This window comes from Dermacentor albipictus, chromosome 6 (assembly GCF_038994185.2).
Source record: "Dermacentor albipictus isolate Rhodes 1998 colony chromosome 6, USDA_Dalb.pri_finalv2, whole genome shotgun sequence".
NCBI lineage: Eukaryota > Metazoa > Arthropoda > Arachnida > Ixodida > Ixodidae > Dermacentor > Dermacentor albipictus.
Window position 1 is genome coordinate 77,873,513 of NC_091826.1, and position 512,050 is coordinate 78,385,562.

General features: G+C 46.7%; 10 protein-coding genes and 1 pseudogene across 25 annotated transcripts; 2 read left to right on the forward strand and 9 right to left on the reverse strand.

The window, feature by feature from the left end:
- Positions 1-1,697: 1,697 nt before the first annotated feature.
- Rab10 (RAS oncogene family member Rab10) lies at positions 1,698-22,362 on the reverse strand. The gene is made up of 6 exons (XM_070540893.1): positions 21,909-22,362; positions 19,115-19,175; positions 14,887-15,115; positions 10,939-11,040; positions 7,678-7,762; positions 1,698-3,494 (listed from the first exon to the last, which is right to left on the reverse strand). Exons 1-5 carry the CDS (start codon positions 22,033-22,035, stop codon positions 7,679-7,681), a joined length of 603 nt encoding a protein of 200 aa, XP_070396994.1. The 5' UTR covers positions 22,036-22,362; the 3' UTR covers positions 1,698-3,494; position 7,678.
- Positions 22,363-42,292: 19,930 nt separating this feature from the next.
- On the reverse strand, positions 42,293-59,586 carry LOC139061222 (uncharacterized abhydrolase domain-containing protein DDB_G0269086-like). Of its 2 annotated transcripts, none has more exons than XM_070540906.1 (3): positions 59,360-59,586; positions 48,771-49,229; positions 42,293-43,656 (listed from the first exon to the last, which is right to left on the reverse strand). In XM_070540906.1, exons 2-3 carry the CDS (start codon positions 49,137-49,139, stop codon positions 42,715-42,717), a joined length of 1,311 nt encoding a protein of 436 aa, XP_070397007.1. In that variant the 5' UTR covers positions 49,140-49,229; positions 59,360-59,586; the 3' UTR covers positions 42,293-42,714. The 2 variants fall into 2 exon arrangements, with proteins under 2 accessions (XP_070397007.1, XP_070397006.1); XM_070540905.1 differs by lacking the exon at positions 59,360-59,586 and adding an exon at positions 58,787-58,947.
- On the reverse strand, positions 56,282-58,510 carry LOC135913564 (piggyBac transposable element-derived protein 3-like). The gene is made up of 2 exons (XM_065446077.2): positions 58,472-58,510; positions 56,282-58,145 (listed from the first exon to the last, which is right to left on the reverse strand). The coding sequence occupies exons 1-2, from the start codon at positions 58,508-58,510 to the stop codon at positions 56,583-56,585; spliced, it is 1,602 nt and encodes a 533-aa protein (XP_065302149.2). The 3' UTR covers positions 56,282-56,582.
- Positions 59,587-67,401: 7,815 nt separating the features above from the next.
- Positions 67,402-249,876, reverse strand: HUWE1 (HECT, UBA and WWE domain containing E3 ubiquitin protein ligase 1). Of its 11 annotated transcripts, none has more exons than XM_070540895.1 (78): positions 249,666-249,876; positions 231,357-231,658; positions 229,585-229,704; positions 226,105-226,191; positions 224,659-224,732; positions 217,949-218,027; positions 217,392-217,454; positions 215,328-215,450; positions 213,036-213,107; positions 212,256-212,355; positions 211,828-211,928; positions 210,185-210,246; positions 209,984-210,007; positions 206,623-206,711; positions 204,758-204,838; positions 203,710-203,795; positions 202,407-202,508; positions 201,761-201,906; positions 195,870-195,976; positions 195,452-195,553; positions 194,868-194,948; positions 191,493-191,599; positions 185,543-185,659; positions 184,855-185,007; positions 182,456-182,968; positions 177,932-178,222; positions 177,357-177,551; positions 176,545-176,787; positions 175,005-175,168; positions 172,443-172,475; positions 169,518-169,640; positions 166,953-167,310; positions 165,875-166,042; positions 162,872-163,048; positions 162,352-162,444; positions 161,049-161,291; positions 158,804-158,944; positions 156,959-157,089; positions 155,419-155,500; positions 153,736-154,403; positions 152,106-152,346; positions 150,322-150,484; positions 149,443-149,613; positions 144,951-145,318; positions 144,633-144,785; positions 142,878-143,039; positions 140,840-141,224; positions 139,763-139,852; positions 136,951-137,006; positions 136,249-136,327; positions 128,842-128,928; positions 125,085-125,221; positions 124,288-124,378; positions 116,182-116,276; positions 115,318-115,547; positions 113,872-114,019; positions 111,357-111,480; positions 109,000-109,488; positions 108,381-108,494; positions 108,044-108,241; positions 107,203-107,268; positions 106,177-106,246; positions 104,926-105,026; positions 101,823-102,052; positions 101,213-101,495; positions 100,651-100,943; positions 97,638-97,951; positions 93,557-93,867; positions 92,679-93,053; positions 89,487-89,773; positions 88,201-88,486; positions 82,192-82,476; positions 78,746-78,898; positions 75,722-75,933; positions 73,778-74,101; positions 71,378-71,950; positions 70,302-70,858; positions 67,402-68,236 (listed from the first exon to the last, which is right to left on the reverse strand). In XM_070540895.1, exons 2-78 carry the CDS (start codon positions 231,507-231,509, stop codon positions 68,134-68,136), a joined length of 14,256 nt encoding a protein of 4,751 aa, XP_070396996.1. In that variant the 5' UTR covers positions 231,510-231,658; positions 249,666-249,876; the 3' UTR covers positions 67,402-68,133. The 11 variants fall into 11 exon arrangements, with proteins under 11 accessions (XP_070396996.1, XP_070396998.1, XP_070396999.1 ...); XM_070540897.1 differs by having other exon boundaries at positions 231,366-231,661; XM_070540898.1 differs by having other exon boundaries at positions 115,318-115,528; positions 116,184-116,276; positions 231,357-231,661.
- Positions 231,601-235,404, reverse strand: LOC139047038 (uncharacterized; annotated as a pseudogene).
- Positions 249,877-275,270: 25,394 nt separating the features above from the next.
- Positions 275,271-349,573, reverse strand: Rok (Rho kinase). 4 transcript variants are annotated; one of them, XR_011515261.1, is made up of 23 exons: positions 349,057-349,571; positions 338,553-338,651; positions 337,057-337,138; positions 335,894-335,994; positions 334,136-334,449; positions 331,369-331,453; positions 321,010-321,293; positions 318,073-318,164; positions 316,678-316,883; positions 314,994-315,002; positions 313,728-313,810; positions 308,159-308,276; positions 306,680-306,802; positions 305,689-305,922; positions 302,876-303,253; positions 301,415-301,647; positions 298,148-298,217; positions 297,145-297,332; positions 295,403-295,754; positions 294,104-294,514; positions 292,904-292,972; positions 285,087-285,581; positions 275,271-277,206 (listed from the first exon to the last, which is right to left on the reverse strand). XR_011515261.1 is itself a non-coding variant. In XM_070540907.1 (22 exons), the coding sequence occupies exons 2-22, from the start codon at positions 338,649-338,651 to the stop codon at positions 285,144-285,146; spliced, it is 3,969 nt and encodes a 1,322-aa protein (XP_070397008.1). In that variant the 5' UTR covers positions 349,057-349,571; the 3' UTR covers positions 280,971-285,143. The 4 variants fall into 4 exon arrangements, 3 of the variants coding, with proteins under 3 accessions (XP_070397008.1, XP_070397010.1, XP_070397009.1); XM_070540907.1 differs by lacking the exon at positions 275,271-277,206 and having other exon boundaries at positions 280,971-285,581; XM_070540909.1 differs by lacking the exons at positions 275,271-277,206; positions 314,994-315,002 and having other exon boundaries at positions 280,971-285,581; positions 302,876-303,112; positions 349,057-349,573.
- A 454-nt stretch (positions 349,574-350,027) lies between these two features.
- LOC139061224 (uncharacterized) lies at positions 350,028-354,034 on the forward strand. The gene has a single exon (XM_070540910.1). It carries the CDS (start codon positions 350,427-350,429, stop codon positions 351,717-351,719), a length of 1,293 nt encoding a protein of 430 aa, XP_070397011.1. The 5' UTR covers positions 350,028-350,426; the 3' UTR covers positions 351,720-354,034.
- A 5,105-nt stretch (positions 354,035-359,139) lies between these two features.
- Cont (Contactin) lies at positions 359,140-428,970 on the reverse strand. The gene is made up of 25 exons (XM_070540911.1): positions 428,818-428,970; positions 428,532-428,586; positions 421,754-421,955; positions 419,116-419,247; positions 417,847-417,968; positions 415,887-416,053; positions 413,710-413,814; positions 411,587-411,725; positions 410,163-410,402; positions 400,649-400,751; positions 395,338-395,519; positions 389,906-390,072; positions 388,414-388,531; positions 387,983-388,140; positions 387,226-387,346; positions 384,831-384,997; positions 382,791-382,911; positions 382,142-382,297; positions 380,866-381,107; positions 378,690-378,854; positions 374,019-374,216; positions 373,262-373,558; positions 369,057-369,252; positions 364,829-364,945; positions 359,140-364,618 (listed from the first exon to the last, which is right to left on the reverse strand). The coding sequence occupies exons 2-24, from the start codon at positions 428,584-428,586 to the stop codon at positions 364,851-364,853; spliced, it is 3,648 nt and encodes a 1,215-aa protein (XP_070397012.1). The 5' UTR covers positions 428,818-428,970; the 3' UTR covers positions 359,140-364,618; positions 364,829-364,850.
- Positions 428,971-429,285: 315 nt separating this feature from the next.
- On the forward strand, positions 429,286-441,114 carry LOC139046926 (transmembrane protein 17-like). The gene is made up of 4 exons (XM_070520856.1): positions 429,286-429,423; positions 430,883-430,986; positions 434,325-434,438; positions 440,468-441,114. The coding sequence occupies exons 1-4, from the start codon at positions 429,324-429,326 to the stop codon at positions 440,708-440,710; spliced, it is 561 nt and encodes a 186-aa protein (XP_070376957.1). The 5' UTR covers positions 429,286-429,323; the 3' UTR covers positions 440,711-441,114.
- Positions 441,115-444,963: 3,849 nt separating this feature from the next.
- On the reverse strand, positions 444,964-479,778 carry Dci (Dodecenoyl-CoA delta-isomerase). Of its 2 annotated transcripts, none has more exons than XM_070540913.1 (8): positions 479,663-479,778; positions 478,873-479,008; positions 461,811-461,909; positions 458,987-459,372; positions 450,441-450,561; positions 449,722-449,811; positions 448,885-449,028; positions 444,964-445,943 (listed from the first exon to the last, which is right to left on the reverse strand). In XM_070540913.1, the coding sequence occupies exons 3-8, from the start codon at positions 461,817-461,819 to the stop codon at positions 445,788-445,790; spliced, it is 906 nt and encodes a 301-aa protein (XP_070397014.1). In that variant the 5' UTR covers positions 461,820-461,909; positions 478,873-479,008; positions 479,663-479,778; the 3' UTR covers positions 444,964-445,787. The 2 variants fall into 2 exon arrangements, with proteins under 2 accessions (XP_070397014.1, XP_070397013.1); XM_070540912.1 differs by lacking the exon at positions 479,663-479,778 and adding an exon at positions 479,236-479,603.
- An 18,146-nt stretch (positions 479,779-497,924) lies between these two features.
- LOC139047039 (chitinase-3-like protein 1) lies at positions 497,925-499,334 on the reverse strand. Its single transcript, XM_070520982.1, has one exon. The coding sequence runs from the start codon at positions 499,332-499,334 to the stop codon at positions 497,925-497,927; it is 1,410 nt and encodes a 469-aa protein (XP_070377083.1).
- Between the last annotated feature and the right edge of the window lie 12,716 nt (positions 499,335-512,050).

The following is a 512,050-nucleotide window of genomic DNA, read 5'->3' on the forward strand; positions in this document are numbered from 1 at the left end:
TGTAATATATGCTAAAGCAATAACTCAACAACGGTCTAACAACGAATGTTGCTGGAGCCAACATTTCGACGAGAAACGTTTTTGTCAGAGTAGCAACTACTATTAGCAGCGTTTATGCAGTGCAGTGGTGGCAACAACAAAATATTTAGACCCCTGAAAAAATATTTTTAATTCCTGAAATATAGTTTTTCCATGATAATGAAACATTTAACTAAGGTTCTTCAATAGCAAAATTCTTAAATGGAATCAAACAAGACTATTCGAAAAAAATTGATATATCGAAATCACAAAATATTTTCTCATTTCTAAAAAATAAAGAGAGTGAAAGGCACACGAAATTTGTGTGAAGTCAGGTAACAAAGGCTTAATTACATTATTGAACACTTGCATGTAACTCTAGGAGCTTGAAAACGATAACTTCTGTTACCTAGTGCACCATAACGACAGCATTAAAACAAAACACACCGCAAACATACGCACACAGCACGTTCCACTCACTGAAGCAGCAATATGCAATATTGCACTTGGTTTAAAGGGAAGTAAACAAGATATTGGTGTAACGAGAGAATGAATGACTGGCAATATTGCTTCATGCCTTTGGCGAGGAAATGGTTCCTCTCTTAAGCCTCAGCAGTGGTTCTGCACTGGGAAATTCGAAACAGTCCTGGCATGTGTCGGTCTTTCTCCCTTGAGACTCCAATAAGCGTTATCCCTTATGTTTGAACAGAACCAAATATTTGGCAATATTGAGAAGCGAATTCTGGAATCGAAATGAATAGGCTAAACTATTCAATTCAAACTTGAAATGCTGTTAACTTGGAAAAAAAGTTCTTTTAAGTTCCTGTACTTTTCTAACACTTTTGTCTGTCTTTCACTATAGATGTACAAGGTTGTACACACAACACTGAACGCTTTCCACAACCTTTCTTTTTGTGAACAGCCTTGAGTAAACCTGGGTACTCAAGGCTGTACAATATTGGTGCACAACTCTATCATCCTGCTAATATTAGGCTAGGCTGTGGCAATTTGGGACCCATACAAAGACTTGCATTCACAAATTTGAAAAAGCACACGACGGAGCTTTAACCACACATAAACAACAGAACTTTAAATGTGAGCCAACTAATCTTTTTTACAAATAAAACTGCTCTTTTTGATAAATGTGTTTGTATTGGTTAAACATTACTATAAACTTTAAATAGTCGAAGAATTTTCTATTCCTTCAAATTTGCATGCTGATCACAAACCTACGTCTTCCGAAGGCAACGATTTCAAGTTTCCCAGATAGTGTTACCTGTATCAAAGTTAGTTACTAAGTTAATTGAACTATCCCAATATCAACCCTGATTTTAATTAACTGTGCACACATATCAACCACAATGCCCTTCATACCCCAGCAAAATTTCGTCCCAATAAAACACACTCTCGTGCACTATGCATGGACGTTTCTGGTGTGCACAAATTTTTCCCAACCCTTTTCTCTGCATCCTTAGGACTAATTATATTAGTTTAACAGCTATAACCACACTGTTCAGCAGGACGTTTGTGCCATGACATCCCCCCAGCTGCTAAGAAAGCTGCAAAACTTTTCACAATATTAATACTGTGCAAGCTCCCGTGGCCTAAAGTAACTTTTCGAACTGTGTACACCCACGTTTCAACACGACCTGCACGTTGCTCAAGGTACCAATGCCCACTCAAAATGCAAGCAGTGCTCTTTCTAGAAGAACTGCAATTTATTCAACAAAAAAGAGGAACGCTTATTGTACAGTAGAAAGAATGTTGCCTCACTGGGAGCTCATTCTTATTAACAAAGAAGGCATTGCGACATTGCTGGCAGCAGATCGTGAGAAATCGATGTAAAAGAAACAGACTTAAGCTGTGAAAACACAACACCGAGAAAAGGGGGACTCAATCGCACTGAAGTAAGCGTAAAGAAACAAGCTTTGCCCAGTGCAAGCGATACTGGTGCCCAACAGCGAGGGGGAAAAAAAAACAAATGGAGAGATGGACCATAAGGCTTATAAGCAAGCTAGCCAATGAGAAAGGGCAGGGAAGTTAGATAAAAAATGAATAAGAAAATCAGGCGGAGGGGACAAATCAAAATGAGTTCACTACACAGTCTTTTTCACACAGTTGTGATGGGCTCCAAGTCCTGCACATGTCAGCAGTGTTCTGTTCCTCCGCCACTCCTTCGGTCGGACGTGACTTGCCTTTGCAGAACTCGTGTACGAAGTATTTCGCGAGAAAGAAAGAGCTAAAAAAAAAAATCTGTGCACTCTCCAGTTGCAAAATTTAAAAACTGTGCATTCCGCAAAAGTGAGGCAAGCACAAACCAGTTCTCCCTCTCCTTTCTCTATCTCTCTCGACGAAATGGGCAAGGCAACCCGACCAGGAGGAGGAGAGATCATTTAAGGCTCTAAAATCAAGAAGTATGCTAGTGCAGATGACGAGAGGGCGTGGGATCTGAAAGGGAGGGGGAAGTGTAACCGCACAGTGCGACAGGTGGGAACGCGCTCTTGCCCTTGGCGAACCATGTGTCTCAGCAGCAGCAGCAGCAGCAGCTTCTTCGTGCAGAGAGGCCAATGCAAAACTTAACACTGCATACCATAGCCGCACCCTTTCTTGCCACTTTTTCAGCCAGTCTGCAGACACTAGCTCCACACCAGCATCACCTTGATGGCGGCACAGTCAGAGGTGCGCAACGCTTTGTCAGAGCTCGGTCTGGGCACCACGCACGCAATGTCGAACAAGGTGAATGATGACGCAGTCAATGTGCGCACCCTAGTGGCGATGATGGGTGGCACGTTTGTTGTCTGGTCTCACTCCAGGCGTGGGAGGTAGCTTGACGGCGAGAGTTCAAGGCCTCTCTTTGCAAAGGTGATATCAAAAGCCCCAGATTGCTCTGGGAAATAAGAAAATGTGGCAGCTAAACAACAAGCAAACCAATAACGGTGGGCAAAAGGAATTAAAAAATAAAGAAGGGAGGAAGCTTGTACACAGATACGGCACACACATCTCAGTCATCCACTATCACAATGGGGCCCGAAAAATAGGCCCAACAGGGTTTAGAGACGGGAGAAGGCTGGGAGAGAGCCAAGAGATCGCCGCTGCTCATGACGGAGGAGGAAAAGAGCCGGGCTCAGCTTTCCTTGGTGCAAAGCACAAAAAGCGTGGTTGTTTCTTTCGGGGCCAATACGCTACAGTAAGACTGGCTTCTATTTAGCAGGGGGGAGGGGGGGGGGGCACAGAGCACGTCAGAAGATGCCGGGGCCTGCTCAATTTCCCTTGTGTGTTCGGTTTCTTCCTCCACTGTGCCGCTCACAGCTCCACACTGCTCACGCCAAATTTCCTGTCCCTGTGTCAAGTTGTCCCACCATTGCGCGCGAGTGTGTTGCATGTTGCGTGTGTCGTGTGTCTGTTCGTTCTCTTGCTCGTGTGTTGTCGAAGTGGCCTTCCCTCTACGCAGAATGGTGGCCGCAAGTGGAACATTCCTGGAAGAAAACAAAAGAGAAAAGGTGCTGCATTGTGAAAAAAAAAGAAAGGTTCTTGTCTTCTGCTCTACAGAGATTTTAGATCAGCGAAAGATCATTTTAAACAACACTGACGTTTGCATGCAAGAAACACAGCTGTACCGTGCAGTAAATTAATTTCAATCCAGAGGTGCGTGGGATGCTGTTTTATTCACCGGCCCGGACCCAACGCTAGCAGAAGGTGGGCCACCCGGGCCCGATGTGTCAGACTCGCAACCCAGCCCAACCTAATCAAAGGCAGAGCAATACACATGCTCCTGGCAACGCAATAGTAACATCCACAGTAACAGAGAATGAACCTATACCGTGTTTACTCACATATTGATCGCACTTTTCTTGTAAAAAAAATTGACAGACATTCAAGGGTGCGATCATTTTATGCAGGTTAAATTTCCCGCAAAAAGAAATTTTCTTTTTTCATCCCGTGTTTGCTGCAGGACACCAAAACAAAAATGGCGGCCGGCGGAACAAGCCAAACGCACCGAACGCGATTATTTTTCTTCTCGTGAGCACATTACGCACATTGAAACAGTTTCTTCCGTATCAGTAACGAATAATATTGTTAATATCGGCAAGTTTGCGACAATAACATAGCCATGTCCACTTTGAGGCGACAGAAACAGAGATGGGTGCACTTAGCTGCCAGTAACGTAAAAACACATGGCAGGCACGCTGCGGAAACTGCAGCATTTGTCTTCACTCCTATCCTAATATGGCATGTTTCCGCTAAGAGTGGGCGAATATCTTAGCTGCATTACAAGTGTCGGCGTATGAATAGGGTACACTTCTAACGTATCAGTGTAAACGTGGCCACTATTGTTGCCACTCGCGATTTGTTGCATGCCCACGAGTGCAGACGAGAAGTGTTGTTGTTGACGAGTGTTGTTGTCGACCAAAACCATTATGAAGCCTACAAATAATAAAGCCGAGGCAAGTTTGGTTGTAGCTTCTTTTTTTTCATGGAAGTGCGGAAAGTGATGAAAGGAATAAATGGGGCATCTGCTTAAGAATGTTGGGTGCACGCAGACTGCTTTGTATGTCTTCAAGAGTCGTTCACGTAGCCTTTAACAGATGGCAAGCGCGATCATCATTAGCTAGACTTGGCACACGACATATCACTGCGACAAATAACCACGCTCTCTTTCCTGCTATGTTAGCTTACTTAACTGGCTCAGGAGGCATACCTGGTATATTTGCACATGTGGTGTAACTGCAAAATGTTTTATCCAAAGAAATTTATCTTCAATTCTTGTTTACAACACTTCAATGGAGTGTGTTAGTGCGAACGTACATATTAATCCTGCCAGTATACTTTATAGTGAGCAGCATGCCTGCACTGCGTGCAATGTCACCTGCTTTATCGAATCGCTTGCTCACACCTGCCTGAAACTATCCACAGATTTGCTTTGCTAGCTCTAACTTCCATCTTGCAAGATTAGCAGCACGCACATGATTGGCCGGCATGCACGTGTTCGATACTACTGTGCACAATGCCTTCAACTGTGCACCAGCACCAAATAGGCACATAAGCCTACGAGATAATCTGTTGCTTGACTTCCCTCTCAAAATAGAGCGCTAGCAAGTATTTTGGACCCAAGTCATGCTTCAATGCTGGCCCGGCCCGCCCCATCAAATATGCCTGCTGGCCCGTGCCCAACTAAAGATCAGCCAAGCTGTCCAACCCAGTTGCTTAATGACATCTGGTGACTGAAAACTAAAACATTTGAAATGAGGTCACCAGGTATGTAATATCCCAAGCCAATGGCCACAGTGCCATAATCTGCCTCTGTTTCATCAGATTTAAAGGGACACTAAGGGCTGATGCTAAGTTGATGTTGACTGCTTAAATACCATTCCAGAAACCTCGCAACGCTCGTTTCGTGCCAAGAAAAGACTTAGTTTACAAGAAAATTGCATCTGAAGGCTCCGAATACCTTTATCGCAATTCAAAACTCCCGCCACTCAACCGGGGCAGTGGTGAAGTTGCATACGCCACCACCACCCTTTGCTGCCATCGAAGAGTAAAACGGTGCCCAACAGACAGCAGTACGGAGCCAAGACAGAGCAGTGGATTCGCCGCTGCAGCTGTTTTTCGCTCACGTGGCATAGTCACGTCGGTTATCCCGCGACATCACATGGAAGTTGAATTCTCTGCTACTTGCAGTTTGTGCGAGCTTCACAAGCCAGCAAAACCAGCGCAACACTACACGATAACTAAACCACTGAAACGCGAAAGCGGGCGTATCACAGAGTCGAGCGAAAACGAAATCTTTCGACTGCCCGCATTGTTGTCAAGGGTAATTTCAATGAGTTATTTTTTCTAAAAAGGAACTAGAAATCGACAAGCAGCATTTTAATTCGTCTTACCATACAGGGATGTTTTTTGCAACGAATGGTTGAGTACTAGTCACAGAATTTAACTGAGAAGTGCTTTCGTCTTTGGGCAAGTACTTGAATGTCCTGGAGGAGTCTCTAATCATGTCCTGCACTTACCTCAATTTCTCGATTATTAAGGCTCTATTCGCAATAATATTGACGCCTTAGAGGTTCTCGAGCATTAACCTATCACTTTAGCTTGACTTTATATTTGCCTTTCGTGTCCCTTTAATTTAGAGTGAGTTCAATGTACCCAGATGTCTGTGTATCATGGCCCTGCATGGGTCAGTCTCTTGCAATATGAGGCTGCCTTGTGGAATAGGACTAACTGTGCTTTCTGATCAAAGGCTAACATAGCTACGGCCATTCAAAGCTTCAACCCTTTAATGACAAAACCAGAAAAAAAAAACGTTTTTCTTGACAAGTTTCTGACTAAATGCCTTCAGCCAGCACCACTTGACAACCAGCAATTGTCATTTGTTGGTTTAGCAGGAACACAGCACGAACATGAGGAAGCTTGGCATGCAACTCGCTTTCTTTTGAAAGATTGGTCAGAGGAGACAAGGCAGTGCAAGATCTTTGGCTGCACTGGTGTCACACAAGTGACGTAAAGCAAATGAACTTTGCACCTATGGTTTACGTATGGTGAGAGATGACTGCAGCAATTTCAAACAAAGCCATTGGTGGCTTGGAGTGAAGCCCACTTCCGAAGAGTGTGCTTCGAAGAGTGTGCACAGCAGTACGACACGATCACAAGATTTATCACAAAGCTAACCAAACATGTGGATAAACACAAAAAGCTATGGCTATAGCTACGGCTGGCTACAGATGCCAACGGATTGGAGTGCAAAAGCGCTGGTTTGAGGTTTCAATGTGATATGGTGGCTGCAGTGCTGTGGCTGGCTACGGCTAGTGGATTAGCATGCGAGAGTGGGGGTTCAAGGCTGCGAGATAATCAAAATGGCGGCAGTGGGTGCCGGTTTGGACCTGCAGTTTTAGGGGTAAAAGTTTGGAAAATTGGGGGTGAAGGGTTTCAGCGTCCGAAATTTCAAACGTTTTTATAAATTGGCCCTATGGGGTACGTGACAGTGTCGTGAAGGTGTCCGAATTATGGGGCATGTCGGAAAAATTGGGCGTTCAGAAAATCGATGTTGATTGGATCTAACGGGCGGGTTATATGCTTTCGTGCGGTCCAGAGGAATCCGTACAATAGGTGTTTCACTGTAATATCAAACGCAAACTCGTATGCGACTTCTCTTTCTGCATGGTAGGAATTATAGCCTACTTGAACAAAGACGTGTCTTTCTGTGCCCTATATATTTTTTTCACGCTATCTAACGACAAAGATGCAAACTTAAACTGAATTCTGCGATTTTACGTGCCAGAATCCCAATCACATATCAAGGCACAACATAGTGGGGGACGACTCTGGATTAATTTTAACCACCTGGGGTTCTTCTAACATGCACTATGGTACACAGGCACTTTTGCATTCCACATACCATCGGAATACAGCCGAGATCAAACCTGTGGACTCATGCTTGGTAATGCAATGCCACTGCCACTGAGCTACGGCAGCAGGTACGCAAACTTTTCTGCGTGCAAAGTCGCCACGAGAGAAACGGCCTTAACACCAAGAATTTTCTTTTTGGATGAGACATTGCAGCATGGCAGGATGGAGGCCACACTTGTTACCGAGCTGCTCCTCCGTGACACAAATGCTGCCGATCACCAGTGTGACCAAGACGGATGGAGGGCAGATACTCACCCTAGCAACAATTCATCACTTTCTTTTCAGGAGGAAGCACCTTAAGTCTATCTTGGTTCTCAGCCTGGTCCTTCCCCGCCATTTGCTGGAAAGAAAAGAAGAAAATAGGTCACACTAAAGAAAAGCTCCATGCTACTTTTCACCCGGAAGTTCCACGTGCGAACACAGCTGGGCAAACCACTGTGCCTAAGTGCGCTGCATATTGGAGGTTTTATGTGTGGCTTGTCAGCTGATTTCTTTAATGTGCAACATTCTTCTCAAAGTCAAGCTAGTTTTTGTGGTGTACCTTGCGGTGGGTATCTCGCTAGGTATCTTGCCATTTAGGGCTGATCCCAATTGTGAAGTTTAAAATTATGCCACTCGGTGTATATCCCTGGGGTCAATCGTCGCCATGAGATTCCACATTTGTATACACATACATTTAAATAAATAAATATTGTCCAAAAGAAAGATTAGAACAGAGGACCTCTAGAGCAAGAACCCGATCTGTAAACATTACACCAAGGATGCATATGCCGACATGCAGGAAAGAACATGCTGAAGAATTTCCTGCGTGCAAGCCAGTGCATTGAGACACTTAACACATTGAGACTTGGCCACGCACGCATGCCTAGACTGGCAGAATAGAACACCGTCGAGAATTTCCTGCATGTAAGCCACCATGCTGAAATGCTTGTAATGCTTCGCACTACGTAGCTGCCAGCTAAAGCTGAGTCTGCCAAATTTTTGTATGCAACCAGTACTACAATAAAGTGGCCACTACAACGTTAGGATCCACTCCGGGGTAACGGCCCAGCAGCTTCATTTGAACATGCTCGCAGCATGCATAGTCCTATTATGTTTGCATGATGGCATGAAGAAAATAACACAGAGAACAGCACAAATAGCAGAACACCCAATGTAAACTTGACTCAAACTGATATTTATTTTAATACTGCACACTGTGGTCTTAACAACTGCCCACACACCACCCCTTTTGTAAAATAGTGTCAATTTTTGATGTGCACCGCTTTTGCCTGAACTACTGGTTAGTGTTCCATGCACACGCCAAAACACATCAGTAACCGACAGCACTGACATATGCGGGGCATTGTCTGTGGGCACGTATTCACACAGAATAAATTTTTGCTAGGTGAATTGGTTAATACTTAAAAGTAGGGTATGGCAACTAAAATTTCATGAACACAATGTACAGGCACTACCCTAACAATGTTACTGTCCCATCTTTTGCACTTTGTTTATCAAATCTGCACTATTATGCCTTTCCCATGTGCGCATTTGTTGCCTGCATGCTGAACTCACAAGCATTTGATATGTGTCTGAATTGCAGCCTGTGCGCATCATGTAGGGGAAACTTGACAGTGGGCTAGTTGGTTAAAAAATACTGAAGTTTGTGTGCAAAAACTACAAGATAGCAAGACTAGAACAAGTACACAATAAAGGACGAGCGCAAACTATCCTATGTTTATTTTTTTGAAACCTTAGAATATACAGTTAAACCTCAATATAATCAACTTCAACACAACAAAATTCTCAATATAATGAAGTATTTAATTTCCATAACTTCTTGTCCTTAGGAGACCATGTATTTTGACCCTCAATATAACGAAGTCTGTTTATACACGACTTCAGTATAAGAAATTTCACTGCTACTGCGAAGGAATACTTAGACAATAAATGGAAACTTCCATGGGCATGGATGGTCAAATGGTTGAATCACAAGGAGCTGCTTGCAAACGCACACCCGAAATTGGGCACCCCACCACTGCCGAAGCAGAGTAGCATCATTTTCCCCGCGATAAGATCCTATCGCTCCCCGCATGCTGTATGCTTTGGATGCGAGTGAAAGCATGCGTGGGTAAGCCAAGAAGGATGGTAGCTCGATGAGTGCTGTCTTCCCGCATGAGCAAGGGGAAAGGGGGTGGGGGTAGGTTGGGGCGGGTCTCCTTTTCTAGTGTGGCTGTATGGGGCTGTCAGCCTTGATGAGGGCATACACAGCCTGCACGAGCTCTTTCAGAGGTAATCTGCTGAGTGCGCAAAGAGTGGGCGTGCTGAGATGGTGTGGCACCATGTGCACTGTCTTCCTACGCGTTTAGTACTGCAGGATGCGTAACCTATCGTTTCGGAGGTGCGCTGAAGCTAGAGGAAGACGAAGCATTCACTCCCCACTGCCGGTGCTTTTTATGATGGCGTTGTCCCACTGCAGGCTGCGCTATCAGCCAATGTGAAGATATAGTCAACATGGCATGAAACTATACCTTTCGTCGCCAACCCTAGAGTTCAACAAAACTACTGTTCTTTTCTCATTCAAATCTGTTTTTTCCGATTGCCAGATAATTAGGGAAATTCTGCGGCCCCTTCCACCTAAGAAAAATCAATCAGTGACTGCACTTATTTGCATAAAAGGTCAAATATCGATACAACAATATTTCTGTATATCTAAGCAAATATTTAATTTTACTGACTTCATTATATTGAGGTTTAACTGTGTATGTTGCCACATTACATGCACAAAGATGCCTTTCTGAGCCTGCTGACACCATCAATTGTCACTGAGTCAGCATAGCTTGTACGAGGACAGTTTCGCAATTGCCAGCAGAATTTTTTGTTTTCTGGAGCAGATACTGAGTCAGCGTGGCTTGTAGGGGGATATTTACACAACTGCCGAAACACAGAAGAGAATAGCAGTAAAGCAGTAAACTATGTCAGATTGAACACTCAGTGGTGTATATCGTCTTATTTTGCTGTAGTAACTAAGATGTTTATCTTTGTTGTTTTTGTTTTGTTGTTAAAAACTAGCGTGGAAGAGAATGCTATTTTTTTTTTCATGTACGCTCTCGCTTGCGCGCACTTTGCTTCTGTAACCTTTTCTTCATTGTCACAGAAACTTTTCCACAATTATACAATGAGTGTGTGTGTAGCCCATGGTGTGCTTAGGGCCGTTTACACAGTGGCACTGGGCGAGTGTGTGTGGCCCCTACAGCAGATGGAGCTACCCAACAAAAGATGATCATGGTTTAATGAATTCAGGCCTAAAGAGGTTCAAACGGTCACGTAGCTTAATTCAACCCTACTGACGAAATAACTGTAGATGCACACAGCCCTTCTGATCACAATGCCAGGTCAGTGTGCATGACACAGCTAAGTGAAAGTATACTGTGCCCACTCTGCACACAGGTCACGCCATAGCTGCGCATTTACTCGTTATATGTAATTTTACACATTGGCTGCAAAGAAGAAGTAGCCTGCAAAAATATTTACCTTATTTAAGATGGCTTCGGCAAGCTCCGTGAAGGCCCGCTCAATGTTGACATTTGTCTTTGCACTTGTCTCCATGAAGCGAATATTATGGTCTATCGCCACCTGCAAAGGTGGAAAGGGAAAAGCCTCGTGTCAGAGAGGAGAAACAAAAATGCAGAAGTAACATTGCGAAGTAAGCTTCACCATCTTAGCAGAATCACAATATTACTACCTTCAACTGCCTAACTGCACCTTGTGCTGAGAAAGAAGCAACACCACCTATACGGATGTTTGTAAGTTCTTATGAAACATGCTCCTTATTTGCACGTAGACTTGAAAAGTCTACACCAGTGACATGTACTAGGATAACTATGGTTAGGCAGCTGTTTTTAGGTGACAAGCTGTGGTTATCATGGATTAAGTGTGCTACACTAAGACTGCTCTCTAGGTACACCAAAAGAAATGCGTGTTATCAAATCAAATTATAGGGTCGTACCAAAGCAATGCACGCTGTGAGAGATGCCATAGTGAAGGATTCAGATCAATTTTGACCCCAGTGATGGTTTCAGTAAGGTGCATCCGAATCTAGCTCCATGAGCACTTATGCATTTGGAGCACATTTTGGAGCGGGATGGCATAGAGGACTGCTCTTGGCACAATTTGGTGAAATTGGCGCAGCTGTTCCACGCCTGGGCAGCAGGCCTGGCAAATGGTAATTTCTTTCTCGCTTGGTGAGCATTGTGCAACGTGACAATCGTCATGGAAGCCAACAACCCATAGGATGAATGATGGTTCTACTATACTACTGTAAAATTCTGAGCAAGTGCCCCCCCCATCTCAAGCAAGTCGAAATTACCGGCAAAGTGTGAGGGGATGCTATCCAGGAACGGCATCAAAATTTAAGATGGCAACGACAAAATTTTCCTGCAAGAAAAAAAATGCAGTGGGCATGGATTTAAAATTTTATTTAATGTGAACTCGGTTAAACTAAAGATTTTTAGTGCTGCTCATCATTCTCAAAACAAGTCGAGCTCAGCTGCAGTGCATGGCTACCGACGGCAGACAGCAAACCGTGGCTTGGCCATGCTCACATCACAGCTGGCAACTCCACAAATATCAGCATGTTTTCTTCTTCATGTGAAATTATTGCAAGGAGAGGGTAAAGCAGCAACAACGGTAACAAAACATTGCTGCTTGGGAGCGTCGAAGGTTCATTCTGAAGCGCCGTTTGCTACACATTTGAAGCGAGCTGGAGAAGATTTAAAAGGCATAGCGACGATATCAGTGGCAAGCGATCAGCAGCAGTGAGCGTAGCTGCGACCACTCATCTGTCGCTGAGTGCCCACATCACTGTGCCGCAGGGAGATCCTCTGTACAGTGTGACAAACAGATCTCGCCTTTTGCCAGCAAGACCACTGTCAGCCGGCGGTCCACAAACTCCGAACGGTGTGCGGCAAGTTGCCGTGTCGCTAACGGAGACATGCCTTAAAAAAGAAAAACAGAAAGGACCCACGGGAACTTCTTTTCGTGATCTGGATGTGGCAGGCCAGTGTTGCTTGGACGCGGTGCATGATAAGGGCGCGGAGCGGGGAGGGGGCTTTCCCAGAACGGTGCAGAAACTTGAAATTAGCAGTGAATATGGGGAGAGGTAGGGTCACTTGCATGGGTGAAAGTACTTGCTCGAAATTTTATGGTATAGCCCAAGGGCTCACATCAAACTTGACTACACCATGATAGATGATTAGTTGCCAGGTAGCTCACTGACAAATTAATCACATCTATTCAGATAAAGACACACATACCTTACAGCTGCTGATGCTACACTGCAAAGAAAGCTGTTAAACTCTTGCCACTGCAGTCCACAAATGTTGGTGCTAAATAAAAGCTAGTTGATGCTGCAGGTAATTGCAGGTAACTGCAGGTGTGTTATTTTCGTGGCCCATTCGGCCAATTCAACATTTCCATATTTCAGACACTTCTTTTTCTCTTCTGTGTGATTTTACTGTAATTCAAGGCTTCTTTCACAGCCACATTTACTTGCGCCCCATCTGGTTCTTCGAAGAGCAGAAGCACTACTGTGCAAATTCAGTAGCTGACTGATAATTCCGACATCGATAATACAGACAACTTAGCAACATTGTCACTCAGCTCACAGATGTATGTAACAGCTGATACTTTGGACGCCTTACAGTACACCGTTTCATATTTTGAACTCAACGTACATAACTACAAGCTATTTTCGCCACTGAGACGAGAATGAGATGTTTTCGTTCGGTGCATTGCAGTGTGTCATCGAAACCTAATGTGGAAAGGACTAGCCAAGCCACTAGTCACAAACCATGCCCAAATCATGGTGCAGACTAAGCCAAACTGCTGATTTGTCAAGGCTGCATTCACATGTTTCTTGTCTGCGTCACACAAATCCTAGCCGCACCTTTTAGCATTAATAGAAAGTTTTCATTTATTCATTTACTCATTGCAGTGTTTGTTCCTTTACTGACACAGTGACACAGTCTTGGGAAACTTCTCCGGTCATTGTTACGAATTTTTGTCACTCAGAATCATCAAGCAGCTTCAAATGACGCCAACTGCACTACATTTGTGTGAACAAAGGCAGTGGTTATTGTTAGGGACGTGTTGGACAAGGACAAAGAAACTCTCCATCACTCGGCTATCAGAGTGCAGCCGATGTTGTTTGTGTTGTTTATGTTTATGTTGCCGGGATTGGCAATTTGATGCACGCATCGAGTCCACTTTCTTCCACCTGTAGCTACAGCACGCCCACAGTCAAAAGCACAGACTGCACAGGGTGATGCAAGCATATGTACAAGCAGCAACGCATCGACTGGCTTTTTGCTGCAATATCAATTGTACAGCTGCCAGAGGCACGTGCCCACCATTGCCACTGATGCCGCCATAGTGCTGCCTCCTGCTATCAACCTGCTATGTCCTCTTACACACGACCCGTGTGTGAAGGGTTAGGTCTCCAGAGATCTGCAGAGTATTTGGCTGCAAAAGCAAAAAAGTCAAGTGTACACGCCGTCACGCTCCATTCAGTCGGCTCTGCTGGAGCAAGGGCAGCATCCTGGCTGCCACTGCTGGCATGAGCGCTGTGCGTGCACGTGAGTGTCCCCTATAACCAGCTGTGTACATACCGTGGTGACACATACAGTGGTCCGAGCGGAGCAGACAGTAATCATCAAGCTGAATCTATGCAGTACTTTATTTGGGGCGCTGGAAAATGCTGACCCATCCTAAAAAATTTTCTCCAGTTTAACCTCATGCACTATCGAGATGGAACGCCTGCAAACGTCACTGGCTGCACTCCTTATAAAGCCTGCATTCCAAGATGTCTTCAGCGAAATGCGAGACCATGCTATCACTTTCAATGCTTCGCCTTCGGACGAAACTGCCAATTCTTTTTTGTTACTTGTGGATTAAAAGCATGAATTTCCTGGGAAATTTGCTATTGTGTAGGCTTGCAAGAAAGCTTGACTATTCAAACTTTAAAATGGCCTAATTCAGGTCCAAATTATCAGTTGGCAACTGTACACAGGTAAAAGCGCTGCTCACAGTAGTTTAATATGTTGTCCCAAACAGTGACTGATAACCACCTACGAAACTGCAAGCATAAAGCAGCCCTCTGAGCTGAAGGCGGCAGATGGCAAATCACCAAGATAGCAGCACTGTGCTGCCAAGCACGCTGTCTCAACGAAACCACTAGGTAACACAAAAACCAGGGTTCCACATGCAGCCTTCACTACAGTTAACGCAATGATAGGAACTGTAGTCCTTGCACAAATAGTATTTCCATGCTCACAAGTTTGAGTTAAATCCAGCAAATGTGGCTAAGCTCAACCAACGTAAGGCTGCTTGTGTAATAATACGATAATGATAGAGCCCAGTGTCACACTGATTTTCGTCACGGTGATGCTTGTTATAAACTTGCAGTGCAAACTGCAAACTCACCGCCTCGCCTCGCTCCCTAGAAATGAGGCGCTTGTCCTCCATATCGCACTTGTTGCCCAGGATCATCTTCTCGACGTCCTCGTTCGCGTGCTCGTCGATGTACCGCAGCCACTTTGCGATGTTGTCAAAGCTCTTGGTATTGGTTATGTCGTACACCAGCATGATGCCCATGGCGCCCCGGTAGTACGAGGTCGTGATGGTGTGGAAACGTTCCTGGCCTGCTGTGTCCCTGCAATGTCAAGAATAAAGGCACGTTACCTAATGAACTTGATCAACACTATTACACACTGCATCTAACGTATTAGTCGGCAGAGATGAAGGTAACATTTTGCCCCACTTACGTGGCTGTGCGAAAGGAGACAAAACATTGGATACTGTCACAGAGAGGAAATGGCTGCCGACATGGCTAGACTGTGTTCATCAGCAGTTGGTCAGTCAGACAGTCAATGTGGCCAAATGAAGCTGTGCCACCAAGTGTACAGATAGTTGAAAAGAGGTCCCAATAAACAGAAGGGGCTTTTGAAGAACAATCCAAAAAAGCGGAATGCCTCACCCGAAGCATCTTCTCGGAAAACTTTTGAATGAAAGAAAGTGAAGCACTCGCAACACAGAAGTATTGCACAGAAAATAGTGCAATGCGGCCCACTACCACTAAAATGCCATTTCTTTTTGGTTGTAACTGTGCAGGTGTACAGATTGTCACAAAATAAATGCCAAACCAATGTAAGCAATTTTGTGCACAATGGCTTCGAGAAATGAAACAGGTGACCAGGTTGCTTGTTTCTGCATACAGAACGCTTGGTTCTGGAAATATAAAATTTGTCATTCATCGCCCGGTGCAAAGCTGAAACAGGAAGCCGGAACAGGGTGTAAATCAGTGAAGTGCTACCACATGTCACACGGAACAGTCAAATGAGCGAGTTTTGATTCGTACAAGGAAAATAAGAAACCTATTGCAGGACCCTCAGAAATAATATGTTACTCTGCATACAAAACAAATCAATTTAAATTTTTAGAGCATGTCTCAAGCCAGTTTAAGTGCGTATTTGCTGCCCTCACACCGGCAACAATGGAGGGCCATCACCTAAAAATGTTTTCTTTGCACAACCCCTGGTCTACATACTTCTGATCACTGGTGTACCGCCTTAATGTTCTGTTCAGTTTACACCCCCAAAGCTAAAGATGAACTGCAATTTTTTTCTTTAAGTCACCTCTTAGAACCTGCAGATGCCTTCAAGGACAGAAAGTGACATGTTCCCTTGTGTTTCTCACTTCAATGCCTCCACAAATTGAGGTAGGGAGTACTTATTTCTGCGTGTACTCTTTACACCAGAAATTACAAAACTAAGTAAAAAGTGGGAGTGCAGGTTCATATGCAAATTTCATGCTGCAGCCTAGCTGCAGGGCAATGCATGAAGCCACACCAGCAGGCACAGTAATGACTGCACAACAGTGTTTCTGGTGTTCTGCTTTTTGTCATCAGCAGCATTCACATGGACACAGTAGTAGAAGCGGACGGTGTTAATTAGTCCTACTGCGTGTTCTCATACGCCACCGTTAACCGGAACGCACATTTCCATATCCAGCAAACTAACACCACCTTGTCTCATATTTAAAGGTTAGCGCTCTCACTTCCGATAAGCCTGCTTTTGCTGTCGTGCTGTAAAATGCACCAAGAGTAGCTGCAGGGTGTCAGCTACATTCTATCAGGTACTCCTTCATTTGTCGGCACAGACAAACTTACATGAAATTTATTTTTGGGAAATGTACCGTATTGTATCGGGCTATTAAAATTTCCCAGTGTGTATGGAACTGTTGACAAGTCCATTGGTAGCTGAGTGCAGCTGTCTTGCCTTCTATTTCTACAAAATGGCTTTGCCTATGTTACTGCCACAAATCAAGTAACTCGCATCTATTCATGACAGAGAGACTGTTTCAATGCATGTATCGTCCTCAAGAGTGGAAAGAAATTTCTTGCAGACTGCTTCATAAGCCACCATTTTTGTTTTGATGTCCTGCAGGCGGCAGCAGCTGCCGCTGGCTGGTTGACCAGTTGTCATCCTGCAGCAAATGCTAAATGCTTTCCCATAATTCCTGATGTGATACACTTCTGTTTGCATGTGCTGCTGAAATGTGCACCCTCCATCTCAAACTACCCCTATTTGGTGCATTTGATACGATACACCTTTCTTAGCAAATTACCTCATTTACATTAGATGAGATAAAAGCTGATACAATAAGAGTTGCTACGATTCGTCTCTTTTCCACTGATGTAAACATAGCTATTAACAGGGTAAGGTCATTTGTCGAAAAAATAAGTATCACTGCTAGCAGCTCTGGGCACAGGTTATATGAATTGGAGATGAGGGTCATATGCAGAGGCTAATTATACACTTGAATGTATGTTATATAATCTGCGCATCCATCTCTGTGATATTTACATGGTGTTTCCCCTTTCACAGTGCAGATGAACACTGCGCTAAGACCTGCGCCATACAAAGAAGTTAAATCGAATAACGAAATACTTTCTATTCAAGGCGGAAATGCATTACTTCATTGCAAACAGAGAGAAGTTCCCAATGGAAACAAAACAACATTTCCCATAACTGAGACTATACTCACGGGCAACTTTTCTTGGCTATGAAGCGAAGGCTACGGAAACTAAGCGCACCTCTTTCACCGCTGCTGGAAGTAGTCCCGCAGTTTTGTTGACGTTTTCTTACATGGGAAATTGAAAACAACATCCATTTTGTTTTTTACAGCACCTAGTTTGAAACGATACCTAACATTGACCAGTGAGCTATTGGTATTTTATTGTAGTTTAGTTTACTCTTTCGAGTTTTCGCACACCCGAAACCATCGCACGTTTTGCACATTCATCAAACGCAAAATGGCGCCTGTGTCTTCTGGTGAACGTTTGTGGCTTGCTGTCCTGCCAATCAACTGCCCGAGGGGCTGCTGACCAACTTTAGCAGCAAAAGACGGTTTAAGCACACAAAAAAAGTGTTTGCAGCGTCTGAGCGGAAACCAAGCGAACCCATTTGGAAATCGCGACCATCAGCATGTCCAAACAACCGAGCGAGCTGATTGCTGCACCGGCTTTACTGACGCCAGCGTCGGTTGCGCGCCCAAGTCTTAACGACGATATGTGGCCGCCTGAGAGCTCCGATGCAGGCTGCGATGCTCGCCGTTCAGAACTTGGTACATAATAAATGTGAATAAACATTGATTCACGCTGAGATAATTGTATCTGCCTTCGCTAAGGAGGTTGTCCGAGGTTGGCAAAACTCAAACCAGTGCCGAGCGCGCCCTGACTACATTGCGTACGAATACAGTCATTTGCAGAAGCTCGGCCGCCACAGCTTTCGCTTCATAGCCAAGAAAAGTTGTCCACGAGCATAGAAATCCGCAGGCAACCTGAAGACAAAACATCTTCAATCAAGTAACTAAAATATAAAAGAAAACGCTACTTCACACTTTAAATCCAAAATCAATGTGTCTCAGTATTGGTTAATTATTTCAGGTTTCAATGGATTACCGTGACATACCAAATGCTTCGGGGGCATCACGCATCTTTATTGTTACTAACAATCACTGCCACTTCATATTGTTCTGCTATGTACGAATATTCAAGAATCTCATAATCGTGAATCACTGCAATAAAAGTTAAGCATGCTTTGAAGCAACACAATGTAACAACATGTCCTACTAGTGCTGTTCTTCACTTCTATAACGTCCAGTGCATGTCTACACCCTTTTGATGAGACAAAAATATCTTTATATGCACATTTCCTGTTACATATAAAAAATCTGCCTCAATTTTAGATAGTGTGCATGCAGCCATGCGCATGTGTTCCCATATTTTTAAAAAGCAGTTATCCTTGCATTTTAGCATAATCATTTCGCATTTAGCAACACTTTAGCATTTTACAGCACAAGCGATTCAAGCCTGTTCACTCTGAAGGCTGAAACAAGCTACACCAACTACGAAAATGAGAACAGCGAGAACTGCAAAGTAACGAATGTGCAGCATGTCTTAGCTGCTGCAGCTGTGCTATTGAACAATGTCAAATGGCATGACAATAACATACTTGCAATGCCAAAGCACAATGGATTCCACGATGCAAGTTTACTGTAGAACAAGGGACACCGCAATGCGCAACATGAGCAGCACAACAAATAGAGGCACCAAAATCAAGTGCACGCCGGCCAGGGCATCTTTACTCACCATATCTGAAGCTTTATTTTCTTGCCTTTCAGCTCGATGGTTTTGATCTTGAAGTCGATTCCTGAAACATGACAAGAGTATACATAAGACAGTGCCGAGTATGGCAGTCCGTTTGACATGAAGCCAACAACATTTATATAGTACTTAATTACATGTCAACACCTGAACTGAGTGCACTTAATGCAACCCTCACTTATGTGTGGCAGCAGCTTGGCAAGGCTCACAGTCACAGGTTGTATATCTACCACAAAATTATATATGCTCTTTTCCGACAACATACAAGGTATGATTAAATGAAAACCCTGCATACAGCATCACCCTGACCAACAATGACTAAAACATGGACAAGCAAGTATCCATTCTCCCTCGCTAGTTTGTTTTGGAATGTCATTGACAATATGGCCCCAAACCCCTAGTGCACATAAGAAATTAGAAATCTAAGTTAGGGTACAAGCAAGCATAGGTTCCCAATGTTAACATTTCGATTAAGCAAATGAGATCTGGCTAATTTATGTAGAAATTTGTAAAAAGGAAATAAAACTCTACATGTTTCCCAGAGGTTATCTTTGGTATTAATGAAAAGATGTTCCTAGGCACATATACTCATTGCATGCACATAGGAGTTGGCAGACGGAGCAGCAGTTCCAAAGAGAAATATTCAACAGAAACCAAAGCTGCAGCAAGGCTGCTTTTAAGCTCAACTTAACCTTTCTTTTTCCAGGGATTTATTACTCAGCACGTGCCAAAAGAAAGGTCAAAAGCACTGACGTAACCAGCATTAACTATATGATTAAACTAGGTTCTTATACCCTATAGTAGACTATAGTCACTAGGGTTGTGCAAAACAATTAAGTGCCTGGATAACAAAGGATACCAAACAAAACATACCTTCGGCAAACTTCAATGTACTCAAATATAATACATGCAATTTCACTGTAGATATGCTTGTGGTAAAAGCGTGTAATTTCAAATTCTAGTGAAATTCACCTGCAGTAAACAGAAGTGCATATTCTATGGCATCCACAACAAACAAGCGAGCCCAACAAACCCATCAAACATATGGGCCCTGGGAAACTTTCAAAAAAACCGACTGCATTGAAGCAACCAGTGGATGCTTTTAGCTTAGCTACAGCCATGCTGTAATACCTGGCAGTGTTTTTGTGCAGACGCTATTCCAGCTGCTATGAAACAGCAAAGTTTGTACTTCAGGAAGCCTTGGTGCCAAATAAGGCTTCTATAATTTAAAAGTAGCTGGATAATCTGTCAATGACACTAAACTCATTCACTTTGTTCATGGGCCAACAACCTTTACATCTGTGTTGAAACAAACTTCGCTGCTTCAACGAAGTTGGCTCATCCTAAAGCGTGTAATAGTGGGTGAACATTTTGCATTATCCCAGATTGTTGATGGTGATTGTACTCTACTTCAATTACTCGGGACATGCTCCAAAATGTCAAAAAGCCAAATGTTGAATTTTTAGGTGGATCCTTACATACAAGGTATAGCAATTACTCCCAAATTACTGATGTGGCTTCGAAGTCTCATCGCAGCGCAGACAACTAGATTTCCTGAGAAAATATGCACTTTTCGCATGTTTTCCCGCAATGTCACTATGTGATCAGAAATATAAACTACCTACTGCGACATCATTAGCCAAACCTTTAATGACGCCAACCGTAGTAAATGACAAGAAGTCAGAAAACCCAGCTTCCAGATTCGCTAACAGCTGCTACTGGACCTGCTCTACGCGAATGGTTAAGTATAACCTTTAAAAAAAAAAGAGAGATGCGCTCAACCTAAAGTGCTGATGCTTCAATCTAAGATACTTGAACGTACTTTGCCAAATACCACGACTGTTCCCCATAAAATTGTCCCCCACTGAAAAGATCGCCTCAAAGACGCGCTCAAACGACCCTAACACGTCAGCGCCAACCGGCGACAGACAGGTAGTCAGACGCCCCACCCCCCTGGAGTTCTTTAACCCCGCGCCGGCGCGAAATAGAATAAATATACGAAGAAGAGAAAAAGTCACAAATCGGGCAAGAAGGCAGCGGCCGAGATGAATAGGAGTGCAGCGAAAGCGTGGCTGCTCTTTTCACGCCGTCGGCTGTCCCTGCACGCGTGGTCGAACGCTCGCTAATCAGCAGACTCGGCTCACTCGAACAAGGTAACCAACCGCTCCCAGCAGCGCCCATTCGTTCCAAAGCAGCAGCGGACGCCTCGTCAGCAAACGTGAAGTGGTCGCTTTCTATCTCGAACAGGGCACAAAAGATGCCTCTCAAAGGAGCCGATGTTGTTGTCGCCCCCTCAAGTTTAGCTCTTCTCGACGAAGGCTATCCTTCCCCCGTCATAAGGCGCCCAGGCAAAATACATTTCTATGAGCGTGTCCCGATGGACATAACGTTCCAATTCGCCTGCGCTCAGCGTTGGTTTGTTTTTCGTTGTCTCTTTAACGACGCCCAGGACGCAAAGCGTAAAACGGCCGGCGTCCGATCGGTTTGTTACGTGTGAGCGGACCTTGACGGAAGGTCGTTTCGGAAATCGCTCACGGGAGCGGCTCGTCCGACGCCGGCAGTACCGTCGGCAGGGGAACGCGCTCAAACCCGAGGGAGGGAAATTGCTATCGCGCACCAGCGACCGACAGCGACGAACGAATAAACGAGCGCACATACACAAGAAAAGCCTCTTGGGTGTTACCCCCGGTCCGATTCCGAAGACATCGGTGACGCGACCGCGGGGAGAGGAAATAAACGCGAAGCACAAGGAAGAAAAAAAGTAGAAGAAAAAGCTCACCTATGGTGGAGATGAACGTCGTGTGAAAGGCGTCGTCGGAGAACCTAAAGAGAATGCACGTCTTTCCGACTCCGGAGTCGCCGATGAGGAGCAGCTTGAAGAGTAGGTCGTAGGTTTTCTTGGCCATAACGCCAAACTTAACCCCCGCTCACTCGCAATGGCCGACTCGGGGCACGGAAAACGCCTCAACGGCAGCTCAGACGCAAGGCGATCACGTCGGCACAGCGGACGACACGGCTGGCTTATCTCCAAGGAGCGCTGGCGTCGTTGCCCGTCGAGGCACCGTTGGGGCAGTTGTTGCACACTCGAGGATCGGCACCCGCGATTAACGCCACAAGCGAGTCATCGGCGTTCCACTGTTCAACAGCCCTCCTTTTTTTACACAGGCCTAACCAAGCGAGCGCTCGCTCACTTGCGCACAGAGTCTAGCTAGCGCTGCTAGTGTCCAGTGACGTCACTAACGGCGCCGCGTGGAGCGGATATCCGCTCGAGCTGGGGCGTTTTCTTGAGTGCCGCGTTTCTTATTTTCGGTTTCATTTTATTTTTCTCATACAGCACGAGGCAACTGGAGGCTGTCACGTCACAGATAAAGGCGAACGTCATCCGCTGCGCAATCGAAAACATAGAGACGCATTCTGTTGCCGTTTGAATCTGCCGGTGCAGTGCCTGAATCGAATGCATTCGGCGCGTTCGCTATCGTTGTTTTGCGTGAAGAGTGCAACGCACGCGACTGTTGTCGGAGCCGGTCATGTGGTCGGTCGTCGCGAGTTCCTTTTTGGTGATTCTGCGCCGTTTACGACGTCGCATCCCAGTTTGCCGCATCGTTTGCGTAGAGCCCTCTTTTACGAGTGCGCTTGCGTACGACGGCCAACGGTACTGCTCTGCACTACTGTACGAGCGAGTGCGCAATGTCAGTTTCGGAACGCACCAAGAGACGCGACACCGCTCTCCGTTTATCGCGTTCGTCACGGGTCCTTGCCCCGCGCTGCGCACGACTCGCAGGCGATGTGGCAGAGCCAGCCGCTCTCCATCTACATCTAACTCGTACGAAAATATTTTCGTCATGACGCCATGCGTGTCGGACGCCTACAATCGCGCCGCGGAAGGCTGCGTCCGTGTAAGGAGCGTGTACAACAAACCTCCTTGCGGATGCAACACGCGCCGTTTCGGTACAGAGTACGTGAGGTATACGCTTGCGTGTCAGCAGGTTAACGTCCTACCACGATTCCTGGTATTTTTCGCGTCAGCAAACTTTAAGTAGCGAAACAAAGAGAGAGAGAGAAAAAGACTGGTTTGAATCGTGGATCCGGGAAGCCAGTAAAGGTGCTACGTAATAATAACGCGTTTTGCTCGGATTTACCGCTAAATCACCACTCAATTCTTTTCTTGTCGGATTGAAGATTGAAATAATTGTTAGTGATGTATTTAACGATGCTGCAATGCAATAATTAAGCGCTTTCATAACGCTCCCCCGAAAATTTTCAAGCGCTCAAGTCACACGACTCAGAAGAACAACAACTCATAAAGCTCATAACATCATGTAGAAGTTGATGTCACCAATCACGACGCAACGATCATCGTCTAAAGAATGAGAGCGCAACAACAGAAGCAGAAGTCGACCGTGCATATGTTCTAAACGAAAGGATAAACAAATGATTTAAATTGGTTCGCTATGAGACTCCGTCTTCTTTGTACCTGAAATGAGGCTTCGCGCGCTTGCGTCTCACTCCGTACTCCACAAACTCGGGGGTTCTGAAATCTTCATTCCTTGTTCCTTCCTGGAAACAAGGAAGTTCCGCGCTTCAAAAGGATGCTCGAAAACGAAGTATTGCGCCCTCGAGACTAACAATATCTATAAGCTGTCGCGGATGTAAGTAGTTGTCTTGTTTTATTCTATCCTCCTCTCCGATATATTCTCTCTCCCTGTAATTTCACTATATATATATATATATATATATATATATATATATATATATATATATATATATATATATATATATATATATATATATATATAAGTATATTAAGTAAAAGAAGGCTTCCAAAAAGTTCGTCGTCTCTTTCCTGCGTATATATATATATATATATATATATATATATATATATATATATATATATATATATGTGTGTGTGTGTGTGTGTGTGTGTGTGTGTGTGTGTGTGTGTGTGTGTGTGTGTGTGTGTGTGTTAGTGCCGGGCATTGCCCGTAAATCTTTTTGTGGCTTTCGCAGGCCCAAAGATGTATTTGTAACAATAAACAATACATATTATTATTATTATTGTTGTTGTTGTTTATTGATTGATTGATTGATTGATTGATTGATTGATTGATTGATTGATTGATTGATTGATTGATTGATTGATTGATTGATTGATTGATTGCGTTTAACGTCCCAAAGCAACGCTGGTGCGATTACAGCCGCCGTGGGTGCGGATTAATAATGATGTTGACCGCATGGGGCGGGCCTCTTAAAGTACACACACACGAGCCTTCTTTGCAGTTCTCTTCCCCCCGCCATAGAAGTGCCGCCGCTGCGACAGGCGGAATCGAACCCGCGCCCTTGTGGTGTTCAGCAGAGAGCGGCATGGACACTGTGGCGGGTATTTTTATTTAATAAACAACCAACTACTACGGCTGCTGCTGCTGCTGCTATACTACTACCAAGTATAGTAGTATAGAACCAGAGATGAGGCAAAGGGCCGCTGCCTAAATGAACTCAAAGTGCAAAGAAACTGAAGCGAAATACAGAGTAATCAGGGAGGAAGAAACCGCAACAAAAGATCCCCACGGCTAAAGCCTCTAGGGCCGTGGTTTATCCGAAGCTACGAGAAGCACTTTTTCTCTGGTTTGGAAAGTGGCAGCGGGATTAATGTACTCTATTGATTCGCTTTCAATACGGGTGTAACGCAGAGGGGTCAGCAACCATTTGATAGCATTATTATGTGATAAAAATATCCTGCGTATCGCTGCATGACGTAACCCGCACCTGGAAAAAAAACAGAAATCACCGGTCCACTGAGTGACCCTGCGTAACTCCCGAGCTCATATAAACATCATTCGCGTTGACAGGTATACTTCAAGCAAACAAGCATGCGTAAGTTCGCGGGATTTAAACAGCGCACATCAAATTGTTCGCACATGAGTGTTTTCCTTTTTGTGCCCATAACCCTCCCACCCCAACCCCCACCAAAAAAAATGGCCAGGCTTAGCTTGGTTAAGCAAAGAATGCGTTGCATATTGCGCGAGTTGGGGCCCAGCTTTTCCTCCGGCTGTCGTGACGTCACGTCACGTGGTTGCGCTAAAGGTCAATGGTGGCTGCCCGGCCGCGCCCAAGGGCTGAACTGAGTGATTGCAATATGCAACGCATAAAAATAGAAGCAACGTAATAACAAACATGGCAAACTTAAGAGAGAATAGACCCCCATATGAGACGCGCAGCAATGAACAATGGCTCATACCCTCAATGGTACGTGGCTGCCCGGCCGCGCCCAAGGGCTGAACTGAGTGATTGCAATATGCAAAAACAGAAATCACAGGTCCACTGAGTGACCCTGCGTAACTCCCGAGCTCATTTAAACATCATTCGCGGTGACCTTAAGCAAACAAGTATGCGTAAGTTCGCGGGATTTAAACAGCGCTCATCAAATTGTTCGCACATGAGTGTTTTCCTTTTTGTGCCCATAACCACCCCAACCCCCACCAAAAAAAGAAAGAAATAAAAGTCATTGTGCAGGAATACCCTTATCGCAGGCGGAACTCGCAGCATTACACTCTAACGCCAGATTGTAATGGGTGTAATTATGACTATGACGTTATTATGACGTTACGACTATCAGGAAGGGACAAAAACGCGATTTGACAAGTGCATATGATAACGCTTGCAGAGTAGTCTTTTTCTTTCTCCTAATAAGATATCTGGGGTGCGATCTTGCACGCGTTCCAAAATCGAACGGAGGCGGTCCGTTCTTTACGTCGCGAAATTGGCGGTCCGTTCCATTGCGGTCGTCCGATAGCAGACCACACGGAATGATTGACAGCAGATATCACTTCACAATTGACGTCATGGCGTTCGTCATGGTTCAAACTGACCAATCGTGTGCGGCTCGGTGGAACGGACCGCCTCCGTTCTATTTTGGAACGCGTACAAGATCGCACCCCTGACTTCGCATCCGCAAAATGTACAAAATGAACAGCAAAATACTTTCAGTCGAAATCTGCATCGACACCAAGATGCGAACAGGAAATCATCACTATATATAACACTGCACACTACGTGGCAAGTGCCAGAACCGTTACAGCTACACGTCACAACAGCTCAGCAATCACTATCTATAGTGACATCGCAAGTTTACAGGGCACTGATGGGAGTAATGAGCGCATGCGTGCTTTGCGCAAACACCGGTTATCTGCGCGCATTCCGGAAATCTATCGTGCGAACTGTCGCGTGTTTGTGAACGACATACAAGCGTTCATTTAGCTGATATAAAGACAGCGATTGAGTCTCAGGTAAATAATGCAACGTCGTCATCCCCCCATGTGTTACTCAATTGCCAAAATAAAACACCAGTGCATTCTTACGCCCTTATAAGGCATAACGTACACTCTAACTTTTTTTTTTACACCCTTTGGGATTCATCTTGTCCCCAAACAATAATCGCCATCTGCCTTGCTTGCGTTTCCTCTCTTGAAAAGTCGGCGCTCGCTACTTTCCTGTCGGGAATGCTTTGTCATGCTTATAACGCGCTAGCCGTTCGTGGCTAGGAAGTACCGGGCTCGCAGAGTTAAAGGAAATGCGGGCAAGACAGATGACGATTATCGTTTGGGGCCTAAATACAACCCAACGGGTGTAAACTTTTTTTAGAGTGTACCAAAGCATGCCCTTCGTGCACCCTCGAATAGCGCAAGGGTGTGACATAAGTGTTTTCCTCAGATTTACACCCTTTTCCACACTTTTACACTCTTATGCAAAGTTACACCCTTTGGGGTGCATATATGCCACACAACGATAACCGTCATCTGCCTTGCTTGCGTTTCCTTTCTTGAAAACGCCGCGCCCGCTACTTTCCGATCGGGAATGCTATGTCATGCTGATAAGGCGCATGCCGTTCGTTACTGGGAAGTACCGTGTTTGCCGCGTAAAAGAAAGGAAATGCGGACAAGACAGATGACGATTGTTGTTGTGTGGTAAAAGGGTGTAATTTTGCTTAAATTAAGAGTGTAAAACAGACGCGCCCTTTGGAGTGTACATTTGTCCCACAACGAAAACCGTCATCTGTCTTGCTTGCACGTCATTTCTTGAAAACGCTGCGCTCGCTGCTTTCCTGTCGAGAATGCTAGATCACGCTAATAGCGCCCATGCCGTTCGTGATTTGTAAGGGCCGGACTCGCAGCGTTAAAGAAAGGAAATGCAAACTTCCTTGAGAATGCAGAAAGTGCGCTAAGTGTGTGCCAGCGGTGTTTCGAATGACATTATACATGTATGGGCGTGCATCGTTTTTAAAGCGTTATGAGTGGAACGAACACCATTAAAAAGTTATGTTAGTGGCTGTCGAAAGCGAAAAACACACAACGAGTCTGTAACAGTAAAAGCTGTTCTTTTCTCTTCGAGGGCAGTTCGCATAGCGCAATAATAATCGCCCATAACTCAGCTATTGGAAAATGAGCGTGAACTGCGGAAAGTGAAATGAAAAAGAAAAAAGATGAACAAAGTGAAGGAGACAATCTGTCCACATCAGCCTTCTTCTCACACAATGAGGCATAAGTAGCGTTGTTTATTTGTAGATGTTTGAGGTTGTTTTGCAACTGACGCATGTGAGCAAGAGGGGGCAGAGGGTGATGCACTTGACCGGGGACGGAGTGGGATAGAGTGAGAGGGGGGGACTGACTGCATGTATACGAACACAGAACCTTGCCCTTGCTACGCCACTGTTCTGTGACCGTAATTAGAACAGCACTTGTGGTTTCCGTAATGACAACTACCACAGGAACTGCACTTAGCTACTGTATCTTGGCAGACTTGACCCATTTTACGTCATAGCATCACTGACAAGACTCACCGATGCCCCAGCGTCGACCAAGACGTGGGACCCCGAGCGTTGGCGTATGCGTCGGCGTATAAAGAGTGTTGCATCATATCAATGTATAGGCATTCTGTGCAGAACCTTTTCTGCACGACATGCATCCTTTACAGGCATCATTTCTTTCGCCACACAGGTGAATGATGTGCCTGTCCCGTCCGCTCTAAGTTGAGCTCGCGTCTCTTTATTCCCATCCGCTCTTGCTTCGCTTTGTTGTCGCCCAAGTGAACACAATGATGGTGAGGTGAGCCAACCACGCTCGAGCAAGCTAGGGGTCTTGAGAAACCGGCTTTGGATAGCTTTCCTGTATCCTTTGTTCACTATATGCGTGACCAGCAGCGCAAACGATGTGTCGGCAAAGCTTGCATGTATGATGGAGAGTAATACTCGTTTCTCAAGAAATAATAAAAAAAGATAAACCTTCTGAATGCTTTCTTTCCGGTTGCGAAAATTGTCGCACGCCGGCTCAGAACTTGGTGAAGATTTCTTTTTTTTTTTTCCCCCATTCATTCCACGTGTCGTTTAAGTGGCGAGAACCGGCAACCAAACAATCTTTTGCTATGCTTGCATGGTCGGGGTTCTGAATCAGTTCTAAAAGTTTAAGTCGTCGGTGTCTGATTCGTTGCACCGGCAGGCAGGCACGACCACAAAAAAATTGTGATCCACCTATCGCCCGAGCCTTTGAGACACTATCGCAGTTGTCCGAAGCTATATACCGTATGATCTACTTTAATGAAAACATATTTTTAAAAATAGGATTTAAGCGATGCGATGATGCTTCCCTATTCGTTCTTTCAGCATGACGTAGACTAGAAGGTCGAGTGGCCGTCGCAGTCCGGCCGTTCGCTAATTATTAAAGATTGGTTATTTAACTCTATAGTTGCACGGTTTTAATGCCAAAATTGGAACGGCAGTGTTCCAGGAGAACGCTGCGGAAGGCTAAAGCAAATTGTACAGTTTTAAAAGCGCCATTCGTTGTTGAGATATTCGTCGACGAAAAATTTGCGTTTTCTCGCACCGATACCGAAACCGTGCGCGCTAACTGCGCTTGGAAGCACCGCCCACGTTACGTCGGCGAGCGTCATGGTGTCGAGTAGCTCACTGCGATGGCCTGCCGAAGCATCGAAACAGGCGTCGCGCGTTTGTACCGCGAGCGATGGCATAGGTGGCCGAGACATCATCTTCGCGCGACAAGATGATAAGAGGCATGCACAGGCGGTCAGTCCGTTGACGTATAACCAAACGAAATGAGACGGAAGCGTCATGTGGGCAGCTCTTCGGTGCGCTCCTCGAGGGTACGGCTAGTTTCGGTATCGGAACAACAAGAGAGAATTTCCTCGACGAGTGTCTCAACAATTAAGGGAGTTTTTAGCCGTGTAAATTGCTTTAGACTCCTGCAGCGTCCTCCTCCAATGCTGTCGTTGCAGCGTTGACGTTAAAACCAGTACATAAGGAAGTTTAATAGTCAATCTTGCTTAATTAGCGAATGGACTGTGACGGCTGCTCCACCATCGTATCCACCATGGTGAAATAACTAAGTGAAGAAAGCGTCATCGCATCGATTAAACCCTAGCTATTTGTAAAAAATAATTCCCATCTCACAATGTCTGCCCACGGTAATGCGTTTATGATTGAATCAATATAAATATACGTCGCACTGCCGCCATCGAAATGAGTTATGTGTGAGGCTCGTAGTGCAGCGGGACGCCTTTTTTTTTTCACTTTCCTAAGAACACTCGGTGCCATTTGGAGGCGCCACCGCGAAGCCTGCGCGTGGCTTCCGAGATGCATAGCGCGCCGGTGCGTGCGGAACGCCGGCAAACGCGTCATGCGGCAGCCGGGCTCCTCTCTCGTGCCTCTTTCTCAACACGCTGCGCCGCCATCTGGTGGCGCTGCCTGGAAGTCCGCGCGTGGCCTCTGAGACCTGGCACCCGCGAACGCTGAGAATCGCTCCCTCGCTTGCCGCGCACTCAATGGCACATACACAGTTGCATATGGAGGGGGAGCCATGGGCCCCGGATTCCAGGTGGGGGGGGGGGGGGTGTCATATGTCTGAAGACCTCCCCCTCTTTCTGCCGCTTGAATAGGCGTAAATGGTAAAGGATGCTCCAATAACCAGCAGCACGAGCTCATGTACCAGATGTGTAGTGTAGCAGAATTGTAGGCTGCAGCTTTATCAACATCCTACGTAATAATTGCACGCATTTGCGGGCTGAAAAAATTTAATTCGCCAAGTGATCGCTAAACTGCTCGCCTTAGCGTTTCATGTGGGGTGCGCTCATGTCCCACCATGGTTTGTGTGTCGTCAGTATGTAAACAGTGTTATGTCTATTAATTTTGTATCGTTTGTATAAGTTTCGCGGTGTTGAATAAAAACAGTCTCCTAGTCATAGCTAACCGTCTCTTTCTCATTTTGTTGTTGTCACGGTGGCGTCCTACAGGGGGGGGGGGGGGGGGTATTTAGCCCTATTCTCTTTAACCTAACTACGCAGGGTCTTGCTGCAATATGTGCGGTTCTCCTCCCGTGCTCTTGGGACAAAGGAACGACAACACAGTAGTGCAAACAATCACAAGGGCATTTATTGCACCTTTCATAGATCAATGCCTGCTAGCCGAGTTGCTATCCACAAAACATGCCGATGGGCGCGCGACAAATCTAGAAGTCCGACTCACCGCGACCGGAAAACGAGCGAATATGTTCGCCCCACGCTGGAAATCAACGCCTGGTCGTTCGCGTGTACTGTCACGCGAGCGGTGGCGCATTCCAAGGCGGCCACGCGAGACGGTCTCGCAGAAGCATGGGTCGCTGCACGCGCGGCACGTCACGTCCGTCCCGCTTGCTGTCTCGAACCCAAGAGAGAGCGCCCTGTCTTCCCCGCACCCAAGTAACCCCGCAGCGGCGCGACACTCGCGCCATCTCTCGCACTGCGCCCCAACCATATCGACCGCCGCGGGCATCACGCAGGCCACGCGGCGAAGCCGCATTGCAGGAGACGCGCTATGCGGGAAAAACATCGGGACGCGCGAGAGTCGCGCATCCCCACAAATATTACCCAAGACAATTCACCTATCAATGTACGCTGATGATATTTGTCTTTGGTTTTCTGCGGTGACTCGTCTACAAGTGTGCGCAAGAATTCAGCGGATGGCCATCCGAACTTTTTCGTATCTCCGCAAACAAGGCCTTAGTGCGCCTATCAAAAAATGCGCGTTAATCGCGTTTACGTGCAAACCAAAGGTACCGTACCCTGTTTCTCTCAATGGCCAGGCTATCAAATACCAGAAGTCTCCCCGCTTCTTAGGTGTGATTATTGACAGGGACCTTTCATGAAGCCCCCACTACATCTGCCTGAAGTGGCGACTAATTTCGATTGTACATATAATGAGGTTCCTGGGCGGAAAAATCTGGAGCACGTCGGTACGGTCCAAGATGCAGCTGTGCAGAGCAATGCTTCTGGTCTTCTTACGGTACAGCTTGCCGGTTTTGGTCAACACATGTAAAACAAACATTCGTAACCTGGAAAGCTTGCAAGGCCTGGCTCTGCGGGCATGTCTTGGACTACCACGATGCGCCTCGACTCAACAATCATGACTGCTAGAGACTACTTGGTTCCAACATGTATAACGATTGGCAACCTTAGAGCACACATTCGACATCTGTGTCGCGTACTAAGTCACTATATTGCTGCTTTGCCAGCACAACGACCTCAAGCCACATTTTCCAAACTTGTTGCGACACATCAATGCTACCTTGCGTCGGTCTTTACACCAGCAGCAAGACCACTGTTACCGCTCTGGTGCCTGCGACAGCCACAAGTACGCCTCACGATTCCGGGAATTACGAAGAAGCCCCGTCATTCAGCAGTGGCTCTACGTCAGTTCACACTGTCATTACTGAACGACGCATATGAACAAAGAACGCCCATTTACACCGATGGATCTGTCTCAGCCACCAGCTCCACCGGCGCTGTTATCATCCCGGCCTTACAAGTTACGTACAATTACTTTCAAAGTGTCCCATGTAACGACCTCTACGGCAACAGAACTCGCCGCTCTAAGTGCCACTGTTGATTACATCGCACAAGCCAAACCTTGAAAGTGGGTCGTTTTTTGTGACTCTAAGGCTGCCCTTCAGAGCCTGCAGTCATTACGACTTCAGTCTGCAGTCAGCCTTACGACGCAGGACCCATGAACAACTGGTGTGTGAGACCAGAGAGGTTCTCCATCAATCCCGCATAAACGGACATGACATCATTTTTTCAATGGCTTCTGGGGCATTGTGGCATCGTCGGAAATGACCTTGCTGATGATGCCGCCCGGTCAGTCCATAAAGAAACCCTGACACTATCTATACCCTGAAGGCCCCTCGCCTTCGCCCAGGGGGTCCGCGAGCGGCGACAAGCACGACAAAGGACCAGTGGCGCAAATAACAGAAACCACTTTAATTTACGATGTAACAAAACACTCAAACAATTACCGCAGTTTTGCGGCAGTTAGCAGAAAAGAACAAGGCGAAGAAGCAACCACCAGAAGAGCGAGGCAACCAAATTTACTGGCAAAGGGGAGCGACGAAAGAACGGCCGTCACAAACCGTCAACCACCACAATCTTACGGTCGATAACAAAATACGCAAGGCTAAAAAAGCAAACAAGCACCGAACCGGGCGCGCAGACCCAGTCGCAAAACCGAACAACAAAAGCACTCGTTCACGCGGACAATATGCAAAAACGCTTTTCCCTCGCTCCGCAGCACGCTCGGGAAAAAAAGCCCTTATCAAGGATAGACGCTGCGAGGGGTCGTTTACTTGCTCAAACCGAGACTGAAAGTTTGTGGAAGACCCCGATTTTTTCCAACTGCCGTCTCCACCGGCTGAACCCTACACTGAAGCGGCAGATTCCATCGAACTTCTCGCACCGTGATGCAACCTTGCTGTGCGTCCAAGGCGGCTGTGCTGGTGCTGAAACATCGATTAAACGTATCCCGCAAAGCGATTAATCTTCGTCGATGTCCACCTCTTCCTTAGTCGACTTAATCGATTAGGCATATGTTCGATTAATCGTTCTCGAGAGATTGACAGGAGTGGCGCGAAAATTTTGTCATCGTATTAGAATGGCGGTACACGAGCAGGGACCGTGCTTCTGTGGTACAGAGCGACTGTCGACTGGTTTTTTTTTTTCCGAGTCCCGATTGGTGCAGGGCCGAGCGCTTCACCTCCCCTCCCCAACACCGCACACGTCACCACGCCACCCGAAGCCGGAGGCTTGGAATGCCCTCGCAATTCAAGGCATCTAGACTACAGCAACCGAGTCGGTGACCGTCGTGCCATTCCCAGTCCACTAAACACGTGGCACAAAGTTCGCGCCATTTGACGTAGCGATGGAGTTCGTCTCGATTCCAGCGAATTTACAGCTTCCGAGCGTCTATTCTCGCATATATATGGATGTGTCGGTTTCACCCAAACATCCCAGCCAATTGGCATTCCTTCGCACTGTAGACAAAAGCATGTGACTTAAAATCCTAAACTAGCCATATCTTTTAGAGCGAAGCTCTTTGGCGTCCGTTCCTGGGTTTCGCGTCGTCGTCGGCGTTGTCGTCGGCCTCGTAACCAGCTCGCCGACGAATCTGCTCCGCCGCCGCGCATGCGCGCTGTCGGCTCTCCGGACGAGGGAGGATGATGGAAGGGAGGAGGAGAGACTGTGGAGGAGGGCTGGCTACACAAATGGCTCTTTGGCGTCCGTTCCTGGGTTTCGCGTCGTCGTCGGCGTTGTCGTCGGCCTCGTAACCAGCTCGCCGACGAATCTGCTCCGCCGCCGCCGCGCATGCGCGCTGTCGGCTCTCCGGACGAGGGAGGATGATGGAAGGGAGGAGGAGAGACTGTGGAGGAGGGCTGGCTACACAAATGGCTCTTTGGCGTCCGTTCCTGGGTTTCGCGTCGTCGTCGGCGTTGTCGTCGGCCTCGTAACCAGCTCGCCGACGAATCTGCTCCGCCGCCGCCGCGCATGCGCGCTGTCGGCTCTCCGGACGAGGGAGGATGATGGAAGGGAGGAGGAGAGACTGTGGAGGAGGGCTGGCTACACAAATGGCTCTTTGGCGTCCGTTCCTGGGTTTCGCGTCATCGTCGGCGTTGTCGTCGGCCTCGTAACCAGCTCCGCCCCCCTTTCATCCCCCCAGCGCTAGCAGCGACCGACTGATACCGTTTTCGTGAGTCCGCTACCGCACTCACGAAAGACGTCGTGCACTTCCTGCAACTCGCATTAACCGTCCATCGATCCACACCGATGTTAGTAGTGGGGGACTTTAATGTTGACATAAAGACAAACAGCAATTTCCTAACACTTATGCGGGAGAACATCCCGTTCCTCTCGCTCGTAACGCGTCCCACAGCTGTGACAACCTCGCGAGGCACTTGTACAGATCTAGTCTTTGAGAATCAAGCATTGGTGTACCAAGTCGAACATATATCAGTCTATTTCTCCGACCACAAAGCTTCCTTCATGACTGTCAAGAACTGTTAGTGGAGTCTTTGTTAAAGGAATACGTGTGAAAAATTTAAAAAAAAATTCTGTGATAGCGCATACATGTGTTGCTCGATTTCTTTGCCTCAATCTATCGAAAAGGTGAAACAGCTTATTTGCTGCGCTCAAATTTCGCATTAGGAAGTAACGTAATCGTCGGTAATTTTTTCCCTGTGCATATTGCAATTTCTTGCGCATTTTAGTTGTACTTCACCCTTCACATTTGCCATTTTTCTTATTTCTTGTTTAACTCTACTGTAGAGGGTTTTATTAGTGCCACGTATCGCGTTCATTCTGCTCCAAGTGCCATTTTGTAACATATATTAGCGCGACAGCGTTAAAGACCTTGCTTCGCAGAAAATTTTGTGTCGGCGTCGGCGGTGTTGTCCGTGAGAGAAAATTCACCCCGAACCATGGCCTTCCGAACCACGCAGGCCCTCCGCGTGGCGCAGAGGCGTTAGTTGAACTAATTGAGTTTCTCAAAGTAAAATGCGCCAGAAAATTCGTAAAGCACGACTTACACACAACGTACAGACTTGACAGCGTCGGACTGTAATTTGAATGCACGAGAAAACATGATTGTGTTGCGCGGAAACTCAAACACAGACCCCTTTTCCAGCTGCCGTTTGAGTTCCCTCTAAGTGGCCGCGAACGCTAGGTGTGATTACCAGGGGGACGTATTGCGTGCACCCATCTTAATCAAGTGTACGTGTTAGAGACGTCTACTGATGCGTACATGAGTAACTATAAATATCCTAATTATGAATAAGCTACTTATGCGAAATTAATGGCGATTGTGAAAGTTCATTGTACTTGTACAATCGGATGCGTTTGTATCGCATGAAAATTCGATTTAGGAGGAAAGGCAAAGTAACCGTCTCGCTTCTCGGTGGACAACTGAACCGCGCCGTGAGGGAAGGATCGCCTGTGCCCGCGACATTGAGACAGGAGCGGAATGCTTCCACTGCTCGCAGACACCGCTAGGGGGAGCGATGACGTCATCGTTGGGGCATAAAGCACCGGAGCACGCGCTCGTAGTAATTACGCATAGTTACGTGACTCTAGGCCATGACTAGCGAATGAGAAGTCGCGATGGGAACGGGGCCCAATAAGGCGCTGCCGCGTTCCACTATTAAGGGCGAAGCTTAAGCGTCCTCCAAGTTTTTTGTTTATCCTTTCGAAGACCACTATTTGCAACTCTATTTAGTCGTTAACAAACGAAAGATTATTCTTTGTCAAACTTGTGCACTCGTATTTCTAACCTGGTTTCACCTCTAAAACATTAAAATGGGGTTCTAGAAAAGTAGGTAACTGTGTTTCCACCCTTTCGATGTGCCCGGCAAAAATTTTGATTAATCAATTCATCGATGAAAAACCCTGCATCGAAAGCGATTAATCGATTAAAGGCTAAAATGATTAATGATTAATCGTTAATCAAATCAAAAAGTGAATCGACCATCCCTGAGAACGAGTGTTAATTGCTAGCTGCAGGCGGATCCAACCTTGCAAAAAGCTGCCGGCAATAGATCCGCGCCCAGTGTCACTTATCAATTGAGGTAAAGACTGTGGGGCACTCGACTTCCTTGCGACTCCTTATATTGTTGTGCCCGCACGGCTATTGCATCTCCTGTACTTTGGCTTGGCTGCGTAGCTAAGCGCCGGCGGCGATCGGTGTAGTTGCAGAATAGTACGAGAGATGGCGCGAGTGCTGCGCTGCTATCGCCACCTAGCGGCGGGGCTACTCGGGCGGTTACTCGGCGAAGCGGGCGTACTTGTCGCGCGCCCGTCAGTACGCTCTGCGAGACCGCCCGGCGAGAGGCTTGGATCGGAATGGGGGACCGGGATGGACCAACACGATCGTTCGAACGCGCCACCGTTCGCGTGATCAGGCTTTGGTGTCTGGAATGGGGGCGAACATATTCACTCGATATCCTGTCGCGGGCATTCGGCTGGCTAGATTGGTGTGTAAAAGGCACAATAAATGCCCTTTCGATTGTTTTCCCAACTCTATTGTCGTTTTTTTGTCCCAAGGGCACCTTCGAGACCCCACAAGAAGAAGCCTGTGAAAATAGTATATATATATATATATATATATATATATATATATATATATATATATATATATATATATATATATATATACCATCATACAGAGACACCTAGGACAACACAGGGGAAATTACTTGCACTCAATTGAATTAAAGAAATGATAAATAATGAAAATGAAAGTAAATGAAAGAACAGCTTGCCGCAGGTGGGGAACGACCCCACGTCTTCGCATTACGCGTGCGTCTACCAATTGAGCTGCCCGGGAGGCCGCTGGCTAACACTCTAAGGGTTAGTTCTCGTAGTAACACATCAATACCCAACAAAGTAGATGGGAAAACGAATGGGAAAACTAGCAGGGCCCATTCGATCTGCTAGTCTACCCACCGTTTTTAGATTGTGCCTGCCCACATGGCTCGCTCAAGTTCTGTGTCGGAAATACATTTGAGGAGGAGCAGCACATCTTCCTCCTAAATGCACAATATCCTCGCGGGAATGTGAAATACTACTTGAGCGTGTGCGCGGGTGCCAATCTGCGCTTGAGTACATCGGTTATCACAATTTACTCTCTGTATCAGATTCAGGACATTACAACAAACAATGGCCAATGTAAACGTCACGAGGACGTGTTAAATCCCTTCTTGTACCGCCACGTTGAGAACCAGGTTGTCTCCGGTTTGTTACACTGTATGCACACCGGGGCAGGGTATAAGCGGGCAGAAAAGAAAAGGGATAACAAATGAACGCGCACGCGCACCACAGCGTTCACCGCGCAATCGAAGGCGGACGCACGAGTTTACAGGTCTTCGCAAAGTGCAACAGTGGCCTTGTGGCCCTAAGCAAGGTACACGGACGCCATCAAGGTACAAGGCAGGGAGATAACGTTGCCCGCGTAATCAACAAGCAGAACGGAGAGATAGCAGCCGTGTCAGTAGTTGCTAGGGGAAGTTGGGGTAGCCGAATAGGTCGCCATGGCAACGGCCATACGGACCTGCCGATGGGACGTGCCGGTCGTCGTCCTCACAGACTCGCAGGCAGGCTGTCGCCATTTTCGGGCGGGAAGAATTCGCAAGACCGCACTCTACATCATCCATAACAAAGACATCCCCGAAACGTACATTGTCTGGATACCGGGAATGGAACTATTGCTGAGATACCAAAATTGGCGTCGTGAGCCGGCTCACGACGACACCTGAGAACATTTACGTCGGGCCAACTGCCCCCCCTCCCCACCCCCCACGACACTGTCGACCTGAAATGATACAAAGCAAAATACTACAGCACTTTAGCACATTATAAGAACAATAGCCGGGAATATGTGCCACCACACTGCAACCTTTACAGAGAAGAAGCCTTCATACTACGCCGACTTCAGATGGGCACTTACCTCCACGGCACTCTACTACACGCAATATACCACTCAACATATACAGGAAACTGCCGATATTGCAATAGGACAAACGCAGTTTATCACGTGGTCTGGGAATGCAAAAAGAACCCATGGACAGCGCCCATGCAAGCCCCAACAGAATACCAGTGGGAGGTCCAGCTCACAAGGCCTGAGGACCAGCTACGGCTGGTAAACAGGCCTATAGGCTATCCACACTGGGTCACGGCTACCTGGAATAGAGAGGCCGCCCACCTTTGGGCATTAACAGTTTGCTTTCCGAAATAAAGTTTATTCACTCAGATTCTGCGAACCCTCTGTCGTCCAGTACGTCCGCCTAAACCTGCGTGCAATGTCTGTCTTTCATTGCCAACAGAAGGGCAGCAGATGAGGACACGTTCTATGGTCCAATCGCAACCACAAACGCTGATCGAGGCACTGCCCATCGTGCCGATACGGAAGCAGTGCACAACCAAGTAGGCATTCGTATAAGTGACACCGCACCTCGGGTGCGACACAGCGAAGCTGCGTCGCACTAGGCTGGTGCGCGGTGAAGACCACGAAGGAACGAAAGCTTTTTAAGGCAGCCCGAGCCTCTTGGGAATCGGTTACGTCGTTGCGGGGCGCCTCGGACGACCGCCGCCAGGACGTCGTCGGGCGGTGGTTCGGGACGACGCCGAGGTCTGGCACCGACTCTCCCCTGACCTCGGCCTTCGCGCTGGCGGCACCGAATAACAGCGGAGGAGCTCGGCTTTCCTTCGCGTCCGTTCGAGCAGAGTATATTCTAGGTCACTCCGTAGCGCAAGGTCGGCCGCGCCGCCGTCGACGCTTGTGCCATTCGGGCTCGCGACGCTCTCGCTCCGAATTGCGCCTCTCTCGAGGAGCGAACTTGGGAGTGACGCTCTCTCTCTCTCTCTCTCTGGGTGTCGCCCGCACCACGACGCATCGCGCGCGTCATCGACAAGGCACTCCAAAAATGTGCGGCGTTGTCCCCGTCGGCTGCCAAGAGGAGGGAGAGAGCGAGGCTGCCTGCTTCGAAAGAAAGAAAGAAAGAAAGAGAGTGCGGTGAAGAAGAAGAGAAAGTGGTGATTCTTGACGGGGCGTTGCTTAGGGGTGGTGGCACAATGCCAGCGAGATCGCTGGAGAGCGCGAGGGTGGTACCCTTACGTAATGACATCGCAGGGCGCGTCTTCCAGTGAGATGCGCAGGGCGTTTGGTGCCCAGAAGAGACGACGGAACCCAGCAATCGGCGCGCGATCTTTCGCTGTTGTTAACTGTATTCGACTGGTCATCGCTGCATGAACGTCACGCCACGAAAGTTCAGCAGCAGGTTGTAGAGACTCCCGAAATGGAGATGCTCATACATAGACCCTCGTCGTAGCGAAAGAGTGCGGACGACAGGGCGGGTGAAACAGACTAAACGTTTGTGTCGTCTGTTTCACCGGCCCTGTCTGCGCTGTTTCTCCGCAATGAATGCAAACCAACTAGCCCATATAGACTATCAATAACTTGAGCTACACTTTCCCACGCCATCGAATTTCGCCTTTTGCTTTGCAGACATATGTGGACGCCATAACAACAACACTTGCGTAAAAGTGTCAAGTACAAAAGTCCGTTAACTGGGTATCCAGTTCACGCTCCTTGCTTTTTTGGAGGCCATATGTAGATGTTTCAGAACCGCAGTTGCAAATGGCCGGACGGCGTCCCTTTGGATTGCTTTATGCGGCTGAAATCAACAGATTTCCATGAGCAACTTGCCAGTTAAAACACAATACTTAGCTTGCAATTAATTATTTTAGGGCTCCGCGTTGCGAATGTAGAATTGAAGTCCATCAGGGATATACGGCCAGGTTTGTCCGTCAGAAACCCTTACTACAGAGCACCTGTTTCGAGGCGTCCGCCCATTAAAGTAATTAGAAGTTCAATTACTGCTCGGCTTCAATTTCGGAGTTGGGTCATGTGCATGGAAAGTTAATATGAAAAAGTTAATTAGTGAACACTTGTTAATTAGTTCACAGCGCATTGTGACTTATCGTACGATTTACTTCTGCCACCTACAATGCAAGCGCAAAAAAAGAAAGAAAAGCGCTGGGAGAACCACAAAAAAGCGCGAAGCACGCAAAAGCGAGAACGAGGTGAAAGTATGGTAAACAGCCCATTTTGAAATGACGATTGCCAGAGACACAACGGATAACAAAGATTCGTTTTGAAAAAAAAAAAAAGCTAGCGTTGTATAAATTGGACAGATTACAAATATCCAGCGTCAACATCGGAATGAATGAAAAATAAATGGTAACAAAGGAGGGCGGGCAACAGCTGACGTGGGCACAAATATCCCGTTTCTGGAACTTGTCACGTTTACGCATCTCACCGCTTCCCAGCTGCGAGACGTCGAATCTCTGGCAATTAATTTATCAGCAAAAGCCGTGCCGGTCTGAATCACAGTTCCCAATTAACGAGACTCTCGAGGCCCCTGGCCTTTACTTTGTCACATAATAGAGGAGCTACTATACACCTACTCCGAGTATACCTTCTGGCTGGCCAGTCAACCGTACGAATTGCAATGACGAAACCGAGAGTACAGAGTCACGCCGTTGCGAAACAATTGCATGCATTAGCTCTGTAACTTGCGACGAACAAAGACAGGCGAATAGCGGCCGCATCAACGGCAACGCGTACTTATCGAAGTGTGCCGCTGTTTAAGAACTGCCGCCTCACCCAATCTGATTGTATCGCGAGATTGGCGATCGACCAATAGGGTTGTGACCAATGTTCTATATATGAACGTTGGTTCATATATAGCTTCATATATAGTTCATATATAGCTGCATACATAGTTCAAGCTTGTGACCCTCAACTCCGCCAACCAATCCAACCGAACTCGCCCCAGACAACACAATGACATCCGCAGGATATCCTCGGGATATACAATTGAGTAGGTTTGGATGTCCTCAGGACATCCCCACATGAACCTGAAAACACCCCTATCAAGTCCTCTTGTCCGGCCTCAGCACATCCTGAGGACGTCCTCAGAAGAGCATTCAAGGATCCTTTCAGTACGTGTTGAGGACATCCTAAAGACCTAGGCATTCGCTGCGCCCAGTAAAAATCCCTGATTTTATTACCTGAAGTAAGTTGTTTCAGGCACGGAACTACAGCATGCACTTTCTGCTTGAGAGAGCATACTTTTGAGCGCTGTTGCAGAGGGCCACACGAAATGAAAAGGTAGACCCATAGTGACGCTCACAAAACCATTTTATTAAATTTTCTTATTAACGGCGCTTATCGCACTGACAAAAAAGGTTGAAAGAAGAGTGACAAAGCCAGGGGAATTCTCCGCTTGCAGTGTCTTTATCCAAAAACACTGAAGCGTGAAAGCTCATAGGAATCCCTTGATGTCACTTGAGCCGTCGGCATGTCGGTAATGAACGAATGTGCGTTGTTTAGTGGCGCAATAAGAACAAAGAGCGCCATGCCGGTGTTAGTGACTTCGCAGTGAGCTGAGGAGTTCTATGAAGTTGATGTGATGCAGTGAAGTCGGCGTCGTTTGTGCGGACAGCTGCATGCAATTGCCGCGCGGGGTGGTCAAAGGAGACGAGTGGTTCGACACCAAGACGGCGGCGACTTATAGCATCGTGGGTGGGGGACCCTCGGGCTACGAAGAGCGCGGAGGAGGGGTGACTGTGTGTCGGGCTTCCGCCACTCGGTTCGCGGAGGCAATGCCCTGGCCTTGAAGTCAGCCCCTCGTCGCTTAACCGCACTATGCCGATACATTCGCAAGCTGTCCAGATGCCCGAACAGAGCGCGGAAGTGCTTTCTTCGGGGAAGTGTGTTTTTTTGCGAGGTTGTGAGACAAAAGGGGACTCGTTGCACTGCAAGGGATTTGTGGCAACAGCCTGGACGTATTGGAACTCCCGTTAGTGTCACCTTGGAGCCCTGTTGTGTGCACACTGCGCGCACCGCAGTGTGATTGGACGAACGATGGGGCGAGGGGGTTGCTGGGAATGCTTTTAGGTGCGTGCGGGGCCGTTGGAGGAGATTCGGTGGAGATTCGGCTGAGAAAGAAGACCAAAATTCTAACATGTTACTCGTAGTGATGTCCGTGTAAATACTTTCCTTTCTATCGCTTGCATATTCTATCTTAATAAACAGTTAACCCCATTGCAATCAGCGTCACTGGCTTGCCTACTGTAACGTGACTTCGCGACATCCATAATATCTTCAAGTTTCCCTCACTGACATCGAGGCGAACATCAACTGATGCCCTGTAAAGCTGCACATCGGTGTACACTTTCATGTTGGAACGAGACGACCACTGTCTGGTTGAGCCATTTCACTGTTCTGACGGACGAGACACATTAATGGAGGCACATTTATTTGAAGTCTGTAAGGACGCAAAGTCATTTTACCGTATACCACAAAGCAAGCCCAACGTAAGCTTGGGCCGCCGCCGCCTGGCCCGCTTGAACTTTAGGCATTACAGTACACATGCCTGTGCAAAAAAAAAGATAATAATAATAAACACTAAAAATAATAAATTATCATTAACATAGTGAATAAAATAAAGTAACGAATGTTGCTCTTTACGCTGTATAGAATAAAGTAGGTAATACGTGTTCCCATTTTGTGCTGCTCGCGTCTCTGTTCCGAAATCCTGGTCGCCAGCCTTACGGACGCCTCAAAAATAGGAAAATAATAACGGTAATGAACTAATTAGATACCGCTTCTCGGCTCGGACCGAATCGCCCTACGCAAGAGGTATGTACAGAGGGCCTGACAGCTAGGTGTCGACGAAGATCATGTCGTCGACTTCGATGCACAGCCTCCGCTTCTTCTGCTGCTTCGGCGAAGTCGGCGGGGTCGCCGGAACCATGACGCCCAGGTCGCTACCGGGGCCTTCGCCGTCGTCTTCCGCCGCCGCCTCGGGGTCCGAGTCGCTGACGACGTGGTCTGCACCGACGTCGAGGGCGGGACGCCGAGCGGCGTCCTCTTTCGCGGGGGCCGGTCCCCCGCCACGGCGTCCCGCCGACTTCCTTATGATGTCGCTCACCCTCAGGGGGGTTCTCGCCGCGTTCGACCCGGCGCCGCCCTCGGCGGAGGACGCGGCAGCGGCCAAGCGTTCGGGCCCGCTGGCCGCGACCAAGTCGCGCGCGCTTCGAGCCCTGCAGTGGGTGGAGTCCACGGTTTCGTCGCTGACGGGCCCCCGACCGTCGCCGGCCCTCGCTCGAGTCGAGGTCTTCTCGGGACCGGACGACGACGCGGAGACGCCGGCACGACGCCTTTCGGAGGTGTCGCCGGGTGCTGCCGCCGCCGCTGCCTCCAGGGACTTGCCGCGGCTGGACGCCCTGGAGCCCTGGACGTCCTCGCGCCAAAATCTGCCGAAGTCCTCTGGCCACGTGTTCTGCTTGGCGCCGTTTCCGGCGCCTTCCTGCGCCGCCGCGCCCTCGGCGGACCCAGCTGCGTCCTCGGCGGCCGCCCTCCGCGACGACGGCGAAGGCGACGACGCGCTGGGCTCTCCTCCCGCCGGAACAGGATAGGCCTGGCGTCGGGCGAGCTCGCCGCGCGCTCGCTCCAGTTCCTGCTGCAGCGCGGCGCACTGCTGCCGGCAGGCGTCGTGGCCCGAGGTCTGGAGGCGCTGCAGGCGGCCCTCGAGCCTCGCGACCTGTTCGTCGCGCTCCAGCTTGGTCGCGATGAGCTGGCAGCGGTACTCCTGTTCCTTCGCCTGCGGAAGCGGAATAATCGAATGGGGGGCAAGCCGCGACAAGACAGGAAAGAGAGGGCAGCCACTGATTTAGACAAAACGCGAGAAAGCTCGAATCGCAACGGCAGACACGGCGCAGGGGAACACGCGCTGTACACGGAAATATTCCGCAATAAAAAGAAGTAGCACGTGACATATGCGGTGGATTATAGCGTATTGAATCGGCTATAGCCTTACCGCGACATTGTCACATATTGAAATATATATGCCGAGCACTCTACGGATTATTCAAGGGTGTTCCGTGTTGTATGAGTTGTCATCGAAAAGAGCTGAGGGAGGTGGGGGAAAGCGCAGGGAAGGAAAATAGGTCCGGGGGCTAGGATGAGCGCGGCGGCGGAGAAGAGACGTTGACAGCAGAGGGGCTCAACAGACGCCCGTCAAGCGCTACAGTGCGTCGGTCCCGGAAGAAGGCAATCATGCGTGCGGGCCACGTGCAATTAATACATACGGCCACGCCTTTCGGAAAGATACGGTCCTTTGACACGCAGCGCGTGCGTTTCCAAGTCCAACTGCGGTACGTGTGAGGAAGAAAAATGACAACCAGCCGCAGGTGGGAACCGAACCCACATCCTCCACATTGATCGACGCCTGCGACGCTCAAACAGCCAAGCTGCGGTGATGACGATGAAAAACTTTACTTATCCCTCATTAAATGGAAGGGGGCAACGGAATAGAAGGTGGGGGAGGAACTACTTGAAGTAAGCCTCCTTTATCCTTTCAGCCCACTCCAGGATGGCCTCCTGAAGGTCGGGCCTCGAGCTGCGCAAGGCAGCCTCCCACTGCTCCTCACTAGTTATTAATTGCTTGAGGAAAGGAGGAAGGGGGTGCTTAGGGCACCCCCACATCATGTGGTTTAAGTCTGCTTTGGGAGAGACGCAGAACTTACAAGAGGGAGAAAGGTAAATAGAGGGATGAATACGGTGGAGGAGGTAAGGGGAGGGAAAGGTGCGAGTTTGCAGCTGTCGCCACAGAACTTCACACCTGCGTGGGGATTTGCCCATGAGTGGCGGAAAGGTTAAACGGTCTAATCGGTAATGTGTGCAGATGTCGTGGTGGGTAATAAGCTGATACCGAACTGTAAACGTCGCCTCCTCCGTGACGAGGTCCGACACATGTGATGCCTGAGCCCGGACTGTAAACCCTCGGGCACTTTATTCTTGTCCGGTGCAAAAACTTTATTCTTGTCCGGTGCAAGGTGTTGCCACCTGCCTGGCTAGTTCCATGTTGGGGCCGGGAGGTCAAGCCTCCTAGCCCTATCACGGGCGTACTGGACAGCCAGGACTTGAGGGATATGATCTGGAGATCTGATCATTCCTAAAGACCGATTCCGGGAAATACCAGGGCCGAGCGACCCACACTCCCAGAGCAGATGTTCAAGCATGCATATCTCCTTTTTGCATGCTTTGCATATAATATTCATGTCTGCAATGTCATACCATTCCTTTATTTGTGCAGGTGAATAATAAGACTCTGTCTGTAATTGCCTAAGTGTAACTGCTTGTGCTCTGTTTAGCCTATAGTGATGGGGTGCGTAATGATTTCTGTTCCCATATTCGGCAGCATCAACATAGAGCACGTCTTTTGAGGTGGAGAATTGCTTTTTGAGAGCCTTTGCTCGCTGCCTCCCTGCGCTGTTTGTGGTGCACAGGGTGCACGTTTTAAGGAAGAGGGGGGGGGGTGCAGAGGTTCTCGTGTATGTGATGTGGAATGGTGTATTTAGTCTTGATGATGGGTGCCGGAGTGAAAGAAAGAGTTTGTAGAATGTGTCGACCTGTTGCGGTGTTAGAAAGTCTGCTATATTGGGATGTGAGGTGGGCTTCTGTGAGTTCAGTAAGTGTGTTGAACGTGCCAGTAAGCATTAGCCTTTCAGTGGAAGTACGTATGGGTACACCCAGAGGGAAATCATATATTTTGCGTAAAAGAGTGTCAATTTTATCTGATCCTGATTTAATGAAATGTAAATATGGTCTTGCGAATGTAATCTTACTGATAACGAAGGCCTGAATCAAGCGGAGAAGTTCGGCCTCCTTTAGTCCACCATGTTTATTGGAGACTCGCTCTAGAAGGGTGGTCGAGAAGGATTGATCGACTGTGGTTTGGAGTGTATGTAGGGTATATGTGTTGAGCCGGTTGCTTTGAATGTGTAAACCGAGCACCCGGATCCTGTCCACTCCAGTAACAGGGATGTGACTTAGGATGACCTGTATACTAGACATGTGTTTTTAGGCCCCCCGGTGGGATGGCAGAAGAAGTAGCTCGGATTTTTGAGGGGAGCATGTGAGATTCATAGCCCCGGCATGAGCCACGACGGCGTCTGCTGCGGCCTGTAGAGTGCCTTGAATCTCTCCATCGGAGCCGCCAGTCATCAAAGAGTTATATACAAAATACAAAAAAATACAAATGCCTTTATTTCCATAAACGTACAATTATCGTCCGCGTAGAGCGAAAACTTGAGATCCGGAATAGACCGCAATGCTTGCGCCATCGGCATCATAGAAAGATTAAAAAGAAAAGGGGACAGCACTGAGCCTTGGGGCGTGCCGTAGCTACCTAAAGCGTATGAAAGGGATATTGCTCTGTGCCTATGTGTATCGTTGCGGTACGGTTGGATAAGAAGGTACATATGTAGTCCTATGTCTTTCCGCCAACCCCAATGCGATTAAGCTCTCGGATGATGGCGGAATGTAAAACGTTACTGAAGGCTCCGTGGAGGTCCAGACTGAGAATTGCTTGCGTATCTAGACTGCTATTGGGTGTTATGATGTCATGTTTCATTCGAAGCATGATATCTTGGCATGAGGGAGATGTTCGAAAACCTACCATTTCTGATAGATAAAGATTGTTGTCTTCCATGGTGTTTACTAAGTCGGTTGAGGATGACGTGTTCGACTGTTTCTCCTAGATAAGAGGTTAGTGATATACGCTTGAGATTAGAAGTGTTGAGTGGTTTGTTTGGCTTTGGGATAAAAATTACCCTGACATCTTTCCACGAACTAGAGAGGGCGCCAGTGCCAAAGCAGTGCTTGAAGTACGCCGTGATGGCTGAGACGCAGTTGTCGTCTAGATTGCGGAGTATTTTGTTGTTAATAAGGTCGGGGCCTGGTGCTGACATTGTGCGCAGGGCGGCGAGGGCATGGCGAACGGTGGCTGCGGTGATCGATGTCTCTTTGCTCACTTCGATCCCCTTCCAATTGTCCTGCCAAGCCCCTCTTAAAGATATATTAGGAATATGAGCCTCCTCATTCGTAATTTAACCTACATTACAGTAAAAAAAGAAGTTACTCATGCTTTACTCAATCGTTATGTTGCCTCAGTGGATAAATGACGCTCAGAGCACGAGGTCGTAGGTTCGATTTCCAACGGCGGCAACTTCATTCATAATTAGGGGCAAAATTCTAAAACATTCATTTACTTGGATTTAGGTGCACATCAAAGAATCCCACGGCGGACAAATTTAATTCGGAGCCCTTACGGCGGCGGTGTTCCTTTGGCGTTTCCTTGGGAGGCCTCATCAATCAATCGGTCGTCCGACCTCTATATGTTTTCCTTTTCTCGTTTGTTTGGTTCTTTCTTGGCTTCATTCTGATGGCTTCGTACTATGTTATGCTTGGCAATATGTTATGACTGTGGCATGCACAGCCACACGAAATGTCCCCCCGATATCGCCTGTACTCGTGCGGATCACAAAGCGGGAAAGCTCAGCGGCTCTTTCTGCCTTTCCTTGGAGGTGACAAGCTACACTTTTATTTCGTTGTCATTGTTCACTTTGTTCTTCAAGACTTGTAATCTCGTTCTTTCTTTCCTCTTTCCTTCCCTTTTGCCTATCTTCTAGAGAGAGAGAAAGGCAAAGGAAAGACAGGGAGGTTAACCAGAGATTATCTCCGGTTGGCTACCCTGTACTGGGGGAGGGGAAAGGGGAAGCGATAGGTGAGAGGGAGAAGGACTTAAAAAAAAACTACACACACACGCACGTATTCACCTCCGTTGTGAAGAGTAGGCACGGGTGGGGCCCATTTCCGGTGGCGGATGCCAGCCTGCACCTTGCTTTTCCCTTTCCTCCATTCGATGTGCATATAGGTTTTAAATAATAATTATAATAATAACAATAATTATTATAATAATAATAAGAAGAAGAAGGTAAGGATCGCGCGCAATGAGCGACGGAACGAAAAATTCTAGCTGTAACTTTAGGAGACAGAAAGAGCGGTGTAGACCAGAGAGCAAGCGGAGATAGCCGATATTCCAGTTGACATTAAGAAACAGAAAAGTAAATGAAGCTTGGCAGGCCATGTAATGGGCACGGCAGATAGCCGGTGGACCTTTAGAGTTACACAATGGATGCCAAGGGAAGGGAAGCCCAGTCGAAAATGGCAGAAAATTAGGTGGGGCGATGAAATTAGGAAATTTGCAGGCGCAAGCTGGAGTCAGCTTGCGCAGGATAGCATTAATTGGAGATCGCTGGTAGAGGCTTTCGTCCTGCAGGTAGGCATAAAAATGGGCTAATGATGATGATGGTGATGAATAATTGAGCGGAAGCCATCGAGGATGACTATCAACGTAAGCAAAGATCCCGAACGAAAGCGCAACCGAGCGAACGAACCAGAGAGCCAGCGAGATGGAGAAAGAAAGTAAGCGAAATAGAGAGTGAACGAACGAACTTGCTCTTTCTTTCTTGCCGACTCCAACGACCGACCAACCACGAAAACGGCAGAAAGAGCCACTTCGCCGTGCTCCCTCACAGGTTGCAGAATCAAGCGTCTTTTCTTTCTTTTTAGATCACTATTAGGAGCCAAACTATAGTCGGATACAACTTTAGAAAAAAGGGGGCGTTTACTCCTCCGAGGCGGATGCACACGAGCATCCACCAATGGGCGCGCACTCTGGACCGACGTCATGCGCCGGACGGCCGGTGACTTCGCCGCTTCGGTCATCTGGGCGGGGCCTCCCCTTTTTTCTAAAGTTGTATCCGACTATAGACTGTTCGATAGCTTCCGTGATTCGAAGCTCCACTCCGTTCGCCCGGCGGTCTGACCCCCCCCCCCCTCCTCTCCCGACGTATGCTAACAACCACAAACCTCGAGCCGCTCGCGGCACTCCCTGAGTTCGGCGGCCAGCAGCGCGTTCTCGGCGCCCCTGGCCTCGAGCTCCTCGCGCAGCTTGGCAACCGCGGCCGCCTCGGCGTCCAGCCGGCGCTGGGCCTCGCGTCGGGCCCGGCTCTCGGCGTCCAGCTGGCGGCGCAGCTCGGCCTGGCGCGCCTCGTGCTCCAGCGAGCCGGCGCACAGCGAGGCCCGCGCGTCGTCCAGGTCCTCGCGCAGCGCCTCGTGCTCGGCGCGCAGCCGCCTGAGCCGCGCCGCAGCGTCGGCCTGCTCGGCGAGCGCCTGCTTGAGCGCGCCGTTCTCGCGGCGCAGCAGCTTCTCGTTGTCCTCGGAGAGCCGCTCGTGCATGGCCAGGTGCACGAGCTCGTCGCGCTGCCGCTGGTGCTCGAACCGCAGCTGGCTGTACGCCTGGCGCCACTGCTGCACCAGCTGGCGCACCTGCGGCGCGCGACGAGTAAGCCTAACTTGTAATGAACAAGCCTCGCATTAAGTGTCCGTGAAACAATGCGCGGGCGCCTTCCGGAAGTACGTCCCGTCCAAATAGACGTCAAGTGTTTACCCAGAAAGTGTGAGCCGACTATAGGTCACCTCAGAATTACTGTAAAGTGCAAATGTTGACCTCTGTTATTTAGTAAGGATTTCACTGAATTCTGGAGTTTTACGTGCCAAAAAAAACACGATCTGGTTATGAGACACCACGTACGTACTGGTAAAAGACTCCGAATTAATTTTGACCATCTGTGGTTCTTTAACGTTTACCCAAATCTAAGCAAGCGAGTGCTTTTTTGAAGACAAGCTCTAATTAGCTGACTTCACACGGGTTTGGCGTATCTGGGTATCTTGTAACCACTTCCAGAAGAAAAAAACGGCCCTTTTGTGCATCCAGAGCATTGTGGCGAGTCGGCAGAGGTATCAAAATAAACCACTCAACGAGACCACATGCGAGAATTAGTCGTAGAGTAGGTAAAATTAACGGTACGGGCGTTATTAGCACCAATGTATTCGAAAATTCACCACATTACACTGCACCCCTGTAAAGGGTGCACCGCCGTAGAGATAGACATGTTGAGGCAAAGCATCCGTACAGTCCACTTTTGAAAAAAATGGGGCGAGTTCGATTGGACTAAGCAGTGCTCGCGCTAGGAAATGCTGTTTGGAAGGAGGCTTCGGCGGTGCTGCGCAAGAAGGGACAATTAGCCACAGAGTAGGTAAAATTAACGGTACGGGCGTGATTAGCGCTAATCTAGTCGAAAATTAACCACATTGCAACATAGACTCCACAATTTCCGGGATCGGCCCATCTAGAATCTAGGTTTGAAAAATAATAAAGCGTCATCCAAGTGTCGGCGCTAAAGAAGACAAGGTCGAAATATAATTGTGCGCCAAATAGGATACGAATAAGACGTAAATGAGTGAATAACGATAACGAAAACATAGATGGATATACAGAGTAAAGCGATATATTGAACATTTAATCATCAGATCATTTGAAACGCCATGAACATTGACCTCGCGTTCCTTAGCATGGGCACCTGGTTCACGCTTTCTTTTCCTTTATTTTTTGCTAGTTTTTTTTGGGGGGTGAAAGCTTTAGGTTTCTGCGTTTCAAGGTCGTGCTGTGAAGAAAATAACACGTGACCCGAGGAAGGCCAGAAGCGAACCAAAGCATCTCCACCCGTGTATAAGGTATGATTAATAATTAGCAAAATTAATTAATGATTGATCGGGGATTGGATTAAGGTCAATTAAGGAGTATCAAGGAGGATTAAGGTGAATTACAGTAAGCTTTACAAGGCTTTCACCTTCGCGTCTCTTAGGCGATAGCTAAGGGCACCTGGGAATTTTTCATTTCGTTCCCATCGAAATGCGGCCGCCGCGGCCGGGATCGTGCGCGTGACCTTGACGTCGGCAGCACAGCGCCATAGCTATTGACTTATGCCGTGGCGGCGGATCAGTCTTTGTCTTACTTGCGCTACGATGACTTTCCAAAGTTATTGTTATGTACCGTTCTCTCTGCGAACGGTAAATGCGGCTATGCGCACTCATTCCGGAGCGGGAAAAGTCGAACGCGCATGACGGGCATCCTAGTCCGAAGAACTGCGATACGGGACGAGACGTTATAGAAGGGCAGCGGATTGGGCGAGTTGGTGTTGCATGGTAACAATAAAAATTCAAACAGCGCATAAACGACGGGACCAGAATGAGGAGGAGAATGAGGAGAATGAGGAGGTCCCGTCGTTTATGCGCTGTTTGAATTTTTACGAGGCGTTGTGCCCACGATCCCCCTTCGTACGACGGGCCAAACTCGAAGATTCTTGGGCCAAAATCTGAGAAGCTGAAGCTCTGTGGCGACGACAGGAGACACAATCGTGGAGTCGTCTCTGTCAGCAGGAGTAGGAGCAGCGTCGCCCATGGCTAGTGTTCGAAAAAAAAAAAGAAACGGGTGGCCAATTGTTGGGAGCTCGGTTTAGCGGAGGCAAGGAATACACGTTTTCACAGGTCGAGAAGGTAGAGTCGACTGGCTTTATTCAAGAGTCAAGGCAGGTTTGCCTAGTGGCAATGGTAGTGTCCCTGCCGGTTCGAGCCGGGGGCAATGACCCCCACGGCAGGGGCAACGAATTGACGGACGGACGGTAGCTGCACTTCTATAGCGCAATTAATTTTTTTTTCCCGCTCCAAAATGGACGAGATACAACTTGATAATACTTTCCGTAGCTATGGGAACCAAGAGGGCGATCTATCTTTTCATTCGTTTAATCCTCCTTGTTCACCCCCGTCCCATACCCCTGTATGCCCTGAGGCATTTACCCTCACATTAAAAAAAAAAAAGAGGGCGATCGCGGGGAGACCAACTACAGCACTTCGCGGTGGCGGGTGCTCGAACGCGCGACTCAGCCACGAGAGAGAGAGAGAGATTTAATGATTTAAGATTAAGAGAGAAATGCAGAGAGGTCGGCCTGAGGTACGTACCTCGAGCCGGATACTCTGCGTTGGGGGAAGGGGAAGAGGGAGAGAAAGAGGGAAGCACGCGTTATCTATAGGGAGAGTACATACACCTCGGACGCATGGCGCTGCCGCCATCTACCGAAGGCGCTGAGCCGTGCTCCCGTAAGGGTAGCAGGAAATATAAAGCGTCTACGTCCTTTCTTCTGAACCACTGTACGGGGTGGTAACTTTTTTCAAGTTCTGCAGATTTTTTTTTTAATCGCCTGAGGCAGGTAACATAACTATTGTCCTTGAGCTGGATTATATTCAAAGAGGCGGACATTATTTAAAAACTTTTTTGTGCGCAAACAGACAGGGACAAAGAAGAGGGGCAACACAAGGACGAGCGCCTAAAAAAAGCGCTCGTCCTTGTGCTGCCCCTCCTCTTTGTCCCTGTCTGTTTGCGCACAAAAAGTTTTTAAATAATGAATCTGTTCCAACTAGGCCGACTCGCAGTGAGGCGGACATTACTTGCACGATAAATCAAAACACCTACTCAAAATATTTAAAATAAATGACTAATTAACTTTTCATTAAATAATTTACGGCACATATTGCAGTTTGCAAATTGTGTACATGATGAGTTAGCTTGTAAGGCGTATCCACGAATTTCCGGTATGACACCAGTTTCGAGACATTCATTGCCAAAGTGTGCCACGAAACACGTGGGCGTCCCAGTTACTTTCGCACTTCGATGCATTTAGAAAGTGTGCTGGTAAAAAAAAGAAGCGGAACAACAGTGCATTTTTTGCCGCCGGTTTGGCGACGCATATCTTGAAACCAGTTCCACTCTCAAGATTCCTTCCAAGTTGATATGCCCTTTAAGCTCAACGGCTACGATTCGTAAATTGCCATATGCGCCCTAAAATAATTAATTAAAAAGCAAGTAAGTAAAGTTCAAATTCAAATTAAATGAACTAATCGACGCACAAGTTAGTTTTCCGGACATCAATAATTTGGTCATACGCGAATTACTCGTGAAAAAAAAAAATCTGCGTCAATAATCACTCCCATTTACCCACTTTCTCCTAGCTGATTGGTTTTTTTCTCTTCTATTTTCTTTGAGCGAATATATGTTCTTTGTTACCAACCATGGCTATATATATATATATATATATATATATATATATATATATATATATATATATATATATATATATATATATGTGTGTGTGTGTGTGTGTGTGTGTGTGTGTGTGTGTGTGTGTGTATGTATTTAGTCATATCATAAGAAGCCAACTATACACTGACACCAAGGACAACATAGGGGGAATTACTTGTGCCTAATAAATGAAATAAAGAAACGATAAATTATAGGAAATTAAAGTGGCTGAAAAAACAACTTGCCGCAGGTGGGAACCGAACCCACAACCTTCGCAGTTCGCATTTTTGTTGTTTTGGTTCGGTTCGGTTGTGGGTTCGGTTCCCACCTGCGGCAAGTTGTTTTTTCATCCACTTCAATTTCCATTAATTTATCGTTTCTTTATTTCATTTATTAAGCACAAATAATTTCCCCTATGTTGTCCTTGGTGTCAGTGTTTGTCGGCTTCTTATGATATGACTAATAAAAATCGGGCCCCTCGGTTAACCCCCTTTCTTCTCGTGTGTATATACATATATATATATATATATATATATATATATATATATATATATATATATATATATATATATACGGGGAAGAAAGGTTTAGATATATATATATAGGGTAATTACAAAGCATTCATTGGCATACAAGACGGAAGCCAGTCTTCACGACATCAGCCAGCGTCCTCGTCTTCTGTACTGTCCTCAGCTTCGTCTCTGGCTGATGTTGGTAACTATACATACGAGGCAGTGCCGGAATGTGTCTCAAGATAAACCGCAGTAAGCGCTGCTTGCAGAAACGAAGTGACCTGCCAGCGTAGCGGTGGGCAGCATATGATGCCGCCGACTGCGAGGCACCTTGACTGGCGCATCCCAGCTGCTCCCGCTCACACGAAGCAACGTCGAAGGATTGCCCGAAGATTGTGGGGATGCACGACCCTCGCGCCTCCCCTGATGTTTTTCCCGCATAGCGCGTCTCCTGTACTCGCGCTTCGCTGCGTGACGCCTGCGCGGTCGATGTGGTTGAAGCGCAGTCCGAGAGATGGCGCGAGTGTTGCGCTGCTAACGCCGCGAGGTTACTTGGGCGCCGAAAGGAAGGCGCTTGCTCTCTTTGGGTTCGGGAAGCGAGCGGGACGGACGTGCCGTACCGCGCGCCGACCGATGCTTCGGCGAGACCGTCTCGCGTGGCCGCCATCGAACGCGCCACGATTCGCGTGACTATACACGCGAACGACCAGGCGTTGGGATCCAGCATGGGGCGAACATATTCGCTCGCTTCCGGTCGCGGTGAGTCGGACTTCTAGATTTGTCGCGCGCCCATTGGCATGTTTTGTGGATAGCAACTCGGCTAGCAGGCATTGATGTATGAAAGGTGCAATAAATGCCCTTGTGATTGTTTGCACTACTGTGTTGTCGTTCCTTTGTCCCAAGAGTACGGTGGGAGATATCCTAGATCAGACCCCACAAGATACAACCGGAAGTTCCTATTCTCCGCAAAATGGCAAGAGACACGTCTTCCCACAGAGAGGCTTCTCAGACGGTTCGCCGAGACAGACAACGCTCGCGTAAGAAGCGCCATCCAGGGACTTCAGAAGACCCGCACTGCAGGTCGCAGGGGCCACGACAACCTCTGCCTGTGCTGGCACCCCCTAGAGTTTCGTACAATAATTACTAAAGGGAACCCTGGCGCTATAGTGACTACGGGAACTGCAATGGGGGCGGTTGTGCCAGCCATAGAGTTTCTCACTGTATTACCAGCACGGGAATTATGGGAAGTACATGGATTTGCTTAAACTTCGAGATTCTGACTTCAAACGGCTTTGGGAAACTCGTTGTTTTCAGCGATGTGTTGCGTAATAGGCAGTTAGGTAAACATTATTAAAATTGTCCGGCTGCAGGATTCGAGCACAGGACCTCTAACACAGACGCCTGATACTGAAACCGTTAAGTCACGGACGCATGCATCGACATGCAATCGATGTGAAACGCCCTCATCAATTTATCGCGGGCATGCCAGTGTCTTCAGACGCTTGGCGCGTTTCGATTTGGCCATCTCGACCAGCTCAATCGTTGCAATTAGTAGAGATTGCGCGAGTTCGCAGCGTCTTCTGCACTTCGAAGAGTATAGATTGCTCTGAAATTTACGAGAATGAAGGCATGTAAAGCGTAATAAACAAAGTCACAAGAAAGTCTGAATCCGCAAGCCCGTAGATCAAACAAAATCAAGTGCTACCCATAATTCCCATGGTGGGTCAACGACTGCAGCGCGCCTCTAATACATTGTAGGAAAGTCTATGAAAATGATTCAGGCCGACCTCTCAGCTTTTCTATCATAATAAATACAGTTAGATTCGCGATATCCAGCCACGCTCTGGGAAGGCAGACGGCACTTCTTAACGACTTTTTTTTTTTTTTACTATTGATAACGAATACTGAACTTGCCTTCATCGTTGTGTATCCTTCTTCTATGTCATCATGACTGGCCCTCATCCAGCCTTTACGTTGGCGTTCCTCCCTCCCCCTGTGCAAAGTGGCAGGCTAGAGCAAGCTAGCTCAGGCCTACCTCTCCGCCTTGCTTCCAATAAGTTATCTGTCTCTGCCACCTAAACGAAACCTGAAAGCTAGAGCAACAGAAAATTTGTGCGACTGTGTAGTACTAATTGTACTACTGTGTATTACTAATTTTGTGTACAATTTTTTGTACTGTCCTGTGACTGGCACAGCATGGCCTTAGTCACTTTTGGGTCATTAAGCCCGAATTAACTAACTGTAAAACTGACATGGCTAATGAATAAACTTGAACATGGAGCAAAACTGCGTCGCGACGAGCAAGCCAGACTTCGAGATGTTGCGAGGCGTGCTGCTCAACGCAAGCACCTGCTCCAATCCAAAACGCCTCAGATACACGTGGCTAACCGTGATATTGCGTATATGTGCTTCGTTTACAAGACATTGCATTTCTGCTATAAAATACTGATTAAAGCGTTCGGTTTCACTTTGCACCTACATTGCAAAACACAAGCACGTGTTTCAGCACTCCTTATGCATTTACGGAAATCTTCGTTGCATATAGATTCCAACAGGGCACGTTAGATGCGCCGCATTTTTTTTTTTTTCGCCAATGAAGTGCTGTAGTTCGGCTCACAGGAAACTTGGAACACGATACTTCCTCTTCTCATTATTCTGATTAACGCAGACAAAATTGGACACGCGTTTCGCTTATGTATAATACCATTAGCCCATTAATTCCCAGTATATGAAACACTATTCCAAAGCATAAAATATTTCTTCCTCATGTTCTTAGGGTCACTGGGAGGACCAATATTCAATGAAAAATTTGAAAGTATAGTCTGTGAAATAATTATGGAGTGTTGCATATATGCAACGCTGGGCAGTAATGTAAAAGACTTGGGCCAAGCCATGTGAAAGACTTCTTTTATTAGCACCGTTCCTTCTGGCGCATATCACATCGAACACAATACAAAGCGTAAGTAGGCCTGTTGGCAGCCTACTGGTGGTAGCTTACAAAACAGTTGCGATCCTTGTTTAAACAAAGCATCACCTGACACTTCGAACAAGAGACATACGTGTACCCCCCTGGGCATGCCTTGCAGCGGTTCCGTCGTGTATTCCATGTGGGCCAGTGTTCCTTGCTGTCTGTTCTCTGACGTCACGGGGTACATTTAAGCACACTTTCTTGAGTGGTGTGACATTCTCAATTCAAGGGCGCCTTGGTGGTCGCTTGTTGTGCAAGATAAGGCTTGTAGCGAGCTCAGAGAGGAATTCTCTCAAAGGCGGAGGCGACGATCCCTGCTGCTGAAGGATTCTCTTCTGCATGAGCCATGCATTAACAGCAGCCATCTTCAGCGTATGCCAAAATAAATACATATACCAGCGCTTTGACCTGATGGGAAAACGATATGAGAAGCACATTTTGTCAAGAAGGTCCACGCCACCCATCGATCTGTTATAGGCAGGGATGATCGCTGGGCAGTCTACAAAGACATGCTTTTTTTCCTTGCTATTCCACCTTTTAACGGAGGTAACCGGGTTGGTACCAATGCAGTTGGAAAGGAGAGTTACAGAGCGGTTGTCATACCACTTCACGGCCACCATCGTCTTTTGATCACAGGAGGCAACGGAAGTATCGCAGGTACCCCGACCTCGCTTTTTCATCAATTTGTCATCCATTAACTTGACGCAATTGAGTCTGTTTTTACGGACGGTGCCAATGTAGGAGATTCCCATTTTAGTGAGTTCTTCTACAAGGTGAGGGCCAGTAAAGAAGTTGTCAGCGACGACTAGATTGTCGTCTCGCTTCGGAAGGCTCGAACACAGCTGGAGCACAACACCAGCTCCCAACCCAAGCTGGTAGCCATCCTGGTAGCCATAAAAACCTTTGTTGCAGCGTTGGTATACATCAAAATCGTAGCACAGACCTGATTCTCCAGAACGCGCCCAAACTTTCAGGCCCCATTTGCTTTTAGGTTTATTAGGCATGTATTGCCGAATGTAACAACGTCCACGGAAAGGGATCAGGACTTCGTCCACTGCTGACTTTTTTTCTTGGGGCAAGCCAATCATGTTGCTGCGCAAGGAAGTGAGCCGTGGACGCACTTTCCAACACTTGTCTTCTTTAATTTTTTCAGTGGCCGCTTCATTATCAAAGAAGTGCAAGTGACTTGTTATTTTCTCAAACCTGTTTCGAGACATAACCTGGGCCACTAATTCATATCTACTTCCACTTTTCCAGTAAGCACGAACCATGTGCATGTTTACAAGTCCCATCCTGAAGAACATACCCAGCACAGATGTCAGTTCCTCAACAGTGAGGTTTAGGGGGGTTCCATGTTTCTGAAAGTAGTACTTGTTGCTCTCATCCACGACAGCTTTCAACATGGATCGGGAAACAAACATGTCAAAGTATTGCTTGGCGCTCAGCGGCTCTGCAGGAGGCAGCGGAAAGTCGTTCTGGAAACTCACTGCTTCATTATCGAACTCCTTTTTCAGCCATGTGTACCGCTTCTTCGCGTTACTTGATTTCCCATCCCTTGCAGGAATATCTGTCATGCTTGGAACTTCTGCCTCAGCCTCGTCAGCCTCAGTTGAGTCGGCCCATTCTTCACCACTGCTGTCTCCAGACAGTTCATCTTCACTTCCCTCATCAGCAGAAAAATCACTCTCATTAGTGTCGATTACATCCAGCAGGTTTGCACGAACAAAACGTTTCGGCCTCTCTTTTGGAAGGGAATAGAACAATGCGGTTGAAATGGCAGTGGATGCCTGAAAAATCATCAAAAAGCAAATTGAGCAAACCAATATGAAGGCAGAGACCTTACCGTTAGTCACATAAATGCACGTCACAATATAGACGACCCATTTCAAGCAGAAGAACAGCGTTGCATATCTGCAACAGCTGAAATTATGGCATTTTCTGCCTAGTGTTGCACATATGCAACACACCCCGTGCAAAAAATATCATCTAAAACAGAGCAAGCGGCAAGCAACCTTTTACGTTCTAGACTAGTTTCTAGAGTGTCGACTACATACATTCAGTGAAAAAAGCAGCGCAGCTTCACCTAACATCTCATAAAAAAAATTTACAGTACCTTGTTTGCGCAGCTTGCGGAAGACGTGGGTGCCGCCATTTTGCAAAGTGCAGAAAAGACGACTTTTGGCCACCAAGCGGCCAAGCTAGTAACTTGGTGAAATGAAAAACCCTCACGCGAGAATAGTATGGACAACTTTCAACGATACAATGGGATCCTCACAAACGGCAGGGTGCGGAACTGAGTGTTGCAGATATGCAACAAGGGGCAATAATGGGTTAGTATTCATAAACTATCCACAGAACCGTGCCGTCAGTTCGTAGACTTTTCTAGAAATGTTGAATCTACACCGCGTGCTCCCCCCGGGATCCTTACCTGGCTCACGTCCGTATTGCTGATGAGGGACGAGGTGTTCTCAGCGCCCTTGTTAGGCATATCGCTGGCATTGATCGACATGAATGCAAGGAAAGAACAACGAAGCACGTACGCAGATGCACTTCCAATATGATGGCAACACGTCAGTTGTGAATGGTGTTTCTGGCTTTTGAACACGGTTAAGAGCAGACGACAAACGGTTTCTCCTAATACCCGTTGTGTGTCGCCACGATCGCGGTCGCACATGAAAGTGCTACAGCGCAAAACGGCTCTCCAGCACGGAATCGGTCTAAGCGAAGCTTTCTTTGTTGTTTGCGAGGAACGCTGTTCTTGTTTGGTGACCATTTGAAACCAAGTTTGACCTATTTTCACTGGAAAAGCCTCGCTCAACGTAACTCATTGATAAATTGTGGAGTTGTGGCACTCCAACACTGCAAACACGTCCTACCGAAACTAGTCTATCGTACGCACATACGCTACGCTGAACAGAATTCGTTTTCCGCGAAGTATTTTTCAACGCACACGCATTCGCACCGGCAGACGACACGACAACAGGTTCCGTTGCTTTCTCACCACTTCGTACGACGTCCGTTGTGGCCGGTACGTTCACGACGATACTCGGTGTTCGTCGCCGCCACATCGACGCTGCTCCACTTAGCGTTTACAAGCCCACGTGCGCTCGCGTTCCACCGTTGGTTCCACCCCGACCACGATTTGCGTGCTTCGTTGCGTATATCGGCCGATGTTTCCGCTCCGCTCGACATTTCTGTCGGGCCCAGGTATTCTCTTCACTCGGGACCCGCGTCGGCTAGTACCTATGCGATGCGACGTCTTTCTGAACACGTGACACTTTTGAACGCCTTAATCGCATTTCCCCTCTCCCACGCTGCCCCACCTCGACCTGCCCTGCCGCCATGCCGTACCATGCAAGACAACAGACAAAGTCTAAGCGTGATCGAAGGAAACTTCGGGCACAAAGCTTTAATACTTTTCGATATGCTTGTTCGCTTCCGCTTGACGAGCGCTCGCTGCACGTGCAGTCATGCATCCGCAATGTAGGGTGAATATGGGTTTACACAGACCGTTCGAAGGTGGCGTATTAGGTCGCCCGCCGCCTCGGTTTGCATTATTTCCGCGACCGGCACATCGTGCAAGACAGCAGAAAATTGTGCTTTAAAAACCAGGGCTTCACACTATAGCAGCGGACGAGCGATCTGGCGTTTTCCCATAACTTGCGTACACAAGTGCATGCTTGCATATCGCTTGCACAAGTGGCCTAAACTCAATAGCTTTAATACCTGGTGCCATTTTCACTGTGATAGCGATTCTAAACTCTAAAACCGGGTTTATTTCGTTTTTCGTTCCCGTTACATACTTTTCAACAAGATGTTCTTGCTTTTATGTAGCTCAGTCTTGTTGTTAGGCCATGTCCTCATCCTCAGCTAACCCGCCACAAGCGGCGAATAAAATGAATGAATGGCCTTTATTGAAAGGCTGGCGCTTTTAACTATGTTGGCAGGGCTTAAGGAATTTGGGTACGGGTGCAAATGTAAGGGGTAAACAGGTGGCAACGCAAAGTCGGCTGCCTGCGTAGGTCTGAGAGATTGAACAGCAAACGAGGCGTGTCAGTGAAGCCCAGAAGTGGCACAAAGCTAGCACATTTATAGGGCCTATCCACTGGTCGGAATCGGTGAAGAAAAACAACACTGCCCACTGCCGCTGCACGTGCTAACCAATGATACTGCGCAACATCTGTGCTTGGTGCGGAGTTTTAAATGAAGCAAAACGATTGATCAGTTTATACGGATAACGTATTCATTCAAACCTCTGTTGTTAATATCGAAATAATGGGCTGATTATCAGAAGAGCAAATGAAGGCGAAAGTTGGTTTTTGAATTTCGCGCTGAACACCCAACGGCGGTACCTCTCTGTGACGTCACGGATTTCAAAGTATTTTCTCGCATTAAGACCGCGTTGGTTCAGCAAAAGTTCCCGAAACTCGCCACACTCAATCTTTTGCTCCTTTAGAACACAACGCACTCTGTCTTTAGCACTAAACAATAAATTAGGCCCTAAAGACGCTGTCAAAATACGTGACGTCAGAGAGAGTTCACGCGGGAACTTCAAGGAGGCGTCGACACCCGTCTTGTTATTGCGAGTTTTCTGGCTTACGGAGTAAGAGTGGCGTTTCTGGTATTATTGAAGAACGATTGACAGGTACAGAACTTAAGCAATCGTTTTTCTCTTTAGTGTCCCTTTAATACTATGCAGTGCGACAGCATCTGTGCTTGTATTTTCTGAAGGGCATGGCAGGCAGTACCGTATTTACTAGATTCTAACACGCACTCATTTGCCGTGACCTAAAGAAAAGTCGTTTACAGCACCGCGCACCTTACAGAAATACAACTTTCTCATTTGAAAAAACAAAAACAAAACGGATTTACTCCCATGCACTGAAGTTGCGATAAATAAAAAAGTCGCAGCATCGCCCGAAAGTTGAAGCATCGATTACGATAGGAAATTAATGGACAGCTATACGAAAAGTAAGGATAGTAGTTTTTATCGGCCGTATAAACTTTTAAACATTCGCTTACTAGCTAATTTAACAAGCATGGTGTCACGCGCGCACAAGCAAACGTGAACACGTCTCAGTCAATGACCACGGAAACTACCAAAACGCTGGAGCGAGGAAATTGACCTCCGAGCGAACTGTCGCTTCAACGCGAACGAAGCGACGAGAACACAGCGCGGTGCGCCTAGATGCGTAGACTCTGGTCTCCGTCGCAGATCGCTTTCAAGATAGGGGCTGCGTCATACGTAGCAGCCGCCGGTGAAGAACGCCTCTCCTGTTTGAGCCAGTCGCAAGTTTCGAGAACTCCGAAAGCCCGTGATGCGGTCCAATTTCCGTCCGTCTCCGCACACGTGATCGCGTTCCTTTTAATTGCGGTATCGTGACGAACTCGGCACGTCGTTGCAGTCGGCACTCCCATGCTGATAGAGCAAACGCAGAAAACGAGAAGACGGACGGTGCACGTACTAAGCCAAAGGGAGCATTGCCGTGAGCACTGCTCACGTTCTGGAGCACATGCAGGAAGCTACGGCAGCTAGGCTCGAAGCGCGTACGAAGCGGCCATTTTGAAATGCCGATGGCGATATGGTAACGCAGATTTAGGGTCGTAGTCGTTTCGTGCAGCACGCGTGCGAAGTGGCCAGGCTCAGTGGAGCCCTGGAATAGGGGCACACCCGTGCTTAAGAGCCAGGCAGCAAGCGCAAGACGGCTCACCGCTAAACCCCTTGATAGAATCAATAAAGTTTTTCTCTCTCTCTCTCTAACGCGCACGCAATTTTTGGACCCCTTTTATCGAAAAAAGTGCGCGTTAGATTCGAATAAATACGGTATTGTAGCAATGACATTGTGAGCGCGGCAGTGTTCACGCGAGAAACTGCTGCCGTTTTGGCAGAATTCAGATCATATCTTGGCATAAAAAGTACTTGGCCTCCCAGTCCAAATAAATTTAGCCTCGTATAGGTCATTACATGCTTTTCTGTGTTCACAATCCAAATCCTCCAGCAATGCTACACAGCGAATCACTCTCTGACCAATTACGGGCAGTCCAGAAGGCCCGCGATGTGGCTGAAGGGCTCGGCCTGACAGTCCCAACGTGGGAGCGGCCCGCGTCAACCTATGGTTGACCTTCAGGACCAAATAAAGTTCTCCATACCATACCATACCAGCAACTTCGAAAGGCCGATGTACACTTTCTGTGGGTAGCAGGCATGCCGCGATATTACTCATCCCACAAGCACAGTGCGGTTGCTTCACTGGGACTGCTTAGATGATGTGGCCACAGATTGGAGGCTTTCTAGAGCAAAAATGTGTACATAGTTGTGCTAACAATTTTGAGTGATCAGTGTCTTTTTCATGAACACTGCAATTTCTCACAGCTTTAATACAGTTATTGTGTTGCCACAAGTATCTAGTTAAGCATGGAATTGCGAAAAAGATAACCTATGATGTGGAAGCCGTCTTCTTGTCAAGGCCACTTATTCTGGCGAGTTATCATGGCGTTTAGTCAGGCCCTGCAACACCTTTACAGCGAAGTCGTGGAGTTCCACAACGGTTTTCATGTGGCAGTGGTAACATGTGACAATGTATTCTATACCGAATGTCAGGCAGAGAACAGCGCTGCAGTCTCACAGCAACCATATAACCAGGATGTTGAGAATGTGGTCAGATGCCGGCAATGTCTGATGAACCACTACCAACACCCAGCCAGGCAATACTGAAGTAACCACATGACCATCAGAATGCGCAGTCTGATGCCGTGTGGTGTTGGTAGCACTGGCACAGCATGTAGGAACATGGTGCTGAATATATTGGAGACTACCGTATACCCTTGTAAGGGCCGCGCTCTCCAGCCCAAAATTTGGAGGACAACATTTACAACGGAGACGCAATCGTGTTCGGTGCCCCAGCGCCATGTAGTACATGCATCAGCAAATTTTCGCGTACCGTGTACTTCCACCTGCCACTACTAGATGGCAAGAGGTGGGGTGTGCACAAGTCACCATTTTGACCGAAAGGTTTGGTTCTTTAAAAGGGCCGCACTTCATAAAAATTGCGAAAAAAAAGTAGAGCCCTTACACGAGCCTATACGGTATACAAGTACTAAACTTGGATATAGTGAAGCAATCGAAAAGGCTTGGGTATAGAAAAAAAATTATAAACTGCACTGAAACAGTGAAACTTTTGAAGTCTTGGGGAGAAAAAAAACCAGACCTCTAAGTCTTCTGAAGCATGGGGAAACTCCTCAATACAGTTCTGCTGTTCGGTGCAAAGTTGTTCAGAATTTCATACGAAGCATTTTTCTTTTTTTGAACATGGCAAATAAATCTGTTCAGTCACTAGGTAATGCTGTTACAAACATATCGGCCACACATTCTTACAATACACACAGCAAGGAAGACTACACTTCTGCTCACAAGACTGCCTCCTTTCTTTGATTTTTTTACTACTTCCCGTTTGCAGTGCATTTTTATACACATTTGCCACTAGCTAGATTTCTCATCATGACTGATGGACACTGGCAGAAGCAAAAACATAAATGTCACTGATAAGACCTTGTGGAAGAGAACAATACCACCACACTAATACCATATGGCCCATCCCAATCCCAAAGCTGAACATGATAGGTGAAGCACGGCAAGCATTGCATGGACATGGTGGCACAACCTCAAGTTCAGTAGAAACTGCGTGGAGAATATTGCAAAGGTATGTATTATTAGGGGCATGTGCATAGATTTCCGAGACCTAACCAAATACGAATCGGATACGCCAGAACTGAACGGAATTTCGAATTTATCCCAATACTTCTCGAATTATGAACATAGCCATTATCACAATATGAAACAATGCTCACATCCCAGTATTCTTAATGTTAACCCCTCCGCCGCCAAGGTTTGCAAGTGGTGGCGCTGGCTAACACTCCCAGGGTTCTACTAGGTAACAAATACCCAAGAAAGTGGATGGGGAAACGGCGCCGCGGTAGCTCGATTGGTAGAGCATCGCACGTGTAATGTGAAGGTTGTGGAATCGTTCCCCACCTGCAGCAGTTGTTTTTTCATCCCTTCCATTTCCATTAATTTATTGTTTATTTCATTTAATAAGCCCAAGTAATTTCTCCTATGTTGACCTTAGTGTTTGTTGGCTTCTTATATGATATGACTGATAAAAATCGGGGGCCCCCTCAGTTAACCCCCCTTTCTTCTCGCTTTTAACACAGCTCACGTAACTTTTGTTTTAGTGCGCCCTTAATATAAGACACTTTTGTAGCGTTCGTAAATGGTGTTGTCGAAGGGTGTTTCGTGAAAAATGCTGGATGTAAACTGTTGCTTTTCAGAAGTCCAGTTTTGTGCGGCAGAAAAAAATTGCAACAGAAGGGGCCATACCATCTTTTTGCATTAACAACCTTCTACAATGGACAGGCATGCTTACATAGGATGTGCCTGCCACGCACAAGTCATGCTCTGCCAGGCTTTTAGCTGAGAGGTCCACACAGAGCTGGCATCACACACCCACAAAAACCCTAACGGAGCTTTTTAAAGAGGTAGCAGCAGCAATTTTGCTTGCACTGCATTATTTTTAGAATTAAATGCAGCACAACAAACATTGCTATTATCAGTGGCTGCTGTACAATTTATTTCAGCTAGTACTGTGTTTTAACAGTGGTGGCACCAATGCTGTACTATGTTTATGGCATGATCTCTTAAGGGCCCGTTTTTGGTAAACGTGATGAATTGGAGGCATTAGAACACTAATACTGCACATGCTTGCGTAATGAATGCACTTGCATACTGAACGCATCCCCAAGTCTGCTTTTGAAAATTTGGTTGTTTTCCCACACATAATAACTGCACCCCCAACTTTGCTCTTGAAAATTTGGATTTTTGTTATCCCTCGCATAGTAATTGCACACCCAACTTTAGTGATGAGCAGTCCCACGATTGAATGACCTAGCTGCAGTTTTTGGAGAGACTAGAATTTTCTACTTTCACACATGCGTTTAAAGCAAGCGCACTTAATGCTTAACGCATGCTAGCCGCCAGTGCCGGTGCAGTGCAAAGGCACTTCGCAGACTCGAGAGAAAAAACAAAACGCAACTGGCTCTCTGCAACAGTAACCTTACGCACTTCATGGACTTTGACGTAATAGGAGCGCACACGTGCATGATGTGCAGCCAGGCCAGGCGCAGTGCACAGGAGAGTCCAAATAAAGAAGGGGTGGCCGGCCTTTGGTCGGCTTAGTGGGCATAGTCGGGTGTAGTGTTGAATTCCCAGTGTCTGTTGCTCGCCTTTCCCCCTACCTGCCTTTGGGTCTTTGGTTTCGCTGTGTTCGAAAAACCTTAAGTTTAGTTATATGCCTGCTGCTGGACAGTTCTGCTCACAGAACGGAAACGCTTATCAGACACCGATAAACTGACATGAGCAGGAGGGTCGAGGAAAGAGACGCACACAGCTTGCTTCTCCGCGCAAGCGCCGAAAAGCAGCTCTTCAACGTGATGCATGTGACAACAGCAGACAGCTGGAAGCGGCTGCGAGGACTAGCTGTTCTGGAACCATGCTGTGGATGAAGTGGCCAGCGACCTGAACGACAGGTCTGGGGGTTCCAATGCGAAGTGCAATAAGAACGCCATTACAGTTTGTGAATAGCATACGTATTTTTGCTACAAAGCTAAATTATCTACTGCATTCTTCAAATCATTACCAACTTGCTTTTCAATTTTTGCTGTTTCAGAAAAGTTCCCATAATGATAGCCCCACATAATAAACGCACCTTTGCTTCAGTATATTAGGGGAAAAAGTGCATTCACTACACGAGTATTTACAGTAAAACCTCATTAAATCATACCTGCTTAAACAGTAGTTTTGTTTTAAAAGTAGTAAAGTCAAATTTCCCACTCAGCGGCCATTGAACATAATGTGTTTTGCATCCGCATAAACTGTACCAGCTTATTGCGTACGTATCGGTTCCTCGGTACTGTTGCTGCGACCGCGAAGAGATGTCGGCTACAAGGTTAGACTTTTTGCCATTGTTGCCTCTGCTGTTGCCAAAGTGTCGCCTAGCGAAAGTGATGAGGACACAAAGCGACAGCACAGGCGATTCAGGCCTGACAGTGCCAGAAGCTGCACGTTATGTCAGCCTCATGAATGCAATCGTCGCGACGAGAACAGCACCCCGCAATGAAAAAAGACGTCCCGCAACATCTGCAGCCCTACCGCACCCGTGTACGGAGAATATGCAACGCCAAACAGGAATCTGCTGTGCGAGTGTTTGCCGAGAAGAGGGGGCTGGCTGAAAAGCTGGCTCGCAGCTTCAGTAAGTTTGAGGCCGTGGTCGTCGCGGTTAGGCCGCAGCGGCGTCAAATGAGAATAACAGTAGTCGCGTGAAGTGAATAAATACACTGCACGTTTTTTTCCCTTTCGTCTCACTCTCTCCGAGATTTTTTTTTTTCACAGGCAAGTTGGCGATCTCATGTTATTTCGGTTAAGCAGTACTATCGCTTAGTCCATACTTTTTCCCAGCTCCGGCCAACTACGGTTTAAAGAGCTTTCACTGTACATGGTAAATCACTTTAGCTCAACTCAATATCTCTTCCCAGTCATATGGAGTACTTTCAATCGAAATCGAGCCCGATTAGGATAAAAGTTTTCCATTGCCATTGAGTACCTTGTGCAACCCATGGATGGGAGCCAATCGCAATCGAGAGATTCATCCATATCTAAATGCGTCCCATGTGACTAGGGTATTAGTGTTGCTCTTACGTTACCATTTTAACAGCCTTCAAAAGTAAGCTTTGTCTCCAGCTACAGTTTGCACATATGCTTGCACCATGCATATGAAGACGTTTGACAATAATATGCTCGGTACAAAATAATCCTGGTACTAGTAGGCCTGGCGTGTCGAGCATGGCTTCAAAGCTATCCAATGGTAACGTGCAGGCGTGAACTACCTAGCCTTTGCATTCACAATTCAGACAAGCAGCAGCAGCAGACATGCCCCTGAGCTAGCCAAAAAATGTGAGAAATGAGAAATAAACGACACAGACATATTCAAGTAAATAGAAAGAGCCAGTGTATTTTTCTTCTCCGAGCAGCACACCGTCCCCTCAACGACACCACATTAAAAAACACAAGAGCTTCGCCTCCGCCCACAGCACCGCGGAGGGGAAGAAAGAAAACAAACATACAAGTCTGAAATAAACACACGCACATTTCTGGCCATAGAATGCTCGTAGTATTTATAAGTATGTATATAAAAAACCCCAGCCATTACATACAATCTCCTATAGACATGCAGCCAACTTTTGCCGTCAGTGGACAAAATGAAGACACTGTCAAAGGTTGGGACAGGTCGGGCGGACAGAAGGGGCTGAAAAAAAAAAAAAAAGAAAAAGCTACTGGCAAAGTCCATATGCTTGCTGCTCTATGGAGCAATAGAGGGAACCCTAATACTGTACAAGAGAGACAGAAACGAGGGATGAAGAGAGTTAAATCCTAAACATAAAAAAAAGTAAAAAAAAATGTGACAAGCTGGACAAGGCTGGTAGTACATGGTAGTTGGTACTCCGGCGGTAGCGAGGGTGGCAGGGTACAGGCATGGCGGTAGTCGTCATTCTCATTTTTTTCGTTTTGTTTTTGAGATGAAATCGGAGAGGTTGGTAGGTAGTTTGTGGCTCTGTTGCATTCCTGTCTGTACACATCACAAATAAAGGAGGAGGGGGTGCTGGTGGAAGCAGGAACAGCAGCGGTGGAGAAACGGGCCTCCTGTCACAATGTCGTCCGCTCCCTCAAGCAAAGCCAAAACCTTCGGTGCACTCCTGGATGGCCTTGAGCAGCATGGTGCGCAGCTTGTCGTAAGTCTCGTAAGCTGGCAGGTCCAGCTGGTTGAAGCTGTGGAGAGAGAACAAAGGAACGCGGTGAACAGAGGACATCACCCCTTCACGTTGCCACAAAAGCTATTCATGTGCTAGTGAACATGTAACCTTATAAAGGGCCCCCACAAACAACCTGACATTACTTTTGCATCAAGTAAACAAGTGCATCATGTACAGGCTGCTGTGACGATCATCTTTGGCAAACGCCGCAGAACTGTGTGGCACGGGTATGCCACAAATTCATAAAACAATCCCATGTTGTCTACCTGGCCTTTCTGGTGTATCTGTGCGCATTGTCGGCGACTGTAGTTGAATCAGTTGACCTATGAGAACCTCTGAATTCTGGTTCGTCTGCTAGCACAGCTTCATGCAGTCGATGCAGTTGCACGCCTGCTCTACCTAGTTGTGTTGATTGCTTGTGCACGCACACGCGTGTTTTGGTTTGTAATTTGCAGTGCCACATCACTTGTGATTCAATTACAGGTTCACAAAAGTGAAAAGTGAATGAAAAAACACTTAATGCAAATTTTTTTTGACACCCACGTAATTTTTCAGCTTTTGTTTTTCTGGCAGGAGCCGATGATGTACACCCAACAAACCATGAAGTACACCCAGCAAACGGCAACAGGCACGCTTCTGCGAAACACTGCAGTATGGCATCATGTTGCGGGTCTGGCAAAGCAGCAGGCGGGCGTGTAGTACGGCCTCCTTTGTCCATTTGCTTGCACATTCCTTTTTTTATTTGTGCGAAGGGTTGTTGGGTGTCTAACAACGTATTGTAAACAAAATGGGGAGTGATCGCATATCACTGACAACGCAGGGTCTGTTGCAGCACTGCTTCACAGGAGCATGGAGCACCGACCGACCGGCACGGCAGCGAGAGTAGGTAGCCAAAAAATGTGGTGTCGTGTTAGCCGGATGTGGATGGCGGTTTGAAAAGAAAAATGCACAAGAAAAACATACAAACATGACATTGGTAATGACGTAGTGCAATGCACCACTGAGAGGAGTTTAGGGGAGTACATAGCGAGGAGAAGAGGCCGTTCGAGGGAGAGAGGCGAACGAGAGGGAGAAATGAGCGGCAGCTGCAGCCTTGATCATAAAATGCCTGCGACTGCTTATAGGTCATCATTTTCAAAAATTCTTGCAGATCCATGTTTGCTGTAAACTCTTACACAACTGCCACTTTATAAAAAATTTCCGGCAGGTTGTTTAGGGGCCCCTTTCGTGTGATTAGCGTGAAACAGTTATTGTAGTGCTCAGGCTGCCCTTTGCACACTAGAACAGGTTGAAAGTGCAAACACCATCTTCTGGACTGTGCGCCAACAACACAAACATACTCTCCCAAACTTCAGCTGAAAGGCGCAAGAAGGCTGGCATCAATTTTAATTAAACAAGGGCTAGCGAAATAGGTAAATAGGTGCATTACATCACCATGGCTTTTTCAACTGCCAGGAATAATTTATTTATTAAAAGAATGGATTTCTTTTTACCTGCATTTACGTTGCCATACACCTAAAAAAACATGAGACCAGGAATGCCTACAGCAATTATATTCAAGGCACATGTTAAAAATAAAATAGCAAAATACCTTGTGCAGTATCTATTTGTGTCAAAATTAACAAGGTAGTGAAACCTTTGTCATTTAACTTGGCATCAGTAGTTAAGGGGTTTCATGGAGTACAAAAAGATTGCAGTGTCGAACCCTAAATTCTGCTGCACTTCACAAAGCACATTTGTTCTGCGCTACAAAAAGGTGTATTGAGTCAAATCCATACCAGCGGAGCTTCATTGTAGCTGAGCATGCCGCTCTTTCACGCGTCCTTTAAATGCCTCGCTTCTTTGTCATCCCACAACTACTGCACGTTAGCTCTCTCGCTTCTGACTAATTCTGAAGTAAAACTATTGCTTGGGCTGGTTGGTTCATGCTTGAATTAGTAAAGGCAAGGTGCAGAAGACCAGGACTCAAGAAGAACACAAACGACAGGATAGGTGCCGGTCCTGTTTGTTTGTGTTCTTCTTGAGTCCTGGTCTTCTGCACCTTGCCTTTACTAATTCAAGACTAATTCTGGTTGGCTCACCAAGTATGGGCCGACGGCAGCCGGTCAGTGGACCGGTCATCCCGATGGATCTGGAATCGCTGGACGCCATTCATTCCCTCCAAGGCTGCGAAGCCCTGCAGCGGCACCTTGGACGTGCCCGTCACAAACTGGAGGAACTTGGCCCGGTCTGCCTGGTCCATGGAGCGCAGGGCACGCCAGAACCACTGAATCTGCAGAGAAGTGGCCTGGTACTTGTGGTACTCTGTGTGGGCCCGCAGGTCATCCACGTCGATGCTGGGCAGGCCAGAGATGAGCAGCTCGAGCTCCTGCTCGTTGAAGATGCCTATGAGCCGCTTGGGGATGATCTCGTAGAAGCCCTCGAGGAAGGCATTGAGCTGCCGCCTGATGGCGCCCGTCATCTTCTCCTGGCATACGAGGCGCACATACTCCTGGGTTGTCTCCTCCGTCACGGGCAGGTGCCGGCCGCCAGGCTTGAGGTCACGCACCTCAGTCACGCCAAACTCCTGAACCTCTACGCTGAAGGTCAGCTCGTATCCCAGCGCCCGAACACCGTGCTCCAGGAGGAACACCAGGCCCTGTGCAGATGGCAACAAGAAATGAGCACAATGGCGCAGTGGAAACTGTTGCAGGTACAAACTATCTTGGAAGCATGCAAAACACTTCCTCGTAGCTCTTCAATCATAAATAACACCAACAAAAATCCCCACGAGTGTCACATTTCAAGATCAAGCCCAAATGATAGGTGAACAATGCGAAAGCCTACTGACTGTCCGTCACATGGACAACCCGTAAGACGTTGCTATTCCAAACATTTTCCTTGTTATTGTACATATTTCCTTGGTTTCAAGCCCTACGGCCAAAATATTTATTTTGGAATCGTGCTCTTCATATTGGTACAGTCATGCCCAGTTAATGTGGAGACTTTGGCTTCCAACCAACAATGTTCATAAAGCAGGAAATCGTGATGAAAAACAAAGCACATTTACTGAGAAGAAATGCAGATGAGGTGTTTTCTGAGCACTGCACTCCATACTGGCATTGAAATGTGATGAAACCTGAGCAACTCATATGTACAACCTAAAACGAGAGTGCACCTGGTAGAAGGAGTAGTCCTCGCTCTCCATGTCCGTGTACTTTACTGGCTTGCCCAGAATGTGCTTGTAGAAGGAGCGCGTGAAGTAGCACTCGAGTAGCTTGTTGTCATACACTGCCTTGGCAATCACACGCCCCACGAACTTGAAGTAGCTCAGGTGGTTCGAGTTGCAGTGCGACGCCGGGTTGATCATGTACGTCACCCGGTCGCCCGGCGACGTTGTGAACAAGGCGTACATGGGGTTGAAGATCTCTCGGGAGATGATGGTGTACCACTCGCGGAGCAGGCCGCCTGCGTCCTGGCCTTCCTCGCCCTCGAAGACAATGTAGAAGCGGTTCTTCCACTCCTCCGGGGGCCTCCGGTGCAGCTCTCGAAACGAGTCCTCGAAGACGTGCTCGCGCCTCACATGAACCGCCAGGTCTTCTCGGCGAGACCCTTCGTCGAGCCGCTCGAGCTCATGCCGGAAGTACCGCCGCTTGACGTCAAAGTCAAGCACGCGCGTGTGGTCGACAAGCACGGCAAACGGGCCATCGGCTAGGGGAGTGCTGGACTGGCGCAGGATCTGGTTCAGCACCTGCGAGAGGTGTGACACGGACCAACACTCAGCATGGTGCACACCTATGAGGCTGAAACCACATTACATCTGAACCTTGATAAAATGAATTATTGGGTATCATGATCCACATCTAGGATGTTTCTCAGCAATATCAGCATATAACGAATGTGTGCTTACAATAAACATCAAATTATATTTTCGTGTTGGATGCGACAACCTCAACGTAACGGTCTGACTGTACTCTCAACCAGGGTGCGTGAACTGGACTCGATGCAATTTTGGCATGGTCACAGCTGAATATTGTGTGTTGTCAAGCCAAGCTTCGTTTATAAAACATTTTAGTAAGAAAGCAAGTTTAGTAAGTAAGGGTTATGATGAGATTTCAATTTGACACTTGCATTTATGTATCTTCTGCGTAGTTAAAAACCACTTCGAAGGGATGAAATATGAACTCTGCATCAAAGCAATGCCATAGCTGAGAGATGAAGTTTGTCAAATAATGAGCTCTAAAACATAAAAAGCATTCACATTGTATGCCATGCACTTCACTTGCAAAGTCTAATAAATTAACTGTGGACTCTCGTAAAACAATCTCAAGAGACCAGATAAACAAGTTCCATTTATCAGGAGTTAGGTTTACTAGGCGATCCAGCTTCTGTTCTGTTGAAAGGGGGCAGATACTTTATTGTCAATAACATATAAGTTCTAGCCTATCTGAATAGAAAGCTTCTTGCAAATTTTCTACTTATTTTCGCAGCCAGTGACTAGAGATAGCAGTACAGAACGAAATTACAGAACGGAACGAGATTCAGTTTAATAAAGCAAAAATTGCCGTTTCAGCGAAGCAACCACTCTCGCAGTCATCAATAACATTGATTTTCCTGTCCACCGCAAGCCCACTATACAAGAGTTTCTGCACCACCATTGAAATCAAACAAGCTTGCACCTCACCGAAATTGCAAACACCAAGAAACCACAACAAGCTGTGACCATGGCATAGCCATACTAACCATGGTATGAAAAAAAGAGTGAAAGCCTTCTTTGCAATAACGTACAAAAATGCAGAAAAAACTCACAAAAGGAAAGGCGTGAACATGAATGCTGATCACAGTGCAACTGAAGTTGACAGCTCAGTTTCATTTTCGCCAACATTTTTGGTTCTGTTCAGCAGGAGTAGGGAAAAGCATGGTTCCATTTCTCAATTTTTTTTCCCCCCTTTGTCTCAATGCAACACCAACAGTGCATAAGGCAGTCTGTTTAAGCATATGTACTTCTGTCTACCAAGATTTTACTCTATACCACACCAAAATTCAATGGCAGCCATGGTTATTTCCTCAAGATTCTACATTTGCATCACTGTGCGCTGATCACGGGCCGCCATGTCCTCACGTACGAGCTGGATATGGCACAAGAAAGAGAAGGCCACGGATCGGCATATGCACTCATGACTACACCGACTCACATCCGATCCATATTCATTTCACAGGCGGCAGTGTGAACAGGAGTGCCAGTGAATGCAAGTACAATGGGAAGTCGGTGACGGTGTGCTTGAGTGGACGTGAATATCAACATGAGGCGACTGTCGGCAAGTGTGAGTGGACGTATGCATCTGAGTAAGTGCCAGTAAGGCTCCGTTCAAGTTAATGCAAGTGTGAGGGTGAGCGAGCACCGATGTAGTGTGAATGGAAGCTACCATGAACGTGATTGGGTTTTGGTTAGCATTAGTAGGCAGCGCGAGTGAGTGCCGATGGGTGTGGGTGCATGTAAATGGGTAAATTTATTCTGCCGACTCATGGTTGCCATACATTTTTGCAAATAGGGCACTCTAGCTGTGGGCAGGCTTACCGTCCTGTGAGTCTCCGCGAAACCCAGGAACTTCTGGACATCTGGGTGGAGGTTGGCGTCGGCGGGGCGCTCGGCACCAGGCGTGGCAGGTGGCTGGCCGTCCTGCTGTTGTGCCAGGGGCGACAGGGGAGCCATCTCCTGGTGGATGTGCGCCAGCTGTGTCTCACGGCTCTCCGAACGGTACTCGCGCCGGCGGGGAGCTGCATCTCGCGAGCCACCTGCAGTGGCACTGCTGCCAGTGGCTGCAGCTGCCGAAGGGGCGCTGGCGTGCACCAGGAAGAAAGCCTCCACAGCTGGCTGGAGGACCAGCACGGCATGCTGGTCCTGCGTAACACAATAAAAAAATAAGACTTATTATTCACGTAGCTCCGCATAAAGATCCCACCACTGACACACACATGGCGTACGAATTGACTGCCACAGGTAGGGAACGAGACGAGCCCAGGTATGGCCCAAGTGCTTTAGGAGGCCAGTATTATTGACAGGTGGGAATTAAGAAACAGGAAAAGCCTACATTGCCATCCAATGTGGGAATTATAGAATTCTGTTCCTTCTGGATGCACCATGAAAAGATGGCAAATGGTGGAAATTTATATACTGTAGAATTCCGTTAGTTTGACCCTGATGTGAGCGATGAACCTTATTGGATTATCAGGCATGTCAAGCTAAACAAGATGCAGCAAAACGCCAGAACACACACCAGATTCCTTTGGCAGTATTTGCTCGATTCTAACATGCCCCAGAATATAATATGCTTTCTGTGTGCACAAAGTAAAAACTAACGTACAAATAACATTAAAGCTTCTAAGCAAAGTAGAAATCTAGTGCACTCCTGATTTTTTAGCAAGAAAAATAATGGCAAGTGTTTGTGTTGCACAGTGATGGCTGGTTTTTTAAAGTCAGCTTTGCCGCACAGTTTTTAAAGTCAACTTCGCTGCAACACAGCTGTGTTAACGTGGCGAAAACGGTTTCTAGCCCGATTTCCCTAAATGAAGAAAGTGCATGTTTGAATCGGGTAAATACTGTAATCAGACGTTGTGAGCTACCATTATTGCTCGAAAGTCTTCCTAGGACGGGCGAAAATACACGTTTTTGACAGGAGATGATGTGTGTTCAGCACATTCACCGTCCCCTAAACTCTGCCAAGAGAGGCGCTGCCAGTAAAGGTGTTGCTATTGGTGTTACCATAAAGCTCAGGCTGACTGGTCAAGTTCGAATTTTAGGATTTAAATAGCAATACTTTGGGCTCACAGAAATGCATGGGTGCTGGCCGGTACTTTAGAAAGGGATCGAATTAGCCGGAGTTGAATTAACAGAAGTCTACTGTATCCACAGTCTTTCAGTTCTCTTCGGCTCATGGTGGCTGGCACACCAACCTTCCTTGACTTTGCTATATAGACTCCATTCAGAATGTAGTCTGTAGCTTCTGTTATCATTCCTTGCAGCCACTTTATTGTTTGGTTGCATTGCAGCCCGTCTTAGTTGGAGGATCAAGATAAAGTAACAGGACATGCATGCACGCACACAACGTATCTATCACTATGTGGGCAGGACTGCAGCATTTCAGTGGAGAGAGAGAGGGGGGGGGATGATACATAATATTGATTAAATTCTGGGCTTTTACAAGCCAAAAAAAAAGCAATACGATTATGAGGCATGCCATAGTGGGGGACTCCGGATTAATTTTGACCACCTGGGGTTATTTAACCTATCAGCTAAATCTATGTAACCGAGCATTTGTGCATTCGGCCCTCACCGAAATGTGGCCGGCATGGACGGGATCGAACCCACAATCTCGCGCCTAGCAGCACCAATGCTATAAGCCACCAAGCTACCACGGTGGTTGCCGCCTCTTCAAGCTCGCCAGTACATACTTATGACACTTTGATGTTCACAACGATGACTACTCCAAGAGCTGCACTCGGGCTATGGCTGGCAACTTACCTGTGTTTCAGCTAATTCAAGGAGGCAGTCACTGAGGGTGCTCCAAAGCGAATCCAGCCTCAGCTCCTCACTTAGTGGCAACGGCTCGTCTGTGGCGCCAGCTTCTGGTGCTGGTACAGAATTTTGCCGTGTTGGTGTGGACGCTGCCAACGGCTGCTGTGCAGAAGCATTCTGCCCATTGGCTGCAACTACAGCAGCAGCACTACCAGATGCTGTGAAGACAAGAACAAAAAGAACGAGACAGGTCAGAGGGGCTTTAAAATGCCACTGTTCATGACAAACTACAGAACAGGACACTCGGTGCTTACAAAAGACTCGAAGAGGTAGACATGGTAAAAGTTGAGATGCTATCACTGCTAACAGAACAAAGTAGAACAGCTAAAAAAACACACCAGAGCCAGCTAATGATATAGCGGTTTCTCCCGCTCATTTATATGCCGCTATTATCCACCATTCATGAATCTTTGACCGCCGAGGAAGTGTGAAAAGGAATCGCCTTGGCATAGAATCTTTACATTATTCTGGTCTGGGATTTCAGCTTTCAGCTCTTCTTACCAAAAAAGTTTTCGTTTATCAAACCCAAGGGCACACCACTTGGGTTTGCCACACCACTTTTTGCACAGCCTCGTGGATATACTGTTATGATCCCCAACCTTTGATCTATATAGACAACCGTTAATTCAATTTTTTATTCAATTCCATCCTGACCGCAGGCCTTGAGCAACGCCTATGCATTTCTATGGGCCCAAACGAATATTGGCGTTCCCAGGATAATTCTAACTTGACCGGTCAGCACCTCAATTGTGACCCCAATAGCAACACATTTAGCAGCAGCATCTGTCTTAGCTGAGCTTAGGGGACAGTAAATGCATCAAACACAGGTCAATTCATTGATGAAAAATGCCCACTTTCTGCCTGCCCTAGGAAGATTGCCAAAGTATGGTAGCTCACAATGAACGAATACAGTGTCTGCCCAGCTCAAACGCACACCTTTTGGTCAAACATGGTCAAATATGATAAATAGCTGAAATTCAGTCATTTCAGAGGATGCATGATGTTGCTAGTAGAAGAATGCCAACAGAAGTGTATAACAACGTGCAGAAAAACTGTTGATTAAATTGATCGATTTTATAGGCATGGTAAAGAAAGAAAATTTTGTGAAAAATTCTGATAATCCATTCAATATTCACCTAGAAATATGTTCTGTATTCCCACACCCCTAATAATGGCATATAGCTATAAACCCTGTTAACTGTAAGTACAGTTAAACCTCGATATGATAAAGTAATTAAAGTTTGCCCTTCATTATATAGAAATTTTGGTAAACTGAAATTCAACCTTTTGTGCAAATAAGCAGTCGCCAACGACGTTTCCTTCCATGGAGGGGGTATAAGGTATTCCTAATCATCGGGCAATCGGGAAAAAGATTTCTATAAGGAAGAGCATTTCATTTTGTTGAATTTGAGAGTTTGCAACCAAAGATATGGCTCCACGCTGTTTCAACGATATCTTCACTTTGGCGGTACAAAGCACAACTGAAAACTTGCTTCTATTTGTGATTTTGCTTATCTCAACAGTTTTTTCCTGTTTTTACAGTTTCGAGTTAACACAGTTTTACTAGGCAGTAGAACCCCGTTCATATATTTTTCAAGAGACCGTGGAAAAAACATAACAGCCGGCAAAACGTAACAGTGAGGAAGGCTGTAAACTGCCACACCAGTAACAGCTCAGTATAGCTGCCAGTACAGTTATTTGACGCCTCAACGCTTGTACTGCAACTTGTACTGTGCTTGTATGATTCAGAAACACGTACAATGTTCTGCGACAGTGGCCCCTTTCCACTCTTGATATGCTTCACTGCATAACACAGCTCTACTGTGGCAAAGCTGACTAAAGAGAACTAGCGATTATGCAACACATGCAAGACCTTGCCGGCCCCAAAATAAATGTAGCCCTTCACTCGCTAGATTTGACTGTGTACGTGGTTCTGAATATGTTTTAAATCGTGCACACTGCTTTGGGTGCTTCGCTAAATGCTGTGTGCACGCTTCCTTCCAATATGTTTGTGCAGCTTCCCTGCCTTGTGCAACTTCAGCTTCTTACAGCAATCATTGGTCTGTTGCATCACTTATTGCAACAGGTACATTAATCATCTTTGTAGCAACGTGAAAGAGCGAATTTTCCTCTGCGCAGCTAAATTTACATAATCGCTGTGTTCAACGTTCAAATGGGAACATAATACATAGTAGTTAATGGGATTTAGGTTGGGACTGCAGAAACGTGACGTAGAAGTCGGGAAAAGGCAACAGCAAGTAATGTATGAACGAGGTTACACTGTACATGGATTTGTCCAATCTTAGGGCCTGTGGCTTCAAACATTCTTGCGACATCATTACACTTTACGATTCTAAATTTGTAAGCAATCAGTTTTCTAAACACAGCAGCAAGGCAATTAATTAGTCATTTCACACTTGTGCAATCATCACAAATTGCTACACTCCTAACTTAATTATGGTTTTGCAAAGGAGCAATTCGCAAAGTCAAAAAGTCGTTTGAAGCCAGAAGGACAAAGTTTAGGGTACATGTACTAATCATCATTCCTGTGCTGACTGAGGCCCCTCACTTGCAGTTACCCAAGGCGATGTGGCGCCCGAGTTCGCCATAGTAATTTTTGTACAAAACATATTGTTGGCCTAGTTGCTTATATCTGAAAAGGTGCCAGAGAAGACAAAGGACAAACACAGAGATCGAGAAGGTCGCAAAGCATCTATGGTCTCCAGTGCCAGACGACACATAGACAAGCACAGATACCAGGAAGGTCACAAGGTGCTTCTTGATTTCCTCGCTTGTCTCTTGTGTTCTCAGGCGCCTTCTGCAGCCACAATTTTTGTAGGAGTCTCTACGGCATTAACAACAGCAAGGTGACAAAGCAACAAGCTGCTCGTACTGGCACAGCAATGAACAGAAGAAAAAGAATCCTTCCCCCCAACCCCACTCCCGCCTAAGGTTTATGTAAGCGCTCACCGCCAGCCCCATCGACATCCATGTGGTTGTTGGCGTTAGGCTGCACTGGGCAGGCCGTGCGCTCGGCAAGCGGCGTGCTGGTGGTGAACGAGTCTGTTGACCACGAGAAGGCCAGGGGCTCTGCTGACGCGGGAATGTCGCACGCCCCCGACACTGCACACACACACACGCACACACAGACACGGCAGTGCTAAGTGGCCAGTCAGAACAGCCACACCTCTCTGCCCTCACGATCATGCCATGTGAGCTACTCACATGGAAAACTAGGCCTTGAAAGCAAGCCACAGATGCACGACAGAAACCATCTTGCATTACCACGTTGTACAGTTGGCATCAAAAGTTTACGGACCGTGCAATCGGAGAAAAGGCTGAACATTTCCACAGTTAGGGCCGGCGTTCAGGAACTTTTGGCATCTTTCAATGCCAGCATCATTTAGAAACTAGATTTCAAAGTGCAACCGGGGCATAGTGCGTAGATTCAGTGCAGTTTCGCTGGCAGAGTTTGTATTCAGGTCGTCACCAAGTACGGCATGTGTCAACAAAAAGTGTTGTACAGTTTTTACTGACCGTGGGCACACACTGTTGGGAAATTCCAACTTCTTCATGCAACCCACACATGGTCAACTTTTGATGCCAAATGTCCACGTAAGTGTGTGAGTGTGTGTGTGTGCGCACCCAAGCAATGTGTTAAAACTCTTTCTGCTACTTGACTGGACAGCCTGTCAGATAACAAGCACGTAATATTCTGACCACGGTCTTTTGGGCTCTTCTATTTAGCATGCCACAAGCACTGCTGCTTAAAAGCTTTGCAACATTGGACGAATTTCCATTGACAACTTCGGGCTGCTTTCATGTCTTGTAGTTTATATCTGCAAATAGCTGTTTTGTAGAATGCATTGACTGTTCTTAAGGGGGGACGCGGGTCTTGAAACGGCAAAAAATCACAAAAAAGTCGATTTTCGGAAAAGTGTATTTTCGCTACGTTTATATATTCAAGAATCCCTCCGCGAAATCTAGAAGCTAAATTTAATCGGAAAATAATAAAAAATTGCGCTTAAAGGGGCCAGGGTGAACGCGAAATCAGCAAAATTTGGTCAAAAAATGTTCAAACTTCGCGCCGTCACCATTTGCGAACGCGGTGGCCGATGCCCCCATCTTGCACTTGTTTTGAAGCTGCTTTCTTTGTGCGCATTTTGCAACAGTTCAAAATGGCGTCGGTGAAGGGAAACCGACGCTATCGCGTCATTTCTGGAGGATGCGTCCGTGCCGCCGATTGGCCAAAGCGCGCACACCCCCGCGCGCCTCGCTCCTATTGGTCCGGTGCTCGTCGGCGCGCGCTCGACCGCTCTCGCTCGCGTCTCGCTACGTTTGTTTATCTGTTGTTTCATCGCGCCGCTGTCTACGTTTGTTCAGCCGCTTGCTTCGCGACGTTTGATAAGATGCTCATTTCGCTGCCCGGATGGCTGGAAAAGATTGTCGTCTAGCGGCTGTCAATGCGCGACGGAAGGCGGCTAGGCCTGTCATACTCGCGGAGTTGCCGGTTGCTGGTCTGCCTGGAAATTCTACCGGATCGAGTTCCGAGCTGCAAACTGGCGCGTCTAGCGTCAACACTTCGTCCGCCCACGCCACGCGTGTTGGCACAGATCGTGCAGGCACCGTTTCCTTCACGACTGAAGAAAGTAGCGAGCGCGCAGCGAGCGCCGGAAAACGTCCGGAGCGCCGGACCTTCGAAGTGCTAACTCCAGCAAGAAGCCTCTTTGAGCGCAAGGAAGCTGGCCAAAAAGCGGCAAAAAGATAGGATGTATCCAGATTATGCCCCTAGTGAATTTCCTTGAGATTTTATTGGTATGTTCTCAATAAAGATGTTGCAGAACGTTTTTCCTTGATTTCTCAAAACAACAATTCCGACAGACTTCCAATTTTGGAGGTAAAATAGCTTCTGTCCTATTTCAGCTATCAACATAATTTTTTTTTTGCCAGAAAGATAAATGTATGCAGTAAGCAATATGCACCTTTTAAAAGCAGCACTCTTCTCAAAAAGTTTTTGAAATGGGTCACATGCTTGACATGTCAAGATGGCATTTTTTTCTCACAACTTTGATGAGCTCTAACTCTTGCTCAGATTAGCCTAGAACATTGAATAATACCTTATGGCACTCCCTGAACATCCTAGATAGTCTTTATACTCAAATTACTGTGTTAGGGTTTTCTGTTTAGAAGCTAATTTTCCTCCAAACAAAGGACTCAGCTTATACAATGCATTTGGAGTATATCAGAAACTACTTATCCTATGGCAAAATTAATTATATTTTTAGAATCTGCATATTAAAATACACAATGTGTGAAAATTTCGTTGAGATCTGTCCACAAATAAAAAAGTTGTATTTCAAGTGTAGCCTCCCCCCTTAAGCTCATGGCTGTCAGTCAGCCAATATTCTAAATTATATCATACTTTTTGTGCAGAGGCGAGGTTGTAAACTTCAACTCATACTTTACTTTCTGTGAACATTTGCAAAAAAATCTGGAGACCTACGCAAACAACATCTATATTCGTTCAGTATTTGCTAAGCATAATCGCATCGCTGTGTCACCAAACTAGGAACAATGCAGGTGCCTCTGAACAATCGCCATTTCAGACACAGTTGAATCTCAACATAACGAACACATGCTTTATAATATGCTTTGTTTGAACAAGTAGACTACTGCTACAATGAAGCAGACATTCTTCTACTCCCAGCTCAAGACACGTATTCTGGCAGCAGAAATGTCAAATGCTCGGTAAGAGCAACTTGAAACAGCACATCCTTGACATTTGTGCATTTCGGTCGCCAGGTATAATTAGCTTGCAGCCAGCAAGCTACTCCAGCAAACCGAGTGCCTTATCTCGTGTGACACATAACATGGTCGAGTGTTAACAGTGGAAAGCAAGTGTTTGTACTTTAGAATTATTCATGTGCCATGTATCGACACAGCAAACAATCAGGAGGCTGTCAAATCTAGAGGAGACCTTCTGCTGGTCCGTTGGTGGCATGACCTTTCTATTTCTTTCACATAGAACCGATTGCAAATTGTTTAAAGCTGATATGATTAAATTTTGTTTTGCTACTGTAGGTGCGTGTGCCTACACAATCATTGTATCCAATGCTTGTAACAAACGTGTACGCTTATAACGGGTATAGGATATAAAATGAAGGCACCTTCCTGTTGGATGGGACTGTTATAACAAGGTTCAACTGTAGTTTAAATAACTTGCCGGGAGAACTTATCTACTGCGCAACTTTTTAGCTCTGTTCAAGACTGAAGTGGCTTTGTGGAAAACAAGCTAAAAGAAAATTATTTAAAAAATGCTGTTGCAACTCCACTCCTCTCTTTAATGCCTTCGGGCTCCGAGAGTATGAAAATAAACAAGCAACATGTGCACAAGAGCAAGTGCAACGGCCACTCACGCCTCCTCCTTGCTGGCTGCTGCTGCTGCTGCAGCAGGCTGCCCTGTGCCGCCTCCCTCAGCTGGATGACCACCTTGAGCACCCGCAGGAAGAACGCTTGTGAGGACATCTTCGAGGTGAGCGCCCCCATCGAGGGAAGCTGCAACTCGCGGCCACCCTTAGGAAGGCGGCTGCTGGGTGCACCTCCAGGTCCGGCCACGGAGCCACCCGGTGCTGTGATCACCACCGTTGAATGTGTGAACCGGTCCTGAATGGTGCCTGCCGTTGTCCGGATGCCTGACGTGCCTGCGGTAACAAACGAGAGCCACTGTCAAGACAAGGACAATGCATTGTACTTTTAAGATGCTAGTCTGTTGTCAACTGAGTGAAATAGTAATTATGATTGAATTGTGGGGTTTAACGTCCCAAATATGCACAGTGGATTGTGTAAAGCAGTTGTAGAGGGCTCTGGGTCAATTGTGACCAATCAGGTTTCTCCAGCTTGGATTTAAACCTAAATGAATGAGTGTTTTCGCGTTTTGCCTCTATGGATGTCAGTTCACATGGTGGTTCTTAGCGAGCCACAGCGAGCAGGTTCGTTCTGGCACCTTGCAGTGGGCACGGTATCTATGCTGCACATAAAGTATTAACCCTATGCAAGCGACTTTTTGCGCGACAAGCGATGCGATCGACATGGCTGTTGCGTTCGCTCGTCACCCAGAAGTCAAACTCCAAGCGAGCGACTGCTTCGCACGATGACTCTCCAGTGTTGCCGGTATTAGGGGATCGAGTTAGCACCCCAAACCTGGCGTGGCACTTACTATAATTATTTAAGTTGATTTGTTTGGCTGTACAAAGCAACATAAAATATTTCTGAAGGTCTTGCAGTAGGTTTTTTTTCGTTTGCATATCAAAATTCCGTAGTTAGCTTGTTCTGTTTGTATACTGAGAAGCGCGCACGTGCACAAACCGGTAGTACGCCACTAATGTACATCCCGTTCCGGCTGCCTACTATTGGCTAGTCGGTCATTAGCCCCGAGAAAGAGGAATGGCGCCCTCTCGCGAGTGACGTCACGGCCAGGACGCCGCTCGCTCCGGCTCGCTCGGCTGCCGCGCGCGCTCGTTCCCTTCGTGTATGCTTAGGGTATAGGTGGCTCGAGCCGTACGTATTGAAGAATAAGTCGGCTTCTTTCAGCTGCAATACCTTAACCACAGTTTCTTCTTCAAAAGCGTGTGAGTCGAGAAACTTTGCGACTTGGATATCGCAAGCTAAGTAGCGTTAAAGGGGTCTACAAGTTTTTGCAATGCATATATGCGCCGTGTCTATCGGTAAATTTTGACTAAAAAGAGAATATCTGCAAATTCAACGCGCAAAGTTATGTATGATGCTTCGCTAAACACTTAACATTCCTTTAGTATTTAGCTATGAGAGGTATTGCATTTTACGTGGAAGAAAAATTTGGTAATTGGCGTCAACATGTTATCCGATATTAGAAAGACACTGCCCAGCGAAGCTGTCATCATGATTCCTATTACTCTGTTGTGTTGTTCTATTCAAATATGGCCATTCATTAATGCGTAAAAAAATAGTTAGGCGCGCATTTCTTATGAAAATGTTTGCTGCTACTTTCATCCCCCTCTGAAACAGGCCTCCAAAAAACGAATTGCTCATGGCTGCTAACACGACGGCGTGTCATGTAGAGTATTTACATAGTTAATTCACAAACACCATAGTAGCAATCACCTGAGAGAAAAGTTTCGTTGTTTAGATCGACAGCCACTCAATTGAAAGTGATGAAATGTATCATAGTGGCCCTCAGTAGCCTTTATCGACAATATGGCCCACCCCTGATCACGTAACGGTAGCAATCGACTGTCCGTATGGCGAGGCACGCTATGTTCGCGAAACCCATCAGTTCACTTCAACTTCGAATTAAAACCATAAAGCATTTTTTTACAGTGCCAACTGGAATGGCTAAAGTATTCTCGAGCTACTACTACGCAGCTTAGATTGCCTACAAAAGGAAAATTCAAGCACCTTTTGTCTCACCATGTCTCGATCCAGCATTATTTAATTATACAAACGGATAACTATTCACTTCGTCGGTACTTTAAAGAGAACCTTGCAGGCTAATTTAAGTTTACTCCAATCCAATCGCAAACATTCATAAAGAAAGCACCACAAGCCTTGCATATACTTTCACTTGATTTCTGACCCTCCACAGGGGGAATTTCGATATCTTCAATATGTCCCATACTACTAGTCATTGACGCTTCGACTGCTTTCTGGCTACAGCTATGTGGTCCAGCAGTCATACTTCACTAAAAAAATTGGGCCGAGCAGCCTGTGTCAGTTTGCCAAACAGATTCGTCATGTATATTCCTTAAGCAACAAGCACCAGTAAATTTCTCAAGTGAGTTTGATGTGATTTGATTTATTAATTTCCGTTTACACACACACATGTACAGAGGAGTGGTAAATGGAGGTGGATGAGGGAAAAAAGCCGCACAGACGCGGCTTGAGGTAATCTCACCCTCTTAGGTACAATATGGCTGCATGGGGTAACACATCAAGCGCCATATAAATTACATCTATATAGTGGCCATAAAACATTGCAGTTATACAATATATGAAAGCACAGTGAAATATTTCCACGATAACAATGCAAAACACACTGCGGCATTGAAATAAATAAATGATATTCACTTGGTAACATAGACAAAAAAAGAGGAACATAACATGCATTATTAATCATTAACAAACGCGCTCTAAAGAGGTGAGTTGAACGTGTAGCACGGAAAAGGGAATATATATTGGTACATTCCTATTTGTACTCTGTAAATAGCTGTAAGCCTTCATTAACTTTACTTCAAATTTCCGCTGCTTAAAAAAAATAAACACGTGAAGAACCGCCTAATGTTGACAAGCAGTTAAAGAAGCAAGTGAGGCGTGTAGAATCTAAGCTCCAGTATTAGTTAAGTCACCGTGCTACTGCCGAGCGTTTCTGTGAGGAAATGCAAAAATTCGACATTATACCATGAACTACTCGTCGTGAGCAAACCTGTTTTAGCGGAATAAAATCAACGTAACTGCTGTAGTAGTCATATATAGCCAGCTTTGTGACATACTTTTTGCACCGCGGCAGGTATGGTATCATAACTGGATTCCTATAGGCTATGCTTTTGCGATTGTCTATCCGCGTATGAAAAACCCGCAATGGGCTGGTCTGCGTCGCTTCGGCTGGCACTGTAGCGTTGCCTTCGAGAGCTGCATTGTTGTCTAAGAAATTAGCTCTTTGAATAAATGTTCGCAAAGGAAGACGTCATAAAAATATATTTGAGACGACCACCATAAGTATACAAGCAGAGAGAACGAGGGCGAACAAACGAAAACACCGCAGAAAGCGCCCGTACAACGCACGAACTGTAGCAGACGACAGGCGCGAGTCCCCTCCCTGACGTCACGCGAGCGGCGCTCGCAGCGCCGCTCATGTTCGTTCTCGGGGCTAATAGCACTCCCGGGCGACGAATTCTATATTTGCAGAACCGAGCGATCGCACGGCAAGACCGTGCGATCTGTTCAAGCGACGGCCCGATCCGTCGCTCAAAGCCATCGCTGTCGTGCACAAAGTCGCGCTCATGGGGTTTAGCCTTTAGACGCAGCTACATGCAACTGTACTGGCTAGCTACAGTGCCATGGTCCCCATAGCCTACTGGTAGCGCATGTAGCGAGTATAGCACATTTGCCATGTACACGACAGGCCTGAAGTGCAGGTGCACGCGCATGTGCTCCAGTTTGGCCGTGCTACGTGGTGCCGACCAGCCAAGTCCTGCACCAGCTTTACTGATGCATATAGCCACATCTAAATTGTGCATTCTGAAGCACTATCATTAGCTCAATACAAGAAAGGAACGACGCACTGCATACTACTGGTTTGCGAACGTCACCTTCAGTGCAGTTAATTTTTGAGCGTTTTTAAGGGCGAGTCCATACATTACGAGCTACTGGTACATTGATCACGTTCAGCTGTAGTGGATAACCAATCCGCGAGTTAAATTATTGTAATGGCTACTATTTGATTCGAATATACGAGTATTCGCACGCCTATACCAAAAAGTTCGAAATAATTGTACATCATACATCACTATAATGTTGTTTCCATCTGTTCTTTATGACGTCTATGTGCTATGTCCCACTGTCATTTCTGGAGTTCGAATTCGTGGCATGTTTTCTCTATTCAAATACACAGATAGAACTTTACAGGGACCAACAGAACAGCTTGAGTTATCTGTCAATTCTAGTTAAGAGGTTTCGAATTATCAGGATTTCATTGTATTAAAAAAATCAAAGTAGATATTTAATTTATGAATCTCACCACCACATTTTAGCGATTCCAAGCACTCCTGCTATTTTCACAAAAAAAATATGGAAAACAGTTTGCATGTGAATCTAAGCACGCCCTTTTTTGCAAGGAAGAGCGTGTAGCCAAGGCTGCCAAGCATGCTTATACCCAGTCACACAGGAAGATTTAATGTTATTGTTTTAACGTTATTGATTTAATGTTTAATGTTTTTATTAATCAAATGGTATTCACATATAATCCCACTAATCGGGATTTACACGGGAAAATTTAATGTAATTCGAATGGAATGACATTTGTCATCGAATGAGTTAGGGGAACTCAATCGCATTCGATATCGAACCGAATGCATACTCTTGATCCCAGATTGACAACAGCGACATGCAACGCGGAAAAATAATGTGTGCATCAGCAAAGTCAGAAGATATTTCTTTAGACTTATAGAAAGGAATAATTGTTTTTGCTGCCATGACACTTCACCACGGGCTGTGCTCAAGCGCCATTACTCTTTGCATCAGGAGTCTGTTGCGGCGGTCGGCCATATTAGATGTGTTGATCAAAGTGCTTTTAGTTGCGAATAATTAGTGTCAAAATGTTTTTGTCCGTTTTAAAAGTACTCGCACAAGTTCTTAAACGCGTTTAATAGGCCCAACATTTCATTGAATTTCACAAATTTTGTTCTAGATCGTCATTGCTATCATTTGTCAATACTATTATATTTTACTGTGTAGCACCAAGAGACCGCAAGAGACCGAATGGCATTTGATGCATCGAATGCCATTCCATTCGAATTACATTAAATCTTCCCGTGTGACAGGGGTATTACTCCCTCTGTCGTCGAGCCGGAACTGTCCCGAGTCCCAAGGGGGTGCGGCGTCAACGGCGCGATCAGCGGCTTCTTGCGCATGGCCACCTGGATCGGCGCGCATGACGAGAGTTCCCCACTGTAACGCGACGATCCAGGCGGCCATGTTTTGCGTTGCTGCCTTCTGAGACTACACGACAGACGGCAGCACAGAACACCAAAAACTAAGCCCCCTCCTCAAAACCGGCCAAAAGCGACTCCAATAAATATCAGCCTGTTGTATCGGCGGGGCTCGGCAAGTTTCGCGGCTGCCCGTTGCTTTATGAACCCACACAAGCGCTGCGTCTAGGTATCTCTTTTGAATGTTCCCAAATAAAAATGTTATTTCTTGCCCCCATCTCGTGATATCACTGCGAAAAGAAGGAAGCGTCATTCTAGATTTTTTGAACCTAAGAACCCCCCCTCACTATGGGCATAGCGATCGCGAGAAAAAGGGGGTGTTCAGAATCGAGTAGATAGGGTACTTAAATGTGCACTATTCAATTTGATTGACTGATATTAAAGTGTATTCCCACACCCCTACATTAAAGCATGTGGAGAAGCCTAAAGAATACGGTGAAGTTGGGTTTGCAGAGAAGAAAAAGAAATCGACATTTGTTCATTTCCGTCTGACTGGGCAACGTACCACGGAACTGTAGCGTGACAAACGCCTACTCAAACCAAGCCGCACTAAGGCAAACCAGGAGAGTGAACCCATCTGCCCGTAATGAGTAGCACTGGCCATCCTGTGATGCAAGCGTCACCGTCTTGTTACGGCAGCAGTGAAAAAGGGGAGCGGGCGCCATGCAACCCCAGAGGACTCACCAGGCTGCGGCGAGGACACAGTAGAACCTCGCCCCGCTGCATAGGCGTCGTCCCGCTCGTTCTCCTCCAGGGCAAGACGCTCAGAGGCAAGGCGGGCATTGAGTGTTCTCAGCTCGGCCAGCAAGGCAGCGATGGAGGCCTCGACAGTGGCACCCAGCGACCGCGCTCCTTCGAGCAGCAGCCGCAGCACCACCTGCCGCGCAGAGGGGCATCCACGCGACAACCGCACCAGCAGAGACGTGGCGTCTTCCAGGCCCTCCTCTGAGCAAGCTTTGGATGTCAGCGTCTGGGGATAGAACAGGCACAACACATGGCAAAGAACACTGTGTAGCAACCACAGAACTGATATGTTTATTCGGCTGCAGACTCCGCCAATGAACGGCGTCACTTTTTCTAGGGCAACCTTCAGGTCAGCCATTCAGCACCACCAGCAACTGTGAAAATTCTTAGTTATACTAGGTGGGACCCTATGGGGAGCCAGCATAGATAAAGATAAACATCACAGTTGAATTATTCACTAGGCTGACCAGTGTGAATTGAACACCTTAGTTATAGTCCACCCAAGTCATGCTACTTACTTCATTACAACTGCATTTTCTTCATTCATGAAAGAATAACAAACTGAGCAATTGGAGAGACAGTGTCTAATCATGACTCCACTTTCCAATACAGTTAAATCTCAATATAACAAATTCGGTAAATTGGCTTTTCGCTTTGTTATATCAAAGTTTCTTTATATTGAAATTAGACTTTTTATGCAAGTAAGTATAGTTGTAGATTAATTTTCCTTACGCAGAAGGGGCCCCTCAACATTTCAGGAAAAAGTTGAATGAGAGAGAGAGAGAGAATGTTACTCTTGTGAGATGGTGACGTGAAATATGGTTTCATGCCATGTCTGTATCTTAACATTGGCTGCATGAAGTGAAGGAACCCAGACCCGCGGCTCATAGTGTTGCCTGCAGCGGAACGACGCTTTCACGAAAAGCGCCGACAGCTGGAAGCGAATGCTTCGTCTGCCTCTCACTTGCTTTAACATGTTTCAGAATTACATGAGATTACACAACCTCCAGTAGTAAACTTGCAGGGAGACATTGCACATGCCACGCCATCTTAACACGCCGACTCTGCACATGCTGGCAGATGATCTCTAAAACAGGGTGCGTGGACTGCATTATGAGCTAAGCAGAGCTGACAGCCATGTGAAGCCATGGCTGCGCTAGAAAAGGACACACGTGGCAACCTGCAGGGGACATGACAGGCTGCTGCTGATGATGATGACTACCCACCTCAACTGCAAGCTTGAGATGCTGTTCAAGCACCACACTCTCTACATGCGGAGAATCGTCTTCCATGGCCACAACCTCCATGGGCTTGCTTGGGGCAGCCTTTTCTGCCGCAGGTGCTGAAGCCGCAGGTGCTGAAACTGCAGGTGCCTGAGCAGTGGGTGCCGGTGCCACGGGTGTTGGCGCCACGGGTGTTGGTGCCACGGGTGCAGTTGGCACAACTAGTGGCACTGTCGATGATGCGGCTGCAGCTGCTGCTGCTGATGCAGCCGCGACTGATGATGCCAGCGCTGCATGCAACAGTGTTCCATATATTTCAGACAGCAAATTACAAGAAGTTGGTGGCATTGAGCATGCTTGGTACATCACTTCTGCCAGGAAATCGAGGTCAACTCCTTGCTGCATTATTTTTCATTTTCTTGTGAAAAATTGGACAAGCCTTTGTTTAGGCCAGGTCTGCCTGAACCAGCCTTAACTTTTCTAAGAAAAACAATGCTTCTTTGTAATCTCATGTGTCAAAATTATCGCGTATCATAGCGATACACCATGCACCAAGGGTACTGTATTTACTCGAGTCTAACGCACCCTCGATTGTAATGCGCACCCCCTTTGGGTAACAAAAGAAGTCCTTTGTAATAGCATGCACCTCATACTTTCATACAGAACTGCAACCTTCTCTTAAAAAAGACGCAGTTTTGCCCGAAATGTAAAGCATCGATTGCGATAGCAGTAGACAGCCACACGAAGTAAGGATGCAGTAAAAGCTCGTTAATTAACAACTCGCTAATAAGAAATTTCGGATAATTCGAAGTCGCTGCCACGATTCGTCCAACAATATATCAAAAGCAATATGTAACGCATCCTGCTAATTCACACTGAAATCTGCACTGCCACCAGTAATTCGAACTGCGCACCCTCGTGCATGGTGAGAGTGCTAGTGCGCAGGAGCATGTTGGCAACACTGGCATGGCAGCGCGGGCCGCGCAGCTTTGCTTCTTCCAGTGCCAGCCCTTTGTTTAGGCCCGAGGGCCTGACTGGAGAGAGATGGGTTCGTGCCTGGCCAGTCATGGCCAAGGCCTCTGTTGCAGGTTCATTCTCTCCCTTTCCCAAGAGCCACCTCAGCGTTGGACAATGTTGGCTGCGTCTGGTTACGTCAGCTGCGCCAGCGCCTTGAACTGTAGAAGTTCTTGCCAATGTGACGTACCATGCGCTCACGCTACGTCAGACTATGTGCGCGCCTTAATCGAGACATTTTTCTTCAACTTTCATTAGTTCAAATTTTGTATAATTCAAATTTTCGTCGCGTCCCTGTGAAATTCAGATTAACAAGCTTTTACTGTAGTAGTTTTATCGGCCGTATAAACTTGTAAGCATTACTAACTAACTAAATTAACAAGCGCAGTGTCACACAAGCAGAAGCAAACATGAACACTTCTCACTCCTAGACCACGGAAACTCGCTATCAAAATGCTGGAGTGAGGAAGTACGCTAGCAGAAGTGAGCGAATTGACCTTCGTGTGGCCTCTCGCTTCAACGCAAACTAAGAAACGAGAATACAGCGCGCTTCGCCTAGACGTACACACTTTCTTCCATAGAAGATCGCTTTCAAGATAGGGCCCTCATGCGGGCCATACGTAGCAGTTGCCAGAGCAGAATGCCTCTCCTGTTTGCACCAGTCCTGCAATGCAAGTTTCAGGAACTCTGAACGTCCATGATGTGGCCCTAATTTTGTCCTTCTACACACACATGATCACTTTCCTGGCTGGGTTGGGTGGGTTCATCATGATGCAGCATCATGATGAACCCGGCCTGTCACGTGACATGGGTGCACGGGTGTATAACTAAGGAGTACATACTGTCACGTGACATTTTCCCCCTTCCTACGCTTAAGCTTCACCACAATACTTATGTTTCACAGCTTAACACTGCTGTATTGAGGCGAAGCTAACTTTCAAACCCCCAACATTGTGGAATGCGAGGTGTTTTCCAAACTTCGAAGCCAATCGCGAAGATTACAAAGGCGGAATCGGTGCCATTGCTGACAGCGGCGAATTCTTTCAACAAAAGAACACGGCACCGAACGGCAAGAAGCTTAATAGCGAACGTAGAAGCAGTTTGGCCTAGTATTGGCGTGGTGGTGGCTACGGCTGCCAGTGGGTCTGCGTACCAGAGGGCCGGTTCAAGGCAGCGAGATAACCAAAATGGTGGCAGTGGTGGCTTTGACTAATGCCGTTTCAGACCTGCTGTCACGGCAAAAAGTCAGAAAAATCGGACAGTGAAGCGTCCTCAGTTCAAAATTTCAGATGTTCTTATACAATGACTCTAGGGGGTACGTGGTGGTGCCGTGAAGAGCCTTCCGAATTATCGTGCACTAGGAAAGTCGGTCATTGACTGTACACTGGAAACTGCTCTGGCCGACGACACGGTGTAAAAGACTATTCGTTACAATCCCTCTCTTCCTCGAGCCAGCATTACCGTGACTTTTGTTCCCTTCCAATAAAATTACAGCTAATTACTGAGCTCTAGAAGCATGCCACTGCTGATGATGAGACAGGTGGTGCTTCGGTGGAGGGGTTTGAGTGCAGATAGCGCTGCCTCATTATGCAGAGATCTCCGCTGGGGTGATTGTTCTCGCAACAGACGACGGTGTTGTGCAATGGAGGCGATGAGATTGCCAATGACGCATCTTTCACACCAAGCCCAACGTTCACGCGAAGTGCACTCTCGTTGATCGAGCTGCTCACCGACTTCATGCATGCTAAATTATTGCTGCTAGTGTCCGCGCGGCAGCTGGACACTGCTGTTGTGAAACAAACTCCTGCTAAAGCAAGAGTAGATTTCTGACTATTTCAGTGCAGCTAATGCTTGATACGCTGTTTTTCTGAGGTATAAATAAACATTTGATTTTTCAGTCTACTTCATGCAGCGCCTATTTTTTAGCACAAGTGGCAAATTTGGTTTCGGAGCTACAAAGGTATGTTGAGCAGCTTTTTCTTTTTACAGCCATCCACATAGAGTGATCGATTATGACAATCAAACTTTTCATTCTTCTTGATATCCTTGCAAATGGACTGCACCGAACTTAAATCACTTTATAGTAATATATTTTATATTAATATTTATTACATCGCGATTCGGCCATGATAAGACTGCGCATTCCACCAATCAAGCAGAAGGAGCATCAAGTGCACCCACCTTCGGCAACTGTGGGGGGGTGATGTGGCTGCGGCTGCGGCTGTGGCGGCGGCTGTGAAGGCGGCTGCTGCTGTGGTTGCTGTTGTGGTTGTTGCTGCTGCTCCTGCCGAGAGCACGAAGGAACCTCGGTTGCCCGACCCAGCAGAGCCCCGTCAAGGTCCAGCGCGGTGTTGTTAGACGTAGAAGCTGCTGCAGGAGTGGGAGCAGCGGCAGCAGCAGGGGCAGGCGGTGGTTTGTTCTTCTCTTGGTCTGGAATCGCCATGGAGACCAGTGCCAATAGCCGCAACAGGCGGTCTGTCAGCACGGAGCTCCGTTTCACAACGGGGTGCGCCAGTAGTGAGATCAGCTGAGCCAAGGGAGATGACTCGAAAGACCCTGCACATGGAGATGTCGAAACATGTGATGAACAACCAATGGGAATTAAGTGTTCCAAGGGTGGTGGTAGCAAGCACTTTTTAATATCCTTGCTGTCCACCATGCGAGCTTTCCTACAGAACCATCTATCTACACTATTTTTTTCAACGTTAATGCTCCTTTTTTCAGGCAGCAGGAACATTGACCAAGTTGATACAGTGGCAAGAACGTTTTACTAGCGCAACAGCCATTGCAAAGATGATCAGAAAAATCATCAAAAGCAGCATTGTTGTGCAGAAGGTACAGCGATGCTATTCGAGACAGAACAATTTGGGAGATTTCTGTAAGCAAGTGTAGCAGTTGCTTGCTGCCTGAAATCTCTTGTTCTTATGAAAACATCCTATTCTCTTAGAGTCTACCCCACCGGTCTAATTTCTTCAAAACAGTATTTAGCGTGAATTGCATACACGCACCCTTCGTTCTGAGCACTGACATGCATTGACACCTGCGTAACGCGTACGCACCCGCGCTGCCTTCCTCTTCTGGCGGTGCCGCCTTGGGGGTGCGCTTCCCAGCACTGACACCCGACGCGTTGCAGTCGAGCCGCACCAGGACGCTCCAGAAGTCACCGTCCTTGCCTGGCTCGGCCACTAGCGGTGATGCCATGCCCGATGTCGAGGGTGCTGACCGCGATGATGGGCGGCACGACACACTGGTGCCGCCTGCATTTGTCTTGCCACTTGACGGTGCGCCTGGTGGTCCACCACGGACTTTCTCCGGGAGGAAATGGACGGGGAAGCTCTTGGCCAATGAGATCAGTGTGTCCAGAACATGCCTGGGGAAAGAGGAAATTCCATACTTCAGGCCTTCATTGTTATACAGTGAAAGCTCGTTAATTCGAACTTCAATAATTCGAATTTATGGATAATTCGAACTGTACGATTTGGTCCGGCCAAGCTCCACAGAAGTGTATGTATAAAAAAGTCCGTTAATTCGAACGCGAGAAGGTTCCCTCACGGATAATTCGAACTATGCTCGCTTGGCACACGGCCAGAGAAACGCGCCTACTGCCTACACACAAGGCTGTATTGCCTCCGAAACGGAGAGAACGGCGATAGAAGGCAAAATTGGAAAAAAATCTAACCGATGCGGGGCCAGCCAGAAGGCAGCGGCGGCTGCCGCCTCTCCGTTCTACGTAACCTCCGAGACTTCATGCCCGTTGCGAATCTCGGATGCTTTGCAAATCTTGTACAGCTGCTAATGTTGTGCGGAGATGGCACCGCAAGCGCCATCTCCGAAACACAGCGAATCAAGTATGTCGCAGCTGCGCTTGCAATCAAGAACCAACGAATCAGGGCCTTCGCCACCTTCACATGTTCAGTGTCTTTGTCTCGGCAGTCTTCATCGGTTGTGTACGTCTGTTTTCAGCTTAGGAGGCATCGGCCGTCGCGATTCATTATGATGGTGTTAAGCCTCGGCTAACGTTCGTTTCGGTGGACATCGGTGGTGTGGCACAGTCGGACTCAGAGCTTCGACTTCAAGATGGCGTGTGCCCGCGGCACACGCCATCACTTTCTGACACGCCAAATTTCTGACATGCCCTACTGCTTCCAAATCGCAGTGTACTGTTGCTCTCCTTCACTTTCGTTAGTTCGAACTTTCGTTAATTCGAAGTGAAGCGGCTTCCCCTTGCGGTTCGAATTAACGAGCTTTTACTGTATAAGGAAAAAAAAATCACCAACGATTACAATACTCCCTAATGTGAAATTTGAGCGCAGCTCTACATGTCTTTTATATGGCGATAAACCGAGGCAAAGAATTTGAGAGAGACATGTAGCAGAGTCTGCTTTTATGCATGACTCGTCGAAGGTTCTAGTGTAATCGCTGGTGCTGCTTGGCTTCCAGAAAGTACTACACAACTCATGTCGTGCATGCAATCAGTTTACAGAACAATCGGAAACGCTGACAGTCGGTACACTCTTAAAACGGTTGCACTCTTTGGGGTGTATATTTGTCCCACAATAATCGTCATCTGCCTTGCTTGCGCTTCCTTTCCTGAAAACTCGGTGATCGCTACTTTCCTGTCGAGAATGCTGTGTCACACTGATAACGCGCATGCCGTTCGTGACTGGGAAGTACCGGGCTCGCCGCGTTGAAGAAAGGAAACCCGGACAAGACAGATGATGATTATTGTTGTGGGCCAAGATATGCCCCAAAGGGTGTGAATTTTTCTAAGAGTGTACAAGTGCAAACAAGTGCCAACGAGAGCAGATGATAGCACAAAACAAGTGGTCTAGCTGATATCAGACACGAGTATGCATTGAGTGGTCGGGCAGCTTCGCATGACCCCAGTTTCCCACACGCACATCACTGAAAGGGCTACTCTCACGGGTATCCGTTGTTCACAGCTCTCGTCTAGTACTCTAAACAAAGATTGAAGTCTTCAGCAATGCACAGCAATACGAGCTGGTGTTTCTTAAGAACTGTTCTGGTGAACAAGCTCAGACACAGGCTTACACTTGGGGCTTTCAGCCAGCATGGGCACTTAAATTAGCGGAGCTATGATGACAACGCCAGCCATAATGATGGGTCAAATTGCACATGCATACAAAATTTTTAGAAAATCAGATGCAGCACAATCGGAAGCACAGGCCTTCCAAGGAAGCCAGGCCATTCCAGACAAAGCACCAAACAGCACATGCATTTAAGAGAATAGTACTCCAGAAGGTGGGCCAAGTAAATGTAAAGCCACAAGTCCATTAGAAAGGCCCCACCTTACACAAGAACAAAGATTTGTGCTGCAGAATAGCCAGCTCATAAGTATACTAAATAAGTCAAAAGCTTCCCTGTCTGTATTTTACTACGTCTCGTGCATCTACTTGGCCGTGCACAGCAAGTTATTACCCTAAAATTTAGAACTGCTAGTGGTCCATGCATTCAGGTCTGGCACTGCAGTTTTTCAGAGGAGGAAGAGAGGGCATCTATTGATGCACAGTGGAATCTCGATAAACGGAACTTAAACAAATCTACTTACACGAAACTGCCTCTTAAACTGAACACCATCCTCATGGTTGGTTGCTTTTATATTAATGCAATTGTATTCAGCCTTGTCTTTCAATGAATGGAACTCGTGATAAACGTAACCAATTTCCCTGGTCCCCTGAGGTTCCATTTAAAGACAGTCCACTGTAGTAACAAGTGCTAATCAGGCAAAATTATGCTCACCACATCACAAGCTCTTACAGCTATTGCACTGAACATTTTAGTGCCTAATCTTCAAATATTACTGAAGAGAGGAGTTACACCATGGCAAGGAGCTGAACCCACAACCTTGCACTCGGCAGCAGAGTACCTGAGCCACCATGGGGAGTTACTAGTCACAACTGCTTATCTTGGCGAATGTTTTAGCCTTGTTTTTATTTGGGGGTGTTTCCAAAAACGTGAAAACACATAACCAAAGAAGCTCCCTTAGAGCTAATCCCACTTGAGTTTGCACTGTGGCAAGATGCATGAGCCACTAAAACTGGTTTCAGGAACAGAAGCTACTGGGCAACAATTGCATGCCATCATTCCATTATCTACAGACGTTCAAGATTGTCAACTTGCTGGACAATATACTCAAAGTAGCTTTTGAGGAGCTGCTGCAAAAAAATACTCATTGGTGGATGTGCCGTCGGGGGATTTCATCAAGGCAGGGTTGGCAAAGACTGTACAGTTGCCAACCTATCTGCCAGAACTCGTAGGGAACGAAAAATTATCAAAAAAATTTAACAGTCCAAGAAATCGTTTTGCGCTGCTTTTGCGCTGCTTAATGTTTGGCATATAGGGAGCCACTGCTATTTTTGTTCGATGTTAGCGTAATTTTTGTTATATATACTCACTAACTATACCATCTTCAGAAATTGTTTGATATACAGAATTTGATGTATGCGGGTTCGATATAGTTGGGTTCGACTGTATGGCAAGGCGTGGAATATACATATGCCTAAATATATACGGAAATATTTGCTCACGGACAACTTTATTGACGCCGACAGCAGATTTTCTGTTGCACCGGGCCCTCAATGCTATGGTGTTAAAGCACCAGAAAGAGGAATGTGGAAACGAGCTGTGAAGCATGATAAAAAGAAAATCTGGTCTATTTTTCTTGTTATCCAATTGGAAAAACAACAGTCGGGACATTTTGCTGTCCCCGAGTGGGCCAGGCCAGGACAAAGGACATTTACTCAAAAGTCTGGACTGTCCTAATAAATTTGGGATCGTTGTGAACCCTGATCAGGACAGTCACTTAACACCATAATGTGCCCTGCAAAAATTGGTGCACATGCAGACTTGGTGCACATGCATAATCATTGCTAAATGTTGCTTTTATAATGTCACATTTTCTTGAATGCCATCATTTTGCAAAGTCACACGGCCACTCGAAGGCAGAAGGACGATGGCTAGGCAAATCCACGCACGTACCATCGTTCCCGTGCAAGCTGACCTGCCGTGCTTGCATCTCCTGTAGACCCTAACCCCGGAATTACCCTCTAGTAATTTTCTAGAGAAAGCTCTGTGCATTGCACAGTCTTTCAGGAAGCTCGAGAGGCCAGGTGAACTCACCGGCAGACGACCGGCGACGCCTGGGGGTGGATGGTGACTTGTGGGCAGGGGCGGCGGCTGCTGCAGTGCCGCACGATCTGGAAGACGCTAGTGCGGCAGCCCAGCGCGGCGTCCAGGCTGATGGAGAGCCACGACGGCTGCTGCTGCTGGAGGCCAGCAGACTGGGCCTTGCTCAGCTTCTTGCCTCGGGCCGTCTGCTGCTGCGAGCCGGGGCTGGCCGCATTGGCGCCCGCAATTGCCGCGCTGTCCAGTGAGGCACCGGCAGCCTCCAGGGGCTTGTTCTCTTTCGTCTTCTCCAAGATGGACAGGAGGGACTGCGCACAGGGAAACGATGGGCATGCGAGTTTAATGCTTCGCGGGTGGCTAGAAACATTTGCATGGCTGCAGAGTGCTGTCTTGCTTAGTGGTAATGGTGCTCGTAGAAGCATTTAACAATTCCTGCATCATGGGGCCCTTGGGCAGAGAAAGAAAGCCTGTCGAGCAGCAGCAATAAAGCAAACTGGCTTTTGCCCTGACAAGGGTTCATGTTCGCCCTGTCTCTGCAAATGAATCTACTGATAGCGTATTAACTAAGGGTTAGCGAATACCAAATGGTAGATCTCAAATTTAATCAAGAAAAAAAAAAAAGCCGAATGTCGAATCAAATGATGAATATCAAAATTCCACAAAATTTGATGCTTGCTAATTTGGGCAAGAAAATAGCAAGGTATCGGTAACGTAGGCACACAGAAACCAAGACATACAGTACAGTCTACTGTTAATTAAAGGGAACGCCAAATTCGTATGCCAGTACTGACTACTGCCCACTTGTAGTATAGCCGAAACCCACGACAACGAAATTCTCACAGCAACGAAATATTTTCATATCCCCGGCGACCGCCATAGGATTCAATGCATTTTGTACCTCTCGACAATGAAATGTTGCTGTACTACAATCCTGCGTCAATGCAATTTGCCGGAAAGTAACCCCGCACATTACCTACTTACTTAAGGCTAGCAGGCTCCAAAATGTGCTCAAATGCGATTGCTTTGCACTAAAGTTGTGTAAAGTACTACCACATTACATTGGTGTGGAAGCCACCACTTTTGGTTACAAAAGCAACTCCTCTTTTTTTAACGCCGCAATGAAATGCCCGTCGAGTACCAGTACTCACTTTACAGGTAGTCGCGAATTTAACAACAGCAGGCACGATAGCTGTGCAAGAAGGGAAGATGACGCCAGTCGAACAGTGTCCATACGTTGTCCACATCATTCAACATGGAGGCGATAACGATGTGGATGCCAAAAGGCCTGCAGCTCACATACGTTGCCAGATGACTTCAAGTTGTCCCAAGGACCAGTATATAGTCAAGGGGTGACTTTGTAGTAATATCTTTTGGAAAAGAAATCGACTTATATCCCAGACTATACCTTAATGAATTACTGATGTTCTGTATCACTGAGTACAAATGGAGTCATCAATTTAACAGTAGACATGTGTTTTGCGGCAATATTTGATTTATTGTGTGAAAGTCTTGCTTTCAGTTTTTCTCCAAAACGCAAAAGGGCTATACCGACTTTATGGCAGGGGGGTTACTGTAAGGCCAATCTGCGCAACTGACGAAAGGACAGAGCATCACGTGACTCTAGTGCCTGGCACCGACAGTAAAGAGCAGGTGCCTTCTGAGCCGTTTCATTGTCAGGTTCAGCGTGACTTGCCACCTGTTAAAGACCCCGAAATCTGCAGGGTCACGGCAAGTTCGTGCAACACATGAACTTATGACAATATTCAATGTGCTATTCAACACGCCACGGAGAAATTCGATATTTGCACATTTCAATTCAAGCTAGACTGTCCCCAAACCTTATGCACGCTCAGTTTTAAATTTTATCTATTTAGTACACACCGCAGGTTGAAATATGGTTCTTGCAGGGCAGGTGCACGCAAAAGCATACAAGATTAAAACATAAAAAGTATATATACAGATTCAGGAGCACTGTCACTCAGTAGGGAGTGGATAGGGCTCAGACAAGTCCTTTGGAAAATTGTATCGTGAAAAGGTAACTTACGGCGCCTGTCCAAGCACAATAAGGTGTTACTGTATGAAAATGGTCGTGACATGTCTGCCATGTGGACAGTGAGGCAGCAGTAGAGCAGATTTTCTAGTGCACAACGGAACCCCATTAAAAAAAGAATGGTGCAGGGAGAAATGGACTCTCGCATGTTGTAACAAGCAACCAATTCACTGCAACAAGCGACCCGAAGTTTGCAATAAACAAAGGAACTTGCAATAGCCAGGCGCTGCTCAAACATTGGGAGAAAGCATGCACAGAGAAGCTGGCAAGGCATCTGAATAAGTACGCATCAATTAGAGCCTACAGGGAACTACGCACACTGGGCCATTTCTGCCAAGTACAGGGCTACATTTACTTTGGAGCCTGCAAGGGTCTTCTCTGCATTTCACAATTGCCAGTTATCTTTAGTCAGCTTCGGCGCAGTAGAGCTGTGTTATGCAGTGAAGCGTACACAAACTATTGCAGTAGGGCGCAATTGTCAAGGAACACTATATGCGGCCCTTACTTATACACGCGCCATAACAACAGCATTCCTCAGATACCCGCAACGAGGAAAAAAATGAAACCTGCAGAATTTACTTGGACGTGATGCAAGTTTATCACCACTGTGAAAGCGCTTTTTAATGCCACCTATGATTCACGTATTATCCTATATACTGCATCTGACATTCTGCATTTCTCTAGTTGACTTGAGAGTGCTTGCCAAAGGCACTTCTTCAGAGCCTGTATTGTGAAGTGTTGTGTAGGTTCAAACCACTTTTGTTTTTCTAATCGCACGGCAATGTGTCCAAGCCGACGATCAAAAGCGAAAACAACTAAAAATGAAACAAACTTGTCAGAAAAATACAACCCCTGCCCACCGTTCGGCCGGCTTCCCTCGCATAAGCTAGCTTCTCAGTGACTACATGGGCGGCCACACCTCTACCCGAACTTCAAATTCATGCCGTAGGCACTGACCTTGACAACCCAGTGTCGCGTGGGCGGATGGTAGCAAAGGTTGCGGAGCACCCGGTGCAAGCGGCCCGTGTTGAGCCGTGGTTCATCCACAAACAGCAGCACCAGCAGGCAGGCCAGGGCCTCGTGGTCCAGCAGCTGTCGGCCACGAGCCTGCTGAGAGCTCGGCGGGCCCAGCGCACCACCGCCAGAGGAGCCGCCACCTGCGCCGCCCCGGGAGGACAGCGCGTTCCACGTCCACTGGCCCCGGTGGTGCGGCACCGTGTGGATCGTGTAGCGGGTGCCCATGCGGCCAGCTAAGAGTCGGAAAAACAAGGTACAGACACAGTCGAGAGGTTTGCTTGCATTTCCTTTCACGATAACGCTGGACTCGCTACCTTCACGTCAAGAATAATATGCCACACTGATAACACGCATGCTGTTTGTGACCTGGAAGTACCAGATATGCTGAGTTAAAGGAAAGGCATGCAAGATAGACGATTATTGTTGTAAGACAAAGATATTCCCCACAGGGTGTATGTAAAGAGTGCAGGCACGAGCCTTGCAGCTTCATGGTGCCACTCACCTGCCGACCGGAGTATGCGTGAAAGAGCCGTACCCCCGTGGGAGGAGAAGAAACGCTCCTGCATTTGCCGGTGACGGGCCTCGAGCTCCCGCCGCAGTGAGTGCGCCTCAGAGGCCAGCTCTGCCGGTAGCAGGGCCAGCAGAGAGTCATCCATGTCAGCCAGCACCTGCTGCCGCAGCCCTGGCGGCAGGGTCTGAATGAACGAGGCCGGGTCCACGGGCGCATCAGGGTTGCAGTTCTGTGCGGCGAGCCGCTGCTGCTCGGCACGCTGTTGCGCCAGCACCTGCAAAGGGCACAGAGGTGATGCGGTGTTGGGTGCCACTGACTTCAGTAATTTATGCTTACCAACAAAGGCTGCTTTACTGTCTATCAGGTCCCTTTCCAGAAACAAATAAGGAAAACAAGTGTTGCCTGCTGTTATAACACTTGTCCTACGTGCTTCCTTTATTGTCTTTTGCCCCGTTTGCACTGTTTCAAAGTGAACGTTAACCTTCTCGCTCAATTGTACACTTTGCCGTCGGCTTTAAACCTTTTCTCAACAAAGTCAAAAGTGCGGCCTTTAGTGAAGTGCATACGGTATTTACGGTAACCAAAGAAGGGAGAGCCTCACCTCCTCCTGGATGCTGGGAGGCAAGGCAGCCAGGAACTCTGGATTGACCTCGGTGAAGGTGGCAGTGCCGTCGGCAGAGGAGGCTGCCGCCTGCTGCTGCTGTTGCTGCTGCTGCTGGGCATGCGTGCGCAGCCGCTGAAGCCTCAGCTGCTCTGCTATCACCTCCTGCCGGATGTTCTCGGGCAGTGCTGCCAGGAAAGATGGGTCCACGCCCTCGGGAATCTCTACATCTGCAATGGCAGGGAAAAGGCACAACAAGCAAGAAGCACAGATAAGGCCTCTCTCTTCATCCCAAAATGTTTGCACTGGTGACACACTTGAAGCAACCATGATGGCTCCATGCAGTTAAGGGGGGAGGAGGGGATCAGAATTAACTTTTTTGTTTCTTGACAGAAAGGGCTGAAATTTGGCACACACACTGCACATTGCAATAAAGAGACAAATCTAAAAGTTCATTAGGATATGTTAATTAGTTTTTGTTTTATAAGAATTTATAGGTTCCTTGCTTGTGGAAAGCCTGGCACAGTAACGAAACATGATAGGGAGCTGGGAATACTTTGCATGTTTGCCCAGATGTCTAATCTACATCAAGACAGTGTTCGATTTTTTTTTTTAGTGCGCTAATAATTTTTTGCTCAACATAACATGCACATGACTGTGCTTCACTGCATGAAGCCATGTAGTAATTGTGAAATAATTAAATAATTGAAAGATAAAGAAACATTTCAAGACTGTCTTTAAGTAAAGCACAGCTTGTGGATCACAGCAAAACAAACTGTGCCAAAATCGGTCCAGCCATTGTTGTGCTACGCTTTCCACGAGCGAGGTGATTGACAAAAAAAATGCAATTGAGAAAACTGGCTGCAAAGTTTTAGCAGCATTGCAAATTTATTCAAAAGCACCAGGGCTGTAATATTTTGAATCATTGCTGTCAGGCATCTTCTTACACCTTTGCCTCATTGTTTGGTGGGCTTTGGATGCCTTCTTCAGGCGTTCTTTATCCTTTTCTTGCGCCGTCTGGAGTAGTGCATGACCACCATTTTCACTGCCAGACCGAGCCTGGTATCGCAGTGTACACCCACGGAACGCTGTTGGCATCTTGGGCACAGAGCTTTAGCGATCAAAGAGTTCATCGCGGAAACAGGCATAGTAATGAACGCACAGTCACAAGGGGCCGAAATTTGTTCTTGGCATTGCTGCTTCCGCTCAGTCGTGGACACTGCGCGAAGGGAGTCGCGAACACTGCATGCCTGCGCTTCTGCAGTCACCGCTGACACAAAACGCGGCTCGAGGCGCGTCTGAATCGTGCGACGATTCGTCTGGTGAGCCTTGAGTCACCATAAAGTATGTAGCTCCACTTCCCCCGCATAAAGGGTTCTCCACTTCCCCCGCTGGCCGCCGTCTTTTTCTCGCTGTAGGAGGCTTGCGCTTCCATTTTCCGAAGGCATGTTTCATTTAAAAGTTCTTTTCGAACGAGCGACGATCCATCGCTGACCTGGGAGCTTTCATAAATCCGAATTCTGCGAGTGTCAAACGAAGAAAGACGCCGGCGTGGTTTTCAAAGCAGACAACTGCGGACCGCCATGGTTGCCAGCTTCCCCGCTGCTGCAGCAGCAACCAATGGCGAGACGCCTTTCAGTACGGCAACCAATCGGAGGCCCGCTTTCATGGCAGGGCCCGTGTGACCGCCTCTAGCAGACCCGCGCTTCTTTTGTGTTTGTGTGTTTGTTAAAAGATGGCGACGACCGAAGAATTCGGAAACGGAATGGCGAAGCTTCGAGCTTTCGAACGATACCAAGATGGCGGCGTTCGGTGGCGGGAAAGACGAGTTAGGGCTCCGCGAACTGCGGTGATTTTACGCGATTTAAAGCCGTTTTCTCGCCCTACGCACTGATAAATTAATTTTTTTCGGGCACTTTTAGCGCGTTTTCAGTCAAACCATTTTGATACAATGTAGATTAGGCATTGCAGATACCGAAACGCGTCGTTGCCAAAAATCGATCTTTTTTGCGATTTTCGCGATCTGATCCCCGCGTCCCCCCTTAACAGTACAGCGGACTTCCGTTAATTTGACGCTGACGGGACCGACGCAATACAGTCAAACCTCGATATGACTAACACTGATACATCGAATTATTGCGTACGTCAAACACTTTCGATACCACCTGGAAAAACGCATGCATTTTTTTTAAAAATTTAAACGGGGTTGGCTAAAAAATGGATATATCAAATTCTGCCACCCCAGACCACGTGCACTCCGTTGACAGGCGGTGAGCTTTCTCGCAACACCCTCGAAGAGGGCAGTGGCGCAATGGACATCCCTGACTGCTACGCACTATAACTGCACACTTCAATTGCACCGAGGGCGCCATTTGAACATAGCGGCGTACACACACGGTGGCTTGGCTAGTTCAACAATGTCAACGACACATTGCATTTGCCGCACTGTCGCCTCCTCAGTGCCACACTCTGCTCCTACCACGCCTCGTGAGGAATGGTGGTTGGCTTCCAAAAAAGACGCACGAAGCACGCATTCATTGGGCCCATTCATAGATGCCTTGGCAGACGCCACTTAATCCTTTGTGACTGACACTGTTTCAAAATGCTTCGATTCACGGAACAAGGAAATATCACTGCAGCCAATGCTTAGGGGACTTGCCTTGGTCAGGGCAAAGACCAGTATTCTTGTCGAAACATTGCCACTAGCAATATCATTTGTTCAATCCCTGGTTGACCACTTCAAGCCTCAATCTTCCCGTGAACTTCTGTTTCGTTTGGATTCTATCTAACAAATGCGATGAGCTTATTAAAAGGTCTCAACAGTAAAAAATATTTGCCAGACTTAAAGTGCATTCTTTCACTTTGGCTTAATTCCCACACCACATCAATATTTTTGTATCCCCGGTGAAGGTCAAGAATGAAAACGCATTGCTTGCTTGCCTTGCAAGGACAAAAGGCACTTTCAGAATTGGCAAGGCAAAGCAGCAGGTTGCGCTTCCTTACAAGTCAGTATAATAAACAATAGCGCGAGATTGCGACCGCATTTCCATACAAGTCAGTATAATAAACAATGGTGCGAGACTACGAAGCAAGAGGCACATACCACCCAAGATGCTTGCGTATTCGTTGGATACAGAAGGCCCGGCTGCGTCAGCAGCACGTTGTACTGGGGGCGGCTGCGCTGGCACAGGAACTCCAGCTTCCCTGCAGAGCAGTGAAGGTAGGATAGTTTTTGTTGCGTGAAAGTGCAACGAAAGCGCGTGCAATGATTACTAAACATTGCTACTTTCATTAGTTTTTTAAATTTAAAAAGACACTAAAGTGAAAAATGATTTCTTCTGCATCAGTAAATTACCGTTCTACAATGCCAAAAACACCACTCTTACAACGATAAGACGCTTGGTAAGCCAGAAAAAGCGCAAGAACGAACTACGGGTGGCGACGCCTACTTAAGTTCCCGCACCTGGGGGCTGTGACGTCTTGGATTTTGATGGCATCATCTAGGGCCTACTAATTATATATAGCGGTACAGATTGACTACATTGTCTTCTAAAGGAACCAAATATTAAACATGGCAAGTTTCGGAAACCGTTATACAGCCAACGCGGCCCAAATGCGAAAACATACTTTGGAATCCCTGACGTCACGCTGACGTACCGGCGCTTGCGTTTCGGCGCGAAATTCAAATACTGATACTTGGACCTTCATTTTCTCATCTAATAATCAAACTTGTTTTGAAATGACTGCCTGCCGTGTTCTCAAACAATGCTTTATTAGTCTAAACTGATTTGTTGTTTCGCTTTAGTGTCCCTTTAAGGTGTCACCTTGACTTACTCTAGTGTAGATGTAGCACCTCAAAGGCACATACCGTATTTACTGAATTTATTTCACACCTTTTTTCTAAAGGATTAACTAAAATAAGACGAGTGTGCTAGAATGATGTACAAAATCAAATCTTCCAAGAGATGGTATCGAAATCCCACCTCCCTATCTCAAAGGCTGTGCTTTGATGTATTGCAGATGTCAGAAGTTTTCTGAAACACCCATAACTGGCGTCCATTTATCGCCGGTATTTCAGTTTGCATTTTTTAAAGTGGGAAAACCGAGGTGTGCGTTACAGTCATGGGCACTGCATTTTCCATTCCTCTGGAGATGAAATGAGTGTGCATTATAATCGAGGACACATGAAAATGGCGTCAGTATACTCATACGAACCCGATACTTTAGTGCTGACAAAACGCATAGCTACAGGAACTCCTGGGGGAGCTACAAGTTTCAGAAACCGTCAACGCTGTACTTGTGACAGTCTGCCGCTGTCACAAGTACAGCAAGTACAACACAAGCCCCAACTCACACTTCCTCGGCTGGCTGTTGTGATCCCTCGGAGCCAACATCTTCCACAATGGCAGCCGCTTCCCTTGTGTCTGCACATAAAGAAAATGACATTAAACGAATGCAGGAATCTGATGTAAAAGAGCCTTTGCTGCTAAACATTTTGATTTATAGTCTCATCACAAGAGTTGGACTATACCAAACTGCAGCCGCTGCTTCCCACATCCAAAGAAGCCTAGAAACAACAGATATCAAAGAAGGCACCACAATGCAATGTCGCACTACATGTGCCAAAGGACCACCAGCTCAAAGTGCTCATACATGCAATTTGAGGAGTGAAGCATTGAAGGCAGTGTGTAAAAAAAAAAATAAGATTGACAAGAATGAAAACGTAACCCAAACATTATTATGTTGTTTCAGAATGAAACTGAAATATTTTTCCTTGGTTTGGTGAAAGTTGGCAATATGGAACAGCCGATGTCAGGCAACGTCAGCATTAGCGCGCATCTCAGGCAGGAATAGTGCGAGCGATAGGTGGTCTAATCTCCTCCTACACTTTCCTCCTCACACCCACTTTCATTCTTTCCTCCTATGTTTACTTTCATCTTTCGCCTGTGCTTGTTCGCTCGGTTAAGAGGTATAACACCACCGCCGAGGCACGCCGACACTCAACACAGGAATGAGCGGCCAAGAGCTGCGCTCTAAAACATACCATTCCGACCCTGGCTGAAGCAGTCAGTGGTGCGGCCAGTGACTACTGGATTGACTAGGCTTCATTAGTTAACATTTTGAGGAGGCACCGGCACCATGGCCCGCCACCAGCTGCCAATGTATCAAAACAAATGTGTCGCTCTTTCTGCTGAACCTGGTGGCTGAATTAGTCTATCAATTAGCCTAATTATTGCATAAGGGACAACCAGAAATTCTGGCCTATGGGACCAACCAGTGTCAGCCGGCGTCGCAAAGCTGTCCGAGTAATCGGGCACGTCAGAATTATCGGTTGGCGACTACACGCACCAAGGCATAAAAAGACTGTCCACCTCCTCACCTGGAGATGCAGTGTCCCTGTCTCCTTCGTCTGTGCTGAGGTTCTGGCCATCGGCAATAAAAGCATCTGAAAGTAGCAGACGTAAGAGCTGACAGTTGCCAAGACAAAATATACAAAATCACAAAGTAGCACCATTAATTCCCTTCCGATTGCCAGAATCACAAAGTAATGCTGCCAGCTCCAGAGATTTCCCTACATCTAGGAATCTCAGAAATCGTACATTGTGTCTGTCTTCTCGCAATGCCCTAACTTGGTAAATGGCCCTTCAATAAAAAGCACATTTGTTGCGAAGGTTCGTGTGTAAACTTGCCCCCTCGCACATTTAACGCCTTTAATACCAATTGCTTCACAGCTATGCAAACAACGGGACAGTATTTTTTGCTATCCCCGTAATAAATGGAAGACATGGTCTGTGGCAATCAAATATAAGCAATGGAGGCAAAGTGTGCAAAAGTAAGAGCACTCCAGAAAGAAAAATCCCCACATTCTCAATTGTACAAGCTTGACCTGAGGAAAAGAAAAACTTATTTATAACAGCAGAATAACACTAAATACACTGCCGAGTGCCAAACTTCCTTATTTTCCCACTTTTATTTTGTGCATTTGGGCAGATGAGAACTTGCCACGAGTGGAAGCTAGCTACGATGACTCAGTATTTCTTCTGAAAAATTAAAAATGCTGTCCAAAGCAGCCAGAATAATTCGCGCAGTAACATAAGTGCAGAAGCTCCGTCCCTGTAACTTCGCCTTCAGTGCCACCGAAAGTTGTCTGCACGTTCAGACGCTCCCAAGACGAAACACAGAAAGGACAAAGAAAAGCAAAACGGGCTCGGTGGGCACACCTTCGAACTCCTCGGAGGGCACAGCTGCACCCGAGGTAGTGGTGGTGGTCGTGGTTGGCTCTGAAGTGTCCATAGGGCACGGCTGGCTTGCAGCTGCGAAGAGGCCGCCCGCACAGCTGCTCGACTGCTGGAGGGCGCTTGCCACAGCCGAGAGTGCCGTGCTGCCCAAACCCTCCAGCCAACTCATGGGCGGAGCACCTGGACGGGAGCACCGGGTAAACACGGTAAAACCCCTGGACAACGATGCTTGTGTAATGTTATGTAATGGCTTGCAATGTAAGCACAGCGTTCTCGTGTGGCGGCATAAACTGAGCAGCAAATTCCCCCTCCCACTCACCCGGTGGCATTGAGGTTGCAGGTTCAGCCGTCATGGACAGAGCAGGTCCCAGCACCCGCTCCACGATTGAAGCTGCCAGGCGTTCCGTGCCAGCCAGGGATGACTCGCTTGCCCCTGCAAGGAATGCAAAGTTTGTGCCTCAACACATTTCCAACTGCAAAATCTGGCAACGTGCTGTGATGCCATGTTTAGTGCACCCCGAGAACACCCATCACAGGAGGGCCTTTCGTTGGCAACTAATTATTAAAGCTTACATGGCACAACATGACAAGTGCCTGATGTGGCTGTAGCCATTCACTAGCACTACTCAGGCACCACATCAAATGACAGCAGTGCTAATGGAACTAGGCGCATCCATGAGCTATCGGGAGGGCTGAAAAAAAAAACAGAATGGTCTGCTGCATGCTGCCGCGAAGCGGTGCCTCCTTTCTGCTGCTGCCTGCTGGGTTCACTGAATACACTCACCAGTTCTCATAATCTTACAATGTTTCAATTAACAGAGGTGACTGTTGCAGGCAAGCAATCCTGCCGGCGTTACTCATTTGATATCTACAAAGCATCCAATAATTATGTCTTATGAAGGATTAGCCCAATAGACATTGTGACAAAGACGACCCACCTGGCTCAGACACCAACGGTTCTTGGTCGGGTGGTGGCCTCGCTGCCAGGCGTGCCGACACTGTCGAGGGCTCGCTCACTGCCGCCGTTGCCACTGTCACGGAGGTCTGCTGCGGTTGTGGCTGTGACACAGGAGCAGCATATGCAGAGAGGGACGAAGCCGCAGCCATCACCTCGTCCAAGTCGGCTGGTGGAATGTTCCGGCTGCTGGTCGTCGCTGTTGTGGTCGTCGAAGAGGCGCCCGTCGTTGATGGCCACGGCCCCAACAGCATCATGGTGCGCTCATTGTCTTGGTTGTGGTTGCTGTCTTCTGCTTGGGCGCCGACCGCAGTGGCCGTCGTCGAGGTGGTGCTGGTGCTAACGGGTGCTGCAGACGATGTCGTCGCCACTGCCGGCTGCGCCTCCTGCAGCTTGCATCGCTTCTCCCGCCGCTCGGCTAGTTCTTCGTCTCGATGCCTCTCCAGAACTTCCAGGATGGCCGGCTTCAGGCCTGCATGCATGGATTTCAGCTTGTCATGAGATAAGTGCAGTCAATACAATACGAGCTTGGAAAGTCAAGAGCACAAGGTTAAAACAGAGAAAGGCACTGCAATCATTAAACCAATGTTGTTGTGGCTGGCTGGCTTTAGTACCCCAAAAGTGCCAATCAATTCAGCTGAGCAAAAATAATGGAAGCATGACACAGTTGAATGAGCGGGGCTAAAGCGTCAGCGTAGTACAGTCGCCGTCCGATTTGGTCAGAAAAATAGTCAGAAAAATCCAGCAGTCTGAGAAACTAGTGCCCAGCAATAAAAAATTTATTAGGCTTAGGGTGGCTTAAAAAAAAATCTCTACTAATGCTCTGCCTCACACTACGCTTGGAGGCGATCAGGTTTGTTTGGATTTGTGCAAGAGTAACATCGTCTCCGTATACAGCCGATAAGAGCGTCACCACGTTGACTATCTACATTGGTGGAGATTGCCATGGAGATCGAACAAGCAAGCCCTGTTACTTCGCACCGCTTAGCTCTTGTGAAGGCACAGGAGGTAGTGCCAATCACACAGATGTGAAGGTGCGCAAATGCACACAAAGATGCGACGTCTTTGAGGCACATCTACTCTGTGGACACACCACATACAAAATAGCAACCGAAACAAAAAGAGGAGAAAAAAAAAAAAAGCAGTCCTGCATTAAGTGATTCTGACGATAGTGCTGACCAAAATAAGAAAAAGCACCGTCCCCATCAGAGTTTTGTCAGACAAGGAAGAGCGGGCATGGCCTCTGAGACAGAAGGATGGTGACATTTTCTGTTGATAGCAGGGCTATTTTTTTTTCTTTTTACCTACACTGGCTACACGAATGCAACTAGTGTAGAAAGTCGAAATTTTGTTTACTTGGTGTAGAAAAGTGTAGCTCCGCCCACCTACATGAAGCCATTTATTTATAGCTGTAGCGTAGCATGAAAACTACTTTCTACACTGCAGTTTCGATGAGTCTAGGGAGCAGACAACAAGCAAGCAGGTTGGTGTTGCAAATGCGTGGTGCCATTTTTTGCTTATACAGTCAGCGCTGATATAGCGACGATAGTAAATATTCACTGCGCGATGACAGCGAAGTGATGGCATGACCACATGTCGCAGAGGAAAGTGAGGCAATTTTTCAAGGTAAAATTGTCTTACTCACGAATGGTGCGGGCTGTTTCAGACTCCGCGCTTACTATAGGCACTGAGAAGCTGCCTTCGTGCACTGCGTGTTCGCAATGTATTTTGCAGGAGCATGTCTAGATTTGTTGATGAAAGCAAACTCATATGTTGGCATTTAGTCTCAGGCAAGGGCATATAAGCAGCTATTAAGTGCGAAGGTCAGCCCAGCGAGCCAACTGCAGCACACGACATCAGAGCTCCTGCCCGGCACTACATCCGTGTACACGAACGAGCCTGCACGAAGTGTAGGTAAAAAAAAAATTGCCCTAGTGTGTGCCTTCCAATCATGTAAGCTACAGAGTGGGCTACTGGAAGCCAAGCCAGCAGAAAATTCAGCTTGGCGGCCTTCAAGAGTGGGTAGCTTGGCTCGAAATGAGCGGTTTAGTCCAGAAAATCGAGCTTTGGGCACAAGTTCGTCCAAATTATGAAGCCCGGAATATCCATCAAGTCAGAAAATTTGTCGGCGACTGTATACCAAAGTATAGCCAGTATGAGGTACACACAATTGTAGCTTTCCCATTTTGATCACTCGAAGCTTTGCCTTCCATAAAAAGCCACAAGAAGTTGACTGCAAGTACTTGCTGAATATGCATCCGGCGACAAAAGGCACCAAGTTCCCCTACAGCCAATTTTTTGTAAGTAACTAAAAGTTTAACTTGGCTCTCCGCCATTTACCTGCGACGCAGTCGTGCATGCTGTCTCCATCCAGGACCCGAGACTCCTCGGTCCAACGCACCAGGGCTGTGGGGATGTTTGCCAAAGTTCCAGTGCCGCTGCTTGACACAAATGTGCCCGGATCCTGCAGGTGGCGCCAACATGACTTGTTTGCATGCAGATGTCTCCCCATATTGTGCTCGATATGGTGTTCTACACAATATCTACTGGTCTACAATGGGCGTATCCTTAGAGGAAAGGGCACCCAATTTCCTCAAACAAGACTGTCGGCCATGATAAAGCCAGTTTCTAGACAGGCAGATCATGCAGACTTGGTAGCCTTGGAATGTTTGAAGTTTTGCAGCCAAAGCAAACAAACTGGACATCAGTGAAAAATGCCTGTCATTTCACACTAATTACACCAAGCTTAAGGTTGAATGTCTTTTTAAAAAAAACCCTGTCAAAAATATATATATATTTTTTTGCAGAAAGTGAGTAGCAGGTCATTAAAGTGAACTTCTAGCCCCTCGAAGGCCGTGGGACTGTCGCGGCGGGCAAGTTCTCGTGCACGGTCGTGGGCCGTTTCATTGAGGTTTGGTTTTCGCGAGTGAATGTCTTTCCCCATGTGAGCGGGGAACCAGGAGAGGCGTCGTTCGCTCTCCTTTGAGCTCGCCAGTAGTATATGCGCTACTTCTTTACGTATGTTGACGCTTTCGTGGGCCCGAATTTCGGCAGGCGAGTCCGTGAGGACATGGGTAAGTGTGGGGTCTGCCATGGCGATGGCTATCTGTTCTGCTTTAGCACTGGTGGTCGTTTTAACGATGCGGATGATCGTAAGGTTCCGTTGCTGTCCACGACTGCTATCGCGAAAGTGGATGCGTTGCCGTACTGGGCCGCTTACCAGGAAATCACCTCACACTATCGAAAAGCCAGAATCAAATACCCGCTCCCACACTCCAAACTCGAACGCGTGCAGGCGGTCGCGTTTCGAATGCTACAAACGGACTCGTATCCATCACGAAGCCTACTGAGTCACTATAACTCAGACATCCCGGCAAATTGCCCAGACTGCCAAGAACACTATTGCTCATTCTCGCACATGCTATGGCAATGTACCGGGTTACCAAAGGGCCCTCTCTTTAGTGAGCCCGAATGGGAAGAAGCCCTCAAAAGCCCGGACCTCAAACTCCAGCTCAAGGCCGTCCAGAGGGCCCAAGAACTGGTGGAGCGTCACCACGTTCCCGTCCCGAGCTGGGCGTCGCCTACGGTTTCGGCCCGAGCAGCTCCCCGCGTGGAATCTCCAACGACTTAAATTTCCTCAGGACCTCAATGAAGTTCTTGACTGACTGACTGATTTTGCAAAAACTGCACGAAGGTCCAGTTGTGTTCCCCAGTGATTAGAAACAATTTCAAATGACTTTGGGTGACTTCATAGGGATGGCAGCAACAAACCAGTGGTGTTGAAAATGTGCAATATATCAAATGCAAAATAGGCACTGTACATGCACATCAAAAACCATGCGGCACAGTTCAGCGGCCTCTGTACATATACTGCAAAACCCCTCAAAAGGTTAAAAATAGGGGTCTGCATACATCGAATTGAATATCAAATATCACAAATACCCGTGATTACGGCACAACTACTTTGTACACTTGTGGAAGAGGGCCACTTATTTTTGGGCGAATCCGGCAATTCAGACAACCGTCCTAATTTGGCCTTCCTTGTCAAGTTTGAATTATCAGTCAGTGACTGTAGGCCCTCTTCATAAGCGCAAAGCTAGCTTTCCTGCAAATAGTTTGCCAAACTAATGGCAGCATAGTCATTTTTGCAGACAGCGCGTACCAGCGGAATTTGCTAGTATTGCGACATGAAAAACGTACGGTGGTTCTCATAATGATGCCATGCGCAAAAGAGCCCCAGCACTTCCAGCAAGCATTTTTGTGTTCATTTGAATGACTGGTGCAGCCATTAGGACCGCTATCTTGTACGTGTTCAAAAATCCGATGTTTTGTTTTGCCTCACGCGATTGTCCAAGCCGCGCCGAAATCGCGGCCTAGGACAATCTAGGCCAATCGCGTAAGGCAAAACCGAATGTCAGCTTTTCGAATGCATACAAGATAGCGGCCTAGTTGGGCAAATGTGCAGTGCAGAGAAGCACACTTGTGAAATAGGAGAAGAGTTTATTGAGACCAGTTGTTTGTTTTGATGCTCTAAGGCCTAAGAAATCTCCAACGAGCCACAGACATGCTGCATTTTTGTCTGATGGTTCGTACCGCATCACTTGGTATCAGTGATGTTTTAGCGAAGCGGCATGCTCTAAAAGCCAGACTCTTAACTGCATCATTAACTTCACCTCTCAAACACGTTCCTCAATGACTAAGCTAAAACATTGATCTTTGTGGCACGTTTACTGCAATTCTATGAAGAGACGGCACATGTGCAATGGGGCTAACGTATCATGCATCACATAATGCTCGGAAGCTCTGCTTTCTCATGCAATCGGCCACCCCACATTAGAGAGAGACCACAACTCGCCTGTATCTCAAAAATGTCCTCATCAGTAGCGAGTATCCGGAAGTCGCTGTTGGCAAACACCACCCTTGTCTGGGCGGTTGATGATGCGACAGGGTTGAACGTCGACGTTAGCTGAAGGATGTCCTGGGCTGTGTTGGGACCTAACAGCCTGCACGAAAGTAATGAACAAGCCCATTCAGATAAGTTGCTGCAACAAAGCGAAGTGCATCAAGCTGCCTATAAGCACTTGAGTAATTTGCAAGGGAGTTAAAATTTAACCGCCGGATCCTAGGTATATTCGATTCGCTTGCACCTCTTGAACCAGTTCACGAGGTGTTCCACCCTGCCATCGTTTCAGTGGTGCAGGAATGGCGCCCTCTGAACCAGGCCGTTAATTTAAAAAGATGCAGGAGGGGTGCAGGGCTGATTCACAATTTTGCAGTGCAGACTTGGTGCAGGCATACAGGCGCGAAGCAACAGCACAGCAAATGACGTAGCACACGGCTGCAAGCGCCGTTGAAACCCCACTTACAAGCGTCTACTGTGTCTATGGAAGCATGGCTGTACTCGCACACCTCAGAAGCCGATCATACCAGCAGTTCAGGACCTCTCAAACTTACGCACTCTGTGCACATTAGGCCTACACCCCCCGTCTGCACTGCAGAAATTGAGCTGCACAGTTTTTGAACTTCTTGTGAACGGCTGTGAACTGGTTCACAGTGGTGTAGGCAAAATGAACGGACCTTTATACTCCAGTCATGTGGTGCACTCCCTATATCAATCGTGATTCACTGGAATCAGATTTCATGACAGTAATAAGCTCCCTTCTGTAGCATGTGCAAAGAAGCCAATCGCAATCATTAAACTTGATGCTGATCGGGCTTGACTGCAACTGAAAGTGCCCTGTGTGCCTGGGGTTCTAAAGAAGATGCATTATTCACAGCTTTGTAGCAAAACACTGAAAACTCAGCTTAGCTGTACATAACGAATGCGCTAAAATAATATGCCTGCAATGACCGTGCTTAAAAGGCCAATGACATTGCAATAAGAGCAGGGCTCCTGCAATTCACTATTGATTACCGAGACATCTGACAAACGCACATTTTGTAACAATAAACCCTCGCCTACAAAGGTCACTAGGTACTGAACGAAACACACATCTAACCACCGATTTACCCAATTCATACACCTAACTTTTTTGGTTTTAAAGTAAGCAGAGAGATTATGGGCAACCAGATCTAATGCACGCATAAAAATCCAAGAATCTAAATGAAGAGACAGCTGTTGCCATAGCTCAGCTGATAACACACCACAAGCTGTCATGTGGAGGTTGTTGGCAAGGTTGCCTTTTCCACTTTCATTCCTTTTTCTCGTTTATTAAAGTAACTTCTTCGTTGTCTTACTGGCTGTCAATGACCGCTGTGCCAAGTACGCTCACTTATCTTGCAAGCAAGCCGAGATACGTACCTCTGCAGTATGGCAGGGGGGTTGGGGTGGCGGTTGGCATACACGTGCCAGGTGCCACTGCTGCCCCCATGCGTGGCACCCTGGGTGCGGAAACCTCGGGTGCGCCGGTGCAGACGCGACGAGGGGCCACCTCCAGTCTGGGGGTCGCCATGCCGCACCAGAAGCGGGTGCGTGCTCGCCACCGTGCCCGGGGGCGGGGGAATCGACGGACCTGTTGCCACCGCCGCCCGACCAATACGAGGCGAGGGAGGAGTAGGGAAAGGGTAAGGCAGCAGGGGGGAGAAACGGGAAGGGGACGCGACAAGGTCCATTTCTGAGATTGGGTCCCCAATGACAATGGCACAAGTGGGGACACCTCACCTCGGCCTGGCTCCAAACAAGAACAGAGGAGGGGAAGAGCTCCCCACTGATGCTGACACACACGAGCAACCCTGGTGCACTATTATCAAGAGATCACCCGTGGTGATAGCTCTTTCAGAGCACTTCTTTCGGCTAAGCCATTATTGAGATGTGAGCTGCTCCAGTGAAGTGTTGTGATGGCCATTAGATTGCACAAAAGTGAAAGTATCCCCTAAAATTGACCTTCCAAGAATTAAAGCTCTGTCGTCGCAGAGAAAACAAAGGGCAATGGATAATGGGAAGGGGGCCAGCAACACATTTGCAGTCAGCCTCTTCTGCATTATTGGCAGAAAACAGCCCCTGTATGTCTTCTTTCGACTGCAATGTCATACCTTACAAAAGTCACACACAGGTACATCACATTAGAATTTTTAACTAAGGGCCATCTTTTCAGTGTCTGCCCTTCCCCAAAACAAGCTAACATAACCGAATGCAAAAGATTAGTGTAAAGGAAAGGAAGTACTTACTGGTCGTCTCTGCACCGTTGTTGCTTTCATCAGGAACAATAGGCAGCTGGTAAGTGCGGATGCCCTCGGAGCCACCAAACATGATGGACGTGCCTGGATCGTCAAAGCATATCATCCCAATGCAATCAGCAAGGCGATCAGTGGGCCCCGTCCAGAACTTAAGAGATCAACATGACTCTCCCGGAGAGGTTATCATAATCACCACCCAGCACCTGGAGTAGCATGTCAGGCGAACAGCCAGGCTAACATCTCCAGCACACCATTAAAGCTTGTTTCTCTCTCTCCCAGACAGGTACCTAGCTCTATTATGTAGCTGGTACCGTACGCAGCAGCACCAATGCGCAGCTGCACCTTTCAACCAGCTCCCAAATCGAGTTATTTCCCACACTTCCTCAGTTAGGCCCGCATGCTCAGCCTCGCTGCGAGCTCAACAGTGAGACTGTGGTTGCTTTCCCAGCATGACTGCGCCTGAACCGTGCATACTTTACAGTGCAAAGAGCTGAATGTTAGCTTACAAGTTCTTTACAGTGCAACAAGCTATAGTTCCTAAAGCATTGCTGAGAGTAAAGCGGATGCAACTGAACTGCTACTGCGTGCCGAAAGTATGATGAATCCTCCCAGGAAGACTGCAATTATGGTGCAGAGCTAACATATCAGCTTATAGAGACAAAGAAAATTTCAGGCAATATGTGACCTAGAACATTGTCTACTGCTTGCCTGTCGATACCACGTATTAAGTTTGTTATGCTTAAGTTGCAGACTGCTGTGTTTCTAAACTGAAAGTCATCATGTGAAAACACGTGCTTCGGTGATTTTACTCGCACAATGTAGCACAGGCAGTGAAAGGAGCACAAAACATGTGCTTAATTCAAAACAAAGAAATGCTTGGCAACTAATGGCAACATGACAAGCTGTCGGTCTGCCTGCTCCTACATTATGCCAACAATGCTGTGGTCGCATGGGCTGCTGGTATTACCAACAATTTGGACATTAAGAGGCCAACAGAATGCAGCTAACGAGGCTGGCACTGTCAGAAGCCCTAGCCGCAATACCAACCAGGAAAGGACAGCATACCAAATTTTTTTTTTAACACTTGTGAAATGAAATGCAATAGAGCTAAAAACACCAACACAAGTTTTGATGTAATTTCTCCAAGAAGCGGAGCAGTGCGGACGTTCGTCGCATGGGCTTCGTAGATTCCTACCCTCACGGACTATCTCGACCCACCGGGCCGCCAACTTTTGGGTTGGATCTGAGAGAGCTAACAAGCTGGATCAGCCGGACACCGATTTCAAGACGGTAGGATCATTTTTGGCAAATTACCGGACTTTGACGGGAAACGCTCACCGCTAAGCCTACCGAGGTTTAGCACGACTACGGGCGTTTGCGGGCAGCCAGGCCCGCTCAGCGATAGCGATGCAGCCTGGACCCGACTCCCGCTCCACGAAATATCCTAATGTTGAGCCATCGACGAGTAGACTAGCCCAGAACTTGCTAGAAGCACAAGAGATGGACGACGACCACCTCGGCGCCTCCGACTCCGAGAATTCGGCGGACGGGGAGATCGAGGACTCCGCCATGCAGGAGCAGCAAGACACTCACAAAGAAGACGAAGCAAATTGGGAATTGGTTATGACCAAACGCCAAAAGAATCGACAAAGGAAGAACGGACGGAACGCTGGCAGCACCGGGAATTCCCCGGCCCCACCGCCGACAGCTGGTGCGCCAGCTTCCGGCGCGCTGAAAAAAGACGGGAAAGGAGCGCAGCGGCAGTCTAGGCAGAGGCTGCCCCCGCTCCCCAGAGACGATTTCAAGATTATTTTGCGACCGAAGGGACTCGTAGTCAAGTCGCTCCAGCAATTTCAAGTGGCCCGGGCCGTAGCCGCGGCATGCAGCAACAAGTTCGAAGGAAGAGACCTGATCACGAGGCTCCGCACAGGGTCCAACATAATAATCGTGAGCACGCCGAACGAGGAGGCCGCCCAGCTCGCGAGGCGCATCACTAGCCTCACGCTCGAGGGACGCTCATATGACGTGAACGCTTACGTGGCCGCACCGGAAAACACCCGGCGTGGCGTGATACACGGAGTGGACCCCGGCGCGACACCGGAGGAACTGAAAGCCGACTTGTGGACGCGCACACAGGGTGTCACCATTCACAGCGCCCGAAGATTAGGCAAGACCAAGACGGCCGTCATCACCTTTGACGGACCGATCACACCGAAACACGTCATCTACTGCGGAGCCGAGTACAAGTGCTACCCGTACCGGCCCACAAGACAAATCTGCTACGTTTGCTGCCAACAAGGTCACCGCTCCGACGTGTGCCCCACACCGGACGCCAAGGCTTGCAAACAGTGCGGGATGCAGAACCCGCCAAAGGATCACCAGTGTACCCCCAGATGCCTGATCTGCGGAGGCAACCGCACTACCGGATCGCGGGAGTGCCAAGACCGACTAAAGAAAGCCAGGGACCTGCGAGGCAAGGCCAACGGCGACAACAACGGCGGCGGACGCGGGAGCAGACGTCGCAGCCGGGACGACCGCGGCAAGAAGCCGCGATGGTTCAGCTCGGAGGAGGAGACTTCGCGGAGCCGTTCGAGATCCCGGGCGTCGCGGAGCCGTTCACGGAGCCGGTCACGGTCCTTCCCGCCCCTGCCGCCCCTGGCCATTAAGGGTGCAGGCCAGCTGCAGCAGCAGCAGCAGCAGCAGAAGAAGACGAAGAAGGAGCCTACCCGAAAGAGCGGCGGCGTCAAGGTGAGCTGGGGAGCCGAAAACCCTTGGTTTGCTCCGCACTCGGGTGGGGTAGCTAACGAAAAGAACAACACAAACAGCCACCGCGAACAGCCTAGACAGGAGGACGCGGAGAAAATAGCGCTGAGACGTGAATTAGAGCTATCACGCGCTAAGCAGAAAGAGCTAGAACGCCAAATAGCAGAGCTAACGAAGGCAGTGCGAGACCTTAGGTCGAACAGCCCTGCGCAGCCACAGACCGTACAAACCCAAGCCCCATGGCAAGCAGGCAACGAGGATTTTGCCACGTTTAAAGCAGAGATTCAGCAAATGATGCAGCAGATGATGCAGCAACAGCAGTAACAAATGCAGCAAGTGCAATTACAAGTCACAGAGCTCCGGAGCAGCATCCGCAAGCAGAAGTTTACCGAGAACATTAGAGAGAAGGCTTACCACCGCCCCGCGCTGGCATCCCTCGCCGACACATCCGCAAACAACACCGAGGCTTAAACATGGCCAGTACAACTTTAAGCAAACAAGAAAGCTTAGATATATGGCAATGGAACTGCAGAGGCTACCGTAAGAAGCAGGGCCTCCTCCAACAATACATTCACACGCAACAAGCACCGCCTGACATCATATCGCTTCAAGAGACGGGCACGACACCAACACTCGCCGGATACACGTGTTACGAGACTCAAGAGAAAGGAAGAACGGCTACCCTAGTCAGCAAGGCACTCATCGCCATAAGCCACGCCAGGATAGCCGACACCGACGTAGAGCACGTGATTGTAGAAATTATACCCAAGAAGAAAGAGGGGCAGTATATTTATTGTAAATGCATACAGCCCTCCGAAACAGAGGAAGGCCAAATTCTATGAGCTTTTCCATGGCGCACGCAAACTAGCAAAAGACAGCACGCTAATCATCCTAGGAGACTTTAACGCCATGGACAAAAGCTGGGGATACCAAACAGCAAACCCAAAAGGCAAAACGCTAGCGGAGGCAGCAGAGAACACCGACTGCAACCTACTCACAGACCCAGACACTCCAACCAGAATCGGAAACAGCGTTAGCACCGACAGCTGCCCCGACCTCACGTTCATACGAGGAGCGGAGCAAGCAGTGTGGGAGAACCTGTTAGAGAACCTAGGTAGTGACCACTACATACTCAAGACACAAGTAACTTCGGACAGGCTAAGGCGTCAGCTGGGATCGGCAAAAATTACGGACTGGAGCGCTTTTCGAGAGGCATGCGATAGGAATCTCGCCGAGAACGGGATCCAATCGATAGAAGAGTGGGGGAAAATTCTCATTGAAACACAGCGCAAGTACACCAAAGAAATCACGCGAACGACGCAGACGCCCGAGGTAGACGCCAGACTGCTCAAGCTGTGGGAAGCTAGACGCGGGCTCACCAAGAGGTGGAAGAAACAAAAATACAACAGGAAGCTAAAGATAAAGATCGCAGAAGTCACAGCGAAAGCAGAGGAGTACGCGGCGCAATTGGCAAGGCAAAATTGGCAGCAATTCAGCGACTCCCTCAACGGAACTTTGAACACAGCGAGGACGTGGCATATCCTCAAGGCTCTCATAGATCCGACCAAGACCAAGGCAGAAAACAACAAAACCATCTACCGGTTCATCCACCAGTACGAGGGACCAGACTCCGAACTCCTGGAGAAGGTGCGCGTTAAATGCTTCGGGGACACAAACCCAGCAGCTTACGCAGAGCGCTACCGAGGAAGAGAAAACGTTAACCTGGACAGACCAATCACGCGAGAAGAGGTCTACGCAGCGATTCGAAACACAACCAGAAACACGGCCACGGGTGCAGACAAGATAAATAACGCACTCATCCGCAACCTTAGTGAAGAGTTAGTCACAGAATTTACCGACTTTCTCAACAAACACTGGGAAGCTGAGACCGTCCCCGAGGAGTGGAAGCATGCGGAGGTAGTGATGATTCCTAAACCGGGCAAGAAACTGCAAATTGAGAACCTCAGACCGATCTCGCTCACATCTTGCCTGGGAAAACTGTACGAACGAGTGGTGACGCTGAGACTACAACAGTACATGGAGGACAAGGAACTGTATCCCCACAGCATGTTTGGATTCAGAGCAAAATTATCGACCCAAGACGTACTGCTTCAAATCAAAGAAGAAGTACTCGGGAACGTCCCCAGGAGCGGGGAGAATATAATAATGGCATTGGATATCAAGGGGGCTTTTGACAATGTAAGCCACGAAGCTATCCTCACGGGCATGAACGACCTGAACTGCGGGAGGAGAGTCTACGGCTACGTCAAAGCCTTCCTTTCAAACAGAACGGCAACGATTGGCCTCGGAGGGCTCCGATCAGAGAAGTTCCTTACTCCAAACAAAGGGACGCCTCAAGGGTCGGTCATCTCCCCCACGCTTTTCAACATAGCAATGATTGGCTTGGCAAAACAGTTAAAAGAAATCGACGGCATACACCATGCCATGTATGCCGACGACATCACCATCTGGGTTAACACAGGCTCGCTCAGACAGAAAGAAGAGAAGTTACAAGAGGCAGCCACCTGCGTAGAGGACTACGTCAGAGCAAGAGGGCTAGCCTGCTCCACTGAGAAGTCCGAGCTCCTGAGAGTTTGGAGAGGAAAGCAAAACCGCACAGTCCCCACCAGCGACGAGTTAAAGCTCAACGTCTACCTCGAGGGCAAGCCGATACCGGAAAAGACGCTCATCAGAATCCTGGGGATGTGGATACAGTCAAACCAACGCTGCACCCACACCCTCGCCCTACTCAAGGCATCCACCCTACAAGTGGCCCGCATGATCACGCGCATCTCGCACAGACGCCACGGCATGCGAGAGGAGGACACACTCAAGCTGGTCACAAGCTTGGTTGTCAGCCGAGTGGCATACAGCCTCCCATACTACAATCCCATCAAGAGTGAGGTACAACAGGCGGACGCGATTCTACGCAAAGCCTACAAAACCGCACTCCACCTTCCCCAGAACACCTCAACCGAAAAGCTCCTAGCCTTAGGACTACACAACGCCTTCGACGAATTGAAAGAGGCGCAACTAGTCTCCCAACAACGCAGACTACAGCAGACCCCATCTGGCAGGGAGCTCCTGAAGAAACTAGGCTGCGCCGATCAACTGCAAGAGATCCAGAGGACCGAAACAATTCCGGACGAGTATCGCAACACTCTAAAAGTAGCACCCATACCCCGGAACATGGATCCCAACCTCCACAAAGCACGCAGAGAAGCGAGGGCTGAATACCTACAAAAAACACTAGCACCCCAAGAAACGACGGTATATGTGGACGCAGCCACATACGCCAGAGCAGCGGGGCAGAGCAACAGCAACGCGGTAGCAACGGTGATTGATTCGAACCTACGCGAGATCACCAGCGCATCACTACAAGGCTGTACGATAATCGAGGCTGAAGAAGCGGCCGTCGCTCTAGCGGCAGCGGAGGGATATCGTTCTAAACGGTCTTTAACAATCCTTACAGACTCGCAAACAGCGTGCCGCAACTACCTACGTGGCAGAATAGGGCACGGAGCGCTCCGCATACTCCGCTCCGGAGACCACATAACACAACGACAAACAAAAGAAGAACCAATTAGGCATACAATAGTATGGACGCCGGGACACACGGGAGTCGCAGGGAACCAAGAGGCGGACAGGATAGCTCGAGGGCACACTTATTACCGAGCATCCCACGTAGGCGACCTCGAGGAGACCGAACCTGTACCCCAAGACTATTCGGCGATACTAAATTACTACAAGGGCTGCAGAAAGCGGTATCCACCACCGCACAGCTCCCTTAGCAGAGAGGACTCTGTCGCGTGGAGGCAGCTACAAACGGGCTCTTACCCGAACCTACACGTACTCAGCAAAATTTACCCGACACAATACAATGACAAATGCCCCTGGTGCCACGAAACACCCACGCTGTATCACATAACGTGGGCATGCCAGAAGATAGACGTGGCACCCGTTATACCAAACCCGAGTGCGGAACAATGGGAGGGAGTGCTCTCCAGCGATCGCCAGGTCGACCAAGAAGGTATGATTCGGCGAGCACAACTGGCAGCAGCATCCAGCGGAGCCCTGGACTAAGGGCAACCGACCGTTGTGTTAGAAGATGGACGATTCCATCTGAAGACCGCAGAAGACCAGCGAATCTAGAGCTGATAAAGTTTTTCACTCACTCACTCACTCCACTTGTACTGGCCTGATCAAATACCAGAAGACAAGACAGTGTTACGTCCAGCAGCCGTGACACCACTCAGTACTAAATTATTGAGAGACATGTTTACCTGACTGCACCTTTCGTAATATAGCTTACCTTATTAACTTCCAACATTTCCAGTCACAAAACTACAATTACCATAAAAACCTGTACTTAAAGTAAGAGTTTTTTAGGAGGTAGGAGCTGGGAACTAGTCAAGCTGACTTGTCAGCTTTTTTCCCCCCACTCCCTTACTTCATGAGTGAAAAAAGATTATTATTATTATTATTATTATTATTACTATTATTACTTATTAGCGTCTCAAATATCCACCTCCTACTAAATGCGGATCCAAACCAAAAATTTCAGCCAAACAGAGTCCAAAGCTTTGATTTTATTACTGTTGCATGGCTACCATCATCTTCATCTTCCTCTAGCGTACAGGAAGCGCCATCTAGGTGCCATCATGGCTTTGGCATGGGTGAGCATCCAGAAAAACTATCGTACTTTTAGGAAATGCAGCATTTTGAAATTGCTTGACGGCACAGAAGATGACTATTTGGGAGTAGTTCTTGGACGAGGAGCTGTCCTAAGACAGCGCAACAGAGGATGACGATGACTGAAGCGTGAAGTCCAATGTAAATAAACGTTTTCGCTGAGTTTGCCTCGTTTGTATTATACGTGGTAAAACTTTTTGCTTTTCACGATCCCTAAATCTCGCGTCATGTTATACGAGTCCGCATGATATGAAAATTTTTAGAGTACTAGCAGTACTGCTTTATTTCATTTACTTCTGAAGCTTATCAAAGCATGTAGCATGAATTGTAGATGCAAAGTGAGTACAGTAAACACGCTCAACCACTGGCAATTATGTTTTACACACGGACATTACTGAGGTTTCCCGTGTGATGCTCTGTGATAACACTAACAGCTGAGTGAAAGTAGCTCAAAATGACCCTGTGTTTGCATATACGAGTCTATTCAACGACTGAAGAAGGCACAATACAACAGTTCTGACTAGGTTCTGATTGCAACTGCCAGTAGCCATCAACACAAAGGGCCACCATAACCATTCTGACGAAAAGTAGCTGAAGGAAAGCACAAAGGCCAGAGGAAATGCAAGAGACAGTGGTTTACCGGATGACGGGAACACTTCCTCAAAGTGGAAGAAGAGGTTGTCGTCCCGGTCCTGCATTCGAAACAGGGCTTCTTCCAGGTCCTGGTACTCCTGTAATATGAAAGCACTAGTATGAAGGGCGCAGTGCAGTGACGCACACTCGCGAGATAATGTCGGACTAGGTGAGAAGCTGCTAAGAAATACATTTTTACACGAGTCATGCCTCGTTAATAAGGACATTTTGGTTCCCAACCAATAGCGTTCATAAAGAGGGCCGTCCACCATAACAAATCTTGATGGACAACAAGGTACATTAGTTGAGAATAGGCGATATAACTACAGTTTATGGGCATTGCACCAAGCACTGGGGAATGAAAATTGACAAAATCATAGCAATCCAAGGGTGTTATTCTGGTCACTGCTATATTTAAAAAAACCGCAAGGAAATTTAAAGCGTGTCGCTGGCCACGAGGGCGGTGACAGCAAGGTTCGTGTTGATTAAATCCCAAACAGGGCTTTCACTCAAGGGAACTAAATAAGACAAGAAAAGTCCAGGAGTATCAACTACAGCTTGAAGAGGCTAGCGTATAGGGGAAAAAAAAAAAAAACATGGCCTGTATACAATGTCCCAGTGACCTGGGAAGAGTATTGAGGCTGATGTTCCCCCATGAAGGGCCTGAAACTTGCCGCCAATCACTAAGACGGTGCATTTTGTGGGCGGCCAAATTGCACAACCTAGCCATACGGGCTCAATTAAGGGTTGTCAGCTGGAAGCACAGCAAGCATGTTAATTCGTGAAGGCTAAACGAGAGCTCACCTCTTCATCCTCATCCTCGTCCTCAGCTTCCTCGTCACCTTCATCTTCATTCTCTTCGTCCTGCTCAACTTCATCTTCACTGCGCCCAGAGTCAGAGTTGCTCTCAGAGTCTGTCGTCTCCTGGTGCACTTCCTCAACTGTGGGCAAGTGGCACAGTGAAGGAGTTCGTGGCCTCAGTTATTCAACCAATCGCTACCTTTCTGCTGCTCAAGTTACACACAGCAAACTTCACTCTACAAAACACTTTAATGTGACCATCAAATGCATATATGAATGGCTGGCTTGCAATATCCTTTTACGATTTCTGTGATTAGAAGGCAAGCTCACTTATGGAGGATACGAAAATTTACTGATGGATAAGTCAAATTTCTTTAACACACCAAGAAAATGTGCATCATCTTAAATTTACCTAAAAAGCACCAATTCTGATCCAGAGACCAGAGTAAAACTACAGCTTAACATCAACATAACAAAGTCAGTAAAATAAACAAATTTGCTTTGTTCTATCAGAAGTTTGTTATATTGAAATTGACTTTGTATGCAAGTACAGTTGCTGGCAAATTATTATTTGTTACACAGAGGGGATTACAAAATCTTCATATTATTCGGCAATTGGAAAATGCAGATTTGAATACGAAAAAGATTGATTTCATTAAATTTGGGAGTAGGCGACAAAAGATATGGTATCATGCCGAACCATGGCACTTTTCTGCTTCAGCAGTTATTGGTTGCGTGGTGCGATTTGAGAGCTTCATTCCACTCTTAACTCATTTGATCATATGTGCCTGCGGAAGTTTCCATTTCTTGTCTCGGTAGTTTTTCACGGTTTCAGTGAAATTTCGTTATATTGAAATCATTTATAAACACACTTCGTTATATTGAGAATCAAAATAGATGATTTTCTCTGACAAGAAGCTACAAAAAGTTACACTTCCTTATATCAAAAATTTTTTAATACCGAGGTTTAACTATATTTCAAATAAATATGCTCTGGAAGTTCTGTTGGAGATTGTCCACCTGGAAAATGGTGACTCACTAGCAGATAGAATTGCATGTGGGTGCTTGCCCAAGCAGTGGCAGCAGTAATGGCATCTCATATCTGAGAGTCATTTGTATTTTAACGGTACTCGCACCTGCTAAAGAAACATGTCAGGATTTCTCTTTCCAAGTTCTTTCACTCGTAAGGCTAACACCTGGTTAGCACTTTGCCACTGATTGCACTTGAGATACGACATGAAAACCTCTAAAATATACTCATACGCAAGATACCTGGCCTGTAAGAATTTTCATCTTATTACATTCTAAAGTGTTCTTCTCTACACATATAGAAGACAATAGCCACCAGCAATACAGTACACAACCTCCGAAATTGAGAGGTAAGGGCAACTACATGAATTCAGCACGCAAAAAGACAAACAGTGCTGCCATAATGTCTAAAACAGCACAAAGACGTACACCGAACAACAACAGAGGATGGGACATATACAGTGCATGTTGTCCGGTATACGTCTTTGCACTGTTTTTAAACATCATGGAAAGCCACTAACTTGCCCAATCTTCCATTCTTCAAACAGTGCTGGTTTTACTAAAATTTATTAAAAAATTGCAAGGGCAGCACTCACTAGTAAGGAGAAGAGGAAAGAGGGAAATTCACTCCAGTGATGTTTCAACAAAATGACTTCACAAAGGCAAGTCCTCTTGTCAAACTTACTGGTTAAAAGAGTCTTTGCCTTTCATGTATACTTTCCAATTAGCAGCCACAGTCGGACAGAAGTGCAACCGCATGTCACCCCGATGTCAATAACAAACACCTCCCACAATATAACCTCAACCTTGATCACAAAAAATCCTGCAAACAAAGTGTATAGTCTACCAGCTTTGATTATGGCTGGTCCCAAAAAGCAAAACTCTACCCGCATCAGAACAGTTACCACTGCAAATAGGTACCCTGCCAAGTGGAAGTTTGCTCAGAAACGTAAACAATTGGTGAGCAAAACAAAACTTTGTAGAGAGTTTAGTCCACAGTGGACTGTACTGTACTTCACCTGAGCGGCATCCTAACAGCCAGCGAGGCTTATGGCAGTTAAAAGAGTGCTGATGCGATAACCGTGCAGTTTGTAGAATGTAAACATTGATGGAGTTTGAACATCCCAGATCTACAACACTTTAGCAATGAGGATACCATATTTGGCTGCCTATACACGCCGACGTCGTGGATGATGACATGGAAGAACCGCTAGAAGCTATCAGAACAGGAAACGTCATGGCTACCATGTTTTGACATCGCTATCAGTAGTGACTGCAGTCCGGGAAAGGTCTGTGCACTGCAATTCGCTGTCTATGGCATGCACGTTTGCCATTTCACCGATTCCACGGTTGTATACGTCATAAAATGAAGTAAATGCAGTAAAACCTTGTTCATACACTTTGGAAATAAAGAAACACGAGAAAAAAGGTACTAACAGGGAAAACGTACAATTTGATGTAACTAAACATTTTGACAGACTCAACTATTGTTGACATCTATGTAATGCAAAGCGTCGCGCAGATTGTTACAGCACGATAGATCGACGCGCATCAAGCTGGTGGTGCTCCGACAGCCCAAGAAGCATTTTGTTTTCCTGTTGCATGTTTTAAGAGGGCGACTGGAAACTGAAACGAAACATGATAACCACATCGGCCTGCAGCAGGAAACCACGGCGTGTTTGGATTATCGCCAACTACTAAAGGCGTGCAGCACGGTACCAATGGCACCGCACACCACCTGCTGTAAAGCAGGTAGGTGAAGATGCTTATCACAATAGGTTTGGCGTCGATAGCAGTAAATGAGGCGTGCAACAGCCCGGGCAGAGATTTGCTGGTACAGGGATAAATTGTGCACGCAGTTGTTTTCACGTGAGGCAAGCGGCTAAAATACTGTTTTCAAATGCGCACACCTCGCACCTATTGTTCACATGGGATCTAGCTGCCGGAAAACGTACTCGATCGATCGCAGTATGCAGCAGGGAATGGTTTATATGGGATCTAGCGGCCATAAAACTTAAAGGATTGCAGTTTCGCAACGTACTGAAAACTAGTGCCAAAATATAATATTTCCTGGGAACGTATGAACTGGTAAAAAATGAGCGTAACTCTATTAGGCAATTTTTTGTGTTCTTGATGGCGAACGTTGGCACCGGGAAAACATACTTAACGGGAGCGTATCAACAAGATTCTACTGTATATGCACTAACCGTTTGGTATGCGTTAGGTGACTACAGCTTAAGCAGTCAGCCAATACATTAGGTTCAATGGCGACAGGGCAGGTGATTCATCGTGACTACAGTTAAGCTGAAATTATGCGGGTACATATTAACAAGCTTCTACTGTATTGTTTCAAACTAAATATATTTAGTAGCTACCTGCGGGTGTTTGATGTGATCAGGGTCCAGGCTTTATAAAGACAATTCGTGTGCACACACAGCTACATAAGCGCGCGTGCGCACACGCGCACACACACACACACACACACACACGCACACACTGAAACATGACAAGGTGTGTTAGGCCACACAAAATAAATGAGGAGAACGAAGCACTACTTTCAAAGGGCAGCAAAGCACAAAAAGCAATGCTTCATTAGACGGGAAATGAACAGCAGAAGCGGCAAAACAAAAGGACAGGACAGAGCGGGAGTGAAGCACGAAACAAAGGAAGGCAAATAAAGGAATGCCACCGACAAAAGGACAAGGTGAGGAAAAGCAGTTGGGACACTCACTATCACGCTGCGAGATCATCTGTGAGTCGTGTTCCTCTTGCGACTCAACTCTGAGCGTTAGCTCGCCCCGGCCCGTCAGGCCACTCTCTGGAAACCGGACACCTCGCTGTTGACACGACTCTTTGCATGAACGACACTCGGCTTGCTCAAAAGGTGCAAGCGAAGGATGTGCACCCAAGGCAATGACAAGGTGAGGGCAAAAGGCACATTGCACAACTGATAACCTGACGGGAAACCAGCACGCAAGACCTCCAGAGCAGCCAGACAAGAGAAAAGCGTTCCATGGGAGTGCACACATACTAGCAGCGCTCGACAGAGGTGAACTTCACCTTAGCGAAAGCTGACAATGCCCATTGTTTGTATAATTGGTCATTGCTTATTTCACAAATTTGAAAATGCCTTATCTAAATAGCATGAAACAAACACGTTCACATCACCAAATTGTTTTAGGCATGTTATCTTCCCATAAACTGTATTTGGTTGCAGTCTCTCAGAGCCAATGATGCTGCTTCATCTACATTTGCTACAAATGAACTGCACTGTTGAATATAAAATAGCATGGCCTCAACGTTAAGGACAGCCCTAGCGTGGCAATGTCAGAGGTCCCAAAACCGCCACACAGGAATGATGCATTCCTAAACTTCCTGTAGAATTCCAAAATCTCAAGTGACACACCTCAACACTAAAGCCCTTCTACTGATGCTTCTGCTGGCCAGGCAAAGTACCGCCAACCTAGCCTCATCTCTCGCCATTCCTGTCAATCTTTTATGTCAAGCAGAACTTGCGTCGTCTCAGCTTTTGGTTCCGAGCAGGAGAGACACCTTCTGCTGTCTGTTACTGCAGCATAGAGTAGCGAGTGGGCAACAGAAATGAAAAATAAAAATTTAGAGAACAGAAATCATGGACGCAGATCTGGTTTGAGTGACAAATTAGATAACGGCGGCTCATGTCAACGGTCGGTGCTACTTAGCAAAAGTGGCAGCGGCGTGTGAATAGAGGGCTTTCACTGAACACGACGAAGTGCTCACCATTTAGAGAAACTAAGCTAGACAATGACCGTCGTCCCAACTTGATCATCCAAAGAAATCAAGCCGCCACATTCAGTGCAATAAGACAGTGGGACACTGACTTCAGTTAAGTCTACACGATGCAAACAAGCAGGTGGCATTGTGCCAAGACAGAACAGCACAAGACAAGAAATGAGGAACAAGAACGAGGAACATAAGCCCTGCCATTACAGACCTGACACTAACATTCACAAGCAGCAGACGTTGGTCATTGCAACAATTCACCACAAACTAACACCAGGACAGGAATCGACATTCACGGTTGCATGCAGCCAGTGAAAATGCTAGTGCTGTGCGGGGTGTTTTTGGTTCTTGCAATGAAAATTATACGAGTGAGCAACTTGTGTGCCTGTTCTGCCACGAGCGGCAAATGCATGGCAAAGATGCATTCTGGATATGGCAAATCTGCACTGTGGAAGCCCACAGAGTGGAGGACGGTTCGTGAAACGGGGAAATGGTCATCCATCTCACTGTTACACGAACCTACAAAAGTGTTGATCCCAGGTTCGATCCCCACACTAGGACATTTTTTTTTTTTTTTCAGCTGCAAGCTTCCTGAAATACTCATGGGTTTCCTTTGTAACTTCATGCTACTGTAGGCTGGATGACAAATTTCCCTTTCATGCATTATGGATCGCCCACTTTTGGGGATACTTTTGGCTTCATGCTGTGTTACCAAAAAAATAAAAAAATTAAATTATGGGGCTTTACGTGTCAAAACGCCTTTCTGATTATGAGGCACACCGCGTTACCAGGCTAGCAGCATATTCTTGCAAACTTCATTTTATCCACTTAATTTTGTGAATTCGTAAAGAATTTGGTAAAAAATATTTCACAGAACATAAGCTTTAAAGATGCCTTATTGCTTGTTGCAAAAGTGCACCTTTGCATCTAAAGCTGCCAGAAAATTAGATAAACTAAAGGATGCTATGCTAAAACGACAACACTGGACATTGCATAGAGTGACACTTCATTGTAATAACGAGTATCCTTTAGGTGTGTGCGAATATTTAAAAAGTGAATATTATCGAATATTCTATTTTTAATAATTGTATTCAATAAAAAAAACACATAATTGAAAATGTTTGAATATTCGGTTAGATACAAATATCTGAATCAAATCTAATGTATTGCTGGCTGTGCGGGAGCAAACACGGTTGGTCGCGTTTGTTTCTTTCTGATCTAGGACTACTGCGGTGATATTGTGCTAAATTTTGCGACGATTTCGTGCTGCTATCAAAATTTCATCTGTAAAGCACACTTAGCCACTGAACGTCGAAGAGTTGCAGGAAAGCTAGCCTCTCAGTAGCCAGAGACACAGGTTTCCCAACAGCGAGGGCGCACTTTTTTTCTTTTACGCACCGCCCCTAACTCTGGGCTTTTTGCTTGACACCAAATGCGATGAGTGACGACTGGCACAGACAGGGTCAAATGCCTCTGAGCTTACGGGCCTTGGATGCAGTATAATGAGGCACAGACTGGTGAGGACAGTGGGAATTACTAAATTTTCCAAGTTAACATGAGCCAAAATACAGAATTTTTAATGGCTTTCTAGTCTAGTTGTTTTTTTAACTTTTACAATGCAATTACAATGTTCCAACATAAATTAACCCAACTTGCTAATAAATGCATGTGCATACCATTATTCTATATTTAAGTATTTGTACTCTATTCGTATTTGAAAATTGATATTCGCACACCCCTAGTACCAAGTTGTTATTTCAAAATATTTCAACCAGACAGCAAACAGGCGAGAGGATGCTTCATACTGTTTAACGATCCGAGTGCATACGGGTTTGCTGGCAAGATGTCCCGAGCATTTAATGCAGCCTTTTTTTAGGCTGGATTACCATTAAGCATTTACTTCACACATTGCAATGAAACTGTTCAAGGACAACTTCAAGTGTGATATCAACCTTGAACGGCAAGTTCTAGCAGCATATTCTGCAAGCAAACCCGTTCTGTCAGCTACAGTTCACTGCAGACCTGACCGTGAGAGTATTATTTCTCAAAACCTTAACATCCAGCCCCTATAGCTGATCCTTTCATTTAAGAAGGTCTCTCTCTTGCAAAAGGGCAAGTGGAACAGAAAAAGCAACATGCACAATACAAATGCTTTTGTTTGGAGAATGTGAATATCCAATTTTCAAAAATTATTCATATGCTAACAGGTCATGCAGCTCAACAGTGAGGAGGCTCGAATCTTCCTGTACTCATATCTCATTTCTCGCGAGACTCGCTTTCCTGGGGTTCGGCTTCCCTGCATGATGCATACAGTGGTGGGAGGCAATGTTTTAGTTATGCAGTCTACGAGAGATGAGGATGGAGTGCTAGCACCACCTCACATCGTGGATAACCCCCACGCAACATTAAGTTGCTTCAGCCTCTTTGGCTGCAGTACGCAGGCGTGTGCAGATCGAATGCGCTCCCGTCTCGGCACAACTGTTGCACATCACCGTTCTATCCTACGGTAGGCTTCCTGTTCAGCATCGGAGCGCGGTGCAGGTGTGGGTGAATACAATCGCCTGTGTGTACTTCGGTTTGTGCATCCACACTCACAAACGACTAAGGCCTCAAGAGTCTGGCAAGGCCTCAAATTTATTTGGTATCCCTACACGGCGAGTCAAACTGCGATCACTCAGCGTGTCTCATCAAGGAACAACTGCATATACTCGTGTAAAGATCACACTTTTTCATAATTTTGGTAGGGTGCCGCCCATGCACAGATAGGCCATTTGCAATTCAATTTTCAGTCCTATTACGGCAAAAAAAGTAGACCTTTTTTTTTCTGCCATTATAACAACACACTATTTGGCGTATGTCCGTAGGAGCACTTGTTCACATTCTTCAGTCGTAACACTGTCGTTGCCACTAAGACATGGCTTCATCAACATCTTCAAAGCGACGGTAGTCCTCAGTGTCGTCCATAGCCTTAGAAATGCTTCATATGTGGTTGAGCGTTTCCATTGCAGGCAATCATGCTATGCCGCTGTGAAACAGACCGTACGTAACAGCAAGGGTCTCAAAGGTGGCACACAGCAGATTTTTTTCACTCCATTCTTCAGCCAAGTTAGGGAGTGTAGCCCTCACTGCAGTATATGTGGTATTCTACGTATAATGACGCAATTGCATGTATACTGTGCGAAATCCAGTACTTGAATTTGATACCAAGTTTGACTATTTCAAAATATTATTCGGCACTATTCAATTCAAATTAAAGTTAAACGAAGGAGCACATCCAAAGAGCGATGACAGAAAGAGCCACTGGCACCAGAGAAAGCAAGAACACGCAACCAGCGTGCATGAGCGCCTGGCAAAAGAATGCTGGGACAATGGGAGACAATTATGCACAAGTATGATGACGGTACGTGGCGGAGACACACAAAGGACAAGACAACAGGCCAGGCAGAGAAAGGGCAATGAAGCAATAAGCAATGCCACAAGTGCACAGGAAGCCACACAAGAAGCCTCACAGCAAGAGAGAGATACCACATCACTTGAGTGAGAACCACAAGCTTTTGATAGCCACAAGCGTTTGCATCAATGTTTTATGCCCCCCAAACCAAATACACCTACGCAACTTGAATCGATGCCAACACGTGCAATGGATGGTAACGAAGCTATCAAGTTCGGTGTATATCGTGAAGCCAGTTTCAGTAGTTCCAACAAAAACGCAAGTTTTTGTTGGAACTCACTTGGCAGTATTCGCTTGTAAAGTTAGCCTAGCCATGATACAGCCAGTCATGTGGTGAAGCATGCCAACCAGGGAAAGGTGCCACTGTTGCAGGGCATAGCGCGCATTCCTTAACTTACAAACGCACCTCGACACCTCCGGTCACAGTACGAGCACCGAGATGCCTAATAAGTTTACTAACAGGCCTTTAGAGTTGTTATACAGACCTTTGTTAGACATTTTCTGGCTTTCAATGTCCCCCTTTGTAAGTTCTCTTATCTTACCACCTTCCCTTTTGCTAGCTTTCCCAAAACGCAGATTTTTTTTCACTTCACACTGGACCCTTTCTATGCTTTGTGTGCTTCAACCACATAACACTACTGAATTGCAGCGAAGCTGACTAATCCAGTTCGAATTGTCTGGTGAAGGCCAATATTGAGATCAAAACAGAAATTTGGGCCCATAGGAATGTATGAGCACTGGCCAGCACCTTCGCTAGGAATCTAATTAACTTAAATTAAGGGGGGATATGGGGATCAAAGCTAACTTTTTTATTTACCATCCGATTTTGATTAAATTTTGCACAGATGTTAATAATATCACAAACAAAACTGTGAAAATATGGTGAAAATATGGCTGCAATATCTGAAGTACATCTTTGTTTACAAAATTGTTCTGCTTTCATTTTTGCAAAATGCCTGCACACCTGTATATTGGTGCTAGGAGTTCAAACAAACTTTGATAGCACTCCTATATGTATCCTCCACACAGTGACATTCCTGTAATTTTTTTAGCCTAACAGATTTTTTTTATATTTTCATTCTTTTGCAGCTACTTCAGTTGCATGAAAATCGAGACTGTGAAAACAAAAGATAACAAATTATTGAAGCAACTATTTTGAAAACAAAACATGTCACTGTGTGCAGTGGTGCACAATGAGTGTAACAAAACAAACGGTGTAAAAATATTCATAACGGTGGCTGAGATATTGGCTTTGCAAGCTGACCTTGGTGGTAGAAAAAAGTTTTGAGAAAAAGGTGTTTGAAGTTTTGGGCCATGTTTATTCGACTAGAAACCACCGGCCTTGTAGGTACAGGAGTCAGGCTGCTCTCTTGGCTTCTTGGATCTTTTATGCTTGCTTTCATGTGCTTTTTGTGCCCTCTTCTTGCGCAAGGCATTTTTCTCAGCTGCTCGACTCGCTCGAGTCCGTCGCCACCGAGCATGATCCTCCAGCCGCAAACCCTATCTTCCGTTCGGTTGCCGGCACAGAATGAAGTGACGCGCGGACAGTGGCGGCGGTCATATTCAACACTTCTGACAAGATGAATTGTGACTCAAGATGCGACTGCATGGTGCGACCGTTGCTGATGCACGGTTCGTCTTCACGGCCGCAGACGCACGCGCTTGGACCGCACTTTCGTCGTTCATCTCGGTGACGGCGGTGGCACAATCGGGGTACGTCGCGGAGCATTTACAGGGCGTTGCAGGCCCGGAAGCATCGGAAAAGGCGGTTATTAGTTCGGTATCATCACCACTGGAACTCAAGGCTGCAACAGCCTGCGAATTGCCCGGCAATGCGTCGGCAGTCTAAGCTTGCGCGCGGACGCAACTCTGCTAGGACTAATCCATCGGATGTTCGGCGGCTTGCGCTTGCGGCTGCCGAAGCGGCGCTTGGTCGCGTATTTCGTCGTCCACGCCCGCCAAGTCATGCTCGAAACCACAAAATGAAATAGAAAACTCAAATCCGATTAAAGCGATGAAGCGGCGGCGTACCTCGAATATCCTACATGTAAACAAAGGAGCAGCAGCCAGCGCGCGATGAAACGGGAGAAGCAGACGCCGCAGCAGCTCGCTTCCAGACCCGGCCAATGGGGCGGCTCATAGAACGCACGTGACGGAGCAAGCCAATCGGCGGCTGCGACAAGCAGCTCCGCGACCTTCAGACTTTTTGCTTTTTTATGCTTGCCCTTCTCTCTATCAGGAAATGAAAGAGAGGAGTCAAAAGGCGAAGAGGCGCGCTTTTCAACGGTACCAGCATGGCCGCGCCGCGTACTGCCGTTCCGGAGCTAGGGACGCTCGAAAACCGCGACTTTTCCACCGATTTTCACGAAATTTTCGCTGTATTGCCTTATGTATATATTTATTTATGGTACTTAGCAGTCGTTTTCAGCGGAAATACTTGGAAAACTTATAGAAAAGGGGTCAAAGGTTCGAAATCTGCAACTTTCTAAAAAGTGATTTTTGGGTCGTTTTTCCGGAGTTGATCCCCGCGTCCCCCCTTAACTGGAGCCAAATTAGCAGAAGCCTACCGTACGACAAAGATGAGTTCGGCAAGCTAAGTCTGTCTCCATCTATCGTGAACAAAACTATAAACGTGCCATGAAAAGCCATAGTTAATTATTGCAAAACCTTCACTTTAGACAACAAAGTTTTTCTACCCCAATCAAGTTGACAAATGTCTTCAGTTTCTCCCTTAACAATACAAACTTATCAAGTGCAAGGCATTCTTTCCAGCTGTGGGACCCTCACACAAGCACATGGAATGAAGAGCAAGATCAAACAAGCATTTTGGCAAGCAGCTGCGCGATTCAGCAAAAGCAGAGGTGGGAGCCAAGCAGTGAGGGAGGGAAAGAACAAGATGCCAGAGCAAGGTGCTCTCATATTCACCAAGGACGGGTGCATTTTCGGGGTCCCTGTCCAGCAGGGCATCCACAATGCCCACCAGGTCCACACCATCAGCCTCATTCTGCAAAGCACACATGAAGGAGCACGTCAGTCAAGAGTGAAAAGAATGGCATTCTGCAGGAACAACAGACACAAAGATGCACCAACATCCAGCCTTGAACGCACACTAAAATCATGGCTGGCATAATGTAACAATTCTCTTACAATGCTATTCTGTCAGTAGCTTGAGCAGCGCTCCGTTTACACTGATGGTTATTTGTGAGCTTTTATGGCGCAAGGGCCAGGGATGGCCAAAGAGCATCAAGAAATGGTCTTTAGTCGTTGGTGCGGCCACTGACCACAGGCACATGTAAAATGGCTGTATACGGGCCTAAAAACAGCCGCTGCAATTACACAGATGGGCCAGCCTTGAACAATGAACAAAGAATGAAATTGCTATTGCCTCAGCCATATGCTTATCCTTACTGCATGCTAGCTAACCTGTGCCATCCCCACAAGGTGTATGCACAATGCTGATTAGCTAGCATGTCTCAATGCTGGAAGTTGGAAGTGGTGGGGGGGGAACAGCACTGCGATTGTAATGGCGCGTTGTAGCACAATACTAAAGCTCTGTTATGTGTCCACCCACTATTTAGTGCAAGAAAGACACGAAATCGTGATGGCATCATCAGAAAGGCTGCTCACCAGAACAGTGCCGCTGTCACTGCAGACGACAACTGCTTCCTCGGGGACGGCGTGGGCTGCACGAACAATGAACACATCAACAAGGTTGAAAATTATCACAATAGAGCCAAGAAAACATGAGCACATTACCACTTCTGTTTAGGCATAGCAGATAAGATGAGCCCACAAAGAATGCTGCTTGAACCTATGTCTCCCCCCGATACACATGAATTGTCAATTTACAGGTTCAAGGCAGATACTAGTTGAACACGCCACATTTAGTTCATGTGCATTGAATTGCATCTTTATGCTACAGTAAAACCTCATTAATTCATATTTCATGGGACCGACAAAACAACTTTCAAATTAACCGAATGTTGAATTATGAAGGGTATCAAGAAAACAAACAAATGCTCACTACATCAACATGCTTTTATTTAGTAAATTAATGAGCAAATCCTGTTTCTATTTTGCACAAAAGCAGTGCAGAAGGTGCAATTTTTGTCATCTCGTGGCTAATTGGCTCTGGAAACGGCAAATACCTCGTAAATTCCTTCGCAGCGCGGCCCTTCCGAGTTCTGAAGGCATGTGGCTGGCATGCACCAATTCAAAACGAAATTACTGTTTGCCGCAACCACTATGGACGTAACTGTGGTGACTAACAGTGGGACCATGGATGGCGACTACACAATTACGAAGGCACATGGCTAATGCAGTGTTATGCGCAGCGGTAAAATAAAAAATGCTTCTATACAAAGAAGCTTGAGAACAAGGACTGCGGAAAGGGTGATGGAACGAAAAATGTTAGGCGTAACATTAAGAGACAATAAGAGAGTGGTGTGGATCAGAAAGCAAACGCGAATAGCCCGCACTACAATAGACATTAGGAGCTAAAAATGCAGCTAGGCAGGCCATGTAGTCCGTACGGTGGGTAACCAGGGGACCATTAGGGTTACAGAATGGGTGCCAAGAGAAGGGAAGCGCAGTTGAGGATGGCAGAAAACTAGGTGGGATGATGAAACTGGGAAATTTGTCGGTGGAAATTGGAGTTGGCTAGCACAAGACCGGGGTAATTGGAGATCGCATGGAGAGGCCTCCTTCCTGCAGTGGACATAAAAATAGGCTGATGACGATGACGAAAATTCGCTGTCGTTCACGTACGATTTCCACTTGATGACTATGGCGATGCAGGCTTCATCGTTTCGCATCAGTTGGATGCTAGAACCATTTTAGCTGTTTTGCGTGGCACAATCGCGGTGTCCGAAATAACCAATGCACCGTCAAACATGTCAGAATTAACGAGCTTCATTGCATTGCATTGAATAATGCATACGTCTGCGGGGACCAGAGGACGAGTTCGAATTATCCTATTTTCCAAATTGACGAGGGTCAAATTGACGAGGTTTCACTGCATAATGAAACTGTTCTTGCACTTTTTTTTATGTGTCGCAATAGTTCCACTACAGTTGACTGCAACGTTTCGGTGGACTTAGTTTGCATTTTCTGCTTTTCTCGCTCATTTATAGCCCAACCCACCTGGCTTCACCTATGAAAAATTGGACAATGAAGCCAGAGAGGGCATAAACAAAATGGATATGTTACATTTAAATTAAATGTAAAAATAGGGTAGAGGGCTGCCTTCAACCACCATGGCCAAAAGCGGCACTGGCTAACACTCACAAGGCCAATATTTAGGGCTGTGCGAATATCAAAATCTTCTAATATGAATTGAATACGAATAATTATCGAATATCGAATCGAATACTGAATAATGACATTCACATGCATTTATTACCAAAATGGTTTATATTAAGATGTTGTAATATTGCAATTACATCGTCATTGGTAAAAAAATTGAACTTGTAAGCCATTATACTAAAAGATTGTATATTTGGCTCATGTTAGCTTTGGAAGACTTGATAATTTCTGCTAGTTATCTGTTCTCACCAACTTGTGGCTTATTATACTGCACGAATTTTCCGTTAACTCAGAGGCATTTGACCTGTACCAGTCGTCACATCGCATTTGATGTCAAGCAATAAGCTCAGGATTGGGGGTGGAACCTGCAAAAGAGTGCACCCTCGCGGTCCGCAAACCCGTGAGCCTTGAAACCGAGAGGCTGGCTTTCCTGCACAGCTTGGACGTCCAGCGGCTAAGCCCGTTTTACGGGCAAAATATCACTAGCAGCATGAAATTATTGCAAAATTCACCACAACATCAGGCACACTTTCTTAGATTAGATGGAAATAAACGCTAAGAACCAGGTTTGCTCCAGCACAGACTGCAATATATTCGACTTGTTTCAAATATTCGTATCCAATTTAATATTCAAAAATTTACAAATCTAGTTTTCGAGTCAAACACGAATATTAAAAGACATTCGTCAAGATTCGAAATTTTCGAATATTTGCACACCCCAAATCTTGCACAGACACACACATACACACAGTAAACTGAAGAAATTGGACAGCTGCCACTGACGCTGAATTGGTAAAGCACAGTACATGGAATTGAAAGATGTGGGGTCGGCTCTCGCCTGAAGCAAGTTATATTTTTGTACAATTTCATATTCCTTTAAATTAGTGTACGTAACTAAAAACGGTTAGTTTCCTCTGTGCTTTCTCTGGTCTGATTGTTTCTTTGTATGGCTGCGACTAAAAAAAAAATAAGGCTCCACAAATCCACTTATTCTCCCTGTCTTGACATAGTTGCCTCCCTTCCATTACAAAGTTTGAATGTTTCGTCAGTTAGCCTGGCCTCAAAATGACAAGGTGGACTGAAAATGGCAGAGCAAGAGAAAAACTAAAAACAATAGTCTCCCAACACAACTCACATTCGCTGTCAGTGTTGTCGTCTACTGTAACATCTCCATAGGCATTTGTGGCCTCCGAAGAACTCATCTCAGCATTTCGACCCCCAACAGCTGCAACAAAAAAAAAAAAAAGAGGGTGGGAAAGGGGAGGAAGTTCTAGTTCACCACCACATTCACGACTTCACGAAACAGCCCGCAGAGGCAAGAAGTTTTAGGGGAGTTTTTTTACATGTGGAGTCGGCCACAAAAGTTTACACGATACGAAATTTGCAGAAAACGAAGTGAATTCGGGCAAAACCTGAGAGCATAGTCTTGACTTCAAAGTTTCAGCTTGCATTAGCTTTTGCGACGTACTCAGCAACCTGCTAAACGAGAACAGATCCAATTAGCCTGAACAAATCAGAAATTCACACTTGTCCTGAAAAACCTGCGTTCAGTAAACTTTCGTGGCTGACTGTACGTACCAGCTAAGCATTTACTGTGTAGTGCAGCTCCCTCCTTCATGTAGTGTACCCACACGGCACAGGCATGACACAATGAAAGACATCAGCCTCCTCTCCATTCCCTTGGCAAGTTTTACAGCTGGCAGTCAGGCTGTCCTAACCAAGCATATGCTGTTGCCATTGTGCAACTCGTATTCCGGCACACCGTTGCTTTGTTTCATCACCCTTTTTCAAGTGCACGTGTGCTTCTACAGTGTGAAAACATGCGCAGGCCTGTCCCACTCTCCTTAGAAGGCCCGTGCAACACGAGTAGCACGGCCATGCAAGTGTGTTAAAGTGGGCTGGTGGGTGCATGTGGTAGCATGTAAAACAGCGCAAAAGGATGAGACGTAATGCCTACAACAGCAGTGCCTACGCCATCTACACTAGAAATACCATATTAGCAATGTTGAATTTCCTTCAAAGCATGGCCATAAAAGCCTCACTGCACACGGTTTGCAGTGCAGTTTTTCTTGATGTGCAATGCCTTCCACAGAACAACTACTTTATGCATTATAAGTACACCTTATGGACTTAAGGGTATGTCAATTCGAGGTTCGAAGATTTTTGCTACCAGATGTCATACCGATGTGCCACCGACTCCAAGACAACTCACGGTCAAGAGGCGGTGGCCCGTCGTCGCCCTCTCGGTGCTCCTCGTCGCCGACTCGTGCGTGCACTTCCTCCTCGTCCTCCCTCCCCTCGTCGTGAGAGGCCAAAAGAAGCGGTGTGCGGGAGGAACTCCCCGCTGCGCCCCCAGGTCCACCGGCCCCGCCGGGCCCTGCCCCTCCGCTCTGCGAAGAGCCCGTCCCCTTTCGCCCACCTCGGGGGTGCCCACTTCCAGGAGCTGCCTGCGAGGGCAGGTTGACTATGCGAGACAGGGTCTCCAGGGGTTTCAGGGCCGAGTTGACTGTGGCAGCCATGTGCGGTGAGGAGAGATCCAGGTTGTGCGGAATGCGTGCCAGGTCTGTCACCAGGCCTCGGCGTAGCAGCACCCGCACCTGACAGAGGAGGAAGTCAAAACACAATGTCAAGCCAAACTGCAACTAAAGCAGTTCTAATATTATATGCAGTTAAACATCAATATAACGAACTTCAATATTATGAAATTCTCGCTATAACGAAGTATTCAACTTTTCATAACCTCTTGTCCACAGAACACATGTATTTAGAACCTCAATATAAAAAAGTACGTTTCATGCAATTTCCATGTAACAAAATTTAACTGCCACCTAAAAGGAATTCTAAGACAATAAATGAAAACTTCCACAGATGCAGGTAATCAAATGATTGAATTACAAGGAGCTGTTTGCAAACTCTCATGCTGCACCGGAGAAGAGCGACTGCGGGAGAGGAGCCGCGTCATGTTCCGTATAAAGTTCAAATGCAATAAGACCCCATCGCATCCCGCGCACTGTGTGCTTTAGGTGTGAGCGAAAGCAGAGTGTGATGGTGAAGCAAGAAAGGTGGTGGCTTCACAAGTGCCACCTCCCCGCGCGAGCATAGGAAAAGCGGGGGAGGGGAGCGAGCTGGCGTTAACACAATCAAGTGCCCGAGAGGGGGCGGGGCAAGCTGGTGTGCGTCTCGGCTGTGGCTGTGCATGGCTGCAAGCGCAGCTGAGCGCATGCACAGCCATGCCGAGACGGCGTGGCATCGTGTAAGCTGTCTTCACGTGCGTTTTGGTATTGCAGGTTGCGTAATCTGGAGTTTCAGCGTGCCGTTGGAGCGAGAGGCAGACAAATGATTCGCTCTCTTTGCCAGTGCTTTTCGTGTTAGTGTCCTCCCAGTGCAGGCGATGCTATCAGTCGCAGGGCAGAGTGCATGCAAATGCCTGGCTTGGCTTCGTTTAGTTCGTACCGTTGATGTGAAGATATCGTCAACGTGGAATAAAACTGCATCATTCGTCGCCGAGTGCCAAATTCATCAAAGTGAATTGCTTTCTCAAATTTGCTCTTTTTCAATTGCCCGATAATTTGGAAAGTTTTGCAGCCCCTTTCCGTGTAAGAAAAATCGATCGGCGACTGTACTAATTTGCATAAGAGGTTGAATTTCAATTGACCAAAATTTCGATATAACGAAGCAAATTGTCGATTTTACACACTTTGTTATATTGAGGTTAAACAAGTAGCTGCAGCCTGTTAAGTAGCGTAGATACTGTGGCCACCGCAGGGTGCTACAACTGCAATGTAGGCGCCAAAACCATATTTAGTGGCACCTACATTAACACCCAAGATGAAATTTGAACTGCACACCACGGTGATGTTCAATAGGTAGGGTGCTGTAGGCCCGCCCTGCTCCACCACAGCCTTCGCAGTGAAAGGCATCGAAGATAGAGCCGGAGCACCACGAAGGGGATCACGGGCAATCTTGACCAATAACTGCGCTTCTGCTGAAAGCATTGAAGTACTTTTTGTGGCAAAGTATTTCTGAAATGGTCCATTTTAACTTCAAATGCATTTCTCGACATCGATATAAAGTGATTTGGGGCCCCTTTAAAGAAATTCTCTAAATCAAGAAAAATTTTAAAGTCCAATGCCCCGATAGGCAATGACGTGGACTACCAATCTGCCCCAGTGAAAGTCCAGCTGACAAAGTGGCTCGAAACCCATTCCGCTCGACAGAACACCTCAGTTGCAAAAGGCAGCGGCGCTCACCATGTTATTCATGCTAGCATGAAGCTGCCGGAAAGAGGAGGCAGCCTGGGCAGGCGGACACGACTCGATCATGGTGCCAACCAGACCGGTCAGCGCTTGGATGCGGGCATGCTTCTCCGCCGTCTCGGGTAGCGCAAGTGCTCGCTGCAGGGCTGCCTTCACCTGGAGTAAGAACAAGCAATTTCAGGGTCGGCACTGGCAACTGGCAAGTCTACCCGGCCCTCTCGAGAACGGCCGGAAAACGAGAGGCCACATCGTCACCGTGCTGACAGGTCACATAGCATGTTTTCTTTCTCTGAACATTCAAAACAACCCGAGCCTTTCGCTAAGGCATCTCGTTCGGCTGGTTGGTGGGACACTGCAAGTACTATACCCAAGGAATGACGTGCAACAGGGAAACTTTGAAGTAGAACACTCTATATGTGCATTTACTTTAGAGTGCCATGTTCCTACGTATCTGGTCACTATAAGTGGTATGAACACTGACATAAATGAGCAAGAAAACATTACAGCTGTTTCACGTAAACTGGCAATTGGTGGAAATGAAGGTATGCGCACTAGTTAGTTCTACATTGACACATTTCATTTAGTGGGTATTGTATATAAAGCATAAACAAATAAAAGGACAGAGGCAAGCAGGAGTACGTGCAGCGCTGTGTCCGATCTCCATCTCTCCTCTGTACTTGGCTGTTCCTGCCGTACGTACAATATTTATACGAAATCTAGGCTGGCCTTGATTCTAAGCCGACCCCCAAATGTGCGAAGCCAGAAAAAGGAAAAACTTGCCTCGAAGGTAGGCCAAACAGAAAAGTGAGGACAGTGTTCACAAAATGAAAACAGCATTTACTTAATATGAATATGCCAAGCTCTACATCATTGCTGCTTGTCTCATCGCTATCTTCCTTATTGCTGTTTTCTCCTTGTCGCAGCACATGCAACAAGCGTCCCCCATTGCCCCCTCCAACAATACACTCTTTTCTCACAGATGCTGAAGTCCTGTACGGCATGAACGTTTGACGATGCCTCTGTGGCTAGCATTACTTTTTGTTTAAAAGCAGCACTATAGTGGCATCACCCATTTGGTATCATTACAATAATGCCATGCCGTATGCCAATATGACACAAGTCAGAATGGAGACGTAGTTCATTTGGTTCATTACTTCAGTAGGCTACTAGCATGGCTAGTCACAGCTGCGGTATTGGCTTTTCTAGATGGCCTTCACTATGCACCATATTTATAATTTTCAATCAAAAATTGGTGCAATCCTCTAATCTAAGCAGACCCCAGAGTATGGCATATTATTTGAAATAAAAAAAAAAGCTAATGACCTAGATTCAAATAAATACAGTACTTGCAATGGGCATTCAACTTCTAGGCCCGAAGCTCCAGCTGTGTTACCACAAAAACAAATTCAATACAACATCTTCGTTGATGCTGATCATTTTTTGTCGCATTTGCATAGTCTACACAGCAATGAGATCATACAACCATGCATGCTCACGAAATAGTATTTTACAGGCACAGGTTTGAATGAAGCATACAAGACAAAATCCCATGCTTGCAGCCAAACCTATCATTGTGGTAACTGAATCTTGGAGCAGGCAAATGTAGCTAGAATGAGATGTGGCACTATAAAGAACTTTCTTTTTTTAGGTCAGGGCAAATGGGTGCACATTACAATTGAGGGTGCGTTACAATCGACTAAATGCGGTAGTTGGAAGTCTGCAACATTGAAGAGGCCAAAAAGTTAGCACCTCGATGACAAGGGTGGTCTGCGTGTCAGGAGAGTGGTTGGCCGAGGCCAAGGCAGCCACCAGGACTCTGGCCAAGGCGGGGCTATCCTTGTCGCCCGCTTTCTGGCACTGGGGAAGCAGGTGGTCCAGCAAGAAGCCCAGGGCGCTGATCTCCTGCACGAGAATGGACACTACTGCTTCACCTTTCTTGGTACTGCATCAAGGAACACTTTATCATCTAGCCTCTTTGGCAACACCATGAAACTGCCTCGATGCTTCATTTTAGAACTGCACAAAAGACTGTCAACCAAACAGGTACAGGATGGATGGACCACTCACCTCCGGTACAAGCTCCGTCTGGCCTGCAGAGTAGACGTGCTCGGCGACCATCCGGGCACACGGGGCATACGAGCGCACCAGCTCGGCTAGAAGCCGGCATACGGCCGATTTGGGCAGCAGGGGCAGGCTCTTGTCCTCCTTCGGGGCCGGGCCAAAAGGGCGGCTTCCCCCCGCAGGCCCCACGCCCTTGTCCTCCACTCCCCCGGACGGGTCCAGGTTGGGTACGGGCTCTTCGTCCAGCAGGTCGGCGCTACTGGCCTCGCGCACGAGGTCAGCAGGGACAGTGCCACCTGCTCCTCCCCCTCCCACTCCTCCATTGGAGGAAGAGGGCGGGCTCCCATTGGAGTCAGATGCCACATCTGCTTGACCTGCAGGAAAGCCCATCGCACAGGGCAAGCTGCTACAGCCAACTGAACATTCAGAAGATGCAAACAGAACCAGACGCAGAACGAAGAGCGAGGCAAAGGAGAACTACAGGTGCCACATCTGGAAACCGTCAAACTTCAAAATTACAGTTAAAAGAAGCTCTAAGGGACCGTGAAAATATGTGCGAATCGTCACAAGTTAACCACAGGGCTCAAGTTGTGGGCTCACAGTACGTCTCCGCGCACGGCGTCGCCAAGTGGCCCCCGAGAAGTGGAGCCTCACGACGCTGCACGACGGCGCACGGCGATAGACCCACCGCAGGTTCGAGCACCGAGCCGAAAGACCTGGACGGCTCTGGCCGTACGCATGGGCGCTCTCCCAGGAACACACGGCGTCCAGGACAGTTAAGGCGTTTATTGATCACCAATGGCCAACATGTACCAGACTGCACCCAAACACACGGAGTACACTCGGCGCCCGCGGTTCCCGATGGCGAGGAAGGCGGGTTACACGCCGCGTCGAACAATGGTTTACGCGCGCGGGCCGAAATGCGTTCGCAAACGCTACCTAGCGCTTCCCGTCACCGACAATGGTCTGCGACGGTTCGGACACGCAATATGTGACGCACTGAGCGCCTGCGACTACCGCAAGGGCGGAACGCAAAGCCACTCAGCAAGTCACACTTACGCAAGCTAACAAAGCACGTGAACGTCCCCAGGCCGGGGCGTTGGGGACACAAATAGCTGGTCGTTCACGTACCTTGCAGCTTGCCTCTCGTGACCGGCGCTCGTCCCTGTCGCAGCACCACTCTCCCGCGCACCGCGATCGTCCCCCGTCGGGGCTTCTTCCCTACGTCACGCCCCACGACCCAATCGCAGGGCCGCGTAGCATGACGTCGCGGGACGCGGCCGCGGCGCCCGGGGAAAACGGCGCGCGGGTCGAGGGGCAGGCATTTGGGAGAGGTTTTCCTCGCAATGGCGAATAAGTCCGGAGCCTTAGGCACAGCAACGGCTGCGCCCCGGTAGACCGAAGGAACTCCCACATCCCTCTCCCCTTAAATGTCCCTACCAGCTGAGAAATAAGCCGGCGGCATGTAACACAAAGGAAAAGTCCCCTGTATCAGCCAGCACTAGATATTGCAAGGACGGCTAACCTCCTGCCTCCGTTCCAGCCCTTAAACACATATTAAAGAAAACGAGAACAATGTAATCAGGGCAGATACACTAATAGCATAGATATTTAACACGTACAACAAACCCAGTGAAAATCGCGCACAACCATATAACTCAAAGGAAAAACTGTACAGCACACTGCCCCAGAATACCCCCAGAATAAATGTAATATCTGCTACACGAACACACACACACACGCACAGAGACACACACTCGCAAATAAACACTAAAAAAAAAAGTTAAAGAACCCCAGGCAGGTGGGCGCCGTCCGCGGCTGCGTCCGTTAGAGTCAGCGTGTGCCCCTAATGAGGATAGGGCACTGGGTGCTGGCACCTCTCCACTCTGCGCTGCGCGGGCCATGCCTTCACCGAATGGGGACGTATCAGAGGGGTGCCGATACACCCTCCTGGCACGTCCAGGTGGCCACACTCCGTGTTTTTGGACTGGTCTCCGTAGCTGTAGAGGGGCGCTTGGTGCCCTCATTCTTTTGTTGTCTCGTCTTTGAGACTCGCCGCGTAAGTGTCCGGAAAGCGGGGGCGTGCGACCACGGGAGCGTCAGATGAGGGGAAGGTTTGAGACATTGGACGCCTCAGACATTGGTGTTGCCTGCGCCCGAATCCGTTGCAAGCCCTAAGGGCACGTGTCGCGGGTGCCTCGTGTGGACGCGTGCAAAAGGGGACGAAAACCACGTCCAGCTGGCTTTTACCATCGCTGCTACCCCTCTCGCCTCAGACACTGGTGTTGCCTGCGCCCGAATCCGTTGCAAGCCCTAAGGGCACGTGTCGCGGGTGCCTCGTGTGTGCGCGTACGAAAACCACGTCCAGCTGGCTTCGCGACCCTCCATCCTGTGCCCCCCCATCTCTGCTCGCTCCTTCTTGAAAAACGACTGTCGTCAGCATTTACTACTCCTGCTGGCACTGCTGCTGCCGGTGCCCGGAACTGACTTCCCGCTGTCATTCTGTCTCGACAGTCGCCTTCGTCGGTAGCTTCGAGTTGCAGCGCACTCGCGCTCAAGATGGACAAGCCGTCTGCCCTTGTCGCACCTAGGAGCCGCCGCCGCAGCCGACACCGGCGCTGGGTGGCACAGCCAGGCGCTCCAGCCACAAGGAAACTCCCTGCTCCAACGACTGTCCCGCCTGCCACAGCTTGGGGCGGCGTGGACATATCACACGCATCTGGTAGGTTTGCGCCAACTAAGCTTTCACTCCGTGTTTCGTGCTCTGGGAGTTGAGCTGTGCCTCCACGCTCGACACCAGCATCGGCTGAGTAATCGAACAGGGCGACATTCGCGAGAGTCGTCAACAATGACGACTCCTTGAAGCTGGAAAACATGGCACGGCCGGCCGATCAAGCGGGTCTCCGGCTCGTTACGCACCGCAGCAATGCAAAGGCAGTTACTGCCCCACGTTGGGCGCCAAAATGTGGGCTCACAGTACGTCTCCGCGCACGGCGTCGCCAAGTGGCCCCCGAGAAGTGGAGCCTCACGACGCGGCACGACGGCGCACGGCGATAGACCCACCGCAGGTTCGAGCACCGAGCCGAAAGACCTGGACGGCTCTGGCCGTACGCATGGGCGCTCTCCCAGGAACACACGGCGTCCAGGACAGTTAAGGCGTTTATTGATCACCAATGGCCAACATGTACCAGACTGCACCCAAACACACGGAGTACACTCGGCGCCCGCGGTTCCCGATGGCGAGGAAGGCGGGTTACACGCCGCGTCGAACAATGGTTTACGCGCGCGGGCCGAAATGCGTTCGCAAACGCTACCTAGCGCTTCCCGTCACCGACAATGGTCTGCGACGGTTCGGACACGCAATATGTGACGCACTGAGCGCCTGCGACTACCGCAAGGGCGGAACGCAAAGCCACTCAGCAAGTCACACTTACGCAAGCTAACAAAGCACGTGAACGTCCCCAGGCCGGGGCGTTGGGGACACAAATAGCTGGTCGTTCACGTACCTTGCAGCTTGCCTCTCGTGACCGGCGCTCGTCCCTGTCGCAGCACCACTCTCCCGCGCACCGCGATCGTCCCCCGTCGGGGCTTCTTCCCTACGTCACGCCCCACGACCCAATCGCAGGGCCGCGTAGCATGACGTCGCGGGACGCGGCCGCGGCGCCCGGGGAAAACGGCGCGCGGGTCGAGGGGCAGGCATTTGGGAGAGGTTTTCCTCGCAATGGCGAATAAGTCCGGAGCCTTAGGCACAGCAACGGCTGCGCCCCGGTAGACCGAAGGAACTCCCACAAAGTGCACTAATATATATGCGACAAAAATAATGACATAGCACTAAAACCAAAAGGCTGCTAAAATAAAAAGAGAAGTTGATTACACTTACCAAGTGTTGCTCAAGGCACTCTTTATCTATTGAATAATTGCTGGTTGCTGGTGCTGTGTAAATCTCTGCAATGTCACAAACGCTGTCATTTTGCCTAGCTTGCTCAAGAATATCCCCAGTGCCCTCATGTTGAAAAAGATGCACCAAAGTATTCGGGGCATTATCAGCAGCTTCATGTCTGAAGTTGGTTCTTGCCATTTCTGGGTAGACTTTCAGGCTGCGCTGGTGTAATGATTTTTGTTTTCTGTTCTTACCGCCCTTCGTCATTGGCTAGGTTGATAGCAAGCCTTCGTCATCTGCACTGCCTGCTCACTGCTTAAGGAATGAACAGAACTGAAGGAAAAGAACTCTCACATAACATGGGCCCAGCAGCCAAACGTTCGGCAAACAACACATAACTGGCGCCTTTGATAAGCAGGGCAGAAACCACGGAAAGGGCAGCGCGGTTAAAAAAAAGCAGAGAAGCAAATAAAGTTGCGACGTAAGGAAGAAAAAAGTGTAGAAGGGGCACAGCTGCGTGACACAAGGAGTGGGGAAGTTTACGGGAGAACATTGAAGAGAAGGCCTTCTGCCCCATTTCAGATAGCTCAGTCAACGATGACGGCAGCAACTACCCACCTTCCTGAGGCGGTGGTGTGGGCAACGGGGTGGGCAGGACATTGAGCAGGTCGCTCATCACCTGGGCAACCACGTCACCCACGGGAGGCGGGCTCGTTGGCCCCTTGGCCGCGACACACTTGAGGATCTGTACAGCGTTGCTGCTCGTGTACCGGCTCTCTTCCTCTTCAGCTGGAAAAGAGTAAAAGACATTGCCTCTTTCAGACACAGTCTACTGTGAACAATGCATACTCAATACATGAGTTGCCCTTAAGGGCAACTGCAAAAGTTGAGTGCGAGCTGCGCAAGTCCACATTTGTAGTTATCGCTGCTCTGATAAAATATGTACAAAACCGCTCGGTGTTTAGCAGTGGAATTCCACAGTCACTGAGGTACCAGGATGTGCGCACTCGTAAGCACTAACAAGAAGAAGAAGAAGTATTTTAATGATTGGAAAATGTAGAGAGGTCGGCCGGATAATGGAGCATCTGGCCTGCTACTCTACGTAAGGGAAGGGGAAGAGGGGAAGAAAAAGGGTCACAATGAGGGATGATAATGGGAGGAACGAGGTGAATGACACATTACACAATTACACATTATGACAATTACACATTACAGGCGTTAGTCCAGGCCCGTGTCACCTAGGAAACGTGAAAGTGCACGCATTGTCTCTGTCGTCTGCCAACTCTGTGGCCACGCGCCTAGCAAGAGGTCCTCCGAAGTGGTCCATTGTATAAATGTTTCAATGTATCTGCCAATGTCAGTCTTTCTCGCGCATACTCAGGGCACACCACGAGCACATGTTCTATAGTCTCTACAGCGCCACACACTGAACAGTCCGTAAGTACTAACAAAGACGTCAGCAAGAGATGGAAGATGAAATAAATAAAAAGTGCTCACCTCTCTTGGACATCGGCAAAAGGGAGATGCGCAGGACGTTGGTGGCCACTCCCTGGAAGAGTTTCGGGTCACGGCAAGCGGCTGGACCCAGCACCCGCAGCACATAGTGCAGCTCCTTGGAGCTCACAGGACTGCCCCCCGCTGTCGCCATGGTGCGTGCAACCTGCAGAAGAGTGGGCACACGGCAGATTCAGTTTGGCTGTTGATCCAGCTTCTGCCTTAACCCTTTGAGGGTCGAATTATTTTGAAAAAAACTTTCCCGGGTGGTCAAATTATTTTTTGCGGATATTGAATGTACAAGATGTATAAAGTCGGGAATAAATAGTAAAAAAAATTAGGGAACAGTATTTTGGTGTCGGCATCACTCAGAACTGCAATATGTTCAATAGTATTTTAGAGTGTGGTACTCCTTGAAACACGAGTCTCCGCGCAGCCGCAGAGAGCGAGAATACCTCATGAGCGGCCGTAATAAACGAGCTAAGAGCCGTGCCAATCAAGATAGAAATCAATTTCCGCCGCCCCTGCGATAGCGTGCCGACAAAGATAAAAATCACGTTTCGCGCGCCTCCGTTGCGGCGGAACCAAAACCGCGAAAGCGCGTTGCCGCTGAGAGCGAGAATACCTCGCGAGCGGCGGTTATAAACAAGCTAAGAGCAGCGCCAATCAAGATAGAAATCAACTTCCACAGCATTTGCAAGAGAGTGCCGACAAAGAGAAAAATGACGTTTCGCGCGCCTCCGTTGCGATCACGCGGCGAAACCGAAACCGCAAAAGGGGTGTGGCCGCAGTCTGCGCGACGCGCTGAAGCTTGAAGTCAGTTCTGTTTATCTCCCCAAGAAGGTAGCACAAATTTCAAACGCTTCTTGTAAGACCTTAGAGGTGGCAGCACCTCCCAGTAAGCGTGCATCGTCATTATGGCGCGAAATTTCAAACGGAGGGTCCAAACCGTACCCGTACGGCTAAGACCTTGCAGGACAGAAAACCGCTGCCGTACATGTACGGCAAAAACCTTCAAAGGGTTAAACAGCCCCCAGAAAATGGCTTCTCGCTCACTTAGAGATGCACAAGGGGGTGACCGTAGTAAAACGTCAACACAGCAATAAGTCGGGATTCTCTGCTATGTTTATGTGCAGTCGAGCAGCTTATGTACGGCGAACGCAGTGCACAGTGGCCATAACAAAGTGACGAGGCCGACAGCGGAGGAGGAGTGGAGAGGAAATGGCTTGCGCATGCGCTGAGTTGCCAGCGACCACCCACGGTCGGCTGAACATGGCTTGAACAATGGAGCGAATTTTGCAGCTCGAAGCACTGAAGTGCGGAAAGAAAAAAACAAAACAAAGAACGAAGGTTCAGGGAAAGAAGGATCAATGCAAGCACACGAGTTAACCAACTCGCTGAAACTGCTATTCTGAACGTTGGACCACGCTGTACATCATCGCCACAGATTTGTACAGCCTGAAGCAGTGCAACCAAATCTGATGCCCAAGCCTCTGCGCCTTGCAGAGTATTAGGTATATCCGATTCACAGTCTGCACTTTCTGAACTAGTTCAGGAGGTGCTGTGCTCCTCTATTTGTTATGCCATTCGTTCAGCACAGTGCACCACTCATGTAAGACAGTTCACAGAATTCCCTGCACTTGCCAGAGAGGTAAGTGCACGGATCGTGCCGGTGATGCCATGCCGGTTCGGCATGAACTCGCAGGTACTAGGTCCATGAATTGAATGGACCTATAAGTAGCCAGCCGTGCGCTGACCGGAACATCACAGCTGTCAGCAGTCATTACCTTGTCCATGGCGTGTGCCAGGGTGGGCGGCTCTTCGACCACGTGTCGCACCAGCAGCGAGGCGAGCGAGGCAAATCCCGAGAAGGCCGATGCCTGGGTGAGCCCCAGCAGCAGACGAGGCCCCCCCAGGGCGGCAAATGCCTGCGCAGCTTCGTGGCACCGCGTCAGCCGCAGAGACAACCGCAGCACCCCGTGCAGCGTGTCAGGCTCCACGGGGATGCTGAGCAGGCCAACGCAGGACCTGCGCACGTACATCCGGGACGAAACTTAGCTAGAGCACAACCAAACAACGTCGCAGTGCTAGGCATCGGTGCTCAACTGTTTTCTAGCCTAGTTGAAAGCGTAGGGTTTCTAAAAAAATTTCTAGAGGGAACATTGGCACCGTGATCATCTAGATACCAGGAGAATGATGGTTACCTACATAGATTTGTCATCTTAGACCTAGTTTCAGTGCATAATTGTAGACCTAATGCCTCAAACCACAAAATGTTTCAGTTATCAGAACAAGATCATCTGCATCAATAAAGTGTTGATGCAAGACCCACAGGCTTTTTTGGAAATTTCTTACATAACTCATCATCGAAAAGAACATACCATATCCGTAGCACGACTGATGCTGGAACATCTATTTTCCTACGCTTGTCCCTAGCACACTTCGCGCATAGGAACTAATTTCTAGGGGTGTGCAAACAGCAATTTGCCAGACTGAATCGAATATTGAATATCCTTCAAGCAGTTTTCAAATAATAAGCAGCCATTTTCACAATTAATGGAAAACAGTATTAAAATCATAGTGCTCATAAGCTTAGCAACTTTCTGTCATTACACTGCTCATTATCAAGCATTGTTTGTCAGAATGCTTGAATGGAGCATTAGTAACAATTAAGCAGTTTGTCTGCACATACAGGGCTTCTCAGAGAGTGCAAAGGATCCCTGTAACAAGGCCTATTCTACTATGTAACCCGTTGCAAAATGCAAGTTCTCAAGTCTAATATGTATGTTGTGCTCGCAGGGATGACAATTATCTTACTTTTGCTCCAATCTAATGTTTTATTGGCCACAACTAAGATTTTAAAATATTGAAAAACTATTCTAAAAATATTTCTGTTTACAAAGAGTGACTACTCGTTTCAAAGACAATGTAATGGGACGCTGTTCGATTTGCTATCTGAAAGTTCAAAATATTTGCATGGCCCCTATTAATTGCACAACACAATTAAAATCCCAATTTGCTTTGGCGTGACTTGATTGTTCAGCGTCCTTGGTGTGTACAACTGCAGATGCAGCCCCACCCAAACTCCACCTAAAAAACATTAGGAAACAATTGCTTTGTTTCTAGATGAGATCAGCCTAGCCTTTTATAGACAGCTGGATGAATGCGCATACAGCCCACATCAAAATGCCTATGCCCCCATGCAGGCTTGACAGGTGCTTTCATCAAGGAACTCATACAGCACAAATTAGTAAGGCCACTAGGTCACACCAGCTGTGAACAGGCCGGGCACAGGCCACTTCTGCTTAGCCATTGGTATTCAAAGGTTAAAATATTTTTCATGGCTGCCACGAACCTACAAGAGGCGAAAGTTCGAAGATGCATGCAGGATGTCAAGGCCCAAGCAGCCCTACTTACCTGATCAATGTCGAGCACTGGTGTGGACTCAAGCCCTTCACTGTTGTCGGTGTCACGGGTGTTGTTGACGACGCAGACGCATTTCCAGAGTCGGCTCCTGCAGTAGCCACTGCACCCGCTGCATCTGCAGAAGCAGATGACAGTGTTGGCACAGAAGCAGATGCCATGGTGCCTGCAGGGGTGGTGCCTGCAAGGGTGGTAGCTGCAAGGGTGGTAGCTGCAAGGGTGGTGGTGGCAGGCGCGGTGGTGGCAGGCATGGTGGTGGCAGGCGTGGTGGTTGTGGCCGCAGGCATCGTGGCCGCAGGAGTGGTGGCTGCAGGCGTGGTGGCGGGCGGTGCACTGGATGGTGCAGTGGCAGCAGCTCCAGTGCCGGCACTTGTTCCAGCACCGGCATCGCTTGCAGTGGCCGACGAACCAGCTGCCGGCGCACTTGTTGCCGCGGACGGCTTGCCGTCCCAGGCAAGCATGACAGGGCGCCAGTTGCCAGTTTCTTCATTGATCTGCACCATCGTTGAAAACTGCACTGTGTACTTGCGGCGGCCAGCTGTGAAGTGGACGCTGGGTTCAACGGCACAGTACGCATCATCGATGGCTTTGTTGTTGAGAGCCGTGTAGGCGTTCCACCGACCCGTCCGATCGTCAAACCACTTCCACTGTCGTTTTGGCAGCTGCAAATGATGATGCACAAGAAACGATCAACCGTATTAAGTGGACTGAAAAGAAAGTATCAAACAGAAGAAAAACTGCAATGCTGCTTTTAGTCACTGTATGAGTGCCAAATAGTCAGTCACAACTGCAATTACACAAACACACATGATGGATCTAGTAACTGTAGTTTACACCTGCCAGTGAACTAGGATCCGGACACGAACATAAAAATAAGATAAAGTAAAAAGGGTTTGAACTTCACATCAAACCCACCAAGCAGGTACAGTTCTCTATGTCATCCCCTACAAGACTGTAGTAAGCAGCCTTCAGTCCATTTCCAATGCACCTAGTGCTAGGACTAGGACAAAGAAAACCTTGCTAGCCTACAAAATGGAACAGAACAAGTCTCTGCTCAAAAGCAATTGAGCAATGTATTTTCACAACTAAAAGTTAGCGAGGCACTGCCAAGGCCAGGTAAAACATATACAGAATAAAACAGAAGCTCAGAATTAATTCATGCACTTGAAACAGCTACGAGCTCTACAGTACGAGTTTTCTTCATTACAAGATGTCAAGATTCTGATCAAATGATACATTTGCAGTGTAGATAAGACAGCAATGTTAAACATGTTTCAGCTGAGTTCCAACACTTCCAGTTAACAGTGGTTCATTCATACAAAGTTTTAAGTTGCATGCACATGTGTGCTTGCTTGGAGATTAATTAGCGGTACAATGGCAGCTCAAGCCACACTCCACCAATACTCAATGTCTACGAATGTTATCACCAGATATTTTTAATTCTCTGTGTTCGTGGCAAGTTCAAATTTCGTCCAGATAAGCTACCGACTCGACATTGCTCAAAAGCGTTTTAGAAGTAACGGGACTGAATCTAAACAAATAAAACGTGTGCTGACACGTTTTATTTTTGAAATAAAGCATGTGCTGACATGACATTGAAATGTGAAGGTCCGTAACGCATGTACCTGTTATACATGCAGTACATGGCAGCAACCAAGAAGTACTGAGGGTGCCAACCTGAAGCAGAGGTGCTCTCCTCTTGGATGCCACCGACGCCTTCTCGTACAAGTCTATAAGCAGGATCAGAGACACCAGCCACCTGGACCATCGTTCAGGAGAGAAGAAACGTACAGTTGTCAATGCACTATACCACATCCTACCTAGTGATCACAGGGCTTTCTTTTCGTTTGCACTCGCCTCACGAACGTTAAAACCTTAACACTTTCCTGTCCGCAGCTATACCCATCAATAGCTCGTCATCGATGGTTTCAATTTCACGTTTCATCACGCTCAGAGTGGTTTCGGACAGCTAGCGTCATCCAGTGAGTGCATAAAAGAGGAACTATTTTTCTGGTTTCACTTTTGCGTTTCCTTTTTTTTTTTCACCATGGGGGGATTTTTAAAGCGCCTTTTAGTCGGGCATGACGAGCGATCGTAGCTTCCGACAAGGCGTCGACGTCGCAAGCAAATGCCCTTCGGAAACGGTGAATTTCCACGAACTCCGACGAGTCTGCATAAGAATTTTTTGATGGCGGTAGCACCAGACTGGGAAGATGATTTTGATTCATCAGACTTCAGCACGGACGGCGAATGTTCATGAAATAGCCCCAGAACGTCAACAGGCATCCACCGGCAGTTTTTATTTTCTACTGCAAACTGTTTCATTGCTGCAGCACTCAGATCTAAAGATGTCTGGTGTGTTCTAAAGGTCACAGTTCTTATCTGCAGGGTGTCAAGATCATTTGGGCAGGATAACTTGCCACTGGCAGTGCAAAAAGTGGAGTTATGCGTGAAAAGGTGGCCAGGAGTGGACCTTGGAATTGCGCTGTTATTATGCTCCACAGTGCCACAGAGCGGTTCGTAAGAACTGCCGCACGAGCATGATAGCCACTAGGACTAACATTTTCCTTTGTATATAAAGGACTTCTACAGATAGAAAGCTTATATTTGCAGGAATGGTATATAGCAGGTATATAGCCTTTTTGTTCAAAATGCATATTTCGAATTTTTTAAATGTTCTTTGGTGCAAAGCAGCATCAATGTTCTCACAGAGTTTTCTGGTGTTCGTAACAAATTTATGAAACAATTTTTTTTTCTAGAGAATTGTTAACAAATGTTCGCTTGAAAATAATGCTATTAGAAAGCGCATTCCTTTTTTACAAATTGATACCATACATTCTAATACCAAGCATTGGCTGAAGCAGTAAAAAAATCATTTACTAGACTACTCAAAAACGACTTATTCTCCCCGTGGACAGGAAAGTGTTAAACCTCCGCTCAAAGTCTACGAGGTTGGCCGGCGTGCAACTGCAAAGACCGACGTGCAATGACTATACCACCTGTAAGAGTTGGTCCTTGGGCATTGAAAACTTTCAACATTCACCAATTTGAAACGATGCAAACACACCCAGCCCCATGCTCTGATTGTCTAATGCGCACGGCTGCTTGATTTCACGTTTTTCATGTGCGCAGGCCTTGACAATTGTTTTGATTGTAGTGCCGTATTCACGACTCCGGTGACTTACGTTACAAGATGTTTATGCGGAAGGGCACCTACTTGGGTGTGGCGGGAGGCTCCTTTGGCAGAGTTGGCAGCACCAGCACCTGCTGGGCGGCATCCACCAGCTGCACCAGAAGGTCCACCAGGCTCTGCTCCTCTAGCAGGGTGGCACACGGCAGGCGCATCTCCTGCCCCACAACACCACAAAACACAACGTTGTAGTTCACCTACAGCAACGTGGAGCTGTCAGACACAGACAGAAGAGAACATCAGGCTCCAACTTTCCACTCTGGGAAGATAAACTACTGACATGAAATTTTTCTGATTACAGTAATTGGAGGCATGTTACTTATGACAATTGGCTGGGCCTTAGATTTGGGTGCACCTACCGTATTTACACGATTGTAAGTCGACTCGAATGTAAGTCGACCCCCCCATATCGCGTGACCGAAAAAAAAAAAAAAATAAGAGTGCATACCCGAGGGCGCATTCGATAACGAAAATTTATTAGTAGCTGACATGGTCACTGGACTACTCGTCTTCACTAGTGCTGCCATCGTCATCGTTGCTGCGGTCCCACAGCGCGTCGTGGTCCAGCGAAATTTCAAATTTGGCAAACATCTTGCAGAACAGCAGCCCACGCCAAATGCACCTAACCACACGCAGCCGTCAGGGAGGCTCTTTTGACAGGTCCGGTTAGCGTAATTTCGCAGTCTTCTGCCGCCAGCCACTCGTTGTACTCACGGCGGAGCAGAACCTTAAAATTAAGGCGAAGGTCCGGGCTTGTTTCATGACCACGTCGCACTTCACTGGCAGGGACCGATCACGCATTTCAGCGACGTACGCCGCGAGCTTAGCATACAGCTGCGGAAAGCGTCCAGACTTCGGCACGTGGGAAATTTCTCACTTGCCGTCACAGGTGAAAATTTCGCTTCGCTGCAGTCGCCACTCTCGCACCACCCGTTTAGAAACATCGAAATTGCGGCCCGCTGCGCAGCGATTTGTTTCTTCGGCGTAAAGGATGGCAGCCCTCTTGAACGCTGCTGTGAACGAGTCCCGAACGATTAGTGGGCCTGGAGCACTCATGACTACTGGGGAAGCATAGAAGTAGCACGTAGCCGGCAGTCAAGTGGAACGCGTCTAGCCTTTTAACAGAAAAGAGAAACCTGCAAGCGCTGTCTGCTCTTCCATGAACTACCGATGCTCCCCGCAAGCGCCGCCGTTCTGAGGGTAGCGCCGCCGTTCTGAGGGTGCCGCCGCAAATGGGAACAGCGGCGCTTCCATCAACTATCGACACCCCCTCACCCATCATTGTTGCATGCACTGTAAAACTCTCAAAAATGTTGAAAAACCCTTCCGAAAAGCGAACAAACACGCGGGATAGCGAAAAGATACGGGTAGGGCCATAGAGGAACCATAAAATTGTAACTACATTGTAGCTCCCGTTGGTATCGTTTTTTTTGGTGGCGCCATGTTTTGGTTTCGATTGTAAGTCGACCCCCCAACTTCAGACTTTCAAATTTAAAAAAAGGGGTCGACTTACAATCGTGTAAATACGGTAATTTCCTAAAATTTTAGCCCATAACTGCCCATTTTACATCCTACCTTGGTGGTGAAGCAGCGGACTGACAAGGACTAGGCAAGACAAGAAAACACGACACTCGCTGCACTCCTAACTACTTTTGCATTTTAAATTTGGGGGCATGTTAAAATCAGATAAATGAAGTACGTACTATAACCATTACCAATGCTACATTCAGTACATCATAACAGCTAAGCTGCTGCAACTACAGGAAATCTTTACTCTGAAGGCTCCAGGGAGCAACCTGGTGCGTGTCAGAGGAAGAAGCCTGACTGGCACACAGTGATCACACCCGGGATAGTGCAGGCGATCACCCTCACCTCAAAGAGCAGGGTGAACAGGTGGATGCGGACGGCAGCCATGTTGGCCACGGGAAGTGTGGCAAGTTGGACAGCCTGCTCCGCCTGTGGCAAGTCGTCCCGCAGTGCTATCTCCAGCAGGGAAGTCACAGTAGTCCGAACCTGCCAAAATGGGCATGCAACACACTTGCACGTCACCTTCATGCAGGAAGTCATTTTATAGCAATACAGTAAATTGTTTTGAAAAGCTGCCAGACAGAAACGCTAGGTCACAGTGAACCCGACAGATTATTCTCGTAAAACATTTTTGGCATGTGCGTTTATTAGGCAGAAACTAACCAATTATCAGGGGAGAACTCTTCTACGACTAACCCTAACGCATGCAGATTCACTGGCAGCTGTAGCCACCACCACAATAACGCTAGGCCTAGCTAATTCGACGTTCGCCACCAAGCTTCTTGCTGTTCAGTGGCGTTTTTCCCTAAAACGATTCACCGCTGTTAGCAGTGGCGTCGACTCCGCCTCTGTAATCCTCATCAATGGCTTCGAAACTCGAAAGCACGACGCATCGCATAATGCCCATTCCCGAAAGTCAGGTACGCCTCAATACAGCAGTGTTAAGTGGTGAAGCATACCCAGAGCAGGAAGGGGCAATTGCCACGGGACACAGTATATATTCCTTAATTATACACGCATGCATCTGCCATCTCCTGTCACAGTACAAGCACCGATATACCTAATAAGTGTACTGACAGGCCTTCAGAGCTATTTCGGACGTGCCTGTGGCAATTTGAGCCCTGAGGGGCAGGAAAGACATGCATTTTTTGTTTGTTTTTTTTACTGCCCGATTTTTCAGACATTTTTGCGGTTCCTAGGGATTCTGAAGAAATCAGACATTGACTGTTGCAACATCAAAAATCTTTGCCTTCCCAAAAACAAACTCTTCTGTATGTTGCAACAGCAAAAGTCTTTGCCTACCCAAAAACAAACTCTTCTGTATGTTTTCAGCATTTTTTTTTGTACTGTCTGTTCTTTTGTATGCTTGGCCCACAGCACCTGCCAAACTTCGGATCCCCTACTTCTAAAACTCTATATCTATAAAATCATAAAAAGAGCTTAAATGCATAAACTTTACAGAGAATTCATAAGAGTTGGCAAGTGTGGCTACATTCAAGACAATGCAACATAGCATGTCGAAGCATGGCAGCCCAGCCCAATTTTAGGGCATCCACAAATAGCAAGCAAAATGGTGAAACAGTCGACGTTCACTGAAAACATTTTGCGAGCATTACACATGGCTAGTCCCAGTAACAGCGGATCTGACTCACTGCAAAGTGGTTGAATGCACTGCTAAGTGCTTCATTTCGAGAAGTGGACAGCTTTTGTTTGCCAGAATCATGCATGTCAAAGAGCCTAGTTTTCAGCCTTTTGTAGTCAAACTGCAGCAGCAAACCAACCAGCAACCAACTGACACAAATTAGCAACAGACGAGAGAGGCGACGGGGCACTACCATATGCGAAACAAACTGAACCTGCTCTCAATGAGAGACTGAAGGATTTGGCTCACGAGCAGTATAAGTGCGTGGCTGGAAATAATGATGCCAGTGCGCCACCTGCATTGAACACTACACGTGCACCTCAGGTGCCTGGTGCATGTTGCTTTCTGCCCAATGACACAGGGCAATATTCTTGACATTCCGCCATTTTCTTTGAGGCATGACGTCTACAGTGTGTCGCCAATGGCCCAGGTTTGCTTTTGTAGCATCACATAATCTTCACGTTCTGCCTAAGGAACTGAAATACAAGCAACGAACTTAACATTCGTGATAAAGCAGAACAGTTTTACTCCTCAGTAAAATAATTCTGTCAAAATGCCTCATTTCCATTGTCTGCTGCGTACAAGAAGTCTTCTGCTTCATTAGCCAGGATGCGCGTCTCCCGAGAAACTGAATGAGTCATCATATACCAGCACCAATGTGCTTGTTTTTTGCCTCGAGACAGCAAACGCAACCGACCAGTGGTGATGAGCATGTGTTCTGGACCGAGTTATCACTATCTCGTGAAACACAAGTGACTCAACTTGACTTGGCTGGCTGACAAACCGTGCCACCTGCCATGTGCGCCCAGAATACAGCCTACTGTCACGTGCTCCGAGTGACGTGACATGACAAAGGTTTTTGCCAACCGGTGGTGCTACAATTACATAAGGAAACCTCAACATGGCCCCGATAACCAGGCCTGCTGAAGCTCGTCACTCTGCACGCACCTCCTGGAGTAGGCTGGCAAGCATCTGGTCGCGCCACACGACTCCGTTGCGCGCCACCACAGCACCCAGCAGGTCGCAGACACGGTAGACCGTCTCGGGTAGGGCGTCCAGCAAGCGCAGGCAGCCCGGCAGCATGTTTTCCGTGAAGCGGTCCATCACATGTGGCTCAGCCGGTTCCTCTTCTGGCTGGACCTTTTCATCGTCCTCCTCTTCGTCGCGCATCACTTTGTCACTTTCTTTAGCCTGTATCAAGAAAGAAAGAAAGGGCAGCACGAAACTTGAGCTTTGAGGGGCACTAACAAGATGACAAATTTCACAAACCAGCACGCTTGTAGTCAATCCAGAACTAACGGCAGTCTTTGTTTACTGCAGTGAAATCCCCAACACTCAAATTGATTTGACAGATAATTCACACTGCTCTGTTGGTCCAGGCAAATTTCCATGTATTTGAATAGGGAAAGATGCTTGCGAATTTAAACTCCGAAAATCGTGCAACAGTTGTGTTGAACAACATTTCTCACTCCCATAAACCGCTTTCAGACAAAGCAGAGCCAAAGGCGAAGGGTCGATGCTTTGTTAGCCACCATAATGATGCTGCCGAAAAATGGCAAGGAATGATGTGCAAGAAGCAGAGACCGAATCCAAGCAAGCAGAGCGGCATGCTCCCTCCAAAAAAAGCAGGATGAAAAGGAAAAAGAAAATGAAAGCAAAAAAATCTGAGGGGAATGCTGCTTTCGGCACGTGTCGCATGCTGATGGAGAATAGATGCTATATTTTCTTGTGTATAAAAATAACCCCCAATTACACATCACTGCAAAAATAAAAAACTCGCACACAAAGCCCACAGAATTAACTGCATACAAAGACGCTAAGATCCTTGTAAAAACAGTATCAATTCATGGATGTACAACTCATTCATGTGGTGCCATGAGTGTCGCTCCCCCAACTTCTTGGCAATGCCGATAACCTTGAGCTGCTACGCTACTGTTTTCGGACGCAGCTCATCATGGTCCGAGTTGTCGATCGTAGTGCACACTGCACTCCTGTGAAGCCCCCCTTAAAGGCGAAATTCGCATTGATCGGGCACTATATTTCACGGGTCTGTCCTTAGCTCGAACTATGTTTTTATTCGAATAAGCTTCCAGTCCACTTTGAGTTCAAATTAACGAGATTCCATGGCACAACCTTTACCAGGAGCAGTAAAATTTTCACAACTGCCAAGAATTATAAGCTGAAACGGGAAGGGCACTTGTGTGATACTGCTGATGCGAATGAACGTGAATGTTAGGAAGTTGCTCCTAACCTGTCCTGCCGTGACGTTTTCACCCAAGGACATGGCAATGGCCCGCATCATTTGGTCTTCCTCCGACATCTCCAAGTCAGAACCAGGCAAGTCCTGCAACAAAGATAAAATACGTTTTAAAGAATTAAAATTGCCCGCCAGTCTTTCCTAAGGTAGTTGGATTTGTCAAGCATCAGGAAGCCTGCCGACTTCTTGAAAAACTGCTCATTTTTTAAACCGGCCTGATCTCGGATCTGGAGACAAAATCGTGACTAAGTTTTGTTCAGAAAGGATGGCACTTTGACGTGCTGTTGAGAAAGGGATAAGGGGTTGAGAGTAGGCTCACACAGGGGAAGAGAGTGCTTGCCCTAAGAGGTGATATCTGCGACCAGTATATCAGTGCCCTAACTCCTTAGCAGAATCCAAGATTAAGTTGTACAAGGCATTGGAATTTCCTGTTACTACGGCAAGTGTTAATGATCCCTAAAGAATGGGGCACTTCACAGAAAAATTTCAAAGTCCTGACAGTCGTGCCACTCACCGCCAGTGGCTGTCCAGAGGCACCCGAAGGTGATCCAGCGGCACCTGGGATGACTCCGGATGCACTTGGTGCCAAGGGCGCCGGATGGCTGAGCAGGTAGTCAGTGGCCTGCTCCAGAGAAGCAGAGTGCGCGAGGGCCTCCGTGGCCAGCTCTCGGCAGAAGCCCATGTCCATCAGCTGCAAAGAGTTGTTTGTCGGGACAACACAAACTGCTTAAGGGGGGAGGCGGGGATCAGAATTAACTTTTTTGTTTCTTGACAGAAAGGGCTGAAATTTGGCACACACACTGCACATTGCAATAAAGAGACAAATCTAAAATTTCATTAGGATATCTTAATTAGTTTTTGTTTTATAGGAATTTATAAGTTCCTTGCTTGTGGAAAGCCTGGCACAATAACGAAACATGATAGGGAGCTGAGAATACTTTGCATGTTTGCCCAGATGTCTAATCTACATCAAGACAGTGTTCGATTTTTTTTTTTAGTGCGCTAATAATTTTTTGCTCAACATAACATGCACATGACTGTGCTTCACTGCATGGAGCCATGTAGTAATTGTGAAATAATTAAATAATGGAAAGATAAAGAAACATTTCAAGACTGTCTTTAAGTAAAGCACAGCTTGTGGATCACAGCAAAACAAACTGGGCCAAAATCGGTCCAGCCATTGTTGTGCTTCGCTTTCCACGAGCGAGGTGATTGACAAAAAAAATGCAATTGAGAAAACTGGCTGCAAAGTTTTAAAAGCACTGCAAATTTATTAAGAAGCACCAGGGCTGTAATATTTTGAATCATTGCTGTCAGGCATCTTTTACACCTTTGCCTCATTGTTTGGTGGGCTTTGGATGCCTTCTTCAGGCGTTATTTATCCTTTTCTTGCGCCGTCTGGAGTAGTGCATGACCACCATTTTCATTGCCAGACCGAGCCTGGTGTCGCAGTTTACACCCACAGAACGCTGTTGGCATCTTGGGCACAGAGTTTTGGCGATCAAAGAGTTCATCGCGGAAACAGGCATAATAATGAACTCACAGTCACAAGGGGCCGAAATTTGTTCTTGTCATTGCTGCTTCCGCTCAGTTGCGGACACTGCGTGAAGGGAGTCGCGAATGCTGCATGCCTGCGCTTCTGCAGTCACCGCTGACACAAAACGCGGCTCGAGGCGCGTCTGAATCGTGTGGCGATTCGTCTGGTGAGCCTTGAGTCACCATACAGTATGTAGCTCATAGACGGTTGGGGCTCACTCGCAGGCTGCGTGTCCCTGTCGCACGATGCATCGGAAACGCACACCATCTCTGCCGGCGATGGAGACCTTCGACCCGCGTCGCCTCCAACAACGCAGGCTCGCTTGCCGACTCGCGCGGCCATACGCACAGGTGCGAGAGCCTCCGTTGGCACGTCTTCCGGTGGCTTGGTTATCAATGTCGATCTCACAGTGCGATTGTCGGCTTCGCTGCTGGAATCGCATGGTGCAAGATAACGCGGCACGTTATCTGCGTGTTCAGTCGGGTTCTCCGCTTCCCCCGCTGGCCGCCGTCTTTCTCTCGCCGTAGGAGGCCTGCGCTTCCGTTTTCCGAAGGCATGCTTCATTTAAAAGTTCTTTTCGAACAAGCGACGATCCATCGCTGACCTGGGAGCTTTCATAAATCCGAATTCTGCGAGTGTCAAACGAAGAAAGACGCCGGCGTGGTTTTCATAGAAGACAACTGCGGTCAGCCATGGTTGCCAGCTTCCCCGCTGCTGCAGCAGCAACCAATGGCGAGACGCCTTTCAGTACGGCAACCAATCGGAGGCCCGCTTTCATCGCAGGGCCCGTGTGACCGCCTCTAGCAGACCTGCGCTTCTTTTGTGTTTGTGTGTTTGTTACAAGATGGCGACGACCGAAGAATTCAGAAACGGAATGGCGAAACTTCGAGCTTTCGAACGATACCAAGATGGCGGCGTTCGGTGGCGGGAAAGACGAGTTAGGGCTCCGCGAACTGCGATGATTTTACGCGATTTTAAGCCGTTTTCTCGCCCTACGCACCGATAAATTAATTATTTTCGGCCACTTTTAGCGCGTTTTCAGTCAAACCATTTTGATACAATGTAGATTAGGCATTGCAGATACCGAAACGCGTCGTTACCAAAAATCAATCTTTTTTGGGATTTTCGCGATCTGATCCCCGCGTCCCCCCTTAACTACTGGTCTGGCGAGTGCTTTTAAAAGATGTAGCACGAGCAATGGCACTGCGAGCTCCCCGTTACGTGGCAGTGTCACTAAACAAAACTAAAACAAAGGCGATGACGAGCACCAATGTGCCTGGTGGACTACACACGTTGGACATGACTCCGCACCAATGGGCAAACTAGGGCAGCTTTCTGCGACCTGGTTCACATGAAATGCACTTGACCGATGCTGTAAGAGCACCTAGTGGAAAGTCCATTTCGGCCACTACAGATGGCACTTGTTTCCTCCTTACTCGTGACCTAGCCTCGCCAATCAGCACAACAGCAGCAGCTGAAATGGGCAGTTAAGACCACTAGGTGAACTTTAACAAGATCCCAGTGGCAATCTCGAAGGCCACACGTAGCTGAGCCAAACCTGATGGGAGTTCACAGAAAAACAAGGCCTCTGGAGCCAACGCTTCGACAATGGGACTTGTCTAGTTACTGCCCTGATGAAGACAAGTACGCTGTGGAAACGGTTTCAGACATCCTTTGTTGATCATCTTCTACAGTTCAACAAGAATTCTCGTCAGAATCTTACTTATTCCAGACCTTCAAATTCAATTTCATTGGTGACATCACACATCGTACTCCCCAATACAGTGATTTCTGTGCATCGAAGAATAAAGGCAAGCAGCCATACATATTAAGCACTTACTTCGAACACTGGATGACCCCTACTGATATTATACACCACAATGAGCTTGAACTTGGCAAATGCGACGCATCCCCGGCAAAAGCATAAAAAAGCATGCTGCCCAAACATCTTGTTTTCAACAAGTGCTGCTGATAACTCACCTGCTGCAGGTGGTCCTGGTTGATGTCCTCATGCGAGGGTGCTCCCAGGGCCCCTCTAGAGGACCGGACACTACCATGCAGCAGTGCACCTTCCGACACCGCAGAGGTGGCCGCGGTTCCCGAACCACCCACTGCCGACACTGCTTCCTTTTCCTTGGCAAGTTTCTCCTGCAGAGGGAAAGGAGACATACATGTCAGCACAACATGCCATACGTTCTGACCAAGAGTGCCTCAACGCTTAGCCTCTTGCCAGCGTAAACTGTTTGATCAACGAAATAACAGCACATTGAAATGGTTGCTTTCAAGCACACTACAGCCCACTTGGGGTGCGGTTTGTTTATATCTGGCTGGTCGAAATCACGCGCTCAAACCGCATTCATCTGGTTCCTTTGGAGCACCGCGCTTTAGCTCAAAGTGCTTAAAGACACTCTCACAGGGCTACTGCAATTGCTCTCAAAGCAGCTGAACATCTGACTGGGGCGTTTTTTTTTTTTTTTTTTCCTGGCTCCAATGTCTAGAAGGCTCCGCGCATTGGTGCACGCCAACTTGGAGCATGGTAGGCACCAGTCAAATGTACCATAAGGTTCTACATCAGTGCTCCTGTTGTACTTTCTCGAACAGGCTAACCGAAATGGACTCGCACATGGACTTGCAATCGTCAAGAGCTTGGTGTGTTGCTATTGCAGCAGTGGAGACCGAGATGATACTGGTGCACCAACTAGCCCCTACACAAGGCTTAGAAGTGATCACAGTACTGGGATCTTTAATACAACATTCACACAACACAAGAGCCCAAATCCCTCGCTTACAGAACTCCTACAGCTAAGCTATGCTTCAATTTACTTTTCTTTTTCTGTTTATATATTGTTTGGTCGGAAAAACATTCACAAGAGTCGTTTCAAAACTGGCATTCTCTTAATAGGATTGCACAAGATTTTAGACGGAAGGTTGCTAAGGGCTTTAACTTTATTGTGTGATGGGGTCTACACTATCCACTTCCTTCATGGAAATTTCCCCACACGAAGGCACAGGAGATGCTGCCCACTTCTACAGGAGGACAATGATGCCCATAACTCACCCGGATGAGACCTTCCCCACGCAGCAGGTGGCAGAGGATGGCCAGCATGGACTCGGACATGCGGTCGCCGTACACCTTCAGGGGCTTGCGGTCCCAGAGCTGCATGATGGCGTCGAAGGCCCGCTTGTGCGTGTGGATCAGGTAGAGGACGGGGCTGAATGCCGGCACCGCCCCGGAAGTCGCCGACCGGGCAGGCAGGGTGTGGGGCGACTCCAGCACCATGCGCGGGTTCACCATCTTCTCGAGCAGCATGAGCCAGGCATCGAGGAACTCGCCTGTGCCTTCTGGCAGGTCGGGGCTTTCCAGCCCTTCGTTCAGGGGCACCTTGCCGCCGCACGTCAGTGCCCAACGGAATGTCCTGGAGGGAGGAGAGAAGTGCTGGCCTCAAAGGGACACTAAAGGGAAGCACAGTAAATTCCCACTAATACGCACTCTGCTCACAGAACGAAACGTGTAAATTTATGCCTAACCAAGAGTTAGTACAGGGTGTTTCGGTGAACACTTTCAAAATTTTTTTAAGTTTGCCTGTGGCAGATATCACAAAGTTAGTTTATGAGCCGGTCCACTTGAAGCGGCGGACACTTCTTGCACAAAAAAATTATTGACTAATGAACAAGAATTCTCTAAGTAACTGTTCAGCTAATTGTCTTATGACCCATATTGCAATTTACAAATTCCAGCAGTGGACTTCGCAAGGCGGATCCACTTGGAACGAATTCTCAGGACGACACCAGTTTCTAGATATAAATTCCCGAACATTGCAGAGAAATGCATTGGCGTTCCAGTTACTTGTGTGCTTCACTGCATGAAACAACATTTTGTTAACAAATTAACTGGAACGCCAATGCGTTTTCCACAAAATTCGAGAATTTTTATCTTGAAACTGGTGTCATCTTGAAAATTCGTCCGAAGTGGATCTGCCTTGCTAACTCCGCGGCTAGAATTTTTAAGTTGCAATATGGGCCATAATGTAATTAGTTAAAAACTTCATTAGTGCTTTTTTATTAGTTGTTCTTACATCTCATTTTTTTTTTTTTTCAAGTATTGTCCGCCACTATGAGTAGACCAGTTTGTGAACTAGAATTGTTATATCTGCCACAGGCAGCGCCCTGTATATATCAACCAACACTTACAAACGGTCACTGTAAGACAGACCTTACGGGAATAATTTTTCATATGGTTATGCCACTAGACAAAGACAGTCGAATAATAACCCCATCTAGCACACTTAATAATTGTTTTAAGTATTCCTTCCAAGAACAATAGCTGAACGGAATCATAACCAATGACCGAGCTTTAAGATTAGCACTTGCGGCATTCGTTTCAAGTATTGAGTGAAAATTTGTCTTGCTGCGCCACTGCTGTGTTCAAGCTCTGTTGAACCGATTTGTATTGAGTTTGTTGCCTATGCTATAGTGTTCTTTACATATGTATTGTATCCCACCCTGCTAAAATCCTCTGTGGGGATTGCCGTATTGATAAATAAATAAAGTAAGAAGTCAGCTGGGGATTTCTGAAGAGTTCGTTAACCTGAAAAGATTGTGAATGTGGCAGTAACGAGATTGCACTGCATCCACTATTTCACTTATCTCAGAATTTATTCCCGTTTTTACCTCTTCTAGTTGATGCGACTTAACTGCGCCTTTGAAATTGATTGTCTGAGAATACAGCACCCTTTACAGCCACTCGTGGAGTAAAGTCGCTTGTTTCCTGACGAATCCAACATTTCAGACTCCCGATTATTTAGGCGTTTAGTCCAACCCCTCAATTCCGAGTTACTGGTGGGTGAATGTAGATTTGGTGCACGGTGACAATGACAGTAATGGGAGGGGGGGGGGGGATGAAATGGAACGCCCAGATGCTGCTCGTATAAGGAGCTAAGGGAAATGCTACAGCACTGCACATTGTTTTGAAGGAAACCAAATATGGTGAGAATGGCCACATAATGAATTGCCTTGTCTAAATAAAGAATGCAAATTCATAGGCTGCCAAAGCGAGGCCTGCTTACTCAACAGCTGATAACCAATTTGCATAGGTGACCTCCTCCATCTGTTTATTGGAGGGCTGGATCGACTGCACAACTGCGTTTCTCTTGTACTGCAATAATCCAACGAGCCTCCATGTGGATCAGTCCTCTCTGTAGACTGTGACAGCTGTTCTTTATAATATTCGACAACTTCAAATATCGAATCCTCTAATCGAATACGAACCAAACAGCAAGGACTATTTGATTGATTTTCAAAGCAAGGTTTGGGTACGGGCTAGTTGGTATTCCATTTCAAACATCACTTACAAGCGCATACATAGACTACATACATAGACATACATACATACATAGACTTGTCTTCGTCATTCTTTTGGTCCCTGTTTATGTATGCGTTGTGTATGATGCTTGCAATGATTTTCAAAGCTTTCAATACTAGCAGACTCCCTACTCCCGACTAAAAACAATGCTACCCCTTCAGTCAGGAGCTTCAGAATTTATGCTTTTCTCTCTGCTACACTAGGTGATAATGTTTGGTGCCAGAAATAAGATCTGTGGACAAGAAAGAATGCAGAACTCACTCGAAGAAGGCATCCTGTCCTCCAGAAGAGAGAAACCGCTGTAGCATCAGATGGTATGGGTACTTGCGTTCGTCAAACAGCATCGGCGATGTGAAGCCGACAGAGCAGATGTAGAAGGTCAGCCTGCGCATGGACAAACCACCACTCCATCCGTGTTCCTCTGAAGTAAGCGCTCCACTTAGCGCTGAAGGACTAATCTTTTCAAACCTTATTTTGAAGGCAACAGTAATAATCGTTCACTGCAGCAGACACAAGTCCTACATTTACGCATAGTGCCCAAAGCCCCCACACCTCGAAATGCCAAAATTTTGAGCGGAACTTAATGAGAGGTCACACTCATCTGCATGTGCACCAGAGTTGGCTATAGTCTAGTGATGGCGATAATTAATGAGTAATAACAACAGTGCACTGAAAACAAAGGCAAAGGAAGGAGCAGACAAAACAAGTGCTGATTATCAACTGGAAAGTTAATTGGGGAAACAAGTAAAATGAATGCTTCATCTGTACATGCATGAGTAAGGCAACAAAACACAATAACAAGGGATCGTGGTTAGATCAGTAAACATGAAATAAATATACAAGAGAAATATACAAGGAAAGGAGTTACAAAACAACAAAAGCGGTGTAGTGCTGAATTATGGTCGATTGTGAGGAATGCCAACTGTTATACAAGTCGCCGACCATAATTGAAACGGTGATCATTTGGACATGCTCGATAATTCGAACAGCCTTGTGGCAAGGCTACTGGCCCTATGAACTTAATGCACAAGAGGCATCTTGCACACAAATCACTGTTGTTCACAGCACAGGATAACAGTTGACAATTGTCAGTGCTAAAGTTGCTCCCACAGGCTTGTGGTCGTAACAATGCATTTGTAGCCCTCTGTCGCACAGCTTGTGAGGCCAGTATTCTAAGATGATTTGTTCTGACAATGGTTTGTTGTTGATACAACCCAGCGCAGTCGTGACCATTTGTCTCTGTACACGGTACATTGCACTTTAGGGGTGCGCAAATACAGTACTCCGGTTATTTCATTTTTTGCTTAAATTTATCCCGACCAAAGGTTCCAGTCAGTGCTCATTCATCTCTATGGTCGTAAACTTTAGTTATTTCAGTCCTAAGATTGACATTCGCCGAATAATTCGAACTTGACCAGTAAGTGTGCATACGCCTGACACATAGTCTGAACACATGACCCAGCTCCACTCCGTGTAGTCATCACAATGCACGGGTCGACCGTGGTTCGGCACTGATAGTAAAGAGCAGGTGCCTTTTGTGGGGTTGCTAGACTCTCATGCGTGCCCTGATGTTTTCCCTGCATGGCTCTCTCGTCTCCTGTAATCCGGCTTCTCCCCATAGCTAAGCCCCACCAACAGTCAGTGTGGTTGCAGCACAATACAAAAGATGGCACGAGTGTGGTGCTGCTAACGTCACCTAATGGCTGGGATAGTCGAGCGCAACAGGGAGCAGGCTCTTCGTCCTAGGCTTGGGGTCAGCAAAAGGCACAGACTTTCCACGTGTGTGCTGACCCACTTCATGGGACTGTCCAGAGAAAGGCATGGGAGCAGCTAGGACACCGGGATGGACATACAGGATCACTCAAATGAGTGACCGTAGACGCGAACAATGAAGCGTTGGTGTCTAGCATGCGGCCAAACATATTTGCTCACTATCCAGTCCCGGTGGGTCGGATTTCCTCAATTTGTTACGCGTTGATCAGCATGTCCTGAGGATACTAATTTGGTTCGCAGTCATTAGTGTCTGAAAGGTGCAATAATGCCTTTGTGATGGTTTGCACTACTGTGTTGTCGTTCCTTTGTCCTAAGGGCATGTGCGAGACGCCCACATTTCTCACATTCGGTGAACGTATAACGGTTTCCAGCAAGTACGTACGCGAGAAAAAGAAGTGCCCAGCAAACTACTCTACTAAACTGCTTTTCACATTCGGGTTCAGCATCATTTGCTGCCTGCCGTAGGTTCTCAAATTGCGAGACCCAGCTGCCGCGGATGACAAGCTGCCAACCATTACAAGCCAAATTTCTATCGATAGATTTTGCTTGCTGTGGGAACACTGCGAGCATCAAGGTATCCACCTTAGCTGGATCTTTTACTGAATACTCCAAATATTCAAATAGCAGATATTTGATTTGCAAATCAAGTTATTCGTCCGTTCACTATTTTATTCAAAATCAAATATTCGAGTACTCACACACCCCTATTGTATTTCCTTCTTTTTCTACAACCCCCTCTCCCACACGTAGGGTAGGAAACCAGGTATTTCTTCTGAATAAGTTCCCCACCTTTTCTTTCTTTCATTTCTTTCTCTCTCTCAGAAATCTTACAGTGCGCCATTCAATAATTTGTATTCCCGCCTGCATGAACAAATGCTGACTTGGTCACAGAGTCGAGCAGAAAGAGTGACAGTTTCGTTCTGATACGTCGCCGGCATGGTCATTTATCGTGCTGTCGGCCCCTTTTCGAAATCAAAGTCGGCAAAGCCTAGTTCACCCAGTAGTCACAGGCCATGCCCAAAGCATGAGATAGGCCAAGCCAAGTCACTAAGTTCTAAAGCCTGTATGTGCGTGAAACAACATGTTGACTTTTTTGGCTACTTGTGAAATAACGTAACTTATTTCATGGCAAACAAATTAATTCCTAATTATTTGAACTGTTCAGCGGCTCACGTCGAGCCAGAACCAGTAGCCCACTATTCCCTAGAAGTTACATGTAGTTTTGTATTCTGTATAGCAGACAACGAGCCACAACAAGAACATGGATGCCAAGTTGCACTGCATAGTTATTAACCAGAAACACACAAGAAAACACACACACAAGATGATGCTCAACACAACAGCCTGGCTTGTTAAGACTAGCGCCTAGTCACGATCTTGAAAAAAAAAAAAGGGGAGGTTGGCGTATCTTACAGCAATGCGTCAAGGCTCCCGGGTTCCTGTAACCTGTGGCCATACAAAAATGCATTTCAGTCCATGATAGCAGCAAACCAAATTGCACAAAAGCATTACTGGAGGCTAACTAAATTTTGAAACCAACTTATGCTATGCCAAGGGAAAGTCTTGAGAAAACAAGTCGTGAAAACAACAGAAATGTTGAGTACAATAAACCCTTAAAGGGAGCTACAAAATTTGGTTGAGCGTGCTTGAATTCAATGCAGCCCTCTCCTGCTGTAACGAAATAAAAAATGCAAGATCTGACACAGTATCGCTAATAGTGAAAGAAATTTTTGCCTGCACGTGCCTCAAATTATATATTCTGGCAGCAATGTCTCGATTTTTCAGACTTGTACGATCATTCAGACTTCCCTGTGGACGTAACCCTAGCAACAATGTACAGTCAAAAATTTCAATACTAACTCATGGGGCCTGAGAATTCGTTCAATTTAAATGGAGTGAATTAAAGGCAGCTCACTGAATGGAGAGCTTAGGTGCAGCATGTGTTAGGCAGCACATGTACACATGCACTGAACTAATACACGGGTGACAAGTTCCCAAAGTGTGGCTTTATGGGAGTGCGACATGTTCTGTCACTGCTGTGAAGCCATGTGTCTAGGCAAAATCTGCACATTAGCCATGCCTCGACATCTACAGCTGAATGTATGGTGTGGGTTATACATGTCACAATGAGCATGTCAAATTTAAAATATACCGTTTGATTCGGCTTTAACAAACTCCTAATTCATTCCGGTTCAGTTCCAGATTGCAGAAATATAATTCTATAACAGGTCAGCACACTAAACTTTACCTTGGCCGATGGCAGGGACACAATGCACAGTGCTACCGACTTGTCCGCAGGTGCCGTGTGCAGGTTTATTTTTTATACTGCAGGCCCTACATTGAGTCGCAGTAGGAGTGGTACAGTAAAACCTTGTTAATTAAACCTTCGTTAATTTGGAAAATCGGATAACTTGGACTCGTCTTCTGGTCCCGGCAGGCATGTGCATTATTAAAAGCAATCAAACTCATTAATTCGGACGTATTTGGCCACACATCGGTAAATTCTGACAACTTTCTGAACTTGAGAAGCGAGGAGCACTGCAAATCTGCGACGCAAAAGAGCAAAGACGGCGCTAGTATCCAATCGAAACAAAGCAGTCGAGTCCACATGGCCATAGTCAGCCGAAATCGTACGTTAGTGACAGTAGCACCAGAACGCTTCATGCCTATTTGTGCCTTTATTTCCTTTATTCTAGTGCTTACCACAGCGCATAACACCGCATTGGCTGCGTGCGTTCATAATTGCCTAATCGCTATCCACGATCGTGTCGATAGCGGCCGTGGTTTCTTCCACAGCGGTTGCGGAAAACAGTAGTTCTGTTCTGACTCGCTACGCGTGTCGGTCACCTGCCTAAAGAAACTGCGTAGTCGCCATCCATAACCGCATTGATAGAGACCGCAGTTTCATACGCAGTTGTTGCAGAGAACAGTAGTTTTGTTTTGGCTCTGCATGCGTATCGCATGCCTTCAGCACCGCAACGTTTCTGTTCATAATCATGTTGATACCGGCCGCGGTTTCTTCCGCAGTGGCTGCGGACAACAGTAGTTTTGACTTGGTGCAAAGCTGTCAAGGATGAAGATCACCGGCTACATTGCAATGGACAGATGATCTGTCGGCGAACAGCTCACTGGCGAGAAAATAATTGGGATGAGCCTGCAATAGAGCAACGCTTGTCGCAGACGAAGGTGCCTGCAGCGACCGTGCTGCAAAGGAAGTCGCAGGGCCTTGATCGCCGCTACGAGAGCCAATGAGTCACAACATGACAATTGCAGCTTCGACACTGCTCTTGTGCAAAATAGAAATACAATTTGCTCATTCATTCACTAAATAAAAGGGTGTTGACGTAGTAAGCATTTGCTTGTTTTCTGGATACCCTCAATAATGCGACAGTTGGTTAATTCGATAATGTTTTTTGGTCCCGTGAAATCTGAATGAACAAGGTTTTACTCAGTCGATCGATTTTTCGGACATGCTCAATAATGTGGATGCCTTCGTGGCACTGCCATATATTTCATAGAGAAAATATTTCATAGAGACACAAATTAAATTATGTAGTTGAACGTCCCAAAACAGCAAAGTGTGCCATGAGGGAAGCTGTAAGAAGGGCTCTGAATGAATTCTGGCCACATGGAGTTCATTGTCGTGCGCCCAATGCACAACAGATGAGCATTTCTGCGTTCCACGCCCAGTGGGATGCGGCACTGCGGCCAATATTAAACCCATGATCTCGCGCTCGGCATTGCGCGAGATCACTGAGCTAGCGCAACAGGTCTTCGTCACGCACGACTTGACTCTAAGATTTCTGTAACAAATACACAAAGGACCTTACTGACTAAAAATAAACACCAAGGAAAGGAAGAAAATGACGACAACACGTGTCAATTTTGTTCTCTCCCCGTATTTCATCATTCTACAAGCAATTTTATGCCCTTAAGAGAATGCCAACTAGGCCATGAACAAGTTCATTCGTGTACCTAAACTTTGGCATTGGAGAGGTCAGCGGTGGCTCCCAAGACAGACCGTTGGCCAGCAGTCGGGTCAGCGCCGAAGCCACCGCTCGTGCAGAAGGGGACGGCGCCGTGGGGGATGGCGGCACCTGCTGACCACGTCGCTGGCGCATCGGGGAGCCCACACACAGCTGGCAAGCAAGCACATGGGAAAGAGCACGAGTGTGAGTGTCAAAACAGTGATACACAGTGTCGAAACCACGTCTGCACAGATGTGACCTTGGAGAGTTTTACTGCGATTACCACTGATTGGGAACTTTAATCACTGAGCATTATGTTTGTATTTGACCTCTTTCCAGCCAGAACTTGTGCCGCCAAAGCAAGTATCACTTCATTTTGATTCGGCTATATGGACCATGTACGTTTTATGAGGCACAATTTTTCTTTTCTGGTATTTTTATCTTACAGCACACGTCAATGAGGTTGTTCAACGGCTTCATCGAAGCCACCATTACTGCCATTTTTATTATCTTGCCACCTCGAGCCAGCGCTCTCGCATGCAGATCCACTGGCAGCCGTATGCCACATCATGGCAACGCTAGGCCTAGCTACTTCGACATTTGCTACAAAGCTTCTTGCTGTTCTGTATCGTGTTTTTCATTGGCTGCTGTTAGCAATGGCGCCGACTCCATCTTAGTAATTAACGCCAATGGCTTCGGAGTGCGGAACTCATGGTGCGTTGCATAATTACGTTTCCCAAAAGTCAGCTACGCACCAATACAGCAGTGTTGCGCAGTGAAGCATACAAGAAGTTAGAAGGGGCAATTGTCACGAGACATGTTACGTATGTTTCCTTTATACACGCACACCTGCCATCTCATATCCCAGTCAAGCATCGATACACCCAAATAAGTGTACTAGCAGGCCTTCAGAGCTTTTTCAGACATGCCTGTGGCGTTTTGAGCCCTTCGGGCAAGTCTGAGGCATCCACTCAATTTTTCAGACCACCCGATTCATGCCCTCTTGCGTTGAAGCGATAGACCGCACAAAGGCCACTTCGTTAAGTGCTGCTGCCGTGCTTGCTTACACGAGCGTCTAGCGTTTTGCAGCAAGTGTACGCGCTTATGAAGTGTGAAGTGTTCAGGCTTGCTTGTACGCACTGACACCATGCTTGTTAATTCAGTTAGTAAGCGAATGATGCCAAGTTTATAGGGCCGATAAAACTACTATCCTAATTTTATACAACTGTCTACTAATTTACTATCACAATCGATGCTTCGCCTTTCGGGCGAAACTGCGACGTTTCTAAGAGCTCCAATGTCATTTGTACATTAGTTTTCTACTTTGAAGCCATAAAAAGCGCCTGCAAATTGAATTCGGAGGGGCGTTAAATCTGGCAATTACTGTCAAATTATTCAGCAGTGTGTGCAGGCATTTTTCCTGCCACTTGCTTAATTCGATGTACTGCACAATAGATCGATTTTGTCGGTGTCAAATCAATGGGTAGTTGATTGCACCGAGCCCGTACTCCTGCAGCAGTTCTGCCCGCAATGGTGGCCATGCCTACCTTAACGAGGAGACCAAACAGCTCGGCGAGAGCGCGTCCCAGCCGTGATGCCCCCGTCAGCAAGGGCTTGATTTGCTTGACTGCTGCCTGCGAGCGAGCCTTGTTGGCCTTGCCATCGACCGAGGTGGACGATGCCGCCCCTCCGGGGCTGTCGGCGATTCCTACATCCACCTCCATACCATTCTGCGGCGGTGAGTCGTCCAGGGCTGTTCCAGAATTGCTTGCTGCAGCATCTGGCATGTTCTGAGGGACAAGAAACATACAAGCCACATTAGGGACTAGAAATACTGAGTTTGCGTTTATACAGTTCCCACAGAGTTCGTAAATACTTCACATGCGCGACAATGAGTGGAGGGGGAGGCTAAAGGGATGGATAGCGTGCCTTTTTTGAACGTTTACCCTGAGCACACACCTCTTGTGGTACACATAGGCTCTTCATTAACAATTATTTACTTTTAGACACAACAAACAAGCAGCAGCTAACAACAGCAGAGACTGAAGAGAAATACATTGTTTTAGCTGCTGCCAATCTTAACTTGCCTACTTCCGAAACTTGTCTCCATAAAACTTTTGATTTCCTTTCACCAATTTCCAAACGCATGGTCAGCAAATGCTGAGTAGCGCTTTTTCACGATGAGAATTTTTCAGAAAAACTTGACGCAACATTTGTAAGAATGAAGAATGAGCCCAAATTTACAAACCTTACAGAAAATTCAAAGAGTTGCCAAGTGTGAAGTTATACGAGGCAAGCCCCCTGGTGCATTTCGAGCACCATGCAATCGGCAAGACATCTGGAGGGGAAGAAAGCGTACCTGCAGCGTGCCCTGCAGCCTTTGGAGTTGGTGGCGGCCGAAGGGGCATCCGGGAGGCAGAGCAGAGTCGTTGCACAGGGCCAGCAACACGGTGCTCTCCCAGACGAGGGAGGTGTAGAGGCGGGAGAGACCCCGCAGCACGCCCAGGCCCAGCTCAGAGCCCCAGTGGCTCATGGAGATGGATCGGATCTCGCTCTGCACAACAGGCGAGGGCACAAGGCTACCATACAACACTTCCCAGCAGAGCAAAAGATGGAGTTGTGCACAGTGCATGAGAGATTGACAATCAAACAAGAAAGCAGGGCTAATTTGTTAAAATGCGCTTTCTCAGAGCATTGTGCAGGCAGTGCATATCTCGGCGACAAATTCTCAGTGGGTCATAAAACATTCGAAGAAATCCTCAAAGAGAGATATGTAATCATCACAAATACCCTGGCAGCTCAATTTCCGCATTCTCTCTGTTCTCTTCCCTATTTGAGCCTTATCCTCGTAAGCTGCTCTGCACAATGTACCAAGAGCTGCGCACACGACAACCTACACGATTTCGTAGCTGGAACTCTAGAGCAAACTCTCACCTGGCCTGTGCGGCAGACGTGGACAAACATCACGATGTAGGCGTGGGTGGCAGCCATCGCATGAAGCAGGGGCGATTGCTGCTGCGTCGTCGCTGTTGCCACGCCGCCCTCGCCCCCTTCGCTGCCGCTACCCGACGCTCCTTGGGAGGCAGCCAGGGCCCCCAGCAGCTCTTCGAGCAGCACCGATCCCCCTGGAGGATCCAGGGGCTTGTGCAGGGGCTCAAGGCTCGCCAGCACAGCGCCCAGGTGGGTGAGACCCTGCTGCAGCACCTGGGCCTCGTGCGCCAGGTTCTGTGCATAGGGAAGCAACACAAATACAGTAAAACCTCGTTAATCGGACTTTATGGGCCAGAAAAAAAAAGAAGAACAAGAACAGCCAAATTAACCGAATGTTGAATTATCGAGGGTATCAGGGAAGCAAACAAATGCTTTCTACACCAATCCGCCTTCGTTTACTGAGCAAATCTGCAACCCTTGCTTCTATTTTGCACAGGATCAGTGCAGAAGTGACGAGGGCTTCTCGACTTCCTTCGCGGTGCGGCCCATATGGCCGTGGTCCAAGACATGCGTCTTCATACGAGTAGACACGCTTTTCACTGCTGCGCACACATCCCCATGATTTATTTGCCAGTAAACTGCAACAGATCTTTTGTCCATCAAGACGTAGCCGCAGGTTTGATGCCATCGTACGGGCTGCGGTAGAAGCTGTCTTCATCCTCAACAGCTTCCGCCATGTTTCTGACCCTTCCAAAGCAACTCTGAAGGCCTCCCAGTACACTTACTAGTCATATCGGTGCTCGAACTCTGACAGGAGACAGTGAGTGCAAGCATGTATAATTAAAGGGCCCCTCGCCAGGCCACAAAGCAAATTTCTGTTACACGTTGGAAGTTGTTGTGTACCCTCTAGGGCACGATCTGCTGCAAACATTTTTTCAAATCGGTTCATTAATAGCCAAGATAGAAATATTTCAGTGCCGTGAACCCATGATTTCAGGACGCAAGCTCCACTTCCAAGCGAGACACTTTCTCCACTTGCCCTCACTAGTCTCTGCAAGTGAAATTCCTTCCCTGCTTTCTCCCATACCGGACCTCAAGAACCGCGTGACGCATACATGATGGGACCCCCTTATTTTCTCCTCGCCTTTTCGCGGAGCACCCCACTTCCACTAACAGCATCGCACGCGAGCTGTAGTGATTGCCTCGTTTCATACAGCGCACGATTTTGCGCGCTGTGCACGAGGACACCTGACTAATGGTATAAGTCAGTGCTACATGAATACTGAGGCAGACACAAACGAATCACAGAGCATACCATACTGGAACACGGTACTGTCCGTACCGTACTGTCCGCACATGCGACTGCACGACGTGGGAACAAGCAGACAAAACTGAAGTACATGCCTCTTGCTGCGGTGCGAAGTAAAACAAGGACACACAAACATTCAGTTCGTGTGTTTTATTATTTCTCTAAGCTTTAATTCATCTATTCAAGCTGCATATTACACAAATGACAGGTGTTGCCTTGAACAATTCTCGCAGTCATGTGTCTCGCAGTCATGTGTCATGTGTCGCAGTCATGTGTCATGTGTGCAACGGCGTCGCAGCACACACACGTATACGTAGGCGCACTAGCCCGTTTACGTCATGTTCCGACTCAGAGCGAGGCAACCGCGAGGAGAAGGGAACATGGCTTTAAGTTTGAAATTTCAGATCTTTCCACAGCGCGTAGCAATGTAATGCTTTGCAGACACGATTGTTATCGCACATTGTATGCTCTGCGCTTATCAGCTCAAAATGGCCAGACCTGGTGAGGGGCCCTGAATACACAGCGAGTCTCATGAGAGTGGCCCTTTGCCCTCTTCAAATGCTTAACCGCAATACATTGCATATGCTTGACTACGTAACACCGCCGTATTGGAGCGAAGCTGAAGCTGACTTTTGGGAACCCAAATTACAGTCAACGTCCGATTTTTCGTACTTGCTAGGGGCCACGAAAACATCCACAGAAATGAATGTATGCCTTTTACTGCCACTAAGGGCTCAAATCACCACAGGCACATCTGAAAAGACTCTGAAGATCTGCCAGTACACGTATTAGGCATATCGGCGATCGTACTGTGACAGGAGATGGCAGGTGCTTGTGAGTACAGTGAAATCTCGGTACAACGAACTTCAGAGGACCGCGGGAAAATGTTCGTTATTCTGAAAGGTCGTTATAGTGAAAGCCCAAAAATTAGCCATAACAATAGCATTTCAGTAACGCAAGCGTCCTACCTTTGAAACGGTACCTCCTTGAACTCCTTTCTCACACAATGCACACGTGATCGTCAGACAAGGCACATTTATTTGAAATAGTCCGTGATCGTCTTCTGACGGGTGCAACACAGACTCTGCAGCACGAACGATTCCAGACCGTCCGCATTCTTATGCACGCCTTTGGCCGCTGTGCCGCTTTTGGCTATAAATATGCGGAGTTTTCGCAAGCAGTCCAACGCATCTGTGGCCGACACGGACTCGTCGCGGTCTTCGGGTGCTGCTGTAACGTGCAGCAAGATCCTTGCTGGTGCTTAAAGACTTTCTCCTTATCTTTGAGAATCGTGGCGATCGTCGACCGCACCACTCCACGTTCTTTAGCCACGACGGTTTGTTTCTTCCCGTCTTCTATCTCGCGAAAAATCTCTACTCTCTCGCTCAAAGAAAACTGCTTTCGCTTCTTCGCCGTGCTTAGAATTGTTGAGCTCATGGCAACGCGAACGCCGGCACGCACTTCTAACACAATAATATAACCAGAAGAAAAACAAGATGGACAGGACTGATACGGGTGACAGCACGCGAACAACTGAGAAAACAAGCAAGAAAAACGTGATGCGTCGTCACCTCCGCAACAGAAAAAAAAAAAAGAAAAGGCCCACTTCAGCGTTAATTACTACTTTTTTTTTTCTTCTGCCGCACCGTCTCAGGTTTTACGAGCCCATGCTCCCCGCCTCTCCACTCACAAAACCTGGTGCGTCGTTGCCTCCACAACGGAGAAGGAAAAAAAAAAGTCTCCGCCCGCATCTTTCTCCTTCCGTGCCATCTCAGGTTTTTGTGGGAAGCAAGTTGCAAGGCGGCCCGCTCTTCGCGTTGCGTCGTCTGCTAGCTTAGAGCTCCGACTGCCGTGACGGATACACGGAAATCTAAGAATCCTCGCATTTCGGGATATGAGTTCGTAGTACTGAGGTGTTGTTAAGATGACACGGAAATTAAATAACGATTGTTATTCTGAAATGTTCGTTATTCTGAAGTTCGTAGTAGTGAAATATTTTTACATTGAAACTATAAGCAGTCGGCACGGGATTTCATAAAAGTTCGTTAATCTGAAATGTTCGTTAATGTGGTGTTCGTTGTAACGGGGTTTGACTGTATAGTTAAGGTATATATAATGTGTTCCGTGACAATTGCCCCTTCCTACGAACGATATGTGTCACTGCAATACTTCACGTACGCTTCACTGCGTAACACTGCTGTATGGAGGCGAAGTTGACTTTAAAGCGCTGGCATTATGCAATACGTCGTGCTTCGAAGCCAATGGCGAGAATTACAAAGGTGGAGTTGGCGCCATTGCTGGCAGCGGTGAAGTCTCAATGAAAAACATGGCACCAAACGGCAAGAAGCTGGGTAGCGAACGTCAAAGCATGTAGGCCTAGTGTTGTTACGGTGGTGGCTATGGCTGCCAGAGGATCTGCGTGCGAAAGCGCCGATTTGAGGCAGCAAGATAATCAAAATGGTGGTGGCTTTTGTTCATGTCATTCAAAACCTACAGTAAAGGCAAGAAGTCTGGTATATCGGACAGCAAAGGGTACTTGCATCTAAAATTTCAGGCATTCTTGCACATTGACTATGAGATACATGGCTGTGCCGTGAAGCCGTCCCAATTATTGGGCATGTTCGAAAAATCGGCCGTCCGGAAGATTGATTGTTGACTATATGCAACACTTCATCCTTGTCATACTTCCCAACCTTCAAAACCATCAGCAAGAATGACAGTGAGGCGCGATTGCTGACAGTGTTGAATGCTCTCCGTGAAAAGCATGGCACTGAACAGTGACAGTGAACATCAAAGCAACTAGCCTAGTGTTGCTACAGTTCTACGGCTGTTAGCGGATCGGCATGCAAGTGCGCCGATTCACTGCTGCTAGATAATCAAAATGGCAGCAGTGGTGGCTTAGACTGTCGCCATTTCAGAGCTGCAGTCACTGTAAAAAGTCTGGCAAATCGGACAGGCCAAGGGTCTGGCCATGCGAAATTTCTGACGTCCTTATACACTGCCTCATGGCAGTGCCATGAAGGCATCAGAATTGTCGAGCACGCCGGAAAAATCGGTCATTAACTGTATACGCTATCCTCCTAATATATTTGAATGCTTCTCGCTAACTTCGTGCATAGAAAACTGCAATCTGCTGTGCACTATTGCCCCTTTTACAGGCGAACAGGGCTCACCAGTTACAATTACCACAGCAAGAGGTGGATAGAAGGGTTACTCACCAAGATAGACTTGCACACTGACGCAACTGCCTGACAGGCCGGCGAGACCGGGAAGTCCACAGGTAGGTTGGGCAGACCCAGGATGCTCATGAGGGGCACGAGCCCCTTCTGCTGGACAAACTCGCGGCAGTGGTCATCAGTCGAGTTGTTGCTCAGAATGGCGTCCACAAACCGCATCACGTTCAGGATGTAATCCACCAGAGGTACGGGCGTGCGTGCCTCAGCAGTGGTACCTCCAGTGCCCGACGCTGCCTTGCCTTCATCGTTCGCTTTCGGTGTTGATGGGACCGTGGGTGCCGGGTCCACATCCTCCTCTTCTTCCTCCTCGTCCGAGGAGCCTGCATCGTTGGCTAGTCCCGAGCCTCGACCACCGGCTCCGCCCCCGGAGGCGCCGCCCCCGTGACTGGAGGCCTGGGCGCCGCTGCCAGAGACTCCGCCGGCCTCACTCTTGGCTGCCGGTCGCGAGCACACAAAAGCTGGGTTGCGGCCCACCGAGCAAAGCTCTTCTAAAAGCTGCAGAGACAAACAAAAGAAAGAATAGGCTCGTCACTTTGTGGAATGGTTCACGCGATAAGGATATATTGTGTATTCATCTAATGCATGTCACGAAATATGGAAGCCTGAATTGTCCAGTAAAAACCTCGTTATTTCAGGTTTTCATGGGGCCAAAAAAAAGTGTCCTAATTAACCTAATGTCGAGTTATCGAGGGTGTCACAAAAACAAACAAATGCTTACTGCGCCAACACACTTTTATTTAGTTAATGAATGAGCAAATCCTATTTCTGTTTTGTGTAAGAGCAGTGCAGAAGCTGCAATTCTTCTCATCTTGCGACTAATTAGGTCTTGCAGGCCTCAACTTCCTTCGCCGTGCAGCCACAGCGCATGGCTTCATCTGAGACACTTTTCACTGCCACCCGCACATCTCCATTTTTTTTCACCAGTGTGCTTAGGCTGGCCGCTAACAGAATTGTCCTTCCATCACGATGTAGCCAGTGCTCTTCATCCTCAACAGCTGTGCATCGAGTCAAAACGAAACGACTGTTTTGCGCAACCACTGCAGACAAAACTGCGGCCGCTATCAACATGATCATGGATGGTGACAAACCGTGGTGGCTACTGATGTGATCATGGATGGCGACTATTACGCAGTTATGAGGACCTGTGACCAAGGCACTTTAATGCGTGGTGGTAAACGCAGGAATAAAGGCTCTAAAGGCACAAATAGGCCCGAAGCACTCCGGCATTGCTGTCATTCACATAATATTGCCGCTGATGACTATGGAGACGTGGATTCTGCCGCTTCGTTTTCGTGGGATGCTAGTGCTGTTTTTGCTACTTTGTGTCGCACATTTGCGACATTCCATGCTCACCGAGCTCCGAGAGTTGTCCAAATTAACCAATGATCGGCCAAATAACTCCGAATTAACAAGAGTTTTATTGCACTAAATATGACTCGTCCTCTGCCAGAACCAGAGGACGAGTTCGAATTCTCAGATTATTGAACTTAACGAGGGTCGAATGATTGAGGTTTTACTACATAAAATCCAGATGTAAAATGCTTGCAACATCAACACTAATTGTTTCTTTGATTGACTGGATTATTACACAGTGACATATAATTCAGATACTTTCCCTGGTCTCATGAAATCCAAAGTAACTTATCTCGTGACCTCATGCTTAGCAGCGTAACACCATAGCCGCCAAGCCACAGCAGCGTGTAGTATGACCATTCTCGCGAAGACTAGAGCAACAAAACAATGTCAAAACTGCTTCTGCTGCATTTCAGCTAAAGTTAGAGTTGTCTAAAACGTCAAATGCGTTTTTCTCAGTTTGGTGATTTTACACACCACACTCAGCCTAACGGGTATTTTTCTATGTTGATGGTGTTGAGCGACTGACAAATCTGGTGTCGTTGCATTTACACTGTGATGATCAAGGGAGATGCTACTTATTTTACTATAGGATTATTTCACAAATTAGAATCAGGAATTGTTACGAGAGAAAATTATTAAAAATATTCACAGTAAATGTTGCTGGGTTTATTACCTACAGGATGCTTTCAAATAAATAAAGAAAACACAGAGTAAGTCTTTAGCATTGGGGTCATGCAATTCTTTTTTCTTAGCCAGATGAAATTGCTAAAAAGTCCTATGAGAAATATGCATCAAATCAAACATTCAAATGTCACTACTTTTTGAACAAGTGCTGCCATCAAAAAACTAATTGTGGATTTGAAAAAAAACTGATAAACAAACTGCAATTAGATTGAACCACAATATCAAAAAAAGATTCTTAAAACCCATGTGCCCCTTATCAGCATTTTGCATGTGGCACTCAGTTCATGTAGTCCCCTAAAACATACGCGAGGGGTTCAACGGCATTTAAGAAAAAGCCTCACTTTGATGATAGCTGCGGTGGCATCCACTCGCAGACTCGGCTGATGCCTCATGAGTTCGTCCATGGCATTACCCAGGTTGGACGCCGTGTCCCCCATTGGGTCTGACGAACGGCGCCGACGCATGGCAGCCAGGTAGTCTGGTGACAGTAGAACCTGGGGGTATGAAACGAGGCACACTCAGCAATAGTTACAACACACATCGCACGACGCCCAAGCCGTACCACCATCTGCACACATAACAGACCAACAGGTGGCACATCCATCCTTTGTTAACAAGATCCTTGAGCCTTTGGCTGGACCACACCAATATCCGAACATAAAAGCTGACACAAAACGTGTTGTCAAGAAAATTTCAGAAGCCCTCAATGGATTACATTCATTCACCAAACAGCCCATAGCAAGGTTCATAAAAAAACAACACACTGGAAGTTCCATGATAGAACAGGAGATAGGCTAAGGACAAGTCAAAACAGCAATTGCAACTCGCCAAGGCCATGCTGATGCACATTACCGCGGGCAAACCCAATCATGCATTTACACCATCTACTTTCCCGATCACCTCGTGGCTCCTTTTGCTTATTGTGACTGTTTAGTCAAAATAAACATACAAACAACTTTAGCCTACATGACATTCTAAGTAACAAAAGGCATTCAAATGAGCCCTAATGGAACACAAAGAGGCGCTCACCTTGAAGAGTCGTTCAAACGGTCGACAGGCAACAAAAGCTTGCAAGCCCCGGGCATTGAGGCACAATGCGCTGAACACGTTGGGTAGGGACGCTAGCACTTCCCTAGTTGCTGGTACCTGCCATAGTGCAAGAGATCGCGCAGGGTTAGTGAAAAATAAAGCCTAACAATCAAACAAAAGTGACACAAATAAGACAGCAGAGAGAGACTTATAGCATTTCACTGCCACTAGGCCATTCGCCTACTGCCTTGGCCATCTACAACCTCAACATGTGCTAGCTAAACTGTACCCCACAAGATGACGTTCAGCAGACTCGCGTTTGATGTTCGCCTTCCCCACACAGCTTGCGCATCTCCTGTCGTTCAGCTTCCCCGCGCAACGTACATGCAATTGTGCAAGTCATTTCGTGGTTACGTAGCTGCAACGAGAGTTAGCACGAGTGTTTCGATGCGAACAGCACGTGATGGCATGGACAACTTGGGTGCAAGTGGAACCTGGTTCCTTCTCTTTGGCTTCAAGACATCGGCATGCATCGATTGACCACGAGCTCAGCGGTGTGGTTTGGTCTAACCAGCAGAAGGCTTCCCTTCAGCTTCAAAGCATCGGTGAACATAATTGCTCAGACATTTGCAAGACTGCATCTGTGAATGACTTAGGCCTCTATTGATGTCTGGCATGTGTGAATATTCACTCGGTAACCCTGAATGGCAAGTCATGTGCTTCGAAGAGAAGAACTGTTCCTCCTATGTACAGCAGTGAACAAAAAGATCGAATATTTTGCATTTTGAGTGCGCTGAGCTAAACTGCTCATAAACCTGATGCTGCATTATGTCGGACAGCTAACCTAGTAACGTAGATATGCTCTGCCATGTTAAGTTATTCACACCACATAGCGCACGGTGCACACAACTTGTGTATTCCAAGAATGTATCATACGGAAACCATATGCATTAACCAGTATGTGACAATATCTGCGTACCGGTACGAGAAATTTTAGCAAGTATAGAGGTTAGCCAAGTGAAATGCTTGGCATGCTAATGCAGGTTTACACTTTATCACTTGAAATCACAGGAGAGAAAAAAAAAATGCGCTCACACACACACTGGCACACAAACTTGGAAATGTAAGCAACAGTGAGCATCATGAAATGAACAGTGGGAAGTGGAGCTCTATGGCACTGTCGATAAACAACATGTTATCCCTCTCCCTTTCACTGCAACAGCACACATCCTACTTGACACTATCCAAGAAAAAAGAAGCAACCGATAGCTTGCAAATGCAAGTTAATTAATTTTTCACACGAAGCCACGATAGCACATCTTTTTGTTCACTGCTGTATATCAGCTAGCTGGCACTGTTGCATAATGTGCCAACATGCACCTGGTGCTGCTTATGTGGCACACACAAAGCTGACAGACAGACACAGGCCGACAGCAGTGAAGGGACAGTGGCAGCAGTATACTGAAACTTTCTAATAAGGCAATGCTGCCCTGAGCAGGAACAGAAAAAGAACACAGGGCGAACAGAGCACATGATGCTTGAAGCTATCAACACTACAACAATGCGAAGTGCAAAAGCACCAGCAAGTATACCAAGTAAATATTTACAACTGCCTAGTGCCAAGCACTTACAGTTTGCCTTCACAAACCATAAACAATGGGCTGGGTCATGTACCCTTACTGCGGCAGCAAAGTATACCTCTGAAAAGTATGTGCGAGGATCACATCTGCTAACACATACACAAACACTAAAATAACTGTCTCGTAAAATTAGCCAATAGCAATAATGGCTACCCATGAAAAAAATTACCATTTCTCATCTCTGATGTTAAATAACCATATGCAGCACATAGGCCAGTGCGTTATAGCTTTTGGATGGACAAGAAAAGTCAGACGAAGTGCTACTCTGTCTCGATTCATGGCCAATTCTCTGCAGCACACACCACAAACAGGTTAGAAGAATTCATGTTTCATCAGTTAAGGGGGGACGCGGCCCTTGAAAACCGAAAAATCGCGAAAAAGGCGATTTTTGAAAAACCATAGTTTTGGTTTGTATGTCTCATAAACTACCTGTTCTGTAATTATCAGCACCTAATTCAACCGTAAAGTACCAAAAAAGACGCTACCTTAAAGGCCACCACGGCCCACAAAACACGCGCAAATGCCGAAATAAAGTCAAACTTCGCGCGCGCGCCATTCCCGGCCCATGCGGCCTGCCCACGCCATCTTGGTGTCATTTTGACCGTGGATTCTTTGTCTCTACTTTGCCGCCCTGCAAAATGGCATCGTCGGCGTGGTTGAGGCGCTATTGGCGTTTTCCCGCGATGTGATGCTGAGCGCTGATTGGCCGGAGCAGCGCGTTCAAATCCCGCGGGCTAACGCGCGCCAGCCATTGGCTGCTGCGCGGGCGGCGGCTGCTCAAATCTCGCGGGATGAAGCGTGCCTGCCATTGGCTGCTGCGCGGGCGGCGGCGGCGGCTGCTCCCTTTGATGCCGCGTTCGCGTCGCTGTTGCCCCTTGCTCCGTCCGCCTCAACATGAGCTTGCGAGCTGCACATCGCCTTGCGCTATCTTTTAGATTATTTGCTCAGCTTTCTTTTTTTTCTTTCGCTAGTTCTTCGCTGCACGCGATGCCAGCAAAGCCCAAGACAGTGCAGATGTTCGGTGCACGGGAGCGCGATATGCGTCTTGTACGAGCATCGAACTTCCGATCTTCCGTAGCTAGTGCCGACTGCGTAGACGCTTTTCAGCGGCGAAACTGTGCTTTCGGCTGTCGCCAGTCGAAAATCCGACACACTTAGTGTGCCTGGAGCCGCAAGCGCTTTGGAGCCGCAAGCGCAAGTGCTTTCTAATAAAAAAAAACACGTGTTCAACTTTAAGGCCCGTTTTCTCGGAATGGCTAGTAGTGGTGCTGGGGAAGGCGATATCTCAAGAACCGCTCTTCAAATTTGTATGCCGTTTTTTTTATTCTGTTCCTGGATGACTTTGCCAGGGGGTAACAGGCTTGTTTTTTTGAAAGCTGGTGCAGTTAATTTATAATAAGCAATTAATTATTGATGAATGTGGTCATTAATGGCTACATCAAATTCAAAGTTGTCTTAAAATTTTTTGGAGGGGAAATTAAAGAAAAGGGCTCTTTAGCCCCCTGGGATATCTATCAAGGGATCATCACAGTGAATTTCAGCTTCCTACGATGTCCTGGCATTTCTCCAGGCTCTTCCTCAGGCATATACATGAATCACCTAGTTAGACCTCAATAACTCTGGAACTAATAAACATATCTTCATGGAACTTTGCAGTTCCTTATAGTTCGGTGGTGTGAACCTACCCTGAAAGTTTCATCTGAATATCTTAGAAAATAAGAAAGTTCGGGCTCCAGGGTAGCCTCCGCCCTTAACTATGTGAAACCAAGCCCTACGGAAACTGAATAGAGGCTGCCTTGCTTCCACAGCCACAAGAATGTTCGGTGAACTTCACACACACTGGCCTCTTCCATGCCTTGCACTCCAAGATGCAACCCCACAGTAAGCAACTGTTTACTGCTGCTAATAATCAAATACAGTCGATCCCGAATATATTGAATTATTGCCTATATCGAACAGTTGAAAAATCCCCTTGGGAATCCCATGCAAAAGTATAGCGCTATTGTTCGCGTATATAGTACTCCCGTGCACGGCATATTGATGTATCGAACTCAATGCTGAGCAACGCCCCAACAAGTGCGCTTCTCCCGCCATACCCCACCCCTGCAAGTGTGCTTGTCCCACCGCTCCCACTCCCACAAGTGCGCTTCTCCTCACAAAGATCTCGCGATGTTCCCGCGACCTCGCGGGCGCCACCCCACTGAGAAAGGGGCGTGTGGGTAAAAGGCACGTGACGAGGAGCACTTGGAGTGTGACTGGGTGTGAAAGGGAAGCGAGAGGGAGGAACCACGCTGAGCGCAGGCAGCCGTTTCGTATGTTTTGGTTGGCTGACACTGCTGGCACAGAGAGACGAACGAGGTCAGTGCAGCTTGGGCTTGTGGTAGTGCGGAGACGCGGAGCGGTGCGTCTTTCGATTCGCTTTGTTCCTTTTATTCACGTGGCGAACGCGAAGGCTTGAGACTTGTGTGGTGCAGTCCGTTTTTTTTTCCGCTTTTGGCACGTGTGCCATGGCCGTGAAAAAAAGCAAGAATTTGGATTTTTAGACAAAGGCGGGCATCATTCGACGGGTGGAGGCTGGCGAGAAAACGTCGTCGGTCACCGCGGCATTCAGAATTCCTCGCAACACCCCGAGTACGGTCCTCAAGAACAAAGCCGATGTTAAGCTGAAGGCAGTGCAGTCCAGTTGATGATGATATGTAGTGTTTATTGGTGCAAGGGCCAAGTGTGGCCAAAGAGCGCCATGCCAGTTGCCCTGGAGCATGTCGTGTGCGCGTCCCAACCTTTGACAAGGTCGAGAAGGCAAATGCTGGCTGGTGCTTGGAACGACGTGAAGAAAAGCACAATTGTGAACTGCTTCCGCAAAGCAGGCTTTGTGGTAGCTGCAGATGACGGATGTCTTGACAGTGAACATGACGCTGGATGCCTGGACAGCAAATTCCGCAAGCTCTCGGCATTCCCAGGCACCATCCCAGGCAGCGTTACAGCAGGCAATTTCGACAGCACTGACGACGGCGTGCAAGCTGTAGCAGATCGCGCTGATGCGGAGATTGTGGCTGACATCATGGGTGAGGAAGACGCAGACTCGAGCAGCAGCGAAGGTTCTGATGAAGAGGACCAACGACTATGCACTGCAGCTGAACTTGCATCAGCTTTCAGCGTCATTCGCCGCTGTTGTGGCACAATGGAAGGAGCTGGCCTTTCTCATTTGGACACTGTCAAAAAGCTTGAGGACAGCTTAATCAACTTGATGGTGCACAAGAAAAAGCAAGCAAACGTCGCAGACTTTTTTTCTTCCGAAATAAAGTACTCTAGTCTTCGTGCTGTGTTTTTGTTTTTTTACGTGCGTTAGAGGCACAGATCGGTAAGTTCACGTTAGTCACGACATCTGGAAACTGCCTTCAGATGTGTGGAGCTGTTAGAGAAGCTTTTGACATGCATATTTTATATTTCGAACTATTTCGCCATCCCCTTTGAGTTCGATATATCCAGAATCGACTGTACACGCAAAGGTGGTTCACGGATAATGCCCAATGACCAAACAATTTGAACAGTTGAGCTGAAAAAGAAAAGTCTCACTGCAATCAGTATTTTAAAGACAATGCACGGACATGACAGGAGATTGTTGTATGAAACGTACATTCATTTTGCGTTCAGTTACAGCTCGCAAAATTGGCTTAGGCCGCACTGAATTGCATTGATCACCCCTGTAAATCAATTTCACTGCCACTTCATCCTGCCTAGAGTCGTCAGCTGCACCCGGCAGGTGACGATACAAGCGGGGCCTAGGCCAATCACGCGAGGCGACACTGAATGCAAACTGAACGCGTTTCCAAAAACGAGCTCCGATCGCGCCCCTGGTGGTCTTAAGTCGACCACCAGGGGCACAATCAGAGATTGTGCTACTTCAGCCTGCCTACCGTGGTGGAAGAGGACAGCGTGGAGTCTCATGTCTTCTTAATAAACGTACTGCTCGAATTCAAGGCTGCTGGTACTTTACGTGTGTCCACAGAGATACCAACAAGGTCTTCTTTACTAAACACATGTCCTCCTTTACACGAAATCAAAGGAGAGCAATTTTTTCTAAAACGAAGGCTGCTCTGCATGAAAAGCGATAAGAAATGAAGTTCAAGGGTCGTACTATGTATGAAATGTTTTCATTTTCCCTCTTCCTTGCCTTTTGGCATTGGTTTGCATGGAATCGACATACCTGCCCTTTTGGCATTTTTTCACTACTGCACCGTGCACAATGCATCCTTTGTTAAAACGGAGCACTTGAAACCACAAACCAAGATCACAAAAGTGAAACCCACCTCTTTCACTAGAAGGGCATGGAGAACAACATCTGTGAGGCCATTGTCCTGCAGCGAGGACAGGAGTGACGGTTCTTGGAAGACATACACTGTGACCACGTCGGTGGCTGCAACGAAAGTGATCGAAATTGATAAACACAGGCGTTCCTTTTCAAATTCACAAGGTGAAACAGCACCAGAATGAGACAAGATGAGACTGAACAGACAGGGTGGACTTTATCCGACTCTTTAGAGAGGCAAGAAAAATCCCAAACGGTCACTGCCAACTGATTATACAGCGAAATCTTGATACAATAAACTTCAGAGAACTGTGGCAAATTGTTCGTTATTCTGAAAGGTCGTTATAGCGAAAGCCCCAAAATTAACCACCATCAACAGCAGCAGCAGCAGCCTCTTTTATGTCCACTGCAGGACGAAGGCCTCTCCCCGCGATCTCCAATTACAGTCGCCGACCGATTTTCCGGACTCCAAAAATTCGGACATGCCCGATTATTCGGTCAGCTTCGCGGCACCGCCATTCTCCCCATAGACCATAATGTATAACAACTGCCGAAAGTTCGGACACCTTGCAACCTCTCGTCTGATTTTTCGGACACTCCTTGAGCCAACTCGGTCGAGAGCACCATGCACCGACTCTGACCGGTGCATGGTTCCATACATTGTTCGACTTGCTGAACGCCATGTTTGTTTTGAACAGAGCTTCCTTGCTGCCCCACGAAGTGGCGCTACTGGAAATCCCCGCTCATCATCATCGTTTCTGCCTGGTTAGAGTGGCTCTGCAGCAGTTCCGGTTTCAGCTTAGTAAGCCATGTCAAGACAATCCAGCAGCTTATTTGTTTCTTCTCGCACGACGCTGCGAGCAGGCCACGTTTTTCGTTTGTGCGCTGTGTCGAGGTTTCGGTGATCCAACGCGGTGTACGGAAACATCGCGTCAAGTGTCTAATGGCGCCGACAGTGCCCGCACAGACTTCGCTGGGGAATGCCGGCTAGCGGATGCCGGGAGGCCTAAGTCGCCTTCCGATGTGCGCCCCACCTGACGCGGAAAATGTTCTTCCGAGACCTACGCAGTGGTTGCATTGCGGTTCCGGACACCGTCCCATTTGAAAGTTTCATAGGTGCTGACACTGCTGTATTGACATGCGCAGAACTCGACGACGGCAAGATCATTCGTCAGGTTTCTGCTGCACCGCCGGACGATGACTCAGAGTCGGAAGATTACTCACCATGTGCTACGCTGCCGTCGCATGTGGAGCGTGTACAAGCAGTGACTGTGCTATCAGCCGCTAATAGTGACCGTACGACCCTCTCCGAGATTCAGGCTTAAATATCTGATTGCGCGTAAACGGAACAGCGTGCAATGGCGCATTCACGCTTTCTTCCAAGCCTACTGCCAAGCCCAAATAAGTGCGTGGAAATAAAGGATTTCATTTTTTTTTCTTAATCTGCTTTTTCGGACACCTGTTTATTCGGACATTTTCGCAGTCCCCGTGAGGTCCGAATAAACGGTCGGCGACTGTACCCCTGTCCTGCGCCAGCCGATTCCAACTAGCACCCGCAAATTGCCTAATTTCGTCGCACCACCTAGTCTTCTGTCGCCTACTGCGCTTCGCTCCTCTTGGTACCCATTCAGTCACCCTAATGGTCCAACGGTTATTTACTCTACGCATTACATGACCTGCCCAGCGCTATTTTTTTCTCTTCGTGTCAATTAACCATTCCGCCCATAAACAGTTGTCACTACATGAGCTATCCATGAAAATGTCAGTGTTGGCTCTTGGTCCGCACTGTTGCTATTTTCCAGAGTCCGCCACCACGCACCAACGAAGCACCACATAAGAGTGGTGCGCATGAGACAGACGCTGACGCCGAGAAGTCCACCAACAAACGAGAACCTCCATGTCGCCTTCAAAGCACAATGTTACTTGTCATTTGTTCGTTTTTCACATTCCATGCCGTAAAAACCACAACTGTCTCGCTGGAGGCGGACACCTGGACAATTCCAAAGCGAAAGCGTGCGTAAATGTCACTATCAGGAAAGTGCCAAGTGCGAACATGTGGCATCTCCACGAGTATAGAGGTTACATTTCTCTGTGCACATAGCTAATATGGCCGCAGAAAGAACCGCAAAAGAAAGTCGCAAAACACAAGAGACGCGCCTCTGTTGCTAGGTAACGCTTGTCTGAGTGGAGCATGTGCTCCCAAAACCTGATGCGCCGTTGCCTCCACGACTGATCCGGCTGCCCTGAAGGATACAAGAAAATCTAAGCATCGCCAGGTTTCCGAATATTCATTCGTAGCAGTGAGGTGTTAACATGACAGAGAGACCGAATAATGATTGTTATTCTGAAAAGTTTCGTATTCTGAAGTTCGTAGTACTGAAGTACATCTACATTGAAACTATAAGCAGCCAGCATGGAATATCTGAAAAGTGGTTTCGTATTAACGAGGTTTCACTGCATTCAGATGAACTGGAGTTGGACTGGAGTTTGAAAATTTAACATTAATCTGAAGAGGTAAGCAAAATAAACCATGGCCAAATTTCAAGATTCTCAAGACTTGCTACAGTCATGCACAACGTTGACAGCAAATATTTTGCAACAGTTCCAATATTTCATCCCCGTAATGCCCAACATCTCCCTCGTGCTTCAACGAGTTTGATGCATTACTATTTCTATATATGCATAGGAAGCTTATTGCACAGAGCATAGTTGCACATTATGTTGGAGTTGCTTTTCAGTTATGGACAGTGCAGAAAATAGATTACTTATTAGTAACTACTGTACAAATAAAGCTTTAACTCGACATGTCCTTGAACAAACGTACTCTTCATATCCAAAAAATAAAGGCAAACAAGTTGTTCTAATTCTCCTTCGTGAAGAACCGTGTTTGGGCATTACAGGTATACAAAGGTGCAATTACTGCAGGCGCATCCAAACATTAGGCTGTTAGGTTTATGAAGAACAGTAAAATATGCATGCATTCTTTTGTTAGCATGCTAATGCTCATCCAAAAAATAAAAATTAAGTTTTGGGGCTGTACATCCCAAAATCGCGATCGGATTATGATGCATGGCATGGCGTGTAACTTAAGATTAATTTTGACTACCTAGGTTCGTTTAACATGCAGCCAATGCACGGTGCACAGGCGTTTCTGCATTTTGCCCCCATCAAAATGCGGCCACCAGCGGGGATTTGGTCCCCCAAGACCTCATGCTTAGCAGCCCAGCGCCATAGCTGCTAAGCCACCACTATTGCTGATCTAGTGATGCCCATCTGGTCACTTTCCTAAATACTCCTTTATGGAAAGCACCTTCCTCGGATCCAACAGCTGCTGGAAGGGCAGGAATTTGGTAGGAAAAAGAAAACAAGCACCTACCTAATAGGAACAAAGACGGACCATAGTACTCCGAGTTGCTAATGATGTGCTTCAACGAACGTGGCAAGGAGCCATCCATCACTGGGCACAAAGAAAAAGAATATGAGAACAATGCAGCATCAGAAATCACTCAAGTACACAGAAAGAAATTGGTAGTTTTAACAAAATTGAAGGAAGAGTCAAAATTACTTGGTTATATTCATTACTAGATGTACTGCAATGCAAGTCCTTAAGGATTTAAGGGGAGTCCCTTACTCCATCATATCCATCGGATGGTAGCTGTAGTCTATTTGAACCTCAAACTCGTTTCTCGATTCCAATAAAAAGTGTTTCAATGCCCCTTTAAAGAAAGTGTCAATGGAACTCCTTCAGTGAAATTCACCTGGCGCAGCTCCTTCGAGGCCAGGCTAATTTAATATAACCCTAGCGGGAGCAAGGGCTTTATAAACTTTACAACACAAAAAAGCCTGACCTTCACCGCCTCTCGATTTACAGAAAGAAACGGAGCCCGGGACCTGATTACAGAGAAGTCACTGTTTCACAGATTACATAAGACAGAAGCACAAAAATGAGATAACGCTCACAATGCCGTATGCTGTCCGCAAACGATGGGTCCTGGATCGCCTTCTTGAGAAAGTTGAGCATCGACTTGAGAAGGGCTGCCCGCTGAGGGAAGCACTGCAGGCCTGGAAAAGACAGGACTGATGTTTAGAAAAAGAAGTTGCTCAGATTTCCCATTACGAGTGACAGCCAATGTTGGCACAGGCATTAAGCAGCACATTCAGAGTGCAGTATAGAAAGCATTGTGCATAGGCAGAATCTATCGTGTGGGCAAAAGTAATCAAGTGACACAAAATTAAAGCTTTCTTTTCGTACACCAAAATGACATTGTGTTTGAGATGGTGTCGCATGGCAAATAAAATCATACACGCATATTATGGCAATGACGATAATGGTAATAACACTTAAGCAACATTTTCACTGCATTTAGCAAGATCTCACCTCTGCGGATTTCTGGTTCCTCGTCTGCATCGCTGGATGCAACGGCTGATGTTGGCAATGCACCTTCCATGCTATCAACACCAACATCACCCCTGGCTGATGTGGAGCTGCACAAAGAGTCACTAATGAAGATTCATATGCAAGAGGTCAAAACAAACATTGCCATGTCATTCAGCTAGCACTACACCGTGAACACTCCCTATAAACCCCGTCTACAAGTTGCCGCAATTTAGTGACGCGTTCTGGCGACATTCTCAGACAATCACATTCGGAAATACAGTTCAATCTCGATAATTTGAATTCGGAGGGGCCCAAAAATTTGTTAGAATTAAACAGAGTTCGAATTAAAGGGCCCCTGAAACGGTTCGGACAAATTTTGTAGGCGCGTAGGGTACAGCTTGAGTAGAACATTCGCACCACAATTTAAGTGAAGCGTTACGTATTAATGGAGCTGCAAGCGATTAGAAGTTACCCTCCTCCCTAGCTATGCTTTTCCACCTCAACTCGCTTGCCGAGCGAGCGGCGCTAAGCTCCGCCTTCACTGGTTCAGCGTCACGATGCGACGCCATATCGTTCACTTCCGGTTGTTTAGGAGCACGCCCCCTCCCGCGCGAGACCTCTCCGCTAGCCGCTTGGCCGTCGACCGAGAGCTATCGAAGCAGCGTGCGTTGTGAGCATTCTGTCGTAGCGCCAAACGTGTCCGGTACTCCGCTAAAAACAGGCAAGCTGGTCATTTCGGCAAATGACTGGAGGCACAAACTCAAGCTGATGAAGGAACTTTAGCATAGACATACGTGAGCAGCCTGCTCGGTCTGCATGGTCCAGACACTTGCTGGCGCAGCGCTTAACCAGTCAAACAAAGCGCTAATATTGCTCTAACCAAGTGTAAGCATTTTAAACATTTATAAATCAACGTGTTGATGATTACACTCCTGCGAAAAATACACACCAGCAGCAAAGAAGAATACACTTCGTTGCTGCTACTGTGTATGGTTATTGGGAACATTGGTTGCGCTTACTAGACAATCACATGAAAGAAGACAGGACAGGCGCATGGTTGAGCTCATGGTTGAGCTCTGTGCCACCAGGTGGCTGCACCGTGCAGACCATTTGCATGTGCCCTTCTGCTCATCTCGTGGCTCATCCCGGCACAGTCAAGCGGCCAGACCCTGTCCCCTTGCGCTTGCGTTTGCCCTAATACTGGACTCGCGAAACGGTATTGCGTTAGTAATCTTCCGGTGTAAAGTGACGGCCACAAACACGTGGCGCCGATCGGATACCGGCAGTCCCATGCGCAGCAGCCAGTTCGCTTGTATACTGCCTTGCAGAGGGACACGATGTCGCAGCTTGACATATTGCCAGTCGCTAGGTTTGCAGTCCACAAGGCAACAAAGTCGAATCATAGTGCTCGCGAAAACACAGACCGACTCTTACCGCGGAGCTCTCGCCAAATGGAGTACGTTGTAACACAAGCAGACGACACTTGCTGTGTGCCGGAAGTGCTGAAGTGTACCGAAAAATTGTTCTTGTGCATTCTCTTTATGTTACTTTCTTTTTATAAAAACAAATGAACTAACATTCCAACTATTACGAAGATTATTTGTTTACCATACAGTTGGAAAAATCATCGACCACGCGCCCTGGCCAGCCAATCGGATAGCTCACCCCACTGACGTCATATTGGGTTATTTCGGTCATATGGGTAGGGGCGGCTTAAAATTCCGCCGAGCAGTGCGCTGCGATCGGCAGCGATGTGCATTTTTAAAACCTTATAATAAATTACATGCTTTACGCAGAGCACTTAGATGCATCAAATAATGATCAGAAGGACCTACTCTAACGGCTCAGTACGTTTGTAGAAAATCGCCAAAATCGTTTCAGGGTCCCTTTAAGGGAGGACTTCTAGGTGCAGCACTGCGTTAGGTAGCGCATGTGTATTGTGCTAACAGACAAGTGAGTGCCAAGTTCTGGAAGTGTAACTTCAAGCCAGTGCGACGTGTGACTGCCGTGAAGCCATACTTCTAAGAGCACTGCCATGAAGCCACACTTCTAGGCAAAATTTCCACTGCTGTGAAGCTGCACGTCAAGGCAAAATTCACACAAACTGCACCCAGAGTTTACCGTTAAATGTTTAACTTTTTTGGCGTGAATAAAGCATTCCAAAATATGGCACTTGAAATGGGAGACGGGCCCAGCAGCTGGCGTGCAGCTTCGCCGTTAGGCTGAAACCGACGCCGCACAAGTGGCCGTGCTGCTGAGAGCACCATCGGCGGCGCAGTATGTTCGAATTAACTGGCGTAACTGTTTACTTGTTTGAATTACCAAGCATTTTCACAGATTGAAATACACACAATTTTTACAGGACCACAGCATCAATTCAAATAAACTGGGAGTTAAAAATACTGCGGTTCTACTACAGTCAAACCTCGATATATCGAACACGGATATATCGAATTATTGCGTATATCGAACACTTTCTATATCACGTGGAAAATCGCATGAATTGTTTATTTTTTATTTCGAATGGGGCCGGATGTAAAATGGATATATCGAACTCCGCCGCCACAGACCAAGTGCGCTCTGTTGACAGGAGGCAAGCTTTCCCGCAACACTCTCGAAGATAGCGGCGCAATACCGCGATAGGCGTTCCAGACTGCTGCGTATGACAGCTGCCCACATCGGTTGCGCCGAGGGCGGCATTTGAACGTAGCGGCGTACACACGCGGCGGCTTGGAGCCAGCACGACCGCCTCGATCACGCGCGCACGGCGGGCCCGCCGTGCGCGCGTGATTGAGGTAGCCATGGAGCCAGTTGGAGCGCTTTGTCGGTGCTGAGCCACGCAGCATGTGCATTGAGGACTTCGTTGGCGGTGACAACAGCACCGGAACAGTGGCGGAGTTAACAGACGTGGAGATCGCAGCAGAAGTGACTGCTGAGTGGCCAAACGAAGACGCTGCCGAGGCTGATCCAGCAAGCGCTGATGTTGCCCCGCTCCCGACTGCAACTGAGGCTGTAGCTGCTTTAGCCGTTGTACGCCGCTACTGCAGCGCAATAGAAGGCACTGGACTGTCTCTTGTGGACTGTTTGGACTATGTTGAGGACGCCATGGTCAAGCACGCGGTTGCCAATATGAAGCAGGCTACGCTGCTTCAGTACTTTCAGCGAACTAAATAAATAGTTTGTTTGAAGCTTCATGTGAGTATCTATTGCTTTCAGCGAACTAAATAAATACTTTGTTTGAAGCTTCATGTGAGTATCTATTGCGCTAGTTTTTGACGCGTTTTCTACGTGATTTTATATATCGAATTCTGGCTATATCGAACTATTTTGTGATCACCGCACTGTTCGACATATCGAGGTTCGACTGTACAGTCGCCGACCAATTTTCCGGACTCCGAAAATTCGGACATGCCCGATTATTCGGTCAGCTTCGCGGCACCGCCATTCTCCCCATAGACCATAATGTATAACAACTGCCGAAAGTTCGGACACTTTGCAACCTCTCGTCTGATTTTTCGGACTCTCCTTGAGCCAACTCGGTCGAGAGCACCGTGCACCGACTCTGACCGGTGCACGGTTCGACTTGCTGAACGCCATTTTTGTTTTGAACGAAGCTTCCTTGCTGCCCCACGAAGTGGCGCTACTGGAAATCCCCGCTCATCATCATCGTTTCCTGGTTCGATAGAGTGGCTCTGCAGCAGTTCCGGTTTCAGCTTAGTAAGCCATGTGAAGACAATCCAGCAGCTGATTTTTTTCTTCGCGCACGACGCTGCGAGCTGGCCGCATTTTTTCGTTTGTGTGACTGGTGTCGGCACGGCGGTGTTTGCTTTGTGTGCTGTGTCGAGGTTTCGGTGATCCAACGCGGCATACGGAAACATCGCGTCAAGTATCTAATGGCGCCGACAGTGCCCGCGCAGACTGCGCTGCGGAATGCCGGCAAGCGGGTGCCGGGAGGCCTAAGATTTGTCGCCTTCCGATGTGCTCCCTACCGACGCGGAAAATGTTCTGCCGAGACTTGCGCAGTGGTTGCATTGCGATTCCGGACACCGTCTCATTGACAGTTTCACAGGTGGTGACACTGCTGTACTGACATGCGCAGAACTCCACGACGGCGAGATCATTCGTCAGGTTTCTGCTGCACCGCTGGACGATGACCGAGTCGGAAGTTGACGCACCATGTGCTACGCTGCCGTCGCATGCGGATCGTGTACAAGCAGTGACTGTGCTTTCAGCCGCCTATAGTGACCGTACGCCCCTCTCCGAGATTCAGGCTTATCTGATTGCGCGTAAACGGAACAGCGTGCAACGGCGAATTCACGATTTCTTCAAGCCTACTGCCGAGCCCGAATAAGTGCGTGGAAATAAAGGATTTCATTTTTTTTTTCTTAATCTGCTTTTTCGGACACCTGTTTATTCGGACATTTCCGCAGTCCCCTTGAGGTCCGAATAAACGGTCGGCGACTGTATATCACTTTCATTGTGCACTGATTGGTTGGTAGAGCAAAACACAAGTAAAACTGCCCGAATCATCTGGCATGCCATGTGCTAAGCCACGAAGAGGTTTTGAAGTTCTGGCAGTAGAAATAATTTTACAAATTTCCAGTAAATTCCAGTTGGATAGTATCTTGTCAATAAGCACTTTTACAAGAAGCACGAGCAATAATGGCACAATTATGAGTGCCGGTGCATGCGATGAAGATCGGACAGCGTGGCTCACGGCTTCTACGGCACTGTTACGAGAAGTACCAATTTACTCGCGTAAGGCCTGCACTTTCGTCCCCAATTATTTTACAGGATGTGGGCAATAGGTGCCGCAGTGTTAAGGCTCATTAAAGCCTTAACACCTACTCATTAAAGCCTAAAACTGGGCTCAATCTGCTATGGAGAATAATGCAATCCCTAGCAGCCAGCTAGGAGCACTTTTATTCAGTTGCCTTCATCGCTTTCGTTGCCCTCATCTCTATTCCCGAATGAAGCCATGCACCATGCGTTCAGAATAAATTATAACTCCCCTTAAGAACTTTTCAAACCGCAACAAAAAGAGGAGACACATTGAAATGACAGGAGAAGGCACTCAAACATTTCTACATGTCTCATTCTTTTATTGCACTACAGGAAGTTCTTAAAATCAATGTCAACAAAACTAGCCTGTTTGTCCACCTTGCTGCATGGATGAGCACACTTCCTGCAGCGACATCCAATTAATATGCCAGAAAGCACAATGCAGCTAAACCTGCAAAACAACTTGCCTCAGCACAGACGATATCATTGAAGCCCGCTGCACATATGCCATCTATGTCACATGATCAAGATCTGGTGAGATACTGTGACCACAACGATGCCATTCCCAGCAGATCAGTAACTAGTGCCATCTAGTAGCAGCTTGTGGAAACGTTCCAGCATGTAAATGTGGCCTCCGAGATTCCCCTTTGTAGCAATCTTTGAGACGACACACACAGGTACATGGGTGATGCTTATTTTAGAACTTCCAAATTTCCGCACTCCAAAGTAGGGGTATGGGCCTCACACGATAGTGGGCTTTACACAAGTAAATACGGTATTTACAAGGCAGTAGCAGGATGACTCCCTTCATCACAAAAACTTGGCATACAACCCAACCTTTAGAGCAGCTCAGGCATTCAGCCGCATCAACATCCCTGTCTACATCACTCCGCTAAGAGTATTATTATGGTCTCCGAGTACCGTGACAACACCCAACTTTTCCACAGGCTGCCACAACAAGTAACGCAGCTCGCATTTCAAATCAGACGACGCATTGCAAGAGAACATGGAGATAAAAAACCATTCCCTTGCACTAGGATGGTGTATCTTATGTCCCTTTCACCCGAGCACTGCAACTTCATTCCACAAGGAACAGCAAATCTACTCACGCCACTGGCTCACTCCGTGGTGACTGGTCCACTTCCATTGGCGTGGGCTCCTGGGCTGCGTTCTCATCCGTTGAGGCGACAGATGGCTCCCGGTGACGTGGCCGGATGGCGAATGGCTGTTCCTTTCTACAGTGCTCCACTTCCAGCTGTGCACACAAACGTTGAAGGTCAAGAACCGAGCGAAGGGAACGAGGTTAGCAACCCATCCCACGTTTGTATGAAATGCAATTATGTTAACATTAAAGGCTGTCAACCTCAAACGGAGTCATCCAGCAGTACTAGAGATTCCAAGACTTGGATGCTATCCTTTCCTACCCTTGGCCACCCCAGCTCAATAAAAACTTTAGTACTCATCTGTCTTTAAATGTAGAGGCTTGACTATGACAACTACTTGCTAACAATGCCGTAAAAATTTGATGCTTTAATACCTGTGATCAATAAAAAAAACATGTCTCCCCTGCAAGCAGACAGTAGAATCACAAACTCCCACTGAAAACTAGTAGCAAGCACTATCATTTAAAATGTTGCGGAACATTACAAAGCAACTTCCATGCGCACCACCTACAGCTAGTATATTAACCAGACAAGAAAATAAACCCGAGAGATGTGCCATCTTGGTCTGTCGTGCCTTGACAGGCCGACCTACCTCAAGTCGGCGAATGAAGCTGTTGAGGCCACCGTGAGCCTGGAAAGTCTGCATGTCCAGGCCCGTGATGAGGTCTATGACACGCACTGCCCGAGTCACAAACTGCAAAAGAAAACAGAATCGCACGATCGCATTTCATCATTCCAAAGCACATGAGCGCATGGAATGCATTTGCTTCTGAAAAGTGCATCAAGGAAACAACTCTGGCAGCTAACACACTTGTTTTGCCTCTCGGCACCTGTGAACAGCAGTCAAGTGGACTGCTGTTCAGAAAAATGAGTGCCAATGCTGAATGACTGAAATGGGCTTTCACGCATTTGAGTATACAGTAAAACCTCGATAATTTGAAGGCCATTGGACCAAGAAAATTCTTCAAACTAAGGGGATTTTCAAATACCAAGATGAAGAGAGAAAAGAAAGAAAACAAGTGAGAACTTGCCACAAAAAGAAATATTTATTTTACATACCCGAGAGAGATTGTTTGAAGTAACCACTGATGCGGGATTGCATCAATCATTACTGCCCCAACTGCCATGTTCCCCAGCTGGCTGACAGCATGTGGCACATAAAAATCGCCACTTCTGCACTCAACATAGCTGCCGACGGACACTGCAGACTGTGTTCACGGAATCTATAACTGCCGCTAAAGCAGGCATGCAGGTGCACGACTCCAAAAATTCGGGCTTGATGGATATTCTGGATTTCATAAATGTGCCATCAAGGTTCCCTTTGAGCTAATGCATTGTTGCACTGTTGATTTCTCGCATGAATCGAGTCCTCTAAGTTCGATTTTCCTAATAAAATTGCTCATTCTAAGCCATGCTACGCGTTCCTGAAGACCGCTATGTTGGATTTTTCACTGGCTTGGCTTTTAGTGGCCCCCACAAGCCTCCAAGTTTAGAAGGCGCATATAATCAAAAATAAAGAGCAACCACCATTCTCCAGTCTTGGAGGTCATGCCCACTCTTCTTTGGCTGACAATACGCTCCAGGACACTGCCCTTCTTTTTTTTCGGTCAGCACTATCGTCATAATAACTTAATGCGTCCATTCACACTTTTCTCACCATTCTGCTGTCCAACACAATGTGGGTTTTGCAAGACACCCCCCAACAAGGAAGGAAGGCATGGACAACACGAGCACAACCCGCAACATGCGATTGTTTAACACGTTTCAGTTCAGTCTGCTCGTTCCCTCGGTTTTGTTGAAGCCCCGCATGCTTGACAAAGCCAATTCTCTCCCTCGACCACTACTGCTTGAGCCGTGCATCCATACCTGTTAAGGCAGAATGGAAAAAGACTCACCGTTATGTGCTCCGGCTCTGTGCCGTGCCAGCCAATCACTTTCAGGAGAGATTCCACCATTCCACAGGACACTAACGCTTCCCCACCTGCGCAAGCACGAGCAAGAGCCTCTGAAGTCTCGTGCAATGGGCACAAAGTAAATACAGTGATGGCTGGCAGAGTGCTTCTTGCAAAGCGGCTTTGCGCAGGTCTCCAGCTACGACTGCAGTGCTCGAAGGGTTTTCCAGTATTAGGACCATTTAGTATGACAACAGGATTTTGTATAACATGTATAAGAAGCAATTCAAATTGACTGACTTACTGATTTAATTTAGCCCGAACAATGTTCTCAAAATGTTGAAACTCTGGCTCCTTTTGGAATGGAATGTAATCCCTGTTGATAAAGCTGCTCACTAGTCTCGAGCAGTGCTGTCCAAATGGCACCACTAGAAGCCAGCAAAGAAACTTCAAGCCAGCCTTTCACCTTGGATCTTTTCTGGCTTGCAGAGATTCCAGACTTAGCAATGCTGACGTTTAAGGTATTACCAGGAGTGCAATTTACTAAACAAACCTAACATTATTCTTCAGTGCCCATTTCAATGTGCACCTACTCACTCACACACACGAGCATTTCATGTCCATGACATCAGTCTGATTGCTGTTCCGCATCACCACTGCCTGGTTTTACTGCTTTAGTAACTGGCCTTACAATGTGCAGATGGTGAAACAGCTCGAAGCCACCTTGCACTCTTTCCTGTGTCATACAACTAGAGTAGTTTTCTAACATCCTGCCCAAGTTAAAGAAACATTGGCTGATTGCAAATCACCTGTCCAATTCGCTCAATATGCAATGCTAAATCTTGCACATCAAGAAGCTTTTGGGCCATGTCCTCATAAACCAGGTTGGGAGTTTAACAGCTTCTAAAACTCATCTGCCTATATCTGAGTCTGCATATACAGCAGCATGCACAAAAATATCACGTACTCACAGATAGGAGCAGACAAATGCCATCTACAGCTGTATCAATGTGCACAGGTACATTTGAAGAGCCTTGTCAACCCCACTTACCACTCTCATAGCTGGCCAAGTGGTACAGGAACGAAAATAGTGCCGTGGCAAAGGGCAAGGGAAACGGGTCGGCACCAGGTTCTGCAAGGAAAAAAAAAAAAACGTTTGGAAACTTGATTTCACATTATTGAAAGATTGCATTCAAATGTGCTATGAATGTGCCTGAACAACGATAAGCAGCAAATCAGTACAGCATATGCCTCATTATTGGTCATTTTTAAGTAGCCGCCACGGTCACAAGTGGCACTGGCCTGCATCCCCAGGGCTATGTTTGGTCCATTTACACAAATACCAAAGTCAGTGATAGAACAGCCACAGCAGTGATAGATTGGCAGAGCATCACACCAATCACACAAAGGTTGTGGATTTGGCTGCTGCCGCAAGCAAGTTGTTTTTTATTCCAACATCATTTCCCCTTATATTAGTAATAAAAACCTTATCACAAATTTAACCGTCGCTCATCCTCTATTCTGACAATTCACGTTAAATAAAGGTAGCCAATTTCCCCTGCGGTTCCTCAGCTTCAATTGTATCTGCTTCATAGAAGTTTTACCAAAAATCAAAAGCCCTGGTTCCCAGATTAATTTCTTAGCTTTGAGAAGCCTTTATGAAGCGAGAAATAAGCAATAAAATACTGACAGGGTAACCTCCTAATAAGAAAGTCGCATTAAACTCTAAGATACCTTCATTATACCCAATACTTGTAATTAGCATATGCAATAAACAACCGATTTTTTGGACTCCCGCTTTTCCAAACGTGCCAGATAATTTGAAGACCTTTGCATACCCCTAAGGCCAATGCACAAGAACATCTGAAATTTAGGACGCAAAAACCCTCCGCTATCCGGTTTTCCACTTTGTGCTTGACAGTAGGTGCAAAACGACATTACTCGAAGCCCCCGCTGTTGCAATTTTTATTATCTAACAGCCTCAAATCAGTGCTCTCCCTCGCCAATCCACTGACAGCCATAACCACCATCCCGGCAATGTTAGGCCCGGTTGCTTTAATATTCGGTACCAAGCTTCCTGCTGTTCGGTGCCGTGTTTTTCATTGAAAGAATTCGCCACTGTCAGCAATGATGCCAGTTCAGCCTTTGCAATTCTCGCTGATGGCTTTGACGCACAGAATGCACGACGCATTGCACAATGACAAATCCCAGAAGTCAGCTTCGCCGCAATACAGTGTTACACAGTGAAACATATGCAATGTATTGCGGTAAAACATACCAAAAGTGGAAAGGAGCAACTATCCCAGGACACAATGTTTATTGCTCAATTTTACACGCATGACTCTGCCGTCTCCTTTTCCAGTCCTGCCTAATTGTACTGGCAGACTTTCAATGCCATTTAGAATGTCCCAATGCTGATTTGAACCCTTGGAAGCAGTAAAAGGTATGCATTCATGTTCTTGGACAGCCCGATTTCTCCAACATTTCTGCAGCCCCAGGAAGTCCAAAAGATTGGACTGTATTCGGTACATTTAACAAGAAAAAATTTATTATATCCTATAATTCATTATACCCAAGTTCATTCTATCAAAGCTCTACTGCATAACCCGCACTTTCCATGTTGGCTTGACTGCAATACCAGTGATGCACGCAGACGCTATTGCCAGATTTCACTCTGGCACTCATAATTACAAAGCTCTATGCCCTTCAACTAGTAGGCAATACTGGCACACCAACAGTAACATTGTTTCATATCAACATTGTTTTTAATCTGTTTACAGTAGTGCTATCAAATGATTTGCAGTGTGCTGCAATTTCATTTGGCAGCTAGCGCACATGGCCTCGTGGAGCTCCCTACCAAGAAGGGTCACTCGCCCAGCTGGTGTTACGAGGGAAAGACATGAAATGCACCCTCACCTGTGAGCGACTGAATGCAGCTCCTGACGAGCACGGGGAGAAAGCCATGGTACGATGCTGCGCCTGTCGCATCCACAATGGCGCCAAGCCTGGATGGAGAACACAAGGCAAAACGTGTCAGCTTTTCATAGCACAGCAGCGAGAGGAGATTAGCACAGAGAGTTGGATGGGGTGGGCACTATGATTTTGATCAGCATACGGAGACTCAAAGGGGCCCAACTCCATAAATGAAGAAAGCAAACTGACCAATAGAACGGATACTGGCAGTTATATTCGGTGGAGGGTAGACGTAAGCACACTGAAAAGGATATGGGCACAGGAGAGTAGTTAAGTAACGGGCAATGAAGTTAGGATATTTGTCGGTATGAGGAGGGCAGGATTGGCACAACACAGTGGCAATTAAAACAGCACTATGACGTTTTTCATACTACAGTATACTTACAGTGCAGCACAAAATGGGACATCTGCTGTTGGGACACCATAACTGTCTCGGTTAAAGTGTACATCTGAACTATTCAAGCCTTTAGCACTTGGCCCTATTTCCAGATGGTCTTGCTTTGAATTGCTGACCACACGCAATGCTGTGTTGCTTCAGTGATCGGACAATTACTGGCGTATTCTGCACATGTGGCTGATGCACAGCTCTAACCGTCACAAAAGCTACAGCAACAGCCTAGAGATGTAAACAGTTGTACATTTATATACCTTACATAAAGGTTTTAATTATTACGCTTTAAATTGTTACACAAGACCTACACCAAATTTAAGAGCTCCACGAACTACAGTTGTCTATCTTTTACACCATCTCCAGAGAAAGTACGATGAGAAAGTGCCGAGATTCAGAATTACTATCTCAATACGAGGCTTACTGCACAAAGCACTGGATGCAACAGAGTTCCAGCATTGATTTCTATTACCCTTACCATCAGACCTTCTTTGCATGCTATAATTCATTCGCACCAAACATTAAAGGTGCATGCATGGTGCGTAGCACGTAATACGGAGTAGTGCCAACCCTGGACTGTGCTAGCCGATGGATGGAATAATAAGGTACTGCATATCTACCAAGCTAAAACATCGAAATAACAGCAGCTTATTTTACAGCCCTCAAATTACAGTTCTTTCAATACTGTAAATCAGACCACAAAAGAAAAATGCATCATTAGGATTTTGCAATAGTGGCAAATAACCTCCCACATCAGGCCTGGAAACAGGCCCTTTGCATCTCATCGCATGTCAACATATATGGGAAGATGGCAATTACGCAACAAATTTACAACTCAGGTGAAATTTTTATTGTAACGAATAAAATGTCTTAATACATACCCCATCAGGCCAACCTGTTTGGATGCTAAGAAACCAAGGGTCTAGCTAAGCCCCATTAATGAGAGCCAAACTTTGCCCGTACCGTCAAAGAGTGTTTGCCCTGAAAACACCGCAACAGCAGTGACTGCCGCGGAACTCTGCAAGTACTTTCAGTTACAGCTAGCTTTTTCCATAATTGTCGACGAATAATAAGGATAATGGTGAACAACAAAGTTGTTGGGACAAAGTAGCATTAAACAGTGCAAACCAATGAACATGGGATAGACAGCCGGCTGCTTATCAAACTACACTCGGAGAGCACACCAAAAACCTGGCGTTAGAGGGACACTAAGAAAAAAAAGTTAAAAAGGAGAAAGAATCACTTTATACTTATACATTATTCATTAAGAACTACAGTCACTGACCGATAATTCAGACTCGACGGGGGCCACCAAAGAGTTAATAATCGCAAGTCCAAAACACCAGATTCGGGCAAAAATAAGCAACTGTTACACAAGTGGCCAAAAAAGGTGTGCAGTGCTGTATTCTCGGATCGTTTTCGTAATGCACTTTCAATTTCATGTGGCCAGTGCAAGACACATTGTCGTCTCCACGCGACGGCATTCTTGGCAAAGTGCCAAGGACGCTACCTTATCACAATGCAGAAACACTGCTGCCGTCGCGCATCTGGTGTGAGTCACGCGAAATATCGTGCAAATGAACGCATCTTCAAAGGTGATCTAAGAATGAAGCCCGAGACGGTCAACACATAGCTGAGCACACACATGCTTGTGCTTTTGGCCTAGACACTCGGTGGCTGCGATTTTCCAGCAATGCCATTTATGCTCCTACTTTGATGGGTTTTTGTGTTTCGTCACTGGTCAGAGTGACGCACCGCACAAATTATCCAACGGCATGAGCCAGCCATGAACGGCACTTAAGAGTGGCATAAATTGAGCGGAAGACATTGCTACAAAATCGTGGCCAGTAACTCTACCATTGTCACGCTGTCCCTACAAATAGAAATAAGTACAGTCAATGCATGCACCTAATTCTCACTGGAGACTGCTGGATCCCCTGGGCTTCGCTAGTTTCGGTATCAAGAAGGCACCAGTGACATGGCCGATAACCATGAAGCGACATATCCGAATGAAAATATTGCTAGTTCTGCTAAACTTGGTGACCAAATTAGTACACAGTCAGAGTCTGAATTATTGCATGACATGCTGTAAGGTGCCCGAAATTTTGGTTGTCCTTATACATTAGGTCCATTGTGGTGATGCTGCACAGCTGTCCGAATGATCAAGCATGTCTGAATTATTGGCCAGCCAAATAGGTTGATTATTAGGAGAGAAAATGAAAGTCAAAGGTCCATTTTTTTTTTATTAAACACCAGAACTCCAGTACCAATATGTCAGTGTGCCGTCACGGATTTTAAAGCATTTTTTCATATTTAGGCCATTGTGGAGCAATGAAGGTTCTCAAAACTCTCCAGGTTCAGCCCTCGAGTTCTTTATAGTACAATATTACAGAGTCCAGCTTGTAGTCTAATAAATATAATAGGCCCTAACAGGCACCCTCACACGACTGGCTGATGCAGAAATTACATGGTAGCGTCGACACCCTTCTTTCGTTTTTGTGACTTTTCTGGCTCACCAAGCCTGTTCTCACAGTTGACGTGGCTTTTATGGTGTTGGGTAATTTACTCTTGCAGGTCAAGTAATTTCTCTTTAGTGTCTTTTTAAGGCAGTACAAATCTTGTTAAACAAATACAACGAAAGTAAATCTAGAGTGTTTCTTGCCAATACCAGCATGTAACGAATACATGCTTGTAACAAATACTGGACATAATGAACATATTTTCTTGTCAGATGCGGCTTCCTTATGGCAAGGCTCGACAGTACGACAAGTTTAAAGTACACAGTCTCTCACTAAACCATGCAACTTGGCAGGCAAGCAACATCGAAGAGGAAAACAGTGCAGCTGGCCAACTACGCCACAATCCTTCAGGCAAAGAGGAGCAACAAAAGAAAAGAAAGCATGCTAACAGACCAACCTGAAGTAGATCTTCAAATCTATGCTGGACAAGCCAGTATGATAGAAAAAAGAAAGAAAAGCAAGACAAAACAAAACAAAGAAGAGAAAGAAAGACAAGAGAAACTCAAGTCATCACACCAGGCAACAAGACAGGCCAAGCAAAAACAAACCATGCAACACGCAGTCATGCAAGCACACTGAAATAATGGCGAGTGCTTACTTTGGATTACGGTCTAGGTGAATGATAGATGTCAGCGTTCTTAGAGAAGCAGCCTTGATTTCCTAAAAGAGAAAAATGATTACAATTTCCTTCCTCAGAAATCAATTTACCACACAACACCAATATGGAGGAAAGCTCGACATTTCACATGAGGCTTTCAAAAAGAAAAAGAAAAGACTGTTGTGCACTATCAGCCTAAATGAAACTTGGATGAGAAGAACTGGATCACAGCAAATGTTAGTATGTAACGCAGAATTACACGGGAGTCCGATGTGAAATTGCTCAATAGCTCGTTTCTAAGCTTGGTGCTGACCCTAAGGTATGTTTCGGAGGTTTAATGAGGCCACAGTTCCAAATTCATGTGAACTTGAAAACTCGGCAATGTGTATATATAACAAGCCAAATGCTTTTCAAATGCCCCTTCCTAATGTCCAATAAAATGAAGTTTTCAATCACTACTGAACAACTACCTGTTTCTGTTTGGTATACAGCCTAAAATGATGCTTCCAGCTGGACAACTAAAGAAAAGAGTTTGGCTAGTTGGTGCTGTTGCCTTTGCTGAGAAAATGTATAGCTGGAACAAAATTAATGGAAAAAAGGACGCTCTGTCCTGTGCCCTCTCTCGTTAACAAATTATTCTTAACGCTACAAACTATGTCGCAGCAAAAGCTCCCAGCTGGATTTCTTTACAGCATGCAAGTGGCCCGAGTGTTGGCCATTTGCCATGTTTCATGTTGGATACAGTCCTGCTAAATCCATAATTCAATAATATAACTGGCAGTCTTCTCACTACATGTACTATTTTGTCATTCCAAATTAAGTTATGGGGTTCTTGCATGCCAAAACTGCAATCTGATAAGGCACACCCTAGTGCGGGTCTCCGGTAAAATTTCTACCACCTGGGGTTCCTTAACATGCACCCAATGCACGGCACCACGGGTGTTTTTACATTTAACCCCCATCAACATGCTTTGAACCTCAATGAGGGCCGGCCTCACTTACTCGGCCACTTTAGCAGCATAGGTAATTAGCGCCATCTGGTAACTGGGCAAGAAAGAAACTCTGCTCCCCTCACCCTCGCTCGCAACCTCCTCGCCTTTGCCTGTCTCCGCAGGTGCCCAGTGGCACTGGCCGCCGGCACCCACCTCTAAGTGAAGAAATTTTGAGGTTTCATTTTCTGGCCATTACCACGAAAACAGTGTTGGCCGCATTAGGGAATATCGTAATCGTCGGTAGAATTTTTCGTGCCCCTAAAGACAACAGGTGAACGTACATTTAATGTCCTAACTTTTATTTGTGCAAAACGGTGTAGTCATGAACATTCCATGCATATTTTCCGCTTTAGTCAATAAAATGAGGCCAATGAACTGTCCTGTTGTAATATGACTTCATTTTCTTGTCCTGGCAGATGTTGGAATGATCGCTAGTAATGAACAAGACTGCGTGGATGTAAACACACAATGTGCAACGTATCACGCACACAAACAAAAAAAAAGACTCGATTGCATACTCATATATCAGACAATCTGTTCCCACTATTGCTGCCCTGTGACAAGCCTAGGTTTTCCTCAGTAAGATATGTTGTGTGAACACAGTTTTAGCTGCAGCCTGGTGTGCAGCTCACTGTAAAAGAAAACACTCACTATAAGATTGGGATCTTTCAATTCGAGGACGTCCACAAGCTCCTCAATGAGGCCGTTGTACAGGAGACTGTTGATGTTGTCCTGGATTGCGCTGCAGTACACTGTTGGAAGGCAAGAACAAAAAAGCCAAAAATATTCAGTGCTCCGCGTGCGAGAATTCCAGAGTCCTGCAAGTTCCTGAACTGGCACATGTAAGAACTGCACCCATTGACGCACAGTGATGAGCCCGTTGAAGCAGTAACATGGAGGAGGGAAAAGCTTTTTTTCCTCCCATTAAGATTACCTGAATCAACCATGCTGCTATGTCAAATGAGCCCCGATATAAAGAAAAAGAATATATATATACACACACGAGAACAATCAAATACATGGCATTGGTTTTCCAATCGAATCACCTGACTGGTCGCACCCCAGAATGCCATACTCACCAAGTATAGAGAGTGCTTGAAGCCGTGCCTGGACACACTGTAGCCGTTTTGGGTAGCTGGAAAAGCTGTGCGCTAACCGAACATGTGTCAGCAGCAGCATCTGGGCACAGAGGAGGGAGAACAAAAGCAAAATAGACATTCATTGTGCTTAATACCTTGAAGCAGCACTTGCATTATTGATAAACGCTTAAATTGAAGGCTTCGAATTTTTAAGCACTATCTGAATACATCGAAGAGCCGCAGGAAACAAATGTATAGCGTTATAGTATCCTTTTGAAACCTACTAGCATTCCTTTGGCATAAGAGGTATATTAATTGCAGGAAAAGTCGAAGTCAATCTTCAAATATTGCTTCCAAAGAGTGGTGCACGCCAATGACATTCAGTGCAACATCATGGATTTATCGGGTAGTCACTTGCTTGGGCCCTTTGTTTACAGCAATAATTCGAAAAGCTGCCAAGTTTACTGATTATTTAAAAGAAAGGGAACATGATCCTTATACAGTGACAAATAGTTAGCTATAGTCACATATCGTCGAAACCATGATGTCAGAAAAAAACCGGTGCGGGAAAATTGCCTGACAAGGACGTTTCAAAATTAGAAGCACCAACTCCAAAGCCAGAACTCAATGCACAAGGAATCAGCAATGCAAGAGCAACGGAAAAGGAAAAAATCCTGCAGCAGCAACACCATTTGACTCATTAGGCACAATCATAGGTATCTTAAGAGAGGCAATAGCTAATTACAAGAGCGGCTAGAAAAGAAAAAAGGAGACGCTCACATGTTTGGCTGGCGGGACGGCATATGTTTCAAGCAGTTCCTCCATGATCTGTGACGGGTTCTTGTTCGTAATCTGCATAAGATAGGAGAAAAAAGGCAGCAATATTAATCCAAGGTTTCAATTCATTCGCTGCACACTCAGAAAAATATACAGTCAAACCTCGATATAGTAAAGAGGACATAACAAATTATCAGATGTAAAAAATTATCAAATGTAACGAAGTAAACCTAAAACGTCTTTCTGAAATCAGTGCGACGAGTACAGTCGCCAACCGATAATTTTTAGGGTGAATCCATATAGCGAACTACTTATTAATAATGCCATCAGTAACAACCACATTTTTTTGTCCACAGTGAATGCAGCAAGCACAACTTGCCTTTTGACTCACTGCACCCTGGCTGCATGTCTTCAGAATTGTGTCGTCACCATCCATCCATGATTACGTTGACAGCAACCACGGTTTTGTCCGAACGGTTGCGGTGAACAGTAGTTTCATTTTGACTCGTTGCAATGCGTAAGCGATACCGCTTCCTGTGCTCTGGATCAAAGGCTTCACCTCCGTCTACTGATCATCCGTCTACATAGCAACAGATGGAGGATCTGTGGCCGACCAGCTCACTCGAGCAGAACTAATCAATTGTGCGCAGAAGCAAAAAAGCATGTCTTGGATGAAGACTCGGATCTTTGCAGCAGCCACAAAGCAAAAGAAGCTGCGAGGCCTTTGCCACTGAGATCGCTAATCAGTCACAATGATGAAATATAAATTGCAGTTTCCTCACAGCTTTGGTGCGAAATGGAAACAGGATTTGCCGATTCATTAATACAACCATGTGGATCGAGTAAGCATTTGTTTATTGTCCTCTTGGTAACCTGGACAATTCGACATTCGGTTATTTCAGACATCTTTTTCAGTCCCATGAAATCCGAATTAATGAGATTTTACCGTATATCCTCCCGAGGCTCAGAGAGCATTTCTGTCATGGATTTACTTCGCATTTATAAATTACGATACCTTGGCTTCCAGAAAACCCCTAAAACCACATTTTACCTGCTTCAAATATTTGCAAGCTAACCCAGCTATGTCCGATAAACAGTCGACGTATTTTTTGAACTCCGAAAATTCAGACTTGATGGATATTTTAGACTTCATAAATGCACCGTCAGGGTTTCCGTAGAGGTAATGCATTTTCACGACTGATTTTTCAGACGAATTTAGGTCCGAAAGTTTGTATTCCACACTAAACTACTCGCTCCAACCCACGCTACCCAATCTTGGAGGACACCATGTTGTATTTTCTGCGGGTTTGGCTTCCAATGGCCTGCCCTATAGCCCTCGAGATTGGTAGGTGCACGCTATCGATGGACAGCGTGCGTCATCCTTTTTTAAGCCACTCTAAGTGTAATAAATATTTTTGGGGGGCTGAACGAATTTTTTGGACGATTTTTCAGTACCCGCGAGGTCCGGAAAATCGGTCAGCGACTGTATTAGACATTGCAAACAATATTACACTCAATCATCCCAGATACTCACATATGCTTAACTTTTCCTCACATAAGTACCTACAAATTGGCTTATTTCTATGATGCGCATGGTAACAGGAGCTCACACTTTGGCGGAGCTACTATTCTGCCATTTTGAAAGCTAATGCTTTGGCAAGAAACTAGCACACATGGACCACAACCTCCAGATGGCAGCACAGGTCCTAAAACCAACCAAAAAAACTGCTTTTCATCAGGTCAGTGATGTTTCTACAGCCACTGCATCCAGCTTTGTAATGTCCAACATATTATAACGAAGCTATATACCACTAATGTCCAAGGAAATCTTCGTGTCGTTATGGTAAGCAAAAAACTCCCATACGCGAGCCGATCCCAAAGATAGTACAATGCTGGGCCGACCCGCAGCGGAGGTGCAGTGTGCCATTTAAGGGGCCCGCATACACAGCTTCGCTAGTCATCCTTCACAGAGTGGAAGGGCACTGAGATTTTGGACGCATGCACCCCTGCTGGGCCTTCGGAGGTTATTTTTGCATTTTGCATGACATAATACAGTCAACTTGCCCAGTTCTTTACTGTAACCAAGTGCAAATACACCAGTCACTTCTTTTTTTGCTCTGTCAAACATCTGACCTCCTGCACTTCGCTCTTTTTTTGCAGCACCAAACCAAGCTCTTGCAACGTGTGCTCTACTTATCAGGCTACCAGCCGTTCTGGCAACCAAGGAAGAGATTAGAATCCTGCGTTAGCAATCAGCTCCACTACAAGGATAAGACACAGTGAGGAAAAGCCAACCTTGTCCACATTTTCCATGTGGATGACGGAGACGGTGGTAGAGGGCTGTTTCTTGGCTCCCGTGCCATCTGAAGGCTCCATGTAGAACTCAAAGTGAAGCGTCGTGGCACTGGCTGGAAATTTCTGCACACCCAAGAAACCAACCCAACAAAAAATACATATATATAACACACAGAGTCAGCTAATCACATGCTCTTTCTAAACTTTGTGTTCTTCCTTCCTTCACAGCCCTGGTGCCGAAAAACTCTCGGCCTGTCTATGCAGCATGTGCAGCCTTCACATTTTGATTGTTGATGGAGCAAATGATTGGTTTAGTTATTCGTGGAGTTTAACAACCAAATGCCACACACAGGCTATGGGAGATGCCACAGTGCAGGGCTCGGAATTATTTTCACCACCCGAGATTCTTTGATGTGATCCTAAATCAACATATTTACTCGCATAATGATCGCACTTTTTTGTCAGAAAATATTGACGCAAATTCAGGGGTGCGATCATTACGCGAGTTAAATTTCCCGCGAAAAAAAAAATATTTCTTTTTTTCGCCCCGCGTTTGCTGCGGGATGCGGGTGCAGGACACCAAAACAAAAATGGCGGCCGGCGGAGCAAGCCGAACGCGCCGAACGCGATTTTTTTTTTTCTCGTGAGTACATTACGTACATTGAAACAGTTTCTCCCGTGTCAGTGATGAATAATCTCGTTAATATCGGCAAGTTTGCGGCAATAACGTAGCCATGTCCACTTAGAGGGGACAGAAACAGATGGGCGCGCTTAGCTGCCAGTGACAGAAACCCATGGCCGGCAGGCTGCGGAAACTGCGGCATCTGTTTTCACTACTATCCTAACACGGCACGTTTCCGCTAAGGGTGGGCGAATATCTAAGCTGTGTTACAAGTGTTGGCGTATGAATAGGGTACACCTTCAACGTATCAGTGTAAACACGGCTACTGTCATTGCCGCGTGCGGTTTGTTGCGTGCTCACGAGTGCAGATGAAAAGAATCGAAAGGCGCCTTTTTTGTTTTTGTTGACTACAACCATTATAAAGCCTACCCATAATAAAGGCAAGTTTGGTTGTACCTCTTTTTGCCATGGAAGTGCGGAAAGTGATGAAAGTAATGAAATGAGGCATCTGCTTAAGCATGTTTTGTGCGTGCAGACGAGTCGTTCCCGTAGCATTCGACAGATGGTGAGCGCGATCATTATCAGCTAGACTTGGCACACGACATATCGCTGCGGCAAGTTCAGGGTGCGATCATTACACAGGAAATAAAAAAAATCGAATTTTGACGACAAAATTCAGGGGTGCGATCATTACGCGAGTGCGATCATTATGCGAGTAAATACGGTACACCACCGTTCTCACATTTTGTCACCACGTAACCGTGGCCACGGCAACTGAAGATCAAACCTGCAACTCCGCGCTTAACAGCAGAATGCCATAGCCACTGCGTCATCGCAGTGAGTCCTCATTCCGAGCACTGCGGTGCGGATCATTTCGGCTTGGTCCAAATTCTCAGCACCAACTTCCAGTTGAATTTTCAGTGTACCTTTACAATATCTGGCACGGTGCTGCACCGCGAATGATACCTGGTCAGCCTGATCGCAAAGATATTCAAACATACTTGACATCCAGATGGCAAAACAAATTGGTGCAAAGCACCCGTAACAAATTTCTAATGGCTGGATGTTGTCCAAACCAGAGAAACATTGCAAAAAGTGTTCAGGAAGCTTTAACACGTCCTCTCAAAGTGCCTATTGCTTCAGCAAAGATAGCTTCAGTAAATTGTCTGCAACAGAACCTGTAACTCAGCTGCATTCATGAATTGCACAGACCTAGACTTAGCTCAATGAAGGACCAAGAAAGAAGAATGTACGTGCAAATTAAGCCAGCATTCTCTTCAATACCATGCACCACAGCATTTTTTTTTGTGTGTGTGTACGGAAGCCAACTTATCTCAATCCTCAATCAACAAAAAAAAAGTGACACGACAACACAGTAACTCGTGCACTGCTTGTTGCGCTGCAAGCTGCAAGGCTAACAGAACACGTCATGTTGAACTTACACTCATTGGAAGTTCCCTACAGCATTCGGCCAGGCCAAAACCATTCTCTTTGCCTCCCCAGTTCTGAAAGAGAAAAGAAAAAGAGCAAAAGGGAGTTATCCGGGTGGCAGTAAACTACTTATCTGTTAGTAACAACTCAAAACATTATTGTCTTTTGCAGCAGACAGTACTGGTGGGCTAAGAAAAGGGCAGATCGTGTTCATTCAACCTGCTTTACTTCAGGAATGCCACAATGTGGCAGCGAAGATATCCAAGCAGGTGAATTTGGGATAAAACCAGCAAAAGATGAGTATTCCAACCAATGCACCCCAGACACATTTCACACCATTTGTTACTGAATAAGTGCTGAAAATCTTGCAAGGTCACGACCTAGCAAGTTGCAAGGTCACGAAATGAATACAAGCCTGGCACCACAGAAAGCTTGCACGGAGCTCACATTCACACAAGGTGAACATGTAGGCACACAGGCACACACACACACACACACATCAAAAGAGAAGGGTACCAAACTTCGTACAACACAAAGTGCAGGACATCTAACCAAAAATTACACCCACCTCTGCCAGGTATGTCAATCTTGTCAGGAGAGCCTGCCGCCTGTCAGGGTTTAACCTTGTGATGAAGTTGGAACGTTTGCTGCAGAGAGACAAGGGCACACATTAACGTGTCAAAAAATACAGTCACCAACCGATAAATGAGCAGAAGTCTGGCCCACAGCTATGGCAGAGCAGTCACACCAGAGAGAAAATGAACCACCAACAGCGTACTTCAAAGATGATAGCTTTGATTTTGTTTGTTTGTTTGTTTAGAGGGTTATTAAAGGCAAACATTGGATCTATATCAAATGTCAGACTACCCTTTTCCAAATTACACCTTCGTTTAATGGCAAGAGATGACTTGCAGAAATAACCTAAACTGAAATGGCCCTCAATATTCATTGGTTTAAATAATTTACAACAAAATCTATCTCTTGCAATGCCACCGGACACAACTACACTAGAACATTGCTATAACGAGGTGGGATATGACAATATAACAAAGTAAATAAGATTACCTTTGAAATTCCCATAGAGATCCATGTATTTACAGCCTTGCTTTAACGAAGTGAAATTGTCCTGCCAATGGATATAGCAAACTATATTTGTCTCCAAAACCCAAAAATACCCGACCGTTGCGTGCCGTTTACATCGCTTTACACGGAGTTCGGCACTCATGCACCGCAGCAGTTCAAAACTCCCGCTTCGAATACATCGCCAAGCAACACCACCACCCTGCGCAGGTACGGGCGGCAATGCGAAAAATTGGTGCATTCACTTCTGTGCATAGGCAGGCCAGCGGGGTGGGGCCTATGAGATCTCCCCAGCGCTATCTCGGAGACCACGTGCAAGTCGCACCACGCTGCATGGCTATGCGCAGTGGTGTTAAAAATTAGTACATTCACTTCTCCCTTTCGCTACCACGCGCCATGAGACAGTACAGATAGGTAATGCATTGCAGAATGAAACTTTACTGCCAAAATTTCGTTAGCCTACTTTGGCAAGCTTTGCTCGAGGATACAGAACCGCTCTGGCGTCAGTACAAAGTGCAGCACATGCATCTATCAGCAGTGGCAGCACTGCCATGGACCAGTAGCTTTCGGATATAAGATCACTTTTGAGAGATTTTGCGTAACTTGGCCCCGGACGCAGAGCAACAGTGCTCCACACATGCAGCAGCATCTCCCGTCTTCCCAGTGTTTTCCACTGCCTAAATTCCAGTTTCTTCCACATTGAAATGCAACATAACTACCAACCTCTATCAAGAATGATCAACTCCTTCCACGCTTTGGACGAGCTGGGTTCGTCCTAGTGTTTCTGTTAATAGAACGGCCGAGGACGAGCAGAGCTCGTCGACGATACTTTCCATTTTCTAGCAATTCCATGGAAGAGCCTCATTTAATTTCACAGCTTTGTCTCGCTTTTGACAGACGGCAGCACACAAATCATGGGGCAGCCAACTAGAAGCGAATTTATTCTTTCTGAGGAGGTAAAACATGTGGGCAACTGCAGTTTTTAAAAATAATTTCGCCAATTTTGGTCACAATTCAGGATAATAGAGTCGCACAAAAGGGAGTTAATCCTAATTTAGCAGTTATAAACAAGGCACATTACACCACTTAATCTGGTACTGTATTTTCGCAGTACAGACCCATCAATCTCGCCATGCATTTGACCTATGTTCTTACATATGAAGGCACTTTTGGTAAAAAGTGAAGCTTTCCAGACCTTAGAGCAATAAATGTTACTCCAACCTGACAATATTTGTCTCCCTTGTCCCCGTCATATGTTTCTGCCAAAGTACAATTAACCAGCCCTTTAAAGTTCGCTTTCTTTGCAGCAACATTGCAAACTACTAAGCAAAGTTAGCACCTGAACTGCTACAGACAATATGCTGAATACAGTGAAACCTCGTTACTATGAACACCACATTAATGAAGTTTTCAGAATACCAAACTTTTCAGAATAACGATCGTTATTCAGTTGCAGTGTCATGTTAACGCCTCATTACTACGAACTAATATTCTGAAACCTCGGGATTCTTTGATTTTCGTGTATCTTTCACGGCAGTTGAAACAGTAGGCTAGCAGACCAGGCGCAGAAAGAGGACGCTGCAGCGCACCGGTTTGGAAAACTTGAGACGGCACTCAATGAAAAAAATGCGGGAGATTATATTTTTTTAATCTATTGCGGAGGCGACAACGCATCAGGTTTTGCGAGCGTATGCTCCGCCCAGGCAAGTGGCGCCTAACAGAGGCAGGTCTCTTCCTCACAGTCCCTACACAATTCTCTCCGCAATGCCGCTTCTGCGCAGAAACCGGGTCCCTCGGGCACATAGTAGAGGGTTGCTGACAGGCACCTTCGAACCTTTACCAAACCAACGAGCTTTGGGAGACAGCTGTGACCAACTCCAACCTCGAGGATCAGCAACAGCTGATTGCAAGCACCCAGGACACAGCCCGAGCTCAAGGCATTCTGGAATGATAACGCCTCTCCAGAACTTCACTTCTTTAATAAGCATATTTATTCTCTCTCTTCCTTGCCCGGATGCCACACAGTGGCACTTTGCACCTTCTGCACGGTGTAATTTACGTGTGCTTGCGCTTTGGAATAGTTCAGGTATCTGCTTCCAGTGAGGCAGCCACGGTGTCCACACAAGGAATGTGAAAAGCAAACAAAAAAACTACGAGACATTGTGCTTTGGAGGCAATATGGAGCTTCCGTTTTGTCAGTGATTTCCTCAGCGTCTGCTTTGCACACATCACTCTTACTATATGATGGTGCGTGGCGGTGTAATCTATGAAAAATAGCAACAGTGCGAGCCGTGAGACAACAGCGACGTTTTCGTGGATAACTCAAATGGAGACAAGTTATGAACTGATGAACTTAAATGGTTTTCGGCTGTCCCATGTGACTAATTATATTGAGATTTGACCATGCATGTCAAACACTTGCATGTCAAATGTCAAACACTTCTTATCGTGATCGAGGCCAATATAAATGTGATTTCTTGATCGCGATCAACAATGGTCGCTGCTACACGGTCCAAAGATCCGGATCAAGTTATTTTGCTGATCGTCAGCAACTCTCAGAACTGCATTATGTATTGGCTACAAATTCAGATTTGTAAAATATAATTAAATTTGAACACTATTTCGATTTTCCAGCTTACTGCTGGTAAAAAATTTCGAAACTTTTTATTGAGCTGCATTCACTTCTTGTTTTTAGCGTTTTCAGAATACTGCACTAGAGAATGCAGATGCCAGCTTGTGATCGCGATCAAGGGGTCTGATCGAGATTCTCAGATTGCGATTGCCCAGATCTGGATCTCGCAGGATCGCGATCCCAAATGACCGTGTAGCAACACCCGATCCGGATCAAGTTCAATCCGGATTGGCCCCGATCGCAATCAGAAATGTACATGTTACACCATTATAAAAGACGGTCATCCACAACACGTGTGAACGAGTCTTTTGGCACAATTCAAGCATCTGTTATTGATTCCACTGTGTGGGTTTCACTGTGTGGGGATGCGTGACTCTCGTGCGTCCCCTGATGTTTTTCCCGCATAGCGCGTCTCCTGTAATACCGCTTCGCCGCGTGACCTGCGTGACGTCAGCGCGGTCGATGTGGTTGAAGCGCAGTCCGAGAGATGGCGCTAGTGTTGCGCTGCTGCGGGGTTACTTGGGTGCGGGAGAGTCAAAGCGCTCGCTCTTGGGTTCGAGACAGCAAGCAGGACGGACGTGCCGTGCCACACGTGCAGTGAGCCTCTTTCCCGGCGGGTCGGCGCACGGCGCGGACGTCTACCGCGTGCGCGCCGACCCATGCTTCTGCGAGACCGCCTCGCGTGGCCGCCTTCGAACGCACCACCGTTGGCGTGACCGAACACGCGAACGACCAGGCGTTGGGATCCAGCATGGGGCGAACATATTCGCTCGCTTCCGGTCGCGGTGAGTCGGACTTCTAGATTTGTCGCGCGCCCATCGGCATGTTTTGTGAATAGCAACTCGGCTAGCAGGCATTGATCTATGAAAGGTGCAATAAATGCCCTTGTGATTGTTTGCACTACTCTGTTGTCATTCCTTTGTCCCAAGAGTACGGAGGAGAACCAACATCTCCCACATCTGGCTGCCCAACGTGGGACTCTTGGGGCATCGGACGATAGTTTTAACAGTTTTGCTTCGTTCGAGACCTTTGTTTGAACCGAAGCGTAGGCCTAGCGTGAATTTTGATCGCTAGCGTCGGCGGCATGCTTTCTTGAGCGAGGTGATGGTGGCTGTAGTGTGCTTGAACATGTCAACATGCTAAGCCTTTTCGCAAGTGTTTTTTTTTTTTTTAATGACATTCGTCGGTACGAGAGCCACGTGGTCCGCAACCTGGGAGAGCGAGGCATAGCGCCCACGGAGCATATTGGCAAGCCTGAAGCAAGCGAGTACGGAAGCCTTGTGGGTGGTCCGAATTTCTTATGTAAATAGCTTCTTCTATCTCTTTGACTCGGATGAAGTCGTGGCTCTGGGAGCCGGGTGGCCGCGGGCCACGGGTGCCACTACGGGCTGACTGGTATTGCAGCCTGGCACCGGGCGCTCCGACACCGTCTGGGACGGTGGGTGCCGTCAACTCGGATGCTGTGTGCACCGAGCGGAGTAGGACCACCTCACAGAGCTGACGTCTCCTCGCGGCTGCCTGTATTGTGCTCATTTTAGGTGTTCTTTTTGGATGCCGATTGTTGTCAGGGTAGCGACGCTTTAGGCCTAAGGCTTTACCAAGCTGCCTGTCGCATGTGGAGGGACACAACCTGGTGGACCGTGACGTTGAGGTGTTGCAATTTGCTTCCCTCATTTTATTTAGCCTTGCACGAATTGAAATTACTCGTTCAACTCAAGAAAGCGAGCTTCATTCACGTGAACTTAGCATCTGAGTAGCTGCCCGATCTTTTGCTAGCCGAGTTGAACATCGTACCACGTGGGCGATGCGCATGCAGACTTCCTCTCCCTTGCACTACTTTAGTGTTTGCCGAGTGTGTTGAGTGTACGCAGCGTGATTGGAGTCACCCCTGGCTTGCTGTCGCCTGCACATCGCCTGCGCTGCTGCCCCGGACTACGATCGAGCCACCCCGGGTGATGGTGATGCTATGGCCAGTTCAGCGCAGCGACTTCAGTAGCCTCCTGTACCCAGCTCACAACCCTCGGCGGCGGACAAAAGAGCCGGCGGTCACCGACAGCTACGGCGGCTCTTCCCAGCACAGCGCGTCGGCGCGAGCGATGCTTGCTCGTGCCGACTACTGCGTCGTCGTCTCCGGAGTCCTGGCCTGGAATCGTGCCGTCGAGTCTACAAAGCTGCTGCTGTGACCGGCGGACGCCAGCGGTGTACCCAGGGACAATGTCGGCTCGCATGCCATGGACAGCGTGTGGACATTTCTTCGGCGCGGCCTCTGCTGCATGCGCTACCTTGTTCGCGAAGCACGCATTGATGTTAGACCGAGTGACATGTTTCGCCGGAATATGTAGTGATTTAAGGTTGGGGGGATGTGGGGATGCGGGACTCTCGCGCGTCCCCTGATGTTTTTCCCGCATAGCGCGTCTCCTGTAATACCGCTTCGCCGCGTGGCCTGCGTGACGTCAGCGCGGTCGATGTGGTTGAAGCGAAGTCCGAGAGATGGCGCTAGTGTTGCGCTGCTGCGGGGTTACTTGAGTGCGGGAGAGACAAGGCGCTCGCTCTTGGGTTAGAGACAGCAAGCGGGACGGACGTGCCGTGCCACACGTGCAGTGACCCTCTTTCCCGGCGGGTCGGCGCACGGCGGGGACGTCTCCCACGTGCGCGCCGACCCATGCTTCTGCGAGACCGCCTCGCGTGGCCGCCTTCGAACGCACCACCGTTAGCGTGACCGAACAAGCGAACGACCAGGCGTTGGGATCCAGCATGGGGCGAACATATTCGCTCGCTTCCGGTCACGGTGAGTCGGACTTCTAGATTTGTCGCGCGCCCATCGGCATGTTTTGTGAATAGCAACTCGGCTAGCAGGCATTGATCTATGGAAGGTGCAATAAATGCCCTTGTGATTGTTTGCACTACTGTGTTTTCGTTCCTTTGTCCCAAGAGTACGGAGGAGAACCAACATCTCCCACAACTGAAAGGCACGATGATTACCTTGATGCAAGTTTTTACATAGTTTCTGCCAAATATCATTAAAAGCAGCAAGCAGCCAGGACTCAACTTGCAATGGACCCTTTTCACTGTTGTAAAGCCAGACTTCATGCGAAGCTGTCTGCCAAACTGATGGCAGTGAAGTCATCTTTACATTCCGCGCATAAGCGCACAGTTTGCTTTTTACAACACGGACAAAGTAGACATGCCTCTCATGATGAAACCATGCACATAACTGGTGCCACCATTGGTTAGGCAAACGTGCAATGCAGAGAAGTGCACTTGTGAACTAGGAAAAGGGTATACTATTTAATGCTCAACAGCATAACAGAAAAGTCACTGTTACAGACAGCTTGCTAGTTAAAAACTCAGCTTCTTTTGGCATCTGTTTTAACTGCAATACGTCAGAATGATTCTAAACGTACAAAAAGTGAACGTGCTACCAGCAACGTGCAGCCGCTCAACGACAGGTCATGGCGCTGATAGCCACTGACCAGATGTCATGGCACGAGCAGCGTGCACGCGACTTAGGAGCTTGTTCTTAGTAGGCGCCACGTGAGCAAACTGATCAAGTAAGAAGCACTCACCTGAAAACGTAGAGGAGGTTGAGGACACCCAGCACCACTTGCATGTCGCTCGATGACAAAAGTGCCGTTAGATGCTGCGCAAACGGAGGAAGCAACTTGTCATCACAGTGGCATGGCTAAGCAAGCCAAACTCCAGATACTATCACAGATTTTACTGTCTGACCACTTTTGGCATGGTAACACAGGTTACTTTTCTGCTTAGCCTTAGAGAAGCAAACTATGTGAACCCCACGGCCTATTCGGATATAGAATTTAAAAGCTGAGGACAACCAACTAACAAAACATAGGCACCTGGGAGTTATACAAATTCTAATTAGCTTATTTATTCGAATCTAGGCCGATAGATTCTTTTTTTTTTTTCAAGTAATCATATACTACCAAACTCTAGGGTTGGCTCAGATTCGAGAATTTTTAAAAACATGCCAGTTTTTAATCGAAAATGATAACTATGGTGCATAGCTAGCTCCACCTAGAAAAGTCGGTATTGCAGCCGCTACTGGCCGCCGCATTAGCCAACTGAAGTAGACGAGCGACGTCGCCATTTTGACCTGTCGTATTGGCTTGCGGTGTGACGTTACCATAATGGCACCATATGAGCGATGCTCCTATAGTGCCGCTTTCAAACAAAAAGTTGTGCTAGCCACAGAGGCATCATCGAACATTCAAGCCGGGTGGAACTTCGGCATCAATGAGAAAAACGTCCATCGTTGGAAACGTCCACCCTAATGAGACATCAAGACATCGCCATTCCATGTACATTCCTGTGCCGCGTTCTTATAACGATTGTTTTAAGTACAGTTTTTTTCCTCGTGTTATTAAAGAATGGAACATGCTGCCTGATTCCATTCTAAATATTAACTCCCTCGATGCCTTTCTAGAATGTCTGAAATCTTACCTGGACCGTATTACACCAATGTAATAGTTGTGCCTCAGCACTTGCATGCATTTTCTTATCTACTGTTTGATTTTTCCTTTGTCTTTTGTGTCGATATCGTAGTTGTGAAACGTACCTTGTTTAGAATGTGAATTTATTGGATTTTCCACTCCTGTAATAGCCTGAGAAAGGCTGATAGAATCAATAAATGAATGAATGAATGAAGGGGAACGGGAGACGCTTTTTGCGTGTGACGCAACAAGGAGATGACAGCGACAAGGAAGATAGCAACGAGGCTAGCAGCGATGATGACGTAGTCAGCTCGGCACGTTCATATTGAATACATGCCATTTTCATTTTGTGAACGCTGTCCTTACTTTTTTTTTAAGCCTACATGCGGTGTAAGTTTGTTTGTTTTTTTAACTTTCTTTTTTTCTGGCTTGGGACATTTGGGGGTCGGCTTAGAATTGGGGTAGGCCTAGAATTGAGCAAATATGGTATTGTGAGACTACTTTATGAGTCACTAAACGTGCATGCACAGTTACGCCAGATCTTGCTCGTGCCCAACTTACCTCCATGGAGTTGTAGAGGTGTCGGGAGAAACTGTGTTCAATCAGGAGGGCTGTAAACTGGAGAATGTACAACAGCAGCTCCTTCTCCTGTTCCATGAAGAAAATAAAGGCATAGGTAGGTTTAATTTCTCAATGCAGGCTCTAACAACGAATGCAAGAGGCCATGACAAGTTCTTAGCATGGTCCTTCGAGACCACAATGAAAAAGCGCAACTCGTACTGGTAGTATACATGCCTCCACTACACTGGTACTGGAAGGGAAAAGCCAGCAAGCGGAAAGGTGGCTTCCTTAAACAACTCTTCCTTTCTGGCACAGTGAAGAAATTAACAGTTCTGGGCGCATTCCCAGTCCCCGCGCTACTCACATATGACTGCAACAGCAGTTACGTGGTTCTCGGCTAGCCCAAACTGTTATTCTATTTGCCCGCTACCTCAGTCTGTTCACCCACAATTCACATTCATCCAGGGCATGACAGATGCTGCTCCTCAACTTGGCAATCTACAAAAGCTATGGCTGAAATGAGCAGATTGCATTGCACTCGCTGAGAGATGTCATTTCGTCGCAGCTATATCCCATTTAAATAGATTTGTGCGGTTCAATGTCTCAAAGCCACACTGGCACTAATAAGAGATGTTGCAGTGGAGGACCCTGGATCTATATTGAGTACCTCAAGTTCCTTAACGCTTTCAGGGTAGATTTTTCCGCCGTGTGTGACCCCCCGGGGGTCGATATCTTTTTTATTGCAGATTTAAATTCTTCAGAGGGACCTATTTTTAAAAAATTTACCGTAATTTTTCTAGGGTGACCATAAAGTGAGAAAATATTTTGCATTAGTATATATGTACTGTTTATTCATGAATAACAAAAAATAAACTTATCAGAATTAAAATTTTGACCTATTGTTATATACATAGTTCAAGGCTTAGAAAATCCGCACACGAGAATATTTCGCAAGTCTCAAATGTTACTGCTCTTACACTAATATTTACATTCATAGCATAATCGAACTGCGTAGGTGAGTGCACTCGAGAAAACTGGTTGTGTGCCCGTCAAAAAAAGCAAAACGAGTGACAAACTTCCACTAATCTTCATCTTACCGCCAACCAGTGGCAATAAGTCTTTGCAAGTCTCAAAAAAAAAAAAAGGGAACCACATGCACGGCAGCATCCTTCGTATACGCACCCCTGTGAGCGTAAATGAGCAAGTAACAGGCGGTCACCCTTTGAGTGATTAGAACGAGATAGCCATCAGTTTTGCGAGTGCAAGAAGCCGAAACCGCCTGCGGAACAAAACTCAAAACTAACAGCCGCCCACCCGCATGCACGCCAGTGCGCGAGCGGTAGTACCGTAATTACTCACATATTGATCACACTTTCTTGTAAAAAAAATCGACACAAATTCAGGGATGTGATCATTACGCAGGTTAAATTTCCCGCGAAAAGAATTTATTTTTTTTCATCCCGCATTTCTTGTTGGATGAAAACAGGTCAACAAACAGACAGCTTCTGCTATAAGTGCGGGACACCAAAACAAGAATGGCAGCCGGTGGAGCAAGCTGAATGCGCTGAACGCGATTTTTTTTCTTCTCATGAGTACATTATGCACCGTGAAACAGTTTCTTCCGCATCAGTAACGAATACTATTGTTAATAAGTTTATAAATATAACGTAGCCATGTTCACTTTGAGGGCACAGAAACAGAGATGGGCGCACTTAGCTGCAAGTCACATAAACACATGGCGGGCATGGTGCGGAAACTGCGGCCATTTGTCTTCACTACTACTTTAATAAGGCACATTTTCGCTAAGGGCAGGCGAATATCTGAGCTGTGTTACAAGCGGCAGCGTATGAATAGGGTACACTTTTAACGAATCAGTGTAAACGTGGCCACTATCGTAGCCGCTCGCGATTTGTTGCGTGCCCCCGAGTGCAGACGAGAAGAATCGAAAGGCACCTTTTCTGTTGAGCAAAAGCATTATGAAGCCTAGAGATAATAAAGCGAAGGCAAGTTTGGTTGTAGCTTTTCTCTTTTTTTCATGGAAGTGCAGAAAGTGATGAAAGGAATGGAATGGGGCATCTGCTTAAGAATGTTTGGTGCGTGCAGACCACTTGGTATGTCTTCGAGAGTCTTTCGCGAAGCATTCGACAGATGGTAAGCATGATCATCACCTAGACTTGGCACATGGCATATCGCTGCAACAAGTGCGGTGTGCGATCAATTAAACGGGAAAGAAAAAAACTGATTTCGACGAAAAAATTCAAGGGTACAATCATTACGCGAATGCGATCATCATGCGAGTAAATACAGCATATAGAAGTGCCGTAGGAAACATGCTAGCTCTCAAACAAACCAGGCAATTAAAAACGAGTGGAGGTGCAAGAAAAAAATTCCCTGTATTCCCACATAGTGGCAGCACATGCCAGGAAAGAAAGAAATTAAGAAATTGGGGCGCTTTTTAAACGTACAGACGGTGCCATAAATATACGGCATCAACCATTTTGGACTTGTTTGCTTCGCCATATATTTACATTATTGACCCTGAAAGGTTTAAAATGCACTTAAATCCAAGTGTACGAGCATTTATGCAATGCGATCCCACTGAAATGCAGCCCCCATGGCCGGAATCAAATTCACAACCTTATGCTAAGCTGCAGTATGCCGTGCACTTAAAAAACAGTTTCCACCCTTTCCAGCTTAGCTTACCTTGCTGCCAAACAATAACTAGTCATGTATCTCACGCGCCTTGCCTTCCTTTAACACTGCACAGCTCAGGTCACGAATGGCATGAGCGTTGTCAGCTGGACATAGCATTTTAGACAGGAAAGTATAGAGAGCGCAGAGTTTTCAGGAAAGGAAAAGCAACCAGGGCAAATGAGGATTGTTGTTTGGGGACAAGATACACCCCAAAGGGTGTCAAGTTTTTTAACAAGCTACCGCAGCAGGTACCCCATCGTAAGCGGGCCCCTAACTGCAGCTATGACTTATAATGGGGACACCGTAAGAGCATAAAAAAAATTAACTCTGAAGTTTAGCGCGCCAGAGCCCCGATCTGACTATTAGGCCTTAGTGGGGGACTCTGAATGAATTCTGACCACCTAGGGATCTTTAATGTGCCCTCAATGCACAGGATGGAGGTGTTTTTGCATTTCACTCCGCATTGAAATGCAGCCGCCGTGGCCGGGACTTGAGCCCGCGACCTCATGCTTAGCAGCGCAACACCATAATCGCTAAGCCACCACGGCAGGTTAATAGCATAAAGGAAAGTTAAATTCCACATCACAGTGTGATGTCACAAAAGAAGCACTCTGTAGAGGTTGCAAGAGGTAAGAGTAAGGCACAGTACATAAATTGAAATGTTGCACAACAAGTTTGAGACCACTGGCCTCAAAGAAAAGAAAGCCTTTCTTACAAAATGATGCACACACCTGTTCAACAAAAAAAAAAACGTATGAAGGATAAGAAATGAGGTAAGAGGCCCACCTGCTCTCGGCCAGGGCTGTCACATGGCAGACACCACTGGCCTTCATGTGTAGTCTGGCATGCCGCCTCCAGCAGCGAGTCAAACAGATCCAGAACATCGATCCAGTGGTACAGCTCACACTGCACGCAACAACAAAACAAAAGTTTTTCAATGCTCGCTACAAGCACTGAAAATTGGAAAACAAATGCCTTACACAACGAGCACGACAACGTTCAGACACACCACCCTTCAGTACGGCTTGTGCATCACGTTGTGATGACAATACAGTGAAACCTTGTTAATACAACTCGTTAACTCGGAAAATCTGATAATTCGGACTTATCCTGTGGTCTCAGCAGGCATATGCATTATTCAATGCAATCAAACTCTTGTTAAATCGGACATATTCGGCTGTACATCAGTTAATTCGGACAAATTTTGGAGCTCGGCGAATGAGGAGCGCCGCAAATTTGCGACGCAGGAGTGCCAAAATGGTGCTAGCGTCCGACCGAAATGAAGTGACGGAGCCTGCATCCCCATAGTCATCAGTGGAAATTGTACGTGAATGACAACACCGGAACGCTTCGTGTATTTGTGCCTTTAAAGCCCTTATTCTTACATTTACCACCGCACATAACACCATGTTGGCCACAGGCTTTCATAATTGCGTAGTTGGCATCCACGATTGCGTCCATAGCGACCGCGGTTTCATCCGCAGATGTTGCAGCGAACGGAAGTTTCGCTCTGACTCGGTGTGTGTGTCAGCTGCGTGCCTTCAGCACGGCGAAGTCACTGTTCATAATCGCGTCAATAGCAGCCGTGGTTTCCTCCACAGTGGTTGCGGCAAACTGTTGTTTCGTTTTGACTTTGCACAAAGCTGTCGAGGATGAAGAGCATGGCTACATCATGATGGATGGACAATCTGTTGGCAACCAGCTCACTTCAATTCTGCTACCAGCATAGGACTGGGCGTTTGTGCTATGTTGGGTGTCACCGGAGAAAAGCGGTTTCCGCTGAGTGCAATACCGCATTGTGCAATACTGCGTGCGCAGCACTCGGTGCCCACCCTTTTGCGGCCTGAGCACATTCACAGTAGGGTACTAGAGTACCCAAGGCGACAGCTGAAGCAGCTTTGTGGCTCGCTGAGCCTGAACCCACTGTGGCTGGTACTCCTGTGAGATACGACACCCAGAATTTCACCCCCATTAATACGCAGCCACCGAGGCTGAAGACTGAACCTGCAACCTTGTGTGGAGCAGCAGAATGTCACAGCCACAAACACTCCAGTGGGTGAGCATTTAACAAAAAAAAATGACACATGCAAGCTGCCAGTCTCATACTGCATAACGAAACCACATGAAAGAGGGAGCCCAAATTACCGTAAACGTTGTTATTGTTAATTTAGAAGTATCACTACTTTTGTATCTTGGTAATTACTACCCTTACACTGTCCGTTTTTCAATCATTACTGCTTTGTAATTTACTCCCCATTTTATATGTGTTGTATCTCATGTGGTTCATGTGTTCCTTTGTGACAAATTGCGGTTTTCTTGCACCGATATAACCCCTGCCTATCATAATCATCATGTGCCCACTAATAAAAGGTCCCCCTCGGTTTTTACTCTGGGACCTTCCGACACGCTCAAACATTGGCATGGCGCTCTTTGGCCATACCTGGCCCTTGCGCCGCTAAACAACACACACACATTCATTCATTCATGTCTCTTTTCATGCTTGCACTTGAAACAATAATAAAGTATAATGTGGCTCAAATAAGCAACACTGGATGCACCTGACTCACTTTGCCCCAGTTCCAGCTCTTGACAGCTTTGAGCTCCTGGAGCAGCTCCTCCTGGGTGCAGCTCTTTAGCCGCTCGACCAGGAGCTTGCAGTCCAGGGGCACCTCCGAGGAGCTCTTCTTGAGCCGGCTGCGCTCGATCTTCATGGCGCCAGAGGCCACGCAGGGGCCACTGGGACCCCTGACTGCCGGCGAGGCACGACCACCAGGGGGCACAGAGGGGTCACGGGGGTCCTGCTCACTCGGCAGCGCTACTCATGGCCCCCCTCCTCACCACCCTGCCTGCCTTTGTCTTGCTGCTGAAAAAGAGAGGAGACAGAGCGCTCAGTGAGGAGGCAACATTCCACAACAGTACTATCCCGCAACAAAGGTCACACTGTCATTCAAGCAAGCGAAGAGGTCCAGACTTGAGTACAAAATGCAATGAATGAGAAACAAGACAAACACTTGTCCCTTCCACATGGATGATAGCAGTGTGAGTACTGGGATTTCTGCACCCAACACAAGATGGCAGGACAGGAAGGAGCCATCTTAGCATGGAATAGGGAATAAAGGGCCATTGTACGTGTAGCACGTGCCATAATCTTAAAATTATGTTTACGTCACATCATTTATCACATTTGTTAACTTCTTCCACGAGCTTCTTCATCAAACAGCCAATGCGTTATCTATAGAATGTGGATAGAGTGTAAACGGATTGCACAGAAACATAAAAGCAAACAGGACAGGATAGATTAGAACCTTTGCCACTGTGGCTGCGGTAGATTTAAAAACACCTCACAGCAGCTGTCAGTTACTGTCAGTCTCAAGTCCTATTGACCCTCAGTCTTTTCGCTGGCAAATCACACGAATACAGGCACCATTTCAGTATCAGCCCATGGGCACAACTATCTCGAATATGCTGAGCTGTATTTTCATTGTCACAGCAATTCGCAACATGCCTCAACATCTTCATAACTGTTTTAATTTGATGCTCCCAGGGCTCGTACACAATTTTTGGCTGAAAATTCAAGGACATTTCAAGGATTTCAAGGATGCAAGAAGGCAGAATTCAAGGAGTGTTAGCGTAATTTTATTTCCTCACATGACTTAGGAAAGGAGCCCTATTTTCGCATTAATGTATTTCGCATTAATGTATTTTCACATTAATTAATGTATAACGCATACCTATGCCTGGCTTGGCGCACTGATGACTTCAGTTCTTTCGACAGCGGAACGTTAAGCAGCCCACCATGGGATTTCACGGCCTCGCAGATGACTCGTTGTGAGATATACGAGAGCTCTGCCATATTTTCGACCGCGATCTGCTTGTTTACACTGAAACCTCTTTCTGCTGACGCCTGCCCATGGCTAAGCAAGAGAAGGACCTTCAGTACTTCCCATAACATCGAGAACGCCGGGTCATGCTTCAAAAGGCGCACGAAGAGAACGTCAAGGCGTTCCTGGTCTCTTTCATAGTTTTGCAGTTCATGCCGTTTTTCTTGGCAGAACTGAATGTACTGTGCACACACAATATCGCTCTTGTGCTCAGAAAGAAGCTTGCTGTCAATTAAACAGTTAAGAACAACTTTCAGCTTTCCAAGGCACATTTCTGTCTTTGACATCTCTCTGGGGTCAAAACATGACAACCCTCGAACCAGAGGGTACCTAATAGGACTTCTCTCTATGATTTTCAGGATCATGTCACACAATGAACTTCCGACACTCACCCCTAAATTCAAGAACACACTTGGTACTCGCTTTTCCGCTCTTTAAGGTCTTCTCAGCCACTCGTCCAACGTCCACCTTCTCAAGTGACGTGTAATTGGCAGTATCATGAACATCAATTCGCAGCAGTTTCATGATGCTCGTGGCCTCTGTCAACACCGAGCGCTTCATGAACCTTGCAAGGAGGCTCCTCAAGACAGTTTCAAGCTCTTTCGCCCAAAAAAAATGTCTTTGGAGAATCACTCTGAAAAACAGTCAAGAAAGGCTGCACAACCATTGCAACATTTAGGGGAAAATTCAGTTTCGCAAGTGCAAGCTGGTCCTTTAGAAAATCACTGACGTTCCCATACGCTCTGCATTTCGGCAAGGGTAGCCTATGGTCGCTCACTGCTTCGGTGTAGTGCCTCAAATGCTCCCATATAGCCAGGGCTCTCTCCAGTACTGGCACGTTCTCGACCCAACGGTGGGGTACGAAAGGAAGTGGAAAAAGCTTGCTCCTCGTTTCTTCAACAAAATCTTCACGGCGGGGCGGTGCATCATGGAAGAGTGAGAATAAGCTCGACAGAAAGGTGTGAACTGGCCAGCTCGTCACATGCATTCCTGCTTTGTAAGCACTATGCACTGTGTGCAAGCGACATGAGCCAATATGCAAGCACTGAACTTGAAAGTCATTCTTCGTGTGCTGCTGCAACTTGTTGAAAAGACTTCAGTTGACATTCGGGCCGTCCATCGAGAGCTGCACAATCCTGCTCAGGGGAAAGGACGCGAGTGTTTCCGCCAACTTCTGCATAAAGTCGTCCACTGTGCTGTGACCCATGAATGTCGAAGTCAGGTATCTGGTTGTCACCTCACAGTTGTTCCACAATCTGACGTGAACATCAAGTTGTTTTCTTTGCAGGTATTCATCAAAAAGCACAACAAAATTGTCAGACTTCTCCATCATTTGTTGTACCTGCGAAGTGAAAAATGGGCGCAGACCGTGGCACGCGACGTACGCGCTGTTACGTTTCGCCTACGACGCGCGGTATAGCCGACGCGGATGCAACGGGCGCCGGGGCTTCATTCAAAGCGGCGTACATTTTGGCCAGTTCCGCGCCGCCGCAACGCCTCCCCGTCAAGCGTGTCCAGGCATGTTTCAGTGCCACGTGCCTTCAAGTGTGCGTGTGTGTGTATGTGCATGTTGGTGCCCACGCTTGTCAAAGTGCGGCAGCCGGGGAGAGGAGCTTCCCAAGTGTGATGCGAGGAGGTCTGACCGGCGCCGGCCCGGCTGATGCGTCACTACACTCGTCTCAACATGTCTCTCAGCTTGTCCGTGCCCCGCCGTCACGTGTCCTCATCCCGTGACGTTCCTTCTTGCCCTCAACTCCAAGAGTATAAAAGCAGCTGCCCCCGGACGCCAGGAGAGAGGCTCCGAATTCTTCCGTCGAGAAGTGTGCTCTTCCGTCTCTCCACTTCGGTCGACCTGACCGGCCGCTCTTTTGCAATGCTAGAATAAACAAGTTGTTCTGTTAGCAGTCGACTCATGCTTTGCCAGGACCTTTGGACGCTTGCAGTTGTGCCCCAGGCCGCCAGGCCAACACTACCCTTGGGGCTTGCGACCGATTTGCAACAACTCGTGCCAGCGGTGCGATTGCAACAACGGGCATCAGGGCTGTGATTACAATAGCGCATTTTTTCTCAGAGCAAGTGAAGCTTCTCGCGACCTCGCTATCCGGAAACATCTTTTGGAATATCTGGGAAATGGATCCACTGGAGCTGTAGAAGTAGTGTGACGACACAACTTTCATCGTCCACAAAATCTCGGCTTCGATCACGGAATCATGATTTCTGCAGTATTCGTCGCAGCCCGAGAGGAAGTTGCCGTGGTTTCACGCTTACATGGAGCCGCGGACGTCAGATTTCCCGCTTGCACGAAACTTGCGACGGATGAGCAGCCCTCACCTGCTGCAGTTTTGGATCGGTGCTTCGCGCCTTTCTGGTGGCTCTTCAAGGCAGATTTCCCCATCGTTGCAATGTCGACCGTCTTCTGACATATTGCGCACTTTGCTCGATAAGGATCGCTTGGTTCCGGTTTCACCCAGTGACCATAGTCCGTATGTTGCAGCCACGCAGGCTGAAACTTGCACTTCCCGCCTGGCATCTTGTCAAAGCAAACACACAACGCCAACGCATACTTCACTGAAATGGCGCGCACGAGGCCGAGAGACGGTGCAACTATAGTGCATAAATGAGCACTCACTAGTGCAGCGAGCGCGGGTGTCGCGGTAGCACCGAGAGTGATGCCTTCCACCGCCGGCCGCTTGGTGCGCTGCACTACGAGACTGTGCCGGACCATGCTGAGGCATGGGCGGACTTCAGGCGAGACACGACGCGAGCCTCCCCATTTGCCCGGCGATCTGCTTCTGTTATGTTCTTGTCTCCATCCGCGCTACATTCGGGGTCTGCGGACGCGCTGGGTAATGAGAGGAGCCGTTTCATTCCACGTCTCTGTCTGGGAAATCGCAGTTTCGCGGCCTGTTTAAGGTTTCTTTAGACAGACGAGCGCACACATAGACGCAACACACCCACTCACAAGAAGAAAAGACTGCAACGAAAGCGGTAGCAAGGCGCGAACTGAACTACGCATTGCAATCAACGCATCGCAAACGAACGCGAGCCGAACTCCCCACGGTTTAGCATGGTGCCGACAGGCATCGCCGTCTGGTGGCCCACGGCGGCAGGCATCACTGCCCGTGCCAACGTCGCCCGTTGCAGATTCTCGGTGAACGGTACACTAGAGTATATTCTAGGCACTATAACCGACCGAGCGATATGCCTCGCATTGGATTGGATTTGATTTCCGATCCATATTAGTTGCCAGACGACGCAGGGGCTGCGGGATTTAAAACCGAGACTTCTTGATGTTGCCCTTTAGGCAACACAGCTTGTTTTCATGGGCATTCGTAAGCGAAAGGGCCTTTAAAGCGTGACTTGCGGAGGTACGTCGTTAATTTTCTCTATCGGAACAAATCCCACGGGATTTTCAAGGATTAGAAGGAGCTCACGGGTATTCAAGTAGTTTCAAGGGCCCTTGAACTTATACTGTCAATATCAAGGATATTCAAGGGTTTCAAGGGGCTGTGCGAACCCTGGATGCTCCAAAGCTGGCCTGTGGGTGATGACAGAAATGAAAAGCCTTGCATCAATTTCAACAAACCTGGAGACTTCTTCAGAACCTTAGCTAAGTGCATTTGCATTTTCTTCATCTTTAGTGTGTGGAGGGCAACTTGCATATGTAGCCAACTTGCAACCTTGATATATAAACTGCATTCTGTGCCCATCGGAACAGGAACACCATGGCCGAGATTCAATCCTACAACTTTGCTGCTTAGCAAGAAAATGGCACAGCGCAAGTGAGGAACGATTTCAGTGAAGCTGTGCAATGATGCCAGAAAAGAATGCGCAACAACCAACACATCTGACAAGCTCCATGGCTCCGACAACAAACATCAGAATTTGCAATTCAGTAACGTCCATAAATTCAGTAATGTGGAAGGTTACGCTAGTTGGTGATCAATCATCATACCTTGCTGGTGAAGCAGCACACTGACATGGACAAAGTGAAGACACACAAGCTGGCGTCGTTAAAGTGTCGTCTTTTCTTGCGCGTCTTCACTGTGTCCGTCTCAGTGTGCTGCTTCACCAGCAAGGTATGACCATCCATAAATTCAAACAAACCAGCACATAAAAACCAACACATATGACTGAAAGGGCACAAGAAGGTTGGGCAACATGACCATCCTTCAACCCATATTGAAGGCCAACTGCAACAATATAACTTTGCCTAAATTGGTTATAAATGAAGAGTGATTACTACTAGGAAGAATCTTGACAGAGCTGTGGCGATCTTAACTGCCCGATTTTTCTTTATTAAAAGCCTTTAAGGGGCCCCTCACCAGGCCACATAGCAAATTTTCATTATGCGCTGGGAGTTGTTACATGCCCTCTAAGGAGTGTTCAACCGCAATAATTTTTCAAATTAATTCATTAATAGCAGAGACAGAAATATCTGAACTGCTGCGAACCCATGATTTCAGGAGGCCAGCGTCACCGCGTACATACACTTTCTCCACTTTCCCCTTCTAGCCTCCGCAGGCGAACTTCCTTCCCTGCGTTCTCCCATACCGGAGCTGGAGGATCGGGCGACAAATATGTCAAAGGCCTCATCTTTTTGTGTTTTTTTCTCTCTTTTCTTTCTCGTTTTTGCTGAGTGGTGCACTTCCGGTGCCGATGTCACGTGCAAGCTGTTGTGTTTCTCTCGTTTTGCGTAGCAGACGATTTTGCACACTGCACCGGAACACCTGATCAGTGGCACAAACACGAGCACCGAGGCAGGTGTGAGAGGATTAAAGAGCATGGTCGCAGTGCTGTAACACGGTAGAAAATGAGAGTTTTGTTCTCTGCATGCGCAAATGCACGATGTAGATACAAGCAGACGAAACGGAAGTAGTACATCTCTCTTGCTATGGTACGAAGTAAAACAAACATGCAGACATTCAGTTTTTATGTTTTATTATTTCTCTAAACTTAAATTAGTCTACTGAAGCAACAGATTAAACAAATAACCAACACTGCCTGAATAATTCTCAAAGTAACGTGTCACTGTGAGTGACATCACAACACTGCCATTTACATAGGCGCACTTGTATGAATACGTTGACTCTCCAGGTGGTAGCACTGCTAATACATAGTGCGTTTCTTTTTTAGTTTAGACATCAAAAACTGTTCATTTTTGCAAGCTTTTAGTAACAGATACACTCTTTTATTGAATTTAAATTTTTGCTACGGGGCTGCTCTAAATGTATACTACCTGAAACCAGGCTTATGTGATCCAAAATTTCATAGCTGTTCACCTTTATTGACCACTAGTGCAATTCATACTGAGCCTTGATAAGAAGAAACTGTACCGCCTAGTGTGAACCAAGGACAACCAATAGGTATGCAGATTTCATAGCTCAAACTACTACCCTACTAGCATCTGATCATAAGCAATCGGTGAAGCTAGCCAGGACAGTTCTGCACAAAATTACCATGCAGACGTGGTTTGGGAAAAGATGAACGAAATAATGTACGGGCAGTTTCCTCAAAGACAAAACGATAACAAAGATGATTGTGTACAGAAACAACTTGTTTACACAAACGAGTGCATGATTTATAGAAAGGCAACTAACTGCACATAGCAACAAGACATTAGGTAATCTAAAATAAACAGGTGCTATAAAACCATAATGCGAAAAGACAAAGGCAAATCAGATCTCCAATTTTTCCCTTGCAAGGCAAAAAGAAAAGCTGTGCTTCCAAAGCGTGCTTTTGCAAATCTAGTAGATGCCACTGCATAATATAATTGCATACTAGGTCCCACATAATATGCCTCTATTAAGTGGAAACTGCAATTCTCTTGGCTTTTAAAAAAGCCAATAAAGTTCTCTATGCATTAACATGCACAGTAGTAGCCCCGCTGCCCTAAGAAATGACCAGCATATGGGAACATTACCGTATTTGCACGATTCCACCGCACCACCTAGTGTAACATGCAGTTACATTACTGCCAAGAAATCCCGAAAAATAACCGTGTGCTGATTCTACCGCACACATCAGGTAAGAAAATCCGAGTCATCGCGTACCGTGTTGAACGATTTTATGGAACATACAAAAATAGACATACACACAGCTGAATTTTAGCGGATATTCGCTATCGGAGTCCAACGACACTTTTTTGCTGTTTGCCCACCATAGAAAGTCCACTTAATACATTCGAAATGCCACACTTCATGAAGGCTCGCACAACCACCGTCTGCAGGAGGACATTTCACGCACGATCGAGCCACCTTGTAATGCCTCCAAGTGTCGCTTTCTTCAGATGGCCCGTTCAATGGCAGTGTGGCTAGGTACCTTTCATTGAATTTTTTTGTTTAGTAAGAATCGGTTTCGTTTTTGATTCTGAGTGGAATTAGTTACGATTGTAACATGCATACAGATTTGAATGCACCTTTTATTAAAAAAAACTGAATTAGAATCATGAAAATATGGTATAGAGTTAAGATACAGCATACCAAAAGCATACCATGACCATCCTGCATGCAAATTAACTCACGCTGACCGAGTTCTGCAGATGCACTGCATCACTGATCCTACTGTTTGGCTAAGCTAAGCCTTATTAGTGCATTATTCCCAAAACTGTACTCAGCGCCAATCCTGTAAAATGCATTCCAAAAGCTCTTCTGCCGCATTCCTCCACAATCAAACAACTATTACGTTTACAGCTGTTGCCTTTTTCACAAATGAAATTCATTAAGGGCATCATGGAGTCCTGTGTGTATGTGTTAACGGGTCCCTGAAACTGTTTTTGTCATACAACCTTGACACAGAGGGCATCTCTTAAGGAATGCTTTCTCACAAGCATTCCTGCACTGTAACACAGGCACTGTAACACAGGCACTGTAACACAGGCACTGTAACACAGGTATGAGTGGTTGAACATTACCCTCCCCTCAAGCCACAGCATTCCCCCTCAACTTTTACTTTTGCACCATGGGGGGCAATCGCTGTGTCTCATATCCTTCTAGAGGGTCTACTTTCAGTTGATTTGAACCGTGCATGTTCCCACGTCTCTTTCCTACTAAGTTTTTATTGTTAAGCCTGGACTAGCCGGAGTAAAATTGAAAGACAAACTGCACGCTACAAATGCAGTAAAGGCTGGCACTACATACAATATTCACTGGCTTTTTTTCTTTATTTTTTATGCTAGATGAACCAAAAAGAGATGGATGTCACCACGGGCATTCGCCACATTGCTGCGAGCGTATCTGCAATGTACAACCTACAAGGTAGGTGTTCCCAGTATTATTTCGGATTGACAATCACTTCATAACATGAAAACATCTCATATGTACACTTCCGCCTGTCTTTATATTTCAATCATAAGATTCTTTTGTAGCTGTCAGCGGAAAAATAAAGCATTGCCGCCAACTTGTGAATGTGGTGAAATGGGCTTTCATAACGTTTTCGCTACTCAGGATCTAAAAAACAAAAGTTACGGAAAAAGAAAAAAAGTAAATATCAGGAATCAAACCCACACTTTCTGTGCAAACTGCACTACTATACCAAAGTTGAATTGAAGATGGCGGCTTTCCGACGGACATTATGACATGTTGTGAAACATGTTCAATTTCCTTTACAACATTTCTTTTTTTTTTCCCAGATCTCTACTTGTAAAAATATTTTTCTGCTATCATCCTGGGCAAATTATACACAGAACTCCGCTCTCGGACAACGGTGGAACTGGCGGTTACTGCTGAAAGGGCCTTTATTTTCAAAACTATAGTTGACCAGCGTGTTGAGCAAGGAGGTTGTTGACATTGGCATGCAGGGCTCGCGTCACTTACAGCATTTAGTTGATAAAGTTTTCTCCTGCACACATCTGGCAGTGCAAGACAAGCGACATACAGCATTGGTACCATTTATGTTCCTGCTGCCAAAGAAAAGATCACTGCTCCTACTTGCATGCAAGTGCGTTCCACCAGCTGCCTCACTGCGAGAGCTGTAGCAGACGATCCGCATTCTTAGGTAGAAGTGGGCTATTGGTTTCCAGGAAAGTCTAGATGTATTACATTTGTGTACTTATTTTTAAGGGTACACAAACTACTGTGCATACGTATGCCATTAAAGATAAGCTTAATGCAACGGTGTGTTGCAAGCATCCCCGATGTCACAATGTGGGTAGCCAATTGGATAGCTCGCCCGACTGAAGTAACATGCACCCGCTACGTAGCAAGTGAAGCAACGGCTGATAACTAAAGGGAGTGGTTCCGCTGCGATCAGTAGTGATGCACATTTTTAAAACTTTTTAATAAATTACACAGCTTATGCAGAGCGCTTAAATGTGTCAATGATGAGAAGGACCTACCCGAATAATCCCAGTATGTTTGCACATAATCGTCAAAATCTTTTTCAGGGTCCTTTAGTATAACTATAGCTAGTGCGCAACACGACATGTCAAATATACACTGTGCTTCAGAGTTCGCCCGTTATAACTCTCGTTTAACTTACACTGGTGTTCTCAACTTATTACTAACAATTGATACTACAAAAAGTTCTGGAGCTGATGGAGTGCCAAACTAATTTTTACAGCGATACTCTGAATGGAATGCCCGGTACCTGACAATTATATTTAACAAATCTCTTGAGATGTCGACAGTTCCTCGTGTTTGGAAACAAGCTAACATTATTCCAGTCTTCAAATCTGGCAGCAAACAGCTAATCACTAACTACAGGCCTATATCGCTGCTGCCCACGTGTTGCAAACTACTCGAGCACATCATCCATAAGCACATCATTCAATATTTAACGGCAAATAACTTCCTATCTCCACAGCAGCATGGCTTTCGAGCAGGATTTCCTACAACAACGCAGTTATTAGAATTCACACATGACATAGCCACATCACTAAATAACCGCGGTCAGCTTGACGCGATCTTTATCGACTACTCAAAAGCACTTGACACGGTAAGCCATAAAAAATTGCTTCTAAAACTTGCTGCAATCTTTCCTGGTAATAAACTAATTGACTGGATATCCGATTACCTGCACCTGCGATTCCAATCCGTCACTTTTAATTACAAAACCTCTTCTATAGCCCAGGTTACGTCAGGGGTGCCACAGGGCTCAGTTCTCGGGCCACTCCTATTCATCATATATGTTAACGACATTATTGAAGTAGCCAGAAACACACAAGTGAAAATATGTCTTTATGCAGATGATTGTGTGATCTATTCTAACATTCGTACTCTTCGTGATCAAGAAGTGCTTAATAGCGTATTTTCATCCTTTTCAGACTGGAGTAAGACATGGCAGATGAGCATTAACTTCAGCAAGACTGTGGCAATGTCTTTTACTAATAAGAAACAGCCCCTAAAATTTACGTATAGCACACAAGGATACAGCATTAACGAAGTTAACGAGTTCAAATACCTTGGACTTACTATCACAACTAACCTTAGTTGGCATAATCACATCAATATAGTCTGCTCTAAGGCGATGCGAAAACTAGGGTGCCTAAAACGAACTTTAAAACACGGCACTAAAGAGTGCAAGCTTACGGCCTATAAATCACTGATTAGACCTGTTCTGGAGTATGCTTCTGTAGTGTGGTCGCCTTATCGCATACAGGATATTTCCAAATTAGAATCCATCCAGAAAAAAAGCTGTTAGATTTATTTATGGCCGTTACGACCATATCTTTTCACCGTCATCCCATGCACATGCTTTATCACTGGACCCATTGTCGTTTCGTCGCACGTGTGACCACCTAATCCTGCTGCACAAAATCGTTCACGGGTCATCTAACATTGAAGCGCCTATCTCGCTAACCACACCTACTGCGCGAGTAACCCGACGTACTCACCCATTAAACATAGATCCCTTCGTTCCAAAAATAGATTGCTACAAGTTTTCTTTTTTTCCACACACTGTTGAATTATGGAATAACTTAGATGGTTCTCTGCGTTCATTGCCGATTAATCAATTTCAGAAAGAACTGCCTAACCACGTTGGTTGACATGTTATGTTCATAAGTTATGTAACCCACCTCTGCTATGTCTCTAAAATGAGATAGCAGTATTTGTAAATAAATAAATAAATAAAGACACCCGTGGTGCCACCTATGGAGTATACGGTCCTTCATTTACGTGTTACATAATTTTGGAGGTTAAAATTGGATGTTATTTTTAAAGAGGAATGCATAGTATAAACAATATTTTTTGAACAGTGCACAAGCAGAAAATTAACTTTTTCACAGTGACGTTTCGCGTAACTAGATTTTTCATCGACACTGCTGTGTCAAATTTCGCCTGTGTATGAAACACGTCTATAAATAAACTCGCTTAAAGCAAGTACTCTTCTATACACCCTTTCACCACTAAAGACTGCCAAAAAATAGATTTGGAGACCGACAACAATGTTTTTCGCAAATATAAATTATTTTTCATAAGAATTGGTGCAACATTTGTAAAATTGTAGAACAATCCTAAATTTGTGAACTTTATGGAAAACTTGGGAGAGTTGTACAGGTATGTCAGGCACCTGCGCCATTTCAGAAAGGCTAGCTTTGGTGCTCGCTAGACAGTGGCATTGTAGAGATATGCCCCAAGAAAAGCAGCAACACTAGAGAATGCAAGCCTCATGCAACACTCCTTGAGGGATGAGGAAAACGAGAAGCACGCACAAAACATGCGAGCTGAATTGCCAAGCACACAAATGGACACAAGGCTCTGTATAGTAGGCAATGTGACTGAAAGAAGCCCCATTGTTCGGCATGAACCCACAGTTACATATACAAAAGTAAACTGAATGCACAAAGGTCCAGGAGTAGTGCAGAAATAACTCTAGATGAAAACCGAATACGTGGCAGCAGCTAAAGTGTGCACATTGATCCGTTGTCACACGGGATTGCCAACTTGTTTGTCTACAAAGTTTCTCTAACGTAGGACATTTCACAATCATTTTGCAACTTTCTGCATTTAGTTGAATTAGTGAATCCATACTAAGGGATAAAGTCATACTTGTTTATAAATTCGAGACATGACCAAAAGTTGGCAGCACAATTTACGAACATATTCCAGATGGTAGATGGTCCCTTTAAGGTCATTTATTTGCTGTTTTTATAATCGGACAGTAACCCCAGATACTAGGCTGACAGCGATGCAGAACTCAGGGAAAAAACTAATACCTATGACTAGAAAGTTTTTTTCAGCAGCACATGGTCCCAGCCTTTCGAATAATGCAGGCAATCACTTTACCGGAGCATTGCTTCTGTTATGACAATGAGCACTCAATATAAAAGCAACCTGATTGTTAACTGCATCTGTCAAAAGTATCACAACACGTGCGTGCAACACCTACTAAGACCTATAAAATTAGAATAGAAGGACTGAGGCTACGCACCATCAATGTCTAGTACGCATGCCTACCCATACACACAGCTCACTGTTGAATGTCGAAAGCAGGTTCAAAAGTTAATGATCAACCTAAAGCATCCCAAAACAGGACCAAACATCTATTGAAACCATTCATGTCTTGAAAGCAACACACAAATTCCTGTCAAATGCAGCAGTGTTTCTCAGTGCAACCATATTTGTCTATTGGTACTTGAGCCTGTGCCCTAATATACAGGGTGATCACTTTTAAGTTTTATGGGATGTTTAAAAATCATGTGTTACAGATAACATAATTCTAGTCCTTGGACTGGATTACTCAGAGAGGTGGGCATTACTTGCATGAGAAAAAAAAAATTGAATTTAAAAAATCACTAATTAGCTTCTTACACTATGGCACATATGGCCATTTACTAATTGTAGCCAGTTAGTTTCCAAGGCGCATCCACTTGGGAATGAATTTTGAGAATGACACCAATTTAGAGATATGCACCATCAAACTGGCCGTAAAATTACACTATTCCTTTTTTGGGGGGGGGGGGGGAGGAATGCTCCTTTATGCATTGAAACACAAATTAACTGGAACACCTGCGTATTTCGTCCCACACGTTAGGAAACATCTCAAAACTGGTTTCATCCTGGAAATTCATTTCAAGTGGATACATCTTGCGAATTCACTGTCTACAATTCGTACATTGCAATACGTGCCATAGAGTAATTAAGTTGTGATTACACCTTTATAAATTTGTTGAATACGTGTTTCAGTCTTTCGTGCTAATAATCTCCGACTCTTCGAATAATTCAGCTCAACGACGATAATTCTGCTATCTGCCACAGGCAATTTTTTTTAATTCCTGAAACTTAAAAAAGAGCCCTTCACAGGGCTCATTTGTAAATGTTTACAAGGGTGTGGCTGTACGGTAGCACTACAGCACTGACCGACATACATATGCAGCACTGACACACGTACAAGATTACCAAATAAAGAGTTAGATGTATAAATATCACTTCCGGCAGTTCTATACACTGTCACTAAAATGTCACAGCATTACTGGTCCAATGCTCCACTACCTTCATATAATGTCAATATATGCAGACTGAAAGGCAAGGGCTATCAATCCAAACAATTAAGTTATGCATTTCATTCCATTCTTGTAAATGCAGCCAGCATACAATTGTTTCCAGAAAATATTGCCACAGCAAGAGTGCAGGCCTCATGCACAAAAAATAAAATATGCATATATATGCACGCATGTGTGTGTGAAGTTGCTCCGTTTCCGGAAGCAAATTCTGATAGCTGCACAGATGGTGAATGCTGATGCCTGCACAAAGCTAATAATTATGGTAATGTGTACCAAGTTAGCTTTGAATAAGTTAAGGTTTTAATATAAACTATGAGGATTGTGTACAGTTAGGCAGGTGTGTAATGCAGTCGTGGCCTAGTTGGAGAGCACCCATTTCGGCTGCCCGAGGTTGTGGGTTCGATTCCCACCACCATCGGGCACCCACTGGTTCAAATGAGCACAAGTGTACCCTGGCCTGGCATTTCGGGTGAGATCTTGTACGCATTCCAAAATAGAACGGAGGCGTTCCGTTCCACCGAGCCGCAAACGATTGGTAAATTTGAACGATGAAGAACGCCATGACGTCAATTGTGATGTGATATCTGCTGTCAATCATTCCGTGGTGTCTGCTATCGAACGAACGCAACAGAACGGATGGCCTATTTCAAGATGTAAAGAACGGACCGCCTCCGTTAGATTTTGGAACGCGTACAAGATCGCACCCTTGGTTTCCTTCAGGGTTGATACGCTTGGGAAAGGAGCCTGCGCCCTAATTCCTGTCAAAACCTTCGTGAGCACAAAACCAGTGCTCTATGAACCCAGCAGAATGGGAAAAAAAAAACTTTTTGAAATGAACTGCTATCTGATTATGAAGCACATAAGAGTGTGGAGTACAAATCAATTTTGATCACCTGGGGTTTTTTAACATTACCATAAATCAATGTACACGAGCATTCTTGCCTTTCACTCTTATCAAAAGGTGGCCACAGAAATAGGGATTGGACCTGCAACCTCAAGCTAAGCAGTACAACACCACAGCCACTGGGCTAGAACCACAGCAATAACCAAATGAGTGCCAAGGGGAGACAAACAGACAATAGAGGACTTGGCGCTGCAATGTGATTAGGAAATTTGCATGCATTGGATAGGGCCAGCTGATTGGACAGGAACAATTGGAAGCTGCTGAAAAGACTGTCCAGCAGTGGTCGTATATCGATCGATAAAATGATCGTATGTAGATATTTATACCAAGTTTAAAAGTTGGCATATACTACAAAGCCAAAAAGATCCAAAAATTTTGGTGAAAAACACTCAAAATAGTTTTATCATCCAACCACTAAGTGCTCATAGTTTTCAGACTGCTCAGTACAAACGCAGAGATCAGGCACACTGCTCTACAGTTGCCACAAAAATGGCCTGCGCTACAAACAAACAGTAATGTCCATGAACTTTAACCATGAAACTTTGACGCATAATAGCAACGGAAATTTTCAGCTGCCGTTATGAAATGGTTCCATGAGAGTGATGTCGCTGTGGGCAAGCCTGAATGACTGAGTAGGTCTGACAATCAGCAGACTTTAAAATCTGCATTCTTTTGAAATCAGTTTCACCAATTTGAAACTAGTTTTTCTCATAACCGGATGCAAATAGAAAACCTTCAGATTATTGTTGTCACGATGACAACCTTAAACATCCTCTAAATACCAGGTATTTCACAATAAAATTGCAGTACTTGGCTGTTATGTTTGATTTGTCATAACCAGATGACCCGTATACTTTAAACTGCTGGTATTCGAAGCCGACACTAGCCTCGGCACACATTGCGCAGTACTTGGACTCTAGGATAACTATCCCAAGGTGTCATGATCAGTTTGCCACAACATTGCGAGATACAAGGCAATACACCTAAAAACAAGCAGCCCAGCTGATTGAGCCTAACAAGCAATGCTGCGAGACCCTTGAGAACACGGCACGCGAATATTCTGCCTTCCATTCAGTTGTTATAAGGGGACTCACTGGTCATGTTTCTTCATCTAGACTACCTATTCAGCAGCCACGTTGCCTTCACTGAACATCCAAAATATTTTATGCTTTCTTGCCATGTCAGTGCAAAGTCAACATTTTGTATGTTTGGTAATGGGAAAGTCATGCCCTTTACTTAACATACAGAGCAACACTGTTGAAAGTTTCTTAGTCATTAGTTCAGTTTGAAAATGTTTTGGCAGACACCATGATGTAATACATCCTGTAGAAAATGGTTGCAGAACATTAAGACAGCCTGCGCTAAATATCTGGTAAGAATTTACAAAAACTAGGGGTCAATGAACGCTACAAATATATGCTGCCTAGAAAATACACTGCTTAGCCTATACATTGCTGGTATAGTGAATGTATCAGTGAATGAGCAAAGTGTTTCTGGCTACTACAATGCAAGGATATTATCTTCCACCTCTCGCGACCAGCCAATTGTGCTTATCTGATAACGTAGATGGAATGTTGCTCAGACCACTGAAGAAGCAAAAAAAAATAATAATAATTGGAATATAGTTGGTTCTTTAAGCTGGCCTATATGTTGTGAATCACATTACCACAAATACTGTACGTCGCAAATGTAACAGCATTAAAACTCGAGACATTACGCACTTGAGACTTATCTGCGAGCATGGTACAGGTAACAGAAACCTTAATGATGGATTCCTGACAAATGACAGTACGTGTTGCAGAACCTCAGAGAAACCGATGTCCAGGGCATGACGTGATGCAGCCAACAACTTGTCAACGTCAGCTTCCTGCCCCAGCAGCTGCACAGCTACTTGGCACATGGTTTGCGAGTGTGTCACGAGATAAAAAAAGCACAAGCCATTCCCGAGCAATGTGAAACAGTTGTACGAGCAGCCTAGGTAAGAAACATGACCAGCGAGTCCACCTATAACAGCTGAATGCAAGGCGGGAGTTGTCAGAATATTCTCGTGCCCTGTTCTCGTGTGATGAAATGCCTGCTGCTCCTGCTACCGGCAATGCAATGATTCATTGAAAAGTTTGAACATATTGGACAACTGAGGTGACGCTATTCTATGCATATTTCTTGAAAGGGCCAAATTTAAAGTGTTAAAAACACCGGTGGCAACTTGCAACGACGCAGCGAATATTCGGAAGGCAAACCCAACTTTTGTTCACGTTATTCGAAGAGTCGCCCACACCCAAGAAAAAAAAAAACGTGCAGTTCAACACGCCCAACACTATCAGCCTGTCAACATAAAACTTTAAACCGCGTTGCTCGCGTGATACGATAGGCTCGAGCCCGAGTTGTCGGGCGTGTTTAGTGCAGACGACTAGGAGGGCGTTACATCGAGGGTGCCGAGCGCGACAACGCGCAGGAAGTGCGTCCCACCACAATGAGGCGAAAGTCATTGCGCCACTCGACAAACAGAGAAGGCGCCGGTTCTCGCTGCGGCATTGAGGAATGTAACTACGAAAGGCGCACGCTACCGTTTCGAAAATGTCCTTGGCAGAGGCGATTGTTCCCGCGTGGTTATTACCAATTGGGTCCTCGTTTAACGCCGGGGCGAAGCGCACAGACCGCTAGCCGAAAAGGAAAGGCGCCAACCAAACGGCTTAATCTAGTTAATAGAGATGTGACTGTTGGAAAAGTGCAGTATTCCTTGTCAAACACAAAGGGCGAGTTTCGCACGCTCTCTCGCGCCTACCGTCGGCGAGGTTGGCACCAAGTACGCACATCTTGGCGCAACACCAGCGGCGCAGTTCCTACGACCCACGAGGGAGCGTGCCCACGGAGGCAAATTTTGCGCGCCAATACGCCGTAAATGCGACGCGAGGCCGTCAGCTGTTTCCTCCACTAGCAAAACAAGAGCGGCCCGATAGGTTCAACAATCGTCGCGGTCACTTGGCACGCGCAATTGGAGAACGCACAAGGCAACGCAACGACTTGACGGGCTCGCGGGGGAGGACGACAGCGACACAGATCACCACTCGCTATTATGTTTAGGCGGCGGGTCCAACGAACCAGACGCCACAGAAGATTCGGTGCTTTTTGCCGTCCCTGCTCTTCGCACTGCGCTCGCACAACGGGCTTCGGAAAGTGGATGGGGGGGGCGAGTGGCCGGAGCGAGGAAAACTCGCGTCGGTGTGCGCCGACAAATCCCACTCGATGCCTACCTGCGGACGGCTGCTCGCACATCTCGGGCACTGCGACCGCGTTCGCGACCGAGGCGCGAGCACGAGTCGGGACTCCGGGCTCCCGCACCGCACGCGTGACGGCTTTTCTCGGCGATGTATTAGGCCTAACCGTCTTGACCGACGGCTCCGGCCCTTTACGATGCGAACCCGGCGTGGCGAGCAGCGCGCGGGCTTAAGCCCCGGGCTCGTACACGGGAAGCAGCGCACTCCGGCGAGCCGCACACAGCGTGCATCGCCGCGGCAGCCGGCAAACAATGACTTCTCGCGCGAGCACAAGTGCACAGAGGTCGCCATTATACCGAACTTGAGTGGACGCTGTTTATTCCGGGCGCCCGCTGACTTGCAAAAAGGACGCCTCTACTGACCTTGCCACGCAGAAGAATGCAACCACTTTTCGTTTCCGAGGTGCTCTGTCGTGTTCAAATCACACGCAGGCGCTCATGGCAGGCGTTGGGGAGAAAACGGCGACAAGCACACACCACCACCAACACGATTACCATGAACGGCGAGAACAGCACACAACTATGGGTTACAAACGAGGCGCACAAGTTTTCGCCGGCAGGAGGCAGCCAGGCAGTTTCCCGCTAACAGCCCGGCGCATTGCCCGGTGTGTTGATTCGCGAATGCGAACGCCTCGTCCTCTAGCGAACAACTTCTCAGTTTCAACAAGTTCCAGTTTCGGTATTACTGCCGTGCGCGCTTTACATTTTGATGAAACTCAGCCAGATTCTGCCGCACACCTATGATATTTCTTTTAGATTACATCAAAACATTCAATAAATTTTACCATCAGCTGCCGTTCTAAATTTATAAACAGTGCCAGGAAACTGGACAAGAAAGTGACACACGATAGAGTGAGCAGCCGTTGTTTACAAGTTTCATGTCTGAAGCCGGCTCACCTATGTACGAAGCACGGGTCATTCATAATATACGCTACCGGTGCCAGAGCCACAAGCTTGCGTTCTGCGAGACAACCTCGAGCATTCTGTACAGAATACAGTGTATTGAAGCCGAGCAGTAGTGAAATCATGCCTCATCTCGCCTGCATCAAGCTCCATGCTGTTGCAGAAATTATATGACTATATAATAATATTTATTACATCCTTCACGCCACAGTTACATGTCCAGCCCGCATAAGCAACATTGCTTGTGTGCGAGGCTGGGCAGTCGGCACGTAGTATTAATACGTGTACAAAACGGATTAATAAAACACTAAAAATTAAAATAAAATAGCATTGGCACATAAAAAAAATGGTAACAAAAAAAGATTGCTTACTGTGATATTGAATAGGCATGCACATACTATATGTCTATAAGAAAGATTAAAAAGAAAGACATTAACAGCAAATATAACTTCGCAATCAGGTTAGCACAATTCCGATAAGTAACGAAATGCGAAAAAGTACACACATATATATAGCCATCTTCTGAAAGTGCTCCGTCATTGTGCACATACCTACACATATATACCGAAGGAAAAGTTTAACAAATCTGGGCATCACATATCGCCCATGACCTTAAGAATCAATTGCTTTATTTGTTTAAGTGAGGCTGTTTTTTCATTGTCATTAAAATTAGCCGGCGCGTATAAAGCACGAGTCCTCTCGTCATGTGTACACGCTAGGCACACGTTCTTTTTTTTTTCTATCTGACGTAAGCAACAAGATTTCACGTTCAAGTTTTTGAAATTAGTAGAAAACAATATTTACACGCGTGGCGTCAAACAGAACTTGTTGTTCGCCAGAAAACATGTCCGACTGACCGGTACGTGCTCAAGACATCCTCCCCATGGCCAAGTGTGCCATAAGTGAAGCTATAGACATTTTTTTTTCTTTCTTGGGGGGGGGGATGCGGTTAATTGCCGTAAATCTAGAAGAAGCAAAGCCTTAAATTGTTATTCCGTACCTTGTGGTCGATTCGCCAAGCGACTTTAAACCATTTTACGAACATTTGCATCGCACGAAGATGTTAGGGCATACAAATGAGCGCATCGTAAACGCCGTGCAAGCTCTTCAATGTGAACATTCCATGAAAAAGCGTGTCGTCGAAGATATTTTGTGTTCCTTACCAGAGTTACCGGAAAACGGGAGCATGTATCGCAGTCCCCGTGTGGAGAGGAACAGGGGAAATATACCGTATTTTCGCGATTCTAAGCACCCCCCTCTACTTTCACGAAAAAAAATTGGAAAAGAAGTTTGCATGCGAATCTAAGCACCCCCTATTTGTTAGGAAGAGCGCGTAGCCAAGGCCGCCAAGCGCGCTTGCTCGCTCTGTCATCGAGCCGGAGTCCCGAGGTGGAACGGCGTCCGCGGTGCGATCTTGCCGCACAGCCGGACTGCAGAGCCGCGCGGACTCGTGAGTGGCAGTGCATGATAGTGACTAAGCATCCCACACAAGCGGTGGGCTCACTGTCTGCACCGATTTTCCTTTTGGATGTTTGCAAAATAAAATGTTATTTCTCGCACCCGTCTCGTCGTGATGTCGCAGCGAAAAGGGGGGGGGGGGGGGTCATTCCAGATTTTAACCCCCTCTCACTTTGGGCATCGCGATCATGAAAAAATGGGGGTGCTTAGAATCGAGTAAATACGGTAGTATAGTGCCACTTTCGAAATATCCGCCTCCAAAATAGCCTTAAAGATGTGTTGACGTTCCATTTAAGTTCGCCTCGAATTGCTTAACTCACACTTTGGGGAAACTGTTAACTGGAACGCCGATGTATTTCGTAGCACATCAATCAATCAATCAAAAAGTGAGTTTTATTTAAACAATTCAAGGAATAGAACAAAAAAGGGCCCCTATAATGTGCACCTTTGATAATTCTCCTCATCCCCCCTCTGGATTTTCCTGGTCTTTTCTTCACATGTCGTAGCGCCAACCGGAGGCGATTTTTTCATTACGTGCCACACATGGACCCGCTCTGCGTATGCTTAGCCCTGCCACGAACATGAACTTCAGGATAACCTCCAAATATATATATACAATAAAACAAATTTGCAGTAACAACGTGTCATTATTCGTCGGTCTGCGACCGCTATAGTGGCAGGTACCGTGATCTTCCGTATAAACTTCAAGTGCGATTAGGTCTCATCGCGCACCGCATGCCGTGGGTGCGAGGGCAAAGGTGAGGGTGAGCCGAGAAGGATGGTACATAGGCCAATGTAAAGAGGCATTGCATAGGCTTGATGCCAGCTGTTTTCTCACGCGCCCAATGTTAAGAGCCCGGCCGGACTGGACTACGCGGTCTCGTCCTTCCAGTCCTGCCGTGGTTGAAGGTGCTATGGGAGGAAAGCCCGCGTTTCCTCCTCTAGCTCGGCTGTGCATGGCTCTCAGCGTGGCTGAGCGCACAGGCGGCCCGCGTGCCGCACTGTGAACCTAATCTGCCGTGGGTGCAACGTCAGGGAGAACCGACAAGGCTTCTGATTTCACGTGCACTGTATATTCCCAGTGGTGTAGGTCGCGTAATCTTACGCTTCGAAGACGTGGTTAACCGAGAGGTAGCGCGAAGCGATAGCTCCCCTCTCTGCTGCCGGCGCTCTTCATCACGCCAGCGTTGTGACAGCGAGTGAGATCTGTTCGCCTGTGACGCCATGCCTGTTAATTTATTTACTAAGGGAATGTTCACTGCAATTTACTACAATCATTACTTCGTGTAGTTGTCCAATAATTTCCTGTCGCTGTCAAGGCATCGCCTTTTAGGCGAAGCTGACATTTCTTTTTCTCTCTCTCTCTCTGACGGGACACAAGCGCTCTAGTTCCTCCCATATTCGCCGTTTTCCCGTAATACCATTCGGGCGAATGAAATTTCCTTCCAGAGGTTTCATTCGGGCTGCAGACGTGGTCTGCAGGGCCACGATTTTGTAGCGATGCCTTCCGCTTGATTCTATGCCACTCTTATCACCTACCTTTCACGGACGGCTGTTCCCCCTGATAACGGGGTGGAGCGTCTTTCTGACCACAGACGAAGCGCGAAAAGAAATAGTATCGGAAAAAGGCACCGCCGTAGAATCGCGGCCCTGGTCCCATCTCCTCGTTTCAACTCCTGAAGACTCTGTGAACTGTCCAAATCACCCAGGGACGAAATTTATTGCCAAAGAAAGGGAGAGGGGAGAGCAGAGGTGAAGAGAAGACGCACGTATTGTGCATTCAAATCATCCGCAGCTTAATTCGAAGAAGAGGCATAATGTTCGTTATCACTTTCATTTCTTTACGGGTACTGAATGGGCCTGGTGTTTGGAGCGCTAAGGTTTTCTGAAAAAATACATGATGACAGAGCATGTTATGTAGTGGGCCAGCACTGGAGAGGAGTGGGGCGAAATGGGCAAACTATTCTCGGCATGAAGCCTTCAGCGACGTTAGTTCCTGAAAGGGACAAAATATAATGGCCACGATCGGAGGGTACAGGAGTCGTGAAGCAGCTCAGTTTATTCGAAATTTCGTGCCATGCATTACATAGGCGGCCTCGCAAAAGATACTGGTGAAATAGTATTTTGTAGCGGCACACCGTTTAAGTAGTTTTTCAAAGTTTAGTCCAGCTAACCTACTCACAAGTAAGAAACATGTCCATTGAAGGTTATTCCCCGCCCCGTTCCTGACACACTATCCGGTAATGCCTCTTCACCACGGCAATACTGTTAGTGCAGTGAAGACACTGCGCGGAACGGGGAGGCATGCCAACCGTTCCATTTATCCTCGCCGCTGCGAGCGCGACACTAACCTTGAAACGCCGCAGCGACGCAGCAACATTTGCAGCCCTGCAAAATGACTTAATTGAAGAGGCATCCTTCCTCGAACAATGACAGAGGCGACGACAGCTTCGTGAACGCCTACAACGACATACACCGAAGGAAGATTCGCTGCCCGCCAATTTGTCGCGCGCATGTCATCTACTCGTGCACAAGGTCCTCACCGGCACTGCACTTACGCTGGATGTACGTGCACGCTGGCGTGCACACCAAAAAAATGGATCAGTCGTTTATGAACCCCCCTACAATGCAACGAAACGCATTTGGCCCTAAAGTGAATATTAAAATTTTGCATAATTGATCTTAGTTGATTAACTAATTAAGCGGAATAGAAAAAAGAAACTCTAAGGAACGCCACATGAAGGCAAACTATAGATGCCGTTGGTTTTCATTCAGCTGCGGCTAACCCCTCCCCCCCCCCTCTTTTTTTTTTTTACATCCGTTCAAGTTACGTAAATCACCCTGTTTACATCGCACGCACAAAGGTATGAGCCACCTGCAGATCGCTTTCAAGATAAGGCGCGCGAGACCGCGCAAAGTACGCAATTGGTGCTGGAGTATAACGCTCTAAAATGCTATAGCGCTCTAAAACTGCAGAGCACACAAGGACGGACGCCCGTCCATGTATGCCCGGGGGAGATGTGCCCCCCATTCTTCTCGACCTGTCAGGGGTTAAATACGAGACGTGCAGATATAGGCTGCCGCAAAATATAATTACCAGCACTTATATTTTTGTTCCGGAAGTGTTCCTTACAGGCTATTCACACTTAATCGCAGCTATTTAAAACATTCTTTTGTTTATGACGGTAATAACTTGGGGTCGTCATATGTGTGCAAGAACGAGCTCCGGACAGACAGACAGACAGACAATGAACTTTATTTGATCCTGAGGAGCTTCAGCGGAGGCCCCTATCGGGGACCCGCGGAAGCCGCTGGCCGCGTCCAAGTCGGGGCAGGAACGCCGTGATGTTCCGCCCTTTCTCGGGCCCTCTGGATTGCCTCTAGTTGTGTCTGGAGCGATGGGCTCCGGAGTGCCTCTTCCCAGTCGGCTTCGCTGGAGAGAGGGCCGTTAGGTAACGCGGGGCATTGCCAGAGCATGTGCGCTAAGGAACAATAGATCTCATTACAGTCCGGACAGCTCGAATCGACGTCTCTGTAGATACGGCTGAGAAAGCCCAGCGAAGGGAATGAGCCCGTCTGGAGCATTCTAAGTAAAACTGTCTGAGACCTGTCTAACTTCGGGTGAGGAAGAGGATAGGCCCTTCTGCTAAGCCGATAGTGAGATGTTATCTCGTGAAAAGTAAGGAGCGGATCGTTCTGCTGGATTTCATCCTCCGGAACATTCTCATTCAATTACATAACTAAACTAAGGAGTTCGTTGCCTCGAAACGTGATAAGCAGAGAAAGCACTCACACTTCTAGAACCGAATTAGGACTGCAATCTTTTCTTTATCCTGGAACATTTGCGTACAAAAACGTGTATTTAAAAATATTTACGAAAAAAAAATAACAGGATGCGAGCAAAACAGTAGCCAAGGTGGCCCGACAAGAACTTTCATCTTCTCTCTGCCTCTTCGGTATTGTCTAGCAAGACGCATGGTCTCTTAATTCTCTTTGGCACTTTTGTTGTCATCCGCTTCATTACTTCTTTTTTCAGCCCGTCCTCGTCCTATGCCTCGATTCTTCATGTGTATAACTTTTTTGCGCTTTCTTTTATAGCTTCTTCCACTTTTATCCGCTATTAACCCACCCCACCTTGAACCCAACAGTTTTACTACGCCCCTCCGACAGTGTGTTACTCGTCCCTAAAATCAATCATTATAACGCTATGTTACGTCGGTACAACTCGTGTACGTATATTATCAATTCGCGGTCAAACCATCACTGTCCTGCTTCTTGGATCTTGCAGCTGTTAGCGCGATTTTGTTAAAAGCTGCATTCTCAAAGTGACACTATTTATTATACTTGTATTTTTTACTGTTATGGCCTGTTTCACACATGCTGCGATTTCTTCTGCGATGGTGTCAGAATTCTGACACCATGTATTAAATACACCTTTGTATGTTTTCTTTTTTTATCGATACCTTGTTCATTGTATTTCTGAACCTTCTTTATTGTTTGAAATAGGATATGTGCACTCGCTATAATCTCCTTCTATGTTACCCCTTGGGTGTTGAAATAAATAAAATTAATAAATGTGCATCGCTCGCTGTCGTATCGGCATGATGGTGCGTACGAACTTCGGCCAAAATGAAGACGCGCCAGCAGACTGACGTGAAAATGTCAAAAATGCATGCAAGTATATAAGCTTTGTAAATGAAGATCTGGAGCACTTATTCCACAGGCCTGCAGCTCTTGTTGCTTGAGGCAACACTTCGAAACAGCTGTGCCCAAGTTTTACTGCGAAGCTGCATAGCTCTACCTTCCAGTGGTTCTGTTGTCTCCGCCGGCAAAGGCTCGGGGAGCTTGCGCCGCCTGCTCCGCTGAGTTCCTTGCAGCCCCGGCAGATGGCGCTCGCCTCCGCGCATGCGCGCTTTGTGGTATGCAATGGAAACAGTGAGCAGACAGTGTTAAAAGAGAACCAGGAAATACCGCGGCTAAAATAATACAAATACCTTGAAGTATGGATAAACGAAGGCGATAGATATCTGGAGACACAGGAAAAAATAATATGAATGATTAAATAAATAGACATAAAAAACAACAGGCAAGAGTGCCCTTTATTCTCCCTGCTTTTTATGATGTACATGGTGAGAATGGAGAGGGCGCTGGAAGGAAGTAATATCGCGTTTAATCTCTCATACAAACAGGCAGGTACAATCGTAGAGCAGCAGCTTCCAGGTTTATTTTATGCGGACGACATTGTGTTGCTAGCTAACAAGCAGAGTTATTTGCAAGGTCGTGCTAATATCTGTGGCCAGGAAGGCGAGAATTTAGGTATTAAATTTAGTGTTAGGAAATCAGGTGTTATGGTATTCAATAAAGACAGTGAACAGACAGTGGCAATACAGAGCCAGGAAGTACCTCGAGTAAAAGAATATAAATGCCTTGGTATATGGATAAAAGAAGGCAATAGATATATGGAAACACTGGAAAAAACAATAACAGTAAAGGGGAAGATAAATGCAGCCATAATGAAAAACAGAGCGCTATGGGGATACAATAGGTACGGGGTGTTCCGGGGTATGTGGAAAGGTGCAATGGTTCCAGGACTTACATTTGGAAATGCGGTTGTTTGCTTGAAATCAGGGGTACAATCGGGATTCGATGGCAACCAAAGGTCAGTGGGATGCCTCGAATTCGGCGCTCACGGGAAGAATAATAATGAAGCTGTGCATGGTGATGTGGGCTGGTGAAGTTTTGAAGTGACGGAAGCTCAGCGTAAAATTGATCTTGAAGAACGACATGAGGAACATGTAAGAAAGTAAATGGGTTACGAGAGTATTTATCCAGACATTTGTACAGAAAAACATTGATTCACAGTGGAGGAAAAGAACTATGAAACTTAACAGCAAGTATGCGACCGGTATGGTGAGCAACATATAGCAACAAAGAACATCTAGCGGAAAGTCAGAGTGGCTGAGGTAATCTCATAGGTGGCGGGAACGGAAAAGAAACCTGCTATGAATAACTGCTTAAGAGGAAAAAAACGAAATCAAGAAAGAAACAATTTATGGTAACTGAAAGCGAAGCTCATGACTTTTCGAAGCGAGATCAGGATGCCTTAGAACACGCACTTATAAAACGAGATATAGGAAGGAAGAAAAAGCATGTGCTTGCTGCGGTAAAAGTAAGGAAACGGTAGAACACGTGCTATTAAAATGTGAAGATATCTACCCAGCTGCCGTTTTAGGCTCCGCTGGCATACTTGAAGCCCTTGGGTTCAGTGATCGCAGGGGGAAAGTCAACATGTCCGCAAAAGAGAGTAGTAATTAAGAGGCTATTGGAGGTTTGGTAACAGAAAATTATGGAGACTACAACAACAGAGGCGTAAATAAACAGAGTTCCAAGTAATGGTTCGCAACGTTTGATGCTGGGGATTCTTTGCGTTTGTGTGTTTTCTCAGAAATATAGGTAGGACGTATACATTAGGCAAAGTAAGAACAAGAGCTTGGTGGCGCTGCCCACCGCGCCGTTTCAAAGGGGACGCTCATAGCATCCATCCACACCCGCGGCGCCCATGGAGGAAGGAAAAGGATGGGAGCGAGCATACCGCAACGCGATTGAAGCCAAACCTAATGGCCCAACACGTGATCGCACGTCAAAGTGCGCGGTTTGTTTTAGCGTTCCCACTCTGCAGCCAGAGCCACGGCAGGGCAGCCGAACAAACGCGCACCCACGGAGGAAGGAAACTAAGGAGAGGCCCTGACGTCACTCTTTCTGAAGCTAAAGTGAAGCCGGAAGTTGGCGTTGCTCATGGCGTTGCTCCGCCTATCGGGCCAGCTGTCCTCTCTTGTTTACATTTCTCGCAAAACCACGCCGCGCTGCGCGCAACCGTGCTGCTCGGACGCGTGCGCTCCGCAGCAATACTAAGTAGTCGTTAGCACGTTAGCATGATTCCGCGAAAGAGGGCAACATTTCCCGCGGATATTCCTTCGTTCGTAGCCATTTCCGTGGCGTGGTACATTGCGTACAGCGTTGCATGCGCGTTCATTTCACGAACTTTAGTTCCTCCTGTCCCACCTGGCCACAGCAACATCCGGGAGAGCACGGTCAAGATAACGCAGCGCAACAAAACACGGAGACCAACGCAAACCTGCCCGCACGGCGCCTTTGCCACGGCACCAAACCTACGGAGCAACACGTGTGAGCGCACAGAACCAAAACAAAGCCGCCATTGTGGCCCAAAAGGCGTGGCCGCTACGACAAAAAAATAAAAAATCAGCAAGGAAGAGGAGAACGTACTACGTCACTTCCTCCACACTTTCCTCCTAGCGCGCGGAGGGGGTAGGCCCTCTCCAAAGTTTCCTTCCTCCATGCGCGCACCGAATAAAAACAACTGGAATAGCTACTGGGAACCAAACGTCTCAAGCAAATGTCGATTCTTGCTTCGTGATCTCGACGCAAGAGGTCACGTGTTGGACCACCACTGTGGCTTCACGGAGCGTTCACTTGCCGAGGCTCCATGGTTGCGTCAAAACCCACTCCTCAGAAACTGCAGAGGAGGCGGCGATAGCGCTAGCTATAGGCAATACTAAAGCTGACCTAACTTTCAGCGACTCTAAAACAGCCATCCGAAATTTGGCGAGGGGCAGAATATCTGTCACAGCGGCAGGATTGCTAAATCGGGCCGCGGGGCGAGGGACTACGGAGGTGGAAATTGTCTGGCTACCGGCACACACTCTGGGAACCCTGGGAACGAGGCGGCTCACATGAATGCTCGAGGCTTCGACAGCCGGGCAGGTGAGCCGGGCGTTCCGGGGAGGTCCACGAGAGATGGGCTGGTGTCCTTTCACGACATTACTAACCATTACAAACTTGAGCGGAGAATTTACCCGCGCCCGGACAAGCAATTGGTGAAGGCGCAGGAAAGCGTCTGGCGAAGATTGCAGACGAGATCTTTCTATAACCCATACGTGTTAAACAAAATCTACCCGGACGTTCAGCCGGTATGCAAATGGTGCCAGTAACTGGCCACCTATGACCACATATTATAGAGCTGTAGCATAGCGCCGCCACCGGCGGATATTATGCGTGATCCTTCTCTCGAACAGTGGGAGGCCGTATAGGCAAGCTCAGACCCGGTCCTCCAGACCAGGACCGTGTTGCTTATATTTATTTCTCTTCTCTCTGTTCCACACTTCGTAAGTGCACGGAGTTGCGGCGCAAGCCAAGTCTCAGGCTGTTGAAACGTCTTTGCTATAGGCCAGAGTCCTCTGGCTAGGCTGATAATTAGGTAATGTGCATGCGAATGTCACCATGTGAACAATTTCAAGCGTTCGCCGAAAGCGCTAGATCTACATAACTCAACTCTATGACTCAACTCTACACCTAATGCGATTGGACCCACCTTACGTAATCCAAATTTCGCGCCAGGGAAACCGAAACAGGAAGTGCAGGCCAGTTGCTCTCATCAACCGCCAGGCGCGCTAGGGTCGATTGGGCCGCTGGGGTGTATGGGAGTGTCCACTCTTTCGTTTCTTTCTGTGTTTAGAGAAAGTTTATTTCGACAAGAGACGATACGAACACTGAGTCATAATCACGGCACAATTCCACCGGGACAATAACATGTAAGAAACGAAACACAGCACGTTTTCAACGTAAGTAATGTCGGAGTCCACACGCACCAACATATGAACACGTATACCCACGGAAAGGCACAGTTACACATGAACTAAATGCCACATGTACAAAATGATTTTCGTGGTATATATGATATAATATGATAAAGAACTCTGTCGCGTTATGTGTTTAGAATAAGTTTATTTCGACAAGAGACGTTACGAACACTGAGTCATAATCACGGCACAATTCCACCGGGACAATAACATGTAAGAAACGAAACACAGCACGTTTTCAACGTAAGTAATGTCGGAGTCCACACGCACCAACATATGAACACGTATACCCACGGAAAGGCACAGTTACACATGAACTAAATGCCACATGTAGAAAATGATTTTCGTGGTGTATATAATATAATATGATAAAGAACTCTGTCGCGTTATGTGTTTAGAATAAGTTTATTTCGACAAGAGACGATACGAACACAGTCATAATCACGGCACAATTCCACCGGGACAATAACATGTAAGAAACGAAACACAGCACGTTTTCAACGTAAGTAATGTCGGAGTCCACACGCACCAACATATGAACACGTATACCCACGGAAAGGCACAGTTACACATGAACTAAATGCCACATGTACAAAATGATTTTCGTGGTATATATAATATAATATGATAAAGAACTCTGTCGCGTTATGTGTTTAGAATAAGTTTATTTCGACAAGAGACGTTACGAACACTGAGTCATAATCACGGCACAATTCCACCGGGACAATAACATGTAAGAAACGAAACACAGCACGTTTTCAACGTAAGTAATGTCGGAGTCCACACGCACCAACATATGAACACGTATACCCACGGAAAGGCACAGTTACACATGAACTAAATGCCACATGTACAAAATGATTTTCGTGGTATATATAATATAATATGATAAAGAACTCTGTCGCGTTATGTGTTTAGAATAAGTTTATTTCGACAAGAGACGTTACGAACACTGAGTCATAATCACGGCACAATTCCACCGGGACAATAACATGTAAGAAACGAAACACAGCACATTTTCAACGTAAGTAATGTCGGAGTCCACACGCACCAACATATGAACACGTATACCCACGGAAAGGCACAGTTACACATGAACTAAATGCCACATGTACAAAATGATTTTCGTGGTATATATGATATAATATGATAAAGAACTCTGTCGCGTTATGTGTTTAGAATAAGTTTATTTCGACAAGAGACGTTACGAACACTGAGTCATAATCACGGCACAATTCCATCCGGACGATAACATGTAAGAAACGAAACACAGCGCGTTGTCAACGTAAGTAGTGCCGAGTCCTACAATGATTCAGCGCTTCCACTGGTGCGATTGGACCCACCTTCCGATTCTACAACGCTAGGTGTTATCGTTTATAACCACCGCAGTCGCTCTGGCAATCTTCGTTAATTACTTCCAAATTCTTCTCCACTATTTTAAATATCAAAAACAGCAAAAAGCCTTCATAAACGGCTCCGCGAGCAACAAAAGTCTTTTAGCTCAATATATTTTCACGCGAAACACATAAAGCGCGAGAACGCGATATGGAAGGTCGTATTTTACACTAACGCGCTTCTGAGAGCTGTAAGGAGCAAACACAGGGAAGTGACATATCCACAGAGCCATTTATCTTTCTGTTGTCACGAGTGTCTTCTGGGTGCGCAGGAAAACGTTTAAATCTTGTTGAGCAATATATTAATGCCAAAGCATTATATGCCCCATTAATCGAAAATCCGGCGTTGTAGTCGGCGGCGTGACCGAATGATGATACCAAAAATTTCCGACGGCAAAGAGTAAAACCACACCAAGAAACACTCCAATTGACGTCAAATTTCTCAGGCATCTAGGTTCCTGCAAACAAAGTAAATTGATCCCTTTGAAAAGAATGTTAGGTAAATTTCGGTCGACACTCTTAAGCAAAATTACTCCATTTTTCCACACAACGATAATCGTCATCTGTCTTGTCCGCATTGTCTTGTCCGGTACTTTCCAGTAACGAACGGCATGCGCGTCATTAGCATGGCATATCATTCCCGACAGGAAAGTAGCGGGCGCGGCGTTTTCAAGAAAGGAAACGCAAGCAAGGCAGATGACGATTATCGTTGCGTGGCAAAGATACACCCCAAAGGGTGTAACATTGCCTAAGAGTGTAGGTGGCAATCGAAGCCGGGACTCCGGGGTGCGCGGTGAGCGTGCTTCCCCTACGCCACATCGGCTTCACGGTTATGTGTCCCTGATGCATGCGTCGTTGCGCACATCACGTCGCAGCCATCTGGCTGGCTAAACGCGTCGTTGGGCACGTGACGGGGCATCCAATGGGCAGGAGGTGGCGCCACGTCATGAGTGCATAAAATGAGTGTATAAAAATGAGGAGGAAGTAAGAGTGGAACGCGATAGCATTCAAAGACCCCTGACTGCTTTTCATGATTCCTGGCAACTGCAGCTTATGTACCCGTAACGTTTCCCGGGAAACGCTGGCAGCGAACGCTATGCACGAAGGCAAGCTTTCTGGTAGAAACGCGGCCTCATGCGTAGGTCGATCTCCCGTTATTGTTTCGCACTTGCAATATTTCAGTCTGATAAGAGCTAGCATAAATGATATGCGCTGTCGGCATTTTTTTTTTCCATTACATTTGTTTGTGGGCTGCCGTTCTGCATGAAAATTCCGAGGAATAACATTGTAAAGAATGAAATACAATGTATAGGCAATTTTGGTGCTAGAAGAGTGGGTGGGTGTGCGTGGTTCGGAATTTGGTTCCGAGCTTCTTTTTGCCGTAGCGCCGTCCGATGCTGGACGCAGGACGCCGACGTCGGATTTTCTGCGACACGGGGACCTTAACGCTGTCGCGTTAAAAGAAAGAACGCCTCCGAGCGGCCCTTGGAGTTATGAACTCCTCGCAGGCGAGCGAGCGCGTTTTAATTTGGCCTTACCGAGGCGCACTTAAAACGCAGGCGAGAGCTTGCGCGGAAGAGGAACGCGCGCAAAAAGAAAGAAATCACCAAAGCGACTACAATGCTTTCGCATTTCCACACGTAAGCAATCTTAACTGTCTCGATCTGCCGAAATTATTGCGATAGCAATCATATGGACACTCCAGCGCATCACTGCCGTCGGCGTCGCCGTGAGATACCGTGTGAACGAAAGCGGGGGGGTGTGCCGGCGAACACGGTTCGATCTCGCGTGCGCGAAGAAGTGGTGGTTCTTGGGGGGAAAGGAGGAAAGAATAGCACTATCTAAAACCCCTTAAACTTCGTGAAGTAGTGACACTCTCCTCCTACGTCTTCACTCCTCCTCGTTGCTCCTCCCTTTCACGCTCCCTCCTCGACCGTGGCGCCGCCTACAGTGCTCGAGCGTAGCAACGGCGCCAACATGCGCTCCTCGCCACTCCTTAGACGCTTCTCGAGCAAAAGTGGCGCTGATGCACGGCGCGTGGGCCCACGTGACGCTAGTAGGCCAATAACGACACGGCGTTGGCCTCGGCCAGAGCGCGCGAGGAGGAGGCGGCATTCTTCAAAGCGTGGCAGTACTTTACGAAGTTTAAGGGGCTTTAGCACTATCTCCTGCAACCCATGCGGGTGCACGGCTCAGCGCCAGCAAGGTGGGGGAGATGGGAGTAAAGGAGAGAGAGGGTAGGAGGGAGAAAGGTAGAGGCTCGTCCTAGCAGCATCACAGCAGCCCGGCCGGGAGGGCCCAGTGGTTTCGATCGGTGGAGTATAGGCTGTTGGTAGACCGTGTAGGGGGTGGCCCAGCGGAAGCGAAGTAGTGGCGGATCAGGAAGCCCGAGGTGGTGGGATGGCCGTTAGGCTATCCCTCTTCGTAGAAATTTCCTATAGTCTCGCCGAGAGCCCCGACGAGTCGAGGTACTCGACGACACTTAGGAAGGCTGGTAGCTAATTACGACAGGGGAAAAGGCCTGTATCTTCCTGTCGTGAACATGGGAGCCCCAGGCGGTGGAACTCCTGCAGAAGTCGGCCGCGGTGCTGCAGGTGAGCAGGGCAGGCCAGCAGGAGGTGCTCCGAGTCTCTGGTAATGCGGCCCGTATGCATGCCCTCTCCTGCGTCACGCGAGGCGGGGGCGTGAGGCGAGGGAGGAGGGGCGTTCTCGTTGTCATCCTCGCCCGCCGCTCCGTACACAGTGGAGGCAACCACGGCGTAAACTACGGCGTTGGCCACGCGAATCGCGGACGCCGTAGTAGACGCTTTGGTGGACGGCAGCGCATTGCCGGCGCTCGTGTGTCTTGAAAGCGTTCTGCGACGTGGCTAAAGTGGACGCCCGCGCAGGCCTCGGAGTGCGCGTAGTGCCGGTAGCTTCGTATGCGCTGTGCTTTGGTCGTTTCGCTCGCGTTGAAGCGACAGATGCACGGAGGTCAATTGGCTGGCGGCTGCTGCCGCGATTCCTATAAGTCGAGAATTTTCACAGCGAGTTTCCGCGCTCATTGGCGAGATGTATTCATGTTTACCTGTGCGCGCGTGACACCGTGCTGGTTAATTGAGTTAAAACACGTTGTCGGGCTAGTTGGCTTGAATACATGACAGAATGTGTAAGCGCGACTGAACAAGGCCGTAGAAATGATACACAAAGACCAAAGACAGCGCAGTCTCTGTGTGTCCGTTTCTTTCTACGTCCCCGTTAAATCACGCTTACAGATTCTGTCATTGTTAACTTAGTTAGTAAGCGAATGTTTACAAGTTTATACGGCCGATAAAATTACTATCCTTACTTCGTACAGATATATCTACTAATTTGCTATCGCCTGCGGAAATGCGAATTTTTCTATTGAACTTTTGGTTTCACTGCTTTTTTCAAACAATTTTTCGTCATTCCCCGAAACCGCTCTTTACAGTGTCTCTGTGTAGATTCGGCGGAGAGCGCAGTGGTCATGTTTCATGGAGTGGGCTAGGGGCAAGTAATTATTTACTTGAGCAAACGGCCCACGGCAATCGTTCCAGTGCTGAAATACTGCGAGTACAGTGGCCTCGCGACTTCAGCCATATAGTGCTAATCTTTAGGCAACAGGGCGCTCTCCAAGAAAGTAGGAAGAAGGCCGCATTTGCGGCTGTTCGAACCATTCACTGCAATTAACGCCTGTTTCGACTCACACGTTTTGATCTTTGGCGCAAATTGTATTACAGAGACATATGCTTCTGGATCATTTTTCTTAATGGAAACAAGTGCGCTATAGGTGAAGATGAGCCGTGTGATTTGTGCATTTACGTTTATTTACATCCCAATGGTGCACGCAAGCGATAACTCTGTAAGTTGCCCATCTGTATCACTGTCAAAAAAAGAAGTCATGTTCCTATCGCGTTAGCGGCCTATGGTGGATGAAATTTGCCGGAAAGAAATCTATGTGCGACGGTGCATTTTTTCTTCCAGTTGCACGATGGTATATGTGTGGTAACCATGTGCAATAAAAATTCAGTTAGTATAGCGCTATGTCTTCGTTCCCGCCTGTTGTCCTCACGCTTTATTTTTGTTTTTTCGCGCTTTGCCTCTAGTTATGCAGTAACAACTAGCCCACCAGTCTGTTCCCTTGAATAATCGTCATCGGTCTTTAGCGCAACGAGCCCGGTACTACTTCCAAGACGCGAACGGCTTGCACGTACAGTCGCGGACAGAATAAAATGGACCACGGGATCTCCGAAAACGTTCAATTCCCGAGCAGCCTGTAGCAGTAACCAGTAAAACTGCCCACGACGACGTTGTTAGCATATTCTAGTCGAGGTCCAAAATGCAAATACTAAATTGCGTTGTGAGGTTGCGGAGATATTCAGCTGTTTCTTAGATTTGATGGTCCATAATATTCTGTCCGCGACTGTACGTTATCAACGTAGCACAGCATTTTTGACAGGAAAGTAGCGAGCGCAGCGTTTTCAAGAAAGGAAACGCAAGCCAGACAGATGAGTATTATCGTTGTTTGGCAAGATAAGACCCAAAGGGTGCACATAATTAAGAGTGTAGGGAGCCTTTTTGGGGGTAAAGTTGCACCCCTCTGGGGAGGCTGCACTCTTAAAGAAATTACACCCTTTGGGGCTTATTTCGTCCCACAACGATATTCGTCAACTGCCTTGCTTGCGTTTCCGTTCTTGAAAAACTCTGCGCTCGCTACTTTCCTGTCGAGAATGCATGTCACGTTGATAACGCGTGCACCGTTCGTGACCGGGAAATACCGGCCGCAGAGCGTTAAAGAAATGATATGCGGGCAAGATAGATGACGATTATCATCGTGGGACAAGATAAGCCCCAAAATGTGCTAACTTTTTAGGAGCGTAAGTGCTGGGAGGTAAGTGTTAGTTTGTCCTTGAACTTAAGTTATCCTTGTTTTCAAGACTAACCCAGTAGTGTGTAGTTTTACACCTACAACGAAAGGCTATTCGCTTAGCCCACGAGAGGTGTAAGTTGATGTCTTGCTTCCGCGGCCAAGTTCATGTACCTTTGTGGCATAAATTTATGCTAAATATCTATGCATATGTTTACACTCTTCGGGCTAGCTTTAGCTCGGCCGCCACTCCGACGCCCGCTATTCAAGTGCATGTACAGTGCTCACGGAATGAAACGCGACACGGAGCATTTAGTAGAACCCTGCATATGTGCAAAGTACGCGAGTGGCACCATGTGATGTCGCAACTAATTTGATCACCAAAAGTGACGAGGACTCCGACGTATGTGCACGCGCCAGAATTACGTCGACGTAACAAGAACTGCAGCCGGTGGAATCGAAAGAATGCGCATTACTTAGCCCTAAATTGACGCGTTTCATTCCGTGAGCACTGTACAACGCAGAAACGCTTTTCTGAGATAACCTCTGGGCCACTTCTAATGAAATTTGGTGCAATATAGAGAAAAAGTTTAATTAGAATGACCGTTGGAAGCAAGATTTTGATTTATGGCCTTGATCATTTCACAAAAATTGCCGAAAATTGGTAATTGAAAACAAAATTGGCTGCGGCTTAGCTCAGCTAACCCTGGATATGCAAAGCGAAAGCTTGGTTTAGCTTAAGTCTTGGTTTCACTTGATTGGTCGAAAGCCTGCTTTTGTCTACGGTTGTGGTCCCGCTTCCGGCGTTTTGCGAGCCCGAACGGCTCGCTCTTCCTCAGACGCTAGCTTCGCGCGCTTAGCATGTCGCACCCTCTCCAGTGAAGCAGTTCGCCGGGCGATATCCGTGGGGTGGTCTGACGGTGCTTGGCGACGACGGCACAAAGCCTTGTGCTCCCGCGCATGGCTCAGAGAAGACGGCCCGGCCTCGCTCTCATCCATGACCCAGCTCGCACTGACTAGGCGAGCGCGGCGCTCCTCTTAGCCAGGCGCGCGGATAGACGGTCGAACACTACCCTGGCCAAGTTCCGTAAGGTGGGGGACCAGGTGGGCCGCATGGTCCACCGGGTTTCCAACAAACGCGGGGGGTTGCTGTGCAAAGATGCCTTGCGGCTGGCGCATCCATTCGTGACCAGTCGACTCCTTCCCTCCACCTTCGGAAACAAGACGAGGATGCACTCGAAGTCATCCTCCGCAAAATTATTAAGAGAGTCCTCGATCTCCCCGTGAGCACCTCCAACCAGCGACTCCTGGGTCTAGGCATGGTGAACACGTTCCGGGAGCTCCGAGAGGCTCACTTAACTAACCAATACACACGCCTCTCTAAGACACTGTCGGGTCGCCGCCTCCTTGCCCGACTACAGATCCAACACACCACCCTTATGGAAGAGCGAGTGCGACACCCTTTCGAGTGGAGATGCGCCCTCCACGTAGGCCCTCTTCATAACAACAAGACACGTGAGGACCATAATGGTCGGCGCCTGGCGCGGGCGGAAGCCCTGGGCCCCCATTATGGGCCGAAACCCGGCACTTATTGCGTGGACGCCTCCGGCCCCCACCATGGGGGATGGTACACGGCCACAGTCGTCCACCAGTCCAAAACATTTAACGGGCTTACATTTCGCGCCCGCGACATAACTCATGCGGAGGAGGTCGCCATTTCACTGGCTGCTACCCACTCTGATTCCAAAACAATTATCTCCGACTCGCGAGGGGCCTGTCGGAACGCCGAGCAAGGGTGGGCTCCATACTTAGCCTACCGACTACTTCAATGTTGCACCTACACCGGGGACCCCGCTCACCGGAACATAGTATGGGCTGCTGCTCATATGGGTCTCGAGGGGAATGAGGCAGCCGATGCCGCCGCCCGCGCGCTCTCTCTCCGGTTTTCCTTTCTCGACCCCCTAGATCAGGATCTCGAATTCAATCCCGCGTACTCTTTTAAAGGCATTCTCCTGCATTATCAATCTTGCCGTAGCCTTTACCCTCGCCTCAGCAAAAGACTATCTAAGACGGAGGAGCGGCTTCTACTCCGTCTCTATACGAACACCCTGCTGTGCCCGGCAGCACTCAAACATTTTGATCGTTCTTTCACGGGCAGTTGTCCGCACTGTGCGGAGAAGTCTTCGGACATCTACCACATGGTGTGGGCCTGCCCACCTAACCCAGCTATTGCCCCTCACCCCAACCCCACTCGGGAGTACTGGGAGGCGACCAGTGGCGTAGCAACGGGGGGGGGGGGGGATCGTGGGCCCCGGGTGCACGGGGCCAGTAGGGGGGGGGGGGGTGTCATATACGTCTGAAAACACCCGAAAATGGTTGATATCCTCGCCTTCCTCAACTATATCCCCCCAGGGGGGGGGGTGACAGAAGAGCTATCGGCCCCGGGTGCCAGACGACCTAGCTACGCCACTGGAGGCGACCCTGCTCGGCTGCTATGAACTGCAGGCCTTGGTCGAGCGCGCCCGGGCAGCGGTCGACGCCACTGGGGTGCCGTACTAAGGATTGTTAAGAACGGCCCGCTGAGGCTCAAGTTTTGCCAGCCAGTTGCGACAGCGGCGTCAACTTTTCCTGGAACGCCACCGCAAACCTCTAGCCACGGCGTCACTAAGTCGACTGTGTGTGGAGAACAATACGTGCGCCCTCGACACTCCGTCGCTGGAGCCAAGATGAGTTCGACGAAGCAGGCTTTGTGCCTGAACCTGCCACCGCCGATCTGCTGGTCTGCTGTGAACAAGGGAGTCCCTGAGGGAACGTAGTTCGAGGCCCCTTCCCACGCGCCGTTCAAGACGCAAGACTATGGGCAACCGGCGGTCGCGCTGCGGGGTCAGCTCTGGGAATAAAAGGCGCCTTTCCTGACGTAAGCCCCGAGTTCTACGAAGTCCGTCTGACGTCGGTTGAGGACCGTGAACCTGTGCGGAAATGTGTGTGTGTAATCCCTCGCGCAGGGAAGCGACTCGTTTACGATGACTGGTCGAACGTTTCCCTCACCTTGAGATCGAGGGAGGACCGAGTATTTATAAACCGCTGTTGTGCGGCCGCTCAGTGCACTTTCTCTCGCAGTCATGCTAGACTGATGAACTGCAACGTCCTTATGTGGATACTGTAAATAAACCCATATTCCTCGTTCTCGATGAGAAGCAGTCCTTCCCTTCAACAACGTCCTCAGCGTGGGTAAGTTGGACGACGGCATGGGCCAGCTACCCATGCTGGCCCAAAAAAAGATTGAATCGTTGCGACGGCACATCACAGTCCCCGTAGGCGTCGAAGTCTCTACAATGAAATTAGTTTTGAACAGCTCTGATAGCGCCCACGCAACAATGTATTCCGCGTAAGGCTCATGGCACGGCGCGAAAACGCGCACGCGGCGAAAGCGAAACAATGCGCGGACAAGCATGCAGACGCGCAGTCGGTCGCTGCGAATCTGTACGATCGCTGCTTGAGGCTTCATTCTATTACGCTCCATACAAACAACATATTTCACATAGTTTGCTCTCAGCGTTTACCTACCTTTCACGCAAGAAGCCGGTTCGGTATACTCCATCGCGGCGACCACGCGCAGTGGCGTTCACTGTACGTATTCGGTAAAGAGATAGCGTCTGTAAACGAATCTGTGATTTCAATTTGCCCGAGATTATTATTTAGACAGTAAAAAAGTTCTCTCGTTTCGAAAGTACTTACAGAAATGTCCGGGAGAGCTCGCGCGTGGTGTTTTCAGTGAGCGCTGACAGTAAAACCTATGAGGAGCGCGCCACGTGATCCCTCATACTACGCCAGCGAGGCGCTTCCGATAGACGGCGACTCCGTAACTCCTCGCCGCCAATAGTCTATAACGCGTGGCTGACCACTCTCTGGCTGACCGGGGTGCGAAGGCGACACCCTACAGTCCCCCGGCCGACCTCTTAGGATGAATCCTGGAAGCACGGCCGAGGCGCGGTACGGCCGCGGGTACGTTTTAAGAGGCTGCCCTTCGACGACGTCCTGGCCCAACTCCTCCCACCAACGCGCCTCGCATCCAGCGCGAGCCCAGACTGACAGAACAGGGGCGCGATCGGACATGGTTGTTCGGGGCGCGTGTTCAGTTTCGCCGCGCGCGATTGGCCAACGATCGTCGATCGCGCCTCGGGTGTCTTCGGTTCCCGTTCGGGCAGCAGCAGGTGAAGGGCGTGCGCTCGTCGTCGACGCAGAACGCGGGATCGACCGAAGGTGCAAGTGCATGCAACTTCGGTTCCGTTTGTTCCACACTATAGCCTCGAACAGGAGGACAGCTATACCCAATTCCGATATGGTAAAAATGGTCAACGCTCTCTTAGTTCCACGGCCAGCTTTCGTTCCCGCCAAGTTTACCGGCGGAGCCCCGACCGAATGTAAATGCTTCCTGACCAATATCGGCTCCTGTCTCTTTTTTTTTTATGCGAAGCATATTACTAGAGCTCAACCCAGCTCCTCAGGTGCGGCGGTGTCGCCTTCAATACCACGTGACACCGTGACGTCACGACAGAGGAGAAACGGAGCTCCAACTCGCGCCGTCGCCTTCAAGGCCGACCACGTGACACCGTGACGTCACGACAGAAGAGAAACGGGGCTCCAACTCGCGCCGTCGCTCCCGGCGTCGCGGCGGTATTTAAGCAGCTGCGCTTGCCTCTGCTAGACACTCACGAGGTGAGATGCCTCCTGGAGACAGAGCTGCTCGTTGAAATGAGAAGCGAAGGTTGCGGCGTGCTACAGAGACTGTTTCTAGGTGGCTTTGCTACGGCGCAGCAACTACGCGCCCCGCATCGGACGCGGTGAGCGTCGAGCAACGCAGCGTTCGGCGCGACAACGAAATGTGCGCCTGAGCAAGCGCCGCACGCCTGAGCCGACGCCGACGACACCGGCTTTTCTGCGACACGAGCTCCTTAACGCTGTCGCGTTAAAATAAAGGCTAGTATGCTTCGCATCCTGGGCTTAACCTTAGCTAAGCCACAGCCAGTTTTTGTCTCCCTCCGTGAAGAACCCGGTTTCTGTGACTTAAAAGCCCTTACGCAACCGCGATTGCGTCGCCGTCGTGTTTCTGGTTCGGAAGCTGTCGGTAGCGAAAATTCCTAGCGGGCTGCCGCGGAGTGCAACTCTGACGAGAACGATGATGAAGGTGCAGCACCAAACAAACTGCGACGTACGATATCGCTGCAAATGACTTGCAAGTTTCACTCACCTGCAGGCAGGACGCGAATGAATTTCCGTGTCGCTAATACAGGCACCTTCCTCCGACGCGTCGAACTACATATCTGCTGGTCAACGAGAGGAGGCACACGTGGACGTGTCCCGCGCGTGGTCAGCGGGCCGCCTTCCCGTCGTTGGTCGCCGACAAGCCTGTCCGCGCACGTCGATGCGGAGGCGCCCGGCGACTGCGTCGTCTTCCACGAGAAATGGACTCCGTCGGCGGAGTCCCAGATGGTTCCTCACCTCGACGAATGCACCGCGGCACGCGTCTTCATTTACCGCACGGAGTTCGACACCACCGCAGTTCTGCTGTCTTCTAGCGGCGCGTAACGCTTGTGAGGATGACGAGTGCCCCCCCCCCCCCCACCGCCTCCCTTGCGTAATCTTTGGCGAGGTGTCGCTTTATTAAGTGTAAGGTACGGTGACGGCTACGGCGAGGCGCTCCAAGATCACCGAGTCGCTTTCGTGGCGAACATTCACATAAATGGCTTTTCCGCTCCGTATAGATCGTAGAGCACAGTTCGCGTTTCCCTCTCCCTCTATAGATTTATTGCGATACAAATTATGGAGACTCCAGGCGCATTTCTGCTGTTACCATCGCCGTGATGTTCTTTGTAAAACTTTACAAAGAACATCACAGCGATAAACATCGTCGCCGTGCGCCGTATGTACGAGTAAATGCGCACACGACGTACTGCGCATTCTACAGCGAAGCTGTACATAACCAGCCAATACCTCCATGCGTCCGTCGATCGCCTGTACGCTCAACACTCCCCCGGCACAACCCCATGCGCATGTGCGAAAAAAAGAGAGAGAGAACGAAAGGCGTGCGATTGCTCTGCCAGTAGTGACGTTGTTGCTCTCCGTCGCAGCCAAGCGCGCATGCAGAAGTTTCTCTCCGGCTATGAAATGGGTTGGCCACGCGTCATATGTGCTCCTGAGGAGCAGGCAGCTTTCGATCAGCAACGCCGCGAGCAGAACCGGGAACGAGCTCGTCTATGCCATGTCGATGCTGCAGCCCAGGAACAAGAACACACTCGTGCAGCTGCGCGCAAGCAGCAACTGCATACCAATTGAGGATCCGGCAACCTGCCAAGCCGTTGTTTAATGAACCGTAGGGATTAACCCAGTAATAAACACTGGGCGCACACGTTTCAGCTTCGCTGGCTAACCATCTGTACGGAGTGCTTGTTTATTCTCTTGTTCCCCTTGCTTAACAATTCAGCAAGCCTCCTTATGCAGTCGGAAGAGGGCGCTACAAACTTTACATTCTAGGGTGCCTTGATGTCAGCACCGCTTCTTGCCCTACTCGATTCTGTGACAGAATACATCCTGCAGGAGGTCAAAAGCGAAGGACGTGCACGACTGGCCATCTCAATACAAAGCCCATGAACGTGCGATGTATTGTCATACGGGTACTTACTGGGGCTACACAGACACACCCAAAGTGGCTGAAGTGAAAGCAATTCGCAGTAAAAGCACACATCCTGAGGAAACTGTTGTGTGACAGTACGTCAACAAGCGTGGTCACATGCCTACGCTCACGAGGGCGAGCCCTATGGAGATCGGCGTCCCACTCAAAAGCCAAAGAGAAAAGCTACAGTGACTGTAAGGAATACCATATAAATTATGCCCATGGTGCATTTTAGACTCGATGGTTTACAACTGAACATTCAAATGCAATTTATGGAAAACACTGTTTTCACTCCCGAAAGGAGCATTATTTACACAAACTTTTTGCTGCAAAATATTGCTGAATTGTGTTTGATGCATCCACTGAAATAAAACTATTTTGTTTTTGTTTTTAACAAAGAAATTCCTGCGAGTCGGCCTAGTTGGAACATATTAATTTTTAAGAAACACATCGAGCTCGAACAGGGACGTCCTTGTGTTGTTCCTTTTCTTCGTCCCAGTTTGTTTTGCACTCAAATTGTATTTAAAAAAAGGAATTCCACTGGAAATGTTGGCCCCACATCATTCAAAATCGCCCTGCTCTTTTCCCAGTGCACGGGTGCGGACATGCGGGACAAAATTTACAAGCTATGACACTAGCCTGGCGACAGATTTTAAGTACTGGGTGGGTGCAGATATCCCGCACACGTACGTATGCACAGCCAGCGCGCAGTGTTGGAAGTCATGTACGTGGTCTGCTGCAAAAGAAGGCCGGCGTTTTTTGACGGGCGCCCAGGGTGGAGAGTTCACGCGATGTGCTCACTTTTGGAGATGCGGCGCAGCTGAAATGGAGAGCGGCAGCATGGAGCGTTCGCCTTGGGGAAAGTATGCGCGCTTTCCTCTGTTGACACTCATCACGCAAGCGGTCTGACCAAGAGTGCTCGAAGTGTAGCTGTTTGTCTTTGGAAACGTAGCTGTAAAGTTTTATGCGGTCAGTGCAAATTGCAGTAAACATTCGACTGCTAGCTAAGCACGTACGTGTGTTCAGGTAGTAAGTGAATGTTTACTGCAATTTATGCTGCTGCATATAAAGCTGCGTGCCTTACTATTTGGTGTAATATTCTGCCTTGCTATTGCTCTCAATGCTTCGTCCTTCGGGCGAAACTGCGTCCTTTTTTTTAATTCGAAACATTGTTCGACTCATTCCAGGCTTTCAAAAGGTGAGGCAGGCATGCAGGTAAGTAGGTTCCCACCTCACATCGTTCTGGATCTCTTGAAAAAAAAAAAAGAGTGTACGATGGTGGGTTCAAACCTGGACCTCCCACCGCAACTTACACTGTAACAACCATTACGCCTCAATCACATGCACGTAGCTCTCAAGCCTATGCGGCGCATGCATAATGTATGTTGCATATAGCACGAACGAGAGCACGTGCATGCATGCTCAATTTCCATTCGGCCACACACTGCTCTAGTTCGCGGGTGTAGTGAGCATGCTAGTGTCTTCCATTCTTCCCTCGAGACATCAAGGGCTTTGAGACGTTAGCGGCGTGAGACTGACCCTGCCTAGGGGGTCGGCCCACATTGCCCGTTCTTTTCTTCATAGCAGCTAACACTATATGTAGATGCTGTGCGAGATCGCATGCCTTGGGATCGGTCCTGGTCATTACGGAACAGGTTGCATAATGTTTCTTTGCCGTAGTACATAATAAGTCGTCACGCTGTCGCAGTCATAGTATCGTCGTCTTGCTGCTGTCATGTTTGCTTTACCCAATCAAGTTGGTCCGTTTGGTAATGCTTCACAGAAACCCAAAAGATGCTGGATCACCAGCTACCTGCAAAATGCATTGCATAACATCGATTGCCATGGTAGGATCTGCATAATTTTTATTGTGTTATACGAACATTAAAGGCACGTACGTGCCATCGCTGTGATGTCCAGGGTACGGTGGCATGTACGCGGCCCACCCGCCGTGTATTGGAGGTCAAGTGACCTTGCTGAGGGTGTTGCAGTCAAGGAGGTTATGCAAAGCCAGCCTCGTAGACCCAAAAAAGGTTTTATTTAAACGTTCATACGCGCCTAAACAACATGGTACCAGCCAGGAGGAATGAAACAGTTTTCAGCTTGGCATGTCAAGAGAAAGAAGGTACAGCACTGAGGTTCTAAAAAAAAAGAAGAAAACAACAACTGAAGCACATGCTGGTGAACTAGCATATTTCGGCACAAAGGACTGGCGAAAAGGATCGAAACAAGCAATGCGACAGATACTGCACCGAAATCTGCAAAGATGAAGAAGCCCGCCGAGTTCAAGCCCAAGGTCAACTGGGCCTTGACATAGGCAGGAAACTAGGGTCCGTATTTTGTAGCGATTCATTTCATTTTTCGTCCTGTCGCCTTTCATCATGGGCTCAGACGCCACGATGCCGTGTCGTTGGCATTGGTGACTGGGCACGTCGGACGATAAGAAATGAAGAGCGGAATGAATCATGACAAAATATGGTCCTATCCCTTCTGGCAGGTTCAGCAGAGCAAAAGACCCATCAAAATATTCAGTATCAAAAACATTTTGTTCCTCAGCTGAACGAGAGCACTCACTGCATGACCATTGCTGGACAATGCAGGCACATGCGACACAACAACCAACTCGAACAAAGTTTCAGGAAAAAAATCTACAGGTTCTTTACATGCTTTCGCAAGTTTCACATGAAAAATGTCTTAGTAAAGGCAACATTGGGCATTAGGTCTTTCTTTATCCTCACATCCGTAACATATTTTAGGTCTCGGGAAGAATGCAGGGCTATGAAACAACAAACATTACAATATAAACAATCATAAGCTCGAATGCACTGCAGCTATGTACACAAAACAAACCTCCTTTTAACTTAGCAAGAGGTTTCACCATAGAGTGAGCTTTCAATATTCTGCATGATACAAACAAACGTGATGCGTACGCTTTTCTGTGTGGCTCTGCTGAAGCTGTGTCTACAACTTCATGGAACATTTCGGACAATGTCCTTGAATCCAGTAGCACCACACACCGCGAGCTTGTAATGATTTGAACGTCGGTACACATCGGATACAAGAACCATTTCAAAACACACCATCTAAAAACAACACTCACTGGTAAAGTGTTAAGCAAAAGGTTCAACTCTTTTTCTTTATTTAACAAAGCAAGCCATTCAAGTATTCAAGGTGGGCTTACAATATTGTGCCAAAAATTTTTATGCCTTTCGTGGTGTACTGCTGCCGCACAGTAATCATTTTGCTTTGAATCAGCCATGAATGTGTAACGATTATAAACTGTCATCATCTTATGTTTTGCGCCCCATGTAGAATGCTTAGACTTGCATGGCACCCCGCATATGATGATTATCATCATGTGACAGAAGTACACCTCGAAAGGCGAAAAATTTTTAACGGGGTACTACGTACAATTCACCAATACAACTGTTCTCTGGGAAAAACAAGGCACACAGCAAAAGTTGCCCGGAGGGCTTTTGAGCAAGGTCACACACTGCAACAGTCATGCACAATGGTTGCACGATTGAGCAGACAGAGTCACGATTGGCCATGAAGTACGCAACGAGCACTCGCACAAGGAAGGCGGAGCCTGCTTTTCCACTCTCTTGCAGTGGAAACAATGGCACGAGTCATGTACATCTTGGGACAAATGGTAGGGTGTCAAAAGACGACACCTCAAATGCAGAATGAACTGGGTACGTTTTGTCACGTCAGGTGGGAAGACACAATGTAACCAAGAAAATAAACTGCGCATGATGCAAAGTGTCATACTAACTATGACATTCTCTCCCCCGCCTCGCTTTTGTTTCAAAAAGTTTAAACATGTTTCTATCTTACGACTCATGAGCAACATTTTAACAGTCCAGTCGTGCACTTGTAGTGTAATAAAAAGTTCCTGTGTGGCTTGATATTTGTGAGCAAGTTCACCAACACTGACTGCACAGCAGGGTCGCTGCAAAAAATGGCGAAAAGTTTTGTAAGCAATGCCTGCCACAGTCACTGCCGATCAGTCGCATTCGCTCATGTTTAGTAGCAAATAGCAAAGGGTTTAACAACAGTAAACTCTGCCTTTGTACTAGCGCACCTCGTAGGTACAAGCCTGTAGGCGCAATAGACATTGCAGTCAAGCGCTCTTGCTTGCGTCTGTCTCACATTTCTGCTGCGGTAACATTTTCAGCAGTCAGCGTGATTTCAAAGCACTCATGGGCCGAACCACTCCAAAGTTGCTGCGAGTGGTTAAGAGCGCTTTAATCTAACTACCAAGCAAGAACAATCCGTTCCTCATAAACAACTAGTTGACAACCTACACTTGGTTTCAATCAACCTCCGAATCTTCTGTGCATACAAGCCACAGTCAAACCTCAATATAACGAACATCGATTTAACAAAATTCACGATGTAATTAACTATTTTAATTTCCCAATCTTAGTTCCATTAAGAACCATGTATATTTTTTATGATGCAACAAAGTAATTTAGCAACATGGTTTTATTTATCAAAGTTCTCAGTCATTTCAAGTGTGTACGTGGAGCCTCTATGGCTAGTAAATTTAGCAAATAACTATAAAAATGTCAGCCGAGGCAGAAGTCATCCTTTGCACTAATAAGCAAATGTTTATTGCTATTTATACGACCGCTAAAACTACGAAACTTCTGTGTAATTGTCTCCTTGCTATCACTACTAATGCTTTGCCTTTTGGGCAAAACTGCAACATTTTTTTCCCTCAAAGGACTAATATTTGTACCTTTTCATACTTTTATTTTTAATCCATGAGCGCCATCTGATGATGGCTGCAGACACTAAGTGAGGTGAGCCATGGCACCAAAGATTTACGGCACTGAGCGATGTGCCACACGAAATCTCGGTCACCTTTTGAGACATGCCAATGCACTACTCTCGATGCAATCTGCACCACACACACCAGCACTAATAATCGCGGCATAATGTCCAAACCTTCTTGCAATAATTTGTTTATAAGTGCTTACTGACAAGGTACTGTTCGCCAGGAATGTTTTGGGAACTTACGAAGTTACTTTTGTAGCTGAAACTTTAAAACCTCAGCCTAACGAAACTCACGACTAAACAAAGTTTTTCACTACTAGTATGACTTTGCTATACCGAGGTTTGACTGTACACGGTTATATATGCACCTGCAACTTAACTGTTGTTATTCAGCGATGCCAGAAGCAAAAGTTCACAGGGTAAGTACCAACCAAACAGTGTTGCTGTGACTCTTACCTGTGAATGAAAGCCCTAGCTGAAAGCATAAAGAATTGTTCCGATAAACACATGTGCTCATTAGCTTGTTTGATGCTTTCCTGTTACTTGAAACAAGAGTCACTGAATGATCTTAAAGGAAACATAGAAATGGAAAAGAAGTCACGGAAACAGATCTTGACAAGTTGCAGGCTCTAGGAGACCGCGATGTAGAGTGAATAACAACTTGGCTTGTTAATATTGACATTTCTGACTATTTGGGAGGGATCCATTGTATACCAGTTTAGGCTGGCATGGTAGATGTGGATGAAGGAAGAAGACACAAGAGCTTCCTTGCATATAGAGTAGAATCTCATCGAATGGAACCTCAAGGGAGTGGAGAAATATGTTCAGTTAACAGGAGTTCCATTTACTGAAAAAGATATGCAGAGGTGCAGAATTATGTATCATCTGTTAGACATGTTAGGTATAAAGAAGAGAATGTAGCAGCTGGTTTGTACTGTGGCGTGGCGTTTGTCGACGGTCGAGCCGATTGGATTGATCAGTGGATTGACCAAGTATTGCTGGCTTTGGTTACAAGAAAGCGCAGGCGATGTATTAAAACAAAAGCATAGCTCTCACTACTAGCTCGAATCGCTAGCGGCATAACATGCGGTGATGCAAGGGGAATCTAAATTGAGACTGACGTGCTGTAAGGCACCCGAAATTTCTGTTGCCTTTATTTCGGTCGTCTATTGAGGGGCGGGTGACGGAGTCGCGAAGCTGTCCAAGTACGTGCGATGCAAGAATCTATCACAATTTTGCCTGGTTGTGTCTTTTTCACTGCTTTTTTAAGGATGGATTTCTGAATGGAAGACAGGTGTTACAAAAAATACATTTCAGATCCTGCCTAGTTCTGAAAAATTCCTCATAGCTTGCTTTTGTTGTTACGTTTAGAGACAATCGCACAAAATCTGGTTCTAATGAACAAGTGTTTTTGCATCACCCAAATAGAAAACCAACCAACTTAGAGGCTGTTCCATTTAAGTGGTAATTCCGTTTATGCAATTTCCAGTAACGATATTCTACTGTAAAATTCTATTAAAAAAAAAGAAGAAAGAAAGAAACAGACATTTAAATTCAGATGGTACTAACTATGCAAAGGCCAAAACCAAACCATAGTGGATCCCTCTACACACCGTTTACCAGTGCACAGTGAAGTACTATGGTTCAGCTTTTCCTGTTAGTATAAGGTTTATGCAGCTGTGTGAATTAAAATGCATCTTTTTATATTAATTACAAGATAGTGATTGTGTTGTCCTCTTCCTTCATCCTTTTCGGCCACGAAACTTTTGGCATGCAATGGCAGCACATGACAACTTTCTTTTTCTTTTTGCAATTTAAAGAAAGTGTTCACTGTTTTGGAAACCACCCAACATTGTCCTTTGATGTCCTATATCAGTGCGAAAGAAGCGTTTTCAGTTCCTGTCAATAGGCTCATTGACCTTTCCCGTATGCTAGTGGACAACTAAAACTGAGCTAAATTGAGTCTGGATGCATGATTGCACTGGCGCCTTGGAAAGTGGCACTTATCGCGTTCCCTAGGCAACAGAGGAATGTTTGACAGGGCCAACTGAATAAAGCATGCGTGTGAGAAACAAACAAGTGAACATGGGTAGGGATGTGCGAATAGTGATTTTTGAGACCGAATCGAATACAAATCGAACACTGCAAGTATCAAATCAAATATTGTATAGCATTTCAATAATGAACAGCCATTATCACAATAATTATAAAGCATTGTTCACATCCTAGTATTCTTAATGTTAGCAAGCTTCTGTCATTGCCTAGAACGTTACGAAGTGTTGGTTTATTAAAAAAATTACACAGAAATTCTGAGAATTTTCTATAAATGCGTAAGCATTCTTTGGCTTGGCTGTTACCTTTTGATTTTGTTCCCCAAATTTCAGTTGGCCCACCTCCAAATTTCAAGTTCTCACACCCACAAATTTCACTTGGCCTACTCCCAAGCTCAAGTTGAGCCACCCCCAAATTTCAAGTAGGCCCACTGCCAAATTTCATTTGTGTAACCCCAACTTTTAGTTGGTCCACTCCCAAATGTAAGTTGGCTCATCCCAAAAATTCAAGTTGGCTCATCCCAAAAATTCAAATCAGCCTACCCCCAAATTTCAAGTTGGGCCACCTCCCCCCCCCCCCCCCAAAAAAATAGATTGACTCGCAAGCAAATTTCAAGTTGGCCCACCCCCAAATTTTATTTGGCCCGCCCCTACCACAGGCTACCCTATGCATTTTCTACGGAGCCCTACGTATCCTATGGGTAAGGTGTCACGGTTTTGCTAACAAAATTCTCCCTGATCAGTTTCTTTCAAATGTTCCTTATAGCTTATAATGCTACCAATCATCTACATTCACACTATAATAAATTATAAAGACTGAATGTTTTAACTTCACAAATTACAATTTTTTGTGCAGATACAAGGCATTACACTTCTCACGTGACAGATTCTTCTGGGGTACTCGCCAAAGAATGCTTACACATTAAAAAAAAACATAGAATTAAGAGCAAACAAGCAGTTTCTTTGCCAATGACAGAGTGCAAATGATCGCTGTCTAGCCTTTAACGTATGTCTACCTAAGAGGCGTAACCTGCACCACTACACAAGTTCTCACATTTTATGTCTATACTATCCCCGCAGGTGTGAAAATTTGCCGTCCTCTTGCTCCAATTTTATATCTAAGTGGGCACAGTTGAGGTATTCAAATATTCAAAAAGTATTAAAAAAATATTCACAGTTACAAATAGTGACTCTCTCATTTGTTATTTGAAAGTTTTGAATGTTTGCACACCCCCAAACATGGGCCTTCACAGCAGTTTTACGATGTTAGATGATGCAACAACGTAGCCTGGCTGCCACCCACAGGCCCTGAAAGCTTTTGCTGTTGGCAATGCACTAGTGATGAATCTCAATTAGGTTAGATTCTCTGCCAGCGAAATCACCCAGGAAGTGAATTGGCTCAACAACAAAAAAGGTGGACTGTAAAAACATGTAATGGCACACACTTTCTTCAGCGATTTCAGAAATTACCATGACCCTAACGCTACCTTGCATCTCCTGGTCAGCACTCCTGGTAAGGAATAAACACATGCGCAGAAGGAGCGAGCTGTTGCAGTGGTGGTAGCTGGGGAATGACAACACAACTTTACAAACCTCAACACAATGAGGACACTGTACACAATATAGCAGGGCATTTACAGGCGCAATTGAAACGAAACCACAACAAAGTTACATCTGAACGGTGCCCATGCTACGAGCATCTGCAGAAAACAGCACATTTGAAAAATCTAGCCCTCTTCGCAGAAGAGACAAAAGCACCATGCAGTAATCCTAAAACAATCAGGCTGCAATCAATTGTATAAGTGGCTGGCGTTCTCAGCTTAACTATGAGCACAGAGTATAATGCCTCCAAACATCGCTCACAACTACCACAAGAGGAAAGACAAAGATAACACCACCACAGAAACACTAGTAAAATGCTGCAATGATTCAGCAAACTCTTGAGGACAGGAATGGGCAAAAGGTAACCAACGGTTTTCATACTCTGCACACAATTTGAGGACCATGTTCATTATTAAACAATTACTGCCAGCTATACATTCAATATTAATCACTAACGTCGGCAAACGCATACGTTTACCACAATCGTCAGTTTCTCAAAAACTCAGTTTCTCATCAACAAAAGGGTTATTTTTGTTCAGGCATAGATAGCTCCCTGCTGGTGTTTCACTGATATTAAATATTTAAGGGACTGACAGCCATTAACAACGAACAACGTATGCAGATGAAAATACAACGCCTTTGATCAGGCCCTTTAATAAGCCTAATAATTAGCACACAGATTACTTTCAAAGCTTATCTCCAACCATTTAGTTTATCCCGTTGGCTTGGACAGACATGCCAACCATAAAATGTGAAAAGTACTACAGCCAAAGCAAGAAAATGCTAAAATATTGTGCAAAATACTGAAAACTGTTTTATTATGCATGCTGTTAACTGTTTACTTTTAAAATCTTAATCCAACAAGATGCTGTGAACGGACACACTGCTCCATAACTGGAACTAGAATAATCTGTGCCACAGGCAAATGAAATACTCATGAAATTTATTCACGTCGTTCATTATGTGATGTCGGCTCAAATTTCGTTTGCGATTACACACTGTTTCAATGTTTTGGGTGGCAGTGGTGCAGGTCAGTCTGAATAGTCAAGCAGGTCTGAAAAATCCCACTTTGAAAACTCGATTAGAGATTATATTTGTATCTTTTAAAAATCAGTTTCTACCCTAAACCGAATGCAAACCAAAAGTCGTATAATTATTCGTGTCATTATGAGAATCATAAAGAAGCTTAAAAAGAAATCGGGTATGTTTACCACAAATTTGTAAAATTTGCCAAGTGTGCTTGAAGTACAAAAATAAAAAAAACATAACTTGAGGCCTCCCACATGCAGGAATGTTACACAAAGCTCACAAGCAGACACACCTGAAACTAATGCACGAACGTGACCAAGCAGAAAGGAATCAAGTTGGCCAAGTAGTACCCACGCCTTTTGTAAAAGAAATAGGAAGAAAAATACACTACAGCTCTGTCTGACCAAACAAAATTAAGAGTGCAGTGTCAGTGTCATAAATATCTGATGCCACAACGACTAGTTGCCACCATGGCACGAGGAAAATTTAACAATCTTGAGCAGGTATTTTAAAAGTGCAGCAGCGCTAAAGGGCTGCTTAAACGTAGTTCGATCTGCTAAATAACGTCACAACAAGGTGAATGCTGATGATGATTGAGAGAGCCCGAGCTGTTAACCACAGTGAAAGATTGCACAAAGCATAATGGGCTCAAATGCCATCTGGGGTTCGTTACGCGGCACGACACACTATTGAACACTAGTGATGCACTAGCAAACACGATAGTAATCAGCCTTCACAAACTGAAAAAAAAAAATAATAAGGGAAGTGGCAAACATGTGTGCACACGTTACGAATAATTCAACCAGCGGACACCAAAACTGTCAAAATTACTACGTTGCAACTATGACAAAATTAGAACCAATGCTGCCAACCTCTAGGTCTTGCTGGACTCCTTAAAACACAGTCCAAGGTAAAACTGGATGCAGAAACAACAGCTTGGAGGCTGCGTTGCAAATTACTCATACAGTTCGAACAGTGTTATATTCACTGCAAGCACCTTAGTGACTTGCACATTGGACAACCAGTGCTGTATATTTGCATACTTCTAAATATGACAGATATTATGCGATTATACCTTACATTCACTACGCTGATGCCAACATTGCTAGCTGCAGTAGTGCTATTGGCAGATTTCATAAGCCACCGCAGCAGACACTTGATAGAATGAAGCACGAAGAAATGAGACAGAAACGTACAAAACATATGCTAACTTATGCAAGCAAACAAGTGTGTTTACATGCACAGTTTTTGTCTCTCAACGCATACAAACACCTATGTGGCACCAATCGGGGTTTTGAAACCCTTCCACCGCACGTTCCTGTTCCTTGCTATAAATGCGGGCCGCTTGGCTGCTCAGCTCTGACATCCACACTTAGGCACTTGTGTTTGCACTGAGTCGCATCTTGAAAAAATGGGCTCATCTTCAAATCTCTTCTGCACGCTTCAATTTCTGATGGTCTGTTTCTATGTATGGCTGGTTAAAATGCAACGTCACCCCTCATAAAAGTTACACAATCTGTGCTGCAGTCAATGAGTAAGTGGCAACATACGAGATTCATGGCCTTGTAGTTGCCATGGCACACAGCGCACAATTTCAGATATGAGAAGCCTTCAGTGAACATGTCAAAAGCAGAAGCGCTAATAGCAAAGCTGCATCCTACCAGAGATAACTCAAAGCAGGCATGTTCACAACAAAAGACTTCTATGCATAATGGGAAATGCATCGTTGCATCTTATGATGTAGAGACAAACCGACAGAAGAACTTCTCTGGCCAGTACAGCACAATGGGCACAAGATTTTTAAACAGTCTGGGCAGCCAAAATTGGATGCAAGACTGGTGATGTCAAAGTTACCATTACAAGCATGGAGAGTGACAGCAGGAATGATCCTAACGAAACAACGGAGCTAAAAGCAGGTGGCATTGACTTCACTGCACCATGATGATGGGGCTTGTCGGCTACTAGAGCGGCAACATGTTAGGATTCAACTTTCTATACAGACCAGAATTGATTCTTTTTGAGCAGATCGGCCGACTGTCCCGAGGAGCTGATTTGGGAACCTCTACGAGCTGTCTGCGTTGAGTGCTCTTGCCTAATGCCTTGTGGTGTCTTCAAGTTCTAGGCTGTGGACTCCTGCCCGACCGCCACATGCTCGGGGCGAGCAGCATGACTGCAATGGTGGCACTCATCGTGTAAGAAACAAGGGAAGAGAAAAGCCCTAGTGCAAACTGTTAGCGAGTCGCCCAAAAGCATGCATCATCCGTCCGCGCACAAGCGCGTGTGTCTGGAAGGCCCCGCCACATCAACGGCGGAAAGTGCTAACCCAGGCTGCATCCAGCGCAGGCGGTAAAGTGGTTCTGGCACCAACCTTGCCCCTGGGATTGCATGAGAATGCTTGAAGAGTCCGCGGAGGAAGAAGATGAGACTAGCACTTGCGGCTCGGCAGCGTAGCCGCCTTGCCACCGGGCCCAGACACCGACGACGCCGACGTGTTGGAGCTCGACGATGCTGTTGAGGGAAACTTGCGTAGGCGGATGGCCCCGGGAGATCCAGCCGCGGCCGCGGCGGAGGACGCCGCGTAGCCGCAGGCATCGACACGGATGCGCAGCTGGGCGACCCACCGGCGCTGGTCATCCGTTGTAGGTGCCAGGAGCAGCAGCTCCTTGGCCGAGGTGGGATCCACCTTGCAAGGGGCCAGCATGTCGACGTGGTCCCGGTGCAGCTTCAGGCGGCAGCGGCGGCACTCGAGGGCTGGTGGTGGCTTGAACATGTGCCACAGTGGCTTGGGGCACAACTCGCAGGTGGTTGGCATGTGGAACGAGATCGGGACCAGGTCGTGACCCTTGTGCTCCAGCGTGCTCAGCTGCATATGTGGGGAAGGCTCTGTTTCAGCAGGTGACTCACAAATGCGTAATTCTTACAGATCAAGACAACATGTCTCGAAAGAAAATTCTAGAAATGGCAGACGTGAGGACCCTGGCACGTTTAAAGAATGGGCCCTGTGCTTGTGCAGCAATCAAACTCTTGATCAGGCACTTTTGAATGCAGGGTCAATAGCAACTGCCAAGTTTGTGTCTGCTTTTTCCAGAAGTACATAAGGCAGGGGTTCTCAAATTGGTTGGGTTCCATGAACACCACCTTAGCGTTCCACGAGCAGTCGGAATTACACCGACCCCACTCTGCTTTTCCCCATTCAGTTTCACAATTTGTCGATTTAGAGAAAAAATTTTGCATTCAGTCACATGGCTTTGGTCCCATTGATTGAAGCCTTCGTGCATAGTTAAGTCTGTGGACAGCAAGAGACACACGCGGGAGCAGCATGCAAGACTGAAGGCCCACGAAGGGGACCCACTGTGTGATTTTAATTCATGCACGCGAGTGCAGTTTATAATATTTGAGTAGAAATCAACTCGGATGTTCTGCAAACTGATAGCTCCTTGTCTGCCTGGGTTGTCGCCAATGGATGATGGTATTGGCCATTTAAATGGCATATTGCAAAGGACATGCAGGGCACATTCATGCGTTATTTGGAGCTGACGGACACTGGAGTTGGCATGGTGCAGTTGCAACACGGGCTCATTTGCTACCTCACTATACCGAAAAATAAAAATGCACAACAACTGCTGTCCAAGTGACACAGGCATTTAGGCTTAGCGTCCTGATCGGCACGTCAAAGGCCATTTTTCAGCATGAGTGACATGTCACATATGTTTGAAAAAAATTAACTTTTGTGTATCCTATGCATTGTTGGCGTGAAGATGCTGTTTATGGCCTGCGGTGCCTATATCGTTGGCCACATGGTTGGTGTGCGCTGGTTAAAGTGCACGGAGGAAAAAATAATTGCTTGTCCATGTGTTCTTGCAATATCATCAAGAAAAATGGCCTTCAAGGTTAAAGATAACATGATGCACCATAAATAACAGAGGCCGCACTCAGACGCTGTGGTGGTCCTTATGTTGAGTTTATGTATACACACAGTGGTGAAAAGAGGGTCAGAGTAGGGGTTCCACATCAATGTGGAAAACCTGATAGGGTTCGCCAAGGCGAGAAAGATTTGAGAGCCCTTGCCCTAATGCAAATGAGTGTTTCATGAAACACGTGCAAAGGCACACTGCTTGATAGACTAAGACACCCAATAAGTCAACACAGGTCAGATTTACAGTAGAGCCTTGTTCATACACTTTGAAAAAAAGAAAAAATGTATACTAAACGCGAAAACATATGATCCAAAGTTACTAAAAAATTTGGCAAACTCAACTGTTGACATCTATGTATTATGAAGTGGTGCACAAATAGTTGCAGCACGAGACACCGATGTGTGCAGAGGTGGTGGGGCCTGAGCGGCCTGAGATGTGCACTGTCATCTTTGCGGCTTCGGCAAGCTTATGTTTGCACTTCTTTGATTCAGCCTGGGTAACAGCTTCTTCGAGCTGGGCATTTTGGTAGGAACTTTTGGCAAACCCACATGGCGTGAATCGTTGTAGCACAAGACATGCCGACACACACAGAGCTTATAGGGCCTGAGCGTTCCGAGCCGATCGTTATCGTTTTCCTACTGCGCAGCGTTTTAAGACTGCAACGAGAAGCAGAAACGAAATTGAGTTCGTGAGTGACCGCAGCCTACGATGCAGCTAGAGCGAAAAATGACACTCACTTCTCACCGCAGGCAGTAGAGAATGGTGGCGTGTTTGTATTATTGCCTTTTAAAAGTGTGCAGTATGCTTCCAATGGCACTTTAAAAGTGTGCAGTATGCTTCCAATGGCACTATGTCCCATGCACTGTGAAACTGATAGGTGAAGATGCTTATCACAACAGGGTTGGCGGCGATATCTGTCAATGTGACGTGCGATGACCCAGGAGGAGATATGATGGTACTGGAATAGGAAGCTGAGTGTGCGCTGGTGCTTTCATGCGAGATGGGCAGGTGAGCATTACAGGCAAACTGCTGCGGCAGGCAGCTACGGTTCTCAATTGCATGCGCCTCATGCCTTTTCTTGCTTACAAGGGATCTAGCAGCCAGAAGGCTTATCATACGATCGCAGTTTGGCGATGTTGGTGCTGAAAGATAGCGCTTTCCGGGAACGTATGATCCAGTAAAAAAGAAGTGCATAACTCAGTATAAGGTCATTCTTGGTGTTCGCTATCACAAATGTTGGTGCTGGGAAATCATATATAATGGGATCATACCAATGAGATTTTACTGTATAGAAAATGATCCCAGAGCCCTCCAGTATCCTAGAAGAGCATTTCTCAAGCTGTAGTCTGTGGATCATTGTCAATATTTTCCTCCAGATCAATCAAAGGTGTGAGTGGAGACCACCTTAGCAAGATGGCACTGATTAACATTACATAAAACTTCCGTTAATATAACTCCAGTTGATTCAATTTTTAAGTTAATTAATGTGATCCTGATCAAACGTCCCGGTCAGCGCACATGCATTTATACGGGCCAAAGCTTTTGTTATTTCGATCCTAAAATTAACCTTCATCAAATAATTAGAACTTGATCAGTCCACATGCATGCGCCTGACCCCTATGATGACCCTAACAACGACCCCTTTACTGGCAGCGTTTCTTTCAACGGAGCTTAGGGGACAGTGAATGCATTGAACAGACGCCATCTCTCATAGGAAATGCCTATTTTCAGTCAGCTCCAGGAAGATTCTTAAGCATTAACCGCAAATCACGTCTGATTATGGTATTCACCCGATTCTAACGTGCACCTATTGTTTTTCAAGAAAACTGGTCCGATGCCTGTGCAATGCAATTGAATGAAAACAGCCTTCGCGCAGTTTGTATGCTTTACTGCATAACACAAATGTATTGCGGCGAAGCTAACTTTAACAAACCGTGCGGCGACGCTGACTAGGAAACCGGCAGTCATTGTGCAACATATATTGACCCTTGCCTATTTTTCTCGCTAAAATAGCGGGTGCATGTTAAATGTCTGCTTCATTCAGCTGCTTTAATGTCAGTTCTACATTAGTTCTTTACTTTGTCCCCACAGAAAATGGATGCGTTTTATTCTGGGGTGTGTTAGAATTGGGCAAATGCTGCCAAATGAATCAGCCGTGTTTTAGTGTTTCTTTCTGCATATTGTTAAGTTGACCAGCCAGATGATTCAATCGATTTCTTCGGTTCCATCAGGGTCAAATTCACGGACGTCATCGCTACAGTGAGTGACATGATTGGCAAGGCATTTATGACAAGCAATGTGTGAGGCATAAAATTTTTCCATTTCGATTCAAATGAAGAAAAAAAAAGAGCATATATGCGGAACTTGATTTCAGGTTTCGGCTTTCTCCAGTAGGACATATTACCAGCACCCTCGTTTCTGCCACATAATGTCACTTTTATCATTCAATATACGCGAAGAGCACGACGACGGATGCACCACTGGTGCCAGTCTTGCCAAGTACGCTTGGGAAGAAGGCAGCCGTCCACCGTACATTTCTTGATCGCTGGTTGTGCATCTATGATTGATTAATGTTTTCGCAGTGAAATAAGCAACACCCATTACATGTGCGCTGTCGCCAAAACTTCAAGGCATGTTGAGAAGCAACTGTTCTATAGTGGGATGTTCAAATGTCCACAACACCTTGCTGCTGACTCTTTCCCCGCAATACCTCATGTGCAGGAGGGACGGCAGTAATGGATTGCCACTGTCCACAGGAAATTTTTTGTTCCCACGCTTATTACACAGTAAGTGACAAAGTTGATCATGACGTACGCATGTTTCGGTTTGGTTTGTCCGCCGTGCAGCGTGCGGGTTTGAAGGCATTTCACACAGGTTCTGAATGCTGTTTGCAACATTTGCCACCTGTTTGCCTTATTGCTCTAGCTAGGGCACATAACTGTACGAGTGCATTGTGTTGCGTGCTAAAGCTGCCACAGCTTGCAAGGAGTGATCTCGTTGGTTTTTGGGCTGCCCGTTAAGTCATTGCACAAGCTGTCACACAGTTCATACTAATTTTATGCATGACTTCACGAGTGTTGACCTGGTGCTATTTGCTTCAAACAGAACTGTAGTGTAATTTTTTTTTTTTTCAGCATGAGCTTTCCACCTTACCTCGTTTATAGCGGGGTGAAATCTCGTTTTGGTTTAACCGAATGATTACAGCCTGTAGGGGTCAAGGGACGGACTTCGGGATGAAAACCAAACTTGGGAGGGTTTATTTTACATTATATACAGAGAGGTGAGAGTCAAGTAACAGTCGTACAGTCATTACGGGCCGGCAGCAACTCGGACGCTGCGGCCCGCGGCAAGAAGTTCGAGAGAGGTGAATCAAGGGAATCAGGGAATGCTCTGGTCTCTCTGGAATGCTTCTTTTAAACCCTTCGAGGACTGGAGGTCGCATCATGTTCGACCAATGGGAGGGTCCGCTCAGATGACGCCATTTTCAGCCAATGGTTGGCGCCCGTATCGCGTTGTCACACCCGGCGGCTCTCTGCGGTCTTGCCTCGCAGACTTGCAATGCGCTTCTTCCAAGGCGGAGAATGGGGGGGTGCTCATGCTCCATTGTCCGAGGGCCCACCTGCTCCCGGTGCTACGGCCGCGCAGCGGTAGCAAATGTCTTCTTCAAAGGCGATGAAGAGGTACGCTTGGGCCTTCCCGGCACGTCCGGCTGTCACGGCGCATTACCGCCGTCTTGGTTTGGCACCCACTTTACTTCCAACAATGCCGTGCTATCCCCTCGCTTTCTGGAAAACTCAAGCATTGAATAGCTCCACCGGCGGCGTACGAACTTGTTTGCTCGTGAACTTGTGACCTTCAACTTCTTTGCTCGGGCGCTCCTCTGGAATGTGCTTTCCGTGTTTTCTGCGCTTCTCAATTAGGTGGGCGATTCGATGTGGTCTGGGGAACTCGAAGTAGGCGCAGGAAACAGCTCCATATCTAACAAGCCAAGTTCTTTTAACAGCTTGATTCCTTTTGCTCGGGAACATCTTCAACACAGAGGTTACTTGGAGAATGTTTTAGAATAGAGGTAGCTGAGCGTGAGAATTGTTGTTAGCTGCTGCATATGCTATTGGTGTTTGATTTTTGATGAAAAATTTTCATTGTGTTTGTGAAATCAATAAAGGCTACTGCAGTCTGAGCAGACTTATCACCAAGGTGCATTATTTGTTTTACAGCTGAGTGCATTTTTCTGCGTGCATTTTGTAACCATTTTAATTTTTTTGTTAGCCTCTTTACGCCAGGAAGAATTAAACATGGCCTAGATGCCAGCACCCATCTATCTTGGCCAGTGCTGCTCCACCTTTAGATATAGTGGCTTCTCTGTTTGGTGACATAAAAAAAGAAAATAAATTGTTGGCAAGACTTTAGCTTTGCACGTTTCCAAGCAGGTCACAAAGAAAATTTGAAATTGAACAAACATTAGCGCGAAGGGCAGTTCGTTGACCTACGCAGCGGAATCGCGTCGGTGGTGCAGCGCTGCCTCCCGCCTGTTTTCACCCATGCGTTTGGCAACCTCGCTGCCGATAGTACGCATTTCCTTGAGAGAGAGAGACAACTTAATGTAGTCGCCTGCAGAACGACACCATGACTAAATGGCGCCGTGACGCGGGCCCTGACGTCTTCTCAGCGGGTGGTCCCTACTCAACTCCAGCGCGTGTTACTCCCGCGGTTGGTCGCCCTGTGGGGCAACATTCCGTCGGTTTCGCTCGGCCTTTGTCTTTCAAGAGCCGCCGAGACCTGCTGGACGGCCCAGGTTTGGCTTTCGTGGGCGTAGCATTCCGCCGCAGCCGCGAGTCGCGGAGGAATCGTTGTACTTGTCGAAGCCTCATTGGGGAACTTGGTGCAATCCCATAGGATGTGCGTCAGGGTGGCCCTCTCCCGCTGGCACACGCGGCACACATCACTCACATATAATTTAGGGTATAGACGAGTCATTAATACTGGGGTGGGTAAAGAACCAGTTTGCAATTGTCTGAACAGCACCGCCTCCGGTAACACCAGCAGTTCTGACTTGCTCGATGAGCAGATCAAACAAGTGCTGGAGTGCGGGGTCACTGCCTCAGCAGTGGAAGACTGCCAAGACCATACTCATCCCCAAACCAGGCAAGCCGCCGAACACGGACAACCTCCGGCCCATCTCGCTCACGTCCTGCGTGGGCAAGGTGTTGGAGCACGTCCTCATGTGTAGGTGGCAAGATTAAATTTCCTTGAACAATTTCCTAAGTGCACTATGTGGGACGAGCTTTATGGCGCTTATTTGCCAATGTCACATGTAGTCGTTTGAAATACAAGTCTGCATATACAGAAAGAGTGATGCGGCAAGGGTAGGATTAACAAGAAAAACATGGTTAAGAAATAGAGTTAGTCAACGAAACGAAATAGCTACTTAACACGAGCTTAACTTTGTAACTGGGCTTGTTTGTGGATCCCACCTGGCACCTATGCGGACCGGGTAATGCCTAACTCCAGTAACATTGTGTACCTGTACACTCTCTAGGGGCTCAGGCCTTTCCTGCAGCTGTCACTGCAGAAGAAGCCGTCTGGTACCCGAACAAAGGAAAAATTGCAGCCGCAAACTTCAGTGATCCTTGCTGCAAAGAGTTGTCTCCTAGAGCTCCCGAGAGTACTTTCAAAAGCGTCCACTAGGTGGCCATCAGAGGCATGTCTACAGGCAGCGCACTACGTGTATTGACTATAGGTTACTTACAAAACACTGAAAACGTAGTGCTTGTAGACTGATGCTAACCATGCCTCTAGTTAGCACAGCTTTAGCATTCTGCATGAAATTTCTGATAATGAAGTAAGTGCAGTGAGCCACTCTTAATGAACGATGAGTGGCTAAAAAAATTAGTTACAGTTGGAAGTTTCAGAACTACATTGCCCTAAAACGCCTAATGGAGCTGTAAAAATAAATGCTGAAATCCATGTCTTGACACAGCTTACTTTATGCATGACGTCAGCATATGAGGCACGTATATAGATGTAAGTTTATCAATAAAAGGTAGCCGGAAGTTATAGTACCAGTCCTTGTCGTTTTGTATGTTGTCTTCTGTTACGTGCTGGTCATAATAATGCAGAACCAACTTGCCCGAAGCCACAGCTTACTGATCCAGCGAAGTTACAATATAATACAGTTTTAATGGGAACATGGAAATCTGTCAAACCATTGAATTCAGGTTGAAACACACAGCTGCTGTTGAAAATCTGACAAAGCCAACGCACTTACATCTTTGAGCTGTGGTGGATCGGGACAGTCTCCAGGCTTTCTGCTCTCGCCTTCCCCAGCGTAAAGGACCTGCACAACCCGCAGAGCGAGGATCGTGTGAGAGCTTGACACAGGAAGGGGCAGCGCAGGTGATGCTGCCAAAGTTTTGTGCAATGCTAGCCATGTCAGGTCACTAGTCATGTGACGTGCACAGCAGATAACAGGCAGTTTATTACCAAAAACAAAGGCTTCTTAACCTCCTCCCTACGTGAAAAAAGAAAAACATTTTACGAGATTTACCAGATATTTTTTCTCGCTCGGTTTGTAGAGCTTCGTTTTTTGTTAACAAAATGGCACCATTATTTCAATTCCATAAGGTTCTTTTAGTTCACAAATTGCATAAAAAGACAGTTTGAAGGAGGCTTCACTGCAAGGCCTTAGTGCTACGCAAAAAAGCATATTGCAGGGCTCGATACACTATCAGAAAAGAGAATACGAATCAGAAATAACCTAAACAGTGCAAAAACATGCACACGAACAGTGGCTACTTTCACGCAGCTCCTAAAACAGTTAGTAGGCCATCTTCGTATGGCAGATTCATAAGCAGCCGCAAGGTCCTCCGGTCCATCCACAGAATCGTTGTCATCAGACTCCTCAGATAAGAAGACATCAATTTAAGTTTCCAAGCAAAACTCTACAGAGCTGTCATCTAAAGATGAGTCTTTAAAATACTTTCCTACAGCTCCTGCATGACTCATCGAAAGTTGCAGTGTAATCACTGGTGCCTGCGTTGCTTCCAGAAAGTCCTAGACAATTTGCATGGCGTGTACAATCAGATTACAAAAATCGCAAACCATGACAATCGAAACAAGCGCGAACGATGCCAAAGCAAGCGAACCGAACAAGTACCTGCAAGAGCTAACGCGAGCGGACGATAGTAGCAAACGAGCAGTTGGGCGGGTCTGCATGACACCGGCTTCCCGCGCGCACGTCACTGACGTTGCTGACAACTGCCGCACGTCACACAGCCGCTCTCGTTGGTGGTCTCTGCTGTTCGCGGCTCGCATCTTTCATCTCCTGCTCCGCGTTCGCTCTTTCATCTTCCGCTGTGCATGTTTGCTCGGTTACACCACCAATGCCCGCCACAGGAACGGGCGCCTAAGAGCTCTGCTCTAAAAACAGTCATGATATCTGAAGCACAAAGAAAAATGAAGAGCCCACCTGAAAAATGCGAGGAATGTCCTTGGCGTCAGCGCGGATGACATCGCCCTGGGTGACGGAGCGCACGTGGAACAGCTTGCTCAGGTCGAGGACGAGGGCAGGGTCCGCATTTGCCCGATCCGCTTCGTTGTTGTAGAAGAGGATCTTGCGCGAGCTCACCACCACGTACTGCCGCCGCCAGCCGTGCCGCCGAATGTTCTGCTTCTGAGGCACTGACAGCCAACCTTCGAGGCGCTGGGGGTCACCGTCCCGACCTCCACCTCCGCCAGAATTTGTGACGGGCGACAGGGCATCTGGAGACGTCAGGGCTGCAGCAGATGCCACTCGCCGCAGAAGCTCCATCTCGGAGTCTTTGGAGTCCAGCTCCATCTGGAGCTTGAGGCGTGCCTGGCCCTCCTCGTGAGCACTTGCCTGCACGAGCCATGCTGGGTTAATATCACATAGCAACCGCTCACTTCTGCGGCTCGAGGTTTCCCAATGTTATTTCATCATCCCTTATTCCTGCAGACATTTTGCGTGTGTTGCAATATAAACAACCTCCTCAGAGTATTCTGGAGTGTGCAGGGGTGAATGCAGACCCAAAAAATAAAGGCTGCATTGGCTGCATACTTTTGAATTTACTGCACTCAATGTTACCTGAACCAAATTAAACCCTGCACATTATAATCATGCTTTATGCCTTTCCTTGTGGCACAATATCAACCAAACTAGATGGGTAGCTTTCGAATTCCATGCTATGTTCGCTTGCTAACAGTTAATGTTATTCCCCCTAATTTTTCCAAAGCTTTTTCTCACAATCACATACAGCTCTGCCTTTCACCTACAATGGTACATTCGAGTGCTTCCTGCCATGCTCCAGCTTAGTTTGGCGCAATGCAGAGCCCTCTCAACATTTAAGCCAGAGAAGGCATGCCCAAGCCAAATGCTCAGCTGCTCCCAGAGCAACCGGAGAAGCCAACCATGATCGGAATTCGATCAGTTTTTGATCATCCCAGCTCGAAGGTAAAAGTGCCTCCGAGTGCTCTGAATGAACCAGGCAAATAAGTTGTAACCCCTTGATTTCAAGCAGCGGCATGTAAACTGCACTGTGCTCTTGAACGCTCAAAAGTGACCAGATGGATGTACCATAAGGGATACAGCCACTTCTGAACCAAGCAATCAGTGTTCAACGAAGGTTCACACTATTTAAAGCATGAAACAACTTCCAAGACTAGCTTTGCACCTTCATGGCAATTATAGTATACGCAGAGCAGTGGTGTGTCCAGTGGCCCAATTGGCCCACATCCAATGGTGACTCACCTGCAGTTCGGCGAGCTCCTTCTGGAGGCGGCTGACCATCTGTGCATACTTTTCGCGCTCCTGGGTGAGCTCCTGCTGCAGCTTGCGCACCTCGCGGTCACGCCGCCGCAAGTCTCCGGCCGCACGCCCCTTGCCACCGCCCGCGATGTCCTTGCGGTTCATGATCTCGGCCAGCTTGTTGACGGCCTGCAGCTTGAGCATGCGCTCCTGGGCCAGCTGCTTCTGGAGCTGCTCGTGACGGGCCTCCTCGGCCTGGCGCTCCTGGCGCTCCTTGGACAGGGCGGCCTCGTGCATGGACCGCTCGGCGTTCAGCTGCTTCTGCAGCTGCTCCAGCTCCAGCTCGCGCACCGCCCTGCGTTGCAAGACAGGCAGGGGAAGTTGTTAACCGCACCAGCACAGCATCAGCCAGCAGAACATGAACAGGGGAACGAGAATGTGAGAAAGACGGAGAGGTTCACCAGCGTGAGTTTCAGCTGGTGGTTAATAAAGAAAAGAACAGAGGAGCTATAAATTTTGAGCATAAACGTGAGGACGAGCACAACTCTTATTGCCTACACAGCTAGATGGGCAAATTATTAAGTGTAATGTATGCATGATGTACTTAGCAGATGTGGAAAATGGAACAGAAGGAGACACACACCACACAAAGTGTGCAATATATGCATGTCTCATGCTTCTATTGCTCACCTCTGTTAATGTTAGGCACATCTATGCATTTTTACAGCCTGTCACTTGTTCCCGAGTGTTAAGTGCCATAATGCCATCTGTGCTGATGGCAGTCTGGACCCGTGTCCCAGGATGCTGTCCTCTAAAAAGGGAGTGGTTGCCCAGTCTACAGTATTTAGCATGTTCAAGAGCTCTTCTATTTACAAACTATAGCGAGAGCAGTCACGAAAGGTATAATGCTGATCCTGTCAATGTATATCCTATGGCAGCATTACTCCCACAGCAGCTCCTTCTGTCCCAGCCCAACAAACTTTTTGAGAGCTACCTCACGGTATGGCTCAGATGGTAACTTGCTCTTACCTAAGCGAACAGAATTAAACTAGGCTATGCTATGCAGCCAAGACGATCCAAGTGATTTGTACTAAGCAGTACCTCAGGCATTCTGGCAAGTGAGCACGTGGTAACCTGATCAAGCATGCGCTGGATACTCTTTCATGCTCCTTTTATGCCGGATGGGAAAGGAGGGTGCACGCCACTCTTGCTTGCTCCAGTTTGGTCTTGGCCCCCTGCATGTCCTTCCTTGTCATTTTTTATGGCAAGCGACATTACGGAACCTAGCAGCACACAGAAGTGAGAGATTCTGTTTGAAGTAATTGTTGCGTGGTTTTTGGAGTGCGAGCTTGTGGGAGTTTTTCTCTATTCACATACCTAGGACTTCGCCGGGACCAACAGAGCAATTCGAATTATTCGTCAATTTGAATTAAGAGGTTTCAAATTATCAGAATTTCACAGATGACTGGGCTGGATCCGTGAGTTACAGGCTAAGCAGTGGAACCACAATAAAATTCAACTTTCTTGTTACATGCATACTCCAAAAACTTCTGCAATCAGACGTACAGCTATTGCCATAGATTGCAAGGTCTTTGGAAAACCAAAAGGTTTTGCAGGAAGGGATATGGACTGTGTTGGCTTGATCACTGCTTCAACTTCTACGACAAGGCTTTGTCTTTCACAAACAATTTTTTTTTAGCAACCACAATGGAAAACGTAGCTGACTAGGGCAAGGCCCTGCACACCTGTCTTTCTCAAGTCCTGCAGCGGTGTCTTCGAGGACTGAACGGTGGAGCTCGAGTGAGTCTGCGCGCACCGTGGCCACTTCGAGCTCTCGACTGAGCACCTGGCGCCGTTCTTCCAACTCCTGGACTGCCCGGTTGCGCTCGTCCAACTCCTCCTTCAGCTCGTGAACCTGCGTCTTGTACAGCGTCTGCAATGCACCACAGAGAAAATCAGGTCACTAACACGTCCCATGAAAAAAAAAAGAGAAGAAAAGCAGTGCTGCATGTCTTTACAGGAGGAATCCACGAAGAGGAGCAAACCCATGGCGCCTCAAATACAGATGCTTTTAACGACGTTGATGTTTGAAGTGAAAGCAATACATATTAAGATGAAAAAGACTACGCTAGCAGCTAGAGGAAACCAGAAAGCACGCTCAATTTTCTCAGTACAGGTGCCTAGGATGCAAATTACTTGCAGATGAAGCAGTAATATTTCTGCTCCACAAGATGCCTTAAGGCAAAGAATGCTTTCACCATGCGGTAACAAGAAGCAACTCACTGGATACACAGCTTAGCTGACTCTATTGACTATTAAACTAAGTTGGAAATTTATTAGACAAACATTGTTCTTCTCAGAAAACCGCAAAAAAGCTTGTTTGCAAATTGCTTTGAGTACATCAAACGAAAAGTGTAGGCAGCTGGTTGCCGCCAATGTGACATCATGGCTTCCTCTCTTGGCCATTTTGAAGTAATGCAGTAAGTACAGGAATGTCTGTTGCCTAAGCTATTTACAGCAGCAACAGTAACTTTATCAGCTACGTTTTCATCCTCTTCAGCCTATAATGAATGAAGCCTTACTGCATCCTGTTTTTGTTATGGTTAGCAGTCAAGTCACTTTCTGTAGACTCAAGTTTCTTCAGCTAACCAGCAAAAAGAAAAAAAAAAGAAAGAAATGCATGGAACCTGCTTCTCACATATCTGCGTGGCTTACTAGGAATGCATTTAGACATCATACTACACTTGCCGAGAAGTACTGTTCGGCCTCGAGCTGGTCTTGGAGCTCCTTCATCTGCAAGTCGTCCACCGTTTTTGCCCTACAACAGAAAGAACAAGAAATGCACAATGGCATGAGATGAACAGGAATGTGACAGGTCCACAGAATTTTTCTTGCACTTTCTGAATTACCAAAATACACCACACGCCTATGCCTATGTTAATAGCCATTCCTGCATACAAATGACAGATTGCCACTGCCAGTTTTAAATGACCTTTGCAATTTTAATAGTGGAGGGATTCTGCGACCCCTTCAGTCACCCATTTTTCACTACAACTAAATCATCTTTTGGCACAAAAAATAAATGTTGAGAGTTTTCTACAAGGGCAATCTAACACACATTCGCTGGCCGATAATTCGGACTAGAGGGAGATAACCAAAGCGTCCGAATAATTCGGGGTTAGAAATACCGGATTCACCCAAAACTAACTGATTTTATTCCACAAATGGCAAAAAAAAAAAAAGAGAGGTGTGCCGTACTCTCAGATCGTCACTTTTGGAGATATGTACTTCTAATTTCGCGTGACTATAATGCAAGAAGCATCGGCATCTAGGAGCGACGGCATTCTTCACCCAGTACCAAGCAGGCTATCTTATAACTATGTGGAAATGCTGCTGCTGCCAAATATGCGCAAATACGCTTGTCCCTGGCCTAGGCATACCATGGCTGTGATTTTCTAGCAATGTCTTTTGTGCTATTCCTCTTCATGCTTTTCGTGCTTCATCAGTGGTCAGAGCGACACTGCACATGCATTATCAATGGGATCAGCTGGCCATGAACAGTGTATGATAAGAGTGGCATAGAATTGAGCAGAAGGCATCACTACAAAATTACAGCCCGTATCTCGACCACTGCCACACTGTTGTTACAGATAGACAAAAGTACAGTCAATGTGCACACCGAATTCTCATCAACGACTACTAGATCAACTAGGCTTTGCTAGTTTCAGTTTCGCGGAATGCTGGTGATATGGCCAATGACTGTGCCGGCGACATCTCAAGACGAAAATATTGCCATTTCTGCTCGACTCGGCGGCCATCTTGTGTCCAAAACTTTGGTCGTTTTTAGCAGTAAGTCTATGAGGCTAGTGGTGTTTCTGCGGGGCTTTCCGAATAATCAAGCATGTCCGAATTATTGGTGTTTGAATAACTGGTCATTCACTGTACTATATTGATTAATATTCTCATAAGTACAATTACCAAGGCTCCTTGCTCTCCAAAATCTACCAAAATCTAAGTACATGAACATGTCTCCATGCCAACTCCACAGGACAAGACAGCAGCTGTTGGAAGCCCACCCCTGTGCATCAAACCCATGCCTAATCAACAGTGGCCAAACAAGGGAAGCCTTATACTCCATTTCATATACAGCAGGTAATGCTATGAAGGCCAAAGGGACTTTTCCTCACAAACAAAAAAAGGGAGCGTGTCAAATATAAAAAAAGAAATGTAGGTATGTGTCATGTAATTCGATGTGACATTAGATTTCATCGTATTAGTAGCAAAATGTGGCATATTTATCACACGAAAGGCATTGCAGATCTGAACTTAATTATTATCGAGCAAGTTGGAGGGATGCATATTCCTGTGACCAGCAGCCATAGCACACTGCTCGTACTCGCGGCAAAAACATAGTAGTATGTTGCATAGTGCAAACACAAGGTGGACAAACATAATGTGATCGGATTTTTCGTTCTTCTTGATATTGTTATAAGTGGACCACACTGCATAGGCTAAGCCAATGTTTCAGCAAGCGGACTCGTCTTCATCCGGGCCCTGACGAAGTTACCTTGTTGAAATATTGGCACCAGGCTGAGGCTTCTCTTGTTTATCTACTGTTCATGACTTCGAATCTCTATATTCATGTGAATCCTTTGTGATGTTTTGAATTCGTGGCTGGTCTTGGGAAAAAAAAAAAGACTGTGAATTTCAGCCCTGGCTTCCACAATATGACACAAAAACATTGCGCAACAAAGGATTGAGTGAAGTATAGAGTAAAAGCAGGCTACGTGAGATGGTTTGCATCTAAACGTAGGAAGAGTGAAATGGGTAGCTCACAAAGATTGAAGCAACAGGCTGGTGTGCTCATCATCCTGCCCCTTGTTTCTTTGTGTGTCTTTTGCTGCGTACAAATTCTTTACAATACGGTTGAACCTTGTCCATATATTTTGGAAAAAAACTTTAGAAGAAAATGTGCTAACCGGGAAAACATGTGAACCGAAGTAAATAAAAAGTTTGCCAGACTCAACTGTAGTTTACGTTTACATAATGTGAAGTGCTGCGCGAATTGTTGTGGCACGAGGCGCTGACATGCATTGAGCTAGTGGGGCTTTGGTGGCCCGATATGCATTTTGTTGTTTTCCTATTGCACAGTGTTTTAAGATGGCGTCGGGAAACCAAAATGCAATCGAGCTGGTGGGAGACACCGGATGCCGATGGAGCGAAACATGACGCTCACATGACGTTGCCTGCAGTAGGGCATGGTGGCACATTTGGGTTATCCCCTACCGAAGGCGTTCAGTATGTTTACAATGGCACTACGCCTCACACGCTGTAAAACAGATAGGTCAAGATGCTTACTGCAATATGGTTGGCGACGATAGCTGTGAATATGGCATGCGACAACGCATGAGGTGATTTGGTTGTACCTAAATAACAAACTGAGTGTGCAACGGTGTTTTCGCGTGAGACGGGTAGGCTAGTTTTCTGTAGAAGCTGACGCAGAGGGCAGCTACTGTTCTTAATAGTGCGCGGCTCGCACATTTTCTTGTTTACATGGGATCTAGGGGCCACAGGTGTATCGGATTGCAGTTTGGCGACGTGCCGAACATTGGTGTTGAAATGTTGCATTTTCCAGGAAAGCATAAACTGGTAAAAGGTAAGCGTAACTCTAATGGGTAATTTTTTTGTGTTCTCGATCACAAGCAGCAGTGTTAGGTACACTATGACAGACTGAGGTTACCTGACTCTCCAAGTAAGATGCCAATTCTGATACTCCATTCATAGCGCCACGTCTTCCTACTAAGTGATAAAAACAAACCGATGCATGGCGGCCACTCTGTGGCTTTAGCGACGGCTCTCTTAAAGTAACAGAAACCAATCTGAGTGACCTGCTTTTGCGTACTGCGGGCTCCAGAGAAAGACTGCAGCGGCTGGAGAGGAAATGTCACGGCCACCACGTTTCGAAGGCCATTTACAATTGCAGCAGTGCTAGGCACAAGACAAGTGGTTACGCACGTCCGCATCTTGCCCAGCTCCTCCTGGACGGCCTGCAGCGCTTGGCGAGCCTCGGCCAGGGCGGCCTGCGCCTGCCGGTCACGCAGCGCCAGTCGGGCGACCTCCTGCGCCTGCTGCGCCACCTGCTGGCTGAGCTGTGCACGTCGGCGAGCCTCCTCGTCCAGCTGCGCTTGCAAGGCCTGGGCCTTGTCCGCCTCCTGCCGATGCTCTCCTTGCAGCCGTTGCAGCTGCGTCTGAACCACCACAGTGGACGGAGGTCAATCGGCGACCGGAGCAGAGTACTGCTCGGGCTGACAGCAGTTGCGGAAGTGATTTGCAGTGCAAGGAATTTTGCAGCACTGCAACTATGGAACTTGAGGACCACGAAGACAAAGAAGGGCCCGAACAGATGACGACGTGGTGTTCAGTGGCGCAAGGGCCAGATATAGCCAAAGAGCTCCATGAAAGTAGTGATGAGTTGTCAATGGAGAAATGAGTAGATTAACACGGCTGTAAGATAGCCCACAAGTCAGTTGCTGTAAAATGTGTAAAATATACACCATTCTTATTCAATTATAAGGCTGCAACAATTCTAGAAGGTGAGGGAGCCGTTGCGGCACCTGAGAAAGGGAACTTAAGTATGCAGACCAATACAAGGCACTAAAGAGTAGCCTACGGACTATTCAGACTCGGTAGAGATTACCCTAAATACCAAATAATTGGAAGTCGTTGCAGTAGTCGTAATAAGTGATGTGTGTTATGTGCAAATTTTTGGCTTGAAGAGCGACTTCACAGTGGCGCATATTTCACTTTACAACGTGGCTTTACGGCAGCGCTGTCGTCACGCCACACTATAAGGCAAAAGCACTGCCGTGAAGTTGCACCTCAAGGAGATTTTTGCACATATATCGCATCTCCCGTCTACCATTTAATTTTTATAATCCCAGTGTAGGCTATATGTGGAAGAATACTGTACTGTCTCACCTTCCAAGGTTTACTAGTCGTTTAAATCGAGCGCTACACTTCACTATAGTTGCCACGATTCGCGCTACCATCTAAAATCTGGATCACCAGAAATGTGGTGCTGCTGCTGCCATACTGAAACAGTAACTAAAATTATAAGTCTTGTATATAAGGTAGGGGGCTGACTTCAAGGCTAAGGATTCTGGAAAAAAAAAGCATTGCCCTATATTCTAATTAACATGGTATGTAATAAAATTATGACAATGACTGAAATGAGCTGTGCTACAAACAAGCAAGATATGAAACGAAGTGATGGTATCATAACATGAATTTAAAAAGCCCAAGTGGTGCTAATTTACGAGTAGTCTAAGCAAGGCCCTTTAACGAACAAGTAAGTCTTCTTAGTCCTCAAGTTACATTTTTGCAGTGCCAAAAAATCCTTCAAGTCAAACGCTCTGTACCAGTAGCTCCTACAGTGCTTGGCAGCCACTGGTACAGACTGTTTTTGGTATAGCCCACCTGCAGCTGTCGGTAGTCCACGGTTAGCATGGACATCTGCCGCTCGCGGTCTTGGACTGCGGCGTCGGCCTGCTGGCGCGCTTGCCGCTCCTCGGCCAGCTGTGCTGCCAGGGCCTCCGCGCTGTTCTCGCCGTCCGCAGTGCCCCCGCTGCCGGGCCTCTTGTCGGGGCAGGCCTGCCGGTCCAGGCGGTTCTGGGCGTTGCGCAGCTCCAGCTCGAGGACGGCGCGCTGCTTCTCCTGCTCGAGGACGCGCGCCGAGAGCCTGTGGGCCTCCTCTAGTGCGTGGGCCTCCCGCTCCCGCAGCCGCTCCAGCTCCAGCTGAAGCGCCTGCCGCCGGCTCTCAAGCTCTTGGGCGCGCGAGGACCAGGCGCTCTTTTCCTGTGTGCGCGAAAGGAGAAAACTGTCATCCCCCTGAAAGTTGCACAAAGCTACAAAGGAAGCACACATGGGTCTCTCAAAAAGGCTTCGCATTTGAAGAAAATTTCATTCCGGTTTGTTGTAAATCGAACGAAAGACCAATCAATGCCTTTCTGGAGCCGTCACACTGCCACCTGATCTAACCAAGAAGCTGGATGACTGCAGGGGGTGGCCTAATTGAGCGGCAACTCACAGCACAGGAACAGTAAATGAGCAATGTGGAGGGTACTTCATGAAAGGAAGAAATTGTCATTAACTGAATAAATGGCATAAGACTACGAAGTTCAAGTAACAAACTACAAGTAACATGTAGTCCTTTGTAGCTTGGTGCTGTTTTCAGGTGTGCGACGATTTTCCCCTTTCTTGAAACTACTTCCAACTTGTGGATTTCCCCAGCACTGATTTGCTCATCCTCCCATGCGTGCTGTCCCAGTGGGACCAGAAAGGTCGAACCAGACGCAGAGGAGTGTCTTTTAAGAAAAACTCCGCTAGGCTAACTAGCAAAGCACCGTATTTACCCAAATCTAACACGTGCCTTTCTTCTGAGAAAATTGCCTGTGCATTACAAGTGGATATGAAAACCAAACCACATTTGCGCCGTTAGCAACAACTTACCGTCACAGCGGTAAAACGTAGTGTCAATGCCATCATGAAATCAGCGGCAGCGTACATTTCTTGGAAGGTTGCTGTGGGTCCATTTTTCGCTCTGCTAGAATCATCTTCGCAAGATTTTGCGTGACTCAGCACCAGATGAATCAGCGATTTTTGGCGCTGTGTTAAGCTCGCTATCTACACACAGTGCTAGGAATGCTGTCGGACGCATAATTTGACATAGTTCAGTGCAGTCTCGCAAAAGTGATAGTAGTATCTCTAAATGTGATCGCTTGCGATTACCGTTCCTGTATGCTTGATATCTGGAGCAATGATAAACAAATGGTGACAATGACGTGTCCGTTTCATTATGAAAGCTCGTAAAAAATTTTGCACATCTCATTTCTTTTTGCCGTTTTATCGTGAACGTGGGGACATCCTATATTTTTATTTCACAAATCAGGCACATGTTACCCCCCCCCATTCAGGTGCACCTTTATTTTGTCACTTTCACTCGCGGAAAAACAGTGCATGTTATATTCGGGAGTACGGCAGACTCTGGTAAATATGGTAGGTGCCGAGGGAAAGTGCCCTAGTAAACAAGTATGGCATGTTGCACTTTCAAATGCAGCATGCCATGCTTGCTTATTAAAGGGGCCTTGGACCACCCTTTGGCCTTGGTGAAACGACATAGTTGGCGAGTAGCATATGCTGCGATGAACATCTCAGCTAAGTTTTGCTGTTGTACGCGGTGCCTGGACCTCACAAGCGGATTGCGAAGTCACCTTTCTCTCAAACGCGTTCTTTTCAACAGAAGGCCCAATCCTCAGTCTCTTCTAGATGCACTACTTCGTCATCGGATACACTTTTCTGTCATTCCCTTGGACGGCTGCTATTGGCTGATAGCCGACATCAAGCTGAGATCGGCTAGATGGCGTAGATACCGCAGCCGCCACGGGGTGCCGCCAAGAGTCCACTGGCTAAGTGCACTGTGGCTCACTGAGGACAACTGCATTTGGCTTATGTTTGGTATGTCGTAGGCACCACAGGCGGAAGTCATGGCGTCTACGTTAACATCCAAAATGAAATTTCAACTGTGCGCCTCGGTCACATTTAGAAGGTGAAGCGTTGTGGGCACACCCCACCCCACTGTGCTGTGGCCTTCGCAGTGCAAGGCAGCGTAGGAGGAACGCGAGAACAGCGGAGGCTGTGTTTGATTTCCAGTAAGTCCGCTTCTGCTGAATGCATTGAAGTACTTTTTGTGTTAAACTATTTCTGAAATAGCCCTTTTAACTTCAAGTGCCTTTCTCCACTTTGATAAATAGTGGTTCAGGGACCCTTTAAGGAATAAAGCGATTTACGTCATGTGTGGTAAATAAAACACAAAGCGTTGTCTTCAACAAAAGAAAAATCATTGTTTCTTGTGCACACACACATATACGTGGACACGTACGAAGAAGAAAATTAAAATAGCTTAGCAAGAAAACCACCACTAGAAACATGCCGATTGGACTGTCATAGGTTATGAACTGCACCACTCTTGAGTAAGGCTAGATAGATGTCCGAAGAAAACTAACTTGGCCAATAAACAAATTTAAGGAATTTGAAGGTTGCACTTGAAGCTGTGAAAGCAGAGCACTGTTTTGTTTATTTGTTCTTTGTTGCTGGGAAACAGTGCAGAAATCTGACGAAGACAGAGACAGGCACAAAGAACACAGGACACAGCACCGTAATCATGAAAGTAGAGTCTTGATAATCAAGGGTTTCCAAGGAACCCCTATGCTACCCGTGAAAGGCAAGCCCACCTGCTCGAGTTGTATCTGCAGGTTGGAGAGATCTCGCTCCTGGGAGCCCATCTGGCCGCGGAGGGCGGCCACGGTCTCCTGCAGTTCCTGGCAGGCACGTTCCCGCGTTGCCACACTCAGCGAAAGCTCCGCATTGGCCTTCTTCAGCTTCAGCGTTGCATCCGCCTCCTGCTTCAGCTTGTCATTCAGCTCCCACAGCTGCTTTTCAAGTGCTGACGCCTTCTCTGACGCAGCCTGCGAGGGATGACGTGGTTACGAACAGAACATGACAGTTTTTATGAGAGGCCATAACAACGTTGTGCTATTTTACTTTTGCAGCTTTTGCAGCAAAGCAGCAGAGTTGAATACTATGCACAAAAACTTATCATGAACAGAAAGTGGTTTAAACAAAGACGCACTCCCCCACACAACAGCTGAATGATGATGAGAACTAGCTCATTCCTGTTTCTATAGCTACATGCTGTGCGTTTTGTGTTTCGTAACCCATATGAACATGGTCCTTTCATGTTTCGCCCACAACAAATCAGGAGTATGCACCATTTTCAGTGATGTGGGAAGACAAAAGCACCGGTTTTCTCTGCAGTGAACGAGCAGGATGATTTGTCACCATTTTGGACATACATGGTGAGACATACAGTAGTAGTGGACATACAGTAGCAGTGAGAGATGGCACCATCGTTCCTTAGGCCGGGGCAATTATTTTTTGGTCCTGCATTGCCTCAAAGCAATGCCCAGCTGCGATCTATTCGACACAAAATGGGCAGATATTGAATCCTAACATGACATTCTAAAAATGCACTAAAAAATGCCAACCCTGTGTGAAACTTGCACTTTAATGGGCCAGCAAACTGGCTGAAAGAGCCATTTTTACTCAGCTGGCTTATTTGCACAATGTTCGGCCACTTAGCTACAGCGTAACAGCATAGAGCTAATCTTGCCAGAGAGAACGGAAGGAAGCGTGCCCAAGTCAGCCATTCTTGCGGGAACCCACCTGAGAGGCTGAAGCCATCTGAGACCGAGACTGTTGCTCACACTCCAGCTTGGACCACAGTTCCTGCAGCTTGATCTCTGCCTTGCGCCGGTGTTCACACTCAGTCTCATACTTGCGTTGGCTCTGTTCGACAAACATGGGGAGGGTGTGAAGGGCCAAGACTATCCACAAGCCAGCTCTTCCAACCTTGATGATGACCTTTCATCAACAAAATCCATTCTAGAGGCTCAAATTGCAGAAAATCGGCTAAAATCAAACTTCACAGAACACACTATTCGCACAAAGTTAGAGCAGAAGCTTGATTTCGTATCTTTTCATGCCTGAAAAGCACTTGCAGCAAGGGCCTTGCAACTTCTCGCTGTTGGAGCTGGGGACGGACTTGGGGACGAAAAAAACTTCGGAGAGTTTATTTTACATTATATACAGTGAGACGTCAAAGAACAGTCGTACAGTCATTACGGGCCGGCAGCAACTCGGACGCTGCGGCCCACGGCAAGTTCGAGAGAGGTGAATCAGGGAATGCTCTGGAATCTCTGGAATGCTTTCCGTGTTTCTGCGCTCTTTACTTAACAGTGGCGCGATTCGATGTGGTCTCCAGACCTCGAAGTAGGCTCAGGAAACAGCCCCCTATCTAACACCGCACAATGCAAAAGTGGCGCAAGATGTGCGCCTTCATCTGAGTAGACGTGGTTTTCACGACTGAGCGAACAATCTAGACTATTTCTTCGTCAGTGAGACAGCTGGAAACTAACCACTCATCACACTGTAGACAGCAGGTTTGTTGCCATCTCATGGGCTGCTGCAGAATCACTTTTCATTCTCAATGGCTTCCATGGTATATGCGACATCGAATGCCTTGCACCAAATCTCGATATCAATGCTCACTGCAATAGCTGCAGACGAAGCTGTGGTCGCTACTCTCCCTACCAAAGATGGAGACCGGGCAGTCCGGAAAGCACATGGCCAAAGCAGCAGCATGCCCAGTGCGAAATGCTATAAAGAGCCTGAAGTGTCCTTGTTGCACTCGTAAGGTATCTACCGATGACTATGACCATGCAGACTTCGCTGCTATGTTTCAGTTGGAGACTGGCGCTGCCTTCGATCTCTCGCATCACACACTTGCAGAGTCCACGCTGCAAGACTCATCCTAATTATTCGGCGCATCACCAAGTACAACTGAATTAACGAGCTTTATGCAATTATATATGCATGCACTTGCCGGGACTAGAGGGTGAATCTGAATTATCTGGTTTTATTAATTAATGAGGATCACATTAACAGGATTTCACTGTACAAAGAATGTTCCAGAAAAACATTGTTTAAGAGAAACAAGATATAGAGCATGGGATATGGGCCAGTCTTGTCCTACGTACCAGACTAAGTCCGACCCTTCTCTTTGTGCATGTTTGCTTTTAAGCTATGTTTCTTTGAACAAATTTGCCCAACAGGTGCCGCTAAACCACACAGGGCGTGCCTTACCTCCTTGATTTCATGCGAAAGCAGCGTCATCTTCTTGTTGAGCTCTCGGTTGTCAGAGGCCAAATGAGCTGCCTGCTCATTCTGTGCCGACACAGTTTCCAGTTGTTTCAGCGTGTGCCTGCATCACAACAGCAGCAACCATTCAAGCACTATATTAAACCCTTTCAGGGTCAATTTTTTTCGCCATATGCGACTTCCCAGGGTTGACTTTTTTTATTGCAGATTTCAATTCTTCTGAAGGACCTATTCAAAAAAAAATTTACTGTAATTTTTCTAGGGTGCCAGTAAAGTGAGAAGAAAATATTTTGCGTTGGTATATTTGTACTGTTCATTCATGAATAACAACAAGAAAAAAAGGAAATAAACTTATAAGAATTAAGAATTTGATGCATTGTTATACACATAGTTCAAGTCTTAGAAATGCGTACACGAGAATATTTCGCAAGTCTCAAATGTTCCTGCTCTTAGACTAATATTTATGTCCATAGTGTAATCGAACTGCGTAGGTAAGCGCCCTCAAGAAAACTGTGTGGTTGTGTGCCAGTCAAAAGAGCAAAACGTGTGACAAACTTCTGTTAATCTTCATCTTATCGCCAACCAGAGGCAATTAGTTTTTGAGAGTCTCAAAAAAAAAAGGAAGAAAGGAAAGAAAAGGAAAGGAAACGCATGCACGGCGGCATCCTCCCTATGTGCACTCCTGTGAGCACTAAACGAGCGAGAAACAGGCGGTCGCCCTTTGAGCGATTAGTAACGAGATAGCTATCAGTTTTGCGAGCAAAAGAAGCTGAAACTGCCCGCGGAACAGAACCCAAACTGTCGCCCGCCCATGCGCGTGCCAATGTGCGAGCGGTAGTGCATAGACACGCCGGAGCAAACTAGCTCAAAGACAAACCATGCAACAAAAACTGAAAGAGGGAGGTGTGAGAAAAAAATTCCCTGTATTCCCACATAGTGGCAGCACATGCCAGGAAAGAAAAAAAATTAGGAAATTGGCGCATTTCTTAAACGTACAAACGGCGGCGTATATTTACATCATTGACCTTGAAAGGGTTAAATTAAAAAAGTTTGTTCCTGCTGTTCAGTTTTCATAGCTGTCAGTTGGCATGAGTATAGTTTGCATATGCCAATAGGCGCAACAGAATTCAAGCATCTGCTGTGAAAAGCCTTTATATTATTGGTGCGTGAAAAGTAGAAATTTGGAACAATCGAAGTACAGCTAAACCTCGATATAACAATGTCGGTAAAATCTGCAATTACCTTTGCTATATCGAACTTTCGTTGTACTGAAATTCCACTTTTCATGAAAATAACTACAGTTTTCAATCGATTTTTCTTACAAGGAAAGGGGCTGCAGAATTTTCCAAATTATCGGGCAATAGAGAAAAGCAAACATGAATGCAAAAATTCATTTTGATGAATCTGGGAGTCGGCGACGAATGGCACGGTATCGTGCCGCACCGACGATATCGGCAGTACAGATCAAGCGAAGCCCGCCACACTTTTACGTGCACCTTCCCCTTGCCGCTGACAGCATCGCCCGCACTGGGACAACGCTATCATGAAAAGTGCCAGCAGCGGGGAGCAAATGCGTCATCTGCCTCTCGCTCCAACGACTCACCAAAACTCGTGATTACGCAACCTTGAATACCGAACGCGCGGGAAGACAGCTTACATAATGTCACGCCGTCTCAACACGCCCACTCTTTGCACATGTGGTAGATTACCTCTAAAGCAGGGTGCACGGCTCTGTACGTGCTCCTCAGCCACGCTTACAGCCATGGGCAGCCACAACCAAGATGCGCGTCAACTTACCTCCACCCCTTCGCACGCACTTAATGGCGTTACCACGAGCTCGCTCCCCTCCCCCTCTTTCCCTCTGCTTGGGCAGGAAGGTGGCACTCATGAAGCCACCATCTTTTTCCCCCTCGCACACTTGAACCTAAAGCACAAAGTGCGGGGGAGGTGATAGGATCTTAGTGCACTTGGACTTTACATAGAACGTGATGCGGCTCCACTTCTGCGATCGCTCTTGTCACGCCGCATGTGATTTGAGAGATTCCTTTGCAAGCAGCCGCTTGTAATTCAATAATTTGACCATCTGCATCCACGGAAGTTTCAATTTATTGTTTTGGCACTGCTTTACGATGGCACTGAAATTTCGTTATATTGAAATCACATACAAACACACTTCGCTATATTGAGGTTCTAAATACATGGTGTTCTATGGACAAGAGGTTATAAAAAGTAAAGTACTTCATTATGATGAAGTTCATTATATTGTGGTCTAACTGTATTTGTTGTGCATTTAGTCTTGCAGTTTTGCCATTAAACATATTTGAACAGAGATTTCTGGCACACCTCTTTTGTAACCTAACTTTTAATGACAAATTGTCAGATTACAATGGTGCTGCTCACAGTTTCATTATGTGTGATGTCGCAGTGGCAACATTGAGACCCATGTCTTCTCATGCAGTTGCCAACATGCAGAAATTTATGAAAAGCTTCCAAGGACGAGCGCATCCCTGTAGGTTTACATCGTTCCTTCTGAATGCCACGAACGGGGTGTGCTCTACCATTTTATCTGAGAGTACTACGAAGCCTTGAAAGACGGGCTTGCTGCTAGATTAGATTGAAAGCTACGGTTTTTGTATGTAGATCAAGGCACCAAATTACCTTGGTACATGGCCCCTTGTTTTTCATTTTCACACACACACACACAAAAAAAAATACTGTTGCGAACAAAATTTCATACCCACATGTCATATGTACAGTCAACGTCCAATTTCTCAGGCTCCCCAGGAGCCCTGAAAATGGCTGAAAAAGTGAATGCATGCCTTTTACTGCCTCTAAGGGCTCAAATCACCACAGGCATGTCCAAAAATGCTCTAAAGGCCTGTCAGTATACTTAGGCATATCGGTGCTCGTACTGTGACAGGAGACGGTGGTTGCACGCATGTATAATAGTCATTAAGGAATACATACCATGTCCCGTGACAATTGCCCCTTCGCCCTCTTCATACGCTTCAACACGATACTTTGCACATGTTTCACCGCATAACACTGCTGTATTGAGGCGAAGCTGATTTTCGGAAACCAGCATCATGCAACATTTTGTGCTTTTTGAGCTTTGAAGCCAATGGCGATGATTACAAAGGCAGAGTCAGTGCCATTCCTAACAACGGTGAATTCTTTTAATGAAAAAAATGGCACCGAATGGCAAGAAGCTTAACAGCGAACGTTGAAGCAACTATGAGTAGCAGTGCCCTGAGGCGGCTACACCTGCCAACGGATCTGCATGCAAGAGTGCCGGCTCGAGGGGGCGAGAAAATAAAAATGGCAGCGGTAGCAACTTTTATTAATGCCGTTTTGAACCTGCGATCATGGCAGAAAGTCTGGAAAATCGGACGGCGAAGGATTCTTACATCTGAAATTTCAGACATTTTTATACATTGACTCTATGGAGTACGTGGTGGTGCCGCGAAGCCGTCCGAATTATCCGGCATGTCCAAAAAACTGGGCGTCGAGAAAATCGGTCGTTGACTGTATTTGGAATCTGCAGCAAAATTTCTCAACAAGAGTGACAACGGTACTCTAGAAGCACACCCCCACAAGGAAACAAAAAATTAAATTCTGGTGTGTTACATGCAAAAACCATGATGTGATTAAGAGGCACGCTGCAGTAGGAGACTCCAGATTAATTTTGAACAGGGTTCTTTAACATGAACCTACTCTTAAAAAAATTTACACACTTTAGGGCTTATCTTCTCCCACAACAATAATTGTCATCTGTCTTGCCCGCATTTCCTTTCTTCAACGCTGTGAGCCCGGTACTTCCAAGTCATGAACAACTTGTGCGTTATCGGCGTACTCAACAGGAAAGTAGCGTACTCACAGCACTCTCAACAGGAAAGTAGCGGGCACCAAGTTTTCAAGAAAGGAAAGACAAGAAAGGCAGATGACAATTATTGTTGTAGGACAAATACACACCCCAAAGAATGCAACTGTTTTAAGAGTGGAATGTACGATACATGGGTGTTTTTGTATTATACTCCCATCCAAATGCAGTCACCCTGGTCGGGATTTCATCCCGAACTCTTGAATTCAGCAGCACAGCACTATGACCACTACACCACCACAATAGGTTGCACAAAAAAAGAGAGAAAGAAAGAAAAAAGAAAAAATAGCTAATTTCGGACTACCTATGCTTGAAGCAACAATGGCCTAGCAAAAGAAAGGAATTGACAGGCACAGAACATTTGCAGAATGGGAAATAATCAGTTTTGCTGGTGTGAAATATGGCAAGAGAATTGTGCAAATAATATAAGGACCCAAGAACGACATGACAGATGTGCATGTATCGTGTCATCTTTCAGTCCATGTTTTAGTTGGGCCACTTCCTTGAAATATTTAAAGAGTCTAGCAGAAATTTCACACCATATGAAGGGATCACACCCTGAGAACGTAGTGAATGGCGCCATGGGAAGATGAAGTTAGGTCACGACCAAAGACGACGAACAAAGAAGATAGCTCCTTAATGCCGCACAACAGCCTGAGGCATCACGAAGAAAACTACACGAAACTGCGGGCAATGGCGTCACTGTGTGCACAGGTACCAATTAAAACTAGACAATGCTAACAGCTGTGGAAGCTGCTGTTGATACAGTGTAACCCTGTTGATAAGTTCCTCACTGTTATGTTTTCTCGGCTACTACGTTTCGTTTTTGCAGTCCTAACCTGAATCCCATTAACTCTCGTGTATTATGTCCCCATTTGATATGTCACCATTCTGTAATGTTCGTGCACCTTACATCAAGTTTGAACGGGGCAGTCACGAAAATTCAATGGCGCAGAGGGAAATCTGCTCTGGCACATTGCAACGCACATTCGGTACTTTGCAACAAGTGACTGAAGTTTTACAAGCATCGGGAAAATAATGTACACCGAGGAGTTGGCGAAGCACCTAAAAAAGTATGCACTGGTTAAAACCTACCCGGAACCATGCATACTGGGCTAAGTCTGTCAAGCACAGGGATACATTTTTTGGGGGCCTACAAAAGTCTATTGTGCCAGTTCTCTTTAGTTGGCTTCGCCGCAATAAAGCCGTGTTATGCAGGGAAGCAAACAGAGCTATTGTGGTGAAGCATATCATGAGTGGAAAGGGGCCACTATTGCCAAACATAAGCATCCTTTTATTACACATGCACACATGCACCATTCCCATTCACAGCACAAGTGCCGAGACATTTATTAAGTGTACAGGCAACTATTCAGAGCTATTTCAGACATTGCTGTGGAAATTTGCGGCCTTTCTCGCCGTTACCTTTTCCCGGCAGCTATGCTTCATTTCTCTGGTGCCTTGAAAAATGTATCAATGGAGTTATACTACACTACAACACACATTTTGACAGGTGAACTGTCCTTCTCTCTAAGAGAGTTATCTTTGAAATAAAGATTTCTAAATTACTTATGAGCAAGTGCAATAAAGTGAGCAGCATATTTTAAACATTTCTTTTTCTTGTTTCTTAACTGGTGCTGAAAGCACCATGAAAAAAAAAGTACAAAAACCAACCTGTATTTCTGCTCAGCTTCTTCCTTGGCCTCGCGAAGGACTGTGATCTCCTCCTGAAGAACATCTGGTGAAGGGCCATTTCCCTGCATGACAAGCAGTGCTCAATACACAAAGAACACAGTGACAACTAGAGTTCTCTGATTTCTAGATTAATAAGAAAGCCAAGAGCCCTATCACACTGGGCAACATGTTGGTGAGTGCTGCTTGAAAACATCACGTCAGCCACTGTCACATTAAAGCAGCAAGAACTGTTGGAATGAGTGACAAAGACATGTATCTTAATGCTTCTTGTTACCGTAGCTATTTATCTCTCTGAAGACAAAAGGCATTCACCAACAACTACTGCATTGCTTAACTTGATAAAAAAAATAGCAGCACTAACAAGCAAGCCACAGCATTTGAAGCAAATCACTGCAGGGATGAACTAGGGTTCGTGTACGAACTTGGAAATGCGAATAGAAACTACATTCACAATTACTTTATCTGTCAAATCAAGCCATGCATGTACATAATACGAGAAACATGGACACAGAATGCTTCATGCAGGGAGTACTGGCATTTGTCATGCCTTTCCATTTATATATATATGTGTGTGTGTGTGGGGGGGGGGGGGGGGGAGTTATGTGCCAAAACCACAATCTCATTATGAGGCATGCTGTAGTGGGGGGCTCGGGAAATTTGGACCACCTGGGGTTCTTTAATGTGCACCTAAATCTAAGTACACGGGCATTTTCGCATTTCGCCCCCATCGAAATGCAACCGCCATGGCTGGGATTCAATTCCGCTACTTCGTGTTAGCAGCCTAACCCAATAGTTCTTGTGTCATTGCATCTTTGTCTGAAAAGAGCTAGCATCCTCAAGGAAATGCAGGTGGCCAGGATTATAGTGGTGATGGTAAGCGGAAGCACTATGCTGTTATGGCCTGCTTGAGATCAGAACTTATTGAAGATGCAGAATGCAAAATTGCAAAGAAAGTCATTAAAAGCTCTTCAAATATTTAATAATGTAATCTAAAAAAAATGTATGCAGCATTATTTCATTTTTTCATATTTCATTAAGGTGAATGATTATGTGCAAATGGGACACAAAAATTTTTGGCACCGCTTCTTTTGCTATGTTGCATCTGTACGACAGCTTCACACCATGATGTGTGAGCTTGACAGCACATGCTGGCTGCAATGCTTGTTGCCACTGTTTAGATATCACGCGCATGTAGAGACTCTTGAAGTAAACTGTACAAGATGCGGTAAGAACAGGCATACACACCTTGTCGGTCTGCCACAGGAGAAATGGATGGAATGGCAGGAGTTGGGTTGGGAAAGAACAAAAGCACAGAACAAGGAATGTCATCACTGTTCTTGTGACACACAGAATGAAACATGCATAGTACTAGCAGGCTTGGTTTAAAGCTTCGCACTCCGAACTGCAAATCCATGCTTTATTTAGAGGTATGGGAGGTGGCCAATGCTCAAGATGTGTTCACTTGGGGACCCTGACAGTAGCACCAGTTTTGAGCTACCCATCTTTGGCCATATCTGGCCCCTGCACCATAAAACCCCACACATCATCCAACTAACTTGTGGAAATGTGCTAGTATTCCTACTGATTGATGACGTGCCTAGGAAATGGACCAGATTCAATGAAGCAATGGCAACATGTGCCCTAATCGGAATTTAATCATATGAGGTCATTGGAAACTATCACAGAGTTACTGATGCTCACCACTACTGCTAGTTTCAAAGAGTGAAAACTGTGTCCTGAATTCCCTATGTTTACTAACTAGGGATGACTGTCCCTGCTGTTCCACCATATAATTTCGAGGATTATGACATTGCAGAATTTAGGAAGCACTGATGTAAGGGTAAGAAATTAGCCCTCATACCATCAGAGCACACGGTAGCTGAATGCTAAAACAACCTTGTGCAAGTACCCGAAGCATTAAGTGCGCACATCATTTTCATTATTTCAGCTCTCACAATTGAGCGCTGAAAAATGTGTTATTCACTTTCACTTCATAGTTTACTCTTTCCAAACCAACAATATGACTAAGTATCCCATATGCTTCTTTAAACAAATGACTGGCAGGAGCATGTCACTGCCAGTTTAAAAAAGATGTGTCCCTGATGGCAGCCCACAGCCTAACAGCAGGTGCTCTGACCATCCTCTGAAGTATTTTAGTTCCTATAGATGCCAGTAGGTCGCAGTGCACGCTGCAAAATTGTTCTGTACCCCTGGCTTGTCACTCCCCCGTCTCACATTTCATCCACCTCCACTGTACCGCATGCGTGTGTTTTGAAACTATGGTTTCTTCACAAACAAATACTATGGGTCCCTCAAAAGTGAGGCATGCATGCACGAGATGCCCAGCAGAAGAAATTCCAGGTGGAGGGTTTACTGCAATCTCGAAAACAACTGAACAGGTGCATCACCAAGCGAGTTGCAGCGCACTGTGAGAAGCAACAGGGTATCGCCAATAAAGTGGTGGCCATGAACATGAACAGTTGCATGGAGGAGAGGCTTGTAAGCTACGCCATCACGAATGCAGAGCGTTTGACAAACGTGCCTGGCATGACTTCAATCAGGCCGAGTAATGCATGCAAAAGGCTCTAGTTTCAGCAAGGCATGCATGGTGTTTCTCCCAGAGCAGCTTTGAAAATTGGTGAACAGCACATTTCCAATTGAGGATGTGAAAACACTCAAAGTATGGTTCATTTGGTTGGCCACTAAGGGTTGTGGTTTTTCATGACTGGCTTCCGTAGCACTGAAGGACTCTCCAGTCCCCTGCCCCACTTCTGAGGTCACCTGCACTTGTTCAGAAATCACATAGGCCCAAGTTTGCTTTCTCTTATTCAGGCTCTTCACTTTTCTTTACACTGGTATGTTTAAGCTCCTTTCCGATTACCATGGACACATTCCTTCATTAGCTGAGCAAGAAAATGCCCCAGTGTACCTCGTTGAAGCCGTCGACACCGTGCAGGTGCGCTGTCGAGAGCAGTGCGTAGTCCCCCGAGTAGGTGAATCCCACAAAGGGCAAGTGGTTGCCCGCAAAGGCCTTGGGCTCGGGGAAGTGCTCCTCGGGCGTTTCGTCTTGGTCCACATCGTCGAAGTTGCTCGTGTCATCGTCACCACTCAGCTCAGGCAGCACCGGTGGCACGGCTGCAATGACACAGTTGAACGCACGAGATTCATGGCGAATTAAAGAGGAACAGCCCACTGACAACGCTTGTTAGGCTCGCACATTGGGCAGGTCGGTAGCAATCCATTCTCAAAATCACTTACGGCAGGACACAAGATGGTAACAACGGACATAATAACAGAATAATAACGGGTAATAATGTAATGAGGAGGGAAGATAACCGATGGTCATTAAGGGTTACAGACTGGATTCCAAGGGAAGGGAGTGTACCAGGTGGCGGCAGAAAGTTACGTGGGCATGAGATTAAGAAGTTTGGAGGGATAACATGGCCACAATTTTAGTACATGACCGGGGTAGTTGGAGAAATATGGGAGAGGCCTTTGCCCTGCAGTGGGTGTAACCAGCCTGATGATTATGATGATGATGATGATGATAACAGGCAACAAATCATGGGTGTTCCAGTATGACCCCAAAACCAAGCGCCAAAGTTCGGAGTGGCCCACCTCGTGCCCCAAGAAAGTGAGAATGCTGGAGCTCAAAGTAAAGACAATGTTCACTGTCTTTTTTGACAAGCATGAGCTGGTCCACAGAGGATTTGTACCACCGGGATGAAACATCAATGCCGTGTTCTGCAAAGAAGTGCTTCAGAGCCTTCACAGAGCCATCAAACGGAAACGACCGGAGTGATGTGGGCTGCACCTTCGTTGTGACCACCTACATGACCTGGATAGGGGTTGCAATGTTGCCGCAACCACTGTACAGCCCCGATGTGAGCCCGGCAGACCTTTTCCTGTTCCCAAAAATCGAGAGAAGCCTGAAAGGTCACCGTTTCAATGATGTTCCCGCTATCCAACAGGCTTTCACAGTGTCTCTGTAAGAAGTTACGGATGCTGATTTGCAGGGAGCCTTTGCAGCGTGGGGATTGCATTGGCAGTGGTGTATCCACATCCAAGGAGACTATTTTGAAGAATTTTAACAATATGTACCCTGTGGATCAATAAATTCTTTTTACCAGACCCAGTTTAATTACTTTACGGACAAAACCTGTATATATGAGTGAAAGTGAAAACTTTCTGCCTACAGACATATATACTTGGATATCATAGGGCTAAGCCTTCATTCCACTGTGGAGTCCATCTGGGATGAAGAAATAGGCGATGTTATGAAGAAGAATTTAAGAAAGAAAGGCTGCAAGGCGAGCATTCTCACCTTCCCGGATGTTGTCAAACGTCCACTGGTCATTCTGAAAGAAAGGGTGCGCCTTGATCTCCTCCACACCTTTCCTTCCTAGCCGGTAATTCCTGCAAGGAGCACAGTAGAACCAGTTGCATTTCTGGACTGGTCTCTGTAAAGAACTGGCTAGACTATGCACAGTGAATAAATGTTCCTCAGAAAGAATGCATGTGCTGGAAAAATAATAGCAGCCATGAACGCAGGGCTCTCTTAATTATTATGTTATTAGCACATTTTCTTATCTGTATGCTCGTTTGAAAAACCCCATTGTGGCCACGTGTATACGTTTGGAGTTGAGTAGCACACGTACATGTCAGGACTTATTTAAGTGTGTTGTGCAATTTGTCCTCATCTTTTTTCTATGCGTTTCAGCATGTCTAGGACTAAATGCAGGCCTCATTTACTCTTTAGCTAACTCTGCTCCAGATTTTATAAATCTGCGATACCTCTTAACTTACGTTTGCTTACATTTATGGTGCATTTTGGCACACATCTTCAAAAGCTTGAATGGAGCTGGCATGACGGCATATATGTTATGGCGACTAGCTATTTTCTTTATACTACAGTATGAGATAATGCGTGCATGTATGAGATGGCCCATATAGGGCATTTTCCTTTGCTTTTTTCATTCCAGGATGGCTTCTGAGCCTGTTAGCTCAGCTAGACAGGTTTTTCAATACTGGCAATATGTGCACTAAAAGTGAATTTAAATAAATGAATGCAAGCTTTTTCTAGAACTGCACTTTCGAGAACATGGAAAGAACAGCCCTTTTTCAATGTTTCCAAGTGTGCAGTTTCAGGAGGAAGTGAGCCTTTTCTTGAACGCAGACTGTACAAACAGCAAATGTTTCATCCCCAAAACGAACCTTGACATCCAAGAAGTGCATACAGTCGAGCTCACTTATAACAATCCCAGATATATTTATTTATTGGTTATAGCAACCCTATTTCACTGCATTCACGATTTTCTGACCCTGCCTTTTGAGACGGTGTCCAGACATAGCGAACATGTTGAAAAGCTCCCAACTGTTGCAATGAACCCTTCAAACCCGGACACGGTACGAGGAAGGCACATGTGAACTTCCAGAGCACGGAAGTGCGACCGAACTGCGCAAATGGGAGCGTGCCCCCCGCTACAGTTGAACCGCAATGAAGATATAAACCCCGAGATGAGCGAGCGCTCCATGCAGTTTTCAGAAGCTGAAAGAAAAAAAAAGTCACGCTCCTTCAGCCATGCTGTAGAGTAACCATGCATTCAAGGCAACGTATCTAGCGTGCTTCAGGGTGAGGCAGTACAACATACAGCGGCCGTGGCCTCCAAGATAGCACTAGCACAAGCGCCGGTAGTATCTCCGAGACAATGAGCGCGGCGCACTCGCTTTTGCATCTCCATGCAGCATCGCGTGCACTACGGCTGTTTGGGCCAACTCAGCTCAATCGTTGCTAGATTTTAGTTGCTGTCAATATTCACGCGCCCCAAGTTGGCGTGAACGCGGCACGATGCACCGCTGTAATGCAAAGTTGCAAAGAGTCAATGGTTGCTACGCGATTATCAGGATATTATGGTTCATTGATGCTTTGTTTACGTCATTGCTGGTAAACGTCTGCGATGGCTAAACTTCTGTTAAACTTTGTACTTTTTTGGCTAAAGCGACATAGAAAATTTCATGGTTCTTGGTGCCCGTGTGGCTGAAGCTGCAGCCATAATGGGAAGATCACTGCAAAGAAGCTGGCACGCCGCTTTAGTTTCCGCTTCCAGCCAACTAGAACGCTTCACTATTGAGTGCAGAATCCACTCGTGTCCCGCTGACAGTAAAATATACCACAAGCTCCCGAAGAAAAAATGGCTGCAGCTGCACTTGTAGGTTCAAAATGGCAGGTGGTCGGACACCGTCTTGAAAGGGCTACAACACCGCATATCTTTCTTTAGACGTGACTCCAAGCATTATTTTATTGGCTCTAATTTTTTTTCTTCAATTTCAGTTTATTATTCTTTAATTACAATGAATGGGTAAGAAAATGGGAAAGACTGCAACGGAACCCTCAGTTCATAATAACAATGGAGAGACGTATGAAAGATGAGCAAGCTAGGTAAAAGAAACAAACCCAATCTAGAAAAATATAACACAACCCCGAACATAGAACCTCCTTTAAACACTTCCTCAACATTGAACTGAAAGAAAAAGTAATGTCCTTAAGAATCTGAAAATAAAAGTGAAGTAAAAGCAAAGCAAAACAACTTCACACCTAGGAAAGCAGTAGCACTGTCTGCTCAACTTCTTCTTTTTTCTTTGTGTATGACCGGCCGCCAGCAGGTTTGAAGTGGCATGCTTCCGCACGAAAACTAAACGCGTTTTTCTTCCATAGCCAATGAATCGTTTCTCGCCACGACTTTCCAATGCATTCTAATTAGGCAAAAACTTTAATTAATCAAGGTTGCATTAATGACAGTTCACTGTACCAGCTGCTTGTAGAAAATAACCCTTTGTATGCACTCACTTCCATAAAAAAGACCATACTGAAGACGTATGATAACAACTTCTTCGAGAACTCTTACATTCCTCATTTTGTTTACTGAAATTAATCGTGGGATATAACGTCCAAAAACTGCAGAGTGGGTATGAGGTGTGCCACTTGGATTAATGACATTCGATAATGTGCGCCCAATGTACGATAACGAGCATCTTTGCACACCACCCCCATCGGAATGCATCCACTGTGTCTTGGACCGAACCCATGATTTCATGCCCAGCAGCATAACGTCATAGCCACTGAGGCACCACGACAAATTCATTTCCAATTTCCTGCACCCCAAAGCTGACACGTGCGTACTCATTCAAACAAAAGTATTAGACGCACAACAAAGATTCGAACACGGTGCAGTTAGTTAACAAAAAGAAAACTAAGTCATACCGGTCAGTGAGGAAGGAGCAGATGAGGTGTCGGGCATGCGGGGAGACCTCCACGTCCTCCGGGAAGGACAGGGAGTTGGCGTGGTCCATGATCTTGCCGTAGGTGCCGACCAGCGAGTCGGCATAGAAAGGCGTGTCCCCGACGAGCATTTCGTACAGGAACACGCCCACCGACCACCAGTCGCACTCGCGGCCATAGCAGCCTTCACCCCCCTGGCTCTTGAGCACCTCTGGCGAGATGTAGTCGGGCGTGCCCACTGCCGTGTCCGACCGCACCAGGCCGTCCTACATAGAGAATGCAAGCACCGCTGGGTTCGGAAGCTGCAACAAAACTGCAGTGGGACCCCGCTACCATGCGCTCACTTACATTGTTTACTCGACTCTAATGTCCAACTTCTTTTTTTCTTGAAAAAATAAACTAATAATATCAGAAGGAAAAACTAATACGCGCGTTTGAACCACTTAATAAAATGAAACTCCACCGGTCATATTCTACCATCATTTGCTCTCAACCTGACCAGCCATTGAGCGTTTCCTGAAATTTCTGCACGCATGCCAAGCCATCACCTCATGCAACCTCTACATCCAACGACTGCAGGCGTGCATCACAGTTCGACGGGGAGGCTGAGGCCTGTGGCACCGAAAATGCTACCGCTGCATGCTTGCCACAAATGACGAGTTGACAAAAACAAGAGTCCTCACTGCTATAAATAAAGCGCCAGGACTAGTAATTATTTGGGCAGTAGTTATAGGAGCGGTCATCCATTACTTGCTGCAGGATTCAACGCCTGCCAGAGCAGCCTACTCCTAGTTTCACTGCATCAGAACGATGGCTGGTGGCTTTCAAGCTCATCTAGACCCGACGTGTGCATGGTACACAATTTTTTATTTTTCATAATATCTCATCGTTTTTATGATATTGCTACGGCACAATATGTGCGATCACGAAAGGCCAGCAGTGTGAAGACGACGACGACGATTTAGAAGCTAGCGCGGGCTGTTGCCTCTTGGCCAAGCGCAGCGTATTTTCCTTGTAAATATATTTGTACATAGCTTGTCGTCTGCGTCTTCCTACGTAACATATTTGGTGGAGGTGGACGTTCCCTGTACCTCGTCACGGAGCTTCGCAGTGGACGGTACGTCGAGCCTACCTTCATGGCTCCCGGCGACGCCAACCCGACTCCACCGGCTCCGACACCTGCTGCCACTTCGACGACCTACATCACCCTCTCCGCTCCCCGTGATCCTGGCGTATTCTCGGCAAAAGATGGGGAAGACGTCGAGGACTGGATCAGCCTTTACGAACACGTCAGCCGCAATAACCGGTGGGACCCAACTATCATGCTCGCCAACGTCGTCTTTTACCTCGGTGGCACACCTCGAGTTTGGTATCGGACGCACGAAGATGAGCTGACCAGTTGGGATTCGCTTAAGCAAAAGCTTCGAGACTTGTTCGGCAACCCCTACGGTCACCAACTTGCCGCGCAGAAGGCGCTTTCCGGTCGTGTGCAGACGTCAACGGAGCCCTACGTCACGTACATTCAGGACGTCTTGGCTCTGTGCCGCAAAGTTGACACCCACATGACTGAGTCAGACAAGGTTTCCCACATCCTCAAAGGCATTGCCGATGACGCCTTCAACTTGCTCGTTTGCAACAACGTAGCCACGGTGGATGCTGTTATAAAAGAGTGCCGCCGCCTGGAACTCGCCAAAAGCCGACGCATTGACCAGCAGTTTGCCCGTCTGCCCAACACCCCAGCGACATCTTCCTGTGCCGACGCTCCTCGTCCCAACAACACTGCCGATGTTACCAGGATCGTCCGGCGTGAGATCGAGGCCGCCTATCCGGCTGCCTTCGACTCCAGTCCCACCACCACATCTGCAGTCACGGTCTCACTGATCCAGGCAGTTGTCCGCCAGGAGTTTGAAAACATGGGTCTTCACACCATCTGCGCGGCCCATCGCCCTGATACCCGCCCGGCTTCTTCGATTTCGCCCCGTCCCGCATCTTCTTACCCACCACGTTTCCGCAACCCATCTGAATGGCGCACTGCTGACGACAAGCCTATTTGTTTCCACTGCCATCGCATCGGGCACATTTCTCGGCACTGTCGTAGTCGCTGGAGTTCCCCGATCCGGTCTACTTATACTGCCTACTCTCGCCCCTCAGGTGGCCCTTCTCGTCCCTATGCCGCACGCTCCAATAATGCCGCCCCTGATTCTCCTGCAACGAACCGCCCCTATTCTCGTTCGCCTTCGCCCCAACGACGACAATCTCGCTCTCCCCAGCCCCGTCGCTCCTATTCGCCGACTCCCTTCGGACGCCGCTCCCAGCCGGAAAACTAGACGATGCAGCGCCTCGAGGTGACGCTGCATTGCCCCCTACGCCGCCAAATCCTCCACTGACTTTGCCCACTCATCTGAACCTTCTTGCCGTGCAAGTCGACGGTGTTTCTGTGTCTGCTCTCATAGACACTGGGGCGCATTTGTCCGTAATGAGCGCTGACCTTCGTAACCGGCTCAGGAAAATTATCACGCCCGCCACGACGCCTGTTGTCCGTGTCGCCGATGGCGGAACAGCCCCCGTCATTGGTATGTGTACCGCCCGCGTCTCCTTCGCCGATCGCTCAACAATCGTGCTATTCACAGTCATCGCCCACTGTCCCCACGACATTATCCTCGGCTTAGACTTCCTCTCCGCACATTCTGCTCTCATCGATTGTTCCGCCAGTACTCTCCGCCTTGACCTGCCTGTTCTGGATCCTGCTGAACCACACCCCAGTCGCCTCAGTTCCGCCGACTTCGTTCGCTTGCCACCTTCGGCACTGACCTACGTTGACCTAGTGTCATCCCCACCAGTCCCCGACGGTCACTACATCGCGGCTCCTATGCCAGACGTCCTCCTTACACACGGGATCACAGTACCCCATACAGTTTTATCTATTACGGCGAATTGCGTCTGCCTGCCAGTGGTCAACTTTGGCTTGACGACACAAGTGCTGCCACGTGGAATGTCTTTGGCCCAGCTCTGTTCATTCGAGGATCACTCAGTAGCATCCATTGCAGTAGACGACACTTCATCCGATACTCCTCTCCCATCGCCGTTGACAAATTGTACCATCGCTGACTTACGGAAAATGATTGCCCCCGACTTGCCCTCCAAGCACGCTCGTGACCTCTACCGCGTTCTGTTTTCCTACCACGATATTTTTGACTTTAACGATCGTCCTTTAGCCCAAACTACAGCTGTCAAACATCGCATTAACACCGGCGATGCCCCTCCTATTCATCGCCGCCCGTATCGAGTGTCACCAGCTGAGCGTCAAGTTATTCACGCAGAAGTTCGCAAAATGCTTGCCAAGAACATTATTGAACCGTCATGTAGTCCTTGGGCGTCACCGGTTGTGCTGGTAAAAAAAGAAGGATGGCTCATGGCGCTTTTGCGTGGATTATCGGCACCTTAACAGGGTTACCAAAAAGGACGTGTATCCCCTACCTCGGATTGATGACGCCCTTGACTGCCTCCACGGTGCTCGCTATTTCTCCTCTATTGACCTTCGCTCCGGCTATTGGCAGATTGCCGTGGACGATCTCGACCGCGAGAAGACTGCCTTTGTGACACCCTACGGTCTTTATCAATTCAAGGTGATGCCGTTCGGCCTATGTAACGCTCCTGCCACTTTTGAACGCATGATGGACTCCCTTCTTCACGGTTTCAAATGGTCCACATGCTTGTGCTACTTGGACGACGTTATCGTATTCTCCCCAACGTTCGCTACGCACCTCGAGCGCCTCTCAGCAGTCCTGGACGTTTTTCGGCGAGCCGGTCTGCAACTCAACGCATCGAAGTGCCAATTCGGCCGTCGCCAGATTACCGTCCTTGGACATCTTGTTGACGCGTACGGAGTGCAACCGGACCCAGGCAAGATCCATGCTGTTGCGCACTTCCCTGTTCCGAAGTGTGTCAAGGATGTGTGCAGCTTCATCGGCCTTTGTTCGTACTTCCGCCGTTTCGTGAGGAATTTCGCCGCCATAGCACGACCACTAACCGACCTTTTGAAAAAGACGCTCCTTTCCAGTGGGGCGATAACGAGGCCTCTGCATTCTTTCATCTAACCGACATTCTCACAACACCTCCCGTTCTGGCCCATTTCGATCCTTCTGCGCCTACCAAAGTCCGTACTGATGCCAGCGGTCACGGAATTGGAGCAGTACTGGCACAACGCCAGCGTGGCCACGACCGTGTTATCGCTTACGCCAGCAGGCTCCTCTCACCCGCGGAGCGCAACTATTCCATCACTGAGCGTGAGTGTCTGGCCCTAGTTTGGGCGGTTGCGAAATTCCGCCCATACTTATATGGCCGATCCTTTTCCGTTGTCACAGACCATCACGCGCTTTGTTGGTTATGCTCATTGAAAGACCCTTCAGGAAGACTTGGTCGCTGGGCCTTACGCCTCCAAGAATATTCGTTCTCTGTCACGTACAAATCTGGCCGACTACACAAGGACGCTGACTGCCTGTCTCGCTACCCGGTAGACGAGCCTGACGACGCCGACAGTAGTACCGCCGACGGCATTTTCTCTGTGTCTGCCTTCGCTAACATCGCCGATGAGCAGTACCGAGACCTATCGCTGCGAGTACTCATCGAGCGTCTGCGCTCTACACCTACCGACGCATCCGTTCGCCGTTATGTCCTCCAGGGCGGCATTCTGTACCGAAGGAGCTTCCTCCCTGATGGCCCTGATCTTCTTCTTGTCGTGCCAAAACATCTACGACAGACTGTGCTCTTTGAGATGCATGACGCACCCACTGCAGGACATCTTGGGGTAACCCGCACGTACGACCGCGTCCGCCGCCGCTTCTATTGGCCTGGTCTCGCTCGCTCCGTTCGACGCTATGTTGCTGCCTGTGATCCCTGCCAGCGTCGGAAGACACCTCAGGTGCTACCTGCCGGTCATCTCCAGCCGATCACCGTCCCTGTGGAACCGTTCTTTCGTGTTGGATTAGACCTGCTCGGTCCCTTTCCCACGTCATCCTCTGGGAACAAATGGGTAGCTGTCGCGACTGATTACGCCACCCGATACGCTATCACTCGGGCTCTCCCTACGAGCTGCGCCACTGACGTCGCGGACTTTCTCTTGCGTGACATTATCTTGCTTCATGGCGCCCCGCGACAGCTGCTTACTGACCGTGGTCGAAACTTCCTCTCGAAAGTTATCGCTGACATTGTGCATTCCTGCTCCATTCAACACAAACTGACTACTTCATACCATCCTCAAACCAATGGCCTGACAGAGCGGTTAAACCGTACTCTTACCGATATGCTGGCCAAGTACGTTTCCAAGGACCACCACGACTGGGACATTGCCCTCCCTTACGTAACATTTGCGTACAATTCTTCCCGGCACGACACCGCCGGATTTTCTCCCTTTTATCTACTGTACGGTCGCGAACCTACCTTGCCCCTAGACACGGCACTTCCTCCTGCTGCGGTCTCACCAAGCGAGTATGCGCGCGACGCCATCGCCCTCGCCGACCATGCACGCCAGCTTGCCCGTGCTCGACTTACGGCCTCACAGACCACTCAGCAGTGTCAGTACAACGCCCGCCATCGTGACGTACAGTTTTCACCTGGTGCGCTCGTGCTCCTGTGGTCGCCCTCTCGTCACGTCGGACTTTCCGAGAAGCTTCTTTCGCGATACACAGGGCCCTACCGCGTGCTGCGCCATGTGACGCCTGTGAGTTACGAAATTGCTCCTGTGGGCTCAAGTTCGTCCTCTCCTGTGGCATCTAGTGATGTCGTACACGTCAGTAGACTCAAGGCCTACTACACTGCTTCCGAGTCCGATCTTTAGTCGCTCCGGGACGGCGCTTTTGCAGCCGGGGGTAGTGCTACGGCACAATATGTGCGATCACGAAAGGCCAGCAGTGTGAAGACGACGACGACGATTTAGAAGCTAGCGCGGGCTGTTGCCTCTTGGCCAAGCGCAGCGTATTTTTCTTGTAAATATATTTGTACATAGCTTGTCGTCTGCGTCTTCCTACGTAACAATATGCTCATACATACATGTTGCCTTCACCGTTTGACGCCATATATATAACAGACAGCTGGTGCCTCTTGCTGTAGCCATTGTAGCTATCACACCGCAACTATAAAGCACGACAATAGGAAAATATCAGTGGACACAAGAATGCTATGAGCCCACCCATCGCAAGCATGAGGACAGTTTTTTTATCCCTGCACTTAATCAACATGGCTAAAGATCTCGACACCACCAGCCATGGCAATGGATGTCCTTTTATAATTCAACTAGGTTTAATGTTTAGATAGAGTCCCTTTTACATTTGTATCTGATAGTGCCCGATTATTTTTCTTCTAGCTTCAACTTGGCAATGAAGAACCTGCCGGTCCACTTGGAGAAAGTCCCGGGTGTGCAACACGCGCTGTACGCGGACGACATCTCCATTTGGGCCACGCAGGGCTCTCTCGGTGAAATGGAGGCCAGCCTGCAGGAGGCGGCCACCGCGGCGAACGAGTACGCGAAAAGATGTGGCCTTCATTGCTCCCCTCAAAAATCCGAATTCGTGCACATTCGCCCCAACAAAAAATGCACAAACAAGATAGAATTGAGACTTGGATCGGAACCGATACCCGAAAGAAAAGAAATTAGAGTCCTAGGTCTTTTCATCCACCAGCGTCGGCTGGCGACGACCACGCTCGACAAACTAAAGAAGGTGGGAGATCAGGTGGGCCGAATGGTCCGCAGAGTCTCGAACAAGAAAGGGGGACTGCGAAGCAAAGACGCCTTGCGGCTGGCCAATGCCTTTGTAACAAGCAGAATCCTGTACTCGACCCCCTATCTCCGCCTCAACAAACACGACCAGAACATCATCGAGGTGATAATACGCAAAATGGCGAAGAAGGCCCTCGACCTCCCGATAACCACGTCTAACCTGAGACTCCAAGGTCTGGGTATGACTAACTCCTTCGATGAACTTAGAGAAGCCCACCTCACAGGTCAATACACGCGATTATCGCAGACGCCGTCAGGACGCCGCCTTTTGGCCCGTCTGCACATAGAACACACGACTCTAACCGAGGAGAGAGTAAGACTCTCTCAGGAATGGCGTTACGCCCTGCACGTAAGACCACTCCCAATTAAGATGTCCAGGGACGACCACGAGGGTAGACGCAGGGCCAGGGCAGAGGCCTTAGCTCACCACTACGGAAGGAAACCCGGGGTATACTACGTGGACGCATCCGGCCCGCACCATGGCGGGTGGTACACGGCGGCAGTGATCCACGAGTCCAAAACGGTGAACGGGCTCACCTTCAAAGCCCGAAGTGTCACTCAAGCAGAGGAAGTCGCCATCGCTTTAGCGGCAACACACTCCGATTCCAAGACAATCATAACCGACTCGCGAGGGGCGTGTCGGAACGTCCAACAGGGCTGGGTCCCGTACCTGGCCTACCGGCTACTGCAAAATAGCTCGTACGTAGGAGATCCATCCCACCGCTTCATAGTCTGGGCTCCGGCCCACTCGGGGCTAGGAGGAAACGAGGCAGCAGATGCAGCCGCCCGCGCGCTCTCTAACCGGGCAACCTCGTCCCCCGCCACCTCTGAAGAAGCAGCGGAAGCCACGCCGACCTACACTTACAAGGAAATAACACAATTATACAAAGATAGACATAAACTGTACCCCTACCCGTGTAAAGGATTAACGAGAGCGGAGGAACGCCTGTTCCTCCGCCTTGTCACGAACACCATGATGTGCCCGGCCTCGCTAAAGCACTTTGACCCTGCCTTCTCCGGGGAGTGCCCGCACTGTGGGGAGAGATCCTCGGACCTCTACCACATGGTGTGGGCGTGCCCCTCCAACCCTGCTTTTACTCCACACCCAAACCCCACCCGGGAGGACTGGGAGGCGACCCTACTCGCCTGTTGCGACCTGAAAGCCCAAAAGGCGATGGTCGAACGAGCTATGGCGGCAGCGGAAGCCACTGGGGTCCCGTACTAGGGACTCCACCTAGTGTTTGTGAGGGGAAAGGCACTAAGCCTGACTCCAGAGCACCCTCCATGTAACTCCCTCTTTTCAGAGGAAATAAACGTTTTCACCACCACCACCTAGCTTCTATTTCTAGCAATGGCAAACATTTCAGTACACACTATAAGAAATTGTTATGTGCGCGTCTGTGTTGTCTAGCGTGGTTATTTGCTTTCAAATGACTTTCACATGAAATTTATATATATGGACATGTGTCATGCCTCTTCTGTGAATGCAGTTAAATTAAGCGAAGTTGAAAGTATGCCTCAAGAAGCATCCATTAGCATGCATGCTGGTGCACCAGTATCGCAAACCTCAGTATTTTTTCACAACTCTATTGTAAACCTCGATACACTTGTCTCAAAATTACTTCATCACTAAATATGGCAGTAGTGACGCAAACTACTGGCATCACAGCACTAACAAGAACAAGGTACAGGTGCTGGGAGATTAGTCGACTGCTAGGCCTGCTTTTCAAACCATCCTGCCACCCTTCTGCTCAATCCTAGACAAGCTAATTTCTTTTGCTGGTTGTTTCAGCCAGACTTAACACACGAACGAATCGTCACAACACAAGGACACCAGTGACCAACAAATGAGATTAACTGACACCTTGGCATCCCCACCCCTGCGAACAGAAAAAGAAAAAATATAACTTTCTTTAAACAGACAAGATATCGCTATTTAACACTCCTTGACAATGTCAGGATTGATTTTGAGCCTAATATTCCGTTTCCACTCTTTATTTATTAAAGAGCTCCACATATCGCTATGCAGCTCTCTCTAGGTCTACTGCGCCTAACATACACTACAGTCGCCGACCGTTTATTCGAACCTCACGGGGACTGCGAAAATGTCCGAATAAACAGGTGTCCGAAAAAGCAGATTAAGAAAAAAAAAATGAAATCCTTTATTTCCACGCACTTATTCGCGCTTGGCAGTAGGCTTGGAAGAAAGCGTGAATGCGCCGTTGCACGCTGTTCCGTTTACGCGCAATCAGATAAGCCTGAATCTCGGAGAGGGTCGTACGGTCACTATTAGCGGCTGATAGCACAGTCACTGCTTGTACACGCTCCACATGCGACGGCAGCATAGCACATGGTGAGCAATCTTCCGACTCTGAGTCATCGTCCGGCGGTGCAGCAGAAACCTGACGAATGATCTTGCCGTCGTCGAGTTCTGCGCATGTCAATACAGCAGTGTCAGCACCTATGAAACTGTCAAATGAGACGGTGTCCGGAACCGCAATGCAACCACTGCGCAGGTCTCGGAAGAACATTTTCCGCGTCAGGTGGGGCGCACATCGGAAGGCGACATAGGCCTCCCGGCACCCGCTAGCCGGCATTCCCCAGCGAAGTCTGTGCGGGCACTGTCGGCGCCATTAGACACTTGACGCGATGTTTCCGTACACCGCGTTGGATCACCGAAACCTCGACACAGCGCACAAACGAAAAACGTGGCCTGCTCGCAGCGTTGTGCGCGAAGAAACAAATAAGCTGCTGGATTGTCTTGACATGGCTTACTAAGCTGAAACCGGAACTGCTGCAGAGCCACTCTAACCAGGCAGAAACGATGATGATGAGCGGGGATTTCCAGTAGCGCCACTTCGTGGGGCAGCAAGGAAGCTCTGTTCAAAACAAACATGGCGTTCAGCAAGTCGAACGATGTATGGAACCATGCACCGGTCAGAGTCGGTGCATGGTGCTCTCGACCGAGTTGGCTCAAGGAGTGTCCGAAAAATCAGACGAGAGGTTGCAAGGTGTCCGAACTTTCGGCAGTTGTTATACATTATGGTCTATGGGGAGAATGGCGGTGCCGCGAAGCTGACCGAATAATCGGGCATGTCCGAATTTTTGGAGTCCGGAAAATCGGTCGGCGACTGTATACTGCAAGCCCGAGTGCCGCCCTCTCATCTGCCATCCAGCAAGTACAGTTTACAGTCTACAGTACCTCACACGACACTTACGCCATCTCTTTCCAATCGACGCGACTACTCGGAGGTCCACTGGCACTGCAACTTGATCCTCAAAACACAGCGAGATGGCAATCTAACCCTGTTAATGAACTCCAATAGTCAGCAGTGTCCTGAAGTTGTCGCTCTTGATCCATGTCCTAAGTTATGTTAAAACTAGCAGTTAATTTTGAACCAGCTAGCTCACAAGCTAACTGTATCACTGCATGTTTTCTGCGTTTTCTTAGCTTGTGTAAACGATGTGCACACTGCTACTGAAGCTGGCCTAGCGTCAAAGTTCAACAGATGGAAAAGTGTTCAATGTTCCTTATGTGAATGAACACATGTAGCAAATGAACTCACAGCATCCATGCGCATGCATGTTCCAAAGTCAGCTAGCTTCAGGTGGCCCCTTGCATCAAGAAGCATGTTGTCGGGCTTCACATCTCTGCAAATGATGGAAACAGGAAGCTCCATCAAAAACAAGCAAGCCAGCAAACAAACAGAGCACTTCAACACATGCAAGGGCTGGTGATGTGTTTGTGATGTGATGTGAGCCTCAGTGTTCCCAATAGTTTCGAAGAAAAATCTAAGGTTTTCAGCTTCTTTTTTAAGGCCAATAATGCACACATTCAAGGCTAACAGTTTATGTAGCAGTCCTAGAAGACGCCACACTCAATACATTAGAGTGTAATGCACTAAGCAGAATTTTACTTTTGAGAAGAAAGTGAAGTCAGCGGAAGTCGCTGATTATACGGCTTTCTCGGGATCATGCGAAAGCTTCGTAAAATCCAGGCATTGTATAATATGACCAAAGAAAATTATGCCTATACAGTCCACAACAGGTTTTTATGATGGCCAATCTTTAGGATGCCTTCGCAGCACCGCCATGTACTTCGTAGAGCCATGTATAAGGGCATCCAAAATTTTAAACGCTAAAACCCTTTGCCATCTAATTTTTTATACTTATTGTTGAGAACAGTTTCAAAACAGCATTAATTGAAGCCACCATCACCAACCTTTTATTATTTCGCAGCCTCAAAACAGCGCTCTTGCACACTGATTTGCTGGAAGCCATAGTAGTCATTTCCTGCTGTCGTTAGGCCTATCAGCTTCAACGTTCGCCATCGCGCTTCCCGCTGTTCGGTGCCATGTTCTTCATTGGATTCGTCACTGTCATCGATGGCGCCAGCGCCGCCTTCTTCATCCTCACCGAAAGTACGAGGGTCTAAAGCGTTACATAATGCTAGTTCCCAAAAGTTAACTTTGCCACAATACAGCGTTGCTACGCGGTCAAGCACACGCAATGTATTGCGGTGAAGCAAACCAAGAGTGCAAAGGGGCTAATGTCACGAGGCACCACGACACCTAATAATTGTAATGGCAGGCCCTTAAAGCTATATTGGATGTGGCTGCAACGATCTGAGCCCTTGAGGACAGTTAAAGGCATGCATCTGCTTCTTTCAAACAGCCTGATTTTTTAGACACTTTCGTGGTCCCTGGGGGGTTCGAAAAATCATACACTGACTGTAATACATTAATTCACGCAACAGGGTTGTGAGAAGCTTCAATTTAAGCTATGGGCCAATGCACTGTAGAAACTGTGTGCATGAACATGTGTACCCAATACAATCTGCATGTTTTCCGGTAGCTATTTGGTTAAACCTTTAAGCATGCTTTTGCACTTCCCCTACGTGCTTTCAGAAATAGTTTCACTTTCTCAAGACTTGGTGCTGGATGCTTCGAGGCATACAGCTGGCAGTGCTCTTGATACTGTGCGATGACAGTGAGGTTGGCAGAGTGCCACAAATGCTGTCAGCCTTGGATGCGGACGTGTCTAGTGATGGGCTGCTAAGAGAAAGCGAGAGGGAGAAAGCACATCGAGATGCAGCGCAGTGCCCCTAGATGGGTAGGCTGTCTCCATCGCAGGTCGATTTCAAAATAGGGGACGCACGGCCACGCCATACGCAGCACCTACCGGAGTAGAATGCCTCTTCTGTTTGCAACAATCCCGCACGCAAGTTTTGGGAATTCTGAATGCCTGTGACATGGCCCGATTACTGTCCGTCTCCGCACACATGATCACTTTCCTTTTAATTGTGGCATCGCGTGTCTTCGCAGTCGGCACTTCCATGTTGACAGAGCAAACGCAGAAAACGGCAAGACAGACGGTGCATTAACCTAAGCACATATACTACAGCACATGGAGGAAGCTAGGGCAGCTAGGCTTGAAGTGTGTACAAAGCAACCATTTTGAAATGCCGATGGCGATATGGTAACGCAGATTTAGGATCGTACTCGATTATAACATGCACGCAATTTTGGACCATTTTATCAGAAGAAAAGCGCATCAGATTCGAGTAAATATGGTATTAGCTAGCTAGCATCGCGCGTGTAACAGAAGCAATAAACACTATTTTGTATGTTTACACTAGTGGGTACGGTGCCTTTATTACCAAGAGCACTTTAGACATCACAGAGGATTGCCACTTACGATTGAAAATTTCGAGGATGCTAAGAGTGGAACGTGACATTAAAAAAATGCCTGACTGCTTCTCATGCTTCCCAGCAACTGCAGCTTATGTAACTGTAATGTTTTCCTGGAAATGCTGGCAGTGAGTGCTATGCACGAAGGTGAGCTTTCTGGTTCTCTTTTGTCCCCCCCCCTTCCCCTCCCCCCCGGTGGGCACTGCAGATGCACACACCATCTGGATAGTGTTGCAAGAAACCAAGTGGGGCGCTCCACTCCTGCTAAGACAGACCTCAAACAGCAACTGGAAAAAACGTTTTGAGTTTGAGTTTCCACATATAATTGTGTTTTTTTGGATATTAATATTACCATCCGACACTATCATGTCTGTAGGTTGTTTGTAAGTCGTACTTTATTCATTTTCCAACGCATTTTACTCTGAAAAATTCAATTAGTTCACTAACACCTATGCGCCACGCAGAGGGCCTCCGTGGATCGGATGTGTGGTTCGGGATTATTTTTCTCATACGGACGCTGACACTGATGCCAGATTTTCTGCGATATAGGGCCCTTAACGCTGTCACGTTAGAACTCCAAATATTCCACAACCAATTGGAAGTAACTACTCGGAATAAATGGGAATGTAATGCTATCCCCCACCTGTGGACAAATCCCATGGAGTGGACAGTGTCAACTGCAAGCACCACCTGAGCGCAGTAAAAGCGGGCCCAGTGCTCGGGAACGTCGTAGTTGCTCATCAGGTTGACCAGATCTCCACCGGGCATGTAGTCCATCACCATGTAGAGACGCCGGTCGTCCTGGAAGGCCTGATGCAGCTGAACGATCCATTGGGAGCGGGCATGTGCCATGATGAAGCGCTCCTCCCAGAAGAAGGCAGAGTCCGAACGCTTCATCATCTCAAACTTGCTCAACAGCTTCATGGCATACACCCGCTTGGTCCACTTGTGCCGTACCTGCATACAGCAGCATCACACATGGCAATCCATCGGGAAAGACAAGTGGCATGAGAGATCTACATCTCACTCCAGTGGTTAAGATTTCATAACTTTGGCTAAAATGTTGATAAAAAAAATTTAACTCCCCAGTTGCACTCCTAGGGCACTCAGGAACATGCATGCATTAATTTTAGATTGCAGTACCTTTTACATAAGGCGCCTTCTAAGCTTAAATAACACAAAAAATATAACACTTTTTGTTGACACAGAAAAAGCTGATTGCATATTTGCAATCAGTGCACAAGATCATAGTAAACGTCTTCCACAGAACTCACTGTGAGGCATGTGATAAGTTAAGCTTCAGAAGGATCATGAGCACATTGTGCTTGCAATCATATCTAGGGCAATTCGTACACTCGGCCTTCTGGGACACATCTGCACGGAAGCCTGATGGAGTCTACAGATTCATTAGTACTCTAATGTATACAGGCCATGTCTATATGGAACGAAACAAGAAATTGACATTTGAACAATTATTACTGCAGAGTGTGGGCTGAACTGTGGCCTCCTTGCGTGCATAATAGGTTTCGTGCTCCAAGCAAGTGCTAAGTCAAACATTTACATTTTGCTGCTGGAAGCAATTACATTTAACTGTTCAAAACATGTAATCTGGTGTTCGGTCTTATATCGATTCAGCATGCAGTATGCACAATGCTAACATATGTCTAAAACCCACAATTTTCCATAATGGAGGCAAGAAGCGGTGCACATGGCCCTGTGCTTCGTGGAGATAGGTTTGCACAAGTCTCATCGTACAAGCAATGGTCAGGAAAGATCATGACGCTCCTACACTCCGCAACGTACAAAGGCACTATAGCAGGGTTTAACACAACGCAGAGAAGGTGCCATTTTCAGATCACCAACAATCACAGGTTTGTTAACCCAAGATACAGCAAAGTGCAACATTCATGGTGCTTACGAGCAAAGGCTCACCGCAAGACCGGGTAGCAGTTCACCAAGGGCAAGAACAAGAAGCTGTGGGAGCAAAGTCCCATGTAACCAACTTGTTGTGGGCCTTTGAGCACCTGCCGCAGTGATGAAACACTCAGTGGAAGAGAATTCGGGGGGTGGGGAGGGAGAGAGGGTGCCCGGTGGCCACCACTCCAGAGGATAACCAGGGTGCATCCCAGTGACGCATGCTTGCATGGTGACTCGACACCGAGAGGTAGAAGCATGGTTTGCACGGGAAATTAGTTCCGGTCTGTTAGCTGTGTTTGCCACGTTGCCATTGCGGTGGCGATTCCCGGAGATAAAGCTAAGCACAACACACGAGCTGGGGGACAAAATGTGGGAAGGCACCTCGATCCCCGTAACTTGGACTGTCACTATCTGGATAGTAAAGGGCACCCTATGGCAAAGAAGAGGACACAGAGTGGAGCACTATCAAGGGATGTAGACTCACCAGTTGGACCTCTCCGAAGGCGCCCCTGCCAATGGTCTTGATGACCTTGAAGTCGTCTGGCTTCATTCGGCATGATGATACATTTGCCACCGCCTTCTCGTCTGATCAACAACAACAACAAAAAAGCAAAAAACAAAGCAACGAAGAAAATAAACAAATGATGCACAAAGATAAATTAGAGACATGAAAACCTCAGTGATAATGCAGAAATTAGAGATGCACGTGTGTAAGGGACGCACCCACAACTTGGCAGCCCAAATTTAGAAAAAACGTTCCAACGGAGAAGCAATCCCGTTCGGCGCCCCAACGCCACGCATGCACATTGGTGAACTTTCATGCGTTGTGTACTCCTGGGTGCCGCTACTAAATGGCAAGAGCTGCGCGTTGAGCGCTGATACAATGGTACGCCTGGGGATCTGGGGTGTGCAGAAGTCGCAGACTGTGCCGGCACCATTTCGACCAAAAGGTTTGGTCCCGCAAAAGGGTCATACCTTGTCAAAATTGTGAAAAAAAGTGCAGGCCTTACACAAGTCTATACGGTAATTGATGAAAAAGGTGTACTTAGCAATGGTTAAGACTTGCATACTTATCTAAAGCCAAGTGAGGCAATAACTTACTTAGTTAAAATGTTTACCCCTAGTGTGTTGACTTGTGTAATCTTTCTGCAACTCTATGTGTCAAATCGAATATAATTAATGTTTTAAAAGATGGAACAATACTAATTCTTCTCATTTTGAAATACAACTGTTCCGTTACTGCCACAATCTCAGGACGCAATCTGGACCGTAAACTGTCTCTTTAAATGCGAACATCTCCCACGCTTTGAAAAGTTTTGCAAGTTCTGTTTAACTACCCTTTCTCAGTTTAACTATAATTCAGTCTGGCACAGTTTCTGTCAAACCCTAAATTTTATAATTAGGTCCGATTCAGCAACAACACAAAGGCAATGAAAGAGACACAGACAAGGTCTAACACTTTGTCCATGTTTGTTTCACTGTCCCTGGGTAGTTGCAGTTGTCTGCTGCAATGAAACCTACACGCACAAGCCTATACTGTTTCAAATTATGTCTGACTGCAGCTTAGCAGTGCAATGACAGTGTTTGTATTCCAGGTATTAAATTAAATGTCCCGTTACAGGAAGGGGCCACAAGTCAAGGGCTTACATCGATTGAGGAAGCTGTCAATGTTCTTCATCCTCCGGAGGGCCGGACTGTTGCAGTCCATTACCAGAGCCTGGACAGCATCCTGTGGAATGAGCAGAACATGTGTCGGCACTGGCATACACCCACTTTTCTGCAAGCAGCATGTAACAAGGCTATGCCTGTAATCTTGACTTCTGTGTTGACAGCAGATACACATTGAAGCAATGGTGCCTTCAGGGAAACCGCATGGGAATAGGGTGAGGCACCCAGCCATGAGCTGCAGTGATGTTAAACAGATAACATTCAACATGCATAAGGATAATAGCATGCATGATGATGATAGGGTACAGGTGAAGAAGATATTACTGGAATATTGCGCTCACAGCATGTACGTATATGCTATTTAAGAATCAAACCTAGCCCAAGCCAGGAAGCTTTAAAACGCAGGATGCATTGTTCTGCACAGCTGCTTTCATGTCTGAACGATACACACTTTGTGGAGCACACTGCGATTCCCAAGAAAACAGGGAATCCTAGACTGCTGCATATGTGACTCCATGGTGATCTACATGGCCAGTGAGTTACAAAGTGACGTGTGATACATGCTCTTGCAGGTGAACGTTTTCTTAATTACTGGAAAACTGGCCTTGAAACAGAATGGTTCTACAAATAGCACAAATAACTCGTTTTCATTAAGTGTCAGTGAGGTGATGCATTCATGAAAATTCCTCTCCGAACAGAGCCTTTTAGCAAAGCTCCTGTAAAGCTGCAGCAGATTGCATGTTTAAGGTGGCCAGTGAATAGTGATAACGCTAAATTGCAGAATTGATGAGGCAAAGGTCAGGATGAGAGACTGGGCAGAGAAAAGAAGTGACTGATGGTGATCGATATCACTTCTATAGCTGGACTCCAGCAGAAAAATTCAAAAACAAAGCAAGATGTATTAAATCCTGTGCATATAAAACAACACTCATTAAGTCATGCTTGGCAGTGTGCAAACTTGAGGACACCTTGCTTATACAGATAGAGGCATCGTTCTTGATAAAAAATGCCTTCAAAGTCAACTGCACCATGCTGTTGTGTTTTTTACTTAGAATTTGCTTCCCTAAGCCTTCAAGCTCACACAGTGCTGTCCGTGACTTCATGAATGCTGCTCTTTGACTTGCATGATTTTAGTTTTGTCATAGTTATCGTGCAGTAACATGATGTTGCGATGATGCTCTTCAAATAGTACTGATATCAGTAGGTGGTCTCTGGCTATTAACCAGTTGGTAGTAGCATCTGTCCTTTGTTTTGCATTCGCTTGCACATGAGTGTTTTGCATTACCATACCATAGTTAAAATGTGAGGCCAACTTGCCCAACAGTCAGCCTTTCTAAAGTCGCTTAAATGAAGTAGCAAAAAAGCGCTTGCCCCAACACCCCATTCTGCTCCAGTTTAGATAGTCGTTCAATATTATGTTTTCTGGCACGCATCTGCATTTCACACAAGGTTGAGGAGTCTCGGAGGCCACCCACCAGGAGGCCATCGACATGGATCTCCGACGTGTGGTCCAGGAGCTTGCGCTCCAGCTCCTGGAGCCTCCGGAGCCTCTCTGGATCTGGTATGTTCTCCATCTGCGAGAAAGGCCACCACTTTCTCACTCACTGATTACCCAATTCACTCAAAGTTTGCCACCGCATCAGAGGTCAGCTTGCACAGCTATTGTGAAGTTCTTGTTAGCAAACTACAAGATGCAAACTTGGCAAGAATAAACACATTTTAAGGGGACACAAAGAAGGAATACTACGTCAGGTTGCATTAGTATACTACACTTTTGAAATAGCAAAACAGCCACTCTTACTGCAAAAGGAGGCTAATTAAGCCAGGACAGACACAATGAAAGACAGGTAGTGAGGCCACACTGAAGTTTCCACACTGTCTCACTGTGACATCATATATTTTGACAGCCTCTAGATGCATTTGTTTAAATGTTTATCAGCAGAGCAAGACTGCATCACATTGTAGAAAAGCGAGAAGCTCAACCTAAGTTTCGAGAAGTTCTGTGCCAAAATGACCCAAATATGGGTAAACCCTCTGAAATCTGTGACATAACAATGATGTGCCGGCACTACAGTGGCTAACATCCCAAGAAGTAAACATGAAAAAGGCAATACCCTAGACATTACAGTAGCAATGACAATGGGCTGGATAACCACTCAACTTCATGGAAAGCCATGTTCATACAAGGAAACTTGCTTAAAGGGTGCTGCAATACTTTTTGAACCTGGTCAGTCAAACTGGCTATCAATTTTTATGCGAAGCATATTACGAGGGCTCAACCCAGCTCCTCAGGCACGGCGGTGTCGCCTTCAATACCACGTGACACCGTGACGTCACGACAGAGGAGAAACAGGGCTCCAACTCGCGCCGTCGCTCGCGGCGTTGCGGTGGTATATAAGCAGCTGCGCTTGCCTCTGCTAGACACTCACGAGGTGAGATGCCTCCTGGAGACAGAGCTGCTCGTTGGAATGAGAAGCGAAGGTTGCGGCGTGCTACAGAGACTGTTTCTAGGTGGCTTTGCTACGGCGCAGTGACTACGCGCCCCGCATCGGACGCGGTGAGTGTCGAGCAACGCAGCGTTCGGCGCGACAACAAAATGTGCGCCTGAGCAAGCGCCGCACGCCTGAGCCGACGACACCGGCTTTTCTGCGACACGAGCTCCTTAACGCTGTCGCGTTAAAATAAAGGCTAGTATGCTTCACATCCTGGGCTTAACCGTAGCTAAGCCACAGCCATTTTTTGAAGGTCACACCCCTTTGTACTTACTATGACACACCAATAAGCAGTATGGTTATTAGCTGTATTTCTCAACATGCTGTGGTAAATCAGTGCCTCTGGCAGGATTAGGAACGAAGAAATTTCTTCACTGATTATGCAGTGGCACCATCTTATGACACAGGACCCTGTGTCAATACTATGGCCAGCAAGATTTGAGATGCACTGCAGGGCGGTCTGTCGTGGCATCTCAATGTTGTGTCGGCCGGGACCGCACAGGCATTGCTGTGCATTGGTACAGTGGCACAGCTTCAAATACAGTGCAGGCAATGAAAGCAGAAGGCAACAAAGGCATACTGGAGGCAGCATTTCATTACCAACAACACAGTAACACAGTGAAGCCCCTCTTTGGCTTTGGCAGGCCCAAACTATGTGAAGTGTTTGTAGGACAATAATATTTAACTATTATTATTTATATAAGACTAGTTATAAAGCTTATCGTTGAAAAATATTTACAAGGCAATGCCCTTCAATGCCAGACAGATTCCTTGCCTTTCTTAAAATGTTTCTGTGGCTGCTTTAAAAGTGTGTTCTTGTATCGCTAGTATGGTCATCCTACAGCATTTCTGCTGTGTCATGGGTTGCATTCAGTCAAATGCTTCACACTGAGTTTCAGTGTTTCCCTTTGTTGGTGAAGTTAGTCCAAGTGTAAAGTTTTCAGGCATCATAATTTTAAGAAAACAAAAATGTTAAACATATGCAAGAAGATGGTTCCAAAGGCATACTTGCTATAGTTTTCATCACTATTAATTAAAGATGTCATCACATAAAAATCTGGTAAAAGGCTATAGATTAATACTGATTGCAGTCAAAAGATATGACTCATAAAATAAAATAAAAATGAACCATGATTTCTGTCTATTTTTACTTACACACACAAAAATAAAATCAGAAACTTCATCTGCAGACTAAAGTAAAGAAGTTGATGCCTAATGAAGAAAAACAAAGCTGAGAAACACTGAATGATGGATAACTTTGTTTACAAACTTTACACAAACATTTTTCATGCTGTGCTGGTACTATGGTATCAATGTTCAGCTTCAAAAACCAACAACCATTACAGGTTGTTGACATCAACTGATAACAAACATCTGCCATCTGTCTTGCAGCAGCAGCTAAAGACTAGCCATGATAATAATGGGGGCAGAGATAAAGGCCATAACTTGCTACGAGTATTTCTCTCAATGACTGCTTACTGAGCAACTCGAGTGATAACTGTATGCATGGTATATCATCTCAAATATCCCCTTCAGGCACTAGGTGCATCATTTTGCATGCCACGATAATCTAAGAAAAGCAAAAGCACAGGTGAAATCTACAATACTTAAAACATATCGCATACACCTTAAAACATTTCTCAATGAAGCCGCGCTACAAATTTGAATAAAATGAGCGAAGTGTTATAGTAATCCAAAGGTAGACGGTAGAGTGTTTGCTCTCGGTGGCTCTTGTCCTCATATACGAGGTTCATTTCTTTCATATCTTTTTTTACTTTGTTTTACATCAGACATATTTTTCAAGAAGCTAAGTGGGTGCTTCCTAAATATGGTAGATATCATATGAAATAGCTGATGCTCTTGTATCTGATGTCCCTTTCGAGAGTACGCACATAGAGTTTACATTCTCTAAACTTGACAAAACTCACAGAAATGAAAATTTTTACTTTGTTCTTCAGCTGTATGGTTTTATGAGTAAAGATGCAAGAAATGAGGTGAAACAAAATTCTTAATGAACAAAAATAATTGGTATCTGAAAAGGGTATGACCAAATTACACATAAAAAACCAATTTCACAGAACAGTGGTAGAAGAAATAGCAGATGTAAATGTTTTCCTTGTAGCTAAGCATGTACTGAATAACCTTGTGCAAACTGCTGTACCTTTTACAAGGAAAGAAATAGCATTTGTCAAGCTAGCGCTTCTTCTAATAACCATGCAAGCACAACTATTTAAAACATTACTCGGATTATAGCTGACTCTAGCTACAGTATCAGGAAACCCTAGCTAATAGAAAAAAAAAAAACATAAGCCTGTGTAATGGCTGCCCAATATAAAAATTAAGCAATGGCCCTTTTTTTCGATTTCTTAAACACCCTTTAAACATGTTTCCACCTTTTCTTTTTCCCAGATCTTTCACTAAATTTCTTTCCAGAGACGTTGTTTACTGTTGTCTCTGTATCAGAGCTGTTTATCCTAATAGTCTGCATGTAGAGCATTAAATCTAAAGATTATTTTCACGGCAGTCAGTTTCTGGCAACACTTTCTCTTTCCCTGCCATAATAATGTTATGAGTCACCCTATGGCAGGATTGTTACTACACTGTGGTCTTCATTGTAATGAAGCCAAATTTCAAGGCAGGCTGTTTATTTTGGTTCCATTTGTGTACCTCTGTATTTGTATTCCATCCTTGTACTGCTCTGCTGCTTGTACCTATCATACCATCACCTACCTGCCCCCTTTGCATTATCCTCTTGATAGCATTACTCATACTGTGAATAATTACAGACAAAAAAAAAATCTTACTGGCACGCATCTGTGACAGCATTCACACTTCACTGACCGTTCACTTCCTAGACACAAGATTAGGTGGCATTCATTTATGTCACAGAGATCAAACCATGGCCTCTGAGCAATACTCAATAGATAACGCCTGCAGCACACAATTAGACTATCTTGATTACATGGCCACAATCTGATAACCTGGTTCACCTTCATTATCAGCCTCTTTCTCTCACTGTGTTTCCTGTGCAAGCGACCCAGAGCTTTGATGACAAACGGGCTGCAGCGGGGCATACTATAGAATTTGACAGGTTTTGACAAAGAAACCGTAAATGTGTCTCAACGACCGGCCAGCTGGGAACAGAGGAAAATAAAATTCCCTAAAATACGGCTCCCTGAAATCCTAAACAAACGGAGAAAGAGAAAGCCACATTTGTTTGAAGTGCCAGACAAGCAGCACTTGTTCCTCGTACACTCCCATGTGACTGTCTGTTTGTTGCGGCACTTTGTTGCAAGTGTGTCTCATACACTAGGCCATGAAAAGTCTTTACAGGCATCCACACAGTCTGTTTTAAAGAGCTGCACACTGTTTGCTTTAAATTACAAAGGGAACCTGCAGTCATTTGTACTAGCGCTCACAGAAAGAAGCATACGTGATGACAACTGGGGATTACTCGCTTGCAGTGAACCTCCATCCTGCAGTGAACCCAAATAATAATGATACGTGCCAAGATTATTAGAGGTGTACGCATGCTCAAAACTTTTAAACCACAAATCAAATATCTTCCCGTTTGGCTCGGTCCTCTTTAAAAATGTGAATATTTTTCCAATAATTTTCGGATGCTTAACATCGTCAGCGTGCACAATCCTCCCAAGAAAATGAAGCAAAAGCGAAACAATTTTCACCCCTGCATCAGTGAACATAAAGAAAGAGAAGCTACGCAGAGCATACTGCGTCACTTCGGGAGCCAGAATTCTTCAGTTAAACAATGTATCATTTCCACTTAACTACAGCTCAGATGTTACATTCAGCAATGGTTATTGTTTGGTATTTATTTATCGGTGCTAAAACTGCATTCCCTTTGGTTTTGAATAAGCTTGATTGCAACATTATTTGATGTAACAGTGGCACCATCTGCAGTGACAACTGTAACTAAAGAAAATCTGCTTTTCTTTTCCCCTCTGCCATCATTTCAGTCAATGCACATTTCTGTTCCAGTCTCAAAGCCAGATGCTAATGGGCCCACAAGACTGCCTATAAAGCTTCATCCTGAAAATGCAAGATTACGCATGATCCGAAGAAATTTGATTATATGTTAAGGATGCTCCATGCCAGCTTTTGATAAAGTGCACATAATGTGCAGTGTAGAGACAGAAGCTTGCTAATGTTTGGAATACTGGGATACCAACATTGTTTTATATTACTGATGAAAAAGGCTGCTCATTATTCAAAGACTATTTGAAAAGTATTCCATTTGATTGACTTTTGGTGTTATTCGATTCGGCCTCAAAGATTACTAGCCGTACACCCCTCAAGATTATACATGCAAGTTTTGTGCATCTCGCCATCGTGTACAATGCATTGTTCTACACCATTTCCCACTAGCCACTGCTGAATGCTTGGCACTAAGCGCACTGGTTCTATGAAGTGATCCAGTATCGTTTAACCTATACTATGTAGACAAGTCAAATATGCCATGTATACAGGGTGTTTTTTTAGACCATACTGATTTTTTATAAGAGAAGTAATGAGCGCAGTGAATGTAACTTTCTTGCAGAACAAGTTCCCAGGCAAGGTGGACAAACTTTGTTGCGAATAACATCAGCTTTAGGAGACTAATCAACATAAAAAAAAAATTATTTTTTTTAATAAAGCCTAGGGGGCAGTTGACTAAATGGCAAACTCGGAGACAGTCACATTTTAATGCACGCCCATTTTTTTAATCTTGAAAATCCCACCTTCAATTGCCTTCAAATTCGCCTTTTACACAACTGCACCCAAGGCACAATAAAAAAGTTCATTAATTTTTGTTAGTTAGTCTTCTGAAGCTCAAGTTATTAGTGGCAAATTATGTCTACCTTGCCTTGGAACTCGTCTGTAAGAACGCCTGGTTCACTGTGCTATACGTAGGCTTTTAATTAAAAATCTGTACGGTCTTAAAAAAATGCCTTCTATAATTTAAGCATCCCATTGCTAGCACATCACAGAATTTTATGTCTACCGGTGGTGTGTATTTTCACTAACTAAAATCAACCTTTTCTCTAATAATCTTGAGAGTTACTGCTTAAAAAATCTATTTACAGTGGCAGTCAGAGAGGGAAGCTTACAGTCATTACAAAAGGAGTGGTGACCGCCAGCAGTAGAGTATTTACATTATGAATTGTAGTTTTTCTAAAATTTAATGTCTTCAGATATGGCTTTCAGTCTCACCACATGAACCCAACTTTTTTTTCTTCTCAGATTATGTTTCACGTCTTTTCTTCAACACCTACTGCCAATTTGATCAACACAAGAAAAATGAAATGGTTAGGTATGAGAAAGGGAAATGCAGTCGACTTAAAAGAATACTGACACAAAATTCTTTGTGCTCTGTTTGTGCACTTAATCAGCAGCTATTGACCCAGTAATCATGCCACAGAAACTCGTTTGCTCTAGCGTGTGACAATCATTTAGTTATATGCTTGTATTTCACAACCAATCGTGGTTTTAATTTCAACGAGCACACACGTTGTGCCCCGTGATGCAGGAGATGTGCTTCTAAATAGCAATGATCATGTGAGCATGCAGACCTGTGATGCAAGCTAGCTCACGGTCTACCGTGCCACCTGTGCTCCTGTTTTGTCTGCTAGTTCGGTAGGAAACCTGTGCACTGCTTCACCATTGCGATGCTTTGTTGAACAAAAGTCCACTACGAAGTATGATCCCGGCATTAGAGAGCTTTAGCCACGTTTTAGCATGTCCACAAGCTTCACACCGTTCATGGTTTGCTGGGTAACTGCAGAGGTGTACAGCAGCAACAACCCTGGTAGTGACATCTGGTGATGCATTGTCTACAGAGAGCACGCAAAACTAATACTGCAACTTGCATATTCTACCTAACTGCTCTTTAAAGCGTTGGTAGCGACATAATCATTAAAGTACATACATATATGATAATTTCCTTCGCCAATAACACTGTTACAATAAAAAAATAAATGAAGGCTGGGTGGTGCAGTGCAAAGCAGGACAAGGGACACAGAAAAACAAGGACAAGCACTTTTTGACGGCATGGGCTAGTTGGTTTTCTATGAGGCTGTATGGTCCCTTGTCTTGTTTTGTGCTGCACTACACAACCTTATAGAGAATCAGCTATCTTAAACCATCAGCCTTCTAAGAAAAAAATTTTTTTAGAAAAATTCAAATGCATTATGGTTAAACAAATTGTCACAGGCTGTCACCACTAGCTTTGCCACTGCCGGCCACGACACAGGTAAGATGGAAATCAGTAAACGGTAAGGAGTTTGCGCTTACACTTTCTGTGCAGTCAGTGTAAGACACCCAATGCAAGCAGTGCTTAAACCTCTTCTGAACGTCGAGACAAGCCTATGACCACCTATGATGTCGCACGTCAATGAAATCAATCTCTGGAACTCATGACGTCACACTGTTTACAAAGAGGGTTTACGCTATAGACTTCGTTGATAGATGCTGCGCTTTCTGATTCGCCGCTCGCACAAACATTAAAATTAAATTAACATGCATTCTAAGCAGCATATGCTACTGAAACTTTACAGATCATACCTATGAGCTCGCAGCAATGCAAACTACCAGCTATTTCAAATTGTACTTTTTGTGCCAGCACCTCTTTAACAGTTTTAGCACTAAGACATTTTATTCTGCGTCCACTTGCTACTGATTCACGCGTGATCCTGCACAAAATATTTCTTGTAAACAGAAGCCTTACATACCGCGTGTTACATACATGGAACACAAGTGGGAAGAGGAGCTTAAGACACTTGCGAGCGCAATGTTACATCACTTGACTCTCAATATGACAGAGCTATTGTAGATGGTTTTGCCATCAGTTTTCCTGCACATAACTTCTCAAATGAATTGTGCATCTCAATTTGCCTGTTTCAGGGATATATTCCAAACAGGCACTTTCAGGGATATGAAAATCAGCAGACGCTGATCTGATTGGCTAAGCAAGAGGACTAAACTTCTGTTGCTTAAGTGAGCTGCTGTGCGATTAGAGATTGTTGTTCGAAGCGTGCACTCGGTGCCGCCACATGCGATTGGCCTAGGCCGTGCTGATTTCCTCAACCGTGGCCTAGGCAAATCGCACATAGCGAAACTGAACGTGCACTCCGAACAATGATCTCCGATTGCACTCCTGGATGCTATATCATGCAAAAGTGTAAGTGTCCCTGAAAGTGATCAAGGATATGGCCCCTGCAATCAACTGAGCCATCAATGCAAAGAAAAATTTGGTATAATTAAAATATGAGAGATCAAGCAGTGGACTGTTTCACTCAGCTGCACCAATCAGAGGACCGAATCAGAGTCAATCAGCCAGGTAGCTCTGACAGGTCGTGGGCTGAGCCAGCCATTGTCAAATAGCACCTGTGACTGTGCCTAGGGGCCCAGTTTATGTAGTGGTCAGCGTGACGATAGTACTGATTCACTGTGTGTCCATTCACAATTGAAACCTAAGGGCAAAACAATGAAAATCAGCTGCCTCCGATTTATCCAACATGGACAGCCTTGCCCAAGTGTGCTGCCAAAGAAATGATATATATGTTGTGGGGTTTTACGTGCCGAAACCTGAGGCACACCATAGTGGGAGACTCCGAATTAATTCTGACTACCTGGAGTTCTTTAACGTGCACTTAAATCTAAGTACACAGGCGTTTTTGCATTTCGCCCACATCAAACTGAAGCGGCCGTGGCCAGAATTTGATCCCGCGACCTCATGCTTAACAGCGCAACACCAAAACCACTAAGCAGGCAAGGCGGGTCCAAAGCAATGATGACAATTAATGTGTAAACACTTAACTCGACTAATGTCGGGGAACTGGCATTTGCTACTGACGTCTACCTGCTGCTGCACAACAGTTCCTTACACAGTGTGCATAAAGCAGTTGAGGCTGTGATTAATGTGACACATAACCAACTCTGAAGTCAACAAAGCAACACACTTGAAATAAAAGCTAAGAATAAAAATTAAACAAGCTTTGAGAGTGTTTAATGGTGGTGACAATACAGAGTGTGCAATGCATTTGTCATCTTGTTACTGCGCAGTGGACTCATTTGCAGACTGTCCAAGATGTTGAATACTTTGAATCATGCAGAGAACTAGCCCGATCTTTTACGTTAATAAGTTCAATATCTTTCCTTTCATTTGACATGAGTCCTCGTTATTAAGGCTAATTCTTGCTTAACAGAGGAAGGTTTTTTGCGTCTTCTTTTCATATCGCGCACGCTGGCGATTCCGTTAACTTTGAGTCACAGTGAGAAAGCGATTAGCGACTCGTCTTTTCGGCGGTGGTGCGCTGCCGGAGATAACCCGCTCGAGATAGGAGCAGCCGACACCGTCGATGCGGCGCTGATTGATACACTCGCTCAATGTCAAGGTGAAACGAGCAGTGCCGTAGCATTTCGTGCGATCCCAACTAGCAAGGAGAGAAAAAAAAAAAGGCGAAACTGTCGAAGCTGTGTAGTCGTGCACCGGAAGACGGGCAGATGCTCTCTGAATCACTGCGCCGGAACGCGATCGAGCGAGCCTCCCAGCAAAACCGCGAAACCCAACAAACGGGCGAACGCCACGCGTGCCTCTGGCATGTTTGTCTAAGCGGCCGCAGAAATCGGAAGATTTGAAACGCTACTAAACGCGCCGCCGTCTATAAATCCGGCGCGTTCTTAGGCTCGCGCATTTTCTCGTTACCTGTCCTCCATTCGCGGCGTGGAAAGAGAAAGGAAAGAAAGAAACAAGGAAACGAGAAGTTCGCAGGGGCGCGCCAAGAGCCCGTCGTCGTCGTCGCCGGCGGAAGACGCGGGCGAAGCCCCAGGGCTGCGGCGGGCGCCGATTCTTCCGAGAGAATCGCGCGCTCCCTGTCAATTACGGTGCGACAGCTGCTGGCTCGTTAGCGGCAGCTCGCCGCTGTCGCTGCGGTTTCTTCAAGCGAAACAACGAAACGCGCGGAGGATGTCCCGTTAAGCGAAGCGTGGAAGAGCCGCCGTCCGTCCGTCTCGTCCGATGCTCCCTTGCCACACGACTGAACGCGGCCGGAAGGAAACCTGCGGCGACGGCGAAGCGCGACTTGGGAAGTGTGTCCACCACCCCGCGCCGCCTGCCCGCCCGTCGAAAGTAAAAACGGTGATGCCCTGTGGCCGCGATTTCTCTATTTCGAAGCTGGCAACGCATCCGCACCACCATCGCGGCCTGGGGAGGTGGGGCCCCAGGAGAGTACCCCGTTGTGGAGTGGGCAGCCACAAGAGATTTGTGCTTGCTTTCCTATTCCCCCCCCCCCCCCTCCACCACCTCCAGGCGTTTGCGAGACGGCAGTGCCGGCGGGATTATACTAGGAAAAGAAAAACAAACGCGGTGGCGAGCTCTGGCTGTCCAGGCGCCGCCGCCGCTCGCACACGCGCGCACAGGTTATGAGAGGTTTCACTTTTGTCAACGGCTCCCCGGGGAACACGGGAGCGCGCGCGCGCGCCGTCTCACCTTTGAGAGACGTTTCGGGGAAATACACTGCCCCTACTGTCGCAGTCGTCCGGTTCCTGTCAGTAGAAGTCGTCGTCAGGTTCCCTTCGTCTGCTACGCGAGCGTGCACTGTAAACAACGGGAAGGCTGCGTGGTTCTCCCGAAGCCCCGCGGGGACTCATAGCCACTTGGCACAAGCACTACTGTCCGGCGAACAGCACCGCCGACGCTAGGCATGTCCACCTCGAAGGGGCTCGCGGTTCTCGCATGATGGTCCGTCCGCGACGTTCATCGGCGCCTTTGTCGTCGCCGGAGCCCCTCTTCGATTGTCGCAGGTGGTGCCCGGCCACTTGCGGTTGCAACACGCTGCCGCACAGCCAGACGGCGAGCCGCGGGTTTCACGCTTCGCTTCTTTTTGGTGTATTTGGACGCTGCGATCCGAAAAACCGCCTACACACACCTAACACTCGGCAAAGGCAGACACCCCAAATCAACAGAGCTTGCTGTCGGACGATGCAGCTTTTGCTTTGGCTGCTCGCTACTCCTTGTTGCCAGCCGGAATTGGCGCTGCGTGCCCGAACCGCTGTTTTCTGCCGAGATCTGCTGAGCGAGCACGCACCCCGAAAATGGGGCCCTTTGACATTTCGGATAATGTTACGCTTAATACATTTAACTCACTTTATTGCGATTCTTCTAAGCTGCGGTTGGATCTGTGCAAGCCACAAAAGCATAGAATAAAGAAGAGAAGAGGCTACTTCAGGTGTTGACCGTAGAGCATTATGCATACTGGGTTAAAGAGTCGAAGTCAACTTGGTGAACTTTCTTCCTCAGTCACCAAATGCAATTTAATGCACTACATTTAGCGCAGGTCCGTGGCACGGGCATATATGCTCACTCACCGAAACACTCTCATGATCAGATGCTTCGCTAGCGCCAGCTTCGCCAATGCGACTGTGTTTGCAAACACGACCAAATCCCAACACAGGCAGGGGCAGGCCACCGCTGCACCTACTGTGTGTACAGTAAACCGAGTGTGGAAATTGCAACGTACTCCGTGCCGCGAATGAGAAATTTTGAGCTTTTTTCTGTGTGTGGCGATTAGAATGTTCACAAGCGTTTGACTGCGCGCATGACGCTTTTTCCGCAGTGATATAATGGCGATGACGCGGGTGGATAGTCGAAACGAAACGTATGCAGCTGGCACAATTGTGAATGTGCCGGTTAGCCCGGAAAGAAGCTGAACTTTCATCTACACTGGAACAACGTAGTTCATACAGTGTCACGTGCTATTACAGCCGTTGCTGCCACCTTCGGAATGTAAGACGGTATCCGTGTGCACCTTTACTGTGAAGCTTACGTGTTCTCTGGAGCAGTCCACTACTAAAGGAACCATGGACGCGCAAGAACGCACGCTCTATATGGCCACTTTTGGGGTCGTGGCCGCAGGATTGATGCTGTTGCGACTTCGACGTAAGCGCCAGGAGCGTCGTATGCGCGCGCTGCAACAGCGGAATCGCCGTCTCGTGGCCCTTCTAGCCGCTCGGAAGTCTCCGACTCCAGAGCCACAGTCCCCGCGGAGAACCGGGCCGGGGCTCGGTGGTCGCGGCGGCGGCGTTGGCGGCCGTAGACGTCGCATTTGGACGCGCGTGCGTAGCGACAACTTTTGGCTTCACGTCATGTCCGCCGACTTCAGCGCACAGGATTGGCTTCACAACTTTCACCTGAGCCGCGCCACTTTCGAGCACGCCTGCGACCTGCTGCGTGATCACATTGCGACGCACGACACGGCCTGGAGACCCGCGACTCCCGTCGAAAAGAAGGTCGCTGTGTTCCTCTGGCGCCTGTCCAACAACTGCCACTACAAGGTCCTCAGCCAGCTGTTCGGCGTGGGGCGCTCGTCGGCCTGCCTGATCCTCAAAGAAGCCATCCAGGCGCTCATCCTACACGTCATGCCGCGAGTGATCAAGCCTTGCGAAAACACGCCGAGCTTCTTCGAAGAAGTGTACGGCCTGCCCGGGTGCCATGGCGTAATCTGCTCGACTTACATCGCTGTCAGCCCGCCGAACTATGTCAAGGCTGAGTATGCCGTGCCGGGCCAGGCGGACTTGTACGCCTGTCTGCTTCAGGTCGTGATTGGTCGCGACGGCCAGATCACGGCGGCTCGGGCTGGTCAGACGCCCTCTCGCCCGGGCAGACTAGAAGACTGGGCGTTTGTGCCCGAACTCGGCGCCCTTGAGCAAGACACGCCGTCGTCTTCAGCCGAGTCCAGAACGCCCGGTCCTTTTGCTTACCTCGTGGCAGATTCGTCGTTTCCGCTTCGTCCTGAAGTGTTGAAGCCGTACGACTTCGCGGCTACCAAGCCGCAGAGGACGTACAACAGCGCACTGAACGGAGCCATAGGCTATGCTTCGCAGACGGTGCTGAAGTTGAAGGCCCGCTGGAAGTGCCTGGCAGCCAAGTACGAAGGAGACCTGAGTAGCGTGGGAGACTTGGTGTTGGCCTGCTGCGTGCTGCACAACATCTGTGAGGCCAAAGGGGATCGCTTTGAACCACGCTGGGCGGAAGGCATCACTGCAACTCATCCAGCAACCTGTCATCTCCCCACGGTCTCAGATGAGATGCTGAACAAAGCCAGGATCAAGAGAGATGCTCTGGCCATCAAGTTGGCAACCAGAGACGTTTAAGACAGCGTCTTGTGATGACGAAATGAGATGCCCATACCTTAACTAGATTGCCAGAGGCAAGAAGTTGGCCAAGGAGGTTTGCCTGAACAGGCCTCGCATTGCACAGGATTTCAGAACTCTGTGCCTGATGACCAAAATTCAATGAAGGGCCCATTGTGCACTTGGAAGCGCGAGAAATCTTGATGTAATGTAGAAGAGTGATAGTGTCAAAAGAACTCTCATGTGGTCATGCACAGTGTTCAAAATTGATCAGTTTCATCCAGCTCATTAAGTTTCCCTTTGTTCTTCACTGGTGTGTCTAGCTGCTCTAAACATCGCACAGGGCAGGCACCCCGGATATTGGATGGGCTTCTTGAAAAGACCGAGACTGACGACAGATGTATGAACTCTAACCATTTCAGCAAGACAAGCCTTGTCACACATAGCCATTCAATCATTTAGATCCCATGCCCAATGCAAAGTTCTGTTCCCAGCAGTGCCAATTGCATTTTTAAATGTGAAGCAAGATGCACAAACATATTCACCAAGACACTGCCATGTACTGAAGAGCATCAGCTTACGGGATGGTCATCTCTTGTACTCCAAACCGGACATGGGAGAAATCAGAGATGTACAAACGGCTGCAACTTACTGACTAGGAAGTTTGACACTGTGCACAGATTTTCTGCTGTGTTTGAAGGTCTCCTCACTGAGGCTTAGGCAAAGAAGCAAGTAAGGCTTGCTGAATGGAGCTGAAAATAAAATATGGTTGAAGAGGCCTGCATAGGATTATTCGGATACAGCCTTGAGGCATTTGGTCTAAGTCATCCAGAGTCTACATCAGTAGTGATGGTTAAGCACATTTGTAAAAAGATGCGGCATCAGTCATGTGTGCTTGTTTACAAAGGATAATATGCCGAGCTGAGAAAGTACTGACATTTGTTGACACCATCTTGTGGCCTACACCCAGGTCATCAGCATTACTTGCCACGAACAGCCCGCTTCCCTGCATTGCTGTTGTTAGAGACACTAGTCGCTGGAAGATACGAGTGATGTCCTCTGTGGACGAGAACCGTGGTGATGTGTGCCTGTGGAAAACTGAATAACTATAGATCTTTAGCTCTCCGTAAGCTATTTCCACTTTGTGGAATATTGGGTAATCGGACCCACATACATCGGCAGCCACATCGGCGGTGCCATTTTGCGGCACACGAAGATGACATTGCATTATAAAATACCCTAAAGACTCATGTTTGCAAGTTTTGTGAGCATTTTTGTTGATAATAACGCATATGAAATCCTTCAAAATCTGCCATCAAGGTTGTCATCGGGGCTATCGGAGAGATCCAAATTAGGGTGCCCAAGTGTTCGGGGACACAAACTGCCAGGCGCGCAAAAGAATGTGCAGCAAGCCAAAAAGTGTGCCAAGGGCCCACAATGGAGTTTGTGTCCCCCAGCGGTTAGGTGTGGCTTGGGTACCCTATTCTGAAATTCTCCATTACTGCAATTGCCAACCACATATTTAGCTGCTGGCATAAATCGTCAATAGCGATACAACTCTTGATGTGCAGTTATTTTTACAGTTTTCTTTCAATAAGAATACGTGCAACAAAAAAATATTTCAAACGTTGCAGTTGGACAAAAACGTTGCAAGATGCAACTACCAGCAATGCTGCTGCCCTCCACAGCTCCGGTAACCTGGTGTTCTGCAAAAGGCAATATGCTTACACAAAAGCTAAATCTCTAATTATGTAACTGACTCTACCTTCTTGTTTTTAAACATGCTTTTAATACAGCTTTTCAATTGACCTGGCGAGTCAAGCGAGTTGGAAAAATAACACTAACAACAGCACAGAGACAGATGCTGCAGCAGAAGGCACCGACTTTCAACTCGGCAATTATTTCTCGACAAGGTGAATATGAGAATAGGAAACAAAACACACAAAGGCAATGCATCGTCTGACAAACCAGCTCTGGTGAAGCCACAAAGTGGAAATATTGAAATTATTGCCCGAGCACATCAGGACGAAAAAACACATGCAAAATAAATGTGAGTTGGTGCTACGAAATTAAAGTCGGTGCCATGATCCTGAATTGCCTCTGTCTTGTTGGCTGTGCTGTTTTTTGTAATCGGCGTCCAAGCATTGTCGTCGTTACGCACTGTGCACAACGTGGGTTTTGGAGGGTGGTGAAAAGCGAATGCCAAATATGTAATGATTCGTTTTATTTTTGTCTGTTCATTTTGCGCTATGTTTGGCCCACTGTTACTGCCCAGATTAGCCACTCATTGTGATAACTGATAGGAATCCAAAGGGAAAAAAACGTTTACAAAATTATGCTGAATGAGTTATTTGGCATCATGTGGCGCTTCATCATGTGGCATCTTTTGTGTGTGAAAATAAACAGCAACCCAGGTTGCGTAACAAAAAGAAAAAAGTGGTGCAGCATTTACGACGAAAAATACATGCATCTGTGACGTCAAAAAGATAGAAAAAGCATTTCATTCTCCCACTGTCAATCTACACACAAAAATTGCCTCTGCTGCTCGTGGCTACCGAGACAGCAGCGTCATGCTGCATAGCGTAAATGCCACGACCGCGATGAGCTCTCTCACCGGGCAAGACGCTCAGCTTTGAGGCGGGGCTTTACCTCCTTGCCACATCCACCATTTAGCTCCCAGCATCCCAGGAGGGAGAAAGCCACTTATTGTTGTGATAACTGTCTCACTCCGTTTGTATTAGAAGGATTCAAAAAATTTTGTGGCAACAAATTCGTGAGGTAGTGTCATTAAATAGTGAGGCCATTTTGCAGTTAGCTAGAAAAGTGCCCCTTCAATGCCTGGTACATCATCATCGGCCTATTCTTATGTCCACTGCCAGGAAGAAGGCGATCTCTAATTACCCCTTTCCTGCACCAACTGATTCCTATTTGCACCTGCAAATTTCCTAATTTCATCACCCCACCTGGTTTCCTGCCGTCCTCAACTGCGCTTCCCTTCTCTTGGCACCCATTCTCCAACACTAATGGTCCACCGGTTATCCATCCTACACATTACATGGCCTGCTGAGCTCTATTTCTTTCTCTTAAGAGGAAGCTTTAGCTCGGGTGTTCCTATCTAAATACGTGTAAAAGGAGAATTCGTTTTTTTCGGCAACCACTGCACCAAATTTGACGAGGTTCGTTGCATTTAAAAGAAAAACTTAAAATCTAGTGACTGTTGGTTTCGAATTTTTGAGTTAGGTTGTCAATTTTTATTAAAAATTGGCGAAAATCGAAAATTTTCTAAAAACGAAACTATGAAGTTTACAACTCTGTAACTCAACCACTAAAAATGATAACACAGTTCTGTGAATTGCATCTAGTAGTACATCAAAAGCGGACAAAATTGATGGTACACAAGAATATAAAAAAAATTTAATCATAGGGAAATAGAACTTTTGCAAAACCGTTGTAACCAACGTCACAGATTCATGTAAGATGTAAAATGACATATTGAATTTGTCCGCTTTGAATGATCTAATGGATGCCGTTTACAGAACCGCGATATGAAGTCTTTATGCAGAGCTATGAATTTGTAAACTTCGTGCTTCTATTTTTTTCAAACGGTCAAATATTTGAAAATCGTTTTAAGAAAATTCAAGCCCTAAATCGAAATTCCGCTTCCAACAGTCACTAGAATTTAACTTTCTCTTTCAAATGCAACAAATTTCATCAAAATCGGTCCAGGGGTTATCTCATAAAAACGTTTTTGCGTTTTACATGTATTTGAATAGGCCGCGTCGGAGTTGGGCCCGAGCTAAAGCTTCCTCTTAATGTCAATTTTAATATCGACTATCCCCGTTTGCTCTTTAATCCACCCCGCTCTCCTCAAGTCTCTTAACGTTACACCTAACATTTTTCATTCCATCGCTCTTTGCGTGGTCCTTAACTTGTTCTTGAGCTTCTTTGTCAGTCTCCAAGTTTCTGCCCCATATGTTAGCACCATTAGAATGCAGTGATTCTGCATGTTTCTTTTCAATGATAGTGCTAAACTTCCAGTCAGGAACTGTGAATGTCTGCTGTATGCACTCCAACCCATTTTTAGTCTTCTGATTTCGTTCTCATGATCCGGGTCCCCTGTAATTGACCAAGGTACACATACTCCTTCACAGACTCTAGAGGCTGACTTGCGATCTTGAATTATTGTTCCCTTGCCAGGCTGTTGAGCATTATCCTTGTCTTCTGCATGTTAATCTTCAACCCCACTCTTACACTTTCTCTGTTAAGGTCCTCAATCATTTATTGTAACTCGTCCCTGGTGTTGCTGAACAGGAGAATGACATCTGCAAACTGAAGGTTGCCGAGATATGCGCCATTGATTTTCACTCCTAAGCCTTTCCAGTTTAATAGCTTGATTACTTCTTCCAAGTATGCAGTGAATAGCATTGGGAAGATTGTGTCTTCTTGCCTTTTCTTGTGGAGAATCAAGGTAGTTCTGCAATCTTTGTAGATATTTCCCAGGATATTCACATATGCCTCCTGTACTCCTTGATTACATAGTGCCTCTATGACTTCTGTTATCTCGACTTAATCAAATGCCTTTTCGTAATCAATGAAACCCATGTAGAGAGGTTGAATGTACGCTGCAAATTTCTCGTTTACCCTATTGATGATATGGATGTGATCCATTGTCGAATATCCCTTCCTGAAGCCAGCCTATTCTCTTGGTTGACTGAAATGTTGCCCTTACTCTATTGGAAATTGGTGAATATTTTATACAATACTGAAACCAAGCTAATGGGCCTGTAATTGTTCAATTCTTTTAACGTCTCCCTTCTTGTGAATTAGTATAATGTTGGCATTCTCCCAGTTCTCTGGTACACTTGAAGTCGTGAGGCAATGCACATAAAGGGCCGCAAGCTGCTTTTTCCTGGGTCATCTCTTGTCAAGACAAGACATGCCTGGTAACAGTAGCAGCCAAAAAACATTTGCAAGAGTGACTTACAAACAGAGAGGAAAAAGTGTGATAAGCAGCACTACAACCGACAACTTGATGGCAGGAGTACCGAGCAGTTTCCATTCCTCGCATCTCACATATGAATGCGAGATGTAAAGATCATGATGAACAGGTTGCAGGCGCAGGGCCATGGCTTCCGAGAGGACGGCCAGCTGAGGCTCCCAGTGACAGACACCAGTCAGGCAAACGGACAGCAGCACCTTTAATTGATCATGTTCAGGCACCCACCACTGCGGCTGGACAGGAGCAGCTTCCTGAGCAGGCCCAGCCACAGGGCACGCATGCCCCACGGCACCACAATGGCAGTACACTCCCCACAGGGTCCACAATTGCTCAAACACCATTCATGCCCCACGCTGGAAGGAGCCAAGCTCCGTCACTATCTGCATATTACTGCACAGCAGCATGATGTGGCAGTTTCACTACTCTGGTCACGAATAGTTCCTGCTAATCCTTTCCTACTGTAACTGTACATCAGCCTGCCATCCCAAAGCATGTCATGTCATGCCTGATGTGACAAATGCCATAGCCATAGCAGGCGCTATCAATCATCCGGTGTAACCACAGGCGCCAAGCTGCTGCATTCTTGAGTCGTGTTAGGTCCCTAGCCCAGGTGATGGAAGATGCAGGTGAGGTTTAAACCGCACCACCACTCCTTGATACAGTCATGCGCATCAAGGGCAAATATTGTGAGCAACCTACGGAATTTGCAAAGCCAAGACGTGACCAAGCCAGATCTGTGGACCTTGTGTTGAAGTAGTCGAAAGTTTTTAATAACCTCCAATATGGGCATTCAGCTAGCTAGCCTGAAGAAGGAAGTCGGCTGTAGACAGTGACATTGTGCTTGACCTACTGACTGACTGCACGTGGCACATTTATTGGCCAAGATGTCAAGCCAGGCATTCTCTGTGTACCTATGGAGAACCGAAGCTTTCTTTAGATATTGGCAGTGCCTATCCAGTCATATCAAGATCCTTGAAGTAGAACACAGCACGAGGTCATCTGCGCAGATGAGAACTTGGACATTGGGCAGTGTTCTGCAATTGCCACACCAGAGGCAAGAAGATAATCAAACATTTAAGAAGCAAGTGCAAGCACAAAACAAGTCCAAGGAAGAAGCAAGGCTTGCAGCAGTCCACGATTCACTGTAAACGATTCAGCCGATTGTACCTCTGTATGTGTTCAGAAAGACTGCGGCCTCAAGAATGAGTGCGCCAACACAGTTCATGGAGGGCCATTCCAAGCGTCTGCATGTTTCCGCAAATTGTCTCATGCTTGATGTCGCATGCTTGGGCTGCAGCTGTAGCAACAGCACTGCGCAATGTGGCTGTAAGGCAAAATGTGTAAACTTCACCTGGCATCACGGACAGGTTCTCCAGATTCAAGTTCAGTCGGAACCCGATCAGAGATGGTTGGTATTACTGCGGTAGTAATTATATGGACACTCTACGCACATTCATGCCGACGCCGTATGCATGGCTGTCGTGCGGAAGATCATAGAGGGTCTCTAGATATGCAGTGTGCGTTTGGCTCCAAAAGCGATCAAGCAAAGTGGACACACCGTCAAAGCTTTGCTCAACTGCCCTGGTGTGGAGGAGCAAGGGCAGCATTCTGCATTCCGTAGCTGGCATGAATGTTGTGCACTAGCGTTCCCTGCTAAGCTACTGTGTGTATGCTTTGGTATGAGCAGTAAACATCAAACTAGCATTATCTAATATTTAACTTGGCACTAACGTCGAAAATTTCCCGTCAGTCTCATCTCGTACACGATCGAGGAGTAATGCTCGCAATGCCACCAGCGGCATACCTTATCACGTCAATGTAGCGAGATGCCTGGTACCTGCCAGGGTGCCGTTCCTTCTGTCCAGAAGGAATTGCCTTACGTGCTGTGCTATGCCAACAAGTCGCACACACCTTTGTAGCATTCGAACAGTGTCCAAAGAGTTGAAGCGTAACACTAAATCTTGCTATCCCTGACAGTGCTTTACCCGAAATGTCAAATCTTTTCTTGCATTGTTCAGGGCACCACATGAGGCGAGCTGCATGGAGGAAATGTCCGATCTTTGTAATAGAATCTTACAGGAAATTTCAGCACTAATAAAGAAAATTAACTGGCATTAACTTTGCTGGCAACTGTACCTTGGCTGTGCACAGTGGGGAGTGAAGTGTTTCGCCTGCTTAGTTAAACCTTCAGGAGTTTCAGAATGGTCGCTTTATGTTCATTGAATGGCTGAAGATAATTATCGACATCATCTGCAAACCGTGTGAAGAATGCACAATGGTGTGGAATATTTGTAGGCTGCAAGCACTGCTGCAGAATGCTGTGTGCAATGTTATGCAGGTACGGCACTACTATTTTCAGTGAGTGTACTCGCTTAAAACTGAACACCTTGAATTAAGCATACTTTGACATGAAAAAAAAGAAAGCTTGAGACCGAGCGGGAATGTGTTGAAAAATATGTTGTCTTTTATTATCAGGCATTCCTCCACACAGTGGTATTGCCATATGTACATGTGAAACGTGCTTGGACAAATCACACATAGTCTCTGGAATGTTTTCAATGCACTTACAACAAACACACTTCATCTTATTTTCTCAACAATACAAACAAGCAAAAAATATAAAAAAATGACAACTTGCACATTCATTCGATGCAACTTTGCTTGGCAAAGTGGCAACCTCCCATAAAAGAAAAAAAAATTATGCACATTCGGTACATTGATTATAGATTGAAATGACAGCTGCATTTACATAAGTGTGATCAAACTGCAAGTCTCCAATTTACTGCTAGAGTAATTTATTATAGAGGTAGGATTGGCTGAACTGTTCACCAGGTTAGGAAGACTGCACAGTTTATCAAGATCAATCTCCAAGGGCTCCTTGTACCCTAATATATTTTTTTTAATTTCACAAGTTTACAAGTCTTCTCAGTTTGAACAGAAATGGAAGCACTGCAGAAATTGATTAATTCCAGGATTGTATGTGCCAAAACTGTGATATAATTATGAGGCATGCCATAGTGGGTCACTCTGGATAATTCAAGCTTACAAACACTTTCTGGGATTCAATGTATGAGAGTGACACCTGGGCCCTGAATTCATTTTGACCCATTTGAATTTCTAGTAACTCTATTACCACACCGTTTACAAGAATGTCATGACAGTCCACAATGACAGCTTACCGTAGTGCACAGTCACTCGCCTGAAGAAGTCATGAAAGAGGTGCTGCAACACTTTGGCCTCACACACTAGGCTCACAATAGCAGAACTAATGAAAAGCTACAACCCAACATCTCCCATTATGATAGTATCCCTACGACATCAAGAGACAGCTCAGTGCAACATCGTAAACACTATGTCAACCCTTTCAGCATGTCAGGCACAAAGCAACATCAGCACAAAAGACATAAACCAATGACACATAAGAGATGCAAAGAAATGAACATGATACAATGGCAAATTCCACATCAAAAGCATCAGAATACAGGAATGAATATAAGTTTAGATCCAGACACCACTTCAGACCTTCTCACACACTTCTAAAGGCAAGGCAGTTACGCAGTTGAATGACAAAAGTCACTTAGTGGCAGTGAATTAACAGGTACCTTCTGTTGCGTCCCACCACGGACAGGCGGGTACACTAAACAGGCGGCAAAATGTCATATCTCCATCACACTAACTGAAACTGAAAGTCATTTTACACAACTCGCTTTGGGCACTAACATAGTTGAGCCAATTACGGTAGCCAGGAAGAGTAGCTTCTGTTACGACCAGGCAATGAGCCATTGATGTAATCAACATAGCTTAAAGCTTTAATTTTCCTAACTTTCATTAGAGGTACAAGACAATTCATTTACTTAAAATGACTTTTTTATATGTTACGTGACAGGTGCACCAAATGCTGCAAGGACAAAATTTCTTCGTTTGCTTTGTGGCCATACGGACTGTTAAAAGCGTCCTTGCCAGTCAACTATCAGATAAACGAGAAGTATTTTTGCTGACAATGACAAACAAAAATATTGCCACGTTTTCTTTTTAACCAAGCTGACGACCAAATTTCCTATTTGTCACAAGTGTGCCGAAACAATCACTTTAAGGTTTCCATAAAGCATTCCTCATTAGGCTAATTCAAACAACAGCCTACTGGTGTTTTTTCTTTTCTATCTTGGCAACAATGGATGATCAATTTACGTAAAATAGCCTGCCTTTTTCTAATCAAGGTGAAATCTCGAATAATTGGTTCACAGGTTTAGACTATAGTGTGCCCGACGAACAAACAATGCGTAATGCCTTTGAGGCTGGCTTCGTGCAGCAATTATGACACATGTATAATGGTAAAACACAGTACTGGACAACTGACATAAAGAAGGAAAAAAAAAGCGAGAGAACCGATGTTTGATCTCCAGAAGCTGCATATATAGTGGTTTAGTGAAACCAGGACGGAAGTTTACAATGGAAACCGCGCCACACAAACATTACTCACAGCCGCAACCACTAGACCCTCTTCAATATGTATCCTACGAGGCATAAACTGAACACTTCCAACAACCTCGAGCATCAAAGTACAACTAAAATCCTGCACATTGATGTTAAAACAGCTGACACATACTTCACGAGGCCCATCTACGTGTCATAACCTTGAGGGCGCAATCCTCTAGCAGAAATGAGCTATTTCTTCTTTTTACGAAAGATGGGCAAATAATACAATTCTCAAGCACATCGGCATTGCAAGAAATAAAACAAAAAAAGGCCCTACATACGCGAGACAAAGTGCAGCGATAAAAAGTGTACAGAACTAAAAGCTAGCCATGTAAAAGAATGACACGCTGCTTGCAATACTAGGAGGTGACGGCAGTCTAAAATCGCTGTAAAGAAGAGCCTGCCTGTGAGGTTTAAACTATCTGGCTTCATCACAAAACTTCAGATCTTAATTATCACAATCTCTTTTGCCACAGGCTAATCGTTAGCTACCTGAAGGTCTCGCATGTAGGCAATGCCCCACTAATAAAGAAAGTAGGGCCAATGCCTGACTGACGTGTGGCTGAGCAAGCTTTGTGAATTCAACATCACGTCTGTACAACGGCTGTGAGAAAGGACAACTGCACTAGAAAAACTGGCAAGACATGCATTATGAAACATATCGCCAGCATTGGAGCAGGAAAGCGAGTGGGCTTGTCACCTGCCTTGCCAACGTAACGATGTCATGATGCAACAACAAAAGGCATCTGTCGAGAGACCTAGGTTATGTACTTATCTTGATTACCTGTCCAGCTCTCTCTCTCTGTGGAGTCTTTGACTCGGCAAATAACTTAATATAAGTGGTACAGATGCATCTGCAGGGTAAACTCTAAAATGTGCGAGATTGAACACCACCAGCGAAAACCTGAATCCGTTTTGGGCGAATGGTTCCAAAATTGCACCTGCACAAAATGTACAACTAAAACCATGAAAATTCTTGCGGACATGTCGCAACCTGCTTATATCTTGAAATGAGATTCAAAATACGCTGCTGCCAACCTGTCTCCGAGACACGGCCTGTAGATAAGGGACATACACCATTGCTAAAATTGGAGGCTGCAATAACAACAAACAGTGAGATAAAATACTCCAAGAGATGTCACTGGAATGAGATTCATAAAAAATCGCAGCTTCAAGTTTTCTACTCGTGATTTCATAAATTTAGTCAATGCCTACATTTGAGCCCAAATATACTGAACCTGAAGGAGATTAGAAATTATTTGACGCATATACCAGAGACTCAATACATGAAATCATGCTGCTGTAAAGTTGTAATGGACACTGGATGCACTCTGATAAGTGCAATCTGATGGCTGCGCGTGACATGCCAATGAACAGCCTTTGTCAGAGGTTGTGGGCTACGTTTCCTGTGACCGCCACGGCGACTACAGGCTGCTTAAAGGAGTTCCTGTGGTATGCTAAAAGTGTCGGTCTCCTGGGAAGCAAAAGGAGGTTTCTTGCTTACCATTCAGAGCTCTGGAGTGTCTGTTAGGAGTGCCACAAAAACTGCCCCACACAGCCAAAATACGTGGGGAAAACACGGCGTACAGCACGTATACATTTGACAAAGACTACATCTGCCAGGCAGCCATAGGCTGCATGTTGAAGGTTGCTGCCTTCACAGGAAGTAGTGCCATGAGCACCATCCAGCATAGATGGCCACCCGAAAGTATGCTAATGGACGCCACTCGTCAGAGAGGTCATGCAGATGAAAACTAAGCACTTCAGCCTAGGAGGAAAAAAGAAAAGAAACAGCAAAAGCAGAATCAAGAGGAAGCATGAAATCATGCAGCCAGGCCTTGCAAGGCACAATACTAGCTACAAAAGCACTTTACTCGAAATAGAGACATCACTGCTAATTAAATTACGGCGCATCAGCAGTAATCTTTGGCCCTTCGTAGCAATGCTAGGCCTGCATGCTCACTTACATCAGCAGCAGAATGTCATGGAGAAAAAAGTATGCGTGCAAAAAGTGATAGTGGACAAATGAGGCATCACAAACATAAGTGAAATGCTGAAGGAAAGCACACTCGGAGAGGCACGGTGCGCCAGACGGTTTTCAATTAATGAAGTTGTCTCACCTGCAAAGTTTGATACTGACATACACTACTCCTGAGCTTTTACGTGCAATTTCTTCTTTTTTTTCAGGCATCATATCCAGTGTCCAATATAGGCAATTCCAAGCGCTAAAGTTCAATGTAGAAGTGCTCAACAGGGGCTAAAATATAAAGATACATACTCACATTTAGAGTGCACAAATGCCTGGTTATGCTGCGGTTCCTGTAGGCACCATACCAACAAGACTGCTAGCGATTCAGTGACAGCAAGAACCACAGGTATATTAGTACCCGTAGGCACTGTCTATCTTTGCGAGCATGCCCAAGAAATCAACCTCAATGCTCCTCACTCTTTTGCTGCAAGAAAACATCTTCTAGAAATTAACACAAAGGGTTTGCAGTAATCTGTTTCCCTCAGCAGCTTGTGGGGTGTGAGATTCATTAAAAAAAAAATGCAATGGTCAGCACACAAACCCAGTCACACAACCATGTACCTTGAGGCTGAACTTCAAAGAACCAGCCATCACGGTGCCATGTCAAATGTTAACTAGCTTGAGACACCTTTCAAGACTCCCTTTTCATTCCCGCTGAGATGTTATGTGGCAAGAGGACAAACCGCTCGCTGAAACGGTACAGTGATCAGGTGCCATATTTTGTAACAGTCCTTTTCTTTTGATTCTATTCATACTCCTTTCTTTTTTTCGTGCTCTGTCATATTGAGCTGGTGACAAAGGGCAGAAATGATGAATTGGACGGCAGAAATGATGAATTGGAAAAGAAGAATGTTACAAAATTGGGCCACTGTAACACACAGAGCATGTCAAACAAAGATGGCTTCGGCAAGTCAGTGGCACAAAAAGCTCTTGGACCTTGCTTAAAAAAAAAAAAAAAAGAATGTCGCTGCCATCACATTAATTTCTGACGCACTCAATCAGCGTTTTGTCGGTCTCCCCGACCCTTCTGATTTCCCGATAAAATTGCTTAATTGACGCGTCAGGTCATTCCTGCCACAGCTAGTGTGTACGCTCTGCCTTTTCCACTCGGACTGCAGACACCGGTACATTCAGTCCGAATCACCAGGAGTATGTATACTACACCACTGCAGCCAATGCACCGGGTTGTTCTCTAAAGCCAGCGCAAACTACACGGTGCAGACGAGATGCCTGCGTAGCTGCTCCGTGCTAGCTCTTGAGCACAGTGCGAGGGTTGATAACATGCAGGCGTTGTCCTGCGGTCCAGGAGAGGTGCGGGAAGATGACGGGCTACTTTTCTTTCGACAGGTGCTGCAATCTCATGTTGTGTCCTGGTTGTGTCCTTGCTCCAGGTACTGAGCCTCTCCACTCGCATATCTGAAACCAAAACACAAAGTTCGAGACAAGGGCCCCAGTGTAAATGTGAACCCAAAACCCTCTACTCTGTGCAGACTGGAATCGTCGACATTTGCAAAGATGTGCTCTCAACATGTAATTCTTTGAGGTGTCGCCCGAAAAAGACCCAACTGATGCTGCCCTACAACGGCTGGTGATAAAGGCAGTCGTAATCTCGGTGAATGCACTTACCGATTTTTCCGGCCCTCTTCTGCTACAACTTAGTGACAAGAAAGGCCAGCCATAGTAATAGCATGCTTCCGCCAGTGATGGGAGCACCAGCTCTGTAGGGAGATGCTGTCCCTTCCCCTGCACAAGCAAAAACCACTCAGTCAGTCCTCGTACACCGAACAGTATGGTCGGCCAGACAACCAATGGTCACGCCACATTTGCTAAAGCTTGCAAAGACCACACAAATTGCAAGCATGATGGATACTTCCAATTAATTCTGAACTAAACGGGCACACACCGAATCTGTACCTTGTGCTAAAACAAAATGCACTGCAAGATGCAGCCTATGTGTTTTAATTCAGAAAGGGTCAGTGGTTTAGCCAGCACAGCCATTTACACATGTCTACTGCATCAACCAACATTCTGTACTCTAAAAATCAATGCTATTCTTGAGTAGCACTATGAAGTAATGCATGATAATTTTTTAAAAAATTGAGCTGTTTTACGTGTTTTCTGTTGTCTCCTCTAGTAGGTTGCATGCACATACCTTCAGTGGTGGCTTGTAGTTTATTTAGATTTGCATTGTGTCATTGCGGTCCATTCCAGCTTTTCTGCTCTTATTTCTGAACGCACGTACAACCTATGCGAGCATGAAAACATGCATCTTAAAGAATTTCTCAGCTGGAAGTTCAGAAGTTGCCTTACTGCTTGTTTCATCTTTTTTTTTCTATCTCCGCTTCCACAGTGTTTCTTAAACCTTTGAGAGTCGCTGCCCTAAATATATGACGGCAAAAACAAATCCCAAGTGGTTAGGGCCATACATATATGGTAGCGACCGAACGTTCAAAAAAACACGCTTTTTCAGAATGAAGCAGCACCTACCATCGCTCTGGAGGTGCTGCAGCCTTCTGCGACTTTGAGAAAAAGTTATTTTTGTGCTGTCGCCCCTTGCCTTCTGGCAAAACTGATTTTTCTCTTCTCTCTATGGTGGTTGGCAACACTGTAGTTTGTGAATTTTCCCGCTTCAGTGGTTTTGCGGCCGCATGCTCACGGCTGCACATGTCATAAGCGGCATTCTTGCGCATGTCATTTTGAATCACAGCCGTAGAGACAAATGTTTTCAATCTCCTTTCTCATCACTCAAGGAGTCACCACAACATGCTCGCCCACATGGCTCTCCCATAGGCGTGCGATTACTTTGCTTACAGGCATGCGCTTGCAAACCAGCAATACTGCCACGTGCATATCTCTTCTTGGGAGATGTGCGCAATAAAAATTTCAATAAAAAGAAAATACAGAAAAGCATACACTGACAAGGTTCACATGGTGTACAGAAGCAAAGAAAATTATACACAATGCTGTCTTTGCTGCGTAACCTAAGCAACATATTGCAAAAGAAAATACAAATGTCTGTGTAAGCACACACGTAAACAAGCATGCTGATAATACATTTCAAATCACTGACCCCCTAAAAGGGGGGAAATTGAAGACAGTACTTGTAAAGTTTACAATAAAAAGGCATGATTAAAAACAAACAAAACAGATACATACCAGGGTCACCATTACAAGCTGTGCTTTTCTTTCATAGCTACGCTGCCTTCTGTAGTCTGTGCCAGGTAACAGTTATGATAACTGGCACCTAATCTCCTGACAGTAGCACCAGCCCACTGCTTGCCTACATTAGAGTATGCACCATGCACAAAACGCAGACAACACCGCCTGTCGCCAAGGCTGCGAAGCTTAGGTGGGCTCAGGCAAACCCTGTTCCCATCAGCGCGTATGCGTGTGCTCTCATGTTTGGCTTCTTGATTGTAATTTAATACTTCTGTCAGCCTCCAGCGATGTCTTGAAGCAACTATTGTGTAGGTGGGTGCTTTAACACGTACGAAAACGCGTCATGCACACAATTAGTTTCTAGTGCTGCTTCGAGAGCAAAAGCGACGGCGGCAGTGAATCAGGCCGGTCCAATGAAGATAAGCAATCGCGCTTTGTTTACTGCAGTTTTAGAGCAATCACTATGTTTTTATTTTGCGCTTGATGTCGCTGCACCTTTAGTGAGTGCTTCCACATTTAAACTTAGATTAGATTATTATATTATGATGTTTTACGTGTCAAAACCCCGATCTGATTATAAGGCGTGCCGTAGTGGGGGACTCCGGAAATTTCGACCACCTGGGGTTCTTTAACATGCACCTAAATCTAAGTACACGGCTGTTTTCGCATTTCGCCCCCATCAAAATGTGCCCGCCGTGGCTGGGATTTCATCCCGCGACCTCGTCCTTAGCAAGCCAATACTTCAGGTAAGAAACCAAGGCGGGTCATTTAAACTTGGTCGCCTTGTCTACAGTCCAGAAGATATGTTAAACTGTTGTTACTGATGAGACGCAATGGCCCCCTTTGAAAAAAAAAAAAGAAACAATGCGAAAAGCTAAGCCAGATAATGCGGAGTGAAGCTGTGAAGCGCTCAATGTGTTTAGAGGCTTTGAACAAAGGGCTCCGTGTTAAAAAGTAGGTGACGGCGCCTTAAAAAAACATGACCATGCGTTGCACGGAATCGGCTGTTGCTCTACTGATCGATGGCACTGAAATGCGACCTGTGGCGTATAACGTTCTCTGTACGCTCGCCTCAGCTATCTGCATGTTGACTGTACAACCTGGCATCTGTGAGCATTAAAGGCTTTTTGACAGGGCATCCAACCTCGTTTTGAATGCCTCTTAATATCACTTCACGGTAATAGGAAGTGCCTGAACTTCGAAGCCCTGATGTCTGCAACTAATGCATATTCAGTTTACCCCAGCTGTGTCATGCATTGTGGTCAATTTTGAAACCTTGATGTTTCTTTTTTTTTCTTCCTTGCTAGTGGTGGTAGCAAGCACTTGTTCTCCTTTTCTTCTTTTGCATGAAATGGGCCAATATATGTGCATGTTGTTTCACTGTAGTTATCACTGCTTTGAATATGATTGCAATGCAGCATGTGGTTTACAAGAATGATTTATTGCCATGCTTGGTATTCGCTTTGAAAAGGTTAATACTGTGTCCCCGTACTCTTCTAACTAATTAAAAAGCGCTGCATTGTCTATTCAGATTTGGGGCACAACAGGCAATGCAACATGCGGTTTAATTGAACATTTGGGTGCAAGGGTGATACTAGTAAAAATGGTGGTGACACCAAAAAATGACACAAAGTAAAAGCAATACGCTGTTGACTGACCAGGGAGGCAAATTTTCAACTATGGAGTCTTCCGATACCTCACTCGCGTGCTTCCGTGAAGTTATCGAGATGCTCTGCTTGTTTAACGATGGAACATGTGAAATCCATGCCGTGCCGACAGTGGTAAGACGCAAGCATAAAAACAATCAACGCTTAATTATTTCCAAAGTCCTATATGTGCTATTTTTCTCAAGCTCATCATGCTGGTTTGCAAGCTTTACCGTCGCTGGCTTCTCACGTGGCCGCACCTGAATGAACCATTCGCAAGTGCGATGGCGCTCCCTTAACCTACTATAACAAACACGGCATGTAAACGAAGCGAGTGTGTGCATAAAGAATGTTGGTTCACAGGCCAGCAAATAAAGCCATTAGCGGCTGGGGTGACATGACGAAAGCGGCATCCTGGCGATGCGTTCCATTTCGTAGGCAAGCTTGTTGATGCTCATCTGCGGCAAACACTTGGCGCGTAAGGAGCCAATGTCGTCCCGAACAGCCTGAAGTCGGACACATTTGCCCTATTGTACAGTGCCATTTCCTTGTGCATACCGAAACCGCAGAAGTAACTATCTGGGACATGCACAAGTGGCAAATCACATCCGCACACTTCAGTCATGCCTGCAGTTGAAGCAGGCGTCTCCGGCACGCGCCCACCTGCGGTTCCAACGGTCACTGCTACGCAGCTTTCAGTGGTGCTGCGCATAGCGGATAGAACAAGTCACCCTGCCCTTCCCACGGACTGCTAGAATCTATTGCAAGTGAAAATGAAAAACTGGTGCCTCACAAAGCAGACAACAAAACTTATGATACAGCCCCACCTAGTTAGTGGCCCCAATTTTTTTTCTACCTCCAAATCATAAGCCTGTCCATCTGCTCATACGCAGGCATGCACTACAGCCGTAGCTTGAATTGCTAGTGGTCCATGGGTGAAGGTTAGGCTACGAGAAGTTGAAAAATGGTGCAACTCGAGGGACAGCCGCCAAATCTAGGCAGGCCAAACATGACAACGGCTGAGAAACAAGACCAGTAAGCCAACGTACCGACACGGAACTCCCAAGGGGGCGAGGACATCTTTCCATCGCCTCCAAAACTCCAAGCAAGCACCCGGAGCTTGTACACCTTGCCAGGAACCAGGCCTGACACAACAGCTTCCAGGTCCTCGCCATCAAGCTGCTTGTAGACCTCCTTGGCTGACGTGAGGTCCTGGTCTGCCTCCCAGTAGCGGACCTTGTAGCCCTGATATCGGGAAGAAAAAATGCATTGAATGTGAAATTTTCAATACATACTGCAACCACGCCTGCTGCTCACAGCATACGCAATGCCGAGGAGAGGAACACAGCAGTGATTACAACTTTACAAACGCTGGGCCAAAAGGCGTGCAAGCCAGAGAGTGATATATGCTCTGTGGAAACAACTGTCCATAACTGAGAGCAGGTGCAATACTCTGAGGCAAGCCCAAAAATGTGAAGAATGTGTCTCGAGTCTTCTTCAAATTTACCTTCTGTTGAGTGCTAAGTCAACTAGGTAGATCAGGACCCACATGCCGCATATACCCTGACTCTTGACGCACAGTTCTTTCCTGGAAAAATTGGCCCATAAGCTGCCTGCATATTATAACTAGATATGAAGCCAAAACCGTCACAGCCAGTGTCATCCCCATTGTCATCACAAGATGGTGACAAGTTCTTGCATACTGTATTTACTCGTGTAGGGCCCAAATTCCCACTTTGGAGAGCAAAAACTTCAGAAAGAAATTCACCGATGATTGCGATACTCCATTTGAGTGCAGTTTATACGTGTTTTCACTTACAATCTCTTTCGTGCAGCTCGTTGCAGACGGCGAAAAGTGCGGGGCGACTGTCTTGCTAATCTGGAGATCACGAAGGTAGCGCATAGAGACGTGCAGGCACAACTCACAGCAGATGCTGCAGACAGAACTACCAGACGACGTGCGCTACTCTGGCGCCATCTCACAGCCATCATCGCCACACTGCGCTTTTCTTGTCACACTTTTGCATTACCCTCCTTCTCTGCTTTCCTCCTCGTATCTTTCATCCACCACTGCGCTCCGTATTCGCTCTTTCACCCTTCGCTCGGTTATACACACACCGACCACAGGAATGGGTGCCTAAGAGTTTCACTAAGTATCACGCACATACCCGCTTCGTGTCGGTCAATTTCTGCAAGCAGCTACTAGATGGCACTAGTTGCAGTCCTGCCGGTGACGGCATCACCACTGTCACTGCATCCCGCCAGATTGCAATTACGTAGCATAGACCCCACAGATACAGTGTCTTAACGGTGCTAGCATGCCGAGGCATGTTGCTTAGCTGCATCATGCTTTCAGGCTTATTAACAGGGCATCGATGCAAAAAGTGTGCACGTAGATTTCCAACATGTGACATGCGCTTTCACTTGAGGCTGTCACCAAGAGCTTCAAGGGGACAAGGATCTCGAACATTATCGGACGGTACTGAGTATGAACAGCTTTAGAACAGTGTCGATGAAGCGACCCCTTCCACCCCTTCCATTCTACAACTTCCTTTTTGCTCTTTCTGAGCTGCGCTACAAGCCTAAAAAAAGTCATGACATACCAACTCACCCAAACTGCCATGCTTTTGTCCTTTACAGTACCGCACACCTCATGCTTTCATACAGAAATACTACTTTCCCTCATTTGGAAAAACAAAGACTCATTCCCAATGCACTAAAGTTGCAATGAACAAAAAAAGTCGCAGTTTGCCCGAAAGGCAAAGCATCGATTTTGATAGCAAATTAGTAGACAGCTGTACGAAGTAAGGACGGTAGTTTTAATGGCCGTATAAACTTGTAAATATTTGCTTACTAACTAGATTAACAAGCATGGTGTCACGCACACACAAGCAAACATGAACACGTCTCACTCGACGACCGCGGAAACTCTCTATCAGAACGCTGGAGTGGGAAGTGCGGTAGCAGGAGTGAGTGAATTTACTTTCGTGCTCATGTATATTTACATAATTTACGACACTCATGTATATTAACCCTTTGACGGTTTTCGCCGTACATGTACGGCAGCGGTTTTCTGTCCCGCAAGGTCTTTGCCGTACGGGTACGGTTTCGACCCTTTGTTTGAAATTTCGCGCCATAATGACGATGCACGCTTACTGGGAGGTGCTGCCACCTCTTAGGTCTTACAAGAAGCGTTTGAAATTTGTGCTACCTTCTTCGGGAGATAAACAGAACTGACTTCAAGCTTCAGCGCGTCGCGCAGACTGCGCCCACACCCCTTTTGCGGTTTCGGTTTCGCCGCGTTATCGCAACGGAGGCGCGCGAAACGTAATTTTTCTCTTTGTCGGCACTCTCTTGCAAATGCTGTGGAAGTTGATTTCTATCTTGATTGGCGCTGCTCTTAGCTTGTTTATAACCGCCGCTCGCGAGGTATTCTCGCTCTCAGCGGCAACGCGCTTTCGCGGTTTCGGTTCCGCCGCAACGGAGGCGGGCGAAACGTGATTTTTATCTTTGTCGGCACGCTATCGCGGGGGCGGCGGAAGTTGATTTCTATCTTGATTGGCACGGCTCTTAGCTCGTTTATCACCGCCGCTCATGAGGTATTCTCGCTCTCTGCGGCTGCGCGGAGACTCGTGTTTCAAGGAGTACCACACTCTAAAATACTATTGAACATATTGCAGTTCTGAGTGATGCCGACACCAAAATACTGTTCCCTAATTTTTTTTACTATTTATTCCCGACATTATACATCTTGTACATTCAATATCCGCAATAAAATAATTTGACCACCCGGGAAAGTTTTTTTCAAAATAATTCAACCCTCAAAGGGTTAAAACTGTGAAACGTAAGGTGAGCTATGTACATAGAATGTATGTTGCAAGGCGATAGTAGGATTAAAATGTAAGAATATTCAGGTAGCACTAATGCCTCACCTGGGCCCTTGTACACCAGGGCAAGGAAGCACATGCTCTAATGATGATGATGTGTGGTGTTTAATGGCGCAAGAGCCAGCTATGCCAAAAGAGCCCCGTGACATATGGTAGTGAACTGTCTGTGCCTTATGTACGAAATGATCACACGAGTTGCAAATGGCAGATGTAATGTGGCTGCAAAACCACATGCTTTAAATCCTACAGCCGCAGCAACAGCCTCCGATAAGAAGCTATGCTACGGATCACTTGTGTGTATAGCGTGCAGTAAACAAACAGTAAACAAACATCATTCAAAAAAAGGCTAAAACTGATTTGTGATTGAAAAGTGGGTCATTGCCAAGGAACATTGTTGGAGGAAGTGGAAATTGCCGATGGTATGCTAAACGAAATAGTTTTTTTTTTCTTTGAGCTTCTATGTCAAGACACTCCAGCAAAACGTGTAGCACACTCAATGTTTCGCCACATTTACCACAGATAGGTGGGTGAATGCCGGTCAACAGGTGTGAGTGTGTGCTATATGTGTGCCCAGTTCTTAGTCGACATCTGGTTACCTCAGTATGTCCTGTTTTTGTTCATCATCATCTTCATCATTATCATCATCATTTATGTCCACTGCAGTACGAAGGTCTCTCCCTGCGATCTCCAATTACCCCTGTCCTGTGCCAACTGATTCCAACTAGCACCTGCGAATTTCCTAATTTAATCGCGACTAGGTGGTGTTTTTGTTATGGGTGGCCTAATTCCCTAACTGTGGCTTAAGAGCACGAAGGTTATTAAATGTTTCAGTGTCCCAGGAGAGCTGCCAATAGCTTCTAAGCTTTTTTTTTCCGTAAGGAAGCCTTCAAGTCCATGACTGGGACAGCTACAGAGTTCGCGGCTTTTGTTGCTACCGATGTGGCAACATTGTCTGCCAATGCATTACCCTTGATGCCTCTATGGCCAGGAATCCAGCATATTGTGATGTGCTGGCAAGACATGTATACTGTACACAGAAGTGAATAAAGAAAATTTAGTACAGCATTTTTACATTAACAGAAACACTTTAAAGATTTCCCTACAGTTATATAGTTGGTGAATATAATGGCTCTTTCTATATTTCTGTTCCTGATATGTTTAATGGCCGACAGTACTGCACATGGTCCAGCCGTAAAGATACTCGTTCCCATGAATACTTGTTGTCACGAATGAGCACAACACAGCCACATGCAACTTCCCAAGTGGCAATGGCACTTTAATTGCGAGCACCATGAACCAGAGTGGAGCATCACGGACCACAATAGCACTGGCCCTCGAATTGGTCCGACAGTCCCAGCAGACCTCACCTGTATAGACTCCTCCTCAATAGATGGCACCACGCCTCGCCACGTGACACGCACGCTGGTGTAGGAGAGGCCATGCACCTTGACGCTCGTCGGGGGCCGCAGGGGTGCGGCCTTGAATGTCTTGGCCACAAAGAACTCGCTCTCGGGGCCCGATCCAGCCTCGTTGTATGCCATGACGGCCACCCGGTACTCTGTGTTGGGCTGCAGACCCACGATAAGGCCCCAGTTTTCGATGCCTCGCTTGAGCAGAATCAGGGAGTCCAGCTCTGGGTCCAGGTCGCTGCGCCAGTACTTGATCTGCAGAAGAGAAAGCAATGCAGGCAGTGAGCACAAAGCGTGCAAGGCGTAGATGTGCCCGGGCACCACAGCGGTGCCTCAAAATGATCCCGAGCTACCGTGGCTGGTCAGTGGCTGTGGCATTCTGCTGCTGCTGCTCGAGCACAAGATAACTGGTTCGATTCCCAGTTGCAGCAGCCGGATGTTAATGGGGACGAAACTAAAGAAATGCTGTTGCGCAATGCTTTCGACTCTCGTTGAATTTAACAGTGTCACCTACTAATATTTTGCACATTTTTCACAGCTGCAACAAACACAATTAGTGTCCTTACATTTTGCTTCCCTTATTCCCAGGAACGCAGTGTGTTGTGATCGGCTCCCATCCCATGGAGCTGAAGATCGCGGTGTGGGTGACAGAAATTCACAAGGTGGATACCCAATTTGTAAGTTCACCAACACAGCGGCAGGTGAAACCACTCACCCGGTGTCCGATGAGGCGTCCTCGAATCTTCTCACGGGTGATGTCCAGCGGAGCCCAAGTGACGTTCAGGGCAGTGGAATTGTGTGGCACGGCGTACACGCCCGAGGGCTGCACCTGGGGCATGCCCTCGGCCGAGTAGATCACCTCTGGTTCCGAGATGGGGCCCTCGCCCACCACGTTCACCGCCTGCACCTGAACCTGCACCGAGCAGCGGCAAATAGCATGGCTATTGGGGCCCGTGCTAGCACGCAATGGCAATGGTGACAGAGGTGCCCAAAATCAGGCTGGTTCTACAGCTGTTTGTCTTAAGCCACTAAAATCCAACTCATTCTGTACATTGCTTTCCCCAATGGTATGGAACAGATAACATGCGATTCGGTGCGTCGCGGTGCTACTCTTTCTGTTACTTATTAACCGTGTTCACCAGGTGGCGTGATGCATTCTTTAAAGAAGCCATAGCACAAGGCCATTTTTCACAAAATTTATCGTGGCTGGCAAAGCATTACTTTTCTGAGCGATCCTACACAACGAATTGCAATGGTAAGAAACATTCTCCCACAAAAGTTGTTTTGCAATTCAGTCAATAAACAATTTTTAGGACACTAAAAATTTGGACATCTTTTCAGCACCACAACTAGCCTCACAGAAATAATGCATAACAATTAGGGGTGTGCGAATACCCTAATACAGTCGACTCTCTTACAACAGACCCTGATAAACCAACAAAAAATGTCCGTTTTATCCAAAGTCCGTAATATTTGAAACACTTTACTTACGAAACTTTCCTCGTGATGTCTAACAGCTTTATTGCAAAGAGTGAGTGATGAACTTCCAAAGTAAAAAAGCAAACAAGAAAAGTCGCAGTTTCACCCGAAAGGTGAAGCATCGATAGCGATAGCAAATTAGGCTAGATAAGCATGGCAGCAGCAGCTTGCAAATTGACCGTCGTGCTGTCGGGTCGCTTCAATGTGAACTCAATGTCAAAAGCGCAATACATACGAAGCTATTGGCCCTGGGCGGACTTTGTCCACATTGCAGATCGCTTTCAAGATATGGCGGCCACGCCGTAAGCAGCAGCTGCCGGAATAGAACCCCCCTCTTTCTTGCCTCCCCACCCCACGCCCCACCTCGCGCGCAAGAGAAGACAGCACATTTCTTCCCCGTCTTTGTCCCTCGCGTGCGCGATATTGAGCAGCGATTGTCGGCTGACCCTCGCAAGTCAGTTGTCAGCCCATGTCAACAAGGCAAAAGTCCGTTTTACACGCCCGATTTTGGAAAAAATTGCCGCCAATTTTGCCCGCTGTAGCCAATAGTCCGTTGTAGCACAGTCCGTTCAAGCGAACTTCGTTGCATCAATAAAATAGGTAGAACAAACTAAGGTTGAAATATGGCCTGTTATATCCGAAAGTCCGCTGCACGCGGGTCTGTTGTAAGGAGCGTAGACTGTATGCCTGAATAAAATCGAATAGTGAATGTTCGAATGATTGAATTCATGAATTGAATATCTAATACAGTAAAAGCTCGTTAATTCGAACCGCAAGGGGAAGCCGCTTCAGTTCGAATTAACGAAAGTTCGAACTAACGAAAGTGAAGGAGAGCAACAGTACACTGCGATTTGGAAGCAGTAGGGCATGTCAGAAATTTGGTGTGTCAGAAAGTGATGGCGTGTGCCGCGGGCACACACCATCTTCAAGTCGAAGCTCTGGGTCCGACTGTGCCAGACCACCGATGTCCACCGAAACAAACGTTAGCCGAGGCTTAACACCATCACAATGAATCGCAACGGCTGATACCTCCTAAGCTGAAAACAGAGGTACACAACCGATGAAGACTGCAGAGACAAAGACGCCGAACATGTGAAGGTGGCGAAGACCCTGATTCGTTGGTTCTTGATTGCAAGCGCAGCTGCGACGTACTTGATTCGCTGTGTTTTGGCGCTTGCCGTGCCATCTCCGCACAACATTAGCAGCTGTACAAGATTTGCAAAGCCTCCGAGATTCGCAACGGGCAAGAAGTCTCGGAGGTTACGTAAAACGGAGAGGCGGCAGCCGCCGCTGCCTTCTGGCTGACCCCGCGTCGGTTAGATTTTTTTCCGATTTTGCCTTCTCTCGCCGTTCTCTCCGTTTAGGAGGCAATACAGCCTTGTGTGTAGGCAGTAGGCGCGTTTCTCTGGCCGTGTGCCAGGCGAGCGTAGTTCGAATTATCCGTGAGGGAACCTTCTCGCGTTCGAATTAACGGACGTTTTTATACATAGACTTCTGTTGGAGCTTGGCCAGACCAAATCGTACAGTTCGAATTATCCATAAATTCGAATTATTGAAGTTCGAATTAACGAGCTTTCACTGTATTAAATTTTTCTAATATTATCGCCATATTTTATGCAGGAACTCACGCAGTGCTACACTTCGCACGCGCCATGGTGACCCTCGTGCTCAATGCTGCCCAAGCGAGCGTTTCACTTTGTTTTTGGCACAAAAGGTACACTGAGCACGCTGTGGATAGTCCGCCCCGACTGATGAGGTAGTGGACTTTGTCACTGTGAATGCTCCCCGACGTCGACCCAGGGTGAGAATCGCATGCGCACACACGCACACAGTGGCCAAATGCCGCAATTTGCAGAATGGCGCGGGGTTGACTGGAGCCACATCTGTCGGTACAAGGTTAAAAAAAAAAATTAAACTGTGGGGTTTTACGTTCCAAAACCTGGTTACTTTCTCATTATGAGGCATGCCATAGTGGAGGACTCCAGAAATTTCGACCACCTGGGGTTCTTTAACGTGCACCTAAATCTAAGTACGTACATTGGTGTTTTCGCATTTCACGCCCATCGAAATGCGGCCGCCGTGGCCGGGATACAATCCTGCGACCTCGTGCTCAGCAGCCCAACACCATAGCCACTGAGCAACCACGGCGGGTGGTACAAGGTTAGTCCACGTCAACAGGATCGATCGAAACGATAACACGACGCAGACCGAGTCAACGACAACAAAAGCAATGCATATTTCATGGCAAGTGTGCATACTGGGCAGATAGGCAGCTGATCATGTTGGATACGCAGCAACGAACTTCATGTTCCTTCAACAGCTGTCGATCACTGATGAGCCGCTCGTATAAACATATTAGTGGCAAGCTTTCCGCGATGGCTGATGGTCCATTACCACATTGGCCAGCGGTAAATTTTTGTCATGGCCACAGTGCCTCGGTCATTAGGCCTAATCGGAACTGCTTCATCAGGCATTGGCAACTAAAGTTACGATTTGGTGCCAAATCAGTTATTTGCAGCTGCTACACACCACTCAGAAAACCGACAGACCGCCTCGCAAACAAAAGAGAGAGATGTCGGAAGAACAAGGAAGAGGAGGGGTAGCAATGTTGCAAGAACTTGCCATGACTCTCCAGATTTCAGATTCTCTGACAGGTGGCGAATCACGCTGAACCTGACAATGACATGGCATGGACAGTGCCTGCTCTTTACTTAGGTTCGTAGTTCTAGTGGTCGCACGTGCACTCAGGCAAACATTAACAGATCTCACTCAACGACCACGAACTCGCAGTCACAACGTGAGTGAGCGCTTTGTGCCATGTCTCGGAAACTTGAAAATTACATGACCGCCAACACTAGATGCGCAGCAACAACAAAATTCACATGAAGGCACCAACCATCTGAGCTTGATGTTTGCGCTTGCCGTGGATGGATCACCTCCAAGATATAGCGTGTACATGTGAGGGGAGGAGATGTGCACATTCGTGCCCCTGCCCCTCCCCATTGTGCACTAGAATGCTTGATCACTTCACCGTGCGTTCACTCCCTCCCCATTCCTCTTGCACAGAAGGCATCGTCAGGTCTCGTATTTCTCCAAAGCATTGCAAGCTGCCACGCACCCCACTGCCACTGCAAGTTGTTTACCAATGCAACAAATGGTGCAGCAGTGTTTCCTGCCGACATGCGCACTTTGACAGCAGTTTTGCCGCTCAAATTTTTCACGCAGAAGGACATTTGAAATAACTTTTGCCTCGGCCGACATTTTTATAGTTCTTTTTTGCTAGATTAACTAGCCATACAGGCTCCAAGTTCATGCTTGAAATGGTCAAAAACTTCGTTAAATTGAAACCATGTCACGAATTTACTTCGTTAAATTGCGAAAAAAAATAAATGGTTTTCAATGCAACTGAGATCGGGAAATTAAAATAGTTCACTGTATCACGACTTTCATTACGTCGAGGTTCGTTATACCAAGGTTCAACTGCATTCTATATCCATGCACCCCTAATAACAATGATTCTGGTTATTTCACGACTGCGCACGATAACATACGAGTATGGAGGGTGCCATTGACAATGCGCTTCAGCATTCTTGTGCATTGTGGCTGTCCAGCAGGTCATGGCAAATGCTGTGGCCTGCTCCATACACTGGCCGGTACACCGTAAACCCTTCTTGGCCTGATGCTTCCTCTTAAAGAAATCTCTTAGTGATCTGAAGAGCCAGACGGTATGCTTGAAGTGCACTGATTACTGACGACATGTACGTATCGCCGCTAGCACCCTCTGTAGACATAAATATGCAAGAATTTTCACTATACTCAACAGCTGTTCAGCTCATCAGAGAAACCTGGCTTAAGCAGAGTTGCTCGCAAAACAGAGTTCCCTGTGGTTGACGTCACAGACACTTACCTCGTACGGTGAGAAGTAGTTCTCCTCACCAACAGGCACCACGTACAGGCCCACGTTTCCCAGCTTGCGGAGGTCCTTCTTTCTAGGCTCACTTCGGTCACCAGATGGCCGGTAGTACACGCGGTACCAGACTTCCGGGGAGTTCCACTCCTCCGGTGCCAGCGGCTGCACGTAAAAAATTGCAAAGACCCGGTGCTGTCACAAATTCTCCTTTCCCCTCCTCCACCCCCCCCCTTCACAGCATGGAATTACGTAACAGCCTCCACAGTGCACTGTGCAGCTTGCCACTTGCATTATATTCTAGTGAGGCACCGAGCTGTTATTCTACCTACTTGCTGCTGTTTTCGAAGTTGATTGTTAACCCTGTGTGCCCCATTGTTCGTTGTGTAACCTGCTTCTTCTGTGTCCTGTAAACAAAATAAAGCATTACTTCTAAAAAATTAACTTAAAGTGAGAAACAGACTGCAACCACATGCATCTGTGAATACTCTATTAACCATTTGTCAAATGTGAAGCTGCCCCACAAGGACTACTCCATTTATCCCTGTTTCTTCTCTTCTGCAGTGAACAGCCGTCTCCGCAACTGTCCCTGATACTGTCTGCATAGGCACTGAAAACCTTCCTTTCTCACCTTTGACCTCCTTGCCATGCTGAAGGACATGGGAATGTGCAATCCCCCCTTCACTTTCTTCAATGAAGGTGCAGAAGTGCAGTAAAGCCATGACTGCACAACAGTGCACCAGGCATTTAAGAAAGCAAATGAAATGAAAAAAGCAATACTGGCAGTTGTGATGTGCAGCTACTAAAAAGCTGTGCAGACCTTCCCTTATGTTTTTTCTGCTCTTTTATGACCTTCTTTTCCTTCTCCTCATACTTTCTGTTCTTCCATGCATCTGCGAGTATGGGTCATAGATAGGCTGCAGTAATAAACAACATTCGTATCTTTGACACTTACGTCAAAACATACTGGCAGGTAGAGAGATTGTATCTGCTTAAATTCACGGGACTGCACTCGCAAATGGCATGATGCAGGCCTCAGAGTTCGTCGTGGACAATCATTCGCTCAATATCTCCGTGCAGTGAGTCAAATGTCCTACATTCCTGAGCTTGACTCATTGATGAACTGCAGTAGGGCATCATCTGTATGTTTTGTAGAAAGAACGCCAGAAATAAGGTACTCACCGGGAAAACATACGATCCGAAGTCACTATAAAATGTTGCACTCAACTGTAGTTGACATCTATGAAATGTGAATGAGACGCCGACGTGTGCTGAGCTAGTGGGGCCTAAGCAGCCCAAAACACGCATTGCCGTTTTTACGGATTCAGCAAGCTTATGTTTGCGTTCCTTGAATTCGTACCAGGCTGGCAGCTTCTTCGAGTGCAGCATTTTGGTGGTAAGTTTTGGTGTTCTCAGTCAGCGGGGCACGTGGCGACTACACACGTTGAGCTGGTGGGGCCCAAGCGACCCAAGACGCATTGTCGTTTTCCTTTTTCAGGATACCAAAACAAAATTGAGCTGCTGGGGGTCCCCGGAATGCGATGCCAACTATGCCGCCAGAGCGAAACATGACACTCACTTCACATCGCCTGCAGCAGGGAACGGTGGAGTGTTTGGTTTATCGACTATTTAAAGTGTGCAGTATGCTTCCAATGGCACTACACCCCATGCGCTGTGGAACAGATAGGTGAAGAAGATGCTGATCATAACTGAATGCGGTATGTGACGACCCGGGAGGGGATATTGTGGTACCGGAATAGGAAACCACATGCACACTGGTGTTTTCAGGTAAGTGTTGCAGGGAAGCACTGCTGTGGCGGATGGCTACTGTTATCAGTTGCATGCACGTCGGGCCTTTTCTTGTTTACATGGGACCGAGCGGCCGGGAAACGTATAATGCGACTGCAATTTGGCGATGTACTGAACATTGGTGCTGAAAGATCATGTTTTCCGGGAACATGTGAACCGGTAAAAAAGAAGTGTAACTGTATTGGGTCATTTTTTTTTTGCATTCTCAAACACGAATGCTGGTGCGAGGAAGTCGCACGTAACAGGATCATATCAACGAGGTTCTACTGTACTCCTTCTACACTCGCTAGCTAGAATCATTGTGCTGTTTCGTTTCAGCACCACCAGTCTTGTCTGTCATTAACATCAGACATAGCAGCCAGCTCACCGTCCATGTGATGGTGAGCGAGCCAGCCTTGCCTCCTCCGCCGCCAACGTTGCGTGGGGCAATGTACGGCCGGTCCACGGCCGTGTTGTACTGCGGACTGGGGTCAGATGGTTGACCAACACCGAGCAAGTTGGCAGCAATCACCCGAAACTCGTATTTGCTCCATGGTGACAGCACGTTGCCAAGCTCGATCTCTCGCCTGCCTGATGTGTGATGCTTTGAAGCTGGGGCGTACGTGACATCTGAAAAAAAAGTATATATATATACATATATATAATCACATTTATACGCGTGCATGATTTGCAGCACTTCTTAATGCAAAATATGCAGTTCTATTGACCAAGTATTAGAAATTTTGGTTTCTGCACGAATGTTAGCATAAAATACAAAAACAACTTGCTAAAAATTATCGTGCTACACATGTACAAATGTAATGCCTGAAATCACTGCTCTCCTCCTACCTTGTCGGAAGGCAACCTCCTCACCGACTTCTGAAAATCTATCAGCACCTTGAATTCTAGACCCACAGAATACTAATATGATAAATGCTAATGCATTAAACACCAAGACCACAATAGCAATGCCATGACATCGCTGGCACTACAAAATGGCAGTTCACCATGTTTTGCTGAATTTCTGCTGCGACACTTGTGATCACTAATAGAGATTTACACGCATTGAGTAATTCAGCTCGCATTTTAGCAAGCCAGAATGACTCCTTTTCATCAGTTCCACGTTCCAAAAGCGTTTAAAGAGGACCAGCAAGGCCTGGGCATGCCAAGCATACATGGAAACAGCAACTGTGACGGTGTGCCTCAGTCACCAAAATGCTGCACTCATAGGCTTATGAAGAAGAAATATTACAGAGATGCAGAAAAGGAGTATTCAGTCAAGAGGAAGCTTTAGCCTGAGGCAAACTCCGAGTTCTTATTCCAACACATGTAAAACACAGAAACACTCTCAGAAGATGGCCATTGAAGCAACTTGAATTAAATGTGTTGCGTTTAAGAAAGATAAAATCAATCAATCAATCAATCAATCAATCAATCAGTTCGTTCATGTATCAATGGCATGGAGGGGTGAAAAGAAAACAATTGTTGGAAGTAAAAGTTTTGTTGATTGCCTTAAACTTTTTACAATCACGTCAGCAGTTTATTGTGGCAGGAGCCTACTGCCTGCCCTCGTCTTGTTTGTTGAAAGTCTTTGTAGTGCTCTCTGTTTTCTATTATTACCATGACGGCAATGAAACAGAACAGATGCGAGGTCTGGCACTCACTCCGCAGTTCCCTCCAGGTGGCGTTGTGGTTGGTGCGACCTTCGACGGCATAGCTTGTGATGTGGCTGCCATGGCTGGTGCCGTCGGCCCACTCCACAAAGCCAGAAGTGGCATTAAACGAGTGGCCCAGCACTGCACCGGGGGGACCTGGGGGACCTGCAACACAGAGGTCGCACAGAAAGGTCACTTGGTGGCTGAGTGACTCAGTCAATCCATGCCAACAAGCAGACTGCCCTTTAAAGCCCCAACAAATAACCCAAAACAGGTGGAACATGTCACCCAAAGAGTTTATTAAAGTTACTAAAGGAGGCTTATTTGAGTTCAAACTACAGTTTGCACACCATATTTCCACACACGTTATTCAAGATGGCTGCACTGGTTAAATGCATTTTAAAAAATATGGCAAGGAGCTGGTCACATTCACTGACAACAGCACTACTTGTCCCACCACAGTGACTACGTGGCACATTGAGTTGCTGAGCACAAGATCACTTTTCTGATACACAGACACAATGGCCATATTTTGGTGCGAGTCACACGCAAAAGTGTTGCCTGCCTGCCCACGTGCCAATGTCAGCAGCAACGTCCTTAACGAAAGAATTAAGAAAGAAATCCCGGAGGTAGATTGCTAACTAACATGCAGACTCACCTAGAACTAGCAGCTCAGTGTTGGCAAACACCTTTCCCACCGACGTCTTGGCTATGCAGGTGTAGTGGCCAGCTTCTGCGAAGCTCACGTTGTAGATGACCAGGTAGCCTGGCCGGTAACCCTGCGTTTAGCATTTGTACCAGTGTGAGGGGCGAATACACTACAGATACAAAAGGCTGTCCAGCTCACTGGTGCATTTGCAATGGTAGTACCATTTCATTCTTTCTTTTTCTTATTATTTTCTGTTTTGGACAAACCAGGCAAATAACAGTGCCAAGTGTTTGATGAATGATGGAAAAGAAAGAAACTCGATCTTGAATAATTCAGGTGCAATGAAAGCAGCAGTAAGCCCAAAATCTTTTTTTTCGAAGTTGGAAGAATAAAAATTGCAGCTTCGCCCATAATGTGAAGCAATGATGCAATATAAGGCAAAATGGCACGGTAAGTGTTGCAATGTTTCGCACGGTGTTGGCTGGCGTAAACATTCGCAGATGAGAGCGAGCAATCTACTTTCGAGAAGAAAAACAAGTGTCAGTTGTATTCGTTTGTGGAAGTTGCACTCCTCAGCAGTGAAGCCGAGAGATGGGCCTTTTCCTTCCTCCTCTTACTTGTTCTGCCGAGCACTAGAAGACTAATAAAGACAAAGTAGACACACGTAACAGTTGTCATTTCATGTAGAAGTAAATTTAATTCAGGACGACCTCCACAAGTTGTGTATTTGTCTACGTGTATTAGGAGCGGCTCTGGGAGTGTTAGCCAGTGCCACAGATGGCCATGGTTGAGCATCGCATGCATAATGCTGAAGGTGGGGGTTCGGCTCACACCGTCGGCAAGTTGTCTTTTTGTCCCATTTCCCCTTTTCTTATTATTTCTACATTTCAACTAAAATCTGCTAATTTCCCCTGTGCCTTTGTTGGCTGTGTTGTGTGTTGGTTTCGTGTGGTTGCGAATAGTAAAAAGTTAAGCTCCTCAGTTCCCCTTCTTGTCACATTTGACAAGTAGCAGCACCACCTAGACAAGGACGAAAAAAAGCTGCTGCTGCTGCTTATCAAATATGAACTTCCACCAAGTCGCCCAAGTTTCTCTATTCCCATTTTTATTGTTCATGGCATTTGTCTTGCACTTTTGTGTCCTGAAATGAATCTCCATGTTGTACAAGTATCCTTCTCTAAACCAGCATGTGGAAACAGTGCCACAAAATTGTGGAGATTTGTGCAACCGTAAGCAGCTACGCATCACCGACTGTGAACAGCTGCATATGTTTCTTATCTTCAGTTGCCTCTTCGCTGGTTTACAAATGCCCCACGCACCACAACGTGATGAAGGACGAAAGCTGTACCCCACCTCACTGCTTTCAGAAAAGCCAGCAAGGGCCTTGCACCAGTGAGGCGCAGACTCAGAGGTTTTGACCAACACAGAGTGCATGCAGGTACAGTGCACACGTTTAAATCTAGGTGAAGCGAAGCTCTAGTGAAGCTGTTAATTAAATGCTGTACAACTAAAAGCGATGTGTAAAATTCGGTTTACTCCCACGCTACACACCATGCGATGTCACACAATGTTTCTGCACCCCACCGCTCACAAGCTATGCTGAAATGCAAAGATGATATCAAGCAACCGAACAATGTGAAATGTTGATGTAGCGATGTAGAATAGTGGCAGGAAGTGCATACACTGAGAAGTGCGACACCTGTCTGAATACATTTAAGGCTTTTGTACCCATTGTATGACTGAGGTGCACACCCTAAGGCCACAGAATCGGGAAGCCCAAATTTAAGAAGTTTAAAAAAATCAACACAGCCATTAAATATTATGCACTCTTTTAGTAAGACCTCCGCGCAGGTAATATGTCACGATTTATTGTTTGATTTCACAGAATAGAGGTGGACTCACTGGCACAACCTTGTGGGTCAACATTCAATGCTATACAAGTCATTTATTCAGTGAGCAACTTATGTACTTATACCAGACCCAGATGGGGTATTCAAACAAAAGTTCACTCTAAAAAAAGAAAAGGAAGGGTTCCATCCCAGCACTGACCACGGCATACTGGGGCCACTCGTGCGGGTGTATGTGCAGGTCGTTGTGCAGCCAGATGTAGGACAGGTCGAGCATGTGCGGTGCCAGTGCATGGCAGCGCAGCTCTTCCAGGCTCCCCACCGTGGCCACCACCTTCGGGGGAGGGGACTCCACGCTGCGCGGCAATGCTGCGTGGACGCAGTCACGAGGTTACGACGGCACATCCTTGGCAGCGACAACTGTGCACAATGGTCGTCTGCTACATTCGACGCATGTGTCACCTACTACATTCAACGGCGAGGAAAGGAAGAAGAGGAAGAAGGCAGAGGAGTGTGTATGCCATGCAGCATGTGCCCTTTACCAAACGACTGGGCAAAGAATTAAACTGGTGATCAGGTGGCTGAAGCACGTGATCAGGTTGCTGAAGCATGTGTTCGTCGTTTCCTGAAGGCCTCGTTGGCCCCCTGTGATGGAGCCCGTTCCATTTCAATGAAGGCTCTTTCGTTTTGGTTTAACAAGCTTCCCCTCATGATGAGAGTGGCTTTTTTTGTACAGTAGCTGTCAGTCAGGCATGTTGGTAAACGTTCATGATGGAAAAAGCGCTACTAAAGCTGAGACTTACAAAGACACGGCATAGTGGTCATAACAATATTTCAGTGCCCTTCCTCAGTGCACTTACAACTTTTCAGCCTCGCCACTTGAAACTGCATCCAGGTGTAATCAAATTTTCTTTTTAATGCACCATAATGTTACAACGGACAACTTAGACCTGTTCACAGTAAGAAGAGGGTACCTGCGAAGTTCCCAATCACTTTCAGACGCATTTGCACAGATGACAGATAGATGCAGAAAAAATAAAGAAAAAAAAGAAACGAAAAAAAAAGAAGAAAAAGGTGGCAGGGAAGACGTCACACAAACTTGCCATAGGCCTCCTGATTTGAAAATTCACTGCAATTGGCGCTAACAGCAGTCAATGTGCATGGGGCAGATAACCTCGTGGAGCAGTGCCGAGTGAGGTGATGCACATTCCCCACTTTTGTCCGTAGCGCAGATTGGCCTTAACGAGCTGATGCTAACCCCCCAAAACTACCTGTCATAAACGTGAAAAACCCTCCCGTTTTCTTGAAGAAAACAGGAAAGCAGCACTCTCCAAGCAATAGAAGGCATCCATTAAGCACAGTATGGCCCACTATTAAACTGAAAACCTCATTAGTATTTAGGATAACTTCACTATTTCTTTAGCTTCAGAGAGAAAAAAGCACTTGATTCTATTCTACAGACATTCTATCAATAAAAATATTTTCCAGATCTTCGTAAACGAACTAAATTGTTATTAGTGCTGGGAAGCGCAGTAATAATGGTTGTTCACTTTAACTGCATGGGGCATACTATACATCTCAATTCCCAGGTACCCAAGTTACTGAGAGCTAGCAAGACTCTTGTTAAGTAATGTGATTAGCATCCTGAGCATGCACAGCACTGTCTTTATTGCACAAAACTTGGAAGCATGAAAACCTGTGTTAAATTTTCTGATACTCATTATACCATTTGATACTCGGCTTTCTTTTCTTGACTCAATCAGATATTCGATTAGAAATCTACTATTTGGTATTCACACACCCCTACAAACTACTGATGAAAAGACCCTTCCTCGCGGAACTATCTAGTTCGTTATAAACAGGTTGGACTGTATTGTAGAAGTGTAATTTGCTAATACAGCTCCGCTTAATTTCTTTACTGCCTCTCCAGGGTATACGCAACTAGTAAATCTGATGTGTGTTATCTTGTTCCACGGTGGAGAACTTGTTTACACCTTTTGATTTTGAGCAAACGCACACACTCCATTAGCCGCTTAAAAGGAATTAACTTCACAGCAAATCGTTCCTTCTTTCTCTGCTGAAGGGGCATAGATTCAACTAGCAGTTCCAGAGTGTACTGCATTACTTCTACCGAATGCATGCGTCAAGCTTGACTAGGACGCAGTGTGGAAGCATAGTACTTTCACCTCACCGATCTGGATTGGTGGAATCCTGAGTTGGATTGAAATGTTTGCTTCAGCTTTCTGGTTGCTTTTCTAAAGCAACGACGAGCAAAAAATTGGCGCAAGCAATTTTGATGGTGGACATGGGACTTGAAATCAGCTCGTGTGGATCTAAACAGCATGATTCTAAGGGGGTAAGTCCCGATGCTAACTCATGCTTGCAGTGCGTCTATAATGGAACCAGTGTGCTTTGTCGAGTGTAACAACTGTTAAAGCCAAGCTTTGTTTTACACAACATAACCTTGCTCCCACTTTCTTATTCACTCCGCACAACAGGCTCCAAATGCACCACTCTTCCTTAATAAACGTGTCACCACTGTTGCTTCAAGCTAACGGTGCCAACAAGGTTGCGAGAGCTGTCCTGCAATGACTTACACAGCACTACAAGGGCACCAGTGCTGCTGGCAGTGCCGTACTGGTTCTTGACAACACAAGTGTAGTTGCCTTCATCTTCCCGGCGCACCGGATCGATCCGCAGGTAGCCGTTGTTGAGAACCTGTGTAAACCCAGTAACAAGGCATGAAGCGCATCTAGGCACTCTGAGCTCGGACAGCAAGCATGAGGATAGCAAATGAAGCAATGACAACGGACTCGCTACTTTTAAGATCATGCCAAGTTTCTACAGCAGTAAATGTCATGGCCTCTTTCACCTTTCACCGTGTTCATTGGCCACACCACAAAGCCACCTACTTTACACGACCTGCGCAGGTGCTCCGGGTATCTGCATTTCAGCTAGCTGACACTCTTGTACAAAAGGAGCAACAAATGCCCTGTTTGTGTTTAAATTAGCATGCGCTGTTTCCTTTGTAACCAAGAGCATTTGGGACCCCCATACCATTCTTACATAATTAGTGTTATTACTTCCACACTAGTGTTTGGCCAATAACAATTAGTGCCTCATCAACCTTATGTATAGTCTGCTCAGCTACTTTACCTCTTGTATACTGAATGTGCCTCTTGCATGACGTGTAACAGCTGGTACCTAAAATCCATGACTTACAAGGCTGCAGGTTTCTTTTTTTTTTCTCAATAACTTCTTTTGGTAACCATTGCCATCACTGAGCCAGTTGGCATCAAACCGTTCTTTTTTGGTGCACCTGCCACAAGAAAAATAACAGCAAGGTGTACATACCTGCGTCCTGCCCCCGAGTGGAAAGGTGTAGCCATTCCGTCTCCACGTGAACTCTGGGAATGGGGCTGCCTCGGGACGGCAGGGGATGGTGATGTTGCCTTCCTCAGCAGCATACATCTCCGTGTCCAGGGGGTACTTTGCGAAATTGGGTGCCATGGCTGCGTTTTGAAGCAAAGCCCAAAGCACAACTTAGGCAAGAGAGGGGACGGAGCAGGCACACTGATTTCAACCTGAAGACACACATGTTCAAACGAGCATGGAGAGCGATTCTCATGGCTGCATGAACATGTGAAGCAAAGCAGGTCAACAGTGGAAATGAAACAATCAAACAGGAAAGTTGGGACAGTTGGTGGCTCCTGCTATGCAATGTGGCTAACCAGTGCTACAAATGTAATGCAGCACAGTGATAACAGTATAAAAATCCAACTCACTGACGACTCTCAGCTGTGCTGTGGTGAAGCTGGTGCCGAGAGAATTGGTGGCTGAACACTGATACATGCCTTCATCGGCACGGTTGAGGTCCTCGATGACCAGGATGTTGTTATCCACCTGTCAAAGTTGCCAGGAAGCTGAACAAACAGCTCAACACCCGCTCCCTCTCGCACCATCTCAAGCACTCATGGATCATGCCTTATGAAAAGCTCTCTTGAAGCAATGTATAGCACACAAACACTACTCAGAGCATTTAATTCCTTACAACAGTGGGCAAACTTCCATGACATCTTACAATAATGTCCACATAATCGAGTCTCAAATCCAACTGAGATAACTACAGTTCAAATCATCTGCCTTGAATGTTGAATGGCAGTACTCAAATAAATAATAATAAAATTACATAACATACATCTTACAGCTACACATTAAATGCAAGTACACCATATTCACTTGTATAAGGGCTGCAATTGTTCTTTCAATATTTTACTGCATGCAGGCCTTATAGGAGGCCTCTGAACTGTGCTCAGACTGCTATGCAAAATAACGCAACTGCTGGCAACCGGCTGGCAAGTGACTATAAACACCTTTACAGTCACTGATAAACTTTTCGGGACACAAACAATGCCACAAAAATGTCTGAATAATTGGGCAGTCAAAAAAAAAAATCTAAGACCGCAAAATCAAGTTTGTTGTTTTTTAGAGCGCCAGCAAAGCGGAACTTTCTTTTACAGGCTTTTCTGTGTTGTGCTCCATTACAGTTAAGTTCACTTTAAATACTGTGATGGCTGAGGCCAGAGGTGCATTTAGTGCTCACCCATCCCGCAGCCTGATGTACATCCACAGGTCGTAGTGAAGCGCAAATACCGCGCATGCTGCCTTGACTCTAAAACACTGTCAGTTTAGGCTGTGCAGCGGACAATCAGTTTAAAGCTTTATTGGCTGTATGCCCCCATATGAACTTATGTCGTTCCATCTAGTAAGCATACATGTGAACATAGTAGACATTGGCGGTAGTTGCCAGCTGATCGTCCACCGACCCAAACTCCGCTTCACACACATGGACGTCAATCCATCCTGTACATGTGATCTCCCGTTCGATTGACAACGTGGTCGACCGGTACAAACATTTTAAGGGCAAACTTTCCACAACGGCTTCATTGCAATCGGCAACCAAAGTTGCGGATTAGTAGGCTTGGTGCAGAGTGCAGGATATAGTGATGATAATGTGCAATCATCAGCAGAACAACTAGTGCCATCTAAAAGCAGCTTGCAGGAATTAACCGGCACTCAGGTATGCACATGATGCTTAGTGAAACTTCTCAAAATTTTCGTACTCTGTAGTGGGGGTGCGGGCCTCAAATGAGTGTGTACGCTTTTTGAACACCGAATCTTGGACATCGAACATTGACCATTCTGATGTGATTAAATTTTAAATCAGGCAGACAGGCAGACAAACGGAGGCATAAAAGCAGGCTGCTCAATGCGCACCTTGTACCGGGCCCGCATGTCGTCGCTGCTTTCCATGTTGAGCATTTCGCCATTGCGATACCAGTGGTACTCCACCTCAGGAATACCAAATGCCTCACACGTCCACGTGAGTCGGGAGCCTTCGTCCGCTACCTGGTGCTCCAGCGGGATAGTGAACTCGGGCATTGCTGCAGCCAGGAACAAAGGCACAAGTACAAGTCACTACGAGGTGGTAGCATTGGCCAACCCAAGCACAGAATCACTAAACTCGTAAAAAAAAAACAAAAAACAAATTAGCAGTTTCACACGAAGTTCAATGCAGTGACTGGTATGGCTTTTACAACTTAGGACATCTGTCTTTTATGATCTTTGTTATTCGTTTTCGTGATCTCACATCTGAAAAGTTATTCATCCTCTTATTCTCTAGATTTGAGCACATCAGCACCCCCTCAACAATTGTGATGCGATTTGTGCTTGGTATACTGTGTGTTGCATAAATAGGAGCAGAAGCTATACATGACACTTCCTGCTAAACCGCTGGCTAGTTCAGGCTCAAATTTTGCGCTTCCTACAGCATTTTGCAGAGATTTTAGCTCATTACCAAGTTTATGGGCATTACTTCCTAGTTTCATTAACAATAAATTCCAGTGCATGTTGTCTGTGTAAATGCCATTCAAAGCATGTCAATTCCACTGCAATTAATGGTGGCATGATCGGTCACAGCTGTGACAGATGGTACAACCATCCCATTGCAGTGGAATAAAAGAATTTTGAGTGGTGTCACTGGAGATGACAATCACTCCAATTTATTGTTGACTAAACTAGCAAGTAATGCCTGCAGACATGGTAAACAGCTAAAATTAATGCAAAATGGTATCCCTGAGCAAAATTTGAGTATGAATGGGCCAGCGGTTTATAGCCATGTATACCTGTCACATTTACTTATGCCACATTCAGCAGAACCTCATTCATACGTTGTGGGAAAAAAAAATTCGAGAAGAAACATACTAACTGGGAAAACATACAACCTAAAGTAAAAAAAAAGAAGATGGCAGACTCGTCTGTAATTTACATCTACACTGCGTAAATCGTTGCAGCCCAAGATGCCAACATGCGCGCTGAGCTGCTGTGGCCCCCAGTGGCCCAAGACGCGCATTGTCATTTTTGGCACTTCAGCTAGCACGCCTCCAATTCAGCCTCGATCAGCAGCTTCTTCGGCCGGGGCATTCTGGTGAAAAAAGTCCTCCCGTGCCCACTCGGTGAATCACTGGGGCCCAAGATGCCCACATGAGTCGAACTGTCAGGGCCCGTGCGGTTCGAAACATGCTTTGTTGTTTTTCATTTGCATAGTGTTCTTAAATATAAATGGGAAACAAAAAACAAAAAAAAAAGTTTAGCTGGCATGAAACACTGTAGCACGATTCCACCGGAGCGAAACACGCACTCACTTTGCACCGCCTGCAGAAGGGAACAATGGCACATTTTGGTTATCACCAGGGGTGTGCAAATATAAGAAAATATTAGAATACCATCGAATATTATATTTGCGATATCCGTATTCAATTTGAGAACTAGGTATTTGAAAATGTTTGAATATTTGGTTCGATACAAATACTTCAAACAAATAAAATATATTCATGGCTGTGCAGGAGCAAACACGGTTCTTGGAGCAATAGCACAAACTTGAGACAAACAAGGACAGAGGAGGCAAGAACAACATTATCTCTCCCTGTCTCAAGTTTGCGCTACTGCTCCGACATTATCTGTCAACAAGCTCAAGTTGCTCTTGCGAACTGTTCTTAGCATTTGTTTCTATCTAATATAAGAGTATGAGTCCGATTCTGTGCAGAATTTTGTGATAATTTCATACTGCTGGCAAAATTGCACCTGTAAAGTGCAGTCAGCCACTGGACAGCTCAACTGTGTGGGAAAGCAGGCCTCTCGGTAGCAAGGAGCACAGGTTTGCGGACAGCTAGGGTGCACTTAAGCACAACTTAAGAGGACGGCGGCGACTGTGCAAAAGAATACAATTGCAACAAGAATGCTCTTTCCGGGAGTACAGGTCCAATGGAGGGATCCTCAGCAGCGATGGCCCAGTCCTGAGCGTCTTTGTTTGACAGCAAACACATTAAGTGATGGCTGGCACTCGAGTTCATGGACATTTGATGCTATATAATATAAGGAAAAAGTAGGCAAGAGCAGACAGCTGGTTGGAAATAATTTCCCAAGTTGACATGAGTCAAGTACATAATCTTACTTACAGCTTTACAGCTTACTAGTCAAATTTTTTATTGCTGACAACATAATTACGATGTTCCAACATATTAAAGTAACAACTTGCTAATAAATGCATGCAAACATCATCATTCAATATTTAAAGCTATATATTTACATTCAATTCATATTCAGAAATCTTGATGTTTGCACACTCCTAGTTATTGCCTCTTAAGAGAGCGCAGTGAGCTTTCAATGCATTGCTATTGCGCAGTGATTTAAGACAGCTAAGGGAAACCAAAAAGAAATCAAACTGGTGCGCGACGCCCGAATATGATTCCACTAGAGTGAAACATAAAGCTCACTTCACGCCGCATGCAGCAGGGAGTGGCAGTGCATTCAGGTTAATGCCTAGCGCTTCCAATGGCACTAGGCCACCCGTACACTCTGTGAAACAGATAGGTGAAGCCAATTATTGCAACAGGGTTGGTGGTGATAGCTTCAAATGCGACGTGTGACAATCCATAAGATTTGCTGGTACTGGAAGAGAAAACTGAGTGCATGCCAACATTTTCATGTGACACGAGTGGGCGAGTACTGCGGGGAAGCCATCATAGCGGATGCCTATTGCTCTCAATCGCACATACCTCCTGCCTTTTGTTCACAGGGGACCCAGTATCCGGAAGATGTACCACACGATCGCAGTTTGGCAAGTGTTGCGATTGGTGCCGAAAGACAGTGTTTTCCAGGAACGTATGGACTGGTAGAATAAAGAAGCTTAACTGTATTGGGTTATTTTCGGTGTCCTTTATCGCGAATGTTGGTACCAGAAAATTGTACGAAATGGGATCGTATTAACAAAGTTATACTGTATGTATGCCAACATGGCATTGTCATTGGGATCGGCCTACTCACACCTCAACATGCACTGCCTGCAGAGACAGCCCCTCATTGCTGCCAGCAGAGACAGCCCCTCACTGCTGCCATGGGCAGGTTGCTGTGCGTCCTGTTCCACTGACAGATCTGGGAGAGCCTGTTGCCTTTACCTCTGCTTGACAGTTACTCCTCACATCTGACGAAACCTATGTTTGCTGTGTAAAGGTCATCCATACCGCACAATAATCAAGCACAGCCTCTAACAATTCGTGCATGACTAATTAATACTACCAACACACAAGATACACGCAAGGGTACACTAACAAGCAACAGCGGAGTTTTTCTAACATTAGAACAACTACCTCAAGTGCTAATCAATATCATCCATAGAATATTTTTAGTTTCACCTCATTTCTTGTATCTTTAGAATCATGAAAAGCTTACAGCTGCACAATAGGTTAAGAATTTGTAATTCTTCAATGAGTTTTGTCAATTTTACAATAAGTGGACTCTATCATACTGGAACTCTTTTACGGGAATGCCACAGAAGAGGATGTCAACTACTCCTTGTCTAGTGTACTTTGAAAGCACCTATCCAGCCACTTGAAAAATATGCCTGATCTAAAACAATGTGAAAAAATGGCTGTGGCTTAGGTAAGGTTAAGCCCAGGATGCGAAGCATACTAGCCTTTATTTTAGTTGTTGAACCACTGTTTAGCCTGGTGAACTGCTGTTGCTTGGCTATATTTCGTTCGGCTAGACGAAGAAACAACTCATGCATTACTGCTTCGCCTTCAAGAGTGGAACGCGACAGCGTTCCCGTCGACCCGCCAAGGGGTGTAAGACAATGGGCTACAGGGCAGCGACTACACGCCCCGCATTGGACGCGGTGAGCGTCGAGCAAAGCAGCGTTCGGCGCGGCAACGAAATGTGCGCCTGAGCAAGAGACGCACACCTTAGAAACAGCTCGTTTCTAAGGCAACACCGCATTCACTAGAGGCGCTTTTGTACCGCTTTGAAGCATCGTGCTCGTGGCTCAGTGGTAGCGTCTCCGTCCCACACTCCGGAGACCCTGGTTCGATTCCCACCCAGCCCGTCTTGCAAGAGTTGAGCCAAAGCCACTTCTCCTCTGTCGTGACGTCACGGTGTCACGTGGTTTCAAGGCGACACCGCCGCGCCTGAGGAGCTGGGTTGAGCTCTCGTAATATGCTTCGCATAAAACAATGAAAGCAGTCGACTCGCTGCATGACGACATACTGGCACCAAGCAGAAACATCTGGCCATCTATGCAAATTACTGGAACTTGTAGCACAGGTCCAATTAGGAGTGTCTTAAGATGCTTGTGACAAATCTTAAATACAGCAGAACCCAGTTGACACATTTTTCAAGGGACCACAGAAAAAGAATGTAACAGCTAGGAAAACATAACTGTGAGGAAGGTCTCCAATCACCACAGCAATGTCAGAAACAGAATGGCTGCCAGTAGAAATTTTATACATCTCGCTGCTTGCACTGTGAACAGGGACGATGCGTGAGCGAGCTTGCGTATAAGGGACACATACAATGTTTTGCAACAATGACAACTTTCAATTACTAATATGCTTCACTGGATAACATGGCTATGTCGAGGCAAAGCTAAATAAAACTGATTGTGCAACCCACATAACACTCTTGCCATTTCCAAAATAAATGTAGCCCTGCGCTCGACAGTTCTTGCTCAATGTGCATGTTTCACGGCAAGTTTTAACCAATGCAAACTTCTTCGTGTACTTTTTCTCCCAACATGCTTGTGCAAATTCAGTTGTGTATTGCAAACTTTAGTTGCTTGTTGCAATATGTAACAAAGCCACAAACTAATTTTGTGCTGCACAGCCTAAACTGACAGTGTTGCCGAGTCAAGGCAGCGTGCACAGTATTTGCACTTCGTTACAACCTGTGGATGCACATCAAGGCTGTGTGGTCAGTTGTTGCAATGCAAGAAGCAGGAACATTACAAAAATTGAGACGCATCAAAGGGAAAAATAATACATTGGCGTCAATGGGGACTTGGGTCGGGACTGCAAAAATGCAACATAGCACCCAGGAAAATGCAACAGTGGGGAGTGTACCAACGGAATTCCACTGTATTGCTATCTTTATTAATGATCTTGCTTTTGATGCACTCTCTTGGCGTGCACAATTGTGCACACAGCACCTGAAGCAGATATATACGGGCGTAAAGCGGTACCACACTGCTAACTGAAATACCCAATTTAAAACAGTTTCCCACACTTTGCTTGTGCAATATGCTTGTCCCAATAAGCATGACCCAGTTTCCTATCCAGCTCAGTTTTCTCATTCAGTTTCCAACAAACATGGCTCACCCTGTATGCTCAGGGTGACACCCTTGCTGACGCTGTCTTGGTCGGCACTGGCGATGCAGACGTACTCGCCAAGGTCTTCGACGCGAACACGCGGCAGGAGGAGTACGCGGCCGTGCGAGCTGATCTGTGCCCCGACCGGCATGGGGCCTCCAACACGGGTCCAGTTGTATTTTGGTACAGGACTGCGAATGGGAGAATACGTGGACAAAGACACTGAAGCATTGGATCGGCCAACAGGAATTTAATGGACACAAAGGGGAAAAAAAAAGTGTGCAGATCTTACCCGCTGTATGAATCGATGTAAACAAAGCTTTCTGTGCCATTTGCACTGACTGATAATAATTAGCAGGGATGTTTACAGTGAATGTTAATGTTTACCATCATTTAGTGCAATGCTAGAGTGGCGAGTTGATGTTAAATGTCACTTGCATACATGCACCACTTGTGTTTGTCTATGTAGTACAGAGAACACACAGCAAGATGTGTTTGCTTGAGGCATTGTGGGCCATTGTTCATAGCCTGCAAAAAGGTTAGCAATATCATTGCCCTGCATGGTGCAACACATTGTGGCAGAAGTGTTAAACTTTAATTAAATTATGGGGCTTTATGTGTCAAGCCTACAACCTTATTATGAGGCACATGGCAGTGGGAGGCTCTGTTTTAATTATGCTTACTTGGGATTCTTTACCGTGCACCTTAATCTGAGTACACGAGCGTTCTTGCATTTCGTCCCCGTGGTTGAAATCAAACGCGCGACCTCAAGCAATGCCACTGCCACAAAATTACTGCGTCGAGTACAGACGCGTTGATTTGATGGGCAGCCACTTCCGTAATGTCCTCTACATGCTGCGGTGCTTTAATGCGGCTTTGCGTCTGCATGACCTATGTCAGTTGTCCACTTGGCAAATTTGCACGGCGTTTATTTTTAAGAAATAATAGAAACATAGCGTAGTTTACCTCACATTTAAATTTATTCAGTTTGTCCACGATTGCTGCCATGTCTAATAGCGGAGTTTCCTTGATTTCTCACCTCGCCTTTTCACTGTCCTGTGCTTCCACCATGCGTGCGAGCTGCGAGCGATGAGTGGTAAGGCTGTTATTCACTCATTTTAAGACTGCATAGGTTAACAGCGGTCTTACGAGAAGCAAGATTCAGTGCCCGCCAGGCCGTGTCGCGCTCATCCATGTACTGAATCAGTGGCATTGTTTTCTGTGTAAATCCAGCATAGGTTGGCAGAACAAGCCCAATGCTCTCTCATGGTCACTCCCCAATATTTCTTCAAAGAACTGTATGCACTCATACGCATATGCACTCACTCTCACCGATACTCACTTACACTCCTGCTCACAAACTTACACTCACCTGCACTCACTCACATTCACGGTCACTTCCGTTCATATTCACCAGCACCCACTCGTGCTCACACTCGCTTCAACTCCCCCTCACAGGCATTGACTCACACACATAGTCATGTCTACTGACAGTCACCGATAGTCACTCACAGTGACATGTCATCCACTCAAAATCACCGTTGCTTACGTTTATTTGTACAGTCAACTTTTATTCACTCAATTTTGAAGGGACTGACGAACCGACCAAATTATTTGGCAGGTTGAATTAAGGAAGATGTACAAAAAAAGGCCAAAACACACTGCTGACTAATTTTGCAGTAGTTGCCTTATTCTAACATGCCGCCCCCTCCGAATCAAATGCGTGCCAACTTTATTTGTGCCCAAAGTAGAAAGGTAATGTGTAAATGACATTAAGGCTCCTAAGCAAAGAAATCTGTATATTTTTTTAGAAAAAAAATTGGCAAGGGTCTAAGATGCATCGCATCATGGCAGCCGGTTTCCTAAAGTCAGCTTCGCCGCAAGATCTTGAAAGTCAGCTTAGGTGCAATACAAAATTGTTGTGCGGTAAAACATACAAACGTATCCGATTACACTGTGCAGGCAATTTTTCGGCAAAAGTTACATGAAAAAAAAAAAAAAAGGCGAGCGTTATGATTGGGCAAATACCGTAGTCAGACATTTAGGCTATGGTTACTGCTTGAAAATCTCCCTAGGGCAGGCCGAAAATTGGTGTTTTCGACGGGAGATGACACATGTTCAATGCATTCAATGTCCCCAAGCTCCACCGAGACAGATACCGCCACTAAAGGGGATGCTATTGAGTTTGCTATAGGGGTCAGGTGCATGCTTGCTGGCTGGTCAAGTTCGCATCATAATTCAAAGGTCAATTTTACAATCGAAATAACGAAAGTTTGGGGTCATATGAATGCATGGGAGCTGTCCGGAAGCTTCGGACAAGATCGAATTAACCGAAAAATTGAATTAACTGGAGTCGAATTAACGGAAACCTACTGTACTCACAATAATCAGCACTCCATCCTGTTAATGCTCACGTCCACACCCACCCTTCATCACTCACTAATGTTCTATGTCGAGCCCATGAAATCAGAGTGGAGCGAACATGGGTCACCACACTCACAAGTGAAAATGCAGGCCTGTAATATCTAGCTTAACCAGTGGCCTATCAGAGTAAGACAACGGGTGCCAACGGAAGGCAAGTGCAGTTGAGGATGGCAGAGGATTAGGTGGTGTGATGGGATTAGAAAGTTTGCAGGATAAAAACAGAGCCAGCCAAGGCAAGACAAGGGCAAATCAAGGTTGCTGTGAGAGGCCTTTGTCTTGCAACGTACACAAAATATTGTGGCACTAACGGTGACGATAAAACAACAATAAAACGTGGCAGTGACTCAAACTGTTAGATTACCTTTCTAGAAACCTTGTGATGTTTGCTTTAAGCGAGGAGAACGCTCAGATAAAATTGCAAGTGAGGATGCTAGCGGTGTCTGCATTTGCAGTGTCATGTGGTGCCATCGTTTGTGGTGTTTACATCTTTGTGTTCTGTTTTTTTTTTTTCACACTTGTATCACGAACGCAAGAATCTCACAGCCAACTAGCCTGTTTAACAACACTTACAACCAAGGGGCACATACAGTTCTGCCATAATTCATATCACCCACAATGAAAAGATACATTTACATAACCATGCTAGTGATCTCGGAGGTCATGCTCAGCCAGGCTACTGCCTGCTTTAAAGTCCGAGGCCTACACAAAGGGTGCACCATGCTCCCTCCCACCAATATCACTGACAGAGTGGTGCGAAGAGGTGACATCAGCAAATTCATCTATGATGAATTTGCTGAATTTTGTGAATGATTTTCACGAAATTGTTTCCTTTTACGCTGAAATGCAGCATACATGACATATTTATCATCAGTGAATTACAGCAACTAATCAATTATAACAGGGCACAACAAGTTGTGGGAGCTGGTTCAGCATTTTTAGAGTCACACCCAGATATACTGAATCTGAAGGGGATTATAAAAAAGTTCGATTATAGGTAATTCTAGATATAAAATAAAGACGTTTATACAAACATTTTCAAGGGGATTTTACAGCTGTTCGCCACATACAATAGTTTGCTATATGTGGTTTCTATCTATCCAGGTTTTAATGTAGTGCCAATCCTGTCTCGTGTCTGCCATTTTCTCAGCTACGAAAGTTTTATTCTCCGTAAAAGGCAACACTTCCGAAACTTTGAGCATTGGCCCATCGTTTAAGCTTTACTTAATGGCTGCCTTTGCTGTTCCTTTAAGTTGCCTAAAATTAACACTTAGCAGCCTAGACGTGCAGATAACTGGCAAAGCTATGCACTGTGCCACCCCGTATAGGCTACGACAGAAGCCCGTAAGGCATTCATCCATCAGTAGCACACGGCTGCTTCTCAGTAACATTTATGATGGCATACTGTGGGCACCAGTCCGACCCAAAGAAATGGGAGTACAGAATACCTAACAGATGCAGCAGACAGAATAAACAAAAGTTAAGAAAACCAGGGAAGTTGCAAATACTCATGTACAGGACAAACGGAAAGTAAAAAGAGAAGGAAAAAACACTGGAAAGATCTAGCCAATCACACACCACAGACACAGACAATCTAATAGAAGCAGCATGAAATAATCATAGAACAATTTCAGATACAGTAGAACTTTGTTGATAAATACATTTCCGTTTTGTTTCTTCCCAGCTCTTATGCCCTGAAGCACTGGTACCATTTTGCTTTCATAGGGGCATGCGTATTAGGCTCCCACTTCTGACGTTTCTCTTCTTGGTTGTCACATTTAAAAACTGTAAGGCTGGCACCCTCTGTCAGTGGTGCCTACATTAACCGACACTTGCCACCGCTGAAAATGGTCAATTTGCGGCACCTGCCATGTGCACAGAAAAAGCGCCATCACAGTATTCAGATTGTCACTGTTCACTGATTTCAACATGGCTCACAAGTCAAAAGCCAAGAGAAGATGGATGAAGGAACAAGCGGTCACCCCACACCCATGTTTGCAGATACTGTCTCGTTACCTTAAATACCTTGTGTTGTTACTTCAATATACAAGGCTACACAGAAACTGAAAAAAATGCAGTGAGTGCACAAAAAGAGGCTGTTAGTATTATCCAAGGTTCTGCCTAAGTGTCAGATGGAAATTACGCAAGCTTTATTAGGTGTGATTCACAGCTATTACTGCTCAAAAGAAGAAGTGCTTAACATTCAATCTAACTGTCAGGTAGTGATAACAAGCTAATGAGAGTGTTTTCAGTACTAGTTTGTTGGTTTCCTGTTCAACTTCAAATAAAGTTTTTTGTGAGAGTGTCATTTTGGCTCGTTACAAGTACGGCCACAAGCTTTATTGTGTACTATAACATTTTCCCGGATTATACTTTCTTTTTTACATGGTGCCCTAAAAGAAAGTATTAAGAGGGTTCTATTAAAGTATTTCACAAATATTTTGCAACTGGAAAGAAAGAGTCACAAAACAAGGCAAGCATGGCAACTCAGCAAAACAACCAAGAAAAACCGATGGATGTGTTTTTCTTGGGTGTTTTGCTGGTGTGCAGAATCCTTCAACAAGCCCTTTGCATTCATGGTTTGAAAAGTTAGTCACTGAAAACATGAAACTACAGGAACGGCATCACAAAAATTTTTTACGATCAGAACATGAAACCCAACTAATTTGCTAAAAGCTTTATGTTGTTCCAAGTCCTTGCATTTCCAATGGCACGTTCACTATGAGCTTAATTTTCATTAGACACTTCATGGGTCTCCCTCCGTCCAGTCCCAACAGCTTTAAACTTGAATTCATTGAATTTGAGTTAAAAAGAGATCAGATACACAACTATTGAAAAGTAAACTGTAAATTTCAAAGCCCTTACTTCACACATTCCGAAAAAAAGAAGCAACACTCACTATCCGTAAGCAATGCACTCCAGGCGAACGTCATTGCCAGCCAGCGGTGCTTCGGGAAACGACTTCGGGAAGTTGTTGGGAAAGAGCAGCTTCTGGCCACTCGCTGAAAGCAGGAAGTATGGTTTGATCATCCGTCTGCCAACTTCATTCATTCATTCATTAAATACTTCCAGCATCATCACAGCATCCATGGCAGGAGTGGTATCAAGTACAAGTACATGAAGAAGCACAAACATTACAAATCATACACTTCACAAGTATGCTGAATTCCACTGGTCAATCCTTGCTGAGATTCTTAAGAGCGCTCACGTTTTGGAAATGCGAAGCTGGCAGCAGAAAGTTACTGCAACATGCCCCTGAATTTCTCACTAAACTCACACTGAATTTCTCACTGGCTATGAACGTATGTTCCATCAGTGAATCAAGGGAGGGTGCTCTACCATGGACTGACTGGTCCAAGACAACCAGCAGAGCATGAAAACCTGCTCCAGATTGACCAGCAGAAAAGAAATTCTTCAATCTAGAGTACATTTTTTAAATATTTTTCTTGGCCTGGGTAGAGCAGTACAATCCATCCTCAGTGAAAACGAACCTTACAATATGTGCCAGGCATTACACTATAACAAAAACAGAGCAAAAGGTTGAACAATGATGCACCAAACAATTAATCAGATATGAAAACTATGAAAGCACGGAAAAACGAGTAAAAAACAAAACCTTGCAGTGTTCTTATTGTTTTATTTTCCCTACAGAGAACAATGTTGTCTCTTAAAGAACTAACAGATGCTCATGATGATAATCTATTACTGATATTCAGTGTTTTACTAAATTTTATTGCCATGAACCTCACTTATCATAACCTCACTTATCAGGCTATCACTCCATAACCTCACTTATCAGGCTATCAAGAGCCCTGATGCCGGGGTGCAACTATGGGCTGTCCAGAGGGCCCACGATGCGGTGGTTGGGCAAGGCCTGACTGTCCCAACGTGGGAGCGGCCCGCAGCGCGCTGAGTCGCGTACCTCAGGACCTTATTAAAGTTTCGCATCCATCCATCCATCCATGAACCTCACTTAACAACCACACTTATAACATGTGAAGTCATAACCATATAAATTAGGTGGCGGTGTCTCGGTGAAACATTTGCTGTGACTACTTCCAAGGCAACTGGTTACATGTGTAACACATGCAGCACCCGCCTAGTGCTAAAATCCAATAGGTTGAATTTCGGACTGCAAGATCGGCATCGTAACTTTCAACTTTTAACTGGCAAGCAGTAGCTACAGGGCCTCTAATATTTATAAAACATAGCACTTCATTTGCAACCATTATAATACATCACAGTATGTCTAATGGCTTGTTGCAGTAAAATATATTGCCGCCAGCATTGCGAGAAGACAAAGACGACCGACATATCCCAACTGCGTAGCCGCCACACCGCGAGCGTCAAGCAAAGCACCGCAAGGCAACGCTCGGCCTGTACTGACAGTCCGGCGGCTCGTGCGCGAGAATCGGACGATTGGCACGCGACAGCAGGCGAGAAAGAGGAGGACGACGTTCGAAGGAGCGAAGCTCGAGGGACGTTTTTGTTGTTGTTGAGTGCTCAGTCGGTTTTTGTTGACGGGCACAGGTTCGCCCAGCATAAATCAGCTTTCGCAGAAACGGCTGTTGTAACTGTTGGTTACATATCTGGTGGAGGTGCGGGGTATGATTCCAAGCACCACACACGCAAGGGAAGGTAGCCCGGATCCCCGAAGTTTGGAACCAACAGAATTAACGCCTGTCCACCAACGCACGAGTCGCCGCATACGAGGTGAGGCCCCCGAGTTTGGTCCTCTCGCCGATTCACCAAGGGCAGCGGCGGCAGCCAGTCGAGGTACTAGTGCGATGGCTACTCAAATAACCCCTTCTCACGTCGTCGTTGACTCACCCCGGACGCCAGAATCCTTCCACGGAGACACATTTGAGGATGCCGAGGACTGGCTTGAAAACTTCGAGCGTGTCGCCAGGTGTAACGGTTGGGACGAGTCAAAGAAACTCCGGTATGTGTACTTCGCGCTGGAGGAATCTGCACGCACGTGGTTTCAGAACCACGAAGCGTCGCTATAATCGTGGAACGACTTCCGACGAGAGCTGCTAGCTACATACCCGAGCACGGACCGCCGAGAGAGGGCAGAAGCCGCTCTTCAGGCGAGGAACCAGCGGAACAACGAAAGTGTGACCATGTACATTGAAGACATGACCCACCTCTTCCGCCGAGCCGACCCAAACATGGCTGAGGACAAGAAATTGCGGCACCTAATGCGCGGTGTGAAACAGGAACTCTTTGCCGGCCTGGTTCGTAATCCGCCCCGCTCTGTAGCCAAATTTCGATCAGAGGCGACGACGATGGAGAAGACGCTGCAGCAGCATGCGCGGCAGTACAACAGAGATGTATGCGTCGCATCATTTGACGTTGGGTCAGGAGCCCTCCCCAACAACATGGACATCCTACGCGAAATGGTGAGGTCCGTCGTACGAGAAGAGCTGCAGAAACTGCAGCTGGCCCAAAGCCCTCCTACGGTGTCCTCACTTGCTGATGTTATACGTGAAGAAGTCCGGCAAGTAATTTGTGAGCCAGAGCCTCAGGTACGGCCCCACGCACAGTCAGAGCGCCAGCCGCGGATGTCGTACGCCCAAGCTTTACGTCAGGACCTAGGACGCGCCGACTTTGGACGAACGGCCACAATACCCCAGGTACTTCCTCGCAATGTGCAGCTCATGCCAGAAGGAAGCCCACGTAAAAGCGATGTGTGGCGCACTGCAGACCGGCGTCCCCTCTGCTATCACTGTGGAGAGGCTGGTCACCTATACCAGGAATGCCAGTATCGGCGAGTAGGACTGCGTGGCTTTTCTGTGAATGCACCTTGCCCCCGAAACGGTGAGCGCCCTTATGAGATTGAGGCATTTTTATCTACGCGCCAAACTGTTCGGAACACCCAGCAACATGAACCTCGATCAGCAGCGCCTATGCGTTATAGATCGCCCAGTCCGCGTCCCGCTTCCATTTCACCGAGGCGACGCTCCCAAAGTCCGCGACGGGAAAACTAGAGCCAGCGACCTGTGGAGGCAAGGCCGCTGACGCCCGGAACACCGAAGGCCCTCCATCGCCAATCCGACAAGACGACGGCAGTGACGAAACGACGGACAAGTGCAGTGATGACACCGTTACTTCCGAGTTGCGCGTCATCATCGACGACTTCGAAGTGACTGCATTGATAGACACTGGTGCGGACTATTCAGTTATTAGCAGTGTACTCGCCAGAAAATTGAAAAAGGTATTGACCCATTGGACCGGATCTCCAATACGTACAGCGGGGGGACACTTAGTCGACCCCGTAGGAATGTGCACAGCAAGAATCGGAATTAGAGGCTTTACATACGTCAGCAGCTTTATTGTTCTCCCTGAGTGTTCCCGTGATCTGATACTGGGCATGGACTTTTTGCGAACGAATGGCGCAATTATCGACTTGCAAGAATCACGCGTGTTGTTTTCCACAGAAAACGCTGTTACCATTTCTGATACAGAAGAGCCACATATTTCCTCTCTCCGTATTGTGGATGAAGACGTGACGGTGCCGGCACGGTGCAGTATGACTGTCGTTGTAAGGAGCGACATATTTCGTGACTACGAGGGACTTGCAGACGGAAATATCGGGCTGCTACTGGAAAAGCAAATATGCGTGGCAAGAGGCCTAGTTCACCTGCATAACGGATATGCGGACGTCCTTTTGACTAACTTTGGCAATGAGGCACAACAAGTGGCGAAGGGAACAGCCATAGCGTCTCTTCATGACTATGCACAATTTGCAGATGTGTCAACCCTCGATGCAGCATCACCAGCTTCTGCCACCTTAGACAGTGTCCTTACCTCTATCAACATTGACCGAGAGCTATCATCACTACAAAGAGATGAGATTGTGAACTTGGTCACAGGGTTTGTGGAATGCTTTTCGACTTCATTGAAAGTCCGTCGTACTCCCGTCGCAAAACACCGCATTGTGGTCGAAGAACCTGCAAGACCAGTTCGCCAACACCCGTATCGAGTAGCTCCAAAGGAAAGACAAGCGATAAGAAGTCAAGTACAGGAAATGCTCAAGGACGATGTAATACAACCATCCAATAGTCCATGGGCATCTCCGGTAGTCCTAGTCAAAAAGAAGGATAACACCCTACGGTTTTGTGTTGACTACAGGAAACTCAACCTCGTCACAAAGCGGGATGTTTATCCACTCCCCCGCATCGACGACACCTTGGACAAACTACGCAATGCTTACTTCTTCTCTTCCCTAAATCTCAAAAGCGGATACTGGCAGATAGAAGTGGACGAGCGAGATCGCGAAAAAACGGCATTTGTGACACCGGATGGTTTATACGAGTTTAAGCTGCTTCCATTTGGTCTGTGTTCTGCGCCAGCCACATTCCAACGGATGATGGACACTGTTCTCTCCGGACTGAAATGGCAGTCATGCCTCGTCTACCTTGATGATGTGGTGGTCTTCTCCACTACATTCGAGCAGCACGTGCAGCGACTGAGAGCAGTTCTGGATGCTATTCGCACGGCGGGATTGACCATAAAACCTGAAAAATGCCACTTCGGCTTTCGCGAGCTCCGCTTCCTCGGACACATTGTCAGTGCTGAAGGCGTCCATCCCGATCCTGAGAAGATCACTGCAGTAGAAATGTTTCCGAAGCCAAGAGACAAAAAAGCTATTAGACGTTTCCTGGGACTGTGTGCCTACTACAGGCGTTTCGTAGAAAATTTTTCTAAAATTGCCGAACCACTCACGCGACTGACAAAAGATGTCCCTTTTTCGTGGGAGAAAGAACAAGAAGACGCCTTCTCTGAACTACGACAGCGTTTGCAGAGTCCTCCTATACTTGCCCATTTTGATGAAAATGCCGAAACGGACATCCACACCGACGCGTGTAACGTTGGTCTCGGTGCCATACTTATTCAGTGGCAGAATGGAGAAGAAAAAGTCATTGTGTACGCAAGCCGTACCTTATCGAAAGCTGAGACAAATTACTCAGCTACAGAAAAGGAATGCCTGGCGGTTATATGGGCCATCAGTAAGTTCCGGCCTTACTTATATGGCAGACCGTTTCGAGCCATAAGCGACCATCACTCATTGTGCTGGCTGGCGAACCTCAAGGACCCTTCTGGAAGACTCGCTAGATGGAGTTTGCGTCTCCAGGAGTATGACATCACGGTCGTTTACAAGTCTGGTCTCAAGCACAATGATGCTGACTGCTTATCACGCGCACCAATCGAAACGTCACCTGAATACGAGCAAGATTTCCCATTTCTTGGGGCTGTGAACACGACGGAAATGGCTCATCATCAGCGTACTGATCCGGAATTACTCCTGCTCATCGAGTACCTGGAGGGTCGACAAGTGAAAGTGCCTCGAGTTTTCGTTCGCGGATTGTGTTCGTATGTCCTCCGGAACAACGTCCTCTACAAACGAAACTTCGAGCACAGTGGTGAGACGTTTCTACTTCTCGTACCATCATCGCTGCGAGCTGAAATCTTAGAAGCTTGCCATGATTACCCTGCAGCTGGCCACTTAGGCGTTAGTAGGACTCTGGCGAGAATCCGCCAGAAATATTACTGGCCGAAGTTGATGAATTCAGTGCAGCAGTATGTCAAATCGTGCTGAGATTGTCAAAGACGCAAAACACCGCCACTCAAACCAGCCGGTTTTCTGCAACCGATACAGCCACCAACAGCGCCATTTGAACAAATAGGAGTGGATTTACTTGGACCATTTCCAGTTTCAACCTCAGGAAAGCGGTGGATTGTGGTAGCAACCGATTATTTGACCCGGTATGCTGAGACCTGTTCTCTTACAAAAGGAACTGCCGTTGAAGTGGCTCAGTTTTTTGTCACACACATAGTATTACGACATGGCGCACCGAAGGTACTCATAACAGACAAAGGAACAGCTTTTGCGGCCCGTTTGATGCAGTCTGTTATGAAACTAACACATACTGCTCATAGAAAAACCACAGCGTACCATCCACAAACAAACGGCCTGACTGAACGGCTCAATAGAACGCTCGCTGACATGATCTCAATGTACGTGGACGTCGAGCATCGGACATGGGACAGTATTCTACCATATGCCACCTTTGCGTATAATACTGCAGTACAAGAAACGACACATTTCACGCCATTTGAACTTGTTTACGGTCGGACAGTAACAACGACACTAGACGCGATGTTACCTGTAAACAAGAGCAGTGAAGACGACCCTAACGCTAGTGAGTACGTAGAAAGGGCAGAAGAAGCACGGCAGTTGGCAAGGCACCGTATCATACAACAGCAAAACGTCGACGCAAACCGGTACAACCTAGGGCGAAGAGAGGTACAGTACAACCCCGGAGACAAAGTGTGGGTATGGACGCCAATACGTACGCCCGGTCTTTCGGAGAAGCTACTGCGCCGTTACTTTGGCCCCTACAAAGTACTTCGCCGGTTAAGTCCCTTAAACTACGAGGTAACTCCTGAAGGCCAAGTCTGCTCCACACGACGCAGGACTCGCCCAGAGGTCGTACACGTAGTACGAATGAAGCCATACTACGAAAGACATTGACAGAGGTCGTACACGTAGTACGAATGAAGCCATACTACGAAAGACATTGATTAACAGAAGTTGCACATACGATCAAGCCTAGCACCGGCCATCCTCTGACCACTGTCCTTCCAAAGCAGTTGGCCTCTCTAGGCCTTTCCTACGCATCGGGACGATGCTTCTTCGGAGGGGGCTAATGCCGCCAACATTGCGAGAAGACAAAGACAACCGACATATCCCAACTGCGTAGCCGCCACACCACGAGCGTAAAGCAAAGCACCGCAAGGCAACGCTCGGCCGGTACTGACAGGCCGGCGGCTTGTGCGCGAGAATCGGACGATTGGCACGCGACAGCAGGCGAGAAAGAGGAGGACGACGTTCGAAGGAGCGAAGCTCGAGGGACGTTTTTGTTGTTGTTGAGTGCTCAGTCGGTTTTTGTTGACGAGCACAGGTTCGCCCAGCATAAATCAGCTTTCGCAGAAACGGCTGTTGTACCTGTTGGTTACAATATAAAGTTATAGTAAAATATTTCTTGAATGCACCTTAGGAGACATACATCACAAGAGTTGGGACTCAGATGAAAATCTCGAAAAATAAAGCAACGTTAAGCAACATATAAAGTTGGTTGATCTTATAAAAATGCTCTAGCATTAATCCTTTGCAATTCGCTCTTTGACGGCACTGCATCCATAGTAAACTATACTCAATGATACGCGCCTTTACAAGACATGTCTGAACCTTTCGAATGCCACAGGCAATCTGCCAAGTCCATTTCAGCGCTACGCAGTGTGATTCCCTCCTTTCTCCTGGTGGTCTGCCAGCTGTGACCGTTGAGGAGCGACTCTACGTGCCACCTGTATTCCTACAGGCTCCTAAGTATGATGTCACTCCACCCTCTTCCTCCTTCAGCCCTCATCTCCACTTGTGACCTCACACACTTCCCCCTACTCCTCTCCCATGCCACGAGGTAACCGTAAGATGCCACCAGGTTTTCATTATGACACAGTAAAGCATCTTTTCAATGTAACTCGGAGGTGCACGGACTTTATGCCATATCGAAAAAAATTTTCTAAAGCAACTGACTGCTCTCGTATGTTGAGCACACTGAACAAGAGTGAATATGCAAAAACCAAAAAAAAAGCTTCTTGAAGCACAATGGTCTACTGTGCAACAATCAACTTAAGTTTATCTCAATAAATATTCCTTCCTGGCCACAGCCATGGCTATAACAAAGACCTAAACAGCTCGCCTAAACCAAGGTATTGTTGTCTAAAGAGCTAGTTGTAACAGGCTGCCGCACTGACTGGACATAAAATGAGGCAAGTAGCCCTTTCCACTCAAAGACACACAACAGCCAACATAACTGCAGACACGTCACTGGTTTGAAAACAAAGGTGCAATGAGAAGTTGATAAATGTGTCCAACAGTACAAATTGAAATGTGAATGAAAATAGCCAAGCAGGTGCCTGTTTTGGGCTGTTAATCATGGACGTGCAAGGTGCAATCGCTGTGTATATGGTTCCTCAGCATGGCTTATCAATAAGTGTCCATCTTAATGTATGAATTAAGTCGCTCTTACAAATACATGCAAACTTGGAAACATAAAGCACTCAAGTTGCTTTAGATTTCGTCACACATTAACTTATGCCGATTAGTACAGTGTTATCATAAATAAAGTTCATACAATTGAAATTCACACTGCCTGGTTATTGAAATTAAATGGTGTTCCAGAAGGGGCCTTGTAGTAATTAGGTCGTTCATCTTGATAACATTTTATTACTGCAATAGCAATTATAAGTCCAAGGGCGATAACATCGTTGCCGCACGTCATATGCTGAATGTATGAGTGAAAGTATGCAAGGGAAGCTGACGATCGCCGCTTAATCTGGTGCGCACGAAGGGAGAAAGCGGAGAGCAAACACGCTATCTCCTGTCGCGTGAAAGGCCATGTGGGGACGGGAAGGTGGCGTTGTGCTCCGGATTTTGCAACCAGGTGCAAGGGGAACTGACGATCACGGCTCAATCTCACACGCAATATGTGGAGGAAAATGGGGAGGCAGCATGGGAGAGAGGGGGGCAGGTTCGACTCTGCCAACAAATGTGTACTTTGCATGGCCGCGTGTGGTAGTGCGTACCGTCTTTTGAAAAGAATCTCCAGACAGCTCATAACTTCGTGCGCGCTGTGTTTTCGCTGCTCCTGCGTTGAAGCGATAGACCTCGCGAAGGTCACTTCACTCGCTGCCGCTACCATGCTTGCTCACACCAGCATTTTGACAGCAAGCGTCCGCGCTCATTGAGTGTGATGTGTTCACGTTTGCTTGAGCACGGTGACACCATGCTTGTTAATTCAGTTAGTAAGCAAATGTTTGCAAGCTTAAACGGCCGATAAAACTACTGTCCTTACTTCATATAGCTGTCTACTAATTTGCTATTGCAATTGATGCTTCGCCTTTCGGGAAAAACTGCAATTTCTTTCAGTGGTTTACAACGATGTTCCACAGAGGGTTTTATGAAAAGTTCTTCATCTTAACAGTTCGTTCGAGTGCTGTGCAAAAGCTTCGTAGCAGTGTTACTGCCTCTTGTCTTTTATCGATGGGTTCTTGGCATAGATTGGTGAGCTGCCCTCAATAAAACTATTAGTTGAAAATCAGCACACTGTCCTGTACCATCTTGGATTTCTTTCTCCTGTGTGTTCATATGTACTGTAACACTGTTACGAAGAATGCATCACCAACTGGCCTGCCAGCAAGCATTACTGAATGTGCATAAGCACTGTGGCGAAGTTAAAAGACACGTGAATGACCCAAGCACTTTTCTCTTCTTGCAAGAACTACACCACTGGTGTTTTGTGCAAATTGAATGAGGGGAGAAGAAAGAGAGGCAGCAGGTGGCTCACAGGCAGGCTCAACCAGTAGGTGGAAATAGGGCCCTGTGCGACCCGTGGAGGAGATGCGGCTCTGGACGTTGCAGGAGTAGTTTGCGTCATCGTTCTTCTCCAGGGACGAGAAGTACAGGTTGCCATCGTGCGACACGAACACGCGCGGGTCCTCCTGGACGAAGTCCGGAAAGGCGTTGCGCACCCAGAAGTAGTGCACCGCCGGGTTGAACTGCGGAGGGTCGCACGACACCGACTTTCCTGCGCAGGGACAAGCAACGTCAACCATCAGGTCCGCGCAATCGCTCAATATTTAGTCACCATGGGTAGACACTAAACAGGGATGTGGGAAACTGTAAGTAACAAGACTGTGTCACGAGCGAAAAGAATAAGGGGGTCCGAGAAACTTGTGACTTTTTGTTAGAGACAACTATATGGAAAAAAAAAAGGGGGGGGGGGGGCAATGAAGGCAGGGAAAGCATGGGAAAATTAACTATCTTCTTTTTTAATTAAAAGAAATAACAAAAGAAATAACGACAAAAAGAAAAAACGAAAGTACACGAAGAGACATTCTAAATCTTAGCTACGGAAACTAAAGAAATGTGCTTGCACTACTGGCAGATGCGAATTAGATTCATATAGCACCAACATTATTGACAGCTCAAAATTTGATAAAATGCATTGACCAAGGTACTAACAAGGTACCTTTTCGGCTACCTTACATTGATATGGTCAACATGGGGACAAAGTTTACCAATAGAGCAGTTTCACAATGCGATGCGTCTGTTTGACAGCAGACAACGCATCGGAGGAGCAGAGCAGTTTCACACGATCACGTCTCTGACCGGTTGACACCTGCTGTAGCCTCCACTTAGCTGCCAAGATATTGTGAGACAGAGTATAGACATTTTTTACTTCTCATCTATCGCTTCAGCTCGAATTAGTAGCCTTTATTATCCTTTTAAGCTGTTCAGAAACTTAACTGCGCACCATGCTTTCTCATACGCCATGCAGTTCAAGTTGAAGTAGTAAACGCCAGAGTCTGAACCGGGGCTAATCATTGCAGCTGAAGGCATAAGCATAGGTACACACCGGCGCTAGTGTTGCAGCCCTGTGTTCTTGTTTGCATTAATTAAGATAACTGCACTGGAATCTCGATAAATAAAAATTGCTTAAACGGAACTGCCTCCTAAACAGAACACCATCCTCATGGTTGGTTGGCTTTGCATTCATGCAATTGTATTCAGCTTTGTCTCTCAGTAAAAGGAACTCCTGATAAACGAAACCAATTTCCCTGGTCCCTTCAGGTTCCGTTTAAAGAGAGTCCACTATACAGACATGGGTTTTCAAAAGCAAGAAAAGGATCACTGATTAAACATCTGAAGCCAACGTTAAAAAATACTAGTATGAAAGAAGGGATGACTTCAATGATGAGTGACACTTACCCCAGAATTCCTTGCCACTGTCACTGGCTCGGTTTTTGTTGAACTCTCCAATGAAGCCAAAGCCAAGAGAAACAGAGCGAGACAGGACCCTGCCGTACTTATTCTCAGCCAAGCAGTGGTACTTTCCCCTGTCTGTGGTCTAGATGGGAAAGAAAAAAAAAATGATTAATGACACAAAAAATAAACACGTTGTGACCCCCATTTAGCTTTCGCCAACGAACAACACCAGCGCTGGCACATCTTGTGTCACTTTCTGTCACATCAGCTCCGACCACTTTGGCAAGCTTTACCAACATAGCCAACGAAGAGCTCGTCACTGCGCTCCTCCCAGACAAAATACAGCTTCCCCCGTACAAATGCTCATACATACAAATACAATAGCGAGATGCTGACAGGCCAGACTGGTTACACTGCTTCTTATTATGTTTCTATACTTTAAGTCACAACAATCATCTACTTTGAACCGATTTCAGGTTCCTTCTCATTTTTTCAGCCAAAGTGGCTGCTTTATAAAGAAAGAAAGTCTACAAAGAGAGCAGCAATGTAAACCTGCTTATTTCTTAGTTTCATACGTTTTTTTTTTTTTTGAAAAGGTGAATTTTACCTATCTATTCTTAAAATTTTGTTGTTCTTTTCTCCTGGTTGAACATTTTGTATTCTACTGGTCAGTCTGGAGCGAATTCACATACTCCGCTGGCCACTTCAATCAAATCACACTATGGCAGAGCAGCTCTCTTGCTCTGCCACCACAGCCCACCTTCAGCCAGAGATTCAAGTGTGTGCTGCATCACTTCAGCTAACCGAAGCAACGAGTGTGTCATGTCCTAATGCTCTGCATATGTATCAGCATACAACACTGTGCCTATCTGTATGATGGCTACATTTTACGCTAACCAAAGGCTACAGCCAACAGAAGTAGCAACACTGAAGCTGCCCCGGTGCCTTCGCATTCATAACTACATTAGAAGAAATGAATGGTCCTCATCTGCGGTCGTGGCCATGGGTGGCGTTGGCTAACATTCCCACACACAGATCTAATACACATACACAAACACCCAATACACTGGATGGCTAGACAGTTACAGCCATAACTCAATGGGTAGAGCATCGCATGCAAACTGAGGAAAATTTGGGTTCAACTACCACGTGCAGCAAGTTGTCTTTTCAGAAAAGTAAAATACCAAGCAAGCAACTTTCCTGTTTACGTTCTCCCATTCTTTCCACACCACTTTACCGCACCCCTTTGCACGAAAAGTTGTCTTTTCATCCATTTTCATTTACTGTTGGCTTTTACACTTGCGACTACTAAAAAATTCACCGACGATTACGATACTCTCTAATGCGAAATTTGACTGCAGCTCTATCCGCGATTTCATTTTGCTATATATTGGCTGGCGCAAACAATTTGTGTTGTGCGGCAAATTCTAAATGGAACGAAGTGCGGCGCAACTGCCTCGCTAACTGAGGGATCATGAGAGGAAGCGCCTTGTTTTCATTTATGGTATCGATGGGCGCACTTGCTGCATACCTTATTGACGGCGTCATCAGCAAACAGACAACGCGCGCTACTCTGGCGCCATCTCGCAGCAATCACTGCCACAGAAAACATCTTGCGCGACACTATGCTTTTCTTCTCACGCTTTAGCCATACCCTCCTCCTCCGCTTTCCTCCTCGTGCTTTCTTCACTATCATTCTCTTTCATCCTCTGCTTCGCTCTGCCTTCGCTCTTTCATCCGTTGTAGTGCTCGTTCACTTCGTTACGCCGAGGGACGGCGACACTGAACGCAGGAACAGGCGCCCAAGAGTTGCGCTCTAAAATCGAGCCCTTCGGCTCCCCTCCCCCCCTTCTCATTCAGGACAGAGCAGAAGTCTCACTGTTTACGGAAGTGGGCACATGCAGGAAACTTCTGCGACAATCCGTAGTGCAGCATATTGGTTTTCGATTAGCAACATCCTGAGTACTCGGTTCACGGATTCAGACAACACTTCTAAGTTGACCAGCAGAATTTACCAAAGAGCAAGGACACAATTATGCCTAAAAGAACCATTGGGTAGTTGTACACTCTCCTAGTCACTCTTGAGACAGGAGGAAAGAAGGGTGACACTTGCTTAGTGAACATACCTGATCGGGGTTATGAATTATCAAGGTCCCATCCGTTTGAGTGTACCGACCATTGGAGAGTGGGTCAATGCGAATGTTTAGGAGTTCGTCATTTGAGTACTCCTCCTGAAGAAACAGTAAGAAAAAGGAATGGAGGACAAAAAAAGCAAACAAAAACAAATTGTGACTCAGCACTTTAATATTTATAAACCCCAGAAAGAAGATTTAGCTGTTTCACACAAAAAGGCCCATGTCAGGCTACAGGTCACCACCATCAGGAATGAGCATGAACCTCATTTACAAGTACAAGTACCGTAGAACCTAGTTCATACGTACTGGAAAACAGATTTTGCGAGAAAAAATGTACTAACCAGGAAAGCATACAGTCCAAAGTCACTAATAAAATTGGCAGACTTAACTTAGTTGAAATCTACAGAAGGCAAAACGTAGCGCGAATTGTTGCAGCACAAAATGCCGATGTGCACAAAGCTGGTGGGGGCTGAGCAGCCCGAGATGTGCGTGGTCATTTTCACAGCTTCTGCAAGCTTACGTTTGTGTTCTTCAAATTCGGCCCGAGCCAGCTGCATTTTAAAACGGGGCTTTTTGGTGAGAAGTTTGAACGTGGACACTCGACACCAATCGTTGTGGCATGGGACGCCAATGCACGTGGAGCTGGCGGTGCCTAAGTGATCGTTGCCGTTCAATTGGAAATTGCCGTATTTCTTTCTTTGCAAAACCAGAACAAAATTTAGATTGTGGGTGGTTCCAAAGTATGATGCTGCCTCAGCAAAACATGACTCTCAATTCACACCACCTGCAGCAAGGAACAGTGGCGTATTTGGATTATAAGTTGTTAAAAGCGTGCACTACACTACCAACAACACTACGTCACACACGCTGTGGAACAGGTAGGTGAAGATGCCTATCGCAATAAAGTTGGCGGTGACAGCCGTGAATGCGGTGTGCGACAACTGGGGAGGAGGTTTGCTGGAACCAGAATAGAAAATTGAGCACACGCTGGCATTTTTCACGTGAGATGGGTGGGCGAGTACTGCGGGGAAGCTGCTGCAGTTGGTGGCTACTACTCTTGATCGCGTGCACCTCTTGTCTTTTCTTGTTTACATGGGACCTAGCGGACGGAAAATGTATTATACAATCGCATTTTATCGGTTTACTGAATGCTGGTGCAGAAAAATCATATTCTCCGGGAACGTATGAACCAGTAAAGAAGAAGGCTAATCACATAGGGTCATTTCTTGTGTTCTCGATCACGATGAGAAATTGTGCGTAACGGGATCATATTGACGAGGTTCTAGTGTAGTTGCACCACAAGATTAGCCACTTCTCAACACTGCATTACTGTTGTGCTGCAGGTATAACTACAAGACAAAAAGAAAATCATTTCTTAAGAGGCAAATGCACATCCTGGTGGAAATTTTCCTCAAGCAGGAAGTAAACGTAAATTTTTATCAAGCTGTAGGAACTGATCTAAACGGCACATCTGAAGGTCACAGTGCAGCTGGTATTTCCATCAAAAATTCCACCTGCACCAACAAGAAAGGAAAAAAAAATAAAGCTGACAGCTGCCTGTTGATACTATAGAGATTAAAATTATGACCTGGCATTTTTATGGTGTCACAGTGCTACTACGTACTGCTGAAAGCTGGGCTAGTTGGCTGCTGGCATTATGAAACATGGCATCATGAAGACATAGACATGTCCGTCTTGTGCACACTGCACTTATGTCTTTGTCTTCCTTAGCGCTGCAATCATGTTTCATAACGTCACAGTGACTTTTACAAAGCTCACATAGACAGTGGCATCAGATCTGCCCCTAGGCTAGTATTTAAAGAAAAAAGAAAGAAACATTAAATTACGGGGTTTTACATGCCAAAACCATGATCTGATTATGAGGCATGCCGTAGTGGGGGACTCCGGAAATTTGGACCACTTGGTGTTCTTTAATGTACACCTAAATCTAAGTACCAGGGTGCTTTCACATTTCACCCCCCTCAAAGTGGGGCCGCCATGGCTCGGATTCGATCCTGCGACCTCATGCTTAGCAGCCCAACACCTAGGCTAGTATTGCGAGAAAATTTATGCCTGCAGCAGGTCTATCATTCAGCTTCACAGCAGATGCAGACAGAACAGGCACATGCAATTGTACACCACAGGGCTTTAGGACCGCGAGTGCCCACCTTGAACCAGTGGTATGTGGGCGGCGGGTTTCCCTCAGCCACGCAGCGCAGGGAGATGTCGTTGGTTTGGCTGCGGCCGCTGAGGTCGAAGATGATCTCCTCGGGCTCCTCGACAAAGTAAGGGCCCCGAGGAAGCTCCTCTCGGTTGGTCAGGATGTAGCCAAAGTCTGTGAGCAGGGGGTGGGGCAGGTTGAAAGGGCCAGGAAGTGAAAAAATTTGGCAATCTGCTCCTTGCAGGGCAGTGGAGGGCTTACAGTCAAAGTTCTAAGCTGGGACAGTTGGGGCTCGTTGGACGAATTCGTACATTACTCTGAGCAGGGGGTGCCAGCGAACAGAACAGAAAAGCAGGGAAGGAAACCGAGAAGAGACAAATACGAAGTTTTGAAGGTAGGGTTGTGTATGGGTGTACCATTCAGTTTGTTGAAGACACCATTTTAATGAAATAAAGTCCGTAGCAAGTCCAGCTCACTACCTTCAACACAGTAGTATTTGTCTCTTGTCAATTTCCTGTTTTCCTACCCTGTTCTATGGCATCCCGCTACCGTGAGTTGGCTTACATTCAGTATGGCAAACAGCCCAGACAATGAGATAGCATATTTGTTCTGCTTGTATCACTTGTCCTGTCATCTGTACTAATTGCCCTTTAGACAGTCAAAAATCAAAAGCAACTTAATTTCAGCTCTTCTTGGAACTTTGCAGCCTGCTGTACTGTGAGGCACCCACCAGCTTGCAACATTGTGCTAGTTTTTGTCCAGCTACAGAACTTCCAAAAAGAGCTTTCAAAAAATTACACCTCTGCTGTCCTCACAAACTAGATCCATACCCTTAGCAGGGGTACAGGCAGTCAAAAAGCAGCAAATGGCATCAAGGTACAAAATGCCTGTGTTTTCGTGGGGCTCTTGCACAATACAGTGAATTCCTTAGTGCCTCAGCCTATCTGATCACGCATGCCCAAAGCAGTCGAAACATGAAGCAAATTACTCTGAAAAAGACCTGGTCTATTATGCCAGGAACCAAGTTATCATTTAACAAATCTTGTGTTTAATTTATATCAACACAAAAGCAAACCTTTATACATTTATGCAGTCCAATCAGTGGCTAGTCACTTAAACGTCACAAGTTTGATGTCCTTGCTTATTTCTCTTTGCTTGCATAGAGAAGAAAAATTAAAACTTTCTTTTATTTGCTTTGCTGTTCTCTCTTTCACTTGAAGAAAGAAAAGGTCAGCCTAGCATGTGACTGTCTATTTTATGTCATTTTTTTTTCTATCATCCAAACCCGTTACAGTGGTGATAGAGTATGCCAGGAATGACTGCGCTTGGCAACAGTGGAAGCTCACCTTCCACATAGGCAACTTGCATGCTGCACAAGACATCGACAGGTGCAGTGATTTGGTTACAGACCAAACTCTTTCCGATGGAATAAGAATTATTGGCTTGCATCTTCTCCACAAAATATCGCACAACATTATCAATTCTCCACCACCCCTTGTAGCATAATACACTTGCAAACTCCAACACATTAAAATCCTTGTTGTTTTATTCGCCCAGACTGATTCACAAGTGTCCAATTCTCCAATGGCACAATTTTCACAATTCTGTTAATTTAGCTAATCAGCCATCTTTGTGTCCATACAGTGTTTCATCATTATTTTACATTTATCCCTGCTGTCATAATTTCTTTAATAACCCATTGTGCAATATCAAGGTTTCATTGTTCCATTACAGTAAGCAGTGGTCATTTAATTTTTGAAGACTAATAAATTCTATTATGTGTTATGCATACTTGTTTCTTATGTCTTCTGAATATATTGTCGTGTTATGCCATTTTCACGCAGTGCACCATGCTAAAGGCATGATGCTGTTAATCGCCATCTACACCAATAAGAAAAAACGCCGATCAGCTACAACAATGAAAAATACTGCAGGTACGCATGTCAACATTTGAGCATTGCACATACCGAGAGGTCGTTCCTGGATGTAAATCTGGAACAGACGCTCCTTGGGTATCTCACAGATGAATGCCAGTTCATCTCCTGGAGCTACCTTCTGCAGACCCCAGCGATTCAGCTCAGTAGAAAAGCTGCACAAAGCAGAGAGAATAGAAATTGGGAGGAGAAATTATTTAATGTTTCTGAAAAGAGTGGATTTCTTTTTTTATATGCATCTACTTTGCCATTCATCTCTAAAAGATACGATGCCAGGAATGCTTATAGCAATCATTTTTTTACTGTCCTTGTTTAAAAAAATAGCAAAAGACACCGAGTTATTTATTTGTGTGTCATGTTATTTGTATGTCACACGCCTTGCATATGACGCAAGTTAGCGCAACCATTCTCATAAACAGTTAATTCGTCACCGGCAGTAAAGGGTCAAGGTGAAGCTAATGTTAAGCGAAAAGTGCAAGTTCCTCCAATGTTCCACATGCTGAAAGAAAACCTTTGTCTCAAATCGTGCAGATATACAAGACAGAAAATTTAGGCCTAAAGAGCACTCTCAGTGGCACATGAATTCATTATAATGTACCACCCATGTATGCTGTCCTGTTAGAACCACCTTCAAATTCTCATTGAAGCTCCCACCTTGGATTGTACATACAGGAACAATCTTGTCCTACAGCCACAGCAAGCTGTAACCCAGCACTGCTGTTCTTACGAACATATTTCACATATAGTCCTGTACAATCCTTTAAGCCTCAAGATCTGAAGCAAACATAAAAAAGGAAAGTAAAAGAAAAAGAAAATTTTAAAAATTTGGGATTTTACATACCAAAAGCATGATCTGATTATGAGGCATGGCGTAGTGGGGGACCCCGGATTAATTCTGACCACCTGGCGTAGTTTAACATATACCCAATGTACACATATTACATGGGCGTTATTGCTTTTCACTCCCATCGAAATGTATCTGCTGCAGCCGGGATTTGATTCAGCTCCTTCAGGCTTAGCGGCGCAAAGCCACAGGCACTACGCCGGATCTGAAGCAAATATTTCAGCTGCTTGCAACCCGTCCCGCTCTCCTAGGGTATTCGAAAGTTCTTCCCAACATTGCATTTAGGCCCATATAGCTCATGCAACGTGGTCATCATGTAGACGACCAGAAAGGAATAATTTGTAGCACGCAGCCAACTGCAGGAGAGCTATAAATCCGACATGTAGCACACTTCTATCATGCAGCGCTGTAATGAATGCAGGCAAGCTTCTTTGCGCATAAACGAGTGACTTGCTTACTTATAGGAGACATATTTCCAAAGGTAACCGTCCGGCTGAGGCAGCCAGAGGTTTTCGATGTTGCTGAACTGGGCGTTGTCACCTTCCCAGGTCCACACGTTGTCACCACTCTCAAAGCCACTTGTGAACCATCTGGAGAAGCCCGAGCAACAAATATGCATGATTGAAATTAAATTCTGCAAAGCTGGCACACTAAGGGGACACTAACCAGAAACACCAAATCAATTCAGACTGATTCATTATTGTTTGGAAACTCTACTGTCGTTAATTTTGCGACACTGGGTGGATTATTAGGATAGAAAATGAAGGTCAAAGTTATGTTGCTTTACTTTCACGACAAAAACTCCATGTCGGTACGTCAGCGAGATGTCACGGATTTCAAATCACTTTATTGTGTCTGGGCTGATTGGTTCAATAAAATTTCCAGAAACTTGCCGTGCTCAGTCCTTGGCTCCTTTAGAGTACAATTTAGTCCAATTTTACTGATCGACAATAAACTAGGCCCCAGCAGATGCCATCAAAATCCATGAGGTCACGACAACTTGATGCGAGAACTTGAAGGCAACATCGCCACCCGCCTGTTCTTTTTGCCCCCTTTTCTGGCTTACTAAGCGGCTGCTCATTTTTGGTATCGTAGATGGGTAATTTACTAACACACGTGAAACCATTTTTCTCTTTAGAACTAGGATTTGCGAATTATTCCCTATGTATGTTTTTATGTTAATGTGTTATTTGTATATATGTGTTCAAAACAAATAATAATAATTTATTTTAACATGACCGAGTAGTGGTTTGGGCAAGTTGGAAATTTCTAGCCATAGCAAATAGTGGCATTGTTGTGGACATTGCAGATGAGGAACAAGGATGGATGCGATACACAGCACCTTCTTTCAACTAATTTTTACTTTGAAAGAAAAAAATGGGGGGGGGGGAGGGCACTTGCATGGAAATGCATGCAGCAAAAGTGTTGCACGCGCGTGGTTGCTCGTAGTCCCATTGCATGAGTACTGATATAAGTTTTTGTATTTGCAAGGCTAACAAAAGTGCTTTCTTTTCTGTTCTTCCAGTCCCTTATCCGCTGGTGTGCGATAGCTCAGTGCCTGCTATGGTTGGCCTAGCAAATAAAGCTTACAGTGGGCCAGTATAACGTAAAACTATTCCAATCATTTTTATTCTAAATTGGCCTCCGTGACAGATCAGAATGGCTCGAGTCCAGCCCATATGGGCGGGCGCCATGCCCATATGGGCTGAACCTGAGCCATTTTGACCTATCACGCACGAATGGCTAACGGCGAATTTAGAATAAAAACAGATTGGAATCGTTCTACATTATACCGGCCCAGGCATATCAATTGCTACAACATTGCTAAATTGGACTGGGCAAAAATTAAAGCAATCAGTGCAGTAGTTTCCGACTCTGAGCAAGCATTTTTGATCTCACTTAGCTGGAGCAATAAAATGAACATCTCAAACGCTGCAACTATATATATAACATAAATAAAACTTGACAACACGTTGTCATAACCAGCACAGAAGTTGTCTTACAAAAGTCATTATGGGCAAATATATGTAGGCAGAGCAACCAGTACTTGCCAAAGAGCATATCAGTGCCAAAACAATGGCTAGTAGCATTAAATACAGCATGCATAATAAAATGCATCAAGTACAGGATGGAAAAGGTATATGAGAACTCAATGATGCCAATACTTAAGATTGACAAGAGCTTCATTGATGCAATATGCATTACAGCAGTATTTTTCAATCGTTACTTATGACGCATCTGCATAAGATATTTTACGGGAGCGCAAACATGAGTGCTTTTACTACATTCCCCTACAGTTTTGGTGCTGTCTGTTGTTTAGATCGTCATTCCTAAGATAGCTGTACTTGAAGCAGCCACTTCAGAGATGACAGTCAAAACAGACAGCACAGACAGTGACATAACACAAGGTGAACGCACTAAAGGCAGCTATGCTTATGCTCCTGCAAAAAATATATTTTTCAGACACATCATGACCCCCATTATCGGTGCAACAATAAAGATCATAACTCAAAGGGCATCCTGCAAACAAAAATGAAAGACAGTGTTTGACATAAACTACCCCTCTTTTGCTGACAAACAATCTTGCATCCAATTGGCCCAAGCTGGCTGCACTTCTTGACTGTTGCATTGTTTACAGGTACTACAAGCCCACTGCATCACACACTAGCATACCTGCCAATTTGAGAACTTTAAAATTAGTAAAAACACAAGTAGCAGGAAACTTGCGACAGCACAAACTGACAAGCAACTGACAGTCTTTAAATCACAGTCACTTTTTCAGCAACTTCACTGTTGCCAATTTTGCCTGCTTCGGGAACTTGACAGAGCAAACATGCGCAAAGCAGGTATTCCCATGATTTCGTCTACAATCACAAGATTTCTAAGGGTATGGTCGGAGACCTACCAGCGAAACTTTTTTTGCGAACAGAATTTATTTTTCTTGAATCTTTACAAAACATTCACAAAATTGTAGAACGAGCCCAAATTTGTAGGCTTTAAAGAAAATCCAGGAGAGTTGGAAGGTAAGCATTAGATAAAAGAAGCCCACTCCCACGCACCACAACCTACTCACGTAACTGGACACGGATTGCTCACCTCCGATGCTGAGGGTCATGCTCCCGCAACCAGTCGATGACAAAACGGTGCTCTTCAAATGTGTTCACCGAGATCAGATCACAGTTGTAGGCCTGGCAGGCCTCCTTGGCACCGTCCCGCGTCCGGGTTGGAGAGCGGTTGAACTTGTAGCACGACTGGCCAAAGTCCACCCATCCGCGAGGACACTCCTGACCACAAACGGCTAGGCAGACGATGGCGACAACAATGCCCATCAAAAGGAACCCTTGTCACGTGTGCAAATCAATGCATTCGTTTCTCTCTTTTTCTCTTGAAAGTGAAAGTGTAGGAGGCGAGCCCCCTTCTTTGCAAATTGAACGCATTAGGAACTGACGATATCACTGTAAAAAAAAATGCAGCCTGCGATATATAAAATGTCATGCTTTGTTACAATCCCCCTAAGAGTGAGCGTACCTCCTCAGCCTCCCGTCGCCAGTAACGCTTTCTGTCTGATATCTCATATGTACTGGATTTCTAAGTAAACTCGGCAGGATAAGGCTTGTAACATGGCTTTTTAAACACTTTCCCCTTACACTTACATTGTACCACACTCTTTCACTGTATAGTTATAATTTAGTGTCTTGCATTTTTATGTCTCCGGACAGGCCGTCATTGGAATCTGAACCTGGCAACGTTTAACGTTAGAACGTTATCTAGTGAGGCGAGTCTAGCAGTGTTATTGGAGAAATTAGAGGGTAGTAAATGGGATATAATAGGGCTCAGTGAGGTTAGGAGGACAAAAGAAGCATATACAGTGCTAAAAAGCAGGCACGTACTGTGCTACCGGGGCTTAGCGGAGAGACAAGAACTAGGAGTCGGATTCCTGATTAATAAGGAAATAGCTGGTAACATACAGGAATTCTATAGCATTAATGAGAGGGTGGCAGGCCTTGTTGTGAAACATAATAAGAGGTACAAATTGAAGGTGGTACAAGTCTATGCCCCTACATGCAGTCATGATGACCAGGAAGTCGAAAGCTTTTATGAAGACGTGGAATCGGCGATGGGTAAAGTCAAAACAAAATACACTATACTGATGGGCGACTTTAATGCCAAGGTAGGCAAGAAGCAGGCTGGAGACAAGTCAGTGGGGGAATATGGCATAGGCTCTAGGAATAGCAGAGGAGAGTTATTAGTAGAGTTTGCAGAACAGAATAATATGCGGATAATGAATACCTTTTTCTGCAAGCGGGTTAGTCGAAAGTGGACGTGGAGGAGCCCGAATGGTGAGACTAGAAATTAAATGGACTTCATACTCTGCGCGAACCCTGGCATCATACAAGATGTAGACGTGCTTGGCAAGGTACGCTGCAGTGACCATAGGATGGTAAGAACTCGAATTAGCCTAGACTTGAGGAGGGAACGGAAGAAAGTGGTACACAAGAAGCCAATCAATGAGTTAGCGGTAAGAGGGAAACTAGAGGAATTCCGGATCAAGCTACAGAACAAGTATTTGGCTTTAAGTCAGGAAGAGGACCTAAGTGTTGAAGCAATGAACGACAATCTCATGGGCATCATTAAGGAGTGCACAATAGAAGTCGGTGGTAACGCCGTTAGACAGGAAACCAGTAAGCTATCGCAGGAGACGAAAGATCTGATCAAGAAACGCCAACGTATGAAAGCCTCTAACCCTACAGCTAGAATAGAACTGGCAGTACTTTCTAAGTTAATCAACAAGTGTAAGACAGCGGACATCAGGAACTATAATATGGATAGAATTGAACAGGCTCTCAGGAACGGAGGAAGCCTAAAAACAGTGAAGAAGAAACTAGGAATAGGCAAGAATCAGATGTGTGCGTTAAGAGACAAAGCCGGCAATATCGTTACTAATATGGATGAGATAGCTCAAGTGGCTGAGGAGTTCTATAGAGATTTATACAATACCAGTGGCACCCACGACGATAGTGGAAGAGAGAATAGCCTAGAGGAATTCAAAATCCCACAGGTAACGCCAGAAGAAGTAAAGAAAGCCTTAGGAGCTATGCAAAGGGGGAAGGCAGCTGGGGAGGATCAGGTAACAGCAGATTTGTTGAAGGATGGTGGTCAAATTGTTCTAGAGAAACTGGCCACCCTGTATACGCAATGCCTCATAACCTCGAGCGTAACGGAATCTTGGAAGAACGCTAACATAATCCTAATCCATAAGAAAGGGAACGCCAAAGACTTGAAAAGTTATAGACCGATCAGCTTACTGTCCGTTGCCTACAAAGTATTTACTAAGGTAATCGCAAATAGAATCAGGAACACCTTAGACTTCTGTCAACCAAAGGGCCAGGCAGGATTCCGTAAAGGCTACTCAACAATAGACCACATTCACACTATCAATCAAGTGATAGAGAAATGTGCAGAATATAACCAACCCTTATATATAGCTTTCATTGATTACGAGAAAGCGTTTGATTCAGTCAAAACCTCAGCAGTCATGGAGGCATTACGGAATCAGGGTGTAGATGAGCCATATGTAAAAATACTGGAAGATATCTATAGTGGCTCCACAGCCACCGTAGCCCTCCACAAAGAAAGAAACAAAATCCCAATAAAGAAAGGCGTCAGACAGGGAGATACGATCTCTCCAATGCTATTCACAGCATGTTTACAGGAGGTATTCAGAGACCTGGAGTGGGAAGAATTGGGGATAAAAGTTGATGGAGAATACCTTAGCAACTTGCGAATCGCTGATGATATTGCCTTGCTTAGTAACTCAGGAGACCAATTGCAATGCATGCTCACTGACCTGGAGAGGCAAAGCAGAAGGGTGGGTCTGAAAATTAATCTGCAGAAAACTAAAGTAATGTTTAACAGTCTCGGAAGAGAACAGCAGTTTACGATAGGTAGCGAGGCACTGGAAGTGGTAAGGGAATACATCTACTTAGGGCAGGTAGTGACCACGGATCCGGATCATGAGACTGAAATAACCAGAAGAATAAGAATGGGCTGGGGTGCGTTTGGCAGGCATTCTCAAATCATGAACAGCAGGTTGCCACTATCCCTCAAAAGGAAAGTGTATAACAGCTGTGTGTTACCAGTACTCACATATGGGGCAGAAACCTGGAGGCTTACGAAAAGGGTTCTGCTGAAATTGAGGATGACGCAACGAGCTATGGAAAGAAGAATGATAGGTGTAACGTTAAGGGATAAGAAAAGAGCAGATTGGGTGAGGCAACAAACGCGGGTAAATGACATCTTAGTTGAAATCAAGAAAAAGAAATGAGCATGGACCGGACATGTAAAAAGGAGGGAAGATAACCGATGGTCATTAAGGGTTACGGACTGGATTCCAAGGGAAGGGAAGCGTAGCAGGGGGCGGCAGAAAGTTAGGTGGGCGGATGACATTAAGACGTTTGCAGGGACAACATGGCCACAATTAGTACATGACCGGGGTAGTTGGAGAAGTATGGGAGAGGCCTTTGCCCTGCAGTGGGCGTAACTAGGCTGATGATGATGATTATTCTTATGTATATTTTTGATGCATACCACGTAAGGGAGGGGGGGTAAGGGAGTCAGGTTTCTCTTAAGTATACTTGGCACTTTTTGCCTACGCTTGCCGAAACCTTAAATAGAAGCAAGGAAATCAAATCATCTCATAGAGCTTGGCTAACATATGCAATACCTTCTGTAGTGGCAGCTTGAGAGGGTGCGAAGTAGGTTCCTCTATAGATACTGTCACCCTACACAATCAAAACATTTGGTCTGCAACCAAGGCCCACTGATGCATGGATTGAGTGGGTGAGTTAGCATAGTGCAAAAAATAAAAAAGAAAGAAAAAAATGCAATCGCAAGAAGAGAACATGAACAGAACACTTAGGCACTAGCTCCTAAGTGGCTAGCCCTATGCATGTGTTCATGTTCCCTCGTATCTATGTCTTGTTTTCTGCTATGCAGTACTCCAAGGTGGTATATAAACAAACTCATATCGTAACTTCGAATGGGCATGTTTCGCTCATTCATGAATATATTAGTGTCAAGGCTTCCCATGACAGTACTGCACCTATAACTTCACTAAATTGGACACATGACTGATAATTTTCAATTCCCACTAGACTGCACACTAACACACTGAGGTAGATCACCCAACCATGGTTTATTTACTTTTGGTGTGAACTGTACATATCTGAACGGTCAGGGTCTAATAAAAGCTTTTCCTCTGTAGGGTACAAACCCATCATCAAATGCAATGACCTCACGTCGGCAACATGTCCCTTAGATTGCCTGTGCCTCCGTTAGGCAAATTTTAAAGAAATGAAGCCATGTTTAACTATGCAGCTTTTTGCCAGCTGTAGTCTTGGTAGAATGTTAATAGGCAAAGTTGCATGTAGAACAGTTTATCCTGCTGGATAAAAACAGTAATAAATGCATAGCTAACTGCAAAAGATTTTTGGAGAACAGAATTTCCTACAAGGTTAGTTAACCTCGAAACTTTGCCAAACTCCCTGTGAGCAAATTAGTGGCAATACAGGATAGTATATAGTGCCCCTCTCCATTTGAGGGCAGATGATTTGGATGCAACATTATTTTGTTTTTTTGTCAAGCTCCATGCATCAAAAGCTTTTGCAGTAGGGAGCTATTACGGAGTACGGAGCTGTTATACGGAGCTGTTATACAGTACAGAGCTGTTATAAGTCCCAAGTCAGTTTGATAACACCTTCTTATATTTTTAATAACAATAGCCATTTTAGGGCATTTGACGAGCACCCAACTGGGCATGTCATCAGAAATTCCACTGAGTAGAGAATAATAAAGAACTTGTCACGGAGCTGTATTTAAGCTCATGGCATTCTGTTTACCAGGATCTGTAACCATGGTACCATGCCGGTCCTTTTCATTTTCCTTTGACAGTACTTATTGCAAAAAAAAAAAACACAAAAAAACAAACAAGACAGATGAGCATTCAGAATGTGCATAGCGGCCAATACAGCCACATTCGGTGTCTAGATGCACAAAACCACCATTGGACAGGACAAGTAACCATGCAAACACTTCCTCCCCTAAAGATACGATGGCTGAGATAACCAATTCTTCAAAAGTGCATTTTGGTAAATGATTCTGCAGCTGAAAGACGTTTATGACGAAAATAATATCAGAGCGGAGTGGTATACTCTGTTGTTGAAGCATCTATTACGACCTCCCATTTAGTTTGTATATTTAAATGTGCTACGACAGTTTCAGTGAAGTGATGGAATAGTGGGATCATGTTACGTAGTTTTACGCATGTGCAACAAGGCAATTAGATGCTTCACTTTGCAAAGAACTAGAGCCTGCCATCACAAGCAGTGAAATTTTATGTGCAACACTGAAAAGACAAAAACAACCAGTCTAATTCTCTGTTGCTATAAACAGTGTTTCCCTTCACTTGGAACCAATTCAATCTATAACTCTACTAAACCACAAGTTATTTTTTTTTTAGCACTTTCATGGCATATCGATTCTGCTCAATTTCGACTGGAATATCCTCAAAGTTGCAGTTGGTCTCTAATACACACTATTGTCTTCAGTATTGCCGGGGGATATACTTCTATCTTATTGTTTTCCTTTTTCAACACTCTTTGCAGACCCCTTAGAGTACAGGCAGACTTCAGATATTGTACACATCTAATGTAAACTGGCTTAGAAGTGTATGTCATACACACTCCAAAACCTTTTTATTCTCCAGCAATATTTCCCTCTTATGAATAATGTATTACTGCCTGCCTGTTTGTTCACTTATCCAACTTTAAATTCTGCTGCAAGACAGATGAGGAGTTGGGAAAGTCATGCAGTTCGCGTACATTTTCACAGAATCATCCACACCAAGCAAGCAAAGCTCACTGCATATTTTGTGCGGATGTATTAGTTTAAGTGTACCTACATAAGGAGATATTCTTTCTTGCGCATTTTAAAGCATAGATATTGTGTTAATTGTCACTGGAATCACGTTCACACGTTATGTGACCGCCCAGCACCTGTTCACTCAATGGTATGTCGTTTTCCTGCTGGGTACGTGGTCGCAGTTTCGAATCGCGAACGCGCATTTCGATGCGGGCGCAATGCCAAAAATTGCTCGCGCACTCAAATTTAGGTGAACGCACTTGACGAAATTAATCCGGGGCCATCCACTACGGCGTCTCCCATTGAGATTTAACAGTGTTGCTTTAGGAAAAATCAATCAATTCGCTTTAGGAAAGTCGATCTGCACATGCCACATCACGCAGCACGAAAGAACACTTGTTGACTGCGTGACTTTACAACCGCCAGTTTACTTTTGTGGTGCGCAAACGTCTTCCCCAAACGGACCCGGCGTGACCTCCATACTTTGTTTACGTGATGAGCGCACATCGGTTTGGGCGGAGCAAGCTTCCAGCATTCCCTTGCTTTCCGAAAGTCCTCGAAGGAATGCTAGCGCACAGACAGTTTGAAAAAGCGCACAGAGAAACATATGCTGTGACACAAATCGAAGAAACATCCTGTACGTTACTACGTACGCGCGTAAATGTAGTGGCCGCGTGCTAATTTATGCCAGTTCAAATACCAGCGGGTTTTCCTTTTTCTTCCGATTCAAAACGACACGAGTTTGAAAAGAACCGCTAGCGTGCGGACCGTGCATTCGCCACAAAGTAGACGCGATAGCGAAGAGTTCCAAGCACGCACAACGACTGTCTATTGTTTTCGCGAGTAATTTACTACGAGAAACGGGGCGTACGTATATGCGCTAGCCCGTTGAGTCAACGTTCGAGAGAGATGACACATACGATGTCGAATAAGTACTGTACGTGTATATACTCACCGCTTGCGAAGATTAAACATAGCAGGCCGAGCCTCGCCGCGTCGATGGTAGGCATCTGGGGTGCAATAAAACGTCGCCGATTAAGACTCAATCAGCCGGATCGGCTCAACGAGCGAATCGTCGGGTTACTTCCGAAAAGCATGCCAACATTCCTCCCGTAGCGTGGCGGACACCCGAACGGTCCGCCACACGCTAAACACCACAACACCGACGACGAGCTGGGGATGCGACAGATCCTCTATTCGTTTGCGATATCACAATCGGCACAAAACGTGCGGTCACTTACGGCTGAGGCGTTCAGTTTTTTTGTGTGTCGCTGTCACGCAGACATAACTTTTCCCACTTTACGCCGCACTCACTCACGCTCACGACCGACCACACCTCGTCGGGGCAGGCCGTCAGGCACTTGGCATACGCAAGCGTAAAAATTCAAAATAACACCTTGCGCCACCTGTCAGGTACGCTTGAAACCAGCGTTGATATTTTTTGGTGATCTCATTGCCGCCTACGCCACCTGTTGCGTTACGTACACGCTACGCGTCAGGTGCAACGTTTCTGTAGTTGTTAAAAACAGACAAGTTGTTATGGCGTTACGAAAACATGTTAAAAAGCCGATTTTTAGTCCTTACCACGTGTTAAGATGAGCATAGTTAATTGCGCTAACGCAGGGATGAAGCGCCAGTTTTGAAAAGCACATGCTACGGCCGTTGCCTGGGTTACGATTAGTGACAACAAACATTCGAACGTGCAGCTGTTGGACGCCACAATATGTTGTAGCGCAAGATTCGAGGCATGGCGTCAGTGAGAACTCTTGTCGAAGCAGTTTCGGAAACGATATTCCCTGGCCTGCATCTTAGCTGCAGCAGATCGAGAGCAATAGCGATAAAGCACGGTAAGAATTAAGCTTATCGCGGGGACAACGCTGTACTCAGCGGTAAAAAAGCATCGAGATGGTTGCACGTGATAGTGTACACCTGCCGCGTATGCGTGCCATAGATACTTGCCTCTGACATATTCTTGTATGCTGTTATTTATGAACGTTATAATTAGTTTGCGCAAAGCTAGTGCATGCAATGGATTAAACTATCGCAGACCTCATTTTTCGGCACGTGCTATATATAATTAAGTTCATGCGTTGATCAGCGTGAAAGTAGGCCGTAAATGTGTAAGCATATGCGATGAAAAGGCCTCTGTCCGAGCAGGTTATATCTTCATAAAATAGGGGTCACCAAAATGCCCTTTCATTGACAAGCTTTATATCTCGAAGACCCAGGAATTAATCCAGCTAGCAGTTCATCTGCAAGTGCCAACAACTAAAGTATATTTTCGGTGTTGAACAGTTGCTGAAAGAAAAAAAAAGAACGAGAAAGAAAAGGGAGAGAGGGGGGAGGGCTGAAGGAAATATTCTGGGGTAGGAGGTGGAGCGTCGGTGGGTGGCAGGAGTGTAATTTACGAATTTATCGTCCCACTAGACCCAAGGAAAACCCGCGCATGGTGTTTATATAGTGCGTGAGGTAAAGTGGCGTCGTTGCAAGGGGAGACTCTGTACCCGAGCTACTTAGTTGATAATTCAATATGACGTCATAGAAGCACGGCCACAACTGGTACTCGCAGGTTTCAGGGCATTTTTGTCAGTCCAAATTACTGGCAGGTGGGTTATTCTGCAATAACTACATATCCGCATTATACTCTGCTAGAAAATATCCATTGCTTTGAGAAGAAGTGAAGAACAAACTTTTCTTTATTGCGTTTCGCGCCCACGCTGCGGCCTCCATGACGTCATGGTGGTGACGCAGATGTCACGCTACTTTTACGCGCTTGTCCTGCTTTGTATGCAAGACCGTAAAAACTAGTGAATTTTTTAATGCGATGCGGCCCTACATATTTTAGTGATAAACAGTTGGCCAACCCCGTCTGGACGTTGCAATGATCGGTGACGTCGCAGAGAATCTGATGCAACAATTTCAATGTGGCGTCGGTCACAACCCTTCGGTTACCGTGCGCTAGAATGTACTTCGGTCATTCTGCACGCCCTTCTGGCGTACTCGCGGCATATGTCTGACCTATTAGCTATTTCAAGAATGTATGCAATACACAATCACAGTTTAATTATATATACTATACCGACCCTTTGATGCCTATGGTTGCTTATCATCGCAGGGAGCGTAGATAGATGAGAAAGACACAAGGAAATATAGAGATCCAGCTTTCTCACACAGCCTGCTCATGGTATTTTGCTTTCCTTTAGTTCAGCTTTCTTTTGATTCAAATCGATGCGGGAACCAATCAAACGCTTTACTATAAATGCTCATTGGAGCGCTCAGCGTGTGGTGTGTGCGCGTATTTTTCAGGCGAAGAACTGTTGACCAGCCTGCCGCTGCAAGTGGCCGTCTACTTCAATCTCTTCTACTCTCCCTTGTGGTTGATATCCCGCTGCCTCGCCTTCTACATCAAGGTGCCCCCTTATATATGCATCTGCAACTTATTCCGCTAAAAAAAAAAAAAATACTGAAGAGTTTCCGCACTCATACGCGTCTCGAACTCATACGCAAAGCATATGCGATATGCGTTTCGCAACTGCATGCACTCTCTAACTTCAATGTATACCGAACGCATACGACTACATGTATATGTGTGTGTCTCGGCATTCACCCGTTCAGACTCGAGTACTTGTTACACGCTCGTATCCTCGTGCCATCATCATCATCAGCCTGGTTACGCCCACTGCAGGGCAAAGGCCTCTCCCATAGTTCTCCAACAACCCCAGTCATGTACTAATTGTGGCCATGCCGTCCCTCGTGCCATTACAGGGGCCGTATTCTGAAACGATCCACTTCGGTGATAGTTCTCCGTCAAGCGCGCGCTGATTGGCTAGTTGAGCCAAATCAGGTCAGCTACGTCATCCTATTTCGCTAAAACAACCAATCAGAGCGCGCCTGACGGCGCGCCGAAGTTTTCGTAAACCAGAACGCCAAAACCAACTTGCAAAATCGCTCACACAAGAAGAGGGAGAGGGAGCTTTAAGAGCTTAAGAGGAAGCTTTAGCTCAGGCCCAACTCCGACGCGGCCTATTCAAATACATGTAAAAACGCAAAAACGTTTTTCTGAGATAACCCTTGGACCGATTTTGATGAAATTTGTTGCATTTGAGAGAGTAAGATAAATTCTAGTGACTGTTGGAGGCAGAATTTTGATTTAGGGCTTGAATATTGTTAGAAAGATTTTCAAAAATTCAGAAGTTTGAAAAAAAATAGAAGCATGAAGTTTACAAACTAATAGCTCTGCATCAAAAACAGATATCGCAGTTCTGTAAACGGCATCCATTAGATCATTCAAAGCGGACAAATATTATATGCCATTTTACATCTTACGTGAATTTGTTACATTGTTTACGAGGGTTCTGCAAAAGTTGTAATTACATATTACTACATTTTTTGAGGTTCATGTGTAACATATCAATTTTGTCCGCTTTAGATGTGCTATTAGATACAATTCACAGAATTGCGATATCATGTTTCCTTGTTTAGTTACAGAGTTGTTAACTTCATAGTTTCGTTTTCTGAAAATTTGCAATTTTTGTCAATTTTTTATAAAATATTGACGACCTAACTCAAAAATTTGAAACCAACAGTCACTAGATTTTAAGCTTTTCTTTTAAATGCAGCAAATCCAGTCAAATTTAGTGCAGTGGTTGCCGAGAAAAACGAATTCTCCTTTTACATGTATTTAGATAGGAGCACCCGAGCTAAAGCTTCCTCTTAAGAGGGAGCTTTAGCTCGTGGCCAACTCCGACGCGGCCTTTTCAAATACATGTAAAACGCAAAAACGTTTTTTCTCAGATAACCCTTGGACTGATTTTAATGAAATTCATTGCATTTGAGAGAGGAAGTTAAATTCTAGTGACTGTTGGTAGCGGAATTTCGATTTAGGTCCTGAATTTTGTTAAAAAGATTTTCAAAAATTTGAAAGTTTGAAAAACATAGAAAGCACGAAGCTTACAGATTCATAGCTCTACATAAAAACAGATATCGCAGTTCTGTAAACGGAATCCATTAGATCATTGAAAGCGGACAAATTAGATACGTCATTTTAAATCTTACGTGAATTTGTTACGTTGTTTACAAGGACTCTGCAAAAGCTGTATTTCCATATTACTAAATTTTTTGAGATTCATGTGTAACGCATCAATTTTGTCCGCTTTAGATGTACTATTATATCCAATTCACAGAATTGTATTATAAATTTTCGTTGCTGAGTTACGGAGTTGTAAACTTAATAGTTTCGTTTTCTGAAAATGTTTTATTTTTGCCAATTTTTAATGAAAAATTGACGACATAAATAAAAAGTTCGAGTCAAACAGACACTAGATTTTAAGTTTTTCTTTTAAATGCAATAAATCTGTCAAATTTGATGCAGTGGTTGTCGAGAAAAACGAATTCTTCTTTTACATGTATTTAGATAGGAGCACCCGAGCTAAAGCTTCCTCTTAAGTCACAGCTCGAGTTAAATTCCAATCGTATCTGAAAAACTGTATGCAAAAGAGCGGTCGCTTGCTAGGGAACAGTCGCAGCCTGAGCAGCAAGTAGGTCGGCTCTGCATGCTGTTTGCACGTGTGTTCCTCTCGCAACGGATTCGGAACAAAGACAAAAAAAGGATATCAAAACAAGACTGTAAAATCAAAAGAATCGACTACAGCTACCCTTCTCGCTTTTTTTTTCGTTTTGCGGTCGGTTGTTTGCTAAATATACATGAATGGTTGTTTCGCGCCGCAGCCTCGTTTATTTTCACGCGCCGGAAAATTTGTGCCAGCGTACGTGCGTGCGCTAGCGCTCACGTCAAAGCTGGCTTCACCGCTCCACGAGTTTTTGTGAGGAGAAGCCCGCTTCACTCGTATCTCGTCGTTTCACGGGCGACAGAGCTTCTTTGTTGGAAGCACGCATGTTTGCGAAACCGAGAACGTACTTTGCCATTAAACGTAAGCGTCGTTATAAATCAATAAAATAATCGAATATCAGTAAGAAACCGGACCGGATGATTGCTGTCAAGGTGAATTGCGATAGCTTCCCTGTGGAACTGTCGAGACGTATGCTGCGGGGGACATGGATGCGTGAGAACTGTGACGTTGCACTGTCTCAGGCGTCGGCTCGCGTTACAAACCACGTTAAAAACCTTGCGATCGATCACGCAGCGCTCGTATGAAGATCGGCCTACCACGCGTCACCGCCTAAATTTGATTATTAAACGCAGTGTTCAGGTTCGACCCAGTTTACTCGACCAAACGGCCGTCCACGGAATGTGTAGGCAGTGGCGTAGCAACCGGGGAGGGGGAGGGGGCCGTGGGCCCCGGGTGCAAGGGGCCAGTGGGGGGAGGGGGGTGTCATATACGTCTGAAGACATCCCTCTTTCTGCCGGCTACACCCGGGGGGGGGGGGGTGACAGAAGACCTATGGGCCCCGAGTGCCAGACGACCTAGCTACGCCACTGTGTGTAGGGGCAAATGGGGAAGAAAGCATCGCTTAAAAAAAAAAAAAATTCGTTTGCGCCATCGGATGGCCAACGGGCCGGTAGCGCCGGTATAGTTCCATCTGCGACGGTGTGCGGGCCGCTTGCTGAACGCTGACACGTTTGCGACGTTCGGCGGGTATGCGCGCGGCAATAGTGGTAGTGATGAGGGAAGGCTGTCGCCCGTAACGCTCACCTACGGCAGTGGACACGCGGCCGCCGCACTTGCACGCACTCGTACGTCTCACTGTAACCCCAGCCGAGTCACCCTGTAACCTCCGATCTGCGCAGTTCCACTACCTGTCGCTGACGCAGCAGACCATCTCGGCGGCCATCTTGATCATGATGACGGCCGTGGAACCACCCCGGCTCTACCTGGGCTACGCTGGGAACCTCGGCGAGGAGGTGAGGCGCGTACACGCGTACACGGGTCCACGAGGGCCTGCAGGTAAACTAGCTTCCAGGCGACGAAAGAGGGAGAGACAGCCCGCCGCAATTGCCATGGCGCTCTGCCGCTGAACGTGAGGTTGCGGGTCCGACGCACGGCCGCATTCCAATATAGCCGGAATACAAAAAAAAGAGTCCCTGTATCGTGCCCTCATGCGTGGACAAAATTAATCCGGAGTCCTCCCCTACAACTTCCTTCATAATTAAGCCTTTATTTTAGTCGTTCTCGCGCTAATTGAATGAGCACTTGTTTAAACCTGCAAGCATGAACCAGCTAGCTAGCCCAGCAACACGTGTGCCTGGCAATACACTATAGACTGACGGACTTATCACCTTCAAAATGGCACATAAGCGCTTAGCGCCTGACACGCACTTTCTTTCTTTCTTTCTTTCTTTCTTTCTTTCTTTCTTTCTTTCTTTCTTTCTTTCTTTCTTTCTTTCTTTCTTTCTTTCTTTCTTTCTTTCTTTCTTTCTTTTTTCGGGGTGGTCGGGCATTGCAGATATGAGAGAGTTTTAAAATTGAACACGGAACCAGAGATATCGGCGCCCACTTCAATTGAATAGAACTCGTGTCTTGCATAAATGCAAGGATTGGCACGACAGCATAGTGGCACCAAAAGAATTACATGCGCTATAGCTGTAGTATCCGCGGGCGTTACTTTCCACCGCATATCAATTACGAATGCCACGCGCAGGATAAAAATGAAAAAAAAAAGTATTTATGGCCAAACACCGTGGAACCTATAGGCCTACTGGTGTGGACAGCCCTTTAGAAGTGCCCCGGTCGCTCAATGGCCGACCACGTGACTGGGAACGCGCTTGTACCTATTTTACTAGTAGTAAAGGGTTTGCCCGACCTCCCAGTTTATCTGCCCAGAAAGCAACACGAACCCTTCTCCAGTACCTGAAAGCGGCAGACTTGAATGTTCGATTGCAGACACGCTGCCCTTTGTCCAAATGCGAATGCGCCGATACAGAAGGAAAAAACCGTATGTCCTGACACCACCTTAAAATTTGTGAGCGCAGCGCCAGCGCATAGCACGTGGAAAACTTACGCAGTCCCTTTTCTCAGCTGTTATACTGTTCTTTTGCTCTGGAGAGACAAGGAAGGTTGAATGATATTTGAAGATAACCCGCCAGCATGCATTATCCATTAGTTAGCTCATTATCATCAATCACCATCTGAAAGTCAGACCCCGCCCTCGAAAAAACTTGGAACCGCGCCTGAGTAGGCACGTGAATGATCTTGACTCTTGTCTTCTCTCCCTATTTCATCCCCCATTCCGCATGTGTAGGGTAGCAAACTTGACAAAGTCTAGCTAACTTCCTTTCCCGTCTCCTTCTCTCTATTTATCAGCTAGTAGTAGTATTTTCCCGGCTGCAGCCTGCCTCCTAGAGCCGCGGACGATATAATTACCACAAACAGCCCATGCTTGGAAAAAAGGGACGCCCATACAGCAACGCCGGATGCATCAGCGCGTTAATTATACAGTTCATTGAGTGCACTCACTCAGCATATATGTCTGAATTACCGCAGCTATGATTTCAACGCATGCAGTGGTGCACGTTCGTTGTTACCAGGCTACGAGCTACGCAAAGGTCATGCACAGACCCGACGTGTGTACGAATGAAACACGAACTATAGTTAGGCCTAACTGTTACGCGCTCTTTTGTTCCCGTGCTCACCGCTTTGTGCATGATGACGGCACCATATTGCGGCTTGTATCTACACCCTTTAAAAGATGTGCGCCCTTTGGGAGTTATCTTGTCTCACAACGATAATCGTCATCTGCTTTGCGCGACGTTTCCTTTCATTACCGCTGCGCGCCCGGTAATTCATGCCCAGTGCACGCCCATCATCAGCGTGACATAGCGTTCTCGACAGAAAAGTAGCGATCGCAGAGTTTTCGAGAAAGGTAACGCAAGCAAGGCAGATGACCATTATTGTTGTGGGGCAATATAACAAAGGGTGCAATTTTTTTTAAGTGTGTACGCTTATTCTGTGGCCTTCATTATCGTTGGTGACTGCATGGTTAAACATGGCCGGGCAAAAAGTTCATTCCTCATAAAAAGTGTTCTTTATACTCTTGAAAAAGTTTACACCCTTTGGGGCTTATCTTGTCCTACAATAACACTCTAAACACTATAAAAAAGTTTACACCCTTTGGGGTTTATTTGTCCACAAACAATAATCGTCATCATGCCTTGCTCGCGTTTCCTCTCTTGAAATCTCGGCGCTCGCCACTTTCCTGTCGAGAATGCTGTGTCAAGCTGATAGCGCGCAAGTCGTTCGTGACTGGGAAGTACCGGGCTCGCAGCATTAAAGAAAGGAAATGCGGGCAAGACAGATGACGAGTATTCTTTGGGGACAAAATACAACCCAAAGGGTGTAAACTTTTTTAGAGTGAATTATCATCATCTGCCTTGCTTGCATCTTCTTGAAAACTCGGCGCTCGCTGCTTTTCTGTCTACAATGCTGCCACGCTGATAACGCGCAAGCCGTTCGTGACTTTGATGTACCTTAAAGAAAGGAAATACGGGCAAGACAGAATACGTTTATTGTTGCGGGACAAGGTAAGACCCAAAGGGTGCAAACTTTTTTAAAGAGTGTATACGTTGGTGTTCATTCACGTTGTAATGCGCTGAGTGAAACTCAGAACGACTACTAACACAGAAGGACACACCAGACACAACGAGAAGGCGTATAAACTACCAAATGTTTTATTGTGGCTGAAACGTTGCTCTTGTATTGGCTGCACTCAACTGAGCATGATGCCTATAGGCTAAAAAGACCGTAGAGTTTCATACAGTTATTGTAGAGACTCTATGAAAAAGACAACAAAAAGAGATCGATCGATAGGTTGGGACCGGAAGAACACGTTGACATAATAACAGTGGATGTATAATAATTAACTATCGTCGTTTTTTTTTTTTACGTGGCATATTTTGCCAGCTCTATCTCGGGTGCCGTGATCGAGATAGAAGGTGCGCTACATGTCAACATCCAACCCTGTATGCTCAGAGACTTCAAAATTTCGGTAGCATTTTCATTAGTGCGGGCGCCAACAACAGTTCTACAAAAAAAAAAAAGACAAACGGTGCGCAGGAGCACATTTTGCAGTGCGCAGCGAAGTTGTTTGACACGACCAGCTTTTGACACGTGCATTTATTATTTTAATCTTTCGTTGAAGCAGCCCCCACTTTGTTCAATGCACACTTCGCCATGTGAAAACTGTGCTTCTATAGGCTGCACCTTTCGAACATTCCACACGAACCTGTTCCTATGCTCGACGTCGCAATTGAGCTTTCTTTTTTTTTTTTGTGCACATGCCGTACGTTGTCGGTATGGCATAACTACCAGTGTGTTGGGTTTTGTCTACTGAGGTTTGTTCTTTCCTTTTCACGTCACCAGTTTTTCACTAATATATACATGTATGTGATCACGCATTTCGGTTATGCACTCTTCCGGAGTCTACTCACCTGTCATGTAAACAAAAAATCAAACACATGGCAAAACATCACTTATTAGGGAGTTTTAGAATAGGGGCCCCTATAGTTTGGGGCCCCAAAGAGCTTTGCGGGTGTTAACGTTGGGGCACGTAGGAGTGAAGAGTTTTAGAATAGGGTTTTACGTTTGCGGATAGCGTCTTGCGTTGACAGCGCCACTACGGCGTCAAAGAAAAGCTATTAGAAATAATTAAATAAAATATACCATTTTATGATAGGAATAATAATTTTGGCTTTCGTGTATTCGCATTTAATTACAATTTAGAGGCTATTCTGTAAGTAGCAAACAATTAGTTACGTTTAGTTTTGAGCAAACCAACTTTACTAGCCTTCACCAGCCAAGCTTAGCCGTGTTAGGCCTACGAGCCATAAAATCCACAATCGAATTCGAAATCCGCGGCGTCTAATGAGTCAATCTTCATAACACACGCTAGTTGAGAGAAAGCGATAACCGCAGTCACTTCTCCTAGCTTGCGAACTTCACGCGTTACCGCGAATCGAACCCAGTTTGGTGCTAGGTCAGAGCCGTCGCTTCGATGGGTGCCGCCATGTTTGTTGACGCAAAGCTTTTGGGAACGCTATTTGAGCTCCCGCTAAATCGGTGAAATAGCGTTCCCAACGCAAAACCCAAACGCAGTTTGCGTCTCGCGCATGCGCAGTGGCTTCGACGCTATTTCTTTGGGGCCCCAAAACGTTTGGGGCCCCTATTCTAAAACTCTCTATTACGTCCGCTTTTGTGTCAACGCGTTCTTCCGGCATCAAGGCAGATGGCGATTATTGTTGTGTGGCAAATATACGCCCCAAAGGGTGTAAACATTTTAGAGTGTACACTCTAAAACAGTTGCACCTTTTGGGGTGTATATCTGCCACGACAATAATCGTCACCTGCCTTGCTTGCGTCTCCTTTCTTGAAAACGCCACGCCCGCTACTTTCCTGTCGGCAATGCTATGCCATTCTGACAATGCGCATGCCGTTGGTTACAGGGAAGTACCGGGCTCGCAGTGTCAGGAAATGCGGGCAAGACAGATGACGTTTATCGTTGTGTGGCAAGATACGACTCAAAGGGCGTAAACTTTTCTTAGAGTGTACGTATAAACTGCGCGGGTGGTAATAGGGAGTTTTAGATTTTTCGTACGCAAAGTTAGGGGGCGCAAACAGCCGGCCTTACAAAAGAACGCAATAAATGTATACAAAAGAACCCCAGAGGAATACAAAAGAACGCAATTAAGCCGCTCGTGGCGCTTTGCGTACGCAAAGTCTAAAACACCAATAATAATCTTCTTTGGCACCTCTAGAGCTCTGAAGGTCTAAAAATTAAAGTGCGGGTGCTCTCGAACGCCGAAGGCAAGCTGGAGGGAAAGAACTACAGGAGGGACCATTTTCGCAACAGGATTGAAGCCGAACGAGTCGACCCAACACGTACGTGATCGTCACGTCAGAGTGGACATTGCACTAGCGCGTAAAAAAAGGACACGGACAGGAACATGAAAAAAAGACACACCTAACCAGTTTTTTTCATGTTCTTAGTGACCGTTTTTACGCGCTAGTGCAATGTCCCCTTATACGAATACTCACCAACTAGCCCAGCTTCCTGCCCTAAGTAATGGCCCGGTTCTAGGTTCTATTGACTGCGCAGGCAGAGATATGGCAGCTGCACAGCCGAACAAAAGTCAATCCATTAAATCTACCGGCCGGGAACCAAATGTTCTCGGCCACTGCGCCAAGTCATTCGTAAGGTGGACACAGCGAAGTTTAAAAAAAAAAGAATAGCTAAGGTTAATGCGAAGCACACTAGCCTTTATTTTAGTTCTTGAACCACTGTTTAGCCTGGTGAACTGCTGTTGCTTGGCTATATTTGGTTCGGCTAGACGAAGAAACAACTCATGCGTTACTCTTCTTCGCCTTCAAGAGTGGAACGCGACAGCGTTCCCGTCGACCCGCCAAGGGGTGTAAGACAGTGGGCTACGGCGCAGCGACTACGCGCCCCGCATTGGACGCGGTGAGCGTCGAGCAAAGCAACGTTCGGCGCGGCAACGAAATGTGCGCCTGAGCAAGAGACGCACGCCTTAGAAACAGCGCGTTTCTAAGGCAACACCGCATTCACTAGAGGCGCTTTTGTACCGCTTTGAAGCATATCACTCGTGGCTCAGTGGTAGCGTCTCCGTCTCACACTCCGGAGACCCTGGTTCGATTCGCACCCAGCCCATCTTGCAAGAGTTGAGCCAAAGCCACTTCTCCTCTGTCGTGACGTCACGGTGTCACGTGGTATTGAAGGCGACACCATAGAATAAAGAACAACTTTGCGACACCGCCGCGCCTGAGGAGCTGGGTTGAGCTTTCGTAATATGCTTCGCATAAAAGAATGGCTCGACAGAGAGCTCGCTTGCCAAGGCTGGCTTCTTGACGTGACGCTCCCTCCCAGTTTATTTGCTTAGTCCAGGGCCGAAGGAATCACCATGCAGTCCCGCCATGCACGCAGATGCCGGCGCTGGCGGGCTTCTGGCTCCTGAGCCTGCTGCTGCAGCTGCCCCTGCTGGCCTTCCTGGCGCTGGGCGGCGCCCGGCCGCTGCCCCTGGAGCGCGCCGCCGACGTGCCGCTCGCGCTGATGCTGGCCGCGCAGGTGGTCGTGGCCTTCGGCGTCATCCGCCGGGTGACGCGCAGCCAGGCGCGACGCTTCCTGAGGCAGGCTGCGGGCTCGCGCGACGATCAGCACGTCGACTGACGTGTGCGCGTGGGAGACCCTTCGGCATACGTGTGCCCAAGACAAACGCGCGATGGAACGTTCACATCGAGGCGTGGCCCGAGCGCGGACGGCTGATAGTGGTTGTTCTCAGGACTCGTTCCAGCTGGAACTCAAACGCTTTGAAACTGGCAGTACCAGATAGACTCGACTGGGAATTTCGAGACAAACCTAGCTGTGGTCGGCTGAATATTTCGCCGAGGGAGTATCGACGGCCCCGGAAAGGTGTTGGTACTGGGTGCGATCCCAGGATCAAGACGAAATTTATTGCCATAGCAAATATGTGGTCACCCGACGGCGAATTTTTGCCGTTGTCGTCGCCGTGATGTTCCATATAAAATCCAAGTGCGATAACATTGCGGCATGACAACAAGCTTGTCAATTTAGTAAGCGAATGTTTACAGCAGCCGCCGCGGTTGCTCAGTGGCTATGGTGTTAGGCTGCTGAGCACGAGGTCGCGGGATCGAATCCCGGCCACGGCGGCCGCATTTCGATGGGGGCGAAATGCGAAAACACCCGTGTACTTAGATTTAGGTGCACGTTAAAGAACCCCAGGTGGTCAAAATTTCCGGAGTCCTCCACTACGGCGTGCCTCATAATCAGAAAGTGGTTTTGGCACGTAAAACCCCATAATTTAATGTTTACAGCAGTTCATGCAGCTGATAGAAGGGCTAACCTTACTTTGTGTAGTTGTCTAATAATTTGCTATTGAAATCTATGCTTCGCCTGTCAGGTGACACTGACTCTCTTTTCAACTGCGAAGCTTCATTTCCCAAAGAAACTCAGATGGGCTTCCTTTGTAGCTTCGGCTTCGGTATGGTAGCAGAGCTCCAAGCTTATTCAAAGTGATCTCAAATGATTTCAACTGGTAGTACCAGCCAGTTCTAACAGGCGATTTGCACAACAAACCTGTTGGCCACAGTTAACCATTTATTTCACGACGAATGGCAGGGGTGTTTCAAACATTTCAGCTGGACCAAAATTTCGGTGGAGGCACCAGCCACTCCCAACTGGGAATTCTGCAGTCGACGTGTTGGTTATAGGCGAATATTTCACCGAAGGAGTATGTTAGCAGTGTTCAAACTTGCGCCAGCCAAATGATTTCGACTGCCCCCCTGACTGGGAGTTCCGTAATGAACCTGTTGGTTCCACTGGACTATTTCATTGAAGGGGTATACCAAAAATATTACGCATTCATTACTGCAATCGCCCTATATATTGTGCTCAATACGGTATACAAGTTTTTATTTAAGACCTAACAGAATTCTTAAAAATCGTCTGTGGCAGACAGCTTGGTTGTAGCCCTTTAACTGGATTACCTGAAGTGGCAGACATTACTCACGCAAGAAATCAAAACGCATAATCAATTACCAAAATTCAATAATGAACTTTATTAATTTACAACAAAGATTACAATTTGCAAATTGCAGCCAGTGAGTTTACAAGGCATATACAGTTAAAGTGACTTCTAAGGATCATACAGTTTTTTGAGATACGTGCCGTAATTCTTGCAGTAAAAATTCAATATTGTTCCACTTGCTTTTTTAACAAACCTCCATTTTGTGCACTGAAGCTTGAAGGGAATGAATACTTTGAAACTGGTGTCATCCAGAAACACGCTCCAAGTGGATACACTTAATGAACTCACCGGCTACAATTTGGAACTTACAATATGTGCTGTAAAGTGATTAGTCATTGTTAATTGTTAATTTTTAGTATTGTTAATTAGTCATTTACGCATGTCAATTTCACGTACAAGTAATGCCCACGTCTAAGTCTTGCAGCTCAATGGCTACAATTACACTATTTGCCACAGCGATGTTTAAAAAGTTCTGCATAGTATAAAAAAATTCCAGTAGAAACAACGTTGAGTTGATATTTTTGCAAGTGAGAGCTTTGCAAGCATCAGCATATCTTGTTATATAGCAACACAGACATACACGCATCCTGCAGCATAATTTTCCAGGCCTAGGTGAGAATACATTTTTGCTTAACTACACAGTGCGCCACCTACATAATACTTTACATAGGACTACATGCTTTTACTAACAATTTTAAACTTTCTTTTTCCCCTTTTAACTGAAATCAAACAAATTAACTGATTCAATAGAACATTAACCTAACCTAAAGATTCTGCAATTTGAGCTGAAAGCCCTGGCAAGCGATGTTGTGCACCATTTTGTTTTGCATATTCATCCCCATTGCATCTCAAGATGAAATTGGGTTGTACCACCACTGCCTAGGTGTTGTTGGTTGAACACACTGTTGAAAAGTCGCCAAAATTTTGGAAATTCAGTGTCCCAGGAAGTGCAAGTATGAGGAGATTGCGTGTAGCTAGTTGTGCAAGGCGCGATGTAGCTGCGCTGTAGTATGGATGCTTGATCCCTGAAATTGCAGTGTCAGAAATGGGTGCGAAAGAGATCGTGGCACAACTGTCGGCAGCAAAGTCTGAGCTCACGAACAAATTTCAGTCGAAAGTTCGAGCCTGCCATTAATTAACAGCGCCGTTTACTAGCCAAAGCAGATGACCAAGCATATCCCACTGCCTCCTTGTTGCGTTGTGGTTTTGCCTACAGCCATCGTAAGCTGTGGTCATCAGCTTTCTTATTCACAACCATGAACCCCCTTCCTTTGGCAATACGCCACAAGGTGGCCTTCTCAAGGGTAATTAAAGGATGACGACCGTTCCATAACTGTACTAGTCTCGTATCCTAACCTGCTTTTCAGGTAATTCACTGCCCTCATCATGCCCATCATGTGGTCCTACCTATAACACTGTTTCATGTTTAGCAGGTAGCACCTGCATAACCTATGCAGGTATAGTGCAGGCATAGTAGTTTCACTCAGTGCATTTTAGCAGTGCAGTTTTCCATCTGCAACATTTTCTGTGGAATAACTAGCTCATATATTCTGTAGGGGGGGGGGGGTGCGGGCTTCATCAAACTGCCTCTAATGCAGCAGCTTTTACTTGCAGCCTCCTCCATCAAGTAGATGGAAACAAAGTTATTCTATTCTGTATATCAATACGACAGCATGTGGACCAAGGTCACACCAAATCTCAAATTGTACACCTTTATGTTTCTGTTATGCAACATACTGTGTTTTGGTTGTAAATGCAAGCAGTGCACTGGGGTTGCTGGTGATAGTCTTGCTTCACTCTGCTCGGCAGTAGTAATCGGGTCCTGATCTGCGACACCTACCACGTAATAATTGCATCACATCGTGTAACATAAAAATGCGAGACTTAATGTTACGCGGAATTATGTGATGCATAGCTGTATTTTTTTTCCCCCATGATGCAATATTTTACTATAGTGAATTTCAGCAGCGAGAAGTGTCTCTAGCCTTTATAGAATTGCTTGCTATGTATGAAGCAGCATGGTTAATTTTTTTTCAGAAATGATAACACAAACTTTACAATTAGCCCTTTTACATAGTTCTATGCACTTCTACATTGCCTAGACCATCTCCCCACTTTTGATAATTTGAAGAACTCAGTATTCCACCCTTTCCTTGCATATCCTCACCTATATGCACACACACACTTTCCTGCAGGTGAAACTAGTAGAGCTGTCAGACCGCGAACAACCACGTCACAAAGATCTCTCATTCCCATGAACATATCACACACAAGAAATGTCAACGTTTACGATACTCCCCAATGAGAAATTTGAGTGCAGCTTTTCATGTGTTTTCATTTCATGATATATTGAGGCAAACAATTTGAGACCGAGATCGCTACACCGGCTGGCAGTGGGCCAGTGCAATCAGTGCATTCGCAGAGGGAGGGGCAGTATGGCAACGCTAGCACGATGAACGGCATTGGAGCCAGCTTAGGGGAGAGAGAGAGAGAATCAAGTTTTAATGAGCCCTTAGTAAAGGTTGGTGCGCGCTGGCACCAGATGGGGCGGAACCTGCTTCTCAGGTCCCATATGCGTCCAGCACTTCCTGGCCCCTAGCCACCAGCACGAGCTCGGGGGGGGGGGAGCTCAAGAACCAGCTTTGGAAGACGACGACGACGAAGGTGCAAGCAGTGGCACATGCGCAATCGCCTAGAGTGGGTTGCGCCATTTCACTAGGGAACAAGGACACGCGCGTTTACACGGTTACACAGACGTCGACGCTCAACCCAGGAATGGGCGCCCATGAGCTCCGCTTCAAAATTACAATTACTTTAACACCTTTTGCAACACTCGAACATTGAGGTCATAAAGCTACACCAGAGAGACAGAAAACAGAGTAAAAAAATATGACATTTTATCTGAAACTGCAACATTCAAGTGAGCATGACAGCCTGCATGCACCAGGTGAAGAGATCAGGAAATAAAGTTTACACAAGTTCGACGCTCCAGTCATAGCAACACAGACAGAGATGTAGGCACCAAAATGAGTGCTGTAATCAACCATCTATATTCAACAGTGAAAATTGTGGACCAGGCCTCACATCAAACGATACTTTTCAAGTTGTCATCACTGTTGCACATGATGAATTAACTTTGCATTGCCACAGTATGCCCGAAAATCTGATTAACAGTGTGTAAAATACTGCCAAAGTTGTAAAAACATACTCAACTAGTCACATCAGGCTCCACAACTGCAAGTGACTGTGAGGCATTCTATATGATTCAACCTGGACGGTTTTTTTTTTCTAGTAAGTAGATCCCCAGCCACACTGAGGAGCACGCCCATTGTGTTTCCGTTGTCACCTGAATGCTATAGAATGCTTGTCAGGATTTTTTTTTGTCCAATGCCATCTTTTCAGCTCGAAGTACAGTTATTTGTAAAGTACACTTGAAGGAAAAAAAATGTGAGCCCTATGCTCTTGATGTTACGCAAAATGTTTAGTTCTTCAAACTGAGATAACCCAAGTAACACTAAATGTCGGACCAAAATTGGTTTGTGTAAGGAAAATGTGGCCCAAAGAACTGCTACAATCCACAGCACTCAGCCCTCTAAGGTTCAAGGGAAAAAAAAAAAAATTCACTGTTGGCATTGCACAAGGCTGAATGGAGACCTCAGAGGTAGCAAATGCAACTTCTAACATGCGCTGCTGCATGGTTCAAAGCTTCCCCTTGTCCTTGAAGAAGTTCATGACGGCTTGCATTGCCTCCTGCGAGACGAAGCGCTCTGTGAGGCGATCACACTCCTTGTCGTTGGCCTTGTGCAGGTCAGCCCAGATGGGGTCACGAACCAGTGCCTTTGAGTACTGCAAAGACTGAACAGCAGAGAAATGGGAGCTGTCAGCATATGCAGGAGTGCTCATACAAAAAGAAACAGATGACTGATGTTCAAACGAAGGCACCTAAGTAGCGTAAAGTACTTGACTATCCGAAAGGTTAAGAGAAGTTTTAGACAAGGAGCTGAAACAAGGTGTAGAAATTTATCTCAAAGGTTGGCATGTAAGGAGCCGTCTTCAATAAAAGCTCTATGTCAGGCAAAGCTCAGAAAGACTACCAACCAGCTTTGTCGTACTGGCTGCTCCAGCTGAGAGTTGGGGCACATCTGGTCTACTCCCTTCTCCTGTCTGTGTTGTCCTAAGCCTCAATGACTAGTGCTGAACTTAATTTTTTAAAGAGACTTTCCAAAGTGTACTTAGTACTTCTTGTGTTTAAGGGAAAATATTTTTGTGGTACTTTCAATGCAAAAATTGAGCATACTTTACAGCCTGTAATGCTGGAACCAACCTGCCAACCAGCCTGGAACCAAACACACAAGTCAACAACGAAAAGAGAAAGCGCAGGTGCACCAGCAGTGCACTGTGTGTAACAAGGTTGACACTTCAACAAGGAATTACAGAGCTGTTATGAATTGAAACACTGAATAGAACTTGAAACATACGAAATATGCTGCGGCAAAAGCAGTCAGTACTGCCGGCATTTTAAATGTTTTTTCGAATAAATTTTCTTTAGTGGGTAAGCACTTGTGGCATTGTCTCTCTTTTTGATTTGTTTGCCAGGCTTCCCTAAATTCATAAGGAATCCTAAGACAACCTCTGTTGCTGCCTCAGGAAATCCTGCCAATCTTAGTCTAGTTACTTGATTTAAAAAGATTTTGTTAACTGTGACTCCACATGACGTGAAACAATGTCGCCTTAAGGCAAGACATGGCAATACTGCTTTTCACAATGTTTGAACATCCATATTAGTAGTGCGAGATATGTTCCACTGACAGTGCTTTCATACTATGAGTAGAGTCTCTAGCAGGTGTGGTCTGATCATACCTGCAATGACAAGTTTAGAAATTGTAGTTAGTTCCGTTCGCCAATCTCGTGAGAGAACTTCAGACCCAATTCACATTTACTTGCTGGATATGTTCATAGACCACTTACACCCGCCTTACACTAGAGCCCGGAACATTAAGAGAATGTCAAAACACAGTTGCGATATCTTGCCTTAGGGCAGCACTGCTCAAATTATGTAGCAACTTTTTCAATAAAACAATTAGGCTCAAACTGACAAGACTGTGGAGCTCATTATTTGATGAGCAGCTGATAAATTAATCAACACAGCTAAGGGCCTGCAGCAAAGCAACAAGGGTCAATTAGGAGCAAGAGAAGGCACTGAACGAAGGCTTGTTGATGTGCCATACATCCATCACTTTTCACAAGGATGAAAGAATGTTGCTTGCTGGTATGACAATGCTGTATTAAACACCTCTGATAATCTGCAACAACTTTTTCAAACAGCTGCAAGAAAGATAGAAAATAAAAACAATGAAAGAAAATGTGCTTGTGCTACGAAAGAGAATCCTCAGTGATGTATTTGTATTTAGCTAATCATTGTAAAAGGCTGAAAAACTGGTTCTCTGTGACACTTCAGTTTTGTTTTCACACAGAAATAAACTAATATGCAAAACCACAGAGGTGTTTCATATAGAAAAAAAGCATCTATATGCGTGGAAGCGAGCCGTTTGGAATACTGCCAGAAAAAGTATTTATTTTCCTAAATGCCACGTGACCTGGATACCTTTGTTGTTCGTTGCTGTTATATCTAACTTTTATTGAATGATTAAACATTGTTCTGCATATGGCCATTTTGATGTATACTGATGTAGTCAGCTGATGATTAGCACTTGTCTTTATCTTCCCTTCCTGTGTGTATTGTCTTTTCGTCGAGTCAATTTTGCTCATCAACAATGCAAGGCCAACTAAACGAACAATTATTCTTAATGTATGTTGTGGGGGTGCACGACTCTCACACGTCCCCTGATATGCTGTTTTCCTGCATAGCTCCCGTCTCCTGTAATCCGGCTTCGCCGCGTGGCTAGGTGCCAGCGGCAGTCGGTGTGGTTGAAGCGCACTGCGGGAGATGGCGTGAGTGTGGTTCTGCTAACACCACCTAACAGCGGGGTTACTTGGGCGCAAAAAGGTGAAGGCTCTTCCTCTTTGGCTCGGAATCGGCGCAGACGTTCCGCGCGTGCGACCGATTACGCGCGAACAACCAGACCTTGGTGTCCAGCATGGGGTGAACATATTCGCTCGCTATCTGGTCGCGGTAAGTTGGACTTCCTAGATTTGTCGCGCACCCATCAGCATGTTTTGCGCATAGCCACTCGGTTAGCAGGCATTAGTCTATGAAAGGTGCAATAAATGCCCGTGTGATTGTTTCCACTACTGTGTCGTCGTTCCTTTGTCCCAAGAGCACGGGTGAGAACCCCACATCTGGCTGCCCAACGTGGACCTCTTGGGGTATCGGACGATAGTTTTTAACAGTTTTGCTTTGTTCGAGACCTTTGCTTGAACTGAAGCGTTGGGTTAGCGTGGATTTTGATTGCTAGCCACTGAGCTACGTAGCCACTGAGCTACAGCGAAGGGTCAGAAGTGCACTTGAATAACTGAACACGACAAGAGTGCACCACCTCGAAACATGCATTACGTCTCAACTGCAGTCTTCTCTTGTATGAACTCCTACCATGCTGTGCAGACTAGTCAAGCCTTATTCAATTTCTTTGCAGTGCTTCTAGACAAGTAGTGCCTCCTTGTTGAAGCAAGCCTGACTGCTTTTGAGATAAGACCATCAGGCACTTTTTGTTGTGCACTGTAGCTATTGTAGCCGAAGCAACACGAGCTTGGAACATACAGAAGTCGAGTTGCAAACTGACAAGGAGACATCATTTAACAACACAAACTAGTTGCTTAGTTTCAGATAGACACATACTTTGGGTGGAAGCTTGGCAAGCTCCTGAAGCCTCTTCTTGGTCTCTTCATGGAAGGTGGCATGTGGAAACACATCAGTGATAAAGCCGCACGACTTGGCCTCCTGTGCACTGAGCTGCTGATTCAGCATCAGCACCCTGTTGGCCTGCATAGACAAGTCCCCAGGCATTGTAATCAGGAGTATGTTACACGGTCGGCTGACAGCCTGGCAAATGTACTGTTTTCTGCTTAAGCTGACTGTACGTAAAGCTTCACAAATAGAGTTTAAGTACAGCACACCACAAGACTGCACATTTACTCATTTTCTGGCTGGTACTCCTTCAGATTCTGGGTTAAGATGCACATTACGCTATCATGTAGTCACACAGTCACATCACAAATCCTTTTCATGTGTCGGAAATTAATTGCAACAGCAGGAGCGGCGAGACTCTGCTACTGCTATATCGTTGCAATATTAATTTATCCTATTTTTCCTTCACACACAAGGAAGGAGAAGAAGAAATCTTCAATGCCATTGACTCCAATCAGCACAGCAGCTGTCTTTGCATTCATTTACCACTGAAGGTCCATCGAAAGGCAGCCATAACAGCAGCACTTAAACAGCAGCTGTAAGCAGTAATAACTTCCACTACTGTCCAATCGACAACACAGCTATTGCAAGGAAAAGGAGAAGACTGGCTCATGACACTGGCACCACTGGTCCTCTGTAGTCTGTAGTACATACCAAAGAGACAGCCGTTGGCCCAATGGTACAAATGTGCCATCTCTGTTTTTCGCTCTGCTGAATTCACTTGCTTTTTAGAAGTCAAGGCTTGCCATTGTGCATACAAGAACTCACTCTAGCCACGCCCATGGCCCTTGGGAATGTGTAGGAAGAACAGCCTTCAGGGTTCAGTCCGAGCAGCGTGAACGGCGTGTGAAAGAAAGCCTGCAAAAAGCAAGGGGAACGAAAACACAACTTTGTAAGTGTAAATGACATTTTCCCCACAGCAACCACCGATAGGTCACATAATAAAAAAGTAAAAATGCCATGCAGAGCACCAGTTCATGAAATTCAGTCGCGCATGTGAACCGAACTGTGTGGACACTTTTTGACTAAACATCTCTCTGATTATTGCCATTTCGTTAATTCTTTATATGTCACTGCCACCATATGCAGTTTTGAAGCCTATTGGGCCACAAAATCCTGTGTTTAAACTCAAATTGAGCGTGAAAGTGCATTCATTAAATGTGCGCTTTACAGCACCAATTCCATTTTTCGTTATGTACTGCCACTGTAACATGGCTCAAGTGATAATTAATTTTCTGGCATGCTGCAGTTGCGACTGGCAATGCTGGAATCATGCTGAGGTAAGTGAAGCTGCATGCAGCCACAACTTTATACTGTAGTTATTTGACTCACTGTTTTATACAACTTTCTACAGCAGCTGTTATACACCCTGCACACTGTAATATAAAACAGGGTTCAGAGTAACCCATGTTCGCAATGTATGTGCATAATGTGTGAAAATTCAAGCTTCGTGCGAGAACTGTTAGGTAGGGCACGTAGAATCTTACTTTGTCAGAGGCATAAATGAAGTCAAAGAGGCCGAGGACTGTGCAGGAAACGCCTATAGAAGGGCCGTTGACTAGAGCCACCGCCGGCTTGGGGAAGTTGATGAAAGCAGCAACGTAACGGCTGCAAAACAAATGTACAAGAGTCTTGTGGGCACCGAGAGCAAATTTGGGCACTAACACTTCTCTTAGTGCTGGAAACGAGCACATTTTGAGTGTTGCATGTTTAATAATTTTTAAAAAATCTATTAGTGGCAATATATACTCTTGTGCATCAAAGTGCAGCCTAATTACTGATGTTTTGAATGGAAGCAAAATAGAAGTAATTGCTCAGAACAGTTATAAACATTTAAAAATTATTAGCAAAATTACGAAGAAGCACTCAACAAAGCATGAAGAAAGAATAACTTGTGATGTTACTTATAAGTTGAGAGCAGAACTTTAAGCAAAATTTCTATTTTTAGTTTGTGTACTTATCATACCTATTCAGTATATCAACATCACTGATAAACTTAAAATAAACTCGGGCACAACTCTGACTTGGAATGTGGGGCTCATTTTAGACGTTCAGGCAACGTTTACCACCATCCTCAACAGACATGCTGCGGATAGAGTTAATTTGAAACTTAAATCTGTCTAAGACAAAATATCCTGGGCTTTCGATACTTTTCTAACTGGTGACCATTCTGCAATTCCAGAGAACACAGACTCACTGAACATTTAGAAGTATAAGTACGCACCACTAAATTCGGTGGATGTTGAGCATTCCTTTTCTGCATACAAACTAATACAGTAGTATTTCCTTAAATCAACCTTGATGAGACCGACGAAATTGACCAAATTATGCTGTGGATTGAATTAAACAACATGCAGAAAAAACGTCAAGACAGCACTAATCCATTTGGTAGTATTTGCCCGATTCTATCACGCTTCCGAATCAAATGTGCGCTGCCACTCTTTGTGTGTTCAAAGTAACAAACTAATGTAGAGATAACATCAAAGTTCTTATGCGCACTCAATTTTTCAGCAAGAAAAGTGGGCAGGGGTCTAACATGTGTTGCATAATGGCAACCGGTTTTCCAAAGTCAGCTTCACCGCAATACAGCCGTGTTATACGGCAAATCATACAAACGCCACGAATGAAGTTTTTGGCTCAATTTCCTTAAAAGGAAAGAAGGTGGACATGCACATTAGAATTGGGTATATACCGTAATAAGACATTGTGAGCTAATGTTATTGCTAGAAGATTTTCCTAGAGCAGTCTGAAAATAGGCATTTTTAACACTTGTTCGACACATTCGTTGTCCCCCAAGCCCTGCTGAGACCGTAAAGGGGTCACTATTGGGGCCACAATAGGGGCCAGGTGCATGCATGTCGACTATTCAAGTTCGAATTATCTGGTTAAGGCCAATTTTGGGATTGAAATAACGAAAGTTTGGGCCTACAGAAATGCATGGTTGCTGGCAGAGACATTCGGTAGGCATTAAATTGAGTGAAAAACCCAATTAAACGGAGTCAAATTAATGGACATTTACTGTACTTAGTAAAAAAAGCACAACGTTCAACAGGAAAATATCGGAATGGTGCTTCTTTATCACTGTTTTCACAACTTTTATGTGGTGTGTAGCCACACTAAGCTTCCGGGAAATCTTGTAATCTATGCAACTTGTCCCCTCCTGTTTTATTCGGGACATTAAAATTAATTTAATGAAACAGGGGTCTAATGGGCTGGTGTTCCTTGGAAAATCATAATGTATCCTCAGATGCACAGTAGAAGATCTTGATAACTGAGCCTATACATCTCTAAAGGACAGCATTAGGTGCCTATATATGCCCTAAAGGACAGCTTCAGTGCCTATATAGGTGTCTAAAACCACATTACTTTGTGCCAAAACATTAGGAAATGTATTGATTAGGGTATGTGCCTATATACAACTATGTGCCACTGTAGTTGCAAATACGAGAGAATATATGAAACATGTTCGTTATATGGTCATGCAAGATTACTGAATATGTGTCAAATGACACTTTTTGATAGGGTTGCAATGAATTCGGGACAACAAGCTCATGGGTGAAGTGGAATTTACACCCCACCACTGCGCAAGTGTGAAGCAAGCATCTCTGTGAAGGTGCGATCTCGCTGAAACGCTGTGGGCTTGCATGCCAGCTTCTTTTGAGCACAGCGCGTGGGCTGATCATGCCTGTTTAAAAGTGCTGGTCATCTTGCTCAAGGTTCTGATTAACACGCTGTGACCACATCGATGCATCACTGACAGCATCGTAATTGAGCGAAAAAAAAAAAAAAAGGCGACTTCAGCTCACAGATCACTGCTGCTGCATGAGGCCACAACAAAGTAGGAGCAAGCAGCCAAGCAAAACACATGAGGTGTGATAGGAAGAAGGGGGAAAGATAAGCAGGGAGCATGGTCCGTCGCAGCATCCGGCTCTGCTGGATACCTGCCAACAAGTGCAAGTGAGGCTGCTGATGCTGCCCTGTTGCCTTCTGCTTGGTATATTAGAAGTGATGATTTTGGGATATCTGTAGTCCAGTGCAAGACCTTCTTGAGATAAGGGGTGAAATACACATGGGATGACACCATGCCTGGAAAATAATTCCGACTTAACAGATATTTCAAGATATCACAGTTCGAGTTAATGAGTGTTTTCTGTAGTTACAATTTACATGCAGTCACACAGGCAAAGCAGGAAGCAAGATGGTGTCATAGTTCATTCAAACCGCATCTTACACTTCTAAAGGTGTTTATTTGGCAGAGCTCGGGAGCAGCGCAACGTCGACGGGCAGGGCAGTCAGAGCTTCGAAGCACGAGAGCCGTTGCTGAGCAGGAGCGCTCGACCCACTAGCGTTTAGAGCCAGTAGCGCTGAACCCACAAGCGTCTCTTCTAAAAACTCTTCGCTACAACCACCCCCCGGGAGCGAGAAGGGAGCCGTCCGGCGACCTAACAGTTCGTCACGATGAGCGGGTCGTAGTAAGGTTTTAAACGGTCGACATGGACAATGTCTCGTCCCCGGCGGCGCATGTCTTCAGATGGCTCAACTGGTTCGATGACATAGTTTACAGGAGATGCGCGTTCGAGAACACGATAAGGGCCTTCATACTTAGGGACCAGTTTTGATGAGAGGCCAGGGGCAGTTAAAGGGACTGAGAGCCACACGAGCGCTCCCGGATCGAAGGTGACCGTGGCAGTGTTGTCACCGCAAGTGCTCCTCTGGCGCTCTTGAACATCGGAAGTAAAGGCCCGTGCGAGGTCACGGCAGTCTTCTGCATATCGGACCGTGTCAGAAATAGGGACGTACTCGGATGCATCCGGCCGGTACGGAAGAATGGTGTCGATGGTGTGCGAAGGGTGTCGACCATACAGCAAGAAATAGGGTGAAAATCCAGTGGTGCTCTGCGTAGCGGTATTATACGCGTAGGTGACGAATGGCAGAATGGCGTCCCAGTTCGTGTGGTCGGAGGCAACGTACATTGAAAGCATGTCGCCGAGCGTATGGTTGAAGCGTTCTGTGAGGCCATTCGTTTGAGGGTGGTACGCCGTAGTCGTGCGATGAACAACGTGGCACTCTTTGAGAATCGCTTCAACTACTTCCGACAGGAAGATGCGTACGCGATCGCTGAGCAATTCTTGAGGTGGACCATGCCGCAGAATGAATCGGCGAAGCAGGAATGATGCAACATCGCGCGCTGTAGCTGCGGGGAGAGCGGCGGTTTCGGCGTATTGTGTCAGGTGATCTACTGCCACAATGGCCCAGCGGTTACCAGCCGACGTCAGGGGAAGTGGTCCATACAAATCGATGCCAACGCGCCCGAACGGTTGGGTAGGGCAGGGTAGAGGCTGCAGGCCAGCTGGCGAGAGGTGGGGTGAAGATTTTCGGCGCTGGCAGTCGGGGCATGAACGAACAAACTTTTGAATGTAGTTGTACATTCCTCGCCAGTAGTAGCGTCGTCGGAGGCGCTGGTAGGTTTTGAAAAGTCCCGAATGCGCACACTGTGGATCAGAGTGGAACGATGCGCAGATTTCAGAACGCAGGCTTCGAGGTACAACTAATAACCACTGGCGGCCGTCAGAGGTGTAATTGCGTCGATGAAGCAGGTCGTCGCGAATGGCGAAATGGCGAGCTTGACGGCGCAATGCACGAGTGGTTGGCTGCGATGACGGATCAGCAAGGCAGTCTATGATGGAGGCAATCCAGGGGTCCTTGCGCTGCTCAGAAGCGATGGTCCCAATGTCGACGGAAGAAACGTCAAGCTGGGATATTGCGCAACAGGCATTGTCGTCTGGCAAGGGAGAACGTGAGAGGGCGTCAGCATCAGCATGCTGGCGTCCGTTGCGGTACAGTACGCGGATATCGTAATCCTGTAAGCGAAGCGCCCAGCGGGCGAGACGGCCTGAGGGATCCTTCAATGACGACAGCCAGCATAGTGCATGGTGGTCCGTGACGACATCAAATTGGCGACCATACAAATAGGGCCGGAACTTGGTAAGCGCCCAGATGATCGCCAGGCATTCTTTTTCCGTGACGGTGTAATTGGTCTCGGCTTTAGTAAGCATACGGCTTGCGTATGCCACAACATATTCAGGAAACCCTTCTTTGCGCTGTGCTAAGACAGCGCCGAGGCCAACACCGCTGGCATCTGTGTGTACCTCAATAGGTGCCGTTGGATCGTAGTGGCGCAAAATGGGAGGAGACGTCAGCAAACGACGGAGCTTAGTGAACGCCTCGTCGCACTCGGACGACCACGAATGGAGAGGTCCGTTGCTGCCAAGGAGCTTCGTCAGGGGTGATATGACGGCGGCGAAATTGCGAATGAAGCGCCGGAAGTAGGAACACAAACCTACAAAACTGCGCAATTCTTTGACGGACGTCGGTTTAGGAAATTCAGCTACGGCACGAAGTTTGGCTGGATCGGGGAGGATTCCATCCTTCGAGACGACATAGCCTAGTATCATAAGCTGCCGCACTGCAAATCGGCACTTCTTTAGGTTCAGTTGAAGGCCAGCGTTCGCTAAGCAAGTCAAAACATGCCGTAGGCGTTGAAGGTGCGTGGTGAAGTCAGAGGCAAAAACAACAACGTCATCGAGATAACACAAGCACGTGTGCCACTTCAAACCGCGGAGGACTGTGTCCATCATGCGTTCAAAAGTTGCTGGCGCATTACAAAGTCCAAACGGCATGACGTTAAATTCGTATAGGCCGTCGGGTGTGACAAAGGCTGTCTTCGGCCTATCGACGTCAGCCATGGGGACTTGCCAATAGCCGGAGCGTAAATCTAGAGATGAAAAGAGTTCTGCTCCTTGTAGGCTATCGATGGCGTCATCAATTCGCGGCAGCGGGTATACATCTTTGCGAGTGATCTTGTTGAGGCGGCGATAGTCTACACAGAACCGTATCGAGCCGTCTTTTTTCGTAACAAGGACGACAGGGGATGCCCATGGACTGTTCGAGGGTCGGATCACTTCGCGGCGAAGCATATCGTCCACTTGCTCATTAATCACACGACGTTCCGTCGCAGAGACGCGATATGGTCGTTGCCGCAATGGTGGTTGGGAGCCAGTGTCAATATGGTGCGTGACAGCAGACGCCCGGCCCAAGGAAGGTTGCTCGACATCAAAAGAAGAACGAAATTCTTCTAAGATGCGCAGAAGCTGCGAACGCTGAGGTGGGGTGAGGCCATCGGCAATAGATGAATCGAACACACCTGTGGGCAAAGGGTCGGACGTCGTCAGAGAACCGAGCGTGTTGTAACTGGCGCAGGACGTGTCTTCGGGAACATCCGTAATTTGTACGGCGTCGAGCACTTCTACGTGGCCAAGACATTCGCCTTGAAGCAGCATCACAGGGTATGAGAAGGGGTTACATACAAAAATAGCTGTGGAGCCCTGTTTGACGTTCACAGTCGCAAAAGGCAGCAGCAGACGTTTTCGAGTGTAAAAGCGGCCCGACGGAGAAAGTAGTGCGATGGCGTCAGAGAGGCTGCTGCACTGCATTGACACAATCACTGACGAGTTGGCAGGAACGTTTGTGTCGTGCCTGACGAGTAGTTTGTTCGCAAAAGGAGCATTATCGGCAAGCGTCATATCTGCTATCGGCGACAGTTCTAGTTCGGCCCGTGCGCAATGAATGACGGCATCGTGGCGGGCGAGAAAGTCCCACCCCAGGATAACTTCGTGGGAGCACGAGGAAATCACAATAAATTCGACGGCGTATACAACGTCCTCGATGAGAACACGAGCGGTGCACGCCGCAATCGGGTGAATACGCTGTGCGCCTGCTGTGCGGAGGGCGAATCCACCAATGGGCGTCGTAACCTTTCAAAGGAAGCGACAAAGCTTTGCGTCCATAACTGATACAACGGCTCCGGTATCTACGAGGGCAGATGTGCGCACACCGTCAACTAACACGTCTATCACATTGGTCGGGCTACGTTGAGGACTTTCGCGTTTCGACGGCGTCGCAGCCCTTGCCTCATGGACTGCGACGATTAGTTTTCCTCATCCCGAGCTTCGAGACGAGGCCGCATCGGTGATGGGGAGCGTCGGCGTGGAGAAGTTGAGCGGCGGATGTTAGCGGACCGGCGGAATGGTGGTGACGCAGCCCGAGGTTCGTCATCGTAATAAGGGCGCGGAGAACTCGCCATAGAACTTGGCCCATAAGGTGTAGCGCTAGGCGACTGCACGCGACTACAGTAGCGTGCGACGTGGCCTGCATAGCCGCACGCAAAACATATTGGTCGATTGTCCGCTGTACGCCACCGAGTCGTTGCGGGAGGTCCCATCCATGTGGAAGGACGCGTTGGATGTGGCGCCTGGTGAAGTGATTGCATAGCCGGCTGTTGTGGGGGCATAGCGAGGACTTCGGCGTACGTGAGAGGTCCCCGTTGAGGGAGTTGTTGAGGCTGGGTGACGACTTCCGCGTAGCTGAGTGGCACAGCCGTCGGCATCTGTTGGGGCCTGGCCATGACTTCGGCGTAGCTGTGAGGTGCAGCCGCAGGAACACGCTGGTGGTGCTCAGGCAAAACCTCGTGCAGTTCTTGCACTATGACGCGGCGAAGCGGAGGCGCAAAACTTGGCGTAGGCGCGTGTACCGAATGTGGCTGTGCAAAATCCATCAACGAGAGTTGCCGGGCAACTTCCTCGCGGACGAACGCCTTCATTTCTGCGAGCAACGCTGCCTGGTTGGACATGGCAGACAAACCAGCGAGGTGTTCGTCACGTGGTAGAGATCGACGGGTCAGTGACCGCTGCCTGCGGAGTTCTTCATAGTTCTGGCACAGTGTGACAATTTCAGCCACAGAGCGTGGACTTTGGCCAGCAACATGTTAAAGGCGTCGTCTTCTATGCCCTTCAGTATGTTTCGGATGCGATCAGACTCCGCCATGGTCGAATCGACTTTCCTGCATAGATCCAGGACATCTTCGATATAGCTGGTGAACGTTTCGCCTGGCTGTTGAGCTCGTTCTCGCAAACGTTGCTCGGCACGCAGCTTGCGAACAGCAGGGCGCCCAAACACATCGGCGAGGGAAGTCTTAAATTCCGACCATGTCTGGAACTCTGCTTGGTGGTTGTTATACCACAGGCTGGCCACTCCAGCGAGGTAGAACAGAACATGGCTCAATTTGGCTGCTTCATCCCACTTGTTATGGTCGCCTACTCTGTCGTACGCCGTGAGCCATTCATCCACGTCAGTGTCATCCGCTCCAGTGTAGATAGGAGGGTCGCGATGACGAGGCACCCCGGGACACGCAGTGGGCGCAGGAGGAGGCGTTTGCTGGGAGGCGTCTTGGGGCATGGTAGATGGTATGGTACGGGACCGGAGTTCCAGGATGATCGTCTGAGGTCACCCCGCACACTCCACCAATTCTAAAGGTGTTTATTTGGCAGAGCTCGGGAGCAGCGCAACGTCGACGGGCAGGGCAGTCAGAGCTTCCAAGCACGAGAGCCGTTGCTGAGCAGGAGCGCTCGACCCACTAGCGTTTAGAGCCAGTAGCGCTGAACCCACTAGCGTCTCTTCTAAAAACTCTTCGCTACACACTTCACCTTTATCTACGGAAGGGTCGTCAGCATCGAAAGCAATGACAGAAAATATCTAGTGAAGTGCAAATCTATCGATATCTTGTCACTATCTATCCCTATCTTCTCATCAACTCACTATAGCACGAAGCTACAAACAAAACTTATCCGAGTTTCTCCTGCTCGGGATGAATATTCCCAAAAGAATTTTCCCTTTCATGAGTATTCCTCCTCTTTCCAGGCTTCTGCAAAACTGATTTAATTAAACAATTATATGCCGGGATTCAAACCACAGTGCAATTATAAGGCACGCTGTAGTGGGACACTCCGGATTAACTTTGACCCCCTGTGATCCGTGCACCTAAATCAAGGCAAACAAGTGTTTTGCATTCCACCTCCTTCAAAATCTGGCTGCCATGGCCAGGACTGAACCAGTGACCTCGAACTTAACCGCTGAACGCCATAGCCACTAAGCTTCCAAGGTGGGCTGAACTGATTTGCCATGTCTCATCACATACCGGACAAGTTCGGCCGCCTCCTTGGCAAGCACGTCCGGTGGCAGTCCCGTCTTAAGCCTGTTCATGAAGTTGCCCAGGTCATTGCCGCTCGAGAAGAAGTCGCCCGTGCCCGTGAGCGCCAGGTAGTGGATGTCGTCTCGCTCGGCCGCCTCCTTGAGGTAACCGATCATCGTTTCGTACATCTCAAGGGTGATGGAGTTCTTTTTGGCCGGCCGGTTAAAGCGGACCACAAAGCCTTTGTCTTCGACGCACGACACGAGGTCACCGCCTGTGGCGGCAGATGGCGACTGCACAGACCCACTAGCGCTCGATGAGCTGGTGCTAGGACTCTGAGTGCGTCCACCGAGCTTGTCGACGATCGAGGCATACTCGGCTTGTGCCGTTTCCTGTCAAGAAAAAAAGGCACACCATGTCTTAACAACATAGATGAAATTATCTTATAGGGTTTAAATAACACCACCCCTTTAATGACGAGTGTTGCCAAAGCAACACCATAAAAAAATTGTTTTCTTGCCAATTTTCAGTACTGAGTACGAAGTTACATGCTGAATCTCTTTGGCCAATGCTGAATGACAGGCAGCGAGCATCATTTGTTGGTTTAGAGCAGGAGCAGAGGAGGAGAAAGAAGAAGTTTTGCAAGCGACTCACTTTATTCTGAAAGCACAGTCAAAGAGACAGACCGATGCAAGAGCTTTGCCGCAGTGGTGTCATAAACGTGATGTAAAGCAAATAAAATGTACACCTATGGTACACACATGACAAGAGCTGCCTGTACAACTTTCAAAGGGAGCTATACGTGGCTTAAGGTGAAGCCTACTTCCAGTTTTCTGCCAGGTGGTTGCCCTCAATTGTTAAAAACCTCCAGCAAAAGATATTTTTCTTTTCATTAATTATGCTTATCCTCGATGTGTTTTGCACATTCAAAAATAAAAGTATTTTTAGTATTCATATGTGCCCCCATTAAAGGGCTAAAAAGAAACACTAAATCAAATTAGACTGATTAGGTATTCTTTAGGAACTCCAGTTTCATTTATTTTGTGGTAACAGGTTTGATTGCTGGAAGACAAAGTGAATGGCAAACTTCCATTTTAAAAAAAAATTGCACACAGCATGATACATCAGTGTGAAGGCACAAATTTCAAAGACTCTTCTTCGTATTTTGGCTGTTACGGTGCCATAATGTTCTTGAAACTTGCCGAGTTCAGTTTATGGCTTATTTAGAATACTACATGCAGTCCATCTACAGATGAGAAATTGCGTATGTGCAGGGAGACACCGTCAAAATCGGTGACATCATGGCTAGCTGGAGGAGAAACTTCAGGGTGGTGCTGCCGCTTGTCCTTTGCCTTTATTTTTCCTGGCCTATCAAGCCTTCTCTCAAGGGTGCTTTTTTTTTCTTATTGTAGGAGCCCACTCAGCTGACATTTACTAAGCCACTACACCGGTCAATGTGTAACATGAAAGAAATTTAAAACTGACTAAATGAAATTCGATTTGACAAAGTTTTAGATTCGACGAAGTGATTTAGATTCATTAACACATATTCATAAAGCGCAATGCATTGAAAACCTTGAAACAACAAAGTGAACTTAACGGCTCACTCCATTTAGCAACGTAGGGGGCGGGGGTGTAACAAACGTAAAATATTCATATGGCAGGTTTCAGTTCGCCTGACGGATGCCACGGAGAAAGGTTTGCCGCTACCAAGAAGGAACATGAGACACGCTCATCAAGCTTTGCTATCTATGACAAGTGCATATACATGCAAAGACAACTTTTATTTTTTTGCTTATAAATAAATATGTTATTAGCAAGAGAGCTTTAGATAACTTGGACTTAAAGAAGTTCTCCATTTAGCAAGATAATCCTTGGGCACCATCAGTATTGTTATATGGACTTTTAACTGCAGTGGGATGTCACAAATATCAAACACTCATTTCATTTCACCTTAAAAAGCCAGCCCAGCCAGTCTGATGTGCTGAGAGAAAATGCTGCTAGCACTGGAGAGCACGTGAGTACCTTGTTTAAAAATTATTTTTTGGACTCCCCACAACACGTGGTTGCTGAAGTATCCATTAAACACCCCTACAGCTGCATGTTGCTTCCATACTCTGCTGGTCAGTTGAAAATGCTCAAAGCCTGTCAAGGTCACTTTAAAGGGGCAATAAAGAGAAAATTAATTCGAGCTGTATCAGAAATTACTCTCTTCTACTATACCGAAAAAGCTAGTCTTGCCAAAAGGGGTGGAGTTATAAGCCAGAACATGACAACACACGAGTGGCTGACGTGGCCTCAAAGTTTAGTACAAAAGCTTGCCTGACCGCATGAATAGTGATGGCTACTACTGAAGCCTAGTTAATTTCATTCTTGGTAAAAGTGGAACTATACTGTATTCTAAATAGGCCAAAGACTGAACTTAGCAAGTTTGAGAAACTTCTCCTTAGCCAGAGCGACCCAAATACGAGAACATACTTTGAAATCCCTGACATTGGTACTGGCACTAACATTTCGGAGTGAAATTCAAACACTTGAAGTTTGACACTCACTTCCTGTTCTAGTAATCAACCTCCTACTGCAAAATCAATTAAAGTAGAGTTTTGAAGGAGCACTTTATCAGTCTAAACTCATTAACCGTCTCTCTTTAGCGTCCCTTCAAAACTCAAGTTCAGCAAAGAAGTATGGTTCAGAATGTTCCAAACGCAAGAGCAAAAAGAAATACAAAAGGCAAATGCTAGCACTCCTCTCTTGGCGTCATGCCATAAACCCAAGGAGAAAGCAAAGGGCTTAGAATGCCAAAAAAAGGAGTATACGCTGTTGGCCTTACCTTAGGCATGTCACCGAGGGTACTCCAGGCGTCCCACTTAGCCTTGTTGACCAGATCAAACACCCCTGGCTTGGGAGTGTTGCATTTACCCACTGTGGCCTGGTACGAGGGAGAGGGAGCAGTTGAGAAAGGTTGACAAGTGATGCTTTTGCCAGTTGTCAGTGAGAAGAATAAGATCCAAGGGGCTCGATTTTTCTGTTAGTTTTCGTCATATGGGTTGTAACCAACAATGAAGCCAAGGAAAGCACAGGGGCATAGAGTCTCTAAATAAATACCCTAGAGGGAAATGTGGCGCTAGTGCCTACGGGGGTTCTCCTGAGAGTTGCCTTGAAGACGAGTACTTGAAGTACTTGAAGACGATTAGCAATTGTGACAGCTTACTCAGCCTTTTGAAAGAGTAAGAGAGTTAAGTGCCTGCTCGCTGCGAACGTGAGACTTTTCTCGCAGACGACAGGCACTAAACTCTCTCACTCTTTCGAAAGGCTGAGTCAGCTGTCACAATTGCTAATCGTCTTCAAGTACTTTTAAGCCCATCTGACGCAGTGCTGGCTAGGATGCTTGTGGCCTACTACAAGTATGCTTCATTATATTTTACATCGAAGCGTCCTGCAGCAGCTGTTATGATGTGGCTTTGCACTTACCCACTTTGTGACGGCAGACTACAGCCAGGAAACAGCAACCTTTCCTACCACAAGTAAGTCTGTGTTCTCAAAGCCCTAAATCACAAATTTCAATGAGCACATAAACGAGCAATGAATAATAAAGCCCTCAATAAAATTTGATGGTCAAATCACTAGAAGTCCAACTGTTTATGTCTTGTATCAGTACTGCCTTCTTCTTGCTCTTCTGAAGTTTCATAAAACATGTAACGCTACAGTGCCAATCTAACACATTTAACAAACCAAAGTCAAAACGGTCAAAACACGTTCTTTCAACATTTATGATGTCGTCGCTTTTTCGTGAGGGCTTCGGCACCACACTGTGACATAATCATCGGCCAGCTGCTGGCCCAGTCCGCTATCGCCACTTTGAGCAACAAAACAAAGGCAGAGAGCCTTGCATCGCACTGTCCCACTGCAGGTTATAGCAATTGCGCTAGGAGCGAAACCAAAACTGCAAAAAAAGGACGTGTAGACTAGTTCGCCACTCAACAGAATACCTATCCGTAGCCTGTACTTCTCGTCATTGCCATGATGGTTGAACGACCACAGCACCAGATTTCCCTCTAGTTACAGTCATATGAAACTGTATGCACAGTGGAAATAGTCTGTTACATTTAGTTAAAATGTAGAAATAGCCAGGATGAGGGAAATGAAAGTGCACAAATAGACAACTTGAAACAAGTGGGAGCTGTGTCCACATCTTCAACATCACGTGTGCGGTGCTTTATCAATTAAGCAGCCACAATGGCTATCCTCTTATCTACATTCTTGGGCATTTGTGCATGTGTACACGATTATAGTGGGAGTGTTAGCTAGCACTAATCACGGCTGTGGCGGAGGGTGTGGAACAGCATCCTTTTCCTCAGAATAATGATGATGATGATGATGATGATGATAATAATAATAATAATAATAGAAGAAGATATAGAAGTAGAATAAGTAGAAAAAGTAGTAGTAGTAGTGTAGTAGTAGCAGGAGTATTAGGTTAGCTAAACCTCGTCAGTCTAGTTTTTTCAGCACTCGATTTCATGTATGAGGCGAAACAACGTTAGTTAGTAGCAGGGGAAATTAAGGGCAAAGTTGTGCTTTTTGAATTTCACATCTGAATGTCACACTTTTCCAAGCATTCTTGCATGTTTGGGTCGTTTTCTGTACAGAGAAAGTGCTAAAAAATTCACTCCACTGAGTCTTTGGTTCTTTTGGAATGCAAAGTAATCCGTGTCTATAAAAAAACTGTTAATTACTCTGAAGTAGATGCTATCCAAATCTCATGATGTCACGAGAAGCCAGTGCAGGGACTTCCAGCCCACCTTGTGTTTTTACATTTTTTATTGCTTAACAAAACTCCACTCACAATATGACTGACGTTCCTGGTGTTCGAAGACTGTATCTTCAAGCTTAACCTTCCTCTTTCTTATTATTAACATTTGCAATACCTTTGTGATATACAAAGTAGCTATTCCATAGAATGCGTCGCAGGTTTAAAACAACTGGTCTGCAGAAGGCAAGAGCAGTGGTACTTCTTTCTATGAGTGCAATGCTTGCGTGCGTTACCCTGCTAAGCATGAGAATGTATGCAATACCCAAGAAAGTTATTTTGCTGTAGTACTGTCATTAGTGTTACCACCTATCCTATAGACAGTAAGCATAGGCAGTAAGCATGTATAGCATTGGTAGCAATTATATTGTTTCTACCTATGCTATAGACAACCAAATTTTATTAGCAGATGTGCTTTGCCTTGGCAGCATCTTGACAGACATGCTCACTTGCTTCATCATAGTGGAAGTGGAGGAAGTATTAGTGTAAAAATATTTTCTATGCTTCTTATGGTACAATGGCAACAATTAAAAAGCTAGCTATGACTCATTGTATATTTTTGTATATTTTGTGTATTTTGTATGTATATTTTTGACTCATTATTGTATTTTTTGGAGGGCACTCTCGCAAGCACTCTCGCAGGCACCCTCACCAGCACCGGTCATTCCAGCCCCTCATCACCACGGCAGCCGTCAACCCCCACTTTTATTTCCCCCCACCTTCCTGTCTGTGAAGTGCCTCCACACCTCCCGTGCTCCCCCTTCCTTTCTTTACAAAAGATCCTTTAAAAGCTGCACACCGCCACCCCCCGAAGAACAACCCCCTGAAGAAGGAGCCAAATGGGCTCCGAAACGTTGGGCTAATAAAATTCAGTTATTTGGTTGGAGTCAGTCTCAAGTCCTAATCAATTTCCCAACCAGACAGGCAATTGTGTCGAAATGTTTAGCTTCAAGTTGACAAGAATGCATAAAAAAACATAATAATAATAAATGGCGCTAAAAACAGTGATGAGAAAGGAGCAAGGTTACATGTCTTGGTAAGTACTGGTGCTATAGTCTTAAGATTTCTAAGGAGATGTGACTTCACTACTTCAACATATGTATTAAAATGTGCCATTAAAAGGTTGATTGGTACAAATGAGATAATTAGCGAAATTCAAATTAAAAATTTTCTTGCTGCTAATGCCCACTTGACCATGTAGCCAATATGCAAAAACGATGGTGGACTAGACAGAAGTTTTTTTTAAGTGTTACGCATAAGAAATAACACCTGGTATATAGTTTGCATCTGACTGTATTTTGATTTTCGCTCACACGGTATGTTCCATGTACAAGCCCTATGCCATCCTGTTGAAAGGAGAACTGATTCAAATAAACAATAAGAGGGAAAAGAAAAGGCAGAGGATGTGAATGATGAAAAAATAAAAACAAGATATTACGAAAGCAGCCTATTTAGGCTGTGCACAGATGTCAGTAAGCTGATATAGTGGGCAGACATATTGCACCCACACAGGGTTTTCTTCCGCAGCACTCTAAGAATGTAGCACAGGCAACAGCTATTTGCTTTCTTTCTTTATGAATGCGGCTGTGGCAAGTAGTGCATGCCATGCATCTACACTGGAAGGATGATGCCCATGGCCCGATTAGTGCATTGACAAAGTTTTCAGTCACATCCTGGTGATGTATAGAAAGAAGACAATGGCAGCAACATCATGGTTGTCGCTGGTGTGAGAATAATGGCTGCAAGCCGGTGCAGTGCTACTACAGCTAAGAATCCACAGTGTTCGACATCTAGTTCAGTCATTCATGCCTTCGAAGTGATGCCAAGAAAAAATACTAACTTGAACTAGATCCACAGGCTACACTTCCAGAATACCAAACAGACTGGCCTCACTGTAAGCAGAGACTGTGAAATTTCAGGCTTGCCATAGTAGATTTTCACTGCGCCTCCTAGGTGCTCATTATATATTTGTATATATGAGCGAATTATACTACATTTGAAAGCAGGCCCATGGAGTCAACCTAGCAACATTAGCAAACTTTTGAAATGTGCGAAAAAAAAACGCCCACGCACGCAAGCACGCACACATGCGTCCGCACACACACACACACACACACACACACACACACACACACACACACACACACACACACACACACACACACAGTGAAGTTTTTAACATCAGACTGATGTCAGAGCTTGTGCATAAAATATCAAGAAAGACATTTTGCCATGATTTCCTCTACTAATCAGCTTTTTTTTTTCATGCCAGAAGTATGGCAAGTAGAGTTTTAAAAGAATTGCCATCTAAACAGATCTTGTGTTTTTTTTTCAATTTAGCATCCCATTTTCTCACTGTGACATGGACAATGCTGCGATCTACAGTTGACAGTAGGGCAGCAGGTATGCAAGGAATTTGATGAATGCCACTCAGTTAGTGCTCCAGGCATACAAGTGTTTAACAAGCTCAGATGTTAAATGCCATGCCTGTCGCACACTGTACGGCTGTCGCAAAGCAATTCATCAGGACGTGCTGTGTTTCCACATAACGAATTAAGGAAGCAGCTTTACGAATCCAGCTGGATTCTCTTTACAGGTGCATCTGAACATAGAACTTATGAATAAAAAGATTTTGATAGAGTTGTTTGCCTGGTTGAGTTGATTCGTTGAAGTTGACAAGCCCTCCAAAGAAAACGAGAATTTATTACCCTGAACATTATGATGAAGAAATTACGGCCACTGACCAAGTCAAGGTGAAAAAACACACAGAGACGTTTCGGGACCCGTACGGGTTCCTTGATCACACATGTTACCTGACCAGACGAACTTTCGTCGAACTCTTGACTATATACCCTGAACATTGTGTTTCCAACTTAACTCTCACAAGCAAGAAGCCCAGATGTTTCTGAAATGCAGGCTTTTACCCTTTCAAAGTCACTGATGTGCTGGTATGTTTTTGAATTTCTGTCTTGCCATGTTCCTTTTGTCATATAGGAATGCCAGGACTACACCAAGAGAGCAATGCAAAGCTGTCTTTTCATTCGCTCATATTTCCTTTGCCTTATTATCTCAAAATTTTAATTAAACAGACCAATTAAATTCCCCTGGTTTCATTGTCTGATCCTCTGTATTTGTGCGACTAACAAGAAAGTAGAGTCCCTTGGATCCCCTTGTCCTTCTAACTAAAGAAAGAAGAGACGTGCATGCTCAGACGATCCACACTTCATGCTATTATCTGTGCCATTCTTCTATTTCTACGCAACCAAAATAAACTGTTGTGTTCGTTCCATAAAATCCGAATAAAAACCCGACGCTGGGGGTGTGTCACCTCATAAAAGTCTCTACACTGAAAGAGTTAGACCTAGTTTAGGTCGCCGAAACTGCCTGCGTTACAAAGAACTGTAGCATCCACCAAGTGAGAAAAAAAGATACCTGCTTTGGTTTGTACTCCACTTTTACTCATGCTATAAGTGCTGCTATTGTTATTCAGAAACAGCCCTCTGCTTTGCGCAGCTAAACCAAAAACAGTACTGTAAGATTCAGGTCTACACAGCAGACAAAAACACACTAACTATTACATCATACGACTGTGACTAACGAAAATAGAGCCCCTTGATCCAGATTTTCTTCTTACCATTGCATAGTAATGGTCTCGGCATTGGCTGTGTCGACGCCAAGAGAGAGAGAGACAAAAGGGAAGGAAAGACAGGAAGGTTAGCCAGTGTAAATACCGGCTGGCTACCCTGTGCTGGGGAAAGGGGTAAAGGGAATAAAAGGAGAAGGAAGAGAGAAGAAAAAAAAAACAAGAAAAATGCAAACAGTAACGTGATGTTACGTGCAACAATAGTCAGAGGCGTTCGCACAATTCACATGTCCTTAAGAATTTGAGCAAAGCCCTTAAGGCCTTGAGTGCCGAAAGCCATCTGGACCAGTGTCCTAGAAGTTTCTCTTCTGTGAAGGGGCAATTGTCCAGTTTTTCGAGCATGGTCACGAGCACTTTTCTTTGCACATTGTAACGTGGACAGTCACAGAGGAGGTGCGTGATCGTCTCTTCGCAGCCGCAGGTGTCGCAAGCAGGGCTGTCGGCCATTCCAATACGGAAGGAATAGGAGTTCGTGAATGCCACGCCGAGCCATAGGTGGCACAGAAGTGTTGCTTCCGCTCGTGGCAACCCTGGTGGAAGACAGAGTTGCAAACTTGGATCCAATCTGTGAAGACGTGTGTTAGTGAATTCGCTGGCGTTCCACAGAGTTAGCGTAAGCTCGCGTGCGAGGGAGCGAAGACTTGTGGCTGCATCTGTTCTTGACAGCGGTATGGGTACAATCTGGGCACCATGATGGGCCGACCGGGCAGCGTCATCCGCACTGTCATTTCCCGAAATTCCACAGTGACCCGGTATCCACTGGTAGATGATATTGTGTCCCTTGTCGACTGCGCAATGGTGGAGTAGTCGGATGTCTGCGACTAATTGTACATTTGGTCCGTGGTTGAAAGGGGACAGCAGAAACTGGAGAGCTGCCTTTGAATCACAAAAGATGGACCATGAATGTGGTGAATTGGGGCCTATAAACTCCAGAGCAGCATGGATAGCTGCGAGTTCTGTAGCCGTCGATGATGTAACGTGAGATGTCTTGAATTTGATAGTGACAGATTGAGCGGGAAGTACCACTGCTCCAGCTGAACTATTACAGGAGACAGAACCGTCCGTGTAAACGTGAGTGCGTTCGTTGTGTTTTTCATGTAAGAATGAAAGGACGGTTTGTTTGAGGGCGATAGATGACATTTCCGTTTTCTTTTGATGCCGGGGATAACAAGAAGGGCCTGGAGTGGATGCAGGCACCACAGCGGTAGAGATGGCCATGCTGCATGTGTGAAGTCTGACGGTAAACTTCCGTGGTTGGCGGCAATAATTCTGCTAAACGCTCAACGAGGTCGAGCGGCAGGAAGGGAGGCGAGATGATGCGATGGAAGTCGGGCAAAGTTCCTGATGTGCACCCGTAAGGAGTCGACATGAATATACGTATGGATAGGGTGGTCATGCGCAATGGCTATTGTTGCTGCCGTTGATGCACACTTCGGAAGGCCAAGACAAATTCTCAGAGCTTGAGCTTGTACAGATTGGAGGGCTCGGAGGTTGGTCTTACCGGTCCCACCTAGTACAGGTAAGCTGTAGCGCAGGAGACCCAAGAACAGTGCGTTATAGAGTTGGAGCATTGCACTCACAGACGCACCCCATGACTTCATGCCAAGAGGTAGCATATGAAGGTATATGGGCCAGTTGCCTGCTCCTAAACTTGCTCACCATGCGATGCCTGTGGCTAAAAGGAGTATCCGTCGCCTTGGCCACGGTAAATGCTGGTTAACACTCCCAAGGCTAACATTGTAGGCTCACACAAACGCCCAAGAAAGTGGAAGGAAGGACAGCCACTGCGGCAGCTCAATAAGTAGAGCACCGCATGTACAATGCGGAAGATATGGGTTTGGCTCCCACCTGCGGCAAGCTGTCTTTTCATTCACTCATACTTCCTTTTCCTTATTATCTCTAAATTTTAATTAAACAGAACAATTTCCTTCCCCTAGCCTTTCTCTGGTGCCACTGTCTGATCCTCTGTATGCGTGTGACTAACAAGAAAGCAGAGTCCCTTGAATTCTTTTGTACTTCTCACTCAAAAAAGAAGAGACAGATTATCCACACTTAATGCCCTAACTGTAAACAGTGGAAATGACAGTATGTGCACTAATTAGCCCTAAATCGACGAGCTTAATTTTGCGAGCACTGTACACCTAGCCACACGATCAGAGCACAAGTGGATGCATTGTTGATGTCTGATGCCTGTGAGAAGAACAAAAACAATTTGATTTCTGTTAAGTACAGCGCAATGGAGAAGGCTAGAAAAAGAAAAGGAAGCACTAATCTACAGGCTAGTCTATATAAATGCAGAGCTATTTCACATTCGGCTCAGCAACAATGATGGCAAGATAACTGGTTGCATATGCCCTGTGCTGCAACATCATTCAAAGTCAAATATGGAACTATAGCCAAGTCACAACTTGTTCAATAATGAGCCACGAATATGACAGCAGGGCAGCGATACACAAATTGCTTCCCACCGGGAATATGTCCCAGCAAATTATTGCATGACTTGGCTACAAGAGCATGCAGGTGTAGTGCATTGCCAAGACTTTCAGGGAATGCAATACATACAGGAAGATGTCACTGTGGACTCAGCCAAATGCAGAAAGAAAATAAAGTGCGAAAGAACAGTAGAATCCTGTTGGCAATTTAATCAACCACGATCCTGGGCTCAGCAAGAATGGCCTCACAAAAGCAATGGGCATGCCGAGGTCCACAATTAACCTGGCAGTGTGCGAAGCCATGCAGCACATGTTATTGTGGAGAATAAGCTTGATAGGGAGACAAAGGCCCATGCTCTCCAGAATGATCTGAAGCACACCAGCGTTAGGTTCCCGAGGTTCTTCTCAGATGAGAGCTTCATTCAAGACAGGATGGCGAACGCCCAAAATGACTGCTGGATACGACAGAATGCGACTGACATACACGGAGTCGTGCACCCTCACCTCTGTGATCGTGCTGGCGGTGGTGGACAGTGAGGGTGACACGAGTGCAGCCCACTATTCAATGTTTCAATGTGTTGGAGATGTACGGAGCCAATCTTACGTTTGATATTTCGCACATATTCGACACTACTGGTTGTTGAGAGGTGCTGCCCTGTCTATAGAGTCACCCAAAGTCAAATGAAACTGTGTTTCTGCTCACTGGGGTGCGCCGCTTGACTTGTTTACCTCAAAGAGATTGCTCATGTGGCTGTGTGTGCGTCGTCTGCTAACTTCAAGGCGTGCGTGGAGGAGATGCCGCCACTATCGCCTTTCCAGTAGCTTAGATACAGCCCTGTCCGGCCAAAGTATAAATACTAATAAGCTTTCCTTTTCTTTGCCTTCAGTAGCGGTTCCCCTTTTGGCTGTGGTTCACGTATTCCCGTACAATGGGGTGTCCACAGTCGTGACTTCAATATGGCCGCATGCCAGACATTTTACTCTTTCTCTTAATGTACAGTGTATTTGTGCGTATACTATTGATGCGAGTAAAGCATTTTTGAGATAAAATATTGCTTACAATAAATTTTGGTGTATTCACGAGATTTCAAAAGTTTCCCGCTACTGTGAACAACAGTAATAAAAAAAAAGTTAACCGTGAAGGCACGGTTTTGCGAAATAATTCAACCACCAATGTGTTAAACCCTGGATGGACAGAGGCACTGCATTCCAGCAGGACTCAACTCCTGTGCACAAGGCAAGGATCACAAAACTGTGGCTCTGTGACGACAGGCTCGACCCCTGGTTCCCCGACATGTGGCCCCCTTCCAGCCCCTAGTGCAACCCCCTTTTTCACTACATGTGTGGCATTGTTGAGGCAAAGGTCAATGCGACACTCCAAGATGGTGTTGTGGAGTTCCATAAAGCAGATGATGATGAACCTGGATAGAGTGAAAGTGAAGGAATGCCTACAGCTGTTGGGGTCTGGACTTGTGAGGGTCATGGCAGTTGACAAAGGTATACAGAACGGCTTCATCTAACAATGTTTTGCCAAACTCTGTACAAAGTTCTGTACAAGTACATTGGATTTTCCCTTCTAATTTGGATGTTTTTCTTTGCATATTGCAAATTCCTCATTTACCTCAATGAATCTAAACATGACTATAAAGTCTCGCCTAATCAAGTCAGCCAGTGGCACGACACACTGACAGTTGCAAAATATAGGGGACTGAAAAGTACAATGAGTTATCTTTATGCCAGAAATAACATATCAGCCACATTTAAGCTAAATCTTGCAACACTGATGCCTTCAGGTAGCACATGCGGGTTTATTGACAAGTTGCCTTCATCCAACGAGATCACGTACTCGTGACACCTGCAGCAGAACGGATGTTCCACACCCGCTGCCAAGGTTTTCAAGCGGTGGTGCTGGCCAACACTCCCACGGTTAGTTCTAGTAGTTCCACATAGATACCGCAGAAAGTGGATGGGTGAATGACGCTGCAGTAGCACAAGTGATAGAGCGTTGCACACGTAACGCGAAGACACAGGATCGTTCCCCACCTGCGGCAAATTGTTTCTTCATCCACCTTCATTTACATTAATTTATCATTTCTTTATTTCAATTAGTAAGTACAAGTAATTTCCCCTGTGTTGTCCTTGGTATCTTTGTTTGTTGGCTTCTTATGATACATTTAAGCTATAGTAACTTCAAAACATTTCTCAAAGTGATGGGTCTAAAGGCCAACCACTGCATCGAACTAAATTGGTGAAAAACACAGTAAGCGGCAAAAGAGTGTTAAAGAAAATGAGTAGTGGATAAGAAAGACACGGATATGCACAATCGTTTTGTTGGGAGAGTTGGCGGAAGCAGCAGCAAGTCTGCTTAGAAGAGATGTGCAAGGCAGCACCCGAAGGATGCAGTCACGGCTAAACCTGTTCGTCTTTTTCATGCAGGTCTTTGCCTCGTGCATCGACACTGCTTCTTTTCATCCCGTCGACTGTCAGTGTGCTGCGCCGTGGAATGAACGACATCACCATGTGCCAGTGACGATGCTCTTCCATGCCAACACTGGATTTCGCAACGACACCGATGGCTGCTGCAATGAACGTTGTCGGCATTCGCCATGGCTATCCCAAGTAACATCGACATCATCAAATTTCATGGAAACCGCCCCTCAAGATTTCTTCGCCAGTGGGCAAGGCAGCACCCGAAGGATGCAGTCACGGCTAAACCTGTTCGTCTTTTTCATGCAGGTCTTTGCCTCGTGCATCGACACTGCTTCTTTTCATCCCGTCGACTGTCAGTGTGCTGCGCCGTGGAATGAACGACATCACCATGTGCCAGTGACGATGCTCTTCCATGCCAACACTGGATTTCGCAACGACACCGATGGCTGCTGCAATGAACGTTGTCGGCATTCGCCATGGCTATCCCAAGTAACATCGACATCATCAAATTTCATGGAAACCGCCCCTCAAGATTTCTTCGCCAGTGGGCAAGGCAGCACCCGAAGGATGCAGTCACGGCTAAACCTGTTCGTCTTTTTCATGCAGGTTAGTAGATATCGCAATTCCTGTGAATTTAAAAGCGATTCCCTCTGTTTGGTTGTGCTGCCTTGCCCAGGCGTCTTGCTTGAATGTTTTGCTGAGTGTTTTGACTCATTTTGTCTGCTTGCACTGTTGTTAAGCGGGGACGTTGAGCTTAATCCAGGCCCAGGGATAGCAGATCAACTCGAAGAAATTCTCCGAAATCAAAAAGCTTCTTCATGTGAACTAAAGGCTATCGGAGTTAAGCTAGACTCGCACATTACCTCGACAAACGTGAGATTGTCTTCCATTGAAGGTAAACTGGAAGTGCTTTCACAGACAGCTAAAAGGATGGAGACATGCGAGCAAACGCTTGTGGAACTAAACGAAGAGATTGCTTCACTAAGGAGAAATGTGGACAACATTGAAAATTATTCTCGACGAAACAATCTGCTCGTGTATGGGATTCAGGAGTCTGAAGCAGAGACGGTAAATAGTCTTAAGGAACATATTCTAACAGAAATTTTTGAACGTAAACTTGAAATAAAAGTAGAGAGCCTAGAAAGTTTACACCGCCTAGGAAGAAAAGCGGTAGGGAAAGCGCGTCCGGTGATTATAAGGTTTTTTGACTTCACTGAAAAAGCGGAACTTCTCAGAAATGCTTCGAAGCTGAAGGGAACTCAAACGTACATTTCGGAAGACTTCTCACCTAGGCTAAGAACAATTAGAAAGCTGCTCTGGGCTACTGCTAAAGATAAGGCGCCTGAGGATAAAGTGTACCTTAAGTATGATAAATTAGTCATTAACAAAGAGGTCTACGCGTGGGACGAAAAGAAAAATCAAAGGTTTAAAGTACCTGAAGCCGCTTCACGCGGTATTGATCACAGTTATGAGAGCGGTGTAACGCAAGCCTCACAACCAGGGAAAAATGCAGGTCGTCCGCGAAGGAAACGCGCCAATGCTTCTAGTACTTGACAAGCCACAGGTTCAGAATCACTGTCTTTTTTTTACGCACATGGTTCTTCGAATCAAGCGAAGCATAAACCACCATCGATTAATATTAATGCCGGTAGTTGTCGTGACGTCAAGACGACCCCATCGCCAGATACGTGCCAGTTACGTGTGATATCCCTGAATGCTAGAAGCATTGTTAACAAAATAGATAGCCTTGAAGTTCTGCTCATTTCTTACGATCCTCACCTACTGGTGATTTCCGAGACATGGTTACATAGCGGTATTCTTGATGAAGAAATTGTGCCACCGGACTACGTCATATACAGACGCGATCGCGGCTCACGTGGTGGAGGCGTTGCTGTGATTGCGAAACGTGCAGTAAGCGTAACGCTGCTTGAACAAATTGATCAGCATGAAAGTTTGTTGTTGCACGTTACTGCGCATGGTCTCACTTTTCTTCTTTGTGCTGTGTATCGTGCCCCTGATGCAGCGGATTCTTTCATGTATAGTTTATTTGACCGCTTACTGCCTTACCAAAACAGGAACTTAATTATTACCGGTGATTTTAATTTCCCTGCTATTGATTGGGATAAACCGTATTATGGCCTGTCTGCCTCATGTGATATTATTCTTGATCTGATGTTTTCTTTAAACCTTAAGCAAACCGTCCATGCATACACCAGAGAGACATCTGTCTTAGACCTTTTCTTTGTTAGTCAAACCTTTTTTGATGGAGTGCTTAGTGTTGAAGCTGGAATCTCGGACCATCGTCTCTTGTTCTTCTGTTGTGTTTCGTCAGTTGTTGCCGGGATGCGACCGATTAAAATGATCAAGGACTACGCACGCGCTGACGATAACGCAATCATCGACTCTTTACAATCACAGTTAGATAACCCTAGCAGCGATGACCTTCATAGTTTATGGCAGCACTTTAAGAATACAGTACAGTATACTATAGAACATTTTGTTCCCCTTAGAAAGGTTTGTATTAATCGCCGCAATCCTTGGATAAGTCGCGAAATTATTCAAATGAAACGTAAAGTAAGGCGCTGTAGGAAGAAAAAATTACCTTGTCCGCAACACTTCCAGGTTCTAAAAGAGGAACTTGCCTATAAGTTAAAACTAGCAAAGTCACGTTATTTTGACACGACGCTTCCCGAATTTATCAGAAGTGATCCCCAAAAATTTTGGAATTTCCTAGGTCGCAGGACTGACCACTTGACCAAAATTCAAGTTAATAACAGCGTTGTAACCGACTCCACGATCATAGCGCAAAGTTTTAACTCGTATTTTCAAAGCGTGTTCCTTGTGGAACGGGCAACCACAGCAAGAATTCCAGTTGAAGATCCTGGTGACGTACCAACTATCTCTGTGGACGGTGTTGTGTGTATGCTGCGTAAACTCGCAGATAAAAAATCCGCGGGTCCCGATGGGCTTCCAAATGCCTTTTTGAAGCGTTTTGCAGCACAGGTATCTGTTTGCTTAACGAGGATCTTTCAAGTCTCGTTACTATCGGGAGATGTACCGGAGGACTGGAGGATGGCCCGCGTTGTGCCAATTCTAAAAAAAGGGGACAAGCTAACCATTTCTAATTATCGGCCAATCTCAATCACTTCCTCTTGTTGCAAGCTGCTTGAACACATAGTATCGGGTTATCTTAACTCTTATCTTGCTGAAAATAACATTTTATCACCTGCACAACATGGCTTTCGGAAAGAAATGTCCACTGTGACACAGTTAGTTACAACAATTCATGATTTTTCTGTTGTGCTTGATAAATCGGGGCAGATTGATGTACTTATTTTAGATTTCCGCAAGGCATTTGACACAGTTCCCCACAGTAAACTTATTTATAAACTGGAAAGTATTGGCGTCCCTACTTACCTTGTTAATTGGATTAATGCTTATTTAAAACACAGGACACAGTACGTGGAGGTTAACGGTTGTAAATCTGAAGTGCTTCCAGTTACGTCAGGTGTACCCCAAGGAAGCGTTTTAGGCCCACTGCTATTCTTAATTTATATTAATGATTTGCCGGCTGCTATTTCCGAAAATGTCTCTGTCAAGCTTTTTGCAGATGACTGCATTCTCTTCAAGAGCATAAACGAGCGTAATGATCATTACCTCTTACAAAATTCACTATTAGCTGTTCATCAATGGTGCCTTAAATGGAATATGCAACTTAACCTAGATAAAACTGTCCTCTTGCGAATTTCGCGCAAAAAACAGGTTTCTCCTTTCTCTTACAGCCTTCTAAATCATTCTATTATGGAGGTCACACATCATAAATACTTAGGGGTTACAATAACAAACGATTTAACTTGGTCTGAGCATATTTCAGACATTTGTTCCTCATCATTTTCCAAGCTGTGCTTTCTGAGGCGGAAGCTTAGAGGCGCTCCAAGTAAGCTTAAACGTCTTGCATACATAACATTTATCAGATCAAAATTAGAGTACGCGTCGGTCTTATGGGACCCGTTCATAAAGAAGGACATTTACCAGCTTGAGATGGTGCAAAGGAAAGCGATTAGGTTTATTTATAACAAATACAGAAGGCTTGATTCACCTACGACACTAATGAAAACAAATAACATCCAACTACTTCAAGTACGTAGGAAAATGTCCCGTTTGTTGTTTTTGCATAACCTTTTAGCACATAAACTAAACATTTCGCATCCCACAGAACTTAAACAGTTATCGTCTAGACGAACACACCACACAGGAAGTCATTTACTGGAACCAATTTTTGCAAGAACTGAAACATTCAAACACAGTTTTTTTCCGAGGACCGTTTCCGACTGGAACTGTCTTCCAGGGGCCATCTTCCAGTCCGCTAATTTTGTTAAAGCTCTAGAAGAGCATTTGTTTGAGTGAATGAGAGCTGCATATGTGCGAAAGCATACATATATATGAATATGTACATGTGTATACATATTTTTCTGCTTGTCTGTTAGCGGCAATCTGTTAAACTGCCGTTCTTTCTTTTTATTTTTTGATGTTCCAGTGTATTTACATGCCTTGTATAGCCCCTCCTGCATGGGCCATAACTGTTGGCCTGCAGTATTCTGAAATAAATAAATAAATATCAGCAGATAAGCAATCCTTTGATGGCCATACTTCATCCTTGTGATAAGTAGCACCCAGTATGTTTCGTGGTGATAAGCATATGTGTGGCGATAAGTGTACATGGTGCTCCAAATGGCTGCAATGAAAAGAACCCAAAAACTGCAGTGTATAGGTAAAGGTCTTTTCCTGCTGTTTCATTGATGATATTGGAAAGGATGACAACGTTAGATTTAGTAACAAATTGCAATACTATCCTCTAGATTGTTACAGACTAGGCAAAGATATCTTTTCTGAAAGACAGACACATGTAATATATCTTTTAACTCAATAGTTTGTCCAGTGACTTTATAAAATGTGGGGCACGTTTCATACAAATGTGTATACATGGTCTTCTTCAATAAGGTCCAGCAGGAACCTACATGATGCTGGTGATAGATCCAGTGATAATAATCCAATAGGATGGTTAGATGAAGCCGCAGTTTGGACAGGTACTGGTTCTCCAATATTTATTAGAAGGTGAACTGAGTCACCAAGGCCTACTGGAATGCACAATAGTTCAGATTTTAACAAAATATTGCACTGTATGAGGCAAGTTCAGACTTAAAGATGAGAACAGATCTATGATGTGGCACAGAGCCTTTGGACATGCCCCAAGAGCAAACATTGAGTGATTTACTACACCTTACAAGTAAATCTCTACTTTGGCCTTAGTTCTTTTTCCAGCGTTCAGCAACACTGCATTCGAGTCACTCAACAGTTCAACATTTCTCAGCACACTACTGCCTTGAAGAGCTAAATCGGTAAAAGCTCACCTGAAGTGAAGGCCCTGTAGCATATAAATCATAAATGAAGAATCGATATCAAGTGATGTACTATTAATCATATATATGGTAGAGACCCTAAGCTCTTGAATATTTGCTTGTGGGGCACCAGCGTTTACAGGATGCATTCCCTGTTTAAAATTTTCAATCTGAATGTACTGTTTTTAAGCTAGACAGATATGACTGAACAAAACATAAGAAACATCCTTGTCTCTTTTTTAAAGAGAGAATGTAATGCTGATACAGTTGTTTTTGCATCAAAAAGATCGCGAAAATTATTAATTACCTTAACTAAATTCATTAACCAACTAACATTAATTACTCACTGCATTCATATGGGGAGCTACAGGATCCGGTAATTATCAGAAACTTAGCCTCACTCAAAGTTGAACTTTTCGATCTACTGAGGGCTCTTATGCCAAGCCATACGACCTACCCTTTACAAAACACTATACTAAATGCAAATTATATATATTTTGCATTTAGTATAGTGTTTTGTAAAGCGTAGATCTTATGGCCTGGCATAAGAGCCCTCAGTAGATCGAAAAGTTCAACTTTGATTGAGGCTAAGTTTCTGATAATTACCGGATCCTGTAGCTCCCCATATGAATGCAGTGAGTAATTAATGTTAGTTGGTTAATGAATTTAGTTAAGGTAATTAATAATTTTCGCGATCTATCTATCTATCTATCTATCTATATATATATATATATATATATACTGTCTGCTCAAACATATTCACAAAAGTCGTTTATACTCCACTGCTGCAGATAATACATCTAGTAAGTATGTTTCTTGGTAGAAGCAAATCCCCGTCAGGCAGAGCCTGTTCTTTTCCTTGAAAAGAAAAACTTCGAACTGTTCACTTAAATTTACGTATTTCTTATATTCTTAAGTTCCATGTTCTGAAATACAGGTCAGCAGACCAAACTAGTTGTGAGATTGAATAACTAACAATTTTCGGCGCGGTGTTTCTCATATGCTCCGGCTTTGCGGGTCGGACTCGGCTGCATCGAGTTTAGCAAAAGCGCCGACAGCTGATATGCACTGGCAGCCGCTGCGTTGCGACCACGGTTGCGACCACCGCACAGCTAACGACAAATCGCATGCACGCTTGAGCAGTTTTTACACGGCCAAGAAGCTGCGGGTACTATTACCTGTTTGTACAGCGCGTACAACTTGAGCTTCACGTCGTTCGACGGCTCTTCGGGCACCTTGTCGAGGTTGGCGACGGCGTCGTTGAAACGTTCGAGGGGCGAGGCGGCCGACGAAGACCACAGGGCTGCGTTAACCCTGCGGTAAAAGGATAAACAAATAAATATAAGGAAGAAAAAAAATCGAGAGAATGACGCGATCGCAAGGAAATGACCTCGAGCATTGGAACCATGCACGCGACAGAAGTGAAAACCGGCTCGGCGTATATGATAATGATACGATGTGCCTTCTGAACCGATGTCGTGTCGTCGCGAACTACACCGATCAGTTAGCGTGGGGTAGAGCACAATATTAAGAAACCTTGCCTGTACAAGCATGGGCGGATGGCCAGTCTCCGCGCTAGGGTCAACATTGTTTCTCACACAACTCGTCAGCAATCGCCAGCGCAAAACTTTCCTCTTATTATTCGGTCAGATGTGCTGGCGCAGTTGTGTTCGTTGTGTCACTCGAAGATCCCTAGCAGCTCTGCGCTCTTCTCACGGATGTTCAGTATCACCAAAAGTCGCGTAGGAAAAGGAGAAGAGCAGCGACCTTTCCTCCGTCAAGCGATTCGATATCGCGTCTGCACTGCTGGCAGCGCGTCACCGCCAGTACCCGCTACGACAGCTTCCTTTTTATAAACGATATACAAGTGACAGTTACAATGACAAGCGGACGCCGTAACAGTTTACGTGAATACCTGCTGCTGTGATCGCAGCGCAAGGGAAGGAGAGAAAGAGGAATGGAACTTACAAACTTCACAAACAAAAAATTATACAAATAACCAAAACCATCACATGCCAAAACAACTGTGAGGAGGGACTGGTTGTGCGTGCGAAGCAGCCAATCACAGTTTAGTATTCACATGCTCCAGTATTATTAAATTGTGGTTTCGATTTCGGTTTCTACTTGAGAGTGCGTCTGACGAGGTGTACTCGCCTGACACTTCAAAATAACTTAGCGCCCAATAAAGCTGCCTAAATATCTGGCTGCACCATAGAGCTATGTTACACGGACACTTTAATCTCTCCTTACGGAGATCGGTCTGTTGGAAACTTTTCGAATGCGTTCGAAGTATGCCTGAAAATGGATTGTAGCAGCGTTTGATCTGCGGTATTCAGCGTTAAGTTTCACCTTCGTCAAAGAACTCAAGTATGCTCAAAACATGACTTCCAACTACTTTCAACTATGAAACCTATGCTCGAAAGCAACCACGAGTCAAATATTTTCGGTTATGGCTTGTTGCTATGGCAGTGATCCTTTCGGGCGCAGTGACGCTACGCAAGTTACGCAGACAGGAGTCGCCATAACCAAAACATATAGATTTTTAGAAAGAAAAATAAATAATAAAGATTACTCACGTGGAGCTGTAGATACGCTAATAAAAGAACAAAAGGACTTTGTGTTACAAGCAGGCCGCTGCAGTCGCTAGCGCACTCCTGAGTTGCGCACGCTAGTTACGCTTTTGCGCCGCGGTACTCGAAGCTCGATACTGCGACTTCATTTTTCGCACCTCTGGTTAGAAATTTCTGGCGCCCTTGGTCGCATTTGCGCTGACGGTTTTCTTATAACATCTATGACAAAGGAAACGCAGACACAAAACACACATATAACTTGTTCTGTACAGCACAACGCTTCCTACAAACATATATAGCACAGAACACCCACATCGCACGAAACTGCACGGTGCACAGGTGTCAACAGGACGGGAAGGACACAGTTTTCACTTGGTTGGCAATAACTTTAGTGAATTGTCCATCAGATTTCCAAAAACGCAAAAAAAAAAAACGCAAAACGGGACGTCGAGATAGTTGGATGGATGGATGTTATGAGCCTCCCCAATCGAAAGGGGCGGTGGGTTGCGCCACCAAGCTGCTGCTATAATACTGTCTAATGTCCTACTCAAGTTAAAAAAGAAAAAAAGAACACTATGAACTCCCGCAACCACATTTTCTGACCCCCCAATTGCGAACTTTGATTTTGTACGTCGCCGCTTTTTGCAGTTTCCCTACTTTTCTTCCACCAATCTTCCAATGGCCTCTTACTAATCTCTAATCAAATTACTAATCGCTAACAAAGGGAGACCGTAGGCAGCCCCCTGTTGCTGCTGGCCCCCGTTTTAGTGACCCCTGAAGAAGGGACCGAGGTGGTCCCGAAACGTTGGGTTTCAAATAAATTGTTGATTGGAGTTAATAATTTTTCAACTCTTAATTGTTCCCAACCAGACGGACTTCGGTCAAAGACGCTTTCATTCAAATCTTTAGTACTTCACGTCGGCCAGCAGACAGCACAGCTGGCCAAACGCTTTGCCACCTGCTCCAAAAATGTGGTCACATACAAGACCCACCTAGATTTTGCCAAGACCTGTCGTGATATGCAACTGTTCCACGAGGCCTCCGATTAAAACGCCTAGTCCACACACCGGAAGGCCAGAAGATTGTCTTCCAGGATGAACGACTACTGGTACACGCAAGGATACATATGAGTGCCATGACATCCTGAGGCGGAAGGAGCTGGACCTGTTCTTCTTGCGTCGGCAACTTGAACACCGACTCCCGGTGGCGTTCGGCTCACTGGAAGCGTTCGCCGAAAGTGTCTCCTCCACTATCACGAAAAAACAGAAATTAGGTCACGCAGCGAAACTCTCCCAGTTGCGAAAGGAAAAAGAGAAGGCAAGTAGATCGCCTTGTGACGTCTCCAACTTTGTCACAAACATCTCATCGAGATTACTGTCTGCAGACGAAACTTCTGCCTTGGCCAAAGGACACGGGTTCAACACCACGTCAACGAAAGCGCCCCTCGCACAACTAGTGGCAGCCGTGGAGGACGGTATTAAGCATGTTGAACCTTCCGCCCGCCAAGAAGTTCGGCTAAAAGCGATAGGGATCCTGTCCAAGCTACCTGGCCGCCAGCCACAGAACCTTTCCCAAGGAGGAAGGTCAGCTCTCCGGGAACTTCGTGGGGACAACAACATCGCCACCCTCCCGGCCGACAAAGGATGTTCAACGGTGGTCCTTGATAGGCAGGATTACGAGAGAAAAGTTAAAACACTTCTCGACGGCCCAGCTCACGAAAAACTAAGAAAGGATCCGACTTCGCAACTTCACACCAGAATGAACACACGTTTAGCAACCATCTTCAAGCACTACCCGGAGTCAAACTACCTCTACTCGCGCCTGATCTGCTGGAACAGCTCGGCACCGGCATTTTACGGACTCTCAAAAATTCATAAACCTGACGTTCCACTACGCCCCATCGTCGACTCACCGCTTCACCGCTTCGTGCCCTCTCGGCCTACCTCCATCGAATCCTCTCCTCCCTGACTGGCAACACGTCAACGCGCGTGCGCAACTCCAACCACTTCGTCGAACGTCTTTCCCGCGTACGACGGGAGGAAAATGAGTGCATGGTTTCGTTCGACGTGGTCTCGCTCTTTACCAGCGTTTCTGTGCTCTTTGCCGTCTCTGCAGCGAAACAAGCCCTAGAAGCGGACCCTGACCTCGGCGCCAGGACAAGCCTGACCCCGGATGAACTCTGCCGGCTCTTGGAGTTTTGGCTGAGCAGCACAGCTTTCTCCTTCAAAGGGGAATTCTATAAACAAACCAGAGGCACTGCCATGGGCGCCGCGATCTCTGTGACTGCTGCCAACTTGACGATGGGGGCTATCGAAGAGAAAGCACTGCAGTCATTTCAAGAAAAACCAACTTTTTTTCGTTCGATACATTGACGATTGCTTCTGCATCCTAAAGACATCAGAGGTGGAAAACTTCCTTGCACATATGAATTCGGTCGAGCCCTCTATCAAGTTCACAATGGAACGGGAAAACAACAATACGTTGTCATTCCTTGACGTCCTTATCAGAACACAAGGGGGCGATCTATAGTTCGGTGTGTATAGGAAGCCAACTCACACCGGCCGCTACCTAAATTTTAATTAAACCACAGGGCATCCGTCGTCTCCTCTCTTCTGAGCAGGGCAAAGTCCATCTGCTCCTCCGAAGCGGAGAAAAAAGGAGAAGCCACCGTATTCGCCGATCTGCAGAAGAATGGCTACACACGCCGCTTTATTCGACGCGTTTCCCGCCACCAAGATCAGAGGACAGGCAGGCCAGCCACCACGGAAACAACAAAACGCGCTCGCTTTGTGCTTCCATGCGTGAGGGGCACCAGCGGCACGTATCTCACAGACCCGTTTCTACAATCGGCCGCTTCATACCACGACCCAAAGACCGCGTCGCCAGAGAAAAACAGCCAGGTCCAATCTACAAAATCCCGTGCTCCAAGTGTCCAGCTTCATATATCGGCGAAACAAAAAACCTCCTCCTGCGGATAAGTCAACACAAGAACGACGTCCGGTTGTTGAACTCGGAATCCCCTCGTCGAGCACTGCGAGCTCGCCGACCACAGTATCGCTTACGAGGAAGTGAGTGCCTTGGCCGTGGAGCATAATCCGTTTAAGAGACGCCACGTCGAGTCTTTGCACCTCCGGCTCACAAAGGCGACAATGAATCGGACACCGGGAACGCTCCCCTCCGCATACGTCAGTGGCCTGCGCCACGTGCTAACGAAGGGAGACCGTAGGTCGCCCCCTGCTGCTTCTGGCCCACGTTTTAGTCACCCCTGAAGAAGGGACCGAGCTGGTACCGAGACGTTGGGTTTCAAATTAATTATTGGTTGGAGCTAATAATTTTTCTACTCTTGTTCCCAACCAGACGGACTTCAGTCGAAGATGTTTTCCTTACTAATCTCTATTGCAGACATGTTTACTTTTACACTGCTATCCCTGAACCTAAGCGCTTCAAGTGTGCCAGAGGAGCCTAAATCAACCGCTGGGCAGATGTCTTCACATTCTAATAATACATGCTCCATCGTTTCCCTAGCTTTACCGCAGCCAAGCACATGCTTCTTCTTCCTTCTTATATATCGCTTTGTAGGTCCGTATTCGAAGCAATCCCGATCTCGCTTCGAAAAGTAATGAGCTTCCCTTTGAGTTATCATAAACTGCTTCTTTCCTGATTTCGTTTTTTCCTCTTAAGTAGTTACTCATGGCAAGTCTCTTCTCCATTGCCGCCACCCATGAGATTATTTCAGCCTCTCTGACTTTCCGTTTGACGTTTTTTGTTGCCGTGTTGCCCACCCTACAGGCCGCGTACTCGCTGGTAAGCTTCCTAGTTCTTTTCCTCCACTTTGAATCAATGTTTTCCGTGTACAGATACCTCAACACTCTCCTGGCCCATTTACTTTCTTTCATATTCGATCCTCAGTCGTTCTTCATAATCAATTTTACTGTGAGCTTCCCTCACTTCAAAACTAGTCCAGTCCATATCACCCTGCACAGCTTCATTTGTAGTCTTCCCGTGAGCACCCAATGTGAGGCGTCCCACTGACCTTTGGTTCCCATCGAGCCCTGATTGTACCCCTGATTTCAAGCAAACAACCAAATTTCCAAAAGTAAGTCCTGGAACCATTACAGCCCTACACATACCTCGGAGCACTTCGACCCTATCGTATCCCTATAGCGCTCTGTGCTTCATTATGGCTGTATTTCTCTTCCATTTCACTGTTATTGTTTTTTCCTGTTTCGTTATATCTGTTGCCTTCGTTTATCCGTATACCAAGGTATTCATATTCTGTTACCCGAGGTATTTCCTGGCCCTGTATTGCCACTGTCTGTTGACTGTTTTCATTGAATACCATAACCCCTGATTTTCTAAAACTAAATTTCAAACCTAAATTGTTGCCTTCCTGTCCACATATATTAGCTAGACGTTGCAAATCACTTTGTTTGTTAGCTAGCAACACAATGTCGTCCACATAAAATAAACCTGGAAGCTGCTGCTCTAATACTGTACCCACCTGTCTGTATGAGAGATTAAACCCTATATTACTTCCTTCTAGAGCCCTCTCCATCCTCACTATGTACATAATAAACAGCAGTGGGGATAAAGGGCACCCCTGCCTCATTCCCTAGTTGATATCAACTTTCTCCTCGCTTCTCATCTCTTCCCCTTCAACGCAAACGGTATTTTCTAGGTAAATTTCTCTCAAAAGCTGTAGACAATCGTCACCTAAGCCTTCCCCTTCCAGAATATCCCACGAGATGTTGCGGTCTACGTTGTCGTAGGCTCCTGTAATGTCTAAAAAGGCCACATAGAACGGTCTGCTTTCTGCTTTTGATATTTCAATACACTGAGTAAGAACAAACAAGTTATCACACAAACGCCTACCTATCCTGAAGCCATTCTGAAGTTCTCCCAAAATGCCGTTATTATCTGCCAATGCTTGAAGCTTTAATTTGATTGCCTGCATTGCTAGCCTGTATATTACCGATGTAATTGTCAACGGTCTATATACGAGTGAATTCCATCTTTCTCCCCCTTACCTTTATAAATTAAATTCATTCTACTTTGTCGCCAACCATCTGGTATTCGTCTATCTTTCAAGGTTTCTTCCACTGCTTTCACCAGAGCTTCCTTACTTTTTGGTGCTAGTTCATTAATCAGCCTAACGGGAACCTCGTCTAGCCCTGTGGCTGTGCGAGCACAGCTGGCACGGCAAACTAAAAAAAGCAGAAGTTTCCCGCATGCGCGCACAGCTGACACACCCATTATTCGCCGGAATATACAGTATGCATGCTTGCTCGGCAGGCATGCAGCCTATGACGTCACGGCTCGGGAGCGTGCCAGTGTTGCCCCACTGTTATGCCGTTTGAGAGTAATATAAAAAAAATCAATTAGAAATTACGTGCTGGCTCAAATGCGCTAAAATTTTGCCAACGTGTTCTTGAGCGCACAAATATTACCTCACACAATACAGATAATTATCGAAAATTGGGTGTCATGCCCCCTTTAAGGATGTTGCTGGCTTTGGGCGAAATGCGTCCTTTGGCAAAGTTTCTCACTGCCGCCTGGGAGTCGCTCAAGACGGTGTTGCAGTCCAGATTCGAGAGGACCAGGGCGATGGCTCTTGCTAGTCTGCGACCTTTGTTCAAGACCGGGCGGACGTTTCGGGGGTTGTCCCGAACGTGTACGGTTTCTCGGGTTTGCTTGGGTATTTGCGCTTCGTGAGCGTGTTGGTTGTGGTACGTGATGCCCAGTCGATCGAGGATGTTGGCCAGTGCCGGCCTTTGTGAGTCTTTCGAGCTGAGATATGTGTTGTGCTTCGGCGATGCACCACGTGCGCCACGTTGTGGAACGCTTTTTCTAGACCGAGGCCGAGGATCGTCTAGGATCTGTTCCTTGAGCTGCAGCATGGCGTCCTGCATGGAGAGGTGAGCGCGGAACCCGATCATGGTATGCGGATATGCGTGTGTCTCTTCGAGGCGTGCGTTGATGCGGGTGAGGAAGGCGTGTTCCATGACCTTCCCGACGCGGGGCGTCAGCGAGGTCGGTTTTCGAGGTTCGGGGGCTTTCCGGGTTTGGGAATGAGGATGGCTTTGGATGTTTTCCATCGGAGTGGATTTTGCCTTCTTTCCAGCAATTGTTGATGAACTCGGGTTAGCTTGCCGATCGACTTGTCGTTTAGGTTTCTTAGCGATTTGTTTGTTATTCTGGCTGGCCCCGGTGCAGATTTGCCGTTGAGTCCCTGCAGCGCCGTTCTTATTTCGGCTGTGCTGAAGGGTTCTGGGGTTCGGCTCGCCCCGGCAGTCCGGTTGCTGGAATGTGGATTTTCGAGGTTTTGTGGTTCTCAGTTTTTGGATGGTGCTGTTTCGTCCGTCGCGTTTTTCTCTGTGTGGAGGAGCCTGTGGAGGTTGTCTCGTTAGTTGGATTTACTCTCGGTTTCGTCTAGGAGGTATTTGACGAGCTTCCGCGTCTGGTCGTTGTGAAGTTGGCCGTTCGTGGCGTTGCAGAACTCGTCCCACTGTCGCCTGCTCAGCGTTTGACAGTGATCTTCGATATCTGCTGAGGTCGGCGACCTTTAACAGCGGAGCTGTTCAAGCTTTAGTTCCGCCGTGGAGCGTTACCACAAAACTGAGTTCAGCTGTGCGGCGTCTCGCGTTGTCTAGCAACCACCTGCGAGAGCACCGAGCCACGTAACCTCCTCGCACCCCACGCGCATAGGGCGGAGTCATGAAGTGACAGGCGAGTAAAAAAAGCTCGGAACAGCCGGCGCGGCGACACCTCTCGCCTCCTCTACTCTGTGCGTACGTGCTGCTGCTGCCATGGGAAGACCGAAGAAAGTCCGGACCCCCGAAGAGAAAGCGGCTTACCAGCAAGAGCGCCGTACTGCCAAGCGAGAAGCGATGCGTCGCCGCCGAGCTGATCCGAAACACCGAGACGAAGCAGCGGCTGAGGAGAAGCGACGCCGAGTTGGGGATCCCGATTTTCAGTTCAGGGAACGCGACAGTCGGCGATTGAGCGCTCGACGTCGCCGAGAAAGCGATCCCGGCCTGCGACTGTTCGAAAACTTTCAGTGTCAAGCCCACCGAGACAACTTAGCAAAGCCTATAGCATAACCTCGCAAAACTTAGTAACAACTTAGCCAAGACCATAACCTCACAGAACCTAGAAACGACTTAACAAGCCTACCAACAACTTAGCAAAACCTAGAATAACCTTGCAAAACCGACAAACAAGCCACGTAAAAGCTAGGTGATCACATGTAAGCTCCGCTATTGACTCCAGCCCTGCACCTCTAGTGCAAGCTGCGCACGTTTTTTCCCTTTAGCTTGCGGTTGAGTCGCTGCAGCCCTTCCACCGGTTTAGGATGGCAGTTTTGACTCCGCGTATATCGTGTCGGACGGCGGCGAGGCCCTTTCTGACCATGCAGAGTGGGTACCCTGCATGGTCATGGTCCGTCGGTGGTGCCAGGGCCGGCAAGTCGCGGTATCCCGGGAGCGAAGTCTGTGAAAGAAAATTAAATTATAAGGTTTTACGTGCCAAAACCGGTTTCTGATTATGAGGCACGCCGTAATGGAGGTCTGCGAAAATTTTGACCACCTGGGGTTCTTTAACGTGCACCTAAATCTAAGTACACGGATGTTTTCGCATTTCGCCCCCATCGAAATGCGGCCACCGTGGCCGGGATTCGTTCCCGCGACCATGTGCTCAGCGGCCCAACACCATTGCCACTGAGCAACCACGGCGCGTGGAGCGAAGCCTGTGACCCCGCCGTTTCCTGCAGTAGAGTACGTCCGGTTTGGGTTGTGCAGTTTTGACGTATTGTTGGAGGAACGCCTTTGTTTCTAACGAGCCTTCGGCAGTTCCACTATCACATATGAATTCTTTACGGTCTGGATCCATGCTGTGTCAGGGATATGGCCTTGGCCGAACTGGCTTTGTTAGTTTGGGCGAGCTTTTCCAGGAGTATGTCTGGATTCGAGCGTGGGCCAGGGTGTCCCTGCTGTGGCGGTGCGAGCCCTATACTACTACTTTCATGCGAGTTACTCTGGCGATGAGGCCGGCGGCTGCCGTCAGGATACTACTGACTGTCTTCTGTATTTCGGTGAACGTGTCTTTGGTATCCGAGCGGTCGTGTTCGACCCTGCTGCTTCCCTGCTGTGGTTGTGCTGTCCGTTTCTTCGGGGCCGGTTGGTAGTTGACTTCGGGTATAGTTCGACGACCGGCGCGCTGGCCGGCATTTCTAGTGGTTGTCTGTGCTCTTTTTTGAGGTCTTGGACCACCTTAGCTGCTGTACGAGTTGTCTGAGTATAGCGTTTTCGCGCCTCATTAACGCGATGGCTTCGTGTTCTGACTTGCTAGTTTTGTTGCGGCTAGTGTCGCTACTATTGGTGTTGTTGTTACATATTGACACGTGTACTTGTCTTTATCGGGCGACAAGTTTTGTCGCCTAACAAATGTTATCGCACAGCGCGGGACGCGCCTGCATGTATCCGAAGTTTCTGGAAAGTTATCGATGCTTCTATCCGCTGTCTGTTGTCGCCGAACGTTGTGTTATCTGATTTCATCGCTTGACACGAATGGTGTAGAACATTTTAGAAGGCATGCGGGTCCCAACGTTTAATCTGGAACATTCGATGATCGCTATATAAAAGCCGACGCGCTTGACCCGCTGATCAGATTTTCGACGATCGCCGACTGTGTTCGCCGCTTTCGTTGTGCTATAAGTGTAGCCTGTTTTGTGGGCACAGGTTCGCCCAATAAAAGCTAGTTTTGTATTCCACCGTACTGCTTCTTTTTTCGCCGTCACTACCACGTGACATCTGGTGGAGGTGCTTTACGTCCATGTACCGGACGCCCCCGACAAGCCGTAATACAAGCCCGGACCGCAAAGACAACACCAGCGCCGTCCCGGAACATCGAGCAAGCCGCCGTCTTCAACAGCTGCCCCCGGAGCACGGACTTCTACCTGAGAAGACCAAGAAGATTGTGGACAAGGCAACCCCAATGGCAGCCCCAGCATCCCCCATCGTGCTGCAGCAGCCCAGGGAACCTCCGACGTTCCGCGGATCAACATTCGAGGACCCGGAAACCTGGCTCGAAACGTATGAGAGGGTCGCTAAGTTTAACAGTTGGGACAGCGACGACAAGCTGCGGCATGTCTATTTCGCATTGGAAGACGCCGCCAGGACGTGGTTCGAGAATCGGGAAGCCACCTTAACGACGTGGGACCTTTTCCGAAGCGGCTTCTTGCACACGTTTACAAGCGTCGTGCGAAAAGAGCGAGCCCAAGCTCTACTAGAAACCAGAGTACAGCTGCCAAACGAGACGATCGCAATCTTCACGGAGGAGATGGCCCGTCTTTACCGGCACGCCGACCCGGAAATGTCGGAGGAGAAAAAAGTTCGCTTCCTGATGCGCGGCGTCAAGCAAGACCTTTTCGCCGGACTTATTCGTAACCCACCGAAGACTGTGGCTGAGTTTTCTGCAGAGGCATCGACGATCGAGAAAACTCTGGAGATGCGCACCCGGCAATATAACCGCCAGGGGCACACGCCGCAGTATGCCATCCAAGGACTAGGTTCGGACGACCTTCAAGAGACCATCAGGGCCATTGTGCGCGAAGAACTGCGCAAGGTCCTGCCTTCGTCGCAGCCTCAAGTGGCCTCTATCGCCGACATCGTGAAGGAAGAAGTGCACCGATCCCTTGGAGTTCCTGAGGTGCAACCAGAACCACCGCAGCCGGAAGCAATGACCTACGCCGCCGCCGTCGCCCGCCGTCAAGGCCCCCCTGCGCGACCGCGCCAAGGTCCTGCAACACCGCAATTCCGTCGTCCACCGCCGCCGCCGCCAGCGCGCCCACCCGTCGCCCAGCGCACCTATACGAGGAAGACGGACATTTGGCGAGCCCCCGACCACCGCCCGCTCTGCTATCACTGCGGAGAAGCCGGCTATGTGTACCGCCGATGCCCATACCGCGACATGGGACTGAGAGGGTTCGCCGTCAACGCGCCGCGTCCACAGCTTGGGAAGCGCCCACGTGACATTGCCGATTACCTAGCCGCCACTCAATGGAACTCTCGACGACCGTCCCGTTCGCCGTCACCAGGCCGCTACCTGTCGCCGCAGCGCCGTCCATACACTGGCCCAGCCCGGGGCCGCTCTGCGAGCCCATACCCGGAAAACTAAAAGCAGCAACCGATGGAGGTGCGGTTGCTGTTCGTCGAACTGACGAAGATCCTCCGCCGCCGACGAAGACGACGAAGAGACCATATCGACGACATAACGACACGCCGCCGTACCGACGAAGTCTGGAAGCCAAAACTACACCGACGAAAGACGACTTGACGACGCGACGTTTCAACCTCAGTTCAACACGACGCAGCCGTGATCCAACGCCAAGACCTAACTGCAATGCCAGACAAAGAACAACCGACCTCGACGTGCTTCTCGACGGCCACGCAGTCACTGCCTTAGTCGACACAGGGGCCGATTACTCCGTAATGAGTGGACACATCGCCGCCCAGTTGAAGAAAGTTAAGACCGCATGGGAAGGCCCTCAGATTCGCACCGCTGGAGGACACCTCATCACGCCGACTGGGATCTGCACGGCAAGAATAACCATTCATGACCGGACTTACCCTGCCACCTTCGTTATCCTCCAACAGTGTTCACGAGACGTCATTCTCGGTATGGACTTCCTGGACCAACACGGCGCAATCATCAACCTGAAGTCGAAGTCAGTAACGCTGTCGGAAGATAAAGCAATGCCGCCGGAGAGCCCTCGTAGTCACCACGCCTTGAGTGTGCTCGAAGATCAAGTGAGCGTCCCGCCTCGCTGCAGCATCGTTATTTCGGTCAGCACCGAAACACCCGCTGACGTAGAAGGCGTCATTGAAGGCGACCAACGTCTACTGCTAGACCATGAAATTTGCGTCCCAAGAGGGATCGCTCGACTGCATGGAGGGAAAACTGAAGTGTTGCTGACAAACTTCAGCCAGGAGTTCAAGCACATCAACAAGGGCACGACGATCGCGTACATCGAGGAAATTCTGGAAACAAGTAATGCGTTTGTCCTCTCGGATTCCGCCGCATCTACCCCGACGACCATGGTTCCCGAACCAGACTACGACATTAATCCAAATCTCCCAATGAATAAGCAACAGCAGCTCAGAAGTCTGCTCCGACGATACAAAGGCTGCTTTTCGACGTCATCGAGGATTCGACAAACACCAGTCGCCAAGCATCGCATAATCACCGAGGAATGCGCTCGCCCACTCCGTCAGAGCCCTTACCGAGTTTCGGCGCGAGAACGTGAAGCTATAAGAGAACAAGTCGACGAAATGCTGCGCGACGACATCATCCAGCCGTCGAAAAGCCCATGGGCATCCCCTGTTGTTCTGGTAAAGAAAAAGGACGGAACCCTACGTTTCTGCGTCGATTATCGTCGTCTGAACAAGATCACGAAGAAGGACGTATACCCCCTCCCACGGCTAGACGACGCATTGGATCGGCTCTGCAACGCTAAATACTTCTCGTCCATGGACCTAAAGTCTGGCTATTGGCAGATAGAAGTGGCTATTGGCAGATAGAAGACCGCCTTCATCACCCCAGACGGCCTCTACGAGTTCAAGGTTATGCCATTCGGACTGTGCTCGGTGCCTGCAACGTTCCAGCGCGTGATGGACACGGTTTTAGCAGGATTGAAGTGGCAGACCTGTCTCGTATACTTGGATGACGTCGTCGTCTTCGCCGGAAATTTCGACGTTCACCTTAGGCGGCTGGCAACAGTACTAGAGGCCATCAGGTCATCAGGACTTACTCTGAAGCCGGAAAAGTGCCGCTTCGCTTACGAGGAGCTTCTATTTTTAGGCCACGTCATCAGCAAATCTGGAGTCCGCCCCGACCCGCAGAAGACAGCTGCCATAGCAAAGTTCCCACAGCCCATCGACAAGAAGGCAGTGCGTAGATTTCTTGGCATGTGTGCCTACTACAGGCGATTTGTCAAGAACTTTTCACGCATCGCTGAGCCGCTGACGCAGCTAACTAAATGCGACGTCGAGTTCAGGTGGGAAACGCCGCAGGCCGAGGCATTTCAAGAACTCAAACGACGCATGCAGTCGCCGCCCGTACTTGCGCACTTCGACGATCACGCCGATACCGAAATCCACACTGACGCCAGTAGCCTAGGCCTCGGCGCCGTCCTGGTCCAGAGAAAAGATGGACATGAACACGTGATAGCTTACGCTAGCCGGTCGTTGTCAAAAGCGGAAGGCAATTATTCTACAACCGAAAAGGAATGCCTCGCCATCGTTTGGGCTACAGCGAAATTTCGCCCTTACTTATATGGCAGGCCATTCAAAGTCGTCAGCGACCATCACGCCTTGTGTTGGCTAGCGAATTTAAAGGATCCCTCAGGACGGCTGGCACGGTGGAGCCTCAGACTACAAGAATACGACATCACCGTAACATACAAGTCCGGACGAAAACACTCAGACGCCGATTGCCTATCCCGCGCCCCCATTGACCCGCCGCCCCAAGATGACGAGGATGACGACGCCTTCCTTGGAATAATAAGCGCGGAAGACTTCGCCGAACAACAACGAGCGGACCCGGAACTTAAAGGCCTCGTCGATTATTTGGAAGGGCACACCGACGTTGTCCCCAGGGCATTTAAGCGCGGATTATCTTCCTTCACGCTTCAAGACAGTCTACTCGTGAAGAAGAACTTCTCGCCAGTCCGCGCCAATTACCTTCTTGTTGTCCCGTCAGGACTTCATCCAGAAGTATTGCATGCCCTACATGACGATCCGACCGCTGGACACCTCGGATTTTCCCGGACACTATCAAGGATACAAGAAAAGTATTATTGGCCGCGCCTGACCGCCGACATCGCCCGTTATGTCAGAACATGCCGAGACTGTCAGCGACGCAAGACACCGCCGACAAGGCCAGCCGGATTACTACAGCCAATCGAGCCTCCTTGCCGACCATTCCAGCAGATCGGGATGGACTTGCTGGGACCCTTTCCGACGTCAATAACCGGAAATAAGTGGATCGTCGTGGCGACGGACTACCTCACCCGCTTCGCTGAAACAAAAGCACTGCCGAAAGGTAGCGCAGCCGAAGTGGCGAAATTCTTTGTCGAAAACATCCTGCTGCGACATGGCGCCCCAGAAGTCCTCATCACCGACCGAGGAACGGCCTTTACAGCGGAGCTCACCCAAGCCATTCTGAAATACAGTCAGACAAGGCACAGGAGGACAACGGCTTACCACCCCGCAGACGAATGGTCTCACGGAGCGGCTGAATAAGACCTTCGCCGACATGCTAGCGATGTACGTCGACGTCTAACACAAGACCTGGGATGCCGTCCTGCCATACGTAACATTCGCTTATAACACGGCGGTGCAAGAAACAACACAGATCACGCCGTTTAAGCTGGTTTACGGCAGGAACCCGACGACGACGCTCGACGCCATGCTGCCCCACGTCACTGACGAAGAGAATCTTGACGTCGCTACCTATCTCCAGCGCGCCGAAGAAGCCCGACAGCTCGCCCGCCTACGGATCAAGAACCAACAGAGGACCGACAGCCGACACTACAACCTCCGACGACGCTTTGTTGAGTACCAGCCCGGCGACCGTGTTTGGGTTTGGACACCGATACGCCGACGGGGACTCAGTGAGAAACTACTCCGACGCTATTTCGGACCCTACAAGGTCATCCGACGTATTGGCGCTCTGGACTATGAGGTCGTGCCAGACGGCATTTCGCATTCACAGCGGCGCCGCGCACGATCTGAAGTGGTCCACGTGGTGCGCCTTAAACCGTTTTACGGACGCTGACGAAATTCCTTTTCTTTTGTTGTTGTTTTCTTTGCTACGGGTGTTTTTATTTCGCTTGTATGTAGCATCGGGTCGATGCTTTTTAAGAGGGGGGTATTGACACGTGTACTTGTCTTTATCGGGCGACAAGTTTTGTCGCCTAACAAATGTTATCGCACAGCGCGGGACGCGCCTGCATGTATCCGAAGTTTCTGCAAAGTTATCGATGCTTCTATCCGCTGTCTGTTGTCGCCGAACGTTGTGTTATCTGATTCCATCGCTTGACACGAATGGTGTAGAACATTTTAGAGGGCATGCGGGTCCCAACGTTTAATCTGGAACATTCGATGATCGCTGTATAAAAGCCGACGCGCTTGACCCGCTGATCAGATTTTCGACGATCGCCGACTGTGTTCGCCGCTTTCGTTGTGCTATAAGTGTAGCCTGTTTTGTGGGCACAGGTTCGCCCAATAAAAGCTAGTTTTGTATTCCACCGTACTGCTTCTTTCTTCGCCGTCACTACCACGTGACAATATATTTGGGTGTAGAGGGCCCCGACACCCCCCGCTTTGGTGAGCCCTTAAACGCGTCCGCCCAGCTGACATTTTCGGTAGCGTTGGCCTGCCTGGACCTGGATCTGGAGTTCCCCCTTCGCCTTCAGGGGGAAGGCTGCGGGACCTGGGCCACCCCCTTGATCTGGAGCGGCGCCGGGAACTGGACAAGGCCTCGGGATCTGGAGCCGTTCGCCGGTGCCACGGTGGGCTCGGTGGTGGCGGCCTCCATGGCTACCTGCACTTCGGCTTCCATTCGTATTTCTCACCTTCTTCTTTTCGCGATGTAGGGCGTCTTGAATCTTGCTTTGCAGGTCTCGTCTGCCGTGGGATGCGCTCTCCCGCATAGGTCACAGCGGTGTGTGCATTGGTGTACTTCGTTTGGGTTTCGGACGCCGCGGCCTCGGCATACCTTGTCTTGGGGGTTGGGGCAGACATTTATTCGGTGGCCCAGTCTGCCGCATCGGTGGCATATATGTCGATTTGTTTCCTGTATAGGGGGTATCTGAGGAGGGTTTCTCCGTATCGCACCAAGGTGGGAACCTTGAGGCTGTCGAAGGCGATGATATCAGTGGTCGATCGGCCGACCTGCTTGGCGGCCAGGGACATGGAGTTTGTCGAGTTAACGATCTTGTCGTCTATCATTTTGGGATTGTTTTTGAGGGGGATGCCTCTGACGATCGGCTCCTTAGGTCGTGAAGTTTGGGGCCGTTTCGTAGATGGCGACTTCGTAGAGTTGGTCGTTGATGCGTAGTTGCCCCATCGGTAGGTACTTGCCTATGTTCGCCTCGTTCGGAGAGCTGATGACGATGATCTTTTGCTGGTTGTTCTCACCTCGTTGCAGTTTTCTTGTGCTCCGTGCCAACATTTGAGGCACTACGACCGTTCTAATGTGTTACTTTCCCTTGTTTCATAAGCTAGAGATGCGGCGTTACGCTAGCCTCAACATGAAATTGACTCCCTTGCTTCGTATCTCTGTCATCGTTCCCTCTCTTCTCCCCCTTCCTCACATTGCTGAGCAATGTTCAAGTGTTAGCCTCGAGCTAGACAGTGACGTACCATATTTTTCGAGCGGGAGCAAGCCATCCCTCTCTCTATATCTCTACACCCCTATATATATATATATATATATATATATATATATATATATATATATATATATATATATATATATATATATATATATATATACGCAAACGTACTAGAACATCTCACACACAGAACAATTAACACCCTATGATTTAAATTCCCTTTCATTCGCATGCCATTTAACACCCAAGTACTTCAAACTTTGTGTTCGGTGTGGCATAATGCTCCGTACAGTGGGACGTTAAATTCACTATACTCACAAGAGCAGCTTGTATCCCGCCGGAGCAATAGCGCAAACTTGAGACAAGGGCAGAGGGGGCAGGACAACACGGGCGCTAAAGTCAGTATACTCATGAAATACTCTTCACGCTTGTCTTTCCGGTTTATGCTTGATGCGCCATATATTGCGAGATCAATGTTGTTTAGCCGATTATATACTGACAGGCAAATTTGCGAAGGAGCATCAATCATCATCATCATCATCATCATTACCATCCTGGCTACGCCCACTGCAAGGCAAAGGACTCTCCCATACTTCTCCAACTACCCCGGTCATGTCCTAATTGTGGCCATGTAATCCATGAATCAAACATGGATTACATAATTATGTGTAGCTGTGATCCATCTTTTCTCATGTTTAAACCAAGTGTGCAAAATAAAAAAAAAACGCTATTACCGGCTCTCCCGAAATTATCAAGGCGAAAGCCTTAGAGGATCGTGGGTCGAAAAATCCGCTGTGTGGCGTTATGACGCCTAAATTCATAGGGGGTCGAAACCTCGCCTTTGGCGGAAATCGAAGGGCAGCGGATTGGGCGAGTTGGTGTTGCATGGTAACAATAAAATTCAAACAGCGCTAAACGACAGGACCAGAATGAGGAGGAGACAAACACGGCGCTGTTAATCGAAGTTAATCGAACCTCGACCTTTGGTGGGAGTCGAACCGACTACTTTTGGTTTACTTAGGGCGAATTTAATTAAGGCACAATTATGCAAGGTAGTGTAAAGGCACTCGAACCCACGACCTTTGGTGGGAGAAAACAAGTAATAGGTAGTAACAACGCATTCGAATGAAAATGCCGTGTAATGTAATGAACGCACACTTAGACATCTTCCGGAGGTGTTTCTGCGTAATTCTACAGCGAAGCTGTATATAGCTATAGGGGTTCCGTGCATTTTTGTTCCCCGTGAACAAAAACTATCATCATCAATGGCTCATACCCCCATAAGCATTCTTGCTCCGGTAAGCAAGCAAAAAATACAATGGCTCATAGCCCTGTAAGGCAGAGGCTACAATCACCCCGCAAAGTTAAGCGAACGGTGCATATATTCTTTCTAATCCCGCATACAACATACAGAACTGCATGTCGAAAACTGTCATCATCAATGGCTCATATCGCCGTAGGCAAGCAAAACGTGCAATGATTCAGTCCCGTAAGGTTCATGGCTACTCACTCTTCGTAAATTAGCTGCGATGTCATTGTCGGTGATTTAAATGTGGATGTGTCGGTAGCGAAAAGGGAGCGGTTTACGCGTTCCGTGTTTGCAGACATATCCCTTGCGATGCCACACCGATCCAGCCCAATCGACCACCCAGCGGCGTACGTGCATCGACTTGACATTATCAAAGAATGCGATTGCGGTCACAAGGGAAATAATGACCACCGATCAAGGCAATGAGTGTGAGTACCTTTCGTTAGGATGACAACCCATCGACAATGAGTTGATACCTTTGTTCATAATTATGTGTCACCTCGGTGTCGTGTGCTACATGGCTTCGCTGGTCAACCCCCTTCTCAGAGTGCAATGGCTCATGACATTTTTTTAAATATTGTCTGCCCAAACAGTGATGATGACTACGTCTTTGCCTTTCTCGACGTCGCGGTCATATTGTTCTACCGCGGCCCACGTTCCTTGCGCCGAGCCTCCGGATTGTTTGGCTATATGACGCGTTACGAGGTGCAACTTTTCACCTCACCATGATTGATGGGATGAGCTGCTGAGGAAACCAGACATCGGGAGCGGGCATTCGAGGAGAAAAAGTTTATTCTCCTTCAGGCTTATGTAAACGTGGGGTAACATTTAAACAAAATAGTAAAATAAAATTTTGACGGGTGCACCGGCGTCACAGCAGAGCCTGAAGACGTGTCGGGCTGGCACGCCTTCAAGCAAGCGCCCGTCATCGGCTCCGAGCCACAGCGCGCGCGGTCCTCAGCCGTGCACCAGGCCGTGGGCTTCGCGAAGCAGGGGCCACGCGGGCCCCAGCTCGCCGGCGAAGTCGTCCATCGGAAGGTCCCAGACGGCCAGCCCCGCCGTCTTGCGGACCGTGGACCTCTTGGCGCGCAGGCTTCCGCGGTCCTCGACGCCAATCCACTGGTCTCCCAGGCGGGCCACCGAGCAGCGAGAGAACGAGTGCGTCTCCCGCCGCCACGACGTATTTCGGGAGAACGCCCTCGCCACGTCGTAGTAGCTGGCCAGGCCCGACTGGTTGGTGCGGCCAAACGGGCGGCCAGGACCCGCAGCGCTCATTCCGGGTCTCGTGCGCCTCAACCACGGCCTCCTGATGGTGAAGGTGACGGCCGAGAGCGAGACGCTCATCACCGTCTTAGCGAGGAAGTGCTCGGCGTCCATCGAGAGGTCGTCGAGCACCGAGGACAGGCCCACCTGACCGTGGTTCAGCGCCCTGAACGCCGAACGCACGGGCGTCTGGCACGTGGTCACTGGGAAGGACCGCGGGTCTACCGTGCGGTGCGTGTCCACCACGACGAAGTCCAGGTGGGCGTACAGCGACCGGACGATGTAGCCTTCCCGCCGCGTGGTCGAGGCCCAGGGCAGCACCACGCTCAGGCGAAGCGAGTCCCTCTCGAACACGACGCGCATGGTGTTTATGAAGGTGTTGTAGCCGGAGCGGCTCTGGCGCTGCGGGTACTTCCAGTAGAGCAGTAGGCCCGCGACGCCCATGCGGCGCGACCAGGCCACAGCGTTGTGGAAGAAAGCCAGCCTCGACTTGCGGTCTCCAGTGAGCCACTCGAAGTCGGCGCTGTCCGAGGACTCGCCGCCCACGCAAGCCCATGCCGCCACCGACGATCCGGCGAGGGAGACCAGGCTCTGGAGCGCTTCTGCGTCGTGGGTCGGTCGCCTGAAGCTCAGCCCGCTCACCTGGGGCAGCAGGCCGACGGAGACGAAGACGAGCGCGTCGCAGAGGGCGGCCGTCACGTTGTCCACGTCGAACCGCTGCGGAGACCCCGAAGAGACGCTGTGGTTGACGAAGCAGAAGACCGCGCCGCGGCTCGTTTCCTCGGTGTCAGGAAGCCGCTGCATGACGACCTCGGCGGCGGGGGACCCGAGCACCAAGCTGCTGCCACCGGCCGACGAAGCGCCGGAGCCCGCCGAGGGCGCTTCGTCGACGTCCTTGAGGGGCGTCCAGAAGTGCTCAATCACGGCGTAGACGATGGCTCCGCAGGCGCAGGTCACCGTGAGCACTACGACGAGCAGAAGTACCACGAGGCAGAAGTTCTGGTTGCGCAACCGGTAGCGCAAGGTCGACTCCTCCTCGGCGGCCCTCCGCGCCGCGTTACGCCGTTCGCGAGAGTTGGCGGCATCGGTGCTGGTATCTTCCATGGTGGTTCGCACAGGAGAAGAAACCCGAGCCACCGGTGGCAGGTGGCAACGCGTAGACTGGTGCTCGAGCTCTAACCCCTGAAAGGGCCTAGGCGATGCGTCGGGAGATCGAGAGGCGATCGCCAGAGAATCGAATCGAGCAACTGCCTGAGCAACGGTCAGGGGCGTCCAGCAGCGAGACCGTTCTCCGGGCCACGCGCAGCACCGGCTTCTCGATCCTCGAGTCTCGCGAAACGAGACAATTCGCTCCTCGAGGCTCGCGAAACGAGACAATTCGCTCCTCGAGGCTCGAGAAACGAGACAATTGCTGTTTTCTTTTCACATTTAATGAACGTCACCGCGCGAGGTTGACTAAAGCAATACCGCAAGTCTTCTGCCCTTACTTCGAGGTCGTTTTCGCTTTTAATGCCACTCACCAAATTATGGGTATCGTTGAACGCGTGATGCAGGATGTATGCCTTAGTACAACAGTAATGTCGCAATGTCGAGAAAGAGAGAGAAAAGAAGAAGAAGAATATTTAATGAGAGGGAAAGCAGGAATCATTTTTCGATTCACACCAGTATGATGACTGTTCCACTTTGAGCACGATGCTACTGATAATCTGTCTTTCCGCTCAGTAACACAGTTTTTATTTTCTGAACTACCACCACTTATTTTGTGCAAACCGCTCAATTATTGGCCAATTGGCCAATCCCCTACAGGGGGCTGGTGCCACTTGCGCAGAAGTAACAACAAGATTGGCCGACCCGCAGTTGTCGATGCGGCACAAATTAATAAACTGGATCTGTTTTAGTACTTCGAGTAAGCTTGACTTTCCTGCTGTTTTGTGTGTGCACATGTGTCCCACTTTTGATAACTGCTGCCTTGAACCAGTACTTTGCATTGTGGTTTCAACACCCGTACACAGTCGGGCAATGGCTCTTCTATCTGTGTCTTTCACTGTGTTCCCGCGTTTACTTAAGTCTCATGTAGATGCGAAATTTTGTGCTGACTGTGCCACACAATTGTCAGGCGTGAACTGTACCCGGCACAATCACTGCATCTGATGTCGTGGATGCTGTTCTACTGACAGCATGTGTTATACGTATACTCGCCAGGTGGAGTGACCGGTAATCGGGTAATTAATGCGAAGGAGACAGGCTCCGTTCAGTACCAGCTACATTTCATCATGCGTAGGCCTAAAGAATGAAGGAATTGGAGAACACCACGTCCGCATTTAAATTTGTGCCACCTGCCAACCGACATCTTGTCCAATGGGAGCGAGGTGGTCACCAACTCTGCAGAAGAGTTTGTCACCAACGTACTGTATAATTAATGCGCTTTCAATTTAGTCAACTTCATTAGATGTGCTCCTCGTGCATGTCTTCTAGAAGGTTCGGAATGGTCAGTATTACGTACTATGACATTCCGTGGTCGGTAAGCATGCCTTCCAACTCTCCTGAAATTTCTGTATAGAGCGTACGAATTTGGGCTCGTCCTACGATTTTACCGATGTTGCGTCAGCTTGTATGACAAATTCTATGTTCACGAAAAATATTTGCTCATCGATCTACGAGCATATACCGTTGAAAGTCTGATGGTCAGAAGACACCAAGGACACCTGCTTCGAGCAAGTTCATTCATACTATATTTCCCATAGAAGGCAAAATCGGTAACAGCAACGTCGCTGAACAAGTCACTGTGATCTAAAAACAATGCGCTTATTGTCAGTCGCTGCTGATCGACGTTTGCAGCTGCTTGTGCACTGAGCCTAAATCATCGTTAATAAAGTGCGCCTGTACCTACACAGGATGAGCGCTCAAAACAAACTAAAGAAAAAAAGGAAGAAAAGACAGCAACGAATAAAAGGAAACCCCCCAAAATAAACTGCTCCTGCAATAAAGGGATGCCTCTCTCAAACAACCGCTTAGCCGTGCAGGCTCATACAGAGGTTCGAAAGCCAATACCCCGTGGCCAACATCAGCTCGAATCAGCTGCATTAAAAAAAAAAAAAAGCTTTGATATGCAGCAGTATAGAATTCCAGCCGTTGATGTAAGCTTGAATACCCTCTTGGTGATGGAATGTTTTGATGAAAATACACACGTCTAACGTTCTAATGAAACTTTATCTTTAAGCAACAATAAAAAAAAGCGTCCTGGGGTAAGGGCACTGCTCCCCCTTCCTACAAATTTATGTGCATACCAGGATACACACCATAAAAAGACATGCGACAACGCCCAAAGCTTTCACAATGAGAGACATAGAACGGCAGGAAGCAACCACCTGTCTATAACTTTATGTCTGCCTTTCCCCCTTTCCTTCCTTTTTCAAGTTTGCTGGCATTTTCCTAGGTCTGGAAAATACTTTTTTATCGATAGAATTTCTGTCGAATAGAATCAAGTGCTTTATTTTCTCTCTGAACGGAAGAAATAGCGAAGTTCTCCTAGATATCAATGGGCTCTTCAGTTTGATAGTGGGCCATACTGCGCTCAGTGCAATCTTCTATAACTTAGAGAGTATTCCAGTTTTCTTCCAGAAAACAAGAGGGTTTTTTCCATCTTCATGGCAGGTGGTTTCTGGGGGTTAGCTCGATAAAGTCCAGTCTGCGCGACAAACAAGCGTGGGGAATGTGCATCACGTCACTCGACATCGCTCCGCGAGGTCATCGGGCTCACACGCGTCGACCGCCATCGGTGCCGACGGTGAAGTGTGTTGAAATCGAGAGGCCAACGGCAAGCTCGCGCGACGTGCCCCCCCCCCCCCCTCACACACACACACACACACACACACACACACACACACACACATGCACACACACGGACACGCACATGCATACTTTTTTTTTCATCCGCGCCCATCTGCCCTCTGTGTAAATGCGTCTGCAGCTACGGATCAACGCGCTGTCAAATGATATTTTTGAGTCCGCCATGTAAATTCAAAGCTAACCTCGTGACGGGTCTCTCGAAAGGTACGAAAAGAGACCCACAGGTGCGCCTATGAACGGCGTTCGGAACGGGAGGCCACCGGGCGGTATTTCGCAAAGATGGCGGCCGTGAATGCATGCAACGCGGGTCAACCCGCGCGCTCGCTTTCGTTGACGGAGCGGTTTGCCGGCTTTTCTAAAGGCCGTGCGACTGCTGTGAATAGATCTGCGTTGATAAGGTAACCGTAGCTGTAGTCGCCGACACGCGGAGACGCTGCTTCCGATTAGGCCTAACTGGCTAGACAGTGTGACCAATGGTGCGGCCGTGTCGAAAATTCGCCGCCGTCCGATGTGACAACACGCCGTAAACCATCGCGCGAAGCTCATCGCTATAATGTGTTTCTACGGGAGGCTGGGCAGTGACTCGTCGCGAGGTCACGCGGGCGGGTTAGATTGACGGCCGTTGAAGGGGCATCCGGGTACGCGGTTGACCATCCGTCAAATACCGCAAGCACGCGTGCCGAGTTCGTTTGTATGTTAGCATGCGGGCAGAAAGCTCCCAACTGCGCGAACCTGAGTGTGTGAACACTGTACTCGCGCATTCGACGCGTGCGATCAGCGCGTGCCTTACGGTGGCTAATGGGCCCGATCTTCACAGACGCTTCGGCGCTTTCCACACGCACTGCGCTTTTGTTCCCTCTGTTCGCGTATAGTGCTGATCGTTCCGATAGGTCCGGTAGACCTGGTCCAACCTTGCGCCGATAAAGATCGCGCACGGTGGGAACGCTGCGCTCGGCAAGGCGCCGACCACGAGAGGGTCAGTCACCGAAGGTAGCGATATTCGAAAAATCGAATATTCAGAAATGAAATATTCAATGTTTGCTATTCGTTCCGAAATCGCATATTATTCGAGCATTCGCTCGAATATATTATACGCTCGAGCATATATATATATATATATATATATATATATATATATATATATATATATATATATATATATATATATATATATATATATATATATATATATATTGTAACGCAGAGTTGAGTGACGGTGCTTTAATCACTTCTCCTTGGGCGCGAACTTGTGTCCGACAAAGAGCTAAACGAGAGCCTCACTAGAACGTCCATAGCCGTTTTCGCAAGAGACCCGCACCTCTTCTTCCCTCGTGTCCCGCGCTGATGGCACGTTGCTCCGATTGCGCGTGCCTTGCGGGCCCGTGTTGCCCGCTTCACTGCCGCTATCTTTCGCAGGTAGCAGTAAGCAGCTGGACGGACGCAGGAGGCGGCTGGCGCGTAATTTGAAATCATCTTGCGTCTATGTATAATGAATGACAGCTTTACAACAACTTAAAGCTACAAACGACGAGGCTGAGGTTTTGTAACCCGCGATGGCTGCTACTCCGCTAACTCAACCATCGCTTCATTTAGATTCTAACATTGCGTTGGATCTGCGTGTTTGTAAATGCGATTACCATTTTGACTACTTCAGGCATTTTAAATCTATCTATCTATCTATCTATCTATCTATCTATCTATCTATCTATCTATCTATCTATCTATCTATCTATCTATCTATCTATCTATCTATCTATCTATCTATCTATCTATCTATCTATCTATCTATCTATCTATCTATCTATCTATCTATCTATCTATCTATCTATCTATCTATCTATCTATCTATCTATCTATCTATCTATCTATCTATCTATCTATCTATCTATCTATCTATCTATCTATCTATCTATCTATCTATCTATCTATCTATCTATCTATCTATCTATCTATCTATCTATCTATCTATCTATCTATCTATCTATCTATCTATCTATCTATCTATCTATCTATCTATCTATCTATCTATCTATCTATCTATCTATCTATCTATCTATCTATCTATCTATCTATCTATCTGGCCTCTAACGCCGGCCCAGTGGCGCACGCAAGACATACCATGGCCCACCAGTATAACTGCCAGAAATATCAAATTTGGTTAAAATGATGGCAATATTATGGCATTAACAAACATGAAAGGTAATTGCGTGGTAACATTAACGACATTTAAAAAAAAGAACGATTGAACAAGCATTTGAAAGCATTGCAGGCAATATCTGCAATGTTTCCCAGTGTCCTCAAAAGAAATGTACATCATCATCATCATCATGCACGGAACTTTTCTATGCGAATAAGCGGGGCCGGTACTTTTACCAGTACAAATATGAATAATGCCCACCATTCGCCACAAGGACGCGTAAACCCGCAAAAGAAAATTGAAACAACGTGTACCTCCCAGGTACGCCTGTGAGATACACCTCTCGTTTCCTTGGCAAACAAAGAACCGCACTAAATGGACTCGCGCATGAAAGATGAGCAGAACCTTGCCAAGAACAAGTTATCAAGCGAAAGTGCAAAATAAAGATTTCTAGCAGCGTTTTTTGAATCAGCTCTGGAAGAACTATAGAGAAATATATATTTGTGGAACAATAACAGTTCTTTTGTATTCCTGGTTTACTGCTCTACCAAGTGCCAAAACCGACTGGTATTGTTATTTGGGAAGTTGCGTAACGGTGGGTGGTCATCAGTCCTGTACAACCACGTAGAGCGCAGGCCGTTGCGGTTCTAGGCATACTGAGCCCACCGCGGAAGGTTAGAAAATAACCCAAATTATCACAGCAGAGAAGTAGTTACGTTAGGCGGCTCGATTGATAACTGTAGAAGCGTCATTCAATACACACGGAATTATTCTCCACTAGCGGGTGCGTTTTCTCTACTTACTTTTTATAGAAAAAGATGTTGATCCATAAATATTTTCACGAACAATTTTGGCCTTTCCTTCCTGTTTGGCTGTTTCCTTGGCTCTCTCCCTTTGTAGATCGCTTAATTTCTCAACTCCTTGCGACTCTCATTTCCAGTTTCTAATTTTGCACGAAAAGGGCTGTACAATTAGGGAAAAGCCACACGAGGTAACGGATGACAGTCATATTGCTTGTGGGTGTAACGGCTATTGCAGGGCCTGATGACGGACGCTGTTTCGCATTATCTTATTTTACACCTTATCCAACCGATATCGCGGATATGTGGTTCCGAGGATCTGCCAGCGTCGCAGCGAGCCGTCACTCGAGGAAATAATGAAGCAAAAGGAAATGTTAAATGCAGCTGGCGTTTTTTCCGGCCACAACTCGTTCCACGAGCATACAGACCAGCTGACTATGAACCGAATCCGTTTCCTGGCCCCTGGATCAGTCTAAACAAAGAAGGTTGAACTAACGAAGCAAGAGCGATGCGCGTGATCGTTGAATAGATGGTGACATAAAAATTGTGTTGGACATTATCAATGAAATAAAATATTATAATTAAAATTATAAACTATGCCCTGCCTGCTGCAGTAGATGGTGACAACTGAACTCATCTTGAGTTAATCGCGCGGGCACCGAATCGATGAGAAAACTGGCATCGACACCCCAGGAGACGCCGATAACTATACCGCCACCCAAAAGGGGTGAAACAAGTGACAACCATTCCACTCTGTGAAGATGGAATGGTAGCGAAAGCTGACAACAGTCAAAGCTTTCAAGCGAAAAGCAAAGTGTTTCACCTCCGCCGCGGGTCAGCCTGAAGACAGTGCAATATCGGGCCAACCTGCGGCGGAGATGAAGCAGGCGTTAAGCACCGCCCATACGTGGGCCGCTCCCGAAGTTAGTGAAACAACGGGCTCACCCGCGGCGAAGGTGAAGCAGGCGTTAAGCGCTCCCCATACGTGGGCCCATCCCGAAGATCCAGAAGGGCGCGCTATAGGTTCCGAGTCCTCAGGGGTATACGCCATTGACCTTGGACCCTTTCACTAGGATCGGCCCAGATGATATTTTTTCTATTGACGGACGCCTAAAAAACTACGGAAGTTGGTCATATGCTGTTTTCGATGTAAAAGGCAGCAAAATGTTGACCGCCGAGTAAATTGATTTGTCAGCGCTTTAGGAATGTGTGGGAGGAGCGATGGCGTGGGCGGATAGAGGAGTGGGGTATGCCGGTTAATTTCGAGAGGGGGGCGGGCCCCCCTGGGTACATGCATCATCATCATCATCATCATCATCATCATCACCATCATACTTTATGTCCACTGCAGGACGAAGACCTCTCCCTGCCTGCGATCTCCAATTACCCTTGTCCTGCGCCAACCGATTCCAACTATATAGCGCACGCTAATTTTCTAATTTCATCGCCCCACCTAGTCTTCTGCCGTCCTCGACTGCGCTTCCTTTCTCTTGGTACCCAATCTGTAAACCTAATGGTCCAACGGTTATCTAACCTGCGCATTACATGACTTGCCCAGCTCCATTTTGTTCTCTTAATGTCACTTAGAATACCGGCTATACCCGTTTGCTCTCTGTTCGAAATCGCTCTCTTTCTCTCCCTTAATGTTATGCCTAGCATTCTTCGTTCCACCCCTCTTTGCGCGGTCCCTAATTTGTTCTCGAGCTTCTTTGTCAGTCTCCAAGTTTCTGCCCCATATGTTACCACCACTAAAATGCAGTGATTGCACACGTTTCTTTTCAATGATAGCGCTAAGCTTCCAGTCGGGATCTGCCAATGTCTGCCGTATGCACTCCAACCAATTTTTATTCTGTAAATTTCCTTCTCATGATCCGGGTCCCCTGTTAGTAATTGGCCTATATACACATACTCATTCACAGCTCTAGGGACTGACTTGAGATCTTGAACTGTCGTTCACGTGGCAGGCTATTGAGCATTATCTTTGTCTTCTACATGTCAATCTTCAACCCCACTCTGTTTAGGTCCTCAATCATTTGTTGTAACTCGTCCCGCTGCAGAGCTGCAGCGGTGGCGTAGAGGTAGAACACCCGCCTCGCGTGCAAGAGGTCCGTGGTTCGAATCCCGGTGCCGGCAATTTTCCACCGGATTAAAAAAAAAAAAGTCCGCGTGTTGATAAAATTGCATAAACAGGCCTGGAGTGTGGCCTGATCCCGGTGACCAGAACCGGTAACGCACTCCCTCACCAGAGCAGGATTGGCCACCCTGGTGCAGTACTTGGCCACAACCTCCTATATGAACAACACAATCAAACCCCGGCCCTCAGTCCCCAGCAGCTGCGAAGCAACTGACCACGGCGGCGGTCAGACCTGCGACGCTGCAGAGGGTGCTAAGAATCACTGGCTCCGGACAGGCCGCCATTGGAATATGAACCTGGCAACGTTTAACGCTAGAACGTTATCTAGTGAGGCGAGTCTAGCAGTGCTATTGGAGGAATTAGAGGGCAGTAAATGGGATATAATAGGGCTCAGCGAAGTTAGGAGGCCAAAAGAAGCATATACAGTGCTAAAAAGCGGGCACGTCCTGTGCTACCGGGGCTTAGAAGAGAGAAGGGAACTAGGCGTCGGATTCCTGATTAATAAGAATATAGCTGGTAACATACAGGAATTCTATAGCATTAACGAGAGGGTGGCAGGTCTTGTTGTGAAACTTAATAAGAGGTACAAAATGAAGATTGTACAGGTCTACGCCCCTACATCCAGTCATGATGACCAGGAAGTCGAAAGCTTCTATGAAGACGTGGAATCGGCGATGGGTAGAGTGAAAACTAAATACACTATACTAATGGGTGACTTTAATGCCAAGGTAGGCAAAAAGCAGGCTGGAGACAAGGCAGTGGGGGAATATGGCATAGGCACTAGGAATATCAGGGGGGAGTTATTGGTAGAGTTTGCGGAACAGAATAATATGAGGATAATGAATACCTTCTTCCGCAAACGGGATAGCCGAAAGTGGACGTGGAGGGGCCCGAACGGCGAGACTAGAAATGAAATAGACCTCATACTCTGCGCTAACCCTGGCATCATAAAAGATGTGGACGTGCTCGGCAAGGTGCGCTGCAGTGACCACAGGATGGTAAGAACTCGAATTAGCCTAGACCTGAGAAGGGAACGGAAGAAACTGGTACTTAAGAAGCCGATCAATGAGTTAGCGGTAAGAGGGAAAATAGAGCAATTCCAGATCAAGCTACAGAACAGGTATTCGGCTTTAACTCAGGAAGAGGACCTTAGTGCTGAAGCAATGAACGACAATCTTGTGGACATCATTAAGGAGTGTGCAATGGAAGTCGGTGGTAACTCCGTTAGGCAGGATACCAGTAAACTATCGCAGGAGACGAAAGATCTGATCAAGAAACGCCAATGTATGAAAGCCTCTAACCCTACAGCTAGAATAGAACTGGCAGAACTTTCGAAGTTAATCAACAAGCGTAAGACAGCTGACATAAGGAAGTATAATATGGATAGAATTGAACATGCTCTCAGGAACGGAGGAAGCCTAAAAACAGTGAAGAAGAAACTAGGAATTGGCAAGAATCAGATGTATGCGTTAAGAGACAAAGCCGGCAATATCATTACTAATATGGATGAGATAGTACAAGTGGCTGAGGAGTTCTATAGAGATTTGTTCAGTACCAGTGCCACCCACGATGATAATGGAAGAGAAAATAGTCTAGAGGAATTCGAAATCCCACAGGTAACGCCGGAAGAAGTAAAGAAAGCCTTGGGAGATATGCAAAGGGGGAAGGCAGCTGGGGAGGATCAGGTAACAGCAGATTTGCTGAAGGATGGTGGGCAGATTGTTCTAGAGAAACTGGCCACCCTGTATACGCAATGCCTCATAACGTCGAGCGTATCGGAATCTTGGAAAATTGCTAACATAATCCTAATCCATAAGAAAGGGGACGCCAAAGACTTGAAAAATTATAGACCAATCAGCTTACTGTCCGTTGCCTACAAACTATTTACTAAGGTAATCGCAAATAGAATCAGGAACACCTTAGACTTCTGTCAAGCAAAGGACCAGGCAGGATTCCGTAAAGGCTACTCAACAGTAGATCATATTCACACTATCAATCAGGTGATAGAGAAATGTGCGGAATATAACCAACCCTTATATATAGCTTTCATTGATTACGAGAAAGCATTTGATTCTGTCGAAACCTCAGCAGTCATGGAGGCATTACGGAATCAGGGTGCAGACGAGCCATATGTAAAAATACTGAAAAATATCTATAGCGGCTCCACAGCCACCATAGTCCTCCATAAAGAAAGCAACAAAATCCCAATAAAGAAAGGCGTCAGGCTGGGAGATACGATCTCTCCAATGCTATTCACAGCGTGTTTAGAGGAGGTATTCAGAGACCTGGATTGGGAAGAAATGGGGATAAAAGTTAATGGAGAATACCTTAGTAACTTGCGATTTGCTGATGATATTGCCTTGCTTAGTAACTCAGGGGACCAACTGCAATGCATGCTCACTGACCTGGAGAGGCAAATCAGAAGAGTGGGTCTAAAAATTAATCTGCAGAAAACTAAAGTAATATTTAACAGTCTCGGAAGAGAGCAGCAGTTTACAATAGGCAGCGAGGCACTGGAAGTCGTAAGGGAATACATCTACTTAGGGCAGGTAGTGACTGCGGATCCGGATCATGAGACAGAAATAATCAGAAGAATAAGAATGGGCTGGGGTGCGTTTGGCAGGCATTCTCAGATCATGAACAGCAGGTTGCCATTATCCCTCAAGAGAAAAGTGTATAATAGCTGTGTCTTACCAGTACTCACCTACGGGGCAGAAACCTGGAGGCTTACGAAAAGGGTTCTACTCAAATTGAGGACGACGCAACGGGCTATGGAAAGAAGAATGATAGGTGTAACGTTAAGGGATAAGAAAAGAGCAGATTGGGTGAGGGAACAAACGCGAGGTAATGACATCTTAGTTGAAATCAAGAAAAAGAAATGGGCATGGGCAGGACATGTAATGAGGAGGGAAGATAACCGATGGTCATTAAGGGCTACGGACTGGATTCCAAGGGAAGGGAAGCGTAGCAGGGGACGGCAGAAAGTTAGGTGGGCGGATGAGATTAAGAAGTTTGCAGGGACGGCATGGCCACAATTAGTACATGACCGGGGTTGTTGGAGAAATATGGGAGAGGCCTTTGCCCTGCAGTGGGCGTAACCAGGCTGATGATGATGATGATGTCCCAGTTTTGTTGGACAGGACAATGTAATATTCAAACTGAAGGTTGTTGAGACATTCGCCGTTGATCCTCACTCCTAAGCCTTTCCAGTTTAATAGCTTGAATACTTCTTCCAAGTAGACAGTGAATAGCATTGGAGAGATTGTGTCTCTTTGCCTGACACCTTTCTTGGTAGGTAACTTACTACTTTTCTTGTGGATAATCAAGGTAGCTCTGGAATCTGTAGATATATTTCCCAGGATATTCACATATGCCTCCTGTACTCCTTCATTACATAATGCCTATATGACTGCTGGTATCTGTACTTGAATCAAATGCCTTTTCATAATCTATGAAACCCATATAGAGAGGTTGATTGTACTCTGCAGATTTATCGATTACCTGATTGATGATATGGATACGATCCATTGTAGAATATCCCTCCCTGAAGCCAGCCTGTTCTCTTGGTTGACTGAAGTGTTGCTCTTATTCTATTGCAAATTATCTTGGTGAATATCTTATATAATATTGGGAGTAAGCTAATGGGCCTATAATTTTTCTATCCTTTAAAGTTTCCCTTTTTGTGGATTAGTGTATTGTTTGCATTCTTCCAGTTTTCTGGGACCATTGAAGTCGATAGACAGTTCGTATAGAGAGCCGCCAGTGTTCCAAGCTCCTCCATCTTTGATTAAATAGGCTGTTATTCCATCTTCTTCTGCTGCTTTTCCTCGTTTCATGTCTTGCAAGGCCCTTCTGACCTCATCGCAACAAAGGAATGTACACCCGTTCTCAAAAGTTTACGGAGCACGGGACCTCAGAAAACGTTCAATTCCTGAGCAGTCTGTAACAGTAGCCAGTAAAACTGTGTACGAAAAGTTTGTTACCTTGTTCTAGTCAAGGCAGGAAATGCAAATACGAGGCTGCGTTGCGAGGTTGCCGAGATACTCAGGTTTTTCTCAGATTGCATGGTCAGTAATATGTTGTGGCGGGGTGTGCGTAACGGAATTCTCATTTGTAGGAAATGGTGGCATTAATGTGCCACGAAGGTACAAATTAAGCTTTTGGTTCGATTATGAGTTTTGGAAATATTTGCTGAGTGCTCGGTTTCTCCCTATCGTTAGATGTTTTCTCTCTGTACTGTGAGAACTGAGCGTGGCAACGACCCCAATTTGGGTGGAAAGAGGAAGGCGGAGAGGAAACATTATGTCTGATCTGCATGCAAAGTTTAACGTATGTCAATTACGGCGTTATTTCAGGCTTGCTTTCTCAGTGCCCTGACAGCCAAATGTGACACTGGATTTAAATTTGCTCGGAGTAGGGCCGACGCCATATAAGCCAAATGTGAATAATATGTTTCAAAAGTGTGCGGTTTAATTAAAGTTATTTCAAGTCACTGTATGCAACTGCTCGGAAGGAGCAGCTTCGCCAAGTTTGCTGTGCTTCTGCAAGGTCGTGCAAGTCGGCTGTTTTCACGCTCCCCCCTGCAATATTCACGTTTAAAATGGGAAATATTGCAGTATATGGTCTGTTTCCCAAAGAAGATGTCGAGGGTCTGAATCACAGGTCTGCGAGAATTAAGCAGGCCAACACAAGGTTCACTCAACCCAGTTTAGTGGTCTAATGAGAACGGCTGCGCTTCGTAATGTACCAAGTTATAACTTCTAGTAGAAAAAAACAGCAAAAAAGCATATTGGACCACATGACCATCGTCATTCAACATTATAACCATGGCCCGTATTCAGAAAAATGTTCTTACGCTGCACTTTTTTCGTACGGACAAGTGCGAGCTAATGCTGTTGCT

What these genes read in the sequence shown, in the direction of transcription:
- Dci (XM_070540912.1), bottom strand. Translation starts at nt 479,282, where the DNA reads ATGTTGACCCTAGCGCGGAGACTGGCCATCCGCCCATGCTTGTACAG. An exon ending in TGTACGCGCTGTACAAACAG is followed by an intron (nt 461,910 to 478,872) that starts GTAATAGTACCC and finishes CCCTCGTACCAG; the next exon opens with GCCACAGTGGGTAAATGCAA. An exon ending in TCATTTATGCCTCTGACAAA is followed by an intron (nt 449,812 to 450,440) that starts GTAAGATTCTAC and finishes TGCTTTTTGCAG; the next exon opens with GCTTTCTTTCACACGCCGTT.
- LOC139061222 (XM_070540905.1), bottom strand. Translation starts at nt 58,867, where the DNA reads ATGTCGATCAATGCCAGCGATATGCCTAACAAGGGCGCTGAGAACACC. An exon ending in GCAATACGGACGTGAGCCAG is followed by an intron (nt 49,230 to 58,786) that starts GTAAGGATCCCG and finishes CGCGCGCCGCAG; the next exon opens with GTGCGCCAGCTGGTGCAGCA. An exon ending in AGTGCCGCGAGCGGCTCGAG is followed by an intron (nt 43,657 to 48,770) that starts GTTTGTGGTTGT and finishes CCGCTTCCGCAG; the next exon opens with GCGAAGGAACAGGAGTACCG.
- LOC135913564 (XM_065446077.2), bottom strand. Translation starts at nt 58,510, where the DNA reads ATGGCGGCACCCACGTCTTCCGCAAGCTGCGCAAACAAG. An exon ending in CCGCAAGCTGCGCAAACAAG is followed by an intron (nt 58,146 to 58,471) that starts GTACTGTAAATT and finishes ATGATTTTTCAG; the next exon opens with GCATCCACTGCCATTTCAAC.
- LOC139046926 (XM_070520856.1), top strand. Translation starts at nt 429,324, where the DNA reads ATGGCGTCAGTGAGAACTCTTGTCGAAGCAGTTTCGGAAACGATATTC. An exon ending in AGCAATAGCGATAAAGCACG is followed by an intron (nt 429,424 to 430,882) that starts GTAAGAATTAAG and finishes CGTATTTTTCAG; the next exon opens with GCGAAGAACTGTTGACCAGC. An exon ending in CTGGGAACCTCGGCGAGGAG is followed by an intron (nt 434,439 to 440,467) that starts GTGAGGCGCGTA and finishes CCATGCACGCAG; the next exon opens with ATGCCGGCGCTGGCGGGCTT.
- Rab10 (XM_070540893.1), bottom strand. Translation starts at nt 22,035, where the DNA reads ATGGCCAAGAAAACCTACGACCTACTCTTCAAGCTGCTCCTCATCGGC. An exon ending in GACGTTCATCTCCACCATAG is followed by an intron (nt 19,176 to 21,908) that starts GTGAGCTTTTTC and finishes GTCATGTTTCAG; the next exon opens with GAATCGACTTCAAGATCAAA. An exon ending in CTAGGGAGCGAGGCGAGGCG is followed by an intron (nt 11,041 to 14,886) that starts GTGAGTTTGCAG and finishes CCACCTTTGCAG; the next exon opens with GTGGCGATAGACCATAATAT.
- Cont (XM_070540911.1), bottom strand. Translation starts at nt 428,586, where the DNA reads ATGCCTACCATCGACGCGGCGAGGCTCGGCCTGCTATGTTTAATCTTC. An exon ending in TGGTGCCCTTGTAGTGCTGT is followed by an intron (nt 384,998 to 387,225) that starts GTAAGTCATTGC and finishes GCGTCCACGCAG; the next exon opens with CATTGCCGCGCAGCGTGGAG. An exon ending in CCCTTGGGAGTTCCGTGTCG is followed by an intron (nt 364,946 to 369,056) that starts GTACGTTGGCTT and finishes TTGCTTGTGCAG; the next exon opens with GGGAAGGGACAGCATCTCCC.
- Rok (XM_070540907.1), bottom strand. Translation starts at nt 338,651, where the DNA reads ATGGAGAACATACCAGATCCAGAGAGGCTCCGGAGGCTCCAGGAGCTG. An exon ending in TCCATGTCGATGGCCTCCTG is followed by an intron (nt 337,139 to 338,552) that starts GTGGGTGGCCTC and finishes CTCATTCCACAG; the next exon opens with GATGCTGTCCAGGCTCTGGT. An exon ending in CATGCATGCGCATGGATGCT is followed by an intron (nt 321,294 to 331,368) that starts GTGAGTTCATTT and finishes TTCTCTATGTAG; the next exon opens with GACGGCCTGGTGCGGTCGGA.
- LOC139061224 (XM_070540910.1), top strand. Translation starts at nt 350,427, where the DNA reads ATGGACGCGCAAGAACGCACGCTCTATATGGCCACTTTTGGGGTCGTG.
- HUWE1 (XM_070540895.1), bottom strand. Translation starts at nt 231,509, where the DNA reads ATGAAGATCGAGCGCAGCCGGCTCAAGAAGAGCTCCTCGGAGGTGCCC. An exon ending in TTTGCCGATGTCCAAGAGAG is followed by an intron (nt 149,614 to 150,321) that starts GTGAGCACTTTT and finishes ACTCTTTTCCAG; the next exon opens with CTGAAGAGGAAGAGAGCCGG. An exon ending in GGATGTCGATGGGGCTGGCG is followed by an intron (nt 75,934 to 78,745) that starts GTGAGCGCTTAC and finishes TTGTCTTCACAG; the next exon opens with CATCTGGTAGTGCTGCTGCT.
- LOC139047039 (XM_070520982.1), bottom strand. Translation starts at nt 499,334, where the DNA reads ATGGAAGATACCAGCACCGATGCCGCCAACTCTCGCGAACGGCGTAAC.